This window comes from Prionailurus viverrinus, chromosome C1 (assembly GCF_022837055.1).
Source record: "Prionailurus viverrinus isolate Anna chromosome C1, UM_Priviv_1.0, whole genome shotgun sequence".
Taxonomy (NCBI): Eukaryota; Metazoa; Chordata; class Mammalia; order Carnivora; family Felidae; genus Prionailurus; species Prionailurus viverrinus.
In genome coordinates this window covers 8221984-8723958 of record NC_062568.1, presented here as the reverse complement: position 1 = coordinate 8723958, position 501975 = coordinate 8221984, and the positions used below count along the sequence as shown (strand labels likewise).

The following is a 501975-nucleotide window of genomic DNA, read 5'->3' as shown; positions in this document are numbered from 1 at the left end:
TCAGGCTCTGAAATACACTGAAAGAATAGCTCTCAAACTCAGATAAGGATATCAAAGAGAAGCATGTCACAGCAAGGGACCCGCGGAAAGGTGCAGCTTGTTTCAAGAAGATACCACGGGCATGCACATTTACACGGTCACCTGCACACTCCTTTCAGGGACTGTAAGCTTCACTTTCAGAGATGCTGGAGACACCTTATTCTTTGCTCCCTGCTTTCATGAGGTCTATAGACAAGGATACCCACAGGCAAATGAGGACGAGGTGATTGCCCACATAAGGCAATCTGATAGGCGATAAAGAGGCCCCTTTACCCTCCAAACTCTCCCCTCTAAAAACAAAATGAAGCCAGCCAAATGCACAACAACACAGAGGGATTAAACTAGCCATCTGCTTAGGTGGGCAAGATAGTTAGATATGGGATATGGTGTGAGAGGCACCGTGTTTTCTCTCTGGACCCCATAACACTCCACTCTGAGCCCCAAAGCCAACAGTTCCACTACTGGATAAAGCATTAGGCTCTGAGGTCTTTTCAAAAGTAAATGCTGTGGGAAGAAGACCACATCAAGCCTCCAACACCTTAGCGTTAATTATTAATTATTATTTAATATTAATTATTGTTATCAATCATAGAAATGAGGTGTACCTGGAAACAAGCAGATTTCCTACACAGGCAGGATCTTTAAAAAGGGAAAACCAACTGCTTTATCATTTTGCCTGTATTCCCAACAGGACAAGCATCTCTATGTAAAGCACATGGAAAGATAATGTGACCAATAGATTCAAATTCGTGCCCTAGATGAGTCAATAGATGGGACAGAAAGCATCAAATTAAAACTCTAAGGAGAGGAGCCTGTGTGAACTTCTAGGAGCTCCTCCTCTCTTGAGGGGGGTCCTGGGAACCTTCTCTCCACTTCCTGCTTGTGACCAAGAGGTTGGCTCCTCTCCGTGTTCCAATGGAAGTAATAATGACATCTCCCAAGAATGAAATCTGACCTTAGGCTCATTTTAGACCTTCCTCAAGGGAATGAGTAGGTATGTGAGGTTTTGTATTGGGATTTTTAGCTCAGAAATGTTTGCACTTGATGCAGAAGTGTTTGTTGATCATTCTGGAAGCTTTCAAGCTCTTGATCCCATCTTCACTGTTTGATAGTAAAGATGCATCTGTCTCCCAAAGATGCAAAGAGATGGTGTAACAAGGAAACTTCTCTTTGGGAATAGAAGTTAGTATTTTAGGTCAGATCTATTTACTGCCTTTTTTTTTTACATTCACTAAGTTCCTAAAAGTAAAAAAAAGAAATATCTAAAGTACAGTTTCTGGGTGTTCTTATTTGGATACACTTTTGCAGAGGAAAGGAAGGCTACCATTGAGCATTTATTACATGCCTGTTTCGCTCCTCAGTTTTGCTCGGCTTGTCTTTCTAGAAATGCTGTCCCATGCCAGGGACGAGAACTTCTGGATTGGACCCAGCCTCCGTACTAATTAGCTGAATGACCTGGGTGGTCCTGTCGTTTCCTACCTCATGAGATCGTGTGAGAATTCAATGAATTAAGAAACATTAAGTGCCCTTAGCACCTTGTAAATAACAAGCACTTAGTAAATGTCTGCTCTCATTTTATTGTTTTCCTCATTTTATAGATCAGAAAGTCCTATCTGACTGAGACAAAGTAACTTGTCATATCTGAGAGAGATTAAGTAATTTGTCTAAGGTGGCCACATACGTAAATTGTGAGAGAGGGATCCAAGCTCTTATATCTAATTTCAGCTTTGCTAATTCTAGCGTCTGCACATTTCACAACTACATTATTTTTCTGCTGAATCATCTATTTCAAACACTCTGTTCCACACAGGAGAGTAGGATAAAGATTCTAAAAGTTGAGGAACTAAAAAATAGTAATTTTCGGTATCACCCTGAGAGCTCTACACCTGAAGGGCACTAAGTGGGTATTGTTGAATGACACGAAATGGCCAGTCTATGCCTAAGACTCTGACAAACTACCTTTTGCAGTTTTAAGTGATGATCCCAAACCGTAATACTACTCATAGCTTGGGAGAGGTGATGTGGTTTGCCCGGGATCACATAATTAGCAGGTGACAGAACCCTGACGGGAAGTGTGTGTGGCTGCAATGCCCATGTTCCTGACCACCTGCCAGATCCCCCCTGCTTTGAAAAAACTCTCAATGTGCGGTACAATGTACAGCAAAACATTGAATGACAAGAACCTGAGAATCAGGTGATATTAATCAGGGTTTGCCAGAGAAACAGAACCAATAGAAAGTGGGAAGGTAGAGGTGGATAGATAGATAGATAGATAGATAGATAATAAACAATTGATTCATCATATATGGAGGCCAAGAAGTCTCACAATCTGCTATCTGTAGGTTGGAGAACAGGAAAACCGGTGATATAATTCAGTCTGAGTCTAAAGACCCAATAACCAGGAGGGCAATACACAAGGGCAGTAGAAAATGAACAGCCCACCCACAGGAGAGAGTAAACTCCTTCTTCCTCTACCTTTTTGTTCTATTCTGGCCCTCAACGGATTGGGTGATGCCCACCCACATCAAAGAGAAACTTGATATAGTTCAGCTGACCTTTATAAGGTACGATTGCCCTTTGACACACCAGGATTTTATTTTATTTTATTTTATTATTTTATTATTTTTATTTTTTTCAATATATGAAATTTATTGTCAAATTGGTTTCCATACAACACCCAGTGCTCATCCCAACAGGTGTCCTCCTCAATACCCATCACCCACCCTCCCCTCCCTCCCACCCCCCCATCAACCCTCAGTTTGTTCTCAGTTTTTAAGAGTCTCTTATGCTTTGGCTCTCTCCCACTCTAACCTCTTTTTTTTTTTTTTTCCTTCCCCTCCCCCATGGGTTTCTGTTAAGTTTCTCAAGATCCACATAAGAGTGAAACCATATGGTATCTCTCTTTCTCTGTATGGCTTATTTCACTTAGCATCACACTCTCCAGTTCCATCCACGTTGCTACAAAGGGCCATATTTCATTCTTTCTCATTGCCACATAGTACTCCATTGTGTATATAAACCACAATTTCTTTATCCATTCATCAGTTGATGGACATTTCGACTCTTTCCATAATTTGGCTATTGTTGAGAGTGCTGCTATAAACATTGGGGTACAAGTGCCCCTATGCATCAGTACTCCTGTATCTCTTGGGTAAATTCCTAGCAGTGCTATTGATGGGTCATAGAGTAGGTCTATTTTTAATTTTTTGAGGAACCTCCACACTGTTTTCCAGAGTGGCTGCACCAGTTTGCATTCCCACCAACAGTGCAAGAGGGTTCCCGTTTCTCCACATCCTCTCCAGCATCTCTAGTCTCCTGATTTGTTCATTTGGGCCACTCTGACTGGCATGAGGTGATATCTGAGTGTGGTTTTGATTTGTATTTCCCTGATGAGGAGTGACGTTGAATATCTTTTCATGTGCCTGTTGGCCATCTGGATGTCTTCTTTAGAGAAGTGTCTGTTCATGTTTTCTGCCCATTTCTTCACTGGGTTATTTGTTTTCTGGGTGGACACACCAGGATTTTAAGGCCTTTCAATGCATTATGTTCCAAGCTATAGACAATATAATTGGTGATTCCGATTTTGAATATTGAAGTCACCACCAGAGTCAAAATGGAATATTTAAATCACCCCAAAATATTTAAAAAATGAATATTTTCATTGTATGTTAAATTTTACTGCAAATTATGGAAAAAAAAAAGAGCCACAAGCAAATCCTGGACTCTATTTAATGATGTACAGACTAATATGTTTAGGAGAGACGTATACTGATGTTTTCCACTGCATTTGAAATGCATTAAAAAGATTTGTTGGATGGCTAAAGGAATGGGTAGACAGATATGTGAGAACACTCTAGTGACATGTTAATTATGTGATCTAGGTGGTGGTGCTACGGATACTCACTGGAGAGTTTTTTTCAACTTTATGGTTGATTTGAAAAACTACAATCAGATGTTGGAAAAAACATGAATGTGCAGATTACGTTAGTTATAATCAGATTTTAGTTAAAAGAACAGTTCAAGAGGTCCCACAGGAAGTGAATTTGACACATGAAAATGTAGAATTAACAATGATATTAATTGAGATTATTGAGTGCCTAGTATGTTCCAGGCACTGTGCAAAGTGTTTAATAAGTGTTACCTAAATTAACACTCATCAGTATTGTTTGAGGTATGTGTTACCATACTTACTTTACAGGTTAGGAAAGAGTGTAAGAAGTTTCCCTAACTTGCAGGAGAGTGCACATCCAGCAAGCAGAACAGCTGAGAGTCAAACCACATTTGTCTGAGTCACTGTGCTCTGTGAAAGGGAAATCTGAATTGGAGACGCTTAGGGATTATCTAGTTCAATTTCCCCACCCCTTGTTACAAATGACACAAAGGGTCAGTAGCACTAGAATCCCAGAATTTCTACTCTTTGGCCAAGGCTCTTGCCACTAATCATAATGTCTCTCTAAGAGCAGTTGTTGTTTTTACAAAATGGATTCACTGTAAGATTCCTTTAAGGAACAAATTTCCATAACGCCCTTTAATTATAATTTGATGTAGTCGAATTTGATCTATGCACTCTTTTCAGGCATCGTATATGTCATAAACAATGGCACCCCGATGCTGTAAATAGTATGTCCAACAATCTACCATTAGCTTGTGCTTTTGAATGCGCTTAAATTGTGCATGTTTCCCTGGTGGGAAAAATGCATGAAATTCTGAAATAAATATGGATTGCATCCGTTTGAGTTAAAATGCTACCATTCTGATAATTCTGGAATTTTTTTTTTTTTCACAGCTCAATTCCAAACCCACGACTTTTCTGGGACTCAGTGCAAACCACTTAAAAAAAAACCCATGAATATAGAAAAGGGAAGTTGAACATTAAAAAAAAAAAAACAAGGGGTGCCTGGGTGGCGCAGTCGGTTAAGCGTCCGACTTCAGCCAGGTCACGATCTCGCGGTCCGGGAGTTCGAGCCCCGTGTCGGGCTCTGGGCTGATGGCTCAGAGCCTGGAGCCTGCTTCCGATTCTGTGTCTCCCTCTCTCTCTGCCCCTCCCCCGTTCATGCTCTGTCTCTCTCTGTCCCAAAAATAAATAAACGTTGAAAAAAAATTAAAAAAAAAACAACAAAAAAGGACGTATTTATGCCCTCTCCTCTGCTTGCACCTCTCCCTTGACCCCAGCTCATGTCTTCAACACCGTTCCCCAAATTCTGGCAAGGGTGTGCGTGGCATTGAAGAAATGAAGAGATCCACTAAATCTTATAGGTTTTTAAGTTCCAGATAGCTGACCAGGTACTCTGGCGCTTCAAGTCAAATGTTTGGCGGTTTAGGGTTAGAAGTCCTCAGTTTAACTTTTGTTTCCACCACTTACTAGACGAGTGCCAGTGAAGCTGCTCCTTATCTTCTGAGCCATTTTTCCATCAGCTATAAAATACTTACCTGACAGCATTATTGTGGACATCAAAGGAAAATGTATTTATGAGTCGACAGCAGAATAACAAACATGTAAAAACCAAGAACGAACATAATAAACAATTTTTTTAATGTTGTCATTTGCTTATTTTACAATTTTCTGTTGAAGACATAATCGTGGTTTCATTGTATGATGAAACCGTGAACATTTTTTTTTTTTTTTTAATTTCAAAACACAGAAGGCAATCCTCCGTGGATCTCTCGCATATTGGCGTACTTTTCAAGTGAGGCATTGGTTGCTTTTATTATGGACTCTCTTTTCAAAGATTTTGGTATAACTAACAGCCTTGAAAGACGGAGACAGCGGCTCTCTCTGGAGCAAAGAGCAGGCATAACTATTGTCCCCTGTGAAAGACTGGGGTTCTCTAACCTCGGGGGTTTTCTCCCATAACACAGTCCACCACGCATAGTTATCCACCCGGGCTAGTCCATGTTGCCTAGTGGGAAATGAACCTCAGGGACCTGGTGCAAATCCGGATTCTCTAGCCCCTGCTGTTGTCGTGGGTAGGACAGTCTTTTGTGTCTGACCCGGGAATCTTGTGTCTTCCATCAGCCTTCATCAAACTATGGCATGCCAATTTGTTTGCTGGCAAGCAGAGTAAAATCTCAGACCCTTCACGGTTCTTGACAAGAAGTTGGGATGCAAGGTGACAAATGAAAACAAAGATTCTTCCTCCTACCACGTCTCGAGACAGTTTTTTATAAAATATACGCCATTCTGGGGGGTGTGGGGGGAGAACAAGCAATGTATTGTATTGCTTAAACACATAGCCTCTATGGCCAGACTGTTTTAGTTCCAATTGTCTCTTTTAGTTTGGGTTCCCCAGAAACAGACTCTAAGAAAAGGATATGAGTGCAAACAGTTTACTTGGTAGGTAATCCCAGTAATCACTAGTAAAGATTGAGGCAATAAGAAAGGGGAGGGAAAAGAGCTGGTAAATAATGAATTTTCAAGCAAGTTATGACTGTGTGTAACATCAGTTTAGTGCCCCTTGGGAACTCTTAGTGGCCAATATAGTACTTGTGTTTCTTAGTTATCCTACCTGAGGAGTGAGGGACCTAGGACATTTTACACGAACTCCCAGCCATCAGTCATTGATTGAGGGCTCCTGGGAGGGCATCAGTGCAGATTCTAGCTCTGGATATTCTGGCCTGTCTTACATATAACACAAAGTGGGCTGCAGCAGACCTTGGCAGTTAGAAGTGAGGCCTCGGTGTGAACTATATTGAAAAGGCCCAAGGGGATATAGTTGGCATATCCCCAGTCTTTGCTACAGACAAACTCCAGCAGTGTATTCTTGGGAAGTCACCTGTTTATGTCCTTGCTTCGTCACCTGTAAGATGGAAATTATAATAGGACCAAGTACATAGGGTTGATAGAAGGATTAAAGAAATATTCAGCCCATGTAAAGCACTTAAAACAGGCCATAGTGTTTCATAAGCCCTTAGTAAATATTGGCTATCGTTGTAGAAGAATATAATATTCATTTGTTGATATTTTTGTCTATATCATTCTCTGGAAGTTGACTTCTAATTCCTTAACACCGTGAGATTTATTTTACTGAATGCCTGAAACGCACTTTTAGAGCTTCAAGGTGTATTTATGCTTGCCATTTGTCAAGGACCAACAACATTGGCTGCCTCATAGAAAGCACCAAGAAAGATGTGTTTAAAACTTATTATTCCTATTTAAATTTCCTTAGAGAATTTATGGGGCTAAGCACTCCTGAACTCTTTAATTTAAAGATTTACTGCTTTGTCGGAGAAACTAATTAAATCTTATTTGAAGTGTCAGTAACACAGCGGCATCAGACTGGATTTTCTATTCTATTATGGGAACAAGAATATAAAAGAGAAATGTGTTTTCAACTCAATTTTCTAGCATTATGTATCATTTATGTCAGACTCCTGTGAATCAGCATCATAGTAACAACAGAATTCACCTAAACAAAACACTTAAGAATTTTAGTAAGTCTACTGAACTTTTGATTAAGGTAAAATTCTACGATTAAGTGAAACAATGCGAGTAGGAAATTACAGCTTACCAGGGAAGAGGCTCCTGTTTAGGGAAACCAACTCTTCAGAGATCTACAGATTTGCTTATTTCTTACTCTAGTAACATTCCTGAGCCCCGTGCCTTTTTATTCTCCCTAAACAGTTCTCTGGGCTTGCTCTGAATCTCTTATTTAAAGATCTCAGTCTCTTTTTACCTATTACTGGAGTCTTAATATTAAGAAAATTGTCTTGGAGGAGGCTGGGTGGCTTAGTCAGTTAAGCATCTGACTCTTGATCTCAGCTCAGGTCTTGATCTCAGGGTCATGAGTTCAAGCCCTGCATTGGGCATCACACTAGGCATGGAGACTACTTTAAAAAAAAAAAAAAGGAAAAAGAAAAAGAAAATTTTCTCAAAAAATTTCCCCTAAATCCTTTTTTTTTTTTCCATTTTTGTAGTGCCCATTAAGGTCTTTTCTCTGTGTCTATGGATATCTTAACACAACATTACACGTCCATATGAAAACCATTAAGACAATTATAATCTTTCCATAAATATTTTATCAGTCCTTAGCCTGAAAGAAAATGAACCATAATCTTCCACAGTAAAATTTAGACAGTTTTTATACGACATGTTTTGTTTTTACCTCTTATTTATTGTTTTTTTTTCCATACCTGAATGACTTACACTTCACTTCTATTAAGTGGTGCTTCGTTTTTATTATGGACCAAGCAGAGTTGGAAAAACCGGTAGGCTTTCTTTTCCTTCATTAGTCAATGGTTGTTCTTTTGTTGTTGTTGTTTTTTTTAATTTTAAATGTCTTACTGTCCTATAAAACTTTCAAAAGTAGGAGGTAGGATAAAGTTTCCTATAAATTTAGTTCATGTATACTAGGATAGTATTTTTATATCTTGAAATTTCCTAGCCATTTTCTTCCTTGCTCAACATCAGCTTAATAAAATATATTGCCGCAGATAATATGAATCAAATATTTTTTTCTTAAATATAGGATTTTCAGGCTATTAGGGAGGAAACATTAATGAAATGCAGCTTTTAACTTGTGCTTTTATAAAGAAAGCATAAAACAAAGTTTTTGAAAAATAAATTTGAATTGTATCACCGATTTATGGATGGTAAGCAGTGTTTTAAATGTTTTTAAATGTTTTAAGAAAGGGGTGCCTGGGTGGCTCACTTGGTTGAGCATCCAACTCTTGATTTCAACTCAGGTCATGACCCAGGGTCGCGGGATTGAGCCCCGCCTTGGGCTACACGCTGAGAGTGAGTCTGCTTAAGATTCTCTCTCTCCTTCGGGGTGCCTGATGGCTCAGTTGGTTAAGTGTCGGACTTCAGCTCAGGTCATGATCTCACGGTTGGTGAGTTCAAGCCTTGCCGTTGGGCTCTGGGCTGACAGCTCAGAGCTCAGAGCCTGGAGCCTGCTTCGGATTCTGTGTCTCCCCCTCTCTCTGCCCTTCCCCTGCTCACGCTCTGTATCTCAAAAATAAATTTAAAAAGAAATGTTATAAATTAAAAAAAAAAGATTCTCTCTCTCTCCCTCTGCCTCTGCCCCTCTCCCCTACTTTCACTCTCCCTCTCTATAAAATAAAATAAAAGTTTTAAAGTCTTTCTGTGTACATGCATAATTATAAAAATAACGTAATTTAGTCATAACTAAACCCACCTCTTTCCTACCTTTATTTAAATTTTAAAAATTCTTCTGAAATAGAAACATCAATCCATATTCTCTGTAAACAAATTTGTATTTTACCTTTCTCTGAATGCCTTCTAGGACTTTAAAGTCCATTTTGAAAATTTAACATTTACTGGTTCCTTTACTGACTAATGCTATGGTATTTATTGAATGTTTACTATGTGCTAAGCTCCAGGAATGTCTTGGCAAGCAATGTGCTTTCTGGCCAAGGAGACAGGACGATCATCAAATAATGCCACAAAAAAAGCTCATGAGAGACAGCTGTGTTAAGTACCATGTAAGGAAGCTGCCGGGCGCTGTGAGAACATATGCTAGGGAGACTGACCCGGCCTGTTGCATAGAGGGAGGGCTTCCTTGAAGAAGAGACTTTTGAATTGAGATCTGAGGGAGGTGTAGGAGTCAGACGAATGTGGTTTGGGCTGCAATCTGAAGTCTGTAGCCTGAGAGCCAAAATGCAGAATTCTAGATTCAGATTTCACAGTTAAAGTAAGTAGCACATCATAATTGGTGAGCCCTACCCTTCTGGTTTCATCAGAGATCTGTTCCCTCAACTACACTACAGCTCTCTGAGCCTTGTCACTCCTTTAGTAGGAAAACAGATTATAATGCTAGCTCCATTTCTGAGAAGATCCTCTAAAAATAAAATGCATAGGATATGGGTGAGCGTTCTTTTCCAGCACGATGGAGTTCTGTGCAAATACGATTTATTATCTCGACGTGATCTCCATTTTATGTTCATATAGCAAGAGAACAAAAGGAGTTGATGCTTTAGAGGAAAGGGTTATCTGTCATCTACAGCTAAGATTTCTAAGCGTTCTTGCCCAGTTGCTTATTACCAGATAATTTGTAGTAAGTGGTTCCTTGATACAGCTTTCCCCTAGACCCGGAATAAAGTAAAATGGACCTTCTTCTTCCCCAAAAGAATGACGGTAACACAGATGGACAATCAACATAGACAACGTAATACCAAGAGGATAGGTAAATTCATTTGTTCATTGATTCATTCATTCAGTTTTTAGCTCTAGAGAGACGAGGGGGGAAAAAGCCAGCAAGATAGAAGTGGTTTCTGTCCACATAGTGTCAGTGATGTGGTTCTAGGAAAATGTGAATACGTGCAAGATATCCGTTTCATCTCTGGAACATGTACTAGAAACGACATGAGCTAAGGAGTACTATCCGTGATGGAAATTGCAAGGCCAACGATTCAGTCAAGATTTCCGGGTAGACCTCAAAGCCACTGATGAGTTGTAGAAGGTCCCTAAGCTGCTTGTATCACATCCTCCTCCTCTCTGGCAGATGTCCCTCTGCTGTTTATCTCGATTCCAAGCTGAGAGGGAAGTACCAGCCGGCAGAAGCCCACTCACCCCATCTCTACCCAGTGAAAGGGAAAGATTAGCCTCCTCAGGACAAGTTAGACTTCTTGGGAGCTGGATCTTCATCTTAGTGGGAGCTGCTAGGCCTGGCTCGCTGTGCTGGCAGAGTGGAGGCCGTCTCCTGGCAGATCTGCACACCCACTGGCCTCTGAGCAGGCTTTGCAGGAGACAGAGAGGCAAAGCCTGCATCCTCAACAACTCAGCGCGCTGCCCGCCCATCCGGTACCCTATCAGTGCCCCAGGAAACATCAGTTCACTGCTGGGGGGTCATCCACTCAATGGCCTGCATCCAGAAGAAGGGCAGGGACTTCCTCAGGGGAGTCCCACCGACCTTGAAGCCCATAGCCTCTCGCAAAAAGAAGACCATTGTCCAAGCTTAAGTTTCATCAGCAAGATAAAGGAGGCCAACTGTGTATTTGTGACACTGTTGCTCTCTCTTTCTGCATCGTCTCCTTGCCCCTTCAGATGCCCAGGGTTCAAGGCCACACTGTGGCTGGTTGGTGTACTCCCGCAGGGCCCCTCTAAAACTCATCTTTCCTGCACGTACTCTGAAGCTAACCATACCCATCTTTTAATAGAAGTTACTACCTTGTAGTCTATTCCTTATGGACCCCCTTCTTTTTTTTTTTGGCTGGGTGGAAGATAATCTGAAAAACCCATTTCTGATAAATTGTTAATGGTGATAATAAATTTAGGACACTCTCTGGCATATAAATGCTTCCTAAGAATATAAAACCATCTGGTAAGCTGTGCATACGTATATATATATATATATATATATATATATATTTACGTGTATATGTACAGATAAATTTATCTCATATGTAAATATATTTACACATTTATACATATATTTGAACAGGGGCTACTTACAGACATTTCTTAAACTCTAGAGAATGCCGCTAAAATTTAAAAGTTCTAGCCCTGTAGGAGAAAACATTTCAGGGTATATTCTCCACTTATTAACTTTGTATCCTCATATACTTTCTACTTATGGTTTGATGAGCTTGATTCGATGAGGTGAATCTGACGTTATATGAATGTACATTGAGTCCAAGGAACACTGTTGAAAATTCAAAGCTTGTCAAGTTGACTCTTTCTGGGCACTGGTACAAGGCCCCAGAAAGAAAGATCAGTTACATGTTTTCTTTGGTGATGACACGAGTTGAATAGTATACCCTGGATGAAATTTGTCATCTATTCAACACAGAGTTCTTACAAAAGCCTTCAAGCAAATATAATCTATTAGGAGTAAAAATTGGGGAATTTTGACAGCTGCCAAGCTCGTGTGGCTTTTACACATGATGTGAGCAAGCACGTCAGTCTGTTCGTCTGACCTACCTGTGCCCCCTTCCTGAGAACCTGTTCTCATTGCTTCTAGCAAATGGGCAGCAAGCCATTTGACCTCACTCTCCTGACAGCAGCTGATTGAAACAGGGATGAAAAAGACATCGAGAGAAAGAGAGACAAAGACGGAGAGAAAAAGAAGACTAAGGTCAGCGGGTATCCAGGCAGAAGGCAGTGACCTTTCGGCTCCAGTGAGGGAGAGAGAGGAGGAAAGGAAAAAAGGGAGCACATATCCTCATTCCACAGAACTTTCAGATTTCTTCTGACTCTGTGGGTGGCCCAGGTTCACTCTGCATCTTGATTCTAGGTGATTATCTGTGTAACAAGGGAGGCTCATTTCCATAGCAGCGTTAGCCGATGAAAATAGAATGTAAACAGAGGTGCCTGGGCGGCTCGGTTGATTAAGCATCGGATTCTTGATTACGGCTCAGGTCACACACTCACAGTTTGTGAGTTTGAGCCCCACGTCGGGCTCTGCACTGACAGTGCGGAGCCTGCTCGGGATTCTCTCTCCCTCTCTCTCTCTCTTTGTCCCTCCCTTGGTCATTCACTCTCTCTCAAAATAAATAAATAAGGCTAAAAAAAAAAAATAAAGGAAGAGGTCTCTTTTTAAAGAGATACAGAACGTAAGCCATCTACGTAATGTAAAATTTTCTAGTGACTATGGTAAAAAAGTAAAAAGAAACTGGTGAGATTAATTTTTTTTTAATTTTAACGTTTATTTATTTTTGAGACAGAGAGAGACAGAGCATGAACGGGGGAGGGGCAGAGAGAGAGGGAGACACAGAATCGGAAGCAGGCTCCAGGCTCCGAGCCATCAGCCCAGAGCCCGACGCGGGGCTCGAACTCACGGACTGTGAGATCGTGACCTGAGCCGAAGTCGGATGCTTAACCGACTGAGCCACCCAGGCGCCCCAATTTTAACAATGCATTTTATCTAATCCGATATATCCATGGTGGTCCCATTTCAATATATAATCAATATAAAAATTATCAATGACATATTTACATCCTTCTTTTCATACTAAGTCATCTCAAGTTCTGGTGTGCCCTTTATACTTACAGCATAGCTCGACTTGAATGAACCACATTCCAAGTGCCCCAAGAGCTTCAAGGGGTGGATGGCCACCATATTGGACACTGCAGGGACAGAACAACTATTGGCAAGCAGCTCTGCTCTCGGAGACGTCATTTCCCAGCCACTCGCATCGAGAAAGGGCCACGTGACTAAGTATTGCCAAAGGCTTGGAAGTGGAAGTCATATCTGTCACTTTTAAACCAAGGTGGTTCAGAAGCAAATGTGACTCCTCCACTCTCTCTGTCCCCTTTCACCAGCTGGATGCAAATGCACGTGGAGCCCATCAAAGATGGCAAAAGAGAGAAGCATTGGTCTTTGAATCATTACTTTGAAGAGAGCCTGCCATCAACTGGAAATATTTGTTTTGGATGTTGCAAAAACAAAACATAAACTCGGAGGTGTTTGTTTGTTTGTTTGTTTGAACAGTTTTACATTTGGGGATGTACTGGTTTCACCATTCGTGCACCCTGTCTGCTATACCCACATTTTCCTGTATTTGTGTGAAACGGTTTTTCTATTTCTTGCCGCAAGTGATACCCTAACACGTGTAAGTGTGTTTCTGGATAGGCGAGGAGATGAATAATACCTCTGCGTGCATTTTTCCCGGCACATTTTTAGTCTGCAGACTTTCTCTGGAAAAATAAAGCCCTGAAAACAAACGCAAGGAGGACATGGGTAAGTTAGAAAGCCCTCAGAAGAAAACATAGGACAAAAGCTTCAAAATGCTGGATTTGGCAGTGTTTTTTTTGGATGGGACACCAGAGGCACAGGCAACAAAAGAAAAAATGGACTAATTGGACTTCATAAAAATAAAAACTTCCATGTGTCAAAGGACAGTACCGACAGAGTAAGACGGTAATCCACAGAATGGGAAAAAATATTTGCAAATGATCCCTCTGATAAAAGATTAATATTAAGAATATATGGAGGGGGCGCCTGGATGGCTCAGTCAGTTGAGTGTCCGACTTCACCTCAGGTCATGATCTCTCAGTCTGTGAGTTCGAGCCCCGTGTCAGGCTCTCTGCTGACAGCTCGGAGCCTGGCGCTTGCTTTGGATTCTGTGTGTCCCTCTCTCTCTGCCCCTCCCCTGCTCATGCTCTGTCTCTGTCTCAAAAATAAATAAAAACATTAAAAAAAATTTTTTTTAAAGAATATATGGAGAGCACCTAAACTTCAACAACAAAAAACCAAACAACCCAATTAAAAAATGGGCTTGAATAGACATTCCTCCAAAGAAGATATTCAAATGACCAATAAACACAGGAAAAGATGCTCGACATCACTAATCGTTAGGTAAAGGCAGATCAAAACTACAGTGAAATGACCACCTCACACCAGAATGGCTACTATAAGAAAATGAAAATAGAACATAACAAGGGTTGGTGACGATGTGGGGAAACTGTTTTCGTGCACTGTTGGTGGAATGTAAAACAGTATAGCCTCGCGGAAAACAATATTCCCGTTCCTTACAAAATTAAAAATAAAATTACCATATGATTCAGCAATTTCGCTTCTGGGTGCATACGCCCCAAAATTGAAAGCACTGCCTCGAAGCGATGTTTGTATGACCACGTTCACAGCAGCGTTATTCACAATAGCTAAAATGTGGAAACCCAAGTGTCCATTGACAGATAGCGGGATAAACCAAATGTGGTATGTTATTCAGCCTTAAAAAATAATGAAATTCTGACACGGATGAACCTTCAGGATATTATGCTGAGTGTAATAAGCTAGTCTTGAAAAGACAAATACTGTATGATTCTACTTATATAAATACCTAAGGTAGTCAAATTCATAGACACGGAAAGTTAAACGGTGATTGCCAAGGCTGGGGAAGAGGAGGAAATGGGGAGTTTTGGTTTAATCAGTATTTCCAGATTTTCAACTTTGCCAGATGAAAAGAGTTCTGGAGATGGATGATGGTAATGTTTGCACAACAATGTGAATGTATGGGGTGCCTGGGTGGCTCAGTCAGTTGAGTGTCCAACTCTTAATTTCGTCTCAGATCATGATCTCACAGTTCGTGGGATGGAGCCCGCTTGGGACTCTCTCTCCCTCCCTCTCTCTCTCTCTCTCTCTCTGCTTCTCCCCCACTTACACGCTCTCACTCTCTCAAAATAAATAAGCATTTAAAACAAAAACAAAACCGAAAACAATGTGAATGTACTTAATATCACTGAACTGTACGTTTAAAAATGGTTAAGCTGATCAATTTTACATTTTGTATATTTTACCCCCTAAAACAAAGTTTTATTTTAAAAAAACCAAGAGAAAAATGTGATCAAAGCCCTCAGAATTCCAAAAGTTTTGATGAAGAAACATGTAATACACTACTGCTGAGAGGTTTTCCAACCCCAAGGTATAGACGGCATAAAGAAGGAATGGTTACATTATGCCATAATTATTTGGGTTTTCTTTTTTTCATCACACAAACATGACTAGGACAAAGTACCAAAGGCTCCAAAGGCAGTGTGGTAGGTTCTGTGATAATCCTACAAGAAATATGTCGGTATTTTTATGGAGGACAATTCTGAAGCACTGAACTGTTAAATAGCTTGCCCAAGATCATTTGCCCAGTACTCGAAAGTAGGGTTTCTCAGCTTCAGCATTATTTACATTTGGGGCTAGATGATTCTTTTTTTTTTTTTTAATTTTTTTTTCAACGTTTATTTATTTTTGGGACAGAGAGAGACAGAGCATGAACGGGGGAGGGGCAGAGAGAGAGGGAGACACAGAATCGGAAACAGGCTCCAGGCTCTGAGCCATCAGCCCAGAGCCTGACTCGGGGCTCGAACTCACAGACCTCGAGATCGTGACCTGGCTGAAGTCGGACGCTTAACCGACTGCGCCACCCAGGCGCCCCGAGGGGGCTAGATGATTCTTTGTTGCAGGGTACTAACCTGTGCCTGCTAGAACGTTTGCCCGCGCTTCTGGGCTCTACCCGCAAGATGCTGGTAGCACCTCTCCCCACTCAGGTTGTGATAACAGACGTTGCCAGATGTGTTCATTTGAAAACCACTGCCCTAACACCACCGGTTACTAAGATTAGGATGGTCTGACAGAGCCCCTGCTTTAGAACTGTACACAAAACTAAAAGGCAACCAGGGCCCTGGGGTGGCTCAGTCGAGCTTCTGACTCTTGATTTCAGCTCAGGTCATGACCCCAGGTTGTGCACTGAGCATGGAACCTGCTTAAGATTCTCTTTCTCTCTCCCTGTGCCCCTCCCTGGCTCTCTCTGTCTCTCTCTAAAAAACAAAACAAAACACCCATACACACACACACAATAAAAAATAAATAAAATTAAAAGACAGCCAGTGGGATAGGAGAAGATATTTGCAAATGACATATCCAGTAAAGGACTGGTATCCAAAATCTATAAAGGACTTTCAAACTTAGCGCTCAAAAGATAAATCCTGTTAAGAAATGAGCAGAAGACATGAACAGACATTCCTCCAAAGAAGACATACAAATGGCTCATGATATGACAAAATGCTCAACATCACTCATCATCAGGGAAATACAAATCAAAACCACAATGAGATACCACCTCCTACCTGCCACAATGGCTAAAATTAACTCAGGAAACAACAGATGTTGGTGAGAATGTGGAGAAAGGGGAACCCTCTTACACTGTTGGTGGGAATGCAAACTGGTGCAGCTGTTCTGGAAAACAGTGTGGAGGTTCCTCAAAAAGTTAAAAATAGAACTAACCTACGACCCAGCAATTGCACTATGAGGTATTTACCCAAAGGATACAAAAATAGTGATTCAAAAGGGCACATGCACCCCAATGTTCATAGCAGCACTATCCGCAATAACTAAAATATGGAAAAATCCCACATGTCCATTGGCGAATGAATGGATAAAAAAGAACTGGAATATACACACACACACACACACACACACACACACACACAGTGGAATATTACTCAGTCATCAAAAAGAATGAACTCTTGTCATTTGCAATAACATGGATGGAACTAGAGTGGATTATGCTAAGCAAAATAAGTCCAGAGAAAGACAAATACCATATGATTTCACTCATGTGGAATATAGGAAACAAAACAGATGAACATAGGGGAAGGGAAGGAAAAATAAAATAAGATAAAAACAGAGAGGGAGGCGAACCAGAAGAGACTAATAACTACAGGGAATAAACTGAGGGTTGCTGGAAGGGAGGTGGGTAGGTAATGGGGTAAATGAGTGACGGGCATTAAGGAGGACGCTTGTTGGGATGAGCACTGGGTGTTATATGCAAGTGGTGAATACTACACTATATGTTAAGTAACTTGAGTTTAAATAAAATCTCGAAGAAAAAAAAAAGAGAACGTTCAGAAAATGACCGGTCAGGGCAAGGTAGGGTCAATTTGGTAGGATTGCATAGGCCAGATTCTCAAAGCAAGGACAAGGATAGAATTCGGTCACGGAGGGGCGCCTGGGTGGCGCAGTCGGTTAAGCGTCCGACTTCAGCCAGGTCACGATCTCGGGGTCCGGGAGTTCGAGCCCCGCGTCGGGCTCTGGGCTGATGGCTCAGAGCCTGGAGCCTGTTTCCGATTCTGTGTGTCCCTCTCTCTCTGCCCCTCCCCCGTTCATGCTCTGTCTCTCTCTGTCCCAAAAATAAATAAACGTTGAAAAAAAAAATTAAAAATAAATAAATAAAATGTTTAAAAAAAAAAAAGAATTTGGTCACGGAAACAAGCTCAAGTCTGACCACTTGAATACCATCAGAGCAGTGCTAGGCCATTGAACTAGAGCAGTTTCCGTGGATAACAAAACACAAAAAGCTACACTAGGGCTTTGGTGGGGATTAAGCCTCCAGGAGGAGGCGCAGTGACTAGAAGGCAGTGAGAATAGACCAGCAGGCAGGTCATGACAAGGTAGCATCGTGAGACAAGAATCGTTCCAGTTGGGAGAATTTAGAAAACTATCGTGGAAGATTTGTCCTCTGAGTGAGGGTGGTTTTTTTTGTTTGTTTGTTTGTTTTTTAAAGGCAAAACTCAATGGTTGCAAGGGACGGAAATCCAGTCAAATTAATTCCAATTGAAAGGGAGGTTTATTTTTAGGATACAGAGCTCTCACATCAATGAGACACAGCTGGGAATGAAACTTCACCCTGGGAGCTGCCAAGGACCATAGCTGCTTTTTCTCTCAGTGGTGGCATAATTCTGCACGTAGTTTTCCAGGCACACTCTCTTCTGTTTGGCAAACAAACTTTCTTTGCTTACTCTTGGTCTCTGACTCTCCATAACTTTGTCTTGCACGTGGCTTTGGGTTGAATAAACCCAAGAATAAACCTTAGCTGGGCTTTTACATAACGTTCTGTGTTGAAGTGACTGTTAATTCCAAATTCCCAGGGAAAGAATCCCATTGGTCCAGTTTGGCCCAGCTATTTATTCTACGCAATTTGTTCAATTGAGAAACCACATGATAAAATCGCTGTCACCTACACCTACCTCTTCCTTCAGCCGTCCGAGTGTTGAGGAACGGATGCCGGCCGTTTCCAGAAAAGGGAATTTGCGAAGACATGTTTCTGAACCATGTCTACCGTGATCTTCAAGTGTGAATAGAATACGGAAGAAATCAACTACTGGAAGAGGAGATGGAATGAATGAAAGTATGGAATAAAGATATTTTATATGTGCGTCCAGTACATTTTCTGGATTAATTAAACTCTGAGGTTCAGGGATCGTTATATAGTCTGGATTTACTGTAGCCAAAGGTTCATGCAGGGAACGACTAGGTGATAAGTTTGGACATATCAGATGGTATCAGATGGTCAAGGGCATTAGGCATTTGGCTGAACCGTTTAGATTTTTTCAGGGTGTCCATTACCTCTGAGGACACATCATGGAAAGAAAGAGCCATGTTTTTCTAGCAAATATTTTCTGGTTCTTGGGTAAATCCTTGGCCCCAGAGCCAAGTTGTGGGGTAATTTGATTTTACAGTGTGTTGAGAGTTGAGAAGAAAATCAAACCATGAAATTAAACTATCTAGACACAAGGCAATGGAATGGGAGTTTGCTTAGGAAGCTAGTGAAAAAGAGGGATTATCTGATCCTTCAAGTCTTTTGAAATAAAATTAGTAAGTAGATTGCCAGAGACAACTTGATCACATCAAGCCAAGAAACCAAGAGCCATTCTACCACAACTACGAACAACAACTAACATTTATCAAGCTTTTTCTATGGGCCGATGTTGTGTTAAGCATTTGTGTGAAGGCGGGAGCGTGAGTCAATGAAGGATGCGTTCACCGTCTAGTAAACGTGTCTTAACCTTCTCTTCCAGGGCCTAGGATCACCAAATCTGAGAGTTGTAGGACCTTTGAAATCCATGCCAGCCGTAGTCTCCTCTGATACCCACCTGTTACTCTATCTGTTGCCAGCGTCTACCTGGAGGTATCCAGCTGGAACCTACCTGAGTCCAGCATGTACTTGAGCTCAGATTATACAGCCCTGTGAGTATGAGGACTGGACAGGCAGTTCCACGCACAGAAGGATGTTTGCTTGGTTCCTGTTGTTTTCAGGCTTAGAGTTCCACATTAGAATATCAAAAGTGTTTTGTACACTACATGTCTCCACGGAGAATAAAAATCTATTCTAGGATTTAATAAGCCTATTTCTTGCTTCAAATTTAGTGCTAATGGTAAACTGAAAAAAAATGTCTAGCGACCGGTAATTGGTGATAATGGTAATTCCTGGCCTTTATATAGTCTCTCACCCAAACAGATGGTAAAGAGCTTAAAAAAAATGAATGCTCTGAGGCATAAATTCTCCCCCTTCTTAAATAAAAGTTCCTCTAGGGTCAATGATGTTTGTATTTAATACACTGCATTATGTTACCCACACTAAATGACAATTTCTGGGCAATTCAGTTCGTCTGTTAATTTGCTTAGCAATTAGCTTGGAATAGCTTTCTACCCTGAGTACATCACAAATGTATGAATGCATGTATGCCTTATTTGTTTTTCTTATTCATTTATTTAACTCTTATAAGGCGCTGTAGTTACCATCAGGGATGACTTCTAGGTCACAGTAGGCTCTGGTCACTTAACAGCCTCTCTCAGTGGCCCACAAAGTCCCTGCCTCCATGAAGGAAGCTAACCTCTTTGCCATGTATAGGGAAAGAGCCAGGTTTGAGATCTGTAGGTATTCCTGGATCCCTGGAACCCTATATTAGGGGTGCATTTTCTGGGTGTCTTCTTTTTCTAAAACGATTTTTAAAATTTGTTTATTGACTTATTCAGAGAGCATGTGTACGTAAGTTGGGGAGGGGCAGAGATAGAGGGAGACAGAATCGAAAGCAGGCTCTGCACTGTCAGCGCAGAGCCCGATGTGGGGCTCGAACTCATGAGCCCCTGAGCTCAAGTCAGGTGCTTGGCTGTCTGAGCCACCCAGGTACCCCCTGGGTGTCTTGTTTTTTTCTTTTATGCAGTTTAAAAAAAATTTTTTTAATGTTTATTTGTTTATTTATTTGAGAGAGAGAGAAAGAGAGAGACAGAGCATGAGCAGGGGAGGGGTCAGAGAGAGGGGGAGACACAGAATCCGAAGCAGGCTCCAGGCTCTGAGCTGTCAGCACAGAGCCCCATGCGGGGCTCAAATTCATGAACCATGAGATCATGACCTGAGCGGAAGCCAGACGCTTAACTGACAGAGCCACCCCTGCACTCCTGTGCAGCGTTTTACAGACATAATATTAAAGAGGCATCAGCGTTCATTCAGGATGTACCATATGTTAAACTCTGAAAGGGAACCTTGAGACTCTTCCCTACCTTCTTCTCCCTTCCTTTCCTCGGCCTCCTCTCTTGGGCAGGGTGCTCAGGTCTTGTGTTACTCACCGTCTGGTTCCCATGGGATGCGTCACAGTGTGATCTAGGGAAAATGCTAGGCTTAATAAAACTGGGCTGTATTGGGGCGCCTGGGTGGCACAGTCGGTTAAGCGTCCGACTTCAGCCAGGTCACGATCTCGCGGTCCGTGAGTTCGAGCCCCGCGTCAGGCTCTGGGCTGATGGCTCAGAGCCTGGAGCCTGTTTCCGATTCTGTGTCTCCCTCTCTCTCTGCCCCTCCCCTGTTCATGCTCTGTCTCTCTCTGTCCCAAAAATAAATAAACGTTGAAAAAAAAATTAAAAAAAAAACTGGGCTGTATTAATTTGCAAGAAATAAAGTGGAGGTCATGGGAAGAATGTGAATTTTTATTCTAGTCCCCCAATCCAACCTTGGAACACAAGAGTCTTTGTGTTGGTGGATGTGTTTAGTTTTGCTTCTCTGCAGAGGAGAGGTAGATGGGGGGTTACAGCCAGGAAGAAAGAGTCCCACTTTCCCATTCTTCTCTTTGTCCCCGACCCCCAGTTCCTTCCCTTTCCTGGAGCAGACTTTCACAGCCTGAGTTGCAACGCAGCTCTTTCCTCTTTAAGGCAGAAGATACTAGGTGGCTAAGGTAGAAAGCAGAAGAGGTACTGTAGTTGAGGGCCCAGGACTGGCCATCTGGATCGGAATCCCATAGCCTGTGACATCAGAACGTCCTTCTCTGCCTGGAGCTTCAGCTTCTTTGTACGTAAAATGGAATTAAGGGTTTCCTTGAGCATTATATAAAATACCAAAGCACATAGTGCCTGGCACATAGTATAAACTCTACCCATATTACTTACCTCTTATTGTGATTATTAGCCTTGGCACTCAATGCCTGGGTTTGTGATTTCCCTGGTAATTTCCCTAGGGAAGGGTGAAAAGTACTGGGAAAAGACAAGGGAGAGGGGAGTAGAGGGGGCAGGATTAGAGGGAGCGATCATAGGTGGGAAACAAGGGAGACCCAGGCATGGCGCCTTCTGAAAGCTTGAGATGCTTCCTCGTGGGCTATAATCCCACTGCCCTGGAAATGAGGCATGAAATCTTAGCCACAGGGAAGCTTAAGGGAAGTGAGCATCTAGACGAGGGGTGCAACGTTCGATCCCTCACCCCCTATTCAGAGCAGCTTTGGAATAAACACCAGTGACTTGGCAGTCAAGACCTGCTTTAGAAGCTACAAATTCAAAAGCCTTCAGGGGCCACAGATGTACAGCAAATGTCGGAGGCAGCCAAGTGTAAGACAGCTGGGGATTGTGATGAGTGTGTGTTTCACTTAAAGACCCTTCAGATTCAAATATTAAAAAAAAAAAAAAATTGCCCTCTGTAACAAATGGTTCTGCCTGTCTTGGTTGTTTGTGAGATTCTTAACTAAGTAGCCCCGAGCAAAGTGGCTTTGGCCAAAGGTTCGTGAGGTGGGGGCTGTAAGAGGGAGAGGCATGGCCCCTCTTTCCCTCCCTGTCCCCTCCCTGGCCCCCACAGAGTTCTCATCAGGGGCTTCTGGGTCCAGAAAAATCATCCCTCAGACAGTGAATTCTTCAGAGGGACAAAGAGCAAAAAAAAAAAAAAAAAACAAAAACAAAACCCTACCCCGTGGGTTACCTAACAATGTACTTTTACTGGGAAGAATACAATTAGTATCGTTTTGGATCTGCAGAGAAGGTACTGAACACAAACAGCCAGGAAAAGCCGAACATTTGGGAGACTCCGATGGAAGGCGGTGGTAACCCTGATTTGGAGTCTGGGATTCTGAAATTACCAAAGCCTCCAAGCCTCGCAGTCCCCGTTTGTAGGACAGGATCCTACTATTACCTCGCGGAGACAGACGCGTCCAATGAAGCCACGTGTAGGAAAGCATCGCCGTGTTAAAATTTCCACCGCCCCTTTATTTGCATATGTTCTCACCATCTACATATATTTCCAGTGGACCCTATCATCACATCATTCCTTTTCCTGAAAGTTGAAGTTCAGTTCTTAATCTCCCCTCCCCCCCCAAGAAACCTGCATGTTTCCTAGATACTTTCATTTGTCTTTGGCTTCCGTCATGAGTGAGAAGATAAATCCCTTTTGAAAATATCCTTGTGTTCCACCCCTCGATGTCAGGAGTGTCACTAAATGTTGAGATCTTATTAAAAACTGTGCTTTGTCAATTGCAATGGGATTGAGCAAATTCTCCGTCCTGGCACGTCTGTTCCAGCTGCTACTTGGCTAGTATTTTGATCGATAACCCGCTTGCAAAAATGCACGTGTTTATTGTCTGTTGTGGTTGGAGTTCTGTGCCAAGACTGGAAGGATGTGTGTTAAAAATCAGTATCTCCTCAGGGTCGAGCAAATCCGTTTATTTATAAGCAAACCTTTATGCACAATTCATAGATGTCCATATTCACTGGATGAGCAGAAGCAGAGTAAAAACACGAGCTGCTATTTTATAGGACAAATTTGAGGTTCGTTCAAGAATATATGTGAAACAAATAAGAAAAAAAAGAAGCTAGCATCAACATTTCTAGTAAAAGTGCTAGGAACATGTGTCTAAACCGCCTTCCAAGCTATGCTACACTTTTCTGCCAGGAGGAGCCATTTCTACGAATTGGGAAATTGCATGATCTGGGCTTCTCAGCTTCTCTGGGGCCATGTTTCTTTGAATCTGGTATGTATCAGTCAGTGTTCTCCAAAGAAATGGCATACATATATATATATATATATATATCTATCCTTAAAAATGTGTGTATATATATGTATATACACATACATATACATATAGATGCCCCAAAGAAGACTTACTTTAAATAATAAATAACAATAAAAGAGATTTATTCCAAGGAATTGGTTCATGTGGTTATGGAGGCTGGCAAGTCCCAAGATCTGTGGTCAGCAGGCTGGAGACCCAGGAGGACTGATGATATGGTTCCAGTCTGAAGCCTAGCAGGCTCAAGACCCAGGATGAACCGATGTTCAAATTAGAGGGGCCCCTGGGTGGCTCAGTTGGTTAAGTGTCCGACTCTTGATCTTGGCTCAGGTCATGATATCACGATTTGTGAGATCAAGCCCCGAGTCTGGCTCTGTGCTGATAGCCCAGAGCCTGCTTGGGATTCTCTCTCTCTCTCTCTCTGCCCCTCCGCCTGCCCCTTGTGCATGTGCTCTCTCTCTCTCAAAATAAATAAATAAACTTAAAAAAAAAAAACTTTGACTAGAACAATGGCCCAGTGTTGAAGGCATAGTTGAAGGCCTGGATCGAACAAAAGGGCTGTCCCGCCCCAGAAGTTTGTCCTTACAGATGTTTTTAATGTACAGATGTGCCTATATGTATACTCTTTTGTGCTTTACACAACTGGGATCCTACAATCCATATTGCCTTCTACTTTATATTTTTCACCAAATGATAGATCTTGGAGATCTACCTATGTCTTTTTCATCAAAGCACAATATTCTTTCATTCAGTTACACCTGGATTTAACTTAACCACTGAGAATTGATGGATACATTGGCTGTGCCCAGTAACTGGCCATTCCCAGTCATGCTGCAATGAACACAGTTGTAAATAAGTTTACGTACCTGTGTGAGTATGTAATTAGGATAAACTCCTGAATAAATTCCTGAATAAAGTCTCGATATCAGTTTGTTTTATTGAGCTGTTACTTATCTACCAAAAGTGTCTGGTTGTTTGAATTATTTTTTTCCATCTGATGCTAGATAAATAGGAATTTATTATATAGGCAAAATAAGTCCCAATATCTCAAAAGACCAGTTTCTGGCAAGTGACGAGGGAAGACAGAGCTCTGAGTTTATACGTGTTGGATGGCCTTCTTTAAACATTCATGATTATGTTACACACTTGATAGACTGGACCTTGCTTTTGTGCTTTCCATGAAAATAGATTTTGCTACTGCAAAAGTTGTGTGAACAAAACTATTCTACCCACTTAAGAATACACTTAAGATCCTTTTCTGTTTGCATACTGTGTTCTAACTACAAATTATTCTTAAAATGTCAGTTTAAAATGAGGGGAAAAAAACATTTCCCTAAAAGCATTCTATAATTTAGGCAGCGACCCCAATGACCATCGAAAAGCTCGAAAAGGAAAACATCTGGTAAAACAATATAAATGGCTTAAGAAGTTTCTTTCCTTGAAAGGGCTTGCTTTGTACGTCTCTTGTTTAGTCTTGAGCAAATTGCCCTTGTTCTATTTGGAGTTTTTATCAATCTCTCTAAAATCATTGAGAAGGTGGCCTTATTTTCGAGGGCATCTCTTGGTATAATTGAGCTGAAATAATGACAGTGTTTTTATTTACAAATACCTTCTTTTCTCTTATTATAAAGATACTCTTTTTTTTTACAACCTCATTGCAGAAAAGGGAGCAAATATACATAAGCTCAGAAAAGCTAAGACCACCCACCATCTATAGCTCAGACAGCTGCTATCAACATCCTTCCACATCCTCTTCTTTTTTTTATTATTATTTAAAAATTTTTAATATTTATGTATTTTTGAGAGACAGACAGAGAGACAGAGATAGAGAGAGACAGAGCATGAGAGGGAGGGGGCAGAGAGAGGGAAACACAGAATCTGAAGCAGGCTCCCGGTGCCGAGCTGTCAGCACAGAGCCCAACGTGGGGCTGGAACTCACGAACTGTGAGATTATGACCTGAGCCAAAGTTGGATGCTTAATCCACTGAGCCACCCAGGCGCCCTGACTAATTTTCTTTCAAACCAGATATTTAGAATTCGTAGGAAGTAAGAAAAAATTCTTCAAATACATGTGAAATGGTAAGAATTTGTTGAACTTTAGTTGGAAGGGGACAAGAGCCCTGGTTAAATTGTGTTGTGTCTTTACATTTTCTCCTTACACACACACACACACACACACACACACACACACACACGTTTTTACTCAGGTGAAACTATAAGCTCAAAATAAGCACGAAGTGCAACGTGGAGAAAAAGGGATGTCACAACACATTTACCCCCAGAGGGCACTTTTCAGTAAGAGAAGATTCTACCTCTTTTCTTCATGATGTTCAGCTTATAGAGGAAGAAGGAGTTCTTGGTATATGTGGTTATGCTTATGAAGGCCAACCCTTTTTCTCCACATCTGCATTTTAAATCATTTATTTATTTTAAAAATACTTTTTAAGCTTATTTATTTCTAGTAATCTCTGCACCCAGTGTGGGGCCAGAACCTGCGATCCCGAGATCAAGGGTCCCACATTCTTCCGACTGAGCCAGCCAGGTGACCTTCCACACCTGCTTCCTTTTCATTATCAATTGCTTTCTGAATTATTGTCCAGAAGCCTGCTAGCGCAGCTGTAGGAATTTCAGAGAAAGATTTTGAGAGGAGGAGCAGTACTGTAGTATAGGGAAAAACCCCTAATCCGGAAATAAAGAGACTCCCAAATAATGACAATAATAATGAAATATTTGTATATTGTATTTTTAGTGTACAATTTATAAAATGTATAATTGAATTGAATTATTCAATTGAATAATTCAGTTCTATTCAATTGAATAATTCAATTCAATTCAAGTGAATAATTGAATTGAAATATAATTCATGTACCGTAAATTGACCCCTTTACAGTTTACAAGTCAGTGGCTTCTAGTATATTCATAGAGTCAATCAGCCATCACCATGATCTTAATTTTAGAACATTGTCATCAGCCCTGTCCCCTTTAGCAGTGACTCCCTAGTCCTCCCTTCCCCCTTCTCGCCCCACCTTGCAACCACTAATCCACTTTCTTTGTGGATTCACCTACTCTGGGCATTTCATATATGTGGAGTCATGTCATGTGGCTTTTTGTGTCTGGCTTCTGCCACTTACTACGAAGTTCTGAAGGTTCATCCATGTTGTCACATGTATCAGCATTTCATTCCTTTTTTATGGCCGAATAATAGTCCATCATGCGGCTGTGCTATTTTTTTGTTTCTCCATTCATCAGCTGATGGGGCTCTCAGCTAGTTATTTTTGCTTTTTGGCTATTATGAATAACGCGGCTGTGAACGTTCACATGCAAGTTTTTGTCTGTGTATGACATTTTCGAATTTATGCTGTGTTTTCGGATCTGATTCGAACACTTTGTGAGATAAGGCAAGTTTTGCCGTTTCCATTTCATAGGTAGCGGAACAGAGGATCTCGGTTATAATTGCCGCGTACATGCTGGAGTCAGCATTCAAATCCAGTTCTATTTTTAAGAATCGCTGAAAGGATGTAAAAAGAAGCACACTATTCCTGAAGAAAGATGAAATTTGTTGTCTATTTTTAGTCTGGTGAAGATGAGAACGTGTTTACCCGTGCCTGTCAGAAAAGCAATGTCGAGACTAATTTACAGATTCCAGAAGAAAATGTTTCCCTGACAAGTGGTCAACATTGCTTGCAAGAGAATTAGAACAAAATTATACCCAGGCTGTTGTATAGGTGCAGGCGGTTTTGTTCTTTGTTATTTGATGATTTTTACTTTCAAGGAAAATCCAAAGACAGATTGTAGCTGTTCACAGTTCTAATGGTTTGCAGAAAGGAACAGCTCCAGATTCTTTTTTTCTGCTAATTGTCACGCGTCTCCTCTTGGAGACATGTTTATGACTAGATTTAAATCTTAACACAGTCTATTAATATTTCAGATTTGGCATCAGACACATTAAATAGTATTATTCATGCGAACCTTGCCAAAAGCGTTCTATAAGTCGAAACTTGACTAAATTAATGTAGTCCTTTTTGATCATTTGAGTCATTGTATACAGAAGTTTTGCTAGGGACTTTGGAAACGGTTTACTTCAAATTTGTCACCCAATTCATATGTTCTGGTCTATGAGTTGGGTCCCCCTTCCCCATCTGCCCTCTTATGGCCGAAAGCTGCATCACTAAGAAGAAAGAACAGGAGCTTAACAACAAACAGGAGTCTCGTTCAGTTTTGTTTTTTTTTTTTGCTTGGGTTGTCTTTCCCCCAATGGTATTCCTGATGAACTCTGACTTGCCCTTGCCTTTCTCCGGCTTGCTGGGGTTAATCACTCTTACCTGTGTCAATACTCATGTTCCCTTTATCACGTTCCAGTGGCACGATTGGTTTAAATGACTGCGTTCTGTATCAGGCAATGGGCGTCTTAAGAGTTGTGTATTTTGTTCTCTTCAACATCCAGTAGAATTCCTAGCATAGCCACGCAATAAAGATTTGTTGAATTGGATTGACTTTTCCGTAGGATCTCAAGGACTCCGAGTTCTGCCTTGACTGCGGTTTGTGAAATCGCTATCTGCCATTACAGTCAACGAGCACTGAGCCCTCAGAGCTGGAAAAACTGAACTGGATGTATACAATTTGTAAAGCATCTTGCACGTATCCCCAGCACTTAGGCAGTTAATGAGTGTATACAGAATTGAAGCCAAGCCAGATAAAAGTAGAATCAAAATTAATATTTAGAATGACTACCCATCCATATGCATGTAATTGGTGGGGCAGCAATGCGTGGGGTATGTGAAAGGTTTAGATATATTGGGATTAGTTCATGGTCTTTGAGTGGGACTGGGTCATGTTGTTAGCCAGTTTCATAAGGATCAATCAGTCTTCTTTCGACATGAAACTATTGAGCAATTAATTTGAGGGTGGAGTCAAAAAGACTTCCTGACTGATTGGATGTGGGTGTCACAGATGAAAGGGTCAAGGATGCTTCCAGTGTTTCTGACCAGGGCCACTGGAAGGATGGAGTTGCCGTCAACTGAGATGGGGGGTTTGTGGTGAAGCAGGTTCTTGCCAGATGATCCGCAGAGTCGGTCCTATGCCCTACGCAGGTGCTTGGGACACCTCAGTGAACAAAAGAAGTAAAGATTCCAGCCCCCGCCTTTACATTTGCACGGAAGGTTTGGGACAAAAATGTGATCCATAAAAAAATGATGTAGATGTTAGAAAGCGTAAGAAGTAGGAGAAAGTATAGGAGCAGGGAGCAGGGATCAAGAGTGCCGGTGTGGGGGTGTGGGAGCATCTGGAAGTAGAACATTTCAAGCAGAGGAAACGATTCAAATGCACTAAGACACGTAGTGCCTGCTTGTTCCTCCTGGGAACATTTGCGCATGAAGTCTGTATAACAGAGTCACTCAGGGAGAGGAGATCTGATGGGCCTAAGGGCAGGTCCCGTAGGGTCTAGCAGATCATTGTAAGGACTTTGGTTTGTGCTACTCCGGTCCAAACAGGGCATCTTTAGTAGGTTTCCTGCAGAGTGATAGCATGATCTGACTGGAGAGACTGCTCTGGAAGCTAGGTTGAAAAGAGACTCCAGGAAGGTAGAATAGACCCAGGTGGAAGCAGGGAGACTTTTAAAGATGCTATGGCAGAAATCCAGATGAGAAGAGGTTGGATTCTGGATATATTTTGAAAGAAGAGCCAACAGTGACAGAAAAGGGAATCAGGACGGCTGCAAGGTCTTTGACCCCAAGGACTGGAAAGGTGGGGTTGCCGTCAATGAAATAGGGGACTCTGGAGGAGAGGAGTTCTGCAGAGGAGGGTCACGAGTTGTTTAGCACCCCAACCTGGGACACCTGTTAGACATCCAGGTGATGCCCGCACTACGGGAGATGGGAGGTCCATTGGGTGAGAAGCCGCAGGGGACACAGCGCTCCCTGGGTTACAGTTCTGGTGAGAAAAAGATGGAACCATCTGGAGAGGCTTGTGGTGTAGGGATTATACAAAGGATGGACTGTGCGTCGCAGAGGGCAGTGCGGGAATGGTTCAGAGAGTTGAGGCGGAAGTGAAGATGGCGTCAAATAGGGGCTGAGCAGAGCCTCGGGGGGCAGAGTGAGGAAGATTCCAGATGGCCTGAAAGTCTGGGCCTTTTCAGGGTGATTGACAGGCACAAGGATATGGGACATATCCTTGGGGGCTTCAAGACAGTGGTGTTGAGGCTTTAAATGTCAGGGGCTGGATGAAGGTGGGTATCTGGGGCTTTCTTTGGATCCTGTTGGAGGTGATCCAGGCAACATGCTTTCCGTTGACCCCGCTGATGTGTTTAGAAGCCTCTGGGGAAGATAGAAGTTGCCCTAGCAGGTGCCCTCTATTGAGCCCTGTTTATGTAGGTAGAAGACATGGGATATTTGAGACCCTATTATATTTAAAGCACTAGGCTAAGCTATGTGGGGCACAGAAAAGTCATGCGGGTGTTGTCCTTAAACTTTTTGTGATTATTATATTAAAATTGAAATCATAGTCTCATCACAGTCTAAATAATGGCGGCCTCTGCCATTCTAATACATCTTAGAAGAATCCCTCAAAGAGGGCATTTTGTCCATGATATTCCTCAAGATGGCCGCTGTGTTTACGAGAACATTATTTTTATTATTTTATTTTTGTAATTTTTATTTATTTTTGAGAGAGAGAGACAGAGCACGAGCAGGGGAGGGGTAGAGAGAGAATGAGACACAGAATATGAAGCAGACTCCAGGATCCAAGCTGTCAGCACAGAGCCCGATGTGGGGCTCGAACCCACAAGCTGTGAAATCATGACCCAAGCTGAAGTCGGACGCTCAACTGACTGAGCCACCCAGGTGCCCCATGAGAACATTATTTTTTAAAGGCACTAATTGGCAGTCAGAAAATTCACGTTCAAGTTCCGCTTTTTGGCTTACTAATAAATTGTGAATTTTCACGCTCTTTGTGCATTCACTTTTGATGCCTTTTAATATCGGTATAATGAAATCTTGCTCACAGACAAATGAAAAATAAAATGTGATCATGCATGAAAGAAGTGTTATAAACACACAAAAAGGGTCGTAGAAATATAAGGTGGTATTCTCATGGTGAGAGATACTTAATGTTTTTCTGGATGTTTAATCTGTGAATACTGCGGGAGCCTCGAAAGCGCACGTTAAAACACTCAACAGATGCTGTGTCCCATCCACAGGAACTTGAGGAACCAGCAACGGTACTCTGAAAATGGCAATTCCTTCTTAGATTTAGTAATACAAAAAAGAGAAAGAAAAAAATAATAATATTCAAAATAGAATTGTCATCGTTGGCTTTATTTAGCAACGTAGGCTATAAAGAATGACTGCGACTTTAATATTTTTACATGCGTTACAAGTTATTATGAAGTATTTTCTTTTCAAAGGAAAATTATAGACATCACAGCATTTCATTCTGGTTTTTTTCTCTTTTATTTTACGTCTTTATTTGCCTTAAGTAAGTAATGTCTGCATGGTAAAATACTCAAGTACACAAAAGCACAGAAATAAAAGTAAAGATTTTCATTTCTAACTCCTAGGACCTCCCCATATACACCCTCTGCATTATCTGCTCCCCCCTCCCCCCTCCCCCTTTCCCCCCAGAAAAGAAAACCTCCTGGCTATTACTATAACCAGTAGTTTTCTTTTAAGGGAGAAAATTTCTGTTATATTTCATGAAAGCAGTCTAGAAAGCCAACGTTATGGCAGGTGGGGATGTAGCTCAGTGGTAGAGCGCATGCTTAGCATGCATGAGGTCCTGGGTTCGATCCCCAGCATCTCCATTCTATTTATGTCCTGCTCAGGAAATATATTTCTTTGTGACAGCCACACCACATAGTACAAGATTTTATTCTTAATGAATTTTAATCAAACACTGTAGAAATCAAAGGGAGCTGTTGTTGTTGTTGTTGTTTTAATTTTGATGTTTTGTTGTTCCATTTCATATGCTGGCTCTACTTCCCTAATGGTTAATGATAGGATTTGGTCATTAAATAAGGGATCGCGTGCAGTCACTATTCCAAATGGAAGGTAGGTGTGGTATTGAGGACCCAGGCATTCTACTCTGTTTTTTAGTACAGGAACTCATTTGGCAGCTCAGAATGAAGGGAAAGCAAGGTTACAGATGGCGGGTAGGATGGGACCTATTATCCCCAGTTAATCCCTGTATGAGCCAGCAATCAAACACAATGTTGTCAAAGTCAGTTCTGGAATATGCTCCCTGTTGCCACTCCCTCCCGATTTTGAATCTACGATAGTTTACACACAGAACGACATCCCTCATATTTGTGATAGAAATACTATCACATAGAAAGACTAAAAAACAAGAAAAAAAATCAAGCCACAGCTAGTTCAAGATGAGCAGATATTCAGAGCCAGAACTAGCCACGTAGGCGACGGATCCCTATTCTGCAACTGAGCCTCCCAAATACTCTTCCTTTTATACTTGCACCTCTTCTCAATGGAGGATAGTAATAAGGACATTCGTTTAACCTTTCTGCCGTGCCTGCTACTCAAGGCACCCGAGGCACAGGCTCCTAGGGCTGGAACCACTCTTGTTTTCTCTATTTTTACTGAAGTATAGTTGACATACAAGGTTATATTAGTTTCAGGTGTACAACACAGCGATTTGACAAGTCTATCCCTTGCACAGTGCTCCCCACAATAAGTATAGTCACCATCTGGAACCATTCTTGAGCAATTGCCTACTCCATCAGCCTCCATCAGCATCCATTCTTGATGGCCTTGTTTCAGTTGAATTACCTTTAAGTCATGCCCTCTGAATGCATCTGAGCTCTAATTGTAAATACACTTTCACTGAAAAAAAAATGTTTATAATTTAGCACCTACCTACAGAAACAATCACATTTTGAGAAAATGTCCTATGCCTGCCTTCCATTTCTCGTGCCGCACTTTCAAGTTAAATTAGCTGGGAATAAGGGAAGGGACACTGCAAATACAAGGGCAAAGAAAGAGAAGAAGGTGTCCGTTAACCTCACGTGTCTCAATTGAGACGCAGAAGCACAGTTAACGCGAGAGCTGTGAAATGTCACTATCATCACTGAGAAAAAATGGTACGAACCGTGGATCATCTACAGAGATGAGCTGTCGGTAAAAGCTTCTCCAACAATCTTGTTTGCAAGTGAGGTGCAAGGAAACCCAACTCAAAGTGGCTTAAATGACAAAGGAATTCATTGACTCCTGTAACTGGAAGCCCAGATACACGACATATTTTGTTGCCTTAATCCATCGACCTTGGCTTCGTTTCCTTTCTTATCTCTCCGTGGCTCAGCCCCATCCCCAGGCTGGTAGGGACTTGGATGCAACAGTTCCAGACACGTGATCCATGAACAACACCACCGTCGGATGACAATAAAATGCTTCTGGAAGCTCATTCTGAAGAGCGTGGGGCTACCTCTTCTCATGATTCATTGGCAAGAATTGTCGTCGGCCCAATCGCTGACAAGAGTGGATTTACCCTTGAGCTAGAACTCTGTTTGGAAGGCCTAATGGGGGATGGGGAGGGGACGGAATGCTAAATAGACAATTGCCAGTGTCGACCTCTTCTATCTCTTTCTGTTGGATTTTGCTGGGGGCAAGTACCATATTTTACTCATTCTTTATATCTGGCATCTATCCTAGTGGCTAGTAAATAGGAACAGCTGAACAAACGCCATTGGATAAATAAATTACTGAATTAGTACCTAGAAGGTGGCAACTCTGATCTCTCTTCGTCCTGTGGGTAAAAAAAAAAATCAAGTCCAAAGAATCCCTGGTTTTCTGATATGAAAAGGCAAAGTATTTGTAAAGGCATTCTATCTGGAGGGGACAGAGGAAGACACAATCATAAATCGGGACTCAAATGCCATAGTTTACCAGAACAATATAAATGTTACAAACTACACGGGAGAACGTGACTGGGAAGGACAAGCCAATCATGCCTGCTTTGGAGCAACCTTTTGCTCCCCGATGGGTCCAACCTTGAGCTGTGTTTTCGTCTATTTCATCGCATTGGTGATGCCTTGAAGTTTCAGGCCACTGCCCTTTTAAAAAGTAAATCATTCAACAGGTGGGCGTCTTCGGGAGGAGCCCTCCTGTGTTTCATTGTAACAAAGTGAGGACTTCCTCCTTGAGGCTGCCGCCTCATTCCGATTCAGAAGAAAACAAGCCTGACCTCTACCTCAGTGACTGCACACACCTGCAAGGGTGTTTACTGACGTGAACTTAACCGTGTTGCTCTGGGCCCAGAGCTTGCAAATTTGTTGGGCTGGCTCAATGTGTGTGGTTTTTCTTTCTTTTTATAATATTTGGATTTGAATGGCTTTAGGTGAGTCACGCTCTTTTGTTCACTAGAAGCTTCACCACCTCCTATGTGACTATGCATTTACCTTACCTGCCTGGGCCCCCGCAGGTGTTGACCTTGGCACCCCAGACTAAACCACAGAAGGAAGCAGACATAAGGGCTGAGTTTATTTAGGTTAAATACAGGAAAAATACAAAGAAAAACAGATGCTTTTCCACCATCCAAGAATAAATATAATTTTTACCATTTTCTCTTTTTTTTTTAAGTTTATTTATTTTGAGAGAGAGAGAGAGAGAGAGAGAGTAGGGAAGGGGCAGAGAGAGAGAGAGAGGGAGAGAGAGAATCCCAAGCAGGTCCTGCCCTATCATTGCAGAGCCTGACTGGGGGCTCAATCCCATGAACCGTGAGATCATGACCTGAGCCAAAATCCAGAGTCAAACGCTTAACCAACCGAGCCACCCAGGCGCGCCAATCTTTGCCATTTTCAATCATCACTTCCAGAGCTGTGTCGAAACCAGCATTGGAAGGACCTTCAAAGCTTGGTTATCCTCATATCTGTCGATATAGAACCGTGACTTTGGATTGACCTGTAACTCCAACTTAGAACTTCCCTAAGACTGTGGTTCATCTTAATAGTTTCCATTAGGTTGTCTGATTTTAGAGAGAAGAATCATGTTTTCTGTATGTGCACTGAGAAGCAGCCTCCCCAGTCTGTCCCAGCCTTATTCCCTAGCATTGTAAGTTGTTTCCATTATTAACTTTCTTTCCATATTTCCCATGTGGGTTACCCTGGTGATTTGTCTTCTAGTGTTTCTACATATCCATTCTTACTATCTTACATTCAGGCATCCGCTCAATGAATATTTGTTGAGCACCTACTGTGTGCCGGGCACTGACCGAACAGGGGTTTACCAGCCTTTGCCGAACTGATGGATGCTACCTTTGTGTGAAAATCTCTGAAAAATGAGAACGGTTACTTTAAGTCAGCGATTTAAGGGAAACTTTGTTCGGGACAGATCTAACACAAATCCTTACACATCGATGACATGTTAGCTACTCTAATTAGTGGGTAAGTGACCTGCTTTATCCCAGCCATTCCCTAGGTATCCAGAGTGACTTAAATATGCACTTTATTTTTTTTAATTTTTTTTTCAACGTTTATTTATTTTTTGGGGGACAGAGAGAGACAGAGCATGAACGGGGGAGGGGCAGAGAGAGAGGGAGACACAGAATTGGAAACAGGCTCCAGGCTCTGAGCCATCAGCCCAGAGCCCGACGTGGGGCTCGAACTCCCGGACCGTGAGATCGTGACCTGGCTGAAGTCGGACGCCCAACCGACTGCGCCACCCAGGCACCCCTAAATATGCACTTTAAAAATATTTTGGTTTTATTATAGATTGCCAGGAAAGTTGCAAAGACAATACAGAGAATTCTTTGTACAGGCATCCACTTTCCCTTATGGTTGCATTTTATTAAAAAAACTTTTTAAAAAATGTTTATTTATTTTTGAGAGAGAGAGAGACAGAGAGGGAACAGGGGAGGGGCAGAGAGAGAGAGAGAGAGAGGGAGACACAGAGAATTCGAAGCAGATCCAGGCTCTGAGCTGTCCGCACAGAGCCCCATGCAGGGCTCGAACCCATTAATAGAAAGATCATGACCTGAGCTGAAGTAGGAGGCTCAACTGGGCCCCAACGGTTACATTTGATGTAACTATAGTATAATATGAAATCCAGGAAACTGACATTGGTACAGTGTGTATAGGGTTTTTTTTTTTTTTTTTTACGTTGATTTATTTTGAGAGAGAGAGAGAGGGCACAAGCAGGGGAGGGGCAGAGAAAGAGAAAGAGAGAGAGAGGGAGAGAGAGAGAGAGAGAGAGAATTCCAAGCAGGCTCCACACTCAGTGCAGAGCCTGACACCGGGCTTGAACCCATGAACTGTGAGATCATGACCTGCGCCGAAATCGAGAGTTGGACACTGAACCCACTGAGTCACCCAGGAGCCCCAGTGTCATTTTGTTACATGTGTAGGTTTACGTCATCGTCACTACAGTTAGAAGAGGAACGATTCCAACACCACAGACATTTCCCTCTTGCCAACTGCTCCTCCCGCCACCGCCATAAACCTGGACAGCCACGAATATGTTTTCCATTTCTGTAATTTCGCCATTTTGAAATACTTACAGAAGTGGAATCATATAGGATGTGAGCTTTTGAGATTGGCTTTTGGTGCTCATTAAAATGCCCTTGAGCCCCGACCACGATGTTGGTACATCAATAGCTCATGACTTTGTTGTCACTGAGTAGGTAGTCCATGGCATGAATGCACCAGCCTATGGGCTATTCAATTAAAGTTGCCGTGAACAATCATGTACAGGTTTATGTGCACAGACATTTTAATTTCTTTGGGATAAGCGCAATTGGTGGGTCATACGCTAAGTGTATGTTTAGTTTTTTAGAGAAAACGCACAACTGTTTTCCAGAGTGGCCGTGCCATTTTACTTTCCTAATAACATGCTAGGAAAAAAAAAAATAGAACATCAATTCTTTAGGAAACTGATTCTTGGGGCACCCGGGTGGCTCAGTTGGTTAAGTGTCCGCCTTCAGCTCAGGTCATGATCTCACAGTTCCTGGGTTCGAGCCCCGCGTCGGGCTCTGGGCTGACAGCTCGGAGCCTGGAGCCTGCTTCAGATTCTGTGTCTCCCTCTCCCGCTGCCCCTCCCCTGCTCGCACTCTGCCTCTCTCAAAAATAAATAAACATTACAAAAATATTTTTTAAAAAATAAAGAGAAAACGAATTCTTTTAAAAAAAATTTTTTTTAATGTTTATTTATTTTTGAGACAGAGAGAGACAGAGCATAAAAGGGGGAGGGTCAGAGAGAGAGGGAGACGCAGAATCTGAAGCAGGCTCCAGGCTCTGAGCTGTCAGCACAGAGCCCAAAGCGGGGCTCGAACTCACGGACGGTGAGATCATGACCTGAGCCGAAGTCAGACGCTTAACCGACTGAGCCACCCAGGCACCCCGAGAAAACGAATTCTTGATAAAGATGCTTCAAATGGGAAACACCAATTTGTGGATAGATCATTTGTGATCATTCTGTCTTACCACATTATGTTCCTTTTGCAAGGTAGGACATCATAATTGAAAACTGGAATCTAGAAGATACAGAGGCTAAATTGGAGGGATACGGGCAGGAGTGGACAAATCAGGCCTCGGGTGTGGACCTCACTCTATCGACGTGGACACAATTTGCGCGGGCATTCCAGATAATCAAGAGGGACACAGGGTGTTCTTCTTCCAAGATGTTGAAACAAGTTTTGAGTCTTCTCTTCTTGCCTTGGCCACGTGCCTAGGATTCAGGAGGCAAATTCTTTCCGCCAGTTTTTTGGGAAAAGTACAAGGATATAAGATCCCAGCAGCGAATGTCAGGGACCGCGGTCAAAGCCACTGGGTGATGGATGGAAAAGCTCCCTGGTCAGTTCCATCACTTTCCAGCCGTTTGGCCCATGTCACTTGACACCTGAAGTGTCAGCGTTTTTTCCTGATGGCAACACTATGTCTACAATGGCAACACTAATGTCTACCTCATAGGATCCCTGAAAGCATTAACTGCAATTGGGCATGTAAATCAGTGGGCATCTAGTACCAATAAACACAGCTACCGTTTTGTCGGGGATTTGCTACATTTGAGGCACTGCGCTCAACCCCCACAGGGGCTTAAAACACATGACTATGTTCCCTTCTCTCTTTTTCATTGCTCTCTGTCTTCTTCCTCTCTCTTTTTTTTTTTTCCTCCCCAAAGCTGGAAATATTATGATGAGTTTGTAGCTTTGTTCTTTCATTCAACAAACATCTGTTGAGCAGTGACTATGTGCCAGGCGTGGTCCTGGGTTCTGAAGACACAAGTCTGACCAAGACGATGTTTATGTTCTCCTGGAGACTGTAGTCTAGTGAGGGGAGACTGAGAAGACAAAGGTGAGCAAATGCATATGTGCGATAATTTCAGACAGTGCTCATGAAAGATAAAAATAATAAAATAATAATAAAGGGCAGCGTAAAGACACAGCAGTAGCTGGGACGGGATGGAGAGAAACATGGAGGAAACAGCGATGGAAAACTGTTGGAAAAGAGTTGAGGGCAGAGCGTATATGAGTGAAAGGAACTCGATGTGTCTGAGGAGCAAAGAAGGTGAGGACGCCCAGCATCGAGAGTGTAGAGCATGGGAGTTGGAGATCGACAGACTGGGCTTTCTAGGACCTGTTAAGAACTTTGGACTTCATCCTCAACGTGATGGGAGGGTTTTGAACGTCGGAATGACGTGATCTGATTTATGCTTTCCGAGGAGCATTGATTGTGCTGTTGGGAAAGTGGCTTGGAGGGGTGCAGCCGTCAAGGGCGCGTGTGCAACAGTGAACCAAGAGGCTATGTCAGGAGTCCAGGTGAGAGATGCCCATGGCAGGCCCCGGATTTTCGTGGTCGCGATGGAGAAGAGAGGACGCCTTTGGGATAGGTTTTGGAGAAGAGCCGTGGGGCCCGCGGGCACACAGCATGGGCAGCGAGAGAAGGGCTGGGTCCAGGATGACCCCCGGCCTTGTGGCCAAAGGTTCCTTTTGTGCGGAATCCTGGGCTTTTTCCATGGCTCCCCGGTGCCTCTCGGGAGGGAGCAAGTTCTTGTCTCGTGGGAGCCGGGCTCCTTTGGGTCTGGACGTGTGATGTCCAGCGAGGAGCTGAGGGTGGGCTGTCGATTCGGTAGAACTAGAAAGGCATGTAGATCACTTCCCGAATCCTCCAAGCGTTCTTTCTGTGTCTGGGCGGTGCGTGGCTCGGTAACTTTTGCTTCGGTTATCTCGAAACCACTCCCCTGGCTCCCTGGCTCCCACGTTGCTACTTCCTGTGAGCCTCCGCAGAGCAGGAACCACCATGCAGGGCAAGGTCAGCTTAGCACACTTGGCCGCCCCCCCCCCACACCCCCACCCCCACCCCCCGGAAGAGTGAATTTGAAACGCCTTCCTGGCTTCCCGCTTTGAGGGTCGTTGTTGGAAGTGACTTCGTTTGAGCAGCCGTCGAATGCCAAGGCCAACTTGAGTTGGAGTCCAGCGTCAGGCCACCCAGGTTCTTCCCCACGTGGATTCTGACACTGGAACAAATTTCCTCAACCTCTCTGTGCCTCAGTTGCCTTATCTCCAGGAAGAGGATAATAATGGTGCCTATTTCAAACGGTTAGGGTGAGAATTGGATGAACGATTTCATGCAAAGTGCTTCCAAGTGTCACTGGCATTTGATCACAGCCCCTAAAAACGGCGCTCGGTAAGAGGCATTTGATTGTCTATTATGAAAAAACGATGTCTATGAGAAGGGCATTAATGACATGAAAAAGTCATTGGGGCGCCTGGGTGGCTCAGTCGGTTAATCGTCCGACTTCAGCTCTGGTCGTGATCTCACGGTCCGTGAGTTCGAGCCCCGCGTCGGGCTCTGTGCTGCCAGCTCAGAGCCTGGAGCCTGCTTCAGATTCTGTGTCTCCCTCTCTCTCTGCCTCTGCCCTCCTCATGCTCTGTCTCTCTCTGTCTCAAAGATAAATAAAAACATTAAAAAAAATTTTTTTTTAAAGTTAGTGATTGTCTCTAATTGTATGGCCTCCTCCAGTAGCCTTGCTGATTCTGTTTTCCAAAAGTAATTATAGTGTGAGCATGTGACTCTCTGGGATTCGAATGAGAGGATCACCTACTCAGATGCCTACAGGGGTGAGGCCGGTAACATGAATAAATGAGGGAAGCAGGCCTGGGAGGAACCAGGGAGCATGTGGTCTGATGTGCCCAAACAGGCTGCAAGGGCTTAGCTCCCGCAACTTAGCTTCCATGCCGGTGGGGTCACATGCAAGTTCGTCAAGAGAAGCTGGAAATCTGGAATTCTTCGATAAAATTTCTGGGTCTGTAAACATTGGCAGTGAAACCAAAGAGTTTAAAAAAGCGCCTTGCTGGCCAAAGGAATACACGTTTCACGGGGTAGATCTGGCACATGGGCCAAGAGTTGAGAAACTTTGATCTAGATTACTGCGATTAGTTGTGAGATCAGCCGCAAATGGGATCCAGGAAAGGTGCATTTAAGAGAATGCTTTAAGCACTAGAAGCCACCGGGGCAGACGAGCCCAGGTGGGTGATGGGCAGAAGCTCCGGGGTGGGGAGGAGGCAGGTTGGGTGACTGATGGAGGTGGGTGCTGAAGACGTGAAGCATGTGACTCAGGGTGACCCGGGCATACTCCAGAACCTGATATAGGGCTGGCCCCGATGCCACGGATGTCTGCACATTAAATATACAGGTTGTTTTTACTCCCTCGGCAGTCAGGTTCCATAGAGATGTATTGTTCAATTCCCACCACTTCCTGGGGCCTGGACTGCACCTGTTGTGCATAGTTATGGCATCATCCGCAGTTAAGCAACTGCTTACCTTTGTCTTGAGGCTCCTGCAGACCTTCCGTGATGCTGGCCTTTGGGGTGGGGGAGGGGGAGCATGAACAGCAAGACTGCTGGCCCCAGATCATGGAAGCCAGCACTCTCAACTGAATTATACGACAGGTGCATAGGGGGCAGAGCTTAGTTTCGCTTCAGTGACCGGGACTGTCACACAGCTATTTGGTTATAGTTTTTGTATAGGTTTATATAAATTTTTTTTATAGTTTTTATATAGATTTATATAAATCAGCAATGCTGGTTTAAGGCTTTATGATACTCAAGGAATGCTTTTCCCTCCACAGGCAGAGAAAAGCAAAGTACAAAACTGGGGAACAAAATAAAACCTGAATAATTACTACTCATTGTGAAAACGAGAATCAAGGACCTGATGTTATTTACAAGTCGTAGAGCAATACGGTTGGCCAGTGGTTCCTAACAGGGGTAGCTTTGCTCCCCGGATGTCATGGAACAATGGCTGGAGACACTTTTGGTGGCCACAACTGAGGGAGGCATGTGCTAGTGCACAGAGGGGCACCCAGTGGAGTGAGGTCCGGGATGCTTCAAAACATCGTACGCAGAACATTCCCCCGACACCAGAGTTCTAAAACTCAACATGTCAATAATGTCAAGGCTGTGAAACCTGCAAAAGCTTGGAAGAAAACAGTTCACAGGAGGGTTAAGGTAGGAAAGTAACTTCAGCCATGAAATTAGGAGCATGAATGAAAGACAGCCACGCACCCGGCTAAAGATGTGCATACGTGTGATCTCAGCACATTGCTTTCTTCCCGAACTCCTAGCTAGAATAATCCAACTGATTATATATGCACATAGGAAGCGACCTACCTCCTTTTATAACAAGAAACTGAGCCCTCCAAAAGACTAATACGCTGAGATCCAGGGCAATAATAATGCAAACACATAGAATGTGAAGAGCAAAACCTCGGGTCTTCATCCTTCCCAATGGACCCACCGGTTGTGTCTTCTCCACCAACTGCTCCCAAGAGGTGGCAGAGTTTATCGACTTTGACATGTTGCTCTGCTGACCGATGTTTTCAACGTAAAGGAAACCCAAAGACAAGTCAATAGAGGCTGAGGACGTTTACGCAACGGCCGTGCCGTGGACTCATCACCCACGTCAAGTGCAATGTTTACAAGGCGGTGCCCCTGGGTTGAAGGTGCAGGTTATCATTTCCAAAGGAGAGGCTCTGCCCTGAAGTTCCGATCAAGCTGTTGGGGACAGAGGGCGACATAAAGTGGCAGTGAGGGTTGGCAGATTGAGATGAAATACGGAGTTTCGTGAAATGTCCGACAGACAGGAAGTAAGGTTGGTGTAGTTGATTTCTTTTTCTGCAAGGAGAGCTTTGGTTTCTGAAATGTTCTTAAAGAAAGAAAGCATCTCAGTTTCCCCGTAGAGGCAGGGGTGGGGTCTGGCATTTGGAATGAAATGTGCACATGACCTGTTAAACTAGGTAGACTTTTTTCTTTGGCTAGAAACCACCTCATTATGCAACCTGGAAGTCACATCACCCAGACCAACCAGAAACCAGAACCTAACTGGCATATTTACAAGGGGTCATTAAAAAGTCTTATTTGTTAAGCTTAAGGCTGTATACATCCATTTATTGATTGATTGATTGATTGATTGATTTTTTCGGGCTGATGAACCTCTCTCACAGTTCCCATTATTATTAAACCTCTCGTTTCTCTGAAGGCAAACAAAAATAAAAAGCATTTACTGAGTACTTCCAAGGTACTGTTACAAACACTTCACTTGAAATTACTGATTTACACCTCACTCCTGAAGTGTATGTTATTATCCAGTTTCCAAATCAGGAAACTGAGGCCCAGGGCGGTTAAATCATTTGTTAAAAGTAATTCAGCTCGCAAAATGAGAAGAAGTTTTGATCGAGGCTGTCTGGCTTTAGAACATAAATGCCACTCGCGATGGCCCGCAATTAGGGATTTAGAAGTTTTCTAAGCCACGTGAGTCAGTTTTGCCAGCGGGCTATCGAGAAAAATGAACTTCCCCCCCCTCCCGGAGATTTCTTTGAATTCTCTTTACCCTCCTTGAAAGAAAGGAGTACTTAAACGTTTCCAGATTTGGAAACTTTTTAGGTGTTTCCAGATTTGGAAACTTTTTTAGGTGGCCAGAGATAAGCAAACAGACTGTGTTAGACAGCTGTAGTTTGATATTCTAGTAAAGTCTCCTAGCTGAGTGATGTTGGGCAAGTTACTTACCAACTCTGAGCCTTGGGGTTCTCATTTGTAAAGCGGATCAAAACGTACCCTTGCATTGGGAGGAATAATAATATAACTCAGGTAAGTGCCTAAGGGAGGGCTGGGTACCTAGAAAGTGCCTAATAAATGTTAGCTCTTATTTCCGCAGGGAGCCTAGTGGTGGAATTACAGATGGGTGTGGATTGGTGAGCAAACCTCAGATGAACACTTTAGAACTATCAGATTAAACTCTGGCTCTGTCATTGAGAAATGCGATGACCCTTGGATAATTCTTTGACTTTCTAGAAACTTTATACAGGACAGCTATCAAGCACCGCATGAGTCCGTAGGAACGGTTATCTCTACCATTTACTAGCTGGCACGTTTTGACTCTTAAAACAGTATTAGGCGAAACAGACAAAACCCGGAAGAAGCCGCTGAAGTTAAGACACCTGCTGTGTCAATTTTTCGATAGATGGCAAACAAGTTGGACTACCTTGGTGCCAAGAAACAAAAATCAAGGTAGGATTTATACAGCTGGAAGAGGCTTCGAGGGAATCACTTAACTTTTTACACCAACATAGTTAAAGGTGGGTTCATCATTTCGCCGATGAGGGGACGGAAAAAAGGGCACAGCGCGAAACATGAAGGCCGGAGTGGCGGGCGTGTCACAGGTAACTCGAAAGCAGTGATCGTTTTTTTTTCTCCCCGGCCAAGTCTTCACAAGACATGATCACTGACTGTACTTGGGAGTTCTGGGGTTGGGTTGGCAGTCTCCGCTCTTCCCCGCCGAATTGGATCCGTTTAAAATTAGGAAGGATCGCCCCCTGGAGGTCAAACTGAACAGAGACGAACTGCAACACGGATTTGATTTCTGCAGGTGAAGAGTCCCAGGCGTGAGGGTTTGAGAACGCAAAGAAAGTCCTCATGGGGAAGGGACGTTTTTTAAATTCTGCGGAGCGGAGGGGACTTTCCCGCCCGGGGCTAATTAGTATGATGTAGGTAATTAGGTAATCCAGCTTGCCTCCCCTCAGATGCTTCCCATTACTCTAATTAAATCAAGCCGCCAATCTTGAAGGACAAATGAAGTCCCAGCGCAGTAAATAAAAGCCAGGACAGTTCATCCGCGACGGATGGCGCATTTCCATTTACTTGCTCCCATCACTGCCAGGAGAGCGATTGCTTTCACTTTGGATTCATAATTGGGTTTATTTGTCAAGAGTGGACAGAACGTGTTTCGATGCTGCGTCCCCTAAATTTGGTTTGCGCCCCTCTCTGTTTATGAACGTCCTGAAGTAAATTAATTAAGGGCAGAGGGTTAAGGGTGAGAAAGGCTTGCTCACTCACAGCCGTGGGTACTTGGGTGGAGCGTGGGAGAAATCTTTTTGAAAATACAATTACAATGGTAATGAATAAAATAGATTTATGAACGCTTGAACAGAGGTAAAGCTGGCATCCAAATTAAAGCAGAATATTTTGATTTGAAGTTTACTTCGTTATAAAGATGGAACTCACCGAAGACGCTTGAATCGGTCCACTTGGATCCCTGAAGGTCCGACGCATTCATTTCCATATTTATAAGTTTTCAGCCCTGGAAAGTCATTTTCACAGCAGTCCAGTTTACATCTAGTAAGCAAGCTGGTAATCAAATGTTGAAGTCATTTAATCTTTTTATGTATGTGAATCCTTAACAACTTGGGAAGAGATAAGAAATGAAGCTTTGTAGTTACGGTCACTGATTTCTCTGCTATTTACCATCAGTGTGTTTAGAGAGTTGCATTCGAGAAAAGGCAAAGAAAATCACCTTTCTTTTAAGATGTTATATGTTGGAATAGTTTTTTGGTTCCTCATTGAAGGTGAGCTGAAAGCTGATTGGTTCTTAGCTGGACCATACGTTTTTGGAGTCAGGCATAAAATCAGTAAACAAGAGTTAGAGCATCAATTGTATTACAACTCTGAGGCTCTAAAGGCAGGATGTGACGTTGACTTGAAGGATACAGCTCTTTTTTTTTTTTTAAGTTTATTTATTTACTTTTGAGAGAGAGAGAGAGAGCACCAGCAGGGGAGGGACAGAGAGAGAGAGGGAAAGAGAGAATCCCACTGTCAGCACAGAGCCCCATGTGGGGCTCAAACTCAGGAACTGTGTGATCATGACCTGAGCTGAAGCCAAGAGTTGGATGCTTAACCAACCGAGCCATCCAGGCATCCTAAAAGATATAGCTCTTAAATCTCAGGGTACAGATGTGGATAACCTGGAGGAAAAGAAAATCTTCAGTGGCTAAATACAGAAATACCGGAGAGCTGACTTAATGTAACAAGATGCATAGAGAAGTACTTTTTGCATCAAGGATCTGAGTTTTGTATAGTTTTAGGGAAGTAAATATCACCACAACTTAAGTAATACGTGGACAAATATTTTCCTCTCATTACATCCCTTGTAAGGCTGTGTAAATAAAGGAAGGAACATTTGAAAATGACCTGAAATTGGTTCTGTTGATCTTACAGAATGTTAAATGGAATGATTATTAATCTGAAATTTGTATACATTGTTGTTTTTTTTTTCGGTGAGGAAATCACTTAGGATTTGTTAAGCACTTGAAGCTATGAAAAATATAATGGCTTGTGTTGTGATGTGTCTTTTAGAAAAGAAAGGACAATAGTTACAGATTTTGTATTTAGTATTTATAAAAGGACTGGGACACATTTTGTGGTAAGTTGAGCCCAACAAGTAAATACACACACACACACACACACACACACACACACACACACACTATCCTTCATGCAACACATTGCACTATTTTTTTCCTCTAAGACTAGTCAACTAATCTATGTAGCATATGTAACATTTATTGGCCAACCAAGTAATGGTTTAAGATAAAAGTGCATGATATCATAAATGTGCTACCCCAAACGTTAAAAATACCTTTTATTTTATTATATAGGCTCTACCCATAGAGAAATATTTTACGTTGCAAAGACTTTTGTGTCACAGGGGGACTCGGGTCATACCCTGGTCTGATCAAGTTTGAGTTCCCTGCTTTGGGCATTGAACCCAGTTGTCAATCAGCTGAATTTTTAAAAATAGTTTATTTATTTTGAGAGAGAGAGAGAGAGAGAGAGAGAGAAAGGGAGAGAGAATTGCAAGCAGGCTCTGCACTGTCTGCACAGAGCCCAACATGGGGCTTGAACTCAGGAGCCTTGAGATCATGACCTGAGCTGAAACCGAGAGTCAGATGCTTAACCGACGGAGCCACCCAGGGGCCCCGACAAGCTGCATTTTTTCCCCTGAGATTTGCATCCTGCTACGATTTGGCTGGGAAATTATTTTCTTTTGGCTGGGGGATGCTTACAAGAGTAACCTGACAGTTTTGGGCTTTGTACGGCACATTGTAGTGCCCCCAGCGTCTGAGGAATGAAGCAGACACGTCAATGATGGGTTAATCAATTCAGCACTGTGCTCAGAACAGCTCTTCAGATGTTGTGGGGCAATCATAAATTGGCAGTCACTCTGGGCTGGACCAAGAAAACACACATAAACCCAGTGACATTTGGCTCTGGCCAGCAATGCGCGAGGTATATATAGCTATATAAGTATATGTAATTCTATTTTATTTTCGGCAAAACAGAGAAATGACAGAAAGCATTTGAAATTTCTCCTGAGTGCTTAAGAGCCTGTTGGTGTTTGCTCGGGGCCGGTGGGGTGAGGGGAGAAGGTTAAGAAGGAGTGATTAATGAGGGCCAAAGGAATCAAGAAGTCTGGAAACCTTCGACTTTTGTACGGAAGTGAGGAGAGTTGGCACGAGTGTTTTCTTTTCTTCTCTCTCTCTTTTTTAATTTTGAGAGAGAGTGAGAGGGAGAGAGAGAATCTTAAGCAGTCTCCATGCTCAGTGTCGAGCCTGACTCGGGGCTTGATTCCATGACCCTGGGAGCATGACCTCAGCTGAAATCAAGAGTTACATTGAGCCACTCAGGTGCCCTGGCATGAATACTTTTTAGAATACCAACATTTTTATTAAAGCTTTTTTTTTTCATCCCAGTAAGAAAGGATTGCCCACTGATTGCCCTGAGACTGAAGTCTTGTGACAGCACATTTATCTCTTAATACTACTATACTGTTGACGTAATGAACTGTGAGTGTATAGGCAAGAGAGAAAGTAAAAAAGAAAGAAGTTGTGCGAGTATTTGGGGAATTATATAATTTTCTCTCTCTGGGCTAGAATCCCCTTAAAAACCCCTGTCAGTTTCAGAAAAGATGGCCAGTTGATACTGAATTGTTTGTCTTCAAATAAAGATTTCATTTCTGTTGGCAATAGGGGACTCAGACCTTAACTTCAGGATCCCATTAGTCCTCAGGTTTAACTGTTTGTCAAAAGAGGGGTGAGACTCCGATGCCTCCCCCGCACCCCTGCAAATGTCTTTCCTCCCTCTCTCCACTGTAGGGGTCAGAGATGAACAATGTCTCCTTGCTTCTTTTCATTCAGGCAAGATTTATCTAGAGAAAAGCTTTCCAAAAGAAGACATATGAATTCCTCTCTTCTCCCTCTTCTTAACCCAACCCCATGGCTGTGCCTGGCTCTTTCTGCAGTCAAGTATAAGGAGTGAAAGCCGGCTCCTAACTAAAGTGCAAAGACATGCTCTCGAATAAGGAGAGGGAAAGGGGCACTGACGGGGTCAGAGATGCTCCCAGGAATCTGTTAGCATTTTTTGTTATCAGCCCTCTCATATTTTCAGACGTTTAGAACTAGATGGCAAAACAATTCATAGGCTCTGTGACATGTTTCGAGAAGGTGGACGATCTCTTAGGCATGATTTCAGTGGCTGAACATATGCAGAAAAGTTTTTGGTAAATCAAGGATGCATCCAGGCTTTTTTTTTTTTTAATGTTTGTTTATTTATTTATTTATTTTTTAATTTTTTTTTTCAACGTTTATTTATTTTTTTTTTTGGGACAGAGAGAGACAGAGCATGAACGGGGGAGGGGCAGAGAGAGAGGGAGACACAGAATCAGAAACAGGCTCCAGGCTCTGAGCCATCAGCCCAGAGCCCGACGCGGGGCTCGAACTCCTGGACCGCGAGATCGTGACCTGGCTGAAGTCGGACGCTTAACCGACTGCGCCACCCAGGCGCCCCTATGTTTATTTATTTTTGACAGAGATAGAGAGAAACAGCATGAGTGGGGGGAGGGGCAGAGAGGGGCAGACACAGAATCCGAAGCAGGCTCTGAGCTGTCAGCACAGAGCCCGGTGTGGGGCTCAAACTCACAGACCGTGAGATCATGACCTGAGCTGAAGTCGGATACTTAACCAACTGAGCCACCCAGGCGTCCCTTGAATTTTGATCTTTGATATGTGGTGTGATACTCTCTCATGATGCCATCAGCCACCGCCTCCTCTCGGTCACATGACCACAGGGTCAACAACTGATACAACCGTTCTGTACCCAAACCACCAGCCTGTTTTTCACTTTCAATACTTGCTCAGTAACTTACATGAGATATTCAACACTTTATTATAAAATGGGCTTTGTGTTAGAGGATTTTGCCAAACTGTAGGCTAACCTGAGTGTTCTGAGCACGTGAGGTAGGCTGGGCTAAGCTAACATAAATAGGTATATTAAATGCATTTTTCACTTTTGACGTTCTCAGCCTACAATGGGTTTATCCAGACTTAACCCCATCGTAAGTTCAAGAAGTTCTGTATACATGTTTATGTGTCCTGCCTTCAGACCACAGTGAAGCATAACTATAGGTGTAAAATGTGCTCATATTTTTTGATACATGATGACTGTACAATGTATTATGGTGGTTGAAAATACGCACTTTTGCAAATCTGCAAAGGGATTGAAGGTTGAGGTGGAATAGAGCATAAAAATATTCTTTGTTTATAAATTAGGCCTGGATCTTCTAAGGCTACCAAAGCATTTTGTGAATCAAAACCAAGGAGTCTGAAGGACTTTAAATGGCTTTTCAAAGTTCCTAGACAGAGAAGCTGGGACTAGAAGAATCTGGCTTTTTGCCATGATGATTCTATAGAATTTCTGAATCCCAGCTGACAGTGGTCATTTTCGTGAAGTTTGGAGGATAGACTTTTTCGCACTGGTGAATATTGGATATTAAACTGCAGAAAACTAAAAACAGTGATCAAAAAGCCTGGGTGATATTTTGTCTCCCTATTATTTTAAGTATGCATTTATAAAGACTTGTCCGAAGTCACCGGGAGGGGAAGAGTGGGAGTAAATGTAACAGATTGTATTGGGGATCTGCCCAGACACCTCTGTCTTCCTTTTTCCTGGTTTTGAATCCCCTTCTTTGTCACTGTGCTTGTTCCCCAACAGGCTGTGACTCTTCCAGAAGTCTGCCCTTGGGCTACCGGACGCCTTTGCCTCTGCACAGAATTTCTAGTCTCTGGGGGCTGTGCAGGGGACTGACAGGTGCAGGAGTATGGAAGTCCCAACTTCTTGCTTCAAATGGGAACCACCATGAGGTGCCACTGATCCACCAGAGCAAGCCAGCAGTGTCATGCTGATGCCACTGTCTCTGGACTCTGCCTGGGACCGCACCTGGCGGGGCTTCCTCCTTTCTTTTACCTCATTCCGCACTTCCTCAATCAATTCCTTGCACGTGAATCCTTGTCCCAAGGTCAGGCTTCTGGGAACCAGAGATGGGACCGTGAAGGAACAAAGGGAAGGAGATGAGCTGATTTGCAAAGCCGCATGGTTTCCCTGAGCATGCTTACTTTGGGTATCTGCTAACGTTTTATGACACCATCATGGGACCACAGCAGTGGAAATCATTTCAAAAGACATCACAGTTCAGTGGCTGTGATCCCTATCTATGGCTATCCTTGCTATTACAGGAACGTTACATATGCTATTGTTAATAAATACAGTGGAGACCTGGGCCTATGTCAGTATCAAATAAAAGAAATATTACTTAAACTGGCCCAAAAGAGAATGTATATCTGCCCACATATCTGAAAAATCAAGCGGTGCCTTTCAGGGACAGCGAAATCCAGTGGCCAAACGTCATCAGTTTATGCCTTTCTCAGAACCTGGATCTGTTTTCCTCCATGTTTGTTTTATTCTTGGGCACGTTCTCCCTTGTGGTAGAGATGGCATCATACCAGCTTAGCGACTTCTGGAAAAACAGTTCATCTCTCCCAACCATTCTAATAAAGGACCTCCTTGAAACATCTTGGGTCACTGGACCACCCCCGAATCTGTAACTGTGGTCTGGAAAGTGGGAGGCACCTATTGGCTAATTTGAATCACATGTTCTCTTCTAGAGCCTGGGGGCCGGTGGTGGGCATGGGGTCAGCTCATCAAGGAGCTGGGGAAGAGAGAGTTCCCTGAAAGAAAACCAGGGGCTGACTTTTGGAGTAGGGCTGGGTGTTGGCCAGGATAAAACCATAGATGTCACCAACCAGATGGTAAAATCTAGTGGGCTTTAGAGTCTGTTTTTTGGAAGAGGGGACAATAAAATGTGCCTTACTTGACTGTACAGGATCAAATTTAATCCCTTGAATAAACATTAAAAATTATAAAGGATTTTACAAAGGCAGGGTAAGATTATATATTATCTTTCTCAGGTCTGTGACTAAGGGACTATGTAGGGAGATAAATCATACCCGCTTTCCTTTAGTTTATTGACTAAACTATTGGGGGTGTTTCTTTGAGTCTTGCAAAAGCTCGGACTCTAACCGTAAGCGGATGACCCTCGCTGGAAGTTTCCAAAACTTCTTGAAAAACTTGGGTGCTTTACACAGTTACCTGTCCCTGACAAGAAATGCTGCATTCTGAGAGCTTTCAGACTTTTCCAAAAAAGTTACTAGAGAGTTAACCGGCAGAACAAGTACCTTACCTCTCACTCTCTTGGATAAGAGTTTAATTTTCAGCAGATAATCTGCAGAGTGGATAATTTGCTGGGAGATAATGAGAGTCGACACTGTTACTCTGCGAATTGCTCTCACACGAAATCGACTTACTTTTTAATAGCGGGTCTTTTCTTTCTAAGGAGCACCACATTCCGGGAGGACGTAGAGAATTTAATTAAGTTAAACAATAAACTCTTTAAATTACTTTTAATTTGCAAGAGATTCAACCATTCTATCAGTCGAGGTATAAATGAGTAAATAAAACCTGGAAACAATCGCAAAACGCTGGTACAAAAGGCAAAAGATTAGAAAAGGCTTAGTACCCTGCAGCATGAGTAATATAATTAAACGCAGCATTTAAAAAAGGCAATTGTGTTCTACAGCAGAGGAAAGCACCAAGGCGGTTGTCCTGTTCCCTCGCAACTTCCAGACCCTGACGCCATTAGTAGGATTTGCATAATTGTTCTGTTTCTTATACTCTGTAAAATGTAGAAGACATCGCAGATCATTTCTCTTTCTAGCATATAACAGCATTTCGAAAAGGCCAGTTCTCTTTTTAAAATGGTATTTATATGTCACAACCTATAGGGAAGGTAGAAAGGAGACACACGCTCCCGGTGTTGTGGGAGACAACGGAATATAATAATAGTTAATGGCTATCATTTATTAGGGCTTATAAATGCCAGACGGTGTGCTAAATACATTACCCACATTTTCCTCCTGAAAAGATGTGCAATCTTGAGGGATGGATATGTGTGTCGTTCACAAATTCCTGTGTTGAAGTCCTAACCCCCAGAACCTGAGATCGTGATCTTATTTGGAAATAGATGTCATTAGTCAAGATGAGGTCATACTGGAGTAGGGCGGGTCTGTAATCCAATACGACTGGTGTGCTTATAAAAAGGGGAAATTCAGATGCAGGCACCCACGTAGGGATGAAGAGGAAGGCAGAGATCCATAAGCCAAGGAATATCAATCGTTGCCAGCGAAACACCAAGAGCTAGGAGACAGGCACGGAACAGACTCTCCCTCCCAGCCCTCGGAAGGAACCAACCCTGCCGACATCTTGATCATGGACTTGCAGCCCTCAGATATGTGAGGCAATATATTCCCAGTCCGGGGTGCTTTGTTACAGCAACCCTAACAAACTAAGTCAGTATATCTTATGACCCCCAATTCCAGATGAAGGTTCTGAGGTTCAGAGAAGTAAACTTGCCCAAAGTCAAACAGCCAGCGAGAGGCAGAGCAGGGGCATTAGCAAGGTTGTTCTAATAGTGTGTTTTTAAATTCCTCCAGTGTTTTCCAAAAGCTGGTCCGAAGTGCAGCTGTTGGAAGTGCAGATTTGGGGTTTTACCCGAGACTCACTGAACATGAAGCTGGGGAAATAGGGCAAAAACCTGAATACCCTTATTACTGATTTTGCTTCTGAAATTCAAGTCCTCCCACGTCCTCACTGTGATCTGTTGAACTCGGGGTGATTTAAGTACTGAGGAATACTGATTTGGGTATCAATGAAATGCTGGGCAAGTTTTCACCTGGACTTAAGATTCAGTTTGCTTTGTTTTCTAAGTGAGGACCATACAACGTTTACTCTCTTACACCCCAAGTTCAAATCAAGTCCCTTGAAAAGGAACATTAAAGAATTAAAGGGTTTTATTATTATTATTATTTTTTACATTTATTTATTTTTGTGAGACAGAGCATGAGCAGGGGAGAGGCAGAGAGAGAGGGAGACACAGAATCAGAAGCAGGCTCCGGGCTCCGAGCTGTCAGGACAGAGCCTGCCACGGGGCTCGAACCCACGAAACCGTGAGATCATGACCTGAGCCGAAGTCGGACACTTAACCGACTGAGCCTCCCAGGCACCCTGAATCAAAGGGCTTTAAAAAGGCAAGCTAATTCTTATAAGGTTTCTTTATTCAGGTCATTGGAGCAAGGGACGTAGAAGAAGATACTGCTTTAATGCAAATCCTACTCAGTTCTCTTGAAAGAGTCAGTGCAAGTTATCAATGTTTATGATCTAGAAGAATTTGCTTCTGTTTCACCACTGATTGCATCGTGAGAAATTCCTCTTCTCTACTGCACGCCATCACGTACCGTGCTTCTAAGCAAGGTTGCACAGATTGTCTAGGCTTATGGTGAACCTGGAAAAGCAGAGGGTTATTTGTTTGATTACATTGTTATTTACTCCTTCAGACATAGAGTAATTAGCGGTATGTGTATATATATATATATATATATATATATATATATATGTTTTGTCTTGTTTTGTTTTTGAGATGAACGTACTTTCTCTTGGCGTAGAGAAGAGTGAGGCTGGGCCAGGCATCACAACACTGCTCGTTGGTGTGGACTCTGCCTTATGGCTGCAGGCATTAGAGACTATGAGGTGCTGTTACATTATCATTTCTGTCCTATAGATTCTCAGGATCCTTCCTTACCCAGATTCACTGACACAGGCAGGCTGGCTGTATCAGTTTGTTATTGCCACTTAAGAAAACATCCGCAAATTTAGGGGCTTAAAAAACAATGAGTTGTTATTTTCTCAGTTTCTAAGGGTTGGCTGGGCAAGTCCTCTGTTGGGTTTGCCCGGGGTTCCTTCACGCAATGGCATTCAGCTGGAGGGGATCTGGGTTCCAAGTGAAAGATGGCCTCACTCACACACCTGGAAGTTGGTGCTACCTATGGCCTGCGGTGCCTTGGTTCTCTTCTGTGGTCCCTTATCCTCCCCTAAGCAAGACTAGCTTCCTCGTATGGCAATTTCAGGAGAGTTTTCCAAAAAGTCAAATGTGGAAACTGCAAGGCCTTTCATGTTTTAGGGGCTGAGACTTTCTTAAAGGCGCTTTCAGCAGATTCCATTGGTTAAAGGAAGTCACAAGGCCAGCTCAAGTTCAGGAAGTGGAAAAATAGACTGCGTAGGAGAATCAGCATGGGACGGGAGAAATTTCTGGCCTTTAAACAATCTACCGCAATGATAGTCTCATAGGTTGCCATTATTTTTTAGGTAATTTGGGCATTTTCATTCCAAAGACCGTTGCTAGAACTGTGTGAAACGTCTACTTAGAACACCGACAATAAAATTCAAATCTCAGTAGAATCTACTTTTAGCAAGAACTGGTTAAGCTCCTCCATAAATGAGGATTTATAGGTTATTGTATTAGAAGGGACAGGTTGCATGGTGTTTGTGTATCACCTTTAAGCAAAGGTGGAAGATCAAGAGTGTACTTTCTTTTGCAGACTCTTCATACCTGATGCGGATTAGGACAGTCTTACTTAAAACGTGGTCTATGTACTAGAAGGATCAGCATCACCTGAGAAATTGTTAGAAGTACATATATTTTAGGCTCTACCCAAGATCTCCTGGATTAGAATCTCTAGGGTGGGGCCCAGGAATCTGTATTTTAACACTCTTCAGGTGACTCTTATGCACACTAAAATTGAGAAGTACTGATCTAAGGGGTGCGTGGGTGGCTCAGTTGGCTAAGTGTCCAACTTTGGCTCAGGTCATGATCTTGTGGTTCATGAGTTCAAGCCCTGCATGGGGCTCCGTGCTGACGGCTCGGAGCCTGGAGCCTGCTTCGGATTCTGTCTCCCTCTCAAAAATAAACAAACACCGGGGCACCTGGGTGGCTCAGTCCCTTCAGCGTCTGACTTTGGCTCAGGTCATGATCTTGTGGTTCATGAGTTCAAGCCCCACGTGGGGCTCCGTGCTGACGGCTCGGAGCCTGGAGCCCGCTTCGGATTCTCTGTCTCCCTCTCTCTCTGACCCTCCCCTGCTCATGCTCTCTTTCTCTCTCTCAAAAATAAATAAAAACATTAAAAAAATGTAAAAAAAACAAAGCACTGATCTAAGATCAGACGCTTCTGAGATAACAGCCCTGGATTAGTGATACCTTTTTCACATCTGTCCCTTTTCCCATGTATTTAGAGCTATCCAATGACCTATACGATTGAATGAATTTAGCAAAGTCATCTAGTTGGTTTCTCAAAAGGTTTGGATCCAAGGAGCAATTGGAAATTATTAATTAATTAATATAGTCCTGCTTCTATACACTTAAGAAAGCAGTAATCAGAGAGGGCATACTCTTTTCACTGATTTGAGATGAGAGGCATTGCACGGGATTGTTCCAAGAGGGCACCTTATAAACCACATGGCATTGAGCTTTGGGAACATATGCGGAGCTCGTTTTGCTAAAGGCAAAACAAATAGAACCTGCAAAGCCCAACCAAATAGCATTATGCTTTTGAAAGGAACTTAAACAGCAGACAGCTGTTTGTATTCATTTTATATAAAGGGAGGGATTTAGGCTTGCTCACAAAAGTAAACATGGCATTATAATCCTGAGTCTGTGCTTTTTCGTTCAAGTTATGAAGAGTTCACTTATTGAAGTACGAGAGACTCATCACAGCCAATAATGTTTCTAGAAAAGCAATTTTGTCGAAAGAGGTGAATGTAATGGCAAGAGCTCATTTTATCATTTTCTTTTTGAAAAATCTATTTTATATTATTTTAATTTCTTATTGAAGTGTGATGGACGTGCAACATTGTATTAGTTTCAGGTGCACAATATAATAATTTGATATTTGTATATATTACAAAACGATCACCGCAATAAGTCTAGTTAACATCCATCATCATGCATAGTTACAGAATTTTTAAAATACCAGAACATTCTTGGAAAGATCTTTGCCAATGAAGGGATGAGTATCCCCATTTTATTTTATTTTATTATTTTTTTAAATTTTCTTTTTTTGATCGTTTATTTATTTTTGGGACAGAGAGAGACAGAGCATGAACGGGGGAGGGGCAGAGAGAGAGGGAGACACAGAATCGGAAACAGGCTCCAGGCTCCGAGCCATCAGCCCAGAGCCCGACGCGGGGCTCGAACTCTAGGACCGCGAGATCGTGACCTGGCTGAAGTCGGACGCTTAACCGACTGCGCCACCCAGGCGCCCCGAGTATCCCCATTTTAAATGAGGCAGTTTTCACAGTTTTAGACTTAGCTCCTCGGAAATCATTGCAAGTTCTTGCGACGTTCATTGTTAAGTTTCAGCCCAGCCTTCCCATGACCTTGTTATTGTTCACTGATCGTCCAGCCATTTGCAGGCGGCCTCTTCTCAAAATTAGAATCAAGGAGAATTCTACTGGGTAGCATAGAGTTAACTGCCACTCAGCGATCTAGTAGAGTGCAAAGATAATTTTCGATTATGACAAAGCAGAGGGCTGAAATGGTAGACTGTGTGGTAAATTGGGAAAACCTTGGCTCCAGATTTTGCAGCTCCTGTCAGGAGGTGGGACTGACTTGCCCTCCCTTCGATTCTCGGCTGGCCTTGTGACTTGCCTTGACCAACGGAATGGCAGACGAGACACAGTGTGAGTTCTGATGCCTAAATCTTAGCTTCCTCTGTGTTTCCTCGGGACACTGCCCTGAGACCACCGGATAGGGAAGATGTTCTCTCCTGCTGGAGGACGAGAGGCCACAGGGAGGAGAGATAAGTGCCCTAGTAGACCGTTACACCAACCCCTTGGCATTTGAGCGAAGTCATCTTGGACCTCTGAGCTCAGACAGCCTTTCAGCTGAGTGCAGAGCATTGCAAGAGTCGTGGCAAGACTTCAGAAGAACGACGCAGCCATCTCACAACGTTGTGAACAATAACACGTTACTGCTGTGTAAGCCACACAATTTGGGGATGGTTTATTGTTCAGCCATTGGTGACTTTGACATAACCTTGAATGCTGCCATCACCTCTTCACTCTCCTCCCTCCCCAAACATACCTGAGAGCAGACAACAATATTTGCTATTCCTTTTCTGCCCAGATGCCTTGGGGACCTGGCATTTCTTTACCTTTCACAGAACTCTGTCTTTCTCACTCCCCACCCAGTTTTTGAGGAGTGTTCCCCCCAGTTTTCCATGAATGACTTAACCTGGGGACACTTCTCAAGTCTTACTTCCATTGTGTGTCTTACCATCAGATTCTCCTGGGGTGTCAGGTTCAAAAGGAATTAAGACAAGAACTGCAATGGCCTTGGTTGGTTTGATTTATGATGATTCATTCTCTCCTTGGACAATGGTTTCTGTTTTCTCCCCTTTCTTTCTGCCTCGTTCTCTTGAGTTTTTCCTTGTCACCCCATGTTGATTCTGGTGAGGTTCGACCCCCTTCCTAGGAGCTGATGGAAGGAAAACTATAAGGTTTTCAAATATCTTTAACCCCATATGTTTTCATTTCTGAAGGCAAATGGTAAAGAGGACTCGTGCTGTTAAGAAAATATGTGGTACCTCTATGTTCATTGCAGCATTATTAACAATAGCCAAGACATGGAAACATCCCAAGTGTCCATCAATGGATAAATGGATAAAGAAGATGTGATATAGATACACAATGAAATCTTGGCCATAAAAAGAACAAAATCCTGCCTTTTGCGACAACACGAAGGGACCTTGAGGACATTATGCTAAGTCAGATAAATCAGACAGAGAAAGACAAATACTATATGATTTCACTCATATGTGGAATCTAAAAAAAAAAAACAAACAGAAAAATGAATAAGTAAAATGAAACCAATAGATACAGAGAACAGATCGGTGGTTGCTCGAGGTAGGGGTTGGGGGGATGGGTAAAAGGGTCAAGAGATACAAACTTCCTGTTATAAAGTGAGTAAGTCATGGGGATGTAATATACAGCACGCTGACTATAGTCAATAATATTGTATTGCATGTTTGAAAGTTGCTGAGAGAGTAAATCTTAAAAATTTTTACCACTAGAAAAAAAACCTTTGTAACTTTGCGTGGTGACAGATGGCAACAGATGGTATTGTGGTGATCATTTTTGCGGTGTATACAAACATCAAATCATTTTGTTGTACACCTGAGACTAATACAATGTCATGTGTCAATTATATCTCAGTGAGAGAGAGAGAGAGAGAGACAGAGAGACAGAGAGGGAGGAAAGGAGAGAGAGGGGAAGGGAGAGAGAGGAAGGAAGAGAGAGAGAGAGAGAGAGAGAGAGAGAGAGAGAAAACCCATTTTAACCCCTTAATGGGGGAAACTAAGGAACTGTATGCTGTTCCGCCCAAGGGAGGGGAAACTGACCCAATGTGGACACCGATACAAACTTTTCTGTAAAAATTTGTCTTAAGCGTGGAAAGTTGTACCTTTCTAGGCACATTCCCCCCCACCCCCTTCACCAGGGATTAGAACAGTGATCTTGTGCTTACTTTTTCAACACTGAAATTTCTGTTGAAATTGTAAACGGGTAAAAAAGAAGAAAGACCAGGGCAAAAGGAATATATTTTATTTATCATGGCTCAAAAGCTCATCTTGTCTTTTCAAAAGAAAAACAGAAATACCTTCTATATCAAATTGGACATGGAAATAAATTGGACTCTTTCATCATTACACGTCTCCATTACTAAACCAACACATTCTGCACGTTTCCCTTACTTTTTAAACATCCGTACAAAATGTTAGAGAGTTGGAATTGAGAGAGAGAGGCGAGGGGTCACCTACCTCAGAAGTCTTGTGGATGAGAAAGCAGGAACCCTGAGAGGTCAGCGCGTTTACTTAGGCTGTAGAACTCCTGCCACCAAAGGTTGGGACTCTGACCCACTTTCATGATCTGATTGCAACCGAATTCAACGGGCCTCTTGGCCGGGGCTTCCACGTCCAAGATGGCCTCTGCCTCTCCAGAGCTGTGTGGTGTAACTCAAGCTTCACAGCTGTGAAGCGTGCAGTGTGCTGGCCACCGGCTTCCAAGAAGGACCATTCCAAAAAGTTAAGCCCCCATGCGCAAGCACTTACCGAACCTCTGTTCGCATCATCCTTGGCCCAAGTGAGTCATGTGACCAAGGCTTGAGGCGTCGGGGGTGGGCCTTATGCCCCAAAGACACGAATACGAGTGGACAAGGAGCCTCGAGGGCCACCAAGGGAATGTACTCTTCTGCACACTCTGTTTCTTCTCTTTCTGTAGCGTCTCTCGCCTTGGAATGTGCTCTGTATTTTACTCCTTTATTTTGTCTGATGTCTATGGTCCGACTCTCTTCATTAGAGCGTAAGTTTCACGAGGACCTGAAGCTTTGTTTTGCTGAGGGTTTTGAATGAACGCCGGCTCGAAAAGATGTATGCAATTAGAATGAAACTCATATCACTCACAACTTAGAAATCTTTCCAGTAAGACCTGAAAGGGTATTAAAACACACACACACACACACACACACACACACACACACACACACAAAACCAGTGGGCTCAATACTGGGCTCCGTTTTAGGGAGTAACAATCATCCAGTGTGGAAATCACACACCTTTGATCCATCTACCTTTGTTGAACGCTACGCTGTCCCAGGAACCAGGGGAACGGCGGGGAACAAGGTGGGTTCAGTGCCCGCCCTCGTGGGGCTTGGGGACTAATAGGGGAAGGTGGAGAAAAACAAGTAAAGGGACCAAATGAGTCTGCATTGGTATACGTATTGCAAAGTAAGCAAAGAGAGGGCGGAGAATAATGGTGGGAGCTGGGGCACACCTGGCTGACAGAATGACATTGGAACTGTGATCTAAAGGGTCAGAATCAATGAGCTGCACAAAAAGTGAGTGGAGACTCTGGGGCAGGAAACACTTGGGACTGCGGGCGTGGGGATGAGTACAGGAAGAGCTACCATCCAGAGCCTGGTTTTGATGGCATTTCCTTGGTCTGCTCACTGACCAAGGTCCACAGTTTATCAAGGGTGACAGGTGGACATTAGCTCTGGCTCCTCTCTAAGTGGTGAGCCTGGAGCCTGTTCCAATCCTGTCTCTGCCACTCGCTGGCCCTGTAACCCTGGCGGCCAGTTTCTTTACCTCTTTGTGCCTCGCTTTCCTTAACCTGTAAACTACGGGGCTCAGAGTAGCTGAGAGAGCTACTCTCTCTGCTCTGAGAGAGCAGGCAGATGTCACACACAAGCCTTTGTAGGCGAGCGATGTGGGGATTCCTCCCTCCCCCTCCAAGGGTGATGAGGAACCATTTGAGAGCTTTTAGAAAATTTTCTATTTTAAATCTATTTTTCAAAGGGTTTATTTATTTAGAGTCAGAGACAGCGTGAGCAGGAGAGGGGCAGAGAAGAGGAGAGCGAGAATCCCAGGCAGGCGCCTCACTGTCGGGGGAGAGCCTGACACGGGGCTCAATCTCACGAACCGTGAGATCATGACCTGAGCTGAAATCAAGAGTTGGGCGCTTACCTGGCTGAGCCACCCGGACGTCCCTAGAAGCTTTTCTAGTTTAGAAGACAGTTTTTAGCTGCTGCGTAGAAAGGAACAGGAAGAGGCACGTATGGAATAAATAAGCAGACCAGGTAGGAATGAGTCAAGATAGGAGAAGAAGGCTGATTTGGACATACAATTGGTGGCACTTGCTGATCGCTGGATGGCTGAGGGTGGGGGTCAGGCTGTCCCACGTGACCCGTAAGCTTTGGGCTTTAGTGACTGGGTGAATACTGGCGACATTTACTGAGGTGACCTTTGCCTGGTTAGGGGATCCCGGGGTCAGAGAGGCTGAGTCTGGGCCCTCAGGACACCTCAGGCTTTGACCTTATGCTGAATGTCGAACTCTTAAAATGTGCTAATGACTCCAGTCATCTTTTGTAAACATGAAAAATGATGTTTCAATCCTGCCCTCGCTCTCTTTTGTCTGGGCTGCCAACGGACATGCCGTCCAGGCTGAGGATGACTTGGAAACTTCAGGGTCACGTGAGCCACAGCCATGACCACGTGGGCAAGCACCGGAAGCACCCAGGAGGCCAGGATAATCCTGGCGGTGTGCAGGACGACAGGATCAACTTTGACAAATGCCCCCCCCCCCCCCCCCCCCCCGCCCTGGTTACTTTGGAAAGGTTGGGACGAGGCATCACCACTTAGAGAGGAGCCAGAGCTAATGTCCACCTGTCACCCTTGATAAACTGTGCACCTTGGTCAGTGAGCAGACCGAGGAAATGCCGTCAAAACCAGGCTCTGGATGGTAGCTCTTCCTGTACTCAGAACAACAAGGTAGGTGCAATTTACAGACAGGGAGAAGCATGTTGCAGGAAAATAGGGGAACCCGGAGCTGCAGGAGCCACACCCTTAACCACTAAATCACCCACCTAGGCTATGATGCTACGTAAAGTATGGGGAACAGTTGTGGCTCCTCTATGAATGAACTTTAAATGAAAATACAACACACATTCAAGACAGTATAAAAATTGCAAGTGAGTTATCAAAGCAGATATACCGGTAAACACCCCTCGGGTCAAACAGTGGAACATTAACTGGGTCCCGGGAGCCCAACTTCTGCCCCTTCCCCATCACTGCCCCGTCTACCTCCCCAGAAGTAGTAACTGACTTCTTTGTAACTGACACACTTTGTGTGTGGGGCGCGGGGGGACACAAAGTTGCCCTGTTTGGGAACACTTGAGTCATTCAGTGGGAATTAGAACATCTTAGTGGAAATTGCCTCTAAATTTTTTCAGAGAACCCCCCGTGCCCCTGCAGCGTGCTCTACGGCCAAGTTTGGAATAAACTTCCCTGGAGTTTGCTAGTCATAAGTGGTACAGTCTACCTGTACCTGGAGAGAAATGAAATTTATGTACAGAAGAAATTCCCGAGGAGACACGTTGAGCAGGCATAACAAAACTGGAGACCGAAAATACCAGATGGAATTAAAGATACGGGAAATGGAGGTCAACTCACTATTAAGGACAAATTATAATGGGCAAGTGTAAGGTAGGATATTTATGGCAAAATCATTTTCTTAGTTGAGATGTTTGGGGTGAAGGACCATTTGGAATGGTGCCCTATTGTATCCATTTGAAAAGCCACAAGGGGAAGCTCTTAAAAGCCAATAATGTGAAATAAAACTATATAATAAAGTATGTTTTATGTGAGAGAGTAAAAAAGATTAAGGGCTGGTACAAGCTTGCAATTGCCAGTTAATTACAAGCTACGTGAGTGATGAAAGGGACTTTATAATCCGACGCCTCCAGTTTATAGAAGCCCAGACTGGTTAAGCGATTGGAGGCGTGGTTAAGTAGGGCATAACCTGAGAAGGGTAGAGCGAAGGCCAGAGGTTGGGTCTTGAAGATGCGTCACACTATGCTGAACTGTCTTCGTCATGTAGTCAAGTTTTATATATATATATATATATATATATATATATATATATAAGTTATGGACTGAGATCTCAGAAAGGTCATATTCATTTTGCCTACTATTCATTCTTCCTTCATGGAAGACCATGGGACAGTTGTAGTGAAAAACGGTGCCTATGATTTTGCATCAGGAATGTAACTATTCTTTCCTCTTCCTGGATGCTCGTCTTCCATTTCTTCAAAAGTGGGCTCTGTCTCATCCTTTGACTTTAGTTCCTAAAAGCTGTACCTAATTGTTCTCGATTCAGCACTCAGTGGATTTACTTACTTAATCAATATTTATGTTATGTATTTTTTAAATGTTTATTTATCTATTTTAAGTGAGCATGCGTAGGGGGAGGGAGAGAGAGAATCCCAAGCAGGCTCTGTGCTAAAAGTTTGACCCCTCAAAACCGTGAGATCATGACCTGAGCTGAAATCAAGAGTTGGACGCTTCACTGACTGATCCAGCCAGGCGACCCTTATGTATTTTTTTTTCATGGCTTGCCTGGGTGGTGGTAAACTTCTTTGTCTACTTCCCCAGCTATAATGTAAGTGCTATGCCATCAAGGACCAGCCTGTACATTTCACTGCAGTAACCTCAGCACTGACAGACCACTTGCCCCCCAGTGGGTGTTAAATTAAGATTGCCTGAAAAGGGGCACCTGGGTGGCTCTTTCAGTTAAGCATGCGACTTTGGCTCAGATCATGATCTCACGGTTTGTGAGTTCAAGCCCCACCTTGGGCTGTCTGCTCTCAGCGCACAGCCTGCTTCAGATCCTCTGTCTCCCTGTCTCTCTGCCCCTCCCCAGCTCTCGCGTGCTCTCTCTCTGTCAAAAATAAATAACCATGTTTAAAAAATCACCTCAATAAGTGAATGGACTTTCTGGGAGGGCTAGGTGGCAACCATACGTTCTTGAAGGCCATTCTATTGTAGAGGCAAATTGCTGTTGATCTAAAGCTATGCTATATCTTCGGGAATTTGAAAGCCATGTCTCTACAAGTAAGTTTGAGTATTCTTGGTAACTTTAACCATCTGTACACAGCCACACAGCTTGGAAAGTGAGAGAAACTATGGAAGATGACCATCTTGATTATCTTATTCCACTCTTTTAAAAGTCTGTCCAGTACGAAAAGATGTTGGCCCTATGTGCTCAGCATCTAGGATGTTTCCCTGAGTGGGCTCACCCTGGAGAAATAGCGTGTTTTTAAGTGAGATTTTGTTTCTGTTCCCTGAATCATCCTAATGAGTCTGGAATGCCTCTGGAGCTGCCTCACTGGCTGGTTTACCTAAGTGTGGCTTGGAAATTCTGGGGATATATGTGACTCTTCCAGATCCTTTGAGCTGGAGTCAGACTGCAATGGGACTCTCTATGGCATCTCGAGATATCATTAAGCACAGGGAACACTGTGTTCTTCCTCCCTGACCAGCCCAAAGCATGGACAGGAAAATAAGTAGACTTATTTTAAGGTGTATGCACACATGACCATGATCTCTGTGGCTTACGAGGCCACAGAACAACACAGTCAATGGTATGAATAATGGTTAATCCCATGGGAGTCAGGCTGCCCAAGGTCAAAGTTTGTCTCTATCGTTTAGTGGCAGTATAACTTTGGGACAATGAGTTGCCTTATCTGAACAACTGCCTATCAATATTCGTGCCCGGTTTTTACCTTTAGGGGTTAAATTTCATGCTTATGAAAGTCCCATTCCCCCGAGACTTCTGAGAGGGAAAGGCATTTCTTTTTTTTTCTTTTTAAGTTTATTTATTTTGAGAGAGAAAGCAGGGGAGGGGCAGAGAGAGGGAGAGAGAGAGAGAATTCCAAGCAGGCTTCCCACTGTGAGCACGGAGTCTGACTCGGGACTTGAACTCATGAATTGTGAGATTCATGACCTGAGCTGAAATCGAGAGTGGGATGCTTAACTGACCAAGTCACCACCCAGGAGTCCCTGGAAAGGCATTTTCGATCTCATCCACTGTGAGAAGTCACTTGGAAAATGGATATGTGAATATCCTCATTACCTGGAAAACCCTGATGTTCAGGTATGGTATTGTTGCAAATGGCGCAGAAGCAATACTGCTTCCGGTGAAAGGTATTTGGCAGAATATCCAGGCTTGGGGGTACGGTAGAATTAAGATGGCCCAGATCTCTCACAGAACAGCAGGTACACAAGTAAGTAGGATTAGCCTGGCACAGTGCCAGAGGTATGACTTTTCATTTTGTGCTATTTTCTTACTTAATCCACTGAGTTCTTTTTCTTCGAGCGAATGTGATAATACATGTCGGCCAAACAGTGCAAACGTAGCCGAGACCATATGGCAGAGTATTTACGCAAATACTTTAATTTAAATAGCAAGTATCTGTTGTGAATATATATATATTTTAAGGAGAACAAAGCAATAGCTAAAATACGTTTACAAATAAGGCTGATGCCTCTCTTTTGCATCTATTTTCATTATCTTACCCCCAGCTAATGTTTGTGCATTTAAGAAAACATTTCAGTTTCAAGAACTTTTCAATCAATTGCGAATTTAAGTAGGAAGCTTAAAAAAAAACCTTCAAGACTGGGATAATGATTTAGCTCTCGGCTTGTTTATACAGTTAAAAGTAAAAGTTAGCTGCAAGTTAAATGATTCATATCATCAATTAACAGTTAACAGTCTCTTGGGTGAGTTAGTTTAAGGGGCGCGAGATAAGCAGATGAATTGAGTCTTAGGCTGCATAACGTTTTTGCAAACTATGTTATATTTTATGTAGATCTTGCATATGTCCTTCAGCTAAATCAAAACGTAAGCTTGGATAGTTGATTAACTGCCAAGTTGGACTGATTATTTACATGAGACTAGCAAACTATGAATTACCTTTCAGTAGTTTGGATTCTGCTGGCTTCTGCCCTAAATCTTCATAAACTTTCAGATTACTCTGGATTTTCTGAGCAGGCGCAATGAAATCACAAGAATTTTTTTTTTTTGTTTTGAGTAAAAGCAAAATTTTTTACTGAATCGTTTATGTTTCTGTGTATAAAATAATATGTGAAGTTGTGGGAATGCTAGAAAATACGTAAAGCAAGATAAAGAAAATACTTTCAATCCCTCATTCAATGGGAATCGCTTTTAAATTTTGACTGCTTTTTCATGTCTTTTGGATATTATTGAGGACATGTCAATGTTACATTATAAGTATTTCAACCTTCTTCCAAAAGTTGGATGTTCAGGTTCCATCCAATTTTTCACGTGTTTGGGGGGTTGTTTTTAGATTTGTGAGAGGCGAGCGGGAGAGTCCAAATACAGGGCTTTTCCTAGTAGTCCATGGACTGAAAGCATGTGCAGCCCCCGCCTTCAAACTGAAATCACAAGAATTCTTAAAAGCAGAAGAAGGAGGCAGGACTGGAGGTCAGAACGGTGCCATGTGAGAAAGACTCCAGTGCCTCCCACTACTGGCTTTGAAGACAAAGGGAGGGGACCACGAGCTAAGGAATGTGTGTGGCTTCTAGAGGCAAGACTGGGCAAGAAAATATATTTTCCGCTAAAGCCTCCGGAAAGGAATACAACCCGCCAGTACTTTGATTTTAGCCCAGTGAGGCCGCTGATATCCCTGAGAAATTCCCAATGGCAAAACACCACAAGCTAACATAGAGGCAAAAGGACACATCGAGCGGGTGTTGACTTACTGATGGGATTCCTTTGGCTTTGCAGCAAAATTTCTTACGAGCGGTTGCCTATTTGCTCAGGTCTGGGTTTCCTACCTAACATAGGTAACAAGCCGTGGCAAAGGTCACAGAATCATAGAGTGACAGTGGTGGCAAGACCCTCAAATCTATCCCTCCAGTGCCCTCTTTGACAGATGAGAAATCTGAGGTGTAACTCGGTGGAGGGATTGCCACGATCTGGAATCCTGTTCATTTCACTGCCTTCAGTTTAATAAATACGAATCGAGCTGAGGAGAGGAGATGACAATACCAATATATATGAAACTCATGTTAAAAAAGTCGACAGAGTAAGAACAAATTCTGTATTATCAACATTGCGCGGGCGATAACCATAAATAAAAGTATTAGTTTCTCAGATAACGTAGAATTCCATCATTCTCAGCCCAGGTTCCAGCTGATTGATAGACTCATACTGCAGAGAAATCTTTTGACTAGAAAACCGACTCACTCTGTCTTTGGGCGAAGGAATGTTCTGCGTATTTGATGGATTGTTTGGAAACAGTTTAGCTAAAGCAACACTTGGGGGAAGCCTCGTTTATTGACTTCATGGACATGGAACTGATTTCTTTTTTCACTCGTTCAGAGAGAAGCAGAGTGGCACGGACATCTAGAAAGTTCCTGGGGCTCCTGGGTGGCTCAGTTAGGCGCCGACGTTTGATTTCCGCTCAGGTCATGATCTCTTGGTTTGTGGGACTGAGCGCTGCGTCAGGCTCTGTGCTGACAACACAGAGCCTGCTTGGGATTTTCTCTCTCCTTCTCTCTCTTCCCCTCTCTTGTTCGTGTGGGCGCACATTCTGTCTCTCAAAAATATATACATGAACTTAAAAAAAAAAAGTTGTTCCTGATCTTCAGAGCACAGACATTTGATTTGACCATTAATTTCACATTGCACACCCTGAAGTAATTTTCAATATATATTATTTAGATGTTTATTAACGGTGTTTTTATTTAAGTTATGTTTTATTTTTATTATGGATGCATATATGTAGATATAGTAAAATTATATATAATCTTTTTTGTACCGAGAGAAGGATGATACCACAGTCTAAAGAGAAACAACCATGCCAGAAATGCAAGGTTCTAGAATGTTTCAACAATGCTGTTATTCATGAACAAAAGTGATGCTACCAGCTCACCCCGTCAGCATGATGTAAGGCATGAGTTGGTTTTTTTTTTGTGTGTGTAATCAATGACATTTCCCAGATCATAAAATTTCACTGTAGAAAATTTGGAAAATGAGAGGGTGAAGAAGAAAAGAATTTGCTCATAATTCTACCACTCAGAGATGAGCGCTTTGGAGTTTGGTTATCCTTTGTGATGTTTCTTGTGCATATTTTTTTTTAATAACAAAATGGGATTATATGCTCTATTTTGGGTTTTTTTTTATGCTTATTTATTTTTGAAAGAGTGAGAGGAGAGAGACAGAGCACAAGCCAGGAGAGGCAGAGAGAGAGGGAGACACAGAATCCGAAGCAGGTTCCAGCCTCTGAGTTGTCAGCACAGAGCCCGACGTGGGGCCCGAACTCGCAAACCACGAGATCGTGACTGGAGTTGGAGTCAGACACTTAACCAACTCAGTCACCTAGGTACCCCATTTTGTAACATTTAATATACCATGTGTGTATTCTCATGTCATGAAGTATTCTGCAAAAACTCTAAAATCCATATGCCTCTCCATTTATTAAAGCAATCCTCAATTGTTGGATGCAAAAGCTGTGCTTTGCTTTTTAGAATAACATCATGATGAGTGTCTTTGAATATTTTTTGCATTGTTTTGATTGTTTCCTCAGGATAAATTCCTAGATGTGTAGTTACTGGGTTGAAGAGTCTGGGAATTTTCCCAGTATTGGTATGGGGTTCCCTGAACCCATGATAATGGTAGGAACTTTTTTTTTAATTTTTAATTTTTTTAAGAGAGCGAGAGAGTGTGTGAGTGGGAGGGAAGGGCGGGGGGGGGGAGAGAGAGAGAGAGAGAGAGAGAGATTCCTAAGTAGGCCCCATGGTCAGTGCAGAGCATTTATAGCATTTACAAGGAGATCGGGCACACTACTAGCCTTGGAAGAACTTTGAGAACAATAACCCTTTGCACCAGAAACCCTGAATATATATAAATACTGTGTAGAGAAGAGATCTAGATTTCCTTTTTGCATGTGTGTGGCCCAAATAAACCGTGCATATGTTTCTAACAATAGTCTTGGGCTTAAAAACATCTAAATTACCCACAGAATAAATAGCAAATACCATATGTGGGAAATCATCTTTGATCTGGGTGGTGCCCTAGGTTCTTTATATATCTTTTTCTTGCTCAAAACAGCTTTTTTCCCCTTCAGTATTATTTAACAGATGAGGAAATGGAGCCTCAGAGAAAGGACGTTCCTCACATCTGACATTATATGAAAAGCTAGATCTATTCACTATCACCCTCCCCTGTAGTTCTGAATGTGGGGCTCATTTCACACATCAAGTGATTTTTGTGCATCCCTGCCACTATTTCAACCATTAATCCACTCATTCATTCCACACGTATTGAGCAAATAACAGAAGACCGTAGGGATAGACAAATGACCAAACAGCTCGTATCTCTGATGGTTTTGGAGGAGGGCATGGAAATACACAGCGCAGTGCCTTGTGGTGGGCATGAGTAAGAAGGCTTGTGAACTCTCCCAGAGTATCTGACCTCAGCAGTGGGGCCAGTGACCTAGAAGTCTATACCCTGATTTTCAATTATTTATTCATATTCTCTTATAGTCAAATTCACTCCCACATGTGTTCACACACTGTTGAGTATCATTACATCCTACAACTCATTCAAGTTTTTGTCTGTTTGTTTTGTTGCTTTTTCTTTTCTTTAGACTTTATTTTTATTTTTTATTTTTTCCTTCCTTTTTAAAAATTGAAATGTTAGTGCAATATTGGTTTTAGGAGTCGAATTCAGTAGATTCAGTGATTCAGTGATTCACATAACACCCAGTGCTCATCACATCACGTGCCCTCCTTAATACCCATCAACCATCTATCCCAAGCCCCAGCCACCTCCCTCTGTCAACCCATAGTTTGTTCTCTATCATTAAGAGTCTCTTGTGGTTTGTTTTCCTCTCTTCTCTATTTGCCTCCCCCTTCCCATATATTCATCTATTTTGTTTCTTAAATTCCACATATGAATGAAATCATATGGTATTTGTTGTTCCCTGATTGACTTATTTCACTTAGCATAAACCTTCTATCTCCATCCATCTCATTGCAAATGGCAAGATTTCATTCTTTTTGATGGCTGAGTAATATTCCATTGTATATATATACCACATCTTTTTTTTTTTTTTAAATTTTTTTTTTCAACGTTTATTTATTTTGGGGACAGAGAGAGACAGAGCATGAACGGGGGAGGGGCAGAGAGAGAGGGAGACACAGAATCGGAAACAGGCTCCAGGCTCCGAGCCATCAGCCCAGAGCCCGACGCGGGGCTCGAACTCCCGGACCGCGAGATCGTGACCTGGCTGAAGTCGGACGCTTAACCGACTGCACCACCCAGGCGCCCCTACCACATCTTTTTTATACATTCAAGTGTTGATGGACATTTGGGCTCTCTCCATGGTTTGGCTCTTGTTGATAGTGTTGGTATAAACATTGGGGTGCATGTGCCCCTTCAAATCTGTATTTTTGTATCCTTTGGGTAAATACCTAATAGTGTGATTGCTGGCTTATAGTTCTATTTCTAGTTTCTTGAAGAACCTCCACACAGTTCTCATTCAGATTTGAATGTTCTCAAAAAGGCGATGTGTAATTTACAAGTAGCCAAATCGTTTTTGTTTATGCTAGAAACAAAAATATGCACGTTGTTTCATTATAAATATCATGAGTCAATAAATCACTTGAAGAGCTCATAGACTGTCAAATATCCTTAGATTACATACTGTGAACTTGTCATTCAAAAACTATTTACTGGGGGCACCTGGGTGGCTCAGTTGGTTAAGCATCAGACTCTCGATTTTTGGCTCAGGTCATGATCTCATGGTTTGTGAGATCAAGCCCGTTGAAGGGCCCTGCACTGACACTGTGGAGTCTGCTTGGGATTGTCTCTCTCCATCTCTCTCTGCCCCTCCCCTGCTCTCTCTCTCTCTTCAAATAGGTAAACAAACTTAAAAAAACTATTTACTAAATATCCGCTGTAAGTAAGACACTATACTAGTTGGAGTAGAAGTAATAATAATGATGTAAAATGATTCCTGTCACCAAGGAAGTAAAAAAAAATAAGATGCCCAACAGTGGGACAGTGTGGCTGAAAGAGATCAGAGGGGTCGGCTTGCAGGAACAGTGACGGAGGGACAGTAGGGTGTGGGCTGTTTCTTGCTTCCTCGCCTGTGCCTGGGGATATCGAGTACGGTTCTTCTGGGCTGAGCAGGGTATGTTATCAGAGCCAGAGAACCTTCAAGATTGAGGGGCTGGGTCACACTGCCAGGTAAGCCACCAAAAGGTGATACCTGAGAGCGAGGGATTTAGAATGGAGAGTGGAAGAGGGGGCAGGCGACTGGGGCTGCAGTTCATCCCACCAAGCTCCCTCTTTCCCAGCAAGAGAGACTCATGTGACCTGTGGGGGAATGGCTCCCTGAACTTGGATCTTCCGAGAACCACTTCCCTGAGGGCCAGGAGGCGTTACTGTGGCAGCTAGGTTGATGCATGACTAGGGCGCTTGATATCCCTGCCCCTCTGGGCTCTGTAGGGTTAGAGTCCCTGATCCTCAAAGTGGGGTGCTCTCTTTCCAGGCAATGTGGCAAGGGTTCCGTTGAATTAAAGGCCATTGCTGCTGCCTGGCACTTGGAACCCCTTTTGTTCAGTGGTCGGCAGCCGAGAAGAGTCCACATGATAGCAGGGTAACTGACCTTGATCTGCAGAGGGCCCAGGGCTGCTGTGACAAGAGGGGGTCAGGGAGGAAAACATATGGACTCAGGCTGTCACTTGGGTACTTTGGGTACTTCCTTGTTTTCAGGATCCCCTCCGCGCCCCCGTAATGTATTTCCTAAAAGTTCTCCCCATGATTCTGGGGGCAGATAGGGTTGAAAATACTGAGTGAATCTCTTCCCTCATTCTGTTTCCTTTCGGAGATAACTCATTGTATACACAGTAGATAGATAATGGATGCTATTATTCATCAACAGCAGAGAGTCAACATACACCTTAGACAATAAAAACTCAAGTGCTTTATTTCATCTGGAGAATAACAGAACATATAAAAAAACATGATAAGTAAAAGTCAAGGAAAAAGGTAATTTTTCATCTTCCTATCCCTCAGACTTGTACTTTTCCCCCTTTTTCTTCTTATACTTGCATTTAACAAAATAGCTACTGTTTTCTTTGTTATGATAAACTTCCCTGAACATTCTTTTCTTCTGAAAATTATTTACGTTCTACTTTTTTAGATATGAACTGTCTCTTCTGGGATTAAAAAGAATAACTCTACTGAGATTGATTCTTTCCCCTTGAGATGTTTCTATACATTATGTCAACAGTCATTTCTCACAAAGGTTCTGTATTTTGTTTTCCTCTTTTCAGAGAGAAGGCTCACATATTATTTTCTTCTTTCCCTAACTGTACCCTCACATTGGGGTCCTTGGCTTGTGGAGTAAGATCTTTCTAGAGCGAGGAAATTCAAGCAGAAGCCTCTGAAACTACATCTCTATCCCTGGACAAGAGAGTACACAAAAACAGTATTGTATCAAAGGGTCCTAGAGGGATTAATGCCACCCTTCAGGATATAAAGGATGCCGGATTGGTGTTCCTTACCATATCTCCATTTAATTCACCAGCATATGCCCCAACGAAAGTTGAGCAAGCAAGATAAGATATCTTTGCTAGAACAGATTAATACAACCTCGGATATATGGTATATGGCCATTGATTTGGCCAACACATTCTTTTGGAACCAAATGGAAAAGAAGATGAGAGACAATTTTCATTCACACGGGAGGGATAAGAATATACGTTTATAGTTTTACCCCAGGGCAATGCCAACCCTCCTATTGTCTGTGATGATATAGTCATCACATATAGAAGAAACCTGCCTTTCCTTGGGGGTCTGTGGTTAGCTGAATAAAGCCCTTCTTTCTCCAGATGTCCATGGCCTAATCCTGGAACCTGTGGATATGTTATAGGCGATGGCAAAGGGACTTCACCAGTGTGACGAAGTTAAAGATATGAGATGGGAAAATTATCCTGGAGTATTTGGGTGGGAGGGCAAAGTAATCACAGTGGTCTTATAAGGGCAGGAGGGAGGCAGGAGAGTCAGAGTCAGAGAAGGCAAGGTAATGAGAGAAACACAGGAGGGAGGGAAGGAGCGAGGGAGGAAGGAAGTGGGAGAGATGGAGGAAGACCTAGATTTGAAGATGCTACTCTGCGGGCCACAAAGAGAGCTAGAGGTCACGTGCCAAGGAATGCAGCAGAAACTAGAAAAGTCAAGGGCGGGGACTCTCCCCTTGAGCCTCCAGAGGCGACACAGCCCTTTTAGGACATCCGACCTCCCAAACTGTAACATTTGTGCCATTTTAAGCCACTCAGTTTGTTACGGCAACAATGGGAAACGAATAAGGATTTCCCAGGGTGATGGTAGGAAGTAGGGTGGTTTCAGGGGTCGCTAAATTTTGCAGCATAATGACATCGTCGAGGTCCTAAATTCTTTTTTTTATTAAACATTTAAAAAAAATATTTATTTTTAAGAGAGAGAGAGAGAGCGCGAGAGAGCGCGTGCGAGTGGGGGAGGGCCAGAGAGAGAAGGAGACAACATAATCTGAAGCAGGCTCCAGCCCTGAGCTGTCAGCATAGACACAGCCTGACGAGGGGCTCGAACCCACCAATCGCAAGATCACGACCTGACAGCGGAGGTCAGACGCTCAACAGACTGAGCCACCCAGGCGCCCCCATCAAGGTCTTAAATTCTTTGTAAAATTTCTCTTTGACATCCTCAGTGTGGTTTCAGCGTTTGACTTCAGGCTAATCTCTTCATGGTGACAAGATTGCTGTTTTGGTTCCAAGCGCCCCTCTCACACCTCACTCTTCAGTGAAGAAGGGAGAATGATCTTTGTGTTTATTTTTTAGTAGTAATGAACACCTTCTCACACCAGCAGAATAGCTTTCGACCTGTGTGTCCGCCGTTCTTTGTATTGACCTTCAAGTCAGCCGAGCCAAAGGAAGCATCGCAAGGAATTGTGTGGATCCTGAGATATGATGTCGAGTAGGTAAGTGACCTTCGAGTCTCTGAATGCTCTTGTCATGTTTGATAAGGATGAGAGTTGGCATTCAGGGCACTCGGTCCCCGGTGAAGCATTTGTTGAGATGTGCGTTATTGAATATTTGGAGACACAGTGAATAAAGCATCGTGCAGGGTGTCCTAGGATACCAAACAAAATTTAATTCAGTCGAAGTGCTTATCAGTGAGTGGCTGTGGAAGTGCCCATTACCTTAAAAGCTCGGAATCTTCTTTTGAAAGCGCTGAAGGCAAACTTCTTTTTAAAACGACCCAAAGGTACTTATTTGCCTCTAACGAAGACTTTCTCACCGTGATTGTTGCTCCATAAATAGATTTCATTGACCTTATTCCATTTAGGAGCTTATTCCGTTAATTACACCCCGTTTTGTTCCGAGGTCCCGCTGAGCAGCGAGATGGCGCGGTTCTCTGACACATACATGGTCGTCTTTGTAGAAACTTGGGTGAAAATCTTAACCAGGGTGGTGGTAACCTCATCAAGGCTCCTCTGCAGCTCAGCTCGGCAGCTCTGTAAACCATCCCTGGGCAGGGGCGCGGGTTGGGGGCGGGGGGGAAGGGGGCAGGGGCGCTGCAGGGGTGGGTCCCTTGTGGAAGGAACGCAACTGATGTGAAATAGCTCAGGGTTAATTGAAACCTTTTGAAGTTGCCCCAGGGTTCACACAAGAAAGGAACTCTTTAAGGATGCATGCAACGAGTAGATTTCAAAAGCCAGGGCTTTTCTTCTGGGGGAGAACGCTGGGATCCTGTTCAGTCCTACTGCGTACATTCTCTGCAGCCACGGAACAGAGACAGAAGGGCAGAGTTCATCAAGGACAAAAGTGAGGTGCGGTGGAAAAGGTACTGGCCCATGACTTGGGAGACGTGGTTTCCAGGTGTGGCCGGCCCCTAGCTCCCTCTGCAGGGCAGGGAGTGGCAATGAACCTCTGCCTAACTTTTCCACGCAGGCAAAAGGCCATGCCTGATACATACGGCCTGTTACCACTACTATGGCTGTTTGAACACTGCGTGCTTATTGGATGCTAGCTACTGTAGTAGGTGCCGTGCATAATTTAGCTCACGGAATCTTCACCTGCCAGAGAAGGTCAGTTTATCTCTGTTTTTCCAGATGAGGGAACTGAAGCTTAAAGAGGCCCGGGGACGTTGCCTGAGATCATAGGGGTGTGCAGGAGCTAGAGCTCAGGGCTGTCTGATTTCCAGGCTGGAGCACTTCCTTCGTCAAGGTCTCTGACGGGCAGGGTTGGTCCTAGCAACCCCTCGCCTTTACGCCTGTGATTCTCAACCTTGCTGGTGCGCTAGAATTGCTGGGGGAGCCGTAAAGAATACAGACGCCCAGCTTCGTCCCCAGGGATGTTGGCTTAATTGGTTCAGGGGGCAGCCTCAGCGGTGGGATTTTCAATGCTTGCTGGTTTATTTTATTTTGCAGCCAGGATGGAGAACTGTTGCTTTACGTGAAATCTCAAGAACTGGGGAGAGAAGGCTGGGAAGACCGTGAGGCACTTTTCGATTTTGGAGCTCCAGTTTTCTGAGAGCTGGCTTTTCTTGGAATGGCCTCTTGAGGGGCTCCTATAAATGTTCGATGCCTGCCGCTGAGACTAGCTTCCGAGCAGCTCTAGAAATGGAAAACATTTGAAGGGGGAAAGAAGTAAATTTGGCGGAGGAACACTTGAATGGGTTGGTTACGGGCAGCGTTGATGCCGGAGGGAGTTTCAGTTTTAAGAGCAGAAGTATCTTGTGTATGATGATGTGATGGCTAGTTTCCATACAATCTATGAACCATCACCAAAGGCAAGGGCAGTGATGAAAGAGGCCACAGTTACTGTGGACTATATAAAATCACCCACATAATAGAGGAGATCATGTAGTAGGAAGGGTGTAATTGGCTCACTTCTCGGACACCCATTTAACTGTTACACGTGACCATGGGCCATTTAGCAAATTACTTTTTCTTTTCTTTCTTTTTTTTTTTAATATATGAAATTTATTGTCAGATTGGTTTCCATACAACACCCAGTGCTCATCCCAAAAGGTGCCCTCCTCAATACCCATCACCCACCCTCCCCTCCCTCCCGCCCCCCATCAACCCTCAGTTTGTTCTCAGTTTTTAACAGTCTCTTATGCTTTGGCTCTCTCCCACTCTAACCTCTTTTTTTTTTTTTTTCCCTTCCCCTCCCCCCTGGGTTTCTGTTAAGTTTCTTAGGATCCACATAAGAGTGAAACCATATGGTATCTGTCTTTCTCTGTATGGCTTATTTCACTTAGCATCACACTCTCCAGTTCCATCCACGTTGCTACAAAGGGCCATATTTCATTCTTTCTCATTGCCACGTAGTATTCCATTGGCAAATTACTTTTTCGAGGGCGCTGCATAGTGTCCCAAATGGGCCAAAGAGTTATTTATAGTAAAACCTTGGTTTGCGAGCATAATTTGTTCCAGGAACATGCTTGTAATCCCAAGCACTCGTGTATCAAAGCGAATTTCAAGAACCATCGGCTCACTTGTGATCATGTGACATTTCACGTCACCTACTACTTGTACTGCAAGCCATCGCTCGCTTATCAAATTAAAATTTATTAGAAGGGTTTGCTTGTCAAAATAATATAAAAACAGTAAGAGACTCTTACATATGGAGAACAAACAGGGTTGCTAGAGGGGTTGAGGGAGGGGGGATGGGCTAAATGGGGAAGGGACATTAAGGAATCTGCCCCTGGAATCATTGTTGCACTAGATGCTAACTAACTTGGATGTAAATTAAAAAAAAAAATAAAGTAAATAAAAATTAAAAAAAAAAGAAATGTCTGCTCGTCCTCTGGGACACTCGCAGAGCAAGTGACTCGCAATCTAAGGTTTCACTGTATTTACTTCTGAGCTATTTGTCCGCTCTCCTGTTCTTCAATGCTGAATGTTTTTCTTGTTTCAAAGAATGGGCTTTGTTGGACAACATGGTATTTCAAGAATCTTCTGGGTGTTTTAGAGAGTGAAATTTTCTCCTACTTGGAAAATCTTGGCTTGCACCCTTGTCTTTCCATCAGAAGTGAGTTCCTGGTCCGAAGTAACCCATTGTGAGTTAAAAATTCTCAAAGCTAAGGGGGAAAGGAAAGGAGAAGGGTATGGGTTTAGGAATCAATGTTGGATGGAATTGGGGACAATTTTCATGAATGAATGAAACTATGACTGATAATTGTGTTCCCTAAAGAAGAGGGATGTTGTGTTTCTTGGGATGCTTTTAACAAAGAGGGTATATATAGGTGGTCTTCATAAATTGGTATTGAGCAGAGAGTAGGATGATTTTTTTTTTATCAGTGTTAACAATAGGCGTCTAGTTGGTCCTCAGATTCAGATATCTCAAGTGTAAGAATTTTGAAGTGACTGCAGGAGGAGAAATCCTAGTGAAAGGAAAGAGAAAAATGAGAAGCTTTTTCCAGAATGAAACCTGAGTGCTACAGAGAATTATCTTTTAGTAAAACCTGGCCGGGAACACGTTTAATCTGTGTCTCAGTTCAGGGTGAATTGTGTGTCAAGTTCAACTTTCAGTGTAGTTTTAATAATGTCAGACTCTTACGTATGTATGTACAAGACTGGATAAATTCAGTCTTTCTCTGCTCAGCTTTTAGAAAACTAATTGTGAGCAGATTATAGTAGTCATGAAATATTTTGACTGCCTCTTGGCACTACAGGCAGAAATCAAAGGCAGAAATCAAAGAACGAAAGCTACAGTAGGTCTTTTATTCATTCCTGTGTGAGAATGAGTATTCTCCAACTATGCACATGCTATCTCAAACACAGCTGGAATGAAGGAATATTTCCCTGCATCAACATTTAAAAATTAAGTGTTGTGGCAGGCGGCAGAACTCAGTCTCTTAAGGAGCGACTATCACTGAATGTTATTTGCTGATTACTGTAGCCACAAACGTCTCTCCCAGACTGTTTAAGTTGTATGGATGGTGTTTTCCACCATCAGCAGGTACTGTTGTATTTTGCTGTTTGTTTTTGTGGCAAAAACGTCAAGCTCATTGGTTGTACCTGCCAGGATTCTTAGAGATTTCTAAGATCTGTCTTCTACAGGATAAACTAGAATTTGGATCAAGGAATAAAATGAACTCCATGCTTCACACTGTCCCTGAACACAGCTATATTTCTGACTAAGGGTATTCTAGATTCCCAGCTTGGGAAGGAGAGGTAGCTCAGGAAATTGGGAGTAGACAGAACTGGGTGCTCGAAAAATTGCCGGGGCTTTCCATTGGATTCTGAAAACATTGTTTAGGGCTTCCTCTGTTTCAACATGCTTATTTGTTTCTTTAAAAGTTTTTTTTTTAATGATTATTTATTTTTGAGAGAGAGAGAGAGAGAGCGCGTGACAGAGTGTAAGTGGGGGAGGGGCAGAGAGCGAGAGAGACAGAATCCGAGGCAGGCTCCGGGATCTGAGCTGTCAGCACAGAGCCCGATGTGGGGCTCGAACCCACGCACCGTGTGATCATGACCTGACCTGAAGCCAGACACTTAACTGGCTGAGCCACCCAGGTGCCCCTCGACATGCTTGCTTGTTGGAAGAGGTTTGCAGGAGACCGTATTTATGAAAGCCAATACTTCTGGCAGATGCAGGTGTACCTTGATAATAGATTGATGTAGTTGTTCACATTTGGCTTTCCTCACTCACAATCATTAATTCATGCCATTATTGGCAGTGTAGGTGACCATTAACAATTCATCATGGGACAGTTTTTGCTTCCTTCTTCTTCTTTCTCTTGTTTTTCCTCTTCCTTACAGGTTAAAGTGCCAGCCTCCGAATGCTACGGAAGCGTCTTGCTGTCCGCCTGTTAACCCGTGACTCATCAACTTGACTAAGAGAAAATCAAAAGCTAGAAGACACAACAGCTAGAAAGTGCACGGGTAAATTTTTACCAATATAACACGCCTTGATTTAAAATTAGACATGTGAAGGGGCGCCTGGGTGGCGCAGTCGGTTAAGCATCCGACTTCAGCCAGGTCACGATCTCGCGGTCCGTGAGTTCGAGCCCCGCGTCGGGCTCTGGGCTGATGACTCAGAGCCTGGAGCCTGTTTCCGATTCTGTGTCTCCCTCTCTCTCTGCCCCTCCCCCGTTCATGCTCTGTCTCTCTCTGTCCCAAAAAAACCCAAAAAAAACAAAAAAAAAAACGTTGAAAAATAAAATTAGACATGTGTTGGGAGTCTGTGTTTGGGATGGAACAAAGTAATACTGTCCTGTATTTGTTTAGTGCTTTATGCAACATATCTATGGACACAATCTCATTTGATCTTTGGCTACCCTGGACATTGAGCTCATTGAGATCGTCTTTGCTTGCCGAGAATGACTCAACAAATGCAGTGGGGCGGTACAGAACTCTTACAGGAGGAGCCAGCAGATACGGGTTCGGGCTTTGCTGCAAACTGTTGCTTCAGACCGGTGGAGTAGCTTCCCTGAGCTATACTTAACTCTTGGAAGTTACGGTCCGGAGCCACAGTTGTGCTGGAAAATTCTGGGATCCTGTGACTTTAGAAACTTCTTTCCTCCCCAAAAGGAAGAAAAGTCAACCAGATTGTTTGCTTCTGCTTGTATTATTATTCCCCCACCCGCCCCCCTCAAAAGTTCTAGGTAAGTGGAAGATGTGAAAGAAACAAAAATATATAATGAAAAAAGTTTTAAAACGCAGCTCATGCGTTATGTTTTGGTTCTGTGAACGAGTATGTACTGACTCTGGAGTAGGCAACATTTTTGTCTTTGTTTTTGTTTATTTTTTATTTGTTAAAAATGTGTATTTATTTTGACAGAGAATGAGAGAGAGAGAGTGCGTGAGCAGGGGAGGGGCAGAGAGAGAGGGAGAGAGAATCCCAAGCAGGCTCTGCACCGTGAGCACGGAATCTGACACAGGGCTCAGTGTGGGGCTTGATCTCATGAACCGTGAGATTATGATCTGAGCCCAAATCAAGAACTAGGTGCTCAACCGACTCAGACATGCAGGCGAGGCTACGTTTTTGTGATGATACAGAACTTCCGCCTTTTTAGCTGAGTAGACTTTACTCCTTCCCTCTTATCTCCTTTTCCCAAACTTAAACTTCTTTTCCCTTTCTATTTGCCGCATTGTAGCTTTCTAGATCCACTTTCTTGATTTTTTTTGTTTATAAAGTTTTAATTTTAACTTCAGTATAGTATTCTGTTATTTTCAGGTGTACAATATCGTGATTCAGCACTTCATACATTACCCAGTGCTCATCACAAGGGCCCTCCTTAATCCCCATCACCGGTTTCACCCCCTGCCTCCCCCACCTCCACTCTGCTCACCATCAGTTTGTTTGTTATAGCTATGAGTCTGTTTCTTGGTTTGTCTCTCTCTCTCTCTCTTCCCCCCACCCCTTCTCTCTTTCTCCCCCCCCCCCCAACCCCCGCTTGTTTTGGATCCCTACGTTTAAGAAATTGATTTTTAAGACAGAAGTTGAAATCTGGTATCCTAGATGGTCCCTAGACATACTGTGTTTGGTTTTCATAATGTTTTAAAAACGGAACACATTGCCAGTATTTATGAAGCGGGAGAGTGGCTGAAGCTCCCTGTGGCTCTTTTTTTTTTTTTTTTTTTTGGTAAGCATGTTTTGAAAATTTGAGTATCGTTAATACACAATGTTACATTAGTTTCAGGAATATAACTTAGTGATTTGACAAATTTATACATTATGCTGCGTTCCCCACAAGTGTAGTTACCATCCATCTCCGTATGTTGCTATCCCAGTGTCATTGACTGTATTCATTATGCTCTGCCTTTTATTCCTGTGACTTACATATTCCATAAGTGGAGGCCTATATCATATGATTAAAGAAAATTTTTTAAATGTTTCATTTCTGAGAAAGAGAGAGAGTGTGAGTGGGGGAGGGGCAGAGAGAGAGGGAGACACAGAATGTGAAGCAGGCTCCAGGCTCTGAGCTGTCAGCACAGAGCCTGATGTGGGGCTCGAACCCACAAACTGCAAGATCATGACCTGAGCCGAAGTCGGACGCTTAACTGACTGGGCCTCCCAGACGCCCTAATCATATGATTTTTATCCTTTTTTTAAAAAAAATATTTATTTATTTTTGAGAGAGAGACAGAGTGTGAGCTGGGCAGGGGCAGAGAGAGAGGGAGACACAGAATCCGAAGCAGGCTCCAGGCTGTGAGCTGTTAGCACAGAGCCCCACGTGGAGCTTGAACTCACAGATCGCGAGATCATGACCTGAGCCCAAGTCAGACGCGTAACTGACTGAGCCACTCAGGCACCCGTATCCTTTGTTTTTTTTGATGTGGTGTATGACATTGATTGATTTGTGAATATTGAGCCATCCTTGAATCCCAGGAATAAATCCCACTTGATCTTGGTGAGTGATCTTTCTACTGTGTTGTTGTATGAGGTTTGCTAATATTTTGTTGAGGATTTTTGCCTCTGTCTTCATCAGGAATATTGACCTGTAGTTTTCTTTTTTTGTGGTACCTTTGTCTGGTGTTGGTATCAGGGTAAATCTGGACTTGTAGAATGTATTTGTAAGCTTCCCTTTCTCTTCTGTTTTGTTTTGTTTTGTTTTGGAATATTTTGAGAACATTTGAGAACATTGAGAATATTTGCATTCTTTAAATGTCCGATAGAATTCCTTGTAAATCCATCTAGTTCTGGACTTTTTATCTTTTGGTAGTTTTTGATTACCAATTCAATTTAGTTACTTGTAATTGATCTTTTCAGATTTTCTATTTCTTCTTGGTTCTGTTTTGGAAGATTACATGTTTCTAGAAATTTATCCATTTCTTCTACATTGTTGGCATATACTTTTTCGTAGTGTTCTCTTAGAGTCCTTTGTATTTCTGGGGCATTAGTGGTTACTTCTCTCTCACTTCTGATTTTATTTATTAGGGTCCTTTCTCTTTTTACTTAATGGGTCTGGCTAAGGGTGTGCGATTTTGTTTAACTTTTCAAAGATCCAGCTCTTGGTTTCACTAATTTTTTTCTATTGCTTTTTCAGTCTCTACATCATTTACTTCTGCTCTAATCTTTATTTTCTTTCTTCTACGCACCTTGGGTTTTGTTTGTTCTTTTTCTAGTTCCTAGAAAAAGGTTAGTTCTAGAATAAGGTTAGATTGTTCATTTGATTTTTTCTTCTTGATTTAGGCCTGTATTGCTATATACTTAACTCTTATAACTGTTTTCACTGTGTCCCAGAGATTTTTTAAAAATTTTTTTAACGTTTATTTATTTTTGAGACAGAGAGAGATAGAGCATGAACGGGGTGGGTCAGAGAGAGAGGGAGACATAGAATCTGAAACAGGCTCCAGGCTCTGAGCTGTCAGTACAGAGCCTGACACGGGGCTCGAACCCACGAACTGCAAGATCGTGACCTGAGCTGAAGTCGGACACTTAGCCGACTGAGCCACCCAGGCGCCCCTGTGTCCCAGAGATTTTGAACCATGTGTTTTCATTTTCATTTTTCTCCATGTAGTTTTTAATTTCCTCTTTGATTTTTTCATTGATCCATTGGCTGTCTAGTATCATGTTTAGTCTCCATATTTTTTTCCAGTGTTTTTTTTTTTTGTTATTTATTTCTAGTTTCATACTCTCGTGGTCAGAAAAGATGTGTGGTATGTTTCAATCTTCTTAAATTTATTGAGGCTTGTGTTATGATCTAATATGTGATCTATTCTAGAGAATGTTCCATACACACTTGAAAAGAATGTGGTTTGTGTTGTTTTAGGATGGAATGTTCTGTATGTATCTATTATGCTCATCTGGTCCAATGTATAAGTGTTTCTTTATAGATTTTTTGCCTGGATGATCTGTTCATTAATGTAAGTGGAGTGTTAAAGTCCCCTAGTATTACTGCATTACCATCAACTTTTCTCTTTGTGTTCATCAATATTTGCTTTATGTGTTTAGGTGCTTCAGTCTTGGGTTCGTAGCTATTTACAATTGTGATATCTTCTTATTGGATTGATCCCTTTATCATTAGGTAATGCCTTTCTTTGTCTCTTGTTACAGTCTTTGTTTTAAAGTCTATTTTTCCTGATATAAGTATCGTTACCCTGGGTTTTTTGCTTTTGCTTTTGCTTTTTTGGCTTCCATTTGCATGGTGGATGTTTTTCCATCCCTTCACTTTCAGTATGGATGCATCTTTGGGCCTGACGGGAGTTTCTTATAGGGTCTTGTTTTTTGTTTAGTTTTGTTTTGTTTTGAGAGAGAGAGCCTGGAAGGGGCAGCGAGAGGGAAAGAGAGAATCCTAAGCAGGCTCTACGCTAAGCATGGAGCCCAACGTGGGGCTCGATGCCATGACCATGAGATCATGACCTGAGCTGAAATCAAGAGTCAGATGCTCAACCGACTGAGCCACCCAGGCATCCTGATGGGTCTTGTTGTTTAATCCATTCTGCTACTCTATATCTTTTGTTTAGAGCATATAGGCCATTTACATTTAAAATAATTATTGATAGTATGTATTTATGGCCATGGGAGAGAGAAAATATTAATCAGGTTCACTACTCAGCAGGGCGCCCAATGTGGGGCTTGAACTCATGACCCCGAGATCATGACCTGAACCAAAATCAAGAGTCGAATGCTTAACTGACTGAGCCACCAGGCGCCCTGTATTTATTGCCATTTAAAAAATTTGTTTTCTTGTTTTTTTTTTTTTATAGTTCTTCTTTGTTTTTTTTCTTCTTCTCCTCTTGTTCTCTTTATTTGTGACCAATGAATGACTTTAGTGTTTTGTTTGGCTTTTTTTCTCTTTATTCTTTGTGTATGTATCGTAAGTTTTGGGTTTGTGGTTATCATGAGGCTCATATATAATATTCTAAGTAAATAACAGTCCATATTAATTTGATGGTCATTTAAGTTTGAACACATTCTGAAAAAAAAAAAAGGAAAAACAGAAAAAGAAAAAGATTTTTTCTTTTCTTTCCCCCCTTCTGTTCCCTTCTTACTCCTTCTCCACATTTTATGTATGTGTTGCTATTTTTTGTGTCTTTTTATTCATATTTTTCTTATGTCTAATTATGGCCATTTCTCTTCCTCAGAATAGTCTCTTTCACGTTTCTTGTAAGGCTGGTTTAGTGGTGATAAACTCCTTATCTTTTGTTTGTCTAGAAAACTCTATCTTTCCTTCAAATCTGAATGATAACCTTGCTAGATAGAGTATTCCTTTTAAAAAAAAATTTTTTTTTTTTACATTTTTTATTTATTTTTGAGAGACAGAGAGAGACAGAGCACAAGTGGGGGAGGGACAGAGAGAGGATGAGACACAGAATCCGAAACAGGCTCCAGGCTCCGAGCTGTCAGCACAGGGCCCGATGTGGGGCTCGAACTCACAAACCGTGGGATCATGACGTGGGCCGAAGTCAGACTCCTAACCGACTGAGCCACCCAGGAGCCCCTAAATAGAGTATTCTTGATTGTAGGGTTTTTTTCTCTTAGCACTTTGGCTATGCCATGCCACTCCCTTCTGGTTTGCAAAGTTTCTAGTGAAAAATCAGCCGAGAGCATTATAGGTTTTCCCTTGTAGGTCACTTTTTTCTCTCTTGCTGCTTTTAGGATTCTTTCTTTATCTTTAACCTCTGACATTTTAGTTATTATGTGCAGTGGTGAGGTCTTGTTTGGGTTAATCTTGTTTGGAATTCTGTGCTTCTTGGACTTGGATGTCTATTTTCCTCCTTAGGTTAGGGAAGTTGGCAGTTATTGTTTCTTCAAACAAGTTTTTTTACACTTTTCTCTCTCTTTTGTTCTTCTGGGAACTCTGTGATGCAAATGTTTATTCACTTGATGCTGTTCAAGAGATCTCCTGCGTGTGTGTGTCTCTCTCTCTGCCCCTCTCCCACTCACTTTCTCTCTCTCTCAAAAATAATCATTAAAATAAAAAAGATTAAAAAAAGATATCTCTTAATCTATCCTCATTACAAAAAAATACTTGTCTCCATTTGCTGTTAAGCTTGTGTGCTTTCCATTGCCCTGTCTTCCAGACTGCTGATATGTTCCTCTGCATTCTGTAATCTACTGCTGATTCCCTCTAGTGTGTTTTTAAATTTCAGGTATTGTATTATTCAGCTCTGATTGGTTCTTTTTAATATTTTCTTCTCTTTGTTGAGGATCTCACGGAGTTATTCCATTCTTTTCTCCAGCCTAGTGAGTATCATGGTGATCATTACATTAAATTCTTTATCAGCCATATTACTTATCTCTGCTTTATTTAATTTCTTTTACTGAGGTATTTTTTTCGTTCTTTCTTTTGGAACACATTCCTCTGTCTCCCCATTTTGCTTGACTTTCTGTGTTTGTTGCTATGGGTTGGGTGAAATGGCTACTTCACCCTGAAGTTGAAGGAGAGGTCTTGCGTATGTTGACCCCATGCACGCTTGTGTGTTCTTGGTGGCTTTTGCTGGATGGCTGGACCTGTGGCTGTATATGCTAGCTACTCTTTTAAATGATGGCATTTTACAGAGAGAGTGATGAAAAAAATGACAAAAGAAAAAAGAAGTGAAAAAAGAAAGGAAAATAATCAAAGCAAAGAGAAAAAAAGGACAGGAAAAAGGAGAAGAAACAAAGGAGAAAAGAAAAAAGAGAACCAGAAAGAAAAGAACAAAACAAAAAGAAAAAGAAATCAGACCAAAACAACAGAAATTTTAAAAAGTCAATAACACAGGATAAAACAGTACAAATAAAATATCACCACCAAACCATAGCTAGTTTTCTGTACTCCGACACCACATTGAGCCGTTGTGGGTTTGAGGGCCCCCGGCTCTCGGAGGTCATGAGCTCACTGAGACTCGCCTGTTAACATGTGCAGACCCTGCTTCAGTCTAGGATTTTAAGGGGGGGCAGGGATGTAAACCGTGTCGTTCTTCAGTCCCTCTGACCTGGAGAGCTTTCCCGCAGCCCCTCCACTGCTGGGCAGAGTTCTAGTGTTGTTTCCTTTGCTTGCTAGCTGTTCTTTTAAAGCACATTTTGTTTTGTTGTGTTTTCCTGTACCCGAGGACAGAGGGGATCTGCTCCCAGGCCCTCGGTACTATCCCTCTCCAGGGCTCTTCACAGTGTTGGGTTGGGGTTTTCCTTTGTTATGGTGTCTTTATCTCTCTCTGTTCTCTCTGTCTTTGGCTGTTCAGTAGCTGCATCCTCAGTGCTCAGTTCCTCAGGAGGAATTGTTCTGTTAATTAGTATAATGTGGTGAGTCCCACGGAGGAGGGGGGTTCAGAGTCTTCCTGCGTCGCCATCTTGAACCCAAATGTGGACCGCAACTCCCTTTGGATGAGGCACGCGTGAATCTGTTCTCCCCAGCCCCTGGTCATTTCTGTTCCTAATAGTCCCTAGTAGGCATTTGAGTTCCTGCCTTACAGAAGTTTGGGGCCTAGAAGAAGACCAATATAATTGGCCAATCACAGCATGATTAAGGCACATTTGATGTGCTTTGTAGTTCATTATATTTAAAAATATTCTCAGAAGATTTGCTATCAAACAGTATAGTGAGTCAGAGAAATCACCATATAAATAATTTAGTATCAAAGTGTAACATTTGATATGCCATGTGTTTCACGGGGCAGTGTTAGAGTCATGTAATTGTTAATTCAGTTCAGTTCACAGAACATGTATGAAATGCCAATCACATACTAGTCATTGAGCTTGACATTGGGGACAGTTTGTTATCATAACATTGCCAGTTATGACATTTGTAATTTGGGTTGTTGTGATTTATTGCCTTTTTAAAAGTTTTTGATTTTTAATTATTATTATTATTATTATTTTTTTACTGTTTGGGAAATGTCCCTTTTAACTGATGTTAACACAAAAGTCTTTATTTTGTACATAGGCAGAAACTGTAACTGTGCGTAAACTTAAAGTGCCAGGAATCTCCTAGGTTACTGTCTTAATTATCTACTAGGTGTGTGTCTTTATTCCCAGAGGAGATGTGTTTTTACATCTTATTTGTATCTTTCCCCTCTGGTTGTAATTTTGCCCTATTGTATAATGTTGAGAATATTGTTGATCTTCAATTGTTAATCCTCAATGAATATCATAAGTATTTGTCGTAAATAAAAGAAGCATTTGATCTATTATGTGGCTTTTACCTTAGGGTATTCGTCGTCTTATTCATCTCCCTTCTAGGAGCCTGTCTGTGACCATTAAAATGGATTGGACTGTTCTTACCTTCTCCTTGCTTCTTTGCTTTCACTTCAACTCGGCACCAGATTTGGAAGCCCTGGGCTCTGCTTCTTAGTATTTACCATAGTAAATTGTAAGCATAGCAGCCTCGCCGAAATCAGCTGACACAGCTTGTTTAAAATGGGAATTTCTGGTTTTCTCCCTGTCTGTCCCCTTCCCTCTCCCACAAATTCAGTTGGTCGCAGGTGAGACCAAGGAATCTGCATTTTAACATTCTGCATATTTTAATACAAGATATTTCTTTAAAAAGAGTATTGGTACTGGGGTGGGACCAAGGCATCTGCATTTTAATGCTCTGAATATTTTAATATAAGATAGTAGCTTAAAAAGGGTATTGGTGTTAGAAGGTGACTGTTGTAAACCAGGAGGGGGAGATGTTCCCCTGAAAAGAAGTTCAGGAATTGAGGGAGTTCTGGGATTTCCAGCCCCTAAGTCATGATCAGCTGAACCTTTTTTTCTCTCTTTCCAACCGGCTTTAGTGACTTTGTCATTAGCCAGCCTTGGACCCATGCTCCGAACCCACCAGGTATGCTATGAGAGTCTGCTGTGTTTGTGTTTTCATGCCTGTGACACAGGATATTTAAAGACCAAATGAGCTAGTATCACTAAAATATCAACACACAATTAACTGTAAGGATAATCACTATTGCTTCTATACTATTAATCAAACATTGAACCTTTTTTCCTGGATTTGTTATAGTTTCAGCTGGAAAGTGACACTTACAATGTAAACAGCATTTTCTGATGGCATAAGGCAGATACTGAACACCCCATGCAATTTAATTTAATTACATTTAATTGCTCACATGCTGCATAGAAAGACTATAATAGTCACTGTACAGCCATCAACATTAGTATTCAACAACGACATCAGGTAATCGCTTCCATTTCTTGGCCAAGTCCATTGACAAGGCCATTGACCTGATGCCAAGCATTTTGTGTGTGTTACCGGGCATCTTGCCAGAGCTCTTTGTAGGGGAGAATACTGACCCAACGAGGCCTCAGTGTTCCCGTCTCTTGGGAAGCAGCTGTTTCTTAAATTTCACCACCTCACAATCCTATTCTGCGATGGTACTTAGTTGGTTGGTGGTCTGGTTTTGTGAGCATTTCAAAGAACTTGAATTTTTGGAATATGAAGACACATCCACAGGTAACAGGAAACTGACTGTCTTCATCTTGTCCCTAAAGGAAGCAGAAGGAGAATATACATAACCCTTTTTACTGAACCTTTATATAAAACATTTACTATTTTTTTCCAAACCACCAAATACTGCCTGAAGCATTAAAATCTCATTTAAAACACATACTAATACATTTTGCTTAGTTCCACAATAATGCCAAAAAGCCATGAATATTGGCCTTTTGATTAAGCCCAATGAAAGGTGCTGATAAAACTAAGATTTAAAACTATCGAAGGGAGGTTTTTCCCTTGATCTTTAAAGAGTATCATATTGCCTTAGGTGAAGGGTCTCTCACATTGAAGCTCTTCAGTTGAAATGAAGCAGAAATTTGAGGTGATTGTTTTATAATCCAGATAAACCTGAAGTCATTGACTGTGAATTAACGTTACATCCACCCCGCCTGAACAGTAAAAGGGCGAGAGGAGGGATGATTTGTGTCATCGGAGGGATTAGTTTGTTCCGTTTTGCCCGCTGCTTTTCCCTCCAATAGTGTTATAGAGACTCTTGGCGTACACTAGGATATACTGCTCTCAGGAAAAAGTTGAACAATGGTGTTTAAAATGATTGCCTTTTCTCCCAGTTTGTCCTCTGTCGGTCTCTGTCTCTCTCTCTTTGTATTAGATAAGGCCATCATTTCACTGAGTGGCATTTAGTGACTTGCGTCCAGGGGAACACATCTGTTCCCTCCCTTGGGAGAAAGGCCACTGGTTCCATACTTTGGGATCAATAAAATAATAACTGCTCTGCCATTTGTAAGCACTCACTTGATTGTTTCATTTATTCTTTACAAAACTACATGGTAACTGCTGTTATGATTCCTTTTTTAAGAAAAAAATAAACTATGGTACAGAACAGACTAATAACTCTTCCAGGGCCAATGATGGAGTCGAGATTTTAGCCATCGGATTCCAGAGGCTGACTTCTTAACCATTTTGCTGTAAGAAGAGGAAAGGGTCCAGCTGACACTCAAAACAATGCAGGGGTTAGGCACGCAACACCGGGGCAGTGGGACATCTGCATATAACTTTGCCCAAAACTTAACTACTACTAGCCTCCTGTTGACTGGGAGCCTTACCAATAACAGAAATAGTCGCTTCGATTAACACATATTTTGTATGTTGTGTGCACTATACTGTACTGTTACAATAAAGTAAACTAGAGAAAAGAAAATGTTATTAAGAAAATCATAAGGAAGGGGCTCCTGGGTAGCTCCGTCGGTTGGGTGACTGGCTCTTGATTTCAGCTCGGGTCACGATCTCAGGGTTTGTGGGTTCGAGCCCCGCGTCAGATTCCATGTGCTGATGGTGCAGGGCCTGCTTGGCATTCTCGCGCTCTCCCTTCCTGTCTGCCCCTCCCATGCTTGCTCTTTCTCTCTCTCTAAGTAAAGAAATACTAAAAAGAAAAGAAAATCATAAGGAAGAGAAAGTAGATTCATGTACTGTACTTAAAAAAAAATCTGCATGTAAGCAGACCAGCACGGTTTGAGGGTCAACTGTATATTTTGATTTTAATGTGTCTAGTTTCTCCTATCAACAAAACGAATAATATAGCATTTCTAATGAAATCGATAATTGATTCATTTTTATGAAAAGATTTTATTTTGAGTGTAGTGGACGTACAGTGTTAGGTCAGCTTCAGGTGTACAACATAGTGATTTAGCATTTCTGTGTTTTATGCTATGCTCTATATGGACCCATTCCCCTAATCTTTTTATTTATTTTTATTTATTTTTTAATTTATTTTTAATGTTTTATTTATTTTTGAGAGAGAGAGAGAGAGAGACAGAGACAGAGAGGGAGAGAGAGAGAGAATCCCAAGCAGGCTCTGTGCTGGGTGCAGAGCCCCACATGGGGCTTAATCCGACAGTGAGATCGTGACTTGAGCTGAAACCAGGAGTCGGAGGCTCAATCTACTGAGTCACCCAGCTGCCTGCCTGAGATTTTTTTCTTAAATGCAGGAGAAGATTAGGTTTCTAGGTTTCTAATTTCTATGAAAATTAAGGAAAAATTAACATTCTATCTCTGGTGTTTGGAGAGCATTAGTTGTTAGAAATATTGACATTGGCATTGTTCTGTAAAACGCTTCCTTGGTAGAATAATGAAAAAGCTCAGAAGCAAATTAGGTACGATGTCTGATTGCTTCAAAGGCTGGTTCAAACAAATTGGTTCCTGATAAATCTTTGTAAAATTCTTTGAGAGCTATTAGAAAGTAAATGAATTTACAAAAAAAAATTAGAGGGCTAATGTAATGACACGTTACTTTACTAATCACCGAAGAAGTTAAAGACAAAATAAAGAACTCTAACAAAAAAATAGCATGCTTTGTTCTTCTCAACAGTTTTCCATATTGACTGGATTTTATGCCAACCCAGCTGTTGATTTTAAGCCCTTACTGACTTTCTTGTTTTAACACAAACCGGCAGTTGGCTCAGTCTTCCCCATTAAAGTAGATTCTAAATTACCGATGGATTGTATTCTAAATAGCCTGTTCCTCCGCAACTTGGAATTGGGAAAACATTTTGCTTCAGAGAAGTAATACGTTATCAACGTTGGCTACGCTCCTAAATGATCACAGAAATAATATGAATTGAAACGAGAAGGTTAGTAATACTGCATTTCTCAGCATTATAGGTCTATGAGAATGTAATGGTTTAAGGACAAAAAATAAAACATTGTGATATGTGCACGGCACAGTTTCAAAGTATGTAGACACAGCCTGGAAAGATAGATGTCCATCAAAATCTAAATGGTGGTTTTTCGGACAGTGAAGTTATAGAAGATTTTCCTTTTTATACTTTTTTACTTTGAATATTGCATTTATGTTTTATAATTTGCGATTTTCTTTTTATAATGAACATTTAGTGCCTTTATATAACTGTATATATATTATATACCAACATAAATATGTACACACGTATCTATGTATATATGTATATTGTACATAAATAAGTTTTTAAAACAAAGGACACGTTCATTTTTACAATGAACGTTCAGTGCTTTTATATAACTATCTACAACTATGTCACTTCTTTTTTTCCCCAAATGTTTATTTTTGAGAGAGAGAGAGAAAGAGACAGACAGAGCATGAGTGGGGTAGGGCAGAGACAGAGGGAGACACAGAATCCGGAGCAGGCTCCAGGCTCTGAGCTGTCAGCACAGAGCCCGATGTGGAGCTTGAACCCACGAACCGAGAGATCATGACCTGAGCCAAAGTCAGACACTTAACCGACTGAGGCATCCAGGTGCCCCAAACTATGTACACTTCTTGTTTCCATATCCCACATCTGTTCTGCCAATAAAATCTTACAGGCTTCACCTTCAAAATATATCCAGAAACCATATGTTCTGTTACTACCCTTGGCCAAGAAATGATCACTTCTCGCCTGGATTATTTTTTTTAGCTTAAACCTGGTCTTTTAATTTTCTATACTGTTTTCCCACAGTCTTTTTAAAGCGGGACTCCCTACACAATCTTTTATTTTTATTTTTAATGAAAAGAACGTGTTACGTGCCCAGTTCACTCAGAATAAATCCAGAATCATTGGAAGGGAGTGCAAGGCCACCCCTAGAGTTTTGCCTTCATCTTCCCCCACTTTCTCGCTCACTCTGTTCCAATCACAGCCTCCTTTCCCTTCCTCAGACACGAGTCAAACGCCTCCCGACATCCACTGTATTTGCGTCTTCTGTTCTTAGAAAGTTTTTCCCACCCAGATATCGTCAGAACTCCTTCCCTTTTACTCAAATGGTAGGGTGTTCTCTGGCCATGATAAAAATTTCAACAATGCTCGCTCTGTTAGCTGTTCTTTTCCCCTTTTAATTGGTTCCCTAGTCTCTCTCATACTTAATATGTAACATAAATTACACACTGTATGTATTTTCATGCTTATTGATTATCATGTTACAAAGGAAACTTCTCCCCTTGGACAGAGATTTCTGACAATTTTTTTTTTTTTCTAGATCCTCATGGCCTAGAATCCTGCCCCGCAGGTAGTACACCTCCAGGATTATTTGTTGAATGAACGAATGCATGAAAGAATGTAATGAACGTATGAAAAAAAAAAACAGACCAAAAGGATAGAAATGAAACTCATGATAACACTTGCCCATTGGCAGGACCGGGGACCGGGGAAGAGAGATATAGGAACCTTGTCTTAAATTTTTTTTTTTTTTAATGTTTATTCATTTTTGGGAGAGACTGAGAGAGAGAGAGAGAGAGAGAGAGAAAGAGAGAGAGAGAGAGGGAGACACAGAATCTGAAGCAGGCTCCAAGCTCTGAGTTGCCAGTACAGAGCCCAACACAGGGCCCAAACCCCATGGACCATGAGATCATGACCTGAGCTGAAGTCAGACACTTAACTAACTGAGCCACCCAGATGCCCTTGGATTTTTGCCTTTATTAGTAATATTTTTTTTCCTTTTTTTTTGTTATATATAAAATATCTGTAGAAAGTATGACACAATTCTTGCAGATGAAAACAGGGGTATTTGTAACACTCGCTTCTGAATATTTTTGTGTTTTACAACTTTTCAGAAGGACGTTATCTTTACTAGCTTTCCCATAATTATAGGACAAAGCGCGGACTCACAAGCATTGCGCAGAAGGCTCCGTATGCTGGGTCTGGCTCCCTTCTTCACCCTCACTCACTTCACTACTTTTGTTTTCCTCACAGTCGTGCTTTCTTCTATCTTCTTGTCTTTTCCGCTCTACCTGGGGTGATCTTTCCATTTTTCTTTGCCTGGCCCCATGCAGCTGTCCTCCACGACTCAGGCTACGCTCACCGTTTCTATAATAGAACTTTCTATGAGTGAAATACAATTTTCATCCTGTCTGGTAAAATTCAAATAAAACTGGCTCTGCTTCCGTGTCCCACATCCTGTGGGAGGTCCGGCGCTCTTTCCAATGTTCATGACAATCCCCGCTGGCCTGTCCCTGGTTGTCCCTCCCTTGGTTTTCCTGCCGCTGTTGAATTCCATGACTCCCTTATTCTCTCCACAACCACATTTGTTCCATTTTCTCTTCCCCATGATAAGTGAGAATTGGAAAGCAAGGGCGCCGAGTGTGGGGAGGGGAGGTCACGCTCTAGCCTTGTAGAGGCAGAAGTTAGACTTGACAGACAATTTTGTTCTGAAAGGGCCGTTGGCTCCACCCACTGCTGGGGCCACTGTCTGACCTTCCTCTTAAAGACTCCCCACCTGTGTCTCAAATGTTTTCTCAAATCTCTCTTTTTCTCAGGCTGTGCCTAACTCTCGAAACACCAACTCATATATTTTGCAAAACAAGTTACTTTTCTCTTTGCCTCTTGGCCCTTTTGGGTTCTGCCATTTTTTTTTTAATTTATTTTTTTAATGTTTATTTATTTTTGAGACAGAGGGAGACAGAGCGTGCGTGGGGGAGGGGCAGAGAGAGAGGGAGACACAGAATCTGAAACAGGCTCCAGGCTGTGAGCTGTCAGCCCAGAGCCCGACTCGGGGCTCGAACCCACGAACCGTGAGATCATGACCTGAGCCGAGGTTGGACGCTTAACCGGCTGAGCCACCCAGGCCCCCCGAGCACTGCCATTTTCATATGCCCCGCAATCTACTGAGTCACTTCCTCTCTAAGAACTGTTCTCTCTCAGAGAGGAGTTCTGTGTCCAGTTCCCAAAGTGAGTGTGTGTTTTCCTTGAGAGGCACTTTATCACAGTGATCAGTTTACTTGTGTGTCTTTGTCGCCAAATGAGAGTGTCGAACATAACGTCTCACTTTTGCCTGTGAATCTCGTATCACCAGTGCCCAGCTCAGAGTACCGTCATTAATGCCCGATAAGTAAGTAAAGACTGGCTAAGTGTTCTGCTAACAGAGGTACCTACTATAGCGCCATTTGGTCTCAAAATTTTTTCTTTCTTTTGATTCCCTAAATGGACATGCATGCGATGGAAATTATTTTGACCGGAGAGCCTGTTTGGCTTTGTTTCCTCCACCAGATAAGACCTTGCTTATCCAGGAGAACATCTTGGTACCCATCGCAGCGTGTGCCTATAACATAGCTCAAGGCAGACTGTACATTATTACCTGGTTACATTACCAAAACCATGTTCAGGAAATGCTCTTCCGTTGGAACTACTGTTGGTCAAAGAATCAGCTGCCAACATCTCTTCTTCCTTGTCCTCCTTCTTTATTGAAGAACACACCAGGGGCTTAACTCTTCCCCGAGCGTCTAGAATTCCACTCTTTAGGTGTCTTTCCCCAGCTTTCCAGAGGTCACGTGCAGCAAACGAATGAACTGGTGAAGAAATGGAATAGCGTCTCACAATCATGACGTTGCCTGTATGGGAGACCCAAAAATTTTACCTTTGATGATGTCCACAAATGGCAAATTATACTAATAGTACTTTGTTAAAGCTAACTCAACAAAACTATTGCTTTTGATTACTTTTTTTTTTTCCTTCAGAGAAACGACATCTGCTCACTGACTTATAAATAATTGAGTGCCAGTCACATGCCAGGCACTTTTTTCGGAGATAGAGATGGGGATATGGTAGTGGCCAACACAAAATTCTTGCCTGTGTGGAGCTTACCTTCTTGTATGCAGACAGATGATGAACAAACCATAGATGATAAAATTCAGGTAGTGATAGATCCTGGGACGTCAGGTTAGGCTGATAAAGGCAAGGGGAGAGAGACAGACGAGGGAGGAGGTCTGGAAGTTGTGTAAAGAGGATGGTTGGAAAGGATGCAGCGTTAGAACAGAGATCTGGGCAAGTAGAAATAATAAATCAAGACTTTAAAATGGGCAGAACATGGATATTCCGGAGACACCAACTCTGGACAGCTTCCTCTCTCCTAGATTGTAGAAGGACCTGGTCCCCATAGACTCTTATCCCCTGAATGGCCACACATAACTGAACTGGCTGTTGTTAACTGGCCCGTAATTATGTGTCTTGACTTTAGTTGGGGTAGTCATTATGAGGAAGCCTGCTGATTGAGAGATGGAAGGCCAGCAGGTATTGGAAAGAAGTAAAGATGCATTGCATGGGAAACTGGAGTTCTGAGAGAGACAGAGAAATTTATGGCCTTAGTTTATGAGGACTTTCAATTCCATTTCTTTTTTTTTTTTTTAATTTTTGTTTATTTTTAAGAGAGAGTGCTAATGGGTGAGGGGCAGAGAGAGAGGGGAACAGAGGATCCAAAGTAGGCTCTGTATTGACAGCAGAGAGCCTGATGTGGGGCTCAAACTCATGACCCATAAAATCTTGACCTGAGCCAAAGTTGGATGCTTGGCTGACTTAGCCACCCAGGTGCCCCTCAGTTCCATTTCTGTCCGTGAGTGTCTTCCAATAAACTTTTCTCTTGACCTGAATTAAGTCTTCTCGCTTTCTTGTAACTCAGGCACTTTGATTAAAAGAGCTTTATTTAAGAGAGGTTAATGTGTCTGAATTGCAGTAACTCTGTACTAATGTTGACCAGACCTCCAGTTATTACCTGGGGGCTAAGAACCGGGACCTCATGGGGTGGTGTTCATTTTCTGGAGCACTTAAGGAACGTCTGTCAAATCTTTATTCTTTCTTGTCACAGCTCTGGCATTAACTAGCATGGATGTTTAAGAAAGGCCCGCACTGGGGCTCCTGGGTGGTTCTGTTGGTTAAGTGTCTGACTCTTGATTTTGGCTCAGGTCATGATCTCAGGGTTCATGAGTTTGAGTGCCACGATGGTCACTGTGCTGACAGTCTGGAACCTGCTTGGGATTCTCCCTCTCTCTCTCTCTCTCTGCCTCTCCCTCCCCGTCTCAAAATAAATACATAAACTTTAAAAAAAGAAGAAAAGGAAGGCCTGTATCGTGTTTGGGTTTTAAGAGTGTTAGAAGCACAGTTATTTCTTACTTAAATTTATTGCCCACATAGGCAGACTGCAGACAACAAATTATTATGGTCATTCAACAAGTGGAGGCATCCCTGGCTTTTTATAGTTTGAAACTTTTAGGCAAGAGTTTGGGTAGGGAGAGGTGGTCTAAGTTCAAATCTATCTGAAATGATTAACTGCATGCAAATACTATTTCTAAACTATCTCCAAACACTTCTTTGGCCGAGATCGATAACTTCTATAATTGTCTAAAAGTAAGTTTATGACTACTAACAATCATAAAAGTTTCTGTTTGAAACAGTTACAAAGCAGTCTCTTTGCACTGAATGGTAGGAAGTCACCACAGAGGAAATTACGCGGAGAAGTTTATTCTTATTTGAGACGTACTCTGTAGCTTGACCGATTAGTAAGTCGGTTCTTGTTCATCTCTCTGGGTCACAAATAGTCTGTGTCCTTTGGTTTCTCATCAGTAAAAGGGAAAGGCCATTCAACACAGCATCATGGGGTCTTTAGCACAACTTCAGGGATCGCTGCCAAATGCAGGGTATTTGCCAGCAAAGGGTAGGAACCCATTGCAGACAGTCGGAGGTCCAGCAATGCCGGGGGATCTCTGTAAAGAGCTGTTCCCTTTATCTTCCTTGCAGCAAACTGCTTCTTCCCTGATAGTCGCAAGGTGCCATTGCACAGGGCAGGAGGGCCAGGGAAGCACTGAAAGTGCTGGTTGGATTTCGTATCCACTGAATGCTTATCCACTAGTACAGATGCTTCCTTGAGAATTTATCCAACAAAGATTCATTCTAAGCAGGTGCTCTGCATTCTCATTATAGCATATAATTATATATATATATAATTTTATATATGGAAATAAATATATACATATTGGATATATATAATTTTATATAATATATATACTTTTATATATAAATAAATATATATGGATATATGTATATGTTTATATATAATATAAATATGTATGGATATATGTATACGTATATATATTACATAGTATAATATGTATATGTATATATATATATATACACCCAAGCAGCTGTGTCCCTGGGCTGTAGCGTAGCTCTGTGTCCTGAAGGAAGCAGACTTCTCCACTCACAAAATCTCATTTTGTTTCACTACGCATTTCCCAGAACCGACAGAAGAAGTTTTCGTTCCAAGTGATTCTCTTCCAAGTCCCTTTTAATCATTAGTTCCCTTTCTTAAAGTGAGACTCACATTTCTGATTTCATATTGTTCCTTCTCAAATAATAGTTAATTTTTTTTTAAAGTTTATTTATTTTGAGAGAGAGAGGGGTGGGAGGGGCAGAGAGAGAGAGAGAGGGAGAGAGAGAGAATCCCAAGCACTGACAGTGCAGAGCCTGACGTGGGGCTCAAACTCACAAACCATGAGATCATGACCTGAGCCAAAACCAAGAGTCGGATGCTTAATTGACTGAGCCGCCTAGGCGCTCCTCAAAGAATAGGTTCATATTATCCTGTTTTCTAAGGAGGATTGAGCAGGTTAACCTCTGGGTCTTATATTCTCACCTATCAAATAAGGGGATTATCTCGAAAGTTGCTCTCTAATAGCAAATGTCTATGATTCAGTTTCAGGTATGAATTTCAATGGATATTGGCAATGCCTTATTAAAACTGCTAGTAAAAAACTTCTGTTGGGGCGCCTGGGTGGCACAGTCGGTTAAGCGTCCGACTTCAGCCAGGTCACGATCTCGCGGTCCGTGAGTTCGAGCCCCGCGTCGGGCTCTGGGCTGATGGCTCAGAGCCTGGAGCCTGTTTCCGATTCTGTGTCTCCCTCTCTCTCTGCCCCTCCCCTGTTCATGCTCTGTCTCTCTCTGTCCCAAAAATAAATAAAAAATGTTGAAAAAAAAAATTAAAAAAAAAAAACTTCTGTTGAAGTCAAATAATATTCTTCTGGCATATTCAATGATATTAAGAATATCATGGAATATTCTTATATTCAATAGTTACTATTGAATATACAGTATTCACTGTTACCAAGTAGCTCATGATGAGTCTTGTGCTATTTCATTTCATGCTCTCAATAGCCATATGAGATAGATTTTATCACTGTTTCCATTTTACAGAGGAGGCAAGTGATCATAAAAGCATGTTACATTTATAGGATCACAAAATTTTATAGTTAGAATAGGCCTTGAAAGGCGTCGAGTCTAATCCATTCATTTTTACACGAGGATGCTAAGGCCAGGAATTTTATGTGTCCTACTCAGCGCTGATCAGCCTTTACAAAACTGGGACTACAACTCGGTGTCCTCATGGTCAGGCCAATGTTCTTCCTACTTAATGTCACTTACTTCCATAATAGTGCATTACATAGAAGACACAGACAAATGCATGTGAAGTCCTTCAACTGGGCTTCTAAGAACCAGTTGAAATCATATTTCTTTCTGTGTTTTATTGATGCAAATGACAAGAGTTCCCCAAGTTCCATCAACTGTTTTCACCAGTTATTCTCAAACTTAATGCTAAAAATTTTTAAAAAAATTGTTGTTTATTTTTTGAGAGAGAGACAGAGTGTGAGCAGGGGAGGGGCAGAGAGAGAGGGAGACACAGAATCCAAAGCAGGCTCCAGGCTTCCAGATGTCAGCACAGAGCCCGATATGGGGCTTGAACCTACAAACTGTGAGATCATGACCTGAGCTGAAGTTGGACGCTTAACTGACTGAGCCACCCAGGCGCCCCTTAATGCTAACATTCTTGATGGGAGTTACCATCCATATGCAGAAGAAGTATGCTATCAACTGTGTGTTTGGTTCTTTTGTTTTTTTTTAATGTTTATTTATTTATTTTGAGAGAGAGAGAGAATGAGAGAGCTTAGTGAGGGAGGGGCAGAAAGAGAGGGAGAGAGAGAGAGAGAGCGAGAGAGAGAGCGAGTCCTAAGCAGGCTCCTAAGCAGGCTCCACAGAACCCAACATGAGGCTCAAACTCCTGAACCTTGAGATCATGACCTGAGCCGAAATCAAGAGTTGGATGCTTATTGACTGAGCCACCCAAGTGCCCCTGTGTGTCAGCTCTTAATAATAATCTAGTCTCCCTTAAGCTTGATGTCATTCAGGCCCTGAGAGGTTATAGGGTAATGCTCTTTGTTCTTTGAATGGTGTAAAACTTGCAGAATAGAGATACTAAGACTCAACTTACTTTTTCATTAGGGTAAGCATCATGGAAAATAGATTTGAAGGAGTGTCGTCTACCTTTGGAATAAGGCAGTGGTTTTCAACTGGAGGAAATTTTGTCCTTCAAGTAACATTTGGAATGTCTGAAGACATTTTTGACAGTCATGATGAATGTGAGAGGCAGATACTAGTGACATCTAGTATTTAGAAGCCAGGAACGCTGCTAAACATCCTATAGTATCCAAGGAAGACCCTTACCAAGACAGGGCCATTTAGTACAAAATGTTCAAGATTGCAGAGGTGGAGGAACTTGGGGGGGGGATAAGGATGTATCCTTCTTTCTTTTTTTCTTTTTTTAGACGAGGCGAAAGTCTAACCTCCTTATCAGTTATTCTTTCAGCTCTATTAAATAGGCAGCAGAAAGAACTACTCAGATCCAGACTCGCACTTGACAAAAAGGGTAAAAATCCTTATTGGAATCTGTTCCCAGTTTTGAAATGTAGGGCCCCGTGCTCGAGAGAGACCTCTCTAACAGAGAAAACCAGCTGGTGGAAACGACACGTTTTCTTGCCAAGCTGTTCAGAACCTCAAATGGCATTGCCCGAAGCCTTTGCCAGACGATATTAAGAAATTTGAGTATTTAATCATGTACCTCAGTTTTATTTGAATATGTTGGATGGAGACAAACACTGACAATTTAAATGTAGAACGGATTTTTCGCTCTGCTGATTTCTGACTTTGTGTGTAGTCTGCAGTCAAAATTCTTCTCCATAAAACGTGAGAGGCTTGAGTATTAGAATATATTAGACACTGACCCTGAGTTTGAAGTCTTCAGCGTGTAGAGTAGGTTGAATTATGTGCAACATACATTTCTACGGGCAGTAAAGTTCTTTGTAAAACACGGATAAGAAGCACTATCTGCCATTTGTTGTGTGTTTGCAGGCGCTACGCTAAGCACTCGGTCTATTATTGCCGTGAGACAGGTACAACAACCGCATGAGGTAGGCGTTATCACACTCCCAAAGGTAGAAAACAGAGGTGAAAGATTTCTAGTAAGGATCTCTGAGTCAAGTGGCTAATGAATGAGAAACCATTGGCGGCCATATTTGTCTGACTGTAACATCCATACACTTAACTCCGGTGCAATATCGTTAACTTAATTAAGTGAGCGTGCCATTTGGCACTCATCCATTCAGTGTTCTATCATGTGGCATTTAAATGCTTGAGGTCAAGAAGGAAAAAAGCACATTGTTTTTAAGGTGGTTGATTTTCACAAACCCGCCATTCTTTTCTTTCCAGGAATAGCTGGAAACAGTTTTGATGCTGCTAAAATAGGCTGCTTGACGATGCTAGCGATTTCCTTTTTTCCCCTGGGGATTTAAAGCTAATCTACCAGGAGGAAAAGAATGGAACTCACCACGATAAATACCAATTTATGCAGTTATAGAAAAGGCACAATAAACCTGATCTTTAGGAGACCTTTGCAAAGGTGGGCACAGCCCAGAAAAGGCATGGTCATTCGGTACCTTGATGTTCGCGCCCAGCTGGTGCCGCATCGGTGGAAACACCACTGGAGAGGGTTGCTGGAGATTTTTCAGATGTTTTCCCGAGGTCGCCGGGGTCTGTGACTTCCTCTTCCCTTTGATCTCCCGATTCTCTGCATGGGCCGCCTGAGATTCTCAGACTGCTTGAAGTCAGCGTCATCCGGAGGAATTGATTCTCTTTCTTCAGCTTGCTGATCTCTGCCCGCATTTCCTGGATAATTCTTAGGAACTGGCTATTTGCGTCCATTCGCCTCTTCTCAGGTCGCTCTGATTTGCTCCTCTGGGAAGACAGGTCACCTTTTGCTCGTGAACCAAACGCACAGTCTACTCAGTGGGACTGGCTGATCCCACCCATAAACCTTCCTGAACAATAGATGTCACTCTTCTCTATGCCAGCTTTCAGCACCTGGGGAGCTAGACTGTCAGGGAGGTAAAGGATTTCCATGACTTATTCATTCTGGGTTTTGTTTTTCAGAACAGAGCTTTTCTCCGTATCTTTCATTTCCTATCAATCCACAGTTCTGGAATATTGCTTTGTGTGGGAAGAGAAGAGAGCATTCGAAAAATTTCCGGGGAGGGATAGAGTTTTTTTGTTTCTGTCATGAACTCACCTTCCTGCTCAGTTTTCTCTGTTACTGCTTCTGAAATAGAATGTTTTATAGACTCACTGTCACTAATACATTAAAACTGGCACATAAAAATGTCTCTTCTAGAAAATATCTCGTGATTCTATACTTTGGGGTAAGTTATTAATTTTGACAGCTGTTGGTTAAGAGTCACGGTGACCATAGGGGACATGTTATTGCAGTGATATTATAATAAAAGATAATGACACTTAAATTCCTTAAGGACCATACAGTCACTTTTAGGTATGGTTTCTATCTTGTAAGCATTTTTGCTCTTACTTGGTTGTAGAGTGTTTGCTTGGGCAAATGTTGCCCAGGGAAATTTTGGGAACTTAAGAAGGTATAGGCTGAACATTCATCTTGAATGAGAAAGACATGTGACAGTTAACAGCTTTCATTACCTATTTCCTGAAGGGGTTTCTTTGTTGGGAGTGAAAAGTATGAATCTTAAATAGCATACATTCCAGATAGCATCTATTTGGAAATTCAATTGATGTTTAAACATATATGCACTTTTGCGATAGGATACAAATGATCCATTTATGTGGTTTTTCTCTTGCTAAGTCTTTAAAATTCAGGGTGCATTTTACACGTAACAGCCCATCGTAATTCAGACACTAAATTTTCATTGGAAATACCGACTGTGTTTTCAGATTTCCCAAAACTGACGTTTGCAGAAGTGGATTAGCCCGCTCCAGTGGTTCTGAACCTACTTAAATACACATGGGTATCAAGTCAGTCCACACGAGCCTCCCTCCAGCGCAGTGGGAGTAAAAGGCAAGTTCCCACAGTGGGCACCCAAGTGTCATACTGTCTGGTCTCTGGCTCCGTCCTGATGTCATCTGCCACTCCTGCTGGCTCCAACAGTCCACCCCACCCTACTCACACTGGCCTCCTCAGTTCCGTAAACACTACAGATACATTCCTGCCTCAGGACCCTGGTCTCGGCTGTCCCCGTGGCTGAGAATGTTTCCCCCTAGATAACCACGTAGCTAACTCTCGTCTTCTTCATCAGCTAATAAACCACTCTCCTCCAGCCCTCAGCATGAGTCTGCTGGGTGGGAATGCAGTAGACCTTTGGGTTTTCCCACATCTAAGGAAACAGTTTAAGAAACGAGACGAGCTGCACTAGGCTGCCTGCTTTCCAGACAGAGTTGGCACGAGCACCTTCCTTCTATCCTCCTCAAATAAATGAAGACACAGCATGTCCTTTTTTGGGACATGCAATCGTGCCTTGTGGAGGGCTGACATGTGGCTTCCTTATCTGTCAGAAGCTTCAGTCTTAGTCAGTGACAGGGGATGAGCAAGGTCAGATTAGAACTCAGGGGTTTGAACTGCATCACCACCCGACCACATGTCCTGCGTGGAGATACCCGATTGCCTTCCCCTCTAAGACGTAATAGGAAGATGTCACTTACGTGAAATCTTATGTCTCACTTTTCAGGCAAGCATCCATCCTGCTGTTATAAATTATTTAAACAGCTGCTGAGAAATTCTACTTTTGCAGGATCTGCTGAGAATTCACTTTGACCTTGAACTTGATATGTAGCTATTGTCAGAGTGATTTCCCAGGTGACCGGAAGCATCTGGTGTTGCAATGAGGCCGGACTCGAGAGCGCATTTGACAGTTTGCCATCTCGCCGTTGTTTTGACATCTGAGTGCCACGCAGTGGCAGAGCAGTCGTGTGGAAAGGAAGGAGGAGATGAGAAGTTTTTGATGGGCACAGCATCCATGCAATGCTGATAAGTCTGTGAGAGGGATGTTTGAGGATGCCCTGGGTCAACTCGCATGCAAGAGATCAGCTGCCTCCCTGTGCAGCCGGATGGGAGATGATCTTGCCTTAGCTGGCTTTGTGAGCATGAAGAAACTTTCCCCGAGACAGGTAGGGGGGAGGAACAGCCACCGTCTGATTGGCTACTGTTGACCTGTGATGAGTTTCTCATGAGCGTAAGAATTTCAAGGCCTCCTTAAGACTGACACGTGTGCAAAGAATTTGCACTGATATAAGGGATAAGGCAAAATCATGGGTCCTAAGGTCCTAACTTCTGATCTGTCACTAACTTATTATTAAATCTTATGCAGAAAGTATGGGCATTGCAGAAATTAAAAATCAACTGTCTGAAACAGAGAAGCCAGTAGAATAAATGAATGAGGAAAATGCCGAGTTCAGCAGCCACTGACCTCCAGCCACAGGTTGCTAAAGTCTAGCTCTTTAGACTTTCCCAAAAGAGCTGGGAATCCAGATTTTATGTAAGATCTCCACAATTTTTTTTAGTGTTTATTTATTTTTGAGAGAGAGAGAGCGATAGTGAGCCGGGGAGGGGCAGAGAGAGAGGGAAATAGAGGATCTGAAGCAGGCTCCACACCGACTGCAGAGAGCCCACAAACCATGAGATCATGACCCGAGTCAAAGTCAGACACTTAACCCACTGAGCCACCCAGGCCCCCCAGATCTCCACCTGTTCTTTATTTTTATTTTTTAATGTTTATTTACTTTTAAGAGAGAGAGAGATAGAGACAGAGAGTGAGAGCTGGGGAAGGGCAGAGAGAGAGAGAGAGAGAGGGAGGGAGACACAATCTGAAGCAGGCTCCAGGCTCTGAGCTGTCAGCACAGAGTCTGACACGGGGCTCAAATTCACGACCATGAAATTATGACCCGAGCCGAAGTCAGACGCTTAAGCCACTGAGCCACGCAGGCGCCCCAGATCTCCACATTTTTAAAGACAGGCATGTAATTCAACCTTTTAAATAGACCATGAAGACTCCCCCTCCCTCGGCCCCCCTAAAAAACATTGGAGGGAATGAATTGATTCTCTTGGTTTCTGTTGTGTGTGTCTTCCAGGATGCAGAGTCCTTCTTTTTTCCCATGCAAAACTAAGGACCAGAAAAGTAACCTCACTTTCCAAGATCAACTTGCTTTAATGAACGTTTACCGAGCTACTGAGCGCCCAGTTTAAGCCTCCAGGCAAGGTATCCTGTAAGGATCTGACTGTGTGAACTTTCACTGTAAGGCCAAGCCATTCCTTTTTTCTGAGCCTGTGTCTTTACCTGTAAACGGAACATAAGGACAGTCATCTCCATGGATAACAGTGAAAACTAAAATGACTTTACAAGAAGTGCTTTGAAATGGGTTGGTTTTCACTAAGTGTGAGTTGAATAACATCAGATTTTAAAATGGAACATTGCTGGTTGTTTTTTTTGCCATCTACTGTCAGACTGCAGGGAGAGGTCTTGGGAGGTGAGGTGGGGAGGGGGGATGGGAAGGCAGAGGAGAGGAGGGAAAGAGAGTCTGGTCTGATGCAAGCTTTGGCACTTAATAGGCTGTGCAACCGTAAGCAAGTTGTTCCTTTCTGCTGAGCCCTGTTATTTTTGCTTTCTGAAAATCCCTCTTGTAACTTAAGGGTCAACTGGAGAGAATCAACATCTTTCCTGTATTAAGTCTTTATTATGACATTTATTCTGATCTCCTATTAAGTGCTTCCATGGGGTTTCCGAATTTCATCCACAGGAATCTTGACCTAAGGCTATGGAATACTTTCATTATCATGTAGCTCTAAATATCTCTCCATTTCTATTGTTATCATCGCACGCATTTATTCAAGAAATGTTTATTTACTCCTTATCACGTGCCAAGCCCTGTGCACAGCAGTGGACGTTTACTAAAAAACAAGACAGACAGAACCCCTTACCTTAGTGGAATTTATATTCTAGTCGGGAAGACAGCAAAGAGACACAATAAATAGGCAAAAATGCAAAGGACATTAGAAGGGATGCGGCTGTGGAGAGAAATAAAGGAGGCCAGGTGAGGGCAGTGAGAGTTTGAATTTAAATTAATTTTAAAGCAGAGCGGCTAGGGAAGGGGTCACTCTGAAGGTGGCCTGAGGAAGGGGGGGCGCAGATCTATGGGAAAGCAGCGTGCCTGGCATAGTGAGTGGAAAGAACACGGGCACTAAGGGAGCTGCATTCCTTTCACGTGTACGGGCATCACGGAGACTAGCACGATTTGATCGGGATGGGTAATGGGAGAAAGTGCTAGAAAGAGTCAGGAAGGTAAAGGGGGAGACGGAGCAAGTGGGCTTTCTGGGCTACTGTATGGATTTTGGAAAAATTTTTTCCAAATAATCAATTTGTAAGATCCATTTACACTTAATTATTATTATTATTGTTAAAAAAAAATTTTTTTTTTAATTTACTTTTGAGAGAGAGGGAGAGACAGAGCGCCAGCAGGGGAGGGGCAGAGAGAGAGGGAGACACAGAATCCGAAGCAGGCTCCAGGCTCTGAGCTGTCAGCACAGAGCCCGACACGGGGCTCGAACTCACAAACCGCACAATCATGACCTGAACTGAAGTCGGATGCTTAACTGACTGAGCCACCCAGGCACCCCAGCACTTAATTATTACTATTGATACATTTCGACTTACTTCTTTATTCTCTATTTGCAATTCTTTTTCCCTTTGCTTCTTTTTCTTCCTTTACCTCTCTGTCCTCAGATGGCTTAATAAAATTGCCTTTCCAGAGCATAGATAGAAAAGGACACAGCCTCTGAAAACAGGCTTTCTGGGTTTGAGTTCTGGCTTCACCACTTTTTGGCAGTATGACCTTGGGTCAGTCACTTCTCATGCCCTTGGCCGCCTACCTGTTGGGAATGGTGACGAGGAGCACTGTCTCCTGGGGCAGCTGTCAGGGTGACAGGAGGCACTTCAACAGCGACTAGCAGATAGAAGGGCCTCAAAACGTGTTCATTGTTCCTCTGTGGGCTTGAAAACTATGTCTGGGCTGTATTTCTATTCCTTTGACATACACTGTTAATTTTTAAACACATATATTTTTTAATAATGTGAGAAGTTATTTGACATTTCTTCTTCCTCTTGATCCCCACAAAACCTAACATTCTTTAACTTTCCCTTAAATATTTCCTATTTGTGATTGTTATTTATTTATTTATTTATTTATTTATTTATTTTAATGTTTATTTTTAAGAGAGAGAGAGAGAGCACAAGTGGGGAAGGGCAGAAAGAAGGAGACACAGAATCTGAAATGGGCTCCAGGCTCTGAGCTGTCAGCACAGAGCCTGACATGGGGCTCGAACCCACGAACCGTGAGATCATGACCTGAGCCGAAGTGGGTTGCTTAACCGACTGAGCCACCCAGGCACCCCTGTGATTGTTATTTAGAGTTTTTTTTTTTAAATGCTTTGTTTCTTGCAGTCATAAGATTACTAAATTTAATGGTATATTGTGACTCTTTCTGGAATTGCCCTGTCTTTTCCCAAGGTTTATCTTTCTTTTGCTTTAGTGCATTTTCTTTTACCAGTTTTTTGTTTGTTTGTTTTGAACTTTATTTATTTATTTTGAGAGAGAGAGAGACAGAGAGAGAGAGGGAGAGAGAAAGAGAGAATCCCAAGCAGGCTTTACCTTGTCAGCACAGTGCCCAATTCCGGCCTTGAACTCCTGAACCACAAGATCATGACTGGAGTTGGACGTTAGTCCAACTGAACCACACAGGTGCCCCTTTTTACCAGTTTTTTTTTTAATTGAAGGTCTTCAGGCATCTGAACGATGGGCTCAGCATTGACCGGGAGCTGCCCAGAGAAGGGGGGGGGGGCTCGAACATGCTTGCCACAGCAGATCTGGAGTTGTGGCACCCCAGCTGGGGACGCCAGGCAACAATGCTCCCCACAAAAGGTTTTCCTGAGGGAGGTCAGAGTGGGTCCTTCTATGGGCTGCGGGCCAGGCTGTTTTCTGGAAAGGATTGAATGATGGTTCCCCCGAGTAAGTTTCTAAATCTCAATCCCTGGACCTTGGGACCTTATTTGGAGAAAGGGTCTTTGCTGATATAATTAAGAATCTTGAGATGGGATCACTAGTTGCATGGGATTGGTGGCTCCTGTGTTGGACGGGCAGATGTAGAGCACATCCATTGCCCTCGAAGATCCTTTAACAAGGCTGTTCTTGAGTATGTTGCTTGTATCAGGCAACATGATATGTATGTAAGTGTGTGCGTGTGTGTGTGTGTGTGTACACCCTCACAGGCACAACACGTAAAATCTCACTGAAGGAATCTCTGAAGAATGCAAAATTACTGCGTCCAGAAGCAGTCCTCAGCGTGCGTCAGGCCGACCTACACTCAGGCAGGTTCTTTCTCCCGACCTGTCCAGCTTTCCTCCTCTCCCCTCACTTCTTTTACTGCCACAGAATCCTGTGGGAAGATCTAACAAGAAAGAAGTATCTCCCACTGACTCTTGAAAATTCTCTGACTGACTCCATATTTTCAATGGTTTTTTTTTTTTTCAAGAGAACTTTATTTCTCTAGACAGGGATTCTCCATGTTGGCCATCTCTGTGTGCCTGTGTGCTTTTATTTTCAAGCTCTCTCTCTTCTCTAAAAGTTATTGTCACAAGGTGCCACCGTGACCAATGGGGACTGCCCCATTTGGTCTCTCAGGTGTGTTGGGCTAGAAAAATCCTGAAAGCAATCTGTGAGCATTGACATTCTTCTTTCTGGTCACATGATGATGATTGTATGAACATCCACCGTCATGGGCTACTCTGTTAAGATTATTCACACAGAGTCGGCGGAATGCTGTGTCTTTCCAGGAGGCCATTACTCATAAGTTCTATTCCTGAGAGGAATACTGTTATGCAAATAACAAAAAAAGTGACCCATTTAGAAACACATCTGCTTTGGGAAGCCAATTTGCCAGAAATGTGTCTGGTTTTATATTGCCTATCCTATTTTACAGATGAAGAGAAATCTGTATCGTGGCTTTGCTGAACCTTGGTCACTATTAATTATTAATGAGATGGGACTTTGAAAAAAATTCCAATTTCACTTAGAGTCTTGCATAGCATGATGTTTCTGCTTTGACCTCATTTATTTTAACAGCGTTAAACATACTAAAATGTCTGCACCAGGGCCTCCTTACTTTGGAAAGACTTTCCTTCTTTCTCCCAAAGGGTCACATTCTATTGGCTCATATTGCAGAATATTACAAAGCTTTCCTCTAGGACCAGTTTCTGCAAATAGAAGCACCCAAGAGGGTAGTGTCACCTTTTCAGTCTGTGTCTGCTACCAGTCCCGGGAGGTCATTGCTTCAATAGCCTTGATGATGACAACCTTTTGCTTATTAACATTCTCTTTACTGAAAGGTGGAGACTGTTCTGTTGATCTAGATCCCCTTCGAGTATTTTTATTATGCTTCTCACTAGCCAGCATCTTGGACGGGAGTACAGAGAATCATGTTTGAAATGGAGGAGAAAAAATAAATAGAGAAGGAAGACGCCAACATTGTAATGACTTCTGGTTGTCAGCATTCTGAAATTAAAAAAAAAACCCACGTGATTAATTATATCAGGGTTGCTATGCTTGGACACTTCGTATTCCCTATGCTTCATTCATCTACTGTTGGGTTGATTCTTCAGCTGTTATTTCTTTACAGTGACCACACAGATAAGTCTCGCTAAAATGAGACTGCAGTGCTTTAAAAGATGTTTATGTTATGAGAAACAGCGACATTCTTGGAGGTAATAATACCATGTTACATTTGTGTAGTGAGTGACTATTTATAGAGCATTTTCCCATTCATTGCCCTACTTTGTCCTGAAAGCAATCTTGTCTTAGGGAGTGCTGTCTTGCACCGTGATGGATGGGATGCGACCTTTGCTGCTAAGTGGCCCTGAGTTACGGTTCCATCTCTGTCGCTTTCTAGATGTAGGACTGCTACGGGCTGAAGATTTGTGTTCTTTCAAAATCTGTATGTTGAAGCCCTAACCCTTCAGTGGGGCTGTATTAGGAGACGGAACCTCGAAGGGACTAACTGATTACAGTCATAAGGATGGGCTCTGATCTGATAGGATTAATTCTTCCATGATGAAACACTAGAGAGCACAGGCTCTCCCTCTCTCGTTCTCTCTGTCTCATTTCTGTCTCCATGCACACATAGGAAGGGCATTTGAGGCTGTCTGAAAGCCAGGAAAAGAGCTCTCACCAGAAACAGAACCTGCAGGCCCCTTGATTATGGCCTTCCAGCCTCTAGAATTGTGAGAAAATTGATTTCTGTAGTGGAAGCCATAAAACAAAGATCCTGGACACATTCTTGAATATCTGAGCCACTTCTGTATCATAGAGGCCCGAAATTTCAGATCACAGTGCCTCAGAGTCACTTCATTCACTGTTCTGTTCAGTGATCAGCTCTTCAGAGAGGCTTTCACTGTCTAAGAGAGCTGCCACTCTCACATCCTATCTCCCCACCTTGTTTCATTTTTCTTTCTAGGACATATCCACTCGACATGATACTCTTTTGTTTATTTCTTTATGCCTGTGTACCTCTCCCACCAGAATACAAGGCATCATGAATGGAGGAACTCGGGTCTCTTTTGGTCTTTGTTGTATCATTGTAACCTACAAGAGTGCCTGCCACATAGTAGTTTCCAATAAATGTTTGTCAAATACATAGGTTTCTGGAGGGATTAATGGAATGCATATGTATCGAATCTTAGAGAGTGTCTTTCTCATAGTAGGTCCTCAAATGAAGGCAACTATGATTAAAATCATGGCATATGAACACAAATTTTACTTTTACATTTTATCAAAGGCACTTACTTAATTCCTCCCTACATGCTAGCCACTAAACTAGGACATGCAAACAAGTCCAAGGTCACACAATTAATTTAGAAGCTGGTAAAATCTAGATCACTTGGGAGTATGCAGATCTTTTGGAGGTTTGATCTAATCTTTTCATTAATAATTTGTCTGCTTAAATTATCCAAGTTGAAAATACGGCAAAATTATTTTATTTTGCCTCTAGAACCCATCTGCAAAATGAAAGAGAACGGGCAGAAAATTATTTCAAGGCAATTAGAAGACTGTTTTGTATGTATTGAAAGGTTTGTGCCTGTTGCAACAACACAATGATGTGGCTAATGGGAAGAGACCAGATGACACGATAGAAAGACGTAACTAAAAAAATAAGCAGGTGGAAATTTATTGAGGTGGCTACACAAAGAAGAATATTGATGCTCCCAAAAGGAGGTAACAAATTCTCAGTTCTCTAAGGTCTGCCAGAACATAGAGCTGCTCATAGAACTGCCAGAATCATAGTTCCTCCAGGCACGAGACACTGAGAATCTTTAGTTCACTGTTCCCTTAGGGATTTGGAAGCATTTAATACCTTTTGGGCCACCGTCGTCTACCAATTCCCATTCCCTGGCACCTCACCCTTCCAAAAGCTCTGGTTACAAGTCCATGTTGTTGATGAGGAGAGGATAAGGAATGTAAACCACTCCTGTACATTCTTGGGTATTTGCCAAAAGATTAGGTCAATCAAAGACATCTTCTAGACCAATGAGAGAATAGTTTGGAGACAGTGGGCATTGACCTAGGAGTCTAACATCTGTCAAGTAAAAGCTCCCAAAGAAGTAAAGAGCAACTGTGGTAGATTAAATATGTCCACAAATCCTTTGCAGTTCCTCCCATTGAGATATGGAGCCTGTTTTTCCAGTCTTGAATCTGGGTTGTTCTTGTCACTTGCTTTGGCCCATAGAAAATGATGGAGATGATGTGTGACTTCATTCAGACTTTAGGAGTCCCTGAGGTTTCCATTTCTGCCTTCTCAGATGCTGCGTGGAGACTCCACGTGATGGATGAAGAAGCCCAGATGGAGAGAGTGTTCCAGTTGGACCCAGCCCTGGCTGACTTGCCCTCCGGAAGCATCTGCGTGAGTGACCTCAGGCAAGACCAATGGAAGAGCCAACCAGCTAATCCACAGAATTGTGAGAAATAACGAAATGTTGTTTTAAGCCTTGAAGTTTTTGTTTTTGTTGTTGTTGCTGTTTTTTGAGAGAGAGAAACAGAGTGTGTATCTGTGTACCTGTGAGCAGGAGAGGGGCAGAGGGAGAGAGAATCCCAAGCAGGCCCCATGTTGAGCATGGAGCCCCATACTGAGCTTAATCCCATGACCCTGGGGTCATGATGTGAACTGAAATCAAGACTTGGATGCTCAACCAACTGAGCCATCCAGGCACCCCAAGCCTTGAAGTTTTGAGGTGGTTTGTTATGTAGTGACAGATAACTAACAGAGGAATAATAAAGGTTAGAAAGACGAGAGGAGATACATACCTGAAGAAAATATATCTGACGTACATTGCTGAAGAATGGCATGTCTTCTTGAGTGTTGCACAGGATGAATTTTTAAAAAGGATTCAGATCTGGATACATCTTAATGCGTCCACTATCCAAATCCCTAAGATGAAAAGAAAACTGTAAAAATTTCCAGAGCAGAAAACAAACAGATAAAAAACAAAACAAACAACCCCCAGTTTTCCTAAAAGATTTGTCGTTGGCAGCACTGGATGATATAATAAAAGGAGAAATTATTACCTAAGTCCTGATTTAAATAATTTTGATTCTAGAATTCCATACCCAGCCAAACAACATTTAAGTGCAAAAGCAAGAAAAAGAAAATTTAGGATCTGCTAGGACCCAGACAGTTTACCAGCCACAAGCCTTCTCTGAAAGAGTTACTCAAGGATATATTTCAGCAAACTGAAAAGTGAATCAGAGAAAGAGTAACACCTGAGATATAAGAAATTGACAGGTAAACAAAACCAGTCAAACATAGAGTTACCTTATTAATCTTTGATGCCTAACATGGAAAACAATTCATAGTCACTTATCTGGAACTAAAGTCCCGTAGCTTATGACCTGACATATGTGGGACTGGTAAAGTGATGGAGTGCTACGTTTCTTTTCCAGCTTAGGGAAAAGTATAAATATTGACTTATTTCATGGAACTATAGAGAACATAGGTTTTGATAGGCATGTTAAAAATGTAAAGGTAATACTGGACAAAGAGCAACATGATGCATAATCTTCTAAACCTCTAAAGTCAAAAATTTACACCACCACCAAAAACCCCACTTGCTGGTTAATAGAAAATAGAAAATACATCTAACCATTTCAATGGTGCCATAATTATGGATGGATGAATCTCACAAAGATGAATTTGTGAGAGATGGATGAACTTCACAAACATTGAGGTTTGTGTGTAGGGTACTGTACATCTAGCTCAATGCTGAGTACGATGGAAAGACTTAAAATGACACAGAAAATTAACAATAGGAGACAAGAATGTGCTATGCCGGGCCTTCCAATTCAACGCAGCCGACTGAATGTGTGTGTTTATCTCCACTCCCTCTCACAGCTCCATTAAAGAGAAGGGAAAGGAAGGTGTGGCTCTACAAAGAGAAAGAAAGAAGAGGCAATGGCAGTTTTCTGAAGCCAGAAATCAGAGAGAAAAGTGGTAAGTGACCCGGCCAACCAGAGAGAGAGGGCATGGGAGCCTGAGTAGAATCCTTGAAACAGATGAATCAACATGAAAACCCTGAGGATTTGAAATGTCAGGTACCTATAAATGTGTAGCTATTGGAAAGCCCAAGACAAAGCGAATCATTGAAGCAGCTGGCTTCCTAGATGCCCTCCTGGCCCCACATATCCAGTTGACTTCCCAGGTATTAGTATAACGCTGGAGATTTATTCTTGGGGAAGGATGAACCAAAGGGTCTCTGAACGGGGCACAACAAGTTCAAGTTCAAAGTGTGAATGCTGTACTGCAGACAGAGGATTAAGTGAGTATTACCTGTCAAAGGGTGAAAATGCTAGAACTTTTTTTTTTTTGGCAAAAAAGACTTGTAACTCTTAGTTAATTTTCTTTGGTTCCTGGGACATTGATATCTATAGATATTATTAGTTGATGATTCCACCCATGGGAAGGCAGCTTCTCTCCCCTCCCCGCCCCCCCCCCGCCCCTTGCCATCACACATACAGCTGAGTTCATGGTAGCTTGTCCCTTTGAGTATGAATGAGTAGGAAATAAATAACAGACAAGGGAATTATCCAGCACGAAAGACAGAGGTCCAAACAAACAAACAAACAAACAGAATAAAGATGCTTGTAGGAAACAGAGACAAGTGTAGGGAGAAGAAGAAAATTCAAACAATTAACTGTAATTAATATTCCTGGAAAATAAGTGAAGAATAACATTTGGGAAACAAAACAAAATATATATAAAAATAGAACATTTAGAAAAGTAAAGCAACTTTGCAAATGAAAAATAAGCAGAAATTATGAGGCATAGTCTCTAAAGATAGTTGATATCCACAAAAGGAGAGATCTCTACTCCTATGCCCAAAGCAATGAAAAAAACCCAGTTGTGTCTTACCAAGGAAATTCAAATGAAATTGAGAATACTAAAAATGAACGGCAACCTTGTGGGATTGACTATAACCATCTTCAGAGGAAAATTTTTGCCTTAAATGCATTTTTATTTAGCTGTGTTTACCGAATCTACTTTATTTTTTCTTCTTGGCTCACAGCTAAACTACGTTTCCCGGCTTCCTCTGCAGTTAGGTGGAACCATGTGACTAAGTCCTGGCCAGGGGAGTATGGGAAGAAGTAATGATGCTCCTTCCAGGCCTGACCCCTGAAACAGCCTGTTCGCCAAAACCTCCTTACTCGTTCTTTCTCTCTCCCTTTTCTCATTAGTTGCCCAGATGGAGGGATTCAAGGCAAGTAACGAGTGCCAGTAAATATTACCCTTGCTTCTGTTGCTGTTCAGGCCATTTCCGCTTTCCACGTGGTGATGGTGGTGTGTGCGTGGTGGGGGAGGGGGAGTGCATCATTTAACCCTGGTTCTTCCTCGCTCTTAGTTCCAGACTGACAGGATACCTGGTAGTTTATCACAAAGGGAAAAGCATATCTGAAGTTCTTAACTCAGGGGTGCAGTAGCTTGGAGAGGTTTTTTTTTTTTGTTACAAACTGAAATGCCCCGTGGGTGCGTGTGCGATTCTTTTTGAGAGTCTGAAGCAATTCATTCATGTATTCATTTATCCGTTCATTTACATGTCGGGCATACTTTTTAAGTATCTACCTATCTAATGTACTATACTGGGCGTGGAGACAGACAGGTTTCTTGCCTGAATAAGAGAGACAACTAAATGAGTACCTAAGGGGCGCCTGGGTGGCTTAGTGGGTTGAGCACCTGACTCTTGATTTCCGCTCAGGTCATGATCCCAGGGATCGAGCCCTGCGTCTGGCTTTGAGCTGAGTGTGGGGCCTGCTGGAGATTCTCCCCCTCCCCCCTCTCTCTCACTCCTTCCTTTCCCTCTCTCCTCTGCCCTGCTCCAGAGCTCTCTCTTTCTCAAATAAATAAATGAATAAACAAAATAATAAAAACGTAGATTGTAATAGTCTTATGGTTATAGTCACAGTAAGTTGTGTTAGGAAGAAGCCACTTAGACTCTTTAAAGAGGATAATCAGGGGAGACATAGCATCAAGGGTGGGAATGGGAGCACCCTACAAGAAAGCTCCGCCGGTTATGCAAGCACTTGCGGACCACGTGGAAGACTTTGGCTTTCATTTTGAGTCTTCAAGTTTGAAAAAGGTCTTTTGGGCTTCAGATGGAGAACAGATTAGAGCAGATATTAAGTAACTGGTGTGAAGAGACAGGATGATTTATGAGAAAATATGTTTGTAATCCATTAACATGTAATGTCATATAAGGGATTTCTCCTACTCAATGATATTTTAGTAAAAGAATTTTCAGTCCTAAGCTTGTCAGCAGTGATCTTGTTGTGCCCTGTTTGCAAGGGTCTGGCTTTCTGAGTGACTGCATTTTTGTGCTAGAAAAAACAATCTTATTTTCAAGAAATATTATTTACTACGTCTGAGTATTTTAAGTGGCAAGCCGTCCTTGGATTTATCTGAAAATGAAATGTCTCACTGAATGTTGTGATTTGTGTGTGATTGGATGGGAAAGTTTTAGCCCAATGAGGGGGAATACATGAACTATTTTTGTTCTCTTATTAGTTTATATTAGAGGCGTTCAAAATAAACCACGCTCTTCTCACTACTGCCATTGTATTCGAACAAAGAACATTCTTTGTTCCTTATACTATCAGGGCGTGTTTGGTAAGGGAAGGAATGAATAGTAATTTTCTCTGAATATATTAAAAAAATAAATAGAAGGTACCTTGCCAAGAGACAGAGAACTAAGAATGACTGCTCATTTAGATTTTGAGTTTTGGTTTTTGTTTTTCTTTTTAAATGGCTCGTGTCCTTACAAATGGGCCCTGTGGCTGATTCTTCGGTAAGCATGGATGACACTTTGGATTGAACACAAACTATTTGACTATTTAGCTCTGGATGCAGTCTCTGTGAAGTCATTGGTATGTGGTTTTATGCAGTCTGGCTGGGTTGAAAGGTCTTGAAATAGGGATCCCATGACCCCTTCGGTTCCCCAACTCCACTGGTGGAACTGAGGCACATCTCCTATTATAGCAGCAGGTCATATGCCAGCCCATGAAAATGAGTTCACGTGGCAGAATTGCTGTTTGACTATGGGATTGTTACAGATAGTGATGAGGAGGAGTGAGCTCTCCTTGGATCTTGCCAGAATTATAACTCAGTGAAAATGTGATTGGATTTTGCTTCACTTCTGGTCTACTTTTTACAAGAGGTCTATACTTGGTTCAGTGGGTTTTATGTTAGATTAGTTCAATGACTGTAGAAACACATAGGTTGAAATTAATAATAAAAATACAGGGGTGCCTGGGTAGCTCAGTTGGTTAAGCGTCCTACTTTGGCTCAGGTCATGATCTCACCGTGCCTGAGTTCGAGCCTCGTGTGCGGCTCTGTGCTGACAGCTCAGAGCCTGGAGCCTGCTTGGGATTCTGTGGCTCCCTCTGTCTCTGCCCCTCCCCTGCTCGTGCTCTGTCCCTCTCTCTCAAAAATAAACAAACATTAAAAAATTAAAAAATGGGGCGCCTGGGTGGCGCAGTCGGTTAAGCGTCCGACTTCAGCCAGGTCACGATCTCGCGGTCCGTGAGTTCGAGCCCCGCGTCAGGCTCTGGGCTGACAGCTCAGAGCCTGGAGCCTGTTTCCGATTCTGTGTCTCCCTCTCTCTCTGCCCCTCCCCCGTTCATGCTCTGTCTCTCTCTGTCCCAAAAATAAAATAAACGTTGAAAAAAAAAAAAATTAAAAAATAATAAAAATATAGCCTTTGGTTGCATCTGTGATTTTGTTAAAAAGTATTTTCCATCAAATATTTAACAGTTACTTCTTGTTTGTGTTCCAGTCAAATTCTTGGTCTCTGGAGGTGCTTATAATTAAGTAAATGGCCATCTGTTTTTTTTTAGATAGCCATTCAGCCACTGAAGCAGTGTTGAGGCCGTCCCCAGCTCTAGGCTCTTGGGATTAAAGCAGGAAAACACGTTAGCCTTGTTCAGAGACCTGGCCTTCATCTGTAATTTGTGGTATAGTACTGTAGGGAATAGCAAAGTATCAGAAGGTGGGCTTGAAAAAAAGGTGTCAGAACGAGAGGATACTGATAAGTACCTGTTATTATTTTTTTTCCATTGAAGTTTTTGTGTTTATGTTGCCATTACTATTTTTGTCTATTTATTTGGAATTAGTCAATCAAAATTTTTTTGTAGTTAACATTTGCGGTCCTCTACTCTTTTGTGTGTGTGTGTGTGTGTTCTTGGCAGGAAAGGATTACCCTGGGTTTTTCTATTTGCTTCTTTTATGGAATTTCAGGTAAAATGAATTTAAATGGCAACTGTGTGGAGATATTGGAATGGCAATGAAGTGTCACAGAAATAGGGTCTCTTGTTGGGGCTTCTACTTATGTCTTCAGGTTTTTAAAATAAATGCAGAGGGCAAGTAAATACTGAGACACATTTAGCTGTCATTGTAAGTGCAAATAGATCACAGATTTGGACTTTTTTCATGTGTTATTTTCTAACCGTCAAGAGCTTTGCACATTCATGCTTTCCTATAGCTCACTTTCCCATCTGTCTTCAGGTGCATGGAAATATTGAATGTTTACCCACTTCCCATAAAAGCGTTAAGAGATTACGGGTAGTGTTCTTTTCGAACAAAAAATGGCCAGTTACCCTTTTGGTCCTATTACGGATTTGTTCAAGCCCTTGTCATTTACAAGCCATCTTTGTTACATTACATTTCAGCCATCACCACCGTCTTATTCTAGATTATTCTCATTGTTCCAGAAAGAAGCCCTTCACTCATCAGCAGTCACTCCCCATTTCAGCCTCCCTCCCTGCCCTTGGCAACTATTAATCTATTTTTTTGTCACTGGATTCTTACATTCTGTACACCTCATATTAATGGAATCATAAAATATGTGGCATTTTGTGTCGCTTAGGATAGTGTTTTAAGGATTCCTTTATACTGCGGCATGTATAGTGGATTTGATGGCACATGAATTCTGTCTCAATAAAAAAGTGTACATAAAAGCCATGGGACTTAAATTAAAAAACCTTGCCATTCAGATGGGGGGCGGCACCAAACGTCTCAACCTATTTACTCGAAATTAATATACAAACATATAGTTCTTAGTTTCTAGGTTACCTCTCACTTCACAATTTTCCTTTTCCCCTGTTTAATAAAAATGGATTCGAAATAACTCTTTTTCTACCACATCAACCTTGCAATACTTTCTCTTGAACACCTCCTGTTAATTTTTGCTTCTCTGGGAACCAGGTCATCGAAACCCTCCCGCGGCAGAAAAAGTTGTGGATAAACGCGTCCACTTGGAGTCAAGTGCTGGGGTTTGTATTTTTGATAAAAGTGTGTGATGTTTGCCTTTCCTGGCCCAGTTTCTTCTGCCATAAAATGGGCACAGTGATAATCCTACCAGAGGGTGGTCGTGAGGTGTAAATGAGTGTTTAGAGCAGGGCAGAGAACACAGTAAGTTTTCAGATGATGTAAGTGATTATCACTCTTCCTGGTGCTGATGTTTATGCCACTGATGGTGTCCAGGTGGACGTGCTTAGGGACTGAGAAGTTTTACAGTCACGATTACAAACATTCAACAGAAGTAGAGAGGTCTTTATTAATTCCTACCTTATACATTAGAATTCTGCATTTATGGATAATGGGGTTCAGCTTTGGATGTTTATTCGTGGTGAGCACTGTGGCCATACGGCTTATCAAGAGCATAGTAGAAATATAGACATCAAACAGGAAGAAGCTGTGGAATGGAAATAAACATAATTCAACTCAGCTTTCCTTTTGTAGTAGGTATTGTTTGTATTAAAGTGTCAGTAAAGAGGTTGGGAAGTACTTGGCATTCAGATTAATGTCATCAATAACCAGATTTATGGAAACACATAAAAGCAGAAGTAACTTGATACAGAAACATAAAATTCCATATGCTTCTTCAGATTGGTAGATGGATTGCTTTTATCTAATATTGAGATTCTGAAAATAATCACATGAAAATTTTGATCATTTGTGGATTTTCCAACATTTTTAACTGAGAATTTCAACTGCTACCTTTTTTTTTTTTTTTTTTTTTGGAATGTTGATTTATTTTCGAGAGAGAGAGAGAGAGCACAAGCCAGGGAGGGGCCTAAGAACCAATCTGTGGGGGGAACTGGGTTTGAAAACAAAACAGGTTCTGAGGCCTCATGGCATCCCTACGGTATCAGAATCTCCCAGGGAAATGCCTGGGATGCGGTAATCTAGCTGTTGCCCAAATCTGGGTGTCCATAAAATTACAGACCCAGCACTGTAATTTGAGAAAAATACCTGAGCTTAAAAAGTTTTCTTATAAAAATCACCAGTAAACATGGAAAATGGACCCATTTCTTCCAGGTTACTTCAGCATTTTAAGGGAAATTCTTACCTGCATTTAACTAGGATATAAAATTGCTATTTACACAGAACATAATAATGATCTTTGCGTATTCCCCATTTTTTTCTTTTTCAACAGATAGAATGAAAAATTAGTTGACTTGCATGTTTCTTCAGTTTCCTGAATTTTTACAACCTTGAGAATGATTGCATGAAATATGGGCAAATATAAAACATAATGTTCCCTAATGACTGAATCTTATTCTCATTTTTTTTTCCCCACTACTGCTTGATGAGATGCAATTTTTGTAATGGTCCTTTGCAAAAGTTTCTCTGGCAGCTTTTGTTTTGAAGCAGAGATATAAATTATGGGATGAATATTTCTAGGACATCCTTCCCCATCATGCCCTCAGAAACAGATATAATTTTAATGGGTATTCGTAGGGTATGGTAGAGGAAAATTTAATTTAAAAATATTAAAGCCACGAAAGTTTGCTACAACCCATCATCCAGTTTTATTCTTAGTCTAGTCTTTATTGTAATAATGAGGTCCTGGTATAAGCTGTAAAGTTATTTTTACCTTCTTATTCTGGGCTCCAGGATCTACTCTTAAAAAGACTGACAATCCCAAATGTTGGTGAGGATGTGGAACTCTTCTCATAGATCATTGGTGGGGGTATAAAACAGAGGTCAATTTGAATAAAGGTCTGGCAATTTTTATAAAACTCAACGTTTTATTTAACCCAGCAGTTCCATTCCTGGCTGCTTACATAAAGGAAATGAAAAATATGTATGCAAATGTTTATAGTAGCTTTACTCACAATAAACCTCAAATACAAATAGCTTGGGTGATTATTAATGGGAGAATCGATAAACAAATTATGGTATATCACTAGAGAAGAATACTATCCAGCACTAAAAAAGAATGAATCCTTGATTTATGCAAACACCTGAGTGAACCTCAAAAACATTGTGCTAAATAAAAGAAGACTTACCCAAAGATAACATATGATTTCATGTATGTCCTACAATCAGCAAAGCTAATTTTGCAGCTAAAAAATTGTAACCGTGGTTATCTCAAGGGAGTTAGAGAGTGAGCACAGACAGGGAAGAAACATGAGGGAACTTTCTGGAGTGGTAGTAATGTTATGTCTTGAAAGAGGGGTTACTTTACACAGGAGCAAACATTTGTCAAAAACACATCAAACAGTGCAGTTAAGATTTATGCATTTCATTTGTGTAGATTTTGTCCCCCAAACCTATGAACAAATCTTAAACTCTGGTTAACGATATTGATGCTGAAGTTGATATCTGGTTAATGATATTGATGCTCATTGATGCTGAAGGGATGTTAAAACTGATGTTAGCAGTTTGTCTTAAAACATATTTTAAAAATGAGATGGAAAGATGGATAGATGTGTGACAGAGCAAATATAGGAGATGTAGAAGTAGAATTGGAAGTAAGAACATGTGAGCGGTCCGTTCTCCAAATATTTTTGCGTTTATATTACATCTTATTTTTCAGGTCCCTTTGGAACCCTATGAAGTTCAAGAAATCCTTTTCAACCCTCGAAATTGTCTGGGTCTCTTCCTTGCCTGAATTCTTTTAATAAATGTAGCAGACGTCACACATTTGAGACCCTTGATTATACAAGGTCATGCATTTTCGGGAATCAAATAGTGTTTGTCTCCTTGACTAAGACATAAACTTGTTGAGGGCAGACTAGTTTCATTGTTTCTCCTTCTTTTCCCGCCATGTTTCCTCCCCTACACTCACAGCATTTACAAGAGCATCGTCACATGATGATAATGTCTGTCGGAAGGGCTAAGCTTCAAGACACAGACAACTGTGGCTCTTTTATGATTTTCAGATGAGTCTGTAGTTTGTATTTTAGGGACGGCCTGGCCCTGGAATACTGACTAATCTGTTTTCCTGGATATATTCCAGTTTCCATGTCATAGGCCTGAACATCTACTATTTACAGCTCAATAGTATCCACACAGAAGAGAGACTCTATCTAAGAGGAGCCAAATGCAACTTCTCCAGTGAACCAAACTCAGCCTTATTGAGTAGCCTTTTGAGTATTTGGCAGGGTGGTTCTTTCTTTGGCTGTCTTTAGAGACACTGAGACAGTGTGGCAAGTTAGACAAAATGATACACACGTCAGCAGCTTACAGCTACCCTTATTCAACATATAAAAGTAGATCAACAATCGCAAAATTATCAGAGGGTGGTTTGCACCAGGATTGCCTGATGGGACGCTGACACTGACCTTGACTTTCCTCAGTGATTAATGATCCTACAGAGGCAGAATTAGGACAATATGAGTAGCTAATAGAATCCTTGTTGTTAATTCCAAGATCTATGATCTCTAGGATTAGTGAATAGGAGTAATTTAATCCATACCAAGAAACTCCAAAGTAGATTATTACTTTCTTTAATTTTTTTTTTAATGTTTGTTTATTTTTGAGACAGAGAGAGACAGAGCATGAACGGGGGAGGGTCAGAGAGAGAGGGAGACACAGAATCCGAAACAGCACAGAGCCTGACGCGGGGCTCGAACCCACGAACCGTGAGATCATGACCTGAGCTGAAGTCGGACGCTTAACCGACTGAGCCACCCAGGCGCCCCCAAAGTAGATTATTAATCCCAAGATAAGGGTGAACTAAATACCGTAAAATATTTTCTACTTTCTCTATATTTGACTTTTGTTAATTGTATCAATTCAAGTTCTCACCTTTTTATCACATGGTTTTTTAAAGTAAATTTGAAACATTAAATGAAAAACTTTGTTGTACTTTTCAGAAGGAGACAAAATTCTAACCCAAACTTTTAATTTACCCCAAGAGGTATCAGTTGAGTCTGTGTCTGCAGGATGAGACACATCTTTCTGTTTCATCTTTGGATTCCCGCCATTTTAACTTTTGAAGTAATTATACCAGATCCTAAAAAAACCTAGCAGATTTGACTAAAAACTTCCATTTTGAAGACAATTATTTTTCTGTGGTAAGAAACAACATACCATGAAATTTGCCATTGTAACCATTTTTTTAAAAATATTTTTTTTAACGTTTATTTTTGAGACAGAGCATGAACGGGGGAGGGTCAGAGAGAGAGGGAGACACAGAATCCGAAACAGGCTCCAGGCTCTGAGCTGTCAGCACAGAGCCTGACGCGGGGCTCGAACTCACGGACCACAAGATCATGACCTGAGCCGAAGTCGGACGCCCAACCGACTGAGCCACCCAGGCGCCCCATAAGTGCACAATTCAGTCGTGTGAAGGATGTTCCCATTGTTGTGTAACCAAGCTCCAGAATTTTTTCATCTTGTAAAACTGAATCTCTGTACTCATTACACAATAATTTCCCATTTCCCAATCCCATAGGTCACCATTCTACCTTCTGTTCCTATGAGTTTGACTACTCTAGATACTTCATTAAAGTGGAATCACACGGTGTTTGTCTTGTTGTGACTGGCTTAGTTCACTTAGCATAGTGTCCTGAAGGCTCATCCATGTTGTGGCATGTGTCAGAATTGCCTTTCTATTAAGGCTGGATAATTTTCTGTCATATATACACGTAGCATATTAAAGAAAACGATTCATCTGTTGATAGTCACTTGGGTACCTTCCACCTCTCGGCTGTTGTGAATGGTGCTGCTATGACAATGGGTGTGCAAATACCTCTCTGCAATACCGTTTGCAATTCTTTCGGATACATACTGAGAAGTGGAAAAGTGAAATAGCTGCATCAGATTGGTCATTCTCTTTTTAATTTTTTTTGAGAAACTGCCATGCTGTTTTCTATGGCGGCGGCACCATTTTTCATTCCTACTGATCGTGTTCAAGGATTCCAATTTCTCCAAATCTTCATTAACATTTGTTATTTTCTGGTTTTTTTCCCCCCTTAATCGTAGCCATCCTAGTGGGTGTGAGGTGTAAAAAATTATTTTTTAATGGGAAAAAAATCACTTTCATGAAAGGGGTTGAAAAGATTCGGGAGTACAACATCCAAACAAGACTCATTTCATGTTACATTTGTTGCGGCCTGTCACTTCTCCCATTGTTCACGGATTTTTCTGTAAGGTTTCTGAAATCAGCCGCCCGCTGAAATGAGGTTTCTGACTAAGCAGCACACCTCTCTCCATGTTGACTGAGCAGAACTTGAATGTGAGCTTTTGTAATCCCATTTTCTATGCTGAATACGTGTCTGTAAGAGAAACTACTTTCTACAATTGTGAGAAACCGATGGTGTAAACGGGGTCTGTCCCTAAAGAGATAACGTGAGTTAAAGTTGGTCGTCACCGTGGACCTCAGAGTTCTCATGGCAGAAAAACACAGGAGTCTGTCTAGATGAGGGATGGTGAACCAACATACCTACCGGACCCAGGCAGGCCTTGTAAATGAGTGAAGCGGGCTGGTTGTTAAACAGCAGAGACCGGAGTGCAGGGATTCGTGCTCCTTCAACAGGAGGAAGCTGGGACTCAGCTCCAAAGCACTGTGGCATGAAGGAGCACTGACTTTTGTCCGCCTCGTGTGGTGTTAGATCTTCCAACGTGACAAGAAAAGTTGACAAATTTTAAATATGGCGATTGTTTTTGTTGATGTGAGTGTACTTTTGAATCTTTATCATTTCACCCATCCCTACCCCAACCCCCCCCCCCCCCCCCCCCCCCAGCAATTGCTCGTTGGTTCTCCACAGTTAAGAGTCTGTTTTTTCATTTGTATCTTTCTTCCTTTGGTCATTGGTTTTGTTTCTGAAATTCTACATATGAGCGAAGTCATATGGTCTTTGTCTTTCTCTGACTTATTTCCCTGAGCATTATACCCTCTAGGTCTATCCGTGTTGTTGCAAATGGGAAAATTTCATTCTTTTTATGGTGAATAATATTCCGTCATATATATGTATGTATGTACATATATGTACATATATATACACCATGTCTTCTTTATCCATTCATCTCTGGATGGGACTTGGATTGCTTCCATATCTTGGCTATTGTTGATAATGCTGCAATAAACATAAAGGTGCATATACTTTTTCAAATTGAGGTTTTTGTTTTCTTTGGGTAAATATTTGGTGGTGGAATTACTGGATCATATGGTGATTCTCCTTTTAAGTTTTTGAAGGAAGCTCTATACTATTTTCCACTGTTGTTGCACCAATAATATGGCAACACTTTTAATAAAAGGAAAACACTGCTGTGTAGGACAAATAAAGCACATTTCTGGGTGGGATGTGGCCCACTGTTTGGTGGTTTGCGTTATGAGGGTTAGATGATCTCTAAGGTCCTTTGAGTTCCCAAATGCTTTGATTTCCAGATTTTAAGAATGTATTAAAAATAGCAGCAATAGCCAGGGTCTATGACTTTATTTTGTATCTTGGATTACTCAAAACTATAGGCTTGAAACTTGGTTTCACTAGAACGGATCAAAATGACTGAATTGTTTGATATATAGACACCGTCTCCTTAAACACTATATTTATCTTCAGTGAATTGTACTAGGAAAGATTTGTGTGACAACTCACATCACATTTGAAATGATACATGACTTTCTGCAGCAAAAACTGCTGTCTTTTATTTGATTTCTCAGATCTGTATTGAATTTCAGCAAAATTGAAGAGACCAAAAAAAAAATCAGTTTATGTCTCGATCAACTTCATGAACTAAAAGACAGATGAGATTCTTTTTTTTTTGGCTCCAGATTTCTCTGTCCCTGCAGAATTATTGGAGAATATTGGAGGTTGTCTGATCTCTTCCATAAGAACTCTTTTGTTTTAATAAGAATGCATCTCTGATTTATATTTGTTCCTTGCCTGGTATTCTTTGTTTTCTTCTTTTGTTAATAGAATGCTGATTTCCCAATGAGCCACTCCGGTTGCACTCTTGGCCTTGAATGGGGATTCTCCAAGTGTGTTAAGCCAGCAGCATCAGAATCACCTGGGAACTGGTTAGAAATGCACATTCTCAGGCCCTGCCCCATGGGTTGAGATAATTCTGGTGTTACTCACCCACACCCCAGCTCCAGGCCGGATGATTTATGCACTATGATTGGTTTAAGGAGGGACATATGGTCTAGGTCAGTGGTTTTTCAAACTTTCCAGTGAATCTGAATCACTTGGGGTACTTGCGAAAACAAAAGTTGCTGGTCCCCTCCCTCAGAGTTTATGATTCTGTAGGGCTGGGATGGGACCTATGCATTTTATGTAAATTCGCAGGAATTGTTGGTGCCGCTCCTGGGACCATACTTTGAGAACCAGTGATCTGATCTAATGAGATTAAAGCCTGAGAATTTTCTTGGAATTTCACATGCATCATTTAACTGATGCCTCATAACTGCATGCGAACAACTACCCCAGATCTTAGTTGCATGTGACAATATGTATTTATTTCTCCTTTACACAGCTGATGGCTGTGATGACTGTCCTGTATTTGACTGCTTGAGTCTGTTTGGCCAGACTTGGCTCCAAGCTGGAGGCTCAGCCCACCTCTGCTCCGTGTGTCTTTCATCCTCCCTGTTCCAATGGCTACTCAACCCCAAACGTAGTCCTTTAATGATGAAAGGCAAATGCCAGAGATTGGGTCCCACTGGGTGACCTTACTGCAGCTCTAACCCATGTCAGTCACATCTATTAATATTCTATCAGCCAAAGCAAATCACATGGGCCAAGGCCAGTATCCAAAGCACTCATAAAAGCCAGAGGGGAGATCATGAATATTTGCTGAGTGGTAATCTAACATATCATAAGTGGGGATATGCTTTCTCTCCACTCGGTTTTTAAGTTGGCAAACTGTTTGCAGCCATATAGGAATGCAAACTGCCTCAGCATCGACCAATAAAAAGAAAGTCAGAGCTGAAAGCTGGAGAGAGTTGGAATCCTAAGGATGTAGCTATCTTAAAAACCAGATCTACCACTCAACTTTTCTGGTACCTAATCCTTGAGATGATGAGCATTTCAATAAATACTGTACTGAAGTGTGTATTGAAATATTTATTTGCCAATTTTTTTGAGTGCAGTGGTATTCTAGAAGTTTGATTTAAAGTTGAATTTACTGCCAAGGAATTGGCAAAGACTTTCAATGCCCTGTAACATTTCACTTGGTCACACCTCAAAGGATCAGATAAAAGTTAAGCAGTTAAGTGCCATAGGTGACCAGAACGGAACTCTGTACCTTCATGGGAGTACCTTTGTTAGAAGTTGTGTAATGACGCTAATAACAATGATGCTGGCTTAAGTGACTTTTTAAGTTCCGTTTTTTCTCGCCAGAAATGATAGCTGGCAGATACTAAGTGCTTACTGTTCCCAGGCTGTGTGCTCTCGTCTCTGCTCCTTATTTCATTTCATCGTCTTAACAGGCTCATGAAATTGGTGTATTCATCATTGCCATTTTACAGATGATGAAACTGAGGCTTAGTGTGGACACTCACTCAACACCACACAGGAAATTAGTGCTAGAGCTGGGGTTTTATATCTTCTCCAAGGCTCAGGCTACAAACCACAATGCCATTCAGACTTAATACTTTAAGCCACCTTCAACGGCATGAGTAGGGAAAATAGAGTCATTAGTCGCCATGAAATTGCTCAAGAAAGCTTTGGTAGCTTTTTTGCTTCATTTACTCATTCATTCACTTATGCATACAAGTGTTGATTGAGATCCTTTTAAAAATTTTTTTAAAGTTTATTTATTTTGAGAGAGAGAGAGAGAGAGAGAACGAGTAAGGTAGGGGCAGAGAGAGAGAGAATCATAAGCAGGCTCTGTGCCATCAGTGTGGAGCCTGAACTCATGAACCATGAGATCATGACCTGAGCCGAAACCAAGAGTCGGAAGCGTAACCGACTGAACCACCCAGGCTCTCTTTTTGAGACCCTTTTCTATGCCAGGCACCTCGCTAGGACTCTGGACTACAAAGACACAAGATGCAATCTTTGTTTTCATGCTTGTTTCAACTCTATCTTTTCTGTCTCCTTACGGAATTTTCTTTCCTTACTCTTGAACCATGCAACGTCTTAGCTGCATAAGACCAGGAGATGGTATTTGTTGTGGACCCGTGGCCATGGACTGCCAGACGAAGTCTTTCAGATCTGATTTTAATTGCATATTCAAATGTTAAGGCATTAGTACGGAAAATATAAGTGAGGAATTCTGACAAGGAGAAGGTTAGTTGTTCATTTTAAAAAGGAGAATATGTTAGCATTCAGACTTCAAAGGACACATCATCTGATATAGTAAATAGTTCATCTAAGAAGTTGCTAATTCCAATAACGAGGTGAGATGAATTAGAAAGTAAAGCATGGTTTTCACACCAGAGGAACACTGCACTCACGTCAATTTGTGAGGTGAAAGCATGGGGAAATTTTCAGTGACTCCAACCAGGGGCTATTTCTATGGCTTCCAGAAGAGGCGACTGGTTGTAGCTGCAGAGTCCTCCGAGGGCCCTGCATTTTCGCCAAAGTCACTCTTTCTCAGAGGAGAAAAGCTGCACGTTTGATGAGACTGGAAAAATCGATAGTACAACATATCACAACCTGTTCTTCCAATTAAGGCATCCTGTGATCTTACTGACAGCTCGATTTGAAAATTCAACTTTTAATGATGTACTTACGCATCATGCCAAATGGAAGTTATTTTGAGAGGTATAAAATAATGTTGCCATGATATCGCCCAGAAACAAACAGATGCCTCATCTGATGGGAGCTTTTGCAAATGGAAAACCTCAGACTCCCGAGGGCTGGTGATCTGCCTGGGAGTCAGGAAAGTGCTGGCTTGCTTTGCTGGGCTAGACTCATGTGTGTTTCATGCATTTTTTAAACATCTCAATCTCATTTCCTTCTTGCCAAATGTATGATGTTAGGAAATCCCCATTTCTGGGGAGTGGCATCTCCCCTCTTGGGGCTCTGACTCATCCCAAGCAGGACCGACAGTAAGATAGGAAAGAAAGATGGGGGGAAAAAACCCTGATTCTTTTAACAGAGTCCTTGACTCTGTTAGCCCAGTTACACACCCGAATTAGGCGGTGAGTGATGGTTTTATAAGCCTGTTATTGTTTTGTTCTCAACTTTTTCCAGCAGTAAAATATAACTATCCGTGGTATCCAAACCAGGATCCCTTAAAGTTACAGATCGATTTGCATCACCATTTGCAACTTAAAGTCTTAATGGGAACAGGTTCTTTCTAGAAAGGAATCCTATTTTCAGTTCTTCTAAATGTTAAAGGCAGAATGAAGGACCACACCCTTTCTGGATCCTGTAGTTTAGGGATAACTAATTCAACACACTTAAGAGGGTCAGTGCCTGTTTTGCTCAGCTGTTCAGAAGGGAGAGGCTGAATATTGAAAACTACCTCATAGAATGTGATGGGCCATTGGACTGTCTGGATCCAAGGGAATATTTTTGAGCTGAGATGGTGAAAGGCCTCTGTCATGGCCTTGGGTCACTGCTAGGAAATATTTTCAAAGAACACTCCAGAGCCTTTCTGGCTAGATTTCTAGTTTACTTGACTTTTGCTAAAAAGTAAAAATTCCTTTAAAAAAATGGATTTAAGTTGATTTCTAGGACTTCATTATTATTTTATTTATTTTCTAAAAAATTGCTCATCCCCCCCCCCCCCCCCCCCGCCAATTAATAAAATTTCCCATCTGAAGGGAAAAATAACATTGCAGAAGATGAGTCCTTTTGGAATCCAGAGAGACTTACTAACCTCCATGCAAGTGCTGTGAAACAGACTTCCTCGGTCACTGGGCCATTCTGTTCAATAAAATATCCTGCAAATACCACGCACTATCTTATTTATAACTTAAAAACTGGGTTTAGTAGTTATAGTTGTATTCCTTTTGACGAAATACGAGGGAAGTCATAAGCCTCAAAAGCAAATATCCTGTATTCATTAGGAATATATCCAAGAAACAATGACTTTATAGTTGGATATTAATATTAATGATGTAAGAGCATTGCAAGCAGATTCCTCTGGAGAATCCTTGACATTAGTGTTATTTAAAGCTATTCTTTGTAAACCTTTGCTCAATTACTCAGGCTTAATCACCATTACCTTCTCCAAGTGACCTTCATGAACCCCATTTGGACATGTTTTGATCTATCTTTCACTCCTTATTCCTGTAAGATCAACTTTATGTGCTCCCTGGAATATTTCTCTTGAGACTTGTGATTTATGATCTACCCAATTATTCTTCTCTTACTTCCCATCCCCAAGCCCATGCATTCCCTACAGGAAAATCAAGAGGCAGGGCGAAAGCAAAGGAGTTTAGAGCTTTCATGGGAATTTCTTTCTTTGGTTGATATTTTCTCATCTCTGTAATTCACTCACAACACCTAATCACCCAGGTTCTGAACCCAAACTTGTGTATCTGCTTATCTACCCCCTATTCATCACAGCTCCTCTCCTGTGCCCATGGGTAAATGTATACTTATCATATTCCATTATGCGCAAATGAGCTACTGGCCAGGACAGGACCGTGTTCTCTAAGTAGACCATAGATGCTGTCTTTATTCTCAGGCCATAACCAGGGTATGGCTGCAAAGGACATGCCAAAGGGACTCTCCAATGTCTACTCTTATGATGTCTTTAACTCCCTTCCCCTCCTCTTAAAACATTCAATATTTTATGAGAAAAACTTCTCATGTTTTCAAGCTTCTTTATTGGCATTCATTATCCACAGGTGGCTCTCTCAGTAGCCATCAGACCTTGAATGTTATCTGAGAATCAGGGGAATCAGATACTGATTGCATTGGGATGTTGGGATTGATAACTGAAAATGTTCAATTAGCAACTAACAGATGACATATCTGTACAGCACTCTACAAAGTATCCACCCATCTCTTTTATTCACTTCATTTTCTTAACAACTTTTTCAGTGGTGATCATGTCCCTCTCTTAGAGAGTTTCAGTGATTGCCCAAGGGCATACCTAGTTGAGACTCCGGACAATTAGCAGGTATGATTCTTTGTAACTCATTTACTATTTCACCTAGATCTAATTTAACTGAATATTTTCCGGGATGAGTTTAGCCGTGATGGAGGAGATGATTGCCTACGCAGTGAGATGGTGGAGAGGAGTGTGGGTTGAGGAAGAGCTTTAGTGGCAGAATATCTGAAGACCAAAACTCCAGCAATTAGAAATTCACTTCCTTGGGTTAAAGTTTGTTGTTTGAGGACATTAATTTTCCCAGGAAACCACAGCACTCTCTCCTATAATCAGTCAGTGGCACTATAGTTTGAGATAACATGATGTTAGCCTTTGGGGAGGGTTCATGCACAGATGAACCTTTGGGGAGGGTTCATGCACAGATGGCACAACAGGTAGGCTGTCATTCCTGGCTTCTGTGCCCAGCACGTTGCTGGTTGCTCATACCTTCTGGGAGCAGAGGTGGCCTCACGTAATCCTCCCCAATCCAGCATCCCAGGCAACAACCTGTCTTTGATTGGAATTGGCATTTGAGTTGGAACCCATATGGTTCCAAGCACAGATGGGGAAGATGTGGGCTCTCTGCCTCAGGAGGATAGGGCTGGGTGAAGGGCCAGAGTAGGGACCACAGTGAGGCAACCTGGGTGACTGGGTGATGGGGAGGGCACGAGAATATAAGGGAACTGGGGGCAAAAAGGAACTGGGAAGCTTCCAAATGAAAAAATCATATCATTAATAGTTCTGCCTAAATTTGTTCCTGTACATAAATGTATCTAGTGTCAAATATTTCAGTAGCAAAACAGAGAACTGAAAAGAAATATGAAAGCAGTGAACTCTGATATTTTCAAAAAAATTCTTGTAAAAAAAGAGATTCAAGGGGGACCAGTGGCTCAGCCAGTTAAGAGTCCGACTTCGGCTCAGGTCATGAGCTCACAGTTTGTGAGTTCAAGCCTCATGTTCACTCTGTGCTGACAGCATGGTGCCTGGAACCTGCTTCGAGTTCTGTGTCTTCCTTGCTCTTTGCCCCTCACCCACTCACATTCTCTATCTCTGTCTCTCTCAGAAATAAACATTAAAAAAATATTAAAAAAAAGAGATTTGAGGACACTTGTTCCTACAATGACTTCTGGTTTCAAACCCATCTTCCCACAGTTTGCTCTTCCTCCCTCTGCTCCCTGTCCCTCCCCCCCCCCGCACCCCTAGCGTTTTTTCTGGAACTGCTCCATCCTGACAGAAGTTTGAGAACTTGGCTCCAGAACTCTGAAGTGCAGTGCAGCAATCTGAACTGCCAAGACCACAAAGAAGATTAAGACAAAATATGCCTTCAAGGAAGGCATGACATGGTTGGAAAGAACACATGGACACATGAAAAGAAAATGTAACCAAGAAAAGGAAAATGGATGATTAAAGGCGATATGGCCAATGAAGGGCAGAGGATGTGAAATCCAGGTGAACAAGGGTCATAAGCAAAGCTTCTGGAAAGCTGTTGCCTTGAGCCATTCCCAAAGAAAAAGAGTCTATGTGGAGGTGTCCATGCAGGAAATGTATTGGGAACCAATCTGCCTCTTTGGAGTTCTCTTCAGAGGATGACTGGGCATAGGGGAAGAGCTGAACTGTGATGTAGTTCCAGATGGCCTCAGTTAGGAGCTGGGAGCTGAGATGGCCTTTCGGAGCTGTCTTGAATTGGGGCAATGAAGCCAGGCCTTTGCAGTTTCCACCATCAACCAGTCATTGAGGGTCAGCTTCGTCAGGGTGAGTGATGTGACCTTGGGCCAGGGGAACTTAGTTGAGAGCCCTTAGCTTCCAGGGGGTACCAGCAACTGGCAGAAAGGGTGTTTCAGTCCTAAAGGGATGGATCTGGGGTGGTGTCACAGCGTGCACCACCAGTTTGAGTTCCCATGGTCCTGAGGTCTATGGGTCGGATTCGTGTGGTTGGAAAAAAGGAAAAGGGATCTTTCAGTCCAAAGAGGCACACGATAGGTTTTGTTTTTTGTTTTTTGTTTCCAAGTGAGCAGAACACGGTAGCTCTAAGTCAAGGGTACATATAAGCAGACAGGCAGGATAAGAAGCTAGGAGGAGGACAAGGGGCTTCCTGTAGAGAATCTTGAACGTTAGCCATGCCTGTACTTCTGTACTTCATCATTTTCTGAACAAAAATATCACACTATCAGCATATGATATGATATCTGTTTTTAAATATATATAGGGGCGCCTGGGTGGCGCAGTCGGTTAAGCGTCCGACTTCAGCCAGGTCACCATCTCGCGGTCCGTGGGTTCGCGCCCCGCGTCGGGCTCTGGGCTGATGGCTCAGAGCCTGGAGCCTGTTTCCGATTCTGTGTCTCCCTCTCTCTCTGCCCCTCCCCCATTCATGCTCTGTCTCTCTCTGTCCCAAAAATAAATAAAAGTTGAAAAAAATATATATATAATTTTTCACTGATACAAATGTGGGAGTGAAGGATATGGGGACCACTTGTTATGAGCAAATTAAAATTTTGTTGTTACATTTTATTTCTTTTTGATATATATATATATTATATAGAGACAGAAAGAAAGAGAGAGAGAGAGCACGCACAAGTGGGGGAGGGGCAGAGAGAGAGGGAGACCCAGAATCCCAAGCAGACTCCAGGCTCTGAACTGTCAGCACAGATCCTGACATGGGGCTTGAACTCACAAACCATGAGATCTTGACCTGAGCTGAAGTCAGATGCTTAACCAACTGAGCCACCCCATGAGGCACCCCATGTTATAAGCAAATTTAAAGTGTGATTTGGGATCATTTGTCACATTTGCTCTCAAATTTGTTTCATTTCCTAATTGCTCATAAGAGTACTGCTCAAAGAGTACATATCATCTATCCATCCATCTATCTATCTATCTATCATCTATCTATCATCTATCTATCTATCTATCTATATCTATCTGTATCTTTCTGGCGTTCGACTGTACTATGAGATGAAAAATCAGTCTGCAAATATGGTAAAATCTTGCAGAGCAACCTTCAGGATTCTGAAAGCTGATATTTCCTTGTAACATGTTCTCCATGTTTCAGAAAGCTATATGTCATTATGAAGGAAACAGGCTGATGGGGCCCTTTCATATTGGCTTCAAAATGGACGAGAACACAGTTAAAATAGGGACATACTGGGTGACTTTGGATAATGGACACTTGTTTGTAAGGTAATTGTTACCCAAAATGCAGGGACACGTTAATTTTTTTATAGGCTGTGCATTTTGCACTTTGAAATGAGAATGGGAAGAGAGGTAGCTGCTGGGTGGAATGATGAATGGGTGGTGGACAGAGCCAGGACTGAACCTAAGCACTAGTTCCACAAATTCTGTGTTGGATACTTTCCAGAGTAAATATGGAAAATGATGCCACTTGTCTTATTTTTGTTCTTTCCATTCGTAGAACTGTGAAATTTACTACCATTTTTTTTTTACAGAGCTTATTTTGAGGAGTTATTAATTTGAGTAAAATACTGTAGATTGTTTTGAGAAAGGTTATATAAAGATAAAAAGAATATAAAATAAGAATTCAGTGTCTTGGCAACTGAAAATCGGGTTTCTGGTTTACAAGGCAGAGTCTTCTGCAAAGGATATTTTTAGAGATAGTTAATTAGAGTACTCAGTGGAATTTTTATACCTGTTGTGCCTGAGAGTCCCATGGAGCTAGGTATAGCTCCTAGGGGTTTCTATTTCAGGAGGTTTGAAACAACCCAGAGATGTGCATTTTAACACACGTCCTGCCTGATTCTGAAGCAGATGATCTGCTGTCCGCATCTAGTGATCACTACGCTTACCTAAAAAAAGTTTGAATAGGGATCTGCACATACTTATAGGGTCTAGGCAGGAAATACAAATAAGGGGGGCTGATCTGGTGTAAGTCAATTAGGGCCTGGTGCCAACTCTGGCAAGCTGGAAAGCACATATAATGGGGTCCACAGTGTCTCCGTTTTAACTGATTGCTGTCATATGGGAATATGAATCCGGCATTGCCAGAGAGCCTGATTTTTTTAACAGATACCAAGGAGCTGGAATTTTATGTGTCCAAATATTTAAGTGTTGATATCTAATTGAAAACACTAAAGACACCATGTGGAACAGATAAGATGTGTGTGTTGGTTTCAGTCTGAGAAGCCAGTTCAATGCATCTGGTCTAAAGAAGGAAGGAGAGGTGTCTGGGTGGCTTAGTTGAGACTCTCTTGACTTTGGTTCAGGTTGTCATCCCAGGGTTGTGAGATTGAGCCCCTGTGCTGGGCTCCATGATGAGTGTGCAGCCTAAGTTTCTCGATCTCTCTCTCTCTCTCTGTCTCTCTCTCTCCCTCTGCTCCTCCTCCCTGCTTATGTGCTCTCTTTCTAAAATAAAAAAAAAAAGACGGAAGGAACACAATGCTTTGGGATTGTGCAGAGTGAGTTTTGATGCTATGAAGGCAGAATGGTCTTAGTTGATTTTCTCTAGAGAGGTTGCAAAAACTACACTATTTAGTGGGAGTAAAAAAAAATCTATTATTTCTGATTACTTCCTTAGAGATTTTATTTGCAGATTTGGACAGGCATCCCATGTTTCACAGTGTCAGGGCAGGGGGGTGAATGTGTTGGGATGGGCTCGAGGACTTGAAGCTAAGGGTGGGAATTGGGAGGGAACAACAGCAGGAGCAGAGTCTTCCCAAGTTCCTGGGGCCGGAATGATGTGAAATTAGGTTAGAAGAGCAAAGATTCTAACACAGCCAGACAGATATCCAGAGAGCTGGAGTCAGGATGAAGCTGGGAGTGATACCTTGAATCAGATGTTAGCTCATCACAGGGTTTTGTTTGTTTTGTTTTTTAATAAAGCAGTGAGTTCTATTTTAGAAAAGAACAGTTACATACATTTTGAGTGATCAGAATTTTCATCTAATATATTGTTCCATCCCTTCTGCGTTCACAGCATTTAAATATGTCTAAGCTCGACCTTCCTTTGTGGCCCTCTGTAGACCCTGGCCAACGGACTTTTGAAGGAGAAAGACGAACTCAGCCAAAGTACCCTAATTTGAGGCTGGACCTTTGGAATGGCTGTGGAGGATGAATATAAAATGATATTCCTGAGCTTGCCTTCTGCATCTGGAGGCAGCTCAGATCAGTCTCACTGCTGCCAGTGTTGGCTGGGGGACAGGGGTGGCTGAGGGAGGAGGTAGGATGTGTTAGTGGTTCCCAGACCCGGCTGGAGATCAGTCACAACTCTGTTGAAAACACAGATCGGCCAGGATGAGGTCATAATGCTGCAGTAACAAACAGGTCCTGAATCGTGGGGACCTTAATACAACCAAATGTATTTCTTAGATTCTATAAGTGGGAATGTTAGTTCGACAAGGTTAATGTGCGTGCGAGTGTGTGTGTGTGTGTGTGTGCTCATTGTGGTCACTTGGGGACTCAGGCTGATAGAGGCTTCATCTCCATGTGACTGCTTCGGTGAAGAGACTGGGCAGCACCACCCACTGGCTTTTAAGGATCTGCCTGAGAATGACACACATCACTTCTGCTCACATTTCAAAAGCAAGTCACGTGGTCAAGTCTAACTTCAAAAGAGGCAGGAACGTGCACTCCTACCACAGGTTTATAGAGTGTAGAGATGGAATTTTTGTGAAGAGTCCTATTAAATACCACAACCCTTAGGATTCTGATTCATTCTATCTTCCCCAATCATTCTAGTGATCTAACTTTGGAAACCCCTGGCCCATCCAATTGATCTTTGGAAGAACTGCCTGGCTTCTGGTTGAGTTCTTTTCCTGCCTTCTTGAAAAGGCACCGCAGGGAGTGAGTGTAAGATTGCGTTAGCAGACGTCCAGCAGTGAACCACTTTTAGGAGCAATTCACCCACTCTTCAAGAGGGAACCAAATGCAAAGGAATTGTATTTTTTATTTCTATGAACAACAAAATACATAATTTCACATCCCATTGCTTTTGAGAGCACATATATTACAAATAAAGGAACTCCACAAACTTTAGAGATTAGTATTTATCAACATGTTTGTACACATACACAAATATTTTAATATAATGGTATCTGAAATGTTATTCATATAATTTTAGCACTGTCATAAGTATTAACTAAAAAGGCTCTTTTAAATTTGGTAAAAACCATATATTTTACAATCTTCTATTTACATTTGGAATATGCTTAAATGTTACAAAAACATTCACTTTGACCTTTAAAATATGTGTACTAGGACTTGGTATTGAACATATTATAACTGACAGCAAACTTAGGGTTTGCTTTTGAGCTACACATTCGTTGGAATTTCACGGCAAATATTCAGCTTGGCTTGATCAATGCTGCTCAAAGGAATAAAAAAATCATAAGAAATGTGCAAAGCCGAAAGCTGGCGAAATTCTCAAGCTAGCGAGGTAAAAAAAAAAAAAATATTAACACTATAAAAACTTCAAATAAATTAAGTCTTTCTCTTCCCCGAGATGAGCTACAAATTCAGAAGGGTCCCTTCGAGGCGTGTCTGATGCAGTAGACCTCCCTTCAAGCGTCCTCACTGGCTGAGATGGAGACAGTGGGTAAAGGGGGAGCCGGCCTGCTAATTACTCGAGGACAGGTTCGCTCCGCTCCGCGCTTTGACGGGTCGTCCCTGCACATAATCTTGACAGGACAAAATACAACAGGACAAAACAGAGCGAAAATCGAGAGTTTCATGTTAATATCACCAAACACGAAATTAAAAGCCAGAACAAGGATCTTTTTCTTCCCCACAAGGATTCTGCAAGCTTTTGGAAATGTACTTATTAGAGTAGTTCTGAAGAATTTTTTTTTTTTTTCCCAAGCCCATGCCGTCAGCATTGTGGCAAGATTTAAAATAGCTTCACGGCATAAGAGACTCTTAAAAACTGAGAATAAACTGAGGGTTGATGGGGGGTGGGAGGGAGGGGAGGGTGGGTGATGGGTATAGAGGAAGGCACCTTTTGGGATGAGCACTGGGTGTTGTATGGAAACCAATTTGATGATAAATTTCATATATTGAAAAAAAAATAGCTTCACGGTACTCTTCAGCTGTCACATATGAATTTATAAGTGAACCGCTTTATGATGGTATCTGAATAATTCCAGAATTTTACTTTACTTTAAAAGTTTGTAATTCGTATTGTCATCTACAAGAAAGGGAAGCATCTGAAAGGGCATTTAAATGTTTGCATTAATGGAAATTCAATGTACGAAAAAAAATATACCTTGACCTGACTTTGAAAATAATAATAACGTGTCAAATAATACTCTCTTGTCAGATATGTTCAAATAATGAAATGTAAATATTATAACAAGAGTAGACCCCCTGGACATCTCTAAGATGTATCTCTGTAAAGAAGAGACTTAATGAATATTTCAAATTTCTAGTTATGAAGATTTTCCCACTAGCTTCCCAAATTACTGTGGTTTAGCTCTAACCTTCTTCTAAGACAGATTAACACTTCTGTCTGCACAAGGCACCAAGCATCTGGGTACCCTATACTGCCAACAAATTCTTACGATCAACGCCACAAGTTCTGCGCCAGCAATTTGGGAAATAATGTGTGCATAGAGTATCTGAAGCTCCCGGAACAATATGACTTTGCATCTTGCCTCCTTGGCACTGTGGCAGAGTAGATCCGTTCCTCTCTCTGTACTTTATATTTGAGATCCATTCCCGCTGCTGACTTCACTATGCTGTCGTCCTCACCGCTGGAGCCGACTCCAAATGAGCATCTTATATTTATGTTTCATCCAGTTACTTACATGCATGTCTCACGCCTCCATTAAAGGACGCTTTGATGTTTTGGCTACTTATAAAATAGTGTGGCGTTCCCGGCTGCCTAAAGGTAGTTATTGTCTGCCTGTCATTTAGCAACTCCAACTGCTTTATCTCGTCTATCCTTTTTATCCTCTTCTATCTCATTCCTTACACTGACGTTTCTTTCACTAATTAGGTGGCTTTAGGATACCCTGTTAGCCGAGATTTTTCTGGACACTCTTGGAATGAGTTGCATAATTAATTCTATTTCTTTCTTTTTGTTAATTTTTAAAAATGTTTTATTTTTTATTTTTGAAAGAGAGAGAGAGAGAGAACAGGGGAGGCCAGAGAGAGAGGGAGACACAGAATCCGAAGCAGGCTCCAGGCTCTGAGCTGTCAGCACAGAGCCTGATGAGGGGCTCGAACCCACGAACTGTGAAATCATGACCGGAGCTGGAGTCGGACATTCAACCGACTGAGCCACCCAGGTGCCCCAATTAATTCTATTTTTGTTTTTCTAAAGTTCTGTATCTATTCTAACCCTTCCTTCCTTCCTTCCTTCCTTCCTTCCTTCCTTTTCTTTCCTTTTCTTTCGCAGCAGGCTAAAGTTTATTAGAGTATAAGATCAGAAAGGAAGAATGGTAGGAAAGCTTTCAGAGAGGGGACATTCAAAAGTGAATGCTCACTATTTCTATTTTTAAAAGTTCAATGGTAGAATTTCTCTCTTCCCTGTAATTATATATGTAACTTTTCCCAGAACATGTCATGAGTATAAAAGTATGTGAATGTATTCATGCATTACAGATTATGGTTTGCTCATGCATTACAGGATTATACTAAAATTTGACTACTCTTCCCTCCAGTACACTTTGAACCCAATCATTATGGCCAGGTGCCTTTTCATTAAGAAAAATTGAGAAAAGAAGCAAATAATTTTTGTTGTTGTTGTAAATCTGAACTGAGGTAAATACCCATTTTTAAAAATACTATGGACTTTGTAGATCTTTATCACTGGCTATCTATTTCTGATTTCAGGAAATTGTTCATTACAACCAACAAGTAACACTTGTCAGTACTTGCCATGACAATAGCTTCTTTTGCTCTAGATAACTTATGTTTTGCTATGGACAATTTATACTTATGATTGATAATTATCGATTAACCAGTTCTTCCTCTAGAATCTCTTTTACAGAGCTAGGAGTTAATACTTTGTCCTCTTTTCAATCTAAGGTGGAAATGTAGTAGAGTAAATCAGTTTTAAGGAAAACTTTTTTTGAAGATACCATGTACATGTTACAGGACACATACTGTAGTCATTGTCCCATATATAAATACTGATGTGACAAATTTCCAGGACTGGGAGAAAGTCGATCTTTCCTGCTGACAAATCTGTCTATTTTACTGAATAATATGATCTGTGCCATCCATCCATTTCTTTTCTTTGTGTCAATTTCCAGGAAGCACAGAACCTTTGTTTTGACTTTGCTTCTTTTAGCAAAGGTTTCCTGGGAAAAAAAAATATTTTTCTCTCCTCTTAATCACCTGGTTCTTGTCTTTGTCTCTTTTGTTTGTTTTATTTTGTTTTTGTTCCAATTTGAGGTATACGGAACCTCTGTTCAGGATACGAATGAGCTCAATCAAATACACTTTATAAATTGGGGGAGTATGAATTTTCTTTTTAAAAGCTAAGTTGTTGGGGTGCCTGGGTGGCTCAGTCGGTTAAGCGTCATACTCTTGATTTTGACTCAAGTCATGAGCTTAGGTCATGATCTCACGGTTCTTGAGTTGGAGCCCTGAATTGGGCTCCATGGCTTGGGATTCTCTCTCTTGTTCCTTCTCTCTCTGCCCCTCCCCTGAAGGCGTGTGCTCTCTCTCTCTCTCTCAAAATAAATAAATAAAATAAACTTACAAAAAAAGCTAAGTTGTTAACTTTGATTGGCAAGCTTACCCCCACCCCACATCAACCTATCTTGAAATGGAAATAAAGTTCTTCTAATGAAACACTCAGAGAACACTAGCCACTATGGAGATATCTGGGGAATATGAACAAGTAGGAAGGGGTAGGCAGACTAGAAGGCCACAAAGGACAGTGTAGACATAAGGAAAGAAAAACATACCACTTTTGCTTATAGTACTGAGGGAAATACTAGACACAGAGGAACAGAAGCTGTACAGACACGGACCGTGACAGAGCTGTCAGGAAAAAAAAGAGAAAAGCATTTTTTTGCCAGAAGTTTCAAGGTCAGATGCAATTTATAGTTGGAAACAAGCATTTCTTCACCACCTTTCCCAACTTTAAGATCCATTGCTTGTTATTTTTGTTTCGCTCTCAGATGTGATCACCCCTTACAAGCGAGGCATCCCTCTTGAGTTTTTAATTCCCATCACCTCTTAATCATCTGAAACCACTAAGAATAATCCCTCATTGAGGAATCCTAGCCAGGAAGATAAATGATCTCCAACGTAAGTCCATTAACCAATGTTTTTGACTACTCTGGAGAGTTTAAAATGTGGGTAAAAGGAGGGGTGCCTGGGAGGCTCAGTCGGTTAAGCGTCCAACTTTGGCTCGGGTCATGATCTCACGGTCCGTGAGTTCGAGTCCCGTGTCGGGCTCTGTGCTGACAGCTCAGAGCCCAGGGCCTGCTTCGGATTCTGTGTCTCCCTCTCTCCCTGCCCCTCCCCTGCTCACGTTCTCTCTCTCTCTGTCTCAAAAATAAATAAACATGAAAAAAAAATTAAAATGTGAGTAAAAGGAAATGGAAAAGAAGAAAAAAGAAACATGTGGGAAATGCACTCAGAAGAAAACATTCATGTGATACATTTCAGGCTTTGTGAATAGTGTGGATAGTGCTCGGCCATTTATTTAAAAAACATTTTTTTTTTTTTAACATTTATTTATTTTTGAGACAGAGAGAGACAGAGCATGAACGGGGGAGGGTCAGAGAGAGGGAGACACAGAATCTGAAACAGGCTCCAGGCTCTGAGCTGGCAGCACAGAGCCCGACGTGGGGCTCGAACCCACGGACCGTGAGATCATGACCCGAACCGAAGTTGGCTGCTTAACCGACTGAGCCACCCAGGCGCCCCAGTGCTCGGCCATTTAAAGAGATGAAAGGAAACACATTTTTAGTGAGTGGCTACTATGCATGAGGCACTATCAGGAGATTATTCAAATTGTCCCCCTCCCTCAATTATTCCATAAAGAGCACATCTAACTTCTGGAGAGGGCCACGGGTAATAAGATAGATGTCCAGGTCCAGCGTGAGAGTTGATGGATGCTGGGAAGCCAAAGAATAGCACTTGGCTTTGGACCACTTGATTATGTGTCCCTCCCAAATACCGTGATTAATGAATATCCAGATTTTGTGCACAGCTTTATAGAACATGCTGGATACATGCCAGAAATCATGGATAACTTGCTGGTGGGGTAGAGGATCGAGTTTTACCCAGTTCTGCACATCTTCAGGAGGCCCAGCCTGTGTAGAGGCAGTCTCCATCTTGATGAGCCAGGCCCTTAGTCCTGGCGTTCCTCTGGAGTATGGTGCAGAGACCCCTGGTGGCGGAACTGTGGGACTCCGTGTCACAGCCTGGGAGTTGGGACGTCCTACATCCGGGACGGGAGTGGCAGCAAACCTAGTGGAACGTCGCCCGCTGTTCCTTACTGTCTAATAGGTTCCATCTGTTCTAGAAAACCAGTAGCTCATATGGTTTGGCTAAACATATCTGAGAACTTTGGGAATCACCTGGGTTCTCATCTTCTTTTTTGTTTTTAAATGGATTTGTCCCCAACCTGATCTCTGTTTGGAGAGGCACGGAGTGTTGTACGTGGAGGAGGGAGCAACTCAGCGCCATGGTGGTCACGAAAGAGAGGAGGCATTTACAGGCCTCCTGGCACCGGGGCTAAAATGGGCACTTCCTATGAACTGGCAGCGTGGGCCGCCTCCAGGAAGGTCTTACCTGCTCATTCATGATTGTGGAGAGTTCACTGAGCATGTCCTTATAATGGGACCTCAGCTCTTCCTGGTACTCCAGCTGATCCTCCTTGATGAGGCGCTCATTCACATCAAGGGCCTGTCCACACGCGTCTGCAAATTGCCTTTGGGGACAGCAGTCAGCAAATTAACAGCCAGCCCCAGAAAGCGGCAGCTCAAAGTCGGGCCTCGGTGAGACTCTGCTGCCTTGGAGAGGGTCGGGCGGGTGGCTCCTGCCTGAAGGAGTTCCAGAACCTTCTGACAAAGAAAAGCTTACCTGAATATTTCCTTCAGAAGTTTTACTTGGTTGTCAGGGTATCTCTTCGCATTGGTTTCTTCAAGGAAAGCTCGTGCGTAGGCCATCGGCCCAGCGTTAACCTGTGGGGGGAGAAGAGAAACGTCTGAGGAGAAACCCATCTCCCCCTTGGCTGGAGCCTTCCCCGCAGCTAGAAGGAGTAGCTTCCATCGTGCAGCGCCCACATCCTCTCATGCTGCTGCGGGGTCCACCGATTTGTTACCTGTCTTCTCTGCTGTCCCCCCACTCAGAAGGCAGTAAGTTACTGAAGGATCCAGCTGCGTGCTATACCTCACGGTACCTTCTCTCAAACGGTCACTTGTCCCTTGTTTCACATTTTTTGTCACCTCTGCACTCGGCTTGCACCATTGTTTTCTTAATGTCTTTGAAACCTAGACTCGTTTTGATTTACTCACGTTGAATTTTAATATCTGTGAAATCAAATGGGTGACGTACTACTTATTTATTTATTTTTTTTTCTATTCACATTCAAGTCAACACTTCACTATTAATGGCAGCCATTCGGTCATGGTAGTCGCGTACGCACCACCCTGGGAGTCACTGTTTCACCGGATTCCGCTTAACAGTCTGGCCTACATTCCGGCCGGAGGAGGCATTTATCAGATTTGCCGAACGAATGCACGATGCCAGGACCCACTCCTGCCCGCACACATGCGTAGGCTTCCATTCACGAAGGAGTCCGTACCCTTTAGTGCTTATGGTCTCTTCCTGTGACTGTGGGGCTTGGAAGGAATAAGGTCACAGCAGAAGGAAGCTAACACTGTATTCGAGCTGCCTTCAGATGCCCGTGCCTGCCAGGTATTGCCAGCACGGCACAATGACTAAACATTCTGGATGCTCCCTTTCGTGCCCCCCGGTCCAACGTCCACCTTCCTTGACACAGCTCTATGCTGAGAGAAGCTGTCCCGTTTGGAGGACAGCAATGGTTCTTTTTGCCTTCCGGCTTAAAAAAAAAAATTATTATTACTATTTCGAGTCAGCCATGGGGACACGGAGAAAAGGTGGGCGGGGAAGAGGAGAGCAGGTCAACATCAGAGTTGGCCTCACTGATTTTTCCTTTTTGCCTCGGGCTCCTATGTAGTTCCACGCGGCATTGTTACGGGCCTGCCTTTGTTTAAAACTTTAACTCTTTGCTCATTATAAATTGTTGGCATCGCACAAATATTATTCTATCCTGTTACTGAGGTTTTTGATGCCCACTTACATTTTGTGCCCGAGGTGAGTGCCTCACCCAAATCTCCCTGGTCCCAGCCGGGCTGGGTTTGTTGGCCACAGGGTTTCCTCTGTGTGGTCCTCTATCTGGCAGAGGTAGCCTCAGCAGCTGGCTCTCCCAGCTCTCGCTCTGTTCGACTCACTCTTGTCTCCTCTCCAGCTCCGGATCTAGGGGTGGGTAACAGCCCCTCGGTCTTGTCAGCTCCTGTGCCCACCGTGTTGTTTGTCCTAAATACTGCTTATACCTCTGCAAACAGTCTGTTTGTTCTCTTTTCTTTAATCACCCACAGTGAGCAGGCCATCTGCTGCCTTACCAGGCCCCTGACACTCAGATAAATACCGACACACATCTTGTGAACCAATAAACATTTTCAAAGGATTTGTTTCCGAACACGTTCGTGAGGCTCTTACGGACAGATATTGACGAGACAGCCGTATCTGTCATTCATTCATTCATTCATTCGTTCACTCATTAGATTTTCGAATATAGAATAGAGGTTATGCGGAGAAGATGGGAAAGGAGGATTTTATTTCAGCTAAACTTAAAGAAAAGAAAAAAAGGTTCGTCTTCTGGTGTTCGCACTGGCAACAGAACAAAGTTTTTTTTTTTTTTAATTTTTTTTTAACGTTTATTTATTTTTGGGACAGAGAGAGACAGAGCATGAACGGGGGAGGGGCAGAGAGAGAGGGAGACACAGAATCGGAAGCAGGCTCCAGGCTCTGAGCCATCAGCCCAGAGCCCGACGCGGGGCTCCAACTCACGGACCGCGAGATCGTGACCTGAGCTGAAGTCGGACGCCCAACCGACTGAGCCACCCAGGCGCCCCAAAACAAAGTTTTCAAGACTCAGAAAAAGTTGCGGATGGTATCAGAACAGAAAAATGGCTCTCACATCCTCTGTCAGAAATTTCCAGGGCACTTGGTACCAGGTGCCACGGGCCGTGTGCGTCCCTGCTCTGGACAATGCCTACCTTCACGCTGACACTTCCTTGGACTTTGAGCTGCAGTCGGATCATGTCCACCTCGTCCATTGTGCAAAGCTGATTCAGCTCAGAAACTTTCTTGGACATCTCGTCAATGGCCACTTCGATAGGATTCAGTTCTGTGCTCGACTGGCTTATGACTTGTATTCGCTTCTTCACGTAGGGGAACAAGTGACTGGCTGCACGAAAGCAACGCGAGAGAATGTGAAGCCTGAAGGTTAGGGAGGCGTCCAGGGTACCCCTGAAGGTCCGGATGATCTTGTATCTCTCTTTTGGAAAATGTTTATTTATTTTTGAGACGCACACACACGCACGCACACACACACACAGTGCAAGCGGGGGAGGGGCAGAGAGAGAGGGAGGCACAGAATCGGAAGCAGGCTCCAGGCTCCTAGCTGTCAGCACAGAGCCCCACGCGGGGCTTGAACTCACGGACCGCGAGGTCATGACCTGAGCCGAAGTCGGTCGCTTACCCAACTGAGCCACCCGGGCGCCCCTTGTATCTCTTTTTTATGCACAGCACATTCCACCCTGCACTTTTTCTGTGTATGCGAGTTATTTTTTCTCCTGTATACCATGGTGTCTAACGTCTCTTAGGTTTTGGCCCAACTAATGTTGCCTGGCTTGCTCTCGCGCACCTGGCTGGCCAACATGTCCTCGTTCTATGGGCTGGATTAAGGCCTTTACAGTCTCCAACCACTGAAAAGATTACAGTTTCCCTCACAACTTATCATTCAAATAAAAACGACACTAAACCACACTAACGAATGCTTCCGTCTCCACCAAATAGCATGTCATGATCTCTTTGTTCTGATCGTTTATGATAAAAGTTCTGAAAAAGTTTCCCGGAAGATGAATGTGTCCTGTCATCTGGATGTCGCTGCTATTCTTGTATCCACTGCGCTATCCAGGACTGCTCATCAAGATTTTTCTAGAATACCCTTGTGCGTCTTTCTCCTCTGTCGGCCTGAGGGGCCCCTCCTGTGTATTCCCATTTTCTCATACTCTGCTCACCTGAACATCTTGCTTTACTTGGCTCTCTCCTACCAGACCGTGAACCCTGAGGGCAAGAGTCCTGTTGTATTTGTTTCAGCTCCCAGAACGGTGCCCGGCACCTAGCAGGCGCTCACGGCACGTTTGCTCAGTAAGCGAGAGGCTCCCCGGCTCCTAGAGCAGCTCTAGACAGCGCTGGAAGGGATGTGGGAGGTCATCCCCTGCGTTCAGTTGACACGTGAGGAGCCCCAGCTCCAGAATGGTTTAGAATCTTGCCCCAAGCACACAATTCTGAGAGCTGCTAACCCTCAAGTCACCGGGGGTGGGCTCAGGGAGGGACGAGTGGTTAAGTTCAGAGCTGTTCCCGGGACACCGCACCATGACCTTCGCGGCCCTGACGTCTACAGGGAAGGGGCGGATGAGGTAACCGTAGGGGCGGTTTCTCTTCTGGTTGACTTCCCAAGGGGGGGACGCCAGCTCTCCCCGGCCAGCATTCCTAATTTCGCACATGTCGGGTGGCTGTCCCCGAGACTGCGACCACCCCCGCCCCCCACCAGGGGCCCCGCGTTGCAGCCAGCGCTCTGCCCGGCCGCGGGCGGCACTTACTGGTCAGCACGGTGCGCCGCTTGCACTGCTCCTCTACCCCACCGTGCTTCTTGCCCGACAGCGTAAAGGGCGTCTCGAAGACGAAGCGGTTGATGTTGTGGTGCATCTCGAAATCCGTCTTCCGGTCCTCGATTTCCTTTTCCTCAAAGAATGGTGTGACATAGGTCACCTGGATGTAGGCATATTTGGGGTCCAGATCCTTGGGGTTTACCTGGGTGGACGCGTTAATGGGGGAAGAGAGTGGTGAGCCGCGGGTGCTCCGGGAAGTGAGCAGGGCGCTCTGCGCTCCCCCCCGCTGGCACCCTGCCGGCCTGTCCCTGTCCCCGTGGGGAAGAACAGGCAGTCGGATCCTTTCAGAGGCTGGGTGGCCCCGGCAGCACAGAAAGAGTAACTGGCCGGACTGCGGTCAAGCAGCCAGGTGGTGGCAGAGGTACGACTGGAGCCAAACTTTCCGGTAGTGACGTTCTTCCAAACATACGCACCTGGCTAAGGCGTTTTACTTATAATCCTTTCTTTTCTTTTTAAGAGGTTATTTGAGAGAGAGGAGAGAGAGAAAGAAAGAGAGAGGCAGAGAGAGAGGGAGACACAGAATCCCAGGCAGGCTCCAGGCTCTGAGCTGTCAGCACAGAGCCCGACGCGGGGCTCGAACTCACAGACCACGAGATCATGACCTGAGCCGAAGTCGGCTGCTTAACCATCTGAGCCACCCAGGTGCCCCTCTTTTCTTTTTCTTCTGTAGTGAATGTCCTCACTTTTGTCTAGAACACAAGCTTTTTTTTCCTTTTTCTTTTTATGTATTTTTGAGAGAGAGAGAGAGAGCAGCAGAAGAGGGGCAGAGATAGGGGGACAGAGGACCTGAAGCCGGCTCTGCACTGACAACAGCGAGCCCGAAGTGGGGCTCGAACTCACGAACCATGAGATTATGACCTTAGACTAAGTTGGACGCTCAACCGACTGAGCCACCCAGGCATCCGGAGAAAACAAGCTTCTTAAGAGTAGAAATATATCTCCTTGTCCTTCGATGATTCAGCCATGTACCTAGACCTGGGCTCGGGCTTTGTTGGCTGAGTGGATTAACTGGTTAGCCTGTCTCATGATTGCAAATATATTTATTTTCAGTTTCTCTAATACCTTCTCTTATCTGCAATAAATCATCCTATATAGTTTCTTTACTAATTCTGCTTTGGTGAATAAGCTTCAGAAATAGCAAGGAAGACAGGCTAGGGGGTCCCAAGAAGAGCCAGGGAATTTTCAAGGTTGGAAGAGATGATTCTCAGCCTCTTTTCTAAAGATTTCTGGAAGAATTTTTAAACTTCTTCCAGCTTTCTCCATCTGTTTATGTACTCACTGCCTATCTGATTCCAGAAATTTGAGGAAGCTCATGAACTTATTTATGATGTTCCTAAAATTATACTGTAAGATGAGTATAACTGTATCTACTTTACAGATTAAAAAAAAAAATTCAGAGTGGTTATCTAGTTTCTCCAAGATGGATCACCAGCTGATAGCAGGTGCCATGATGGAGTGAAGACTGCAGATGTCTGCCACTAAATTGGGCATTTTTCTCATCTCACTAGGAACCCTATGTTTCCTATTTAGGAGTGCCACCATGAGGGTGATTCGAGTTCTTTCCATCTTTAAGGGGAAGGGGATCTCACCTTTCAAGCTAAGGGAGAGAGTGACGGGCACATCGTGACAATTTCTGCCCAGACCCAGGAATCTCATGCCCCGATCCCTCCAAATACCAGCTGAGTAAAAGAGGAGGGGAGAAAAGAGACCTTTTCTTTGGTGGCCCAACAGCGGCCTCCCCACTTGGGCACCAACCTGCTTTTTGAGATGCATTCCTCTGCTATACTTTTCTGTCCAACCTGTGTTGCAGACACCTGCCATTGTGTCTCCTTCTCATTCCTCCCTGGCATCGCCTGTGCCGGGCTCCTCAGAATGCCCTCTGCTTCCGGCAAACGGCTTCTCACTCTGCGATCCCTAGATCAGACATCCTTCCTCCGTGAAGCATTGCCCAGCCAAGAATGAGCTGCTCAGGGAGCCCTGAACTTTCTCCCTGTGACTTAGACCTGTCTCCAGAGGAACTCCCTGGGCTCTATTTAATTAACCGTTTGCATGTAGCCGCCTCTTCTTAACCCCGTGTGCACTGTGAGCTCTGGAAGGAACAGTGGGCCCAATCACTTTAACCCTTAGGCTGCTATTCAAATGCAAGTAATCTATGGCAGAAATAGAGAATTTAGTAACTTGTTTCTAAGGTTACCTAAAAGTTACTCAAATAAACACACATAACATTTTTGACCAAAAAAAAAAAAAAATCGCCAACCATCCAATAAACAAACAGGCAAAACCTCCCGTGTGGTTGAGGCAGGTTACTTTTGCAGTCAGACAGAAAATGAAAACCTTAACAGATACAGCTAAAAAAACTAAAAAAAAAGGAGTCAATTATTCACATGTGCATGGATGCCGATTTTCCTTTACCTTGTTGGAATCCTGGATTATCTTCACATTGTCTGCACCAAATTTATCCGCATAGAGCTTGAGCAGTCTTTGAGAAATCTCCGAGAGGCCCGTCAGCTTAGGCTCTTTATAAATATACTCCTTACCTTCCTCCTCTTCAAAAAAGCCCTATGGGAAACGCACAACGAACCACCAGTTTTATTAGGGCACTCCAATTGCAAATCACAAACACAAACAAAAGCTATTTACTTAAATAATATAGCCAGTCTTCGGTTGTTATCCAAGCCATGGATCAGCACCCTATGAAATTGAAAGAAAAAGTAACATAAAGAAAAAAAAATATCATGTTAGAATCAGTCAATAATGAAACACTCCCCACCAGGCCAAAGACCCTCCTGAGATAACCTTACACCTGTTTTCTGTTTGTAGAAATCCGTGGTTACACCTGCTTGCACGTATTTTGGGAGAAGAATGCCCTCATGTGGCAGCCTGGGGTAGAACACAGAGTCTGGAGTAATTTTTGGCCTTTTTCATAAGGCCTTCTTCACGTCTTTGGCACCAGCAGAGGAAACTCTGTATGTCATGTAAACGTACCTAGAGGTACGAGTCGATATGCACCCCACATCACGTCAGATGCAAAGCCATAATTCTCTGGATCGTTGTCCTAACAGGAATGACATATGGTAGGTATGTTCCCAAGTGCTGCTATTTTAAAAAGAACTGTGATATGTCTTCAGACGCGCGATGCAAGCATATGCAATTTCATTATTCCATTTACTTTGCGAATAGGTCTTTTACAATCCTGCAAAGCTAAAATAGGGGATCGAAAACAGTAACCATGCCATCATGTTTATGCCATAGGAGCAAGTAGGTTTCAGCCTCTGTTAATTTTATTTGTCTGGTTTGAAACGGGGGGGAAGGTAAGATTCTATCATCTGAGGATAACCAAGTGAGGCAATCTTCACATCTCCTTCTCTTTGAAGAGACACAGCATCATCTTTCCTGTGGAATGCATGTGGCCTCAGAATACTGGATTAAATTGGGAGTTAAGAACCTAGGCTCTCATGGTTTCTTCTGACTGCAGAGTTTACCTCATGAAAATGGCTTTTGAGGGCCAGGTGAAGATCCGGAGGTCAGAAAGAATCTTAGCTGTACTTTTTCTGCTTTTCTCATTTCTGATTAAAAAAAGAAATATTCATTGTATGTAAAAAACACACGCAGCAAGCATTCTAATGCTGTACTTTTGGCTAATGTGACGTGGTTGATCTAAGAGTAAGGATTAAAATGCACAACCATATGGTGCTTTATGCTTGCAAAGCACTTTTGCCAGGTTAAGTCTGACCATGTGAACAGGATACTTCGTTTCGTAAATGGGCCGTAACTGAGGACGATGAACTCGTTCATCAGCAGAGTTCTTGTCAAGCAGGTAATCGCCTGTTTCCTTGTGCGTTTCCAGAACTGACTTTGGGCTTTTCAAAGGCAGAGAAGTGTCTTGTCCAACAGTACATGTTCAGTGTTTAACACAGAGCCTGGTCTTTAGGGGAATTTCACTCTACCTTCGTTGAATGAAGAAGCAGATGAATGAAATAGTTCTTAGAGGGCATACATCTTAAAGATGTGTATTTGCACTGGGTATAACTGGAAAAGATTCCATGGATTCTAAGAAAGATGTTTTTATTGAACGATTTTTTTTTAAAGAATGGTCAAGACCACACGCAGCTGAATATAGGAGTCCCCTGACCCCAAACTGCTAAAAAAAAAAGTGACTTAGAGTATTGAAAGCACAAAACGTGCTTCACTGTCATTCCTCAAGAGTTGGTAGGGGTAGTGAGGTCTGGCCCGGTTCCCACATGGCTTCCAGGCTGCCATGATTTTTCTGTCTCTGTCTTTGTGAAGACTTGTCTGGTTCAAGGTCAGAAGTTAGTGGCTAAAATCGACAGACTGACACATCAGAGAAACAGGACTTCTGAGGCCATCAACCAGAACCCCCACAGGGCAATCGCTACAGCCACATTTGCAACTTCCTTTTCAATAAGAAAAATGTCTCCAAGTTTCAGGAAAAGATTTGCTCACCACGCTGTGAAAACTAGCACAAAGAGACATTTTCACTGTGAATTTTTCTCCACTGACAAATTTCTGAGTCCAGGGTTAGCAGCAAAGGAGAGGTGGGAAGCAGGATTTTATTGTCATTACTCTGACCGTTGGCTCTGGTCTCAGTCATGACCTGTGACTTCCTTTCATCCCTGCTCCTTGATCTGCATGATGGAAACAGTACAGACTCAGAAGTCTAGTGGGAGGCCCCAAGAACAGTGCCTGGTACACAATAGGCCCTTGGTGTGTGTTAGTGCTGATGAGGAGGACAGCAGTAACAAAGAAAAACATTCCGTGTCAGCAGAGCAATCTGAGCTCTGACTGGCATGCAGGGACAACAGCTTAACTGAGTGTGGAGTGCTTCAAAATACACATCTTCAGCTGCTCTGCACGGCAACTACAGTTTTCCTTATTATATGAAAGGTCTATTGACGCTGATTTCAATATCTTGGTAAGTGACTGATCAGAAAGAAATTGTGATTATTTACTCATTTGGCCTGAAAAGAGACACCTGTTGGGACTATTTTCTGTAAGAAGTAGAAAGAAGCTGGAGTGCAAGAATTAAAAATTTCATCTGCCGTCTTCTGGGGATCACGCAAGAGCTTCTGGAGCCAGCTCAATGGCAGTTCTGAAAATAGGGGGAACGTGTGCTTACCTTTTACCCAGAGAAACTATCAAAGCATAGCCCACTGAGCCACAGGATACTGTCTTAGGGGAGTTTTCAATTTCTAGCTCTCTGAAATAAATGATTCATCAGTAGGGACACAGGTGATGACAACCCAGGGGTCGTTTGTCGTTTGCTTCCGCCCCAAGGTTACGAGTAAACTGCCTTTCGTGGCGACGGGAAATGTGATCGCTGCATTTCCCTTGCTAGTTTGACTTTCTAAATGTCACGGTACAATGCGATACATATTCTGAGCAGTCGTTGTGAGGAAACAGCACATATTCCAGTTAAACAAGGACTCTGAATCAGCGCAGTTAACAACCACGAGTTACGAAACGTGCAGGCAATAGATGATGATAAAAATACACTTCAGTGGAACTGGTAACTAAAATTGACTCCTTATTAGATGTTTCTGAAGATTCTTCAGAATCCACAAAGCCCCTGCATCATTATGGGGAACGTCAAATATAAGCGCCCCTGCTATTCTACTTAAGTATTTTGAAGTTCACGAGCAAAGGAATGCATTCAAAGAGGAACCTCGTGTATAAATGTGGGTCCGAAAGTATTAAAAGGCTAAATGCTAAGCTAAGCTACAAGAATGCAGACAAACATTTTCATAGAAATACAAACCTCTCTCTCAATATATATTTTAAATACATATGTGTTAAAGATAGATCTCTATATATTTTAAACACAAATTATATGTATTAAAAATATATTCTATATCAATGACTTTCATATACATGGGGAGCCAGAAGGGTGTAGCACACGACCAGAAGGTGGTTTTTCAAACTACACATCCGCCTTCTCTCCTCCTCTTAATCTCTTTTCTGTCAAGTTTCTGAGACACATCTACACCCATGCAGGCAAGATGGGGAACCATGAAATCTGCATCTTTTGGCCACCGGAATAAACAGTCCCCAAGCCTTTCATTTATATATTCCAAGAGCATCTAGCTGATATTCTAAGTTATGCAAGGGGTATTCGCTTGCTTGCTTTTATGCTAAATGTCAGGGCCTAAGTATTTCATTGATTACAGGTGGTGTTTGATCACTACTGCTGTTTCATCAGTCTGGAAATGAATACATCAGGGACACTCTGGAGGGTGCTTTATATAGGCCGCTCTGTGTAAAATTTCCACAGTCAATGACGTCAGGTGTTGCATTTGAAAATCCGTGTTATGCACGACTTGCGTTCTTAAGGCCCCCGCCATGAAAAAAAGGAGTTTCCAACTTGTTTTCTATTATCTGCCTCCTTGCAGACATAATAACTACACTAGCCAATACCATGTGATGAAAGCACTACCCACACGGGACGCTAAAATATTTACCGGAAGGCCTTAGGGAGGCAAAGAGCCTATAGCATATTATATTCCCATAATCTTCGTAACATGATTGCAAGACATGCCAATTTGGATATTAAAAGATGAATTTTACAGGGACATAAAGTGCCATCATGAAAAAGAAATTATTTCTGACTACGGGGATTATGCTAATCAAGTAGTTAACACTTTATCTTAGATCTTTAGAACTTTCATTCTGCGCACGTTCAGGGAAATGTTCAAATCGAGTTAGTATTTCTTCATCATCAAGTGTGAAGTGATGTGCACTGTCCGCTCCTGTTCAAAACATGTTCACACTCTCCACTTGGGGTCCTGGGACAGCTTTTTGAATTTCATCTGAACAGTGATGAACGAGCCTCTACATTGCCGTGTATCAAGATGACCTCCATTAGGTTTTGTTCAAAGGGGGCTGGGGTTTGGGCTTAGAAAGTACCACGCTTAGGCATGTACCCAGGTCTGCAGATTTTCCAAAACACGTTTAAGCTTAGGTTGGAACTTTTAATGAAAGACACTTGAGAATACTGGCAGCGATAAAAGAGAAAAAAACCAAGTGCACAGTCAGCACACGTTATTGAGGAATCTGCAAAAAGAACAAAGTTAGGTCATTTGAAAGTAGCTCTTTCCAGACCTTCCCCACTGCCCCCCTCAGTCTATTTAGTACAAGGGTTTTCAAGTATTCTTTTAGTAGGTGAGTTAAGGACTCATGGCCCCAATTTTATAAACGAAGGTAGAAAATACTGGTAGGGACACGGGGAGGGCTTAAAGAATTACAAAAAGGTATGTACCGGTCAGACAATGTGTGGATAAGGAAAGAATTTGTCTTTCCAACTTAATCGACAATAATTATGTTGAATCATTTTTGTAGGTACAAAATGATTGAATATAGGCACATTCACATGGTTCACAGAATGAGAAAATTCTTCTGTGTTCCAGAGCTCTAGGTGCCGGCGTGATATTTCTGCCTCTGCTGCCTTTCCAAAATTTCTTTCTTTTCTTTCTTTCTTCTTTCTCTTTCTTTCTTTCTTTTTCTTTCTTTCTTTCTTTCTTTCTTTCTTTCTTTCTTTCTTTCTTTCATCATTTTATTTTTTATTTTATTTTTATTTTTTTAAACATGAAATTGATGGTCAAATTGGTTTCCATACACTTCTGTTCACATCTCAAGAGACCTACTGCCCTACTGGGTAAAGATTTAGCTCACTGGTCATCTTTTGTGTTGGGTATCGAGACCATCACCTCTGCTCAGAGTTCCCCACCAAAGACAGCCCTATTTCTCTACGACACTCATATGGAAAGGAGGAGGGTCCGATCAGGAGACTGGCAGGGTGCCCATCAATGACCACTGCTCCAACCTCTAAGACTCTGACCACCATGCCGTTTATAATCAGCTGTAAGTCATAGTGGTCCGAAATGAGCAGACAATCTCCAACACTAAGCCTACTCTGCACGCCCTGCAAACGCGTGGTGCTCGTATTTATCTGAACGTGCGCTGGAGCGTATGTGTGGTTACGTAGGTTTTTAAACTACATCGCCCTTTGTGCGGAATGATAATACACACATAAAATAAACGATACATTTTTGTAATTCAGATAACTGGAATAAACACAATTTAGTTCGGGAAATGCCGGATGACTCCAAAATGAATGGAAGCAGGATTATCCCACCGTCGTACCCAATGTTGATTTGCACACAAAAAAGTTACGGTTCAGTAAAACCATATGGAGGGAAGTGTGAGGATTATTAGGGCATGCAAATGGAGAGAGAGAGAAAACTTACCACAGCCTGGAACCATCAAGACCAAAAGAAGAAAAGAATAAACATCTGCATTAAAATCTGGTAGGAAAGCAGCATATTTTATTTCTACCTGGTCAGTATGCCTAGATGAGATATGGGCTGGAGAAACCATCAGGTGGGCAATCTTGTTTTCACAACCAGACTCTTAATGGAAGTTTATTGCTTGTTCATTGGAAAGACGGTCTGAAGGATTGTAGATGCGAATCTTGGTTAGCTGAGTGCACGTCCTGTGTGCCACTTCTCTTCTGCTCAGTTGGTCTGTGGCCACTCCCTAGAAACCCTGCTTTTCTCCTGCAATCCCTCAATGCCCACATTCCCTTCTTGATGGGGTGTCCTGCCATTTTTTTTTTTTGCTAATGCTTCCCTGAGGTCAAAAATTGTTTATTTTCTCCATGATATTCAAGATACCCTTCCCTTATCTTTCTCCTTCTCTTCTGCGGATTCCCACGCTTTCTCCCTGCAATGTACGTATCACTTCAAATAGTTCTGCTTCTCTCTCATGTCTACGTTTAGTCTCTATCCGTGGGCCATTTCCACCTGCTTTGTCCATCTCCATACTCCTGATGCTGTTATGCCTCGGGAGGAACATCTGAGTTGGATTAACCTGTTCATGGAAAGTGGCCAAGGGGTGATATTTTTCTTTCCAGGTAGAGAGAAGCTTATCTTTCTTAATTAAGAAGTTAGCTTTAAGCTGCCGTTGGTGATTAGAGGACAATAATTTTTTTTTCCTCAAAAGAAATTAAAATTTGGTAGGAAAGCAGCATATTTTATTTCTACCTGGTCAGTATGCCTAGATTAGATATGGGCTGGAGAAACCATCAGGTGGGCAAAATCCATTTTTCAATGGGAAATGATCTAGAATGATCAGGCTGGATCTGACTTCTTCAGCTGCAGCCTTAAAAGATTCCGAGGAGAAAACGAAGTTATAGGCAACCCTGAGGGGAGGGGAGAAAAGGAAATGAGAGGGCAGGAGTCATCGCAACTGTGAAAATGAAAAAATGGAATGTTCGGGGTGCCTGGGTGGCTCAGCTCAGGATGCTGAAAAATAAGTGTCCTCTTTCTCTAAAAAGTTAGAAATCACTGGTTTCAACTCGATCTGTACTAAGGCCCATGGATTTCTCTATTTGTTTCCCAGTTCAGTACATTCTTGTAGACAAACATAGGACTCGTGTATCCAGAAAAATCCTCATATATACGTAGACACACCCACATCCTCTTGATCACCTGGCACATGGAGTCAGCCGTCTCATCGAGAATGAAAGATAAAGTTTAGTTGTTTAACAGAATTTCCAGGCCACGGAGCTTCTGGTAAACTTACCTGCCCGTAAAAGGCTACACGATAGTAGCGACCGAACAGCCTCTTCTCTGAGTTCACCACCTCTGCAACTTTTAGGTACGACCGATGAATGTCGTAGTAGAGATCTGATAATTTCTGAAACCATAAATCAAAGGGTTTCGTGACGATGATGCTGACATAAAAAATAGGCAGTTTCCACGTTTGAAAACTGTAAGTAAATCACCAATTTAGAGCAGGGTATTTTAACCAGCGTCTAGCTTTAGAAAACGTACCTTGAAGTCTCTCTGCTTCTCAAAGACAGCGATGATGGGTTTGTTGACGTCAGCGATGAGTTCATATCGCTCAGACTTCCAAAGAAACTCCGCACACAGATAGAGCTGCTCCACCAGGATTTTCTGCAATTCCCCAAATCAAAAGGAGATTCAACACGATGAACACTGTGGTTCCTCCCTGAACCTGGTTTTCAAAACTGTTACAGTGTCAATTTTCTTCATAGTGGGGTTACTCTGTTTCCTATCTTTGTTATTGGCATCTACGTCCACCCTGGACAGGATGGTGGTGTCTTGGATCTTTCTTTTTCCATCACTGACTTAGTCCTGCAAGCTTGCTAATTTGAATCTATGAAATGCCTTCAGGTCTGTCTCATTCTTTCCATTCCACGGTCACTGCCTTGGATCAAAACCCTGTTCATTTCCCCCCAACGCCCATAGTGGTCTGCTAATAATGTATTTTGCACTCCAGTCCGTCCTACGTGTTGTTCTCCAGGCAGCTTTCTAAAATGTACATCTGATCATGAGCTCTCCACTGCCCTGAGCCTTTATAGGAACTCTAGGGTCTTTGAATGGTTGTCCAAACTCTATCTCCATCCCAACCACTGTCACGTAAGAAGTTATTTTCCTTTAGTTGCGTATATTTATACTTGATGGGTCTTAGACTGAAAAACGTTCGCCTTTCTCAAGATTCTACACTTTTTGAAAGCCAGAATTGTGGGTTATTTAGCTCTTCTCCCCACCTTAACTCAATGCCTCACATATACTAGTGGTCTAATAAATGTTCAGCTGAATCAAATTATATACTCCCTAAAGGAAGTCAATTATTTGTTGGAATCTTTTCAACAGTGTCTTCGCAGAAAAGACTCTGAAGCATTATTTGAAATAGTTAATCTAAATATGTAGTTGCATTCATTGCTTACTTGCAAGGTACACTAAATTAATATAAAACCATCTATAAAATTAAATTGAACTCTGCCCCCAAACTTGCTTTCTGTATCCTTTTTTTTCAATTGATGTAACATTAAGATAGAAACAATTAGCTCATGAAATATTTTGCTTACTTGATGAAGAAGCTCTATTTTCTTCACCAGAATTATTGCAATTATCAGTACTTCTTTCAATTAATGAAAAATAACCATGGTTTGTAAATCAGAAGGTTTTCTGCATAAACTAGTGAGACTTTCTGCACAAGTGTATTTACAAATACACTTTCTAATGCATTAAAAAAAAAGTGTGACCAGCTCACAAAATTTTCAGTATCCCTTACTGTATTTACCAAAGGACTAGAGATTTTATATCTTATAGAAGAGCTGATAGAGCACATTTGGGTCCATTTTAGAGAAGTAGAGTTTAGTTTAAGTGGTCATCAAAAATTATACTTTATCAGTGGAATCTGCTATTTATTATTCTCAGCTGAACTGTAGCCTGCCTTTCATTTTGCCTAAGTCATATTCTAGAGTAACTTTATTTGATTTCTGAACAAGATTTTTCTCCTCCATATTTAGCTTAATGTAACAATTCAACGCATCTGTTTTCTCAGTTACTGTGCACTAGATTATATTGGTCCAACCTCATTGTACGGTGTGTCTTCCATTCCTGAATCTTCTTTCATTGCTCCTTCTTCTTTAATATTTGGTGTAATGCTCAGAAAAGCTGGCCAGCCCATAGAGAACATGCCTTGAGAGGACCAAGCAAAATGAGACATTATTATTTGAGCCACATCCTGTTTGGGATAGAGCATGCCTTTCTTCATGGTAGCATAATAAAACCCACTCTGTCAACAAGATGGGTAGACTATGACTGTTGATAAATATTCTCTCCAAGGCAACCAATGATCCTGTTTTCTAATTTTGTATCATTTTTCAGGGGACATATTTTCTTTTAGAAGCTGGCATGGACAAAATACAGAATCTGTAGATAGACACAGTTGCAACGTTCTAGTTTAGCCAACCCCTTGGAGGCTGTTTCTCCCATTTGTCAAACTGAAGACGTTAGTTATCTATCTCAAAAGATGGTTGAAGGGACGCAAACATTAATACTGAGCAAACAGCTGGTATGGTCAGTGCATTATGAAAACAATGCTCATTACTCGCTGATTTTCACTCCTTTGCATTATCTAGAAACTTCCTTAAATTTTTTTAGCACCGTGGCTACCCAGATCAAAACAAATATATCTGGCTCTACAGATAATATATAAAAACAGTTGATAATGGGCCATGTCCCCAGAGGAGGGATTGGAACTGAATTTGAGTAGTCAGGGACACAGCTTACACTGTCAGACCAGTCCTTGAACTTTGGCCCCATCACAAACTCACCATGCTCTCTCTCTAGGGCAGCCTGTATCACTTACTCTTGGTTTTCTCACTCGAAAACAGGAGGCAGTAATAATAGTACTTTCATTACTGAGCCCAGTGCGGGGCCTTACCTGGAGCAGGTGCTTTTAGAATTCGAGCTGATACTTTTGTGACATGTTTCCATTTTTAATAATCAGCTCATTGGCTATGTAACTAAATTATCACTCCAAAATGTGCTAAAAATTATAATTAGGATAATTACTGCAATCTAATTCTTGCATTAGAAATTCTACTTCCCTACTTTTAAAAATGAGAATATTCCTTCTGCAATTAAACATATATTAAAATATTTGACAACTGAGGAGCAGGGACCTATATATCCCCGACAGAGCAGAGAAAGTCACGATACATCTCTTGCAGGATGATGATCCTTGTAATAGCTGTACTTTCTGGAGTTGCTCATATTTGCCCGTATTCTGGTTATTTGCACATTGTAGTGAAGGGATACTCTATCCCTGTGACTTGGAAACATTATAATGTAAAAGTATATTGAGGACTTCAGATATATGCCAATGGATATGAATATATGCTAGTGCATCATAAAAAAATCACCTTCCTTAGAGTTTACCAAACAAATACATTCTTTTCCCAGTGGATATGTTATAGTCCAGTATTACCTCCGGTCTAAAAGTCGGTATTTAAAATTTTTTCATGTTAAAGTCTCACACAAAATTTTGGGATATACGTTTCCACAATTTGTCAAACGGACACCTAGTTTTATCAGGTGTCTTCAGTTTTGTTTTTTGTTAGAATTTGAAATAGTCTTTACGGAGCTGTATTACGATATAAAATAGATACGATATATATATGTCTGATTCCGATATAAAATAGGTGGGGGTGAAGGGTATGTTAGACAAAATAATGATACTTTTGATGACTTGTATATAAAAATGAAGCTGAATAGTTAGTGTGGAGCTAGGCAGGAAGATCCCTGAATTTTAGCGTGGACACAGGCCACGATGCCAGGTGTGACCTCCTCCTCGAACTATCTCACGGTTCACTTGGTTAACTTGGCTCATATGTTCTTTTTGCAAAATCCACTGAGATTCTTTAGAAAATATATGCATTTTTAGAAGAACAAGGGATTATGTTAATTAATTAAATAAGGGCTTCATTAAATATGTATACGTAACTGAAGTCCAAGTTATCTTTCGTTCAGTTATTTTGATCTTCAGATCTAAGGATTTGTTTGTGTTTTTCATACACGGAGTTTTCCACTGAATTTTGAAAGTTAAGATAGTGTTATGAAGTAGATTGCAGGTCATATCCTTTGGGTTTGAACAAGCTTTTTCAATAAAAAACAGATTAAATATATTAACTATATTGCCACATTTTTTGCAAAGAGTAATTCTTTAGTGATTGTTACAAAATCTTTCATCAAACATTAAAGATGAAGTATTTTTAATTAAAGGAAATCAGTGCTATAATTTATTATATGTTGTAAATTGTCAGAACCAGTTAACATTAAAAAAATTTTTTTTAATGCTTATTTATTTTTGAGACAGAGAGAGAGACAGAGCATGAACGGGGCGGGGGGAGAGTCAGAGAGAGAGGGAGACACAGGATCTGAAGCAGGTTCCAGGCTCTGGGCTGTCAGCACAGAGCCCGACACGGGGCTCGAACTCATGGACCATGAGATCATGACCTGAGCTGAAGTCAGACGTGCAACCCACTGAGCCACCCAGGCGCCGCAACATTTTAGAAAAAACAAAATGGAGGGACGCCTGGGTGGCTCAGTCGGTTAAGCACTGACTTCAGCTCAGGTCATAATCTCACGGTTCATGAGTTCGAGCCTCGAGTCAGGCTTTGTGCGGACAGGTCAGAGCCTGGAGCCTGCATCGGATCCTGTGTCTCCCTCTCTCTCTGACCCTCCTCTGCTTGCTGTCTCTGTCTCTGTCTCTCTCTCTCAAAAATAAAATACACATTAAAAAAATTTTGTATAAAAATGAAATGGAACATGTTGATTATATAGTCCCGCATATATATTTTTGGCATTCCTTATTTTCAACGAGTAGGTTTTTTTTACATTTCAAGATTAAAATGGATTTCTCTTGCAATTTTAAACAATTTTAGAATAAAATCCCAAGGGCAGACTAGTATGCAAATCGGAAGCAAATATGGCCATAACTCATAATCCTAAATATTGGATAAGATGCAGTTCTATTTGCTGAGAACTTTTTGGTTCTGAACTTCATAAATTTGGATGGATTTCTGAATGGTAGGAGCCTCAGACTCTGACAGCGTGAGGTATGAAGGTCTGGGATAGCTTTTGCTTCTAAGAATATACATTTAAGAATTTCATCGAAGTAAACTTGAAGCAGCAACTTGATTTGCTCTGCTCTGTTCCCTGGGGGTAAAGGAGCTTATGCGGGAGAGTTAGAGCACTCACTTCCTCCGCTGGGAGCTGTTAGTAATGGGTAGTTATCACAGGGATGGGTATCCTCCGGGAGCAGGGGTGGTGTGCAAATCTTTTCCATTTTCCAGTAACCTATGGTAGTGCAAGATGAGGTTAAGACATGGCTACAGGTTGGTGTTAATACAAGCTTATGAGACTATACATCAGTAAACGATAAAACATTCTCATTTTGAACTAAGAAGCTGACCAGTTAGCCTTTTTGTAGACAGATTAAACATGATAGTGGCATGAAAGCTAAAATTGATAAGTACGGCATAATTAAAACTATCTGTGACCATTAATGTTACTTAATGAAACATAACTGAGATTATTACTAAAATCAAGAAGTTAATTTTAATTTAGGCTTCAGCATGTCACTTCTGGACTTTTCTCCCTGCACACGGTCGTCTTACCTTTTCTTTTCAGGTATTCCGCAATGAGGGCAGCTATATGGATGTAACACATCGCGGCCTGTAAGAAAAAAGAACGGTTTTAGAGGAAGGCACAGCACAGAGCTGACTAATCAGGACTAACCTTCCTAGGTGAGTCAGTATTCCATGTAAGAATACATGGAGGAATCCTTTTAATGACGGAGTTAAAAACAAGAATCAGTCTGATTTCCAAAGCGTTCACAATCAAGAATAAGATGCTGGGGCGCCTGGGTGGCGTAGTCAGTTAAGCGTCCGACTTCAGCCAGGTCACGATCTCACGGTCCGTGAGTTCGAGCCCCGCGTCAGGCTCTGGGCTGATGGCTGGGAGCCTGGAGCCTGTTTCCGATTCTGTGTCTCCCTCTCTCTCTGCCCCTCCCTGCCCCTCCCCCGTTCATGCTCTGTCTCTCTCTGACCCCCCCCCCCAAAAAAAAACGTTGAAAAAAAGAATAAAATGCCTATTCAAGAAGTTTTGTTTGTGTGCTTATCTGGGTGTTATCTTCAAGTGGGTGAATGAACTGACCTCAAGAATTTTTCTGTAGAATTACCTTCCTTCCTATTTAAGCCTAATGTAGATATTTTATTTTATTATTATTTTTTTTAATAAATTAATTTATTTTGAGAGAGACAGAGACAGTATGAATGGGGGAGGGGCAGAGAGAGAGGGAGAGAGAGAATCCCAAGCCAACTCCGTGTTGTCAGCACAGAGCCCAACTCGGGGTTTGAACTCAGGAAACCGTGAGATCATGACCTGAGCCTAAACCAAGAGTTGAATGCTTAGCCGACTGAGCCATCCAGGTGTCCCTGATGTATATATTTTAAAATCCAATTCTCTTTTCTTGTTAAAACTATACACTACAGTATCGGGATCTAAATTGAAAATAAAATTAAGCTATCTTCTTACCTTTTCTGTTTCCAATAATGGCCCCCTTGGAATTTCTACTGCCTTTAAGATGGTCACCTCACAAGGTGGTACTTGATTAAATAGCGTGGCCTAACGTAATGTGTGCTCCCGCCAACCAGAATATATGGTGACATCTTAACGTTCTCTAGTATCTCCCAAAAAGCCTTGAGCATTGCTGAACAGGTACTAGAACTTGACCTGTTGACGGTCCAAATGACTTCAGCTTTTCCCTTGAAGTTTTATGGAGGGATTTCCCCATTTTCTGGGCAATCCAAGGAACTGGAGTTTCTCATTCTTGTCCCATCAAAGTGCCTCCAACCGCAGCTTCTGATTGGCTCTCTTTCTATCCCAGGATCCTTCACACGCGTTTAGAAGAACGTCAGGCTTAACTTCAGGTTTTAAGACCATCCCGGACATTTTAATCTCTTCCCCAAAGGGGCGTATTTCTGAGAATAAGGCAAAACTTTTCCATTTGGTGTCTAGAAACCACTTGGGTGCTGTGAACTGCTACATAAAAAGCCACCCAGGGTTTAAACGGACATTGAAACGTTAGCTATTGATTTATAATCTTCACACCGTGCATTCTCCTCACAGGGCTCGTGAGAGTGTTAATATTTCCATCACCAGTTCAGACCAGCTGCAAATGAGGACAGATTACCCCAGCCTGAGATTACTCACTATGAAGGCAAGCTTCCCCATCCGAGTCCGATTACAGGGAAGAAGTTTTAAAACACAGAAGATTAACTTACATAACTCAATTTCTCAATTTCCAGACACACCGTTCCAACCATCCTCCCTAGTCTTAGGCTTTTAACGTTTAGTTCTGCATTGCGTATCCTAATTACACTGCATATCCCAATTACAGCTGGTACCAACAACTGTGGCTTTTACTTGGTATCGTTTACATGGAGTCAGGAATTCTTGAATTCTATGTGCAAATTTAATGCACATAATATATAATCGGGTCATACCTAGATGAGCGGGAAAATATGGTAACCTACTGTAAATGAAAATCCAATCGCCCCGATAAAGGAGACAATGCCAATGGAGAAGGACTGAGCCTTTGCTAATCACCTCGGATAAGTCGCCGTTTCTTGCGTGAATCTTGGCCATGCTTTCCAGCCAGGTCCTGCGCAGCTCAGGGGTGCTTGCATAGGAGTTTGCCAGGCTGTACTGGAGATCCACCAGCATCTCGGGGTCCTTCTCATGCTCTTTCATCTGAGCTGTGGCCATCAAAACAGTCCTTATACGTTTTGTCAGATCTTTCACCTCTGCTGGGAAGTTGCTGTTCTTTGGAAAAGAGAGAGGCTGGGTCATTATCGGTTTCAAATTCCTAAGATAAGTTACTTCAAGTTATGCTATTATTATTATTTTTTTTTTAATTTTTTTTTCAACGTTTATTTATTTTTGGGACAGAGAGAGACAGAGCATGAACGGGGGAGGGTCAGAGAGAGAGGGAGACACAGAATCGGAAACTGGCTCCAGGCTCTGAGCCATCAGCCCAGAGCCTGATGCGGGGCTCAAACTCCCAAACCGGGAGATCGTGACCTGGCTGAAGTCGGACGCTTAACCGACTGCGCCACCCAGGCACCCCAAGTTATGCTATTATTTATGGCATCGTCTCACTGTTTGATGCGTTCTCTATCTTGTTCATAAGCATGTACTTTCTTTATACGCGCATCTTATGTATTGTGGTTGTGTATACATTTGAACATTAGAACTGTAGTAGACGCCGTCTTATCTGCTCACCTAGCTTCTTCTAGTAATAGCATCCTGATTGTTCTTTGAGACGCTCTCCTCTCTGGCTCTGGGTCATGTGATTTGAAAGGTCTACTTCCTTCACAGGCACCAGGGTGTGGCCCACGTTCTTGACCTGGCCAATCATATTCTTTGATCCCTCAAGCCAGGTATTGGTTTAGGGATGGGCATACGATAACAAGGTTCAGTTTTGGGACTTTAACTGACACAACTGAATGGAGGGCTTCTTTCACGTATAGGATACTTCGATATCCTCAGAATTTCTGAGAAAGTACGCTCAAGGGGAGATCCTGCTTGTAAATGAAGTGAACGAAGAGGAAAATTGAACTAAGAGACAGAGAGAGGTGAAAATAGAGGCAGTAGGGAGGGGGTGTGAAAACATTATTTTTTAATGTGTAAAGGTTTTTTTATTCAAATCATTTTTTCCAGTTTTGTTCAGAAGTAACTGTCATACATCACTATATAAATGTAAGGCATGCAGCATAGCAGTTTAATTGATATACATTGTGACAGGAGTAGCACAATAGGTTCGGCTAACAGCCATCTTCTCCTATAGACGCAGAATAGAGACAAGAAAGAAAGAAGAAAAAAGGAAAACAAAATTCCCCTTACGAAGACAGCTCATAGGATTTTCTCTCTTAACTACCTCTTCTTTTTTTTTTTCTTTTATGTTTACATATTTTTGAGAGAGAGACAGAGTGTGAGCAGGGGAGGGGCAGAGAGAGACGGGCACACAGAATCCGAAGCAGGCTCCAGGCGCTGAGCTGTCAGCACAGAGCCCGACGCGGGGCCCGAACCCACAAACCGTGAGATCGTGACCGGAGCCGAAGTCGGACGCTTAACCGACTGAGCCACCCAGGCGCCCCTCTGAGCTACCTCTTCTATATAACATAGAGCGATGTTAGCTATAGTCCTCATGTTGTACCTGACATCCCCAGTACTTATCTATCTTACAATTAGAAGTTTGTACCTTTTCACCACCCTCCTCCAATTTCCTCACCCCCACCCTGCCTCTGATAACCATGAGTCTGATTTCTTTCTTCGTGATTTTCAGGGTTTTTTTTTTAAGATTATACATATAAGTGAGATCATACAGTACTTGTTTATCTTTGACCTATTTCACCCAGTGTAATGCCTTCAGTGTCCATCCATGTTGTCACAAATGGTAGGACTGCCTCAGATTTTGTGGCTGACTGCTATTCCATTGACTATATACACCACAACCGCTTTATCCATTCGTTCACTGGTGGACACGTAGCTTGTTGCCGTGCCTTGGCTATTGTAAATAATGCTGTTATGAACATGGGGTGCACATATCTTTTTGAATTAATGTGAAAACATTTTAATTTCTGGGTTCAGCCATGCCCAATGCCAGGCCCTTATCCCTGGACTTTTCAGTACTGTGATTAAAGGAGAAGTCTTCAGAAATTTCTAAAAGAAAGATTAAATACATTTGACCTACAATAGGATTATGAGAGAATCACTGTATTTCTGGATATTTGTGGTTAGTGTTCTTTTTTTATTTTTGGTAAAATTTTTTAATGTTTATTTATTTTTGAGAGAGGGGGAGACAGAGCATGAGTGGGGGAGAGGCAGAGAGAGGGGGCACACAGAATCTGACGCAGGCTCCAGGCTCTGAGCTGCCAGCACAGAGCCCGACGTGGGACGTGGGGCTTGAACTCACAAACCGTGAGATCACGGCCTGATCCAAAGTGGGACGCTTAACCTTAACAATGAGCTGCCCCGGCGCCCCTTGTGGTTAGTATTCTTGTTATAGCTCATTCAACCACCCGTCTTGGAAATTCCAAGCAACAGATGATAGACTGACAGTGTTAGAGCTGATCGGCAATTCAGCAAGCAAACTCAATGTAAGCACTCAGTTTAAGTCACAATACACAAAACACAGAATTTGGATATTTTTTTTTTTTTGATTTGGATATTTCACAAAAGAATCCAGTTTAGTTTATTCCCAAGTCTTTGAAAATGTCCATAAAGCATTTCTTACTTTCATCTGCTTGTCTCCATTAGCAAAATTGTTGGTAATTGCAAGGGAATGCTGAAACCGAGAGCCTCCAATCCCAGCATCGGCGATTAACTGGCTTACAGCCTTGATAAGCTAGAAGAGAAGAGAAAAAGAAAACTCCAAAGGTACTAACTCAGAAATAGTAATATTAAAGAAACCCACTGGATTGGATGAATGTACCATTGATTTCTCCCTGTGGGTCCAAAGAATAGCATCTTTATGCCTTAAAATTTTCAGAAGGCCACGTAATCTAGGGTGTTTCCTATGATTTAAAATATTTAAAGAAGGTTGCAGGAATCTTGGGATGCCTTAAAGGAAGACATTTCTGGATTTGGAATCTGGTGGGGTTTGGCATCCTAGAGATAGTCACGGTTTCCTGAGTTGTGTATTCTATTCGATTCTGTTCCTTGGCAGAAGAAAAGTAAAAGTGGAATTATGGGCTGTGTTGATTTCTGCCCAGCTGCCCTCTTCCTCTGAACCAGAGCGGAGTGTGTTGAGTCTCTTTAAGGAGGAATCTAGTAGAAGAGTTGGTAGGTCTTGCCCAGGGGCCTAGAGGCTTTTATCAATGCTGAAACAGAAGAGTGGCTTTAACAACAGCATTAATGGAAACTGGAAGCACTTACTTGTAAGTGGGACCGGACAATTGACTTCTGCTTATTAAATTCAAAATTCTTCCTCATGAAAAAGTAGAGAAGGGCTGATGCTTCTGTCTGAGTTGACCGTGACCTGTGGTTACAGCATTTTAGGACTTCATAGCAGAAGGATCCACACAGGTCGGCAGGCCCTTGAAAGAACGCTGAAGGAAACTATGGAGGTAGAACGGTTGGTTAAGTTGGGGCGGGGGGGCGGGGGCCATGCCTTCATTTTGCTGTGTTTCTGCTTGCATTTTAAAATTCCTTAGAACAAATCCGCCTTTTTTTTTTAACCCAGGCAAGTGGAAGAGATATAATTGTATTTATTTAAGTCCATATTAATATTTCTCTTTTTTTCCTAGAAATAATCATTCTCTACATGGTAAGTATCCCAGGCACCAATGATGACAACCCGAAACTAGTGAATGAGAGCTTTGAAGTGTTTCCTCTTCACCCAACATTGTAAAACCACAGGGATCCTCAAAAGTTGGCAGCTGTGTCTACTTTAAGGTGGAAACTTCACTTGGCATGAATGGAGATCACAGATGACGACATGCATTTTCCCCGACTCTCTGTCACAAATACTGAGGACCCCCCCAGAAGATGGCTACATGGTAATAATATTCCCTTTCGATATCCAAGTAGACAAGTTGTCAAGACTGTTAACTGTCAAGACCAGGAATCAAATGGCTTATTAAAACCAATAAAAATACTCTAATAAAACCAAATAAGCCAAAATAAAAGGAAACGGACTTTCTTTCCTCCATACTGAGAGATGTAAGGATTAACACGTGTTTATTATCATCCTTTACTGAGCTCTCACTGGAACCGGGAGAACTCTTACCTTGCAAACAAACAGTCTCAAGGAGGCAAACACGTGCTTCAGCGCTGTGGCTGACTGGTTGACTTGGAAAAAGACCATGTAGGTGTCAAAGACCCTTTTCATCATGGAATTTTGACATTCAGATTGTTGGAGTTGTCTCTGGAAATTCAACACAGAAGTTATTTAGGATGAGTGAAAAGGCACCTGTATTCTTTCAAAAGATATTTACTGTGAGCCTACTATGTGGTAGGCACAACTCTGGGTAATGGAGATAGTGTTGAATAAGAAGATAAGGTCTATGTTCCCAATGAAACTTACACAGCAGGGATTGGAAAAAATTACTAAATAAGAAAATAGAGCAGAATGATGCGATATAATAAAAAGTAACTGGCTTGGGCAAGGATTACTTTAGGTAGGGTGGGCAGCCAAGACCCTCTAATGGATGAACTGACACGTGAGCTGAAGGAATTGGCTATGGGCAGATCTGAAGGGACTAATCAAGAAGACAGAAGCAGCTAGTACCAGGGATATGAGTTGGGAAGAAGCTTATGAGTTCAAAGTTGAGGAAAAAAAGGGCAGAGGAGCCTGAACAGAGCATGGGGTGAGATCGGGACAGAGGTAGGAGATGAGGTCACAGGGAGGCAGGTCCTCGTAGGCATCGGTAGGGCCTTTAAGATGTCTGAGATTTGACTGACATTTGCACTGAGTAATAAAGATTTAAAATATGGTGTTTGTTTTTTTTCTACCACCATGCTGACACTTTTCCTGAAAGCAGGGATTTTTTGGCATAATCATTGTGTTTGGTGTAGACGTTATTCAATGGACCCAACTGTTCCTACTTTAACCCCGAACATCTGTAAGCTCATTAGATTGAGCTAATATTCCAAATATCTTTATTGAGGTATAACTGGCATACAATTTCTATAGTTTGAGTTTATTAAATTTTATATAAATGGCATCAGACAGTAACTGAGCGTAACTGAGCAGCGTTCTATTGTATGGATATACCACCATTTTTTAAATCCATTCACCTGTTGATGTACACTTGGGTTGTTTTCATCACTTATTAAAAATAAGGCTTGTATGAACATTTGTGTACACAGGTTTTTGTGACCAAATGCTTTTATTTCTCCTGGGTAAATGCTTAGTATTGGAATGGCCGGTTACATAATGGACACACGTTTAACTTTTTAGACTGCCATACTGTTTTCCAGAGTGTTTGCATGCCCGCCATTGGTGGATAAGAGTTCCAGTTTTTTCATACCCTTGCCAAAACGTGGTATGGTCAGTCTTTTTAACTTAAGTCATTCTACCACTATGTAGGTATTATTTTCACCAAAGATATACAGATGACAAATAAGCACACAAAAAGATGCTCAGCATTATTAGTCTGTTGGATCTAGCCATCATTTGTCTCTCCCCCTGAGTCTGAAAAAGTGGAGTCCCACTCTCAGTCAGCTCGGCTTGCCTGAGGGTGAAGCAGGAGAAGCAAATAAGAATATTTATTATTTGACAATAGTGAAATACATATGTATGTATATCATTTGAGCATTAGTCAACTTCTGATAAACTCTGAGTCTCAGTTGTAAAACTTTTTCCACTGACACTTAGGCTGATTTATGTAACGTTAATTGATTTCATAAAATATTAAATTAAAAAAATGTTTATTTATCTTTGAAGGAGAGAGAGAGCGTGACCAGGGGAGGGGACAGAGAGAGAGAGAGAGAGAGAGAGAGAGAGAGAGAGACAGAATCTGAAACAGGCTCCAGGCTCTGGGCTTCATCACAGAGCCCGAAGCAGGGCTCAAACTCACAGACCCCGGGATCATGACCTGAGCCAAAGTCAGATGCTTAACCGAATGAGCCACCCAGGTGCCCCAGTAAAATATTTTTTTTTTCTTGACTTCCCATGACTTTTCCACCTCCCATTTTATCATGTTGCAGAAGATGTTATAGTCACACTTACCTGGTGAGTCTGGGTGAAGAGTGATAGCAGGTCTAGGATAGTCAGGCACACCTCTGTAGCAATATTGGCCTCTGTGTCCACATGGTGCATGATGTCTATTTCATTGGAGTTGCCTACAAAATATGAAGTAGAAAATACATAAATGTCTAAGAAAATTCTTTGTATTCCATAAAGGGCTTTCTTCTATTATAACATTTTCACTGTTTTCTGGTGTTTTGATAAATAATTTATGAAATCAAAGTGCTTTTGAATAATTATAACATTTTCACTGTTTTCTGGTGTTTTGATAAATAATTTATGAAATCAAAGTGCTTATTGGCTGAATCAAAAACTAAAGACTGTCCGTCTAAAGACAGAGGCTTTAACGGATCCTATAGACTAAATGTTTGTGTTGCCCCGAATTCCTGCGTTGAAGCCCTAAGTGTGATGGTATTTGGAGATGGGATATTTGAGAGGTAATTAGCTCATGAGGGCGGAGCTCTCATGAATGGGTTCGTGCTCTTATAAAAAGAGGCACCAGAAAGGGAGCCTTTCTCTCTGTCATATGAGGACACAAGAAGAAGGTGGCCATCTGCAAACCAGGAAAAGGGTTCTCACCAGACATCAAATCTGTTGGTACCTTGATCTTGGACCTCCCACCCTCCAGAACCATAAGAAATAAATGTTTGTTGTTTAAGCCTCCCAGACAATTCTCTTGTAGCCACTCAAACTAAGAGTGTAGGCCCTTTTCATATGTCAGCTGTAGACAAGAGTGACCCATTTGCCATTATTTCTTACTTCTTTTCCATTGATTTAGGCATTGACAGAGTCATAGTCCTTTCATACTCAGTCTGGGGCAAGTTTTAGGCTCCTACTCTAATAGACTAAATGTATAGTCTCAGTGGACAGTGTGCATTAGTGGCCATTAAAGGCCCTAAATATATTCATAGGTGAAGGCATCTGCCTTTCGTCACATGTCCCTAACCACTAACATGTACACAATACAAAACACTGGGCTCCATTTTTTCCTCATTCACAAGCTGGAATGTGTGCATCACCGGGTTCAATATATCACACTTAGTGCTTCTAGGACATGGACAACTTTCTCCTCGTCCCAAACAGCAGACAGTAATAATCTGGTTGACAGAGGTCCCTGTAACCCTCACAATAGCAAATCCACCTGACATCAGAGGAGCTACATGGAGCACATTATCCTGAGAGATTTGCCTGTTTCCTTTCCTATAAGGACACTTCAGTTTTTAAACTCCCTCTCTGCTGATCTTTTTCCTCTAAGAAAAATTCCCTGGGCTACAGCAAGCCTGAAAAGCAACGGTCTCAGTAACACACTAACATTCCTTACGTTTCTGAAACATTCTAACGCATTTAATGTCTTCCACGCATCTAGAGAAACACCGCTAGCCATCTCGGTCCTATTATTTCTCGTTTACTTACTGGACATGGTATTGTCTAACATCTGTAAAAGTTTGGGATTAGAAAGTGCATTTTTGCCTCGAATTATAGGTAAAGTTTGTGATCGGTGCTGCTTATGTCCTTCATGAGCGGACGTGGTATGCATCCTGAAAATTAAATAAGAAAATAGGTTATGGTACGAGAGATATGAGATACAAATGTTCATTCAAAAATTCTAGACTGAGTCAAATATAAACAACTTTTACCCAGAGATGTTTTATGAAAAATATTAATTACAGGAGACATGATCAAAGGGACTTTTAAGAGTGCTTTTGGAGACGTTTTATTTAAGCCCAAAAAGGGTTCAGAAGGATGCTCGGTACCAAAGAGTAATAGAAGAATAATAGATACTAAGTCTGAACAAGCATATTCGTTATTATTTAATGAAACCATGAGATTTCATGGGAATTCCATGGTATTCAATCTTCATAGGGGAGAGAGCTAGCGGGGGGACCCTGGTGCAGCTACATTCCCAGGATGATGATAATGGTCTGCAACAGCTCTCATTCAATGTCTCCTTGGCACTCCCACCTGGTGGAATGAGCCAGTGTTATGTGGGAGTAAAGACACTTCCCATTCTTGACTTTCATTTCTGCTATCATTTGGCCAAGGCAATAAAACATTTTTTTTTGAGTAAAGTAGGCAATAAGAGATACCCTGAAGAGTCAAGCCTATAGAAGAGGCAATGGTTTTCTCTTGGTCACACTTTTCAAGGGGTTATTTGGTTTTGACCACATCAAATGTTCTGGATGGATCGAGGCCAGAAGACCTAACTTTGGTTTTCAGTAGTTAGGGGAGCCCTGAAGCTACAAGAAAAAATGAGTTCTGGCTTGTATGGCTTGGACCTTTGGGACTGATTTATTTCCAGGTTTTGGGTCTATTTTGGTCTGGAGCTTCTGGAGGAAAAAATCCTGGTGCCTAGGAGGGGAGGGGTAGGAATGGCCAGGACGTGTCTAGATGGTTCAGGAAGAAGCCTGCAATTTAACCCACCAAACGTCAACAAAACTGCAGTGACCTCAGGTACCTTACTATTGTCTTTAAAGGCAGAAAGTCATTGTTGATAGTCTTCTCTCCTATTACCATTGGGAAAACACGCCTATTACATTTTCTCATTTGCTTTCACACAAGGGGCAACTTCGAGGAGTCCCTATGGGCTAAGAGGCAAAACTTACTCCATGGTTTTTTGGTTATATACTACTTTCTTATTTCTGAAATTCTTTCTAAAATATAGCCATTTTCATATTACATATTATTATGGTAACTTTGGGAAGAATAAATCAAACTGGAGAAAATTTTAGCAAAGAATTCTTACTTATGAGACCCAGGGGAGATTTAAAGTAGGATTTCAGGGCAAAATCCTCCCACAGGGTAGGTTCATAAAGGATGACTCCAGGCCCTATGTGCTAGTCAAACCGGTGTAATGACTAGGAAATCGAACACGAGCTTATGGAGCCATCCGTGTTTCCTCACGGCTTGCGACCCTTTAAAAAACAATTTTAGGGGCACCTGGTGGCTCAGTCAGTTAAGCGTCTGACTTCGGCTCAGGTCACGATCTTGCGGTTCGTGGGTACAAGCCCCTTGTCGGGCTCTGTGCTGAAATCTCAGAGCCTGAAGCCGGCTTCGGATTCTGTGTCTCCCCCTCTCTCTGCACCTCCCCCACTTGCACTCTGTCTCTCTCGTTCTCAAAAATAAATAAACATAAAAAAAATAAATAGATAAAAACCAGTTTTAGCTCTGAGGACACTGCTAACGTATTACAATGACTGAAAGGTATGGGGAGATACGACCTCACATTTGATATGTCACTAGGAGGTTAGCAAACATTAAATGAGTCATTTATTGGAATGATGTCTTTTCGGGCTCAGTTAAATTACGGTACTATTAACCTCCATCCACTGCATGGCATTGTGCCCCAAGTGCACATAAATAAGTCATAATCCTTGACTCTTAGGTTTTCACAAGCTAGCGGAGCAGATCGAGGAGAGTTTCTGCATGTGGTTTGAAGTGTATGCATACATACATATGCATGTGCCTGCTTGTGCATGCACATGTGGAAGCATCTGTATCCCTCCACACACACACGCACACACACACACACACGCACATACGCATAAACACAATATGATTACAAATATCAAGCAAATGCGACATTACCATTGTGGCAAGGGACCTGATGTTTGGCAGGAAGGGTTAGAGCCTTTGAGAGTTCCATTGTTCTGGGTGGACTGCACAAATTTAAATGCTGCAGCAATTTTCCTGCAAGGGAAACTGAGGTTTTAATCACAGTTCAGTATTTGTAATTTATTTTTAAATAAAGACTGGCCACTGGCAACACGACTACTGAACAACAAAATAGTCTGCGTGCTATGAAAGATAAAATCACATCATCTTTTGGGAATGGGAAATGGGGGTTTAGTGAAAGTGCTGGGGGCTTCGTGGTCTCTCATGAGAAAACAATGTCAACACAAAGTTATTCTAGATTAATTTTTCTTTTCAGCTTACTGGGAGTATATTCTTTCTTTCTTTCTTTCTTTCTTTCTTTCTTTGTACAGTTGACACACAACGTTATATTAGTTTCATGTGTACAACATAGTGATTTGACAAGTCTATGTATGTTGCACTCACCATAAGTGTGGCTACTATCTGTCCCCAAACCACAAAACCACTGACTGTATTCCCTGTGCTGTACCTTTTATTCCTGTGACTTATTCACATTGGATGTATTCACATTGGATGTAGAAGGTTCATAGGAATCTTCTACATTACATCCATGCAAAATGATAGATAAATTAGCTCGGACGATACAGGAAATGTGGCTTCCTTTTAGAAATGTATGTTTTGTGCTTTTCTCCCTAGACAGCTTTTAACTAGTCCTAGATCTATGACGAGTACATGGCAAGTGTCAAACTTCTACGTCTACTCTGAGGTCAACCTTACGATCCTTATGTGCACCTTCAGATTTCTAACATATACTTTGAAGTCCAACCTGATATACATTAATAGATGCCATATTTTTTTTAAAGATAAGACTAACCTAGTGGAATTTAAAAATTGTTACCTTATTATATTGCGTCTTCCTAGGTATCTGAAATTTTGAAGACAAACACTAGAAAGGAAAAAAAAGGCCACATTCCAATTATTCATGTCCTTTTGTTTATACAAACTGTTCATTTAAGAAGTACATTAAAAGAAAAGTTGATTTTATGCATATTTTATGCATGACTACTACTGATAGATAGTAGGACATTCTAAGGACATATGGGTCCTTAGAATGAAGGATGGTATACTGAACCATTTTGAAGCTTCCAGAAAAAAACAGGTTAACAAATCAACTCTATAACTTACTCCAAGATGCTGAAGAAGTCAGACACCTCTGGACTGGGTGCTCTTTGCCAGTAGGCAATCAGCGTCTCTGGAAGGAAACACCATGTAGCATGAGACTCTCGGAAATTCAATTTTTTTTCCTTTTTAAAAATTTTAATTTTCAAGGGCTCTCTCTTTACCCTCTGAAATTGTCTTCATAATGTGAAGAAAGCACATGAGAAGGCTCCTGGTTTCTGCTTGATCTAACTTGTCAAATCGAAGGGTTGACCCTATCAAAGACAAGGGTCTAGGGATCTAGGAACGGAAGAACCAAGAAAGACTGAATTAGCGAGGCGGGGGGGGGGGGGCGCTGGCTCTTCAGGTGCTGGGTAACTGGAGGAGAAGCCCCACCTTTTCGCAGTTGTCTGTTTTCTCGCTGCTCTTCTCATTGGTGCTTGGGTTGGAGTCAAGACTTGCCAGGGATGCTCTGGAGTCAGCATGGTTTACTGTAGAAATAGCTATTGATGAAAATGCTGCAAACACAAGCCACAGCACACAGATGGTAATGAGATGTAATGGGCACACACACAGAGCTAAAACGATGACCCAAAAAGATGTTGATCATTGAGGTGGTAGGAGCATTGGGGAAGGCTGACATGATAGAGTCTGAAACTGCCATTGAAGACATGCGACATTTTAAGAATGATCACGGTGGCCATGCCAGCCTTAAGGATTTAGGGAAATTTAGACCAGTATAAATGGAAATAAGGTGAAGCTTGTTCCTTTGATTTCTTAAACAGCTTTTGAAAGGCTCTCTTTTAAAAACGCTTTCATGCAAGTTCATAAGGATGCTTTGGGGGGAGAAGCTTTCAAGTTTTGACAGTTTATAAGAAATCAAGATGACATTTCCAAAATAGTTCTTAAAAATAAATTCCGAAGTTGTTGGGGCTATTATATTTTAAAAGGTTGTATGCAATGAAAACTTAAAAGATTGTTTCCAGAATGAAATATTTTGGTAACATCTGAGTAGATTGCTCTTTGAGCCAAGTAAAACTGAATGCTAAGTAGAAGAGGAAGCCCCTGGATGAGCTTCCAAGAAATATGTAAAGAGACTCTTTAGCTCTATAAATAGAGTGTACTTTGACATACAGCAATTATGCATACTGGATTATGGAGTGGGTAAAAAGCACGATGATATGTCATGTAAACATGGAAGAGAGTTAAACACAAGTGTTTTTGCAAGGTCTTAAGTACCTGCTATGGAATTTAAAACATCTTTAGAAAATGACGTATCCACAGAATTTGCATGTTTCATAGCCGACTGGCTGTGAAATCCTCCATTGGTGCTGAGGTCATCTCTAGACCCCTGTATTCGAAGCACAGAAGAGATTAATGGGAATCGCCACATTTCAACATTGTAAACCCACATATGCCTTCTTTGTTACACTTTCAGTTCGACGATATTTGATCTGATCTTTTATATTCCAGCAAAGGTCTTCTGCCAAAGCAAGCAATGAAAATGAATACAGTCACAACCATACTCTTAGTCACATTTTGACTTCTTATGTGGTTTTTTTTTTTACTATCTTTCAGCTATAAACTGGTTGGAATGGCTACTGCTGTTTTATGGATGATACTCTAGATTATCATGAGTTATCTTACGTATATTACTATTACTAAAAGCTAATTCCAAATACTTATTATGTACCAGTCTCTAGGCCTAGTGTTTTCTACTAGAGAATTTAATCCTCCTAAGAATCCTGTAATGTAGGAACTCTATCCGATTCCATAAATAAGAAAGCAGAGGTTTAAAGAGGCTGGATAGACACGCCTGGGTGGCTTAGTCAGTTGAATGTCTGACTTCAGCTCAGGTCATGATCTCACAGTCTGTGAGTTCCAGCCCTGCACCAGGCTTTCTGCTGTCAATGCAGAGCTCGCTTCAGATCCTCTGTCCCTCCCCCCGTCCCTCCCCCACCCACATTCTCTCTCTTAAAAATCAATAAACACTAAAAAAAAAAAAAAAAATAAAGACACTGGATGACTTATCGAAGGTTACATTGTTAGTAACTGATGTCACTACTATTTACACAAGGGCTTCCTCTAAAGAGCATTCCAAAGGCCTAGCTCCTAACCGCGAGAGAGTAATATCTTGCATTCACATGGCCTGTTGTGTGACCACGACGGTGGCTCAGTGGAGGAGGGAGGACAAACAGGCCACTCCTGGGGTGTGACTGAGGCCCTCCGCTACCCTAACACCAGGTGGTCGCAAAGCCCGTGCGGAAAGGTGGCAGGGGGAGAGGGTGTGCACTGAGGATGGGGCCGTGCACGCGACAGAGGAACCTGGTAAAAACTGGACAGAACTGGGGGGGTGATACAGAGGAGAGAGGACAGTGAAACCCAAATGTCGACTACGTGGATGAGGCGGAAGGCTCCAGGGACCAATCCGGAACAAAGGAGACTGACGTGGACGTCTCAAAATAGCTAGCAGCAGTGTTCTGTTTGCTCACGGGTGGGGGAAGATGGCTATCCAGGGCAAAAAGTGGGTGAACTCTTGATTCAAATGCACATTTGAAATATTCTGTAAACTTACTTGGTTGGATGTGTTGACGGTAAAAGGATATAAGTCCTTCAGGTAAATCCTTGGCATATTGTCCAGAAGCATGCCATACAGGGGCATGTATAGACTTGCTATCTGGGCCTGTTTCTCCTAGGTGGGAAGGTGGCCGAGAGAAATGATTCGCATAAAAATCAATAGACTGTAGGTTTGATATGCATTTAATGCAGTGAGCCATGAAATGGTGTTTAGGGAAGAGAGAAGAGAAAATCACTCACGGGTTCTCTGTATCGATCATCAAAGGAATGCTTAGCCATTAGATTTTTTAGGACAGCTAAAGCTGAGTGCCTGATGTCCTGGTCTTCTTGCAGGGCAAAGCCAACTTCTCGAAGTAGAATTCCAATTAAGAAGTGTTTGCGGCAAAATTCATTCGTGACCGAATATTCAGGCATATCTTTGGGAGGAGAGTGAAGCGGGCATGTGATTGAAAGTCAAACGATCACTCTATAATCGAGAAAGGTTTATCCAACCACCACCAACCTCTCTCACTACCGGGGAGGGGTTCAGTAACGCAGTCTCGCTACCGGGAGGAGAAATGAGGGAGAGTATACTGCTACCAATAGTCAAATTCCATGAGTAGCGTGTCTACAGTGTCACAGGAGCTGAGAGGAGAAGAGCTCACTTTCTGTCTGGAGGAATCAGGAGATGTCACTGGCAGGAATTGTCGAGAGGGGCCTTTGAGGCTGCTGAAGGTCGGAGGTGCAGGGGGCCCGGAGCCAGTGGAGGTGGTGGGAGGGTGTGGGTGGAAGAGAAGAGGTTGGGAGGACAAAGGTTCCATGGCACAGATTTCCGAAGCCCACAGTGTGTCAGTGTGTGGGAAACACAGGTTGGGGGATGCCAGTCAGCACAGCGGCCAAGGAGGGGGCGGGGACTGAGACTTGAGGGGCACTTGGGGCTGGGTGATGGAGAGACTAAAGCACACATCCTTTAGCTGGCACCTGGGATCCTCCATTTGGCACTGAATTCTGTAGAACGTGTGAAGTCACCAATGGCATTGAGATCGGTGGCCTGATCAGACCTGTGCTTATTCATTTGTTCGCATGGTGACAGGACATAAATGAGTTATTCTGTGGGGGAAATGTGAGGAGCGGGCTACAATACCGGAGGCTCGGCCACAAGGCAGGGAGCGAAGAAGTGAGATGTGTCTGGGAGGGAACAGAAGGACCCGAGTTGTAGAAGAAAAATTACCAGGGTAAGTTGGCTGAAGGACGTGAAGGAGCAAGGAGAGGGAAACCAAACGGGGCTGCAAAATTTTGTGCCTGAATCAGGGAGAAGTTGGAACGTCACAATTTCCAGTAAGAGTTGTCCAGCGTCCTTCCTAAATGTAACTGTTAACAACAGGACCAGCACCCATTTCTGGAACATGTACTGAGTGCCAACACTAGGCTAAGCACCGTAGAGGTGTTATGTCCGTGAATCCTCGCGGTTACCCGTTAGATGTAATGATCTCTTGGAATATTCCAGTCCATAATTGACTAGGGGCAAATTAAACATAAGGAGTTTTGTAGTCCATGAAAATGCCACTGGCTGTGGAAAAGCAGGGAATGGGAGGGTCAGGAGATAGAGGTCCAAGGGCTCAGTTAGGTTAAAAATATGTCTCCACGAAATAGCGAGTACTCGTGAGGGGCCAGAAGTGGAACAAAACTTTGTAATTGCCAACCTAAAACTAGAGAAAAGTTTTGCCCAGACTATTTTAAGTTATGAACCTAATTCAAGCAAAAATAATAATCAACCTCAATCTTGAGAAACTAGCTGAAAAACCAGGCTGCGGTGCCTTGACAGAAATATATAATGCTAGTTATACTGAACAAACATGTTATGACATGTACCAAGGAATTTTATTTATGAGGTACCCTAAGAAAATTTCAGATGATTTGGGAAATTAAAAAAAATGTCAAACTCTGGAGAATAAACAATGAAAGAATTCAAGTTGGGGAAGCATTTAATTATCTGTGGCAAGAGAACAGTTCAGTCAGCTTGTTGACAACTTTGTATGATATTAAACACATGACTATTTTTGGCATCCGGAAATGGCATCTGGAAATTTGTGGTATCTATGCCAACCAATATTATCAGATTATGATGTACTTATTGATGCTTAGAGAATCTAATATAAAACATAATTATTTACCTGATGCATGTAACTCTTGAGTTGATTCTGAAGGCGTCAAGGGATCTGGATTTAATATAAATAAACAAATAAGTTAAGATATACACATACATACACGTTATATTCGTGAACTATGGGTAATTTATACTGAAAAACTGTATTATCCTAAAACATAAGTGAGTCTCCTCAAAAAAGCTTTATGTTTGAAGACAAATACCATAGGCTGGTTGCTTCCTTAGAAAGGAATGTCATGAACAGAGTTATTTTCATTCCTGGCCTTTTACTTGAATACTTATTTTTCTACCAGAAATCCGCATGCAATGAAACATGTATTTTTTATGTTCACCGTTGATAATATCACATCTACAAGGAGACTATGAGGCCTTTTCCTGAGTTACAGATCAACAGTAAACAACTGGGATCAAAAGGGTACAATAGGTTTGCTTTTCTTGAGTATCTTAACCAGCCTGTCTAGCCCAATAATAAGTTGGCAATAGTTTATAAAAAAATAAAAAGGAATACAAAACAAACCAAAAGGCGAAAAATGTTATTGTCCAAGATGACATTTCTACCTCTTTTTCTACGAAGGCATTTAGATTAAATATGCTTCATAAATTAGGAAAGAAAGGGATATTGTTATAGCTTTTATTTAAGATTGAAATGACAAAACGTTTACAGGCTTGATAATGTATTTTATTTTCCCTCCAAAATATTAGTTTTGTGTGATACATACAGTATAAGCTACAATACATGTAAGGAGGCTCTTTACCATCCTTTTTTTCTGCTTTCCATGAATATCAAAACTGCTCCTTGTGGATAATTTACTCACTGCTTAGAAGGAAGGTCTTTTTTTCCTTTCTTTCCTTCCTTCCTCCCTCTCTTTCTGCCTTCCCTCCCTCCCTCCCTCTTTTCCTCCTTCCTTTCATTCTTGAGGTACAATTGACTATAACATTATATTGATTTCAGGTGTACAACATAATGATTCACTACTGATGCAGGGTGAAGTCGAAGCACAGTATTTTAAGTTCTTAAATCATTTTAATGGTTTCTTTGCATCCTGATATTTGATTGTCTTCTGAGAGCTAGATGTGTGATGATCATCTTGGTATCTATGTATATTGGTATAGATGCAATACATTAATAAAAGTTATACACAAAAAGATTTTCGGTGGACCACTTATGCTATAGTAAATATAGAAATGGGAAGCAACTGTCTCCACCTCCTTCTAATCCAGAGGTACCAAGTATTTACAATGGTGCACCCCTTCCCACTTTCCTCCCTCTTTCCTTCCTTCCTTCCTCGTTTTCAAGGCAACAAGGTTTTTTTTTTTTTTTGTATAAAACTCATGTTGAGGAATTGCATTTTAACACCATTACACACACTAATTGATAACTCCAAGTGAATTTGTACTCACAAAGTATAACCTCTCTCCCCCCTTAATTTTGAGCCTTTCAAAATCAAAGGAGAGTTCTCTTTTGGGGCCAGTAGAGTCAAAGTATTGTTGTATTAAAATTCTTTTGATTTATGTTCGCCGATTTTATAATTTTGTTGGCTTTCTCTTTAATGAAAAAGGAAATCTAGACAAAAACTGAGAAATATGGAGCCACATTCTTCATCACGTGACACCAACTTCTTGGTGTCTTCACCTGATTACCTGGGTCTAATGCCCATGTAACAGCTTCAGGGGAGATCAAGACCAAGGAAACAGGAAAACAACAACACACAAAGGTCGTGCAAACAAACTTATACGAGTGTTCACTTTGCAGGCACTGATGAGCATTCTGGGAGTTATTACCTGGAATGTTTGCTGATCTTATGGGGAGACACAAAGGAATAAAGTGCTCATGCTGACATACTTCTTGAAGAAAATCAAATTTATACTGGCATAAGGTCTGAAAAAAAAAAGCAAACCGAATGATTGTTATTTATACACCAAGAGGGTTAAGAAAAAAATCTGCACTTGAATCTTATATCTAAAAAGAAGATGTAGTTAATTTTGTGTGACCACCAGGTAATTGTTAAGTTGACAGGCTTTTGTCCCCCTGAAGTGGTAAATAGAGTAGGACTCCCTTTATGTGAATTTTTTTAATGTTTAATGTTTAATGGCCCATGAGGGAGGAGCAGAGAGAGAGGGAGACACAGAATCCAAAGCAGGCTCCAAGTTCTGAGCTGTCAGCACAGAACCCCATGTAGGGCTCGAACCCACGAACAGTGAGGTCATGACCTGAGCCAAAGTCGGATGCTTAACAGATTGAGCCAGCCAGGTGCCCCTGGACTCCCTAAATTTGGAGATCGGTCAAGGCCTCCTTAGGAAATGATCCCATTTGTAACCCATACTGAGCCGCTGTGAGATCCAATCCTGTGCAGTGTGCATTTTCCACTTCTTTTGGCTTCTGTCAGAACGTGTTTATTCTGAAAGGAATTATACGTCACCACATGCACAGAGCTCTAAAACCACGGTCAGCTCATAGGACAGTTCCCTGTGATCACCTCTTGGGATCCAGCGCTAAAGACGTCAATGGGGCATGTGATCCAACACTAGACTAACTCTCTCCACAGGCCCTTTGTTCTCAGACTGAGTTACTGAAATTCGCCTTTTTCTGCCTTGCAAACAGGCCTGTCTTCTCAATGATATTTTGATTAGGACAGTAATAAATGGATTTAGACATGGTCTAAGACAGCTTTATACATGTGTTAAAAACAATCACATAAGAAGGAACAATTAGCACATTCATAAATATTCTATTTTCACTGACATGCAGACTGAGTAATCAATTTTTAAGACTCATTTGGGTTGTGTTCACTAATACCAGCTAACAAAATAAAACATATTCCATTTGCTCAGATTATTTTAGAATTCTATTTTGTGGCAATTTTGGTTAATAATTTAAAATACTGTCGTTTCAAACGAGAATAGTGCTTGACTTAACCCTTTGCATCAAAGTGAACAGGAGCATAATTAAATTGTATGTTAATTATTTTTCAATGAGTATGTTCTGTTTTCTCTCTAAAAGAGTACATAATTAAGATCTCCTTGAATTATACCTAAAAGGATATTCTGCGAATTTCATGCATAATTGGGGCACTAACAAAGAATATTCTTTCAAAAAATATTTACAGAGGAAACTGGATTCTCAAAACCCAAATGGCATAGAATCATGTAACTCCCCTAGTCAAAAGTAAATCTCCACTGCCCTCAAAATAATATTCAGATTCCTAAGCGTGGCATGAAAGGATATAAGAAGATCATTATTTACTTTTGGCCTCTCTAAATTTGTTATTCTTTCCCAGTACCAAGATAATTACCCCTTGGGGACTTTCCTTCTTCCTAATGGGCAAAGGTTACTGGGGAACTATTAACTCAGGTGCCCTGTCTTCCTTCCTTAAGAGGCAGGCATGTGACCCAAAGCGGGTTGGTCACACACTTCCTCTCTGGAATGTAAATCTTAAGCCGAGTGTTAAGAGAAAGAAAATGGTCCCAATGTATTTTTTAAGCAGTAGCAGAGCTTGGCCCATGGTTCCTCCTTTGCAATGACTCTTGTGCCCTAGTCCCTGCTCTTTCTCAAGCCCAGCTTTCCATCTCTTTCTTTCACTGATGTCATTGCTCTTCTAATACTCCCCTGTTGCTCAAACTGGCGTAAGTTTCTGTTGCTTGCAACCCAGAGAATCTTAACTGGTACAGCTTTCATGATCTCACCCATGTCCAGTCTTATTTTCCTCCAGCATATGCCCATCTGTAGCTCAATGGTTCTCAAACTTGAGAGTACCTAAGAATCACCTCAAAGCCTTATTGGAATACAGGTTTCTGGGCTCCACCTGTCACAGTCCGTTCTCAGCTCACTGGTCTGGGAACCACACTTGGAGAATCACTGCTCTCCAGCCTATCTCTCGACACATCCTCCCTATTTAGGAAGAGGGGGTCAACTGTCCTATTTTGCCCCAGACTGAACAATTTCAGAAAAGTGAGATGTTCAGTGCTAAAACCAAGGCAGTCAAGCAAACTGGGCTGTAAGAACTGTGGCTGAAAAGAATCCCTCCTTTCACCACCCACCGGAAATAAGAGTGAAACATCACACATTCATGTTCACACTCCACATGCCACAGCCTCCCCATTAAGAAAGGACTTGGGAGCCTAACTCAGATGAACCGTTTTAAAAGGCTGCCTCTCACTGGGATAGACATTATTTTTTGATGTGGAGAACGCACAGGCTAAGGTTTTAGGCAGCCAGACACAGAGACTAGTTTATTTATTTATAACGCAATGGTTTAGAAAGCAATCCCGCCTGCACTTGGCTCTTACCTTGAGATCACCAGAGGAGAACATGCTGATGTAATTGTTAACCATCTTAAATACAAAGCCCCGGTCCATAAATGTAAAACAGCGCTAAAAAAATATAAAATTGTAAATTCAGATATTTTTACTTTAAAGATCGTTAAAGATTTTAGAAAAGATGAATAAATATATTGCAGTCAAATGATATTTAGCTAAATGTGTTGTGTAATAAATGTTTAAAAAAACTCGACACCATATTTAGGCATTCACCCACGTATGGCAACTAATTAAAACACTAGATAGAGCGCGCACACCAGAAAGTTACAAACTTTTCTTTGTCAACTTTATTTGAACAGCACTTAGAGTTCTGCAGTGAAATATCACAGCCCTTTCCTTTCCTTTCTATACAGAAGGTTTTAGCTTTTACTTGTCTATTCTTTAATCACTTAGTTCCATTTTGTTACCGTGTTTTAGTAATCTGACTCTGGGGTTTGTAGGGCGAAGGAAGATCCCTTGCGGCACAGCACTGGGTACGGAATAGGGGTGGCAGCGATGGGTCAGGAAAGCCTTTTTACCTTTCTGGCTTCCTTCAACAGAAGGTTGAAGGAAAGAAAACCTTTCTTTTCAGGCAAGGCAGCTTGACTTTGAAGAGTGAAGGTAAGAGACCCTGAGATTGCCATCTCTTCCTCTGTGGTCAAACTCTCTTCACTGTAAGAAGGAGGGTCTTAAACAGCAGGTAGTTCTGGAGGAGGCAGGTGGACATTCCAAGTTGGAACAGCACGCTCTCTCCAAAAGACCAATGGCCATGTCACCAGTAACCAAGCAACAGCGGCCAAATAACCGTGCACAAGTGTGAAGTCGGAGGCACACACGGTGTTTCCTGATGCCGTATCTTGGGGAGGCGCTAATGCAGATTGCCACGTGGAGGTCATCACGGTGCGTGTGAGTTCAAGTCCGTCCATCCAAATGCATGTGAGAGCGCCTACCACATGCGAAAACCTTTCAGCTGCTGCGCCACTGAGTGGGGAGGGCTTCGTTCTTGTCCATGGAGCCCAGCGGAAGGTCTTCCCCTCGGTTCTGCACATCGTGGCTCTCTTCCCAATTTTACGAACAAGTCTCTTTTCTCAGAAAAGGCTGGACATAAAATCCTGTCATAGGTAGTACACCAAGCGGGAGGTCTCCCACTGAAATACATCTGTGCATAAACAAGAGCTGTTTTCTCTAATAATGTTCTACCAATTGTTAAGTCGTTTATATTTTTGTTTTGTTTGCCTTCGTTTTTTTTTCGTAGTGATTTTTGAGGTTCCTACTCATTCATTACTGTGTCAGTATGTTGCCTCATTTATTTTTTCATTTTTAATCTGAATTTAAGTTCTTTCAATCACTCTCTAGTCACTAAAAAGGAAATGGCTCCCGTGTCCTACCATCTGCCAGTAGAGCAGTGACAAGAGGCAGACACGCAGCATAATCAAAGGCTCAGACGATGTAAAGCAGGAGGGGGGGGGAGGAAAAGAGGGGCTCTTGTGTCTTGTGCACCACGCAGGGTACCTGCGGGTGTGGCAAACCCAGAGAAATGTGGAGCTTTCTCCGGAGAAGACCTCTTGCTGTCTTTTTTGTGTTGGAAAGGGGTTTGGGTCCCATCTTACGGAGAAAGGAGGACCATCCAGTGTAACTGTGGGCTTGAGAAACATCTCAATAAAAAAGCAGGTGAAAAGAACCCTGGGGATGTCAGTGGGGAAGACACCAGGGCTCCTTGACTCGATGGAGGAGAGGATGGTGAGTCCTGTCACTGAACGTGGCAACTGACACCTCCCAGGGGCTACTGTGGTTATTCTGAGGAACAGACCTGATAGCTTTTGAAGGAGGTCAGGCTCCAGGACCAGTGAATGGGGAAGACGGGGAGAAGGCTGCGTTTGGGGTTTTCTGAGATTGAAGAATAACCTTCGATGTGGTAAGTTTGTCATGCTTTCCAAGGGGCAGTGAGAGAAAAAAGGGGGTCATTCCCAGGAAACAAGATCATCCGCCTCAGCCTTCTGCCTGCAGAGAGCCCTCCTGAGGTCAGGCTTCATCAAGCAGCTCTCCTATCATGGGTCTCCCGTGTCTGGTCCACCCCAATGTCTGCTTCGCCCCAGGTACAGAGGCTCTTCTGCCTGTTGCTGAGGTCTAGAGGGGCCTCTCTCTGCTTCTGTTTTAAAATAATTTATAGTAACCTTTTATAGCAACAGAAAATAATTTGCAGCGGGCTTTGGCAAACTACAGCCCAGGGGCCAAAACTGGCTCACTGTCTGCTTCTATAAATAAAGTTTTATTGGAACACAACCCCACTCAATCACTTCCCTATTGTCTACGGTGAATGGTTTAGGGCTGTATTGTGTTCCAATAGCAAAGTTGAGTAGCTGTGTCAGAGACCGTATGTCCTGCTAAAAATGTTTAGAATTTAGCTGTTCACAAAAAAAAGTTTGCAGGTTCTTGATCTGGAGAACTTATAACCTACCAACATTTTCTCAGTTTAGTTTAGCAAACTAAAAGCTAAATATTCTAAACTACGTGCAAACACATATTTTAATAAAAACAATATTTTATTTCACCGATTGTGAGGACAATGGCAATTTTAGTCTATAATTTGCTCAGTGAAGAGGATGAAGCCCTAAATCACCAAACAAACCGGAGGAGTGTCCTTGCTTTTTTTTTTTTTTTTTTTTTTTTTTTATGTTCTTCAAGCCACTAGTCCTGCTATTTCCTCTTTCATCTTGAATACTTTCCTTTGCCCCTGTGCTCGACAGCAGCTTAGGTACGACCGACAGCAACTTTTGCATAGATGAGCTCTATGGAAAAGTGGGTGATGGGCCTTGAGGAGGGCACTTGTTGGGATGAGCACTGGGTGTTGTATGGAAACCAATTTGACAATAAATTATATTTAAAAAAAAGTCATAGAGCGTTTAAGTCAAATAGAGTAAATATGAAGACTTTCCCCTTTGCAGAGACTCACTTACCCATTTCTGTCGATGTTTACGGAGAAATATCACCGATGTTTCTTTAAAAAAATGTTTTTTAACATTTATTTTCTTTTTTGAGAGACAGAGCATGAGCAGGGGAGGGGCAGAGAGAGAGAGAGGGAGACGCAGAATCTGAAGCAGGCTCCAGGCTCTGAGCTGTTAGCACAGAGCCCGATGCGGGACTCGAACCCACGAACTGTGAGATCGTGACCTGAGCCGGAGTCAGACGCTCAACCGACTGAGCCACCCAGGCGCCCCTCACAGGTGTTTCTTTAAATGTATTTTGCTACCAAACTAAAATGGGCTTCTATATTAGATGATTTCCAAAGTTGGCTGAAATAAAGCCATTAGGCAGCCACGTGGGTAAAGAGGCACGGCTGTCTGAGCAGGAAAATACAAATTACAAGGAATTTTCCCTTGCTCTCTCCTTGGTATCAGGCGTGCATGAGAAGAGTACTTAGATGGGTTCGCTCAGGTACGGTGGAGTTGTGACCCAGATTGGTAGTAAAAAGAAAAATTACAAAAGCCACACAGGTATCCATGGACCCATTTGCATCCCATCTACTTTCAGGATGGAATACCCAGAGAATGTACAGGTCTTGGCTTAGTTGTTGCAAAAATCTTACTTTCCCATGATATGATATATCATGGAGGAAGGCACATTGTCCCCTAGGACATTTTTAAAAAATGTTTATCTATGTATTTATTTATGTGTTTATTTTAATTTTCTTTTAACGTTCATTTATTTTTGAAAGAGAGAGAGAGAGAGAGCGCACAATCAGGGGAGGGGCAGAGAGAGAGAGGGGGGGAGACACAGAATCTGAAGCAGGCTCCGGGCCCCAGGCTGTCAGCACAGAGCCCGATGAGGGGCTCGGACCCACAAACCGTGACACCATGACCTGAGCCGAAGTCAGACACTTAACTGACTGAGCCACCCAGGCGCCCCTCACCTAGGACATTTTTATATGCCCACACCAGACATACTGCTCTCTCCATTCTTGGAAAACAATTTTGACACAGCTACGGTGTTACAATTATTTTTCAATTGTGAAATTCCAATGCCAACTAATCCTCAGTATTTGATCGCTGCTGTAAAATTTAATAACCAAAAGAAGCAGAAGTCACTTGAAGCCCAAAGTGAGCAGATCACTCTTATCAGATTTCCGGGAATATAAGAGATTAAGAAAAAATGTTTATTTATTTGTTTTGAGAGAGAGTGTGTTTGCACATGGGCGTGCAAGCATGTGGAGTAGGGGCGGAGAGAGAGGGAGAGAGAGTGCCAAACAGGCTGCAGGCTCACAACCTGCCGTGAGGTCCTGACCTGAGCTGAAATCAAGAGTCGGACCCTCTACCAACCAAGCCACCCAGGTGCCCCTATATGAGATTTATAATGCCAACAGCAGGAGCGGAGAAGCTGAAAGCTCAAAGTTCATCAGTTCATAGGCATTGTGCCAAATGACTACATTAAATTTTACATTCAAAAATTCATTCTGTCTCCTTTTCTCTTTTTCTCTCCTAGTTCAAAAGATTTCATCTGATAATCTTCACAAAAAGTTAAAAAAAAAAAGTCTTCTGTGTCAAGTAAATGCCATTAAAACTAAAACTTGAGGGGCACCTGGATGGCTCAGTCGGTTGAGCATCTGACTCTGGTTCAGGTCACGATGTCACGGTTCATGAGTTCCAGCCCCACATCAGGCTCGGTGCAGACAGTGAGGAGCCTGCTTCGGATCTTCTGTTCCCCTCCCTCTGTCTGCCCCTGTCCCGCTCCCGCATGCACACACACATTCTCTCTCTCTCTCTCTCTCTCTCTCTCTCTCTCTCAAAAATAAACATTAACAACAACAACAAAAAAAAACACTACAATTTGAAAACAATGCTTGCAGAATGGACTTTTATAATGTACAACATATTCAACTCTTTTCACTTATAAACTTCACCTGGGTATTGCTTTCGATTTGCAGTCCATGTAATCTATGTATCTTACAGACCATATTTGTTCATCTATTGCCAATCCATGCTTTTAGCCCACACATTTCACAAAACTACTGGGACCACCGTTAGCTTCTACTCCATGCTGTCCTTTTCAATCTTCGACATTTTTTACTTGCTCCCAATTCTGACATTAGTTTATGTACAAGCAGCAACTTTTGGATGCATAAGCTCCAAGGAAAACATATTTATTCCAACAAGCACACAGCATTTAAGCCAAGGAAGACAGAGAAAGGGTCTTCCCCCTTTTAAAAGACTCGCTTAGCCATCATTCTTTGCAATTTAGGGAAGAATATTACAGATGTTTCTTCAACATAATTTGCTTACAAATTGGACAATTTATCATTTTTTCCAAATTTCCTCTTCTACCAAGCACTTCAAATAACCTACTAGCATAGTAATGAACTTTGTTCCTGTACATCTTAAAATGTGGTATAAAACTATAGTAATTTTTCCTCGACCCTCTTCATCCCTAATCTTGACCATGCCTTTTTTTTTTTCTGAAAGCAAGTAAAAAACAAAAATAAGAAGCAAAATATTGGAGAAAACAGTGAATGTGAGATGAGACCAACTACAGTGTATAGTTTGAAATGATGTTTAATATACTAAAAACAGATTTTACTGGATTAAAATTCACCAAAGATGACTTGGAATAATTTTATGGCCTCTTGGCTTTATATTGTTAGTATTTATTTATAAATTCTCACACTTATGAAGTATGTTCTTGTATCATAAAGATACAAGAAAAGTGGCTTCATCAAGGATATAATAGTCAATAGTTGGGCAAAAGAAGGAATAGAAGAAAAACATGTTTCTAGTTGAATGTATTATTTGTTAAATGATATACCATTCTTCCACATTAACTTTGTTTTTTTTTCTTGACTAGCATTTTTGCCTTCTCAATCCAATCTGTAACCCAAAGAAATATAACTTTAGTACGATATATATGTGTATATATATACTGAGGTTAGAAAGTAGTTTCTCAATACTTAAATTGATCATTTTTAAAATGCGATTGGTGCATAATATTTTCATCATGTATAAAAGAGCCTGGAGGTAATATAATAAAAATGCCAAATTACCCTAAGTTCCCAAAGCGGCTATTTGACATCATTAGTAGAGCTACAGGCAATCCAGAACATTACTCCAAGGGCAGAAATGCCCAAGAAAATATTGCCACATTGCAGCTTTTCCTTTAAAAATCTCACTTAAAAAATATTTAGAAATACTATGATTTGACAATACTCAAATGGATACTTTTATTGAAGCTTGGTTTTTCTTCTGGGACTCTAAATTGGAAAAAAATTATTATTATTATTTTTTTTTTACTTTGAGAGAGAGAGAGGGAAACAGTGTGTGAGCTGGGGAGGAGGAAGAGGGGGAGAGAGAGAGAGAGAGAGAGAGAGAGAGAGAAAATCCCAAGCGGGCTTCAGGCTCAGTGTGGAGCCCAATGTGGGGCTCGATCCCACAATCCTGGGACCATGACCTGAGCTGAAATCAAGAACTGGATGTTCAACGTTTATTTATTTTATTTTTGGGACAGAGAGAGACAGAGCACGAACGGGGGAGGGGCAGAGAGAGAGGGAGACACAGAATCGGAAGCAGGCTCCAGGCTCTGAGCCATCAGCCCAGAGCCCGACGCGGGGCTCGAACTCACGGACCGCGAGATCGTGACCTGGCTGAAGTCGGACGCTTAACCGACTGAGCCACCCAGGCGCCCCAAGAACTGGATGTTCAAATGGCTGAGCCACCCAGGCACCCCAAATCGAAACAACATATTAAAAAGTAAGATGTATAGATAAAAGTATTCATCTAATAGTGCTAAGTTTTGACTCTTTTATCATAAATGGAGATGTGAGTTGATTAACATTTAGAATATCTTGCATTCACTATCACGAAGGCTTGTATGGGACTGTGAACTTTTTTAACTGTACCTTAAGAAATCTGGCAACGCTTTGATTTGCCCTTCTTGTCTCTTCAAGTGCATCTTTGTACTTCCAAATCACGTGATCGCATAGGACCATTACAAGATTGTCCAATTCATTCTGATAAGATTCAGGAAATCTTTGAGTCCGAGAAAGCTGGGGAAAGAATGGATCATTTCTTTATAATGTGGCATGTGGAATCCTAAGCCTGGAAAAAAAGAAACTGAAAGACTTCCTTCATTTTGTATATATGAAACAAAAAGTCCTTTTGAAAACTTGAAAGCAATTACAAAATAGGAACCCTTTTGATTTCAAGGTTATAATTTCCATCATTTTCCCTTAACGCTCCCTTCTATCTTGGCCAACGATGTTTTTCACTTTTTAAAAAATTTTTTCTTAAGTTTATTTATTTATTTTGAAAGAGAGAGAGAGAAAGAGACACAGAGAGAGAGAGAGAGAGAGAGAGAACACAAGCAGGGGAGGGTCAGCGAGAAGGAGAGACGGAATCCCAAGCAGGCTCTGCAACATTAGTGCAGAGCCTGACGTGGGGCTTGAACTCAAAAATTGTGAGATCATGACCCGAGTTGAGATCAAGAGTTGGACAGTTAACCCACTGCACCACTCAGGTGGTCCTCACTTTTTCATTAAAAAGTAAATTATCTATTAATAGCAAACTATTCAAACAGTGTAGAAATGTAACATGTTCTATGACCTCTCACATCTTAATTCCCCCTTCCCTGTTAGAAAATAACTATAATAAATATTAGTCTAGATTTCCATTAACATGTAGTTTTCTATTTAATTCAAAATCAATTATTTTGATTTTTTAAGATGAGGTATCCCCCCAATAAAAAACTATAAGAGATCAATGAATGAGTAACTGAATGACTGCAGATACTGGTTTGAAATGTCCTCTAGTAAAGTCCCAGCTAGTCTTTTCTGAAAATATATTTCAGCTTTATTGACATGTAACTGACATAGAAAACTGTAAGATGTTTAAAGTGCACACTGGTGCTTTGATACACATATACCACATGTATATCGTGAAAGATTCCTTCCATATAGTTAACATATCCATCACCTCACATGTTTATTATTTTTTTTGTAAGAACATTTAAGTTTTACTCTGTGAGCATATTTCAATCATACAACACACTGTTATTAGCTATAATCACCAGGTTTTACATCAGCCTCTCCACCTTTATTCATCTCGTAACTTCAAGTTTGTACAAGCTCATCCTAAGGTCACGGTCCCAGGATATGCCACAGCAGGTGCCAGTAGGACCTCCCAGTTAAGAGACTTGCCACCAGACATAAAATGACTTGGCTCTGAGATTAGATAACATTCATTGACCTAAACTCTGTGGGTTCCTAATGACTCTCCTCCGGTCCAGGAATCTTCTGCTCCTGTTGGACCTCCCGCACAGAAGGGGAAAGTTTCCAGCAGCTAAGTTTTCCCATCTAGCCGTACTTCATGAATTCACATAGCCCTTCGCACGAGACAGGCAAGATTGATTCATCTTTATAAGCTGACTTTAAAATTAGCCTCACATTTTCACCATAGATAGAAACACAAAATTTAGAGTTAGACTGAACTCTATATACTTCTAAAATTCTCAGCACCCAGCCTTCCATGTGACGAGATTAAAAACCAAGGAGGATGAAGTTATAGGAATCACATGGAACAAACAAGAGGTTCAGCTGGCTTTTCCTTCCTCCTCCCTCCCTCCCTCCTTCCTTCCTTCCTTCCTTCCTTCCTTCCTTCCTTCCTTCCTCCTTCCCTTCCTTCCCTTCCTTCCTTCCTTCCTTCCTCCTTTCCTTCCTTCCTCCTTCCTTCCTTCCTTCCTTCCTTCCTTCCTTCCTCCTTCCCTTCCTTCCTTCCTCCTTCCCTTCCTTCCTTCCTCCTTCCCTTCCTTCCTTCCTTCCTTCCTTCCTTCCTTCCTCCTTCCCTTCCTTCCTTCCTTTCTTCCTCCCTTCCTTCCTTCCTTCCTCCCTTCCTTCCTTCCTTCCTTCCTTCCTTCCTTCCCTCCTTCCCTCCCTCCCTTCCTTCCTTCCTCCTCCCTCCCTCCTTCCCTCCCTCTTCCTTTCTTCTTTTCTTTCTTTCTAAGACCAAGTTCTTAAGTGCTTATGTGCACTGGATTATTTTTAAATCCATTTACCAGGACACGGCTATATAGATATTTTGGGATAGTATGGTTACCCTCTATGTATATTTAACGCTTACTGTGGAAATCAAATTACATTAACAACAAATAAACATAAATTATTTAATCACGTGGGAAGTTTTTCATTCTGCTCCATATACCTTGGGAAATAAACAATTCACCTACATGAAAACAACATTCTTTTTAAATAATCAAAGCACATCTGTAGATTTCCTCTTTTCCTTTTGTTAATCCTCTAAGATGCATTATATACATCAGCACCAACATTTTCTTCACAGCACATGTGCTAACACCTTGGGCTTTGATATTTCCTCGGTTCTTCCCTCTTTTTGTCTACTTCTCTAACTCCTTGTGGCCTACTCCCACTCTTAACCCAAAGAAGTTCTGACAGGTAAATACGTGAGTAGTGTTTTCAATTGTTCTCCAGAAGTATATCCCAAAGGCTCAATTGAAATGGGAGAGTGTCTGCACCGGGAATCGTGGATTTATGTCTCAGAATAGGGGGAGAAAAGAGGCAAAGGAATAGCACAGTCTGGTTGTAAGCCAAAGAGCCAGAACACATTGGAGAGTCTGGGCTATCTATCGTATGGCATATGTCACCAGGGGCAGGCATAGAATGCACAGGCTGAAGTTCAGGCTCTTGGCAATTTTTTAGGAAAAGGAGGCTGGTGGGAAACAAAAGGTCAGCCAGTACCATGAACCTCTTGCCAGTAGAGATCAGTGCAGAGAAGGCATCCATAAGTTCCTAGTGAACACGAACTCACCTTTGTCAAGACCACATGTGGAGGTGCTGTCTGCCTCTCAGGGCACCAAACCAGATGCCTCTCCTGACTTCCTCAAATCTCCCACACTCCGTGATGACAAAAACTGTCTTAATGGTGGGGGAAGCCATTCATTTCACAATTAAAAAAAAAAAAAGAAAGAAAGAAAAGACAACACAAAAAGCGTAAGAGGTGTGCATTGTGGATGCTTTTGAATGAAATGATGGTATCAGGCCTGTGATGAATGGAGATGGTTAGAAAACTCAAAGGTGATGCAGGGCGCCTGGGTGGCTCAGCTGGTTAAAGATCCAACTTCAGCTCAGATCATGATCTCACAGCTCATGAGTTCAGGCCTCATGCTGGGCTCTGTGCTGACAGCTCAGAGCCTGGAGCCTGCTTCAGATCCTGTGTGTGTGTGTGTGTGTGTGTGTGTGTGTGTGTGTGTGTGTGTGTCTGCGTCCCTCCCCTGCTCATGCTTTGTCTCTATGTGTCTCTCAAAAATAAATAAACATTAAAAAAAATTAAAAAAAAAAAAAAGAGAACTTGAAGGTGATGGGCCCTTGAGAGGACACTGGAGGGTGGGGTAGCCCCTGAAGGTGACAATGAAAAAGAAACCTGAATCAGCGAAGATAAACGGTTAGACACGAGGGCATCGTCCATGATGAGGTCCTTTATTTTTAACTGTTCATAAGGGCATCTGTGACCTATCTGAGCAGATAAATACTGGTGGGAATGAAAGGGTTTTAGTCTAATCCGTTCTTCTCACAGGTGAGAAAATATGCTCTGAGATGCTAAGTGTCTTTTTTATCATCTACCCTGTTAGTGATGGGGCAAGGACTGGAGTGGAGAGGTTTCCTAACTCCCAACACAGCTCAGTAACAGAGACATATGAATAATTCTTATCTCGACATTAGATTTTCTCTTCCTTCCAGACAGGAGGTTTTCATCACTGGAAGAGGGAGAGCAGACACAGCTGAAAACCAAATAGATGATCTAAGAGGTAAGTTAGGAAGCTCTGGAGACGATTAAGTGTCCAGCCAAGGCCGATCTGCTATGCTTAGGTCAAGCCATGGTTGGAGAGACCTGGAGTCTGGAAGCATGGATCTGGGTGGACGGCCCAAGGACAGGTGGCTACGCACACTTTCCTAAACCCTCAGCCTTGGTACAAGTGCCCTACTTCCCCCGATTTAGAGATTGCATTTCTCCCAGGTGAATTGTCCTAGCGTAACCCAGCTATGAACTTGCTGGGCCTAATAAGGTATGAAAGAGAGTATACCCTAAGAAGCTGGAAGAGTTAGTTGGCATGTACCAAGCAGGAGCCACAGGAGTTCCTCTGGTCCCCAAGGGGGCCAGAAGGAAGAGTGAATAAGTTAAAATTCATTGACATTTTATCAGGACTTGAGTGAAGTGATACCTTTGGGTGGACCACTCATTGTCAGGATGGCTCTTAGCATCCTGGTGACGGCACATTCTAAGCAGCATGAAAATGAGAATACTTGAGGTGTCCTGGCAGATGACAGAAGAAAGAATAAAGAGACAGAGGAAAATGGATACGTAAGAATGGACAGGTAGAGACCAGAAGATCCACTGGAGGATCAAGTTCTACAGGAACGTCCACAAGTCACATCATTCACACCAAAGCCATCAAAAAGGTGGGACTGACATCTCTAAGAAGTTCAGCGGTCTCCCGTCTGTAGATGAGACAGGCAGTCACAGTGTTGGCTCACTAACAGTCATGGTGATGATGGTCCCCCAAATAACAGAGGCCAGGAGATTGTACTTAACCTCCAGGAGCCAGGAGGCCGCAATTATGGTAACAGGTAGGAAGGCTGGAGAGCAGCCAAGGGGGCTTGACCCTCAGGTAGTTGTAGAGCTAGTTAAAAATATTGGAGTCCCTCTGGGAAAAACAGTAACCAATGATGGCAATACTTAATCTGCCAAAAAGGCAGCTTCTCATCTCAGAAGATGACAATGTTTGCTCCAAAAAATATTTGCGATTCCTTTCTCTGCCTCTAGACCTGAGTCAGTTTTCAGATCTGGTACACACTGATCGAAGGGGAGACAGGGTCTCTACAAAAAGCCCCCTGCAATACTGCAGTTAAGCATATACTTTAATGATTCTGTCAGCCCTCCTACAAAGGGCTCCACAGCCTTGGACTCAGGTGACTGCACTAGGGGGAGGGGAAAACTCATGTATTTCAAGCACTATTTAATACAAGATCTGAGCTGATATTGGTATCTGAAGGCCAAAAGAATCATCACGCCCACCCTTGTTACAGTGGGGACTTAAAAGGAATCAATAAAAGGGTCCAGGCTAAAATTCTGCTAATGTGGATCCACTGGTTTCAAAGATCCACCTGACAGTCATTTATACATTTACCTGGTGCAAATGTATAATTGGTATTGACATAATTGGCATTTGGACTGACCTCACACTGGATGCTTGGCCCGTGGTAAAAGGCCAAGTGGAAACCCCCAACACTGCCCCTTCCTGACCAAGAGTGTAAACAAAGACAATATCACTATTCACTGCCAGCTCCACCCCAAGCAATATTCTGATTTATTCTCTTGGTGGCAGAAGGGGGGTGGTTTACCTACTGTGAGAGTACAGAGAAATCTGTGTGGAACTCAGGAGATCAATCCACTTGAGTGCTTCTTGGTCCTCTTACCCAATTATAACTATGAATGATCTGTGTAGAGTATGATGACCAGAGGCTGAGACCGCTCTGGACCAGTCTGAATGAGGGCTTGGGTCACACCACAGATAAGCCACCAAGACCTTCAGAGCTGCTGGCTGAGGGTGAGGGGAACCAAAGATGGACACGGAGAGGATGGAGATGATGAGAATCATGTGGCGCCCTGAGACATACTGCCATAACAGGAGCTTCCGGTGATCCCACTAGCCTCCCTCTTGTAAACTTCCTTTCAGGAAGCGAGGCCCATGGGAACAGCAGAAGGGCAGATTCAGGAGCATGCGCTATGCATGATACAAACCATGGACTATGGCAGCCATGGATGAGCACAGCTCAGATGTTCTTTCGAGACAAAATCTACCGGGAAGAACGCCAAGCGCTCATGCCAAACCCATGGTCTCCCAAGGCTCTCCAAGTTCATAACTGAGCTTGCAGAGATACCACAAGCAGACCATCTGCCCCACGCAGGACTCTTCTAATGAACATTCTCCGCTCTCAGAATGCCCATTGGCCCAGCTAAAAACTTCTCACTGCCGAGCTCTTTCTGGCCAACCCTCTTTCCTTCCTTCTCCTTCCACAGGTGTCAGATCTTCCTGGTCTTGGTCTTCCTTCCTATCCTTTTGCACCTCTAATTCTGTCCTGGCATCTGCTTCTGAAGGACCTGTACTGACGCACACAATCGTTTCTCCCACTTAAAAAGCAACGGACACAGATCGCTAAGGTTCACAAAGCAAATAAAAATGGAACTAACGAGGGCGTATTCATCAGCACAATTGTTGGACTGTGTTGCATTACCTATGTGCTTACCTGAATTTTATTTGTGTCAATCAAGTGCTGTGCCATTGATTTGAGGATAATTGCAAAGAAGAACCAAGAATGCTGTTAGGAAAAGAAAAGACAGCAAGACATTTATTACGTGATAGTAAAATAACAATGATTTTGTCCTTTAAAACACGTAATGTCGTAAAGTCTTTATTTTAAAATGTGTTCTTTGAAACGAAATGAATCAGAACAATAAAATATCTCCATTAGGTTAGGACGATCGTTATCAAAATTCCAGTGGTGAAAGTAAATGCCAGACATTTCAGCAGCTTAATCATCTTAAAGAATGAAACTAAAACAAGATACTGGTTTACTCGATGCGGCTGATTAGACAGCAATCTCATGAAATATTTATTCATGGAGTGTTCTATTTGTTTCAGTTACGCAAAACTAAACAAAACGTTTTATATTAAAATATATCAACGTGGGCCTCTCCTTAGCATTTCCAGGGCCAGAGGCAAAAGTAAAGATGAAGGCCACATGGCTAAACATCTAAAAGTTTGAAGTCAAGCTAACAAAGTGTTAAATTAAGTGTGTTTGATTCCCCTAACTTCAGGTCAAATAGAACTTCACGTCAACTTGGAGCGCTGGGCCAGAATGTGGGGGCACAGACAGAGCAGGTCCTTGGCCTAACCCCTCTTCTTGCGCAAGGTTCTATCCCATACCGGGACGGACCACCTGCCCACATGGGACTGTCAAGCCTGCATAAGAGACTGCTGTCCACGAACTCTCTCCCACTTCAAACTGCTCCCTTCGTAGGTCTAGTTTCCCTCAGGCATCAAGATCTCCCCTCTGAAGGGTGGACTTAGGAAAGAGGCCCTCAGCGGGCCTAAGATTAAGCTGATAAGCCCTTAAGGTGGGAGGCTCCTGGGAATCCTTTTGGTCCAGAAGGGGAGGTAGGGTCTCCCAGTGGGCATTTCTCTTAGCTCCTCTCCCACCTCTTCCTCTGGGGAGGGGTGCAGCTGGAGAAGACCAAAACATGTCCTAGGATGAAGGTCCCCCTTTCTCGGGTCTAAGGGTCATACTTACCCCAGATACAAAAAGTGTATGTTGTGTATGTACAGTTTAAAGACTATACCTCCCTGGTCCTTTTCCCCTTCCATTTTATCCACCACCGATAACAATTTTGAATTCTGTGCTAATTATTCCCTTGCTTTACTTCAAAGTTTTGCTACCAATGGTATACACTGAAGCACAATTTAGTTTTTGCCTGCCGCTGAACTCCACATAAACGGAATCATCTGGTGCGTATTGTCCGATGATTACTTTTTTCATTCAAGAAATCCTGTCCTGAGGTCCATCTATGTTGACTCATTTAGCTGGAAGTCCATCACACACACAACCCCAATTTACTTCTCTGGTCTACCATCGAGGAGCATGTGAATTAGATCCACTTTAGGCTGGTACACACAACACTGCTAAGAGCTTCTGAGTCCACGGTCCTGACTCTAGACATCTGACTGAGATGAGGGACAAAGGAGGTCTGTGTTCGAACAAGGCAGCTCTCGATTTACAAAGGGGTCGTTTCTTAGTAAACTTGATATTGGAAATGGAATTCATGTTGTCAGAAAAAACAATACAAGGCACACTGTTAACATTCCCTTTCCCCATTGTGTCCAAAATGATATTTTTAACGATATGCCGAGTGTCCCTACATTTGCCTCTTAAGGCAGCTGAGGCCTATCAAGCTCTACCCCTTAGCAGTCTCGTCTGCCTCTGCTGTTTACCTTGAGGCCACCAGGACTAATGGAATTGGGCCTTTGGTCTCAGTTTCTGTCTGATAACAGAAGTCTCGCCTTCTTGCCCTCTATTCTCTGTAGGTACCACCTATTCCTTTTTGCATTCTTACATCCCACTGCTTCTTATCTCCCGACACACCTTCTGGAAGGCATGGCCCAACATCACCAAAATCTCCTGAAGATGTAATTTCTCCGAACATTCCCTTGACCTTGTCTTTTAACTGAGCGTGGACTCTCCCTACAGAACCCTGCTTCTCTGGCAGGCACCTCTCCCCCCCGCCACCCCGAGCACCCTGATACCACCCTCACTCCACCCCTGCTAGAGTGGATTCTCTCTTTACACAGCCATCAGGGTGCCCCTTTAAACTCAGGTCAGCTTGCATCACTCCCCTGCTCACAACCCTCTAAGGGCTCTCAAATTTGCCGAGTGGGAGCCAAAGCCCTTGCAGTAGCCTGCAAGGCCTTAGGCTACCTGCCAACCACTGCTCCCCACTCCCGCCCTCCTCCTTTCTTCTTCACTGACTTGGCTCCAGCCACACTGGCCTCTCTGCCATCCTTCTGGAACACCAGGCAGGCTGCTGCCTTGCGATTTTATACAGGAGTCCCCTCTACCTTTACTGTTCTCCAAGCACCCACGTGGCCAGTTCCCCAACTTCCTTTGCACTTTTTGCTCAAGTATCACCTTCTCCATTAGTTCTAGCCTCACCATTCTATTTAAACTGCCAACCTCACTCTGTAGCCCCAGCGTTCCCAATTCCCCTTACCTGCTGGATATTTTTTTCCCCCCATACCACTTCTCACCTTCTAACACACAATTTAATTATTTTGGTTCTGATGTCTGTAGTTGCTCATTTTCATCCCCCAGCAGAATGCAAGCTTCCCAAGGGCAGAGGTCTTTATTCTATCCTCTGATGTCTGCCCAATGCTAAGGCTGGCGCCTGTCCTGTGGGGGTGGGGCACTCGGAGCAGTTTTGTTGCGTAAACAGAATGAATATACTCATAAGACTAATTTAAACAAACTGCTTGGCCTCGAATAATTTGAGTTTAGGGAACTCATGTTGAGGTTTATTGATCCCACCTTCTCTTTCCAGCTACTTGCTGATCAATCATCCATCTGTCAAGCCATGAAAGAGAATTAATTTAGCTGGGGACTAAATCCATGCTTCTATAATAATGTAGAGTTGTCTCTTTATAAGCTTCTCGCCGTCTTTTCTTTTTGCTTTTTTAAAAAAGTTTATTTATTTATTTTGATACAGAGAGAGAGACAACATGAGCAGGGGAGGGGCACAGAGAGAGAGAGAGAGAGAGAGAGAATCCCAAGCAGGCTCTGAACTGCCAGCAGGACTTAAACTCACGAACTGCGAGATGACGACCTGAGCCACAACCAAGAGTTGGGTGTTCAACTGACTGAGCCACCCAGGCGCCCCACACCATCTCTTCTTTATGTACCATGAATGCATGTGTTTTTCAACATTCTAGGGTCAAACAGTGGTGGCTCTGTCCGCTTCCTGTCTGTTGTCAGTGTATTCATTAGGACAGCATTAACCCTTCTGTTGGTACATTTCCTCTTACTATCCCTAAAAACCCAACAAACTTTATTTTTGCTACAGTTAGCATTTTTGAGTGTTTCGGATTATTAACGGTCATTCGTTTTTGTCTTTAGGCCAAAGGACTTAACTTGGGCCTATTCTAGCTCTGTTCTTTTGACACAGATCTCTTGTGCTTAATTTTTTTATATGGGGCGGTTTCAATATGGCGTTTATGCTAGAAACTCTAAGAGAAATGACCTATGAAAATCGATGAGTCCCATCACCTTCCGGGAGTGGGAACAAGCCAGCCCTGGTGCTAACAGTGAAACTTGACAACATTTATTGTTAAATGTTAAATTTAATTTCATTTAAATTCTTTACCTTGAGCACATGCTTTACTGTTGGGGTGTCATTGGATTTCAAAAGACCAGTCACATTTTTAGCCAGCTCCTCATGTATAGTTCTCTCCTTGCATGCCCTGGTCTTGAACACGAACTGAAGAAAATCCAAAAAGGGAAAAAAGTTAAAGACTTAAAAAACAAAACAAAACAGAAAACCGGAGTTTCCACAGTTATGTTACACGAATAACTCATATCTCAAAATTATCTGTTCATGCCAGATTTTGTCATGAAATAAATGAAGGCCTAATGATAAGAGGAGCATACAACTGTTCCTATTTAGGGCTTTGCACAGGTAGGGCTTGGCTCACCTAAGCTCTCCTTGAAACTCTTTGTGTAGAAATCAAAAGAAAGAGTCAGAGAGCAATTTAGCAGGTTCAAGGAAACACGGAGGGCTTTGACCCACCTACTTAGGACACATTTCCCCTTCTCCTTCCTTCCACTGGTAACAGGTGGCATGGTAGCATTTCTTCATCCTGAAAGGGTAGAGCACCCACTCAAATAGCCAAGTGGGGAAGCAGGTGCCTTCCAGAGGCCAGTACGTGAGCTCCCCACACGCCCAGGTTCTATCATGTCACGCTCAGACACAGCTATCAAAGGGTTCATGAACATCGGCCATCAGTAGGATAACAAATGTTGCTTACTTTTTTTCTCTCAAAAGACTGGTTTTGGTATGCACTTCTGAGCGCATGAGATGGTTTTTAGTTTTCAGGATCCCTTCATATATTTTAAGGGTATCAGTACCAATTTATGCACATATTTTAAATATAAAATGCTCATCACTGAATTGTAACATTTTACTTATGAGTAGGGTTAGCCTCAAGGAAGGTCATTTCTTCATAATATTCACCACTCAGCCTTCACTATCGTCAAGAGTGGAGGCAGGCAAGAAACTCAAAGCAAAGGAACATTCACATTTGGATCTATCATTATTTCTCTGAACTTCACAGCTCATTGTCACCTAAGTGGCCCTGATGGAGGCTGACTTCTCCGAGCTCATCCCAGAGGAGAAAGACAAAGCTAAGAGATGCATGGAACTAGCTAAAATCCAGAGTAGTATGATTTTTTTTTTCCTCATGAATTACCACTCATGTGAGGGTAATATCATTCCCAACTACCTGGTCCTATGCCCTGTTATTTGGCCTCAACAGCATTACAACTAGCCCTGGGATATTCTTATTTTAAAATTTTGGCTGGAACATGTCAGTGCCATAACCCATGGCATTTAATTAGATTGGCTTTAGACACCCATCTTTGAAAAAGACATGGTGTATGTGTGTGCATTTTGGATATTGTAGATGGGGTGAGTTAGCAGCATTTAGCACCACTGAACTTGAAATGGTGTTTAGTTTGCTTCTGAATATACACAAGTTCCATTGAATAGCACATCTTTCAAGATATAAAAGCATATATTGGCATCGGCCCATCAGTTTTCGTTATGCACCTAGGTATGGGGCTTAATATCTATCTGCATGTTAAGAAATTCTTTTTTCCCACCGAGGATAAAAAAAAAAAATGAGACTCCTCGGTCAAGGTCAGACAGTCAACCATGTATTGCAATAGGAGTCCAATAACAGAATCATAGAGCTGGATGTTCATCTGGTTCATCCTTCTCACTTCACAGGAGTAAAAATGAGGTCAAGCGAGGCTGATTGCTCTAGTTAACTATTTAACCTCGACTAGAATCTAATTTCCCACTTGCTAGTTTAGTGTTCTTTCTAGAGTAAAATTACTGTTGATACTATTTATTAGGGTGTGCTCGCTGTAGATATGTGAAAGTATTTTATAAAATATCTTTAGGAATTGTTATCAGCTTGGAATTCTACTTAGGTATATTCCTGAATTTCAACCACTTCAAAGCAAACTAAGTATGCAGTCTCCTGTATTACAAAATCAAATGGTCTCATCAGGAGATTTCAAACAGCCTGGTCAAAAATAAAGACCATATCAGGATGCCTTCCCATATAGCTTTCCGAGAGCATCACAGAATGAGTCTGAGAGCTGACTTATAAGGGACTTGCCTTGGCCGTCACAAAAATAGTCACAACATCATGGGTTCTTAATGTAATTTGCAATGATCCCATTGGAACAAGGCAAATACTTGTGTTGAAATGGAGATGCCTTTGTGTAATAAGGACTGGGGAACTGTTTTCTTCTTAGCCCCTTTGGAGATTGAAATGGAAAACTCAGGGTAAGCACTGAGAGAGTGAAAGTCCTGTAGACGATTCTGTTGAACGTAAATTCATCAATACCTGCTCAAAGTACACTATGATTCTGTCTCAGAGAACAAACTAAAAAAAGAATTTGTAGGTCGAACTGGCTTTCCACAACTGAAATGTACATATTATTGGGCAAAATTATACAACAGGGAAATAACTGTGAAGTGGCTGACTATTTTTGGCATATGGACTATTGTAAGGAAGGGAGCAAGTTCATACTTAGGTATTTGGGGAGATTATCTAACATTTCTGGCAGGTAGAAAATATGCAGATCTAAAACCGCCATGAACAAATTCCTCACCGATGGTATCACAGAGGGGTTCCCTCCAGAATGAAATTTCACGGGAAGTTCTGTTTTTGTCTTTTACACATTTCTAGCACAACCGCCCTTCCCCCCAATTCTTCTCTAGTCACCTTTCTAGACACCTAAATTATATAAGTATATGTCCATTTGTATATATTAATGGAATAAATTCTTTTAATTAAAAAAGGTCTGTGTCTCAAAAAGATTTAATCGTATGCATTAAAAAAATAGAAATTTAGCTCCTTTACGCATTAGAAAGCAATATGAGGCACTCTTATTCATGTCTGGATGGATTCTTTCTTTTCATTCAAGAAGATGACATTGAGGCAGGAACTCTAATGTGCAAACATCATCACAAGTTCACTGGCATTAAGTCACAGGCCAACGGGAAATGAGAATATGAACATGTCCGAGTGAACACTTGGCGAAGGAGGGCTGGAGGAAGCAGTGCACAATGACAGAATGGGCTAGTGGATCATGCCCGAGGATAAAGGACTTAACATACCAGAAGCAGGTACAAATATACAGTAACTGGGAAAATGAAATAATGCCTGAGAAAACAATAAAAAGAGCTAAGAAAACATTACAGAAGAAACACAGAGCATTCAACAAGCCAACAGGAAAAATATTCCTTAAATATACACAGGAATTGCATTTATTTGTAATGTTGACTTCAAAAGGGCAATACTTTTTCATTTTCTCTTCTCTTTCTTTGCTCTTCCTCCCCGTATAAATCTTCATTTGCACAGGTACATGTTATTTATATAGCTAAAGAGCACATCTGGGTTATCAATGCGAAGAGATGGGGTTCTAAGTAGCTAAGGGGAATGCTTGATATTACTGAGGGGAAGCCCCATCCAGCTAAAGGGAGAAACTTCCCACTTGTTGCAGACAGGAAATGAGACAAACCACACAGCACAAGGGGATATGCCCAGCGTTCAAGTGTCGATTTCATACCTTAATGTACGACTGGATGGAGTGGTCCAGCTGTTCCTCATGGCACTTGGCCACGATGTCGGTCAGAACCCTGGAAAAACAAAACTTCAGTGGCCTTTCTGGAGAAAGCGGGAAAATACCACTTGGGTTGTCACTGGTATGTTCCATAAACTGGGTATTTAATAGATACTGAATGAACGCATGGACCAATTTCAGATACCTCCTCTCATCTCCCAATACGGGATATTTAATATCCCTATTATCTATTAACTATTTCCAACCCTGAAATCTCGAAACACTAAGATAGAAGTAGTATCTTACGGCTGCAATGTCCCACTGGAGACTTCTACGGCTTGCCCGTTTGAAGACACTGCCTTCTTGGAAAAGGGATCAGTTTTAGTACCTGATTAAAACTCAAGACGTTTAACTTCCAGTTGATTATCATAGTCCATTTAAGAGGACCTTTCCTTTCAACACAGAGGTGCTACACACGTTTTTGCGGAAAGCGATGAGGTTAAGATTCAGGGTTTTGTTTTTTATTTCCCTCCTTAGCTGCTGAGTTTCTAATAGGAGCAGTGGTGTGGGCTGATTGTTTTCACATGCATACCTCCAGTTGCTCTATGGCTGTGACTGATGTTTTAGAATGTCTCAGATTTTCAACAGATCTATACACCGAAATATTGAGGAGTCTTGTCAACAAAGACCCATATATTCATACTGGAAAGAGCCTCAACTGAAGGTACAGTTGGGAACTTTTAATCTGGGTCCAGAACTGGCTCTCATGGAACGATTAGGCATTAATTTTTCAGAGCTTCAGGGCTCTACTTTAAAAATGAAAATGAAGAGGAACGCCTGGGTGGCTTAGTCAGTTGAGCGTCCGACTTCAGCTCAGGTCATGATCTCACGGTTTGTGAGTTCGAGCCCCGTGTCAGGCTCTGTGCTGACGGCTCGGAGCCTGAAGCCTGCTTTGGATTCTGTGTCTCCCTTTCTCTCTGCCCCTCCCCCACTTGTGCTCTGTCTCTATCAAAAATAAATAAAATGTAAAAAAAAAAAAATTAAAAAAAAATGAAAGTGAAGATAAAAACAGAGAGGGAGGCAAACCATAAGGGACTCTTAAGTACAGAGAACAAACAGGGTTGCTGGAGGGGAGTGGGGTGGGGGGATGGGTTAAATGGGGGATGGGCATTAAGGAGGGCACTTGTTGGGATGAGCACTGGGTGTCATATGTAAGTGATGAGTCACCTGGTTCTACTCCCGAAACCAATATGACACTGTATATTTGTATACATACATTTAAATATGTACATATTAAATATGTACATACATATTTACACATATTATACATATTAATACATATTAAATATGTACATACATATTTAATACATTAGTACAAATACATACATGCATTTAAATATGTAAATTAAAAAATAAAAATGAGGCTAAAGACCCTCATTCTGGAAGAGGTTAATAATATGCTTATGAGTTAGGAAAGTTCTGGACACATTTCAATGTTAACAGCAATTTTTCTTCCTAGAATTCTGTGATTAATATTTTTAAAACACTGAACATTAGAAATATATGATCCTTTAACTAACTTAAAACGGTATCTTTATAGAGAGGAAATTATGATTGTCAGAGTCATTAGACAGATTAGTAATGTTGGAAGAATGTAGCATAGACAAATTTAAAGTGAGAACAATTTAAGAAAAATTTTTAAAAAAGTCTAGGGTGAATGCAAAATGGTACAGCTACTCCGGAAAACAATTCAGTGTTTTCTTAAAAGCTACACATGCAATTATCATATGACCCAGCAATTGCATTGGCTATTAATCTGAAAAATAAAATCTTGTGTTCACCTAGAATCTACGAAAAACTGGAAAAATCCCCAGCTCTCCTTCAAATCTATCTATCTATCTATCTATCTATCTGTCTATCTATCTATCTAAAATTTTAACAGATTAGTAGTTACCAAGGATAGGGGTGGGGATGTGATGTGATGTGATGGAAGTAACTGTGGCTATAAAAAGGCAACATGAGGGATTCCCCGGGTGATGGAAATTGTTCTGTATCCTCATTCCACCAATGTCAATATCCTGGTGGTGATACTGTGTTACAGTTTTGCAAGATGTTGCCATTGGTAAACTGGGTAAAGGGAACATGGGGTCTCTCTGCATTATTTCTTATGACGGAATGCAAATCTCTAATTATCTCTAAATAAAAAGCTTAATGATAAAACAGAAGAAAGAGTAAAAAAAAAAGAGGTCTAAAACTTTATCCAAATGATACTAACAAATGACTTGAAAGCAAGAAGTCAAGAGTGATAAATACTTAAGATTTGAGATCTGTGTTCAAACGAAACGCAGGCACATGCGAGTAGTGGTCATTCTCTTGCAATCAGTTTGGTGCAACCATGGACTGTAAGATCTCTTCTCCCGAGACCGTGTGATACATACCTGGTCACGGCTGTGCTTATTTCATCTTCCTCGTTCTGTACCAGCACCTTGAACAGCTGATTCAAGATTATAGGCAGAAAACTCATGATTGTGTGAATCTTTTCCACATTCAGTAAGTTCTGTAGTAAATTGGTAGGAAAAAAAAAAGGCACCGATGAATTTTAAGGCACATTCTGCTGATGTTTTTTAGAACTCAAATATGAACGCTGTAGCTCACCTTCCTTTGGCTTTATTCTTCATTGCATTTGGCAAGGGCACACAGGCATGGGGGTGATGTTGCCAGGGCACTTTATATAATTACTTAATTTAAAATCAACTGATTCTGATTTTCAACCATTTTTCTTTTGGAAAAAACCCCTGATCTCTGCTAGTTTTTTAAGCAACACACAAAAACTAGGCACTGAGACATAACCATTTACTCTCTGAAATTGATAAGGCATCTAAAAATCTTCAAGGGCAGTAACCTCTTAGTTTGCTACTCGCTGGAAACCGTAAAGACCCCTTTCCCCCATTTCTACCTTGGAGACACTGAAACTGTTTGCAGGCCACTGTTACCTTACAAGAGCGGATGAAATTCGAGGTAGGCGACTGAGACATATCTTTCTCCCTTTTTTGGCACTGTCGGAAAAACGCGTTCACGTGGGGATCCTGAAACAGGAAAGAAAGCGTTTATTTCCGGTGACGCAATCATGGCGACGGGCAGTGCGAGTATTTCTGTAGAACCGACGCATCAATGAGCAGGTGCTTTATCAAGGATTGAGAATGAACGCTTCCGTTTCCGCTAGACATTCTGGCACACTGAAGGCTCTGCCTGGACCACCAAGCCTGCTTTCTCTCTTATTTCTTCCTCATAGGTATGTTTTCCTTCTCAGCCACAGGACAGTGACTGGAGAAGCACTTTCCTTGGCTCTGTTCCCCTCATCATTTAATTTAATTTCATTTTAATTTTTAAATGTTTTTGTTTATTTTTTTTAAATTTTTTTTTCAACATTTATTTATTTTTGGGACAGAGAGAGACAGAGCATGAACGGGGGAGGGGCAGAGAGAGAGGGAGACACAGAATCGGAAACAGGCTCCAGGCTCCAGGCTCTGAGCCATCAGCCCAGAGCCTGACGCGGGGCTCGAACTCACGGACCATGAGATCGTGACCTGGCTGAAGTCGGACGCTTAACCGACTGCGCCACCCAGGCGCCCCTGTTTTTGTTTATTTTTGAGGAGAGAGAGAGAGAGAGGGAGAGAGAGCAGAGAGAGGGAGACAGAGAATCCAAAGCAGGTTCCAGGCTCTGAGCTGTCAGCACAGAGCCCAATGCGGGGCTCGAACTCATGAACCGTGAGATCATGAGCTGAGTGGAAGTCGGATGCTTAACCAACTGAGCCACCCAGGTGCCCCTTTTTTAAATTGTCTTCTTGCATCTTCCTGGTTTTTCCACAGACTTCTAGATAGTTTTCTTACATATTTCTTAACACACAAGAGAGGATGTACTCTTAAGATGCAGAGGGACATTTGCAGGCTTAAAATGTCTGAGCTAATAAAAAATGAGGAAGTTCACACTAACCTGATGAGATAAAAATGACTCGGACCCTTTGTTATGGGGGGAATTATGTTCTCCCACAATCCATACATTGAAGTCCTAACTTCCACTAACTCAGAATGTAGCTATATTTAAATTGTTTTTAATTTTTATTTCTGAGACAGAGAGAGACAGAACGTGAGCTGGGGAGGGACAGAGAGAGAGGGAGACACAGGATCCGAAGCAGGTTCTAGGCTCCGAACTGTTAGCACAGAGCCCGATGCGGGGCTTGAACTCACAAACTGTGAGATCATGACCTGAGCTGAAGTCAGATGCTTAACTGACTGAGCCACCCAGGCGCCCCAGAATGTAACCATATTTAAAGATAAGCTCTTTAGAGAGACAATTATAAATTTTAAAATGAGGCAGTTAGGGTGGACCTAATCCAGTATGATTGATGTCTCTATAAAAGAGGAGATTTGGACCCAGAGACAGACACCAGATGTGTGTTGGCACAGAGGGAAAGACCACGAGGGGACCCAGCAAGAAGGTGACCACCTATGCACCAAGCAGAGAGGCCTCAGAAGAAACAAACCTTGCTGACACCTTGATACTGGACTTCCAGCCTCCAGAACCATGAGAACATAAATTTCTGTGGCTTAGGCTGCCCAGTCTGTGGTGTTTTGTTACCGCAGCCACAGCAAACTAATACATCCTTTCATGCTATTTCCTGAAGAAGGTGGCAGCTTGGAGATTCTCTAAGTTCTGAGCTGAGGTCAGAGTTATACAGTCAGAAAGCGAGACACAGAATTTTAGTGAAGATACACATGCTGGATGTTTCTCTGGAATCTGTCGATTCTAGAAGCGCATCTGTGACTTGGGTTTCCCTCTGGTGTGCGTGTGTGTGTGTGTGTGTGTGTGTGTGACACTTTCAGTTTCACTTCATTTATTCATCTATTGGACAATCACTTACTGCAAGCTGACTCTGTGCCAGGCCCTTGGCAGGTGCGGAGGACAGAGTGGAGGGCCAGGAAAACCCAGTCCCTTCCATTACGCCAGGGAGACTGGCACCATACCACAATTTCAACACATAGCTACTTGGTCACAGTGAGGTAAGTGCTTCACAGGCAAGCAGGGTGCCATATGGGTGTATGACAAGATGGCGGGGCCTGTCTGAGGGATCCGGGAATGGGAGGGGCTTCTTTGAGAAAGTGACATTTGAGTCTGGGTCTGAAGGATGGGCAAGCGCTGACCAGGCCCATGTGGGGAGGGGAGGAAGAGAAGGAGAGACGGCCTTCCTGGCCAGGAGGGCTGAGTGTCAAACGGGACGCTAGGCAGATGGGAGACACCGTGCAAGAGAGGGCCTGGGCGGTTGATCACTGAGGTAAGTCCTGTGCTTGAGGAAAGATGAATGTATCCCCCACAGGGCAACGCGTACGTGGGCGGTGGAAGGGGCGGTAAGAGAAAGGTGAGTGGTGGTGAGTCAGACAGACACCTGGGCTGCAGGGAGGAAAGCAGCCGGAAGAGACACTGGTATTCTGAGGTACAGAAAGGCAGGATTGGGTGGGGAAGGACCGTTGTGTGGGACTTGCCCCAGGGGGGGGTGGCATCAGAGAGCAAACGGGTTTGAAGAGTTTGGGTAGAGGACTGGGCAAGAGGGCTAAATCTGGCTTGAGGAACCAGAGGTCACCGAGGGAAATTCTGGTCCATTATGTGTGTAATCCCCGGATTGTTTCATTTTTCTTAGCAACCAAGTGATTAGCAACTCACGGAGAAATCCGTAGTCTATATGCTTGTAAGAATCTGCTTTGTAATTTATAATTCGTCATCATAAAAGTCCATATAGTGTAGTAAAATAGGAAGGGGCGAGCCTGTGGTAATTTAGCAATGACTGTAATTACACTTGGAGAGCATTTTGAAGTTCCTGAGATATTTTCACACGTGGTTTCTCGTTTCGATCCTTCCCCAAACCTTAGGTAGATTTTATCGTCACCATTCTCCTGATGACAAAAACACTGACTGCAAGGGTGGGGTGGCCTGTGCAGGGTCACTGAGGCCGAATTTGGCCGAGGAGGCCCTCAGACGCAATTCTGCATTTGGAGCGGATGCCTTGGCATTCGGAGCACTGGATAGGCCCTGGGAGTCAGACTTAGTTTTGAGGTAAAGATCCAAATTCTTGCATTTTAACCTTCGCCATTTTTAACACGTGGGTGTTGTCTGCGGAAGCAAACCATATTTCCAGGAGGGGGGTGGGCATCAACCTGACAAAGACACCTCCGATACTCTAGTCCCTGGTTCTGGAGGGTTGGGACATTCTCTTTCTCCTCGGAGAGGCATAAAATTATGCTGCAGACATTCTGCCTTGGCAGTTTTCAGTCACCTGCTCCCTGACAGCATGTGACATGGGGAGTCCCCTTCCATGAATACAGGAGCCCCCCGCTGATTGCACGTGTTGGGGCTGATGCTGACATTTAAGGACAACACGCTCACCTGAGTATTCACTGTGGACACCACAAATGTTGACACTCTGAAGAGTGGCTTTCCACCGTCGACCCACTTAATGTCACTCCCGCCATGCTGGAAAAAAGGGCGCGTTACTGTCGCTGCGGCAACTTGAGAAAAGAAACTAAACAGGTTATTTAGCTTATGTTAATTGGCTGTCCTGACCCATGACATCATCTTCCATGACTCTAGGGATGGGAAAGAAAAGATGTGAATATAGTTGGCAATATTGGGGAGTGAGACCATTATCAGCGAGTCATTCTAATAGATCATTTCTCCTGGCCAGAAACTAAACAAGACGCTTGAGATATTGTGGGGTACATGACTCATCACTATGATGGATATGTACACCGTGGCCTTTGGGTTAAATTAAACGGCAGACAGAAGATAACCTTGTGCCATGTAGCTCATGTATTTCTTTTTTCCCTTACATTATACATCACTCAATACCTTCCCACTCGCAGAATCTTGAACGCTTAAATAATTAGGAGGCAGGCTTGTTGCTATTGGGATATTGTACTCTTGAGAAGCGATCTGATCATGTCTCATCAGCGGAAGCCAAGCATACCCAACTGTGCAGAGGAAGAACAAAGAGAAAACTTCTGAGTACAAACCTCCGTGGTGAGGACCAAAAACAAAGTTATGAGTCACTTATGAATATAAAACTTCACTAAAAATTTTAATAAATCATAGCTTTAAAATACTCCCCAATGCAAGTCCCACAGACCCCATGTGAAGCTGTCTCGGAATGCTGCCCGTCAGTACCTGATGTTTCCAGAGTCTCCTTTTTCTTGGCGTTAGCCTTGGCATTTATGTCACAAGTGACGTGATAAAAAGAAAACAAAATATGGTGTTTCTCATGGAGCTGTGTTGGGAGCTCGATTTTCACCTGCAATGAAAGAGATCATAGCTGGACTGAGATTAAACTAATTTGCCTGGGGTCAGGGAAAGACACAGCATAGGCACCTTGACCTTTTAAAAATTCTTTTACTGAAACTGAGGTCCGTGTTTCCTACTTCGTGGTAGAAACATTGATTTGACTCTCAATGAATATCTATCCTGCTAGCAGTCATGTGTTAAGAGGCTGATATTTTTACTTCTTTACTGTGGTGATGATGATAATTTGGAAGCCATAGTATTTCTCATTGGATAATTTAGCCAGTAGAGAATGGATTAAACACACACACACACACACACACACACACACACACACACAAAAGGCACAGATTGAGGACCTATCGGCAAGGCACATACACTGGGTGACCTGAGCCCTTGCCTCGCAGATTGTGTGCCTGGACCAATGAGCATCACTTGGGGGCTCATTAGAAATGCACAGTCTCGGACACTACCCCAGACACGTGGAATCAGAATCTGCATTTTAATAAGATCCCCAGGCGATTCATAGGTACGCTGCTGAGAAACGTGGCAGTAGGAAATGACGTAACTTAAGCACAGAATCTATCCCTTTTTGAACCTAACGAAGAAAACACTTACGAAATGTGTTATCATGGTGACTAAGTAATGAGCTGTTTTGTGAAGATGTCATTCTGTAGCTACATAAAGAATGCTTCTGAATAAATATAAAACATAAAGTTGATATATGTTAAAAAAGTACTTAGGAGAATACCCCATGTTCTTAAAAGGAAATGTTTTGACACCCTCTATATTTTATAGTGCCTTTCAGTTTCCAAATCTCTGCCACATACATTGTCATTTAATTTCTCCCAAAGCCTTGTGAAGTAGGACGATGCACATGTAGGCACCCAGTCGAGAGATGTTACAGGGGTTTGACTCACGAGGAGTATGGTCTAATTAGCAATAAGATCGTCTGGACGAGAAATCATGTGTTTCGATAACTACTTAAGGCTGGAATCCCAGGATCTCACGCGTGTTAAGCTACATTCAACTCAGTATCAGCAACTAGGTAGTTTCCAGAATAGTCAAGCAATAAGGTGATAGAAAGCCATGCAGATTATCTGCCGGCTCATTTATTACACTCTCTGTGCATCTACCTATGTAGCTAATATGTTTTCACATTGTTCAGGAAAGGATTTACTAAACTGGTTTTGAAAATGGTATCCCTCAAACAGCAGCATCAACATCATCTAGAAACCTGTTCTAACAAGTATCTTGCAACTTCTCAGGCCCCGGCCCAGACATATGGAATCCAAATATCTGGAGTGGGTTACAGTGATCTGTGTTGTAACCGGCCTTCCAGGTGATTCTGATGAATGGTAAAATTTGAGAGCGTCGGAATTAGAATGGTTTACAAGCTTACACATTCTTTATATGCCCCTGTGCTAACCTGGTAACAAAAGCCAATGTACGTTGAAGAGCATACAATAATTAGTTACGTGCCAAGAAGAAATTTTCTTTCTTTTTTTTTTAAGACAACATAAAGGGCATATGGGAACGTAGTAGGTTCTCAAGAATTCCAATTAACTATTAATGTAAACATCCTTCACTCAAATACTGCAAATATTTACGTTATACTGAGAACAATGCCTTGAAAGAATTTCTATCAATTTTTGCAATGAATGTAACTTTAGGTTTGAGTCGGCACTGCGCAGTTCACTAGGCTGTTCATTATATACGTGTTCTCCTGTGGAAAAGTTCATGGCTTTTACAAGAATTCCGGGAAGCACATGAGAGCAAGAGAGATTAAAAGCCAGTGTTGACAGTGAGAACATCCTTAAAAAAAATCTTAGATGTCTACAGAGAATGCATCTTTCAGATGGATTTTTCCAAGGGGTCAGCCAATAAAATAAATATTCTGTAATGTGGTAATAGCCCTTTACCTTAAATTTTTTTCACTTCTGTCTTGAATCTATAGGGAAAAAAGTTTAAGTGCATTAAATGGATGTGGAGGAAGGAGATAAGGTGAAGGGAGGTCTGTGGTCTCACTGAGGTTCCTTAATTAGTTTAAAAATGACTGATGTGGACTAAGGTGTGGAAGGGAGAATAGCAGCTCCCCCCAAATATGTCCTCCCTGCTCTGATATCCAGAATCTGTAGACACACTAAACGGGATTTTCGAAAGGGATGAAATTAAGGATTTTAAAATGGAAAGGTTGCGTTGGAGTACCACGTGGGCCCAATGTAATCACAAAGTCCTTATTGGAGGGAAGTTGGAGTCAGAGATACGAGTAGGGAAGAAGAAGTCAGAGTGACGAAACATCTGCCGGAGAGTCACCAGCCAAGGCCTGCAGAAACCTCTAGAAGTCGGGAAAGGTGAGTCAAGGAGTCATCCCTAAAACCTGCAGAAGGATTGCAGGCCTGCTGACACCTTGATTTCAGCCCCGTGGGACCCATTTCAGAGTTACAACCTCCAGAACTGGAACATGGGTTATTCTATGCCACTAAATGTGGTGATTTACTATATAGAAGCAATAGGAAACTCATAAAAGATGTGATATTTTTAAACCCAGACACTGAATCAGCAGGTTGCATTACACCTTTGCTTTGCAGTCAGAAATTAAATTTAATCAAAGTTTGTTTATCTGAGTCTCTTTATAACACAAGCTGACCTGTGTGTAGTAATTTATCACTGGCCTGATTAGTTTTATCTATTTTTTAAAGTTTATTGATTTATTTTGAGAGAGAGAGACCACCCGTGGAGAAGGAGCAGTGAAAGAGGGAGAGAGAGAGAATCTCAAGCAGGCTCTGCGCTGTCAGCCCAGAGCCCAGCGTGGGGCTCAATTCCACAAACTGTGAGATCATGACCTGAGTCAAAATCAAGAGTCGGACGCTTAAGCAACTGAGCCACCCAGACACCCCTCACTTAGTGCTTTTACATGTCTTAGAGCAGAGTGGCGAAGCTTCAGGCCCCAGAGTCACATGCCCTGGTTTGAACTCTGATGATCACTTATTAGTGGTGTGCCCTTGGCCAAGTTACTTCTCTGAGCCCCAGGGTCCTTATCCTCAAAGTAGGAAGGTGTGAAGGTTAATTTTATGTCAACTTGACTGGGATGCAGAATGCCCAGACAGCTGTTGGGACATCATGTCTGGGTGTGCCTGCGAGTGAGGGTGTTTCTGGAAGAATGGAGCATTTGAATGGAGGACTGCAAAGCAGATGGCCCTCCCTAGTGCGGGTTTTCGTCATCCAATCTGATGAGGGCCAAATAGAACACAATGGCAGAAGAAGGATGAATTCCCTCTCTGCCTGACTGCTTGAACTAGAACACTGATTTTCTCTGCTCTTGGTGCCCTTCGTCTCAGGCCATCAGACTTGGACTGGGATCTACATCAGAGGCTCTCTGGCTCTCAGGCCTTCGGACACTACCGCTGGCTCTTCCAAGGTCTCAGCCTTGCAGACGGAGCATCATGAGACTTCTCATCTCCAGAACAACGTGAGTCAATCCCGTATAATAAATCTACCCATCTGTACACATCGATCTCCCCCTACCCGCTCTGGTTCTCTGGAGGACGCTCTGGGGATTGGGACGATGCAAATAAGGAGTATGGCATGAGGCCTGGCACATAATAAGAGAGAGAGGCTTAGGAGTTGGCCAGGGCAGGTCTTGTTCTATGCTGCATTTAGAGCCGAGGGGATCCAAGATCACTTGGGTTCACATAGGTCAGCAGCAAGTGTCGGCTCACACACCTGTCTATTCCTACATTCTTTCCATTATGACCCGAAATGCAGCTATTGATTGGTAAAGCTATCGAACACAATCTTGATTACACTGACCAGTGAGATAAAAGAAAAAAAAATGTTCTCACTGAAAAAGAACGATGCCATAAAATATCGCATTTTCAAAGGGCAATCCTACGCGGACATGTCTGAATTTGCAACATAACTCCCTGAACGACTGTCAGTGAATACAATTTCTAAATCTCAGTGAAGCAAACCACAGTCAAGGCAGGCTCTCAGTCTGAGACGTGGTCCAGAGAGTGTTTATCTTCGTGAGTTTCCTGACCCACTCACCCATCCTGTGAGGAGCTGCTGGGGGCTGTGGAGGCCTGGGCCTTACCTCGTCAGAGAAATCCGGATTCTGGGAATGGTGCAGAACTGCTGTGTGGGCAGCTGAGGTGAAGAGAGGCCCTCCAGGTTTTCCATAAATACACTGTTTAAAAAGTTATGAGGTGAATAGTTATGAGTGTCTGAAATTAACCCCGAGCACACACACACAAATGTCACAACCCTTCAGTTACCAATCCTGGAACAAAGACGAATTTTGTGACACCTTGCCAGGCTTAGCTGACATCTAATTAACCTTGAACTTCTTTCACCTTGTATTTATGATACCAGGGTGCTGCTGAGGAAAATGTGAAGGCTTTAATTCATCATGCAGCCATTACATCAATGCTGACTACCTGAATCAGTTCATTACCTAACTTTTGATTACCCAGGAGATAAGAGCTAATTTGTTCCATTCTGATTCCTGCAGGATGGCTTTCGGAAGGGTCCCACGGTACCCAGCTCTCGTTTAGAGTCCAAAGTAGTGAGTCCCCGGTGACCGTAGGTCTGGCTGGACCCCAGTCCCTGACATGCCAGCTCGCAACCAAGAATTCTGAGGTGGAAGGATAGGGCTGGTTCCAGTCTCCACCATATTGCGTTACTATTCTCTCCCAGCCAGGGGATGTCATATGGCACTTCCTAGGCAGCTAGCTTAAAAGCTCCCTTCGCCCAAGGATCAGGGTCCCTCTTCTGCAGCCTGCTGATCTCTGTGTGATCCTTTTTTTTTTTTTTATTTAAAAAAAAATTTTTTTTTTCAACGTTTATTTATTTTTGGGACAGAGAGAGACAGAGCATGAACGGGGGAGGGGCAGAGAGACAGGGAGACACAGAATCGGAAACAGGCTCCAGGCTCTAAGCCATCAGCCCAGAGCCCGACTCGGGGCTCGAACTCACGGACCGCGAGATCGTGACCTGGCTGAAGTCGGACGCTTTACCGACTGCACCACCCAGGCGCCCCTCTGCGTGATCCTTTAGAACACAATGAAACAGGAGACCCACACACCTGCCATTGCTAGAATTTTCCCCTTCAACACTGCACTAGCAGGCCTGCTGTGCTTGCCATCTGGCCGTTGCCTTTGCTTGCTTGAAAATTCCATTTTGCTTAGTTTGTCTCTCCTGATGCTCACTAATGTTACTGCGGAACTTGGAACCTACAGATACCGATGGAGGCTCAAGACTATTTTAAAGAACTCTTTCTCCGCTACATTGACTCTTCTTCTTCTGAATAATGCTGCAAACCTCCTCGGTACTGAGAACAGGATTGGTACCTGACAGAGTGCTGTAAGAGATTATCTCAGATAATTGCAGGGGTGAATTAGGAATTCGCTTTGTCCCTATTTCATTCCTCTGACTCCTAGAAACTGGGAAGATCTGGCCACAGGCCCACCGAACAGAATTATCCTCTCTTTTTATGGGTTGATCTTTGTTGTTTGAAGTCCCTTACAGAAAAACAGTCTACATCAAATGTGAACTTTGAAAAATGACATCCAGTTGCAGTATGCAGTTTGTATAAACCATGTGGTCTGATGGATCTTATTAAATCATGCGATCAACTGCAGGGACCGACTTTCCAGAGCCATTTCCCAGCTCCTCAGTCGCTGGGCCACACTTTCCTTCCCTGGATGTGGGCATCCCACAGGCCCGCTGCACCAGCCATCAAACTCCTACACAGCAGCCCTGCCATACAGGCCGCATGAGGGCCCGCTGGGATGTGGCATTTGAAGTCAAGGATGCGGAATTGAGAGGCGGGCTAATCTCTGAAGAGGGCAGTCTTCTAAAGGGGAATCTTTGCATTTAGTCAACACTAGAATGGTTTCCTTTTTCCCATATCGTGAAAAGCTAAGCAAGGCTACAAGTCCGGCCTTTCCAGTAGATGCAGTTAATGATGGCTATTAGATCAGGTACATTTTAGGAAATCTAAAACAGATGTATTGAATTGCTCCTCTTTCTTTTTTCTTTTCTTTAAAGTTTATTTATTTATTTTGAGAAGAGTCTAGAGAGAGAGAGAGAGAGAGAGAGAGAGAGAGAATCCCAAGCAGGCCCTGCAATACCAACGCAGAGCTGGACGCAGGGCTCAAACCAATCAACCGTGAGATCGAGACCTGAGCCAAAGCCAGACGCTTAACCGACTGAGCCACCCAGGTGCCCCAAATTGCTGCTCTTTCAATCACATTCAGATAAAAAGCTCCTTGGTGGCAAAAAGAACCTGGGCACCTGCCCTCCCCCTGGATGCTGGGTCCCCGTGAAGACTTGGCTCACCTTCACGGGCTTGGCACCTTCTTCGTCAGAGTTTCTGAATTCAACGCACACGGTTATGTTTCGAGCCTAAAATTACAGAGAGGGAAAATGGAAATTGTAATTTCCTGTTAAATAACACCAAAAAAACAATCCAAACGTCTAAAATAAGTAGCTTCTAATTAAATCTGAAAAATGTATAATACCCGACACTTTCTTGTGACATTATCCACAGTGCTCAGAAATAGCAGAAGGATTTGGAGATATTATTTAAAAGGAAGAAAAAAATCATATCAAAAGGAGGCAGGTGTGCTATTTTCGGAGTATCTTAAGAAACTGAAAATAAAAGAAGTCTAGAACAAAATAATTTAGGGCTGATTTTAGAAAGGATTATTAATATGTTATAATACGGTGCGTCCTTAAGCACCTTTAAGGTGAAACTCATCACTGTCCCTTATGAAGCATTTTCTGCAAATGGATTTTATTCCAAAATATTGACCTATGATAATTTGTACTTGAACTTTCAAAAAACCCTCTTAATATGGTCTCAATAGGGTGCAGAGAGAGCATAACATCTTGGAAGTATATTGTACCTTGTTGAAACATTTCTGGCTATCATACTTGAGGTGCTTGGGGTAAATGTAAATTTGATTTTTGTATACTCTATAAGGACGACAATACTTTGTTGAGTCGTAAACAAATTCTTCCACCTCCACCGTGGGTTCTGGTTGAGCCGTCACATCGAAAGGCTTGACAGGGATAAAGGACGATGTTACACAGTCTTTAAAAATCAGAAAATAAGAGTTTGTCATTTAACTTGATTGTTTACAGTGAACGATACTTAACATATTTTAAAATGAATCCAGTTGAAATAGAAACTCCATTTGTAAAGGAATTTTTATTTTATTTTTTAAAGTTTATTTATTTATTTTAAGCAAGAGACAGAGGGCAGGGGAGGGATAGAGAGGGAGAGAGACAGAGAATCCCAAGCAGGCTCCACACTGTCAGCATGGAGCCTGACGTGGGGCTTGAACCCATGAACTGTGAGACCGTGCCCTGAACCTAAACCAAGAGGCAGACGCTTAACCAACTGAGCCACCCAAGAGCCCCAAGTAAAGGAGTTTATGTTAAGTTATGCTAGCGTGAAAAATTTGTAGGAGGAAAAGATGACAGATAAGCTATTTAACATTCAAACTGATGTCTCAAAATATTGGTAAATCTTTTGGATAGATTTATAACTATTTTCTTTGTGCACTAGGCTTCACATAGAAAGTAAATTTTAGTTAATGATTCTCCAAGCACGTTAACCTGCGATTATAAAGATTAACCCACCGGCATTTACCGGAACATAAAAATAATACACATGTTGATATATGACCAAACAAAACTTTGTCCAATGGGTCTATCATGGGTAGTACTTAATGGATTGATAGTAAGTTTTCTCCATGGAATGATTTCACAACACAAGCCTGAAGCCCCTCTGCATTATTTGATACGACTATTCTATTTTTCTCTCCAGTTTTTACAATCTTTAAAAATCTAGCCTTGTAGGAACCGCCTAAGGAAAATACAAAAAAAGAACAATTTAAATTTTATAAATCAAAACTTATGTCACTAAATAGTTTGGAGGCTGATGTTGTGGTTACTGGAAGACAGGAAGGCCTTCTACCTTTCTTTACCCCATCTGGAATTTTCCTGTGTTCAAGAAAGCAAAATGGTTAGCTAAATATGCTTGGGAATCAGATTACATTTTTTCCCCCAAAAACCAATTATGGTATTTTTATTATATGTTCAAGTTTCTCTAATGTCCTACAGTCATTTCAAACAGATTATTTTAGCTTTCTCTTTTGTTATTTTTCTTTTCTACAGGTAATAAAAGACACATCCCACAAATCAGGTAGAGGCAATGGCTTAGTTTATTCTCTGCTTTCCCACCCCAATCAATATAAAAGTGATCTGGAGCCATGGCTTAGTTTAGAATGCTCATTTTATTTCAATATTAAAATGATTTGTGGAAAAATTATAAGAATGAAAAACCTCATAGTGTTAATGGGAACTCAATATCCTACAGTAATAATCCTCTCTCTGTTTGTAGTTCATTTTAGGATGCCTTTATTCATTCTTTGCATCATTGAGAAAGTCACTAGAAGGCATAATCAGAAGTAACAAAACTACACAAACCAGTCTCATGCCTTGAGAAATAAATTCTGAGACTCTTATTTACAAGTCTAATAAAAGCTCCTTCTAAAATTCAGATTTTCACTGACATAAATGGGACTTTTGACCATATTCTGAGGAAGATACATGCTCTCTGGGTAATAACAGAGTCTAAAAATATTCCAGTTCTAATCACCACGTGGTCACTTGGGTGGCTACCCACGGTGTTCAGAGGACCCCTCTGGCAGCACAGTGTCGGGGGGCCAGCCCTGTATTTTGAGTCAGAGGAACTGTATAGAATATAAATTCTCCCATTATGGGTTATTGCTTTATCCATCTATCTGAACCTGCCATTCCTCATTTGCAGCCCTCCAGGGTTTTGAGGATTAAATGACATAATTTAATACCTTTCTGGATGCATGGTATTAAACCAGATAAATATTAGGTTACACTGAATATAGTTCCTCTCCTATCATACTTACAGTTTGTCTTAATGGAAAAATAAGAAGCCCCGAATTTCTGTAGAATAACGAATTCCATTTATCCCAAACTTTGAGAGAAAAACCTCCCAAACTATTATAATTAACCAACTACCCAACCAACCCACCAACCCACCAGCCAACCAACCAAAAGACCACTAACTGTTCAGAACTCTACAAGCAAATCATGACATCATCATCATACTTGGATGCTCCAAAGGAATGTTGTCCACAGCAATATCCAGGCTTCCAGGGATGGTCTGCGTTTTGCTTATTCTGTCAGCCCTGTGAAAGCAGGGAACACGAACACACACACACACACACACACACACACACACTGAATTATTCTAGTTGTCAAGAAAAAAGTCAACTGTAAATCTGAGCTTTGATAGGAGTAAACAGTAGAACCCTAAACACACTGGTGAAAGATTTCATTTAGCTGGTTTTATATTGAAAAACTAAAATTTATGTAATCTTGCAAATGAAAATAGAAATCAGTGAGGGCTCAAATGACAGGTATTCTGACGAATGTCTAGATTTATTTGCATCTATTTTGGATACCATGTACAGAAATGGCCACACAAGTACAGGAGTAAATAGATAGTTTTTGTTAACAAAAAGTACTAGTACTTTAATGGGTTTAAGCGATTTACTTTCATGAGGATTCTTTAGAAGTCTTTTTTTCTTAAATTTTTTTTAATGTTTGTATTTATTTTTGAGACAGAGAGAGACAGAGCATGAGCGGGGAAGGGGCAGAGAGAGAGGGAGACACAGAATCTGAAGCAGGCTCCAGGCTCTGAGCTGTCAGCACAGAGCCTGACGCGGGGCTCGAACTCACAGACTGTGCGATCATGACCTGAGCTGAAGTCGGACGTTTAACTGACTGAGCCACCCAGGCACCCCAAGACTCTTTAGAAGTCTTAAGGGCAAGGGTGGTCTTTGCTACAATTGTTAAGTGGACGGTCTGTTTGTTCCCTCTTCAACAGTCAAGGAGGACAAAGAGCTTTTCTCTGCCCTTGGTTCTTCTGCCTTCTCCCTCTTTTGTACCCACCACCCCCCCCTTTGTAAATGTGTGCAGACACCCTCTCACCAAGTATCCCTGACCCCACATTCTCCCTTTCTACCAAAACCTTTTTGCCTATCCTCCTTCCTAATGAGATGAAAGTTGCTGATAACAGTTTCAAGTTAGGTCTTCTAGAAAACCTAATAGAATAATTATAGTGGTGGGTCAGAGCCAGCTCTTCCCAGCTTATGAGAGCTGCCTGTTAAGTCTTCAATTACTTTGCCTACTAGTTGTTAAATACAGCCCTTATTAAAAGTGAAATTATATCAAATTTCCATTAAACAAATTCTATGACACACCAAGGTAATAATGAGCAAAGTGATCAAAAATGATCACTTAGAAGTATTTTACTACATGGTGAGATATCCATGAATGTGTCTGGTGGAAATGTTATATGATGGTGCGCGCATCTCTTCCAAAACCCATGTTCGGTGAAGTCCCATCAGGAGCTTGAAATCAGCAATGCTACCATTTACACGACAGAAATTGGCCATCAGTACAAATCTGTTTTTCCCCCTTGAGGGTCAGACAGTCAGGGTTTATCAGCACACTGTTGACAATAAATACCACAAAGTGTGAGGGGTCTATGAAATAATTTAATGTTTTACCAGAGGGGCATTATGTATTCTAGATGCCCTATAACTGCCAGAGTGATAATTTCCTTTTCTATACGTGGACAATACGGGTTTTGCAAGAATTTAATCTTCTGTGAATATCAGATTACCCCCAAACATTTTGTCCCTTTTGGTCTGCTCAGCATTGTAACTTTTCATACTTTCGTACACTGGCAAAAAAGGTAAAGAGGTAAAACACTATTCGCTCCCACTTAGTGGCTTCAGTAGCCTTTGGAAAGACTATGGTAGGAGCTTTGACCGGGAAGTCTGAGGAAGTCAAGAGCAGGGGGCATCTCCTCATGTAAGGAGTGGTCTTGTAGGATCACAAAGCAGTAGTTTCCCCCAAGATTTTACTTTTCACCTTTATTTTGCTTTCTAAAGTTTGTATTCTTTTTTTCAGAATAAAAAACGAGCATTGGGAAAACTTCCCTTCTAGTTAAATAGAGACATCTTCTCTACTGACGATACAGAAGGTATTAGTTATGTTTGTTTCATAGTAATGCATTATTTGTGCTTTGGATAAACAAAATTAATTGACAGGAGATCGTTGATTCTTAGATGGGAGAGGTAGAGAGTTAACATTTAGGGATGTTAGGGATTGGGTATCAGGGGACTAACAGTTTAAGGGAAGTTGCTCGTCACGAAAGATCTTATCATCGCCCGACGCTGAATGCATGGTGGTATTTAAAAGATGTTGTGGGTTTTATTAAGTTTTTTCTTCTTTTAGCACTAACTTTCACTGTGTTTTCCAAAAGCATTGGAATGACAGAAATATTATGAATTACTATAGTCACAGCAATGAATTTCTCTGTGGAATTTCAAAGCATAGTTATAAAATTCCTTAACATCCTTCCTAATTAGAGGCGTCTGTGTCTCTGTTATTTTAATCTGGGCTCTGTGACAGCCTGACAGTATATTAATGGCAGAAATGCTACTGCGAGAGTTTCGGGGCCCTGGTCTTAGGAAACTGGTAGTGATCCTTTTCTCTCCCTTGGGACACTTACTCTCAGAAGCCAGCTCTCTTTCCATGAGGAAGTGATAGTATCTCATGGAGAGGCTCCCAGGGAGAAGAGCCAAGGTCTCTAGTCTACAGCTCCCACTGAGCTCCCAATCAATAGCCAAGTCAACTTGCCAGTCATTAAATGAGCCATCTGGAATGTGGATCCTCTGGTTCCAGCTGAACTCTGCCAACTGATGCCATGTGCAGAAAAGACAAGCTCTCCTCCCTCAACCAGGCTCGAATTAGAGACTCATGCAAAATAAATGATATTATTCTTTTAAGCTACTAAATTTTGGTGTGATCTGTTACAGAGAGATAATAGTTATCTGACATGGTTTTATGTTTCACACTCCTTCCATATGATTGTGGCAAATTTTGTTAGGTCATTGAGGCATATGTGAAGTCATCTGTAAAGCTTCTACTTTCTGGGGGAGTTTGGCCATTTGAGAAATCAGGTTAACCAGGTATTGTTTATGCAGAGTTAATAAATCAATAGTAGCAATGTAGCTGATTCATGTTAATTTCAAGAGTATCCCAACACCCTACCTTCTGTAATCTGATACTAGTTTTAGCAGGTCCTCGGTTGAAATCTTGCTACTTTCTTGTCTATACAATGGTGAAAATCTTGAGTCTCTGTCCACATTTCCCTGGTTGTCCTTAAATACTGATCTGAAAGAAAAGGATATTTGTTCAGATTGGTATGTGAATATTGTTTACCGGCTTGTGTTTTTAAGGTGACACATGATTCAATTTCCCATCTGTAATGGAAGAAACTCCAGGAACTTATGAAATAAAAAGACAAAAAAACTCCTGAGACAAAAGTTTCATTTAAACACTGTATTTGTTGTCTTTAATTCCTTATTTTCAACTCAGTCTCTAGACAGACAGCAGCCCACCCATATTCCAACTACATCCATTTATGATTTAGTAACATATCAAAACTTTGGAGGATTGCGAGAGTGGAGAGGAACAGGTTAGTCATTTTTTCATTACTTTCTGGGCAAGCTAGGGCTACTTTGATCTGGATGGTGCCATCAGAATTTATGAATAGTGAAAAAGGGGTAAGGTCGTACATGTGGGTCTAGGGGGCCAGGCTCTTGAAACATTCTCCTGGAGATAAACATGCCCACGTCTTAAATTTTAAGACACAGACAAAGGTAAACTAAGGAACACTTGAGTCAGAATCTTGTATCACATAAAGAAAGCACCATGAACATGAGCCATTGATTGTCTATTTCACTGGAACTAGACAGAGTTAGTTAAAACACGTAAGTTGTTTTTGTCCAAACAGCATAATAATGTCCGGCAATACAAGCTAGTATACATAACATGCCTAATGTTAGCTTTTCTCCTTCAAAATTAATTATACTCTGTGCCTATCAAAAAAATTAGAACCGTGTATAGTTGATTTTCCAGTAATCTTAGAGAGCTGCTGAAGTTTTATTTCTTCTAGCTTAAGGAGCTTGACTAGACTATTTTATTACTCTTGAAATGAACCAAAGATTTCCAAATACCAAATAACCAAAATACACAGGCCGACGTGGCCATTTAGATAGATATCTGATCATAGAGTTGTAGTGTCAAATAATACCAAAAATGGGCCAGAATCATATTTTTTAGACTCCTTCCACCTTTCTGCACATTTTTCTCTGTTCAGTGGTAAGTGAGGGGAAATTTTTCATTCTGGGGAAGCAGAATGAGAAACTATTTAATTCGAAGATTTTATTTAAATATCACACAGGGCTTCTGTTCGGGTGTGTGGCATGTTGAAACCAATACGATGTGTTTTCAACAGAGGAGGAGGTCAAACTGACCTTGAGTAGTGTTGTTGTTGTTGTTTGTAACTAACCAGTCATTACAAATGTATCACTAGACATGAGCTGTAAAATTCGTTCGTGCTTTTATCCGCAGCTCTGTCCTGCAAACAGCTCACTTACACTGGACACGTTGTAAAGAGGGTGAAGAACGCAGGACCAGGGAGACGAGCTGCTCACAGCCCCCTACACGCTGTCCTTGCTTAATAAATATGCTAACTGGCAAGAGAACAGAGAACTGACTCATGCACACAGATGGTTTCGGGATGGCAGGATGCTGTGCCCAGTTCCAGCTGCCACCGTCGGGCAATGATCCGTATATGGTGAGGGTCTCAAAACCGCGACGTTTGGGGGATGACTGAAGAAAATGTGGGATTTAGCTGCAGGAAAAGAAGCCCAGGTGTCCCTGAGAGCCTCAATCACGAGCAGCATGAAGAGCTGTGACACAGAAAGAATGGGGCATATTTCTGTAGCTAATAAGACAAAACACAAAAGTAATTGTCATGCAGTTGAAAAAATATATTTTTTTAAATGAGTTATTTAATCACTAGACCTATAGAAAGAAGGAAGGAACCATTGTGGGATGCACTTGAGTTTTGGTCATTGGGAGGATTCAGAGGTTGGACAACTGTTTGTTGGGGATGTTGTTAGACTGTGTGCCTTTTGTAAACACATAGATGGAAGAATGAAGTTTTTAATGGAGTTTTATTCAATTTTAAAGAAATTCCAGGGTTGTGCACCAATCCATTTAGAATATCGTGTAAGGTGGGTTAAAAGGAATCAGAGTTGGGGCACCTGGGTGGCTCAGGAGGTTGGGCGTCTGACTTTGGCTCGTGGGTTTGAGCCTGGAGCTAGCTTCATATCCTCTCTCTCTCTCTCTCTCTCTCTACTCCTCCCCTATTTGTGCTCTCTCTCTCTCTCTAAAATAAATAAATAAACTTAAAAAAAAAAAAAGAAATCAGAGTCCTGGCATGGATTTTGACACATATAATTTTGGGATCCATATGCATGGGAAGAGTTCCCTTTAACTACATGACACTTTTGTAGGGGTCAACTTTCCCCCAAATCAAAGCATGTAAAATACCCATGGTAGCCATATGAATGTATTCTCTTTACCTACTCCAAGAATAACCTTTTTTTTCTTTTTTACTTTAAAATATCACAATAGCTGCCAAAAATAAGAACACACATCAAATTAATTTCAGAAAAAAATGTTCACAGTGATGAGCATCTGTGTGTGTGTGTGTGTGTGTGCGCGCGCGTGCGCGCGCGCGCATGTGTGTGTGTGTAGCAGCGGGTGGGACGGTTGGATCTGGGTAAAAATACGGTCAAAAGCTAAATTGTCAATTCTACCCTTTTTAGTGGCAGTTGATCTTAAGGGCCAATGTGTTTCAGGGTACACTCAAAGCTACACTGTTAGGCAAACTGCAGTCTAGAAAATATAGTAGGAAAAAAGGAGGCCAAACATCCAGCAGAATCAATAGGATATTGAAATATGTCAGCTAATGGCTTGAGTAACCACGAGCCCTCCTCTGATTCAGTTGACATTTTATTTGAAGCAATTTCCACATTGTGAGGGGGACTAAAATCTTTGGCTGGATCTGGTACTTATTTTTGTGATTAGTTATTCCAAGGGCTTAACGTGAAATCTTTCAAACTATGCTGCTAACCATTTTTTTTTTTCTGAGATGTCAGAGATGTTTACGTGAATGTAAACCATGTATTTATGTGCACAAATTGGTGGTGCCTCCTGTTTCCTAACCTACAGCCAAACCACTCATCAGGCATCAATGGAGCATGAGCTTGTGGTTTTGTTGACTTTCTTGTCCTAGACGTAATTACTTCGATAGGAATATTGTCAGCCTTCCTAGAAACCTCATCCGTCTTTCTTCCAGCATATTTTACTAGACAACCTCACTGTACAATTGTTACTTCTTCTCCTAACTGCTCAATAAAGGGTAATGCTTTTCCTTCTCTACCCCACAATATTCTTCGCTGTGCCAAATTTACCAGAAAGGGGGACTTGTTGCAGAAAATATGATCTCCCCAGGTGACTTAATAATCATATAAGAATAGTGACTTCAGACAATGGTTATCTTTTACTGGGTACATATCTGTGCTTGTTAATCTCTGCAACAGTAGATTATGTATTATCATTCCTCTTTCGTACATTAAAAAAAAGCTAGGGTAAAGATAGCCTATGAGTACTTGCCTAAGTTCACTTGGCTATTAAGTACAGTATAGATTTCAAAACCAGCTCTGTCTCTCAAATGACTGCTTCTAAAACCTCACAACAGTGCTCAGCCATTTAACAGAAAATGTGTTTGCCGTTGTAAGTTTGCTATACAGGAATATTTCTCTTTTGCCAAAAGATATCTTATTATGCCCCAACAGGTTTTCTTGTGGGAATTGAGAATACTTATCAACATGAAAGAGTTTAACCAGCAAACTATGACTAGTTATCCTTTCTCTGGAAGCTTGGGAGAAATAAAAACAACGAAATTCAACATAAAGGTTCAGTATATTCGGATAATGTCTGTTCCAGGCATCATGTACTGGCATTAGCTGTCCCTGCAGGGCGAGAGGCACAGAGAGACAGAGTGATACGTGTGATCCACTTTATGCCAAGTGCTTTCGTAGCTGAGATTGCCTCCATTGCCCACGAGGCAGGTCTTGTCAGTTTCATCGTGCGGTTGGGACCCTGAGAACTGGGAGGAAACTGGAGTAAAGTTACCGTCTGTAAGTGGTGGCCTGAATTGGACCGTGTTTGTCCAACTCCTGGGTCTGGTCTCTTTCTCCCTCACTACAGGGCTGCGTTGGACAGACTGTGCAAGTCTGTCCTGGTTTCCTGTTGCTCATATTTCCACCTTTCCCTCCCCTGCACCTACCTGCCCCCGACTTCAAATAACAAGCTCACAATGATAACAAATATTGGTAGATTCACTCTGGTTATGCTCATCCCTGGGTACTGGGAGACCTAAAAATGGCAAAAATTAACAGACGCTGTCTTCCTTCCGGAGTTATCACCATTGGGACAATGTTACCAATGTTTAAAGGAATACTTACTAGGCTGTCTTACTTCATGGCACGCTAATTAACCTATTTTTATTTATTTATTTATATTTTAAAAAATGTTTAAAATGTTTATTATTTATTTTTGAGAGAGAGAGAGAGAGGGAGAGAGCGCGTGAATGAGAAAGGGAGGGGCATAGAGAGGGAGAGAGAGAATCCCAAGCAGGCTTTGTACTCAGTACTCAGTACAGAGCCCGACATGGGGCTCAATCCCAAGACCGTGAGATTATGACCCGAGCCAACACCAAGAGTTGACTGCTTAACCGACTGAGCCACCCAGGCGCCCCGACCTTTTAAAGTTAATTTGGTTTATACATTGCTGACCTTTTTGTCCTCGTGTCTATGCCAGGCTTTTCCTCTTTTAAGAAATTCTTACACACATAAGGATGCAAAGAAATTGAGGAGGACAACTGTAATTGATCTTTAACCAGATCTGAAAAGCAATTCTTGTTCTTTATGCAGAGGTTCTATGTCCGGGAGGATGATTCCATCCTTAGTGTCGACATAACTCAGCGTTTCCATCAGAAAGTGAGCCAGTACTGACAAATCTGGCTATGCTAATCAGTGCCAAAATCAAAGAGAGCTTAAATGATCAAACTGATGGTTTCCTCTGGACATCCATACATAGGCCTATGCCCTACACATAGATGAAAATACGCAGCTGCATAATAAATCACAATGCTGCCATTTGGATGTTATGCACACTAAACTCTCAGGCCTGATATAATGTCAAGCGTTTAATAAACCAAATATGCATAATAAACAGGTTATGACTTTGATCCCACCAAGAAGCCATAGCATATCTGGTCGTGCACACACTGTGCACATATCATAGCCCCAATCTATTATACTCTGTCTTGCTGAATTGTCTAGTAAAGCACATGTTTCCGGGGAGCCCCGAATATTTATGAAGATGACACCATTAATATTTTTCCAGGTTTTGGTATATCACACATAACAGGCAACAGAGAGGTGTTCAAACGGAAGTTTCCAACGCAGACTTGTAAACGTATGACTGTTCTGTTGGTTACAGATGTCAACCTACCTTACAGCCCAAGCAAACGGCATGTGGTACTTCCCCAACTTGCTGCAGAACTGCCTGTTGGATTTCAGTATCTTTTGTGCATACTAAGGGAAAAGTAAATAAAAATATTGTTTAGAACACCTCTTCCCAAACTGCCCAAGGAAAACACTAATAGATACTTTTCCACATTATCTTGTACTGAAACTCGGAAGGTCTGTCTGTCTGCCTTACTGGCCTGCCGATTCTGTCTTGTAAAGAACCAAATGATCTCCGTGTTCAAACTACTGTATTATGTTTTTCTTTCTTTTCACTCTGGAAATTTCAAATATAGAAAATACGCTTGTCTTGGAACAGCAACTTTTTCCTCCCTTTTATCAGACTGGAAAGGTCTTACAACATCGAATGGAAAGCGTTTTCAAATTTACACCCACAGACCATCTTATACCCTTATTTGTTATGGCAGAGGTTGGCAAATGTATTCTGCAGAGGATCAGAGTAAGTATATTGGGCTTTGTGGACCACGTGGTCTTTGTCGTGGCTTCTCTGTCTCTGTAGCAGGAAAGCGGCCATTAGGCAATCCGTAAATGATGGAGTGTGACTGTGTAAATAAAACTTTATTGACAGAAACAGGTGGCAGGTGGATCTGGCCTGCACATTGTAGTTTGCCAAGCCCCGAATCTCATGAATATGTTAAACACTGCCCTAAATTGTTACACATGCTCAAATTCCATTCTTATGCAGTCTTTCCCTAATACATTTCCCTTGCATGAAAAATACAGACTTTTAATATTTATTTCCTACCAACTAGTGACATTTGATTATTAAAGACAATATGGTTGGAGAAAAAAGAAAAAATTTTCTGTTGTCCTATCATTTGAAGAACTCCCAGCACATCCTTTACTCTGTTGTCACTTCAGTGTTAGAATAATTTGACCTACAGTTATCTGTCTTACTCTTTCACTTAGTTCATCATCAGTAATCTGTATTCACTTGCTTTTAGTCAGATTGATCCTCACTTTTCATTATTGCTAACATTTTGATCCTTGGAGTGAAGATTTTATACACATTTAAGTTGATTTCTACTAAGAGATGATCAGAAGTCAGAAGCTGCTTGGTCGAAACACATACACCAAGAATATATACTTTAAAATTTGCCCGATGGATATTCGTTTCAGTAACCAGCGACTATTTTGAGACTCACATTTACCAAGCTTGATAATTCATTAAGGCAGTGTGATTCTATATCCTGAAAGCAGCCTAAATTATTTATGGAAAAGATTATGCATTACCTTGTTGGAGTCCGGATTTTTAATATAAGGTTCAGCACCACTTGCAATGTTCCCCATCAGTACTTTTTCGATTTTGGCCACCAAAACAATGTCAGAATGTGGATTGCTTACAGAAAATATAGCCTATGTACGAAGAAAACAACGAATAAGCATCTAGGGATGCATACTGAAGACATTCACAAAATTTCTTTCTTTTTTTTTTTAAAGGGACAGCTTTTAGGGAATTTTTGGTTGGGAAACCAACTGTATTCTTTGGGTAAGAATGATGAAACGAGCAGTTTCAGGGTTATCACAAGTAAACAAAAGTGCAACCTGCTTTGGAAATTTTAGCCATTCCTCTGGAAACCCCTTGACGTGAGGTTCTTCTGATTGTCTTGGGGAAACAGTGTCAATGTTTCCATTTTCCAAAGCCACGGAAGCCCCTGAGAGCATCTGTCTGACAGCAGTGTGATTTAGATCCACATGAAAATCCGCAGAAATCTTCCTGCAGTCTCTGAGGTCATAAAGTGCCACACTCACAAAAAAAGGCTCAATCTGCAGGAAAAAGAAAGAAGCGATGGTTTTGATATAAAATCGTCATACATGCAATTGCCTCTTTAGTACATTATTTAATAAAACAGTAGATAAGAGAAATTACTATTTATATATGGCATAATGTTGTTCTTTAAAATATGCAATATATATTAAGTGGTAAGTGATTAGCAGTTTTGGAGATATATTCTGAGACTATCCCAATGTCCTGATACTCATCAAACCTAACTCACCTAATGCTCCATTGATAACTCCCACTGGAATCAACTCCCACTAAGACGGCTACCAATGGTGATTTTCCAGTTCCATCATTCTTTCTATATTTACTAGTTGGTATTCTGTAATGATGAACCTTTCTATCTCTCTTCCTTCCTCCCTTCCTTCTTTCCTTCTTTTTCTTTCTTTCTTTCTTTCTTTCTTTCTTTCTTTCTTTCTTTCTCCTTCCTTCCTTCTTTACTTTCTTTTCCTTCCTTCCTCCTTCCCTCTTTTTCTTTTCTCTTTCTTTCTTTCTATCTTTCTTTCTTTCTTTGTTTCTTTCTCTTTCTTTCTTTCTTTCTTTCTCCTTCCTTCCTTCTTTTCTTTCTTTCTTTTCCTTCCTTCCTCCTTCCCTCTTTTTCTTTTCTCTTTCTTTCTTTCTTTCTTTCTTTCTTTCTCCTTCCTTCCTTCTTTACTTTCTTTTCCTTCCTTCCTCCTTCCCTCTTTTTCTTTTCTCTTTCTTTCTTTCTATCTTTCTTTCTTTGTTTCTCTTTCTTTCTTTCTTTCTTTCTCCTTCCTTCCTTCTTTTCTTTCTTTCTTTTCCTTCCTTCCTCCTTCCCTCTTTTTCTTTTCTCTTTCTTTCTTTCTTTCTTTCTTTCTTTCTCCTTCCTGCCTTCTTTACTTTCTTTTCCTTCCTTCCTCCTTCCCTCTTTTTCTTTTCTCTTTCTTTCTTTCTCTTTCTTTCTTTCTTTCTTTCTTTCTTTCTTTCTTTCTTTCTTTCTCTTCATACCTCCAAGTATAGACTCATGGATTACTACTATTTTATTCAATAGATTTCAATCTCTTACTATCATTATTTATATTGATGCTCAAATTGTTTCAGATTTGGCTAGAGGTAGCTCCCGTGACTTTTTGGTAGATTCCATAATTTTGGGGGCGCTTCTTCACTCAGCAAGATGTTCTAGGCTCATCGGATACTTTCAATGCCCCAGTCATTTCTCCATACAGCTCTGGTACCTTTCTGTGAGGGTGACATTTAGAAACCAGGATCTCGGTGCTCATTATGCTCATTGTTACTGGGACACATACACATATGCACACACACATACACATACACATACACATACACATAACATTCACATCTACAAGGATTTCTGTAACTCTATCTGTACATGAATATTTTATGAAATATTATGAAAAACTCATGAGTTCATGTTGATACTTCTATTTCAAATTCAAATCAAGAAGGGTTATTTCAAGCCTTTTCCCTATTCATATTTCATGTAACTATTTCCTCCAACAGTGAAAAATTGGCTCTTGTTATCATTGGCCTATTTACTTATTTGTTCAATCAATTTACTTACTGTTCAGAGTAACCAGTCTGCCAACCACAGCCACCTTCTCGAATTGTCTCCTTTGTACCACCCTGCACAGTACCCCAGATCCTGACAAAGCCCAGCACATTCCATTTCTGTGCCTCCACATAGCTTTCTGCCTCCCATTATGAGGACTTCTTGGTTGGTTACCCAATTCCAAGCCTGTGAGTAGCTGCCTCTGTCCCTCTCACCACCATGCTAAGAAGGAAAGGGAAAATGTGAAATAAAGAGAAAATGGGAAGGTAATGAAAGATGGGAAAGAAAGGGAAAGTTTCTTGGTTGAGTTTTAAAAAAGCAAAAAGTAGGTAAAGTGGTGGTTAGAAGGGGCTTCTAGGTAGATTAAGTGACATGTGCAAAGACATAAACACAGGAAAGAACATAAAGGCATGAAAGAATGCTTTTGCAGGAGATGCATTTGAGGAACATTAAGGAGGTATATCCAAAGAACTTAGAAATCCATTGGGTGTTCTCATTGGTTGGAGAGAGGTGTTCACAGGGGTATGCATAAAAGAAAATTCCCAGGTTTGGAGATGTAAGAAACTAAGTGGACGGCAATATCATTCACTAATATATAAGATAAAGATACAAAGATGAGTTCTGGATGGTACGTAGAGTCGTCTATAGGACATTCCAATCACAGTTGGATATATGAGTTTTGAGCCTGGCCAAAGAAACTGGGCTGGGGATGTGGACCCAGGAGAGGTTTGTATGTGGTTCTTGTTTAAGCCATGAGATAAAGAGAAGAAAATTAGAATGTTATCCTGAACAATATCAGCATGCAAAAGATAGAGGTGGAGTAGGGAAAACAGGCTGTAAGGCGACTGGGGGGTGGAGAGAGATTAAAAAATATATATATATATATATGTTAAATGCTGCCAGAGTATCGTAGAATCTGAAGAATGATTCCAGAAAGATGAAATTTTCAACAGAAAACTGTTAAATGCAACAGTTATTAAATAAAACAGGGACTGAAATAAATAAATATATGTATATGTACATAGTTACATGTCTACACATAGAAATAATTATGTCTATGCAAATAGATATAATTACATGTCATTAACTACAGATTTCTCAGAATGGAATATGCTCCCCAAAACATTTTTACTTTTGTTTATGTCACTGAATTTTGAATTGATGCCCCTCACATATCAGTGTTCTGTGGGCAAGCAGGATATACACAAAACCACATGATATTGAATGTTTAATAGGTATCTCATGTGCTTTGAAACACAGTAATATGGCTAGCTTATAATGGGGTTATTATTTTATCCCTTAATACTAGCCATATTTGCCAGCTGCCCTACTGTTAGAAACAGAGCTACACATATAAAATGAAATTCAATAAAATATTAAAAAAATAAGACAATTAAAAAGTAAAAGTTTCCCATTTTACCAACTGAATTTAATTTCGAAAAACTTTTGGTTTGTGGTAGTGGTGGTCTGCAAGAGTAGAAAATGCAAAATTACATGAAAGTAACTCAGGCAGGAACTCAAAACACATTGAAGGTCAAAGGAAAAAAAATCCTATTATTTGTCATGAATTGGTGCATTTTGATTTTCACTTCTGCTTGGTGAATGGAAATAAATTACCTACTTTGATAATCCATCAGAAATTAAAGCTCATATGGTGATTCATTTATTTCTTCCAATCCACTTTTTCAACTTAAATGTCAAATCTTACTTTTTGAATCATTGGCTTTTCAATAAAGATTTGTTTAATCAAGCACTTGAAAGCCTACAAAATTAAGTCACAGGCTTCTTATGTTTAGAATTCTGTATTTTCTTAAATAAAAATCAAGAACATTATAATTTTAAAGTAGCTCTGCTGTGAAGCAGGCTTATTTGTTCACATTTTAGGAATCAATTGCTATTTTCAAAGATATATTTTATACTAGAATACCGTCAACTTGAATTTGGTTCCCAACGGACTGACTAAAAAATTACATGCTGTCAAATATTGTTTCCTCATCATGGAAAAGTTTTAAAAAGAAGCTTTTTAGAAGCTCATTCACTAAATACAGGAGCTGGATCTTTGGCAACTTGAAGAAATATTTCGATTCACTTAAAAAAATGCTCTCTGTGGGGCGCCTGGGTGGCGCAGTCGGTTAAGCGTCCGACTTCAGCCAGGTCACGATCTCGCGGTCTGTGAGTTCGAGCCCCGCGTCGGTCTCTGGGCTGATGGCTCAGAGCCTGGAGCCTGCTTCCGATTCTGTGTCTCCCTCTCTCTCTGCCCCTCCCCCATTCATGCTCTGTCTCTTTCTGTCTCAAAAATAAATAAAAAAAAAAAACGTTAAAAAAAAATGCTCTCTGAGTTAAAAACAATGAGTTTAAAAATAGCTACATTAACAAAAGAGTGTCACTCAATAATATACAAAGATTTTTAAAGACAATGCCATTACATAAAAAATTGCTGTCAAGTTTAGGTGAGGCTGTTTTCTTAGTTTTTATTTTATTGTTTATCAGCACAATGGAATTGTTTTTTACAAAGTCATTTTCTATTTTTTTTAACACTTTTATCAATTTTAAAGTAAATTAAGTACAATATGGACATCCAAAGCACTCCAAATAAACTTGTCTCTCAGGCTTTACAGATATAAAAGGGCATACTGATGCTGGGTTCTGAACTTGGGCGTGTTCTCGTGCTTGGCAAGACTGGCCCAAATACAAACATTAAGCTTCTGAATATGAGTTTTAGTACAAAGAAAGTAATCCATGTGGAAGGAGTCATATGCCGGGCACTGGAAAGAAAAGCCCATTATCTTCAAGTTTCAGTTTCTAAATTGGATATTTTAATCACACTTAAGGATATGCATGGTCAAAAAAACCACATTTATTTTTATTTCATAAGATGGCTAAATGCCATTATGATTTGGGTTACATTTTCCTGATATTTCCAAGTGGTTTCAAGAAGCAGTTTCCAGGGCTTTTGATTTTTCTTTTGTTTTTTAAATTTTAATCCTGAATGAAAGTACATTGATTGTTCCTCCTGACCATTTCACTCCATGGAAATTTCTCGTTCCACAGTCCCAGGTATCCTCCATGTTGGCATATCTACTGGGCTCCTCTCTGGCTTCCTGTTACTCAGCTCCTCAGCACCATGCCACACAGCTGACATGTTCCCTCTTGGCTTCATAGCCCAATCTTTTTTGGTTTAGTTCTACTTCAATGGCCACTCCTTCTTAGTCTCCTTTGGTCATTTCTCTATTCATCTTTTATTTATTTATTTATTTATTTATTTATTTATTTATTTGTTTATTTATTTAAGAGAGAGAGGGAGAGAGAGAGAGAGAGAGAGAGAGAGAGAGAGAGAGAGAGAGAAAGTGCATGAGTGGGGGAGAGGGGGAGAGAGAGAGAGAGAGAGAGAGAGAGAGAGAGAGAGAGAGAGATAAAGAATCCTGGGGCTTGATCCTATGACCCTGGGATCATGACCTGAGCCCAAATCAAGAGTTGGTCACTCAGCCGACTGAACCACCCAGGAATCCCTCTATTCATCTTTTAAAGGTTTGGTTCCTGGCCCCTTTTCTATTCACACAGAAATTCCTAAATGTGACCCTCTGGGTCACTGTATGGACAAGACTTCCAAGTTGATACCTAGTTCGTGGCCACTCCCTTGAGTTCCAAACTTGTATTTGAATCTACCCAAAGGACATCTCTGTTTGGATATCTAGTGGGCCTATGAAGCTTAACATGCCCATAATGGAATTTGGGGCCAATATCCCCCCAATCTGCTCTTCATCTAGTCTTGCCCTTTTAATGGCACCACCATGCATAGAAGTATTCAAAGCAAAAGCGAGGGACTCATCCTTGAGATACTCTTTCCCCTTGTCCAATGGATCAGAGAAGCCTGTCTGTCCAATTTACCCAACATCAGTCATATCCACCCATTTCTCTCCTTCTTCCTTGCCAGTCCTAGTCTATGCCATGCAATGAACTAGGTGGCAGACTCCTATCTTCCATCCTTGGTCAACTCTTATTTCCTCCAATTCATTATTTTTTTTCTGATGGGATCTTAAAAATCAAAAACAAAAACAAAAACAGAAATCGAACCACACCATTTGAAAGTGTTTTAAATCCTTCAATAGCCTCCACTCAGGATAAATGCAAACACTTCACTACAGCCTGTACCTTACATTACCTTCCCTTGGACTGTCCTTCCCACATTACCTTGGTCTGCTCTTCCCTTCGGCACCTACTTCCTGTTCCTAGAACTTGCCAAGACTTAGTTGTCTCAGGGCATTCACACTTGCTCGTTCTCCTGCCCTAGAATATTTTCCCATGACCTGACTTATCCTTCTCACCTGTTAGGTCTGTATTCAAACGTCACCTCCTGAGAGAGGCCTCGTATGACCACTCTACCTAACGTGAGCCATCTCCCAGTTCCTCTGTATCACATCTGTCATACTGATTTATTTAAAACAACTGTAAATAATGTACAACTCTGGTGTTAATTTATTTATCTTTTTAAAAAAAATTTATTGTTTGTTCTTTTCAAAAAGAGTCAGCCTTCAAGAGGGCAGGGGGCTTGTTATCTTGTTCCCTGCTGTTTCCTGAGTACCTAGAAAAAGTCTGGCTCCCAGTAGGTGCACAGAGTAAGTACTTGCTGAAAAAGGAATAAACGTGACTTCCAGTAGTATCATTTTTACTCACATACCTACTGCCCAATTATAGTTCTAAAATGTGAGCAAGTTTCATTGTGGGGGAAGATTCTTGCTGGTGAGTCAGCTCAATTTTACCTTGTCAACAAGATTCTCATGTGCCATACTGAAAACGCCAATACCTTGCATGTATAGCATTCGCAAATTTCCAAGCAATTTCCCACCTATTAAAATAACAGTTAATATGTAATGATTGCTTACTGTGCATCAAGCATCATCCAAGTACTTTCCATATATTACTTCATGACTTCTTCACAACAGTCCTTTGAAACAGCTACTGTTATTATTATCCCATTTATAGAAGAGGAGAGGGAAGGTAAGCTACCTGCCCAGCGTGGCAGAACTCACTGATGGGAAGGCGAGACATACTGACCCAAGAGAGGCACATTATCACTTGATTCTCCTCATTCAATCTGAGGTTCGTAGCATGTACCATTATCCCTCTGTCACACCAGGGAAAATGGGCTCAAAGAACCAGTGCCATGCCTGAAGACCCAAGGGCAGCAGGTACGAAAGGGTCCATCCTTTCTTCAAGCCACACACTGTCACGGCTAATAAGTCTCATTGAACTTCAGCATGGAGATGAGCATGGAATTGTGTGGTGCTCGGTCTAGAGAGAAAGCTTAATGCTGTTTTGTCTTCTAAAAAGCAAATATGGCTTATAATATGGATCTAGAAATAAGTTTTCTTCTTTGAGGTGGGAGATGATAATTGAGGGATGATTTATCAAAAATCAAAATGGACTGCATTAAAAACAATGAAAGGGGACATACCAGTACAACAACACTGACTTGGACTGGTGGCGGGATTATGTATAATTTTTCTTTCCTTATAGTTCAGAATTTAATGTTTATGCTCGCGGAATGCCCCCTTCCCACAAATAACTTTACAATTGGTCTAGGGGTGCCTGGTCTGCTCAGTCGGTTAAGCATCCCACTCTTGATTTAGGCTCACATTCATGATCCCATGGATCATGAGTTTGAGCCCTATGCTGGGCTCTGTGTTGACAGCAGGTAACCTGCTTGGGATTCTCTCTCCCCCCCTCTTTCTGCTTCTTCCCCACTCATGCTCTCTCTCTGTCTCTCAAAATAAATAAATAAATAAATAAATAAATAAATAAATAAGTAAATAAATAAATATTAAAATAATTTTTATACAATTGGTATAGAATTGTCCCCAGACTCCTAGGAGAGAATTTTCTTTCTTTCTTTTTTTAAATATGAAATTTATTGTCAAACTGGTTTCCATGCAACACCCAGTGCTCATCTCAAAAGGTGTCCTCCTCAATTCCCATCACCCATCCTCCCCTCCCTCCCCACCCCCCATAGGAGAGAACTTTCAAGACAGTCCACTTAGCAGGAAAAGGAATCTTATGTTGATTTAATGAATGCTGTGGTGGTTCCCAAATATCAGTGAAGCACCTTTTTTTTCCTCCCATTTGCCTATACTATTATTTAGTATTTATCCAATATTATTTTACTTGATTCACTATGTAGCCTTGTCTTAGGCAGTGATAGCTGTGAAATCTCAGAGTTGATTTGTTTGTCCACACTCTTCTCTAATATACGTTCAAACAAACATATAAATATAAAAATTAAAAAAAAATTGACTTAAAAGCCATCTCAGCCACCACCAAGTAGATATAAACAATGCCTTAGGAAACTCTGAACCACTGTGCGATTGAATGGAAAGGACACTAGAATACAGTCCCTTTGACACTTCTTCAAGGTAAAAGGAACATTTTACGGTAGTACGTCCGCTTCAGAACTCGTGCATTTTTGTGATGTGGAAAATGCTGCCATTCATACTCCCTGGTGCACTAGCTGGTGTGAACTCAGTGCCTGGGATTATCAGGAATAGAAAAGATTTTGGCCAGGGTGGAGTGATATTGGCTGACCGGCATTGGATGTAACAGGGGAAACTTACATTCGTTATTGGGTCATTCTCATTCTCCGTAACACATCCCTGAAGATTTAAGTTGAGAGCTTTACAAATGATCATGATCCTCTTGGCGGCTTTTTCTTCAAATGGTTTGATCCCAAGGTCGGGTTCGAAAAGGTCCTTTTTCTGAAGTTTCAAGGTCTACAAAAAAGGTGGAAGGTTTTTCTCAACAAACACCCATCATAAAAAAAAGAAATCCTGAATTCTAAACCACAATTGTGTGGATTGAGTTCACGCTTGCTCAGAAGGAATTTCGACTTACATCTATATCTGGATCCAGCGAGAACAGATTTAATCTCTCCGTATTTCGAGTCGTTTTGACAGTCTCTTCAGTTTCTGTGAGGTACTGCAGAGAAAACTGTGTTAGCTTTTGGTAACCAACCATCCAAATACTTACAGCCTGGCCCCCTCCACATGGCCAAGAAATTGCCCCTTAGTATCATCACTCTTTTAATATCATCCATTAACACGCGGCAAATCCGATCAAAACATGCTTTTGTTTTTTGAATGTTGCATTTCTTAGTTTAAATTTTAAAATACAGCATTTCCATCTTTTCCATGAAAACAATAACTAATAAGTAATTCAAATTTATCTGCATAGTAAAATGTCGGCTTTATTACTTTTGCGAAGTCTGGGTGTAGGCTGTTCTCTGAAGACTCTGTTTCCTCTGGTGTGCTTTCACAAGTTACAGAATTATCCAGCGAATCTTGAAAAGATACACCAAGACAGGTTAATAAGTAATACTCATGAATCACACATCTCTCCGGGCTGTGGCATATCAAGACCGGATGTGGGATGGATGCAGGTGAGCAGATGTCTTCGTTGTATCCTGCCTCCAGGACTCTATATTGTTACAAGATCGAGGCCTGGAAATCAGACCTCCTGATGGTCATTTTGGGATTCTTTCCATGACACCACCCTATGTGCGTAAGAACTCTTGACCCTTATAATACCACACTTATACTTGGGGTTGTCATGACTTACTCCATCAATGCACACTCAAGTTTTCTTATCTGTGAGTACATTTTTGATATTCTGACTCTCTGGCCATCAACTTCAAGCCCATATTCTGGCTTCAGTTACTTAAACTCTCTAAAATTCTATAAACATGAATACTCAAGTTGATTATCATTAAGTAAATCATGAATGCTAAATGCCTACTATGGTACATAGTAGTTGTGTTAAAGTCAACAACAGCTTTCTTCCTCACTGCCCCATGCCTCTTTCACTTTATAGAATATGATACTTAGACTACTAGAATCTAAAGACTCTGGTGTCTAAGATCCCCATTTAGGACAAAATGTCCTAAAATAGTTTTCCTTTCGGGAGGAGCGACCAACTCTGGAAGTGAACTTGGCTTTCCTGTGGTCATGGACCTATTTTTCTATGTGTCTCTCATCACCTGTCCTTTCCACGCTCTTGCTCCCCTCTCTTTGCCTAGAATGAATTAGAATTTTAAGAAGTAATAAGGATGGGAAGAAGAAAAATATTTTTATTTCATAAAGATCTCTAATATTGTGCAACATTTATGGAACTGTCACATATAAGCTGATCTCAGTATGGTCAAGAAGTATCCATGAAATATATCTTTCAATTAAAAGGAAGTAATGCATGTCTGTCTTTACATAATATCATGTTAATTAATTAAATCAAAGTAAAGTAAAGTAAAGGCTATGCAACACAAACTACCCCATCTAAGGTAACCTCCCATCAGACATGGGTACATTTTTAGTACTGCCGACAGATGATTTCCAGCCTCAAATCACTGCCAGTAAACTCAAAATCATACCTGAGTATGGTGATCCTCACTATTCAGGAAAAGTCAAGCATTTCGGGGTGCTTTTCGGGAGCTCAGGGACGGATGAGCTAGCCTTGACAGCTACCACAGTTAACTAGTTAGCCTTGACAGCTACCACAGTTAACTGGTTCATTAGAGGAACCAAACACACAGGTCACATTTTGCAAAGGAAGGGAAGGGGGGGTGTGTGCGTTCTCACCCAGCCCCAGATCTGCAAGCTCCGTGCTCCTCCTCCCCTGAGGTGGCCCCTCAGGACTGATTTGCAGGATGCGGTTCAGGGTGTGGATCCATTCATCCATATCTGACTCTGTTTCAGCCGCCAGCACAAAATAGGTTAGGTCATTCATTTTCAATTCAAAAGCATATTTTCTTAGTCTGTTATTCTGTGGTGCAAAAAGACAGAAAGCAAAAACACCAGATAATAAGTCTTAGAGAGCGAGAGACATTTTTTAGGGGGTCGTGCTTCCGAAGTGTTTCCTTTATAGGAGAGTAACATAAAGAAGATCGGCCAAACGAAGGCCAAAAATTTGGGTGGGAATGAATCATTCTGTTTGGTTTCTTTCAGGGCTTTTGGTGCTAAGATGTATTTTATTTAGGTTCTTGTTGATTGGATGATCGTGGTGGCTCAAAAATTTCACCTTCAAGCACATGTGGCAAGACGCTCTAAACTTCTTCAAATCGTTGATTAGAGGGTCTGCCTTCACTTTCTCATCCTGTGTTCCGTCCACTATTCACTCCAGTTGGGTTTCTGGCCCCGTGACACCCCGGAGCAGCACTAGCCATGGTCACTAACAAACTCTATGCTGCTGCATTATCCAAGACATTTCCTTTTTCGGATCTTCCTTGACTCTTCAGTAGAATTAACATGGTGGCTTCCACTTCCTCCTTGAAACCTGTCTGTGTTGGGTTTCCATGACCACAATCTATTCTGGTTTCCTTTCTTCTTCATCAGCCACCACTTTTCAGTCATGCCTTGGACTCCTTTCTCTCTCATCTGACCCCAATGGCTTTAAAGGATGTCCACATGGTTGGGCACCCCGATTCCTTTCTCTGGCTCTGGCTTTTCCATCAGCCTCCCAACTTTTCTCTTATTCGACATCTCTACTTTGCCTTTCGTGACGAACCCATGAGGCCTTGGCTCTAGTTCCTGAATATGCTCTGGTTACATGTGTTGTTGCTGCCGCAAGGCCTGAAGCAGCCCCTCCCCCGAGAGTACCTCACACATAGTCAGTACCATGTCTGTCCCTCATCTACTTAGGGGACCTGTAGTCACTCTTCAGATCTCAGTTGAAGTTTCTCCAATTTCTCAGGATGAGGTTCTTGTCTTCCAGGGCACGTATGCCAATTTGGAAGTCCATACGTATTCATTTTCATTTCTTTGTTTTGACCAACATGTGCCTCCTTCATGGCTGCCTCCAGAAGACCAGGTCAGTTCCGCTCACAACTTTACCCTGTGCTGTCGCACAGAAGGGCTTAGTACCAGTGGGTTCAAAACACTCACCTTTTATAAGGGACTAGGATTGCCTCCTGTTTTTGGAAACTGACATTCATAGGGAAGAATGAATGAACAAAGGACTGAAGGAATACACAAAGGACTGGAAAACAGAAATTGGGGGCTGTACAGAGAATTAAAATGGGCTTGGGGGTGAGTAGCCACTTCAGGCTGGCCTTCCAGGAAGGGGCATCCAAGTTGAAATCTGTAAAACCACTGAACTATTCCAAGATGGGAGAAGCGCACTGAAACTGGAGGGAATACAAGAGCAAAGTATTATGGCACTTTTATACATTCCTGCCATGAGATTAGAATTATAAATTCAAAGCGGAATGATATAGCCCGCAATGATATAATTAGTGTTATATTATCTGCAGTGGTTGTAAGAATTATTGAAGATATCCCATCTCTAATTCACTCTCAGTTAATTCTGATACAGGTAGTCAACCCTTACCCCTAGTCAACTCTGCTTTGAAGCCATTGGAGCACCCACAATTACAACAGTGCAAGGTCTATGGGCTTAAGACAACCAGGTAAAAAGCAAATAGAAGAACTGTAAGGTGAGAGTAACATTATAGTGTGGGATTGTGGCTGAATATCAAAGTATAAGATTCTTTTTGGGGACAGGATTGCTATTCCTGGTGGCAAGAAAAAATAATTTGTAATATCCTCCTGGTAAGGTCTTTTTTCTTGGTGATGGTCTCAGAAGACTGTCCTCAAATAGCTTCCTCCTTTCAACTTCCACAACATCATGATGACTACCACAAATATGACACTTACTAACCACTTGCCGTCTAGATGGCAGGTACCGTGCTGAGCACGCATAGTTTTTATTCTGCTTCATCCCACAACAGCCCTGGGAGACAAACTGAATTATTCCATTTAATATGTAATGACATGGATGCTTGGGAGATAAATTGAAATGTGCTTGGGATTCTACAGGTAGCAAGCGGCAGAGAAAGGAAAAAAAAAAACCTCTTTATCCTCTAACCCACTGAGATGATCAGGGGCAAAGATGTTCAGCAAATGCTGTTCCCCTTCCTTGTGCCCTTCCTGGCACAATCACATCCCAAAGGGCTGGTCATGGCCTGGGAGGTCATGGCTTCTCTAAGCGCTGACGATAGACAAGGGTAACAAATAAACCTCAAGAAAAAGAAAAATTCAGGAGAAAAAAGAATTAGCTAAAAAAACCCAGCTGTGATTCTCGCTGTAGAATTTCATAGCTCAAATGCCACTTTCTAGATTCTTCCAAGGACACGCTCTTGGCTCTGGCCCACACTCCTTGTAACAACTCACTCGCTGGCTGGCTTTTTAAATAGTCTATGAACTTGATATGGGCAGAGGCTGACTGGTTATCCTCACTACTCAGTGCAGTAGTGGTATTCCTTCAAAAAGAGGTGTCTGTCGTGTTCACATTTCGTGCTGTGCAAAAACAGACACATTAGCTGCCCTGGCTGAACAGGGGAGACAGGCATTAACCAGTTAATCACAAAAATGTGAAATTGGAAGATAAACGTACTTAGATTCTGTGTGAATGTGCTGAAGAAGAGGTGTAAACTTAAGGTATAAAAACTCTTCTTGAGAACCAGAAAGCTATTGCGATATGAGAATATTGTTGTTGTCTCAAGACCCTCTGGGGTCTAGGAAAGCAGAGGACAGGATGATTTTGACTCATAAAACGCCAGAGCTGCATTTTGAGGCTATTTTGGCTGCAATATAAACACAGTGGGGGTTGCCAGAAAGATAGCGGTGGCCCCAAACTTTAGGGGGCAAAGCAAACATACAGGCGGCTTCTTTAAGAATGTAAATTCTTATGGGAATGCAAGCTGGTGTAGCCACCCTGGAAAACAGCATGGAGGTTCCTCAAAAAACTAAAAACCGAACTACCCTACGACCCAGCAATTGCACTACTAGGCATTTATCCAAGGGATACAGGTGTGCTGTTTCGAAGGGACACATGCACCCCCATGTTTATAGCAGCACTATCAACAATAGCCAAAGTGTGGAAAGAGCCCAAATGTCCATCGATGGATGAATGGATAAAGAAGATGTGGTATATATATACAATGGAGCATTACTCGGCAATCAAAAAGAATGAAATCTTGCCATTTGCAACTACATGGATGGAACTGGAGGGTATTATGCTAAGTGAAATTAGTCAGCGAAAGACAAAAGTCATATGACTTCACTCCTATGAGGACTTTAAGAGACAAAACAGATGAACATAAGGGAAGGGAAATAAAAATAATATAAAAACAGGGAGAGGGAAAAAACAGAAGAGTCTCCTAAATATGGAGAACAAACTGAGGGTTGCTGGAGGGGTTGTGGGGGGGGGATGGGCTAAATGAGTCAGGGGCATTAAGGAACCTACTCCTGAAATCATTGTTGCGCTAGATGCTAACTAATCTGGATGTAAAGTTTAAAAAATAAAAACAAAATTGAAAAAAAGAATGCAAATGCTTAGAAGCTATAATCTCCACAGGAGGTGTGGGTGGACTCCCTCCACACACCCTAACACACACTTCTGGCAGGTCTCATGAAGGAGGTCCATAAAACCCCATGCGGCCTGCACTGACACAGAGGGTCTAAGGGCAAAGAGAGCTTGGCCTTGAGCGAGTGTAAAAGGAGATAGTTTTCCTTCATAAAACAACAGGAACAGAAATAGATACAGAGGAAAGAACTCGAAATGCTCAGAGTTCAGGGCATAGCTTTGGCTGGAACACTGTTAAGGATCTGAACACAGCAAAATGCAAGCCAGTCTGAGTGTTGTCTTGAAAACAAACAGATTAAAGAATCTGTTTAATTAATCTCATGTCATAAATAATGTGGACAAGGAGATGAAAAGCCATGTAAAATGCTTACATTAATTGTACGACTTAAAAGTCAATGGAACTGCGACCTGCTTTCAAATGCAGAGGAAAAGGAACTCAGAGAATTCCAGACAGAAAACAGGACAAAACATAGACACTAAAACTTGATTTTCCAAACTATATACTCTACTTCAAGTGAATCGGAAAATGGGTTGCTGATGTCAACAATCTTATAAAAAATATTTTGCAAAAATTTGGGCAAACTATAACAAGCCCTTATTTCTCCAAAGGGCGTATTTATCAGTGAAATATTCTATCTGCAGCTTCTCAAAAACCGAATTATCTTTTTCTTTTTGGAGCGGAACAGAACTACTTACAGTCATAGAGAAGCTTACACTGGGGAAGACTGTGATGCCTAAGTGGTTTTCTATCTCATTCTCTGTGATCTCTAACATAATGGCATATAAAATCACAAAAAAAAAAAGAAAGGACAAAAATAGGAAAATCAATGGGACATTTTAATAATCTTGAAATGCAGTTGTTATGTCATTATAGTGGTAATCAGGAAATAATCATATTCTTTTTTTTTCGATCTCCCAGTTTTCCTGTTTCCCTGAAAACAGTGTCCTTTGTGGCAGACGTGACTCCTCCGTTTACTAAAGCTCACCACAGTCCATCTACACAGCTTCATAAAAAGCAGGAAACTGTGAATATGTCCTAATGCCAACTGACATGTTTAATGAGTTGTAGCCAACTGGTCTGTTTCCACAATACTCATCTGGAAAGGTTCCGAAATAGAAACTCCAACAAAGCTACCAAAGCCAATGGAGAATTGAGTATCAAAGCAAGTTACCCAAACAAAATATTCCATTGTGCCTAATATGTTACTAGCATCTTTTGCAGGAACAAAAGAAGAGTTCCCAAAAGAAACACACAACATCACATCCAGGTTACTGGGGTTGGTGGCTACCATTGATGTAATCCTTTCCATTCTCTGTATGTTTATTTGTGCATTTCATTCAACAAAAATGTACTGGGTACCTTCTGCGTGTCAGGTGCACAGCCTTAAAAACATTCAAATAAAGCACTTGCCCTCATTGAGCTTGCATTCCAGTGTAATGGAGTGTCCGTAAACAAATAAGCAGAAATATAGCATACGTACTATGCATGTACTATAGGTAAAATACAATAAAGTCTCAAGCGGTGATACATTCTGTATCTTATATATCTTATATGTTATATGGTAGTCTTACATTATGTCATCAGAACCTATTGTTTGAGATGTGCCACTCATTTTATTTGCATGTGCTCCATTTATTTTTTCTTTCTACGCATCGTCCCACAGGCTGGGAGTTCTTTGAAGACAGAAGCCACATTTGACTCATATTTGGCTTTCCCACGAAGCCTAGCATACCTAAGTTTTCAATATATGTTTGCTGAAATAAATCCTCCCCCTGAAACCCACTGCTTAAAGCTTCACATGAGCATATCTTTGTAGTACTTCTTTCGTCCATGTGGCTTATGCAGGATAGATGTATGAATATATGCAGGCGTGCCCATATGATGTATGATTATCAGCTTATTTCCTTGGGCATCTTTCTGTAGTTTTGGACATCCCTCCACTTCAAACCTGTTTTTGCCATTTATTAGCTCTGTGATTTGGGAAAGGCACTCTATCTCCCTGAGTTTTATTTCAATAAAACAATAATAATGCGCGTTCCATCAACTGGTGCCACATAATGTATCACATAAAAGTACAGTGTCATTCTGGTTTTTATTGTTATCACTGGAAATGAGATTTTATTTATTTATTTATTTATTTATTTATAGAAGTTTATTTATTTTGAGAGAGAGCACGCGCGCGCGTGTGTGCAAGCAGGGGAGGCGCGGAGAGATCGGAAGGGAGAGAAGCTCCAGCAGGCTCCTGTTGTCAGAGCAGAGCCCCACCCGGGGCTTAATCTCAAGAACCTTGAGATGGTGACCTGAGCTGAAATCCAGAGTCAGATGCTTAACCAACTGAGCCACCTAGGCGCCCCGGAAATGAGATTCTTTAGAGCCAGAGTTTGCTAATGTGAAGTTTATAGGTCAGATTTAGTTTCTAGATTTGTTCTCCTTGGCAGTTTTCCCCTCCCGATTTAACTACGTTTATGTGGGCATGCACACTCCAAGCTGCTCCCTGCTGTCTCACACCTGGCCCCACTTCCTTCAGGTGGTGGGCTTCCTGAGCTGCAGAATGTATCCAAGTTTCTAGACTTCAGTTAAGCACGTGAGGCCACGGTCTTGGAATCCATGTCCACAACGTGGCAGATTCGGCCCCTAGGAGGAAATAAACAGCGTTTGGCCCCCCACCCCCATTTACGCCTGCATAAAGTGACATCGGTCATTATTAATGTTGTGGTGGGAACCCTAAAAGACGGGATGCTTGGACTATTCATTCTCTTCCATAGTGGCAAAATCTTGAATAGATGGATGGATGGGCCAATGGATGAGTGAATAAGAAGACCTTGAAGGAATCAGATGGGATAACACAGGCCTAGATGTCCCTTGGCCCCAGATCAAAACTGAAGCAGCAAAAACTGGAAGTTCTGTTCCAGATCAGGAGTGCATGGGGTATAAAACACATCTATTGTCACTATGTGATTATAGTACAAAATGGAAACTATTGTCAATTTTTTTTTTAAATCAAGATCTAAAAAATTTCCAACCGTAAATATCACCACAAATCTCTGAGAAACTTGGGTAGGAGTTTCCTTCTGCTTGATGTCACCCTTGAAATATATTTCTAAGAATTCCAACGATTATTCTTAGAAAAACACAATGACGTAGATTGGGTCTGAATGAAGCAAACCAAAAATGGCTTGTTCACAGAAGACCGTTAGGAGCTTGGACTTCCTAAGAATGCCAGAGGGTAGGTATCACTTCTGAGGTAAAGTTTTTGTTCCTTTTTTCTGTTTCATTCAAGAGAAACTGATAATGATTCTTGACAAAACAGGTCTGACTCATTCTATTATTCATTTGTTCTGTGATCCTGTGTGTACATGTTTCGTCTTCAGGCACGTTTTGTACCTGAGAGCTTGGGAGAGAAATGACTAAACTTGCATCTTATTTGAGAATCTTCTTTCCACTTGTAAGACCTCATGAGCCAGAGACAGCCATAAGCAAATATGTGAGAACCAGGATCCAGACACAAGGTGGTACATAACCCAGACATCTATCTTCCCAGTGATCTCAAGAAGTTGGAGGTCCTCCCTCCCCAAAGGGCTACAAGTTTTTGATAAATAGGAATAGAAATGAAGGGGTATAGGGCTAAACTTTTTCAAAGATATAGTAGTGTTCCCAAATATTTGAATGGCCATCTACTGGGGAGTGAAATAGAAATGCAGCTGTGCTTTAAGGTGCAACATCTACCTTGGCAAATCCTGCTAGCTGACCCAGAAGAGTTCATTCATCACTGTTCTGTGCTCCTAGAACATTCAATAGCAGGTGTTGTTGATAGCTTTTGTGACACTGTGTAATCATTAACAATGAGCCTATGTTCCTCTCTGGTTTTGACTTCAGCAGGGAGTTCTCAATGCCTAAGCACAGTTCCTAGTATGTCATAGACACTCAATAAGTTTGTTGAATGAAAGAATACATGAGTGAATAAAAAATAAATGAATAAAGAAGAATATTTAGATAGAAATTTCAGGAAGGTGAATGGAGATTTTCTAGGTAGGTCTTTCCCCAGTGGGATGTCTATTTCTCAAAGTTGTGATCTTTGCACCTGATGGAAAGCTTATCACCAGCTAGCGGTGACCTTTACTGCTCACTTGCTTGTACTTAGGGACTTACGTCCCACATTTTTCTTTAAGCTCTTCTTTCCAGCTTACCTTTGAACTCAGGCAAAAAGCCTGAAGGGCACAGCACCCCATGATAAAAACCAAAACTACTCCTCAAACAATAATTGCCCATGCAAAGAACTGTGGCCCAGAAGGTCCAGACCAGTTTGAACTCAACCCCTGACTCACACCAGTGCAGATGGACCATGGAGTGACCCACAGAGTAACCAACAATTACCTTTACCTCATTACAATATTAAAATCTCTCCTCCCAGAGGAACACAGGCCTCATTTATAAAACATACAATGTATATATAGGTATATTTCCTTAAGACACATGTATGACCTCATGCCTGGCTCTGCATACGATGACAAGGCTCCCCTTTCTAAATATTCATCCTAACCCTAAATAAAGGGATCCCACTCACCCTTGCTAGGGAAGTTATTCACCACGATCTCCGTATTTGCTGCGCATGAAGTCTTTTTTTTTGTGAGATAGCTCACCTGGTGTAGCTTCTACCTGTGACTCACCAAGGAGGGAAATCACGTTAGTTTGGTTACAAGACTAGGGAAGAAAGGCTGAAGACACACGGTCTCCCAGATCCTTTTCCATGCTAGCACATTATCTGAGTTTTTACAGATGAGGAACCTGAGCTCAGAGTCCGAGTAACTTACTCAAAGCCTCCAAAAGTGAGTGGTGAAACCAGGATTTGAATGCTGACCTGTATGAACCCCAAACTTTGTTTTCTCCTAGAAGGCACCACTTCAGCAGAGACTGAAGTACAGTCTAAGACGTGATGGAGAAGAAGTTCCTGTAGTCAAGGTCAGATCTGAGCACCGAGATGCGTGCTCAACACCGAGTTAATAGGATTCTTCGAAGAAGCAATGTCATAGTAATACGTATCTCTGTGAGCTGGAGATACAGCACGGGCTGCAGTGATACTGCCTAAAAGATGGTAATGCATTTGCTAGAGCGAGCTTTGAAGGAAAAAATGGAAAAGAAGATACTTAAGAGTTTTAGCTCAGTTTCTAGAAAATGTAATCGTTGATCTTTCACTTACTGCGGGAAGTTTTACTGGACGCTTCTAAAGCCGAAGCTTCCTTTGTGGCCAACAATAGAAAACCATCTCCACCCTCCATTAAGATCCTTACTGCCCTTTCCATATGGAAAGCTGGCATCTGCATTAAAATGCAATTATCTTTCACTTCTAGCCCACTACTCAGCTACACTTAATTAATTCTTTCCTTTTCAAGTTCAGCATTAGTACTTTCTGGAGGAATTCCAGATTTTAACAGATAGACCATCCAGAAAAAGCCCAGGCCTAAGTGACTGGAGAGAGCTCCATTTCGCATCCACATATCCGAGTGCCCCTTGGTATTAATCCAAGACCTAATCTCAGCTCTGGAGCCAGCTGCCTCCACGCCTGCAGGTGAGTGGGAAGAGAAGGTCTGCTCCTGGTGACCGGTGACCAGAAACACAGTCCTCAACTTCCACAAGCCAGCATCCTTTTGTGAAATTCAAGATGAGGCTGCTGTAAGGTTTGGTTGCTTTGACTGTTACGTAAGAGGGGATAGGAGGACCCTTACTTCTTGAGAGCGAAAAGAATAAATGAAAGCATGGTGTCCAAACGAGGTCTATGGAGTTATTCTGCTTCCCTTTGCCACAGTGGTCTATGTCGCATCGCACACTAAGAACAATCACACGCTAAGAAGAACTTCCGCAACAGTATGGTCCGCTAAAAGCTCCGTGTCTGTTTCTGAAATTATGCTCTTGGGAATCGATGTAATCCTTGTCTTTGAAGGAAACCTCCTCTTAGAAGGAAGAAGATTATATGTGCACTGCCAATGTACTACCTCATTATTACCCAATAATAAAGATAGGATTTATGAAGCATAGGGAGCTATATGGTTTATATATTATTGAATTCTTTAGCTCAGTGGCGTTGTATGCTGCAGCCACACGGGTGGTCATTTTCTCCTTGTCCTTGAATATACCAGACTTGCTCTTGCCTCAGGCCCTTTGCACTTGCTGCCCCTGCTCATTCTTTAGTTTTCAGAACAAATAATTTCTCTATGAAGATGGTTTTTTTCTCACTTCTGGAGCACTGGTACTCCTTTCCAACCTCACCATTTGTCTCTCTGCCTTCCACAGCCCCATTTCTTTTCTTCACTCCAGATTTCACCCACTGATTCCATTCTGTTGATTTTTTTCTTTGTGTATTTTCTATTATTTTTCCTTTGTTGAAAGTGAGTTTTGTGAAAGCAAAAACTCAGGTTGTGTTGTTTTCCAGCGGATCTCTAAAGTCGAGAACAGTTCTTGACTCATATCAGATACTCCATAAACACTTGAATGGATGATGACTGGATGAACACACTCTTTGATTAAAAAGCCCAAAAGGGGAGGGGCTCCTAGATGGCTCAGTCAGTTAAGGGTCCAACTCTTGATTTTGGCTTAGGTCATGATCTTGTGGCTCGTGAGATCAAGCCCCGAGCAGAACAGAGCCCTGCGTCGGGCTCTGTGCGGACACCACGAAGCCTGCTTGGGATTCTCTCTCTCCCTCTCTCTCTCTGCCTCTCCCCCCCCCACCATTTTCTCTCTCTCTCAAAATAAATAAAAAAAAAATTAACAACAACAACAACAAATCCAAGAGGGGAAAACAAAACTCGATATCTACTCACCTGCACCACACCTGTACAGGAATCCAAAAAGATGCAGCCTTTGGGCTCTTTGGATATCTTTTCATCTTTGTAAAAATTCATGATGTAGGAGTTATCTGGCAACTGAGTCAGCTGGAAGTAGCGCTTTTTGAATGACTAAAGAAAGGGGAAGAAATAGACAGGTAGTTCAAAATGCAGTGTGCTATTACAGAAATTAGAAATGCCGAAATTCCTTCGGGCGTGCTACATTCTTGGGCACTGTTCTAGGGAACAGCGTCCTCCTTCCTCATAAATAAAATATGACCCGAAACATAAACTCGATGCAAATGACACTCCTCTGTGCTGTGACCAAAGGAGGGGGTGTCCAGAGAACTGGCAGAAACAAAGATGAGCCTTGATGTCTCCTTACCCGAACAGTAACGGTATTGTTCACGGTGCTATTGAAATTCCCCTTGTAGAGCCAGCCAGACTTGAAAACTCCGGTTCCTCCAGCTCCCCCACCGCCCTTAGAAGATGAGTGGGAGGTGGTATCCTGTGGAAGAGGAATCAAGGGCATGACTGCAACCTTTTGTGAATCCCACATCTTAGACGCTGCACTTACAAATGAGCCTCCTTTTTCTCTCTTCGACGCGTCTTAAACAATCATGTTCCATTTCAAAGCAAACGTGACTCATTTGGACTCAAAGCCCTTCCACAAATAGCTATGGCAGCTTCCTTGTAAAATTGGTCAGAATGTGGAATACTCTAGTGGAAGACAGGAACTAATTGTCCTCCTGATTTAAACACTTAGCTTTCAGTAATTTACTTACTTCATCCTTATCAGCGTCTTCATGGTCCACCTCAAAGGAATGTGAAGGAAGTTTCTCTGGTTTGTATTCTGCTCTGAGAGTAAAGAAAAAAAAAAAAAAGAGAGTTTCCGATTTGTCATTTGAGACCTGACTTTCATTTTCCGCTGTTCCCCTAGGTAACAACCGTTGTGTTTTTCGAAAAAATAATGCAATCTTGTGAGGGCCCGGTTTCCTTTGGAAGCATTAACTTTCTGCTACAGCATTACCTTTTATCTCCGGTAAATAAATCTCTGTTTTAAACCGTGGAGTTACTATTTATACAGATTTACACATGTCTTCTTGAATGAGATGAAGGCAAGCAGGACAATTTTAAAGCTCTGGTGGTTTGTATGCTTCTTCCTCTACCTTCTGTAGTGGAATATGAAGAAGTGCTGTTCTCATTTCCATTTCACCATTACATGGCGTGTCTTAAGGGTACCGGATGGCCATTGGAAAAACCATGTTCCCGAGAACCAGCCCGTGCTCTGGCCACTAGGTTGCGCTGTTCCCCTAACAGTGGCCTCCCCTGAAGTCTGCCCCAACTTGATTAAGCCGAAGGGTGCTCGCTTTGTGCCTTTCCATGGTAGTCCTGAAATGCTGACCAGCCCGGAAGAGTCAGCGTGTGCACCTGATACTATCAATGGCAAAACAGGAGAAAGGTGAACTTCCTTTGGCTTGATTCTATTTCACAAGTCATGGCTGGCTGGAGAGTGGTCAACAGCGTCTGAGGTTCGGACATTCCTTGATACTTAGTGAGAGAATCCTACGTGTAGAGTTGGCCTGGAATATTCATTTTCTTTAAGGTGATTTATGTTGTGTAGAAGCAACCTGGGAATCTGACTATTGAGAAAAAAAGTCCAGGGGTGCTCTTTGAGTTATTCCCGTTACAAATCTTTTCCTATGTTGATGGTATTGCAGATAGGAAGGGCATGACCAAGACCTCTTTATACTTCAGTATGCATAAAATTACCAGACTGCATTCACATAGGGATTCGGTGGATTCAAGTGGGTTCAAAATACTCTTTACCTTTCCTCTGAAAGACATGAAAATGCCCATTCCTGGTTCACAGCAGGGCAGGTAGGGGCACAGACAGAACACTGACCTCACTAATAAAATGGAAAAGCCTGAGATCAGAGTCACATTCTCTATAACCGATAATAGATTTTTTTTTTCAATTGTGATAAAATATACATAACAGAAAAATTACGATTTTAACCATTTTTACGTGTACAGATCAGTGGCACAAAGTACGTTCACGTTGTTGTGCAACCATCACAAAAGTCCGTCTCGTTCCCAAAATGATGCTGTACCCATTACACAACAGTTCCAGATCTCTCCCTTCCCCCACCCCTGGTAACCACTGTTCTACTTTCTGCCTCTCTGTATTTGGCTATTCTGGGCACCTCATCTTATGTTTCATTGTGTGTCTGGCTGATTTCACTTATTGTAAAATGCCCTCAAGGTTCATTTGGGTCGTGGCCAGTATTAGGATTTCATTCTTATACAAGGCCAGATAATATTCTACTGCAGTCTAAAAAGAGTTCACACCCCCAAAGTTGTTTCCGTGAAGACACCCTGGAATCTAAAAATTAGGACTCTCTCCATGTAGATGCTGGGTACATGTCTATTAGGATGCTTACCTGAATCTGTTAATTCCCTCCACCAGATCACATTTTTTTTTTGTTTTATTTATTTATTTAATTATTTATTTATTTTGAAAGAGAGAGAATCAGCAGGGGAGGGGTAAAGAGAGAGGGAGACAGAGGATCTGAAGCAGGCTCTGTGCTGTCAGCAGAGAGCCCAATGCAGGGCTCACACTCATGAACTCTGAGATCATGACCTGAGCTGAAGTTGGATGCTTAACCAACTGAGCCACCCAGGTGCCCCAAGATTACATGTTTCTTAAAGCCAGAGACTCCAATGAAGTCCCATCTACAGCGTCCCCAAGCTTTGTCTTTTTCTACTGTAGGGATGCTCAATATGCATTTGCTGATTGCATCAGTGATAGGCAAGGTGAACAAGGAGATCAGAGAAGCAAAATAAGACAGCATGGTATAATTTAAAACTGTTTTTGGAAGACATCTTGGGGACGCTAAAACACATATTTTTGGTGGCCAACGTCCTAAGACGCACCTCCAGTGTGCTAAAAGAGGTTTTGAAAAATGATCTTAGTATTGTGAATTTATTTTATAAATTCAGATTATATGTTACTTGCTACCAAAACCAATAGCTAAGAAAAATAAAGCTATTCTGGGGTACACAGTAGTTGATATTGCATATTAAGGATGGTATCTGGGGTCTCCCTTCAGCCCCAGTCCCAATTTATTTGTCCATTTTTGTTCAGTTGTATAGCCTTGATATGAAATCCCAAGACCCATAGGTAAGTAGTTGTAAATGGTAACAGGCTTATTTAAAAGCCAGAGGCTTGAAAGAAGGGTGGTAGGAGATGTGTATTTTAAATTTATCTCCCCCACAGGTTCTGGCACATGGTAAGAACAGAATAAGTATTTGTCCACTGATGTATATGAAATTATTCGAGTGGGTATGCATTATTCCAAATTCCAGAAATATATTAATACATACATAATGCAGCCTTGTTCACCCAAGACTTATTTGTAAGTTCAAAGAAGTTGAAAACTCTATACCAAGATAGCAGAACTTCTGTACTTAAGTTTAAATATGTACTATGCAGCATATAGCTTTTTAGTGAATTATATATGTGTGTAATCAGACGTTTGTGTACAAATACTAGAACTTCACAGTCCAGTGTAATTCGGGTGTTGTACTGAGAAGAAAACGAAGTCCGTAACAGTTACATAAACACACAGTGGAAGAAGTTGGACTAGAAGTCCTATTTTCTAAAATGCTGCTTGCTGTATGTAGGGTAAGTTAATCAAACCATCTTTAATAAGAACATTAAGTAAGACTGGAGCCATTATTCTCTTCCAAAGGACCGTGGTGTATCTGTACTCCATTCTCTTTCTCACAGAGCCTTAGGGATACTCGAGCTTATCTGTGTCAGTTGCCCCCAATGTTAACTTGTTCTGCCTCTTTTGGTTATGGTCAACTTATGTGAAGGCTGAGCCAGTCGCAGGTGACAGTGTTACTTTAGGACCACTGGGAAATGTTTCCTATCCTACCCAAAATATCCCTTTTCTCCAAAAGAGCCTAACAACATCCTGACAATCCTAAACAAAAAGCAATCACTTTCACCTTTTCATTTGGTTGGCAAAATAAAGCCCCTAAACACAACCCTTCCCTCTCTTCCCTCCTCCAGCGAGGCAACACATTGCCTGAAATTCAGGGGCAGGTTCAAATGGCTGACTTCAGAGCAATTACTCCAAGCGTTTTGTCTGCACAGAAGGGAACATGAGTGTTCCAGGATTCTTAAAATGATAGCAGGGCAGTAAAGGGAGTATTAAAGAAACATCCTAAGTGAAAGATAAAAGCATTCGTAGGGAAAACTAAGGAAGAGGCAGCACTGATAAACTTGAACATGGAAGGTCAACATCTGGCTCAGGGGTCATCCTATGCTCTATGCTAATTATTTCCTATTAGTCTCCCTGTGACCTTGGTACAATTCTGTTTCTGAACTTCTTATTCTGTCCTCTACTGCCAGTATGACTTACCCTTTCTTCTCTTTCTTACAAAAGACTAATTTTATAGGCATTTGTTCTTGGTAATAGTGGATCACAATAGTGGCCATGTTCTTCAAATATATCAAGATAGATAGATAGATAGATAGATAGATAGATAGATATCTCATGTTTTCTTTATCCATTCATGCATCAACAGACATTTAAGTTGTCTCCATGTCTTGGCTATTATAAACAATGCTGCACTGAACATAGGATGCATGTATCTTTTTGCATTAATGTTTTTGTTTTCTTTGGATAAATACCCAGAAGTGGAGTTGCTAGGTCATATGGGAGTTCTGTTTTTAATTTTTTGAGGGATCCCCATACAGTTTTGCATAGTGGCTGCACCAGTTTACATTCCCCCCAATAGTGCATGAGGGTTCCCCTTTTTCAACATCCTCATTAACACTTGTTATTTCTTGTCCTTTTGATACTAACCATTCTAATAGGTGGGAGGTGGAATCTCCTTGTGGTTTTGATTTGTATTTTCCTGATGACTAGTGTTGTTGAGCACCTTTCCAGGTACCGGTTGGCCACTGTCTGCTTTCCTTGGAAAAATGTTTATTCAGATCCTTTGCCCACTTTTTAGCTGGATGGTTATATTTTTTGTTATTGAGTTGTATGAGTTTTTTGTATATTTTGGATATTAGTCATCAGATATATGATTTGCAAATATTTCCTCCCATTCTGAAGGTTGCTTTTTCATTATGTTGATGGTTTCCTTCGCCGTGCTGAAGCTTTTGAGTTTGATGCAAGGCCACCTGTTTATTTTTACTTGGAATGCAGTTGGATCCAAAAACTCATTGCCAAGACTGATGTCCCGGAGGTCACCATCTAGTTTTCTTCTAGGAGTTTTATGGTTCCAGGTCTCACATTCAAGTCTTCAATCCACTTTGAATTAATTTTTGTGTCCAGTGTAAGAAATGGTCCATTTCCATTCTTTTGTACATGTCTGTCCAGTTTTCCCAACACTATTTATTGAAGAGACTGTCCTTTCCCCACGGTATAGACTTGGCTCCTTTGGCATCATGTAGTTTTTGTCATTCTTGTCTCTCGTGAATCACAAATTCAGCGCTGCATTTTATGTATGAAGGCTTACATTTTACATTCTAGCCTGAAATAATGTTCTCTCCACTATCCGTCTATGAACATATACTCAAAAAAAAAAAAGCGAGGTTCTTAAAAACACAATAACACAATTTCAAATTTAAAGAATAAAAATTAGGTGAATAAACACACTTCATTTTTTACTCTTCCACAATTGCAAGGTTTCATTTTGTAGCCTCAGCAACCCATAAGAAGAAATAATCAGTTTAAATTGGTAGCGGGCATTGGAGAATTCTTCTAATCCAGGAGGCACGGACATGATTTACTTCTAATAGCCTCTGAAGGCCAACTAAATGATCTGTTTCTACTACTGACCTAAATATGTGTGTAGTCTTTAATGGGGAGTGCTTCACTTCATAAAATCACTTAAAAAAAGATTTTTTTCATTCAGTCTTACAGTCTTCATCATTTCAGGGGATGTGTGAAGATTACATTCTAGAACTTCTGATTTTCACAGAGTTCATTGAAATCTCTGACTTTGTGGCAGGAGTATTCTTCCCCTTCGTGGTATCAACTTCTACTTCCTTTAGTTAATTAAGGGAAATTCTCAACAATATTTTCGTTACTTTTGTCTACTTCTCATGAGGTTCTTCTCATGCTCCATAATATCCAGACCTCGTTTTTGTTCGAGGTGGTTCCTCTGTTGTTTTAATGGAGAACGAATACTGTGAAGGCAAAATCTCTCATATATTTTTTTTCTTGATGGCATCATGAAGGTAAAGAAAAGATGTTTGGGGATCAAGCTGCTAAAGATTCCAACAGACCTGAAGTCAGTGGGAAGGCACGTACTTGGAAGGGCAGCTAAATGCCACTTTCTACAATCTCTCACTTCATGAGATTTTCCAACCGCTTGGACGCAGTTTCCAAGTCGTGACCACTTCTCAGAACAGTTTTCAGAAAGAGGAAGTCTCGATGGTAAAAAATACTTTTCTTTTCAATTGTGCCTACAAAACGTGTGTGACTAAGGCCCAGACACTCTGAATATACATAGTAATTACTCACGAAAGCCGGGGGTATGGTAGACCTTCTTAGCACGAAAGTCCATACGGGAGGTTATATCAGGAGTGACCTGAATTTAAGGGGATGTCCAGAGATTTGGTAAAAGTTAACGTTGGCTGTTTGCAAAAAGGTTTGCTGCTTTGGAGGAACATCGTTTTGTTCTTTACAGTAATGCAACTGAAAAATACTGGGCGCCTGGGTGGCTCAGTCGGTTACGTGTCCAACTCTTGATTTCAGCTCAGGTCATGATCTCGTTGTTTGTGAGACTGAGCCCCGAAATGGGCTCTGTGCTGATAACGTGGAGCTTGCTTGGGATTCTCTCTTCTTCCCTCTCTGCCCCTCCCTGGCTCTCTATCTCTCTCTCTCAAAATAAATAAAAACTTAAAGAAATAAAGAAATAGAATAGCCTCCTTCCCATTCACATCTTTCTTTTTTTTTTTTTCCTGTATACTCACTGCTACAATGCCATTCTCCTTAGAGTACACCAAATGATCTTTTAAAGAATTAAACTGGATCACATCACACTCTAGGCTAAAATTTCCACAGGCTTCTGTTGCAGTGGGAATGAATCCAAGCTCTCTCTTCCAGGGCCCGCCAGGTCCCTTGCCTCGTTCCATGGTTTCACTTCACTATAACCTTTCCACCTCAGTTCCAGCCTCCCCATTCTGCTCAAGAGACCATGCTGGTTCCAAGGTCAGGGCCCCTGCCCTTGCGTGTTTCCTCTGGGAATCCTTTCCCAAGACCACAGTGCTGGCAGCTACTGTCCCTTCAGGTCTGAGCTCAGACGCTACCTTCTCTGAACTATTCTGCAGCTCCTTCAAATTCTGCATTTGTGGGTAGAGAGCAGCCCATCCAAGTATCCAACCCTGGAACAGCTGCTGCTGGGGGCATGGGAAATTTGTGCAAATAGTGCCCAAATCTAAACCACGTGTCCACATAGGGGTGCCTGGGCTGCTCAGTCAGTTGAGTGTCTGACTTTGGCTCAGGTCATGATCTTGTGGGTCATGAGTTGGAGCCCCATGTCAGGCTCTGTGCTGACAGCTCAGAGCCTGGAGCCTGCTTCAGATTCTGTGTCTCCCTCTCTCTGCCCCTACCCCACTCACACACTGTCTCTCTCTCTCTCTCTCTCAAAAATAAACATAAAAAAAAAAAAACACATGCCCAGTAAAAACTTAGACGCAACAAGTACCTTCTTGATGCCTTCACTTGAGGGAAGTGTTAATAACTTCGCTATTGATTGTTGTGTTTTTCTGGATTATTTGCATTATTTTAGTTAGATGAACCAATGTGTTAGGAGATTCCAATTCATTGCAGTTCTTTGAATTTGAGCAACTCCAATCCCTTCCATGAATATTATATTTCTTTTCTTTCTTTTTTAAAGGAATGCTGTCTTTCAAAATTTGCCATTCACTTACTTTACTTATTCAATAAGTCATTATTACACACTTGCCAGAGGCCAGGCATCCTCCTCCCTTGTAGGGGATTCTGCAAGGAAAAGTCCCTGCCCTTTGGGGATTTTTGCTTTAGTGGGGGACACAGACACTGAATAAATGACTACTTTAGTTCAGGTAGTAGGTCAGGCAAGCTTGTCTGTGAAGGTGACGTTTGAACAGGTACAGAACAAAGACACCTTCTCCCAAAGACTTAGTCCAGAAGAAAAAAAAAGCTGTTAATTTTTCCCTTTTTGCTGTTCTTAGACATGTAACATTTCTTCAGAGGTTGTCTACTTTCATGACTCTTGGTATCCCAGCATGGAAATACATGAAGCCAGTGGCAAATCTGAATGCTAAATACAGAATATCCTCAGAAACATGTTTTGGTCCACATTGTTCTTTTCCAGTCCTGTTGTATCTGCTCTATTGAAATAACACCTCACAAAAGAGTGATAGAGTAACACTTCAAGAATTTGTTCAGGGACACCTGGGTGGTTCAGTTTGTTGAGCATCCGACTTCGGCTCAGGTCATGACATCGCGGTTTGTGAGTTCAAGCCCCACATCGGGCTTGCTGCTGTCATGGCAGAGCCCGCTTCGGATTCTCTGTCCCTCTCTCTCTGCCCCTCTCCAACTTGTACTCTCCCCAAAATAAATATATATTGAAAAAAAAGACTTTGTTAGAAAATTAAATAAGAATACATTTGTATCTTACAATCAACTCTGTTCATATACAACAAAATGTACATTGTTGACCAAAATGCTGTATCATGACTCCTATTTTTAAATTTTGTAAAATAGACCTTGACACTAGTTAATGTGCATGTATTCATGAACAACTGTAGAACTTAAACTGAGAACATATTTTATACATGGAAAAACCCATTTACATATGACAGGTTCTTACCGGGGTAACTGTCGGAAGTCTCCAGAATATTGTTCATATTTGTAGTTTACCACATACCATTGGGAGCTATAAAATTTACAAGCCTAAAAGAAAAAAAATGACAATTAAAAATTATCATTAAAAAAAATTAGCCGTCCTGGCAAAAAGCACAGCGAATACACTTCATGTCATCTCTGGGGTAGTGTTAACAGGGAGCTATATTAGTGATTTTAAGGTAGGGAAGGGGCTGGGTGATGATAATCATTTCATATTTTCTAGTGAAATGGAAATCTAACCTTTCCCAGACTCTTGGAGGAGGAACCATTTAACATATTTATTCTATTTTACGCCATCAAGGAAAGTCTAATTTAATCAGCCCATGAATCATACCAGATTCATTACTAACCTCAAGTACAGTCACGTTTTAGTTTTCCTTAGCAACTTTCCATTATTTGACAGCTCTTACTGGTAGAAGATATTATTTCTGTGTAATCTTTTCATTGTAACTTTAGCCCATTTCTTCTTGTCCTCGCATCAGTAACTTATCTCTTCCCCTCTATGTCAGCTGGACTGTCAATTTGAAATCAGTTTTTCAGTTTTACCTCAATGCCTTCTAAGGGTTAGCCTTCTCCATGATTACTCACTGATTTTTATAGATAGGTAGGAATAAAACATGACAAGCGACTTTTTGAAAAAGTTAAGAGTATAACTATCTTACAGTAGTACATAATGGCTGATTTTGCAATGCTGATTGATGGCAAATATTTCCCAAACGCCAACCATGGACCTGGCAGTGGTAGACCACAGAGTGGTAATGGGGATTTCACTAGGTGGCTCTTAAGATTTCTTTCTTTCTTTCTTTCTTTCTTTCTTTCTTTCTTTCTTTCTTTCTTTCATCTATTTTCAAGAGAGAGAAAGAGAGAGAGAGAATAAGCAGGGGACAGGCAGAGAACCAGGGGGACAGAGGGTCTGAAGGGGTTCCAAGGTGCTAACAGCAGAGAGCCTGATGCGGGGCTTGAACTCAGGAACCGCAAGATCATGACCTGAGCTGAAGTCGGTCGCTTCACTAACTGAGCCACCCAGGCGCTCCTCAGATTCCTTTTGATCCTAAAATTACAGGACCCTGGGGATAAAGCATCTGGCATGAGGATTATAAGATCTCGTCCTCTACGGTGAAGAAAACGAGGATCAATGAGCTTCCCACAAGGTGAGAAATAACGACCTGTGGCTGTCTGGAACCGGGAAGGGGACAGGCAAGGAAAGCAGTGGGAGAAGAGTCACTTGGGGTGTGGAAGCGCCAGAAGCAAAGGAAACGCTGCCACTGTCTTTGCAGAAGAGAAAGTGAACAGAACGTGGGAGGGAATGGCCCAAGGGCACTCCAGAAAGGTTGGTGGGGAGCCCTGGGTGCGGGCACCTGGCTCAAGATGCAGGGGGCCCCTGCGTGGCTCAGTTGGTTAAGCGTCTGATGTTGGCTCACGGTTCATGGGTTTAAGACCCATGTTGGGCTCTGTGCTAACAGCTCAGAGCCTGGAGCCTGCTTCGGATTCTCTGTCTTCCCCTGTCTCTGCCTCTCCCCACCTCTCAAAAATAAAAAATTGACATTAAAATTAAATAAAAAAGTGCAGGGAAAGGCAGGGAGAAGGGAGAGTGGTTGGGTACCCTCGGCTGCTCTGGATTTCTCTAACCTTGAACTTTCTTGGCACCATGACTCTATTTGTTCAGGACAGCACCCACACACAAGCTGGGGACTGAGGCTGAAAAGCACGTGAGCCTGGGACCAAGATGGGAGGAGGAGGATGTTGGCAGAGAACAGTGGAGAAAACCAGCAACTAGAGAAAACCAGCTGGAGAAAACCAGTAGTGGAGAAAACCAGCAACCAAATGAACATGGATAAAGGCAAAGGGAATTCAGGAGAGCGGGGTGGGCTGTGGATGGAGAAGAGGAACGGGGACCACACTGAATATTTAACTAAACTGCAATGAAAATGAATATTTTCCTAAAATGAAATTCCCGAACCAATTCTGCAAACCCCATGTTTCTGGAAATAAGAAGAGAACCAAGCCCTACTGTGCTCCTTGGATGAAAAGTTCCATCTTCACTTTTTTTAAAAAATATTTATTTATATTTGAGAGAGAGAGAGAGAGAGAGAGAGAGAGAGAGAGAGAGAGAGTCCCAAGCAGGCTCCACACTGTCACCACAGAGCCTGATGCAGGGCTGGATCTTATGAACTGCAAGATCATGACCTGAACAGAAATCAAGAGTCAGACGCTTAACTGACTGAGCACCCAGGTGCCCCCCAAAATGAGTATTTTAATAAAAATAAGTCTTTTATGAAAAATGAGAAGTTAAAAAAACCATGAATGTGTTCAGAGTATTTCTCCCCCTAGTCTGACCCAGTTTGGATTATTTTCTTAGGACAGAATACTCAAAGTATTTTAAAGATTCTTGGCAAAAAAATCGCCAAACCAATACATATTTGTTACAAGAAAAAGGCAAATAGAGGGAACAGCACCGAACCAGGAGCTACACTGTTTTATTCTTGTTCTGGAACGAACCCATTATTACTGATTTCCCACATGATTTTTGGTCAAACCATTTCACTGATTAGGATCTCAGATTTAGTTAGTGAATAACCAGGATATTAGACTGGATTAGAAGTTTCTGTCCCATAATATCTCTGTCTACTCCCCCTACTCTGGAAGTTTAAATGGCACAAAGATGCACTGATTGACTCACTACCCTTTCTTGCTAGGGATAGTATCTATGTTTAGACATGATAAGCACGTATACTTCATGCATATTTCACGTGATACTCAAAATATGCCAAAGGCTTTACCGAATCTGAGATATGTATATCCTGAATTTCACAGAATGAGTGTAATGCTTTCTCATATTAGTATAGTCTAGCAAAGAACTACCTCTTTTTTGCTTTGGAGTGGCAAGTGCCTGTCAGATACCGCACTACAAGGTGCTTTACATATGATTTTAACAAGCACTCGATGAGATTTTATTGTTCCATTTTTATAAATCACAATGGCAAGGAGAGGCTCAGATCTTTGCCATGATAGAAGTAGGACTTCAAACTGGATTTGTCTAACTCTAAAAGTCCCTTCAGCTAATTTATGAGTTGTTTGATGATTGTAGACTTTTTTTTTTTCTTTTAAGCACATCTGGACCATCATTCCAAATGTCTGTATGGTGTCTGGGAATCAGACAGACCTGGTTTTGAATTTTGGTGTTAGCTGTGGGATTTCAATGAAGTAACTTAATTAACTCTAAATGTCTCTATCTGTCTAAATACTACTAACTTCAACAGGATCTAATAAGGTACTTCCTATAAAACACCTAACAAAGGGTGAGTGCTTAATAAACACTTGCTTTAAAAGTAATCAGTTTTGGGGGCACCTGGGTGGCTCAACTCGTTGAGCATCCAACTTCGGATCAGGTCATAAGCCTGCATTAGGCTCGTGGCCCCTCCGGATCTTCTGTCTCCTTTCTTTCTGTCCCTTTCCTGCTCAGGGGCGGTGGGGGTGGGGGAGGGGATGGGAGGAATACACACAAACACTCTCTCTCTCTCTCTCTCTCTCTCAAAAATTAATAAACATTAAAAAGGTAAGTTTTCCCAACATGTTTGATTCAATGTATAATTCACATTCACAATAGTTGATAACAACAACCAGTTTTTCTTGATTTATGAAAGCACAGTGTTTTGGAGAGATTTTTAGCTCTATCAGAGAGGTTTGCTTTAATCCAATTCCTTCTGAATTTATTTAGTATGTTTCACATATCTGGTGGAGGTGGGTAGCTGAGGATTGGGGTGGAGTAGTTGACCCTTAAAAATCCAGCTAGATCCAGGGGCGCCTGGGTGGCGCAGTCGGTTAAGCGTCCGACTTCAGCCAGGTCACGATCTCGCGGTCCGTGAGTTCGAGCCCCGTGTCAGGCTCTGGGCTGATGGCTCGGAGCCTGGAGCCTGTTTCCGATTCTGTGTCTCCCTCTCTCTCTGCCCCTCCCCCGTTCATGCTCTGTCTCTCTCTGTCCCAAAAATAAATAAAAAACGTTGAAAAAAAAATTAAAAAAAAAATCCAGCTAGATCTGTGATCTCTTGGACTCTATGAAAGCTAGTGCATTTTACAAACACATAAATGTTTCTCCTACAGAGTAATGGCATTTGGGAAATGTTACGCATAGAAAATTATTCTCTATTCTTTGTTCCAGCCCACAGAGTCCCTCTCATTAAGAACTATTTTAATTATGACTACAACTCCTCTTTGTCTGAACACCAAGCTGAAATGACCTGTCGCAAACTCAAAGTCACAGGTCCCATCCGTGCCTGTCACAGTAAGGCACCGGTTCCATTTTCTCCTTACTAACTACCTAGCCCACAGCACTGCTTTCAAAATACCGACTCCTATCCTCTTTACAGTGGAAGCTGCCACCAGCTACTTCAAAGGTGAAGACCGTGAAATCCAGCAAAAATCTGCCGAGTTGGCTAATTTTTCCAAACAGCAATGCCCCAATTCACATTTTATTAATTTACTATCTCTGCTCGTTCAGCTTTTATGTTTGCTATCTCTGCTGTTGTTTAGACACAAAAAAAGCTGAGCAAGGTCAACACGCTCCAAGGCTTTTAGACTACTAGGACAGTGCTTCCTAAACGGCATCGTGTCTGTTAGTTACTAGGGATTGTTAATTAAAATGCAGATTCCTGGGTCCCACATGAGATCCGCTGACTCAGAAGCTCTGTCGGGGCCCTCAAATCCACCATTCTACTGGAGTGACAATGTGGTCCTTGTCCTGTCTGCCCGTGGACTGGAAGCATCGGGTGGGTCCTGACTTCACACAGTGGGCTCTGAAAATCGACATTACTCTCTAGCTGAAAGGGCATATATCAACTGCAGCATGTAAACCCCATTTACAATGGGCATTCAATATTTATGCGAATGAATGTATTTCCTATATCCTTTTTCTTTTGGCAATAACTAAACATGACCCTATGAAAGTTCTAGGAATCTAAATACTTTAGAAAAGGTTAAGCAACTGCACAAGGCACCCTAAAATAATATAAAGAAAATATTTCATCTTTTTCCTTTCCCCCTTTCTCTTTAGAGAATCACCAGAATCAATTCAAATTATGTTACTTACCTCAAATAGCAATTTGGGTTTGGCAATGTAATCTGTCCTTCTCTTAAAAGGGCTGATTATTAGATTCTGGCTACAGAGTAATAAGCAGGTAATAAATGGCTTTTCAGATGAAAATTCTTTTTTTTTTGTGGGCATAGAGGTTTATTTAATTACAGGACTAGTTTCTTGCCAAAAAGACGTATGCAACCACAAAAGGCGTTCATGGTGGCCCTTAGTCACCACTGGGGTGAATTCTGTGTTTGTAACATGATGGTGGTAATTTCACATTCATGCCAGACTTTATTAAGTTTAGAAGTAATTATGCCTATCGGACGAATGTTGGAAATGCAGCATCATGAAATTAAGTGAATTTAGGCAAATTATGTATTGAAAAGATGGCTGGATAACTTCTCATCCACACCGAGACACTACAATGCGAAAGAAGATGTTAGTAGCCAGGCCGGCAGGTAGAACATGAGGTGATCCCTGCAGGACACAGGTTCACTCACCGTGTTGACATTTTAGAGAAACAGGGAAAAGCCACTGAAAATGGTTTTTTGTTTAATTGGATTACCTTTATGTATTCCTTTCAAATGAAATAATTATTTTTTGTAGTATCAAAATAAGGTGAACACAGTGAGTTTTTACAACGTGTACTATACTCTTGGTAAAGGAAACAAATGTTTGGACGAAATAAGCGACGTGAATACAGATATTACTCAGTTTCAGAAATCACGGTACCATCTAATTTAATGGAGTTTGGGTCCGAGCTTTCAAACTATTGCTTCATATGAGACAGTGTTACCATGTCTATAAATGTGCATGTACCATGTAAAACAGAATGCCCTGTGAAATGCCAACCATAAATGAGAATCGTTTTTCAACTATTTTATTACGTTGAATGATAGAGCAGCCTCAAGTAATCCAAACTGAAAGAAAATCAAAATATTTGGCTTTTTTTTTTTTTAAGCTGTGCTGTATTAAGGTAGTTGAGCAAACTGTAAAATTAGACTTTCGTAAATCACACCTATGCCTGACCCAGGACCATACATTCAAATTTCCCAGCTGGATCTCAGAAGTAATTTGTCAAGACATGAAAAATGGATGGTACTGAAAACCTTGGTTATATTATGATTGAAACATTCTTCCCATGTAAGGCATAAAATCTGGGTTGTAATTCAATGCCATTGAAATTTTTAGGTTCAAACTTCAAATGGGCTCTTTCTAAACGTTTTTTATATGCCAGGGTTTTGGGCTCGTCCTTTTGTGTTTTCATCCACTTACCACCAGACATCATAGGATGATTTTTATTATGCAGAAGAGGAAGCCAATTTAGAACTGGAACAGTTTTGCATATTTGGAAGCAAGACTATTATTCTAGGGATTTTGGTGGCTAGACCATAAATTTCTTCAAGGTCGTTAATGTGAAACTCAAAACTATTTTGTTTTCTTCGGTGTTTTCTATTAGATTTTATCCTAATGGCACTAAAAACTAAATGCATTTGAATTTACCTTGTTTTTTTTTATTTAAAAAATTTTTTTTAATGTTTTTATTTATATTTGAGACAGACAGAGACAGAGCATGAGCAGGGGCGAGAGGGGGAGACACAGAATCCGAAGGAGGCTCCAGGCTCTGAGCTGTCAGCACAGAGCCCGATGTGGGGCTCAAACTCACGGAGTGTGAGATCATGACCTGAGCTGAAGTCTGACGCTCAACTGACTGAGCCACCCAGGCGGCCCATTACCTTTTTTTTTTTTTTTATGTTTATTTACTTATTTTGAGAGAGACAGACAATGTGAGTGAGGGAGGGCAGAGAGCTAGGAGACAGAGAATCCCAAGCAGGCTCCACCCTGCCAGTGCAGAGCCTAAGGCAGGGCTCCAACCTAGGAAGCGTGAGATCATGACCTGAACCGAAACCAAGAATTGGATGCTTAACCGACTGAGCCATCCAGCAACGCCCCCCCCTCCATTGGTTTTTGTATGTTTATTATCTTTAGTGTTATACATTTAGTGTAAAAATAAAATGGGTGATCCATTTTTCTTCTGGCCATGATAGAAACAAAATTACCACACATAAGTAAGATTAGTTACAATAGAGGACAATAACAAATTTTGATGTGATTTTTCCATTAGTTGAAGTCGCAAAATAAATATAGCTTAACTTACAAGCTTACTTTTAAAAAGTACACACAAAATTGGAGTCCCTTAGCCTCCAACAAAGCCTTATTAGTGAATTAAGAGCCTTAGTCTCCAAAACGGAAACAAAATTTTTTCTATTCACACTTATTTTATTCAGAAAGGATAATGGCTTTTTTCTAATCTAGAGAGATTCATTTATTTATTTTTATTTAAAAATTTTTTTCTAGGTTTTACTTATTTAAGTACTCTCTACACTCAGTGTGGGGCTGAAACTCACGATCCCGAGGTCGAATCACATGCTCTTTCGACTGAACCAGCCAGGCACCCTGGAGAGATTTTTTTAAGTTTTTTTCCCCAATAGCTTTCAGTAATTTAAATTGTGCATGTGGCTCTGATGTTATATCATAGGAGTTGGTTCTAAAGTGAGGGAAATCTTGCTTACTGTTGTGCTCTGGTATAAAGTTAATGCATGCATGAGAATCATTCATCTGCTGCCCAACGATTCAGAATCAGAAAATAGCATTCATTTTTACTTAATTTATACATTCAAAAAAAAAAAACACCAAAGCCCCAAATCATTTATTAAAAACACTTATTCTTACTTCTGGGTAAGTTTGAGGGCACATTATTCCACATATGAGAGTCACACAATTTGTGCAAAGTACAAAGGCATTTTGACTAAAAGAATGGTTTCTTTATCCGTGCACATAATATGTAGTTCAAAATTAAACACGAAGCACATGAAATTATTTTAACCATAAAAGAGAAGTGGAATTCCCTATTTTCGGGAGACAGGATACATTTCATTCTAGTTAGATATGTTTCTTTTAGTTAATAAAAATGGGCAGCATGAAATACATGTTAAGTCATAGCCAAGCCTCCTCTCCCCATAATTTTCTTTGCTACGTCCGGGATCCAAATTGTCTAACATGTTCTTTTTTTTTTTTTTATTTAAAAAAAATTTTTTTTTTTAACGTTTTATTTATTTTTGAGACAGGGAGAGACAGAGCATGAACGGGGGAGGGTCAGAGAGAGGGAGACACAGAATCTGAAACAGGCTCCAGGATCTGAGCTGTCAGCACAGAGCCCCACAGGGCTTGAACTCACGGAGAGTGAGATCATGACCTGAGCCGAAGTCGGACGCTTAACCGACTGAGCCACCCAGGTGCCCCATGTTCTTTACTTTGCAACATGATGCGGCTTTTACCTTGAAGATTTATAATTTTCTCTTGAATTAGCTGAATGCTATCTTTCTGGACCCAAATGGTGGAGAAGAAGAGGAAGAGGAAGAAATTTCTCTTTCAATATTATGTTCATTTGATCATATTGTTTCTTATGTTTACAAAATTGTCCTTAACAAATTCAGCAATATTTTAGTATACAGTGTAACAGCTCGCCGAACTATTTTTAACTTCAGCAGCATGGAGTACTTTGAAGGGTTGCCATCCTTTTATTGGGTTTACTCTCAAAATGCCTTGTAGATAAAGAGACAACAATGTACTGATAAGACAGTACAATTGTCTGATAAGATAACACACCTTTTCAGGGTTTAACCTGCTGTACTCAGGTTGTCCTCAGTCTCTGAAACTATCCTGTTAACGAACTACCAATGAGTCTGAATACCCAAATCCAGCAGATTCTTCCTTATGTGACACTGTTTTGGCATTTCATGCCATGGATTTGTACTTGCTAAGGACTCTTCTTTAATTCTCAGAAATCAGTTTCTTCTTGTTTTCTGCATCTCTCTTTCCACTCCATTTCCACTGCCGAAGCAGGACCCGCTTTACCAGCCCCTTAAGCAGGAATGTAGCCCAAGGACTCACGTCCCAGCTCCAGCCAGGTCCCTGTGGCATTTCTGGGTAACCTCTTCCAGGCTTAAAGCCTCACCTTTCAAATTCAGAGCAGCTGCCCATCCCTTCCTCCTGTGTGGACACCTACCTACCTCACTCCTTCTTGGGCATCTCTCGTCTCGATATACATGTTGGCCAGTGGCATTCTCTTCCTTGTTTCATACATCCCTGCTTGAGCAATCTTTACTTGCTTCTGGCTGTCTTATTTAAATTATGGGCAAAACTGGGGCGCCTGGGTGGCGCAGTCGGTTGAGCGTCCGACTTCAGCCAGGTCACGATCTCGCGGTCCGTGAGTTCGAGCCCCGCGTCAGGCTCTGGGCTGATGGCTCAGAGCCTGGAGCTTGTTTCCGATTCTGTGTCTCCCTCTCTCTCTGCCCCTCCCCCGTTCATGCTCTGTCTCTCTCTGTCCCAAAAATAAATAAATGTTGAAAAAAAAAATTTAAATTATGGGCAAAACTATCTAGCTACGAGCCCAAGCCAGATAAGTGGGAGTAGTCCCCAACCTATTCCTCTCCCTTGCTCCTTTTCAGTCACCAACTTCTGCCAATGTCACATCTTTCATAGCCCTTTACTGTCACCATAATCATGCTGCCGTATGTTAGTGTAGGTCTTTAACCCAGCTGGCCTATTAAAATAGTCTTCTATGTGTCCAACTTCCCTTCAGTCTTATTCATCCCCCTCAAGCAAATCAATCCAGTCTCTTGTCTGCCTTTAGCTATTTTTTTTCCTAACAGGTGAACCTGACTTTGTTTTTCTATTTTATAGTAGTACTCCTGAGTTACGTATTAGATTGTGTTACAAAATTCTGACCAGTGGTCTCTTAAATTTTGGCCTGGTGGTGAGCTTTTTTTTTTTTTTTTTTTTTTAATTGTTTTAGTTTTTTTTTTTTTTTCATTTATTTATTTTGAGAAAGAGAGAGAGAAAGTGTGTGCGTGCGTGTGTGTGAGCTGGTGAGGGGCAGTCAGAGAGGAAGAAAGAGAACCTCGAGCAGGCTGCACAGTGTCAGCGCAGAGCCTGATGCAGGGCTCGATCCCATGAATGGTGAGATCATGACCGGAGCGGAAATCAAGAATCAGACACTTAACGCTAACGGAGGGAGGCACCCAGGTGCCCCTGGTGTTCCTCGAAGGCAAGGACTGTGTTACATCCATTTGGTTATCAACAACTTAGTAAGTGATAAATGTTGTTGAATAATAAATCCAGTCCAATCTTTCAGGCAGCGGGACAAGACCCTTCTCTGAATACATTTTGTATGTGATCCAGAGTAACAGCATAAATCAGTGGGAGAAGACTTTTCTATGTGAACAATTTAGCCCTTTGTAAACAGAGGGTAATTAGCTCCACCCAAATGAAGTGAGAGCAGTTTCCGTGGACATCTAAAGCAGTAGCTTTAAGCCAGTTCACATTTACTTCTTGGACCAGAGAAAAAAATAATCCAGTAATTAGGTAAGGGGTTGAGACGAGAAATTTAAGGGCTGAAAAATGGCATTTCTCTGAACTTTATGAGCAGTATTATTTACGACAAACTTTGAAATTAACCTTGTGTATACTTGTAATTTGCTACATGGAAACCACATTTGGGGTTGTGGCCCAGCATTGCAAGAGGTTTACACTCAGAAAAGAGGTAGACATTTTGGATTCTAATGGTAAAAGCTTTATCCATGAAAAGAAAGAAACAATTTATTTCATACTTTGGGAGCTTTAATATTCTTTCTCTTCATCACTGTTTGCTTTAATGAAATGCATGTCAAGGTTCACCTAATAGATTCTGTTTTACTTGAGCTGTATTGTGCCCCTAGTTTCTGATGATCTCCTTCTATCAGATTTATATCAGCATTTCTCAAAGATATGTTTCCAGATACATGGGGAAAACGGACAGAATTTCTCCGTGGTCAAATAAATATGGGAAATATTATATGCCCTATTCCCTTCTAAGACAGTCTCCGTGGGTATTAGCAAGTTAACGACTGAGCGTGTGTGTCTGTGTGTGTGTTTGTGTCCCGTGGACGTCCTGTAGACCTGGCTGTCTGCAGAACATTCTCTGCCCATGTGAAACTGGCATCTGCTCTGATCTCAACCATTTGTTCTGCTGATTTTTAGGGTAGATTTCCTATGAAAGCCTAGAGATTTCTACAACATTTATTGTCTGTGTTAAGTCTGATTTGTATTTCCTGTTCAGTCCTGGGTTCTATTTCATTATTTTTTTTTTACCTAGAGAACTCCACAATTTCTAGTCTAGAACCCCTGCTTAAGATCTAAACTTTTCCTTGCCCTAATAACCTAATACTGTCTGGATGAGAATAGTACACAATCAGCGTGTGTGTGTGTGTGTGTGTGCGTGTGTGTATTCATATATAACAGTAGATGTAGATATAGATATTTGCTTCTATTCTTTTAATGTTTCCATAACTCTCAAATCCCTGAGTGTTTTATGTCTTGACCAAAGCGACGCTTGGATTCTCCAATTCATGCCTTCTTATTTCATCATTATTCCACTCCTGCAGCAGATTGGTTTCCAGAAATTGCAGAGGGCTTTGCTGGCAGAGTAACTTGCTATACCTCAGTACTTTGTCGGTATCTCTCTTGGCCATTCCACTCAAGTGGTCCCTAGACCCTTATCCTCTGTTGGGCCACTGTACCATTCTCGATTCTTTGTTTTCATCTTTTTGTTGAGAGACCAAACCGAGAGCTTAGCTTTAATTAGTGTTCTAAGCATCTGGCTTTATATTATTCTTTTGTGTATATCAAAATAAAAACTTTGCTATGGAAGTTTTGCTTAAGAAGTCTGCATCCTGTTTATAGATCCCTTTACTGGTTCCCCTAACCCCCAGTGGGAGGAAGGGGGGGTGGTGCTTTTTTTTTCTATCACGGAAGTGTTTGATTTTTTAAATAGTTATACATGTTGATTTTAAGCCACTTATGAGAATCAGATAAAGGCAGTGCTCCCCAGTTGTTATTTTCCAAGTGTTTTCATATCATTGCTGTATTTATTTTTAGAAACACAGCATTGGAATAATGAATATGCTCGTTTAGAGATAAAGAAACTGAGGTAGAAAAGTTAAATGTTTATCAAAATGAAGGGCATGTTCCCTTGTGAACAGTGGAAATGTCCACATCAGGTCAGGCTATTAATTTCATGGTTTAAAGGAATTTCTCAAACAGTCAGAGGGAGCCAAGTGGGTCAGGGCACGGAGCCTGAGGGTCAGAGAGACCAGAGGCTTAATTATGGCTCTATGTGAAGTGGAGCAACTTAGTTAATCATTCGGAACCTGTTTTCTAGGCTGTAAAGCGAGGTAGGGCTCAAAAATATACATAGATGTGCATTTTGCTCAACTATGGCTTGATGTTTAATTTATCATAACTTTGTGAAGTTCTCTGCTGCATGGGGAAATAAGCCTGCACTCTTGCGTGGGGAACGGTTAGCCTTACATTGACGAGATAGGGGAGAGGATTAAAAGCCGATAAACCAGAAGAGGGACAGACTGTTCATTTTATTGAAACTCCTATGAAAACAGATGAAGTCATTCAAGATTAAAAAAAGAAAAGAAGGCTCGCTGCCTTTCAAAAGGAGCCGAGAATTGTCAAAACAGAGCTAAGTGCGAGATCATTCCAAATTAGTATTGAACTGGATGTGTTTAAATTAGCTTCGTGCCAGCCTGCTGCCTAGCAACCACAGTATTTGTCCTTGCCACCCCGTGGGGAGCCACAGGGCATCTAGTGCAAGGGAGGACCACAAAGGCTGCTTCGCCCGATGCAGCAGCGGCGGTAAGGGAAACACGTGTTTCTCCAAAACGTCAAGGAATCCCTTTCAGTGCTGGCTTAATCTGGTTTCGAAAATACAGCCGATATTTCTCAAAGTGCGGGCCAATAACTGTATGCATCAGAGCCACCCGGACAAAACTGGGGCGGGATTGTCAGGGAGAAGACTGAGGGACGTGTTCCTTCCAGAGGGCAGCCTTAGTAAAGCATCCTCCGGGCACTTACTGTCAAGGTTAAGAGGCCAGAAGCCATTGCAGAGAGACAGCAAGGGTGGGGATATGCTGGCTCTGTCTCTTCCCACCTGTATGACGCCGAACACCTGCTTAATCTTTCCCTAAAAGTCGCCTCATCATTACAAGGTGGCTGCTGCTGTAGCATCTGCTTATAATTACTGCAAGTAAAGAAACGTCTTGGAAGTGTATCTGGCACGAAGAAAGTAGTCAATAAACGTTAGCTGCTATTACCTACCGTGGTCAAGACTTTTGGCCAGCAGAATTCTCTGAGGTCATTTCTCAGTCTTAACCCAGCTTTCTGGTGACCCCTTTCTTTTTATTTGCTGTCTCCAGGCTTGGGTATTCATGTTCTACCACCATCACGTGGTACTTGTAACTGGGATTTCTCTTCTTCCTACCCTATAAGTACAGGCTTCCCTTTATTTATATCCTTAAAAGCAAGCAAGCTATGGCAGTTTTCACAGCTAGTGATGCAGGAAAAATTCTCAGGTTAAAAAAAAGAAAAAAGTTTCTTCCCAGGCTTCCTCTTCTTTCTTCTCTTTTCTTTTCTCTACTTTAGATCCATGCCGTTGAGAAAAACATAGCGAGTCATTTACGTTACCCAGATAAATGCTCTGTCCTGAGACGTGCAACACAAAAAGTACGGCAGATACCTGGGATCTACGGTAAAAGACACTGTACTTGACTTCTCTTTGGAGCAGTTCTTAGGAGAAAGGAGAAGCTGCGGGTGGAAGTTACAAGTGGAGGAATAACCCCAGGCTGCAAGTAGTTGAAAGGTAGGAACAAAGTTAACGGGAAGAAATTTCACCCCAGGGGAAATAACAAGACACAGTCAGATTTTGTGGCCAACCTGTTCTCCACCGAAGTTGACATTCTCAGAGAACTACAGAAATAAAGGGGGTCAACCTGGCCATTTGAAGTCGCGGTACAGAAGTTCAGGAGAGCAATGACAAAACTAAAGACATCTAAGACCCCCAGAATAGCCTTAGAAGTCTCCAGTGTTGTACTCGTCTTCTTTTTAGGCTGCCTTCTCCCTGGAAAGTGGTTAAACCTGACACCTTGGCTGCATCCAGAGATTGGGGGTGGGGCTTCTGAATCATCCTGAGATTCAGGACTTAAGCTCATGGGGCCCACCACGAAGGCATACCAGATAATAAAACAAGCAGGTTGGAAGAGGCAAGGGCATTAGCAGGCTGGCCACCAAATCCAAGGTCTCAAAGCCTCGGGGAGCAGACACCCAGAGCAGAGGCCTAAGAATCCCTGATTCATGTGAGAGCAAGTGTTTCACAGCCTAAAACAGACTGCTGGAAACCTGGAAATAGACAAATACCCAATGCACCCAGAAAGAGGTAAAAAGATCATGACATGAATAGTCCCTAAAATCGTGGAGATGTTTATTAATCCACAGTAGTTTTATTACAAGTGATTACGAATGGACTGTATCAGATGAACTTAACTGGCTTCTATGACAGGCAGACAAGCCCAGTGGTTGGACTCATAAAGTGAAATGCATAAGGGATTTTGATCATTCCATGTGACATTTTCATTACCAAAGTCAAATTATAATAATAAAAAAAGAATCTGATATGGTCTTTAAGGCGACTTGCAACTCTCAGAATAAGGTTGGATTTGAACGTTTGGAGACAATTTTACAAGAGACACTTGGGTGGCTTCCAATTCTGACAGCATTTTAAGATGTATTTCCACTAATTTTTTCACAAAATATTTTTTCACCACAAAAATACCCTTGTAACACAATATAGAACATATAAACTGAGATCCAATTCCCTCTCTTCCCCTTACAATCCCAAACTTGTGACATAACCAATGTTATGAGTTTATTCTACATTTTTCATACTTTTTTAAAGCTTATATAAATAAGCCATATTTATGTATATACTTACAGGTTTTATACCTTCAAGATATCATAGTATATATTCTGCAACTTACTTTTTTCTCTTAACAACATACTATGGGCATCCAAGCTAATTTATTTATTTATTTATTTATTTATTTATTTATTGTTTATTGTTTATTTGTTTATTGTTTATTTGTTTTTGAGAGAGAGAGAGAGAGAGAGAGGGAGAGAGAGAGAGAGAGTGTGAGTGGAGGAGGGCCAGAGAGAGAGGGAGACACAGAATCCGAAGCAGGCTCCAGGCTCCGAGCTGTCAGCATAGAGCCTGAGGCAGGGCTCGAACTAACGAACCGCGAGATCAAACCTGAGCCGAAGTCGGATGCTCAACCAACTGGACCACCCAGGTGCCCCCAAATTACGTACATATAAATGTATTAGCTTGGGAGAACCTGGGTGACTCAGTTGGTTAAGCATCCGACTTCAGCTCAGGTCATGATCTCACGGTTCGTGGGTTTGAGCCCTGTGACGGGCTCTGTGCTGACAGCTCAGATCCTGGAGGCTGCTTCAGAGTCTGTGACTTCCTCTCTCTCTCTGCTCCTCCCTCACTAGCTCTCTCTCTCTCTCTCTCAAAAATAAAACATTAAAAAAAAATTAAAAATAAAATAAATACATCTAATTTTTATTGGTTACATATTATTTTAAAATACAGATGTGCCAAAATTTATTCAACCCCACTCTTACCAATTGATATTACAATTTGGTCAGTGCAACAATACTTAACCTTGTAATTATACTTTTATGCTCTAGTGTTTTTTTAATAACAAACATGTTACACATGTATATGCACTACTTAAAAGGTACATTAGAATTACATCTGGGGGCCTGGGTGGCTCAGTCAGTAAGCTTACTTGACTCTTGGTTTCGGCCCAGGTCATGATCTCATGGTTTGTGAGTTTGAGCCCCACATGGGGCTCTGTGCTGGCAGTGACGAACTTATTTGGGATTCTCTCTCTCTCCTGTCTCTCGGCTCCTCCCTCACTCATGCTCTTTCTCTCTCTCAAAATAAATAAATAAACTTTACAAAAAAGAATTACAGGATTACATCTCAAAGGTTACAGATATGTGAGTATTATAAACACTGTATGATAATGTTTATTTCCCATATTCCCACTGTCACTAAATATTACTCATCTTAAAATTTTTCTTCATTCAAGTATCATACATCATATTTGTTTTAATTTACATTTTCATGACTGTAAGTGAACCTGGCAACTTTTTGTGCCCCTCTCTTTGAACTGTGTGCTCCTGTCTTTTGCTTATATTTCCTTGTGTTATTATCTTTGTATTAATTTGTAAGAGTTTGAAAATCAGGAATGTGTGCATGTGTCGCAAAAGATATAAAGAGTTGCAAATAATTGCTCTGATTAAATATTTTCTTTTGACTTCATTTATGGTACCATTAATCATATAGAAACGAAAATTTTTTATTTGCTTAAATCTGTTTCCCCTAAATTTCCACTTAAAATGTTTTCCTGTAGCTTCAATATTTTTGTTTTTAAAATTTAAATAGTTTTTATCCACTTGGAGTTAATTTTTATGTTCATGGGAGCTGGAGTCCTAACTTTATTCTCATCCAGAATGAATAACCAAGTGGTATTCATGAAATTGTCTAACCTGAGAGATATTTGAGAATTTGAAGTGCCATAATTTGTCAGTTGGTATGTAACCGTATTTACTTGGATATATTTCTAGATACCCTATTTCATTTCACGGATTTATTTTTTTATTCCAGAATGGAATAAAGTGGAAAAAGATGGAGAGCGTCACAGTGTTTTTAAGCTAGCATTTTCTTTAATACCAAAGTGAGGGAAGAGAACTAGAGCTAATTTCACTCATGAATATAAAAGCAAAAACATGAAATAAAATATTCACAATTTGAATGGAGTATTAAGGCAATAATACAATTTGAATAAGAAAGTTTACACCAGAAATACAAATATGGATCCTGCGGATCACAGAGCTAAATTCCAGGGGTAAGAGAGCATCAGAGATACTAAAGGCCTATCCCTAAAACCAAAAGTAAGACAGGATGGGGGCTTCTGGGGGGCTTAGAGGTTAAGTCTATGACTCTTGATGTCAGTTCAAGTCATGATCTCACCGTTGTGAGATCGAGCCCTGCTTTGGGCTCTGCACTGACCACGGAGCCTGCTTAAGATTCCCCTTCTCCCTCTTCCTCTGCACCTGCACCGAATGCATTCTCTCTCTCTCTCTCAAAAAAAAAAAAAAAAAAAGAAAGAAAGAAAAAAAGAAAAAAGATAGGATGCCCAACATGAGCATTATTATTCAATCCCTGATTTCAGGGATATCAGATAATAAAATGAGGCAAGAATTAAAAAAAAAAAACCCTATACAGTTATTAGGAACTAGGACGATTTTAATTGTTTGCAGATGATATGACTACACACTTAAACATCAAATAAGAATGATAAATGGTGTCTTTCTATGTGCAAAAAAATAAAATAAAGTAAAAACGAATGAAAACAAAAATTAACATTACAAAGAACTATTAGGATAAGGAAGATTAGTGAGGTAGCCATATATCTTCAAAAGCCACAGTTTTTTATTTTTTTAAATTTTTTTACATTGATTTATTTTTGAGAAACAGAGTGAGACAAAGCGCGAGCCGGGAAGGGGCAGAGAGAGAAGGAGACAGAATCTGAAGCAGGCTCCAGGCTCTGAGCAAGAGGTCAGCACAGAGCCTGACGAGGGGCTCGAACCCACAAACTGTGAGATCATGACCTGAGCCGACGTCCCACGCTCAACCGACTGAGCCACCCAGGTGCCCCAACAGCTTTTTTTATTTTATTTTTTTAATATCAGCAATGTAAAGCAAAAAAAGGAACTGGATTTAACAAATTCTCACATTTTCAACAAAGCTATAAACTTCTTGGAAATAAATTTAACAACAAGCTGAAGATTTTTACCCAAAAGTGCAATATTTTAGGGAAGAACATTCAAGAAGAATTGGTTGACTATTCCTGGTAAGGAATTCAGGATCATAAATGTTTCAAATCCTACCTAAGTTAACACATATTTACATATTTACTGAAGAATGTTACTAGACCTTGTCTCAGTGATTCTGATTTTCTGGTGTAGAAAATGATTTGCCAACTCTTTTTTAAAGTGTGATGTCCTACCAGATAGTAAGACTTCCTCTAAGGGGGTGCCTGGGTGGCTCAGTCGGTTAAGCGTCCGACTTTGGCTCAGGTCATGATCTCAGGGTCCGTGAGTTCGAGCCCTGCATCGGGCTCTGTGCCGACAGCTCAGAGCCTGGAGCCTGCTTCAGATTCTTTGTCTCCCTCTCTCTCTGCCCCTCCCTAGCTCATGCTCACACACTCTGTCTCTGTCAAAAATAAATAAACTAAAAAAAAAAAAGACTTCCTCTAAGGTGACTGTAAAAAAAATATTATGGTACTGATGTCACATATATTATTTTTATCAGTCAATGTGAAAATAGCATACTCAGATATCATGATGTTATCTGAACCTGCACTTTTCCCTTTTTTTTTTTTAACTCCTTAGAAGGTAGTGTAATTTAATGTAATCTTTGGGAAATAAATATGGAATTGGAAAAAAACTCATAAATAAATCTATGGCAAAGGATTTGGACTGAATAGTATAACATAAAATGTGCATGATTAATACAGATTGATATAATATGTATGCTAATAAAGCTAGCTTATATTCATACACATATGTTTGAGAGCTGAGAAAAGGTTTTGTTACTAAACTAAATCCTAATTGGGGATACACCATTTTCTGTCAGGATTCTGTTTGGCCTGTGCTGAATTTTCTCACTGCATTTTCCGTAAAGGAAGGACTAGCTTCATTTATTCATTCAACAAATATCTTTTAAGTAGCTGCCCTAAAGCATCCCTTAGTCTGCTTAGAAGAAGGAGCAAGGTTGTAGGCCTCTCTTATATCATCAGAATGCAAACAAGTGCTATACCAAAAGGTTTTCATCATAGCCACAGGGTTTTACCATTAACTATTTCCATAGTTAGTACTTGAAAAAAAATGTATCTCTTAACATAGAAACTCTGTTATCCAAAATTCTCACATACGGTGGCCTTTCCCACAAGTCAGTCTAGGTAAGCAAAATAAAATTATCCTCTGTTAAGAACACACAAATATTTCTCAATGTGACAATTTTAAGGGAAGTAAAAACAAAAGAAAAAAAAAGCCCCAAACTTGAAGAGTCACCACACAATGAAACATAATTAACAGGAGAATGGAAAGAATCTAGACATGAGGAGGGCTGGAAAGGAACAGCTCGTCATCGCATCTGGAATTCTCTACTGAAAAGGAGAGGAAGACAATAATAAAAGGGAGCTGTGTGGAGCACCCCCCAGGAGAAAACAGAGTTTATAAAGTAAAGGATGGGAAGCATCGCATTTACCTCTTTCACCAGCAAATTTTCTGCTTTGTGTTCTGCGTCTTCGGGTACCGTTGAGTACAGTGTGCGGATATCCCAAGACACGGTGGCCGTCTGGGGAGGACAATGAAAAGAAATGAAGTAAGTTCTCCAACCTGGAAGCACTGAGTAGACCACCCTACTGAAAACCCAATAGAAAAGTGCTTTAGATCTTAGCATCGGACAGTAAAAGAAGACAGAGAAATTTACATCTCTAGGAGACAGAAGCCAAACCTCCCTGAGATTGCCTCTGCCAGCATCCTTACAAGTACTGGTTTATCACAGAGGCTCATCGAGTAAAGCTCTTTCACTTCCCTGCAGGGAACAAAAGTTGGGGCATCTGTATATTTTGCCTAGCTTATTTCTATTGTATCTTTTGTTGTTGTTGTGAATCCCGAGATACAGTTGAAGTGAAAGAGAAACCTTACAAAAGCATCAGTATTTTAATCCTATTGTAAATAGTTTCTCGAGGTTCCACAAGGTAAATTTAACCCTTTTTAGAAGCTCTGAGTGTGTGTGTGTGTGTGTGTGTGTGTGTGTGTGTGTAGCCACCATTTTAGGGGTGAGAAGAAAGAAAGGATGTTCAGTAAACCTGGATCTTGAGGAAAAAGACTCATGTTTTTGGTGTCTTTATTTTTGTTAAAATAAACAAAATGTTTTCAACTTCGATGCTCAACAAACGACTTGCAATAAACGAACAGACATAAAATGTAATAAGACGTCCAAAACAGGATTTCATAGATTGTTTCCTCTTTATAAGACATATAGTCCTCAGCTCCATCAAGCTGGGGGAAGCATGAGACACCCTAAAAACGGTGACTTTCCATCACCAGCCACCAGCTTTCTTTAGTCTGCACTCCGTGGCTTTCCAGAGGCGTTGGGGTGACCAGTCTGTTCACATCCATGGCACCAAACAGCTGGGGTCTTTCCTTTTGTATATCCCCAAATCCACAAATGATTCATCAGAGTTTCTAAAGCACAACCTAAAGTTCCTTTGAATTGTTCTAGATGAAGGGCATTTTCCCTAGACTCATTAATGAAACAGATGAGATTCCCAAGACCCCTCCTTAGTTTTGGAGAAGACGGGTAGGAAAGGGGTCCAGGGAACGGGGTCCTCCGAGAGCACAGCTTCTGTGACAAGCTCTACCACCAAGGGCAGCATCATACCTGTTCTTCTAGTCCCAGACTCATATTTTCTTCAAATCCTCCGTTTTCTTCGCTCTTAATATAAGCTCCATGAGGGCAAGAGCTTTGATCTCTTTTGTTCACTGCCCTAACCTCAGTGTCCGGTGGGGCATTTAAATACTTGTTTGTCGAAAGTGTTGAGTGTGTGTGAATCGGGATGTGTGGGTTCTGTGCATATGTGTGTGCGTGTCTGCGTGAGCGTGTGTGATTAGGTGTAGTGCACGAGCGTGTCTGTGCGTGTGCGTGAGGATGATGGATGATGGTGTGCTGTGTTTGCGTGTGCATACGTAGTGTCAGTGCGCGTGTGGTGTGTGTGTGTGTGCGGCATGTGACCACATGCATGTTGGTGCACAGGTATGCTGTGTGAGTGTGTGTGTGTGTGTGTGTGTGCCTTCACGTGCATAGTTTGGACGCTGCGAAAGAGGAAGAGTGTCATGTGAACCTGACAAAATCAGAGGATAAAAAATTATGAGGAAACAAAGTTCTAGATACATCCTAGGACAAAATTCAATGCTCATCCTAAAATGCAGTGTAGACGGAGCTCTCCTGATCCATGCATCTGCCCCAGGATGTCACTGCGGTTGTGTGAACAGGGTGTAGAAGTTCTCTGAGGCCATGGCTACCAATCAAGCCAACGGTAGGTACACCCACGTGAAGTACGATAGGGCCGATTTAGGACTTAGTATTAGTTAGATTTTACATTTTTGATTCCTTTTGGATTCCCACTTTCAAGTTGCTTCTTATATGTTGTGCACTCTGTTAGAAGATAAACAGTACATAAACTCTATTGGAAGTCTGGAGTAAAAGATTAAAATCCATACCTAAGTTGAGTTTTTGAGATCATTGCGGGATTTCAATTATCTGGGTGTAACTTGTTTCCTGTTTGGGTAGATAATTCTCAGATACACAGTGTCACCTGCTTGGTGTTTACAGGGAACATTATATATTACAATCTACTGGCAAGATCAGGATTTTTTTTCTCTAATTAAAAAAATTTTATATTTCAGTCATTATTTTAGAATACATTTTTTATACAAAAAAGCAAAATATTATTCCTATTTCTCATTATCCCATGCAGTCTCTTATTGGTTTCTTGCTTTTTAAAAAAGTAGTAACAGCTGCTCTAAAATATTCCAAGTCTGATGGAAAGCAGAGTAACACGGCTCAAATGTAAATTTCTTAGGAAGTTATACCCAGTGCCCCACTAAGATCACTGCTTTCTGGTATAATACAGTCAGGATACTGAACTGGCTTAAGAAATTTTTTGTTTTCTTTAATGGTAAATTTCTGGATATGGACTCAGGATTCAAGTAATAATGGTCACATAGCTACTTGTAGTAAAAATAGAGCCCTGATACATAATACATACGTAATGTATGAGATTGGAAATTCACTCAAGTTGGGATTTATAAAAACTTTATAATCATGTGTATAATCACGTGTACCATGGCTATGAGTGATTCCTGATGACCTCCAGTTATGAAATCATGTTCTTTTTTTTTTTTAACGTTTATTTATTTTTGAGAGAGAAAGACACAGAGTGCCAGTGGGGGAGGGCCAGAGAGAGAGAGAGAGAGAGAGAGAGAGAGAGAGGGAGACACAGAATCCAAAACAGGCTCCAGGCTCTGAGCTATCAGCACAGAGCCCGACACGGGGCTTGAACCCACAAACGGTGAGATCAAATCTGAGCCGAAGTCGGATGCTTAACCGATTGAGCCATCCAGGCACCCCTCGTGTTGATTCTTAATAAGACAACTGGGGCTGAATCACCCTCACGTAACCATGTGTTAAATCTAAAACATTATTTTACAACTTGCATGGACTTACTGTACATCTAATCCCTTGCACAGAATACACAAGGTATAAGAAAAGAAATGCATATATAATGAACGCCTTAGACATGCTATTGATCTCAGCTATCTTTTGTTGTGATACTGGAACATGTGGCTGAAAAAGCAGAGAGCCTCCACAAAGTATCAACTTTCAGAACCGTGGCACTTCTGCTGATGTCTTATTTCTTTAATGTGTCTCCACTGAAGCAAAAATAAATTCATCAAATAAAAAGCGAAGTATGCAGTCATATTTGTTAAGGGGATTAATATGGTTACAAAGAATTTCTTTTCTGAGAATTAGATGCTTTCAGACCACTACAAATTGCCTTGGCCACAGCAGACTTCCTGTTCTCTTTTACAAACCTTCTGGTTGACAATTAGTAGAGCTCACTTGCATGAAACGGATCTGAGACAGCGTTGGAACTGAGCCGCAGTCCTCTTTTGGTGGTAGAGTTTTATAAGGGGCCTACTGTCCAGAGATTAGGCATTTGGAAACATGAACTGTCATTTTATTTATGAAACGAGGCATGCAGGCTTGTGTTTATAATTTCAGGTCCATGCTATTCAGACATCTTCGACGACAGCCCTGTCACTTTCTGGTTCCTTCCACTCTTTAGTGGGCAGTCTCTGTGGCTTTGTCACAGCCACCATTCTGCTGGCTAAAATGACCACAGAAGACTTCATTCTAAGCACATCACGGCCATTTCGCAATTGGCCAAAAGCCACTGGTCAAAGTCTAAAAAAAAAAAATGAAGCTGCTCTTCCTATCCTGGGCCTGAGCAAAGCTTCCTGACAGTACTATAGATCCCAGCTGCTCCAAAAAGAGAGCAAAAATGATGCTGTTTATAGTAATTAATCAGTCTGCGCTTGAGAATTCGACACGTCTTACAGTAACATTTCCCAATACCTTCCAAGCTAAGCACGTGTTTAAAAATGATCTTCACCTAAATTTCTCACATTAAGACACCGATACGGCCTTATATTCTAGTAGACACTTATCCTACATTAGTTGCTTGAAAAACATTTTTTATCACTTTCAGAAGAGTGTTGTCATGATTTTGTTTTATTTTTTTTTAAGTACGTGAGAATATCACTTTAATACCTTTGTTGTGTCCCCCTACCAGTAATTCCCTCTTTGATCATTCATTTATTTTACTTTTTAAAAAACATTTTTATGTTTATTTATTTTTGAGAGAGAGAAAGAGAGAGAGCACAAGTTGGGGGAGGGCAGAGAGAGAGACACAGAATGCGGAGCAGGCTCCAGGCTCCGAGCTGTCAGCACAGAGCCCGACGTGCGGCTCGAACTCACGAACCATGACATCATGGCCTGAGCTGAAGTTGCAGGCTTAACCAATTGAGCCACCCAGGCGTCCCTCATTCATTTATTTTTTAATATGAGTTAAGGTGATGCACAATAGACATTAGTTTCAGGCGTACAACATAGAGACTGGACAAGTCTATACATTAGGCTATGGTCACCTTAGCTACCCTCTGTCACCATACTGCACTATTACAACACCACCGATCATATTCCCTATGCTGTGTCTTTTATTCCCATTACTTATTCCCTGTGCTTTAGGGGGAAGGTCCTTCTTGTTTTGCTGCAGTTAAAGTGTATGGGAAACGCGCAAAAAGTGAGCAGCTCCCCATCGCTGGACAGTTGTTACCATCCAGGCAAGTCAAGCATTGAGACTTTACCTATCACAGTATTTAAGAATATAAGTAGGGAAGTGCCTGGTGGCCCAGTCGGTTGAGCGTCCGACTTCAGCTCAGGTCACGATCTCATGGTTGGTGGGTTCGAGCCCCATGTCGGGCTCTGTGCTGACAGCTCAGAGCCTGGAGCCTGCTTCGGATTCTGTGTCTCCCTCTCATTCTGCCCCTCCCCACCTCATGCTCTCTTTCTCACTCTCCCTCTCTCAAAAAGTAAATAAACATTAAAAAGTAAAAAAAAAAAAAAGAATATAAGTAGGGAAGTTTGGAGACCTGGTTCTAGGTTTGTTTGTTTGTTTTTTTTACCCTTGGATTAGCTAACCACTGAGCAAGTCACTTCCCTTCTTTTTCTGTGATTTATTTTCCAGGCTCCACAACGTGTCTTGTCTCCTCTCTGGAGGAAGTTAGGACGAAACATTTTACATATGCAAGAATGTGAGCACTCACAGAACACCGTGCTCCAACAACATACTTATCGTACCAGGACCTCCCCTTGGCAAGGACTCAGAGGCTGTGGTCTGAGTTCTCTTTCCAAGGAGGCACAGGGAAGAAGCCTGCTTGGTGTGAGGCCTGCAGACATGGCCCCGTGACAAGCAATGGCCTAAGACGCAAGCCAACCCGCCACACATCATTCCGTATGCTTGCTCACATTCCTTCTTCTGCTCCAGACATATTCCTGCACTAGCCTTATCGTGCGGTCTCTTCCTCCTCTCGGAAAGTCTTTTCCTTCCCTTCCCTTCCCTTCCCTTCCCTTCCCTTCCCTTCCCTTCCCTTCCCTTCCCTCCCCTCCCCTCCCCTCCCCTCCCCTCCCCTCCCCTCCCCTCCCCTCCCCTCCCCTCCCCTTTACTTTCCTCACTCTTTCTTAACCTCGGGCTTAGTATAGGTGCCATCTCTGAAAATCTTCTCTAATTCATCCAGTGCACATTTTCTCATCTCTGAACTATAAAATTTACTGTCTGTATCATATATGCAGTCCACAGCTCAACTGTAGAATATTTTAGACCCAAAAGCTCTGCTGGTGATGAATTCAGCCAATATATATGTATATATTGCTGGTCTGTAAGCAAGCCACGTCAAATCTGCTTTGGGAATAAAATAAAACAATATATGAAATATTTTCCCATGTTTTGTATTGTTTTTTAATTTGTTCCTTTTATTTAAAACATTGTTTCTGAGTTTATTTATTTTGGGAGAGAGAAAGCACAAGCAGGGGAGGGACAGAGAGAGAGGGAGAGAGAGAGAATCCCGAGCAGGCTCTGCATTGCCAGCACTGAGTCTGATGCAGGGCTGGAACTCACAAGTGTTGTTGGGATATAATTGACATGCCGTAAGGTTCACCCTTTTAAATGTTTATTTACTCTGAAAGAGAGAGAAGGGGCAGAAGGAGAGGGAGAAAGAGAATCCCAAGTGCCTCCACGTTCAGCATGGAGCCCTTTGTGGGGCTCTATTTCACAACTGTGAGATTACAACCAGAGCCGAAATCAAGACTCAGATGCTTAACTGAGCCACCCAGGTGACCTAAAGTCACCCTTTTAAAGTGTAGAGTTCAGTGGTTTTATATATATTCACAGGGCTGTGCGACCATCATCATGATTTGATTTTAGAGTATTTTCATTACCCCCAAAAGAAACCCCATATTTACTAGCAATTACTTCCTCTTCGTCTTTCTCCTGAGCCCTTGGCAGCTATTAACTTTCTTTCTCTCTGGATTCGCCTATTCTGGATATTTCATGCAATTGGAATCGTACCATATGTGCTCTTTTGTATTCGACTTCTTTGACTTAGCATAATGGCTTCACGTTTCGTCCACGTTAGAGTATGAACCGGTCTTTAATTTTTTTTTAATGGCTGAGTAATACTCCGTTGTGTGGCTATACCACACTGTATTTATTCATTCATCAGTTGATGGACATATATATGCATTGTTTCCCCCTTGCGGTCTTACAAATAATGGTGCTATGAATATTCATGTATAAGTCTTTACGTGTACTTTATGTGTATATGTTCCTCGTTCGATCAAGCCCAGAGAAGTCCTCACATAGTCTTACTGAACCACTCTAGAATTCTTCACTACCATACCACTTTTCTAATGTCACCCATTGTGGGATTCAAGGAGTTAAAACTTCCCCGAAGCGTGCACCTTATTTTTCTAAGAAGCAGCTGGCCAAGAGCATGCTGGGTAGGCAGAAATGCTAACAGCAGGTCAAAGTGCTCATGTTTGATTTCTGTCCTCACAGTTGCTCTACATGCTTGAACAAGAGCCTTTTGCAAAGCTCAGCCTCATTAGCTTATAAACGGGAGGAATATTAGAATTTAGAAATAACCTAGTTCGACAAAGACTATTACTTAGCTTTTAAATGGCAATTACAGTGTTCTGGTATGAATGCTGTGAGCCATTTAAAGCCTGCTTTTCAGGCTCAGAAGCCGAGGATTAAAAAAGAGAGTGAGAGTCCTATAAAATGTTAAGCTGGGTCTCAATAAGAGAAACAAGAAGAAGAAGAAGAAAAAAAAAAAAAACAACACAGGACCTTTCTGCTTTTCATTTTAAAAGATTTGAAGGCCCTTCTACTTCCTGTCACCAATATGACCCATGTGGTTTGAGTACGGAAGTCCCCACACACAGTTGCTTTTTATAGTTAAAAACATATTGTGAAAAGGACAAGCCACTGGTATGTTAAGAACTCACAATTCACTGGGTCATGACAGTAAGCCAACGAGCCCTGCGGGTGGCACTGGGGAGCCCTGAGACACTAATTCGGAACGAGTGAGATGAAGAGGAGGTTTGAGGGGATCATGTAACTCTCTCGGCCCGCTGTCTCACGTGCGCAACATAGACCTCCGACTTTGAAAATGGCACTGCCCGGGGTCAAAGGCGTAACCTCCCAAGCGTCAGCAAGGCTTCTTGTTCGTATCTGCACCCTTGATACATGCAGCTTACTTCCCAGAAGGCGGGCCATGAAGCCGGGTTGACATAGAGCAGTTTGTCCAGCATGGGCGGTATTGAAGCCCGGGTGTGATATCGGGGCCTTCCACGGCGGGCTACTTTTCAGACCTCTGAACTTTCTCATGGGAGGTTTTCTACAGCCAGAAGTGATTCCACCGAAGCCTGTCTGTATCTGTTACTCAGCAAGATACTCATTTCTGGCTTTCTCATGTTTTGTTCTCCTATTTTTTTTTTTTTTTTGTTTTTTTGTTTAATCGGTCTCCCCTCACACTGAATCACTCCACGGTATGATTCATTGTGCCCTTGAAACTGTTCGTTAGCTCCTGTGTTCCTTCCTTCCTCCCCTTGCCTGTGTCACGAAGCCACAATTTGGTGACTAAGTGCTTCGCTTTTTGGTCTCGAGTTTCTATCACGACGTGCTTCCAAAAGAAAGGGGAGAAAAGCAAGAGTAGCCAATCCAATGAGTGAAGGAGCTCATGTTTTTGCAATGAATGCGTTAACACATGCATCTAGACTGCTTATTCTTAGTGATTCATTAGGATGCAAATAGTTCTGAAGATCACACTGAACACACTGCCTGCTCCCAGAACCCACGCACTTGACGTGCCAAGATACAGCAAAATGCCTCTACCACAGCCCCTTAACCAGGAAGAAGATGATTTTGGTTCAAGGTTCAGTAATTTTCACTGAACGCCCACGAGCCCGACACTGTTGGGTACTTGAAACACAGGTACATACTGATTTCCCATGCCTAGGAACAGAAAGCAAGTGCGTGAAGGGTTACACAGAGGAAATTAGGCTTTGTTGATGGTGGCTATGTGGCAGGCACTGTACCAGACAGAATGAGCCCCTGCAGGAGGGGACCATGACCTTAGTGCTGTTTCCTTACGGGGATATATTGTCTTGTGTCGAAGAGGAAAGTGATCATACTAATAACGATCACTTTCCTCATCATCAAGCAAAGCCAACTGCTTCAACCTCTTTCTCCTCAAATTTCGTCTCACAATGGACTTCTGGTTCCCACAGGTATTCAAAGGATTCCAGTTATGTTTGAAAATAACCTACATGCTTCTGAACGATAATTCATGAAATAAATATTCGTTTTCCACCTGCTTTGTGCCAAGGGCTACTCTAGTTGTTGGAAGTCTCCCAGTGATCAAAAAAGACATCCCTGTCCTGCTAGAGGGTACGCCCTAATGGCGAGGAACAATTGACAGAGGAGAGAAAAAAAGCAAACTGAAGTCTTTCCAGATGGTGATAAGTGCTATAAAGACAAGCAGTCAGAGGTGCCTGGGTGGCTCAGTTCATCAAGGGTCTGACTTCGGCTCGGGTCATGATCTCACGGTTCGTTGAGTTCGAGCCCCATGGCGGGCTCTGTGCTAACAGCTCAGAGCCTGGAGCCTGCTTGACTATGTGTCTCCCTCTCTCTCTCTGCCCCTCCCTCTACTTGCACCCTGTCTCTCCCTCAAAAATAAAATAAAACATTAAAAAAAAAAAGGCAAGTAATCAGGATGATGTGACAGAGTGACACAGCATGGTTGGGATCATGGATGGTTCTTTGGAGAGGCAGCATCCGAACCGAAGTGAATGAAAAACAGGGACAGGTTGTGCCAAGAGCAGACTTGCCCTGACAGGGGGGATGAGCTTGACAAGTTCAAGGAGCAGAGAAAATGCTAGGTATCCACGCAGTGACCAAGAGAAACAGGACGAGGAGATTAGGGCACAGGGGTCATCAGGCACCAGGTGACGGGGACAGTGGTGAGAAGCTGGTTTGGACTCTGAAGGCTGTGGGAAACCACTGGAAAGTTCGAACCAGGGCTGTGGTATTCACTGTCTGATTTGTCTTTCCAAAGCTTCCTTTAAATGAGTGCATAGGAGGAAGCAGGAAGACTGGTTAAAGTCCACTTTTGGGCATCGAGGCAAAAAAGGATGTGATGGTGTGGGCCAGCAACTGAATAGGGAGAAAAACTGCAGGAATCCTGCCTTGGTGAAAAACAATCTCCTTTAAGGTGCATCAAGTAGCAGTTGAAGCCCCTGTTTCTTGAAATTTCTTCACCCTAAGAAGCCAGCATTCTTCATCAACTTTATGTTTCATCCATATTAGGGCGCACGCTCCTTAACTAGACGGATTTGGCTTTTCTTGTCAGCCTCGCTTGTCTGGGAAGTGCTGTTCTATATTCAGCGCCTCGTGGGTGCTGAATAAATATTGATTAAACAAACCAAGTAATGAATCATGTCTGCTGCAAGTGCGGGTGCTTGGTAAGGTGGAAAGACGGAAGCGCGCTGGATTCTCCTGGCCTCAGGGCACAGCTGGGCTCAGGGCATTTGGAGCGGGGGCGGTGGGAAGTTGGGAGCCACCCCACTTCTTCCAGTCTGTCATGCCCGGGCATGGGGGTGATCACTCTATTGGCCCGTCCCACTGGGTGAGCGGAGACGGTCCACGCTCATCCCGGAGAATCCTTACTCATCGCTCAAGGATGAGCCTGGAAAATGGTACTCCGGCCGGGGGCATGGGGGGCTTCCTGTTGGCGGGCAACACCCCTGAAATGCGACATGAGCTGTGGATGCAGTGGACGGGGGCAGAGGGCACTGAGAGAAGGGTCTCACTCTACAGAGGGGGAGGTGAGAAACCTCCCAAATGCACACAGTTCTGCGTGTTATGGCAGGGCCGCCGCAACTTTTTCTGTAAAGGGCCAGATAATACATCTTTCAGGGCCCTCTACCTCTGCTGCAATCCTGCCGAGTGTCACAAACGCAGCCACTGACAGTGGGTAACAGAAGGCGCATCACCGTGCTGTTCAAATACAACTTCACTTACAGGCACCCCAACCTGAATTTCATAGCATTTTCATGGGTTACAAAATATTCTTCTTTTTTCCCTTCAATGATTTAGCCAGTTCTGTGTAGGAAAAAAAGGCAGGATAAAACAACAACATAAAAATCATTCTTTGCTCGTGGTGGGCCAGACAAAAACAGGCGGCAGGCCACCCATGAGTCATGGCTTGTCAACCCCAACTCTGTAGAGGAGAAAAGAGGGAAGACAATCTATCTGAATTTTGTTCAAAAGCTGACAATTGAGGGGCGCCTGGGTGGCTCAGGCGGTTGAGCGCCCGACTTCGGCTCAGGTCATGATCTCGCGGTTTGTGAGTTCGAGCCCCGCATCGGACCCTGTGCTGACAGCTCAGAGCCTGGAGCCTGCTTCGGATTCTATGCCTCCCTCTCTCTCTGCCCCTCCTCCACTCTCTCTCTCTCAAAAATAAATAAACATTAAAGAAATTCAAAAACTGACAGTTTTACATGGTAATAATATTCAAAACTCCTTTTGTCAGGTGCTGGATACAAATGACGATTTAACTGTATGATATGACATTTCCTGATCCTACAGACGAGGTGGCATCCAATATCTTTTGAGCACCTGCTAATTAAGAGCTAGTTCTCTCCCAGCTGGTCCCCCAGCTTCCTCTTCACCCTGTTATTTGTTGTCCACACAGAGGCTGGGTGAGCTTCCAATAATATACACCAAGTCAGTTTTTCTCCTTCTTTTTATTTATTTATTTTTAAAGATTAATTTATTTTTTAATGTTTATCTTTGAGAGAGAGAGAGAGAGAGAGAGAGAGAGAGAGAGACAGAGAATAGGGAAGGAGCAGAGAGAGAAGGAGGCAGAAAATCTGAAGCAGACCCCAGGCTCTGCGAGATCATGACCTGAGCGGAAGTCGGATGCATAACCGACTGAGCCACCCAGAAGCCCCAGTTTTTCTCCTTCTTGAAACAGACCCATGACCTGCCACTTGCCACTTGCATTTGGAACAAGACGCAAATGCCTTATCTCGTCCTGGCCTGACCTGGTCTCTGACCTCTCTGTCCACAGCTGTCCAGGGCCTTTCTAGCAGCTTCCTTCAGCCTGAGATGCTCCTTTCCTCCTCCGGTTTTAGTGGGGTTGGTCTTCCTTGGGGATTCAGAACTCAGTTCAAATGTCACCGTTTTTTCTATGACATGGCCCTGTCTCATTTTCTTCATAGACCTGGTCTTCAATCCCAATTATCTTGTTAGTTAAACTGTTTACTCATTTCTGCCTGATTCATCTGACTGAAAGGTAATCCCCACTAAAACCAGGCAATTTCTGTCCAATCGCTGCTGCTTCGCCATTCTGGCATTAATGCTTACCAGTCAGTATTATATACTATTATTACATATTACATATTTGGTGAATGAATAAAGGAAGGAAATGGTCTGAGGGGTGAGAGAATGTTATGTTTAGGATTGTGCTGGTATCTTACTATCAAGGTGCCCGTGATGACAGCATTAGGGATTGGGTGGGGGAGGAAGAGTACGAACTTTAGATGAGCAAGGCCCAGATTTTGGAAAGGCCCTTGGGAAATGTTAAGGTGTTTGCCCTTTGTTTTGAAGGCAATGGGGGTGGCCACAGAAAGCTCTGGAAAAATAAAGAAGTATGTAAGCTATCATGTGCTTGGTTTACACCATTAAGGATGGCAAAGGTCCTAGAGTAGTAATCAGCCAATCTTTAACTTAAACAAGAGTGGAAAGATGCCAAGAAATGAATTCAAATTCAGTGCAAATGTCACAACCCATCCTCTACTCCCTCCTTGAGCTGGGGACATGTGAGGTGGCTTTTGCCATCTTTCTGAAAGCCAGAGCTAGAATGCAAAGGTCTCCAAGTTTCAAGGATTTTCATGTTGACAGAAAGAGTCTGTTCATAAAAGTTTACCTTCAGTATGAAAGACAGTGAGGGTGTGAAATTAAAAAAACAAAAAACAAAAAACAAAAAACATAACATGGCTCAGCTTGGTGATTGCAGTTCAAGCCGCGGTGGCCTGGTCCAACCACGGAAGTGACATTTCTCTGCCCGAGATAAGGCTCTCTTAAAGTATGTCAAACAGTAAATCAGGAGCCCTTTAAAAACTGGAAAAAGCAAATCAAAAGAGTTTCTTGTTTCCTATCTACCAATCTGTCTCCTTTCTTCCATCACTCTTTGTACTTGGAACAGAAAATTGTTAACTTCCTTTCTTACGAATCCATGGAGGAAGGTGGAAATAATTGACCTTTAGAAACCAGAAGCCAGATCTGCCCCAAAGTTAAGAGAGGGGACAGAAGTGTGAGGCTGGCTGAGGCAGGGTGAGCATGAGACCCAAGCCACTCAACACAAGTTTCCATGGACAGTGGCTACTTCACAAGGTGACCCTGAAGCTGCCTTTTCATCGGCTTCAACATGTTCATTTGTGATGTCTCCGGCTACGCTTCTTCTAGGAAGAAGGTTACCATCTGCCCGCTGAGATCTCTGCTTACACCGATATTTACTAACAATTTAAAAATGTTTAAGGGGACCACAGATAGAGTGCCAAAGACACACGGGTGCTCATCAGCCATCATTTTATTGTGCTTGTGTCTGATTCCTAGGTGGACTGCCTTTTTATTCATTCTCTCTCCCACCTTCAGGAGCATTCCATGTGCCAGTGGGCACTGTCCTCAGATCCTAAATCTTTCCATGAACATGTGCTTGCCTACCTTTCTCTGCACACAAGCCTCAACATTTCCTTACAAAAGGACAGCCAAGATGAAGGGTGATTTTTAAGAACTGCAAGTTTTGTGCCGAGAAGATTCCTGCCTCTGCCGTTGGTTGGTTTCAGTTGCTCAGAAGCTTTCCGTCAGAAAGGGGGGAAGGAGGAAGTGCTCTCTGAGGCCAGGTAAGGTAGCAGCTAGAAACCCAGACATTGTCAGGGATACCGGTACCACCTGGAACCAGACAGCATTCTGTGCATCTCCTGTCTCAAAAGGCCACTGTGGTACCACCTCTCTCATCGATGTGGCTTCCCACTGCAGTGACTGTGACGTAGGATAGCCACAGGAAAAAGTGCTCTGCACCTTGAATCTATAAGGGAGGACAGTGACCCAGCTTGGGATGGTCTTCGATCATCCTGTGGGCACCCCCCCCCCCCCCCGAACTTAGATGGCTTGAAAAGATAACGCTTACTGAAAAGTCGTCACTGGGGAAGAACAGGAGATCTCGAAGGGGATCATTCCGATAGGTCTTTTCAAGTTCTTCAATGACGGTTTCATAATCCAAAGGCTCGAGAAGTCTGGGCTTTTCCTGCTGTGGAAAAGGAAAATAGGGTATTAACCACAGACACACATAATCTTGCTTGTTCTCAGTGCCCGGTTGGATTTCAGTTCTTAGTATTACCAAGGTTTTGACATCATGCAGTCCTTCCAATGGAGTCACAGGGACCCCAAGCATTTAGGGCAAAGCCACATGACTACCATTTCCAGATCTGAAATAATATGAGAAGACCCTTCAATACTTGACGCCTTGCTCAGTAACTCAAGCTGTTCGCACAGAGCCCCCAAAGCTCACTGGAGTCAGCCAAACACATCCACTGAATTATGTAAATTTTCTCTTGGTCTATTTGAAGAAAGGTCCTCCGCCTACTTGCTACAGTATTATGATCATCATCTGTTTTGCTGAATTAGATCCTTCCTTGTGAGGTTTACCTGGCTCTATTTTAAAATGTTGGCTCCCTATTAGCAAGCAAAGTATCATGGACTGTCTTCGCTGTTACTGAGGCCTGGATCCTGTGTCAGGATTAATTGCTTGGCTCGGAGCCTCTTTGCCACAACAGAGAGAAGCTGGGTGATTCTCTAACAGAACTGAGCAACACAAGTATTAAGGGCGCAGTGTGGTGGAAGTGGAGAAGAGTCTGAAAAAACAGCCAGATAATTGCACTACATTAAAATGCTGAAACCGGGAGGAAAGACACCTCCTTCAAAGAAGCTGCCTATTCCACCAAGTGACCAGTGGGGGAAGGCGTGGCTATTTTGTTACAGGGTTGACGTGTTTACTCCAAAACCGTGAGAAAAATAGGTCCCCAAATAAAGAATAAAACATGATAAAGCAGAAAACCAAAGACACAGTCTTGAGTTCCCTAGCTCTTCAATGAAATATTTATGCAACTTAAATGAAAAAGGATGACCTTTGGGATTATTTAGGGGGCTCTTGGAAGCTGGAGGGGTCACCGTGCAATCTAGATACTAAAGGGAATGTCATAAATGGAGAACAGTTTTTTCCCTCTATCATGTCAATGACATCGACAGTTTCCTGTCAACCTTACCCCTTCCCAGTCTGCAAAGCACAAAGATTTAGCTTTGATTTCTAAGGCCTTCTTTGGAAGATCTCCGCTGGTAAGGCCCTAGAAACTTCCACCAACATTTTAGTCATTGCTAATTGGCTCCTCAAAATAGCAGTGTTTTTTCAAATGGAAACAAAACCAAAACAAGATGTGACCCAGTGGGCCACCAACAGGGATTTCCGTGTACTTCCTGCATTAAAACAAAATGAAAGAAACCCATTTTACAGATGCTTAAGTAAACTGAGGATGATGCAAGGTGAATATTCTCTCTGGAAGGGTCTTCAAGTAAGATCACCAGATTTAGCAAATAAAAACACAGGACTCCCTGTAACATTTGGAGAAAAGATGGTTAGTCGTCTGACACAACCTCTTTAGTGAAAGACCTGTGTGAAATGTTCACTGTTTTGAAGCAGAAGACCCAGAGACGTTATGGTGTGATTTGGGTAATTAAAAAAAAACCCCAAAGAACCCCAAAAAGCTCCTTCTAGAATTTCTGCCTTTTGACATGATTATTCTACGTAGACTTATTTTAAGTTCCATCTCCCTAGTTTCCCAGGCCAAGGTTAAGCCCAAGATTCACAAATGGATAGCTCAAGAGGCACATGCTGGCTCCAGATGTTAGATCTGGCCTTATTTTAGTTTATTTTTAGTTGGCTTCGAACGTCTTCAAGTAGCCGCAATTCACTCCAGTTCAGCTAGAGACCTCAGTGTTCCTCACCTATTACCTCTTACCCTGTAATGTCACACGTTGCATCACCAACTGCTCCCTCAGGCCTTCAAGTCTGAGACACATGGCTGATTTGGGAACCTCTTTTTTTCTCTCCTTCTTTTCATATTGTGTTTATGCATGAAATGTGTGGCAAGTGAACCACCGATTTGGTTGGTTATGTCCCCTTCTGTCACTGGATCTCCAGCCTAAGCGTGCTGACGCCTTTCATTGCTCATATACCAACAGCCTGTGATGTGGCTACTAATACTTTCTCTCTGCTCCCGTTCCTCACATAGACATGAACAAGACTGTGAGAGTGTGGCTTTGTGCGCGTTGCAATTTATGGGTTTAAAAGCAAATGGCATAAGATGTTTTCGGAGGCTTTTACAATCCTGTTCTCACCATCCTTTCAATGTTATCTCCCTTAGCTGCAAACTTGAGCATTAATAAGCAAGCTGGAGACAAGAAGACCATCAAAGAAGATGTCTCCCTAGGGGCCCACACTCCACCTAGAATTAGCCCCACCTAAATGAGTACAATGGGAAAATCAGAGCTCACAAGTCACAGGGTATTAATAAAACCATAGAAAGACGAAATCCCAAACTTCCCTAGAGGTACCCAATAAAAGGCGTAGCCTGCAAACATCTGTTGGCAGGTATATTTTTATTAATGCATTTCAGGCTATGGTATGTCAGCCAATCAATGCATGACATTTATCAAGCCTTTCCTGTTGAAATGTTGCACTGAAGTTATTTTGAGGTTATTTGGGGGCTGCAAAACCCAACAGAGCTGCTTCAAATAATGCATTCCCTTTGTTACTTCCGGGGGATATATTAGGAAAGCTCTGTCTTTCCAGGGAATGTGTCAGTCAATGGGCAGCATTCGAGACATCCAGTGTTTCTTAATTTTGTGGATATGAGGTCTAGAAATGAAAATAACAATGATATATTCCGCAGCACCCAGGGCTTGGGATTTGCTGACGCTTGGCATGAATGCTTTACGCATCTGCGATGGTCAGGATCCGGGTCATGGGACCATGGTTTTCTCTGGAGCAAGACAGCTGTCTGTTCAGTGTTATGGTCAAAGAGACAGATGTATTTGAGGATGGTGGAATCAGTTAATTTCTCACTACTGCTCCTTGCAGAGACATTGAGTGCAAATGAGAACTGAGTAGCATTGATTCATAGCTTTAGAACAGTTGGGTTGTCCCTCCTGAATTTAATGTGCCTCCTTCTTTTGGAAATGCACCAACTGGGCTAAGGCATGTGCCAAGATTGCCCTGAATTGGATTGGATTTTTATAGTGCTTTTTACTCTTACTCTCTCTCAAATGACTAATGAATTTCATTAGCTGTTCTACAATCGCTCCAGGCATGGGAAAAGGCACCCATCAGTATCTGTTATTATGCAACAGGGCTGGTGTTATGCCACAGTGGTAATGGGCCCTGTTCTTCTCCTACGTATCGAGAGATTTGTTTGATCTACTTCCCCAAATCCACAGCTCGCCTCCAATTCAACTTCACTGCAGAAGAACGGGCTCCTGTCGCAAACACAAATGCTCTCTTTTCCTCTTCTTATTCCACCAGTTCTCACGGAATGCCAACACGGTGTCTAAGCCTTGGAGTTGGTAAACCTGCCATCTTAGTAATAGCCAAGGCTGTCAAGAGCCGTTTAATTTGCTTGGAAAGCAGACTGGCCGTGCCTTAGTTAAAGATGCAAATTTCAAGAGCACAGTACACTGTTGCAAGGATCTGAATTAATTTTGTAATTATAATTCAAAATTACATGGGCGAAAAATGACACCGAAGACCTAAGCATTTGAAGCATGCAACAATGAAAAGTTAAATGACTAAGTTACCAACCTAGCCTTTTCTCCAGAAGTACAATCTAACTAAGAAACAACCTAGACTAGCCAGCCTTGTTTTACAGAGTCCAAAGCAAAAGGTAGAGTGTGATTACAGGTGTTCTATGCTGAGATGAGCAGAGAGGGTAACATGCACTCTGGAACCAGAATTCCTGGGGTTCTGTCTGGAATTCTGCTTATGGGTATGCAATGTTGGGCATGTTAATTACAATCTCTGTGCTGTGCAGTGAAGGAAACAATCCGTAAAACTACAAGGCAACTGGCAGTATGGGAGAAGATATTTTCATATGACATATCAGATAAAGGGTTAGTCTCCAAAATCTATAAAGAGCTTACCAAACTCAACACCCCAAAACCAAATAATCCAGTGAAGAAATGGGCAAAAGACACGAATAGACACTTTTCCAAAGAAGACAACCAGATGGCTAACAGACATTTGAACAGATGCTCAACATCACTCATCATGAGGGAAATATAAATCAAAACCAGGATGAGTTACCACCTCACACCTGTCAGAATGGCTAAAATTAACAACCCAGGAGACAACGGATGTTGGTGAGGATGTGGAGAAAGGGGAACCCTGTGCACTGCTGGTGGGAATGCAAACTGGTGCAGCCACTCTGGAGAACAGTATGGAGGTACCTCAAAAAACTAAAAATAGAACTCCCCTGTGACCCAGTAATTGCACTACTAGGTATTTATCCAAAGGATACAAAAATGCTGATTCAAAGGGGCACATGCACCCCAAAGTTTATAGCAGCACTGTCGACAATAGCCAAATTATGGAAAGAGTCCAGATGTCCATCAACTGATGAATGGATAAAGAAAATATGGTACACACACACACACACACACACACACACACACACACACAGTGGAGTACGACTAGGCGATCAAAAAGAACAAAATCTTGCCATTTGCGACAATGTGGGTAGAACTAGAGTGTATTATACTAAGTGAAATGAGTCAGTCAGAGAAACAAATATCATATGATTTCACTCATATGTGGAATTTAAGAAACAAAACAAATGAACACAGGGGAAGGGAAGGAAAAATACGATAAAAACAAAGGGAGGCAAACCATAAGAGACTCTTAAGTACAGAGCAAACTGAGGGCTACTGGAGGGATGTTGGGTGGGGCGATGGGCTAAATGGGTGATGGCCATTAGGGAGGGCACTTGGGATAAACACTGGGAGTTATATGTGAGTCATGACTCATTATTACACTATATGTTAACTAACTTGGATTAAAAAAAAAGAATCTCTGTACCTTAGTTTATAAACTGCAAAATGGATATCTTAGTAGGTACTACATTGTAGGATTAAATGAGATAATATAGTTATGCATTTAGAATAGCACCACACCCACAGTACTAATTACATAAGTGTGAAGTAGATAAAGTCTGTGAGTTTACATTTTCACTAGTCATGAATTTAAAGCACTTGCCTTGTAAATTGAATGTGTACAGAGAGCAAATAGGAGGCATTCAGTAAATATCTGTTGAGTAAATAAGTTTATATCTTTTCACCCAGGAATTTCTGTTCTTGAGACTATGTTTTTAAGAAATAACTCCACATATAAGCCAAGATTTATAAAACGGTGTCTTTACAATATTATCTTCGTAACAGCATAGAAAATATATTCACCTTAATCCAGGAGGGATAAGAAAGGAAGGCAGGATGATGGAGGCTATATCCCCAAAGTGAAGACACTGGAGCTGCTGCTCAGAAACAACGATTGATATTTTTCAGACTTGTGTGCAGTGGAGAGAGGCTTACTGCTCTAATGGGCTTGGGGAAGGACACTGGTAATAGGATGTGGGTTAAAACACACTAATGAATGATTGTGCAATATCTGCCTCGGTTTCCTCCTTGTAACTCTTCAATTCTTCAGTAAGGATAGTAACAATGTTTTGCATATGATTGGCTTTTGCCCGGGGTGGGGGGGTGGGGAATAGGAAGGTGGGGTCCGTGATCAAGATGTCCAAGATGGCGAGATTTGCTGCAAAAGGAGAGACGATTGTTCAAGACGCATGCATATTACAATACGAAAGTTTGAATCCAAAATATTTAGACCTCTAAGGGATAGTAAGGCCTGAAGGACAAGGCCAGCTAAAAATGGGAAACAGTAAATCATTGAGGATAAGGAGTTATAATGAAATTATGGCACATCCATTCTAGGAAACAAAACATGCTCATTTCAACTGAGATTTGGAAGTTTGTAAAAACAAGCAAAATCGCTTATGTATTATTGTTAAATAAGAATGAGAATAAATATTGCACACCAGAATTTAAATGTATTAATTATTGTTTATTTTATTTTTTTTTCAAAAGTGCTTAAATGGTCTATTCTAAGTGCTTTGAAGATACAATCTTAAATTTTGTTTCCCTCATTCATTTTATTTTTCATGGAATTCTGCCTGTTTCTTTTTTTCTTTTTAATTTTTGTTTCAATTCTAGGTAGTTAACATATAGAGCAGTATTGGTTTCAGGAGTAGAGAGGAATTAAATTTAAACTTCATTTTAATCTGCATAAGATCTAAAAAATTTAAAGAAAGCAGATTAGAGATACAGATCTATATATGATCAGTTATTATATTGGGATGGGTTATGAGATTTAGGTATTTGCTATTTGATTTCTCACATTTTCCAAATTTTCTACAATGAACGTGTACTGCTTTCATCATGGTGAAAAAATGAACTTGGTCTTTCAAAGCTACCATGCCTTCATGGAAACACTGGGGAATTGTTTGATTTTAAAACTGTTTACCCTTTGAAGACATACCAGAGAGAAAACCTCAAAAATCGTAGCAGGAACTTTGCATGGAGGTTCAACCAGTAACAGCCTCAAGTAAGTAAAAAAAAAAGACATATAAAACACTGGGGAAAGAGGACTGGGGAAAATAATTACAGATTATGTATGTGGTCCTAGAATCTACCGTCAGCAAAAAAGGAGAACAATTAGCAATGTATTAATGAAAAGTATTTTGAGCTCTGGAGGGAACCACAGACATCTGCTAAGTTCCTTAAACACCTCTGTGCATTGGTCGTTATGGCAAATGATGAGAAGTCAGAATCTGTAGTTGGAGGGCCACAGGCTTTTTTCTACCAGCTGTGTAACTGGGACAAGGTACTTACGTTGAGACTGAGTGAGGCTGATTTAAAGGAGTCAAAGGGCAACTTCCTGCTTACAGCAGTGTTATTATAAGGATCAAGGACATGAAGTATGAGAGGGTATTAAGCGAACGACCGAATGCCAGACAAATATAGATCTGTCTTTGAAAAGCACTGAAATTACCCTACATGTTTTACCCAAAAGCATATACCAAAACCAAGTCAATCCAACCAATCAATTAAATCCACTACACTAAATTCCTCATGTACCCAGAAACTATGGTACATGCTTCTGTATTTATTATCTAAATTTCCTTAAAAAAAAAAAAACTTAATAGCTAGCTATTCTGTGGAAGCAAAAGAACTAATAACATAAGGAAAACACTGACATCTTTTTTAAAAAGGGCAGCATCTACACTGTGAATTGCCTGAATCAAGTCAGGCTGCGGTACCCTGCAAAGAAAAAAGGAAGGAAATGTACCTAATCAAGTACGTCAGCAAATGAAAGTGACTATGAAATTCTGCCTCAAATTCTACCTTGAGAAACAGCCTAGAAAACATTTTTATGTATTTATACTTCTGAATTAAAAAAAAAAGATTAAATTTGAGATTAGTTTAGTATTAAACTCATACCTAGAGACAATCAAGTTGGAGATATAGGATGTCTTTCTGTAGGTCTCACCTACATTCATGCAGGTCAAGTTTATCACTACTGGAAGTAAACAAGATCGCTAAGACCTAATCAGGGAAAGTGGTTAATGGGATTTAGGATCCTTCATTTTGGGAGGTCACAGATTTGTGTTCTAAATTTCAAGTGTAATTAGGGAGCCAAGACTCGCTACTCACCGTTGAGGTCACTCTAGTTTGTTGATCTGAACTAGTTTCCCGTGGTTCTCCTTTTCAGAAAAATCTGATCTTTCCAGGAAACATAATTATGAAAAAAAGATTTTCCCCCTACCTTGGAGAACCTTTATAATCTTTCTATGACACACTTGCCCTCCGTGATGCTAGTTGGGACTTTCTTAATCTTCCCCAATCAGCCTTGTCCTTGCCAGATATCTGAACATTTATTCTAGTTTGAATATTCATGCCAGAATTAATTGATAGCTGAGTGTCTTCTTCACCTTACAAAACCATTCATTTTGGCTAATGATCCAGGAAAACAAATAAAAATTGATATTTACTTCAGGACCAATATAGTAGGCATGAGATGCCAATTATTTAAACATCCTCTTCACATCTTGGCATACAGACAAACAAATAACTGACACTGAGGATCCACAGGGTTTTTAAAGAAACCCTAAAAAGAATTCCAATCTCAAGATCTCCAAGACAAATTAGAAGCAACACAGCTGTTAACTAATTTAAGCATTATCCAGATAACTGATTAAATTTCTTAGAGGAAATAAAAATACAAATGACACATGGATTCTTTAGACCTTAACCTAATCCAGGACCCTTTGGCCTTCGTACAACTGGAATGGAACCAACTTCCACACTATTTGTGTTTAAAATAAATGACAGAATTGGAAAGAACCCATACAGCTGTATCCATGGCCACAGCTGTCAGCCTGTGGTCGTGTGACAGATTTAATTCAGCCTTTCATCAAAGGGAGTTTCACTGGACAACCTCTCAAATGTTTGAGCTTCAGAAAACAAGACTAGCTTTTCTTACCAAAAAGGAAGTGATTAAGTAAGGAATAAGCCATCTTATGCTGACCCTTTAACCTTCGCTCTGCCTTGAAGTACACAGTTTCATGAGAATGGAAAAACACTAGCTAAATCAAAGTTAAGAATTGTACAGCTGGGCAAGCTCAGATTAAGCTGAATTTGGAAATGGTTCCCTTGGTAACAAAAACGGACACAGATCTCAGAAGAAATCAACCAGTAGTAACTCTTTAAATGTCTCGGTCCATTTTAGTGAAACGAAGCAGGTTAAAGTTGGTAAATTATAAAGTCCTTTGCAAATATAAAGGAAGGTAAGTCATCATATTCAACAGAAACATTACAGTTCGAAAAATCAGAATATTCCATTTTGTTAACTCTTAATGTTATTAGGAAAACCGAGGACACAAATGAGATTTATAGGATCTATGATTTAAGGTGTACTTTCAAGCTGAAACCAGACCTTTACAGGCTTATTTTCTTTTTAAGGAAATTTGACCAGATATACCTCTTCGCAGCACATCAAAATTCACACAGTTTGTATAACAAATGATAATAAAAAAATAAGAGTGTTTGCTTCTCCATCTAACACGGGGGCTTGTAAAGAAGTAGAAAAGATCCAAAAAGATCTAAATCAAATTTAATTACATGTCTCATTTAGTTTTCTAGAAACACTTGAAATATAATAAATATGATTAAAAATACATCACAACCCAATTACAAGTCTGCCTGATACCAGAGAAATTAATGCCTTAGAGCCAACTGCTGGGAATTTTAGATTAATTCACGTGAAATCTGTCATGAAGGCTTCCACTGGCTTAAACTCTGACACTATTCTAGAACGTTAACAGCCACACAAATGAACTTTTGGCTTGAGTACGAGGAGTGTGTGTGTGTGTGTGTGTGTGTGTGTGTGTGTGTGCATATATACATAAACACATACATGCCACACACACATACAAGAATGTAAATGGTTTTGTCAACAACATGCATCTTATATTTTCAATAGATCTCTCCAATAATGACAGTCAGCTCCTTCTTTTATTTCTTTCCTTACTTTTGGCTACTTGAGATTGAATATGCAATCGTGGGCATTTGTTGTTTTTTGGCCCAGACGACACCTGCCCTGATTTCTTTTTTGTACTAGCATTTTATTTCCCTCTGTGGACTTCTCTCCCCACCCCTATTAGGAACAGTCTTGGTGAGTCTCAATGTTTGGAACTGAAGGTCAGTCGTGTGGGATCCTGGCATCTCTCCACTCAAGATTCAGAGTTCTAGAGGGAAGTGCTGAATGGGCGTCACTAGGGTCATATGCCCTATCACCCGGGACCGTGAGAGTATTTAACACTTTCTCTCACTGAACATCCCTATAAAGCCTAGAAGAGATCATCCCTGCTTTTTTGTACAGATGCAGAAACTTGGATTCTGAGGACTTGGGTCAGCAGGCTGACTGATGAACTGGAATTGCAACCCAGCTCGGTGTCAAAACCTATGGTTCTCTCTACGCCACCAGTCACAGTGCTGCAGGAAGAGGAAACACAATAGCTTCCCCCTCTGCCCCCCCTCTCGGAGGGAGGCTGCTGAAATACAGATATAGTCTTGAGTATGATTCCTGCTCCCTTTGTGAGCTGCGACAACGTGAAGTCACTGGGCACCTTAGAGAAGAGGACAGAAAAATATTTATAAGAGGGTAAGGAGGATGGAGAATAGGAAATGAAAGGGATATTAAGGCAGCGTATAGGGAATGCTAGCTAATATTTGTGTCACAGATCCAACGGAAATTGCCACTAATTGAGAGAATCTCCAGATTCCAAAAGTTTTGGGCCACAACCACCATCTGGGGAATAAAAAGATCTGTTGGGATCACGGTGCTACTTTCTGCCCATTGTGCCCTACTCCCTCCCGGACAAACGGTCCACCTCCCGCTCAGAGGTAATAAAGGGTGTCATCATGGAATTGACTCTGCCAGGTTGGCAGTTCTTCTCTACTTTGTCTCTTCCCCTTCTCTTGACAGTCAGTCTTGAGGAAACTAAGCTCATTCTTGCTTAAGTGGAAGGTACCTTTCCTGAGTCCATTTTGGAAGCGTCTTCTCTGCAGCTACCTGGCTACGTACACCCTGCTGCTACAGCCACACTCAGAGTCCCCTGCCTAGACTGTTGGGTTAAATCAAGTTTCAATTTACACTTCTCCATTTCCATGGCCTGGATTGAATTCAGATCCCCCCACCCATTACTCCAGCTTTTTTTGCTTTCTTCAACCGTCCATTTATAGCTTTTAGCCCTACTTTCCATTGTTTGAACCCGGATTCAGTCCTATTTCATTGTTTGTTACCCTCGCGCATAATCCTGGGACCCTTGCCTGTGCTTCCTTTCAGCTAATTGGCTCATTATGAAATAGCTCAAACAGGTAATTGTGAATGTCTGTATGGAACAAGGAGTAGCAGTAAGAAGGAGGTACAGATGACCAGGGAGAAAGGCTGTTCACACAAACATGGAAAAATAGATTAAAAATGCACTTAAAAGACTATATATATAGTGCAATACATTATATAAAAATGATGTATGTGACAGATATGTTAAAGATGTTCAGATTAGATTATCTTTCTACAGCTTTCAATTTTTTAAATATTTGTTTATTTTTGAGAGAGAGAGAGAGAGAGAGAGAGAGAGAGAGAGAGAGAGAGAAACATGAGCAGGGGAGGAGCAGAGAGAGGGAGACAGAATCCGAAACAGGCTCCAAGCTCTGAGCTGTCAACACAGAGCCCAAAGCAGGGCTAGAACTCATGAACCACAAGATCATGATCATGACCTGAGCTGAAGTCAGACGCTTAACCGACTGAGCCACCCAGGTGCCCCAACAGTTTTCAATTTTTTATTGAAGTGCTAATAGGCTATTATGAAAGAGGAGAGTAAGGATTTTCATGTGTATCCAAAGTTCTCCAAGTAGTCTCAAATCCTGTCGATTCATGACCCACAAACCAGTAATAACTTAAAAATAACAACACACATTTATTTAAATGAATTTTTCATTTTTGTTTCCTGACTGTGCAGATGATTGATATACTAATTCAACTTAATCGTGTATTTAATCTTTCCAAATTAGGACATGCGATTTAGGGAGGAAGTGATCTTTTTATTGACTTCCGATGTACCAGAGATCACACCGAATGATTTGGTTAAAAAAATAAATAAATAAAAATAGAAAGCCAGTTTAAAAAAACATCTACAAGGGGCGCCTGGGTGGCGCAGTCGGTTAAGCGTCCGACTTCAGCCAGGTCACGATCTCGCGGTCCATGAGTTCGAGCCCCGCGTCAGGCTCTGGGCTGATGGCTCAGAGCCTGGAGCCTGTTTCCGATTCTGTGTCTCCCTCTCTCTCTGCCCCTCCCCTGTTCATGCTGTGTCTCTCTCTGTCCCAAAAATAAATAAATGCTGAAAAAAAAAATTTAAAAAAACATCTACAAAGTACCATGCACACTAGAAAAATCAACAGAAGTAGTTCTACTTGACAATCTAACAAAGAGGTTTCATTTTCCTTGAACTTCTCTCATAATGCAGTTGCTCTCATACAGTATATTGACTGTGACAAGTGGATTAAAATAGGTGACGCCATCTCTTAGCCAGTTCACGTGAAAACAGGATTAATGAGGGAAACTTCCAAAACAATTAAGAATTCCAACAGAGTTAGATAAACAGCTTCAAACAGCATCTGAAGAAAAGAAAATAAACACAACTGTCGGTCTGTGTCCTGAGAGTACCAAGTCTGGGTTGTACGCGTTTTAGGAAGTCACAGTGTTCTGGTGAAGTATTCTAGATTACTGTGAAATGAAACCATTTCTAAATCTGCCTTAGAGCAGGAAAAGGTTTGTGGCATTCGAAATCTACATGACCATTATAAAAACAGATAACCTATCAAAATTATCCAGAGCAGTCATTATTTCTCCTTTCACTACAATATGAGTATATCCAAAAAATTCAAAAGGAAGTTGTTTTTTTTTTTTAATTCTCTGAGATAACCTCAGGCCATGTCTTCACGTGTTGGGCCTTTTGTCACTTGAATTGCTTCTTCCTTATCACCTATCAAAACTGTCTCTGAAGCTTGTCTAGAGATACTGGTTTAGCTTCTAGAAAGCTTAGATAATCATGCTGTGGAAAGTCCAATGTGGCTTTGTGTGCATTAGTGCACGGGTGGGGAAAAAAAATACACAAGACGTTTCTAAGGCAGGGTCCACCAACGCATAGAGCCATCTGGGACCCCTGAATGCCCATCTTGTCTACTGAGTGACTCTGTCACCTTTCATCTTTGTGCAAGGCTCCCAGGAGGAAGGAGTCACCTATATAGTCCAGTGGCTTCAATACACAGTCACTGAAAGGCTGTGTATATAATCCCTCTGTGTATATAATCCCTCTTCCCTTGCCCTTGGAAATGGAAGTACTTTACTTGGTTTTCTTAATACGACAGACGTGACACGGTTACTCCCCACTTTTTATGGTGTTCACATCACGTTCAGGAGGCACATGGTCAAACTGAAATCCAATAAGCAATCTTACGATAGACAGGTATTGTGATGAACATCTTGGGGCAGAGTAAACCGAGGTTCAGAGTAATTTCTGTAATCTACTCAAGGTCCTACGGAGAGTAGGTGAGACGGTCGGACAGAATGACCCCCTATCTAATCACGTGCTTCACTTCTTTGGATTCTTTTTTCCAAAAATAAAAACCACATCTGGGAATGAGACTTTAAGGATGGATTGAGAAACACCCCAGTCGACAGAAGAGACACTCTGCAAAAGGAGATAGCCTATCTCAGGAAGACCAAGGCTGGTGGCGGTAGCTAGCAGGAAGTCCCCAGTGCCTCCCACCGAAGAAAGCTAATCACTGTATGAATGATCTTAATTAAATGTGAATGCACAGCTACTAACCGCTGTGGGAGAACTCTGTCCTTACAGGCTGCTTTTCCCATAGTGCTTAGTAGCAATGCCTTCAAATTCAATTAAGATAATTCCTAGAGTGATTAGCTTCATTATATGGTAAGACCCTGGGGACTGTCCTGTTGCCAAGCTGTATGGGTGGTCTGCGTGAGATAGACATGTTCTTCTCCAGTATGTCATCTCCTAGCGGTCACAGGAAGTCACCCTCACAGTGGCATCATCCACGGGACTTCTGAATTCCACCGAGCGAAAGGCAACGGGGAAAGTATAGTTTTTGGAGTGTTCTAAAGGTTAAACGAATCCCAAACCAAACAAGCTTTTCAAACACGTATCCTCTTTCACAGGCTAAAAGTAAAAAACTGATGATGTTTACTGGGGGGCCAGTAGACAAGACACAGCTGGGGACCCTCGGGGGGCCCATGGTGACCCAAAGGTTGGGTTCAGGACTCTGCACATTCCAGTTATGAAACACTGGGTAGAGAGATATGGGAACAAGGTGGAAAGGCTCATTTGCCCGTGTTTCTCAACGGGAGACATGCACTACAGAGACACAGAGACAGAAACCGATCGAACAACAACACGTCGCCAATGCTATGAGCCAGACCTCTGATAAATGCTATTCATGTTAAATGACTACCAAATAGATGGTAAATATAAAGAGAACCACTCTTACTGGAGACATATTTGGCACCTGATTTGGGCCTATCAAGGGTTAAGTGACTATTAATTTGATTATCCATTTGCGTTAAATGACTATTCATAAATAATCGTTACATCATCACCTATGTAATGTTTTTTAAAGCTGCTCTGTTTCTAGATTAAAGACGATTATATGAACAAAAAAGATTTTTACCCCTAGAGCAGGGGTTCTCAACCAGGACGATCACCCTCCTTGCCCAAGGGGATATCTGACAATGTCTGGACACATTTTTGATTGTCACAATTGAGGAGTGTTTGCAACCAGTGGGTAGAGAATAGGGATGTCGTTAACCATCATCTCACAACGCCCAGGGAAGCCTGGAACAAGAAAGAAATCTCGGATCCAAGAAGGCAATAGTGGCGAGGTTGAGAACCCTTACCCTGAAGAAAGCAAGCAAACCCTGAACTACTTTATAAAAGAACATTCTGTAAAAAGAGCTGCCTGGTCATGTGCCGTGGCCATTTATCATACAAAGTGGGCCTTCCACGTTCCATGTGGGTCACAGATGCACTCCAGCAACAGGCTCTGACATTCAACAGTGGTAGCTCTTACACATAGAAATCTAGAATTCCATAAGAAGTACACATTTCCAGAGCACTCATTTTCTTTGCAAACAATAATCAGGCAGAAACATTTTTAGCCATAAACAAACCCAACTGTTTTAACCCTTGAAACCTATTAGTTTTTTGTTTTGTTTTGTTTTGTTTTTACTTTCTTACTTGGCTCATTTAATCAAATATTTATTTATACTTTCTTTCATAATTTGGACTGTTCTCAGGATTTTAAAACAAATGAGTGATATGTGATCAAAATAGAGCTGTAATTTAAAAAAAAAAACCCCACAATTCCACACAAGTCATTGGTCAAAGTCTTAATGGAGGTCATTGTAGGCTTTTCCTTAAAAATGAAAATATTCTAGTAATTGTTTAGCTATTTCAATCCTCTCTCCATATGTTTTAAAACAATGATACAAGTAATTAAAAAATAATGATGTAAGTAAAAGAGGATATTCATGAGCCAAAGAGAATATTCTGTTCTGTCTGGGACCTTGCCCACAGCCTATGTTAGAACACCACCCCAGGACCGATCTCTCTTTGTTAAGTATTGAAGAAAAGACGAAAAACAAACATTGACATGTGGATACCTACAGAGGTAAATCTGTGGATTTCTTCTTGATTTATTCTCCTCACTGTTCGTCTCTTCTTCCGAAATTCACTGGGCTCCCGTTTAAAGACCTTTCCTCGGAAGCTCATTGTATCCTGTTCCTCGAGTCGTGAAATATTTAACAATACCAATTTCGTTAAACACCTTCCTTCTGAGGCTTCACCAGGCCGAACGAGTCCTCCTCCTCTGCTAAAACGGGAAATGGTCATGCTACACTAACAGAACTCAACAGAAAGGAAAAGAAAACCAAGTTACCGCTTCCTGTAACTACCAGCTGTTGAGTTAAGTAAGCTTTTGTGCGTATATTCTCCCTAATCACCTTGTCTAAAGTAAGACAATGACACAAAAATGGCTTTGGACATCTAAGAGAATTGCTCATACCCAAACAAACCATAAGATGTAAAAATCAACTGTGGAACCAAACCAAGATTGGATCAAAGAGCTGATTGACTGTAGGCCTCCACGTCTGCCACCTAAACAGCCACCGAACTTCATCATCCTGGCTAGATCCCAAAGGTAAACGGTCATAATATACCTAGGATCTGAGAAGTCTGTTCCAAGAAGTCTGTAGATTAAGTTAGTGGTCTTCCAAGATGATCACTTTAGGACACAAGGAGAACTTAGAATTCTACTGATATTGGTTATCTAAATAAAGAAACCGTACTTGAGGGGCGCCTGGGTGGCTCAATCGGTTAAGTGCCTGACTTCGGCACGGGTCATGATCTCACGGTCTGTGAGTTCGACGCCCCCATCGGGGTCTGTGCTGACACCTCAGAGCCTGGAGCCTGCTTCCGATTCTGTGTCTCCCTCTCTCTCTGCCCCACCCTCAGTTGCACTCTGTCTCTCTCTGTCTCTCAAAATGAATTAAAGGTTAAAATAAAATTAAAAAAAAAAAACTGTACTTGACTGCTATGTAATGTGATAGACATTGACGAGGATACCTTGATTCTCAGTCAGATGGTTACAAACTGTTAAATAGTTAATTCCCTAATCTGTATTTTCTCTGGGGTTATTTAAAATGCAACTCTCCCTTCAAAAGCACCTGAATTCTCCTTCCTGTCTTATTCTTCTCCATGACACTTGCTAGCCTGTGACACTACCATACAATGTACTTATTTATTTTGCTTATGATTTCTCTTCCTGCACTCGACTCTATGCTCCATGAGAGTGGAAATTTTGTCTGTTTTCTTTTTTAAATGTTTATTTATTTTTTAGAAAGAGACACACACACATACACACACACACAGAGCACAGGTTGGGGAGGGGCAGAGAGAGAGGGAGACACAGAATCCAAAGGAGGCTCCAGGCTCTGAGCTGTCGGCACAGAGCCCGACGCGGGGCTCCAACTCAGGAGCCATGAGATCATGACCTGAGACGAAGTCGGACGCTTAACTGAGCCCCTTGTCTGTTTTCATTCACCGTACCTTCAGTGATGACAACAAAGCTCAGCATCCAGAAGTTTCTCAGTATGAAACTCTTAAGTTTAATGAAAGAATAAATGAGGGCCTCACATTTATTATGCCTAACAATGAACCTTGTCCCACATGTATATTGTGTTTTGAAATACTAGCTATTGATAAGAACAACAGAATTCGTATACATACGCAGAGACAATGGAGTGTAGGCAAATTTTGTCTACTAGGTGCATGAGGTAAGAAATATTTGAAGGCCATGGGACTAGGAATTAATTGATTAGACACTTGAAAGATGGGATCCGAAAAGATTTTGTTTCTTCACTGCAGGATGAGCCTACTCTCCAGTGGTGCCCACCAGTCTGATGAAACCACTGCTTGCCCGTGAGACATTATGTGGGTTATAAAGATGGTCGAAGGAATGTTTCCACTGAGGTCTGCTCTCCATGACCACCAAGACAGAAGCAAGCCCTGCCAACCTTCCCAGGCGGTGAGTCCTGAGGGAGAAGCATTATGAAGAGTCGTTATGCCTGCTTTTATAACAGACAGGGTCAGTTCCAAAGGCATTTGTCAAGGGCACATCTGTGCAGAGTCCAACATGACATGCACTGCGGATACAGATACGACACTTAACCGGGAGAGCAATTTCTTTGCAAAGGGTTCCCAGTATTCTGAGAGTTTTGAACTTTAAGAAAGAAAAATAACGAGGCTGCTGACTCACTGATACCTTTTGCTCCTGCCCTAGCCAGAAGTAGGATTCAGCCACAGACAGAAAGGGGGAGTGTTGGGGCAGTGGGAGACGACGAGCAAATACACTGTGGTTGTTCTCGAGGCTTTTGTTTCCAGAGCCTTGTCTTCTCTCTCTAGTGCTCAACACGTTTAAGAGTCCAGGTGCGGGACGGCTGCCTTGCATGAGGCCACCCAGAAGTGAGTGGTCCCAGAAAAGACTCTTTGACCATCAACTTAAAACTGTGGCTCCCCCCCCACCCCGCCCACCTTTTTGTTTGTTTGTTTGTTTGTTTTGGGCACAGAGACACTGGAATAAGACATTCTCATCTGACCCTGAGAAGCCCCTTTTGCAAACACGGTTCTAGATTCTGTAGCGAAGGTGGTGATCTTCAGGAAAACTCTCACTTAACTGACTCGTCCAAACACCAATGGCCTAAATAGAAGCCATCTGCTTATTTAATGAGCCTTCCTCTTTATCGCAGTTGCTTTTTTACTGACACAGGCCACTCCTTTTGCTCCAGTAATAACCGGACTTGGGTGAAGCACATACATATACCTCGGACTTGAGCAACTCATTTATCTCTACCTTGTCGTGCAGCAAACTGATAGAGAAAGAGAGATGCCGATCCTTCCTTGTCCAAGTGTGGGCACTGAGGAAGCTTCTTTAAAGAACTATGAGAAACATAGTAAGAGACGATAAAAATAAAAAATGGGGAAGTAAACTGTATCATTACTTTAAAACTGGCTTAAGTAGGCAAACAAAGATTCCATGTAGCAGAAGCCCTTTTGATCTGTGGTCACTGAATATTTAGCAATTTCACTGTATGTCGTTAGCTCTAAACAGATTATACCATCTACGTAACTCTTCAGCAACTGTTAGATGAGCAGGCATATCATAGCACATGGAGAATTTTCAGATTTAACTTTTTTTTTTTTTTTTTTACTTTTTTCTTTTTACGACATTATCAGAGTCCACCTCTGGGTCACCTGATTTCCTGGGGTAAGATTATGTTTCTATTTTAAGATCTGAAAATAGCATTTTACCACCCCCCCCCCTTTTTTTTTTTATGGACCCGTTTGAGAAACTAATAAAAACTATAGACTCACTCATAGAAAGATGTAAGTACTCAGAAAATGTGCATGCATGGGGGTGTCTGGGTGGCGCAGTCAATTAAGCATCCAACTCTGGATTTCAACGCGGGTCATGATCTCATTGTTCATGAGTTTGAGCCCCACACTGGGCTCTATGCTGACAGTTTGGAGCTTGCTTGGGATTCTCTCTCTCCTACTATTTCTGCCCTTCCCTTGCTCTCTCTTTCTCACTCTCTCAAAAAATAAATAAATAAACTAAAAAAAAAAATTAAAAGAAGGAAAGGTGCATGCATGGTTGGAGGTCACAAATCTTGGAAGTCCATCCATGGACCCTCTTACCCATGGTAGCCTATATCCCTAACACATGATTTTAGAAGGTAGGAATGTTGTCTTGTAAGGAAGCATGTAATAATATTGAGCAACTCTTGTGTGACTTCCTCTCTTTCCAATATTTGCATCCAGTCTTTCCTCTATTCCTCTTCAGGCGCCACAGTTCTTTATCCTGGAGTCCCTCCCACTCCTCAACTTCTGCAAAATGAGAATGACTCATTTCTCCTCTTGCTTAGCTGTTCATTGCAGCTCCCTTATGTACTGGCAGAAGGAGGCGTTGCCGGGCCACATATGAGGTTGTCAGATAGACATAACTTGGGGTGACTGCAAAGGAGGGGGAAATCCAGTAGCACGGAGTGGGATGTCCCACAGGATGGCACCACTGGGGACTTCCACTGGTTCAGATATGTGTTGGGTGAAAAAAAAGGCTACCTAGTGCAAAAACAGGAATAAAGGGAAGTCAGAGGTCAGTTGGCTCAAGCACCAGGACTCACTGTCAAGCTCATTAGTAAAGCAATCTGGTACCAATTCATAATCAGAATTTATTAAGTACTACACTCAAGGAACTGCCAGCTTCATGAGAAATACAACAGACCCTTCCTAGCCCGAAGAAGCTTGAACCTGACCAAGGAGTTCGCTAGAGTTTGAAGGAATCTAAGAAAGCTTTATAGTGAAGGTAGAACCTAAGGGAGACTTTGGTTAATAGGTGGGAGAAGGGTAAAGGATCCCCCAGGAAAGAGGAATGTAGCATAAAGAAAGCATAAGACAGAATGGTTACAATCATGGGATCTGGAATCAACTTGGATTCAAATCCCACGGTCGCAGATTCGTCACTATAGACACTTCAGACAGTCATTCACTCTCTCCAGGGCTCAGTTTTCTCATCTCATCCCTCATATACTAGGGATAGCCCAGTAACTACCTCCAAGAGTTTTGGTGGGGATAAATGATGTGACACTTAACAGGGTCAACATATTGTGTCGTACACAGTAAGCGTAATGACTACTTATTACAAATGCTATCAAGCAGGCCTAAACAGTGTGTTTAAGAAAAAAGTAGGAAGTCCATCCTGTCTGCAGCCAAGGTCAGTGGGAGAAGAGAGGTAGGAACAACTGAAAAGAGAAGCAAGGGGCCAGTTCATGGAAAGCTTTGAATGCCAAGATCAGGAAGTTCCCGTTGTATCCAGAAAGCCATGGGAAACCACTGAAGGATTTCTGCATTACAATGAAAATAAGGCCTTTGGAAGATTCATTTGGTAGCAGTTTGTATTAATCCAGATGATCACACAGAATGGTGGAGGGTAGAAAACTGGGCAACAGAAACATAATTCTAGATCTCACTGAAATCATAAACGAAGATGTGGCAATTAAATGGAAAATGAATGGTAGGTGAAACTTATTGAGCAAGTACTGGGTGCTGGGTGCTGATCTAAGTTTATAGTACCTTTTCAAACCATGCAGTGACCCTGTGAGCTAGGTATTATTATTACTGTTATCATCACCCCGCTTTTACAGAGGAAGCTCTTTGGGTCCTGGGAAGTTAAGCGATTGCTCCAAAGTCCCAAAGGAAATATGTAGCATGGATGGGATTTCAACCAAAGCAATCCAGCTCCAGAGCCCGTGCTCTCAACCAGAAGGGAGGTTTGAAGACGCTAGCAGGTTTCTGAGTTTGCCATCAAGATGGATGACTGTGGGGCATAGGGTACTAAGGAGAGAGGACTTCTTTTCCTACTAATGCTGATGTAGACATATTGGAGTTTTGGTCAAGAAGATAGGAAAGCAGACATGTCCAGCACCATGCTGTATGTGTGCCTGGAACTCACAAAAGAGTCGGTGTGGGAGATGTGAGGCTGAAAGTCATCAGAAGAATTAAAATTGAGAAGTCTAAAAGTAAATCAAATTTTGGACCACAGACCTGAGAACAGCCTTGAAGTTCTTTTGCATATGGTAGATGGAAGGCAATTTAGAAAGTTGAGAAGAAACAGAGATAAAGGGGGAAAACTGCCAGGGCAGTGCACCCAGGTGCACGGGGTAAGGAGTTCAAGGAAGGTGGTACAGGGCATCTGGGCAGAGGGGGATGTAGGACCTAGGATGTCCAAAGAGATTCAGCGTGAAAGAAAAGCCAGATGAAAAATAAAGACCTTTCAGTCTTGGGTCCAGACAGATCTATATTTGAATACTCTTCAGCCATCGATCAGATAACTTCCGGCAAGTTACTTGACCTCTGTCTGCCTGTTTTTTATATATTCAGTGGAGCTGTGAGTATACAGCTTATAAGTTTGTTGTGAAGTAATACATAGTAGTACCTGGCCTTGAGCAAAAAACTATATTTTATATACACACACATAATTCCTATATGTCTGCATATATAAGCATCTACTGAGTACGGTTAGTATTTATCAGGTCTACATAGGTTGTATTTATGTACAGAGACACCTATATATGCACATACATATACACACAAAATACACGAACACACAAATTCTTGTATAGATACGTGCACAAAAGTCTGGCTCCATGGTGCCCAAAGAGAGTAAGTTTGCAATTTTCAATACATGAGAGTCTGGATATTCAGAAGTTAGTTAAGATGGGAAACATTAACCATACTTTAGAAGAAACAGGAATTTGAATGGTAAGACATCAGAGATTTGAGAAACAGATCTGTTCATCTGTATTAGTTTTCTATTGTCGCTGTAACAGCGTAGCATACATTTGGTGGCTTAAATCAACACACATTTATTTATCTCATAGTTGCTCCGGGTCAGAAATCTGGGTGCAATATGGCACAATGTGATTCTCTGTTTGGAGTCTCACAAGGTTGAAATCGAAATGTCAGCAGGGCTGTGTCCCTTTCTGGAGCTGCTAGAGAAGAATCTGGTTCCAGGCTCATTCAGGTTATTGATAGAATTCAGTTCCTTGCAGTTGCAGGACTGAGGTCCCCATTTCCTTGCTGTCAGCCAGGGGTCATGGTCAGTGTCTGGAGGCTGCCTGTATTCTCTGGCTCATGGTCTCTTTAGAGTCCTGGGAAAACATCTTTGGAAAACTGTCTCCCATACAGTCTTATTTTGGAGTACAGCTTGGTTTTTGTGCTTAATCTTCTGTTTTTTAAAGCTTATTTATTTATTTTTGTGAGAAAGAGAGAGAGAGAGGGAGAGAGAGAGAGAGAGAGAGAGAGCAGGCAAGCAGGGGGAGGGGCAGAGAGAGAGAAGGAAAGACAGAATCCCAAGTAGGCTCTGTGCGAACCCGATGCCGGGTTCAAACTCAGGAACCGTGAGATCATGACCCAAGCTGAAGCTGGATGTTTAACCTACTGAGCCACCCAGGTGCCCCTGTGCTTAATCTTTTACAAATAAGTTTAACATCATGAATGTACTGAGAAGAAGGTTTAGGTGAGGACAATACTTGGCATTTGACTGTCAGCTCCACTGAGCAGTGTAGATGCAGGGTGCAATGGAGCTAAGAAATGATTGAGAGGCGACAGAAATAATGGCTTTTGGATCACTTCCTGGAAAAAAAAAACTAGCAGTGAAATAAGAGTGAGAAAGACAATGGTAGCTGTGGGGAGGGGCATCAGGACTAAGGAGACAAATCCGGAAGAAGAAAACCGGTGGAGAAGTAATCAGACACAGAGACACAGAAAAGAAAGGCGATGAGCTAAGGCAACAAGCTATGAGGTCATCTTTAAAATGTTTAACTCCGTTTTCACAGCATTTGAATACGCTGCATGATGGGCAAATGATATCCTCACTGAATCTAAGAATCCAGAGGGCAGAAACTTGGGTTTCACGGACACTGCATCTGCACCAACTTGATAAAAATTACCCCAAAACTACCGTTAGTACTGCAGAGTAACTGGAACCTTGATGGTTAAGTCTTGGACAGCTACACACGATGCCATGCGTGAATTCGCAAAGCCTGGTTCGAACCCACGATAAGAGCAGTTTCCCGTGCATTTCCACCTGTCTCCACATTGCCTCTTGGGTCCATCTCTCTATTCCAATTTATTCCACCGCTGAATTTTTCAGCATCTGCCGTGATTATTCCTGCTTTGTTAGAGGATATTTGCCTAACTCCTTTCATGTTTTCTCTTTCACTTCCAATCAATTTTCCCCTTTGCCTGCAGGTTTCTGTGCTGCCGGGCTTCGCTCACGTAGGACAAAGAAGGGTTGCACCTCTGGGTTCAGCTCACCACCGTCCACCTCGTTTCAAGGAAGTAAAGCACAAGTAGCTACTTCCTCCTTCTCTGTGGTAGCTCCTGAGCGACCCTGGCAGCAGGGTTCTTTACGGAAGTTCATTACTTCCTGCTGCAAAGGTGGGGACTGAACAGCTCAGTTACCTTGAGAGAGCCTTGAGGGGCTTAAATGAACACAACAAAGCCTCTTATTTCTAAGTGTAGAGCTTTCAGTGGGCTCTGTCTGTAGAATACAATAGTTTTTCCTATCCCCTAACTTCCGCTCCCAGTAGCAAAGTAGAAACCATTTAGGCATTTTCCCCTTTATCTCTGTGTCTTCTCAACTTTCTAAATTGCCTTCCATCTACCATATGCAAAAGAACTTCAAGGCTGTGTTCTCAGGTCTGTGGTCCAAAATTTGATTTACTTTTAGACTTCTCAATTTTAATTCTTCTGATGACTTTCAGCTTCACATCTCCGTTCATAGCCCTTCAAACATGTATCAAGTGGTAATGATATTGTTATATTACTGAATTTAAATGGGTCTTAGGAGGCAAAGTTTCCCACTTAATCAGGATTTGATGTGGGAGTGAAAGGGAGGAAAACATTCATTCCTTACAGAGTCTCATGAGCCCATCTTAGAATCTAATGGCAATCAGTGAAGCGGTGATAGCTTTTTTCTTTTCTATGGCGGACTTAACGTTGGTCACCAACTTCTCCAGGGAAGAAACACTATAGCCTGGAGATATTTATATATCTCACCCAAAACTCTTAATACATTATACAGGAAATGAGGAACACTGGATTTAATGTTTGCCCTTTTCTCAATTTCCTGATGGGTAGTTAGTTATTTATCATTCACCTTGAAATTCTGGGGAAAGGCTTCAAGACTTCAGCGTTAGCTTGGTCTGTTGCAAAGTGGAGAACCCCTAAGAAGCAAGCATTCGTTCTTATGGAGACCATGCTTTAATTCAGATTCCCTGCCATCGTGCTCAAAGCCAGAGCATAACAACCTGAAGATAACAACAGCAAACGTACACAGCTGTTATATGGTGTTCTTGGCTTATGTTTCACACAAATATGTACAGCTGGATGGTTAACGCTTTTTAAAAAGCCAGGCAGCTAATTCTTCACCTCATGTTCTTCTCCCATTAAAAAATAATCAACCCAAGTCAACATAGTTTCTACTGGACAATGATTCTTCCATCTTTTAAAGAAGACTGAAAGGCATTCCGGGTTGAGGCAGATGATTTCTTTTACAAACGATCAGATGAAAACATTCAATAGCCTCCCAGAAGATGGGAGTTGAGGGACTCTGAATCGATGCTATTATCTTTGATCATATGGACTATTGCCCAATAGCCATTTTCCCCCAGAGACGGGCGTTGTCTCTGCTGGCTGGCTCGGATCCCATGGGACCTTCCCACTGCTGGCAAAGTTAACTACACCCCAGAGTTATTTCACTTAAAATAAAACAAGCACCCAAAACTGGCCTCCTGTAGTCACTCCAATTGCTAATTACCTTGCTTTCACTATGAATGTCAGCCACGGTTTAATAATTACCCTGAAAATCACATTGTACACAAGTTTTATGGAGAGGCCAAGGTCTTTCAAACCTTTTGAGCTCTGATGGAAAAATTGGTTAATTTATATGACATTGGCATTGCATGTATTTTATTCTCCTGGTGGTCTTTTTACTGCAGAAGGATGTGTCTTTATAAAGGGAGGGCAATGAAGCATTTTTACCTAAGCAATTTTGATAAGGAAGCATTGTCATGTAAATGCCAAACCCTGAGCATATGTGCAACAAAATATTCAGACTAACGAGGCTTGCTGGTGGGTCCTACAGACGGCCTAGAGTATCTCGGCAACCAGTCTGCACACAAGCCATTTCTTTAATGGCATCTTAATGCATTCATATCTTCTAGGGCCTCTGCCAGGAGGAGACAAAGCTAACAGCATACTTTATTTTAAGTGTTTAATGCCTTGCAAGGTAGAAATGGGAGAATAATGGAAGGGTCTTGGCTTTTCCGTCAGGAGCTTCTTTCTGTTTTTCAGAGAATTAATTGTTGGACTTCCCTTATTTAGCTACGTGCACTGTGGTAAATTGTTGACCTTTTGATGTGTGATAGGTCAAGGTCCCACATTAGAGGACAAATTAGCCTTCTGCTATCTGTTCTTGTTGGGTGCATGGGAAGGACTGAGGCACAGGTGAACAAGGATTGGGCAACCCTATCAGGGGCACCGGTATCTGTTTAATCTGGTTCATGAGAATGGCAGCAAATGCAGAGAGGTTCTGATCTTTTGTCGATAATTCCTAGGTCCTGGTCCATGCCAGGTGTCAGTGGTAGAGAGAGTTAAGACGGAGTGCTCATCCACAGTCCTCATGAGAGCTAGTGGTACACATCAAACACTCTATGGAAATACAAGAAGGCAGAAGCTAGGTGTCCAAAGACCTCATACAGGCATGGAGACGTGAATCAGGCCTGGGCAATACTAGGGCTTTGAAAGTTGCCACTATAGGAAGCTGAAGGGAGAGGTTCTCTTGTGAGTGCATGAATCACGTGGGGAGGTTGCTAAAAAATATGGATTCCTGGATCTTATCTAGGATCTCAGCAGGCCTGATGGGGGCCTGGTAGTCTGGTTTTGTAACTAACCTCCAGGTGACTCATCTGGATGCTCCACGGACTACACTTTGAGAAACCATGACTCAGAAGCTGGTTCACCTAATAGTTTTCTTAGGCAGAAAATCATATAACAGTGACCCGTGGGACCCCACCTCCCAGTGCAAATTGTTCTTTATACTAAAGTCTTATTTGTAAAATCAAATGTTTCTTTCCCTCATGTATACTCAATAAGGCAGAATGAACCAACTAGCTATATCATCCTGAACTTTGGGGGACCGAGGAGAAAACCTTGGAGTGAAACCAGCCATTGAAAACTGGGCCTAAGATGGGCCTCATTTGTCCTTCAATTTGACTTCGTGTCCTCTTTCTTGGCCATCTCTTGGACTTTTGTAACTCTGGCCATACTTGTTTCTCAGTTATCATCCAAATCAGGTTTTCTCAAACTCGACATACTGACATTTGGGCCAGACCATTCTTTCCGTAGGGGGCTGTCCTGTGCACTGCAGGATGTTTACAAGCATCCCTGGCCTCTGCCCACTAGATACCAGTATCCCCTCCACCCCACCCTGCTGTGACAGCCAATGACATCTTCAGACATTGTCAAATGGCCTCTGGAGGGTTTGGGGAAGAGGGAAAAATCACACCTGCTTGAAAACCCCTGGTCCAGAGGAGTCCTGGTGGCTTAGTCAGTTAAGCATCTGACTCTTGATTTTGGCTTGGGTCATGATCTCATGGATCATGAGATTGAGCCCTGCATTGAGTTCAGTGCAGAGCCTGCTTGAGATTCTCTCCCTCCCCCTCTCTTTCACCCCTCCCTGCTTCTCTTTGTTTCTCTCTCTCAAAATAAATAAACTTAAAAAAATTAAAAAAAAAATTTCTGTTCCCAATGCTAATGCAGCTTATTCAGCCTCAATATTTCCTTGGTGATGGCTTTCAGGCCCAGTGACCTTCTGGCAGATAATGGAGGTTTCTCTTAAGATCAGAGCTAGCTCCTTTTGAAAGTCAAGTTGACAGTCGGTTGATGGGAAGGACCTCAGGACTACTGGCCTTCAAGTCAGCTCCCTCTTTCACTTCTCCATCCCTCAAAACCCCACCACTGGCATGAGTCAGGGTCTGGGTTTCTGTTACTCTTCTGGGATGTCCCTATTAAAGCACAGCTATCACTTGCTGGGAAAAGATTGGAAGCCATTATAATCTTCACTAACTTATACCTGATAGAACTCAAGAGGCAAGCACATTTCAGCAGTGTGAAGGATCAGGTTGGGAATGTGGTCTTTGCCCTTACGAGTAAGACCACTGGGCTGGAGTCTGTGGGCTTGTGTGTGATTCCTGGCCTTCCCATGTGCTAGCTGTGAACCTCTGGACAAGTTACCCAAACTCTCCGAACTTGAGCTTCCTCAACTGTAAAATGAGGGTAACTATAGCACCTACCTCACCGAGTGTTTTGAGGCTTAATTAAAGATTTATGAAGAGCTTAGCACAGAGCCTGGAATAGAATCAAATGCTCCGTGGATGTTAACTACGAGTTTGATGAGGAGGCCACTGTGTTGACGAGATCAGTGATCATAAGTTGGGCTGCCATATTGTGTGTCGAGGGTGTGGATGGTCGTAGATGCTTGTGAACTGAACATTAGGAGGAGCGGGGGCGGGGGCGGGTATTAGAAGGGTACGAGCTTTGAAAGTGGTAGTGAAAGGGAAGACATTCCAAAATGAAGGGAGAGCCCAGAAGACCCCGTCAGCCTGGATGTGGATAATTAGGCTACATGGCTCCTCCTCCAATGCACCCTGGACCCTTCCACAACTGACCTCTTTGTGCTCACTGTTCCTGGCAAGGCTACATATTTCATTTTTGAATCCCCACTGTGCACATCTACAAAAGCTTCCAATTATCCTATTTCTGTCATCTCCCTTCATCTCCCACACAAAAGACCCAAATGCCAAGGAAGTTGAGAAAGCCAAGATTTAACCAGTATCATATGCTTTTTTTATCTTTTCATGATTACTTTTCTGCCCAAGCAGGACTGTAAATTCCCAGAGCAATAAACAGTATCGTCTTTATGTCTGCACTGTGCCGGGCCTCCTACCAGCATGTGGCAAATACCAACATTATAATTACCAATCCGACGTTGTGAACAGGAGAAAAGGGCACTGCACTTTCTGTTCTCCATCTTCTCCTTCTCTCATTCCACAACTTTTCAAGGCCACCGCAAGATATCATAGTACACTGACAAGGAGACATTTAATCTGACTTTGCCCTCTTTTGCAAGGGTGTCATGAATTGGGAAGCAGATCCATTACCTAGATTGTGTCGAAAGATCTTTGGTGGCACTGAAAATTGGCATTTCTCTTGCGTGGCTGGCATTCAGGGTTATATTTTCAGAAAGCAGTTTTGAATTTGTGTTCACGTCTTATCTTTCCGAGCCCATGACTACTGAGGGGAGACTGCCATTGAGAAGTCATTTCCTTCTTTCTTCGAGGCAGTGTGCACTTGTGTTCACAGGGAAAGGAGCACGGACGGCAGACAGGAGGTGTGTAGTCCATAGTCAGTTCACTTACTGATAGCCTGAGTGACCTTGGGCAAAACAATAACCTCTCTGGCCCTCGTTGTCCTAGAGCATTGTTTCATCTCTAAAATTCTATGTTTTTGTGTTTAAAAAAGGGTGGCTCGGTTGAGTGTCCAACTTCGGCTCAGGTCACGACCTCACGGTTCATGAGTTCAAGCCCTGCGTCGGGCTCTGTGCTGACAGCTCAGAGCCTGGAGCCTGCTTCGGATTCTGTGTCTCCCTCTCTCTCTGCCCCATCACCACTCATGCTCTGTCTCTCTGTGTCATAAAAATAAAAAAAAATATTAAACAAAATGTTTTAGCGTTTATTTACTTTTGAGAGACTGAGAGAGACAGAGCACGAGCAGGGGAGGAGCAGAGAGAGAGGGAGACACAGAAACAAAGCAGGCTCCAGGCTCTGAGCTGTCAGCACAGAGCCCGACACGAGGCTTGAACCCATGAACCACGGGATCATGCCCTGAGCTGAAGTTGGACACTCAACCGACTGAGCCACCCAGGTGCCCCTGTTTTTGTGTTTTTTAAATAAAACAGTTTGTCTCATCCATTTCCAGATAGACTAGTGACTGGGCTGAGAAAAAAAGCTTTTTTCCTTTTCTTTCCTTCTTTTTTTTTTTTTTTTTTTTTTGAACCTCAAGTGCCAATTAGAGAAGAAAGACGATCTGTAATCGGATGCCTTTCTCCACACCTAGTCCAGATGGTACATCCAACGCTACCTGTCCCTTGCTCCCTGTGCCCAGCCAGATTTCATTTCAGAAGTAAACAGCTGTACTTTCTGACCAGATGACATTGTCCTTGACATGGTTTATAAACAGAACACTGAAGAGAATTTTGGCACTGTTTTCACACCCACTTGTTTTCTTGATATTCCTTGATTTTCCTAGAGGGAACATCTCTACCCCCTCACCTTCCGGAGCACATCCAACAAGTACCATGACCGTACCTGGACTGGAACCTTGAGAAAAAGGACCCAAGGGCAGAAAATGTGATTTATACCAAACGCTGCCCTGAGCCCTGCACATTATAGTTCTTAGGCCCTCCTTCCTTCCTGTGCTTCTTCAACATTTATTTATTTTTGGGACAGAGAGAGACAGAGCATGAACGGGGGAGGGGCAGAGAGAGAGGGAGACACAGAATCGGAAACAGGCTCCAGGCTCTGAGCCATCAGCCCAGAGCCTGACGCGGGGCTCGAACTCACGGGCCGCGAGATCGTGACCTGGCTGAAGTCGGACGCTTAACCGACTGTGCCACCCAGGCGCCCCCCTTCCTGTGCTTCTTAAGACCTGCTGTTGAGTTCTTCCTTCAATCTGATGGGCTCTCTCCACCTTCATTCTTCATTCCCCTTGATTTAGGCAAAGCTATTTTCTGTTTGCAACCATTTGTTTATGTACTCTGCAAAAACAGGGGCAGATATTGTGCTATGTATTTAAGACAATCAGAAAAATAAAACAACTTCTTTGCCTTTACAGAGCTTAGAAGAGCTGGCTTGGCAAGTGCTGTAAAGGGAAGTTTGCACCGGAAAGTACTAAAAATTAAACGAACAGAAATCTCGTTGTTTTCTCTCCCAAGTATTTTTGTTTTTTTTTAAAGAGAGAGAGAGTGTGTGAGAAGGGGACAGGGGCAGAGAGGGAGAGAGGGAGAATCCCAAACAGACCCCATGCTCAATGCAGAACCTGACTTGGGGCTCAATCCCACGACCCTGGGATCATGACCTGAGCTGAAATCAAGAGTAAGATGTTCAACCGACCGAACCACCCAGGGCCCCCCCAAGTATTCTCGTAAGCACTAAAATCAAACAGCCAAGTCATTTAAAAAAAAAATAACTCCTTACATTTCTTTCCAAATTCTATTCCATATGACCTCACCTTTAGGTGAGTATCACCTTCTACCTAGGTGATACAATCAGGGACTTGCTACTCATTTCAACTTCCCTCCCCCCTCATCTGCACAACTAGCTCATCACTATATTCCAATGATTCCTCTTGATTATCCCCTCCAGTAGTTTCCCTGTCTAGCGCCAGGTTTGACCGTGTCATTCCCCAACCCAGAAGTCTCAGATGGCAACCCCCTTGTCAATACTGTTTCCCCAAACACACTCTAGACCTTCCTGATGTGTGAGTCAGGGCTCCAGACAAGAGATATCTGATGTCAAGTCAACATGAGGAACAGTGGACTGAGCAAACCTAACCCGGTATCCTCACTGAGAACTCCCCAGAGCTTTAGAGCGCCAACGTGCAACGGGAATCTCTCGAGGAGTGTCTCGTAGGCGATATTTCTTGGGGCGCTGCAGCATTTTCTTACAGAGCGCTCATATTCTGCGTCACACAGTCTGGGGAAGGGTCTCCACAATGCGCACATCCAGTGAGACACCGGGGAGACAGAATCAAAAATATTTTCGAAAAAGTAAACGTTGGCGGCATCTTTTCCAGGGTAGATGGAAACCGTAGGAGTTGATGTGAGGAAGCAGGACAGTCTGAATCAGGGGCAGATGCCAGGTCGCACTGGTGCTAAAACAAAGGGAAGGCACGGGGCACACTGGGTGGCTTCGTCTGTTAAGCATCTGACCTCGGCTCCGGTCATGATCTTGCAGCTCGTGGGTTCGAGCCCCGCATCGGGCGCCGTGCTGACAGCTCAGAGCCTGGAGCCTGCATCAGGTGCTGTGTCTCCCTCTCTCTCTGCCCCATCCCTGCTCACGCTCTGCCTCCCTCTCTCTCTCAAAAATAAATAAACGTTAAAAAAAATGTTTTTAAACAAAGGGTGGCTGGTTGCTTCAGGACAGGACCTCTGTCCCCTCTGCCAGTTTTGGCCCTGCTCCTGTCCCAGAGTGAGCACCAGGCATCACCCACCTCGCCCAGCAATGATGGCTCAGAGCAGAATAACCAAGACGCTCATGTGCATCAGCAAGGGAGATACAGAACTTAAATACTTAAAACAATTTGCTTGAACTGGGCAAAGGGCAACATCTACTTAGGGATGTGGCTCTGGGTTTACTGGGCTTCTGTGAAATCTCAGCCTAATAGGATGAGGCAGGGACAGATTTTTGTGGTTGTGTAGTAAGCACTGAATAAGCACTGTAGTTGGCATGGAAAATAATTCATGACCCAGTTAAGGTGAAAATATGGGACATCTGAATCCTCCCTCCGTCCCTGCCCTCCGCCCCTTCCCTGCAATAACTGGTGATACTCTAGTGTGGTTTGTAAACAGAGTTTTAAAAGGATTTATTGCTTTCAGTGCATTAGTTTCCATATCTTCTGCTTGCATTATGTTGCTGAAAATTAAGTTAAGTGTCAGATATGTATTACCACATTCCCCTTTGATATTTTTACAGCAAAGAAAGGATAATTTGACTTGGTATTATTTAATTAGACCTGTGGAAATCTTTCTTAATTAAGAGTCGGAGTACACGTTTTTCGAAATCTAAATATGATCTTCAGCCTTACATTTACATTAACATCAGAATCATTTTCCACTCATATCAGTCAAACATGCTGTAATGTATTACAAGCAGCAGAATCCTCATGGGGTCCTTGAAACTGGAACCTTGAATTAAAGTGAAACTCTAATAAAAACTTACAGGATAGTGACAATCAGGCAGCCAATGACTCAACTTGGTTCCACAATTGTGTTTTCCTGCCACGAGTGTTTTAAAACATGGGAAATAGTCAACAGCATTTAGAAATAAAAAAGATTTTACATAATAGCCTCGGCTACTGACTTCTCTTAAAAAAAAAAGTTCAAGGTAGGATGTGGATCCTACCTTCTAACATGGGAACAACTGCTCAAGTGTCATAACGGCCACACCCTTTGTGTGGGTCATGCCTTCTTTAATTTAGCATGCTCCTCACTGCTCCCGTCGTCTTCTTGTCTAGCTTGTGTGGTCCCTAGGCATCTCAGTTGGAAGTCCCTTGACTTGAAGTCACGTTCAAGATCTTATCTTTTAGTAAGGCTATTGTAACTCGGAATCTGATCTAAGCCTTATTGGATCCCTTTTACATTAAACAACAAGCCTAAAGATTTCTACTGCCAATATAGGCGCAGTTAATCTAGGTCTATAGGAGATCCATAACGTAGTCCTGAAGATTCCCCAAGTGTGAATAATGTACTGATATCTTAATGTAGTAATAAAACTGTTTCTGTTCTCACATTCCTACCGGAACATCCCTACCTTGAGTGCATGGGGCAAGAGAGTATTTCTGGCATTGGTTAAGCCAGTGAAAGCATTAGAGTCTACGACACTTCCGCTTTAACTCTTCAATTTTTGGTGCTTGTGTGAAAAACCGGTGTGGCAGTGAATGGCATGGTTCAACACCTCTTCATGTAAATGATGGGAACACGATGCTTAGCAAAACCTCGAAGAAGTGACAAACTATTTGTTTTAAAGTGGAAACAAACAGTCTTCAATTAGCAATTTTATATTAACAATGAAAAAAAGATCCTAAGAGGTTTAATATAAGAGGTTATAAGGATATTACTAAGTTACTTAACTATACATATATAATTTAAAATTATTTCCCCCATATATTTTTAGAACATATCACAGATCTGGAGAAGAAAGTCAGCACCTCATTCAATAAAATACGGATAGCAGATTAGAATTAATCTTGGAGACACTTGATAATTCCAAAACTCTATTACGTTAGAGGAGATTCACTGTGTTTCCATTAACGTAGTTAATGGAAAGATTAACAAATGTTTCCCTTTATTCTCTCCATTTATCCCTGGAAAACTATGAGAATATTATCCCTCTTTCTTCATAGAGGGTCCCTGTACTGGTAATCACGGAAGTCATGATGCAAGACTGTAGGAGGAATCTTTCAAATAATTTAGTAATTTCATAATACTATTTCCAGATAATGCTACGGTCGCATTTTTCTTATATGTTGTAAGATGGTCAAGAGATGATTCTGCCATACCTCATACCCTCTAGCAACATATAGTGGTATTGACATTTTTCCTCCTGGTGTCAGAGGACATTATTTAGTAATGGACTTATCCTCGAAATCCTCCCTCCAAAGCACCAACACCGTTTTTTTTTTCAGCTCTTCTATTGTTTCCACAGTCACGGTTTTCCTTCTAGGATGATTGAAGTTGGGCAGAGAATTCACCTCTGATGCACCCATCCATCTCGCAGTCACCCACCGTTCTGGCCTCTCTGATCTCAACATGAAACCACGTCACTTTTAAACTGTCCTAGGAGTATAATCCAAATATGATGCCAAGACTTTGTTGCTGACATCTTTTGTAGTAAATGACAAATGCTTATAGCTTGGCCCCACTGTCCAATAGCTGGACCGTACACAAATTCTGCCCCCTTGGGGGGGAAAAAAGAATGAAAAAATGTAGAGAATCAGGAAAAAGATGAAGAATGTTAGGAAGAATCTGGCATTGTCCCTAGCTTTTCCTAAACTGCGAAAGATGGGTAATTGAAAGGTCTGACATAGTGCAACCATCAAATGGGATATTTTTATTTCAAAAACAACAGCACTCACAATAGGAAGGATTGAGAAGAGGGAAAGGCAAAGTTATAATGAATTTCTGAAATTCTCCAGTGCAGGTGCAAGCCCATTTTCCCCAAATTATTTTGATATATGACTAACAGCGAACAATTAGTAACTGCCCAGGCTTGGACTTACTGTAAGATTTAACAAGGTTGGGCTTGCACGTAGGGTGCACAGGTCACTCCTATATTTTTATTCAGGAAAGAACTATTTGGCTCTGGAAGGTATCTAGCACTGTTTATTACAAAACCTATTAGTTTCATAATACGTGGGAAGCCAGGTTTAATGTATAAATAACGTTAGGGGAGAATATAATATTCACATCCATCGCAGAGCAGAGGAAAAAGGGATGGAAAGGTTCAGGGAGGCAAGGAGGCACTTGGGATGTGTGTGTGTGATCGAACCAGGGAAAATCTGGGGGCCCTAAAGATTATTTGGGTCCGCATCATCAAGCTTTTACAATTTGGTCTGAAATTCAACAAGTTATTTCCTATATATTAACTTTTCAAAGGATCTATTTAAAAGTTTATAGTTGGAAGGACTAAATGCAGGATGTTGAAGGTTAGAAGATGCTAAGCCTCTTGTGGGTGTTTTCTTTGGTAAAATTTAGAAGACTACTTGTGTTTATTTATTTTTTAGATTTGAGGCAGAGAGAGAGAGAGAGAGAGAGAAAGAGAATCTTAAGGAGGCTCCACGTTCAGCAAGGAGCCCAACACGAGGCTCTATCCCACAACCCTGGGATCGTGACCCGAGCCTAAATTGTCGGAAGCTCAATCGATTGAGCCACCCAGGCTCCCCAACTACCTGCGTTTAGATGGATGTAATAAAAAATGCATCATTGAATTTCAAATGAACTAGGAAAACTCTTCAAATGATAAGTTGCTATAAATATAAAAGATATTTTTCATAACCAGTCAAAATTTAATGTGCCATTCGTTTTCCAAATGCAAACAATTCTTTAATATAGCTTGGTCTTTAAAACAAAATCTCTTTGAAATAGATACCACCCGACTCATCAACAATTCCTTCTGCAGGATTTCTAGAAGCCTAGGAACCAAGGGTCCAGGAATAAAACATGATTTTTCCATAGGTTTGAATCTGGGCCTTCAAATATTTCTAAGAAAGGCAATTACTGGTTGTGAATATCCTCAACAAATTAAAGTTTAAAAATTTCCCCTTTGAGAAATACACCCTCAAGAAACCAGAATCCCTACTTTGTATTTTTTCCTTTTTTTTCTTCTCTCTTAGAAGGGACTAATGGGCAGTTTTATAAAAACCCACACCTCACCAGGGCACCTGACTGGCTCAGTCGGTTGAACGTCCAACTTCAGCTCAGGTCATGATCTCAAGGCTCATGAGAACCCCGTGTCGGGCTCTGTGCTGACAGCTCAGAGTCTGGAGCCTGCTTCAGATTCTGCGTCTCCCTCTCTCTCTGACCCTCCCTTGCTTGTGCTCTGTCTCTCTCTCTCTCTCTCTCTCAAAAATAAATAAATATTAAAAAAAAAACCCACACCTCATGGGCATAGGACTAGGAGAGGGAGAATTCCAGATTAAGTGGAGAGACAGGGTAGCACTTCCCACTTACCTTTCCAAGCTGTTTCTAGGGTGGATGTCCAGAGTGAAAATGCTTCTCCCTGATGGTTTATGTCAATATCATTGCAACAGTTAAAAGGGAAACTCTTGTGGTAGAAGACAAGAACTTTTATGAATTGACTTTAAATTTTTTTTTTAATTCACATTCATTTATTTTTGAGACAGAGAGAGACAGAGCATGAACGGGGGAGGATCAGAGAGAGAAGGAGACACAGAATCCAAAACAGGCTCCAGGCTCTGAGCTGTCAGCACGGAGCCCGATGTGGGGCTCGAATTCACAGACGATGAGATCATGACCTGAGCCGAAGTCCGACGCTCAACCGACTGAGCCCCCCAGGCGCCCCTACGAATCGGCTTTTTAATTGTTCAGAAAAAATATTAGTAATTACTAGGTTGATTTTTTAAGTTTATCTGTTTGCTTTGAGAGGAGAGAGAGAGAGTGCAATCAAGCAGGGAAGGGGCAGAGGGAGAGAGAGAGAGAGGGAGGGAGAGAGAGAGAGAGGGGGAAAGAGAGAGAATCCCACGCAGGCTCCACGCTCAGCACAGAGCCCCACATGGGGCCTGAACCCACCACACGGGGATCACAACCTAAGCCCAAATCAGGAGTCGGACGCTCAACCAACAGAACCACTCAGGTGGCCTTAGGTTGATTATTAAAAAAATAGTTATATGACTCCACTCACATGAGGACTTGAAGAGACAAAACAGATGAACACAGGGGAAGGGAAACAAAAATAATATAAAAACAGGGAGGGGGACAAAACAGAAGGGACTCATAAATACGGAGAACGAACTGAGGGTTAGGGGAGGGGTTGTGGGAGGGGGGAGGGGCTAGATGGGTCAGGGGCACTAAGGAATCTACTCCTGAAATCATTGTTTCACTATATGCTAATTAATTTGGATGTAAATTTAAAAAAATAATAAAACAAGTTAAAAAAAGGAAGTAAAAAATAATCATATTCCAGATCTGATGATTAGAATTTTCCCGAAAATATAATTATTCAACCTTCTAAGTGTGTGGAATAAATGGCCTGTTCAGTGCCAAGTGCTTTAACTTCACAGTGTGTGCAAAGTTGAAGGGGACCTACAATCCTAAAAGTGCCCAAATTTCATGTTGTGTAGAAGACAGAGTGGAGCCTGTCATATAGGAAACATGAAAATAAATATTTGCTGACTGCATGCCCAACAACAGGTACTATTAAGCACTCTTCCACGGCAAGGTCAATGCAGACCCAAGCAAGCCTCAGTTTGCTTTACTTAAAAAAAAAATTAACGTTTATTCATTTTTTGAGAGAGAGAGAAACAGAGAGAGCGAGTGGGGGAGGGGCAGAAAGCGAGGGAAACACAGAATCTGAAACAGGCTTCAGGCTCTGAGCTGTCAGCACAGCGCCCAGTGTGGGGCTCGAACTCATGAACCGTGAGATCATGACCTGAGCCGAAGTCGGATGCTTAACTGACTGAGCCACCCAGACACCCCTCAATTTGCTTTTCTGCCCTCCTCTCCCAATATGATCCTGTAATCAGCCCATAACGCAGCCCTTCTTGGACGGGTTCTTGCCTCCTGGTATCCCCCTGATGAACTCTCATGGCACCTGCTTCACGTTCTTCTTGTGACAGTTGCCTACTTCTCTTTGGGTGGTATTCACTTATTACAAGCCAACTGCCCTATTGCTGCCGTATCTTCTTAGACATAGTTAGTTTCTTAACTACCTTCCCATCCTTGAGAGAGCTTAGTTTCAGAACTCTCATGCAGCAGATGCTCCTTAATTATTAAGAATGTAACTGGCTTCTCTAAAACTTTCATAGAGTGCGTTAAGTCTGAAGTCTAAAGTGCTATTTCTTAAGAATTTATTGGAAAATGCTTAAAGAAGAAACTTGAATTGTACTCATTTATGCAGGAAGGGCCCTGGGCATCATATAAAACTAGAATGTTCTCACCGGATTATTTTCAGAGAAATAATTTTTGATCCAACCATGTGTCTTACATACCAAAAAAACGTTCTTTTCAAAGAGCCATGTTTAAGTGCCAAGTGAATGCTAATTTTGGAAGTTGGAATGTATTATTAATCATGTCGTCGTGGCTTCCAGTGAATGCAATTACTTACTATCTATAGCAGAATTGAGCTAATTGATTAACATTACTCTGTAAAAACACAAGTGGGCACAACTGACTCTCTGATGCCTTCTGATATTTGGCAAATAGAGTGCTGAGCCCATAATACCTCATCCAGTCTCAACCTGCTCTTTCCCTCCAAGTTCTTTTAAAAGACGTTTCTGAAGGGTCTGCATATACCTGAGAAGTAAAAATTACCTGGGCAGCTAGGAAAGCATAGATGGATAATGCTGGATCACGGCCCTCGCTCTTTGCTTGACATTCATTATAGAAAGTTCGAGCCCCGCACTGGGCTCTGCACTGACATGGCAGAGGCTGCTTGGGATTCTCTCTCTCCCTCTCTTTCTGCCCCTCCCCCCCTTGCACGGTCTCTCTCTCTCTCTCAAAAATTAATTAAAAAAAAAAAAAGAGGGGCGCCTGGGTGGTGCAGTCGGTTAAGCGTCCGACTTCAGCCAGGTCACGATCTCGCGGTCCGTGAGTTTGAGCCCCATGTCCGACTCTGGGCTGATGGCTCAGAGCCTGGAGCCTGTTTCCGATTCTGTGTCTCCCTCTCTCTCTGCCCCTCCCCCGTTCATGCTCTGTCTCTCTCTGTCCCAAAAATAAATAAACGTTGAAAAAAAAAATTAAAAAAAAAAAAGAAAGATTTATGGGACACTGAATTTCTATTTTTCTGCAACTGTTACGTTCCCGCATGTAATTGCTTGGGACCGCAAAAGGGAAATAAATGTTTGCTTCACTCCTACTTTCTAGAAACCTTAAGTGTTTATTTCTTCCTGCGCGTCAATAGGACCGCTGCCTTTGCTATTCGAATCATAAAACTGATCATACAGGCTTTAAATCTGAGCAGTCACCACCCAGCATTCCTGAGACAAAGCAGAATGACCTTTATTGAAAAGATGCAGAAAAATGCTAAGTGTGACAAAGGGTATAATGGGCTATATAACAAGTTTTATTTACTTATTTATTTATTTATTTATTTATTTATTTATTTATTTATTTATCTATTTAATAACAGGTCTCTTTGGACTAGACCTTGACACTTCCTGGGTTTATGGCCAATTATATTTTATTGAGGCTGTGAACAAACACGAATAAACCCTTCAGTGCCCGTTAACTCGTGGAAATAAAGTTAAATATCATCCTAACGCAGATGTTCAGGTAAGAAATAGGGGCTCACATTTAACCACATCTGTGATGAAAGAGGCAGGCATCACCGATATCTTTGGAAACTCCTTTAACCCTAAAATCTTATAGGTGCCGAAACAAGAATGAGCTCATGAAATGATCCCAGATAAAGTTCCATCTGTCCCCTAGTCTTCTCCAGTATTAAAAAAGTTTGCCTTTATACAACTTGATCTACATAGTAAGTAAAAAATTTCAGTGCTTTCCTGGTGGCTTGGCATTGGCTAGGATACACCCCAAATATTATTCTATAATCAGTTATCTGAATTTGCCATTTTATTTCGTGGCTATGACAGAGAGTAGGTTGTATCAGTGATTATAATAGATCTCCTTATCAAATTACAGTAGGAAATTAAAGCAAAAATTGGCTCTGTACCCACACATCCTGGGTCGTGATCACGGTTAAGTGTGCGATTAAAAAGGTCTCTTGAACCGCATACAAAAACTCACATAAATCCATGCTTCTTTTACAATTTAAAAAAATACAAAAAGGAAAAACCGAGAAGCTTTATTCTGTCTTGCTTTTTCCTCTTCCGTAACTGCGGTTTTCTAACACCTATTCATTATCCACTTTGGGGAGACATCTACATAGGAATCACCAGCTGAATTTTGAATGGATTCATCTAAAGCTCCACCTTTGAGCATGGGAGTCAGATCACCACTGAGGCAGTAAAACACTGTTAAGTTACGACCATGACTGTGCACCTAAAAGAGAGCATGCGCTAGGAAATCAAGCGTGTGTGAAACCGAAATGGCAAGGAGAAAGCTAACAGAAAATGATACGTTTAGAATTTTTACTGACTGAAATAATCCTCGTGCGGTATTTAAAGAAGAGTGCCAGAAAATAACCTCTAGGAACTAAGAATAGTTTAAGCTTTGGATTCGTTAAACCGCAAGAATAGGGTTTAGAGTCTAAGCCTAAAAGAGTTCAAGGCAGGGCAGGTTCTGGGACTAAGTAAGCCCTTCCCTGCCAGAAAGGGCTTTGCCATTGGAGATGTGAAGCCTAGAGCTCAACTCCATCCAACGGTCCTCGCCTCCTGCATCCTACCCAGGCCTTAGTCTCAATTTCCTGCTTCCGCTGTGGTCTTTAGCACACAGCTACTTTTAATCCACTCGGTCCTGAGAAATCCACTTGGTACGGCGTATTTAGTATTCTCTGTGCGACGTTAACAAATCGACATTGATTGCTAGGAGGTAAGAGATTAAACGAAATAACATCTGCCAAGATGTATGCATTCTACTACACAAATTTTGTCCTCACTGGCTTTGTACTCACAAGGTTCTGAATGAAATAGCAGACTCAGTGGTAGGTGGCGAAATAGGACAGTAGATTACTTTTTCCCACACGTACAGGGCTCCATTTAAAACTCTGGTTACCAGGCTAATGGCTATGACATCGCAGCTGAGTCCATATCCAAGAGCAGACCTACACGGCGTGCATCCATGCAGACACTAACTGCGCTTGTATGCATAGAACGGGGCCGAATGTTTAAAGGCAACACAAGGTTGGAAAGTTTCTTTGACTGCAGAACAAACAGAGCCAGAGACACACATGTGCCTACAGAGCCACCCCCACCAACTTCAACCAAATGGCAGCAGAGGGTGCGGAGGGAACAATGAAAGCAGGGCTTGCCAAATGTGGGCAGAGACGCCTTCAGAGAAGCACAGTGTCTCCTGCAGAACCCCAGGGTGAATCTCCTCAGCTGCCATTTCTCTGCTTCTCATGGTCTCAGTTTGAGATCGGGTTCTCCGCCTGGCCCGGGGAAGTTTAAACAATGAGCAGTCGCTTGGAGAAGTAGCACTTTTCCCAAATTAGGGGAGCAAGCTTCTTCTGGTCCTTTCTAATGTACCCAGAGATAATCTCCATGATTCTGTTTCTCCTTTCAATTCTTCCGTCTTCAAGGAAGTCATCTGAAGTCTCGATGATTGTTAGTAACTTTCAGCCCATGGGTAGTGAAATACACTTTCCCCAATTAACAGACTCAGAAAGCACCTGAAAGATATCTTAGGGGATTCCAAAGGTCCTTACTGTTTTGTGATAAATTCATGCAGAGTTTTTCATTTTATTTTACTTTTTCAGCTGTGCAAAAAGAATCTGTGATTCGACTCTGACCCCACTTCTTCGCCAATGAGCACTCCAGGGCTGTTTGTGGAGACATCATTTCTAGAAATGTTCAGTGGTTCGTTTGTTTGTCCAAACAAAAGCCTTCCCTGCCTATCGCATCAGACCCTGAGGGTGATTCCGCCCCAGTTTCGAAAGCTCCAGACCGTCCAGGCTCTGTTCAAACTCAGAGCTAAAAGAACGACATGGGTCTTTAACTCAGACCCATCGGCACTTTTTGAACAGCATGGGCAGAAATGGGACAAAATATGGTAAGCCACGAGGAACAGATAGGTTTAAGGGAATAAAAACCAGAGTCACAAAAGTGGCACAGACGGAGATGTCCCATTGTCTGAGAGTGGCGCAAAAGCAGACTGGTTTTTAGGGCGAGCCTTACTAAAAGGCCTTTTTAAAAACAATCCAGTGCCGCTTCGATCTGAAAGAGGAAAACACATTTCACGCTTCATTTCTCTTACTGCTCAGTGAGCTTGCTCCTCACTTTAAATCTCTCTTTGTCCTTGATCCCCATCTCTACATTTTGCTCCACTTACTTCTTCCAATGGCTTGCGCACTTGGACAATGCCTTGGTTCACCGGGCTTCGTCCACCGAGTCCCCCCTTTGGAATAACGTTTTCCCTGATGAGTCTCTTAATATGCCAGCTTCCTTATCTGGTGGAGAAGCGAGGGGCCATCATGCATACCAAAACGTCTCCTTAGCAGGAGCACAAAATAATAAACAGAGTATGTGGTCGCATACAGAAGTCATTACTTTAATTTCTATGACGCAGGTGGGCAGGAAGTATTTTCCTCACTTGACACACGAGGAAGAGGCACGTTCCCTCGGTGTGGCACGCATCACGCTGGGCTCACTTTTCATTGAGGTCAATGGCACTGCAAGGAATCACCACCATGCTGCCCGTCAGGATTCGGAGGCTCAAAGAATTCAAGGAGGCCTCCCACAGTCCCAAGTTTTTCAAATGACACGGGTCCAGTACGGAATCCCACGTGTCAGTGCTGTTTCTGTTACGGCACAGCATTTGGGGAGTGAGGGTTCTGGAAGGCGACAGATAGACACTTCTGTTCCCAACACAGAGCTCTTTAATCTGAAGAGATTATAAGAAAGTGATTTGCCTTTATTTTTTTCCCCTTTGTTCTCTCCTCAGTGGGGCGCCTGGGACCCACACACTCATATTCTGTTTCTGTAGCATCTGCTGTTACTGGTTTACGCTACAGACTAACTGGGACTCATGCTCTTTGTATTTAATCCTTAAAGCAACCCCAAGAGACTAGTTTGGAGCAAGAGTCCTTTTATTTATAGAATGGGCAGAATTGGCTTTCATCCCTGTAGAGATTTATTCCTCTAAAATGATCAGGAAAAAATAGTCAGGAACTGGATAATATTTGCTATACTTGTTAGCATTTTGCAGTTAGCATATCTGTGGTTTCACTGGAAATTGCACACATACTCTGGAAACACATAATCTTTGGATAATGAGGAGGGAATAGCATGTAGTTAATAAGGGTGCATGTCTTTCATTGTGAGACCCAGGCAAATGTCCTTGTTCGGCCACCAACTCTTATAAAAGTCACAGATGTCAACTTATCTCTTTGGCCTGAGTTTCACCTTTCAAGTGAGGGAGGAATTCTATGATCCCCAATCCCTAATATTTTATTATTCTCTATAATATGTATGGAAAACCATGAATTTTTAAGAAGAGTACCAAACAGCTTGCAATATTGGACACTGAGCAGAATGTCCTGGAAAGTGATCCCAGACCTGAGTCAACAGAGAGGGGAGGGCAGGCAGGTTCGGTGGGAGAGGTGAGCGGGGCCAGGCTGTTGGAGAGGAGAGGAGAGTGGGGTTAAAGAGGTGGGCAAGTCTGGGCCACAGGGACATTACACAGGTTTGACAAGGGCCACCCTGGGGTTGTCCTTGACTGCATCTCTAGCCTTGGTAGTCTTTTCACTTTTAGTTTTTGCATTTTTGTTTATTTTGCATATTTTGTTTATTTATCTGACTCATTGGCCATTTACGCACTTTAGGAAGATTTTCTAAGGATGGGAGGGAGAAAAGAAAGTTTTAATTCATCTCAAATCTTTCATCATATTAATGGATACCCTGGTCTCCCCTGCCCCTCCCTACACGCTTTAAAGAAACTAAGTGGCATGTTTTGTATAATGTAGTTTTGTCTTAATCAAAGGAACAAACACCCGTGCAAAGCAACAGAGCATACACTGTTGAAGTCGGGCAGAAGTCTTGCACCGCTCACTGCTCTGGTGTCTCAAGAGACAGACGGCCTAATGGCCACAAGCAATGGTTCGGGGTTCAAATCACAGTTACTCGATGAGTGACCTTCCGCAAGTTCACCAGTTGTTACACCTACACGGTCCAAGGCAGCAGCCACTGGCCATAGGAGGATACAGAGTGCTTCAAATGTGGTTAGTGTGACTGAGGAAGTGAATTTTTAATGAAGGCTAATTTCAATTAATTTTGATTTAACTTGAAGAACGGATACTCTCTCCAGTTATCTGAGAACATCCAACTAGTTTTGAAACCACTGAGATATGTCAATTTACTCTTTCAACTAGTAAACTTTATGAAATCTATATACCGAACAAGTTCTTAGGATAAATATTGAGCATCCAAATGGACATGTGTTATAAGCAATCATACGTACTGAATTTGAAGACTTTGGTATAAAAATGTGAGATACCTCATTGACCATTTTATGTTGATTGTATGTCAAAATAATAATAGTTTGGATTTATTGAGTTGAATAAAATGTACTATTAATGTTGGTTTTTTTACTTTTTAAAATACAGTTCCTAGGAAATTTTCTATTACATGGCTTGCATTATATTTCAATTGTACAGAGCTATGCTTTAATATCTCCCTCAATGATAAAAAAAATAGTCTCCTAGTCTTGTTGTTGTGACAACAAGAAAAGATAACTGTGCAAAGTTCTCAGGAACGTGCCTAAAAAATAACTGGATGTACTCTCCAAACAGCTATTATTTTGTGAACACCATTTCCATTTCTGCTTTCTCTGACACAGGAAGGAGAATTTGAAGACATATCCTGTGGGATATTCTATCTGTTCCCTGAAGTGCATGAAAGCAAAGAAGGCCATTGATCCCACACAGAGGTACCAATGGCAAGGATGCTGAGAATTTACCAAATAAATCCATATTTTGTTTTTATTTCATGGGTTCCGACTTTGTAAGCGTCGTGACCCATAAGATATGGCTTACGTGCATTGATTCATTCATCAAACCTTTTACTGAGTATCTATTTCTAGAAGAATCCAGCTCCCATAATTTTGAATTCAGTTCCTTAGCTGTTCTCGCATCTACAAACGTTGAAATAACTTTAAAATCACAAATAAAATACAGACTATTCTGCATCTTTAAGTTAATAACTTCAATTCTCCCTGCTGAACTCAAAATGCATTCTCTTTCTTTCTCAGTAATACCTGGTCCTCTACTTTTCTTTATTATTGTAGTGGTCTTAAATTCTAATCATTTATTTGAAGATCTTGAATATTTTTCTTTGTTCCTTATCATTTTTTAAAGCTTACTTATTTACGTATTCATGTATTTATTTATTTTTTAAAGTTTATTTTTGAGAGAGATTCAAGAGTGCAAGCAAGGGAGGCAGAGAGAGAGAGAGAGAGAGAGAGAGAGAGAGAGAGAGAGAGAATCTGAAGCAGGCTCTGGGCTCTGAGCTGTCAGCACAGAGCCCAACGTGGGGCTTGAACCCAAAAATCGTGAGATCATGACCTGAGCCAAAGTCAGATGCTCAACCGACTGAGTCACCCAGGTGCCCCTAAAGCTTATTTATTTATTTTGAGAGAGAGAGAGAGAGACACAGTGCGAGTGGGAAAGGGACAAAGAGAGAGGGAGAGAGAGAGAATCCCAAGCAGGCTCTGTGCTGTCAGTGTGGAGCCCGACAGGGGGCTCGATCCCATGAAGAGTGAGATTATGACCTGAGCCGAAACCAAGAGTCAGACACTTAACCGACTGAGCCCCCCAGGCTCCCTGTCCCTTATCATTTTGAAATGTGGCATAATTTGGAGAATTGGAAAGATGCAACATTCCTTTATAAATGAAGAAAGGGAAACAAGAAAAAACCAAAAGTTAAATTTCGGGAGAGTCACAATTGGTGGATAACACAGAAAAGAGTATCCAATGCACACAAATGTTCTTTGAACCATCTATTTACGTGAATAGTCTATTCAGTAAGTATTGCAGCACTCCAGGAAATAAACACACCTTGAATTTCCATTTTCCCACATTCTATGAAGCACAAATTAAGTTTCCTTCTGCTAGTTTAATTTCTTTTTCCTAAAATAACTCCTTACAAGTTTATTAAATTTGTGAACTTTTCTTTGTTTCAAGACAATAAAAGAAATCATAATAGCTAGAACTTAGTTCTTACCAGGTTCTTAGAAGTATCATGGGTCCCCTAGTTTAAGAATACCTTTACTTTAAGAAGAGTCCTATGAGATACTAGGATACACAGAGTAATAGCCCCCCAAGGTTGTCCATGTGCAAAGTCTGGGAACCTACGAGTGTGTTATTTACACGGCAAGAGGGAAGTAAGGCTGTGGACCGAATTAAGGTTGCTGATCTGCTGACCTTGAGATCAAGAGAGGATCCTGGATTGTCCAGGTAGGATCCTTTGGAAGTGAAAGAGGGAGGTAGGAGAGTCCGGGGTGGGAATCAGAGAGATGTCTGAAGACAGCATACTGCCGTTGGCTTTGAAGATGGAAGAGGGCCAACAAAACAAAACAAAACAAAACAAAACAAAACAAAACAACACACACACACACATACAAAAGGCAAAAAGCAAAACAAAATAAAACAAAAAATAAACCAAAAACCCCAACAGATCTTCCTCTAGAGGCTCTTTTAGAAAGGCACACAGCCCTGCCAGTTTTAGCCCTGAGACCCATTTTGGATTTCTGACTTCCAGAACTGTAAGATAACGAACGTATGTTGTCTTGAGCTACTAAGTGTGCCGTCACCTGTTTCAGCAAGCATAGGAAACTGACAGAGAGAGGTACCCTCTTTATTCCCGTTCTATGGAAAGCCAAGGCATAGAGAATTTAAATAATTGATCCAGAGATCACACAGCAAGCAAATGCACTCTGGCTCTCAACCCCTGACAACACAGTAAAAGTCAGGACTGCACATGGCATCCTCTCTCTCTTCTTAGCATCTCTGTGCTCTCCAGGTCCCCAATCCATCGCTACCTCCTTATGGGAAGCCCTCCCCAACTGGCTTGTGGAGGCTGGATGCTCCAAGGATACAGTTGTAAGATGGAAGGGAACTCTTTGCTTGAAGCACTTCTTACGATTACAACTTTACATTTGTCCAGTCCTTTCTGTCTCCACCAGCAAACTTTAAGCTCCAGAGCGCAGGAGCCAGAAACTGTATGCTGCTGTTTCTGACTATTAGATGCAGGGGACGGTTGGCCCTCAGCTGTCTACTGAATTTCTGATGTGTAGGCCATGTAACGATGACAGATTTACACAAGCATATGGAATTTGTAGGTTTTAAGCAATGAACTACATTCCAGTGGGATAAAGTAGATTAGTGGAAATGAATTTCAAAATCCTAAACTTTAGCCCCTAAGTAAATCAGCTCCATGGAAATGAAATCTGAGGGAATGAAACAACAATCCAGATGAAATTTGTTGAAGGATGGGAAAAAATCGTATTCCTGTTCAGTGTGCCAAAAGATGCATTTTGTCCTCAACTGTATTACTCAGTTTTCACAAGATTTCATTATATCGAAGCCTGGTACTTGGGGATAAGCTTTAAATACACTCTTCTGGAAAGCAAAGAAACAAACAAAAACAAAAACAAGTATAACCAGGCTTTTTTTTTTTATATTTGATGATCTTTAAAAGTTAAGGGGCTTTTTATTACTACTGATTTGTTAAGTCTATGCTTTTTCTAGTCATGTAACGATGTTTTCTTCCTTGGTAGTCTAATCTTTTAATCTTCAAACTATGGCCTCTCCCAAAACACTCACATCTACTGAAAGCATGAAGTTCTCTATATTCTGATATATATTTATATCTATCTGTATCTCTATATAGTCGAATTTGCTAATTGGTTTTGGAGAAAAGTTTCTGCATACCCCACCACACCTGATTTTTGGCTTTTCTTTATCGTTGTTGGTGGCTTTACCCTTTAAACATTACTTTTTAGATTCCGTCCATTTTTCCTTTGTTCTTTATTATTTCTAAATCTTTATCATTTGGAGATCTAGAAAGGTGCACAATCATTTGGACAAGCTGGTAACAGATGTAATCGGAATTTAGTAAGCCTTTGCCTTAAAGATTCTTGTTGCTAATTACTAAGTCTCTGATCACATTCAATTAATTCTTATACCCATGGAGAAGCCATTCAATTCATTTGTTCATCTTCTACGCCTTTGGAATTCAGCTCAAAACCAGCTCACTAGGAAAAATAACTGTTGAAGATCCTCTGTGCTTACACCATCCGTGGCAGACCATTTAAAATCACACTCCATTACAGAAGCTTCCTTTCCCCGGGAAATCTTACATTAGTATATTCAAGATTCAACCTCACTAAAATGAAATAAGAACATTAATTCAGGATTTAGGATGTCTAGAAGTTGTTTCTTCCTCCTGTATCCATTCAAAAAGGTGAAACTGGAAAATCATGTTAAAATCCCTTTGGTAATAAAGTTTTATTAAACTAGAATATTTATTATAGAATAAGAAGACAGATCATTTTATTTCCTTGGAAATAGTTCCCATAGTATATCCCTCTCCGTTACCGATTTTAATCGTAGGACCCTCATTGAGGTCTCTCTTCTGGCCACACCCAGCCACTCTCTCCTGGCCACTGTACCACTCTTTGGGGGAAGATATGGAACACATACAGTAAAGCCCTGATTTAAAAAAAAAAAAAATTTTTTTTTTTTTTTACATTTATTTATTTTTGAGAGATAGAGAGAGACAGAGCACAAGTGGGGGAGGGACAGAGAGAGGAGACACAGAATCCAAAGCAAGCTCCAGGCTCCAAGCTGTCAGCACAGAGCCCTATGCAGGGCTCAAACTCGCAAACGGTAAGATCATGACCTGAGCTGAAGTCGGACGCTTAACCGACTGAGCCACCCAGGAGCCCCAGTAAAACACTGATTTAAATGGCCTCATCGCTAAGTGAGTCACCCAGAGGATAATGAACTCTCATGTCCATGGTGACCGACAGTGGATCTTTGGGGCTATAAGTTAGCCAACTAACCTACAGGACTCTATCCTTATATAACACTCACTAATTTACAAAACGATTCCATAAAAATAAATATTCTGGTGCCTCCACCAGACAGGATAGTATTCCCCATTTAACAAACCTGGCTCAATGGATCAGCACGTTCAGGTCACATGGGCTTTTTTTTCAAGGTTTATTTTATTTTTGAGAGAGAGCATGAGTGGGGGAGGGGCGCAGAGAGAGGGGGGGCAGAGGATCTGAAGCAGGTTCTGTGCCGATAGCAGAGACCCCGATGTGGGGTTCGAACCCACGGGCCATGAGATCATGACCTGAGCCGAAGTCGGACGCTTAACCCACTGAGCCACCCAGGTGTCCCCACCGATGCTCACGTGACAGGCTTGAGGCCGACACAGGGCTTCTGACTCCAAATCTCAAATTCACCACCAATTCTCAGCAGTTTTCAGGCATTCAGGTGAACAAAAAGCACCCAGGAAAAACCCTAGTTCCTTTGTATGTATGTTAGGCAGAAGCACAAATACAAAGCAGAGGTCAAAGGTACAAACCAGCAGAGTTTCCCTTTGGGTTGAGCCCACATCATTCACCAGAGCGTACTGGTCCAGTAGAGGGCCAAGACTGTAAATACTTCAGGCTCTGTGGCCCATTGATGGTCTCTGCTGCACAGTCTTCTCTCTTTTATGTTTTGTTTTATAAAATTTTAAAATTGTGAAAAGCATTCTTAGTTCACAGGCCGTACAAAAACAGACCAAGGGCAGGATCTGACCCGTGCACCCTAGCACTGGGCCTGGTGTGCTAGAGTTTCTGGAGTGCCAAAGTGGGACTGGTAATACAGGCCTCCTGGAAGTAACTTACGTACCCTGGCTCTCAAATGTTCACCTACAAGCATATGTCCTTGACTCACAGAAGAGATTTCACCTCCCTAACTTACCACAAGTTTAGGCTATTGCCATTTTCTCCTGTTATACAGCTGGAGAGAGAGGCCAGCAGCCTGCCTGGCACTTGCTTCTTGACTTCCTTTTGGGTCATCTCTACCCTCCTATATATATGAAGGGATAGTTACTCTTCGGCCGGGGGGGGGGGGGCAGGGAGGGGAGGAGGGGAATGGGGGTGGAGAGGGCACAGGCCTTAAAATGGAGGCCCACTTCTAAATAACATGAGAAATTATAAACATTCCCCAGAAAGCAGCAGATAGACATAAATTAAATTAGGTAGTATCTGAGACCTTTTAATGAAATATGTTATAAAGGAAGTTGAAAATAATAATTGACAACAAGATTTCTGCTAATTCTCCCATCAGAACAAAAACTTTAGTGAGAGAAATTAGAGCTCTGAAAGAATTTCATTCCCCCCCCCCGTTAAACTTGACTGCATTTTATTTTTTTTTAACATGTACTTATTTTTGAGGGAGAGAGAGACAGAATGAGAGCGGGGGAGGGGCAGAGAGAGAGGGAGACACCGAATCCCACGCAGGCTCCAGGCTCTGAGCTGTCAGCACAGAGCCCGACGTGGGGCTTGAACTCACAAACTGCGAGATCATGACCTGAGCTGAAGTCGGATGCCTAATCGACTGAGCCACCCAGGCGTCCCAGCTTGCCTGCATTTTAATAGACCGTTGTCTATTAAACAGTTGTAAATGACAAGGACCCACAATGGTTTATTTTGATGTTTACCAAGGCTTTCCACTGTGGACTACACAGCCAAACTACAGTCGATGCCAGCCCAAAGCTTACCCAGGCATGAATTCAGAGCCTGGACTTCAGGAATAAGATTCTTTGGTATAATGAAGTCTTGAGGGCCAAAGCCTCCTGAAGAATATCAACATTCACCACCTTGTATTTATTGTAGTAGCTTTCTCCATCCTTAACTTACACCATTTCAATGAAAAGTTAAGTAGGCAACTTTATCAATGGGGCTTTTCACATCAGCCAATTGCGTAAAAACTTCAAAGGGTCGACAATACTTATGTTCAGTTTTTAGGCTTTTATGAAGGGAATTGAGCTGGGCACCCCTGGGGCATGAAGAGGTTCCTATCTATATGGGGTTCCCCCATCTGCCAGTGAGATAAGAAAAATATATGAAAGTAAATAAGTACAAGTTCAATACAGAAAACAAGAAAAAGAGATCACTTATTCTCTTGTCAACCATTTCATTGGTATCCACACTGTGTCTCACATTATTATCTACTCTGTAGACTGTTCCTCAGAACTCAGACTTGTATATCCCATTTCCAATTTGAAATCTCCATGTATAGATAGACCTAACAGACATTTCAAACTTAACATGTCTTACGGTGAACTTCGATTGGCATGCCAGATCTTCTCCTACAGTCTCCCCCACCTGAATGACAACTCCGTCTTCTGGCTGTTAAGGCTAAACGAAACAAACAAACCAGGACCGAAACCAAATTACCGCACATTCACCCTCATCCCTGAGTCCTCGCCTTCTCTCACACTTCAGCTTGAACTTGAAAGCGAGCCCTACTGGCCCTACTTTGAAATCCATCCGAATCCATCCACTTCTCGAAACCTCGACAACTACCATTCAGCTCTGTTGCTGGGACCACTGCAAAGCTTGACGATTAGCGGTGTCCCTGCTTCCGCTCTGGCCCCACTGCAGCCGTGGATCCTGCTACTCACCTGCGCCAGGGCCTCCGGGTTAGTGGGCTTACCGTTAAAAGAGCACTTTCTGTCCCCCAGGCACTGATCTAAGCTCTTTGCAAGTATTACTGAATTCTCACAATAACTTTACACGGTAGGTGCCATTACTGTCTGTGTTTTAGTAGTGAAAAAATGAAGGCACAGGGAGGACAAGTCATTTGTCATGGTCATACAGCTGACACAGAGACAGGACTCAAACCCTGACATTTTGGCTCCACAGCTCAGGCTCTTGACTTTCTGTGCCTGCTCCCTCCAATGCCTTCCTTACTCTTGGGAAAAGCTTTCTCTCCGTCTTCATGATGGCCTTTGTGATCTGTCCCCCATTACCTCCATGACCTCACCTGCTACTACTTTCTCTTTGACTTGCTTGGCCACAATGGCCTCCTCACTCTTTCTCAAACGCCCTTGGCCTTTCCCCATATTACAGACTTTCACCCTGGCTGGTTCTTCCACCTGAGACACTTCCCCACAGAGAAGTGGCATGATTCATTCCCTTACCTCCTCTGGGTCTTTCCCCAAATGTCACTTCTTTCCGCTACTGAACATGCCCCTTATTGAACATCTTTCTAATATATCTAGACACGATTCTAAGCACTTAACATATGTTTTACTTTATTAAACCCTCACAACAGCTCTGCATTGATGACACTATTATCCTCATCTTACAGGTGAGAAAAAGAGGCATAGAAATGTTAGTGGGGAAGGTCACATAGCTGATAAGTGGTAAATCAAGATTTCAACCCAGGGGCTCTGGCACCAGAGTTTGTGATTTCTCTCTCTCTCTCTCTCTCTCTCTCTCTCTCTCTCTCTCTCTCTCCTTTCTCCCCACCCCTCTCTCAAACACACACACACACATACACACACACACACACACACACACACACACACACACAGTATCAATATACAAATTTGGTGACTAAAAGGTGATGGAAAGTGAGAGAGAAAAAAAAAATCAGGTTGTTCAGAGGCTTAGAGCCAGAGTGAGAAAATGATTAGCCCATCAGGATAAAGAAGGACGTGAGGTACAGAGGTGTAGATGATCAGTTTCCAGAGCTGTGTGTTTCTGGGTGTCATCCATGGGGCTCTTCCATCCGAAGCACCTTGGAGGTGTTGACTAAAAGTATATATGCCCAGGCTGTACCCCACACCTTCTTATATAGAGTCTTTGGGTCCAGGCGCCCAAGGATTGACTCACACACAATTCCTAGGTGACTTTAAAACACATTAAAGCTTTTGAACTACTATCTTGAAAGATACAGAATCGTTTCATTGACTTAAATTTGTACACTAAACATCACAACGCTCATATGGCATTTCCATAACGACAAGACTTGGAAAATACACTATCAACGTAAAACTTGGCAACTTAGGACGGGGATCTTTGATGAGTTTGTTCATAGGTGGATTCCAAATGCCTGGAACAGCGGCTGGCCCATGGTGGGCCACCAATAAATAGCTGTTGAATGCATGAATGTGGAGTGGCCCATAGGAAACTCTCAGGATGCACAGTGATTCTGTCTGTGCATGTTTTACCCGGAGTGGTCCAAGATTTCCATCAGTCTTCTCATAAAACTCAGTTTTATCATCATCTCCTCTAGAGGTTAGGAACAGAGTGGAAATTATACTGGCATTTGTAATCCTTGATCTAAATGTGACTTCAGGTTCTGGAATGTGGCAGCTGTGTGATATGAACAAGATATGCAATCGTTCTGAAGCTCTGTTTCCTTCACCAGTAAATTCAACATCACTCTATTTAATGTCCATAATGATATCATATAAAGTAATAGAAACCTTGAAACAATAAGACATTGTTATTGATTTTTCTTTTGTAAATTTCCACCTGCTAAATTTTATAGTATAAGTGGTAAAATTGGGGGTGGGGAGGCTGTTAAATGATAGAGACGGCATGAGCAGAACACATAACTACAGAATGCTAACATCATAAACAAGAGGTAAACTTGGGGGGAAAATATCTCAGTCCCTTTAAAATCTAATTTGTGAAAAACTTACGGGAATAATAAGTATGAAATTATTCCTAAATAGCATTTCCTCCTAGAGAAAACCATAGCACAGCAGTTCAAGAACAGTATTGCTTTTTTATTTTATTTTTAAAAAATGTTTTTAAGTGTGTATTTATTTTTGAGAGAGAGAGAGAGAGAGAGAGAGAGAGAGAGAGAAGGTATGAGCGAGCAGGGCAAAGGCAGAGAGAGAGAGCAGAATCTGGACACAGAATCCAAAGCAGGCTCCAAGCTCTGAGTTGTCAAGCACAGAGCCTGATGTGGGGCTTGAACCCAAAGACCGCGAGATCGTGACCTGAGCTGAAGGCAGACACCTCCCCGACTGAGCCACCCAGGTTCCCCCCCAGCATTGCCTTTTAAACACCTAATATCAGTTTGTGGAAGAAGTTGGCATAGAATGGTATAGCTCAGTACTCTGTCCCTCAGAGTCGCAGGCCAAACCAAATGACTTTCATCTCAAAACTTTTAGTGTAACAGGTAGTTTTCATTCATTATTTACCACATCCTTGAAATCTGAACGTTAAAATCTAAGAGGAAAAAAGTCGATTGTGCTGAAGGTACGCAATGCCTCCCCAGTTTTTGAAACTTTAGCACGCTACCACCATCCTAACGTGGGATTTCAGTGACTAAGCAGATCTCTCACTGTACCTCAAGTAAGGAAAGATGCCACCCTCCACTTTATTCTTCCTGACAAAACAGGTGTACAAACAAGGGAGTAACACCGTCTATTGTAACTAAAGCACAGACAGACGTGTGCCAGAAACAGCTTTTCAATGAAAAAATGCATTCTACCAAATCCTCAGAAACTTCACTCTGATTTTGCGCCTAAGTTCAGCATTTTCTAAAGCCCTTTGTGTTGCAGAGTCAGAAATAAAAAGTCTAAATACCTCGAAGGCAGACATCTAACCCCCCAACAGCTACACAACCTGATTGGTGGTGGCATGCGATCTGAAACTGCGTTTGGGGCTCTTCTTTCAAACTAGAGTTGCAAAATCAAATCCACTGAATTAAACCAGACTCCGCAAGATTTCTCGTTCTCTCTGCACAAAAGTGAGTAACAGCATACACAATGTGAGGCGGGGGAGCACGTCTAATAGACCGATAAACTGCGCATTTCGGGGCAGATCTAAGAGAAAGAAAGCCAGCTCTGAATGATAGAAATCCTTTGAAAGATTTTCCCCCACATGGCAAAGCACAGGAGTAAACCCTAGGTCGCACACTCCTTTATCTAAAGCCGAACAGCCCAAACCCTAAATTGCAACCTCATTTCTGTAATAACAGTTCAATCAACTCCGGCTCCTTTGCCACAAGTACCATACCATGATAATGAGGGTTCTGGGTCTACTCATCTCGTCCTCGCTCTCCAGAGGCACAATCTCGTGGGATGGTTCCTCTTGGCGTCGTCTACAAATGTGTGGACAGCTCCTCTGGACCACAGAACGGAAAGCCTGAAGCAGAACAATGCTGGCCGTGCAGCCCATAGCTGCATCGTGGAGCCTACAAAATAACTTCTATGTTGATGCTATGTTGGAAAAACAGTGGCTCCTTGTCCCTGAAAACAGCCTACATTGCAGCTGCAGCCAGCTGACTCTCCAATCGCTTTCTTGAGCTCTGATCATCTGATCACCGCCAAATAGCTTGGATGCAGAGATGGGAAAGATTTGATCCACTGAAACTGAATGCACTCAGGAATATTAGAGCGTTTTGCCCGGAGAGTTATTTCTCAATTCATCTTGAGAACGTGCTTCCTGCTCGTTGCAACGATTCTCTCCGATTCTAGTTTCAGAGGTCTGAATAAATACATCACTTCCACCCAGACACTCGAATAAATAACTCTCTTTCAACCAAACAACTGGAAATCTAACTCCACACTGACATTTTCCCAAGGCAAATGAGTGTCATATAAAGAGTGAAAATGATTGCTTTCTTTTTCAGCGTAAACACTTCGGGAAGGATATCTTGCTAGACACCTCACTAAGTGATTGGGGTGTTACTTTTTATAGCCCTTAAGTTCCAGACATGAAATGGGCTCATCCGAAACGTGGAGCCGCTGAATCAAAACGATTTATCAAAAGCATGCGCGCCTTAACCAAACCCACATGAGTGACACCAGTGTTCCCCCTGCGATTTCCTTTCAATGGTAGGGTTGTTCTGTTCCCACACATGCAGTTCTGCAGCCTAATACATTTTTATATTTACATAGGCGGCTCGTGGGGCTGAAAATATCTCTATTACTGAGGTCACTCGGCGAGCTCTGCCAAGTGACCTCTTAGAAAAAGCAGCTGTAAAGCATTTTCACATCCTATCAATAAGCGTTCAAGGCTTCAGGAAGGACGTTGAGGTCTTCGGTAGTTAAGAGTCTAGTATTCCCTGGCTCCTGCGAGACTAGTCACTTAGGAGGGGACCGAAGAGATGCTTAGAAATCACGTGACCTGCTTGGAATGGCTTCAAGATCTAATGGTATACTGTAAGAGAATAGCACAACAAGGGATGCTTGCACTAAAAATATCTCACAGCAAATGGATTTTGCTTACAAACGAGGAAAGTATGAAATCCCCAGTAGGATTTGCAATGTCGGGATCTTTTCTGTCAAGCTAATCCTTCCAGTGTAACTCTCAGGGATTCAAAGGAAAAATGTTTTCTTTGGTTTCTGGGCTCCTGAGCGCACAGGGTGCTGCAGGAAGTGTGAAGGCAGGTTGGTTTTGCTCCGAGGTGTGGCCACTCCAGCTCCGGGGAAGTTGCTCTCCCAGAAGCGTCTAGCACGCGGCTCAATTAGGCATTAATTGCTCAGTAATCTGTCACAACACAGCATTACTTAATTGGTACGTTTGCCAGAGAAGTAAAACGTTTTTTTTTCTTCTAAGAGGTACGGGCTGCCAGTAGTTTTTCATCTCCCTCTGTTTTGAGCAAACATATTTTAGTGCTGCTGGAAAAAGAAGAAAAAAATGCTAATGGTGCTGGCAAGTCCCCTAACCCCTCCAGACCTTTGTCAGAGTGCCCGGGTGCTAATCTAAACCATTTTTACTGCAAACAACTGGGGCATTTACTGAAGACAGGCTGCAGTTTAACCTATCTGGCTTGTATGTATTGAAAAAAACTGACATCGGGGCCCCTGAGTGGCTCAGTCGGTTGAGCGTCCGGCTTCGGCTCAGGTCATGATCTTGCGGTCCATGAGTTCGAGCCCCGTGTCGGGCTCCGCGCTGACAGCTCAGAGCCTGGAGCCTGCTTCGGATTCTGTGTCTCCCTCTCTCTCTGCCCCTCCCCTGCTCGCTCTCTCTCTCTCTCTCTCTCTCTCTCTCTCAAAAATAAACAAACATTAAAAAATTAAAAGAAAAAGAAAAAAATGTATATGTAAATGGTGTCCATGGGAGGCAAAGCATGGCTCGGGCTTCCATGATTGTGCAGGTGTCATTTCGAGTATGATTGCTCCTCCGGGCTCTTTGGGGACCCCACCTACCCACTCCCATGCATGACAAGGCACTCTCCAGCTGTTCCCTTAGGTTCTGGTCATCTGCTCATGAATGAACAGCAAGGCGCTCGCTGGAGGCACTTAATCACCAGCTCTGGCTGGCAATGAGAGTGGGACCCCTTGCCATACCCCATGGGCTTGGCAGGGAACAGGACGTCGCCATCCCAGACTCCCATCTAGGCACCTCTCTCTCAATCGGCTCACCTCTGGGGTGGCTTTTGGAGTCAGATGTTTTGGCAGATGTCAAAGTCTTTGGGGAAACAAATGAGATGCTTTCTAGCTATTAGAGTCCTGTCTTCATTGATCCCCTTTGTTGCCTCTGAGGGACTCACCCCTATTATTGATGGGCTGCTGTGGGGCTGTCAATCTTCCCTCTCTTGCTTTCTCTTTCAACTTCCATCATCAAGGAAAGACAATCTGCGAAAATTAGTTTCTTGGGAATTCAATATATATACAGTTACCCAGTGGACGAGAGACCATGAGGACAACAACCAAGGATCACGGTTAGACATCTAGCCCAGCGTTTTCTTCTGAAAAGGTGTCAAATATGTAGCAAAGTTGCCAGAAAGGAGTTGGATTCTGAGGTCCAAGTTTTACATAGTAAGTTAAGTTAGGGGTGGGGAGGAGATAAAAATCAACCTGAAGAGACTGGACACTTTCCCTCCTCGTAGTTAGCATACATGTTATGTGACACAGAGGAAAGGAAATATTTAAAAACGAGGTAAAAGGCCTTCCCAGGTATCTGCTATTTTCATTTGAAGTATTAATAAGACAAATTATTAATTTGGCTTTCAAGCATCAAATGTGCGTGGCCTCACTACTCAATGACATTTGGAGACTCTCTCTGGTCTCGTCTGCCTCTTCTCCTAGCTAGGTTTTACTTTACGATTCACTAAGATGTTTATTAAATGTAAAATGATAAAAGTAAGGTTTTTCACCTATTGTCGTAGATGAGGAAATAATGTCACTAACGTTTGTAAGACTAAATTTTCCAAAGAAGTGTTGGAAACTAGGTTTCATTCTGAGTTATTTTTTTAATAAATAGTTTTAATGTTTATTGTTGAGAGAGAGAGAGAGAGAGAGAGAGAGAGAGAGAGAGAGAGAGATAGTGCAATCAGGAAAGGGGCAGAGAGAGAGACACACACACACAGAATTTGAAGCAGGCTCCAGGCTCTGAGCCGCCAGCACAGAGCCTGATGGAGGGCTCGAACTCATGAACCGCGGGATCGTGACCTGAGCTGAAGTCAGACACTTAGCCAACTGAGCCACCCAGGTGCCCCTATAATGTTATTTTATGTATGTATTCATTCACTCGGCACTTACGAAATCTTAAATGCAGGTATAGTAAAAAGCCTTCTTGCTTCGAAGCAGGGATGGCCGTGTTGTGTAGATAAGAAGTAGCCTTAGTGTAGACAGGAAGTGGAAAGAAGACGAAAGGCGCAATCATGGAGAAGGTGAGGGATACCTGACAGAAAGTCAAAGGTAGGAAGAAAACGTAAAGAGTTTTGGAGAGTGAACAGTGTGTGTGTGTGTGTGTGTGTGTGTGTGTGTGTGTGTGGAGAGAGACAGAAACAAAATGAAGAAAAAACAAAGGCGCAGAAGTAAAAACGTTTCCAAAACATCCCTGAACACTAGGCTCGCATCTCTTTAAAAAGTCCGGACAAATGAATTTCATTTTTAGTGTTGTTTTCTAAAATGTTTTTGGACTAAGAATCATTTGACTCTAGGTGTGGATGTTTCTGCCATTGGAATAAAACATCCAAAGATCTTTTTACCACGGGAAAGGAAAATCCATATTTAACTTAACTAAATGATGCTTATTGAAAGTGCTGGACTTTCCCAGCTTGGTTAAATTACGCAAGAGGGGGCGCCTGGGTGGCTCAGTCGGTTGAGTGTCCGACTTCGGCTCAGGCCATGATCTCACCGTCTGTGAGTTCGAGCCCCATGTCAGACTCCGTGCTGACGGCTCAGAGCCTGGAGCCTGCTATGGATTCTGGGTCTCCTTCTCTCTCTCTGCACCTCCCCTCCTCACGCTCTCTCTCTCAAAAATAAAATAAAAACATTTAAAAAAAAATTATGCAAGAGTTGGATGTCTAAACGTATCTTGAGATGCAGACCAGGTAGAACTGGACTGTGCTTCGGCACTATGGAGGTGAAGTGCATGTTCTTTTCCACCCATAAGACCTGTACATGTGCCCCCAGGCCTCTGAGTCTCCTCATGCTCAGTGATAAATCTACCTGGAACGAGTGAGGTTTTCTGCCATCTTCCTGTGTCAAGTTCACTGAAAGCTCTTGCTGATCATGACGTGTTATCTCATAAAAGCCAACATAAGCTCAGATGAAAATGCTTTAATTGAGAAACAAAGAACATCCTTACGTGCTTCTTGGATGCCCCCGACACTACCTCACCTTCTGTTTAACCTGCTGCGACTTGCTGGGCACTATTTCAAGAGGCGAACAGGGCCATGACTAGAACTCACTTATGAAAAGAAGTGTATGGTTGAGATTCTGACAGAAGGCCTTGCCTGGAACGACCATATTCCACCAATGAATCATCATCTCCCCAGAGAAAGATTCTCAACTCCTCGCCCGAGGTTATATTAACCCCACCTTTATGCCTGCATCCAGACACAAAGGTTCAGAAGCCACTCGGGAACCTGCTTCTCACTGGACTTGCCTGGCCCAGGCCAGCAGAACATGGTTTCCACCATATTTCGAGTCCGGATGGCCTGACTTCAAATTCAAGATGGTGGATGAGGTATGTTTGTGTCCTTCCCTTCTTCCCCAAATCCAAGTGAAATGTCAACAAAGCAGTATGAGAGGGAGGATATTGATTACAAGAGTGAGAAAAAGGCAGGGGACAGGGGGACACTTTCAGTAGAGGAGAGTTTTCTGGAAGTATTTCTGAAAGATTCAAAGCGGATGGGATCATATTGATCAATAATCAAAGATGAAGGACTAGCAACAACTCACACAGCAGAAGGATGCCACGGGAAGAGAGGCTAATGTTCTCGGCAAAACCCAAGAGGGGCTCTGAGCTGGAGGAAAGTAGGCACTGGATGTGAGTGAGGAGTAGTGAATCCCTGTCCCGCCCATGCCCAGCCCAGACAAAACACTGGAGCACCGGACCGCAGCCCTCTGAAGAAGGCACATGTTCCCAGAACACCCAGCATAGGCGTCAGCACTTCTGAGAAACGCCCTCATTACATTGGCCTTGGCAGGTGGAGGCGGGCTTGCCTTCAGCCTGCCTGCCTGGTCCACACACCCTGAAATAAAGAATGCAAATGGTATCCACGTTACCTAAAAGCTCATCCGTCAGTGGTCTGTCTGATGGAGTGAAGCAGGGGACCTTAAATGATCTTCCTCCCCTGCCCCCCAGAGCCAGAAGGGTGTGGCCACCCAAACGAACAGATCCCCCCCCCCTTTTCAAAAAATATGTATTCGTTTTTGAGAGAGGGAGGGAGAGAGAGCGCGCGCATGTCGGGGAGATGGGGGCAGAGAGAGAGGACGACAGAGGATCCGAAGCGGGCTCTGCACTGACAGCAGGGAGCCCGACGTGGGGCTCAGACTCACCAACCGTGAGTTCGTGACCTGAGATGAACCGACTGAGCCCCCAGGCGCCCCGAAGTCGAGCTCTTTTCATATCTGGGCTAATTGTTCATATTTGGGTTAACAGCGTTCATAGTGAGCGACATGCTTCCAGTCTAACCATCATCCTGGAGGCAGCTCGGTGGGAGAGGCAGCCAACGGAGTGCCGTGGAAAGGCCCGCGATGAGCTTTGGAGTCAGGCTTCTGCTGCCATCCAGGCTCTGCCCCGTATAAGCCGTGTGCTTTTGAGCAAGCTGCTTAACCTCCCTGGGCCTCCATAGGTATCCACTGTGAAATGAAGATAATCCTTTACACTTCTACTTACTGGAGCAATACAGAGCCTGACCCATAGGCTTGGTCTTCTCCCTCTCAGCCTCCGGGCTCAGCTTAAACGTGCCACTGCCTTGGGAGAAGCCTCCCCGGGCCGGCCTCGCCTCACAGCCCTGAACCTCACTCCTTACCACTGCACCCCAGGGGAGGCTTTCCTAACACACAAGCTGAGCTTACATTCTGACAGATTTAATTTTTATGTGACATCTTCCCCTGTCCGTAAGAACCGGGACTGTGCTTATGTGGTTCACTCTATGCCCGGTGCCTACCATGAAGTGAGTAATAATTATGACGCTAATGATACTAATCATAAAGCAAGCCCTTCCATAGCATTTATTATGTGCCAGGCAGGGTTCTAAATAATATTTAGGTGTATTGTTTTATTTACCCCTCACTCTACAAGGCAGGGCTCTGATCATCCCCATGTTACGGCTGAGGAAACTGGGGCACAGAGAAGTTAAGTGACTTGCTCATCGACTCACAGCTAGTGAGTGGCAGAACTAGAACTTGAAGTTTAGCCAGTCTGGCTCCAGAGCCTGAACTTTTAACCAATCCAAATGTCACATCTGCCCCAAATGACACTTGTGTCTTCCAAAGGTGGACAAAAACAGAAAAATCTTTAGCACACAGCAGGGTATAGTGAGGCAACCCTGGAAAATCCGCTTCAAGAACTGTTACGCTTTCACAGGAAAATGTGTGATGCTTCTTTGGATGACACTTTTAGAAAGTAGCTAGCAGTTTTAAAAGATTGTTTTGGGGTGATACTTTGCATTGCATTTTGATGGGAATTTAAAACTTTTTTTTTTTTTTGAGAAAGAGGAGACAGAGAGCTGAACAGGGGAGAGGGACAGAGGAAGAGAGACAGAATCCCAAGCAGGCTCCATGTTCAATGCAGAGCCCAATGCGGGGCTTGATCCCACAATCTTGGGATCATGACCTGAGCCCAAATCAAGAGTGGGATGCTTAACTCACTGAGCCACACGGGCGCCCCTCCCTTTTTTTTTATGGAGAGAGAGAAAGAGAGGGAGAGGGAGAAACATTTTATATGTAATGAGTTTGATAAAAATTTTAAAATGTATTTACTGTGTATAGTGTTCATTGGCAGAAATGACTCATCTATCCAAATTGGCCGTAGGAGCCTATAGCTGGGATACAGAAAAATGACTGGGTCCCTCTGTAATGTCTTGGTACAACATCTGCCCTTAGGCGACAGAAGGTACTGGTTGGCATCGCGATGTCCCCCCAGAAAATGCTACTTTAGGTCCAACAAGAGTGAAGCCATCACCCCAGCATATCCTTTGTGCCAGAACATGTCAAAGAGGAAGGCGGTTGCCGCTCATTCTCGAGTCCCTTGGAGGCCGACCGCGTGGAGGCGTCACTGTGGTGGCACCAAGAAGCTGGTGTTCTGGGCTAGCGGTGAGAATTGGGGGTGACTGACAAGCTGGTGGGAGTACGCCTGCTTCACATCTCTGCTGCACCTTCCCCACCACCAGGGGTAATCTGTGCAGAGTCGTGGAAAGAGCCCGGAGGCCAAGGCAGGGGACAGAAAGCCCCATGTGCTATGTAGGCTGTAGCACACCCTTTACATGGGAACTCGGGGACTCGTGGAAGGAGTGAATCAATCAACAGGTGATAAAAATCGACTCCCCACACTTCCCCCTCCTCCTCCTCCTCCTCCTCCTCATCATCATCATCATCAAGGTCCGAGTCCTGTTGGGTTTCTCTGTAAATTTTCCAGAGGCTCACCAATTGTTCCCAAGTGAAAATGACCCCAAAGGAGGAGACCTCCCCACACCCGCCAGACTAAAGTACAGATGTACCCCACCCAGACTGAGGAAAACCAGGTCACGGATTGGACCATTTTCCAGGGCAGGGGTCAGTGAGACTCTCTTAACTTCTATCATCTCCAGATGGGTAAGTCCCATTAAATATAGGAACTCAAATGGCCAGTAGGGAGTTAACCGGTGCTTTCTTAGCGGAAAAGTGGAAAACACAAGCCAAGGATGTGATTCTCCCTGAGCCCGGCTGCCCTTTATCCGCTTGTACCTCTGCTCTCCTGGTGCTCCTTCTTTCTACTCAAGAGCTTGGGGCCCAAGTCTATTTCAGTGGTAACTCATGACCTGTTTTTCCCACATCCGTGATTTGCAGGGTTCTCTTCTTTCAGCGTCTGTCTCTTCATTTCCACTTAGTTATACTGGCCTCCTCTTTATAGGCATCCTTCCCATCTGCTGACATTTATTGAATTGTACAATTAATCACTTTGGAAACAAGCGCACGGCTCTTCCACTTTAAAAACCCAGGTGCTGTTGCCAAGCCCTTCTTCACCCTCACTTTCCTAACTTTGGCACAGGTGCTGCCCCAAGCAGATTGCTCTGTTGTGGGTACATTTGGATGCGTCGGAAAATTATCCTTCAGTGCTAAGGTAGCTTCCCCATCAGCAGCTTTCTGCAGACTGCGTGCATAATTTCAATGTCCCATTAATATCATACCTGACATTTTGCGGGCTTCTATGTGTGACTGAACTCTTCCTGGGTCAGAATAAACTGTTCTAATCTTCAAGAGAAGGCCGTAATAGTGCAGTAGTTAGGCAGAGGCTCAGGGAGCAGCCTGCCAAGTTCAGATCCCCGCTGAGCCACTTACTACCTTTGTGACTTCGGGCAAAATGATAAGCCTCGGTTTTCTCATCTGTTGAATGGATGAGTGTTCATGAGGATCTAATGTTCGTGTCAGTGCTTGCACAGGAAGAGACACATGGTGAGTATTCGGTACACGCCAGTTATCAGTAGAAAATAAAAGGTTTACAGACGTTGCTTGCTTTTTTCCCCCCTTTCTACAAATCATATTAAAAAAAAAAATCTCTTGATGCTTTCTTGCTCAGGGACACACAATGTTCTCTGGGTGATGGAGGAACGGGGGTGTTGTGTATGCCTCCTCTGTGCTTTGAAGTTAGCTCCCATGGTAACTTGAGACAATTTCCATAACCCCTTCCGTGTCCTCTCCCATGAGTAAACAGCTTTGAAATAATAGAATAATACCTCACTTACTCAGAGGCCATTCATTTTACAACCTTAACTTTTCTCATCACAGCCAATTCCGGAGAAGCAACAACAGAAGACTCGCAGAGCCAGAAAGAGATGCACCCAATTCATTAATCCACGATGCTTATGGGAGCAGCTTGGCGAAGGGCTCTTCATACATTCACCACGTACAACCGCATTACGCAGGATTCTAGAGAGATTGCTGAACAAAACTTGCGGTGGCCTTTGACCAGAAGCAATATAATTCTGACCTGCCCTGGCCCAGTGGGAATAGGGAGGAGCCACTTAGAGCTGGAAGGATGCCCCTGCTGAAGTCAGGAGTACAGACAGCTGTCTGACTTCTCCAAGGAACTGTGATAGACTCAGCCTTTAAATCGGCCCACCAAGTGTCAGTCACCAGATGGGGTGGGGGGCTTGTATCCAGGACAGGAATGAGGGCATGTTATTCTAGTCTGGTTTCTAGAAAGTGATTCAGAGCAAAGAACATGAGCTCTGGAGCTACGAGGACGGAGTCTGAATTGTCTGAGCCTTTGTCTTCTCAACTGTACAATGGGAGTAAGATGACCTCTTCTGCAAAGTTATTATCACAAAAGACACTATGTATAAAATACCGGCATAAATGGTATTTCATCATTCTTTTGCCACTATTACTGATACAACTATTATGTTCATTATCACTGTTATTCTAAGAAAGTGCCAAAGAGGGTAAGTAACAGTCCCACAAATCAAGGCTTAAGGTTAACACAGTCACATGTAAACAAAGTAACTCAAACAGAGAAGAGAGCCTTGGTGCTAGAATGAAATGGCAAGGTCAAGAGAAAGGTGAGACAGGAAGTATCCTTGGCTCTTCTTTTTATTTTTTATTTTTTTAAATGTTTATTTATTTTTGAGAGACAGAGAGAGACAGAGCATGAACAGGGGAGGGGCAGAGAGAGAGGGAGACAGAGAATCCGAAACGGGCTCCAGGCTCTGAGCTGTCAGCACAGAGCCCGACACGGGACTCGAACCCACGAACCGTGAGATCGTGACCTGAGCCGAAGTCGGATGCTTCACTGACTGAGCCACCCAGGCGCCCCTTATTGGCTCTTTTTTTTATCAGCCAAGGAGTCTTGGGTTGATGGTTGGGCCAGATTAACTTGAAGGTATGAGCCCCCCACAAAAGGAAGGGAGGGACTCATGAAAGACAGTCTGACAAAACGAAAGAGAAGAAACCAATGTCCACAATATCTGGGGCAAACCATGTTGGCGGCCATAATACCATAAAGGATGTAAGTTGCATGGTGTTCACACTCAGACAATAATGAATGATCACAGGCATGGTGGTGGTGCCTCAAGGAAACACCAAATTATGTCCAGTGGCCACCGTTTCAGACAAAAGAGGAACCTGTGAAATATTTCAGGGACGCTTCTACTGACGACTTTCCATTTTTACAAGTTTCTGATTAAACGGGGTAAACTAAGTTCCCTTCAAAAGTTAACTGTATGAAAAATAGTCTCAGCTGAGGCTGAATAAATGAGCCATTAACTGTACATTCAGTACTTGTTCTCTTTTATTTTCTATGCTCATTTTTTTCCCCTTTGAATTGTGGCAGGAATTAGCCACCCACACCCTAAGCATTCCAAGTTAAATCTAGTTTACAATAATCACGAACTGCTCTCCAAACATGAAAATGGCAGTGTTTTAAGTCATTTGCAAACGTGCCTCCCAAGTCAGTTGGAAGGATGAAAAGGGCTCTGTCAACCTGAGCGAATCTCAATTCTACAATCTTTGCCAGGACCCCGGGGAATGGCCCAACATATCATTTTAGGGTCGCTACAAAGCACCCAGCTCAGAGTTTTGAAAGAAAGGAGGACAAAGCAAGGTTTAAACCCAGCAGGAGTAGGAGGAGCAGGGCTATAGTCAAAGGATTAACTTGATAAGATAATGTTCAGCTTTTATTTAAACCCTAAACTGCAGGATGTGGATTCTTCAAGGTTGCGTTCCTCTTATCTCCCGTCTCTGCTCCCCACAGATGAACAAGGCACTGTGGTTCAGCAAGAGGACTCGTATAACCCACATTCCAGCCCCATTTGGGGGGAGAGGGGGAAGCAGTGGCTGGAGTTGGCGCTCTGATGCTAATTGTGACTCCAGGCAAGTCTGATCACCTCTCTCACTGTGGATCTGAGTGTACCTGTCCATAAAATTAGAGAGTTAGAACGGACGATCCCAGGCTCCTTCTAGGTCTAGGGTCCAACAGCTTTATCTACCCACAAGATTCAGAGAGAAGAATAACTGATGTCCGGACTTCGGAATGGAGGGGGAGACAGGAAGACTTGTTGCTGATATATACCACATTCCCCCTGACCAGTGTTTTTTAAAAGGCTGTACTGGACATCCTAAGCAGTGCTGAAAAAGAGGTAGGAGTGCTCTGAAGAGCTAGAAGGACAAAGAAAATATTAGAAATGAGGCAGTAGAAGGAAGTTCAGCCAAATGCATTTCCTTTCCCTGGAGATCAAGTCATTGCCAAAGAAGCCAGGAGGACTTTAACCTGTAGGCTCCCTGCCCTGATCCAGCCGATTGACAGAATCGTCACCCCAGTGACCTCTACTGGGGACAAAGCAAGGCTTTCTGGAGCAGGAGCAGATTGATGGGAAGGTAACAACAGGGTCCTTTGGTATTTCTTCACAGGTATGATCATTCCGCTGTGCCACAGACCTGAATTTGCCATTACCTGGATTTGTGACCCAGAGCAAATGACCTTTTTTTTTTTTTTTTAATTTTTTTCTAATGTTTATTTACTTTTCAGAGAGAGAGACAGAGTGCGAGTAGGAGAGGGGCAGAGAGAGAAGAAGATGTGGAATTCAAAGCAGGCTCCAGGCTCCGAGCTGTCAGCACAGAGCCTGATGCGGGGCTTGAACTCACAGACCACGAGATCATGACCTGAGCCAAAGTCAGAGCCACTCAGGCACCCCAGCAAATGACCTTTTGGGCTTTGTTTCCATTTCAGTGAAAGCAGATGATAGGAATTTATTCCTACCTTATAAAATGGTGGGATAAATAAAATAATATGAACAAAACACTGAACACTCTTCCTGGGACATAGGAAGGCCCCAATAAATAGAAAAGCTCTATTGTTGATAACCTCAACGCAGGGACTTCCATAGTTGATGGTTATATACCAAGAGAGCCAAATGTCCCTTTCACTGCTGGGTAGTATTAACAGTCATGGAAAGACAGAAAACCTCCTTTAGAAAAAGAAATCTCGGGGCGCCTGGGTGGCACAGTCGGTTAAGCGTCCGACTTCAGCCAGGTCACAATCTCGCGGTCCGGGAGTTCGAGCCCCGCGTCAGGCTCTGGGCTGATGGCTCAGAGCCTGGAGCCTGTTTCCGATCCTGTGTCTCCCTCTCTCTCTGCCCCTCCCCCGTTCATGCTCTGTCTCTCTCTGTCCCAAAAATAAATAAACGTTGAAAAAAAAATTAAAAAAAAAAAGAAATCTCTGAGCTCCCAGCATTTTAGAACAGAAGAATGCGAGACAGAATACAGGATGTTCATGTTTACCCTTTAGGCAAAGTATTGTCATCCTGTTTTCTATTGAAGAGCAGAAAGGGACAGGAGGGGAACTCATATTTCGTGAGGAAAGGAGCTGAATTCTGACTACAGAACATAACCCTCCCTCCCCTTACCCCACTCTGACCCCCACACAACAAGGACACCCGAGCCCTGCCCTTCACCAAAGGACAGGCTACTAATGTCCCATCAGCCTGCGGCCGTCTTCCTGCCAATCTAGACTGGTTCCTTACCCGGAGCAGGAAGTAGCCCAGCTACCGGGCTGAGCTTCTGGTCGCAAAGCTGCTCCTGCATGGAGATTTTTCTCAGGGCAGCCGGATTTCATGGGCTGAGATCCCAGCCATCGTGTTGGTATTGCCTCTCCTTTGATAAGTTCTTAAACCTGGCCGTACATGAAATTCCCCAAATTCAACTTCATGTACCCTTAGATATTTAGAAATATTGGTGTGATCAGGTGAGTTTTTGTTTTGTTTTGTCAACTATGTCAACTATGTCAACTGCTGAGAGACAGAGAGTGGGGGAGGAGCAGAGGGCGAGGGAGAGAGAAAATCTTAAGCAGATTCCACACTCAGCGTGGAGCCAGACATGGGGCTCAGTCCCACAATCCTGGGATCGTGCCCTGAGCCAAAATCAAAAGTCAGATGCTTAACCAACTAAGCCACCCAGGCGCCCCTTAGTGTAATCTTACTAAAGGTCTAATTCTTAAATATGGAGAACAAACAGAGGGTTCCTGGAGGGATTGTGGGAGGGGGGGATGGGCTAAATGGGTAAGGCACATTAAGGAATCTACCCCTGAAATCATTGTTGCACTAGATGCTAACTAACTTGTATGTAAATTAAAAATAAATTTAATTTAATTTAATTTAAAAAATAAATAAAGGTCTAATTCCCACCCAACAGAGGAATGAAAAGAAGGGATTTCCTATGAACATACTTTGGCTTTTAAAGTACAAGTGATTACTACTGTAATCTGTGCATAAGGATATTGACATTTCAGATCACTTTATAATTCATTTACTATATAAAATTTACTTATTTACTTATTAAAGTTTATTGATTTCAAAAGAGAGAGAGAGAGAGAGAGCCCGTGCACATGCGTGAGCAGGAGAGGGGCAGAAAGAGAATCCCAAGCAAGCTCTGCATGGTCAGCACAGAGCTCGATGGGGGGGCTCAATCCAAGGAACTGCGAGATCAAGACATGAGCCAAAACCAAGAGTCAGATGCTTAACCAACTGAGCCATCCAGGCGCCACTATAAAATTTATTTTTAAAAGAAGTGCTCATCAATTTATATTACGGCTGCCTTTGTAGGAGCTAATGATGATAAAAGCCTTATAATCAAGTTTAACCTGATCATCCGAGGCAGTGCATATACTCATTTATGACTAGCCAACACTTGAGCCTGGTTTTGAGTCAGGTCTGTCTCTCACTAGCTTGATGATCTTTAGCAAGTTACTTAATCCCCTGACTTCAAATGCACCACAGAGGACTGCTGTCAGAATTAAGTGAGGCAATACACCTAAAAGTACACAGGCACTACTAGGTATTTAACTGAAGAATACAAAAATACTAATTCAAAGGAATATTTGCACCCTGATGTTTATAGCAGCATTATCTACAATAGCCAAATTATGGAAGTAATCCAAGTGTCCACTGACTGATGAATGAAGAAAGAAGATGTAAAATACACACACATGTATCTGTGCACCTCCACACAATGGAATATTACTCAGCCATCAAAATGAATGAAGTCTTGCCATTTGCAATGATATGGATGGAACTAAAAAGTATGACACTAACCAAAATAAGTCAGAGCAGGACAAATACCATATGATTTCACTCATATGTGGAATTTAGGAAGCGAAGCAAACAAGCAAGAGGGGGAATGAAAGAGAGAGAGAGAGAGAGAGAAAGAGAGAGAGAGAGAGAGAGAGGCAACCCAGACAGACTCTTAATCATGGAGAACAAACTGACAGTTAACCAGAAGGGAGGTAGGTGGGGGGATGGGGAATAAGGCAGGCACTTGTTGTGATGAACCTTGGGTGTTATACGGAAGTGTTGAATCACTACATTGTACACCCGAAACTAATAAGACGCTGTATGTTAACCAACTGGAATTGCAATACAAACTTTTTAAAAAAGCGCCCGTCTCCTATGTCAACTGCTGTTTTGGACCGCTGCTACAAGGCGAGATCCCCTGGCATGGATATACAGCCATGGCTTCAGATTACTACCTATTTCTATTTAAAGACTGATCTGCACACTTTCGACAAACTCTGGACAAGACGGTGTGCAATCAGGGGGGAGTGTTTTCATGCTACTTTTAGTTATGAGAGGACGTGCATATTGATACATTGATGATGAAAGCGCGGCTCACCGTGAATGTCCGTAGATTCACTGTTTTCGAGACGTGAAAAGTAACCGTGGCTACATTTCGGACTTTTTTGTGTTGTTTGGTTTTCTTGTTAGTTTTTTTTTTTTTTTTTTTTTTTTTTTTTTTTAGAACAAGGTGTTGCATCGGCTTGAAGGTTTTAAAACACGTGTTGCTGACACTCTTGGCCCTAAACTTGCTTTAGCACGAAAAGGACACTATTGATTCTCCCAACCTCAATTTTTACAACAACCAAGTCTGTTGATATACTAGATAGACTTGTACCTGGCATAGTTGGTCCGAGGCATTTCAGCCTGTTGCGTAATCAATACCATTTGCTTTGCTGGAATCGATCGCGGGATAATTTGAATCAACTGGTAGGTTGTCCAAAGTAAGAGGGGTAGGCCATGACTTGGCTTACCTATTTTTTTTTTTTTTAATAAAAATCCTGTGCAAGTCTTTTGCACCTAACTGCCCACATCTTCCATTTCTATTTTTTTTAAATTTTTTTAACGTTTATTTATTTTTGAGACAGAGAGAGACAGAGCATGAACAGGGGAGGGGCAGAGAGAGAGGGAGACGGAGAATCTGAAACGGGCTCCAGGCTCTGAGCTGTCAGCACAGAGTCCAACGCGGGGCTCGAACTCACAGACTGTGAGATCATGACCTGAGCCGAAGTCGGACGCTTAACTGACTGAGCCACCCAGGCACCCCCACATCTTCCATTTCTAAAAATAAATTTCTCTTATGTCTCCCATCCACTTAAGCCAGCACCTCACCTCCCTCTCTATTACAGCCCCATGTGGTGAAAGTTCACCCTCTGTCTGGTCTCCAGTCAGGCACAGTAGGACCCGATGGCCACTGGGGGTGGGGAAGGGGTGAGAGAGGATAAGCTACTGAAATATATCAGAAATATCAGAACTAAATTAGTAGTAGAAATGAATCCTTAAAGGTCAGGCGTCCATTAAAACTTCCAAGGGACTAGTAAACATAAATCTAGATGCAGTGATTTACATGCTGGCACAGCACGGTTTGACACCTGTGTCCCAGTCCTGGCTCAGCCATGCATCAGCCGTGTGACAATGGAGAAGGGATCTAACTTCTCCGTGTCTTTTGTATAAACCGAGGAAAGAAAGTGTAGCAATAGTTAGGGTGATCATATAACCCACTGTCCAAATCAGGGTCCTTTGAAAGTGAAAAGGGGTGTTATTACTAATTATGTTAAGACTAAGGTCATAAGCAGGGACCACGCACAGACAAAATGGGGTACATGGTCATTTGGGTAATATTTTCTAACGTATATGGTTGCTGTAAAACTCAAATAAGCCAAGCCACGTGAAATTAATTACTCAAGGATTGGGCATCCAGGGTGTCAGTCAGCAGTGTGAGTGGGGCTCAGAGTCAAGGGAGCCAATGTGAACACCACAAAAATAAGCAGCACTGAGCAGCTTTCAAAGTTGGCTCTGCACGGAGGTCGGTTGGCTTGCATTTCATTTCAGGATGGGAGGGGTTGCAGGCCCCAGACATCAGGGGAGGTATGGAGGCGACTTTCCAGCACGGGATGGGGTGCAGCAGGCAGAAGCAGATTAAGATCAGCATGTACTCCTGGAGAGAAGCTGGAGCGAGGGACAAAACGGGATCTGAAGCTTCACTGGCCACACCGACTTCAGATCTGGGGGGAAAGGGAAGGAAGAGAAGAGAAAGGGAGGGAAGGGAAAAGGAGGAGAAGGGAGGGGAGGGAAGGGAAGTGGAGGGCAGGGGAGGGCAGGGGAGGGGAGGGGAAGGAAGGGAAGGGAAGGGGAGTTCCACCTCAGTGTTCATATGACCACCCATGAACTTGGTCTGCCCTATAGCTGGGGTCCCTAAAACCTCACCTCTAGCTTCCAAATCTCCTCCATTCCCCAAATGCCTAGGTCCACACTTCCTTCTAGATATTTTGCTCCCCACTAATCCAACATTGCCTTTGGGCTTTGTTTCTGAATCAGCTCTGCCTTGCAACGGTCCTACTGCTTTTAATCGCTGCACCATTTATCCCTGCTGCCTCCTTTTTCATTACATTACCGCCCACGTGCAACGGGAACACAAGCACGAGCACAGCTCACACGCACCTGCTGATGGAGGACGGGGTCAGAGAGCAGCCTGTGTTGGGATTTTCCATGCGACCCAGTGCCTGATGCCACAGGCGGCTGCTCTCAGGAACGGGGAGCCTAAGACTTGAAGCCCAGAGCTTCCAGCAAGCCAAGGAGGACCAAGGAGAAGCTGGAAAGAGAGTCATCTGTAGACGTGCCGTGTAGTCCATAGCCACAGGGAGGATTAGATCGGAAGACGGATTCCCAGAGGGAAGACGGGTGTCCAAAAGAGAGCGAAGAACCCAAAGGGACTCCAGAAGGGTGAGCAGGATGTGAGCGTGCAGGCATGGGACATGGTCAACATTCTGTAAACAAGCACATGTCGCTCCAGCTGTCTCTTGTCTGTGTTTTCCCCAATGCGGATTCCAAAAGCTGTGAAGTTCCGCACCCTCAGAACTCCCGGGGACTCATGAACACACTCCCCTGTTGCATTTCCTCTCGTCACCCCCACCGCCCGCCGGATGCTACTTCTCACCGCTTTCCATCTCAGGGTATCCAAGAACCAGATAGAGATGCCCGCCCCCCCCAAATGGCAATCTATGTAGGTTAGAGTTCTGCCGACTGTCAGTTTTCCATGTATTTTCTTAACATGTGCCTCTTTTACTGTGTGTCTGAGTCAGCATGAGCGGATGAATAAAAATGAATGAATAAGTAGCAAACCAACTTACTAAAGTGATTCAGAAGCATCTGGCTTTTCTTGGCTTAGCACCTTGGTGTTATTTGTATTATTGTCCTTTTAAAATATTTACTCAACATCCTCCTCACCCCCTCTGGTGTCAGAGGCAAAGGGGAGCTTCCCCTTCATCAGATCGCCGCTTCCAGCCTCTTGCTTTCTGGATGGTTCCTCTCCCCTCCCCTGGCTCCTTCTCCTCAGCAGCATAAAAGCTTCTCCCGTGTATTAAATAAACAAACAAGAATAAAACCTCCCTCAGCCCTGGAATCTCTATGGCTACAGCACTCTCCCTCGCCTTCCCTTCCAGGCAAACAACTGGAAAGAATCATCTAAAGACCTTATTTCTCTCCTTCCTCTTCTCCCATTTGCTCTTGACCCAGGGCAATCTACTGCTGGCACTTGCTTCACTGAACTCACTCCACCAAAGGGTCACCAGTCAGCCCTCTGACACGGGTTTTGTAAGGAACAGAGATGGCCTAAGTCTCTCGATGTATTTTGTTCTCTTACAAACGTGTTGCTCTTGGCATTTCATTCATGGTATGACATTTTTTGTGAAAACCTTCCGCAGGGTGGCTTCAGCGTGGTGACTTTCCTGAAGCCACAAAAGTTATGCCCTATCATTTGTAATAAAGCACTGGGATCACTCAGGTCACACACACACACATGCACGCGCATGCACACACACACACACACACACACACACACACAATGATTAGCTTTTCATGCATGGTTGCTGTGCTTTCTAATGGTCTGTGTGGCTGGTTTCTAAAAACACAAGGAAAAAATCATGACCTCTGAGGAGCTCCTGGTGTCTGGAGATACGTACTCTGTTCATTACAGTCATTAATGGAACTGTGCTTTCCGCGTGTGGAGGATCAAACCATAAGTGATTTAAAACAGAGGAAGAAACAGTCCACATTTTCTCCCCTCTCTCTTTCTTCTTTTTCTTTATTGTACGGTAAGACCCTTAACATGAGATCTACTCTTTAAATAGATTTTTAAATGTACCTTGTGGTATGGTCGTCTGTAGGCACGATGCTGTTTGGTGCATGTCTAGAACTTACTCATCTTGCAGAACTGAAACTATACCCACTGATCAATGACTCTCCCTCTTCTCCTCCCCTGTGTACTTTCTTTTAAGTGACTTATTTTTTTTTTTTTAGAACAACCTGGTTCACTTTTACACCATATTAAGGACTTCCTGCACACATCTCGTGGCAAGGAAGAATGCTAATCCCCCCAGGAGGCCAACAGAATTTCAACACGTTCCCAAGGCCTTGAGGGCGTCTTTGCCGACAGTAGGGAAGGACGAAGGGATTGCGAATGGAGACGCCATGAGACACTCATGGCTTCCGTGTCTTTCCTCTGGAAAATAAAAAAAAGATGCCAACGCAGGGCTGTGGCTATTACTGGAAAGAAGATCGATCACTAGAAATTGTTGTGTTAATTTGGCACTGAAGGAGTTAACCTAGGAAAAAGATGTTTCGGGTCAACAGTGGGCAGCCAAGTAATATTACGGGCAGTGATATCTTATCAGTATTTTATTTTTTTTTAATTCTTTTTTCAACGTTTATTTATTTTTGGGACAGAGAGAGACAGAGCATGAATGGGGGAGGGGCACAGAGAGAGGGAGACACAGAATCGGAAACAGGCTCCAGGCTCCGAGCCATCAGCCCAGAGCCCGACGCGGGGCTCGAACTCCCGGACCGCGAGATCGTGACCTGGCTGAAGTCGGACGCCCAACCGACTGCGCCACCCAGGCGCCCCTCTTATCAGTATTTTAAAGTTATTGGCTTTACAGGGATTGTAGAAGTAAGAGGGAAATAAGGGTAATAGACTCAGCAGTCTCTCACAGTGATGTGTATTTACCAACAAGTATGAAGGAAGCAATAAGTAGATGCCAGACGCTTTGGCAAGTCATGGGTGGGGCTTACAGAGGCTTGCAACAGTAGATGATAGGGTTTCTACAACACAGTTGTATTCAAAGTCAATGGCAGGACAGACAGGGGCAGTTAAGTTGGCCAGGGAAGTTAGTTATGGTTTCTCAGAGGCTGAAGTCTTTGAGTTGTGTCGTGAAGGATGAATAAACGACACTTGGGAGGTAAAGTGAGGAAAAGTGTTTCAAACATAAAAACCAAAGTCCCTCACGAAGGCATCCTACTTCTGGAGGCCACATCTGGAGGCAGATGTCGCTTCTCTGCTAAATGTTGAAATCTCTAAATACAGGCACACCTTGCTTTATTGCACTTCGCAGATAGTGTTTTGTTTTGTTTTGTTTACAAACTGAAGGTTTGTAGCAACCTTGCATTGAGCAAGTCAACTGGTGCCATTTTTCCAACAGCGTTTGTTCCCGTCTCTGTGTCACATTCTGGTAATTGTTGCGATATTCCAAACTTTTTCATGATTGTATCTGTTATGGTGATCTGCGATCAAGTGATCAACAGCTTGCCGGAAGCTTGGATGATGGTTAGCATTTTTTAGCAGTAAGGTTTTTTTTTTTTTTTTACATAAGGTATATACATTGTGTTTGTTTTTTTTTAATACACAATGCTATTGTGTTCTTAACAGACTACAGTTTAGTGTAAGCATAACTTTTACATGCACTGGAGACCAAAATATTCATTCGACTTGCTTTACTGCCGTATTCACTTTACTGCAGGGGTCTGGAACCAAACCCACATGATCTCTGAGATATGCCTGCGTAAGTGTCGCCCCCTGGTGTCCACTGTGAAAAGAGGCCTCAAGTGCGAACCCTCCTTCATCGTCTTTGCCAGATTGTTTTATAAAAGTAACCAAACCGTCATCCTCGGTGTTATTCAATCATCGCATCATGTATCCAAGTTTTTGTTCCTGAACGGCACGGTGAATAAGAGGAAGCACAGACCAAGACCTACAACAACAACAGTATGAGTCTTTCTCAGTGACTTCACGCGAAGTAAACCTGCTTCTTCTTGGATGACAGACAACAAAGAGAATTGGTTCCATTCATTTCTTTGGCCTTAAAGGCTGAGATCCGTCTACCATTCAGGTTTCTTTAACTTACGAGTATAACGGGATACAGGAAGTGTCTTAGTGACTAGTTACCACAGTATGTGAAGAGCCAGACCAGCCAGTCTCAAAGGAAAGAAACAGTAGATGAAATCTCATTACGCACCCCTCCCAGAATGGGCCTGTGGTATCGTTAGATGCTCAGTGCACACCAAATAAGTGGTATGAACCGTATCAGTGTGGCCTGCCCTGGTGTGGACAAGTGAGAACGAAAAATTAGAGAAAATGGTAAGTGCCGTCTCTAAGAACGGAAAGGAATTTCAGAAGGTTACAGGCTTGAGTTAGAGTTTGCGGCACACCTACCACCTCAGGAGGGTTTGGATTCCCCCTGGTGGGAGGGAGCAGGCCTTTATTTTACCGATTCACCAGGATACGGATCGTAGGATCAGAACTACCCGCTGGGCAGTGCAACTTTCTCAAGTACAATCAGAGAAAAGACCCACAGTCCTGAAATTATGCTTCACTGATGTTGTTGACTTCGGGTTGAATCAAATAAACGTTTCGTTCAAGAATGGCACGTCTAAAGCAGAGAAAAAAATTTTCATAGCTGTTAGTTTCCAGGGAAGGTTTTCTCTAGTAATAGTCCTTTTCCCAAATTTTATGGACCGGAGTTGTTGGTATATCATTAGCATCTTTCATCCCTAATGGCCTTCGTTGTCTATGAAACTACAAAAAATATCATCCCTTTAAAATTCTGTAATATGCACTTATTCTGATAATATAAGGTCAGTGATTCCCAAGCCACTTTGGGGAGAGAAACCATGTTGTCTTGCATGAACTGCTCAAAGGCCACGGGAGTCCCACTTACACTCTTGCCTCAGGTCTAATGATAATAGAAGCCACTGTTAAGTTCAGTCAGGTCTACCAAGAGCAAATATTATAATACCAAAACCAAGGAGCTATTTAATAATCATAAAAGTGATGACGACTAACATTTCTTGAGCATGCCCTGTATGCTCAGCATTTTCTCATTTCATCTGTGATGTGAGTGTCATCTTATCCCTTGTAGTGGGTTAAATGGTAGCCCCTCCAAGAGAGGAGTACACATCCTCATCCGCGGAACTGGTGAAGGTGACTTTATTTGGGAAGAGTCTTTGCAGCTGGAATTAAGTTAAGGATTTTAAGATGAGATCATTTTGGATTATCGGGGTGGACTCTAAATCCAAAGGCAAGCGTCCTCATAAAAGGAGGGTGGAGGACACGCAGAGAAGAGGGGCCACCTGAGAATGGGTTGGAGATTGCAATGACACAGTCATAAGCCAAGGAATTGGCTCCAGGGAGCTACTAGAAACTGGCAGAGGCAAGGAAGGATTCACCCCTAAAATCTTCAGAAGGAGCACGGACTTGTTACCTACTTGATACAAGTCTTCCAGTGTGTGAAAGAATAAATTTCCGCGGTAAGCCACATAGTTTGTGTTAATTTGCTATGGTACCCCTGGGAAACGAACGCATCCCTATTTTAAAGCTGAGAAACCTGAAGCTCAGAGAGGTTAAACAACTTTCCCAGGGCCACACAGCTAGTATTAATATATGGGAGAGCCATGTTTGCATGCGTCGTTCTGATGCAAGAATATGGGCTCTAAGCATAAAGCCACAGGCCTGGCTTAAAAGTCTGGAGAGCATTTATTTTCCTAAGTGAAAACCATGAATGCCTAGTGTGCTGATCAGAGTTTCAGAGCAGCCCCTTCCGGCAGCTTCCTGCCTCCAGAATCAATTGTTTGCATTAAAAGAGCCATTAGGGTCTATCCATCAGCAATCCATACCTCTGTGGGGCCCAGCTTCCAACTCAGGGAGAAGAGAGTTCTGCATTTGGCCCCCAAAGTAGCCGTCAGGGCCTTGCTTTCTTTCTCTAATCATCTGGATGATCATCTCTACTCAAGCTGGGCAATAAGACAAGAGGGAATGAACGTTAAATTAAATCTATAAAGTGCTTAAAATCAATCACGCCTTCCGTGAAACTAATTTTAGAAAAGAGGTCAGCAGGTATATTGGAGTCACTTTGGAAGAGAACTGAGAAATGGGGCTTCCTGTTGTCTTTAGAAAGAACTTCGTTGTCGTGAGATAGAATCTGTCTTGCCTCTACATCGGGGACAGCTGCCCTAGGGAAACACCAAGTCTCTAGTAGTCAAAGTCGTGACTTGATGCTCTAAGAACAGGCTTCCCCTGCTCCCCTCCCCACTCCTGAAGAGCAGCAGTCACCGATCCATCATCCACGGGCCACCAGGCAAGCTCTCAGGGACACAGCACATGATTTCAATCAGTGGTAAATCCATGGAGGGGACAAAACAAATCTTTAAAACATGTAAAGTTTTGGGGCGCCTGGGTGGCTCGGTCGGTTAGGCGTTCAACTTTGGCCCCGGTCATGACTTCACAGTTCTCGAGTTCGATCCCCGCGTCGGGTTCTGTGATGACAGCTCAGAGTCTGGAGCCTGCTTGGCATTCTGTGTCTCCCTCTCTCTCTGCCCCTCCCTCGCTCACGCTGTCTCTCTCTCTCTCAAAAATAAATAAACATTAAAAAAAACCAAACATGTAAAGTTCATGCAATTCCAATTGGATCTCCACTCCAGCAGTGTTGACTGAATGCTACTTACCTATGGATCAGCAACTTGATTTTTGCCAAACTGTTTTATCACCTGCTAGTATATCCTTAACATCCTTTGAGTCAGTGTCTTCATTTTTTTTTCCATAAAATTTTATTTTCAAGTAAAACCGTATGCCTTGACCATAAGTGAAATGGAGTATCAGTTGTCAAAAACAGAATAATGAAAAGCAATTTGAAAATATAAGGACAAAATTAAGTACGTGCTGCTATTCAAGTCTACCTACCAAATTCTATCCATGCTACTGATTCTACTGACCAAATGTTGCCTACCAAAGTTTAAGCCCAAATCCGCACTCTCTTTGTGAGAAGGGGAGACTGGCCAATGCTAGGCAGGTGGTTAAGGCCAAACGGACTGTAAGCCGAGACTTTATCCTTGGTGTAATCAGGAGCATTGAAAGAGAATCAAAAAGAAAGTAACTTTTCACAGCGTGAGTTGATGTTATTTATTTCTTTTGGGGGGGCCGATGTTATTTAAAGTTGTGTATGAAATCCCCCCGAAAAAATCCTGAGTATGATCAGCTCTAGGCAGTTCACACTTGGGGAAAGAGTGCTAATTTGGGGGGGGAAGGGGGAGCAGGTAAGTAAAGTAATTTTAATACAATATATGTATACTTTAAAAGTTTAATTAATATGAAATCCACCTTCATTTTTGCCCCCACCTTTACTATATGGACTGTTTCTATACCTTCTATTTATTGCAATCTTTGTTCGAGTGGCCTGGGTTACTGTAAAATCTCCTGATTTTTCTCACTGCAATCTTTCTCTGTTTCAGGTTAAGTTTACAAATTCATTCCTATCAGGGGCACCTGGCTGGCTTGGTCGGCAGAGCGTGTGACTCTTGATCTTTGGGTTGTGAGTTCAAGCCCCGTGTTGGGTGTAGAGGTTACTTACAAAGAACATCTTTAAAAAACTTCACTCATATCACAACTGAAAACATCTACACCTTCCTTATCAGATGATTTCAAATGAGGAACAAACTATAAGGTCCTTGTTAATCCAACTCTTCTCTACTAGGTAAGCTAATAGTGTCCTTGCCATGTCTTAAATATTTAAGCACTCACTCATTTATGATTTTGCTTCTGTCATTTTTTGCACTTTAGAGTCACTCTCAATGCTTCTAGTCAAAATCCTACTCATTTGCAAAGACCAGCTCAAAAAGCACATTTGTGGAGGTGCTGTGACCAACGCGATTTCTCTATTCTGCGTTTCTATTTTCTCTATTATACCCATCGCACACTGTCCAACATGAATTGTTTGGAGGTACTTCTCATTTGTATTGATAGTTTTCATTTATGTGTGGAGAAAAAAAAAAGTGGCAAGGAAGCCATAGCTAGGGTTGAAGAAAAATACTGATGGTTATAAAAGTTGGCATCTTCTATTGTCTGTGTCTTCTCAACATCAATGATCTAGGCCTAACAAGTGTAAAGCAAACCTTGAAAAGGGGAAAGTAAAGCCTTTGGTTTTAGTAGAGGACTTGAAGCCAGGAGGATCCAAACTCCAAGCCCGGAAAATCACACCGTACTGTATGGCAAGAGCTCATTCACCTGCAACCTAGGTTCCGAGGGTCTATGGACAGGCCACAAAACCCGAGATGCACATATGCATCACAGAATTTATAAAAAGAATGCAAAGTAGATTCTGTCATCCACCATCTTGCCTGATGTTTAGTTCCAGCAAATTTCTAGAGTAGATATTAACAGGATGGTTTGTTGGCTCTTGGGAAAGGAAAAGTTGGTCATGAAGAGTCACTACAAATCATGTGCATTGAATCAGGTCATGACAATCGTGTTTCCTTTTACTTAGGCCTGAAACAGGATGATTGCATGAATTTTTTAAAGGTATCTGATAAGACCTCAGAGATGTTTTTGTAGACACATTGGAACGTGGTTTCTAGCAGTGAGTATAACTGCTCTCTCTTGACTCTGTTGAATTAGACACATGCATGAATGGAACATGTGACAAAGTCATGAGGCTGGTTTGTTGTAGATGACATAAAGGTAGAAGCAAAAGTAATTAATCGGTTGGCATATCCAGAATCCAAAATGTTCCCTCATGCAGGCGAAGTCTAAGAAGATGAACTTCAATGAAGAGTAAAAGTAGATCTTGATTTAAATTTTGAAAAATCCATGGTAGGGGCACCTGGGTGGTTCATTAGATTGAGCGTCAACTTTTGATTTCAGTTTAGGTCATGATCTTATGGTTGTAAGATTGAGACCCATGTCAGGCTCTGTGCTCAGCAAAGCCTACTTGGGATTCTGTTTCCCCCTCTCTCTCTGCCCCTCTCCCACTCACATGTGCATGTGCACACACTCTCTCTCTTTCAAAATAACTAAACTTAAAAAAAAAACAAAAAAACCCATGATGTTATAGAGATGTGATCTACCTGTGCATCATGGAAAAGACTTTGGTATTAGTATAAACCAGCATGTAGTTAAGTTGTATTGGCAGAAAACCAGTGTTTATAAGAAAGGCAATGGTAATCCTGGTTTTCTTGACATTGATAAATGTTGAAAATGGTGTTCAGTTCTTAGTTGACAGAGTATGAAGGTTGTAGACAAACCAGGATCGATTTGCGAGACAGTAATGAGGATGCTGAACAATGTGCATAAGGAAGTTCTAAAGAATGATGATTATAGTTGGAAAGATAAGACTATATCAGGCAGGCTAATTGTTGTAAAAAAAACCCCCAAAACTTAAGAATAGCCATGCACAAAGAGTTATGCCTAATTACAAGCGTGGCCAGTGATATGTATCTTATGCTTTGACAAACTCTTACCATTTATTTTAGTAGCGGGACGGGAAAAGATGAAAATCCAGCAAATACAATATACTCAATATAACCCAAAGGAGTAAATATAAAGCCATTGTCAAAGTCCAGAGAAATAAATTCCAATTCTGCAAATAAGGAATGTTCTAGAAATAAAAGTTGTACTAAAAGTTGTAATAAAAGTTGATGGCTAATAAAAATGGAATTAGCCATCTTGCCATTCATTCAACAACTATTTCTTGAGTGAAGACTCTCTGTTATGCATAGTGACAGATACTGGGTAATTGACACGTATTCTTCTGAGCCAGTATTTTAAACCAATAACTTATGCTGATTTCAGGAAAACATTCATGTTTTTAAAAGATACATAAAAACATATTTAGATGGGCACTAAAGAGGGCATCTTTTGGGATGAGCACTGGGTGTTGTATGGAAACTAATTTGACAATAAATTTCATATAAGAAAAAAACATTTATTAGCATTTATGCTTTTCAATAATCAGCTGTAATTCTTCTTTAATATATTTTCTTCAGGCTGACCTAAATTTCAGTGGGTCACTACCTAAATTTCCTTAGAATTAGCAGTTCGGAGCATTAGTATCGCTTCCTCTATCAAACGGTACAGAACTATTATTATGTACCAAAGATCACATTACAGAGCTAATGGGATCATGAAAAAAAAAAAAAAAAAAAAAGAGCCTAGCTCTCCAATCTTACAAATAAGGAAACTGAAATGTAATGGGGTAAGTACCTTCTGTAGTGACATACACAATATGAAAGCACAGGTCCGCCGAATCTGTCCTTAGTATTCTATCTGATACCCCATCAGAGGTCCATAATGTTCCTCAGGCCACTGTATGTGGGCACAGAGATGGACTGAACTGACTGAACAACCAACCATGCCAAATGAACACCATTGCCTCTGTTCCTAAACAAGGTCTCACTTGTAATGCTTAAACAAAATACGTGCTAGAAGATATGCATTTATCATGCTAAAATAAAGGCTCCACTGCAGATAGATTTGCGAAAAGATCCCAATGTGGTAATCTAAGTGACTTCAGCCTCACATGATGTTATGGGGCCAGCAGCCAACGTTAGAAGGACCCAGTTGGGAAGTGAGGATATGGCGCCCTCTAGGGAGGACTGCTTGAAAAGTCAAGTCTACTCAGTAAGGGGTCATGGATGACTGAGTTTAAATAGTCCCGTTAAAATTTCATGTCACCGGTTGAAAGCTTTCAACTAAACTAAGAATTAGATTTTTAGCTAAGGTGTAATGTTCTATCTACCAAAACTAAAACATCAATCGCTGAATCAAAATATTAAAAATAGATGATATGAAGCTCTAGAAGAGAGAAACCTATGTAGGGAAGCTGTCTGAAGAATAAAGTAGTCTCAGCTAAACTTTTTTTTTTTAAGTTTATTTATTTTGAGAGAGAGAGAGAGAGTGTAGGCAGGGCAGAGAGAGAAAGAGAAAGACAGAATCCCAAGCAGGCTCTGCACTGTCAGCACGGAGCCCTAAGTAGGGCTCGAACTCATGAACTGCAAGATCATGACCTGAGCCAAAATCAAGAGTCGGATGCCTAACTGCGCCACCTAGGAGCCCCTTACCTGAACTTCCAAGTTAGTATTAACCTCTTTGAGATTTCAAAAGCAAGAGTGTAAAATATTCACTGTATCCATTTATTTGCTTCAACCAAATAAGAGATGACTTTTGCAATCGTCCTTCCTATAAAAGATCTGTTTAATCCATCCCAGTGTCTCCCTGCAAATTTCATTTCACCCTGGGTGGTTTGTGGCAATGTTGGCAGAACGTCTGCAGAGAAGAAATACAGATGGAAGGGTGTGAAGGACACAGGGACAAAGGCACCTCCTGAGGTTTAAGAAAAGTCTGGCAAACTATATTCAGAGTTTGCTTAACAAGAAAAACTCTGCAACAGCCACAAATTCAAACTGGCCACTTAAAAGACCCACCCACGGATTTTCATTTTGACTCAACTGTATGCTTGGGTTCTACCCACACTGAACGATGTGGTCAAGCCTCTCAAATGGACGGATATGGGTTCCAAGACACTGAGAGGGGCCTCTGTATTGCCCTCTTCCTCTTAGCTGAGACACTAAGGCTCCTTTAACAGGTGTAGCAGTTAGTCGCTGCTGAGTGACAAACCACCCCAAAACTCAGGGCCTTACCAGAAATGCGACCATTTTTTACTGCTGAGGAGCTTAGCCGGGGATTCGCTCATGTGTCTGCAATCCACCACAGTTCAGCCAGGAAGCCGTGTGAATCTCTGGGGCCTTGGCAGACGCCCCTCTTTCCCAGTAAACATCATCCTCCAAAAGCTAGCCCAGGGGTTTTCTCCAGATAAAAGCGGAGGAACAAAAGAGTAAGCAAGGGCACTCGGGAGGCTGTTCCATCTCTGTATGTGGGCGAAGTTTATTCCTGTCTCATTGGCCACGGCGAGTCAGAACACCAGAGTCAGAGTGGGAAGGCATCCCTGAAAGTCCTGGATTGAGGGGATTTTGAAGAACCAGGGAGGTTGATGCAATCCATTTACCAGGACAGGGGACGGGAAGTGATAGGGTCCGACCGGAAGTAAAGGCACACACAGCCAATACCTCAGACACAGGTACAAATCACTACTCCGCATGCCTGACAGCGGTTTCTTTGGAAGAGTGGGATTTGAGGAGGGGAAGAAAGACCGAGAAAGCAAAAGAAAGTCTCAGAAGGGGAATACAGGGAGGGTATAATCAACTCTACGGCTCTCAACCTTACTGGTCACCAGGACTGCCTGGGGGGGCTTACAGAAAAACACACTGCTGGGTGAAGGGGTGGGGCCTGCTAATTTGCTCTTCCAACAAGTCCCCAGGCCATGTGATGCCCTTGCTACTGTGGGAAGGGTTAGGGGGGCACACACTTGGGAACCTCTGCTATAGAAAGTCTTGGTGGGGCCCAGAAAGGGGTTTCAGGCACTTCTTTGTTCCAACATCGGTTAAGAATTTCATCTTTTGGTTGAAGTCAGTTCATCTGGTTTTAGGAGCCCACATTTTCAAAGAACCAAATGGAGTTGGGAATATTGATTCAATCTTGAAAAATGGATAGAGAAAAGAAAACAGAAGGGTTTCATAGCAGACAGGTCAATGAATCCAGGCTTAGAAACAGTTAAGTTCACAGCACTAAATCCTGTGAGACTTTTCTTCCAACGAAGCATCTAGCTTGTGTTAAATAAAGCTTGATTCAAATAAATGTAAGCTTTAAGTTTAAGCTTTATTTAAATAAACTAAATAGCACAGCAAGGGCATAAGGACCCATCCTCCTCACTGGCCTAAATCAAACCAAACCTTGAGTAAGGAGGCCTGTATCTTCTCGGTTGATGAGTCAAATACTTTGAAGGAAAACATGCTGAAATGTTTCAGGTTTTAGAAGCAAGCCTGACCGTGACTCACTCCGCCTAACAGGAGGGCATGCTTTCTCTGATAAAGTTAAGTCGTGATGAAAAATATTGATAGGATATCAGTAATAGCACATGGGTACAGTCCAGACTCTTGCATAGCAAGCGACTCTTGTCAAATGATGGGGTTCAAAGGTTTGATGCCAATAAAGACTACTGTAAAAAAACAAAGAGAGATGATGTTGCAGAAGTTTCCAGAAAGGACTTGTGGTTTCTATGGCAAGTAGAGAAGTCACAGGTAACACATTCCTTGGTTGCTTCTGGTAAGAAATTTAAATAAAAGCATCATATCTGCCGCACAGACAAACCTGCTAACGGTAAGGTGCACCGGAAACTTCCAGCTTCTCGAAGTGATTCCCTTTCACTAGTCAGCGAGGAAGGAGGTGGGATAAATCGAGACAGCTTGAAGAAAATTAATCTAACTTAGCTCTCACAGGGTGTCAACTCCCGAGACCGATGTCACCAGCCAACAGGAGAGGAAAGACAGGTCTGCAGTTACGACTTCGGTGTACGTATGGCTTTCCCATATAATAAAATTGTGAGGGTGTGGTTTTTAAAATGAAATGCATTCCCTTAAGCCTGATCTTTAAAGAATAAAAGAAGACAGAAGGCCCTCTGTCCTTTAGCAAAGGACACTCAGCCAAGTCAGGTCCAGAGCTGGGGAGAGCTGAGCGAGAGAAACACTTCGGGGCTCACAGGGCACCTGGCTCCTGACAGGGAGGCTGTGTCAATATGCAAATTGGCGCAGGCATTATAAAAAGGCACCCAAAATGTCAGGCTTTCAGAGGAAAGTCTAGCTGCTCTCAGCTCCAGTGTGAGCCAAACGAGCCAGTGTCAACATGGCCCAAGCTGCTTTCGAGACAAGGCCCACGGAGAGTGGCTCCCTGGAACAAGCTCAAGGTCACGGGCGCTTCGTGGGGAAGACGACTTGACTGCTTGGCAAATCCATTAAGCAGGGAGGAGAACCTGAAAATGGCTTTACGTGGTACTGTTATTATCAGTAACAATTCAACACATCACGTGGCCCCGGATTTCCCCAAATGAGGCCCCGCTCATTCAGAATCTGAAATCCTCGGTCGCGGAGTGAAGACGTCACCTGTGAATTCACCAAGAGTAATGTGAGGCCCCCCCTCCACCCCCCGCCAACCTGCACAGGTTCTACGAAAGGTCGAAGGCTCCCCATCCGGGTTTCCTGACTCTGCTCTGGACCAGACAGTAATGGACAGTCCTCAGGCATGTTCCTTTCACACGACCCAAAGACTCAAAGTATCCTTAATGATCTCTTGGCTAAATGAGGAGCTTTGGAAAAGCTCTGGAGGCATGAATGACAATTCTATAAAACCTCCTAAATATACTTCCAAGTTCGTTTTTATTTCAGTACTAATTTCACGCTAAATTCCATCTGCTTCCACTTTATTTTCAAAATAAAAAAAAAAAAAAAGAGGAAGACAATTCCCAAATCCTTTAATCTGCTTGTGTAATAACATCTGTTTTCTCAGTTTCATACTCAGTTTTCAAAAAATTACAGCACCAAGAGAAGTTGTCTTTCCCACTAGATCTCAAAAGGAGAGATATTAACAATGAAACCAGGACATATCGCTCCTTGTACCTGACAAGGTACCTCCCATTCCCAAAGCCTTTATCTCGCTTCATGCTTGTAACGAATAATAGAAATAAAATAATAATTATAAATTGCGAACACTGGATAAAAGATAAAATGTTAAAAATATTTGATTAAAAAATTAATCTTTAAGAAAATCGTATAAGGCAAGTGCGATTATTGTCCCCATTTCTACAAGGGGAGAAAAATGGAAGTTTCTCTCAGGTCACACAGACACTACTGTTCTTTTTTTTTTTTTTTTTTTAATTTTTTAATGTTTATTTATTTTTGAGAGAGAGACAGAGACGGAGACAGAGACAGAGTGTGAGCAGGGGAGGGGCCAAGAGAGAGGGAGACACAGAATCCCAAGCAGGCTCCAGGCTCTGAGCTGTCAGCACAGAGTCCAATGCGGGGCTCGAACTCATGAACCGAGAGATCATGACTGCAGCCGAAGTCGGACACATAAACGACTGAGCCACCCAGGCGACCCCGGACACTACCGTTCTTGAGCCTTAATTGCATATCAAAATATTTAGAAACTTATTTTCCTGGTTAGCTACAACAGAGTTAAATAATAATTCAGTCTTGATTAATACTCTGAATTCATTCATATCAAAGAAAGTACACAGATAATTTATTTGTTAATATCAGTTCGTAGTCTTTTTTATTGAAAATACACGGAATTTTCAGTACCCTAAAGACAAATAAGAAAATAATCATTCACGTGCTGGATAACATGCATTATCAAAACCCCCTAAATATAAAGGCCTCTGATCACTCAAAAGTACATTTGTTGTTGTTTGAAGAGTTAAATGTGCTGGTCTAAAAAGTGTGGTAAGGCTTAGTGTATTTTAAAGTATTAACTCTCAGAAACCGCTCCAGGAGGAATACGGGTAAATCCCATTCATCAATCTGTGTTTCTCCTATCTGGCCTGATCATGAAGAGAAAGTTCGTGATTCTGATATGAATAAAATTATGTAGGTCAGATCACTGCAGCAAAAGTGGAGAGTTGGGACATGTGCCTCAATCAAGCTAGGGCCTCAAACTGCTTAGATGATAAACCCTTGAATGCTTCACTATGATCAGTTTGGGGCAACCTAATCTATCTGTGCTTGACATTACTTAGGAATAGGCATCAATGATGGCATCCTACATGTGTTTAATGCCAGTGTTTGAAAGAGGAATTTATAGCTTCTTGGGGTGCTCTTCGGTTCAATCACTGACTCCCCAGAATCACCGATGATGTCACAGAATTGAGATAGAAAATTCAGTGCGGGCTGCAAGGCTTTGTGTGTGTGTGTGTGTGTGTGTGTGTGTGTGTGAGAGAGAGAGAGAGAGAGAGAGAGAGAGAGAGAGAGAGAGAGGTGGGGAGGAGGGAGGGAGAAAGAGGGAGAGGGAGCGGGAAGAGAGGAGGAAACAATAATAGATGAAAAGTAGAGTCGCTCAAGAAATACTGAGCTTTCCAAACATTTAAGACCTTTACGTATTTTTCTTCCTTCTCCTTTTTGTGTCCTTTAGCAAACTGCCACTTACACAGCAGCCATAATTTAAAGATCTTTAGGAAAGATCCCTGTCTGATTCCTCTTACCAGGACATTGTGCAAATCTCTTTCTTTATCAAACCAATCCTTGCTGGCTCAAGTCCAGTCATCCGCCCATTGTGCAAGCCCAGGGTGTGACATGCTCTCAGTGATGAGACAGATGCCCAGTAAGAGAACCACAGTGACCCCTGCCGAAGACTGGCTCAGCTCAGCCCCAGTAGGAGATCACTAACTAGGCCCAGCAGGGACCCCTGCCCGAGTTTCACCAAAATGCACAGAAAGTAAACAGCAGTTTGATTTCCCACTGGATACGAATGCTCCCTTTCTCTTTCACAACCTCATGGTTCCTTGTGAAAAAAAGTTTTTCTTTTCGAGAGAAGATTTCATAGTAATAATGACGGGATTTTAATGACATCTGTCAAGAAATCATCATTTCACAATTTTAGATGTACTTGGGACTCTTTCCTCCTTAAATATGACTTTTATTCTATCAAACTTCAGCATTAAGCTATAGGAGGGCATCATCTCTCCATCTTAACATATTACAGCAGTTTTTGATAAAAATCCTTTGCTATTTTTTGTAGGGAAATTTACTTTCACTTAATTAGAATTTTCAGCAGCTAAGCTGTTCTCAACACAGGGACATCCAAAATATCATTTCAAAAATGTCTCAGTGTCTCCAAAAGATAGATGAGGAAGGCATTTTGGGGTTACTATGATATTTCATAACTCTAAGAAGTAGGTGATATCATTTAAAAATTCCCAAAAGTCAGCATATAAAAGTTATTTTTAAAAATACAACTTAAAAACTCACTGGATACAGATGCCTATGGCAGGATAAAAAAAAATTCTTACATCAAAATGTAAATTTTAAACCCACATTTTGCCTCTGGGAATTTTAAAAATAATATCACCTACTTCCCAGGCTAACTAGATATTATGGGAGCCCGAATGATTTTCTTATATATCTTCTGGAGACAATGAAAATTTTTGAGATGATATTTGGGATCTGTCTGTATTGAGAAAAAGCTTAGTTGCTGCAAAATTCTAAGTAAGCGGGAGAAAATCTCCTTATAAAAAATAAAACTCTGTTATAATATTATAGGACATTAATTATAGTACATTATGTTACTGGTAAATTACTAAAATTATATTCTGTTTTGTAGTGTGTGAGATTAATCAGCTTATATTTATTGTGATTGATTACTGACGTATTTAGATTAATATCTGTAATTTTATTTTACGATATCTACTAATCATGCTTTTCATCTTTTTTTTTATTACAAGCTCGGTTGAAATGATATATTTTTTAAAAATTTTTATTTATTTTCGAGAGAGAGAGAAACAGAGTGCAAGCAGGGGAGGGGCAGAGAGAGAAGGAGACACAGAATCCGAAGCAGGCTTCCGGCCCGGAGCTGTCAGCATAGAGCCCGACCTGGGGCTCGAACCCACAAACTGTGAGATCATGAGCTGAACGGAAGTCAGACGCTTCACCGACTGAGCCCCCCAGCCACCCAAAATGATATGTTTTATTTTTTTTTTCTCCTCTGCTGGTTTAGAAGTTCACTATTTTATTTCTCCTCCTCATATTACTGTATCTAAAGTCATCATTTTTTCCCCTTTCATATGTTTAATCTCCCAATTTCTCTGAATTTTGTTTTGTGTGAATTCAGTGCCATCTTTTTAATACACTAGTTCTCTCTTGAAATGGATCTAGTCTGATTAAGTTCAGGGGACATTATTTTCATTTCTATGATTTTCCAACTGGTTAATTCGCTTTGTTTTATTAGAAGCCATTGCTTCTTCCTTTACTTGCTGAGGGTTCCAATGCAAACTCCATTATGAGGGGATGCAAAATACTGTAATGTGGTTTTAATGTAACTGGTGATTGATCTCTACCATTGACCTGTTCTCATTTGAAGGATGAGTAAAAATCACCAGCTCCTGGGGAGGGGGAGTCTGGGTGGAGCATTTTCTAATTATTTGAGATTCTCTTAATTTACAGTATGTCACAAAATTTGTAAACAGGATCTGCTTTTTTCTTTTTTTTAAAGAAACTCACGAATATATCCAATGATAAAAATACAAAAATAAAACATTTTTGGAATAGAACCTGGAAGATGGCCAAAATATATTTCGTTATTTTCATAATACTGCACCTTGGCAGTTTGTGCGATTGAAATGTCATTCAATAACCACTCTTCAAAGATGGATGTGTTTTAGTGTACTTTTAAAGAAGGCTTTTTAGGATCGCCATTATTATTTACATGTTACCAGAACCACATTCATCTTCTGATTGTTGATTTAAAGAGGCACTTGTCTTAGGATCTGTTTTCCTCATCTGTTCTGAAATTTTAGTCCGCCGACGAATCTTGAGTCAGAAGGTAGGGCCAGACGATTTTTCATCCTAGACTGGTGATTCCACCACAAGGTAACTGGACAGACCCCAGACCCGAGCCATCTGGTAGCTCGGCCGAGGCTGAGAGGCTGTGTTTTGGAATCTGGCTGTCAGGAATGGGACAGCGTGGTGGTGGCTCTTTCCAGACCTTTTTAAGGAGACTCTCCATTCCAATCCCTGGTTGCCAGCTTTGAACTTGGTCTCAGATGCCTGCCTTGAATAAGGTTCATTCGGGATCTGATGCTCAGACGCACTATCTCTGCCATCTAAGTACTCCTTGTTTTCAGTCCCTCTGACTGCTTTTTGTTTCTGCTTAGTTTCTATTTTTACCTGAAAGATTTTAAAAAATCTTTACACTTGGTAGGAATAGGAAAGGTGGAGGGGAAGCCTTGAAATGTCAACTAAATGCAATAAAATGTCACTCACTGAAAAGAAAAATAATCAGCTAGAACAAGAACATTTTGGCCAGAAACTTCACTCAAACTCTTTAGGCTTCAGTGTCCCCGTCTTCGAGTTTCAGTGCGGCTTAAATGAGATAGGAGTATTTTATGACAATCCCATCTTAAACTTCTTGGCCGAACATAAAGACACAAAATTATGTACTATTTATGCTTATCATCTAGTCTATCACGGCTGCATCATTAGAGTCAGGGTACCTTGAGCAAGTAGGCTAAAAGGTTGATCTCTAGCATATAATTCGCTTTTTAAATGTCTTACTATGACCTTTTTGATATAAAATATGCAAGTAAAAGTGAAAAATAAGATAGTGGTCTACATATTAAGATTCTCTGCTTTTATCTGAACTTTTACATCATATAGAAAACTTCTTAGATTTAATGCTCAAAACAAGATGTACTTTTATTAATTGATTATCATTTGCATTTGTTCAGAAGCTTTTGATTAAAAAAGAGGGTTTTCCTGTTTCGATTGATATAAGAAGGCGAATATTTTATCAGAAATCTAGAAGGTCACATTATCTAAATGCACATTCTTTCCCAAATAAGAAATCCTCTTCCTTGCAGTTTCTAAGTTTACAAGCTTAAGCCCAAATAAGACTAAAACCAAGAAAACCTTCCGAAAGAATTTCCTAATCAAATCTGTTATCCAGTAATTTCATTTTTAGGAAATGGCAAGAGTGGATGGGTTGGGCAATCCAGTGTTGGGCCTTTGATAGGCATCTCCAAAGGCTATGCATTCCGGTAAGTCAAAGATATCAATTTAGAATGCAAACAACCATCCTAATTTTATTTTTGAAGATAGCTGAGCCACAGGAACAAAAGCCACTATTCAATAGGCAAAGAATTACATGTTATATGGAGAGAGACAGAAGTAAAATGATATTGTTGTGAGACAGACAGAGAGAGACGGACACAGACGGACGGACTGATTTGGCAGTTTGACCTGGTATGCCATTTGTGTAAGGCATCTAAGGTCATTATTCAGCATGAATACTTCTCCAGCTTGTCCATTTTCTTTCAGATTTCTAAACAGAGTCTCTAAGCAATTTTTCCTGCTTTGTCAAAAAAAAAAATGTGGATAGCACTGTCTAGCCAAAGAAGTCAATAACTGGACATATGCCTAAGGTTCAAAAAAAGCAAAAAGTAAATGCTGGCCTTGCTGAATATGTTTAAGCTGGCTCTCTTTTTAGATCTCCACTAACAAAGTTAGGTTAATCATTGATGAAATCATCTAGAAAATTGAATCAAACAAAACCTTGTGTTGACTGAGTTATCCAAGTAATCCTGGTTTGGGCTATAATTCTATTTATAATTGCATCGGTTCCTCCTTATCCCTGCCAACAGAGAACAGAGGCCACCGTCTGCTTGCCAGCCCCCATTCCCTGCCTCTCAGTGTCAGTTACTCTGTTGGAATAACATGAATTCACAGTCATGGTTGGGGGGGGGGGTGCTGGCCCCCTAGGTTAGAGCTGTCCCACAACTCCTGTTGGACTGGATTTTTCATGACAGAGAAGTGAGCTTTAAGGAACACGATACCAGTGTGACAACTTCTTTCCAAATGCAGTGTTCGTCGTTTTCAAAGAAAGATGCAGCCCACGAGGAAGCACAATTATTAACAGTGTTTCTCTCCTTTATTCTATTCTGCATATCATAGGGACCATTGGGATCTCGGCTTCTGAATACCAGGCAGGAAGACACAGTGACCGGGAGATCGGGGCGGAGGAAGCGGGCTGCTCCTCGCGGGACTGAGCTGGGGTCTGGGTGAAATGAGCAAAGTGCACCCCACCTACACCAGGACTCTGTCCCTAAGACAGAGCTTGCAGCTGGTTACCTCCTGCTGAAGCCAGGGGAGCCCCAGGCCTTTCCATGCTGTCCTGTAAATGTATGTAAAACTCTGTTACCAATTAGTAACCATCTAGTTTTGAATGGGCCATACTCGTTCGAAACCTTTCTTTCTGAACTGTTAAGAACACTGCGGTGATGACGCAAGAGAGGAAACAGCCTTGTGGGCGGGGCCCCGGTGGAGACCAATAGGCTCACATTTTGTCCCTCAGGTTGTCCGCTTGCACAGCCCCCCAGACCCTTGGGATCCCGGCCTTATGTGTGGCCTTTTGAATGAGTAAAGGGTATCACCCTTGACCACACGATGTGATCGTTTCCTGAACAGATAGGGAGAAATACCGCACTCCCGACTAATCCGGGCTCTGGGTTTCCAAGATCTGAAACAGACTCTCATGGTTGACAAAAAAGAAGACAACTGTGAATTTGGGGGTTGACAACTTCAAAGCTCGAGAGATGGTAGTTTAATTTTTTTTTTCTTTCCTGGCTACGATACAAATCCTCAAGCCAACCCACTTCAGTGTCCCATGCTCTTGCCTGGTTTTCATCCTTAAACCCAGTTTTTAATAGTCCTGGCATCTCCTCCCTCCTGGCTCCCATCTGGATCCAGCTGTTCAATGCCTATGATTTTCTGTCAAACACAGTGGCCTGCTGCACATGTACCCGACACCCAGCTTCCATTTTGAAGCAGGGGGTTTACCCTCTCATTGCTGGGAGTCCCTTTGCAGACACAGCCCTTAGCTCTGGCATTGGTATCAGGCTGGGATGTGAGGGTTGAACAAGAAGATTGAAAGTTTTTAATGATTACTTATTACTCTGGAAGGCATGGTCTACTGATTTCATGATTGTTAAGTTGAAGATCAGCAGCCAACATCCGAGTGTCAGCTAGTGGGTTCCCATGCTTTCCGTCAAGCTGTGTGACCCAACGACAAAGCTAAACCAACAAACTGGAGCCCCGAAGACACGGGTGTCGATTACAAGCGTGTCTGAATCCATATGTTGTTCTTGGACCTAATTCCTTATGGATCCAGCTCAGAGATACCGACTCAACATACACATAACTATTTGCCTGGGTAGACAGAGCACTTCCCTTTATGGCTTTTCATAATTTAAAACTGCCCACAGTTTCATGTCCTTTTACTGTCCCATTCTAGAGCACTCCCATTAATGATGATTCATCAGTGAATAGTCTTGAATCAATATCAAAGTATATAATATTTTTTAAAGGAGGGTCATAAAAATTGTAACCATATGTCATTGATATTTTGTTGAGAATGAGACACACATTTAGGGTCGTCTGTTGTCAATAGAGTCTATGGAGCAGAACAAATGAGTCACAGCAAAGACCGTGACAAAATATGGTGAGCACATTGGCAAAACAGTGGAGGAATAATGAGGTAATCACGAAGCAAAAATTTACATTCTGGCGAACAACTTAGCCCAGCAGCATAGGATATTTTAAAGGCTTCTTTCTCGTACATTTTGTTTATTCTGACTGTTCTCCAAACACGCACGCTTTATGACATTATTTGGATGAACAAAAGTGACACTGACTGATGGGATATATTCCGGGGGGCTTCTCTCCTCTGAGTGGAGGTAGCTATTTTAAGATTCTACAAGACAATTTGTCAACTTAATGGCAATCATGAGATGACGTAATTTTCTAAAAATGTGCTGGGAGCATCTCAACAGGAGATGAATGGGACAGCACTTGCTATCATTTAGGACAATCTCCACTTTCAGAAATCCAATTTCTGTCACACACTAGAGCGTTTCGTCCTGGTAAGGAAAATGAAATTGGTTTAGATTCCCAAGAATCTTGGGTTTCAGACACACATACACATGTGCGCGCACACACGCACACACACACACACGCGCACACACCCCTCTTGCACTTGAATGAAAACAATTCCATAAATGTGATGGAATGCATGGTGTGCCATAGAACTACATTGTTTATATTCATTGGTTTTAAACACATCTGCAAAGATGGAAGAATCAGCATTTTGTTCCCGGAACTACATTTTGGGGACAGCTGGGCAAAAATCCAAGCAGTTTGCTAAAGGGGAAGGGAGTCAGTCGGAGAGCTTCGCCTTGTGCTGAGCAACCGAACTGGCAGGGCCCACGAGTGCCCTGTTCCACAGCATACCCCCCGGGCCATCAGAGAACCTGAAAGCTATACACAGTGGCAAAGTAAATCACCCGTTCCTCAGTCTTTCATTTCTACCGAAGCTAAGCAGATACTCATGTGTCCTCACACCCATCTGTGGCCCTACGTCCGCACATCAGGATGCCCGTTTATGATGATCTCCCCGTTTTTACCAATTCATTTGTTTACGAAGTGGCAGGGATGCGGGAAAAAGATAAACGCAGGGAGGAACTTGTCCATGAAGATAGGACCCTGCACCCACTGGGCCAGCTGGGCGTATCAAGTACCTGCAGCAGGTTCCTGTAACGATCACACCTGTCGGTCCATTCTAGCTTTTATGAATTTGCAGTTTGATTTCCTAATTCGGTTGGGATGGGGAGGGGTGGAGGGGTGGGAGAGGGAGAAGAAAGCAGCACTGGAGTTTGTGGTAGTAGTTTTGTTTGTTTGCTCGATTTCCCTCCCGGCTCTTCTCCAAGGCAGACAAATCCGAGGGCTTGCATACTTCAGTATTTGTAAAGCCCCTCCTCGAAATAAACAGTCATGTCAGTACAACGACGCGGTACAGTTCCTTGGGGACGCGTGAGCCAGTTGGAAGTTTCCCACAAAACAGAAGATGGGCCCCAGACATTTAATAATTCAGGCTGTTCTACCACGTTACAAACGTTTTCACTTGGGTAAGTTATCTACAATAAATAGACTTTTGTGGAAATTGCTCCTCCATTTAACAGGTGAAGAAAGAACGCAAATCCAGCCGGAATAACATTAAATTGCATTTTCCTAAATGTGCATTTTTCCCACGATGCCCTACAATACGTGATGTTCTAACACACACGCAGGGGCACACCCACACAGGCACACAACACACAAATATCCACAGCTTATTTTATACTACAGCAGCTGAGACTGCGAGTTCGGGAGCTCAAGTACTCTTTGCACCATTAAAAAAAATTTTTTTTTATTACGTTTCTTTATTTTTGAGAGGCAGAGAGAGAGAGAGAGAGAGAGAGACAGAGCATGAGTGGGGGAGGGGCAGAGAGAAAGGGAGACACAGAATCCGAAACAGGCTCTAGGCTCCGAGCTGTCAGCCCAGAGCCCGACGCGGGGCTCGAACCCACGAACCGTGAGATCATGACCTGAGCCCAAGTCGGACACTGAACCGCCTGAGCCACCCAGGCACCCCTTATGTGCACCATTTAAACTTTCGTGATCTCGAGCAAGTTACCTGACCACCCTACCCCTGTGTCTCTGGGTGGGTCAAACAGAGCTGCCTCCTCCATTCTACAGGTGTCTGTATCACCTCCTCCTGGAGGGCTTAAAAAATGTTTCCTCCAGAACCCCTATGATTGCATTCCCACACCGAGCTCCAAGTCACAATTCTGCGTGATGGCGACCCTGTGGCAGCATAAACGAGTCGTTCTTCTAGGTCACACTCACTTGCACCACCACAGTTTCCTCCAAGCGTAGAATTTAGCTGTTCACCTCAACTTCGTGATTCAAAAAGCACCTTCTAAAACCTATACACCGCCAAGAGAACTTGTGCCTGGAAAAATCGGAGATTCTGAAAATTCTGTCTTCCCAGCTGGTTTACTACAACTCAAATGGAACGAACTAAGCGTTTTTATACCACATAATTGAGTTTGAGTTCCCTGAAACACTCGCACAAGAAGTGCCTGGGGCCCAAACAGCCCCGAGATTTTGTCCCGAGATTTGGGAAAAGTGCAAATACTTGGTATTTTCCTCTATGGAGACACCTGCTTGCATTTACTGTGAACCCCATGAGAATGTTGAACAGGACACTCATGTAGTGAGGAACGAAGGCCATAAGCTTGATGACAGGAGGGCACTATTCCTAATTACCAGCATGGTTTTGAGAAAATGCTAACGAAACTTCAAAATGCAACTTAAATAAATTCAACGAGTTTCTTTCTACAAAAAAAGCCCTTCTAATCGTCATCCTACCGTTAACTATTTTAACATTTATTTACTTTTGAGAGAGAGACACAGAGCGTGAGCAGGGGAGGGGTAGGGAGAGAGGGAGACGGAGAATCAGAAGCAGGCTCCAGGTTCTAAGCTGTCAGCACAGAGCCCGACGCGGGGCTTGAACCCACGAACCGTGAGATCATGGCCTGAGCTGAAGTCGGACTCTTAACTGAGCCACCCAGGCACCCCTACCATTAATTTTTAAAAGTTTATTTATTTGAGAGAGAGAGATAGAGAACAGGGAAGTGACAGAGAGAGAGAGAGAGAGAGAGAGAGAGAGAGAGAGAATACCAAGCAAGTTCCATGCTGTGAGTGCAGAACCCAGTGTGGAGCTTGAACTCACCAACCTCAAGATCATGACCTGACGAGCCGAAACCAGGTTGGATGCTTAGCCAAGTGAGCCACTCAGGTGCCCCCACCATTAATTTTCGAAACCCTTGCTGATATGACCTCGAATCTCCCAAATATGTGCTAAATTGTCAGTGTGAAAGGAAACAGGAATAGCCAGTAAACATAAAAAGATGCCTGACTTTCAAAAAGGGAAACACAGCTGAACACAGCAATACGATACCCTCTTCCACCCAGAAAACCAACGAAAGTCAGAAAGCCTGACAACACGTGTACTGTTGAGGAAGTGCATATATGAGGGCGCGAAAGGGCACCGCGTGTTTGGAAACAGTCCGGCAGCATCGCTAAAGTTGTAGAAGGGCCCTGCACTCGGGCACCAGGAGATCTGTAAGAGCAAACGAGGAAACAAAACAAAACCGAAAAAAACCCAAAAAAACCCAAAAACCCCTGAAAGTCCATCCGCAGTAATAGCTGTTTCAGGAAGTACCTCCGGATGCTACAATCAGTGGCAAAAGTCCGAGGAGAAGCAGGGGAGGCTCAGAGGCTTTCCCTACAAGTTACTGGTGGGTTGCAGAAGGAACTAGATGGATGGCTGGATTCTTAGGTTGGCACCTCGATCCCCCATTGCGATGGGATTTGGAGATGGGGCCTCTGGGAAGTAATCAGATAATGAAGGTAGAACCCTCCTGATGGGGTTATTGCCATTATAAGGGACGCTCCCAGCTTTGTGCCATGGGAGGGCACACGGAGAAGATGACCGCCTGCTAAAGGGGAAGAGGTCCTCCCCACACACCGATCTGTGTGCACCTTCATTTCGCACTTCCAGCTTCCAGAGCTATGAGAAATGAATGTTTGTGATTTAAGCTACCTGGTCTCCGGTACGTAGGTCTGGCAGTCCCGGCTGACTAAGGCAGGAAACTAGTAACTTCGTAGAATATAAACATGGCAGACGTGTCCCCCTGACCGGCTGCGTTGAAGACACCCCATGGCTTCTGTGACATGCTGCCCCAAACAGCAAAGCTGGTAGCTGATCAGGAGAACGCATCAGTCTAAAACCAGACTGAGGGCCATTCCACAAAGCAATGGGCCCGTGTTTTTCAAAATCACACTTTCTTTTTTATTTTTTTCTTTTTTTTTTTTTTTAACGTTTATTTTTTTTGAGACAGAGAGAGACAGAGCATGAACCGGGGAGGGTCAGAGAGGGGGAGACACAGAATCTGAAACAGGCTCCAGGCTCTGAGCTGTCAGCACACAGCCCGACACGGGGCTCGAACTCAAGGACCGCGAGATCATGACCTGAGCCGAAGTCGGACGCTTAATCGACTGAGCCACCCAGGCAGGCGCCCCTCAAAATCGCACTTTCAAGAAAGACACAGGAAGACCTAAATACTCTTCTAGATCAAAGAAGACCAAAGGGATATGACATCTAAATGCAATGTAATCTTTGGATCCCGGACCAGGAACAAAAAATAGTGGGTCACTTGGAAAAATCTTAATCAGGTTTACGAATTAGATATTATTATCGTGTCAATGTTAATGTCTTGATTTTGATCATCATGTTATAGGTATGTGAGAGAAGTGTTTTCAGGGGCGCCTGGGTGGCTCAGTTAGTTGAGCGTCCAACCTCAGCACAGGTCATGACCTTGTGGTTCGTGAGTTCGGGCCCCGCGTCGGGCTCTGTGCTGACAGCTTGCTCAGAGCCTGCTTCGGATTCTGTGTCTCCCTCGGTAGCTACCTCTCTCCTGCTTGTGCTCTGTCTGTCTGTCTCTCTCTCAAAATAAGTAAATAAATAAAAACATTAGAAATATATTTAAAGAAGAGAAGTGTTTTCAAAAAATATACTTGAACTACTTTGAGCTCTTCAAAGGGCATATCACATATGCGGTTTTTCTCAAATGTCTCAGAAAAACAAAAGGGGTGTGTGCGTGTGTGTGCGCGCGCGCTTGTGTTAGAGGTGGAAGAGAAGCAGAGTGAGACAGAAAGACAGGCAAGAAAGAGAGAGAGAGAGGGAGGGAGATGGTGATTAATTTTAAGTGTGGTAAAATGGCAACATTCGAGGAATCTGGGGAAGGGCATATGAGATTCTTTATACTAGTTTACAAACAAAATATATTTAGATTTTTTTTTTGTAAACCTGAATGTTCTTCAAAATAAGAAAGGAAAAGGTAAAGCGAAGCAGGGGACTGATGGGGACAGTGTCCAGGGGCTGGTTACCTACGGGGGCAGGGGGGGGGGGTGCTTGGGGACGAGGAAAAGGAGAGTGACCGGGGTTGGGTGGGTGATCAGGGAAGGGTTCCTCAAGGAGAGGATGAGACAGCAGCCGAGGAAGGACTGCGGAAAGAGCTTTCTGGGCTGGGAAAGCACAAACACAAAAGCCTATGGCTGACGGATGCACGTTGCATGCCAGGTGCTCAAGGGCGGCCACTGGTCTTTTAACCTGGGCAGCAAGGGCATGATGGGGTTTGGAACGATTAGATCAAAGGTTTTCAGTGTTCGCAATGGTACGATTCAATGTCTCTGCATTTCTCCCAGCAAACTGGATAATTCATAAAAAATTAATGTACGGTTTAATGTGCCACTAGGAAAACAAATGCTAGAAATGGTAGAAATGTTCGGGTGCTAAAAATTCCAATGAACGATAATAGGGTGTGCGCTTCAAAATACAAAGAAATCACACTGAAAATACAGTTTTTCCTTAGAGTCACATCAGATCATTGAAAGGCAATAATTAAAATGGGTCCTTTAAAAAAAATCTCGGAACCTGTTCCATTTTGTCAAAAGCACTGGACCTGAATGCCGGGCTATTATTTCCAGAGCTAGGTAATATTTAAGCATCTAAGTAAGGAAGAGAAAGATAATGCCATATTGTTCCTCTTGCCCACAATATCTACAGGGCATTTCCCCTTCAAAAATGACATGGGGTGGGGAGCATACTTCAAAAAACTATAAAAATACACATATCTCTCTCCATCCATCCAACCAAGAGTCATTTGTTGCATTATAAGAAAACTCTGTAAGTGTCTGATGAGGTGAGGCAATGACTAAATAATTACAACAAAAAACCATGTGTTCAAGAAGTACTATGGAAATGGAGACGAGGAAGGGATTGTCTATCAGTGGACTCAAAGGGGAAGTAACGGGTAAAGGAAGAAATGAGTTGGATCTGGAAGGTAAGTAGGAGCTGAACAAGAAGAGAAAGAAAGGTAGGTTTCTCTAGGCAGCTGGTAGCGTGCATGGCATATGTGGGAAATGCCCAGAACCTTGGGTGGCTATAGGGTGGGGACAGTTGAAGAAAGAATGTCCTAGAAAGTGAGGCTGGAAAGGCAGGTTGGAGCCAGGTGAGATAGGATCCCTTGAGGAAGTAATCACGAGCATTAGAAGCATTCAGGAATAAAAGATTCACGATCCAAGCTGTGTGCTCACGTGTTAATAGAGGCAAAGTGTGGAAGGTGGATTATAGACGGGGTGAGGAGACCAGAGACCAGTTAGAAGGCTGGGATAAAACCCTCAAGGAGGTGGCAAAGACAACTTGGGAAAGAAATCACGAGCAACTTATCTAGATCACGGAGGTCAGGGAGATGTCGAATTATTTAGGACATGGAATGGTCAGCACCGGGGGCATGATCAGATGTGGGGAGGCAGAGAGCGGGCGGGAATCAGCATGGTTATAGTGTGAGATGAACTGGGTCAACCAAGATCCGACACTCAGGAAAAAAGAGAAACAGATTTATGAGGCAAGGAAATGTGTTAGCCATGGATCCCGTTGAGTTTGAGGTCACTAAGGGGCTCCAGGATGCAGCCATCAAGGGGCGGAGCTCAGAAGCTGAGCACAAGGTGGAGATGGAACCACAGGTATCTGTACACAGGTGAGAGCAAACCTGTGTGTGCAGATGAATGCTGTAGGGAGGTTTTTCAGGAAAGGCAGGGAGAAGATCTAAGGCTAGATCCCTGGTAAACCCCAACATTAAGCGGTTCATTTTCCTTTAAGGTATTCTGTGAGCTGATAATATATTAAGGAATACGTGATCCATTCTCTGTGACCAAAAATGTACTGAGTCTCTCCTTACTAGTGAATCAAAGATGCCATTTTGAATAAAATTGCATGTGTTAAATGGTTCATTTAACCGTGGGGTTAAATGATAAAAGATAAAAGATAGTTTCAGCCTATCTTTCTGAGTAGTGGTCATTGAGCCAATGTACACAAATTGTAGGCAGCTTGTCTGGCTCTGACACACAGAGTATTTGGTCCCATCCACCAGGCTCTCCCGTACACGATACTAGAGAGAATACAGAAAAGGAAGTTCGGGGTCTGCTAGGCTTGAGATCACCCACAGGTCAAGCTACTCTCAGAGAAAAAGATAACGAGGCTTGGTCAGAGATAAAGCAGGCTTCAGACAGAGTTCAGATTCCCCTGAATACCCAGAGCAGGCCCCACTCCAGTCAGATCTGGTGATAGTCTACTGTCTTACTAAGTTACAGGGGTGCCCACTCCTAGGCAGGCGGGCACAGAAGCAAATGAGCAAGACTCTCCCTGGATGGACGGCAGCTATGACAATGAACATGAATGTAGCTTAAGGAACTCACAGGCGTGACATCATTGAAACCTCATGAGGATTGTGTGTCTCCTTATTTTACAAACAGAAAAAGCTAAGGTTTTTTAACTTCGTCAAGGCCACACAAATAGAAAGGGTCAGGTTTTGGAAGCGAGCTCTGGTCTCCTACAAAAGACTGTTTCCTCCACTTCATAGTAGGATCAGAAAACAGTGTGTGGGGAGGATTCGCTCCTTTTAATAATCCTTGCAAGTGTTTGTGGTAGGCTCCTCGGAGATATTCACATCGTAATACTCGGAACCTGGGAATACGTTAACACTCATGGAAAAGGGGACTTGGCAAATGGGACTAAGGTTAAGGACACTGAGATGGGGAGACTATCTTGGATTATCCAAGTAGTTCAATCTAGTCACGAGTTCTTTTTTTTTTTTTTATTAAATTTTTTTTTTCAAAGTTTATTTATTTTGGGGACAGAGAGAGACAGAGCATGAACGGGGGAGGGGCAGAGAGAGAGGGAGACACAGAATCGGAAGCAGGCTCCAGGCTCTGAGCCATCAGCCCAGAGCCTGACGTGGGGCTCGAACTCGCGGACCACGAGATCGTGACCTGGCTGAAGTCGGACGCTTAACCGATTGCGCCACCCAGGCGCCCCTAGTCACATGAGTTCTTAACGGTAGAAAAGAAAGGCAGAGGGATGAGAGATGCATGAAGAGCTTGACCCGCCATCACTGGCCTTGGCGATGGAAGAACGGGGCCATGAGCAGGAAATGTGGTAACCTCTAGAAGTTGAAAATGGCCCTCAGTTTACCTCCAGCAAGAAAACCAGAACCTTGGCCCTCCAGTTGCAAGAAACTGAATTCTGCCGACAACCCAAATGAACAGGCAATAGATTTTCCCCTCAAGCCTGCAAAAAGGGACAAAGCCCTGCAGACGCCTTCATTTTAGCTCAGTAAGATCCCTGCTGGACTTTGCACCTACACTATAGTACATCTGTGTGAAATCTGTCATAATCTCGTTACGGCAGCGATGGAAATCTAGTGACAGTGTTTGTATCCCTACAAAGTCACGGAGACCCAGAGTGTGTCAAGTTCTGATCACTTCAGAGGACCCCGGAATCACATGCCATCACTCAGATTACGAGAGGCATCATGTGCACTTACAGGAAATGACACAAGCCAAGAACACAACTCTACCCTTCCCTGCACTCCCAAGCCAGAGGCACACATTTAACCTCCAAGCAATGTAGTGCCAGTCCTCTCTCCTTATTCAACACATGTATTTCAGGCAGTGTTGGTATACATGAATGCCAGAACACAGAATCCTCAGGACAAAATTTAGCTTGAATCACCTAACACACATCAAACATTGAAACGTTCAACATTAGCTTCAACGTACGCCAAAGAGTATTTCTTTGTGAACAAATTGTCTCAAATGAACACACCGAAAGCTGTTACGAGCTGTTACCACGAGTTGTTTCTTCGTTACGTTCTAGACTTTGAGTTATTAATTTAATAAGAGCCCCGAGAGTTTAAAAAGTACAGACGTAAAAACAGACTATTAAGTGAAAAGCGGAATTAAAACAAAAACCACACAGAGCAGTTGCTACGGTATCCTAAAACGGTGTCAGGAAAGCCCCCTGACCTAAAGGAAAAAAAAAAAAAGAAATAGAGAGTTTTTGAGAACTAAAACAGCATGAACATTCACTGATAAAATCGTATAGCTTTGGTGAATAAATCGAGGGTTTTCTTGGAAATATAAACCACTCTCCATCATGGGACTGGGAACGGACTGCGGTCAAAACTCTGTCGCCCACTGTTCCTGAATTTTAATCAATCATTTTCTGCACCCAGCTCAGAGTTCCATTCTGCCCCGGGACTCGTGATTGCTCCCGGCATCTGTGGGAACGACAATAACATCCCTGGCCGAACAGTGGGGCCTGTGTGTGCCAGCAGGGCGCCCACGAGAGAAGGAGCTGGTGTTGGAACAATGATTAACACCTGCTCAGCTGAATCTTATTTATTCAAGAGTCTACATTCATGCCGACCAACACTTATTTATTTGTTTGTTTGTTTGTTTGTTTTCGTCTTTGGATAGCCTTTTGTGGGAATCTTCAACTCTGTTCAGTTCACTTCAATTCAATTGGTGACTACTGAGCAGGTACTCTATGCTGATACTTGATTGCCTAAGTATTTCTCCTTGGACACACCTAGGACTTTCTTTGCTGCAAACCAGGCACTCAGATTGCCTTGAACGTGCCTCTCCTGTACTTCCGCCATCTCTAAGGGGGACGTGCCTTCTTACATTTAGCAAGCTAAGTTTAGCAAGCATCTATGTGCCAGACATTTTGCTGCCCTGGAAATATGGAAATGATAACCACAGTGTCGGTCCTTGAAAGGGTATTGGAAATGTGTGGGTAAAACCATCCTCTGTCCTCCCGGTCCAGAAGAGGCAACGGGGACAGGGGTCATGTGAACTGTGGTTAACTGTACCAGAGATCAGACCGGCCACCAGCGAAGTGATGAAATGTTATTCCCGATACCACTAGTCTCCCATTTCTATGCCTTTTGTCCCAAGGGATCAGGGGACCTTCAAAAGGGATACCTGCGAGGGGTAAGTCCATGGCGATCTTATATATTCAAGGTCGGTCTCTAACTGCTGAATGAAATACCCTGGACCTTGTGAGGGAACAGGCTGCTGGGTGGACGATCTGGGAAAGACTCTGCTGTCTTCCTAACAACTGTGAAATCCTACTAGGGCGAGGACAGATCATACTACCTTTGTCAGATGTGAGAAGGAGGTGACGAAGCAGAGGCAAAACAGAGAGACAGAGAGAGAACGAGAAAAAAGAGAGGTCCTTGTTGCCATTCTGATGGGAGTGAGAAGCTGTGGGGCTTGCAGGAGAGTTCAAACTCACCTACATTGCGGTCACGTGGGACCTGGACTGTAAGCCAAAGAACTGTAATTACAAAGGCTGGGCACACAACTGGAATCCTCTCTCTCTCTCTCTCTCTCTCTTTTTAATTTTAATGTTTATTTATTTTTTAGAGAGAGAGAGACAGAGAGCATGAGCAGGGGAAGGAGCAGAGAGAGAGGAAGACACAGAATCAGGAGGCAGATTCCAGGCTCTGAGCTGTCAGCACAGAGCTCCACGTGGGGCTCGAACTCACAAACCCGTGAGATTATGACCTGAGCCCGAGTCAGACGCCTTAACCGAGCCATCGAGGTGCCCCATGAAATCCTCTCTTTCTTAACGTAGATGGGCCTTTCTATTCTCAGCAGGAGGGCAGAGAGGGAAATGAGATTGCAACCTCGCTTCGGAGCACCCACTAGGTCAGAAGAATCTGTCTCGCATATCTTTGTCCCTGCTAACTGTCCTTTTGCCAATTCTTAGCCCCTAAGCCTGTCCTCAGAATGTATAAACAGCCATTCATTCCCTCCATTACATCCTCAGCTAGCCATTCGGTGCTGCCATTTTCACCACTGAAATACACATTTGGTTGTAATTCATTTGAACCGATTCTTCCAGTTCTAAAACCAGACATCTTCATCAATAATGGTGTTACTGAAGTGGAAAAAAAAAATGTACATATTTTAATCCCGTATGAAAACCTCTTTTAAAAAGTAAGAACTCCCTAGATGTTTAGGGCTGAAACATCTTTAATAGTCTTACCGTCCAACCTACTTGTTTTAAAGACAAGAAAACTGAAAGCCAAGGAAGCTTAAAGACTTGGTCAAGGTTACTCAGCCTGGAAACCACTGCTTCCTGGCGGTAAAAAGATACATTTTTCAACGTGATTGGACACCAGCCACATCATGGCTCTTGACTTAAAAAAAACTGAAGTTAATGAATGAACCTTCCCTGTGAGCACTCAGAAAAGTCCTGAAAGAATCTTATCTGTCCAGATCAGTATGCTGATAAACTTTATGACTACTGTTTTCACATATAGGGCAACCTTATAGCTAGGTACATAGATACAGTAAAGCATAGATATGTATACCCTGGAATACTTTTCATTTGGAAATGAAATCCTCTTTTGAATCAATGTCTGATGTGTAAACAAATAATGTACAAAAAAGCACCACAGACGGTAAATGACTTTAAACATCAGTTATCGTTGGATATCATATGGATGACTTTAAACATCAGTTATCCATATCTAAATTTTCTTCTTCATAAAAGTCACTGGGTTCTCACATCACTTTTCATTTTCGTGAACGTTACTCAGCTGTAATCCATTTCCATTTTCTCTGTTCTAAAGACCAGTGACAAAAGGACTTTTAAGAGCTAATCCAATAAACAACGGATGTTCAAAAATAATTTAATTATCACATTTCATTGAGTAGCGAATTTTGTTCCTTTTTTTTTTTGTTTGCTTCTTTGCCACTTCAAGCATTCACGCCGGGATTCTTTATATAGAATGTGGGATTTGAAAGGCCAAAGTCATTGGCCATTTTGACGGCCTTAATTAGTCCCTTGAATTGCAATTACTGAAATCATTACATAAAGAAAAGCTCATTGTGCCATCATAAATGGTGTCATCTTTTTTAAAAAGACACCCCCCCCCCAGACCCTATTGTTAAACTCTGCCATTTTGGTGCCAAGCTTCCCAAATTCCTTACGTCAGGAGAGAGGCGGTCTCCTGAAACTGCATTAGAAAAAACTGACTATTTTCACATTTAGCAGCACAATTAAAGGAACTTTGGCTGATTTGGGTCCATTAATTCTTCTAGTCCCAAAGGCGTTTCCACCTCACAGTCCGGTTGCCAAATAGTAACATTTTCAAAGACAAGGGTTTTTCTCTATTGCCACAAACTCAGCCACATTCATTAAATTTTGTTATTTCTACATCATTGAATGTAGGTCAACATGTCGAGTCCAGCAAAAACAAGCATTTCTTTCCAGTTGACTGACACTGCTGTGAAAGATAAGAGGCAAACAAATCTCACTTCAGTGGAAAAAAAAAAACAAAAACAAAAAAACAAACAAAAAAAACCAACTCCTCTCGTTTGTAAACATGAACATCAAAATCAAGACTACAGTAGACGATGTAACAGATGTACTGTTGCGACCCAATTACCCCATGTTGATCTACCAGAAATGTATTTCTATAGAAGAAGAAGAAGCCAATGGTGTCCCTTGCAGAGTTGAAGGAGCCTTTGTTTGCAAAGCTTAACTCACTCTGTGCCCGTCCCGTCCCAGGGGAATGTCTGAGCATGGACAGTGTCCAAAGCTGGAGTCATTCCTGGTATCCCGCGTTGCTGAGATGTCATAAATGAAGAATGGTGAAGCAGAGCTGCACATCTCTTGTTAAGAAACTCTTTTTCCAAACCCCTTCCTATGGCTGGGGCCCTGGGGTTTCCTTTTCTGTCCTTGCTCTCTTGCATGGATGCTAATTGCATGTTTAATGAGGCCAGCCTGCCTGTCTGGTAGAGTTGGTCTGCAGGTCCGAGCAGCAGTGGAGACCACAGGCTCCGGAGTTGGGCTACCTGCACGTGCCTCCAGGATTCATCAGGTACTAGATACTGGATCTGGGGTAAGCTGGACGTCTAGACGTCACCTTCTTCATCTCGACGATAGGAATGAAAATCCTTTGCTATGCGGTCGTCAGGAGGATTAAAAGAGATTATATGAGTCAAGTACCTGGCACATAGGATGTGCTCAATCAATACCTTTCTATAAATTGCATTTCCACAGCTTCGAAGAAGGTGACCCAGGAACATCATTAGCAGATACGAACAAACCAGCCATTCGTAAGGCATCATTCCATTACAATCTCTTAACCGATGTGCAACCAGCCCACCCTCCTGATGTTCCTGTTAGCACCTCATCTGCTGTGCTTACTTCCATATAGTAAATAGAGTATAAAAGTTGTGAAACAGGTAAGTTTCTTTCTCTCACTGGCACATGTACACGAAAGCAAGAAGTTTGGAAAAGAGAAACAAATTAAGTACGTAAAAAGATCATCCTAAGCGGTCGCCAGAGCTATAAGGGACATGACGGATAGTAACAGGGCACAGAGGTTTGTGGCAGGGGGTGCTGGGGAACACATTTCAACTTGGTGACCCAGGGTGACCTTCCTGAGAAGGAGACGTTTGAGAACCTGATGGATGAGAAGAAGGAGTCTTGAGAACTGTAAGGCAGAGGGATATTAAGTGCAAGAACCTCATCATCTAATCCCCTAATTTCCAAGATGAGGAAACGAAACTTCAAAAAGAAGCATGACTTAGCAAAGAGCCAGGGAGGGAATTCTGGTCTCTGATATTTCCCTACACTCCCAAATTGGCCACATGGTTCAAAGTTCTCATGGCAAGTGGAGGCGAGGAAAGAGCATCCCAAATTGGGGTGAAGGACAGCCAGTCAGAGGGACTTTGGACCATATGCCTGCATGTAGTCCATAGAATTTAATCCTTAGGGCGTTCCTATGTGAAGGACAGAAATCATGTTTTTTTCTGAGACTCAATGACTATAAGAAAAAAAAAAAACTTGCATGATTTTATGATTCTAGCAATCAGATTTTCCGGTACAACCAATTATTTTCAAACCACTAAGGGTTTCAATGATAGCAACGAAGACTCATTATTCCGAGTCCTTCATGAGTTGCAGTGATCCTGCTTAAAAATTCTCATTAAGCCGGATAACACCGGCCTCACCCTGGAACACATCTTTATGACTATAACCAGGGTGAAGACTTCTGCAGATTCATATTGTAACCATTTCATAAACGTTATGGAATTTTTTTTACTTAACCCGGACGCGTAAGTTCACACCACAATTAAGGTGCCGCATGAAGGAGAAAATATAACAGACTCCATCAAGGGACTTTCCAAAGTCACTTAGCAATGAACCGATCCCCGTTTCCATACATTTCTAGGTGATTGGAACTTTATTTTTTGCCTCAAGCAACTCTTTCAAGGAGTTGCAGAATAAACTATATTGTTTTGGACCCTCATGCAATTGCCTTTACCTGACAATATACAGCAAAAATACGGCTGAAGTCGGACCTTATTTTTGTGTCTCTCAGATGTTAATGTGCTTACAAATCACCAGAGGATCTTATTAAAATGCATGTTCTCTCCCAGTAGATTTGGCGTCCCCCGGGGACTCTGGGACTCTGCATTTCTAGCAAGCCTCCATGGGATTCTAATGCTCCCGGTCCATGGGCCACATTCTAAGAGCTGAAAGTCTATACTGCCCAGTACGAAAAGTCACAGAAAAAAATGTCTTGTCTCTTAAGTCTCGGTATAAGTTAAAGCTGAGCACACATAGAGCAAATTATTTTCTTGTATATTGTAGACCTCTTAATCTCAGGGCTGATCAAGTATCCCTCTTTGACTTGGCCGTTAGGAAGCAGTCTTAGCAAGACCATAGCACTTAACGGTTATGGGTTATATTCACTGATCGTAGTCCATTGACCTACTCTTGACTACATCTAACTTTCCTAATACTGCTTTTTTGTTGTTGCTGATATTGCCATTTGCCCCTTTACTTACTATGTTTTTTAATGTTGTCTTACATGCATTTTTCTTGTAAGACACTTGGAATCGCTCCTTTGAATAAGAAAGTGTGAGAAAAACGAATCCCAACACAACCGAGTTGAACAAAAATACGTGCTCAAGGACACATTGATGCACTGGAAAATTTCTGGCACTTGCTGGAGTGGGGTGAAGTGATTGAGATGGAGAAGCAGCCTGTCCTAGAAAGACGCAGGCCTGAGAAGAAATAACCCCACCCTCTTTCACAATATGCTTATGACTTTGCCAGATAAATGGCCTGGGGACGGCTGACCAAGTTTATATATGAAGGACTGAACAATTAATTGAGCTCTGGTTGCCTTAAGGGGGTCTGTCATGGTTAGGGGTACCGGGAACACCTTTTGCTGTGGCTTTGGACCTCAGAGGAAAGCCGAAGTGAACACTGATGGGTATTCCGCATTATCACTGGGAAGGACAGGATTCCCAAGGTAGAGCTAACAATCAGGAGGCAACATCAAGCGAATTCAACTCCTCATGTCTTCCGACTTAGAGATGCTGCTGAAGCCACAACATCCCTGGAACATAATGCTCCGCTACTTACTATTCAGGATGCAAGAGACGTTCCTTAACTTAGAGCGAGGTATTCAACCCTGTGAGTCTCAATGGCTTCCTCTGTAATTTGTAACAACAATAGCAACGTCCTCATAGGATGGCTCTGAGAATTAAGCCCTGAACCCTGTGCCAGGCACCATGTGGGTTCTCTACCAATGGTTTATCCCAACACACGTATTACTCCTCTTTTTCTGTGCTAGGCCTCGGAGAAAATGGTTGTGAGGAACAAGATGGCCAAGAACCACACTCGTTCTTTCTAGAAGTTGTCTGGGTCCCCTGTTACCATTTATTTTCAAAGTTATTTCTGCAATGCCCTTGGGAAGTAAGGCGGCAACAACAACACATTAGTTGATACAATCAATTACATTTGACCTTGAGGTTGTAAAATAAGTTCACGTTGACTTCCTCCCCAGGCCACGTACCTTCTTTATCAAAGAACAGTAAGCAACATAAACCCGTAGGGCTGTGGTTTCTGGTGAAGAGTAAACACCCTCGATATGAAGAGTGCTGTCAAAACCAACCCATACCAAGCCCAAGGAGACCGCGCTCTGGGTGCCAAACAAACAGGTCTTCGCTCTGCCTATTGCTTCGGCCCCGGCTGCTGACAGTAAGACAAGTGCTCTGCTCTCCTTCAGTATCACTTTCTGCATCTGTCACTCACTACTCCTCCCAGCATATGACTTTTTGGAAATTCTAGTATCTCCCACTCAAGTTTCCGAAGCCCCCTACTACTCTCAACTACTAAATGCCACAACGTTCCGAGGGGAGGAAAATTCTCCCTTCTAGAAATTCCTCCTGCTCCTGTAAACATGTTTACAGACTCATTACTTCTCAACCACAGATCGTTGGTCTGTCAAAGGTGCTGCTGCTTCTTCAAAGCTCCCTAAGAGAACAAAATCAGTATCACTGGAGGACACAGGAAGTTAGAAAATATCAAACCAAAGTGAGGATATGGAATTCCAGTGATTCCTGAGGTCCGTACTGACCTTTCTCTACCACTTACCCTTTATGCTTTCTGGGGAAGCAGCGAGGGAGAAAACACTGGTTAAGTATAATCACTTCTGTCAGGATGTGTCTTCTTTAAGAGAAGTTGATAAACAGAAATACCATACAATCCAGTAATTCCACTACTGGGTATTTTCCGAAAGAAAATGAAAACACAGAGTCAAAGAGACACAAGCATTCCTATGTATATTGAAGCATTATTCACGATAACCAAGATATGGAGGCAACCCAAGCATCCATCAATAGATGAACAGATAAAGAAGATGTGATACACACACACACACACACACACACACACACACACACACAATTAAATATTACACTCACAAAACGAAGGAAATCTTGCCATTTATGACTGCATGAATAGACCTAGCAAGTATTATACTATGTGAAATTAAGTCAAAAAAAGACAAATAATTTACGACTTCTTATATGTGGAATCTAAAGAACAAAACAAATGAACAAACACAAACAGACAAGCAGACTCTTAAACACAAGGAGGGATGGTGGATGGGGGTATGGATGAAATAGATGAAAGGGATTAAGAAGTACACATTCCCAGTTATAAAATAAGCCACAGACATGAAAATGACAGTATAGGGAACATAGTCAGTGATACTGGAACGACATATGGTGACAGATGGTGATTGCACTTGTCACGGTGAGCACTGAGTAACGTACAGAATTGTTGAATCACTATGTTGTGCACCTACAGCTAATATAACATTGTATGTCAATTATATTTTAGTAATAAAGAAGTAAAGATAAATAAAAGAAGTTAATAAAGTTAGTTACAATACAAAAATGGCTTGAAGAGAAATTTTTGTGTAACAACAGAGTAAATGTCATAAATGAGTTAAAGACTGAATGTTAATAAAGTGGTTCCGATCTGGGGAATAACATAAGAGGCTTTAGGCAAAAACTGGCCAAACGATTATTTGTTCCTCAGAGTCTTCTATTTCTCTGACTCACCCAGTCACGTTCTGCAAATAAAGCTCCATTTGTCTCCAAGTGACAGACCTGATGTGGTATTAGCAGAAAAGTCATCTCTACATTTTTTAAAAGTATTTTTCTTTTGAAATGCTATCAAATATATATGCAGAAAAATGTACAGATCCTAGGTTCATAGCTTAATGAATTGTAGAAAGCTGTCTAAATGAACTAATTCATGCAAAAACACAAATACACTTCACAGATTTTAAAAGAGGGGTGCCTGGGTGGCTCAGTTGGTTAAGCATCTGACCGGCTCAGGTCATGATCTCGTGGTTCACGAGTTCAAGCCCCACATCCAGCTCTGGGCTGACAGTTTGAAGCCTGGAGCCTGCTTTGGATTCTGTGTCTCCTTCTCTCCCTCCCCCTCCCCCGCTCGTGTTCTTTCTCACTCAAAAATAAATGAACATTAAAAAATTTAAAAAAAAGAATAGCTTCCTATAAAGAATTTCTAATTAGTGGCATTACAGCTTTGGTTAAATACAGTATGTGTATTTAAGTAACAAAAGTAATAAAACACTCAATAACACACTCTCTCACTGGCATGGGAGAAATGTTTCTAATCGTTTTTGAACTGACTGTCTGCTCTAAAGAAGCTTGCTTTGTGGGACTACTATGCATGGAGTGTCTGGAAAGTTCCTTAAACTCTACCTGATCCTCAGATTGGCCTTGGCATGAGTTGTGATTCATTTGTTTTCCATGAAAAAAACTTAGGATGACTGAGGAGGAACTATTTCTCTTTTAAAAACATATGGCGTTTGTTCATAACGGTTATGTGTTATTATGATCGCTTTCTTCCATTTAAACAACTTCACTGAGTTGTTTTTGCCGTATCAAACTGTATATATTTGAGGAGTACGACTTGAGGCTTTGAGACAGGTTTACATTGTGAAAATCACCACAGATGAAGATAAATAACTTAACCATCACCTTTACATAGTTACCACTCTGTGTCTGTGTTAGCAACTTTCAAGTATACAATCCATTGTTGTCAAACATCATCACCATGCCGTACATCAGATCTCCAGAACTCATTCATCTTGTATAACTGAAATGTGGAACCCTTTGACCGCCATCTCTTCATTTGCCGCCCACCCCTGACCGCCGGCACCCCATAATGACCATAGTTGTCTTTGCTTCTACGAGTTTTGCCATTGTCCATTCCATATGTAAGTAAATTCATGCCATAGTTGTCTTCCTGTGTCTGACTTGTTCACTGAGCATAATGTCCTCTAGATCCAACCACAGTTTCTCAAAGGACAGGATTTCTTTCTTTTTTTAAGTGTGGGATAGAGATTATAATGTAATATATAAAATTACATATTATATATATATATATATATACATATATATATATATATATACACTATATATGTATATACACACATTTTCTTTATCCATTCATCCTTCAACAGACATTCAGGCATGTTTCTGTATCCTGGCTATTGTGAAAGTGTTTCAGTGAGCATGGGAGTGTAGGTATCTTCTCATCGTTGTTTTTTTTTTTTTTAATTTTTTCAACGTTTTTTTATTTATTTTGGGACAGAGAGAGACAGAGCATGAACGGGAGAGGAGCAGAGAGAGAGGGAGACACAGAATCGGAAACAGGCTCCAGGCTCCGAGCCATCAGCCCAGAGCCTGACGCGGGGCTCGAACTCACGGACCGCGAGATCGTGACCTGGCTGAAGTCGGACACTTAACCGACTGCGCCACCCAGGCGCCCCTTCTCATCGTTGTTTTTAAGAGGGATGCAGAATAAGATTGGTCCTGGCTGGGAGTCTGCCTGCACATAAGCCTGCCACAGTGCCTTGGGTTAAAACCAAAATCAAGTTTGCTCTGGCACATGCCCGTACTTTCCCCAGCAACTGCCTTAAAACTTGGGCCCTGGTCAGCTGTTCTCACTCAGGATTTCTTTGCTCTGTGTTCTCCATAAGCCGCACACATTTTGAAGCCTTCTTGTCGTGTGTGTGTGTGTGTGTGTGTGTGTGTGTGTGTGTATCCCACTCTCAGTCCACAACTCACAACTACCTTGTTAATCTGACAAACTTGCCTATTCTCATTGGATGAAGCAGTGCTCCAACCTTACAACAATCTCTCTGTAACATTCTGCAGGATTTTGGTCCCCCAAACAGGGACTTTGGAAAGGACACTGTATGAATCTAGCAGTGAGACAGTTTTTCTCAACAGGACTTTCTAGTGTCTCTCAAATGTTCTTCAATATATGACAGCTTCCTCGAATACACACAATGCTACTTGACTGTACTGAAGAGGGCTACCCATAATCTTCCTCCTCTATCCTATTAATATTCTCCCTTGACAACCAGGATTTGAGGACTCGAAGCAACAAACATAAAGGATCTTAAGGGATTGGATCACATAAGCCAGGATTAGTCTCCACACAGTCCAATTAGAAGGTTTTAGGTTCAAAAGGGATGCTGTGCCCACTGAATTTGGGTGCCAAATCAGAGAACTCATCACCTTCCTGTTTCCCTTTAAGAGTTATCTGATAGAATGAAATGCAAAGCACGTGTCTTCTTGCTGCCCAAATCGCTGCCCGAACTGCCTGATTCGATGTGTAACATCCCGTGAAAAGTCTTGGCAAAAGCTAATTCAGGAGTGTTGGCCAAGGTGCTGAAGTCAGGGGAGGGGAGCAGGGACACCTTTGCCAATGCATCACCCGCTCCCCTGACCCTTTTTAAGACACTGAGCTTATTCATTCTGACAAGATACCCTAGGATTTCAAATCTGACATAAATCTGGAGACGGTAGTGTGCGTACATAGAAAGGTCTCTAGGATACATATTCTTTATAGACATTCCAGTGCTACAAACCTCAGGGGAACCCACCTAAAAACGGAACAAACATCAAAAACAACATCTAGGGTTGTTTACTCAAAATGCACCCTACAAATTATTTCTCTGCACTTCTCTACCAGATCATTCTTGAGATTCAGTGAAATCAAGTGATTCAGAATCAACCGAAAAGTAATCGTAAAGTAAATGGCAGAGAATGACAAATCCACACACCTGAATGATCATTCCATAGTAAAAATTATTTTCTATGCCTGCTTCAAGATTTTCTGACTGTATCCTTTATTCGAATTGAACCTTCCCCCCTCCCACCCCCAAACGTCATCTTGGGGGGGGGCAGTTTATCCTTTCCCCCGAAAAATGTGTATGCTGCTATCAGAACATCGGGGGGTCCCTGGCCCAGCGATGGCCAACAGTCAGAATCACCTCTGGGTGACTGCGCGCTACAGCCAGTGGTAAGTGAAAGAAAAGGCACCCCGGCCACCAACCCTGGCCACACTCCAGTCACCCCCACCAGTTTGGGCATCTGATGCCCCTTCCCTCTGCCAGGCAATTAGCTTCCGTTCAACTTTCCGACCTCTGGCTTTGGAGAACAGTCCTGGCTGTGGGAACTGGCTCTGGGCAGCTCTTGGCTCCCTCTTCATGGGTGACTGGCAAGAGTAACACTTTCTTTGACACTCTTAAAGGAAGCCATTTAATTCCTAATGATATTTCCTGGCAATAAGGAAAATGAAACCCACAGCGTGGGATTCCGGTCCAGCAAGAGGCAGGCCAACAGTGCGGCTGGTGAGCCCACGTCTTACCGTAACGCGGTTCCCACTCGCTCCCCATTCCCACCAGCGTTGATTTTTCTCTCCTGACACTTCCACCCCGGAGTGTGACACCTACTGGAGCTTATGAGCATCCGGAGAGATAGGGATACGATCTGGGTATCGACGGAAAGGCTGGCTGTTGCCCCTGGGATTTCCCGCGGAAATCACCCAGAACTTAGAAGGCATTTCAACAAGGAAGTAACCAGTAAAGCGATCTTGGCGGGAGAACCCCGTGAACATCTTAGAAAAACACCAGAAACCACTCGATGCTTAATGACCCATGTCTCCTCCAGCCGGTACCCACCGCCCCCCTCCCGCCGCCCACCCGGGCCCTTTCTGGAGGAGTACAGTGGTTTGTGGCTTTTTAACCGCGTGGAGGGAGGACGGGGCGCAGGCCATTTATTTCCGCGACAGCGTTAACGCGGAGCTCCCGGCTTCAGCTGGAGCGAGGACCTCGGGGCACATCCTTTCCTCGCCGCGCACCAGTCGCGGTGGCGAGGGAGACGCATAGACCTGTGGCCCGAAGGGTTCGCTCCCGTAGACTCCCCCACCGCCAGGGTCCCCGGCACCCCCACGACCTGGCGCCGGGGTGACTGGGGAGGCATTCCCGCCGGCTCCCCAGCCCCCCCAAACCCACACGCATCCTCTCCCACGCTGCGCTCGAGGGTCCCCGGTCCCCCCCAGCGCGCCCTTGGCCGGGAAGCGTCGGTGGCGCTGCCTCGCGGAGGGGGCGCGGGAGGGGGGTCGGGGCTGGGGGCGCGCCGGGGGCTCGGGGAGGCCGGGCCCGGGGCCCCGGGGCGCGCGGGAAGGCGCGGAGGACGCGCCACACTCACCCGCTGCTGCTGCCGGCTGCTGACGGCCACCGCGGCGGCGGACGCGGCGCTGTGCCGGAGCTCGGCCGCCTGCCCGGGTCTCAGCAGGCTCCGGGTGAACCTGCGGGTCCGCTCGCCGGCCATCGCCTGCCGCGCCGCTCGCGCGGGGGCCCGGAGCGCGCGTCCCGCCGGCCTTCCCCGCGCCAACCTCGTCTACCCACCCGCCGTTCAGGAAGCGGAACTCGGAGCCTCTCCCCCCCTCTTCCTCGCTCTACTCGCAAGAGGCGGGTTTCTCGCGCGCGCACCCCCACTCCCCCACCCCCTTCCCTCCGCCGAAGCTTCGCGACGACTTTGCAAACTCTGCGCTCCCCCGGGCGCGCGCAGCCAACTCGGCGAGCTGCCCCGGCGCGGCGGCGGCGGCGGCGGCGGCGGCGGCGGCGGCGGCGGCGGCGGCGGCGTCTCGGCTGCGGGGGCCGCGGGGCGCGCGTGGGGCGGCTCCAGCTGGCCGGCCGGGACCGTCCCCGTCGCCCGAGGGATCGGCAGGCGGGGGGCGGCCGCCGCGGGGCCCCGGGCGGGGCCCGCCCACGCCCACGCCTACGCCTCTCGCCCCCACTCGGAGGCTCCTGGCGGGGCTGGAGCTCTGGCCGCCTTTCCTGATTCGGTCCCTACCTTCGGAAGCTGGCGAATGGGCGCGGGCGCAGCTCAGATGGTCCTTCCATTCTCAGGAAAGGGTCAGAGGCTCAGTAGGGGTCTGGTGGCTCGGAGCTCCGCAGCCTCGCAGGAGCCAGCCTTTGGAAGTCTTTTTTTTTGCCCAAAGTCCTCCCTCGGGGCCTTACAAATTCATACACGCCTTCAACCGGTATTCATTAAGCGCCCACTCTGTGCCGGTCCCTACTGTTCTGGAAACCGGGGACAAGGAGGGGGATTTATCAGGCCTACTCTAAGGCTGTGTGGGGCTGATAGGATTTTTGCGTTAGGGCTGGGAGGCAGCAAATGACCGAGTTAAATAAACGAATGTAAGTGGTGACCGAGGGCATTTCAGATCGTAGAAGCTCGACAACAACAAAGCAGGGTAATGTAGTGTAAGAGGCTTGGTGGGGGTGGTGTTTGATAGGGTGAGGGGGCGAGAGCTGACTCGTGGGGTGACCAGGTAGGGTGGTCAGTAACGGGGTGGTCTTAACACTTGTTTTTCTGCTCCCACTCTTGCCACACTGGTCTGCAAATTGTCTCCAGCCAGCTGACTAAAGTCCGCTAAGACTTCTCGTTTTGAGTCGCCCCCAGAATAGTTCTTCCACTCAGTTTCGGGCTGGCTGGGTAGATGAGCAGTGCTGGCCTCTAGGATACTCCTCTGGAGAGATCCAGGACAACCACTCCTAAGTATTCTAGGTTTTCCTTAACAGCCTTTTCTAGATCCATGATCCTGACATTTTTCCAGAGCCAATATATCATTTTATTTATTTATTTTTTTTTTTAATTTTTGGGACAGAAAGAGACAGAGCATGAACGGGGGAGGGGCAGAGAGAGAGGGAGACACAGAATCAGAAACAGGCTCCAGGCTCCGAGCCATCAGCCCAGAGCCTGACGCCGGGCTCGAACTCACCGACCGCGAGATCGTGACCCGGCTGAAGTCGTACGCTTAACCGACTGCGCCACCCAGGCGCCCCACCAATATATCATTTTAACACAAGGTTGCACTTGGGTATAAAAACTTCTTGAGCAGCTGACACATGCACTTGAGTCAGCTCTCTGCTATATGGGATTTAGTTAATCAGAGGTACTGACCGGGCATCATTGAAGCACATTCTAGAAATCAAAGTGGGCAGAGACGGTAAGATTTGGGAAGAACCATCTGAAATGTCAGTTGGTTCTGTAGTACCCTTCATAAGAAAAGACTGGGTCTCGTGTTATGTGCTTTCACATCGCTGGACAAATATGCAAACAGTGTCACGGTTAAAGGTAAGCAAAGAAGGCAGTTGCCTCTGTGGTGGCAAATGAAGATCTCTGTGGGGATAATTCCTTCCAACGACGTTTTCCCCTAACAAGTGTGGTCTGTGTTGATCCCTTTAAATGCACCTTCTCTCTAGAGAGATAATATGTCAAGCATTTTTAAATACACTCGGACTTTCCAAGAACAGATGGCTAGTCTTTGTCCCTGATTTTTCAGAGCACTGCGTGGCACAAAGTAGACGCTCAATAAATAGCAGTTTCTGGATGACTTTCCCGAGGCTAAGCTTAGATAAGCTGGTGCAATCAGACGGGTCAGAGTGCTTGAGGCCTGGAAAGACAGAAAGGAGGAGAGAAATGTGTGCTGGAAGGGAAGGGCAACTCGCTGAACTGATCTAAAACCCTAAGTAACCTATACAACCCATTCTTCAACCGCAACCATATCAAGTAACAGAATATCACTTGTATTTTTATTACTAAGAATCTTACTTTCTCAAGCTTCAGAGGATCAACCCAGAGCATGGATGTGAGGAGATTTGATGAATAAAGTTGATGAACAAGTGCCTATTTTTTCTAATACCTACCCTGTTTGGTGTCCATCCCGTGGGTCACACTAGAAGGAAGGTGGCTGTAAGTGGCCTTTACACGCAAGACATTTCAATAACAGTGCACACTGGGATATTCCTAAGCCCTCGACAGTCATGTAGGTTTTAGCCATGTCCCCTTCTGGATGCCAAGGGCAGAGAACTGAGTGTCTCCCCCTGGCCCCGGCATAGACACACACACCTTTTACTGCAGGAACATGCCTTCATGTCTGCTCATTTGGGACTCTCTGAGTCTCTGGCGGTCACCAATCTCTCAGTTCCTTGGAGAGATTTGCCTAGGATGTTTTGTAGAGGCAAATCTATGAAAATGCCATGAACACCCTAATGTAAACTACCGATTTGGGCTGATTGTGATGTGTCAGTGTAGGGTTACCAGTTGTAACCGGTGTACCATTCTGGTGGGGAATGTCGATAATGGCGACGGCTATGAACATGGGGTGGGGGTGGGGGGTGGGGGGATCTTCGCATCTGCTTTATTTTGCCACGAATTTACAACTGCTCTAAAAAATAAGGTCTTAAAAAAAAACAACAAAGAATCAACGTAACACAACAATGAAAAGACAAGGAGCCTAATGGAAGGATGGGCAAAGGATGTGAACATACATTTCTGCAAAGAAAATATGCAAGCTCCACACCATTAGTCAGTAGGGAAATGGAAATCCAAGTCTCAGTGAGATGTCATACCCACGGAGATGGCCATAATGAAAAGCGTGGAAAAAAAAAGTGTTTGGAGATGTGGAAAAACGGGAACCCTGGCACATCGGTGGCGAGAATGTAAAATGGTATAGCTGCTTTAGAAAGCAGTCGGGCATTTCCTCAAAATGTGAAACATGGAGTTACCACGTGACCCAGCAATTCCAGTCCTAGAGAAATGAAAGTATCTGTTCACACAAAGAACTATACAACAATGTTCACAGCAGCATTATTTATAACAGCTAAAAAGTGGAAACAACCCAAATGTCCACCAGCTAATGAATGGGTAAGCAAAATGTGGTATACCCATGCAATGGAAAGTTTTTTGACCTTGAAAAAAAAATGAAGTGTTGATATGGGCTGCAGCATGGATGAACCTTGAAAATGCTTTGTTGAGTGAAAGAAGCCGGACACAAAAGCCCATATGTTTATGACACCTACTTATTTTTTTTTTTTTAACAAAACATTCAGAATAGGCAAATCTAGAAACAGAAAGTAGATTAGTGCTTGCCTAGGGCTACAGTGGCTTGGAGGAAAATGAGGAGTGACCGCTAATGGATAAAAGGTTTCTTTTTTGGGGTGATGAAATGTCCTGAAATTCACGGTAGTCGAGGTTGCAAAAGAAACAGATTACAGTTGTAGCTTCTGGGAAGGGGAACTTGATAGCTGGGAGACATATAATATAATATGTTATAATATAATATGTTACAATATATATTATATTATATTTATTATATTTATTATATTTCCTGTATTATACTATGTACCCTATGTGCTTATTGGGTTTTGTATCACATGTATAATCACCTATCACAAATAAACAAAATAATACGTTATACAAAATTAAGGGTGAGAAAAGGGCCACGGCCACAGAGTTAATACAAATCCAAAACTAAAAAAAAAAAAAAAAAAAAAAACGAGAAACGTTGTGGACTGTGCTAGGTTTCTTGGTTCACATTTCTGTTTGGACTTCATCTCCCCCCTTCCACTTTGTTTCAATCACCTCACGTTGCTGCGTTCTGCTCCTGCACTATTTCCTTTTAAGAGATACCAACACAGGGGCGCGTGGGGGGCTCAGTTGGTGGAGTGTCCGACTTCAGCTCAGGTCGTGATCTTGCGATTCGTGAGTTTGAGCCCCGCATCGGGCTTCCCGCTCTCAGTGCATAGCCTCCTTTGCATCTTCTGTCTCCTTCTCTCTCTGTCCCTTCCCGCTTGTGCTCTCTCTCAAAAATAAATAAACAATTAATTTTTTTTAATTAAGAGCTATCAATACAGAAACATGCTCATCATGGTTCCCGTTTCTCAGAGAAGAGTTCATTAATAAAACAAGTGGATCTTCAGTGGCATCCAGTACCGAGAATAGTGGTTACAAGCATAAGCTACGGACTCCGACTGCCTCAAATCCAAATTTTCCTTCTTCCTTCAGCAAGTTATAGAAACTCTTTAAACCTCAGTTTCCTGACTTGAAAAGTAGGGATAATGACAGGCTTCTGAGGCTTCTGTAAGTCAGCGTAACTTTCTTCAAAAGAACCTAGCACAGAAACTTTGGTAAATGTCATTGTTACTAGAGTCATAGAGAAGTGATGAGTTTTTAAATCTTTCGTGTAATAATTTGATACATGTATCAATACATGTAATCATACATTAATACATTTGTTTCTCGTAAGAACCTTTGCAGTGAGCAGGATACCATTTTACAAGGAACACTTTGGATATCAGGGGCATTCTGAAGACAGTATCTTTTTTTTTTTAATTTTATTTAATGTTTATCTATTTTTGAGGGAGAGACAGAGCATGAGTAAGAGAGGGCAGAGAGAGAGGGAGACACAGAATCTGAAGCAGTCTCCAGGTTCCGAGCTGTCAGCACAGGGAGCCGACGCGGGGCCTGAACTCATGAACCATGAGATCATGACCTGAGCTAAAGTAGGATGCTTAACGGACTCAACCACCCAGGTGCCCCTCTGAAGACAATATCTTAACGCAAACCAATGACTCTGGGATTTCATGAATTACAACAATAATATAATCCATATATTATAATATTGATCCATTATTATGTAATAATGTCCACTAATCCCATAGTGTGCTACAGCTTGGAATACAATTTCATGATACATTATTTCATTTGTGTTTTAGCACATTGTAAAATGGGGTTGTTCAGCCCACTGATCTTTTGCCTCATTGTCTATAATTCCAGATGGATCGTAATTCCAGATGGATGCTCCCAAACAAAATTCACAGAAGAGGCATTTTAGGAATCAGTGGTAGCAAATTTTGTTCCATGACCTCAAATTTAAGCTTTTACATTCTCTAGTTTTTAGTATTTAGGACGCATAGCCTGAAATCAAGTTTTATCGAGTTCTAAGTCTCCTCTTTGTTTGGGTTGGCATGGAGCAAGCCATTCAATCAGAAAGAAATAGCCCCGCTCAACAGACATTTATGGAATATCAGCTACGAGCAGGATGTCACCATAAATCATGGGAGCCTAGAGGTAAACAAATGGTCTGTGCCTTTGGCTTAATTTGTAACAGAGAAACTGACTTATAAAACATTAGTGGGTGGGAGGTAAGCTTTTGGAAATGGAATATATCAGCTAGGACCTGTGTTCATATTTTATATTCTTATGGCTCTAATGTTGAAAACAAAAAGTCTGGGGCGCCTGGGTGGCTTGGTCGGTTGGGCTTCTGACTTCGGCTCAGGTCATGATCTCACGGTCCGTGAGTTCGAGCCCCGCGTCGGGCTCTGTGCTGACAGCTCGGAGCCTGGAGCCTGTTTCGGATTCTGTGTCTCCCTCTCTCTCTGCTCCTCCCCTGTTCATCCTTTGTCTCTCTCTGACTCAAAAATAAATAAACGTTAAAAAAAATTAAGAAAAAAAGTCCAAAATACTACGTAATTTGCATCTTCCTCCCTCCCTCTTTTCCATCTTTCCTTCCTCTCTACTCTCCTCCCTTCCTTCCTTCCCTTCTTTAAAGCTCAAGCACTTTTCCTCCTTATTCAGAAGCATCAGTGGCTTTCTTAAGAGGCAGTAAGCATTAATTATCTGCCCTGGTTCAAAGCTCTCTACAACTGAAAGCGTGAAGTTGTCCATAGCCCTCACCTGTCATCCTCTCCATGACTTTGCCCAAAGCTGATTTCCTTGTAAGGAAAGGACATTTTTCGTAACCAAAGAAGTATAAACGTGAAAACTGTACTGTCTTTCCCCAAACATCTAGCGGTGTAGTGGTATGAAAATTTAGTCATTGGTTTAGGCGTCTGAAAAACTGGGTGTCAGTTCAAGTCTTGATACTAACTGATTGCAGAAACAAATATCTCTTGCACTAATCCCATGGCCTTGAGCCACCTTTCCTAAGTGGTACCAAGTCCAGTACCCTGGGTATCAACCTGGACATCAATCAGCATGTCTGGAGGCTTGACTATTTCAAGTTTGTCTAATTTGTACAATTTACAAAGTACACTCATTATATCATTTGATTCGCAAATTATTCATCCTAAAAGGCAAATACGTGCAGGTAATATTGCCCCCCCCCCCACTGTGCATAAAGAAAGCTGAGAGGGAATTTGATAACATGGAAATTAGAAGGAGGAGTATTTTGCTATTAATAGAAGGACAAAGGCGTAGGAATACAAATGTCCAGGTTAAAATGATTTTCTAATACTGTATCAACACTTCATTTATGATTCCCAATTGAGGAAAAGTTGTATTTATCCTGTGTTTTTATAATAAGAAAACAAGTCCAAAGAAACAGGTGGCTTGCTTGCCCTGATACATTTAGGTAAATTAAAATAACTTCATTTGTCTGCTAAAAGGATACAACTTGTCTTATTCAGCAACAAGTAAAGAAAGTATCAGTATTGTAAAATATGGTTTGAAGGGTGTGATTTTTATGGGGATCCATTACGCCTTGCCAGAGCCATTTGACAAAGCTGAGCGCCTCCATGTTGTTTATGGGCAACGATATTAAATTTGATATGGATTTGTTACTGTGTTTACAAGACAGATCCCTCCTTGGGAGAAAATTACACTGAAGATAATATGATTTGAATGCGCAGCTCTCTGCCAGGCTGTGCATTTTGCCCACAATCCACATGTAGTACAGCGTTCTAGCACTGTTAATCCACTGGAATCCTTGTAAGGGGGGGGGGGGCGTGCATATGTCAAAGAGAGGCACATGGTTGAAAGAAAAGAACAGTTTAAACCGGAAACCACTCTCTGGGTTCTTTATCCTGCTTTGGCTTTAATTTGTAGTCTAGCCTTAGGGAATTAATGTCCCGGGACCTTCATTTCTCCATCTGTAAAAATTATTTGGAGGCAGATTTTGGCTTGATATGAGGAAGAAGGAAATGATTAGCAAGTATAGAATGGGAACTTTTCAATTTCTTCCATGCATAGTTAAACCCTGCGTTTACTTTACTCTTCTAGGTATTTCGGTTTTCTCCTCCTCATCTCCGAGGTATTGATAACCTCAGACATCCAGTAATCTCCTAAAAATGCACCTTGACATGTGTCAAAATTATAACATAATTATTTCCTTTATTTTTTAAAGAGAGCAATATAAAAATAAATCTGTTTCCTAACATTTCATTGAGAATGTTGTATCTATATGCATGAGTGAGATTGGCCATTTTTTCTTTCTTTTCTTTTTTTTTTTGGAAGGAACTTTATTACATGTTGCGGGGAAGATTTTGCTAGCTTCCTAAAGTGGATTGGAGCAACTTCTGTCCCTTTCCATGGCCTTCACTGATTTAAATAACGTTGCAATCATTTGTTCGCCAAAGGTTGAAATAGAACCCAGCTGTGGATCCAGCTGGTCCTGGTGCATTTTTAAGGGGAGATCTATGATCACTTTCAAATCCCTTCTATCATAATTGGCCTACTCAAGATTGGCACGTTTTGGGGCACCTGGGTGGCTCAGTCTGTTAAACATCCGACTTCCGCTCAGGTCATGATCTCACAGTTCATGAGTTCGAGCCCTGTGTCAGGCTCTGTGCAGACAGCTCAGAGCCCGGAGCCTGCTTCGGATTCTGTCTCCCTCTCTCTGCCCCTCCCCCACTCACTCTCTGTCTCTCTCTGTCTCTCTCTTTCTGTCTCGAAAATAAACATTAAAAAAAATATTTACACATTTTCTTAAAAAAATATTTTTTTAACATTTATTCATTTTTGAGAGACAGAATGTGGGTGGGGGGAGGCGCAGAGAGAGAGGGAGAAGCAGAATCCAAAGCAGGCTCCAGGCTCTGAGTTGTCAGCACGGAGCCCACAGAGCGGGGCTCAAACTCACAGAAGGTGAGATCATGACCTGAGCTGAAATCAGAAACTTAACCAACTGAGCCATCCAGTTGCCACCACATTTTCTTTTAATTCTTAATAATTTATATTTTACTAAGAATATCACCCATTTTTCCATGTTTTAGAAACATTTGCCTTAGAAATGCACACGTCGATTTATGTATTTTCCATTAGTGTGTATTCTTTTTAATTTTATTATAAAAAGATTTTAAATGGGCCTTAAAAGTACCAAAAAGAAAACAGTGAATGTCCATATAACCCCCAGCTATATTTAACCATTTTAAATTAAAGAAATCATGACCCTTCAACTCTAAATAATTCAGCATTTATGTCTAAGAAGTAAGGGCATTCTTCTATATAACTACAATATCATTTAATACACTAAACTTAATCAACAATCATCTTTTAATGACTTTTATCACCCACTACATACAAACTTCTCCTACTGTTCCCCAAGTACCTTTTATTTATAGCTAATTTGATCAATCCAGAATTCAATCATTGAAGACGTATTGATTTGGTTGTCATGTTTCTTAAGCCTTTAATTTAAAACCATTACCCTCTTCTTTTTTGGTAATGGCTTTGGTTAAAGAGACCCAGTAGTCCCACATGTTTTTTTCTTCTTATTGACATTTAATTTGTTCTTTTGTTTGTTTGTTTGTTGAAGAATTGGATTTTTTTAAGTTTATTTATTTTGAGAGAGAGAGAGTGAGCAGGCACAAGTGAGGGATATGGGTTGTGGGGGGAGGAGAGGGGGCAGAGAGAGAGAGGAGAGACAGAACCCCAAGCAGGCTCTGAGCTGTCAGCACAGAGTAGAGAGCCCCACATGGGGCTGGACCCAGGAACCATGAGATCAGGACCTGAGCTGAAATCAAGAGTCAGAAGCTCAAAGGATTGAGCCACCCAGATGCCCCTAATTTCTTCCTTTTTATCTAAAGGTTTTTATTGTTCTTTTTTTTTTTTAAGTTTATTTATTTATTTATTTTGAGAGAGAGGGAGAGGGTAAGCGTGAGTGGGGGGAGGGGTGAAGAGAGAATCTTAAGCAGGCTCTTCACTGTCAATGCAGAGCCCAGTGTGGAGCTTGAACCCATGAACCTGAGATCATGACCTAAGGTGAAATCAAGAGTCAGATGTCTAACAGACTGAGCCATCCAGGTGCCCAGGTTTTTCTTATTCTTCATCTTGGATTTTTTTTTTTTTTTTTTACTTCTTCCTTTTTTTCCTTGACTGGTTTCTCAAGGGGGAATTAACTATTAGTCTCTTCCAGGAACTGGTTTTGGGTTTTATTAGTTTCATTATATCTTACTGTTAATTTTTTCATTGATAGGGTGATACTCTCTTAATACAGGAATCCCAGATATTATAGAAGAAAAAACTGTAATATTTTAATACATAAAGACCTAAATCTTCATTACAGCAAAATCTATAATAAAAAGCCATTAGGCAAATTATGTAGTTGAGTAGAGCCCTCTGTTAAATGTGTATATAATTTGTTATTTTTCACTATTGCACTCTGCTAACAGCAATCAGAAGTCATGGTATCACTTGGTATTGTCTTCATCAAGTTAAGAGAATGCTACACCACATACATACTTAACAAATACCAACTGATTGCTTACTTTCCAAAAGAGATAGGAAGTGTCTTTTTTTTCTTCCTAATAAGCAACGTCAGAAGAAGCCTATTACGACGGAATCTATGCGTGTAGCTTTTCGAAGGTTTAATTCCGTACCCTGATCGAGTGGGCAGAAAATAATTGGAGAAAGATGTTTTTGGTGGATCTAATTGATAAAAATAAACTATTTTATTTCAGGAAATTTTTCTTTTAAGAAAATCTATCTTTGTAGTCCCAGCCCTTTCTCAAGACTGTGGTTTTTGTGTGAGCCTGCATTCGCGCTAACCATTTCCTGTGCATATACTCTGTTCGCCTCTGCTCTCGCTGTGGTAAAAAGAAGTGAAATAGAAATACAATAGCATTGCACAAAGCCCCATTTTTGAAAAGGGATAAGGCAGAGAAAGGAAAGCACTACACACTATGCATGCATTTCTGAAGCCCAAAACAAAAATGGCAGACTGACTGGTCTTGGGGATATCTATTCAAATGAAAGCTAGTGGGCTTTTGTTTTTCCCAGCATGCTCATTAGAATTTATTAATACTAGAAAACAAGAATTCATTAATATGACTAGATTAGGATTTTTCATAGCTTTATCTTTTGGCAATTTCTCATGTGTAAGCTTTAAAATGTGTTTCTGTTCTAAGTCAATAATGAATATTTTCCCCTTTCTCCTTATTTGTTTATTTGCTAGAGGGACAAAAATAAGTAAAATCGCTGTGTTTATAGAAATGTTAAAAGCAATAGGAGAGTTGTTATGCAACTAGTCTAAAAAATCCTAATAAAGTCGAAGTACTTTTGTATATTTTTCAAGGGTACGATTGGCATCATCACGTGCACAAAGCCCCAAGTTCACATTAACAAAAGGCCTTTCTGACGCCTGCCACATATCCTGCCTTCCATTGAAGAAATGCTCAGCTGGAAACTACTTGAAAGCACATGAGGATGATTCTTAAAGCTCAATAAAATATTCCATAAAGGCACCAGGTTTTTACTACCCTTTTCTGCTTTCTTTGGTTCCAAGATTTATCCAACCGATGTTGATCAGTTTGAAGTTTGTCCATGAAGGCCAAACCTAGTGGTTGGTATGGAAATCTACTTGATAGGCTTTATTTCAGTGGTTGGATGCATATTTGCTTGTTGGATTCACAGTTTGGACAGGGGTAGAGCACCTAATGTATGGATGATAAGTCAACTGGTAACAACTGCTGGGCTGTGATTGGATATAAATGGATCAAGTCATTTCAGAGTCTTTCAAAGCTGGAAATTGCCATGGACATGATCTAAGTCATGTTTGTTTGTTTTTAAAAACATTGTTAATGTTTTTGTTTTTAGAAGAGGAAGCAGAAACCCAGAAACTAAGTGTTGTGTCCAGGATCAGCTAGTGAGTAAAATCTACTTGGTGGCAAAGCTCAGAATGCTACCCAGGTATACTGCTTATCCAATCTGCATTCCAGTGTACCACATAGAAGGAAAGACAAAAGGGAGAAAGTTAGAGGCTAATGACATTAAATTAAATACCCTTTTAATGAAGTGTTCTAGATTTATGGCACAGAACCATTGGAGTCCTAGTCCTATCTGTAGAGTCATGAAAAGCATAAAGTTGAACAAAAATCAAAATGGCTGCTTCCAATGGCTGCTTCTAATGCTTTAGCGAAGACCGATTTTAAACTAAGTGACCTTTTTCCTCTCTTCTGCAAAACTCTCTTCCTTTCTTAGCCTTTTGTTTCAGGAACCCGGTACCCGAAAGACATGAGGAAGGAGGCTGGTAGCATGTATACAATTCCCGTCAAAACTGGCTAGATCCTGTATTTCCCTATTAACTGCCCCCCCCCCCCCAGTCCCTTTCCCTGGGGGACTTGTCGTTTTTGAAGGCCATGGCCTGCGGCAGCCTCTTTTTCCCAGTAAAGCAATGAAGCTATTTGTTCCTCTTTATCCCAAACTCTTTCTTCTCATTTATATTTTGGCTCCAAAGCACAGAGGTCAGTTTTCAACAATAGTGAGCCCAGAGAGAAACATCATTGTCCATCAGTTTTCCCCAAAAACATTTTTTTAAAAATTAAAAAAAAATAAGTTTGTTTTTGAGAGAGAGAGAGAGAGAGAGAGAGAGAGAGAGAGAGAGAAGAGGAGAAGAGAGGAGAGGAGAGGAGAGGAGAGGAGAGGGAAAGAGAAAGAGAGAGAACATGAGCCAGGGAGAGACAGAGAGAGGGAGAGAGAGATGCCCAAGCAGGGTCCACACCCCTCACGGAGCCCGATATGGGGCTCAATCCCACGACCATGAGATCATGACCTGAACTAAAATCAAGAGTTGGACGCTTAACCCACTGAGCCACACAGGCGCCTTGTGCTCCATTTTTTACCTGGCTGTGCTCGTATTTCAATATTCAGACAAGAAATCACCTTCTGAAAGGATGCTTTTTCTTCTCTCATAATCTGTTAGCTGTCCCTTTTGCATGATCAAATAATAATCCTCTGCATACTGTAATGTTTTGTTCACTTATTCTTCCTCCATTAATAACTGTTATCAGTCACTAAGTACCTACTATGTGCCAGGCATTTTATCAGGAACTTTATGAAAACTATGGTAAGTTCTTGAAAACCACTCCCGTTTTTATGGATAGGGACACTGAGGTTCAGACAAGGACACTAAGGTCAGACACCTAATAAGCAGCAGAGCCAGGACAGGAAATCGTATTTGTCAGACTCCCAATAGTGCGTCATTCCTATGTGTCATACTGATTAAATGCAGGGTCAGAGGACTGTGGTCATAGATACTAGACTTCTCTCATTATCCAATGTACTTCTCTGTTAGCCTTTGAGGTTGAAAAGCTAAAACCTACATGTTTAAAACTCTCTTGAGTTCAGGATTCTGGAGATAATGCAATGCATGCAATTAGAAACATTTGTGTGAGATTTGGGGGGCAGTGGTAACGTGCCGGCCATCTTCCAGCTGTTGTGGTGGCCGGGAAGCAAGACAGTGGCGATGTGAGCATGTGCAGGCAGTCAGGGAGGTCGGATCCAAAGATCCAGGGCCAGAAACCAGCTTTGAGGATAAAGAGGCAGTTGTGGTAACAACTGTGGTAGCAGGCTCCAAAGCTTCCTGGCATCTGGATCACAATTCTGAGGTACACCCATATCCTTGGACTTGATAGTCCAAGAGGGGTCCCTGAGTTGGGGCTTTACCTTGCTTTCCCAACGCTTTGGTAAAAGTAAGGTTTTATTACATTTCTTTTGGCTTCAAACATTCAGAGTGACACAGGGGTATTCCCCATAGCTATTGCTATAGCTGTGGACTGAAAAAACAATGATTTATTATTTATCATGATTCTGAAGTTAATTGGAATGTTCTGCCTTCATATGGCTGGCTAGGAACACTCAAGTGGCTGTGTTCAGCCAGGAGCTCTGTTGGAGCTGGGACATCTGAGACAGCCTCACATGTCTGCTGAGGTGCCCTGATACATTTCCTTGGGGACCCTCTCTCCAGGTGGGCTTTTCTTCTGGACCTGAGCAGGAGGCAGAATTGCTATTGGTCACCCAGCTTAGAAATGATACAATTCTGTATTTGAGTAGGAGAAATACAAGTGGCAGAAACCATAGAAATCTGGGCTCCACATCAAGAGGAGAAAGGATTCAGGTGTGAGATAAGCCAAATCTCTCCTTTTTCCATTATAATTCTGCGAAATGAATTTTATCGTGCATTTATGCTGCAAGCAATTGTTTAGGGTATAGTATTTAAAGTAAACTTTCGAGGTGCTTGCTACAATAAAGTTCTGCCCTTGAGGAGATAAATAATACAATACTAGAGTATAGATTAGTACAATAGAGGAAGTCACTGTCTGTGCTAGGCAGTCAGGAAAGTGGTCTAGGAAACGTCAGCCTAAAGGAAGGTCTTGAAGGCTTAGTAGGAATTTGATAGGATGACTAGGTTTGTTTGAAGGAGAAAGGGAATAGGATAGATTTATGAGGAAAGTGTCACAGCACAAACTTCTGCTTCCAATAATGGTGGGATACATCACTGAGGGCGAAGATACCCGAAAAATAAAGGTGAAATACGTGCTTGTGTGTGTGTGTGTTATTTTGTAATATACAGACAAAAAAAAATGAATGAGGATATAGATCTGAACAACATAATTAACAAAAGACCTACACATCTGAAGAGAGCATTGCACCCATCTGCAAAATAAATTCTTTTTTTCCTGTAGACTTAATTTTTCTTTCTTTCTTTTTTTACATTCATTTTTTATATTTTTCTCCTTAATTTTTTTTTTAATTTTTAATGTTTATTTTTAGGAGAGAGAGACAGAGAGTGAGCAGGGGAGGGGCAGAGAGAGAGAGGGAGACACAGATCTGAAGCAGGCTCCAGGCTCTGAGCTGTCAGCACAGAGCCTGACATGGGGCTTGAACTCATGAACCAAGAGATCATGACCTGAGCTGAAGTCGGACGCTTAACCGACTGAGCCACCCAGGCACTCCTCCTTTAAAAAAATGTTTAAATTAAGTTAGTTCGCATACAGTGTAATATTGGTTTCAGGAGTAGAATTCAGTGATTCCTCCCTTACATCTAACACCCGATGCTCATCCCAAGTACCCTCTTTAATACCCATCACCCATCTAGGCCCATGCCTGTGGTCCCAGCTACCCAGGAGGCTGAAGGAGGAGGATTGCTTGAGTCCAGGAGTTCTGGGCTGTAGTGCGCTATGCCAATCGGGTGTCCACACTAACTTCGGTTTCAATATGGTAACCTCCCAGGAGCGGGGGACCATGAGGTTGCCTAAGCCAGCCCAGGTCGAAACCCAACTGATCGAAGCTCCTGTGCTGATCCATAGACTTAATTTTGAAACCATTTTAGGTTCACAACAAAGTTAAGTGAGAAGTGTGGAGAGTTACTGTAGATCTTCTGTCCCCACCAATTCACAACCTCTCCCACTTTCAACATCCTGCCCCACAATGATACGTCCGTGACAATTGGTGAGTCTCTACTACATCATTATCACCCCAAACCCAGAATTTCCACTAGGGTTCACACTGAATGTTGTATGGGTTTTGGCAAAAGTGTGATGGCATGTATGTCCCAGTATGCTATCACATAGAATAGTCTTACTGCCCTAAACATCCTCTGTGCTCTACTTACCCCTTCTCCATTAATGCCTGGTAACCAGTGATCTTTTTACTGTATCCATAGTTTTTCCCTTTTCCTGACTGGTTACCAATATTCTGTTGAAGATTTTTACATCTCTGTTCATGAGGGATAGTGGTCTGTAGTTTGCTCTTCTTGTAATATCTTTGCCTAATTTTGGTATTAGGCTCATGCTGCCCTCATAGAATGAATTCGGATATATCCCTCTGCTTCTATCTTCTGGAAAAAAAAAGTTGTAAAGAGTTGGTGAAATTTCTTTCTTAAATGTCCTGTAGAATTCACCAGTTAAGTCATCTGAGCTTTCTATTCTGGAAGGTTATTGATTATTGATTAAATTTATTTATATATAGGCCTGTTTAGATGGTTTATTTCTTGTGTGAGTTTTAGAAGACTGGCCTTTCAAGAATTCAGTCCACTTCATTTAGGTTACCCAAGTTGTCAGCATAGAATTAATCATAACATTCCTGTATTATTCTTTGAAACTCTGTGTGCTCTATAGTGACATCTCTTCTTCCATTTCTGACATTAGTAATTCATATCTTGTTATTTTTTTTTCTTGGTTAGCCTGGTTGGAAGCTTCACAATTTTATTGATCATTTTGACAAAAACTGCTTTTGGGGGTGTCTGGCTGGCTCAGTAGAGCATGCGACTCTTGATCTCAGGGTCATGAGTTTGAGTCCCATGTTGGGCACGAAGCCTATTTAAAATAAAAAAAGTAAATTAATTAAAAAAACCTGCTTTTGGTTTTACCCATTTTCGCCATTGATTTTCTATTTTCAATTTCATAATTTCTGTTTCTCTATGATTGCTTTTCTTATGCTCACTTTGGATTTAATTTGCTCTTCATTTTCTACTCTCCTAAGGTGGAAGCTGAGATCACGGATTTTAGATCTTCCTTGTTTTCTAATATGTGCATCTGATGCTATAAGTTTCCTTTAAAGGACTGTTTTTGCTGCGTCCCATGAATTTTGGTAAATTGTATTTTGTGCAGTTTTACAAACACACATCGAACATGTATAAAAATTAACAGATACTTGGACAAAAGGGAATACACGAGTTAAATCAAAGACTTGGAATCCTACAACATTTATTGCCCCTCATGGTGTAAAAATGATACAGGTTGATGGTAAAGATATAACTTTAAAGTCCCCATATGTTTCAGAATTAAGAAATACATTTCTGAATAGTCTAGATATCAAAATATTATAATGGGAATTAGAAAATAGGTGAAACTGACTTATAACCTCTATGCTATATATAAAATCTTATGAGATGTGGTTAGACCAGCACTTTGCAGGAAATTTGTATCCTTATATTCATTTAAAAAATTAAAAATTAACAAGTCAAGTACCTTTATAAGAAATTAGAAAAATAGCCAAAAAATGCAAAGAAAGTAAAAGGCAACCAGTAATGAAAATGACAGCACAAATTAATGAAATAGAATACAGATGTACGATGGAAAAGCTCAACAAGGCCAAAAATAGTTCTTTAAAGAGAAAAAATAAATACATTTGATAAATCTCTGAGGAGATTGATCAAGCAAATAGAAGAGAACACACGTGTGTAAACAGCACTGTAATAAGACCATGGTAGGTTACTAGAAGATATAGGAAATAGAAAATTACTAATGACCCACCAGAAATTTAAAAACTTAATAAGCAATGGGCAACCCCTGGTTGGCTCAGTTGGTTAAACGTCTGACTTCGGCTCAGGTCATGATCTCCCGGTTTGTGAGCTCGAACCCGGCGTCAGGCTCTGTGCTGACAGCTCACAGCCTGGAGCCTGCTTCGGATTCTATGTGTCTCTCTCTCTGCACCCCCCCTGCTCACGCTCTCTCTCTCAAAAATAAAATAAAATAAAATAAACATTAAAAAAAAATTAGTAAGCAAACTTGTGGCAAAAACTGGAAAATTTAGGTAAAATGGAAAAATTTCTGGAAAAACATAGCTTATTGGAGCTTACTCAATAAGCAATAGGAAATCACAATAGTCCTATGATCGGTCATTAAGGTAAGTTATTTGAATCCATCACTGAAAAAATATTCCAGGTCTAATTGACTTCACTAGGCAGTTCTCACATTCACAGAAGAAATGATTACAAAATTGTACAAGATCTTCCGAAAAGGGCTTGGTCAAGGTGAGAACGGGGGAGGGAGGGAAGGGCAGCCACGGTACAAAGGAGGGAGGCCCACGGCAGGGTTGAAAAGGAGGCGAACTTGGTCAGATTTGAGGAGGCATGAGGAGGCACGGGAACAGGCTATGGAGCTCCTTACCTCACAGGACAGCAAAGCTCGTGTCATTTTTGCAGTGCAGAATGCTGTTTCGAATCCAGGTACCAGCTTTTCAGCCTGGAACAATTCCAGCCCCATCCCTCAATAGCGAGGCCAGCCCTGAAAGGCTCAAAGAATGTGATGCTCTCCTTGGGCAGGAAGGGGAAACAGGTCTTGAAACAGCTGTTACAGGATAGAAGTTCTCTCAACAGCTTATGCTGCACAGCCTTACTGAGACGTATGGTCCCATGAGCCTCTTCATTACTCAATACGCTTGATGACTTTTTCTTCTTTCTGTAGCTTGTTTCAGAATCATTTCCTTGGCTTGAAATCTCCTCTCTGCCTATCTTACTTCCAACCATCATTCATATCACAGCACAAGCCCATCTTTTCCTTTGGTTCCTTCCCAGACCAGACCAACAGACCCTGCTTAGTATCTAGCCGTGGTAGGTTTGGGGAGGTGTGCAGGGTAGGGATGGGGGGCGCCGAGGGAGATAGGGAGGAAGTTGGGGGAAAAGGATAGACCCCTAAGGCTGCTTTTCGGAACCCCTTCCAACTAGAGTAATTTGAGTTTCTTTGTGGCAGGAATGATATTATTTCTCTTTGTATCTTCTGCAGCACCGTTTTGTATCATTTTCAACCAATTACATTTATGGAGTAGTTATTAATGAAATATATATTATATTGATCAGAATTTGACAACAACTTGAAAGTCGTTTACTCTGGGAGCTTTCTTTACTTATCTCAAAGGCAGATAAAATAATTTCTTCTCTTATGATATATAAAGAAATGTGATATCATTCTCATTTATTTTGATATGTAAATATGTAAGGTATTTGAGAGAAAAACTCTTATATGGTAATTATACTAATTTAATATTAACAATATTAAATTATAAATTTAATTTTTATTTTAATATTCAGACTGCTGGTACCGATGTTGTATTCTCTATGTTATGTCATGTTTTGGTGATAGAGCATTTAGTATCTACTCGCAATACGTTTGACTTTATCCTCCTTGTAATATTCAAGGACTATAAATAAACTATTTTAAAGTGTATTACTAAGATTGACTTATTTTCCGGTGGGGAATATGCCATATGATGCAGATTTCTTATTTATGTAATAGTTAATATAAATATATTAATATAATTATATGAAAATAATAGTCATATAACTTAGTGAGTGCAATAAAAACAATATTATCCTACATTTATTGTATTCATTCATTCAATGGATACTTATTATGAGCCAGGCAATGTTAGGTACAGGAGCTAGAAGGTGAGGATTTATATACATATATATATGTATATATATATATATATATATATATATATATATATATATAAAACCTCCTCTCTTGGGATGGGTCCTAGTTGAAGGAGAAAGACATCATATAAGGAATTACATAATTGATTATTAGTTCTAGCTGTGGGAAGCATTGTCAAGGAGAATTGCTAAGTAGTGGAATCTGAACTTGTCTCCTGTGCAGTTAGGGGTAGCTCCTATCTTTTGTTTTGTTTCTTGGGAGTCAGAAATAAGAGTTTGGCACCCCCTTTGGAGTAAGTAAGCAAAGCTACCATTCACCTGCAAAGGTAGAGTCATGGGAGAAGATACTCTCGACTTTCGGAATTCAATCATTTAAAAGTTATAGCTGTACCACAGCCTTTGAAAAGTTCAATGAACAGTTAAGGGCTTGATTTAGATATTCACCAGGGTGCTTTAACAGTCAACATCAACAACACTCTAAAATTGGTAGTTCACGCGTCTCATTGTCAGGGACCAAAAACCAAGGGTGAACACGTGGAAAGATGTTTTTGAAGAAATCACCTTTTCTGACCCATTACTTAAAATCCAGTTGAGGCAAATATTGCTATCACGTGAAGAAATATTTTCAAGGATTTTAGAATGGCATATACCATACATGGTTATTACTTCTCCTCTGCCCAGTCAGGGGATTGATGATCTCTTCTGGTAAAGTCAAGTCATTTGATGGGATCCTGAAGACTAATGTGCTGTAAATCTTAAGGCGTAGTAAGAGTATGCATTCAGAAAAAAACTCATTTAGAAACTTCTTAGTTTCCTGTGGCTGTTGTACCACAAACTTAATGTGGTTTCTAGTTCTAGCTAAAACAACACGCATTTATCTTCTTTCGGTTTTGGAGGTCAGATGTCCGAAGTCCGTTTCTCCGGGCTGAACTCATGGTTTGGCAGGGCTTCCACTTTCTTCCGGTTTCTAGAGCTGCATTTCTTGTTTTCCTTTGTCCCTGTCCCCTTCATCCATCTACAGGGCCAGCAGTGGAGTGTCTCAAAGTTCTCTCTGCTCTGTTTGCATCTCACTGTCTTCTCTCCCCCGTCTGAAATCTTCTGCTTCTCTCTTACGAGCACACGTGACGGCATTTAGGGCCCATCCAGATAACCCAGCACAACTCTCCCATCTCCCAAATCCCTTATTTAATCACATCTGCAAGCACACTTTTGCTGTAACAAGGTAACATTGGAGAGGGGTGGGGTTGGGGGTGGGGTTGGAGGGGGCATTTCTCAGCCTACCTCAACATACCTCTTTCCTCCCCTGCAGGCTTACAGCTCTGTGAGCAGCCCAAACAATTTGGTTTTATTTTGTCATGTCACAATATATTCTGAATTATTTTTTCAACGTTTTCTCTCACTTAACTCCCTGATAAGAAAGTTCTTCCCTTTGTCTCCACTTGGAGGAGAATTAACCGCCCGTTTGCTTTGTTTTGCCAGCTGCATAACAGTGAAAGTTGTTAATCATGCTGTCATGTAGAACATGAGATTGACAGCTATCATTTTCAGAAACTCCTACGACGAAACGTGGCAAGGCCAAGATCTATAGTCTCTCTTCTCCCACGGGAAGATTTGATCCTTTTGTCTGCTCCTGAATTTTGTTTACCCATTTCTTTGAGAGTATTGAAGTAATTGTACCACGAATGGAGAAAAAATATTGTGAAAATATCCATGCCAAACCAACGCTCTGCAACTTTCCAGTACTAAAAAATTATGTTTATTTTTTTTGGAAACAAGGCTGATTCCATTATTCTTTAAGTATCTTTAATATTTTTTCATCAAAACTGTGAGCTAGCATGAAATTATTTTCTTGGAATAGGCGATGAATAAGGCAGGTTGCATAGAGCACATAGTGGTTTGGAACTTACCCAAAAGGCAGAAGAAATCTTCAATTTTTTTCCCTCCAAAATGGGCACCAGTTGAGATATATTCAGTTTGAGACACTGAAAATCCAACTCAAATGTACAAAAAGAATAAGGAGCTTTTTTTTTTTTTGGTTGTTTCAACGATTGGATGTAGGTCCAGATAGAAAGCAGGTTCCAGGCTTCATGTAACTTAGTGGCTCAAAGGTATTACCTAGGATCCAGTCTCTTTCTGAAGAGAATCCTTTTATGGTCAAATTCAAGCTACCATGAGGACACTAACCTCAGAGTTGAGAATAGGTGTGTAAACTTTTCCCTTGCAAGCTGGTCTAGCATCATTTCTAGCAAACCGTCTGTTGAATCCAGAGGTAAGAATTCAAACATCTTTGGGTTTATTCATCCTGATGTACGTGGGTCATTAACTATTAAGATATTTTTATCTATGCGTTTATTTTAACTTTAAGGAAGAGTAGAATTTCTGGGTTGGGACTGAATAAAACTGAGGGACATTTCTTTTTTCTTTCTTTCTTTCTTTTTTTTCAAGGAGTGTCAGGATCAGGTTTATTTTTCAACTGCGTTATTGACAGAAAAAATTTACATCAGAGCCCCACTAATATCACTTCAAGGTAGTGGATAGTTGGTCTTAAAATTCACAGTGCATTGCCCAAATACACTTCAGTGTCCAAACAGTGAATTCACACCAAAGTTTTGCAGTCACTTGTTGCTGTTGTCTGTATCCATTTTAGTGCTTTACAACATTTCCGCCTTACCCAGGTGTCTCCATTTTTCCATCTGTTACTTAATTCCACTAATTTTGTTTTTCTTCTCGGGAGTATTAGAGAAAATACAGTATAGAGAAGCTATACTAACGACCTAGTTGTTCAAAAGGTAGTTGCTATGTCCTTTGTAGTATTAAAGGCTAAGCGTTGGTTGTTTATTACTGTGTTCACAGATTGCCCCCAAATTTACAGGATTAAAACAGCACACATTTATTGTCTCAAAGTTTCTGTGAGTCAGGGATCCACTTGTAGCTTAGCCAGGGGCTTCGGACTCAGGATCTCTCATAAAGCTGCAATCCAGATGTCAGGAGGGCTGGGATCTCATCTGCAAAGCTGTACTGTGGAAATAACTACTTCTCAGCTCACATGGTTACTGGCAGCACTCCGTTTCTGGCAGAATGTTGGACTGGGAGCCTCAGTTCCTTCATAGTTATTGGTTCCTTGCTACGGGGGCCTCTCCAATATGACTTCTGGCTTCATCGAAGCCAAAAAGGGAGAGAATCTTCAAGCAAGATAGCAGTCACTATCTTAGGTTAGGTAATCATGGAAGTGACATCCCATCATCTTCTCTGTATCCTGTTGGTTAAGAGCAAGGCACTTGGCCGGCCCACAGTCAAGGGGAGGGGATCATACAAATGATGATGTGTTTCCATTCTTATTAATCAACCTGTTTGTTGCATTCAGAGAGTGCAAAGAAGTTCATAAAGCATGCCAAATAACTGTAAGAACTAGAAAGGCTGATACTAGATTTTAGAATAGACTTCCCATTAAACCCAAAAACTAGGACAAAGTCTGTTGAATCACAGAATTTTATATTTTATTACTTTCCCTGCAAAAGCATTTTTTAATCCTTAATGGAAGAAAAAAAAAAAAGTAGGAGAGGCAATGGTGAAAGTTTTACTGCAACTATGCCCAGGAGAGCTTGGTCATCGGTTTCCCTGGTCACCCTGGCAGCTGAGGCACAAATGGAAATCTAAAGCATGTGTGACAAGCCTCTCTGAAGCCTGCCTATTGCACACAAGCATTCTCAACCTCCCTCTCTGTCTATCTCTCTCACAGTTGGATGAGGAAGGCAGGTTTTATACTCATTGGCACAACTTCTGGAATTATCCAAAACCAAGACATTGGAAACGTATCCTGGTCTTGGAGCCTATGTTTCTTGGCATCAGTCGATTTGTCCTAAAGAATTCTTGAAGAAAAGTGAAGCCTGGCAGTGTTAATGCTTTCTCAAATATCTTTAAAGTATGTTCAGAAACTATCACGGAGAAACAAACAAGCAGAAGCTTGTAATGGTGCAATCAACCATTTTGTGAGAGATAACTTTGATTTTATTTCTTATGTATGATTTACAGGCGCTGGAAGGAGAACTGAGGAGTTGAGACTGTCGAATTCAATCAAGGACAAAGAGGCCTCGCAGTGTCCAAGGTCTTCACATGCCCCACGACTCTACCCCCGCGACGCTAGCTCTGTTAGCTCCCAAGTGTGACCTTGAGAAAGTGATGTCATCTCTCTCAACTCCGAGCACCCCCCACCCCATCCACAAAATGAAAATGCAAACTTTCGGCATGGCTGTGATTGTGCGGACTTAAAGGATTTTAAATCCCTGAGAGCACATAATAAAGTGGTTTATCTGTAACTTCTTTTTCTCATCCCTACAGGATATGTTGAAATCCATGGAGGTAGACACTCTTTATGGAATTCTTTAATACCCAGCTGTTACATAAACTTTGTATCTCTATTCACTTCACTCTCCTTGGGGAACAGTCACGATAAACACAAAGCACTCACAGTAGATAAAGAGGTAACCAAGGACCACGGAAACATCTAGCATCACCCACTCGTTGGCTAAATGGGAAAGACTTGAATCAGCAAAGCAGTCAACAAAATATGCATGTTATGGATAGGAAAGACTTTAGAGGAAGAAAAATAGTTTACTCTGGACTTGGAAGGAGGAGAGAGAGACATAAAAACTCTCCTCCATGGTCTCCCTTCCTCCATGGAAATAACATAAGCCTAGGGGGGGCTCATAGGTCAAAAGACTGAAAGAGTTTAGGGGCATCTGGGTGGCTCAATCCATTAAGTGTCCGACCTCGACTCAGGTCATGATCTCACGGTTCATGGATTTGAGCTGTCAGCACAGAGCCCGGAGCCTGCTTCAGATTCTGTGTCTCCCTCTCTGCCCGTCCCGCACTGACACTCTGTCTCTTTCTCTCTCAAAAATAAATGATAATTTAAAAAAAAGTTAAAATACAGTTTTAAAAAACATTGTAAGAGTTTGACCACTGTGATGTGCGTGTCATGGGGAGGGAGGTTGATATTTTGCACTTTTACTATTATTTTTTTTAATGTTTATTTTTGAGAGAGAGAGAGAGTGTGTGTGCACATGAGTGGGGGTGGTGTAGAGAGAGAGGGGAGACACAGGATCCAAAGCAGGGTCATGACGACAGGCAAAAGCCCAATGCGGGGCTTGAACTCATGAACTCATGAGCTGAAGTAAGACACTCCACCAACTGAGCCACCCAGGCACCCCTACATTGTACACTTTAAGATTGGAGATGGCCTGGGGACTTTTGGAGCTTTTGAACTGTTGGCACCTTTGAGGGCTTTGATTTCCATATTTGTACTTCTTCATTTTGCAAGATGGAAGGTAGATGTTGCCTGGATGACAAGAGTGCCTCCAGAAAGCTACGCTACAGGGCGAGGGTCCTAGGAAGACACCAGGAGCTGGGCATTTGGGGCTAGTTCTAGGCTCAGCTAACAGAGCCCCATGGCAATCCCTCCCTTGCCGCCTTTGGTGTTGCTCACCCAGCTCTGCAGGCTTTTGGGGGACTGCTTGGTACAGAAAAAAATGAACACCTGTCTGACTGGAGCTTCCCTGAAGGAATTATGGGATCCCAATGGCAATTTTTTTTAATGACATTACAAGTAAGCATTTTAAAATTCATTTACTAAGTTTTGTTTCTCCTTTTTCCATTCATTAGAGAGTCAATTGGTTTATTGGCTTTCTGAGTATAGCATGAAGTCTTAGAAGCAGAGAACAAGACAAAAGGCAGTTCTGAAAGGAAAGAGAAGCCTGTTGAGATTTTCAAGTTAAAGTAAATAAGGCTGCCTAATTTGTAGGATGATTGGGCTTCCCTGACGGAGGTCTCGAGTGCCATATTTCTATACATTATATAAGGTGAAATGCGACTCTGAGAATTACTAAGGAAGAGATTGCTTTGAAAACTTAGAACTCATCCTAATCAGTGATTTGTAGTTCCATTCTCTACTGGCTTCCAAGCTTTGTTAAAACCTTCAAAATCTGGAATTCTATCAGCAAAACCGAGTGATCATTTTGTCTCACTCAAGTCAGATAAGAGTGCTTCCCCATCAGACTGAAAGGCAAGGAACACTGGATTAGGAAGGCAGGGTTTCCTTGGGGCTCTGGACAAGTGTTCCCGTCCGTATAGTAAGGTTAGATCAGCTCTCTCCAAATCAGATGGTTCTGGGGCAGAAACGAAAGGCAAAGCCGTGACGTGGGGCTTCATGGAAACTGTGCAATGGGTGACTGAAGACCTCTTCGGGGGCCGATCAGGTTGCTGGCTTGCATTATTTAACCTTGCCCCTGCTCCTGTCCATGCCCCGATTTTGAAGTCTTCCCCATTAAAGGGGCAGTCTGCGTTTCGCCACTCCTTGACTTTAGTTCAGACGGTGGCTTGCTTCGCCCACTTGAGGGACAGACGTGAAGCCTTGCTAGTTACGACTCTGGACACTACAAGGGTTTGTGTGATCCCCTTGCCCTTTTCCATTGCTGTCATCTTCCTGAAAAGAAGCTGCCCAGCTTCTCCGCCGGTGGCAGAAGGGCACGAGGGACATCTGGAGCAGAGCCAAACCACCCCTGCTGAACCCAGCCTAGATTCCTTGCACCCAGCTGATCCCCAGATACGTGAGCAAAACAAACGCTTATTGTTGTATGCTGCTGAGCTTTGGGGTTGTTTACTATGCAGCATTATGAGGGCCATAGAACTAATTTGCTCTGTTTACCCTGGATAAACTTCCTCTTCTGCAACACGAGGGTGTTAGGAGAGGGCTGGTGTTCCAAATTCCGATCGCCATCAGGGCAGCAAGGAAAAGTAAATGAGGGAAGGGGGATGGTGTTTTGATGCCATATCCCATACCCCTTCTAGAGAAGGTAACCGTCCCTCAGCTCCAGCCGGAAGTGATCGTGCACGAATGGAGGCATTGTATTGTCAGATTCAGCTATTTTTCATGAGAAGTTGGGAATCTGGATTTCTTTCATGTGGAATCTCCAAAACTTAAGTTTCAGAACTGTTTAAGCATTTGTAGAACCCTGTATTGGTGGGATGTATCTATCCCAAGATAACCCTGGTAATCTCTGGATTGGTCTGTAGGTCCCTATCAGCTCTAATCCCCAGTAATCATTGTACTCGATGCATTGCCGGTCTGCAGTGTGCTCCAGCTCATCCAAGGTCGTGTTTCCTTTATAAGAAACTTGGCAAATTTTGCTTTAAAAATATCACAAAACATGCTTCTTTTATCCCTGATGGAATATCTTACAAACATGGTCACAGAATACAAGCTAAAAGCAACAAACAGAAACCCAGACAAGACCAAAAATCCCCAGCTACCTAAAATCTTCATGAAGCTACTTCCGAAGCTTAAAAAATAACAAATAAATCACTTAAATATAAACAATAGAAACAGACTTTATCTTAGTAAAGGGATTTTTTTTTTTTTTTGCAACTTTAAAATCTAGGCTTGTTTTTCAGGATGCAGATTTAAAAATAATCTATTGTTCTTATAAGAAGCAATCTAAGGTCTACTTTTGAAATGTAATATGTGTCTATCACAGGAAGATAGGAACTGTTAAGTCTTTTAAATGATTTTTCTTAGTAAATTAGCCATCAACTGGAAAAATGGTCTGCCATCTCTATTAAAGGAAAAGAAATCAGGAAGCCTTCGTTTAAATCTTCATTATCTACTGATTAGGCCAACAAGAGAGCTTCAATCTCCGGATTTCCTCGACCATGGATTATAAACCCAGGATAATTAAATGGAAGGAATATAACCTCCTCACAAGGTTCTTGATTGGATTAATGATTATACATGACTCGCAAAATAGAGAATGTGCATGTGAGGGTGTCAATTTAATTCAAATAAAATGTACTTAGTCCCATCCAACTGCATATTGGAAACAGGGCCAGGCACCGCACAGTACACAGAGGAGACAATTCTTGCTCTGAAATGCATATAATTGCAGGAAGGACCAAATGGAGGAAGCAGCACCTGGGGAGATGTTGTTTTATATGCAGAATGGAAGGTTAAGGTACATTAGTCATTATTGCTTTATACCCCATTATACTTGGAGAAACTTCTCTCTAGGTTATGTTCTCTATATTCCTTTTCATGGACAGTTTTTAGGTTTTCTTAACCAAAAGAAAAGAGGGTAGGTTGTTTAATACTTGTTGAGCGCCGGTAATGTGCTAGGTTAACTTATTCAATCCACATAACAGGCCTGGGCAATAAAGCTTGTCTTCCGTTTTACAGAATGAGGAAAATGAGGGCCAGGAGATCCAGAAAGCCAGCTGAAATGTCACTTCTTCCCAGAAGCCTTCCTTGATCTCCACAACCTAGTGAACCGCTCTGTGAGCCCCCTAAGTCCACTGCATGCTTTCATTCCTGCCCCTACAACATTTTATAGTGATCGTTGCTACTTCCTGTCTCCCACTGGACCATGAACCCTCGGAGGCTGGTGTTTGGCATGAAAGTCGTACAATAGCGATCGAGGTTTTCCTACATATAAATCCCTTGCACTTTCTACTGCACGTCCACTTCAGAGGTTGAAGACTGGGGAAACCTTTTTTAAAATTCCTCTTCGATAGGCAAATGGGATTGCTCAGCTCTCAGGGAAGGCAGAGATGCCAAGATGAAGGTCGGTAGAAGTCAGAAGACTTTCTCAAGTGCATGCAAAAAAACTAAAAAGCCTTCTGCAGAGCTAAGGAGACAATCAACAGAGTGATGAGACAACCTACAGAAAAAGGATTTGCAAACCATACGTCTGATAAGGGGTTAATAGTCAAAATATATAAGAGACCGAAACAACTGGATAGCAAGAACACGAATGACCAGATTTAAAAATAAGCATAGGACCTGTATAGACATTTCTCAAAATAATGCACATGCACGCATAGCCAAAAGATATGTGAAAAATACTCAACATGACTTATCATCAAGGAAATGAAAATCAAAACCACAATGAGATATACCTCACCCCCACAAGGATGGCTGTTATCAAAAATCAAAAGATCAAAATTGATGGATGTAGAGAAAAGAGAACCTTTGTATGCTGTTGGAGGGAATGTGCATAGCAAGGCTACAATGGAAAACAGTATAGAGATTCCTGAAAAAATTAAAAATAGAACTATCATCTGATCCAGGAATCCCACCTCTGGGTATATACACAAAGGAAATGCCATCAGTCTCTTGAAGAGAAATCTGACCTCTTAATGTTTTAAACTCAAATGCATCTATATAAACATTCTTCATTTCCATCCTCATTGGAAGCTTTAAATCAATACCCAAGACATGACTAGTTAAGACCGTGTTTCGCAAACTGACATGATGGTAATAATCACTTGGGAGCCTGTTACAAAGTATGGGCTCTTTGGTTCCATGCAAACGTAGTAAGTCACATTCTACATAGGGAAGGGTTTGGGAACCTGTTTTATTTTATTTTATTTTTTTCAACGTTTTTTATTTATTTTGGGGACAGAGAGAGACAGAGCATGAACGGGGGAGGGGCAGAGAGAGAGGGAGACACAGAATCGGAAACAGGCTCCAGGCTCCGAGCCATCAGCCCAGAGCCCGACTCGGGGCTCGAACTCACGGACCGCGAAATCGTGACCAGGCTGAAGTCAGACGCTTAACCGACTGCGCCACCCAGGCGCCCCTGGGAACCTGTTTTAAAGTGCTCTGGGTGATTATTGTCATTAGCCATGTTTAGAAAATACTGGTTGGAAATTGTATCAGGGTGTATTATGACGTGGGCTTTAAAGAAGAAAACAACTATTTTGTCTTCTTGATGTCTGGAGATCCAGAATGCAGTCCAGTTTGGAGAGGACTAATCTGGAATAGGAATATTCTGGATGATCTCTCTTGTTACATAAGGATAAGCAAATCTGGCACCCATTGCTTTAGGTCTGAGCAAAGGTTGCCTCTCCCAGTACAATGTGGAGCTCTGGGGGAGGGGTCGGGTGAAATCGCATAAGAGTCCAGGAACCCAGAGAGAAGGAGTGAGCTCCCAAACTCCCAAACGGGAGATTTAAATTTTAGGTGAACTTATTGAGGTAAACTCATGGGTCCTTTAGAAGGCTAGTGGCCAAGAATGGCAATAAGGCGTCTAAAACTAAACTATCATACAGGTAGAAAGAGAGATCAGTGTGCTGGTCCACGCACTGATCCGCAGACTAGAATGTCAAGGCTCCAAATTCACAGACGCTGAATCTCCTTTTGTTCCAGGCTTCCCTAGGGGCAGACTGGCTCACCAACAAAATGGCTGTTCAAAAGGATCCAAAGAACTTTGACCAACTTGGTATGTGGTTTTTAAAGACATATGTGGGGGCCTAGACTCATTATTCATGAGGGGAGAGAGCAGTTTGCAGGTGAGGAGAAATGTGTGCTAGTATCTTCCGCCGCCCAGCTTGGCTCCAGACCCAGCCAACTCCACATGTGCCTTAAGAGATGGTGACCCTCAGTTCTCACAAGGCAAGAGCAGGAAGGGAAAAGAAGACAGGGGAGGGGTTTTGACAGGGATTAGAGAGCTGCTCCGTTTTGAGGGAGCGTAACTTTTAAAATGCCTCTGTGTAGACTGAACAGAATACTGGCATATAGCCTCAAACTTCCTCAAAGAAACTCCGCCCAGCAGTGGTGGACAACTGGAAGTCTCTCTTGACTCCTTTCCTGGAAATCAAATGCCTTTTGAACCTTCCAGGGATGAACTGTGTGCTTCTTGTCATATAGACTCTACGACTCCAAGCGGGCAGGAAATGTTGACTACACGTTCACTGATACATGCCCTGAACTGAGACCATAACTGGGCACATAGCAGGTTCTCAATAAATACTAAGTGAGTAAATGAATGAATGATTGAATCGAGATCTAGAACTTATACACATCTAGTCCTTCTTTTTTATTTTATTTTATTTAAAAAAAATTTTTTTTCAACGTTTTTTATTTATTTTTGGGACAGAGAGAGACAGAGCATGAACGGGGGAGGGGCAGAGAGAGAGGGAGACACAGAATTGGAAACAGGCTCCAGGCTCCGAGCCATCAGCCCAGAGCCTGACGCGGGGCTCGAACTCACGGACCGCGAGATGGTGACCTGGCTGAAGTCGGACGCTTAACCGACTGCGCCACCCAGGCGCCCCGATCTAGTCCTTCTTTAAGGAGCTCAGCTCTCAGGGAAGGCAGAGATGCCAAGATGAAGGTCGGTAGAAGTCAGAAGACTTTCTCAAGTGCGTGCAATAGTAATCTGAATATCATTAATTCATTAACTAAATGAATTAATTACCATATTATTGTAACCATCATCATTATTAATTGAATCATACAAATAATTGTTAAGATCTCACTTATTATTATTAATATTATTTTAACGTTTATTTTTGAGACAGAGAGAGAGAGAACATGCATGTGAGCAGGGGAGGGGCAAAGGGAGAGAAGGAGGGTCTGAGGCGGGCTCTGTGCTGACAGCTGACTGAGCCACCCAAGTACCCCAGTATCACACTTATTATTACTATTGTATTTAGGGTAACTAATACCAATGTGTAAGATGCTTCAGAGGTGCACAGAAAGGGGCGACTCATCCTGAGGGATGGGGGGACTGGGGCTGAACGAGGCAAGTGGAAGTGGGCGGGGAAGTGCACACGGGGATGTGGGAGCTCATGGGGCCCCTTGAAAGAATTTGACCTGTGGATTTCTTTTCTGCCCATTAAGTCTTTGGTTCTTCATCTAGGCTGACAATCTATTCATTTGTTTATTTAGATGTTTATGGATTTAATTTTGAGAGGGAGAGAGAGAGACAGAGAGAGCAAGCGAGCACCGAAGCGGGGGAAGGGGCAGAGAGACAGAAGGAGGCACAGAATCCATCTGAAGCAGGCTCCAGGCTCCGAGCTGTCAGCACAGAGCCCGACGCGGGGCTCGAACCCACGAACGGTGAGATCATGACCTGAGCCGAAGTAGGTTGCTTCACTGACTGAGCCATCCGGGCGCCCCTAAACTGAAAATGTATCAATATTTCATCTTGGTTGGAGTTTTCCAGTAAATACATTGTATTTATATGAAACACTGAAGATACATTTAAGGAGACTGATTTAAAAATAAAAAGACAACCGTACCAAAAAACCCATCCTTGGGGAACAGATTAAAAGCTTCTTCTCAGCCACCTCCCAGGCCGTCCCGCTCCCCATCCTGAAGCCCCTGCTCTATTGCTGAAAAAGCCCCTCCCTTGGGCCTTCAACACCCTCTGACCCAAATGTGTTTCCTCCTCGCCGCATTTTTCTCCCTTTACCTGGCTATTCCCTACTCCTCTCCCAGGAGTCAGCTTACCGTCAGGGCCTTCAGGAAGACTTCACCTGCCTAACTTAAGTTTGTGCCCCTCCTCCATGCAGCCAAAGCACTGCGTCCTTCTGTTCCTGGATATCAGAACACCCTACATGGATCCCTGTCTCATCTGCAGAAGAACAGGTTTTATCTGTTGCCTTCACCGCTGGGAATCACCCTCCTGTATCACAGAGCCTGTGTGTCATACGTGTTCAATCATCACTTGTGGGAGAAGTGACCGGACCCATGTTTTCTCCTTTTTCGTTGGGGATATTGCATGATTTGGGACTTTGGACAGATGTCGCTGAATGCGGAAAGTTCCTTACATGGGTCCTGCCCCAGGGCTCTGCTGTGTGTGTGTTTATGTTCAGAGACAAGCACAGAAAACTAGGATTGAGAGAGACCATCTTTGCCTTGTTAATAAAGTAAGTGGAAACTCCGCGTGCCCTTCAAGAAATGCATTTTCTTCCTCCTTTGACGATTGAATGTGTTTCCCCTGGAATGCGCGTGAAATTTGTTGTCTCTTAGGGGAACAACAAACAACAACAAATCAACACAACATAGAATGGACGTTTTTTGGCGGTTCAACAACTGGAGTCACATCTCAGTGACTCGCCCCTTTTCTGATAAACATGAGTTTGGGGAGATGTAACACAAAATAAAGAACTGAGCTTCCCAGGTAACTGCCATACACTGTGTTGGGAATTCAAATATTAGACGGTGGTTTGGATAAAGGATCGCAAAAATATCATACCTGCCTGTGATGTTATGAACTATTTACCAGCCTGTGAAGCAAGAATCCCGGCTTGGTGGCTGGTTCCAGCCTCTAAAACGAGCCTAGCTGACACCTAAAGCTTTTCTGAGTGAGCAAGAGATCTGATCGTTCCATTCTCAGCTGCTCGTTACTAGGCTGGAGGTTCAGCAAATGTTCGATATACTGAGTTCAAAATCAGAAAAACAGGCTGTCCCACTCAGCTCAGCCAAGATGATGCTGCCTGTGGCAGAACTTAAAGACACGGGCAGTCGCATTGCCTTTTGAAGCCCAAGAATGTTACTGGCAGGAACAGGGGGGTCTTTGGGAAGATTTAATCTGTCAAAACTCTTTCCCCGCCTGCATCCTGGGGCATTTATCTCAGAGAAATGAAGATACATTTTCTCATACGTGCAAACTACGTATGAAAGTTCATGGCAGCTTTATTCATGATGGCCCCAGACTGAAAGGAAGCCAAGTGTCTTTCTATGGGTGAATGACTAAATAGACTGTACCCCGGAACATGGCTCAATCGAGAGGAATAAACCAGTGGTGCTTGTGGCGTCGTGGATGAATCTCTGGGGGTTATGCTGAATGAACAAAGTCAGTTTCAGAGAGTCATATGCAGTATGATCCCATTTGTGTGGAATTCTTACAGCGACACAATTGGGGGAAATGGAGACTAGCTCGGTGGTGGCCAGGGAGTGAAGATAGACGTAGGCGTGGTTGTGGCTGTCGATGACGGTGGTGGAGAGGTTCTGTGTCTTATATCTACACAGATGATGAAATCGCATAGAGTGACTCTCTCTCACACAGGCGCACCCCCCACAAGCACGTGCATGCAATGTTGATGAAATCTGAACGAGCTCTGTGGATTGCGGTGGTGTCGATTTCCTGGTTTTAACATTGAACCCCAGTTGTACAGGATATCGTCATAGTGGGAGGCTGAGATCCACGAGATGTCACGATATGCTTTTATTTTTTTTTGCAACTTTCTCTGAATCTGTGATTATTTCAGAATAAAAAGTTCCAAGACATCGTTTTCCCGTGTGCGGTAGTGAAAATTTCAGGGGAATTTAAGGAAGTGAAACCCAAGTCCCCACTATATGTCGTTTTGCCTTTGCTCTCTTTTTGCTTTAGGTTATTTTTAGAAGTTTTAGATGCATTGAGTCGAGAGGATTTAGACGATACCTTGTGATATTGTGGGATTTTTATGCATATACAGTGTGGGAGTTAATAGTTGATCTATTTATACCCCAAATAGAGCAAACACAAAATTCCATGGAATATAAAGATAAACATTACAGTCAGGCTTGCTAATTTTAGTGGCTCTGATGGTGAAGGGTGCTGCTGTATCACAGGCATCATGTTTGTACTCTCTTCTAACCTTGGCACTCACCACATTGCTGGTGTGGTTCACTTGGCATTTACCCCACTTTGGCTTGTGTTGTTGTTTAGTCCAAGTGGCATGGGCCCTGACCCCAAGTGGGCTGTGAGATCCCACGATTGAGAACCATGTTCATGGATAATAGGTACTATGTAAATGGGACAAGTGAGGTCATGTCTACTGGGCATCTTCACTTGTATTGAATACCGTATCAATGAAGATACTTTCCTCAGACTCATGTAACTGAAAAGTCCAGGAGTATGTTTGGCTTCAGACCATGTTTCTCTCCCTCTCTCAGCCCTTTTTCCATATTGATTCCATTAGCAATAGGCTTCTGAGCCTGGGGTCACCAGAGGCTGCATCTGCCTTAACTTTACCCCTACAACTGGAAGTCTTTTTGGCTCATTCCCATGGAGCAGTCTTTTTGGGTAGTTCCTGTGAAAGCCCGAGTATTCACTCCTTCTCTGGCTATACCGGGTCACATTTCCATCCTTGAGCCAACCAGTGTAAAGAAAGTAAAGGACTGGTCTAGCCCAAGGTCACACGCTTTGCCCTTGCATCCTGCAGTAGGGCTCCCACAAACACCTTGCAAACTAAGAGCTGGGGGAAGTAGTTTAAATAACGCAGGAGGCATCTCCTAAGTTTGTCAGTGGAGCAACAATTAGCTCTTATAAAAATTTAGAGACTCCTGCTTCCCTTTTGTGATAGACTTATATCGGGGGAAGGAGATCGTTATGGAGCTCTGGAGTGGTCACTGGAGATCTGATTATTAGCGATTTGCTTCTTTCATCAGCAGAGCAAAAATGCAAATAAAAGATTTATTGTTTGACGGGCCATTAAATGTTAGGATAGCTTGTTTGTCCCACGACTGGCTTGTTTTAGTGTTAATAAATAAGTTTATAGGGTTTTTGATTTTGCTGGTTCAGACTGCATCAGTGGAATTTATAATCTGCACTGCAGCGTTGGGGAGCTAATTGGTTTTGGTTTATATTCAACATAGACTTCATTATCTTCATTCTCCTCAGGAGAAACCCTTAATTTAGCTTCATAATTTCCTTGTTGGAATGCATTGGTAGTTTGAAACATCTAAAATGTGTAATTATGAGTGATAACAATGCCCCTCTGCAGAGTTCTGTTTTCACCTTGTTTCTGTTAATGACCTTGGAAACTTTGACGGTGTTATGCCTGCTGTCAGGACCTCGCAAGCATAGCAGGCTGTCTCTGTGTGCTTCCTGAGTGAGCCATATCCTGGATGTGGCTCTCTTTCCAGCTAGAATCATGTAGGAGACTGCCACCTGACCCAGGTTCTATTGCCTCGTATCATAGCCTCCGTATTACAAACATATTCTGATTTCCTAAAGGCATTTTTTTTCCTGTTACTCTCAGGCTTTGGATTTTCCACCAGCTTGGATTCACCACTCAGATCTTTTTCTGGAGAAATCCCTTATGTCCTGAGCTTGAAATCACTCACCTTTCTGGTTTGGGATCGTATCTGCAACCTGTCCTTTCACGTTTGGCCATAAGCTGGTTTTTCTTCATCACGACTTATTATTGTCGTATCTACCCAATTATTTGCTCGTTATATTCTGTTAGGATAACTGTTTTTAATCATATCCCTGTAGGATGGCTACTTCTTGGTACTGTGATGGAACTCGCTCTCTCTTTGTCTACTCCCATTCATTAATTTTTCTCCACACTCTAACTAGAGTGAAAATTGGAAAACACAGTCCAATAAGGTCAAAATCCTGTCCTCTTCCCTCCCATCCACGAGCGAGTTGTCCGTTACTTGGGTCTAGGTGTGGTCCTTGTTGTTTAGCAAGGAGACATGACTTTTTGTGTGTCCTCAGAACGTAGGAAACGAGTTAGTGAGGTTACAGAGAAGAAGTTTGGGAGAGGCATGCCAAGAATATACAAGTTCACTGTAAGTCAAGTGGACACTACCGATAGCTAAGCTTAAGCCTTTACTAGGGTACCCCATGCAAGAGGCCACTTGCAGGATAAGGAAAGCCCACCATCCAGAGGCAGCGGGTAGATTTCTTTTGGTGGTGGTAAGAGATGTTGATGAAAGAGGGCTGTCCAGAGTTAGAACTACCTATTTTATTTTGTTATTTTTCTAAATGTTTATTTATTTATTTTGAGGGAGAGAGAGAGAGAGAGAGAGAGCAAGCGGGAGAGGGTCAGAGAGAGAGAGATTGGGAGAGACAGACAGAATCCCAAGCAGGTTCTGTGCTGTGAGTGCAGAGCCCAAAGGCTCAGTCTCACAACCATGAGATCACGACCCGAGCCAGTATCAAGAGTTGGACACTTAACCAACTGAGCCACCCAGGTGCCCCTCAGACTACCTATTTTAGTGTAGAGGCCTCTACAGAGGCTCCTGCAAGTAAGAGTGACAACATTTGGGAACCAGTGACATGAAGGACCTTGGCAGAGGAGAGTATCAGTCGACCAAAGGAGAGGGCTGCCCTCTGCTTACCCAGGTGAGAGAAGTTTACTTTTTTTTTTTTTTTTAACCATTGCCTCCCTATCCCCCCAGTACGTGAGTCTAGCTTGTGCCTGGAACAGGGCAGATGGGTCCAAAGCAGTCCTTCCTTGCACCTAGGCCTCTCCTCCCAGCTGGTCCCCCACCAGCCCTACCCACAAGCTGCTGGAGTCTTGACTCTTTAAAGATGAAAACGAGACTTTTCAAATAGGCGAAATTGAGTGGAAAATGACTGAATCTTGCCAAAATGTCATTAAGGCACACAGTGGGAAAGGTAGGATGATGATTAGCACGATTTGAGAACACTTACTGAAAGAAAAAATGTAATCTTTTCATGTGTAGACCACAGGTTGAAAGTCCTTGATACGTTAAAGATCCATAGACAGATATTTTAACCCCAAAAGGCTAGTTTTCCTAAATGAGAATTTTGTCATATCCTTCCAAGCTAAAAGAGAAAAGCCAAAGCTTGCCTTTGCCAAAAGAATACAAATTAGGTATTTGGTCTAAAATGTAAGGCTTTCTGAAACCTATTGCATTTTAAATGACATTACTAGATATGAGTCTTTTATTGCAAGTGACCTCAGGGCCTTGAAAATATGAGGACGTACATTATACATTTTCAAAGTTTTGAATGTCATAAATTAATGTGTATTCTGGTGTTTTGGACTTGCATTTGCATATTGCTTTAGGTGAGGTTTCGAAAAAGAAAATCAATATACGTTGTACGTGCCACCACCAGAAAAATATCACGTTTTTGAAAACACTTAGGTGACCGAGAAAAGTTACAAGTAAAATAAAATCAATCAAAAGAGGAGAAAACAATGACACAAAAATAGAGAGTAGTTTTTTTGTTTTTGTTTTGTTGTTATTGTTGTTGTTGTTTTTGCTTTTTGTTTTTTTTTTTTTGTTTTTTTGGCCCGGTAGGCTGGCTGGGACTGTGATACTGATGGAGAATACAGATGGCAGGATGCTGTTTAAAATAAAGCTTAACACACAAAAAAGTAATAGCTAATGGATCTATTATTTCCCCGGGACTGTACTAGTCACCACGTGGGAAGGAAGCAAAGTCGAATATTTGAGGAACTTAAAATCTGGAAAGATCTGGAACTGTGGAATCGTGGTGTGGTCGAGCAGTAATCTGGAAGTTGAGAAAACGGGTGAATCATGATGGATGTGCCCTGTGACTCATTCTGTCTAAAGAGCTAACTCAGGCTGCATGCCTTATGAGAAGGATGGAGAAGTGGGCACTGGCCAGTTATGTCCCCTGCTGACTGAGAGACACAGGAGGACAAGGAACCAAAGAATAGCTCACTGGAAACCATGAACATTAAGGAATGCTGAGGAAGGTGCATCTGGAGGAGAAATGGAGGCAGGGTAGCGAGATCAGTTTTTAGGAACGGGCATCTACGTGTTATTTTAACACAAACTTGTTACTTTGTGGAGTTTGAATATTCTTACTTGTATCTGCTCATATTAATCCTTCATCATTTACATTTAAGATGAGATAAAAAAAATGGGTTCGAGCCCCGCGTCGGGCTCTGTGCTAACTGCTCGGAGCCAGGAGCCTGCTTCAAATTCTGTGCCTCTCTCTCTCTCTCCGCCCCTCCCCCGCTTGACTCTGTCTCTCTCTCTCTCTCTCAAAATAAACAAACAAACAAACAAACAAACAAACAAACATTACAAAAATTAGAAAAAAGATGAGATGAAAAAATAAGATAAAAATAACATAGAATCACTTCTCTCATCAAGAACAACACTTTGTAATTAATGCAGTGAAATCCACAAATAATTTTTAAAAACTCATATGGTTTTAAAGTTTGGATATTCTTGCATATATAGCAGCTAAATTACAGCCTTAATTTTTCCCTGGTGATTGAATTATGCCATTCCAGTGTCTCAACCCTTGAATGATTTATTCCTTACGCACAGAATTGCTTATTATTTTAATGATAGCATTGGGGGAAAAAAGTGGAAAACAATCATTTAAAGATGCATTTTCAAGATTAGAAAGAAAATTACGATGAAAAAGAAAACGAATGAGACCCACACTCTGTCATCGAAAGTTTATAGCAAAGAGAACGTGGCTCCTTTATAACACTTCATATCAAGTAATAGACACGCAAGGAAAAAAATAACCGAAGAATACAGACGAGCTGGTAACAAAAAGCCAGTTTTCCATCTCAACTTTTCCCACCTCACTCCATTCACCAGAGGCCACCATTTCAACTCCAATTTTCATTCTTTTGGAAGGTTACTTACTATACACTGATTGTGTTTACACTATAACTTCTTGGTCTTTTAGCAAATCCAAATGAAAGATGGGTTTTCACCACTGATTGCTCTCCCTTTTTTCCTCTCTGCCAATTTCTGATAAATCTATGATTTCTAGATAATGGAAACAGGTCACCTGTTTATTTTAAAATGGAATATTTCGGGGCGCCTGGGTGGCTCAGTCAGTTAAGTGCCTGACTCTTGATTTCAGCTCAGGTCACGATCCCACGGTTTGTGGGTTCGAGCCTGTGTTGGGCTCTGCGCTGGCAGCACGGAACCTGCTTGGGTCTCTCCTTCTCTCTCTCTGCCCCTCCCCCCCCAGAAAATAAACTTAAAAATACATATATGGGGCACCTGTGTGGCTCAGTCAGTTGAACGTCCAACTTGGGCTTAGGTCGTGATTTCAAGGTTGGTGAGTTCGAGTCCTGCCTTGGGCTCTGCCCTGACGGCTCAGAGCCTGGCACCTGCTTTGGATTCTGTGTCTCCCCCTCTCTCTCCCTCCCCCGATTGTGCTCTCTCTCAATCTCTCTCTCTCTCTCTCTCTCTCTCTCTCCCCTCCCTCCCCCTTTTCCTCATGCTCTCTCTCTCAAAGAAAAAATAAATAACCTTAAAAAATAAAACAAAACAGAGTATTTAACCTGGATATCTTATTCTACCGACATCTGACACCTCACCAGGGATGCTTAAGGCATGAATACTCCTATCCTTTCTTCCAACTTTGCTCTCACTTCTGTCTCCTAAATTCTATCACTATGCTTGGGAGAGGGGGTGACATTAAACATATGGCACAAAGGGTGGGATCATCCTATCAGTCCGAGGCTGGACCTTCAACTACAATCCTTTATGTCGTTGACCTGTTCTCCCCTTTTTCTCTCATGTTCTTGGCCATTTGGTTTTTGTCCCGGAAGCTGCCGCGAATGTTACGGTAACAGACCACACATACAGAGTTGGAGTCGCGGAGGCATAAGTGTGCACACAGAAGGGCTCACTAATCCGTGCAACAACGATGTGAGGTTAACATTATAAATCACTATAATTGTTTTAAATGCATCTTGTAAGTGGTAGAGCAAAACCAGGGCCATGTCCTCACCCTTTCATGAGAAAAAAAAAAGTGTCTATATTTTTGCTTTGTATTACATTAAATACAGTGACATCTCTTAAATGTATCAACTACACCTACACGTGGTAAAATGCATAGGTGTTGTAACTTCTAGTTGTAACTTCCTATTCCAGGAATTGGAGTTTGTTTTTGTAATTTTCTAATGAATTTATTCTGTTCCCTGATGCTTCTATTTCTCTTAGGCTCAGTCATTTATTTATTTACCTGGGCCTTTTGCTTTCTGGTTTCTGGCTTTCTTCATGTGTCTGTTGTTGGTCATGGTTTGTCCTTCCGTATCTAATGTCCGATGTCTCAGTGGCCTGTCTGGGTCACCTTCGCTTTGGCGTCGGTAGATCTGGGCTCTGCAGGCTGCTGGGGAACTCTGCAAAATGGGTGGGGCTTCTTGGCCACCAGAATTTGCTGTGTGAGCAAGAGAGAGAGAGAGAGAGAGAGAAAGAGAGAGAGCCTGGGCCACGAGGCTGAGGACCGCCCCCCACCCCAGGGGACCCAAAGCCAGAGGCAGCATTAATTTCCTGCCTGTGAAGGGACTGGAAGGGGTCACTGGGGAAGCCATTCGGTAAACAGGCTCCGGGGGCTAACCGCCAGGGGTTCAGGCCAATCTTTGTTCCCACCCCCTTCTGGTAAATTCTATCTCTTTGCCCAGCCCAGAGGAGTGAGCACCTCCAGGTCTCCCCTCTTCCAGCCACCAACCACTTGAGTATACTTCAGACCTCCAAACCTGATGACAGCCCTTGTTCATTGATACTCCTCCCTCCTTCTTTCCATTGTTCTATGTTTCTTCTGAGAGGTGAGGGACTGAGTCCCTTGCTTGCTGTCTACATTGGGGGTTGGCAAAGGAGGCTGGCGTGGTTGCTAAGTGAGCCAGCCTATACAGTATTTGCTGCTCCAGGATTGCCGATAACGCTTTGGGTAATTTTGCTGTCAGCTTTGCCTGAGATCTGCAGAACAGTTGTCCCGTCTTTTTTTTTTTTTTTTTTTTTTTTGACGTCTTCCCACATCCTTGCTTCTCCTTTACTGAATTTGTCACTGATTCCCTGTGTATTGTCATTTGGAGTTACAGACCCAGTGTCCTTTTAAACGGAATGTGCATTTTTGATTTCCATTCTTTCTCCCTCGATCTCTCTCTCTCTCTCTCTCTCTCTCTCTCTCTTTCTCTTCAATCTCTCTATCTCCATCTTTGTCTCTCTGCTGGTTGGGGTGGGATAGGCCTAGGCAACTGGTTTCTCACCTTTTCCATTTTAGAACCGGAATGCTCCTGTTTGAGCGGTAAGAGGGAACACAAACATTTATCTTTTAAAAGGTGCCACCTAGAAATGAGACTTTTCTTGTAAATAAAATCGTAATTCCATTGTAAGTGTTTTCTCATGCATAAGGGCCTTCTAATCAGGAAGCAGGTAGTTATGTATCAGGACACTTCCCTGATAATTTCCTTTCTCTGAAAAAAAAAATCCTTGACGATCATTAACAACGTTCAAATGCATGCCAATTTCGCTAAAAAAGTGCAAACTGAGTTTTCTCTTTCAGATCTGGGGAGAAAAAAACAACACTGAAATTTTCATGCCTTTGAAAACTTGCACTTCCATCGACGTATCCTCTTTTTAAAAAAATTTTTTTAAGTGTTTTATTTATTTTTGAGAGAGACAGAGACAGAATGCGAGTGGGTTAGGGGCAGAGAGAGGGGGAGACACAGAATCCCATGCAGGCTCCAGGCTCTGAGCTGTCAGCGCAGAGCCCGACGCGGGGCTGGAACCCACGAACTGTGATATCATGACCTGAGCTGAAGTCAGATACTTAACCGACGGAGCCACCCAGGCACCCCCCGTATCCTCTTTTTAATGGCGTAGATTCCTCGGCTGAATGCCTGCCCTACAACTCGCTGTTAGCAGTGAAAACTATAGACTCTTCAGATTGCTTTAAACCGGAATTTCAGTCCCTCTGGAAGCCGATGGCCAGGATATAGTTGAGATTGGGTTATCTAAATAACTACCGATTACCTAGTGGACTGTGTGATTTTGTTCAGTCCTTCATTCACCCAACTCTTGTGTCAGGAAGAGTTGCAGCGCGGTGAACTGGCGAGACCCGGCCCATGCCCACAGTCACTGATTTTATATGTCATCTAGGATTTTACATACCTGTATCACTTAACTGCCGCTGTAACTCTGAGAGATACACACACATATCACTGTTTTTATCTTACCGTTCCAAAAAATGAGAGTTGGTAAAGTTCAATAATTCACCCTCTATCACACAGCCAGCGCCACAGCCAGGGCGTGAATCCAAGCTCTTTGGCAAATCTATGGGTTATTGGTTTCTTGATCCTCAGATTCACCTCCTGGGCCTCCCTTGCTCGGTCTTGTATCTCAGAGGACTGGTCTGTAAACAGCACACGTCCCCAGTTGCCAGCTAACTTCTGGTTAGGTTTTAGGGAGAAGGGATGTCAGTGAAAACCTGGAGACCAGGAAGAGAGAGAGAGAGAGAGAGAGAGAGAGAGAGAGAGAGAGAGATCGCCATAGATCTCCTTCATGCATGTGGCTCTTAGCCATAGCTGGTAGTCTCAATTCTTCTAACCCACCCGCCCCCCCACCCCCCTCTGGGGACCTGGCTTCTGCTGGCCACTTCCTAGACTCAACACCATCTCCTTTTTTTCTGTCCCTTCAGGCTTGATGAAGAAACTGGTAAAGAAACCATCTGGAGCTGTGACACTCAGGGGTTTCTTACCTTCCCCTGTTGGTTTGTAGAGCTCTTTACACACCTAGAGAATTAGTTTTACATATCGATTTTTTTCTATTGAATGACGAGGGCGAGTGCCCTATTTTTCTGATAGAAACTGACTCCTTCCTCTAAGATTCCTTCCATTTCCAAACGCCGTGACTCCAGTGTTGGCTTCTCACCTACAGGGCTTGGAAACAGAAATGATGAGACTTCCATTGCTCAATAAGGACTAGGTCACCTCAAAACCATGAATCATTTTTCTTTTCTTTTTTCTTTGCCTCTGTTAAGAGAGGAATAAAATTTGTACATATGTGTAACCCTTGAATATTTGACGTTTGATTTTTTTCGATTATTTGCTAAAAGTAGGTGTCTGTGTAAAGTTCTTTTTAATTTTTTTTTTAATTTTTTTTTTCAACGTTTATTTATTTTTGGGACAGAGAGAGACAGAGCATGAACGGGGGAGGGGCAGAGAGGGAGACCCAGAATCGGAAACAGGCTCCAGGCTCTGAGCCATCAGCCCAGAGCCCGACGCGGGGCGCGAACCCACGGACCGCGAGATCGTGACCTGGCTGAAGTGGGACGCTTAACCGACTGCGCCACCCAGGCGCCCCTAAAGTTCTTTTTTAATGTGCGTTAAAATTTCGGAACAGTGACTTAGGCACTGCTAGAATAATTGGTGAAGATTTGGTTCTATCCCTTTCTACTGAAGAGAAAGAAAAAAATTAAAGACACAGGGATCAAATTTCTGAGAAATTTAGAAAACTCTTCTAGGTTTTAAAATATTTACTCCTTCTATTCGATTGTAGTGAATATGTACCATTTTCATTACTGCTCCAATGGTGAGCTTGTGTAATCTGTGAAGAGAACTGAAATGATCAATTATTCGAATTTTGTTTTAAATTGAATCAGTGGGAGCAAATCTCCCACCTTCCTCTCCCTCTCTTCTGAGACGACTTACAACCAATTTCCAAATTGTAGGTAATTACCAAATGGCTAGAAATGTGTGGCGTTACATGGTAAAACTTTGCACGGCTGAACCGTCATTGTCCTTGAACTGGAAGATTGGTAAGATCATGCTTGGCTCAAAACTAGAAATCTGGTACAACTCTCTTAATAAACACATTTTTTCCGCGTCGGGCTCTGTGCTGAAAGCTCAGAGCCTGGGGCCTGCTTCAGATCTGTGTCTCCCTCTCTCTCTCTGCCCCTCCCCTGCTCATGCGCTGTCTCTCTCTCTCTCTCTCAACAATAAATAAATGTTAAAAAACTTAAAAAAATATTTTTAAGTATGTTTCTTTTTGCCTACCTCTGTGCATAGTCATACAAGTATCACTTTACACTCGCATATGCTTTCATAGAATCAGTGAATAATTGGGAAAACATTCATTCAGTATTGCTACTCTCAGTGGCGTTTCTCAAGTTGGAATTCCCTCGGGCCCTGAAATTGAACACTACAGTTGCAGTCAGATGAAACAGCCTCAGTAGCTGTGTTTTCTTTTCCAACTATGATCTGATGACTCCGTGCATGAGGCCGCGGACAAAGTGAAACATAAGTTGTGCTATTGTGGGTTACAGATTTTTGTGATGCCCGCACCAGCCTCCATTTCTGTTGGGGACAGAATGAAGATGTCTTGCCTAAGTTAACCCAGAAAAAGGACTGGGTCGTACAAGCCACTTATGCAAGATTCTTGTGGAAGGATGAGAATTAACTGCACATTATCCTTGTATGTCAAGATTATGATCATAGGGGTCAGAAAGGTATTCAAGACCGTGTGTTACAAAAATAATTTCAATATATATGCTTACATTTAAAATGTTATCATTTAATTTTTATTTATTAAAAAAATCAAGTTTAATTTTTTGGGGGACAGAGAGAGAGTGTGTGTGGGCGGGGAGGCAGAGAGAGAGGGAGAGAGAATCCCAAGCAGGTTCTGCACTGTCAGCATGGAGCCCGATGCGGGGCTCGAACCCACGAACCGTGAGATCATGACCTGAGCTGAATTCAAGAGTCAGACGCTTAACAGACTGAGCTACCCGGGTGCCCTCTTTTACATGCTTTTTAATCCATTTATCCATTGGTGGACATTTAGGCTGTTTCATGTCTTGGTTAGGGTGAATAATACTACAGTGAACATAGGGGCATAGATATCTTCGAGAAAGTGATTTCATTTCCTTTGGAAATATACCCAGAAGTGAGACTGCTGGATTATTTAGTAGTTTTAGTTTTAATTGTCTGAGGAACCTCCATACTGTTTTCCATAGTGGCTGCACCAATTTACATGGTGACCAACAGGGTACAAAGATTCCTTTTTCTTCACATCCTCACCAGCACATGTTATCTTTTGTCTTTTTGAAAATAGCCATTCGAAAGGTGTGAGGTGATATCCTCATTGTGGTTTTGATTTTCCTTTCCCAGATGATTAGTGACGTTGAGCACATTTTCATGTACTTCTTGGCTATTTGTATGTCTTGGAAATAATATGCATCCAAGTACTTTGCCCGTTTTTAATCGCATTGTTTTTTTTGCTGAGGAGTTGTATGAGTTCCTTGTGTATTTTAGATATTAACCCCTATCATCAGATAGATGGTTTGCCAATGTTTTCTACCATTCCGTAGGTTCCCTTTTAATTTTGTAGGCTGTTCCTTTTGCAGAGATGTTTAGTTTGATGTAGTCCCACGTATTTCTGCGTCACAATAACTTCTTAAACATGCTCTGCAGGACCAAGAAAGTAGCGTGTCCTAAAGCTTTGGCTGCTGTTAGAATACATTCTCTCACATTGACTCTCCTTCCTAACTTCGCTCCCTCATCCACGCATTCTTGTTTTCCTAGGATTGTGCTCTGAGATTAAATGTTTACACAAAACCTTTGGCCTTAAGCTTTCTAGGAACTCAGTCTAAAGCAATCTCCCAGGTGCCTAATCTTGCAAGGTATGTACAATAATTCCAAAATAATAATACCCAAATCTCTCTCAAAAAAAAACCATTGAAAGATCTTTTTGTAGTTTTTTCTGCCCCAGGACATGTCCCCCAAGGGATGAATAATCAAAATATGTGCTTTATAGTTACTTGAAAAAATTCTTTATGTGCTTGTGCACCAATTTGATATTCAGTTAGACTCATTTGCTCGTTTCACATTTTAATTCAAAAATTATGAAACAGCTTTTTATTATGACCAATCTAACTATAAAACAAAGGCATTTATAGAAGTCAAGTTTCCATCCCTGCCCTCTCCCTTCTCTTTCTCTCCCCCATTTCAAGGTGACTTTTGTTTATTTTGGACCAGTTTATTCCTTCATGTCTTTTCAGCCCTTTGCTACTGGAAATGGGGTTTCAGTGGACATAAGCTAAGCTTTTTAATATATCAGTTTGTTGGCAAAATGTAATGGTGGAGATAAAATATAGATAGATCAAATATAGATCAAAATATGCCTGAATATTTTACCATCCACTCAGTCTCATGCTATAGTTGACTGATGACAAATATGCAGATAAACAGACACATTGAAAATATATGTTTTGAATGAAGAAGCAGGTTGTAAAAGCATATACTGGGAGGAGGAATTATGATCCTCAGTGCAGTACTATGCATCATATGGGCATCATATACAGATGTCTATATCTATCTATCTATCTATCTATTATCTATCTATCTGTCCATCCATATATCTATCCATTATCTACCTACCTACCTATTATCTATCATCTATCTATCTATCTATCATCTATCTATCTATCCATTATCTCTCTATCTATTATCTATCTACCTCTTTATCTATTATCTATGTATCTATGTATCTATTTATTATCTATATCTATCTATCTATCTATCTATGTATCTATCTATATCTATTATCTATTATCTGTATATCTATCTATCTATCTATCTATCTATCTATTTTCTATCTATATACCTATCTATTATCTATCATCTATCTATCTATCTATCTATCTATCTATCTATCTATCTATTATCTATCTATCTGTCCATCCATGTATCTATCCATTATCTACCTACCTACCTATTATCTATCATCTATCTATCCATTATCTCTCTATCTATTATCATTCTACCTACCTCTTTATCTATTATCTATGTATCTATGTATCTATTTATTATCTATATCTATCTATCTATCTATCTATCTATATCTATTATCTATCTATCTATCTATCTATTTTCTATCTATATACCTATCTATCATCTATCTATCTATCTATCTATCATCTATCTATCCATTATCTCTCTATCTATTATTTATCTACCTACCTCTTTATCTATTATCTATGTATCTATGTATCTATTTATTATCTATATCTATCTATCTATCTATCTATCTATCTATGTTTCTATCTATATCTATTATCTATTATCTATCTATCTATCTATCAATCTATTTTCTATCTATATACCTATCTATCATCTATCTATCTATCTATCTATCTATCTATCATCTATCTATCCATTATCTCTCTATCTATTATTTATCTACCTACCTCTTTATCTATTATCTATGTATCTATGTATCTATTTATTATCTATATCTATCTATCTATCTATCTATCTATCTATCTATCATCTATCCATTATCTATCTATCTATTTTCCATCCATGTATCTATCCATCATCTATCTACCTATCTACCTACCTACTATCTGTCTATCTATCTATCTATCATCCAATATCTATCTACCTATTTATCCATTATCTCTCTATCTATTATCTATCTATCTATCTATCTATCTATCATCTATCTACCTATTTATCCATTATCTCTCTATCTATTATCTATCTATTATCTATCTACCTCTTTATCTATTATCTATGTATCTATATTATCTATATCTATCTATCTATCTATCTATCTATCTATGTATCTATCTATATCTATCTATTATCTATTATCTATCTATCTACCTATCTATCTATCTTTTATCTATCTATTATCTATCTATATACCTATATATCTATTATCTATCATCTATCTATTATCTATCTATCTATCTATCTATCATCTATTATCTATCTATCTATCATCTCTCTATTACCTATTATCTATCATCTATCTATTATCTATCTATTATCTATCATCTATCATCTATCTATTATCTAGCTATTTATATCTATTATCTATCTATCTATCATCTATTATCTATCTATCTATTATCTATTCATCTATCATTATCTATCTATCTATCTATCTGTCTATCTATCTATTATCTACCTATCTATCTGTCTATCTATCTATCTATCTATCTATCATCTATTGTCTATCTATCATCTATCTATCTATTATCTATCTATTATCTATCATCTATTATCTAGCTATTTATATCTATTATCTATCTATCTATCATCTATTATCTATCTATTATCTATCCATCTACAATTATCTATCTATCTATCATCTATCTATCTATTATCTATCATCTATCATCTATCTATTATCTAGCTATTTATATCTATTATCTATCTATCTATCTATCTATCTATCTATCTATCATCTATCTATTATCTATCCATCTATCATTATCTATCTATCTACCTATCATCTATGAGAAAGACCTTAGAGGCACACATTAGACATATAAAATCATAAAAGGATGATGTCTGAAGAAAGAAAAACGGGACCGGAACTGAAAATAATGATCGAACGGGACTTAAAATGTATATTCTTATTTTTTGCATCATAAAAATAATCATAATAAAGAGCTCAGAACCATAGTCAGAAACTCTATCTTATCATTAGAGTGATGTGGGCAGGGGGATATTCATGTCAGAGAAGTGCAAATGAGGACCTGTGGCTCTTCAAAATCAGTGGTGCATTTCTGATGCAGCGGTTAAGTCACAACAAGAGGAACCTCAGTAAAATTATCCCAATACTATCATGCTCTGCATTGATGTCTTATGCATTCCCGGTAGGAATGATGGGATTGTGAATGATCTTTAGTGCTCTCCCTTTTCTGTGAATGCAGTGATTGAACTAAAGCACTTTTAGAGTCAATTAAAGTGTCTGCTGTCTCCTTGAAAGTCACCAAAAACTAAAAGGGTAATAAGAAATATAAGTACACACTTCACACGCCCACATATATGAAGAAAGAAATAAAATAGAAGCCTAATAAAAAGCCAGCCAAGTATCAACCAGAGTAAAACCAAATAATGGAGAAAGAACTGTGAAGAAGCCATTTTATTTGTCTCCTGAAACCCCAAAATTTCTGGAATTGTGGTCACTGAGTATTACAGAATGTCAGAGTAAAGTAAGAAAAAGTTTCACAAAACAAATGGAGCGTGTGCAAAGATTTAGTTGTATATTTCAAGAAATTTAAGAAAAGGCAGTTTCTAAATAAAAAAACCTGACAATATTAAGAACATGCCACATACTATTCTAAGGACTCATATTAAAAAAATTTTTTTTTAATGTGTTTTGTTTATTTTGAGAAAGACGGGGGGGGGGGGGGGGGGAGGGGCAGAAGAGAGTAGGGTGGGGATTCCAAGCAGACCCAGCAGTGTCAGTGAAGAGCCCGACTGGGGATCGATCTCATGAACTTGAGCCGAAACCAAGCATCAGAGGCTTAATCAACTGAGCTTCACAAGTGCCCCCTTGACTCATAGTTTTTAACTTCAATTAATGTTGGTCTAAGGTTCTCTTTTCTTTTTTTTTTGAAAAAAATTATTTTTACATTATTTACTTTTTGACAGACATAGAGAGACAGAGCAAAAATTGGGGAAGGGCGGAGAGAGGAGACACAGAATCCGAAGCAGGCTCTGGGCTCTGAGCTGTCAGCACGGAGCCCGACGCAGGGGCTCGAACTCCCAAACCGTGAGATCATGACCTGAGCTGAAGTCGGACGCTTAATTGACTGAGCCACCCGGGCACCCCTGAGGTTTTCTTTCCATATACTGTCTCCCCCTCCCGCAAACTGCACATAATTTGGCGAGGTTGCGCTGCAGGGGCCAAGGGCAGGCTGCCCCAAAGTCTGCCGCTTTGGCATATTGATTATTTTAAGTAAAAGTTACTCAAGAGATTGCCTGTGCAACAAGGACCCTCAGACCCTCCTCTGTCCCCTGCAAGCAGGAAGTAAGTCTCCCCTGTGAGAAGTAACCTCCCTGCGCCAGGGGGGAAAGAGATATCCTTATCACTAGAGATAGGAAGTTCAGGGCCAAGAAGGCAGGAGAAACAATGCTTGTTACTCCTTCCCAATTTACTACCACCGCCTAAATACTGTTTACAATTCCTTACTAATTGTAGTTCCCAAAGCGAGGATTTCTTCCTCCTGTCAGCTCCTTACAGATGTACCGTCTCTTTGTCTAAAAAGTATAAAAGCTGCCTGTCTTGGCCACTTTTTGTCTCCGTTTCATTCTTGGGCCTCCGTGCCCATGTAATAAAACTTTATTCTTTCCTCCTGTTCATCTGTTTTAGGCAAATGTAATTCTTAGTCCTGCTGGAAGAGCTTGACAGGTAGAGCATTTTTCTTTCTCGTTAGCACCAATGTATATACCCCTGTGACCATCACTACAATGGAGGTAATGAACATATCTCTCACCTCCAGAAGTTTCCCTGTGTCCCTCCCTTTTTAAAAATGGTTTTCTGAACATTTTCTTTTTTCTAGCTTACTTTATTATAAAAATACAGTATATAACTTGTATAGCATACAAAATATGTGTCTGTTTACAATTTTTTAATGTTTATTTATTTTAGAGAGGGGGGGGAGGGGCAGCGAGAGAGGGAGACACAGAATCAGAAGCAGGCTCCAGGCTCTGAGCTGTCAGCACAGAGCCCGACGCGGGGCTCGAACCCACGAACTGCCAAGATCACGACCTGAGCCGAAGTCAGCCGCTCAACCAACTGTGCCATACAGACCCCTTTGTGTTTTTCTTTTTTAATTATTTTTAAAATTTAAATCCAAGTTAGTTAACATACAGTGTAATAATGGTTTCGGGAGTAGAATTTAGTGATTCATCATTTACATATGACACACAGTGTTCATTCCAATGAGTGCCCGCCTTAATGCCCATCACCCATTCAGGCCACGCCCCCCCCATCCCCTCCATCAACCCTCACTTCGTTCTCTTTATATAAGAGTCTCTTAGTTTGTCTCCATCTCTGTTTTTATCTTAATTTTGCTTCTCTTCCAATTAACAAAGTTTTAAGTACGCACTACCTTCTTGTTAACTCTAGGCACTATGTAGAGTAGCATATCGCTGGAAATTACTCATGTTGAATAAATGTAACTTTATACCCATTCTTGTGATGTCTTAAGGAGGTTTAGGAATCAAGGTAACCTGAGGTAGGAAATGTTCCTTCTTTCTCTTTAATGGGGAAGATTCTGTGTAAAATAAGCATTAATTCTTACTTAGGTGACTGTGATGGTGTAGGTGTGTTTATTTTTGTATTTATCCTGCTCAAACTTTTTTAAGAGTCTTAAAATGGTGGCTTCTTCTTCCATTACTTTCGGGAAAATGACATTTTCATCATCATGTCTTCAAATATTTCTTCTGCTCCCTTCTCCATCTTTTCCCCTTTCAGACGTCTAATTACATCCGTGTTAGATAGTGCAGTGTTGGTTCATAGCTCTTTGATACACTTTTTTTCCCCCACATTGTTTCTTTTCATATTTCAGTTTGGATAATTCTCTCTACCCTCAGGTTTACTGATTTGTTCCTTCATTGTGTCCAGTCGGCTGGGTGAGCCCCTTTAAAGAATTCTTCATCTCTGATGTCATGTTTTTCCTTTTTAGCATTTCCATTAGACTTGTTCTCCGAGCTTCTGTCTGAAATTCCCCAGTTGTTCATCCATCCCTTTTCACTACATGTTTTAGCATTTTTTATTTTTAAATTCCTATGTGATATCTCCAAAAGGGGGCCCACAGTGACTCAGGTTATCTTGACTGCCTTATTGCTTAAGAGTGGTGTGTGTGTGTGTGTGTGTGTGTGTGCGTGTGTGTGCATGTGCTTGTGTCTCACAGTTTTTGGAGAATGTCATCTATATAATATGTGTCTCCTTTTCTGCCCCCTGGAGGGAGAGAGCCGGAGAGAGAACATGACTCAGACTACCAGGGACCCTAACTTCTCCACTAGCCTGCAGTTTTTAAGATTTTCAATTCTTTTCTCCTTACCTGCTTTTATGTCTGCCACCCCTCGCTATTCTGCTCTGTCTCACGTGAAATATTTCCTGTGTCATATTTCTTCCTGGAGGACCTGCTATCCTCTGCTGTTCAGGTCATCTGGTGGCCTTGAGATGTCAGCTCTCAGAGGGGTTACACAAGTGTTTGGGTTCTGTGGATTACCTGGCTTTTTCCTGTGGTTAGGGTAGGAATGACACCCTCTTGGAATTTCCTACATTGTAAGTGGATCCAACTAGGATTTTAAATGACAATTAATACCTGTTTGAGGGGAGGATGAAAGTGTAGGGAAAAGGAGTCAAGGAAAATGCTAAATAGGGACACCTGGGTGGTTCAGTCGGTTGAGCAACAGATTCTTGGTTTTCGGCTCAGGTCATGACTTCGTGGTTTTGTGAGTTTGAACCCCGTGTAGGGCTCTGCACTGGCAGCTTGGAGCCTGCTTGGGATTCTCTCTCTCTCTCTGTCTCTCTCTGTCTCTCCCTCTCACTCTGCCCTTCCCCACTGGCATTGTCTCTGTCTCTCCCAACATAAACTTAAAATGTTAAATAAATGGCTATGAATAATACAGCTGACTCAGCAGACAGACATGGAAGTAAAAACTAGAAGGATGTCAAAATACTGGAAAGTAGTTGCCCTGGGAGGAAGGTGGAGGCAGCGAACCACTGGCAGGGGAGGAGAATAATGAGGAGAAGCAAGAAACTTCCCTGTTTCATTGTAAGCTTTCTGTCATTATTTGGCTTTTAAATTCTTTGCAGGGGTTGCTTGGCTCAGAATTATTTTTTTAAGTATAATTATTATTATTTTACAGCTGATGAAATTTTATCTTTTTTTTTTTTTTTTTAGATAAGAAGTTTGATTTGTTTTAATGGAAAAAGTATGGTCAATACAAAACATTCAAGCGATTCAGAAACACCCAAAAACAGAAAAAAGAAAAGAAAAGAAAAAATTTTTCCCAGGAACAAATGTGGTCAACATCTGATAATAACCCTACCTGCAATCCATCCACACAATTAAAATTAGGCAACTAAATACACCGAAAAATTAGGTATGTGTATGTGTATTATGTGATGACAGTTTTACTTTTATTTAAAACAATATTATGCATAGTTTTCCCTTTTAAAAAATAATATATATTTTTTAAAATACATATTTAAAAATAATGACTATACTAACGTGTTTCGTGTTTATACAACCCAGAGTTTACCTCATAATTGGATAGAAATTAAAAAATGCAACCCATAGGAGTTAGGGTTTTCCTCAAAAACACAAAGCTCATTTATGACAGAATCAGGACTAGAACTCGTATTTTCTGACTGTCAATTCTGTGGTTTTACCACCTTATTAGGTTGTTTACTGTATGAATTTTAAACAATTATTATTGGGTTTTTGCAAGCTGTTATAATGGCTTTTCATTAGATTGTTACCTCTAGTGATAAATTGTCTTGAACCCTATCTGGCTTTGTCATGTAATTAAACTTAACAATATTTGAAAATTTCAAACAAGCGAAAAATATGATCAATGCAGACGAGGATCAGGAATGATGGGTCTTTAAAGGTCAGACTGTTGTGAGTTCAGAGTTTATGAATAACTAGATTTTTAAAATAATTGAGCTAATAATGATCACAAGTAAGCTAGATTGAGATCCATATTTATTCAATATTTTTAGCGGTGACTTTGATAAATGAGAGTATCTACAACTTTTTCCAATTAGTAATATCAGCTGGGAAGAAAACATTTTAAAGATACAATAAATGTTTAAATATCATTTCAGAAGCTTTTAAATGACCTGTTTATGTGTTCTGACCATGAAAGATTCTGATCATCTAAGTCACAACTGATAGAAGCTCATGTGTATTTTCCAAAAGAAGATAATTGGAAATGACTTTTTTCTTTTTCTTTCTTTCTTTATTAAATATTTTTATTTATTTTTGAGACAAAGAGAGACAGAGCATGAGCAGGGGAGGGGCACAGAGAGAGGGAGACACAGAATCCGAAGCAGGCTCCAGGCTCTGAGCTGTCAGCACAGAGCCCGACGTGGGGCTTGAACCCACACACCGTGAGATCATGACCTGAGCTAAAGTCAGACGCCTAACCACTGAGCCACCCAGGTGCCCCCTTTTGTTCTTTTTCTTATTCTTAAGCATCTTGTCATAATATATTTATAGTCAATAATACAACCGACATTTCACTTTTGATTTGAAAGGCTTAGCAGTATTAGAAATTGATGTTTGTGGCTTCAGCATGGGAGAAAATGCAAACTTACCCATTTGTTGCTTATTATGTTTATTAACAAATTGAGGAAAGAGTAGCATTTTGGGAAAGAAATGCTCTCTGGCATTTTATTACACATATTGCTACGTTTCATTCCATTGCAATCATCCCCCATTATTCCGAAGGAAAATGATAACATCATGTATAATTGGAAATGTTCTCGCTGTCCCTCCACATACTATGTCTTGACTGAGTCCAAAGAGCACAACCAGAGGGGTGGTCCTATTCAGCCATCTGTAAGTCGAAGCGAAATCAAGTCACATTGTCAGTAGTATAAGGAAGTCCAACAATGTTCAAAGTTCTAAGATTTTCCATACTACCTCAGTGCTTTTTTTTTTTAACCCCCAAATAATTTCTTATAATTTTTTTCTATTCTCTCATTTGCTGGTGCTCTGTTTGGTAATCCAGCTAAAGGATGTCAATACTTTGTCATTTGGGGGTTATGGAAAGCTGATCATTTTACATGGAGGGGGGCTGACTTTTTCCGGTTTGTTTAATTTTTTTTTAATGTTTATTTTTGAGAGACAGACAGAGCATGAGCGGGGGAGGGGCAGAGAGAGGAAGGAGACACAGAATCTGAAGCAGGCTCCGGGCTCTGAGCTGTCAGCACAGAGCCCCACGCGGGGTTCGAACCCACAAGCCGTGAGATCATGACTTGAGCCGAAGTCAGTCGCTTAACCGACTGAGCCAGCCAGGCGCCCCCTGTCTTGGTTTTAAAACTGCAAGTCGTGAGTCATGGAAGTCCTGTCCTTGGCAAAATGGGTCAAGTGTGAAGTGACCTGGGCTCATTTTTACATGGACCCTAGCACATCTAGCAAAATTAGAACAGATTTTGTTAAGGTTGTGCTTTATGAAGAGTCACCTTATGAATGTACTCAAACGCTTTGTGAATGAATGGATCTTTCCCCAAAACATGACCTCTCCTATCCGCTGGCCAAAGATTGTGGATTCTTACTTTATTACATAATGGTCCGTTCCCTGTTGATGCACGAACATTCACTTTCAGGCTATTTATCTGTCATTTATCCATTGATATGAGTGAAGCTCCTCTTAGTTTCCTACTTTTATTTTCCAAAATAAAACTTCATCCCCGTTCTCATTTCATAAATTTGTTGCATTCCAATAAACAACTGCTTTAGAAGACAGAAATGTTGCATTTTGATTCAAAAGTCTTATCTTTAACGGCTTTCTAAAACTTTAATACTAACATCTAGTTGTTGTTGTTGTTTTTCTGTAGGAACATGGTACTATTTTTAATTCTTACCCATAATTGCCAGAATACATTAAAGGTAACATTTATATTCTTGGCAAAACATCATTCTATTATATGATTAATGTTACAGGTGTTTTTGCTACTGTCTTCACTGCTTATTTTAGTCTAACTACCACTTTCTAATTTACTTAATGACACATCACATAATCATGGTTTGTTCTTAAATTAAGCTTTCCTCTTACACGTGAACATAAATTATTGACACATCTGTGAAGACGAAGGACAAAAACCAAGGAGGAAAGAGACAGAAAGTCGTACAATGACCTGTTAATGATTGTTAATGCTCCTTTTGCGCTGAGGTCTCAGAAATGGTATTAGCATCACAGGTCTCTGAAAACTCCTGTCCTTCCTAGTCTGTCCTTTTCTTCCTATTTTCCTTGAGTAGGTAGTGTGATTCTCAAATCTTGGTTAAAATGCACCTCCATTTTCTTCTCAAGACATAGGATCAGCCTCATATCTTAGCAGAGTGGTTTAGTACAGGGCCATTGGTAACTGGCCCACTAACTCTATGCATAAAGGTCTTCCCTCCCTCTCTCCCTTCCTCCTTTCCTACCTTCTTTCCTTTCTCCATTCCTTCCTGTCCTCTTTCCTCTCTTGCCCTTCCTTCCTTTTTCCTTCCCTCCCTTCCTTCCATTTACTACTTAAATGTATACTTGTTGGTGAACCCCTGTTACGCAATGTGCTCATCTTTCTTTAACTACAGGAAAGTTCCTTAGCCTCTCTCTGTGAGAAGCAAGTTTCTCCAATTCTGTTATAGAGAAGTATTCCTTTATCTAGACGCCCATGCTTCCTCTTCTGGCGTAATCCCACTATCCCCATAGTTGTTTTGAAATTACGGTGAATTTAAGTTCACTTATCCATTTTATTGTTTCTGGTTCACTTCCTTGACTTTTCTCCATGAGAATATCCCACGCTTTCATCCCTCTCTTCACATGTCCAGGCTCTGGCCTGCCTCGTCTCTCATCCGAACTTGCTGAGACTCAGCTGGGGGCATTGCCTCTCACTCCACAGAGAGAGTAGACCCTCCCAGACATGTGTTTCCTTGAGTATCAGCCTCTCCTTCCACAAGCGGGCTCCTATCGCATCATTGCTCCTTTCTGATTCCAGATAAACAAGAACAAAACCAACAAAAACCCACATCACCAACTCTGTCTCTTACATTCATCTGAGGAGGACTTCTATCATTTATGTTTGTAACCTGGGGACTATCACTGTCCTCAGAACGTGGTAGGTGGTCTGTCAGTTCAGGGAATAAAGAAGTGTTTTTGTTTTGTTTCGTTTTATTTAAATGTTTATTTTATTTTTGAGAGAGAGAGAGCGAGAGCGAGAGCAAGAGTGCAGGGAGGGTGGGGACAGGCAGAGAGAGAGGGAGAGAGAGAATCCCAAGCAGGCTCCACGTTGACAGCAGCAAGCCCGACGTGGGGCTCGAACTCATAAACCTTGAACTCGAGAACTCTGACATCATGATCTGGACCGAAAGTCACTTGGCTCAACCGACTGAGCCACCCAGGTGCCCCGGGAACGAAGTAAATAATACTAGACAGTGTTAGAAAGCACTAGACATGAAAAATCAATAGTAAAATTGCAGATAGAAATCATTCTTGACCTCTAAACAGGTAAATTAAAGCAGCAGCTCTCGGAAAGGGTGCTGCAAGTCCTTAAATCAAGCGAAAAGATTAGGGGAATAAAAGGCACAGCATAAGGAAGGGGTCAATGGCATTGTATGGTGACAGATGGTAGCGACACTTGCGGTGAGCACAGCATGATGTAGAAACTTGTCTAATCGTTTTGTTGTAACACCTGAAACTAATGAAACATTATACGTCAACTACACTCAAAAAAAAATTTAAAGATTATACTTGACATTGAGGTCATCATTCCACAAACAGCTGTCTGTTCACACGTATCCTGACCTCAAGCGAATATCTGATTTCTATGCTTTCGAACCAGTTACAGTGAGATTGAAGGCATAGTTTTTAGTTTTTATAGGACTAAGATGAATCTCTACTTCGATTTCAGGAAATGTGGGCCAGAGAGACTTTCAAATGTGATTGATGACTTCTATTTACGTTGATGTTACTGTTTAATCACTCAGAATAAAAATTGGTCACATTAAATTACTTAACAATTGTGCATGCATAATAAGTTTTTAAAACTTGTAACATCTTTTCTGTGTTGAAAAGGAGGAGAAGTTAGTGAAAATAATGAGTTCTTAAAATGCCTCTGAAATTTATTTAAATGTTGTTTGTGAACTAGAAGATTTTTTGCATTATGTCCACTTATTTCAAGATAAAAATGTTTGCTAAATTACTATTATAAAATAATGCGTTCATAATAAAAATAATATGCATTCATAAACAAATCAGGTAATTCAGAAAAGTATGAAAAGGGAAATGAAAATGATCTGTAATATGATGACCCAGAGATGTCCAGTATAACTATATTCATATATGGTCTTTCTGCCGTGTTTTACACACATCATTGGAAATATTTCATAAAAGTGGAATCATACTAGGTACCGTATTCTGTAAATTTCCCTTTTTTATTTTAATGATATGCTGTGAGCAGATTCTATGCTAATAAGTTAATTCTGCATCATCACTGTTAATGATTTCAAAGTATTTCATTAAAGAAGCACAACAAACTTGTTCAATTCATTTCTTATGATTGGACTTTTGAATTTAAAGAAATTTACTTTAATATAAAAATTCTGTGTAAAATATCAAAATGCATTCATCTTTTTAAGCATTTGATAATTGCATTAGGAAAAATATCTGGAAGTAAAATTGTAAGTTTGAAGGGAATATACATATTGAAAGATATCCATATCTGTGTGTGTGTGTGTGTGTGTGTGTGTGTGTGGAGCCTAAGCATGGTGATTCCATCCAGTTAATTGGTCGAAGAATGGCATGTTATTCATTTTGGATCAATGAACATAATAGAGGTCTTAAAGTTGTTTCTTAACTATTAAAACTGTTCATGAAGTAAAACTTTCCTTCTGTCTCTGGTCTTTATTGTTGATGTCTGGAACTGTGCTGGCTTTAGGACCACGAGGAAGCCAGCCAAAGGGGAGAGGCACACCCTCAGTGGTAAAAATGGAAAGAATCTGAGTTCTTGATTATGTTAAGGAGCCAACAAATTAATTCAACCTGCACTCACCCTGCCTCCATCATTTTGTTATTTATTTCATAAATACCATTTAGCCTAAAGCAGTGATTCTCAAAGTATAAGAACTTGAGCGGTTCCTGAGACACTTTCAGAGAGTTTATGAATCAAAATTGTTTTTGGTTTGTTTGCCAAGCCATTATTTTATTTTATGTATGTATTTTTAAATGTTCATTCATTCATTCATTCATTCATTCATTCATTTTTTAAGTTTATTTATTTATTTATTTATTTATTTTTTTATTTATTTTTTTTTTTTTTAAATTTTTTTTTTCAACATTTATTTATTTTTGGGACAGAGAGAGACAGAGCATGAATGGGGGAGGGGCAGAGAGAGAGGGAGACACAGAATCGGAAACAGGCTCCAGGCTCTGAGCAGTCAGCCCAGAGCCCGACGCGGGGCTCGAACTCACGGACCGTGAGATTGTGACCTGGCTGATGTCGGACGCTTAACCGACTGCGCCACCCAGGCGCCCCAAGTTTATTTATTTTTGAGAGAGAGAAAGTGTGAGTGGGATAGGGGCACAGAGAGAGGGAAACAGGGAGAATCCCAAGCTCAGTTAACCTGAGCTTAACCGACTGAGCCACCCAGGCATCCTTACTTATTTCTTTTTGAGGGGGGCAGAGGGAGAGAGAGAATCCCAAGCAGACTCCACACTGTCAGCATGGGCTCGAGCACTGACATGGGGCTCGAACTCATGAGCCATGAGATCATGACCTGAGCTGAAATCAAGGGACGCTTAACCAACTGAGCCACCCAGGTGCCCCAAGCAATTATTTAAAAAAAATTTTTTTTCAATGTTTTTAATTTATTTTTGGGACAGAGAGAGACAGAGCATGAACGGGGGAGGGGCAGAGAGAGAGGGAGCCACAGAATCGGAAACAGGCTCCAGCCTCCGAGCTATCAGCCCAGAGCCCGACGCGGGGCTCGAACTCATGGACCGCGAGATCGTGACCTGGCTGAAGTCGGACGCCTAACCGACTGCGCCACCCAGGCGCCCCCCAAGCAATTATTTTAAAGTTGTGTAAACTAATTCCTGTGTTGAGGTAAAAAAAATCAAACAACTCCCTGGAGGAAATATTAGTACTTTGTTGCCTATATGCTTTGTGAGTGGAGCACAACTTAGTTTTCCTTTGAAATTCACACATGCAAGAAGCCGCCTTTCACCTTGATCCGACCTCTGTGGTATCATGCTATCAAGACCTTTTTGCTTTATTGGAGAATGTTTACCTCTGAATGATGTCAATACTGGGGATTGTTAACACTCATCTGCTTTCTTAAATCGTATAAAATCACAACAGTAATGTCTTAGGCTAGTAGGTAGGAAAGTGGTTAATTTTGCCCCTAACAAAATTAGCACTGTAGAATGGTAGCACATTTTTTTTGTCCTGCTTCAGTTTCCTTACCCCATTAAGTGTATTTATGGATTCACATATGTAGTTTTCAAAGCTTCACATGGTTCTACCTGACTGATGATTTTCAAGTGATTTTACTCCAACAAAATCTGTCATTTTGAACTTACTTTTTAAAAACAAACATTCAGGGGCGCCTGGGTGGCTTTGTCGGTTAAGCATCCGACTTCGGCTCAGGTCATGATCTCATGGTCCGTGAGTTCGAGCCCTGCGTCGGGCTCTGTGCTGACAGCTCAGAGCCTGGAGCCTGTTTCAGATTCTGTGTCTCCCTCTCTCTCTGCCCCTCCCCTGTTCATGCTCGGTCTCTCTCTGTCTCAAAAATAAATAAAAACGTTAAAAAAAATTAAAACAAAAAACAAAAAACAAGCATTCATACTTAGAAACAATCGCAAGTCTCCCTTTCCTCTTTTTTTTTTTTTTTTTTTGGTCCAAATAATAACTTGACTGCAATATGAAACATTAAATTCATTTACTGAATACCATTGTTCTTTTCTTTAAAAAAAGAAAAAACATCCTATTTTGCTAACATAGAGTAAAAACATCAGTTGACAGTGAAAGCCTTGGTGTGGTTTGAAAAAGTGAATTTACGACAGCATAAACTTTATATAGTTCATTCTGCTCTCATTTTAATCCCTCACATATGGTAGGGAATGCAGTTACTTAACAATGCCAATGAAAATAAAACTTTACACAAGATGATTATAATTAGTTTTTAATAATAAAAAGGGTGAGTCTTACACATGTCTCCTTGGGCACAGGAAGTCGGGAGTTAGCCCTTTATTGATGGGGGCAGTCATTAAAATTAAGGGGAAGCTAGGTTCACATTAACAAATGGACCTCAAACCCAGAGTAAGTATGTTTTTCTCATCTAAGAGTCTTGAGGTGAACGGTCTGCATTCAGAAGGTGGTTCTGCCCTAAGACCAAGACCAACGTCTGCCATTTTGTTGTTTAGTTATCCCCTAAGGCATTCTCTTCATCTGCATGGGTGAGGCTGGGTCAAATTGTGTCTTATTTCACTGAACAAAGGAGAAAGAGAAGAACTCTAAGGCAAGTGGCTTGTGCTTTTTAAAAAATATATTTTAAGTTTATTTATTTATTTTGAGAGAGAGAGAAAGAGTGAGGGAGCAGGGGAGGGGCAGAGGGAGAGGGAGTAGGAGAATCCCTAGCAGGCTCCACACTGTCAGCACAGAGCCCAATGCGGGGCTCGAACTCACAAACCGTGAGATCATGACCAGAGCTAAACCCAAGAACTCAACCAACTGAGCCACCCAGGTGACCTAAGTGGCTTGTGTTTTAAATTGGAGAACACCCAGACATTGCAAACATTACTTATATTGAGTCCCACTGGCTTTAACACAATCGTGTAACCACATCTATCTTGGAGGAAGGTTGAGAAATGTTATCTCTAAACTGGCAGCCTGAAACTTGATTACTCTGGATGAAGGAGAGAATGAATTTGAGAGGACAATTAGCAGTCTTTAACATGTTGACTTACAGGGTACTTGGTCTACTTCCCCCCCCCCCCCCCCCCCGCATCTTGATTTCTCTCCAAAGAGTCACCAAATATCTTCAGCAAATTGAGGTAGATCTTTCATTTTTTCACTTTCTGAATATTTCAGCTACCCCGTGGATTGGATAGCAATTGCTAAGAAATGCAGGAGATGCAAAGAAATAAACATAAGCATTAGCAAATTTGGAAGGTTAGTTAGTGATCATGATATCCAAGAGTTATCATTGCATGTGCAGAAACTCTGCCATCGGGATCGGCTTGAACTCTCTGACAAGCCAGTAATGGAAAGAGACTCCATGATTCACATACCCCAGATGAAGCGTTCTGGGACACGAGTGTTAAAATACGTAGCAAAGGCTCAGCCCCGACTATTATACACCATGGGGAGATTTTAATCAAACCTTGTATCAAAGTGGCACCCCAGTTAGAAATAAATATGTGACTCCATGAAATTTTCTCTTTTTTCAAGCCAATAATGGATTCATAAAATGACACCTCTTGGGGACAGAAACAGTTTATTCGTTTTCATAAGCAAGACCTAAGATGTGAAGGACCATATTAAGGTATGTAGGAAAACCATGACCCCGTCAACAATTTCATTGAGAAGTCTTTCTAAAAGGAGGTTGCTGGAACTTTCTTGGAAACAAACTTACTCTCAAAAGAAGACAACTCTGAAAACATAGCCTACTATTTGGATTTTTGCAGGACGTAGCCTGACTTTGTGCTCGGCACCCAGTAAAGTTTTTTTTAATGTTTATTTATTTTTGAGAAAGACAGCGCCAGTGGGGGAGGGGCAGAGAGAGAGGGAGACAGAGGATCTGAAGTGGGTTCCACGCCGACAGCAAAGAGCCCGCAAACTGTGAGATCGTGACCTGAGCGGAAGTCGGAAGCTCAACGGACTGAGCCACCCAGGTGCCAGCCGCCCGGTAAAGTTTTGTGTGGGAGGAGTTTTAGCATGTTGCATGGTCTTTGGAAAATTACCTCCTTTAAGCCTCAATATCCTTGAATGTAAAATGTGGGGAATAGTAATACTGACCTTGTGGATTTTGTGAGCATTAAGTGATGTAATCTACGTAAAGCACTTAGTACGGTGTCTGACGTTTAGTAAGTATTCAATAAATATTCTCATTATTATATGATTTGGATATTGGTAAATGTTTTCTAACGCATTTGGTAATGATGAAGCACCGTGTCTAAGCTGGAAAACTTATTACATTTCATATAGCAGTGATATTAAGTAGCTCCTAGAGAATTAAAGCTGCATAAATGAAGTCAGACGCACATTCTTCTCTGGGAGCAATTATAATAGATTAAAAGTATTTGTGTGCGCTTGCAATGACGAGGCAGCAGCCTTGCTTTGCGGGTGTGGGAGGTTGCTAGTCTGCTGGAGAGATCGGGAACAAGCAGGGGCAGTGTGAGTCAAAGGACCCAGGTCTTCATCCCTGCTCTGCCATCACTGAATGAATCATTGGGGCAAGTTACCCAGCCACTCACTGTATCAGTTGTCTCATTTCTGAACAATATTCTGCTTGTAGAAATGATTCAAGAACGAAGTGAGATAGCTAAGGTGCCTGGCACAGAGCGGGGGCTCTATCTCATTTGGTTTCCTTCTTCTTTCCTCCCTTGGTGTAGCTGCCTTATAGGTGGATCATTAACGCTTGAAAAATAATATTTGAATACCACCAAATGAGGCCTATTAAATCAATTTAATTGTAGAATTTTAAAAGTTTCTTACTTTAGAACTAACTCAAGTTCTTTGTATAAGTTTCACCTTACTAATGCTTTAGATTACTGAAATGGCCTCAACTTCCGAAGCTGGGGGTTTTATTTTTATTTATCTTATTTATGCATTTAATTGAAGTAGGCTTCACGCCCAGCATGGAGTCCAGCGCAGGGCTTGAACTCATGACCCTGAGATCAAAACCTGAGCTGAGATCAAGAGTCAGATGCTTAACCGACTGAGCCACCCGGGGGGCCCAGGTTTTACTTTTAATGTACAAAATGGTGAGTCTCACCCTGATATAAATGTAAACAATTCACTCTTTTAAGAGCAATTTTCTATTGCTAGAAATTTTCCGAGGTTGCTTTCACATCACGTTTGTGGTCTGTGACACTGAACTTTTGATTCCAGGTGTCCCTGGTCTCCTTGGCAGGACCTGGCCATCTCATCACTGTATCTTCCTGGTGATTCAGTTTTCTCTGGACCCCTCTCCCTGGCCCCACGGGTCATAACCCCCTTTCTTTAATCCTTAAGGATTATGTTAATGTAGGATCAGCATGAAGTTAGCTGTTGATAAGCCTTTACTGAATACCAGAGGGTGGAAATTGGCAAGGCATTACATTATACAACAGAAAAATCATTAGCTGTAACATATTGTTTCTAAAGTGCGGAAATTGAACTGCAATAGAGAGAGATCATAAATTTCAGCTGCCTCCATCTACTGCCGTTACTAAGGGGTTCATGCAGAGCCCCCTTCCTTTTTTGTCTCATCAGTTCCCCAAGGGCAACTCCTGTCTCTCCAGCCCCGCCCCCCTTCCCCAAATCTTTTTTTCTACACGAAATTAACATCTTGAGTTCAAAAAGGCACTCTTTCCCCTTTGCTTAAACTTAATTGTGTGGTGCAGTTTAGACCACTCTGTTCTCACTTCTGCATTCTAGATTAAGCAGCAGGGCCCAACTTCCCTACCTACAACACCTGTTCCTGTGGTCATCCCCAGACACAGAATCGCTAGCTGTCAGGACCCGCACACTCTCGCACAGGCACACTGCATTCGGAGTCTGTCACTCTTCACGTTGGACAACGTGCCTTCAGTACACTAGGTACTTTCACGTATTGTTACTTAACCAACTTTTTAAATCTGTTATGTATTAAAAAACAGATTAAAAAACTGAAAGGTTTTTTTTTTTAACATTTTGAAAGTTTAAGGATCTTGCTCAGGGATAAACACTCCTAAATAGGAGACCCTAGAATTAAACTTTGTTCTGTCTGATGCCAAGCCCCTTCCCCCTCTGTGTCTCATGGATTTGTTTCGTCACAATGGCCTAAAGACAGAGCAGTTCCCCATAAAGCAGGTTGTCATAGGTAGCAAATATCCTTAACAAAATCAAATACCTGCCTTCAAATAATTGCTGCTCCTCTCTTAAAATGTTCGGAAGGAATCGTGGAAATACAAGGTTGGGATTTCGTATCCATGCAAAGGAACATTTCAGTTTCAAAAGCTGTTTAAATCTGATTTCTGTCACATCTGCAATCCAGAAATCCCCAAGGCCGAAGATTATCTAACAGTGGTGCAAATGAGATAGATGTTTCATTGTTTATGAAATTGCTCAGTGTAAATGTTGGCAGTCAATGCCAGATGATGGGAGAATGGGGAGAATGTATTTCCTCTTGCCTCTCCCAAACTGCCAAAAATATGACAGCGGTTCATTCTCAGCGCCCCTGAGAGGCAAGCAATTTATGGCACAGAAATCAAACCCATAAAGGGAATGTGCGGAATCTGGGTGTGGTTAAGACTGTATCTCAAGTCTGGTAGGTGAGCCAAATTTAATTTTTGACTGCAGGTGATATCAGGAGGATTCTGGTTGTGTGTTTCCCCTGGAACCCTACTCTCCACCCTGTCACCATCATGATGGTGTCATGGAACACTATGCCATCATCCACAGAACTAGAGTAATTCTGGATTGTTATTTACCACTAATGTCTTTAGCACATTAACTATAATTGGTTCATGTCCAGTGAGTCTCAATAGAAATTGCATTATTTTGGGTAATAAATTTTGTACTCACATATTTCAGTGCACTGTCTAAAATATATAATGCATCATTAGAAGAATAGACTAACAACTTTTTCCATCTAATTATTTAATAGTTGTTTTCCAGATAATTCTGTTACCGCTTTAACATTTTTCTATTTGGTCAACCACAAAGAGAGGATACTGGGGAAAAATTGTTTTGTAGAATGGTGGAGAATTCATTAACGTTCTCTGAATAATTTTCTCATAGAAGCGATTTTTCATAGTGCCATGGTGAAACCGGCACTTACTGATGGGATCTCACAGAATCTTGATTAACGTTTCAGTCCGGAATCTTCCTAATCAACAGCTGCTAGAAAATGTAAAACAGACAACAAAATTAATAACTGCCTAGATTTCTGAAGTATGCACTCAGTTGCACACACATTTCTTCCCCCATTTTGTGGAAATAAAAATAGGTTGGTGTATTGAATCACAAAGCAATAACAAGAATTGCTTTCTCATCTGGTCTGGCATATGAGAAACCCACAAAACAATGCATGCACTGACCCCACAGGTGCGCAGCCTACACCATAACAAAGAAACATTATTCCCCAGACTCTTTCTAGTGGTATCATCATTTGTGCTGAGACACAAAGAAGTAAACAAATGCCCAGTGCTGGCTTAGCTTTTGTGTTTCCCCCACTTGGAAGCCTGAATTGGGTCAGAGAGGAGTCAAGTGAGAGGGGGTTGTAGGGCAATTTTAGCTGTCAGCTGATACATTGGAAAGGGGGAAAGGAGAAAATAACTGGAGACGGGGTTTCAAGGTTATGATGGAGATATTGCTAGAAGATTCTATCATATTTCCTTTTAAGTTTATTTTCCATGTAAATTGGATTGTTTTATGACCGGGGAGCCAGGGAAAAGATTTTTCTTTTTATAAGATGGAAGAAGCTTTGTTTTCATTTCTCCCGCCTCTGTATGGTTTATGTTTTAGATGTGGTTGACAACCCAATGGGCTTTATTGCCTCATTTGAAAAGTTGTAAAACAGCAGTCTCACAACCCTTTAGATTACCGTCTTTTACAATGGTGAACCCGGCAAAATGTCAACTGGAATTGTTAAATTTAATGAATTAATCTAATTTTATATCATGACCATTAGGTAAGCCAAGTCTAGTATTTGATCGCTGAGAATCCAAGAGGATCTGAGGGTCATTGTCATGCAGTTTGACAACAGTTCAGCGAGAAGATTGAATGTTGCCGTTGATTTTATAGATGCTCGTATTTAATTTCCGTGTTCCTTTCTCTCCACAGGTTTTGAATTCTGCAGAGTATAAACGGCGGCAATCTTTTCATTACGTAAATCATAGTCTAGGTATTGTGTCCCAGTGGGTACAAACAAGGTCATATTTCCAATAATTTTCCGATCATGAGAATGGAGGCCGCACAGGACCTCAATAAGCCGTAGGCCTTCTCCGGTGTGAACGAGGATTCCTGCGAGTTTCCTGGGGTCTGCCTCATGTGTCTGCAGCCCCACATGACTGTCCCTTTGTCACATTTCCTTGATCCATGTTGATCATCTACCAGTTCTTCCCCATCTCAGCATCACCCACCCAGTGGTCACACAGCAACCAACGAGTAACCCTTGAATTGTCTCGGTCCCTCACTCTCCAGTCCAATCTATCACGGATCCCTATTTCCTCTTGCACACCCCTACCGGAACTGGGACATCTCAGCCATTTCTGTATGCTTCAGCTAAATCCTAGCAGCCAGAGTGCCTGCCTCTGTAAATCTGGGGGCTTTCCCTGAACCCAGAAAGCCACTCTGGCCACACGTGATGTAGTTGGAGGTCCTGGGGGATTGTCACTGCCCTCTATCCCTCTTCTCTACCACCCACTCAGCAGTCCTCACTCAATGACTCTCGGGGATTGGTGCGTCAATACTCCAGAACCCTGATGCCTCACGTGGAATGACTCTTGAACTGCTTTCCAAAATTTCCTCATGAGGGTAAGCTCTGGTTTGACTTAACATCCCACTACCCACGGCCTTCCTTTCCTGTTTTACTTACCCACACTGACTTGTGTGCCCTGAACCTCCTAAGTAAGATACTTCTAGTTGAATCTTTGTCTTAGACTGTAGTTTGGGGGACAAACTATGAACACCACATTCAAAATAGATCCCAAATTCATGTTGCCCGTTCACCTCTTTTGCTGTCACTCTAGCACTGCCCTGATGGTAGCCAGAACCTCCAAAATAATATCAGCTCAAATGCCATTGCTTATCTGAAAGTCGTCCTAGTAACAGCTGGTTGAGTAGGTCTTGCGATAAAGGTATCCACGCATTCAATTAATTCATAATTTGTGAAAAAAAGAAGTGCCTACCTATGAGTGCCTCACAAAATGATGAAAACAGAGAGCTTGAGGAGTAAGGAAGGGGATTCTTCCATGTGGGTCATGCATGGCTTGGGTCAAATTTATTCTTAGAGCATTAATCTGAATATTCTAGCTAATCAATCATATCATCTACAGATAATGGAATTTGCGTCTTCCTCACCAATATATATATTGTTGTTCTATCTAGTATTATCACTTACCCCAATGATTACTCCATACGATGAATTAATGTGATGTATTACTTCAGGTTTTATTTCATGCTTCATTATAGGTTCCCTCATTTAATTACAAATTAAAGACGCTAATCAAGCCTCTCAAGAGAGAGTACTTACACATTTTTTTTTAAATATAGAGATCAGTCTTCCAAATTAATTAATTTCAAATATTCTTCTCTTGTTCCTGAATGTGACAAAGATGCTTCTACTCTTTCAAAGACCTACTCTGTAGGTCCGAACCTGCCTTTTGCCACATCTGTATATGACATAGAAAGGGACAAAAATCATCACAAAGATCCAGTTCTAACCTATTCTGATAAGGAATGCTAATTAGGAATTGGTTCTTATCCTTCTTTTGTTTACTTATACATCTGGCAAGATACACTAATTCACTTTCTGAGTTAACCATCTTTTCATTCTGGGGATGAACCCCATTTGGTCATGGTGTAGTTTCCATTTAATTCTCTGCATACTTATTTCAATTCTAAGACAGTGGTTTCCAAACTGCACTGAACATTGGGCAGAGGTGCCCCAGGAGTTCCGGCAGGGGGAGAAGAAGCACACAGAGGAGTAAAACTCTACCCACTCTACCCACACCCTTCAACCGATGCTACTCTGCTTTCATCTGTCTCAAATATTGCATTTTTGTGTTGGGGGCATCTACAAAATATTTGGAAACTTGCTCTCTGCCGTGGGAGACACAGTTCATTGCCCACATTGGAAGCTGTTTGCCAAACTCCATTAGTCTTTGCTTCCAGAACTTCAGGCTAGCACTGGCATCGCTGGGCAATGTCCACAGACAAAAGAGATGAATCATTATTGGACTAAATGAATTGGGGTACTTCCATCCTACTTTGCAAGTAATTGGGGCTGGTGTAGCCAAGTGACCCAGGTATTGTCAAGGAGATACAAAAGGGACAGATGCCTTCTGGGATTCTTCTGTGAGAGATTTTCTGCCCCAGTGCAAAGAGAGAATTGTTAGGAGAGAGGGCTTTGTCCCCACCTCCCAGCGTTGGGTATATCACATGAAGATGATGTGTCTCAGCTAACGTGCGGTGAAGGTGAGTAAGAAGGAACTCAGAGCTATGACACCACTAACTTTTCTTTTTATTTATTTATTTAATTATTTTTATTTTTGAGACAGAGAGAGACAGAGCATGAATGGGGGAGGGGCAGAGAGAGAGGGAGACACAGAATCGGAAGCAGGCTCCAGGCTCCGAGCCATCAGCCCAGAGCCCGACGCGGGGCTCGAACTCACGAACCGTGAGATTGTGACCTGAGCTGAAGTCGGACGCTCAGCCGACTGAGCCACCCAGGCGCCCCCACCACTAATTTTTCAATGGACCCCGACTTTGTCCTTATGTGGGAATTATTAACCTGCTCCTGTCATTCAATCCATTTCATTCAAGTGGCCAAATGTCGTCTAACTGGCACATCTGTTAAGAAATAAGTTAAAGTCCCTGTTTGGAGCTATCATTTTTTCCTTAATGCACGAGGTACCCAAGATTAACAATGACTCTTCAGCAGGTTCTTCCTAAAGAGGAGTCTCTGGGTCGTTCCAGTTCCTCTGTCAAGAGCTCCTCTAGAGTCCTATTTGTTCTCTCTTTGCTACGATTCAACTAATGAAGAAGGCTCATAATCCGGCCTCCTGGTAAGATTATTTTAAGTAGGAAGCATTCTCTCAAGTGACTAATAATTAAAGGAGGACAAAATTGTTAGTTTTGCTTTTTCCACTTAGTACGTAAAGTACATGGCAGGTATTGAAGGTGAGTATTCTATTGAAAAGCTTGCACCCACCATGGATGATTCCTTATTCAGAGAGAAGAGAAATCGTATGCATCAGAATGAGCTGCCTTAGCTGATTTAAGGAAACGCTAATTTGTGAAATGTTATACTTTCTAGGTCATGTTCTAGAAGCTGGCAACGTTAGCAGGAGAGTATTACAGAATCCAAAGAGCGCAGAAGGTCTCCCTCACTTATAAAAAGTAAAAGAAAAACTTTCTGTAAACTGAAAATATCAGAGATAGACTATAAGAACTGACGTTTTTTTCTGTACATTGTGGGGTTTCTAAGCCCTCGACATGGGTTATTTCCATTTTGTTTCTTTCTATTTTTACTTGTTTTTCCTTTTCAAGTTGACTTAGCATATTTGTCTGTGGTTCCCCCCCCCCCCCCCAAAGGCCTTTTGGAAAGAGTTAGAAACTTGTCATTGTTAGTGAGTGACTTACCATTTCAACTGATATACCAGGTCACAGGACAAAAACTGAAGAGAATCAAAAACCCCCGGGACATGGTATGTTGTATGAACCGCACGTATAATTAAATTGTGAGCGAAATAAGCCTAAACCCAGGACACTGGGGCAGAGAGTAATCAGGGTGGAAATGGATCCAAGATGTAAAGAAAAAACTTGCCACTGGAAGTAGGAGCACACACTCGATGATGAATACGCGCAGTGTAGCCGCTGTGGGGGCTCAGCCCGGACCTGCTCCAGGGCATAGTGAGAGTCCCAGGTGCCCTCTGGGAACCACCACTGTGTTCATGCTGAAGCCCGTCATCCCCTGGGCCGTTCCCCGGCCGAGGGCCACTGGTGGAAGTGCAGGCCTCTTCCTGCCAAACATGGGCCTCCTCTAAGGGATGACGTCAGCTCAAGAGCTCCCCATTAGCATGTCCAAACTTTCTTGTGGTGACACGGCAGCCTGAGACACATGACCTCTCCTCCTTCCTGTCCTTCCCCTTCCCGGGTGTCAGGATTGCACCGCTGTCTGGGGACTCCACCTGCCCTCCCGGGTCCTCGTCCTCAGCCTTCTCGGGACTTCTTCCAGCAAATCTCGTGTGCGGAATCTCGCCTTGGCATTTGCTTCCCAGAGGAGCCGAACTGATGCCCTGTGCTTGCACTTATTTATTACACAAACATGATAGCATAAAGCAGCATTTTGAGAAAGAGGAACTAGAAAACTATCAGCCCATTCCTTTACACAGGTTTCTCATGTTTGTATAATGACAATATTTCACCATTGATGAATTGTTGTTTAAAAATAGTTTTGAATTGTTTCTTACCATTTTATTCTGATTTATGTTGCTACTGGTTATATAGTTTTTTTTAAGTTTAATTGTAGGCATGTTATAATGTTTCAATAGGTATGTCATAAACCATTTATAGATTTATGGTCATTTACATATCACCTCCTTATTCCAAACAGCGCTGGAAGAAATGAATAGACTATATATTACATATATAATGTGTGTATTATATGTCTATAATATATAATATAATGTATATAGTATATCATATGATACATTATATATAGTATAAAGTATAAATATGTAATATAATGTATATAATATATAGTGTACAATATATCATGATATATTATATAATATAAAGCATATAATATATAACAGATATATGTATTCCTCTCCTTCCTTTAAAATTTTTTTTTATGTTTATATATTTATTTTGAGAGAGACAGAGACAGTACGAGTGGGGGAAGGGCAGAGAGAGAGAGAGAGAGAGAGAGAGAGAGAATCCCAAGAAGGCTCCATGCTGTCAGCGCAGAGCCCAGTGCGGGGCTTGAACCCACAAAATCATGAAACCATGACCTGAGCTGAAACCCAGAGTCTGATGCTTAACTGACTGAGCCACCCAGTCCCCTCCTCTCCCTCCTTTTTTTAAAAAAAATTTTTTTTAATGTTTATTTATTTTTGAGACAGAGAGAGACAGAGGATGAACAGGGGAGGGGCAGAGAGAGAGGAAGACACAGAATCTGAAACAGGCTCCAGGCTCTGAGTGGTCAGCACAGAGCCTGATGCGGGGCTCAAACTCAGGGACCGTGAGATCATGACCTGAGCCGAAGTCGGATGCTTAACCGACCAAGCCACCCAGGTGCCCCTCTCCCTCCTTTTTAAAAAGAGGCTTGAGATGATAGTGTCTTATGGAAAATCCAGAGTGACCTACATTCTTTTGAGAACCAACCAGTATGGCTCATGCATTGCTGCAGAAAATATTGCTGAGGAAATACTAAGGGTAAGACATGAGTGGTGCTCTTCCAAGTTTCAATTTTCTTGCCTGTATAAATATAACAAAGGCACGTGATAAAATTTTCATGAGGGTTGTTAGGAATTTAGTTCTAGAACGGACATAGTACTTAATTATTAAATGATGTTATTATTATTGGTGTTAGTTTATCATAGTTCTTTGGAACAAGAACATTTTTCAATCTCATTCAAATTTTCATTCTCCACAGTCACCAAGAAAGCCTCCTTTGTCACTAAGGAGAGCTTTTTCTCTATCCACACCCCAAAGTTTATTCTCTTGCAATGAAGTCATTCTGGACCCAGCTGCTAATCTATGACATCCTCCTTCATTTCAAATTTCCTGCATACTTTACAATGTATGTAAAAATACTTACAATGTATGTAAAAATTCAGAAGTTGTGAAAACCCATTACATTAAAGATTTTCTTCGAAATTTGTATTTGAAGGGATTTAATTTTTAATTTTGGAAACCAAGACTTCAACAAGCTGGACTGAACATTTGAAGAGATTATAAGATGTTTGCAATATGGGAAGAAAGCTTACCTGAGAGTCAAGTCACTGATCCCATGGTGCCTTTCTTCTCTGGGGTCCTGGACACCATAATCTGTGCGGGGGCCTTTCTGGCCAACATTAGCCTCTCTATTTCAATGTTTCTTTCCCCTTGCCCCGGAGGCTCTCAAGTCCCATCCTCTAGCCTACTAGGAAAAACATAAATTCTCATAACATAATCCTGTGTGTATGTGTATTCCTGACAGAAAACCCTCCTCCTCCAGTTAAAAATCCTGTATATTATTAAACACATTTTTAGCCTCCCATGGCTTACTTCCTTCTGATGAGTGAGTGAATTCTTGAGTTTTGACTACAAGAATTCACCAGTGAACCTTGCCTGCACAGAGAAAAAGTTTACCCCTAAACATCATGTCTACTTCCACCTAGAATTCCACCAAACAACTTTCTGGACATTTTATAATAGAAGCTTTGCCTTTTTTTTGTTGTTGTTGTTTTGCAAAACGTTCAGGTACTTAAAATATTCAGATGTAGTCTCAGAGCTGGTGGGCAAATACATAACCTCAACATGATGTTGAGCACAGTCTCCCCTTATACAGTGATTTTCATGTGTGCTCTGTCCCCATCATGAGCTCATTTTATCTGTGTAAAAATGAGCTTCTCTGAAGTAAGCCTTCAACCAATGGAGATTGGCTGGGAGCCAGGTTATTACTTTCTAATTTGGAATATCAGTCCTACATATCCTACCTAAGGAAATATATTACGGTTTGCGAAGAGTTAATATATTTCCTAATTGAGAGACAACATGGATGCTTTGTTTCTTGCATCTTTCATTGGATTATGTGTAATAAATGGCTGAGACCGCTGGATTTAAAATGAACAACGTATAATAAATTTATTACTGCTAGTACCGTTTTCTTACCTGTAGTTCTCCAGTCAGCCAGCAGGTTGCAGCAGAGGGCTAGCTATAGCTTTCAATTAGCACTTTCAGGATGTTAAGAGCCATTCTTTTTCTTCCCTCCTCCTTTTCCCTCCTCCTTCCTTCTTCCTTTACTCTACTTCTCTTTCTCCCCCATCCCTCAATTTCCTTCTTCCCCCAATTCTTTGTCTTTGTCCTCCCTCCCTTCTCCTTTCTTTTTCTTCTTAAAACCGGTTCTATTTTGTTAAGTAGAGGAACTGGCTCAGTAATGAAATGTGTATGTCAACATTTGATTGTAAATAATGTCCACAACACCCACTCTCTAATTTTTTTAAGTGATAGGATGGCGACTGGAGTAATAATAACAGGAAATTATGAAGTTATAGTTTGATTAACGCAGATAATAATAGCAAAAACCAGATTTGGTTTAAAATGCACAAATTATTAAGATTGTATTCCACTCCCATAGCATATGCAAATGACCTCCTTTTTGCTACTACATTTGGAAATGTGGAAAAAGACATTTCAATCATAGCTCTCATCAGTTATTCACTGTATCCAGGCCTCTCGATTGTGTTTCTTTCTTTAATGTAATAGTAAGCAATAATCTCACAGCTGTGCTTTATAGAGTGAACTATATAAGCATCTATATTGAGATTTCATACACACATAACATAAAAGGGAGAGAAAAGCATTGCAAATAGTGCTTGGCCCACTGCAAAACTGTACAAAAGAACTAATGACTCTCTCTCAGAACATTTTTTGTAGAATGACCAGCTGTAAGACTTGACTTGTATCTCATAATGGGATCACCATTCAAAACTTGTTCATTTCAAGGTGTAACACTACTCTCCTTGAGTGGCCTTAATATGTTTAATTGTATACTGTTGGCCAACGTGATGAACTAAACTCCAGGTCAGGACTTAACGTTCTTTTCAGTTTGTTCATTTACCCCATCTACTTACAGGCATTTACCCAAAGGCTCCTAAATAACATTGCTTACGCGTAAAATGTTCTAGGAGATGACTTTTTGCTATGGTTGTTGCAGCTGAGTATTTGCTATGAAGTGGGAGCATTTTGGACTTACGGTTTCATTCACAAAAGTGCTGGTCTTCAGCTGGTCAAAAGTGTTCTGTAGTAGGAGTTTTGTAGCCATAATTTTCGTATGTAACATTGGCTTTCATTCCACATTCAGTCTACAGATATTTATTGAGCTGTTATCAGTGGCACACATTAAGCAAGGCAGGTCTGGGTCTGTGCCCACGTGGGTCTCAGAAGGGGGCAGGAGGGAAGACAGACTTCGGCTGACAATTGCATCGATCTTTAAGATAATTATGATTGTGTTAAGTGCTATGAAAGAGAAAAAACATTGTGTTATGAGAACATATAAGTAAGGCACCAAACCTGGTCTGGAGGTGAGAAAATATATTAAGGAAGCTTCCTGCTGTGACAAATAGGAAATTCATTAGTCTCAGTGGTTTTGAGTGAGGCTTGATTATTGTCTTTAATTTGTAATTAAGTGTGGGAACCTATAATTAAGCATGAAACAAAACCTTAAGTAATATAGCACATTAATTTATTGTATGGAACAATCATCGGGGTAGGTGTTAATACTGGGTAGAACGTCTTTATTTGTATGGTAACATCTCGAATTCTATGAAAAAAAGGTTTAGCTTTTGCATGGCAAACTCACGCAAGTGTGGCCATTACAACTTGCAAAAAATAGGAGCCGAATATCTTAAACTAAATGGGGATTTATCTGGAGGTTTTGTCTTTTTAAATCTTGTTGAAACACGTGGATTTGAAAGGCATACAGCAAAATCATGTTTTGGTATCAAATGGCAGATTTGAATGGAATCCATTTATTTTGTATCCTTTTCCTCACCCTTAGAGTCTTCTTTTTTCCCCAGTGTTTTAAAACCCATATTCGATATCGGTTTTAGGTTTTGCTGTGCTATTTTTCAATGGGAAGTATATGTACATGCTCTTCCTTCAGAGGTAGAGTGGATTAATACACCAAGCTGCATCGATGCTCACTGAAAACCCATGAAGAAATGATAATTACTAGGCTGCGTAGCAATATGTGGTTTAAATGTAGTTGTCAATAGAAAAAAGAGAGAAGGGATAGCATAACATTACCAGAGATTAGTGGATTAGGGTAGCGTGCACTTAAAATGAATGTAAAAATACATGAGATAGTTCAACAGAATATGAAAGTACGGGTCACTCTGCTGAAGGAGTCTGATGGATTTTAAAATCAACCAGACTCATAGTCCCAAACAGAAATGCTGAAGGCAGAAAAAGAGATGAAAATCTGATTAAAAGAGCAATCCAGGTACACCAAAGTAGAGGAGAAGACACTTCATAACCTTTTGTGGAGGATACGTTGAGAAGTCTAGAAACAGGATGAGAATAACAGGGCCATCTAAGCATGAACAAAACAAATGAATCAACACGACACAGGAATGACCCTCGAACACAAAATAATCAAAGGTGCAGATAGAATACAAATGCTGAAGGTAAAAAGTATTGTCCTTTGAGAAAATCAACATAACAGAAATACAAAAACAAATGTGATCAAAACGGAAGGGAGGGAAGTGAAGTGATACCTGTGAGCCATGAACTGATGGTGCAGAATTATTCCAAGATACATAAACACTCTTTTGGAATTTTAAGAAAGAAGTTCTTATTATTTGATTAAATAATAAAAATAATTGGAGTGTCATGGACGGGTCAGGGGTGAGAGTGTTTTGGGGGAGTTGAGCTTTCTAATACTTCGGGGTCTGTGCATGATTCATTCGAATGGTAGAAAGGTAGGACAAGGTTGACCAATGAACTCTGACCACATCCCACCCCAAGACTCTCTTACCCACATCCACTTTGGGGCAGGGGAACTGCAGAAACCTGATTAGCAGACACAGGGTTGACAACTGTCACTAGTGTCCCTTGTCTGTTTAATTTCCAAATAGATTGCAATACAGTGTTTTTGTTTCTGCTTTTGTTTTAGTTCAAGGGCCAAGCTTGGAAACTCTAAATTCTAGAATCTCTGTTCCAGATTGGAGAAAAGAAACATTCCTTTACTTTGTCTCACCTACTCTTATTTTATCCTGGGTTATAATGAGGTCCAATTGTCTTCCCGAAAGGTTATTTGTTTAAGAGAGATACTCTAACTCAATTATCTGGGAATAAAAGGAACAAAAGAAAGCCATTATGCAAATGTCAGCAAATCTGGAGTTTCCAAACCAATTTATAATTAATATCAAGCTTCTCCTCGTATGCCATTAATATTATAACCTCTGAAAGGTAAGAACAATTGGACAAAATACGATATGTAATTGGGCGTAAAAAAAGGTTAGACCATATGAGATTTAGGCCATATTCTCTATGACAACATGGCTACAGCTGTTCAGGTTGAGAGCAGAAACTAGTCGTAAAATGTCCATTGTGCTTTAAAAACAACCCTGCTTGGGGCACCTGGGTGGCTCAGTCGGTTGAGCGTCAGACTTTGACTCGGGTCATGATCTCCCAGTTTGTGGGTTCGAGCCCCGCATCGGGCTCTGTGCTGACAGCTTGGAGCCTGGAGCCTGCTTCGGATTCTGTGTGTGTGTGTCTCTCTCTGCCCCTCCCCTGCTCACGCTCTGTCTCTCTCTGTCTCTCAAAAATAAATAAAACATTAAAAAATTTTTAAAAAATACATAAAAAATAAAAACAACCCTGCTTTGCTGAATAGATAAATAGATAAAAGTAAATATCATTTTATCTGGGGACGGACCCTCTTTCCTTAAAATTCTAGAGATGTAACTTCTCCAAAGGATTTGTTAAAGTCTGTATAATGTGAAAATGAATGGGATAACCTGTGTGATGTTAGATATTTTAGAGCATCGTCCTCTTCACAGCCTTTGTTTGTCTCATTGGTCATTGATCATCAAAATCCCCAAAAGTGTACTCAGGGTTGCATTATATACACACGTCTTTACCTCTTCCTCTGTCATACACCCATGCATATATGCATACGTAAACATTTCATTATGTGTTGTATTATAAAATATTGTATTGTGTACATAACAGATAATGTTATGTCTTATATTCTATTTAACTTCACATTAGTAATTTAAAAATAAAGTATGTTTGCCAAATTTTTGAAAACAAAGAAGATGTATAATATATTATATATTGTATCATTATAAATTATATATATATATATATACACATGTAGTATAATATATACATTTAGTATGTATATGCTTATTTGAGTAATTATGTGCACTGGAAAGGAAGCGAGACCATGAGGTTGTAAATACATATACGATATATACACACACAGTCTATTATGTAAATATATATACAGCACATGTATCATACACATGTCACATAATACTGTAGTATATTATTTAAATATATATAATACACATTCTGGGTGGCAGATGTGGGAAGTTGTATTTATTTATTCTTTAAAAAATTTTTTAGTGTTTATTTTTGAGAGAGGGAGAGAGACAGAGTGTGAACAGGGGAGGGGCAGAGAGAGAGGGAGACACAGAATCCGAAGCAGGCTCCAGGCTCTGAGCTGTCAGCACAGAGCCAGACGTGGGGTTCAAACGCACAAACCATGAGATCATGACCTGAGCTGAAGTCGGATGCTCAACTGACTGAGCCACCCAGCACCCCTTATTTTATTTATTTTTTAAGCTTGAAATAGGTCCATTTTATTTTAGGTAAATTATACCTCAATAAGATTGGCTTTCAAGAACATAGCCAGGAACTAATTATATAGAGTAATTCAGCTCCATGAACTCTCTCCCTTCTCTTACAGCTGCTCATATGGTAGCTATGTCACTAATTCCCATAAAACACATTTGAAAAAGGCAGACAAAAATGCAAAGAATACTCAAATAAGTCCATTTTTCTACTTTTTAGGAGAGATGATCATTCATTGGCCTAAAAGGATGTTTTAAGAAATCTTGCCTGTGGTTCTCAAAAGTTGACATCAGGAGACTATAGTACACGGTCTTTGTTGTCCTTGAATACAGAAAAAAACAAAGGTAATACATAAGCACTGAACCCAATCGTTTGGATAAAGTACCAGTAAATCGAATTCATTAAAACATTAGAAACTTTCTGTGTTACATGGAAGAGGAAAATATTAGTAGAATGCTGTCCAAGTTCTCTTACAGAGAAACCAGGAAGTTTAAGGTTAGGGTTGTGTTGTTGTTCTTGTTATGTGTTTGTCTGGTAAGAATATGTATTGGACAAAAATTATACAGCCTGCTGACAAATTTTTCATGGGCTTAGGTGCCTGCCATCTGTAGAGTTTCACAACTGGCTTGATTTTATCCCACACAAATGTTTGTAGAATTCTGGGAAGTATAGAAAAAAAAATCACAGGAAACTCATGTGTCCCAACTGAAAAAGCTAGATTAATTTTCTCCTACACTTCTTAGTTCCAGACATATTTAATCCCTGGATATGGTCTGGAAATTTTATTTGAAAGTAATTCCACCGGACCTGGGTCTCTGCCATATCCTCTCTCGGGTTGGTGAGACCGGGCTCTGTGCCGTGGTTCTAGTCCAACCACTCCTGGCTGGCAAGGTGGTCCTTGCCACTCCAATGATGGAGCGAATGCCTCCATTTTCAGTTTGTTAATTTCTTCCTTTGTTAACATGTTTGTGTTGCTATTTTCCATATTTTCTTCATGAATTGCCGTTTACTGGTCGTGGTCTTGTTACTCTTTTTCAAGATCCAGTTCAAAAGTATCTCTCCCAGAAGTCTGATTTCCCTAATGAATGATCTTCCCTGGCTGTTTTATTCGCCTCTTCGTCATCTTGTTGGTGAGAGATGTATTCCTTCCTGCCTTAGGGTTCTGGAGATTGCAGGGGGGCAGGACACGTGATCCTGGATGGTGGGATGGACAGCAGTTTATCAATCACATGTACTCACAGTCCCAGGGAGAAGGACACCGTGCACCATACGGGGCCACCTGGGGATTGCACTGGGGGCAGAGCGAAAGTGCGCAGGCCACGAGAGGCAGGCTTTATTGTGCCACGTGGATGGGGTACCTGGTCTCTGTGGGAGGACGTGGTTGGCTTGTTTGAGTAACTGTGTGGGCTGGTGAGGAAGTCAGACCCCTCAGGTTGAGGACGAGATAGGGGTACCAGCTGGGTGGGGAGTCTTCCTGTTGGGTGATGGGCACATCTGGTAAGAGCCAGGGAGTTCTTGGTTAGGTCTTTGGGGCCCTGTAATGTTCACGCTGTCAAAGAAGCTCTTGAAGTTTCAGGTCTCGCAATACGTTGACCTAATCATTCCTTTTGAAAATTTATTTCGTCCTTTATGGTTCTAATTCGTCCTCTAAAATCTGACACGTGACGGGGCTTGGCCTTGCAGTTGCTTGCTGGAAACTTTGCTATTTTGACCGCTTCTCTCAATTAGATTCTAGGTCTAGAAGACAAGAGACAGATTTTTTCTTATGACTTCCCCCCACCCCCCATCACCCCCCAATCGTATCTTCCTCATACATTTTATATGTGCGTGTGCATAGTGCATTCACTCCCTGGGGCTGCTGTAGGCAATCACCCCGACTGGGTGGCTTTAAACAACAGAAATGTATTCTCTCAAATCCCCGGAGGCCAAAGGTCTGAGATCAAGGGGTTGCAGGGCCAACCTCCCTGAAGGCTCTGGAGATGGAGCCTTCCTTGGCTTTTCTAGCTTGCTGCCACACTTGATGCTCCTTGCCTTTGCCTTAGCAGGCCTTCTTCTCACTTTGCGTGTCTCTGTGTGGCCTTACAAGAATGACGACGATTGGATTTAGGGTCCACCTTAATCCAGTACGAGCTTATCTTAACTTGATTACATCTACAAAGACTTCAAGGTCTCATTCACAGACGCTTCAGTGTGTCTTTTGGGGGGGACACAATTCAACTCAGACCGCATAGAGCTGGAAAATATATGCATGCTGTGTACGGATATACACATTCCAGAGAAGCCCCTGTCCCGGTCTTGTCTGAGATTATCCAGAAGGCACAGGTGCCAGCAGGAGAAGACCTCAGACCTTAGCATTCCCAGCCAAAGTCTTATCGTCAAGGGCTGAAGATGAATAGGACCTATCTGGGTACCGTGGTGCATAATTTGCTTCTCAGACGTTGTAAAATCTATTCTGTACTCAGGAAGTCCTTTATGAGGTTCCAGGACTGCCTCGATACAAGCCAATTCCTTACACAATTGTTGCTATAATTCACACTGACCGTGATAGGAAAGGGACAGAAATATCTGTGTTGGCGTTAGCTTGTGATTCTGCCTGTAGCAAAAGAACATGATATAGGAGGCTGGGACAAATGGGTATTTCCCCCTTCATGATTGAACAAGCTACAGAATGGGGTTTGAAGCTTTCTTGGCCTTTTCTGCATATCTGTTGCCTTTCTGTCAATTTGTAGCTAATCACAATTGGTGGAATCAGCAGACCTCCTGGGGGTGGAAGTTTTGTGTTTTTTCCTTACACCAGTGATTTCATATTTCCCTCAAGGTCAAGGAAACAACCCGAATCAATCACTCACTTTCTCCATTACAGGGGAAGCCTGTAACTACGAGGTGTTTGTACCAGCCATGTGAGAGGAGTTACTCCCATAGGCTGGCTTACCACGCAGAGTAACGTGCAAAAGAGAACAAAAAGGGGTCAGAGAGCAATTTATTGCAGCCTCAGCGACTGTAGTAACGATTGCATTTAGTAAAATACCATTCTTTCATTCTCCTTCTCCTCGAAGTCTGCTAGTTTCAGGTTGAATAGAAAGACCCAGAGAAGGACATTTTCTATGTCAGGTGACCCAATTTAGCTACTGAAAAAGATTTCCAGATACATCTATTATATAGTCCTTAGTATTGGGGAAGGATTGGGATGGAACCCACTCTTCATGAGTTAAAAACATGGTTAAAGTGTTTTTTGGCTCTTGCTGTGTTTCTTCACACTGAAGAAGGATCTTTCAGATCAGTGTTCGTTGATAAGTATACAGACTTGTTTGAGACCTGGACCTATTATTTAGTAACTTAGCTGGTGATGCTGTTGGGCAAATTTGGGAGTTCCCATCAAGCGAGAGTGTGTGATGGGAAATTGGACCTCCAGGTCAAGGATAAAGAGTCTCCTCATATGGCTGGCCTTGGTCAAGTCAGCATAAGTAACAAGTGCTGTAGAAGCTTCCTCACACCATCTCTTCTGTTCTTCTCGTTGGCTTCACTGCCTGGATTCTTGCTGGAATCCCTTAAGTCAGAAATCCCCGATTGGGAAGAGCCAGACTCACTCTCCCGGGATCCCAAGTAAGAGTGCAGAGTAACCCCGGCACCCTGAGTTTATTGCTGCTGCCTGGAATGGCAACGGTGATGGTAATGGCATAACCTAAGCTTCCAGTGGCCTGGCTCTGAAAACACTGATGGAGTCAAATCTCTTTTTACCAACTTGCGAGCTTTGTGACCCTGGGCACATGTCATCAGTGCTCTATGTCTACATTTGATGGGCATAATAGAGGGTTGTCAGGCTTGGCAAATGAAAACACATTATACTCTGTTAAATTTGAATGTAGATAAACAAAAACTTTTTTAGTGTTCGGTATGTCCAAGATACCGGAGGGCACGTTAGATTTAAATTGAACTGGGCATCCTGGATTCTATCTGGCAACCCAAGTGTTAATAGGTGTATCTACCTCATAAGGTTCTTATTGGGTTAAATGTGATGATGTTGAGTAGCATTTATCATGATGCCCTCCACTTAGACATATCAGTTAGCATTATTTCTAATTGCAACTACCTTGTAATATTAAGTGTGGTGTTGGGCATTTTTTAAATTTACTTTTGAGAGAGAGAGAGCGGGGGGGGGAATGGGCAGAGAGAGAGAGAGAGAGAGAGAGAGAGAGAGAGACAGAATCCGAAGCAGGCTCCAAGCCTTGAGCTGTCATCACAGAGCCCGATGCAGGCCTCGAACCCATGAATCTGAACCAAAGTCGGACGCTTAACAAACTGAGCCACCCAGACGTCCCTGGGCATTTTGTCTCATATCACTGAACTTCACGACAACTCTGCTAGATTGGGGTTCACAGCCCTGATTTATAACGAGAGACACACAGATCAGAGGGTTTGAAATTTGCACAGCTAGTCGATGTCTGGGTTCAGGAGCTGGGATCTTTCAAGTGTAGCATATTCCTTTGCTTTAGGTTTTAGCCTAAAAGACCCTGGATTTCACGCTAGCGTGTCGAGTGTTAGAGATTAACGGGATATAGTTTATTGTAAATTGCTGGGTGTCGTGAGGCTTTAAAGCCTCACTGTTTTTTCCCCTTTCCCGGAATGGCCGTGTATATGAGCACCATTGAAGGGAGACAGGGTTCTACTGAGGGAATGCATCCACTTCTTCTGAAAACACCGAATTATGGTCTCTCTCCCTCCCGTGGATTCAAAAGATGGGAAAACGATGGAGAGCAATGATCTACCATGTAAGTTTGCATCATCCACTATTCTCATTGCCAGGAGAGAACTATCCATCGTATGTCTGATGGTCTTATAATTTCAGATTTGTATGCATATCTGGCAAATGTTTGTAAGCTCTGTGGGGAGTCCGTAGAGTTTGGACAAAAGGGATAAAAGGGATTCCTAATAAGGTGCTTCTTCTCATGTTCCTGGCAGGGTAGTGGTGGGGCATGGGTGAAGAAGTTGCTGGAAACAGAGCGTGGTACTGACTGGACACTGAAGCTCTCTGATTGCTCTCGTGAAAGGGTTTCAAATCTTAATTCACTTACACTGAGATACCTAAGTGCTCATATCTGGAAAAAGTACCACTGTAGTCAGCAAAAGATGTCATTACCTACAACCTTTCCTGTAAAGGGCTTGAGTCATCTGTGGAGGAAAATTCCTTTTCATCCCCGAGATGATTAGTATAGAAACTAATGTCGGGGTGGCTGAGGGAGGTTTCACCTCTGCTCTCTGAAGCCCAGGTCTCCCAAGGATAAGGGCGGGGCCACATGCCAGATTTGGAAAAGGAGAGGGCATTGTTCGGAGGTTCACCCAAGCTTGTCATGATGACCTCCATGTCCCTCAACGACATGAAGGGTGTGCGCACCATCGCATCTGAGCGCTGAGCCGATCGGTACACAGGGATGACCTCGATTCAGAAGAGGAGGGATATTTGCACGTAGTTTGTACAAGGATACTCAGGGCTGGAGTCCCACCTCCCTCCCATGGCATTTACTACTTGGTTGGCTTTGCTGCAACGTTTTGTTTTTGTTTTGGGTTTTGTTTTCCAGCCAGATTTGAAGCCTTTTAGATTTTTGGTCTACTTGCTACAATTCACACAGTTTCTGGAGGCTCCCGGCACCGGCTATAGTGCTGGGGCACAAAGCATTTTCCCACTAAAATCGTGACCTGGAAAGGCATTTATCGATGTAAGCAAGGAAGTTTGGGGTGGATTGGTATGCGTTGAATACTACCTGAAGCATGAACAGAGTAGATACTTAAATTTTTTGAAGTTCTGTTTTAAGTCAAGTTATGCCACTCTTGTGTTAAAAGCCCTCTAAAAGCAGTGTTTCTAAAGCCCTACGAAGCTCTGTGTGCTCTGATGCCCTCTTCCCCTCTCTGACCTCAGCTCCTATTTACTCTTTCCCTGCTCAGGGCCTCTGGCCACCCTAGCATCCTGTTGTTTCTCAAACTCAGCAGACACACTCCACCCTGTCACCTTTGTCCTGGCTCTTCTCTCTGCCTAGAGCATTCTACTACCCCTTATCCCTTTGGCTTAATCCCTCACTTTTTTTTTTAATACGAAATTTATTGTCAAATTGGTTTCCATACAACAGCCAGTGCTCATCCCAACAGGTGCCCTCCTCCATGCCCACCCCCCACCCTCCCCTTCCTCCCACCCCCCATCAATCCTCAGTTTGTTCTCAGTTTTTAAGAGTCTCTTATGTTTTGGCTCCCTCCCTCTCTAACCTCTTTGTTTTTTTTCCCCTTCCCCTCCCCCATGGTCTTCTGTTAAGTTTCTCGGGATCCACATAAGAGTGAAAACATATGGTATCTGTCTTTCTCTGTATGACTTTACATCCCTCACTGTTATCAAGTCTTTGCTCTTTTTCTAACCATCTCATTAAAAATTGCTGCCTCACTCAAAGCTTTGATATACTTACTGTGATTGATTTTTTCATCCATGGAAGTGATGTACCACATGCTTTACTTATTCATGATGTTTGTTGTCTAATTCCTTCACACTAGAAAGTAAGATACTTATGCCTCAGGATTGCCTGTTATGCTTGCTGCTGATTTCCCAGCACATACAACAATTTCTGGCACAGATGAGGTCCAAAAATGAACATTTACTGAATGAATGAATTATGGAAAGCATGAGGAGTGAGCTAGCGGGTGTATCTACTTTTTAAAGGAGCTTTGAGTTGAAGAGGAGAGAAACCTTGCTATCGTTCTGAATTTAGAGAATTAAAATGGTTTATTCCTTGCAAGTTTGTGCATGAACATGTGTGTGTATTAACACAGAGAGAGATACAGGACAGAGCCTATTAGTACTGGAATGGATGGGAAGTGTTCTCCTCTCTCCTAGCTCTTAGAAACACTCTATCCAAGTAAGAAGAGAAGTTAAGTATACATCAATGCTTTTAAACCGTAAAAAATGAATGGGTGATCCAAAAGGTCAGACTTGCTGATTATCTTTTAAATATTCTTTTCTCTCTGAAATATGCCATATTTATAAGTTATTATCCTTTGCATCGTGTGACCTTTTTGCTGGTCAAAGACGGGTGCAGTCTTCAGTAATTCAATATTCCATAAGTCGGGGTGAAATAGTCTCTTTACAAAACAAAGTTTGAAAGTAAAATTGTGCTTCACCACTAGTCTTAATTCTTAGTAAACACACCTTTAATCTTTCTGATACCTTGGGTATATTATCTTTCACGGACGTTGCAAAGGTCAGAGAAGACAATTTCCTTCTTAAATGGGTTGCTTGTGAGCATCTCATATTTGATTTGTTTGAAGATGAGCCTTTTAATGCTTTCCTCTCCCTTTCCCTTCATTGTTAATGATTAAAAAAAAATTGTATCCTGTACCATGATGCTTGATGTGTTTCAATTTTTTTTTTCTTCGTAATGATAGTCACATTCTGAATCACTTTAGAATTGTTACCCAGGATCATTAGCATATTGGACTCTGGGCAAACTGTCACGTTACAAAAATTCTTAACTGACATTGGGTACACAAATACGGACAAAATTTAGTTTAAACTAACGGTAAGGTGAAGAGAACGACACTTCACTCACTCATTCGTTCATCCATCCATTCACCCAACAGCAAATTATAGACTATTGGCTATCAACCAGGCTGGCCCAATGTTTGCTTTCTGTCTCCGCAGGAAAAAAAAAAGCGTCATGTGCTGCAGTGGGAAGAGAACCTGACTCCATTGGTTGCATACGTGGGCAAAACAGAAATTCATCTATACACAAGCCCACCCTGGGCTTCCGCCCATGTGATCACAATAATCTGAGCTCATGCTAGTGTGTCTGAAATTTGGGATCATTATGCAGTCCTAATGTAAAAAAGAGTCTTTAAAAAGTCCTTTATTCATTTTATTTGATTTTCCTTTTTATGTGTGATATTATGGTCTTTTATTTACTATCTTGCCACTGGGTATCATAGACAAAACCTTAAAGGCTACAGGTTTGATCTTCAGTTTCTTTCAGCTTGAAAACCCAGCTGAGTATTGGCCATTGATGAGACGGGGCTCAGGTGGTATTATTGTCAGTACTCCAAGTTGAGCAGAAGGACCCCCAAGGAGATAGACACATATTAGAAATATATGTACAGCTGGACAAGGTTTGAAGAAGAAAATACACTGAGTTTCTTAAAGATGGCATTTATCTTCATGGACAAAGGATTAGCGAACCATATCATATCTCTGTCATTTAGAAAGAGGACGGAATGGTAGAAAACATAATGCTAACCTTTATGAGAAGGCTCTCGATTATTTTTATCCTGTATAAATCATTAAAAATCTAGGATTATATATCAGTTTGTAAGAAGGTTGTATTGCAGACTTTATGTCAGAAATTGTGGAAATGTAAAGATAGGGTAAAAGTGCATTGTAAAGGCTTGCAAAGAAATCACAATGCAAGGACATTGTCATATGTAAATACAAGACACAAGTGAAATATACTGGTGAGTACAAAGGTTCTCTTTCAAAATGATTATTTGGAAGAAAAAGAGGAATTGGTTTTATCTCATGCTTTAAAACTATAAAGATTACACATATAAACATGAATGTAGGAAGGTTATACACAGAAATAGAAATCACCAGGGAAGTATGGCACCATTACCAAGATTAAAAATACAAATATGAAAAAATATGCTGATAGCATCTTGTATTAAGAAACAAAAAATATGTGTGGCCTCAGTGAACAGTTCCTTAAAAGCTATGAGTTTAATCTTTGAATTCATGGAAAGCCTGAAATTCTCCGAGTTGGGCAGTGATAAATTGTTGGGGTATGTTTCACACACCAGAATATGGAAAAATTCATTCAACTGCTTTGGTCACAAGCTGTCAATAGTTCTATCTTGGATCAATGAGCCTTCCTACTTGTCTTCACCTGACTGGCACCAACATTTGGGGAACCCACTCATCTCATCGATACACTGGAACAAGTGAAACTTTGTAGGAGAAACTTGATTCCTGTTAGCGATGCATTTCCTTATTGAGCTCTCAGTGAATGAAAATGTGCAAAGTTCCATGGATTATTTGAAGGAAATCATCAATAATTAATATTTCTATAGCACTTCATAGTTTATTGAGCATTTTAACTTTCATATACCTGTTTCTCTGGCCTCTCTTTCTTCAAGTTTATGATATCCAAAATATTTAAATGACTGGTTGGGCATAAATATTGACCAATTAGAATAGATGTAGGCCTTACTGACCATATAGCCATACAGAACCAGCCCTGAGTTTCTTCTATAATTAACTTTTTGTAGATCTGCTATTATCTTGCCATGTTACTATTCATTTAAAAGTTGTGTTTTCAAGGAAAAACATGTTTTGTTAAGAACAATTTTTGTTGGAAGTGACAGAAACGCCGACACAATGGACAACAAAAACTCCCATAGATTTTGTCTCACACAGCTAGGAAGTCTAAGCATGATCGATCCAAGGACTCAATCAAAATAACATTACCAAAGATCTTTTTCCTTCCATCTTCAGATTTGCTTTTCACAGGTTAACCTCATTCTCGCATGCTGCAGGAAAGAGAGTTGTGGAGAGCCCTAAGTCTGTATCTTTACAATGTGAGAGCAAGAAGGGAGAGAAACCCTTTATCTGTTAAGGTCAATAAATAAATAGCAGTTTTCTGATTGGTGCAGGTTGCGTTACACACAATGAACCAACTGGTGCCAACCTGTTGATCTTGGGAATGAGTGGGCACTCTATTTCATGTTGTTTGTTACTGGAATCGCATGGATGGGGAAAGGGACACTTTCTCAAAAACAAAATCAAAAGGAAAAGGAATGGGAAAAATTGCTGAGTAGAAATGAATAATCCTTGACATAATTTACTGTAGAAGTGAATTGCAAAGTAATTCGTATTTTAGAGAAGGTAGTATGGTGATTAGGGTAATGATTTTTTTTTCTGTCCTGAATTACTTCTTTGTCCTATTTATTTATTTATTTATTGGTGAAAAAAACAATGATTTTTAGCATGAGTACAAATACTTCTTTGCCAAGTTACTTTAATTCACTGGTACAACCATTTACTAAAAGGAAAAATGCTCTCTTGTTTTGCTGCATTTATCTGTGTCTATTTGTTCATCAATACTGTGCTGTTTTGATTACTTTATGCAAAGTTTAGTATAGCTAGAAGAGCTTTCAACTAAGTCTTGAAGTCTGTTAAATGTCAGTCTTCCAACTTTGTTCTTCTTTAGTATTGTTTTGACTATTGTTATAGTCTTTTCCGTTTCTATATAAATCTGAGATTCAGTTTGCCTATATACACAAAGTGGCTTTCTGGGATTTTGGCTGGGATTGCATTGAATCTACAGAGCAACCGGGGGAAGAACTGGCATTTTAACAACGTCAAGTCCCCCAGTGCATGAACACAGAATTTCTCTCCGTCTATTTAGGTCAGTTTTTTAGTTCCCCAGAAATGAATCCTATATATTTTTTGGTTAGATTTACACCTTAACATTTCTGTTTTGGGGGGATAGGGGTTGCTCTTATAGATGATATTGTGTTTTTAACTTCACATTCCAATAGCTTATTGTTGGCTTGTAGGAATGCAATTGACTTTCATATGTTAAGCTTGTATGCTGCAATCTTGCTATAATCACTTATCACCAAAGGTTTTAAGTGGGTTTATTGAGTATACTCTTTATCAGCCAAATGGATTTCTTGTGCGTCATTCCCAACTATTATTATAAATTATTTAAATATAGATGCTGTGGATTATATCTCTGCAGTCCCACATTGGTAAAGCCATCACAAAACTCCCATTAAACAACCACAAAAATAACAGTTTTATGACCCTCACTTTGACTCTGGTAAAAGGGAGCTGGTAATATTTACTTCAAAGGCTTGTTTTAAAGATCTAGTGAGAGGCTATGAAAGTACTTGAAGACTTAATAGGCCATACAAATTTATTTAGTATTATAACAGTAGTGTAATAATGGAAATAATAATGGTATAAATACAATCGAGGCCATAAACGTAAGATTGAAACCTTGATGATACAGAAGATACATTAAATTCTCCTTCTTTATGCTGATATCTGTAAATCATTTTCTTTCTTTGTTTTTAAAGGCATGTAGGTGATACACATTAAAATCGTTCATAAAAGACTATAGATCTGAAAGTTAGTAAATGCTCTGCCATTTTAGACTTATACTAACATTTCCTAGAAAACCTGAAATGCTTGAACACATCGTCCCCAAACACAGGACTGTAGATGAGTAAGTTCTTGGTCCAGAAGTGATGGATTTCCCCCCAGTCTCAGAAAAATACTAAATACTATGTAACTAGTACATACATAATACCTAGTATATGCATAGGATTTTGGTATATACATAATTAGTGAATGCATAATTCTGCGTAATTAGCATTAGAATATTCCTAGTTTTATTTTCATTTTCACAATTAGTAAAAGTCAATAGATTACTGGTTAGAAAAAAGTATACTCCCTGCATTATTATGAGCTTAAGATGTTTTGCAAATTTAGATGACCTTTCTTTAAATCCATGTTCTGAGAAAATTATATGCTTTTAAATATTTGGAAGGCCAACTTCAATATCTTGAAGTCAGTGGATTCATTGTCATGTCTAATCATCAGCATAAATAAAATCTTGAATGTAATTTTGAAGTTTTGGCTGATGTCCATACTGGGATGTTCTTTATACTGTCCTGGGCTCAGATTCTGAGCATGCAATCAGGGTGCAAAGTGATAGCTTATTGTGATCCTCGGTCTTTTATTCATAATATACATTTCATCTTGCAAAAAAAAAGCTTACAAAATAGTGCTTATTCCTTGTGACTTAGCTGGTGATTTGTTAACAGGTGATTTGAAAGAAATAGCTGCAAATATTGATTTATTAAATGGGTTTTTAATTATTTCCTGTCAATATAGTCAACTTTTTTCTTTTGAATGTAAATAAATAAAATAAAGCTGTTCCAACAAATTCACTGTCCATATTTTTAAATAAGTAAGATAATTCAAATATCATCCTCCTTATTGTTTTCTTCTTTCGATTTTTTTCTTTTAGTTTTGACATGGTCCTTGGTAAATCCCTTTGCGTGCGTTTCATTATTGGTTATTCCGTATGGATTCTTGCACGCCATCTCTAAAAATAAAGCTGCCAGCTATTAATTAAGTAAAGTTGCCAGGAGAGGCTTAGAAGCCAAAGGCCTGGTTTCCAGGTTTCCACTGATTGGTTCCATTTAACACAAACAAACAAACAAACAAACAAACAAACAAAATTCTCTACATAACATCTGGATTCTAGGAGAGCAGTGTAAGGTCCTGCTTTGATGGATCTCCTTCAAAAACATTATTTAATTAATTTCTATTTATTTGATGCTTTTCAACCCATGTGTTTAGGATCTTTAGAGTAGAGTAGAATGTTTTGGGAAGAGAAACAAGGCAGAAATGAAGAGTTTTGCATTTATCTGAGCTCTGTCTTCATCCCTGTGCATCTCAAGGACTCTGTTCCTCTGTGAAATGCGAGCATTAGACCAGGTAATCATTCGTAACTTCCCTCTTGCTGGATCCTCACAACATCAAAATCCTAAGCCCCTCTGAGCTGGCTGTTAATTAAAGTCGAGATCTTGATTTTTTAAAAATAATTTCTCCAGGGGGGCCCGGGTGGCTCAGTCAGTAAGTGTCCGTCTTCGGCTCAGATCACGATCTCTGGGCTGGTGAGTCTGAGCCCCGCGTTGGGCTCTGTGCTGACAGCTCGGAGCCCAGAGCCTGCTTCGGATTCTGTGTCTCCCTCTCTCTCTCTCTCTGCCCCTCCCCGACTCACACTTTCTCTCTCTCTCTCAAATAAATAAATATAAATAAAATAAACATTAAAAAAATAACAATTTCTCCAGAACCTTTCCAGTTGTGCAGATTGTGCAGGTTCATTACTCTTTCGTATCTTGTTTCAATAAAGTAATGCTTTCAACTGATATTTTCTACGAGACATTAGATTAACGTATTTGGGGATTCAATGTTGGTTCAAAATCGTAGGTTCCCTTGAAAATGTAAACGAGCAAATGATTTTTCTTTGCTCAAATCTCTTATCACTTCTCCTTAAAAAAAAAAAAAAAAATCCTTACACTGGCTTAGAAAGCCCTCCCAATATGGCCCTCAGTGACCTGTATTCTTCCATCTGTGGTCACCACTTTCTTGCTCACTGTGCTGCAGGCACCATGATCTCCTGGCCCTTCCTCAAAGGGTCAAGCATACCTGCTTAGGGTTTCTGAATGTACCGTTTGGTCTGCACTCTGGATGATTCATCCCAATATCACGGTTCAATTGCTTTTCTCCCCTCCCAATATCACTCCATTGCAGAGATCCTCTCTGGAAGTGCCCCTTCCAACACTCCATGCCCTTACCCTGATCCATGGTTTTCATAGCACTTGTCACCTCAGTACACACTGCTGTCTGTCCTCTCTGACGAGAATGTATCTTTGGAGAGAAGCATTGTTGACTGTTTTGCTCACTACTGTATCCTTAGTTTCTAGAACTGTTGGCCTTAGGGAGTTGATGAATGAAAGAAGGAAGAAAGGAAGAAAAGGAAGAAGAAAAGAAAGGAGAGAGAGGGAGGGAGGGAGAAGGAAGAAGAGGAGGAAATGGAGAAGGAAGGGGAAGATTTTATACCCAGTTCATCTTTGACCCTGATTCTAGAATCTGGAAATATCTGAATCTTTGCTTTCTGCTTTGCTGTGTCAAGTCTGTACTGAGATATGTTGTTGATTTGAATTTTTTGAAAAATTTTTCTTAGTGTTTGTTTAGTTTTGAGAGAGACAGAGAATCTGAAGCAGGCCCCAGGCTCTGAGCTGTCAGCACAGAGCCCAACGCGGGGCTCAAACTCACAGGCCTCGAGATCACGACCTGACCCGAAGTTGGATGCTCAACTGACTGAATCACCCAGGCACCCCTGTTGATTTGAATTTTTAAAGGTGGTCAGGCATATTTGTCTAAAATAAAATCTTACAAAATTGGTGTCTTCACTAATTGCTTCCTGGTTAGTCAACCTTGTCTTTAATCTTTCTCTTCCATGGTTGTAAATCTGTTAAGCCAATGACTTGGCCATCCCTGGTTATTCTAAGCCTTGTCATTCTGATTTTCTACCTCATTTAATATATTAAGCTTTGTTCTGTCTTGAAAGGATCACAAATTTTCAGAGAACTAATAAAACAAAATGTATATTACATTTATGTAAAGTGTATATATAATGCTGTTTAGAGAATATTCCTTTGATGATATCAAAATTACCTCAGTATAAAAATCATTGTGTTTGGTCGTTTTATAATACATGGCATGTAGGGTAAACCAAGATCCAGTCCTGCATTTAAGCAGAATAGACCATTTCACATGTGGCAAAAATCAGAGGGATGGAAAAATCTCCCTTGCTGCATCCTTGTCTTGCTCCAAAGAATCTTTCGGTCACTTCTACCTAATGCCGAAAATATATCATCTCTTAATTAATGGCGTTAAAAAAAACAAGGTTTCTGCTGAAAACTTCAAATACATCATGTGGGAGAGATGCCCACATGAATTCATTATCAGTCATTAACAACTTAGCATGAATTAGATAACACGGGAACACCATGGGGAATTGAGAAAAAATGGCGTCTAAATTTTATGTTTTGATGGTGGTGGAGGTTGGGAGGGTATGGGCATGGAAGCAATGGCCAAGACAGAACCCCAGAAGGAGAGCCGTAGCAGAAGGAAGGAAGCAAGGCCACCCGAAGACACTCAACTTGGGATTGATTAGTAAGGTCGTGTCTGAGTGTGTTATCTGCTTTCTATGGAAACTTACCTATCTTCTAGTAGTCTTTTTTTATTCAAGAATGTTGGACCATAGATATATCCCCTTTGCCTCTCCTGTGAGTCTCCGAAGTTAAGCTGTCTGCCCTCTAGGCCACATGGCTAATTTTTTTTTTTTTTTTTAGGGACTGTTTGGTAGGAAAGACCTACAGAGGTACCATTTTGAGTAACAGAACTTGTGAGTAACATTGAATTTCTTTGGTGATATATTTGAAGAGTTAGGCTATTCAGGGGATGACTTCTAAAAGATCCCATTTCACTTAGATATGCCTTTCTATAGGAGATGCTTTGAGGATCCAGTTTACCTAAACATGGTTCTGCTGCATTAGCAATATCGCGTGATTTTGAATTTATATAAAATGAAAACTACGTTAGTCAGCAACTGCTATATTTTCTCCACCAAATAAGAGGCAAAACCTCATTTTAATAGAAAAATGCACTGTAGCAGCTGCTCTCACTGGTATTTTCAAATATTTTGTATTCTCTACCATATCAGTGTCCAACAGCCCAATTTCCCTTCAGGATATTTGATTTCTTTTTGAGAACCCAAGAAACAAGGGCTTTTCTAATTTTTCAAAATGTGCTACCGTGGACCTTATTTAATTCTGTTAGTCTGGATGGATGCAGGCGTTGACAAGTCATATTATTAGCACATGCCCAGGTTTTTAAATCAATCTTTCCGTTTCCTGATGAGAGACAATGCTAAAAATAGTTTCAGACAACTTTGAGTTAATTTTCTCCAGCATGTGTGAGACCCTGGCATTCCATATGGAGTCATCGCACAAGTCTGTTATTGCTGTGTTCTCCAAAATGAGTCTGTTAAATGAGCCCTTCATTTGGTTTAGAAGCTAATATTAATTGTTCTGGAAAACGTGGCTTAAACACTTCAATAAAAGTACATTTGCTACATTTTACACACAGAAAATGTCGCAACACCCCGTGCTTAGGTAACATGCACGGGTTCAAAGTCGTTGATCGAAGTTTGGGTAATTTTTGCCACTAATTTTGAAATTTCAGACTTTTCTGGCTTGACCAAATATTCGTAGCATGCATATGCTTGGAATCTGCTGAAATAGCTACTTAGGCAAACCAGCCTTCCTAACCAGATGAGTCATTTGTTTGCTTCATTTCTTCTTTAGACCTGTGAGGGGCTTGCAACCTGTCCCTCTTGCAGCAGATGGGATACTTATGGGATTCCATCCCTATAGCAACCACAGCTGCACCGATTTCCAAATAGCATGTGAGGCCACTGGAGTCTGTAAAACCTTCTTTCTACCAACTGGATTCCCTGCTGATGCTCTTTGGATAATGTCTAATTTGACCTGCATCTAAAAGAAGATGGCTACCTTCTACATAACTTAGGAAGACACTCAACCTAAAAATAGAATTATCGTAGGGGGAAACATGTTTTGTTTTGTTTTGTTTTTTTCCAGGTGATGTCCCCCTTAGGTCATATATTCTAAGCACTTGACTTCTATAGGATATCTGCCATAGATAAATCTATACCACGGTCATGTGGCTGATTTGATTACACCTTTGATAAGATAGATAGCATTTTTGTGAAGATCTAGTAGCTCTTATATGGAAGTCTTTGTGAATGAAGTTCAATATTGAGTACAGGGTATTTACTCAGGGGCAACACCGGGAAGTTCTTTTTGGTGGGCACGCCCGCGGCCAGACATTTTGCAATGGCTTTCTTCGTGATGGCTTAGAAATTCTATCAGTGATCTTGATGGCTGAAAACAAACTGGGCTAAAGTCATAGTTTGGATGGTGCACTATAAAAATTATTTGATTATTCAAATGTAATCAGTTTAATGAGTTTTTAGAGAGAGTTCTTGCGTTGGGTGTAGTGGTAAGTACCTGTTTTAAATTTGCAGTCTGAAGAATGATTTCAGCAGATCAGCCACTGTGCCCCACGTGGCTAATGAGATTGAAACAAACAGCAAGTTTTGTTTCGTTTTTTGAAACATGCAGAAAGTTTAAAGCCTGTTCTTCAGAGAACTATTTCCCCCTAATCAGCTTCTCAGACCCCGCCACCAAACTCACTAGCTGACTCTGTAGAAGTCTGGACTCGGGGTCAACTGATGTGATTCCAACCTATAAACAAGCAAGGTCCTGCCTTCCCGACCCAAGATAACAAGACCCCACCCAGTTTACACCACCTCTCGGAGCATGCCCTTAGCCCCTCTCCTTGTCCTACCACAACCTTTGATGGCAGGGGTTGAATTTTGTTGTGTTCCGGTGTTAAGTCTCTGTCCCAAAGTGAACATGGGATGTATATTACAAATATGTTTGCTCGGTGCGCGTGCCCCTCTTTCCTCGTGAATAATCACGAGTTTCTCTACCCTTTTAATCGATGTGTATGAAATCTCAGCCCTTATGATTATAAAAAAAGTTGTTCTCTCCCCCTCTGGGGAGGCAGATTTGAAGCTTGTCCTCCCATCTCCTCATTTGGCTGCCTCTTGAATAAACTCTTTCCTTGCTGCATACCTTTTTAGGGATTAGCTTTGCTGTGCATTGGGGAGAGGGGCTTGGGTTTGCTCAAAGATCAAAGCATTTGACCTGCATTCACATAGAAGTTGTGAATATGACGGAGGAATATCAACTCAGCACGATGGTGTGATTTCATTGTTACATCCATGACACTCCAGCTCTCACTACCCTCTCCCTGTTTTTTTTCTGAACCTATTTGAGCTACTCTGGGGATGGAAAAATGGTGGCATAGACTCTACATGAGGGCCAAATGCTTGTAGCATTGTGCGTTCATGTATCATGACCAACATTATTTTATGGGAGCCGATGAAGGGAAGAAAGTCAGAGACCAGGTGGAGCAAATAATACTTCTAACTTCTCTTACTATAGATTTAAGCTTTTACCTATCCCTAACGGTGGATTAAATATTTCAAGGTTTTCAAGAATAATCTAGTTCAAAAATCAAATTTCCATGCCTTAATTTTTTTTTTTCTTTAGAGATAGAGAGAAACAGAGAGCAGGAGAGACTGGGAGTGAGGGGCAGAGAATCCTAAAAAGGATCCATGACCTCAGGCACTCCTCCATGCCTTAATTTAAAGATAGATCTAGGTTACAACAATGTACTGGAGTGAAAAGGAGCCTATTATTCAGAGAGTCTTGGCGTAATTGCAAATATACACTTACTCTCCAACCTAGAGCCCGCATATCCAGGTGGCAAGTGGGATATTCATTTTTCCCATGTTTTTGATGTCATATAAACACAGCTTTCATGTCATGTACGCCCTGCGATGCGATTGCATATGGTTTCATTGAGCATTTCATATTTATAAGGTGGAACTATACCATCATATGAAATATGGAAGGCTAGAATCATGCATTGGACCAAACTTGAATTCCCTCCAAGGATGTTTTGAGTTCACGGGAATGTGCACAAAGGTACTCATTATAACTCGGTTTTGTTTGTAGCATCGACCATTAATGTGGACCTTGAGGATAACATTACAGGGAAGCTCTGTTTTTCAGGGAAATGTTTCCTTGCTGGAGAATTGTTTGTGCTCCCCACACGCTCGTTTGTCATACCAGCAGCTGTCCCTTGTTATCATCACTTCCAGCCTGCAGGCCGGGTCCACTCAGGAGCAACTCTCTCCATGGTGAGAGGTAAACAGAGACAGCTGCCACCAAATCTGAATCCTTTTCTTGTCACTGCTCTACACAATCTTTATTTTTGCCTGCCTTGCACTAGACTTTCGACGATCTCACTGACCGCTTGCTTATACAGTAAAACCTTGATTGCGAGTAGCTTTTTTTGTGGGTGTTCTGCAAGACGAGCAAACAT

General features: G+C 41.9%; 2 protein-coding genes, 1 long non-coding RNA gene and 1 other non-coding gene across 10 annotated transcripts; 2 read left to right on the top strand and 2 right to left on the bottom strand.

Annotated features, from left to right (window-relative positions):
* Positions 1-31247: 31247 nt before the first annotated feature.
* Positions 31248-31319, top strand: TRNAA-AGC (transfer RNA alanine (anticodon AGC)). Its single transcript has one exon. It is a non-coding gene; the product is annotated as a tRNA-Ala (tRNA).
* A 55386-nt stretch (positions 31320-86705) lies between these two features.
* CCDC195 (coiled-coil domain containing 195) lies at positions 86706-99600 on the bottom strand. Its single transcript, XM_047869841.1, has 3 exons — positions 99336-99600; positions 92879-93131; positions 86706-86829 (listed from the first exon to the last, which is right to left on the bottom strand). Exons 1-3 carry the CDS (start codon positions 99598-99600, stop codon positions 86706-86708), a joined length of 642 nt encoding a protein of 213 aa, XP_047725797.1.
* A 34832-nt stretch (positions 99601-134432) lies between these two features.
* DOCK10 (dedicator of cytokinesis 10) lies at positions 134433-406493 on the bottom strand. Of its 6 annotated transcripts, none has more exons than XM_047873141.1 (56): positions 406291-406493; positions 291241-291360; positions 277565-277654; positions 258169-258251; positions 250068-250140; positions 249668-249790; positions 249280-249414; positions 238680-238863; positions 237303-237388; positions 236944-237027; positions 236667-236822; positions 228293-228514; positions 227981-228103; positions 226713-226795; positions 221328-221450; positions 218310-218389; positions 216062-216249; positions 215493-215558; positions 213247-213339; positions 209040-209163; positions 208725-208846; positions 208263-208349; positions 204817-204909; positions 204262-204380; positions 201830-201899; positions 198333-198446; positions 194669-194740; positions 188252-188398; positions 181360-181443; positions 178855-178951; positions 177080-177124; positions 175167-175342; positions 174925-175041; positions 173589-173700; positions 172746-172867; positions 172535-172649; positions 172377-172443; positions 172090-172137; positions 171186-171287; positions 169014-169138; positions 167583-167695; positions 165639-165776; positions 164786-164968; positions 164145-164255; positions 161456-161671; positions 159463-159520; positions 159044-159142; positions 155871-155977; positions 154301-154423; positions 154050-154163; positions 146865-147011; positions 144384-144594; positions 142773-142963; positions 140551-140651; positions 140260-140398; positions 134433-135182 (listed from the first exon to the last, which is right to left on the bottom strand). In XM_047873141.1, the coding sequence occupies exons 1-56, from the start codon at positions 406411-406413 to the stop codon at positions 135066-135068; spliced, it is 6561 nt and encodes a 2186-aa protein (XP_047729097.1). In that variant the 5' UTR covers positions 406414-406493; the 3' UTR covers positions 134433-135065. The 6 variants fall into 6 exon arrangements, with proteins under 6 accessions (XP_047729097.1, XP_047729096.1, XP_047729093.1 ...); XM_047873140.1 differs by lacking the exon at positions 406291-406493 and adding an exon at positions 345204-345565 and having other exon boundaries at positions 172746-172840; XM_047873137.1 differs by lacking the exon at positions 406291-406493 and adding an exon at positions 345204-345564.
* On the top strand, positions 306773-335293 carry LOC125173692 (uncharacterized). Of its 2 annotated transcripts, XR_007155121.1 has the most exons (4): positions 306773-307052; positions 308279-308438; positions 329677-329819; positions 335001-335293. It is a non-coding gene; the product is annotated as an uncharacterized LOC125173692 (long non-coding RNA). The 2 variants fall into 2 exon arrangements; XR_007155122.1 differs by lacking the exon at positions 329677-329819.
* Positions 406494-501975: the final 95482 nt, after the last annotated feature.

Coding starts and splice junctions, on each gene's coding strand:
- CCDC195 (XM_047869841.1), bottom strand. CDS start 99,600: ATGGACGCAAATAGCCAGTTCCTAAGAATTATCCAGGAAATGCGGGCA. Junction 93,132..99,335: donor AGCTGGGCGCGAACATCAAG/GTACCGAATGAC, acceptor TCTCCCATACAG/GCAACGTCATGATTGTGAGA. Junction 86,830..92,878: donor GGTTTTGGTAATGTAACCAG/GTAATAATGTAC, acceptor TGCTTCCTTTAG/GGACAAGATGAAGACAGTCA.
- DOCK10 (XM_047873137.1), bottom strand. CDS start 345,365: ATGGGCTGCACGGCCAGCATTGTTCTGCTTCAGGCTTTCCGTTCTGTG. Junction 204,381..204,816: donor ATTTCATCCGCTCTTGTAAG/GTAACAGTGGCC, acceptor AATTTACTACAG/AACTTACTGAATGTGGAAAA. Junction 142,964..144,383: donor GCGGCGCACCGTGCTGACCA/GTAAGTGCCGCC, acceptor GCTTTCGTGCAG/CCAGTCACTTGTTCCCCTAC.